We start from the raw sequence: 500,981 nt of genomic DNA on the forward strand, positions 1-500,981 counted from the left end.
TGTCGGTCCGCTAATAAAATTTCTCGACTTCCAGGATAAGCGCTCCGTGGTTCCTGGTTCACGTTTACAATAAATTATTTCAATTCGTTTTTCGCGCAAGCTGAAATTCAGTAGCTGTCGGTCCGCTAATAAAATTTCTCGACTTCCAGGATAAGCGCTCCGTGGTTCCTGGTTCACGTTTACAATGAATTATTTCAATTCGTTTTTCGCGCAAGCTGAAATTCAGTAGCTGTCGGTGCGCTAATAAAATTTCTCGACTTCCAGGATAAGCGCTCCGTGGTTCCTGGTTCACGTTTACAATAAATTATTTCAATTCGTTTTTCGCGCAAGCTGAAATTCAGTAGCTGTCGGTCCGCTAATAAAATTTCTCGACTTCCAGGATAAGCGCTCCGTGGTTCCTGGTTCACGTTTACAATAAATTATTTCAATTCGTTTTTCGCGCAAGCTGAAATTCAGTAGCTGTCGGTCCGCTAATAAAATTTCTCGACTTCCAGGATAAGCGCTCCGTGGTTCCTGGTTCACGTTTACAATAAATTATTTCAATTCGTTTTTCGCGCAAGCTGAAATTCAGTAGCTGTCGGTGCGCTAATAAAATTTCTCGACTTCCAGGATAAGCGCTCCGTGGTTCCTGGTTCACGTTTACAATAAATTATTTCAATTCGTTTTTCGCGTAAGCTGAAATTCAGTAGCTGTCGGTGCGCTAATAAAATTTCTCGACTTCGAGGATAAGCGCTCCGTGGTTCCTGGTTCACGTTTACAATAAATTATTTCAATTCGTTTTTCGCGCAAGCTGAAATTCAGTAGCTGTCGGTCCGCTAATAAAATTTCTCGACTTCCAGGATAAGCGCTCCGTGGTTCCTGGTTCACGTTTACAATGAATTATTTCAATTCGTTTTTCGCGCAAGCTGAAATTCAGTAGCTGTCGGTGCGCTAATAAAATTTCTCGACTTCCAGGATAAGCGCTCCGTGGTTCCTGGTTCACGTTTACAATAAATTATTTCAATTCGTTTTTCGCGCAAGCTGAAATTCAGTAGCTGTCGGTCCGCTAATAAAATTTCTCGACTTCCAGGATAAGCGCTCCGTGGTTCCTGGTTCACGTTTACAATAAATTATTTCAATTCGTTTTTCGCGCAAGCTGAAATTCAGTAGCTGTCGGTCCGCTAATAAAATTTCTCGACTTCCAGGATAAGCGCTCCGTGGTTCCTGGTTCACGTTTACAATAAATTATTTCAATTCGTTTTTCGCGCAAGCTGAAATTCAGTAGCTGTCGGTGCGCTAATAAAATTTCTCGACTTCCAGGATAAGCGCTCCGTGGTTCCTGGTTCACGTTTACAATAAATTATTTCAATTCGTTTTTCGCGCAAGCTGAAATTCAGTAGCTGTCAGTCCGCTAATAAAATTTCTATAACTTTACAATCTTCTCATAATCTTTCTGGTAGATAACATCGATAAAAAAATTATATCAAACCTTACACATTATTTTTGATTTGTTCTCATGCTGAAAATATTTATTAGTATTCGAGGTATAACTCGAGGTGGTTGGCGGTTGTCGGAGGTGGACGAGGAGGAGGACGAGGAGGACGAGGATCTGTGCTGGGTGAGTAAAACACTTTTATAATATTTGATGGCAATTGTAATTATATTTCATCTGAAATATTACAAACTTGTCACGTTTACAATAAATTATTTCAATTCATTTTTCGTACAAGCACATATTCAGTAGCTATGAATAATCTTATACAATTTATTACATTATCAATTAATTGATTAATTACATTAATCCTTACACAATATTTTTGATATGTTCCTATACTAAAAATATTCATTACTATTCCAGGTATTACCCCAGGTGGTCGGAGCCGGACGAGGAGGAGGACCAGGTGGACGAGGAGGAGGACGAGGTGGACGAGGAGCAGGCGGGGTGGGTCGTGGGAGAGGACCTCTCCTCTCCTCAGAGGAGGGGAGGGGGAGGGGCAGGAAAGGGCGAGGTGGGCGGGGAGGGGGAAGGGACGGGAGGGAAAGGGAGGGGAGGGGGCGGGGTGGGGGAGGGGGAGGGGGAGGGGGAGGGTGGGAGGGGAGGGGGAGGGGGAGGGGGAGGGGGAGGGGAGGGGGGAGGGAGAGGGAGAGGGAGAGGGAGGGGGAAGGGGGAGGGGGGAGGGGGAGGGGGAGGGGCGGGGAGGGCGGGAGGGCGAGGGCGGGAGGGCGGAGGGGCGGGGAGGGCGGGGAGGGCGGGAGGGAGGGGGCGGGAGGAGGGGCGGGAGGGAGGGCGGGAGGGAGGGCGGGAGGGCGGGGCGGGCGTGTAGGGGGGCGGTACTGCTCTATTTACTCTAACGGGCTTGCATCGACATCCGTCCTCCACTCTCTCCCTCCCGCCCACCCTCCCGCCCGCCCGCCCGCCCTCCCTCCCTCCCTCCCTCCCTCCCTCCCTCCCTCCCGCCCTCCCCCCTCCCCCCTCCCCCTCCCCCCTCCCCCTCCCCCTCCCCCCTCCCCCTCCCCCTCCCCCTCATCCTCCCCCTCCCATCCACCTCCCCCTCCCCCTTCCCCCCTCCCCCCTCCCCCACCCCGCCCCCTTCCCCCCTTTCCCTCCCGTCCCTTCCCCCTCCCCGCCCACCTCGCCCTTCCCTGCCCCTCCCCCTCCCCTCCTCTGAGGAGAGGAGAGGTCCTCTCCCACGACCCACCCCGCCTGCTCCTCGTCCACCTCGTCCTCCTCCTCGTCCACCTGGTCCTCCTCCTCGTCCGGCTCCGACCACCTGGGGTAATACCTGGAATAGTAATGAATATTTTTAGTATAGGAACATATCAAAAATATTGTGTAAGGATTAATGTAATTAATCAATTAATTGATAATGTAATAAATTGTATAAGATTATTCATAGCTACTGAATATGTGCTTGTACGAAAAATGAATTGAAATAATTTATTGTAAACGTGACAAGTTTGTAATATTTCAGATGAAATATAATTACAATTGCCATCAAATATTATAAAAGTGTTTTACTCACCCAGCACAAATCCTCGTCCTCCTCGTCCTCCTCCTCGTCCACCTCCGACAACCGCCAACCACCTCGAGTTATACCTCGAATACTAATAAATATTTTCAGCATGAGAACAAATCAAAAATAATGTGTAAGGTTTGATATAATTTTTTTATCGATGTTATCTACCAGAAAGATTATGAGAAGATTGTAAAGTTATAGAAATTTTATTAGCGGACTGACAGCTACTGAATTTCAGCTTGCGCGAAAAACGAATTGAAATAATTTATTGTAAACGTGAACCAGGAACCACGGAGCGCTTATCCTGGAAGTCGAGAAATTTTATTAGCGCACCGACAGCTACTGAATTTCAGCTTGCGCGAAAAACGAATTGAAATAATTTATTGTAAACGTGAACCAGGAACCACGGAGCGCTTATCCTGGAAGTCGAGAAATTTTATTAGCGGACCGACAGCTACTGAATTTCAGCTTGCGCGAAAAACGAATTGAAATAATTTATTGTAAACGTGAACCAGGAACCACGGAGCGCTTATCCTGGAAGTCGAGAAATTTTATTAGCGCACCGACAGCTACTGAATTTCAGCTTGCGCGAAAAACGAATTGAAATAATTCATTGTGAACGTGAACCAGGAACCACGGAGCGCTTATCCTGGAAGTCGAGAAATTTTATTAGCGGACCGACAGCTACTGAATTTCAGCTTGCGCGAAAAACGAATTGAAATAATTTATTGTAAACGTGAACCAGGAACCACGGAGCGCTTATCCTCGAAGTCGAGAAATTTTATTAGCGCACCGACAGCTACTGAATTTCAGCTTACGCGAAAAACGAATTGAAATAATTTATTGTAAACGTGAACCAGGAACCACGGAGCGCTTATCCTGGAAGTCGAGAAATTTTATTAGCGCACCGACAGCTACTGAATTTCAGCTTGCGCGAAAAACGAATTGAAATAATTTATTGTAAACGTGAACCAGGAACCACGGAGCGCTTATCCTGGAAGTCGAGAAATTTTATTAGCGGACCGACAGCTACTGAATTTCAGCTTGCGCGAAAAACGAATTGAAATAATTTATTGTAAACGTGAACCAGGAACCACGGAGCGCTTATCCTGGAAGTCGAGAAATTTTATTAGCGGACCGACAGCTACTGAATTTCAGCTTGCGCGAAAAACGAATTGAAATAATTTATTGTAAACGTGAACCAGGAACCACGGAGCGCTTATCCTGGAAGTCGAGAAATTTTATTAGCGCACCGACAGCTACTGAATTTCAGCTTGCGCGAAAAACGAATTGAAATAATTTATTGTAAACGTGAACCAGGAACCACGGAGCGCTTATCCTGGAAGTCGAGAAATTTTATTAGCGGACCGACAGCTACTGAATTTCAGCTTGCGCGAAAAACGAATTGAAATAATTTATTGTAAACGTGAACCAGGAACCACGGAGCGCTTATCCTGGAAGTCGAGAAATTTTATTAGCGGACCGACAGCTACTGAATTTCAGCTTGCGCGAAAAACGAATTGAAATAATTTATTGTAAACGTGAACCAGGAACCACGGAGCGCTTATCCTGGAAGTCGAGAAATTTTATTAGCGGACCGACAGCTACTGAATTTCAGCTTGCGCGAAAAACGAATTGAAATAATTTATTGTAAACGTGAACCAGGAACCACGGAGCGCTTATCCTGGAAGTCGAGAAATTTTATTAGCGCACCGACAGCTACTGAATTTCAGCTTGCGCGAAAAACGAATTGAAATAATTTATTGTAAACGTGAACCAGGAACCACGGAGCGCTTATCCTGGAAGTCGAGAAATTTTATTAGCGGACCGACAGCTACTGAATTTCAGCTTGCGCGAAAAACGAATTGAAATAATTTATTGTAAACGTGAACCAGGAACCACGGAGCGCTTATCCTGGAAGTCGAGAAATTTTATTAGCGCACCGACAGCTACTGAATTTCAGCTTGCGCGAAAAACGAATTGAAATAATTCATTGTAAACGTGAACCAGGAACCACGGAGCGCTTATCCTGGAAGTCGAGAAATTTTATTAGCGCACCGACAGCTACTGAATTTCAGCTTACGCGAAAAACGAATTGAAATAATTTATTGTAAACGTCAACCAGGAACCACGGAGCGCTTATCCTGGAAGTCGAGAAATTTTATTAGCGCACCGACAGCTACTGAATTTCAGCTTGCGCGAAAAACGAATTGAAATAATTTATTGTAAACGTGAACCAGGAACCACGGAGCGCTTATCCTGGAAGTCGAGAAATTTTATTAGCGCACCGACAGCTACTGAATTTCAGCTTGCGCGAAAAACGAATTGAAATAATTTATTGTAAACGTGAACCAGGAACCACGGAGCGCTTATCCTGGAAGTCGAGAAATTTTATTAGCGCACCGACAGCTACTGAATTTCAGCTTGCGCGAAAAACGAATTGAAATAATTTATTGTAAACGTGAACCAGGAACCACGGAGCGCTTATCCTGGAAGTCGAGAAATTTTATTAGCGCACCGACAGCTACTGAATTTCAGCTTACGCGAAAAACGAATTGAAATAATTTATTGTAAACGTCAACCAGGAACCACGGAGCGCTTATCCTGGAAGTCGAGAAATTTTATTAGCGCACCGACAGCTACTGAATTTCAGCTTGCGCGAAAAACGAATTGAAATAATTTATTGTAAACGTGAACCAGGAACCACGGAGCGCTTATCCTGGAAGTCGAGTTTCACCGCGTAGCGGACCCGAAGCGCGGGATCCGGGAGGTTGAGAACCCGGTACTCGAAATACGTAGCGGACCCGAAGCGCGGGATCCGGGAGGTTGAGAACCCGGTACTCGAAGTTTGCGGAGCGCGACTATCAACCGTCCGCTCTACTGCGCGGTTGTTACCAGACTGAGGAACTCGGCTAGCCGATTTTAGATTGGTGACGTCACTTTCCGAACATCCGAAAATTCAAACTTTGGTTTCGAACTGTAATACTAGGTATGATGATGTATGATGTATGATGTATGATGTATGATGTATGATGTACGATGTATGATGTATGATGTATGATGATATGATATGATGTATAATGATTCTAGTGTTCACATTTCATACAAGAAATACACACCTTATCTGTCCTGCCGATTCCAGACTCAAGCGGCCAGGCCCTTCGATGGTCAGCCGTTGACTGAAGATATATCCCTTACTTAACGGGTCAGCCGATAACGCCGCCGTTCTGCGACAGTTGGATGATGAAGAATTTTGCTCGTATCTTTCAAATGTGTGTTAAAATACACTCGAAGTGTTAAGAAGCTTCGTTCTTTCTCTTCCTATCACCTCTTTAGGTCTTTAAATCATTACGCAGCGTTAAATACTATCTCATATACGAAGCATCCATTTCATCTCGTTCAAAATTAGCGCATCCGTGATGTATTACAGTTACTCTGAATTTTTTTCCATCCGAATACTTTTCGAAAAACAATTTTGCTTCTCTACCCAACGTAGATACTTCACTCTCGACTAGCTAGAACAGCGTTTTGGTTATATGCCTACGAAAATTCAAGATCGAGAGAGCAAATGAAAAGTTGTTGAAATAATTAGGAATACTAATGTTATGGAATACATCGAGCGCGCGTCGAATAGAATCCCATTTCGAAGTGAATAATTCTTTTCTTTTCATATAATAGCTAATCTAGTAATATAGGTAAATAGGATGGTTGGAGGTGTTCGGAAATGGTAGGACATTTCAAAAGTTAAGGCTGACACCCACTGCACCGCGGCGGACCGCGGCGCAGTTACCGTGAGATGCGCCCACTATAGTCGCGTGACCACCCGCCGATACTGTTTCTACGAAAAAGAGATATTTATCAATTATCTGATGACCACGATTTGTCTCAGTCGTCATGGGCACACAATAAATAATCATGCATATTTGCCACTACTTTTTGATTACTCATTATGGATAGCTCGGATGAAGAAGTGTTTAACACGAAAAAAAATTACTAACAATTGTCCATCATAAATTCGATAAAAAGGAAAAAAGGATTAAAAATCAACCGACAATGCTCATCTTTCGCCAGAATTTTTGTTTCTACCTAAACTATTTCGGGTGTGGCTCGTTGGAAAATCGTAAATTTTTTTATTTTGAAACACCCTATTATACATATAATATATGTATAGTAAAAATGAAATAAATTTTAGCTCAAAATATACTCTCTCATTTCTTATGCATAAAAATTAATACGCAAAATGAAAAACAGTCTTCATGAAATCAGCATCATACCCGAACAATGAGAAAAAAATAAATTTTTTACATAAAATAATCCGTTGATCATAACTTGTTGTTCTAAAACTCACATTTACTTAAATTTCTTTAAAAATGAAGTAATTACTTGCGTAACATTTATTTAATATCCGTAGGATTTATTTAAGATGTAAAAATGAATACATTTATTTTTCGCAAGAACAGCGGAGAGAATGAAAAGAATCCTTGTAAACCATAACCATTTACATCAAAGTAACGTAGGTTTCCCTATTTTTATACTTGGGATGAATTTCGGCATCGGTCGGGTGTTCACACTAGACGACGGCGATGCGCGGCGATGCGCGGCGCACCGCCGAAATGTTCCCAACCTGGAACTCGCGAAAAATTGCCGCCGTCCGCCGCGGTCCGCCGCCGTCTAGTGTGAACACCTATATGGATAACTGTATGAGCGAAAATTTCGCCGCCGTCCGCCGCCGTCCGCCGCGGTCTAGTCGGCGTCAGCCTTTAAGCAAGCAGACATGCCTTTAGTCATGCAGCGTCGACATCACATGCAGGCAACCAATCAATCAATGTGTCCCTGTTTTCGGAAGAGCTCCTCGGTTCTCCTGTGCTCCTGTTACCAGGAGTCATTTTCGCTGAAATTTCTCCGATTTGCTTAGTTCTAATACGAAGTGGCGGGAAAATTACCGATCACATGCCCTCTTAAGCAAGCAGGCATGGCTTCAGTCATACAGCGTCGACATCACATGCAGTCAATTAATCAATCAACGTGTCCCTGTTTTTGGAAGAGCTCCTTGTACACGATAATAAACCCCCATCTAACAGTCCGGCATGATTTCATCCACACGCATCATATTTTGAAAGAATACTGAAATAGTGTCGAATACTGAAAGTCTTGCGCAAATTCTTAGCTGATGATCCCTGAAAGTGCCAGTCGTCGTTCCGAAGGGTTACTTATTTTGAAAATAGTAAATTCAAGGATAGCAATGGATCAGGTCCCATTAGGTAAAAAATATAAGATCTCTTCAAATATCATGAATCATACACACAAGCCTTTATTTAATTTTATAATTCACAATCATTTTGTACACGTGCAATAATGCATTAATTTTTTGTTATACAGAGTACTCAGACTTGTTCTATACTAACGTATCAAAAATGTAAAACAATATTGTGTTAGTCGTCGGGCAGCTACTCTAAATTACCATAGAAAACCGTTGTTACTCTGCTTAAAACACTTCGAAAAACTAAGTCAGTATCGTTATTTCACCTCTAAATGCATATCCGTATTCTCAGATATCACCTAAAATTCCTATAACACATACACTTAATTCAACACGTTTCACAATGAGGTCACCATATTGTCCATTCCTGCTGCTTCAGCACTGCTGCAAGCTGTTGTAGATATCGAGGTTCGCCAAAGGAGTGAATTGAACTATCCCTTAATCGAGTGTCCGAGATTCCTATGCAGTCACATGTGGTCTGAAAACAGATGCGAAAGATCATTAATACATTTGAAGTTTCGCTAAGCAGCAAAATTCATTCAGGGAATGAAAAAAACTTCAGCTTTAATATATTCTTAGAAATAATCTGAAGAATGGAAAAATTCTAGTTTCGTTGATTACAGATCAAAATTACCAACGCGAATAAGACCCGATGTGTAATTTAGTTAGTAACTTGATCAATTATGGTGTAAATGACTTGAAAAAATGATCAGATGTCGTTAAAACTACAAATAAAACATCTTTCGATTTTCGAAAATATCCATTCAGTTCCTCCCTCTTCAAAAAATGTACGAAAAACATTTACTCTTCAACCTTGTGGGGTAAGTTCCACCCTTAATTTTTTTTTCAGAGTGCATAGCTCCCGAATTTTTGCGCCGTTAAAACCTGCCAACCTTCGATCCGATATCACGACATTATACAAGCTCCGCATCTTAAAGAATTTTGATCCACACCCAATGAAATCGTATTAAAAATTGCAAAAGAAATAACGTAATCATGTCGAACAACACTAAAATTCATAGAACGATAATAAATTTGCGACTGGTTGTTTAACTGAGGTATGCGTGTTTTTTTTTCTCTCTCTCTTTCCCGCGCTTAAATTCAACGCAGGCGAGTGATATTTCCGCGGGTGCGGAGGTCTGGCATGCAAGTTCCTTTATCCTTACTCCCATTTTCATCCCTTTAGCTTTCGCTCGATCTCGCAGCGCGGCTATTCCCTATTCCCAGGGAGGCGGGCAGGGGGCGGCGGGGGTGGCGCGGGGTTGCTAGCGTGCGTGCGCAAAGGTTGGCGGGCGAACCGCGGCCCTCGTTCCCTCCGCTTTTCTCCTCTCTCCTCTCTCCTCTCACCGCTCGCCGTTTACGCCGGCTGCTCTGCGTGCTCTCGCGAAAATCCTCGCGATAAATTATGCCGCGCGGAGAAATAAATGACCGCCCTCCTCCCCCTGCCCTCTCCTCTCCTCTTCTCTACTCTACTCTACTCTCCTCTCCTCACCTCACCTCACCGCCTCTCCCTCTTCAGCGCCGCCGAGACCGGGATACGTTCGCGAACCACCCCTGGTAACAACCCTCTCAGCCGTCGACCACCCCCGGAGAAGCTGCACCGAGCGAGGAAAGCTGGCTTTACAATTATAATGGCAACGCGCAATTTTCATAACAGCCCCGCATCCCCCTTTCATACCTTTCCTCAAAACTAACCCCTGCAGATGCACCCGCCTAGCCGGCTAGCTCTGCTTTTATACTTTACTTTGCCTCCCCGGCTTCCTCTGTATCTGGATTTTCCTCCTTCTTATGCGGTCGGTGTTGTTTCTGTGCCCGAAGACTCAAATGGCAGTTCAACGATTTTCCGCATATCGAACTTTGTCCCAACGCAACGCGGCGAACGCAATCCCGGAAAATTATGCTTGTTTGATATATATGATGATAAATTGCTGTTTTCACTTCCATGGAAATGACCGGTTCGTTTCGCTCGAGATAGCAACAAATTAGCGCACTTTGTGTTTTTTCAAACTTGAACTCTGGATTGATACGTCGTTTTTCGCAATCGTTCAACAGCATCGTCAAAGTGCACCGTGACTTTAGATGCGTTCAAAATACGTCACCCTCTTTCTTTTATCGATTTCTTGTTGCTTGTTTTTTTTTCTTTCTCACACCTTCGAATTTCAACGATAAATGAACTCCATTATTATTACAGAAGAAGATTAAGCATACGAATTTTTGGTTATCCGCAATTGGTCGAAATTGACTCGAGGACAGTTTTGAAAATTCAGACAAAGAACGTTGGCTCCATTTTCCTAACACTAAGATTCATTGATCTAACCGGAATCATATTACACATATGTCAGCGGTGGGATTCTGGGAGTTTTGAAAATACAAAATCGAATTGAACCAAATGACGGAATAACGAAACTCATAGTACGAATAAATTGGTTAATTTGTTAATTTTACGCGATAGCAGGCGATTCGCATGTATTTACGTTCCTGCCTCTCACACGTTTTGAGTAATTTGGTTTTGGCGAACAAGGATGTAGACGAGCGGACAGTGTAACATATGTGTTTGTCGAAAATTGGGTGGATTTAGAAGCCGCAAAATAACGCAAAGTGGCAAAAGTGGAGGGGCGGGGGGATGAAGCGAATTTAAACTCAGGTTGAAAATCGGGCGAGGCCAAAACTCGATCCTCTCTCGTATAGTGTAGTTGGTTAAACACACGCATGTACTCGGCTCTCGTTGTTGCACAAACTCCTTCAACAAAGCATCGCGGCACACGGTAGCAAAGTTACACACACACACACACACACAGGCAAATTAATATACGTATGTCTACACAGGTATTTTACTACGAAACTGAATTCGCGCGGAATTGTTCGAGGTTCAAGTATATAATACATATGCGTGAATTTACGTACAGACAGTGTGTATATAGGTTCTCACATGGCTATGATGCATGTATCTTATGTACAACCCATCTGTGTACATAGGATACCTCTGAAGTCACGGTGTGTTGATATAACAATGCCTACCCTCTACCTTCCTGAACCACGACGGACGACATTTATTCGCATTTAAATCGTGTCTTACACGTACAACATTATGCGTATGATGAAAGATTGAATGTATTTGCGCATTTCATCATCTAACATTCGCGAATCTTGCGAATATTCGGTGAGAAATTTACACGCTGTGTATAATTGTCCTGCGACACGCTGCGAAAGTAAAAAAATTAAAAAATCGAATTTTCGAGACCATTTTACGTGTCATAATTATCATTAGATTTGAATAATAATAAAACCGCGTCCGATCCGATGTTTCAGTAATTGGATAATTTTCAAAGAGCACAGAGTGAAGAATCGCGAAGAAGATGAAATAAAAAAAAAAAACCGCAAAGTAAAATCAATCGCTATTGTACGAAAGGTGTGCGACAGAATATTAAAAAAAAGAATCAAAAAAAAAAATCTTTTAATCGCATAACGAAGAATATGGGAAAGCAAGGAAAGTGAATATAAAAATCGAGAAGCGAAAGAATTGAAATTGAAAAAAAATTTATCAAGGTTCGGTTCAAGGTCGCGTTATTACGTGTAACGCACACGCGGCTTATATCGGCGTATTAATGCAGTACGGAGCGATTCGCAACACTAACGAACCGCCAACCATCCGTATATCTACACGGAGAAACGTGTGTGCAGCGATATAGGCGAATAAGTGAAAGGGAAAAAGATTCGAGGGTATCGTTCGGTCGGTGCAGGATGCGCGCGGAATCGGAGTCGGGGGTTGGGGTTTTGGGGGTGGGGGTGGAGGTGGGGCTCGTTTGGTTTACCTATAACTCATAAATCGACCCTACTTTTCTATTAAGAGCCAACAGACGATTGACTCGCGTCGCTTCGGTTTCCTTCTTTCCCCTCTCGCAATTTTTTTTACTTCCCTACCTCCATTTCACCCGGGCTTGTGCGTGTGTGTGTGTGTGTTTTATTTTCTTCTTTTGTCGATTTTCCTCCTTTTATTTCTGGTGGGGTTTCTTTTTTCCCAACATTTTTCCCCGCCTTCATCCCTCCACGCGCAACTACCGTTTTCAACCTCTCCTCTCCCCTTCTGCTCTTTTCAACCCCCCCACCCCACCCAAGTATTTTCTTCTTGGTACTGCTTACGATAGTAGATAACGCCGGCGTATTGTGTACGAATTTTATTTTATTTTTTGTTTCGTTTCGTGATATTCTCTCATACTTATTTTGAGACGCGATGGATAAGATCGTTGTACGTTTGACCCCCCAAGAAAATGAAATGATAGTTATAGAAATAGAGATGGAATTCTGGAGAAGGTTAAGAGAAAACAAGTAGCCTCACTTAACAAGCCTTCATTATACGTTTACAAATTGAAGGAATTTTGAAACCACGAATTCAAGGGTAAAGAACTGTGAATAGAAAAAAACGTGAAAGAAAACACACCATGTTCACTGTAAAGTAGAATTTTTGTTTCTTAGATAGTGGATAATTTTTTCCGGGTCTTTTATATTTATCTGTAAAGATGAAACAAAGCTTGAAGAAATTAAAGGACTTGCTAGTGATAGAGACGATAAAGGTATCTGACAAAAATTTCACTCGATGTACTATTTTCTTTCTCGATGATTAGTTTACGTTTCCGGTTATCCATTAACGGTTTGAGCGCGAAGGATCACCGAAATACGATAAGAATACGCACTTCTGTTAATCTTCCAAGATTGTTTTTCATCACAGTTTTGGAAAACTGTCAAGACATAAGCGAGTAAAACTGATTGTAAGTGAAGAATAAGAGGAAACAAGGCTTCCGATATTAAACAGGAGAAAACAAACATCACAAGGAGAACGAAAAAATGAGAGAACATCAAAGAAGTTGATTTGAACGACATTATCATACCCGTTTATAATTTCCAGCATTTCTGCCCTCTGATATCTCCACCCTTACACCGTGGATTAGCAGGGGCTTGTAATCGTACAAAGGAAAATTTGCGAGAAGGGTGAAAAAAAGAAACGAATTGACGGTATAAGAAAAATTCTTTCTCTGTGAATAGGGGAAGTAAAAGAGATGAGATCGTCCCTCCGCTCTCCTCGTTCGAAAAATTAAGGGAGATGTAGAGAGTGAGTGGAAGAGGATAAAAAGTCACCCCCCCCCCCATCCCCCACTCGATGGAAAAAAAAAAGAAAAATGACAGGGGAAAGAAACCAACAAAAATTGATACTGAAATGAAATAAAAAAAAAAAAAAGGCGACGTTACAGGGGAGGAAAAAAATTTTCGCAACGACCGGTGGAACCGCCCCCCCCTCCCGCATGCTGCGCCGGTTCTCGGAGGATGATAATAATTTTCCCGTTGCGTTGAGAATCGAGGACGCCATCGCTGGTAAGGGCGTGGCCGCGCAGACGCCGGTGAAGAAAAATCCCAGGTTTGCCTGGAAAACCACCCCCTCTCTCGCGAAAAAGAATAAAAGAGAGGTTGAAAAAAAGTGGTGGGGGAGGGAAAGAACCAAAAAGGGGTAAAAAGGTGAAAATACCCCACCGGCAAAATTTCTCTCCACCCAGCTGGAGGGAGAGAATGATAGAATGGGATAACGAGAAAGAGAGAGAAGGAGAGAAGGAGAGAGATTCCGCCACGTTTCGCGAATGTTCGTACAGCCGCGTCTGTGTAAACCGGTGAATATATATATATATATATATATATTTATACGGGGTTTTCGCTCTCGCCAACCGGGAACGGGCGAATTCTCCTCATTTTCTCTCTTCTCTTCTCTTCTCTTCTCTTCTCTCCTCTACTTTTCGGCCTCCATCGCTCGCACCAATGGCCCCTTCCTATTTTCCCCCGAAAATTTGAGGCTGCGGGAAACGCGAAGCTACCCGAAATTATTTTCCATTCCCTCTTCCTCGCCGCCCCCCCCCCCCCCCCCCACCTTTACCGCCGCCCTCAACGCCCGAAATTTCGGTCCTTTAATTTCAGATTGTGTATGATAATTCGCACGGCGATATTTCAGCTCGAATTAGTATGCGTGTATCTGCGTGTGGCTTACCTTTACACGTGTATTCATGGTTTCGATGGTTTGTTGCGCCATGCGAGAGTTTTCCAAACCCTTTTCAGCCCAGCTCTCTTGCAAGGTGGAAAACTGCGGAACCATCGTCGCGTAGTTGGATGCTGCGAATTCACCCGGCAAAGGTTTTACCAACGAAGCTGTTCGACGCTTGTTTCTTGTTCCAACGATGAACGATACATACGAAAAAAAAAAAAAGAACCTGTAACAGAAAAGCAAAAGTGGAATAGAAAAATGCGAAAGGATCAGTAGCAAAAATAGAAGCCAATGGCTCGGAAAATTGTGACTAATAAATTAAGCTGTGAAATTTATTTACGTTATTTTCTAGCGTCTTTGTTCAAAACGCTTTTCCAGTATATTTATTTATATTCATCGAAATAACCGATCCACGGGTTAAATTGAAATTGACGAGTAAAATTTGTAGAAATCTTACAGTTAAGGGCAGAGGAATTTGCGAACGAATAGAGAGAGAGAGAGAGAGAGAGAGAGAGAGAGAGAGAGAGAGAGAGAGAGAGAGAGAGAGAGAGAGAGAGAGAAAAGTACAGAATGCACAAAATGAACAAAATCTCACTTTCACTGGCAGAGGACAGGCAAAAAACGTGTGTACGATATAATTAGACCCACACAAGCCCTCCGCCTCGTGTATATTTATATATACAGGTGTGTATAATACATGCAATAGTACTTGCGTATATAATCCAGGCCGGACAGATATTAAGAACATTTCGTAGGGCGATTTAACCTGCTCTGGCTGCTAGCTGGGGGGGGCGAGCGAACGAACGCCACATTTTTATACCCCGAAACCCCGCGCGCCTCTTTTCCCTGCTGGAGATTAGGTTTAACAGCCTTAATTTTAAAACATTGCTTCAATGAAAAAGCAAAACGAAATGTAAAAGGCAATGGAAAAAAACGAGACCCACGATGGCGTTTGTAAAATAAAATTGCACAATTTCAACCCCTTCCCTCCGGCTCCTTTCATCCTCCTTTCACCCTTAGAGCTGCACAAAGTTTCCCTCGTACCAGCCTAAGTTGCAGGGGATGCTGCAGCATCTATTCCGCGCACACTTGGTTTCGCCTCATGTTGATTATATACATATATATATATATATGTATATATGTGCGCAGGTTACATGAGCAGGAGACGCAAAGGAGAAAATTGCCTCGCGTATGAATAGCCGTATAGAACCACCCCCGACTCGGGGGCGGCGCCACGGTGTCGTTTAAATCGGGTTCATCCTCCTCTTTCTCGAAATGCTCGCAGCAGCAATCCTCCCCCTCCCTCCTCCCCACCCTCCCCCCAACGATATTATACCCTCTGCAGAGTTTATTTTATTTTACTTCACTGCGTTTTTTAATATTTTTTTTTTTTCTGTTTCCCCCTTCATTTCTATTTTCTTCATTCATTTTATTACAGAAAATTCGGGAAATGAAATTGTCGTTCGAAAGTTTTTTGTCTTGTTGTTTTCTTTGTTGTTTTTGTATAATTATATCGTTACGAGTTGAATCGCACAATAATACTTACTAATTAAGAGAGGAAAAATCGTATTCGTATTATTCTTGACATAGAACGAAAGATACGAGAACTAAAAAGTATATCTCATCTTATGTTTCAGGTCACGGATGCAATGCTCGCGATTAGAAAATGGTCCTGCATCATGCGGTTGTACTGCATAATAAGGAAAATTTTCCGAAGGCTTTTTTGATACGGAAAAAGGAAGTTGAATGGGGGATGAAATTTATTACGTTATTATATTTACAAGAATTTATATCGGTTGTAGTTTTCGATCTCTACAAATTTATACGTTATATATATTATATATGTATGTATATATACTTATGTTTATATTACATACAATTTGTCCGTCTACTTGGCAATAATTTTTGTTATCAAACCTCTTCGCTTTTCATTCCTGTTCGCTAACAGAAATTTCATATCAGTTCTATCAACGTTAAATACGTCTGCTTTTAGAAGTTTACTTAAATTTTTTCTTCTTTCATATCATTTGATTTGCTCGAGTTTATTTTTCACCGATCATTTTTAAGCAAGTTCAAGCAGCGCCTTGTTGGGAAAAAAATAATTAACACAAGGTGTTGCTTTTTTTAATTTAATCAAGATCGAATCTAAAGCAAAAGAATTTAAAATGATATGATTTTTGTTGAAGTCGATAGAGATTTTTGACAGTTTTCCAATGATCGTCGATCGGATAAAAAAAAAGAAAAAAACGTTCATCGTGATAAATTTTAGATCTTGTGTAATTTCATAAATTCAAAATTGAGCTCAGTATAAATTTCACGAATGGAAAAGAAAAAAGCATAAAATAGGGGAGCCGCGAGAAGACAGAGCAACGGTAAAGCAGCGCCAAAAGACTTGCGTGGCAGGGGTAGAAGCGTCGAGTCCTGAAGATGGCGGGGCAGTCGACTCGACGGCGGCTCGGTAAGTTTTCCCTCCCCCAAGGGGTTAAAATTCTGAGAGTACGGGGTGGTCCTCGGGACGGCGCAGACTCGGCTGGTAAGGGAGGGCGCGCGACCGAAGCGGTGCGACGTTACCGACATGGGAGACTAGGCTCAGAGACAGCGGCCATGTTGGAAAAAGGAAAACGCGCCGGTGGAAAAACAAAATGAAGGCGCTTGCGCCGCTCCCGATTCCCGGTATTGAACCAGGCCGACGTCTTTTTCGGGTTCGTCCACCCCCGCCGCCCCCGATCCAGGCCTCCGCCGCTTTGCCGTTTTAACACTCTTCGCGCCGCGCTGATGCCCGCCCGCCCGCCCGCCTGCCTGCGCACGCGGTGATTAAACCCGAATAAATAGCGCCCTCAACCCCCCGAATTCGGTTTTTATACAAGATTATCATCGGCGCGGCGCGGGCCGTCCCATCAACCCCCTGAACCCACCCCTTCCAGATTATTCAACATTTATTTATCCGGAGGTGCGAATCTCGACCCCTTTCATCCCCACCATCCCCCCCTTTTGGTTCTTCTTTTCACGCTTATAGGTCCGCGATTTTTCACAGTTTGAAAATATTTTTACAGTTCTCGGTTTTACCGTTGTACTGTTGGTAATCTTTGAATTTGCAATTGCAAGGCTGAAAGATTCTGTTTTTTATTTTCACTTCAACCATGCAAGTTGAAATGGCACAATTTTTTTATAACTAAATTCTGAAAATATTCAGGGCTTTAGTCTCGATCAGGATTTTTCACGTAATGAATGGTTTCATTGAATTACAACACTAATTGAAATTGTATGAATAATAAAATTTCGGTTATAGAACAAGATACGAAGGTGGTTGAAAGATTTGAAATTTTATGCGAATGGTGGAACGATGACTCGACGACGGAATTTTTATACAAAGCAGTTAAAATGTAAATTAAGTCGTCGTGCTTAAGAATGTGAGTTTATTATGGGGGGGGGGTGGAGGGTGCGAATAGAGGGAGAAGAGCATCCCGTGAGGGGGTGGTAAAAAGGTTTCCAGTTCTCTACACTGTGCCTTTCAAAGTCATTAGTACGTTAGTTTTGAATTACTTTCACGTTCTGATTCAGTCTTTTTTTTCTAACCAAGATCTTCAAACTCGAGTCAGAATCAGTTGCCGACTTTATTCAACGCCGTATGAAGCGATGTATGAATAAGCACTTGAATAGAATAATATAAAATGATATTAGGAATGTTTTGAAGGATAACTCGTCGCTAACGTCACACCGAGCAAATTCCGTACCTAACCATGAAAGAGTAAGAATCGTCAATGAATTTTAATTGGGCAAATAAACAATATGTTATCGAACAATTTCGCAAGCATGTAAAAAAATTGCAACATTTTTAACCACATTGCCACCGTCATTCCCATCATCTCGAGCATTCTCAATTTCGTCCCCCGCTTTTTTTCTCAGATAATCGCTTTTCGAAATCAAAGTTATAAATCGCTAAAATATCGAAGAACTTTGATTTTCGTCTAGCGCAGAGAAAGGGTTGTAAATCCATGGAAATCCTTACCGCCTAGGCGAGTTGCACTTGTGTGTGACGTAGACGAACCGCAGCTTTCATTCCCCTTCCCCCTCCCCCACCTTTGGTTTCACCCCCGTGCTTAGCTCCACCCCGTAGACACACGCACGCATTCACGCAAACACGTACGCGATCTCCTTTCTAACCCTTCCTCACTCGGGGATAGAAAATAGGGGAGGAAGGTTGAAAGGAAGGTGGTGGGGGGGGATGGAGGCATTAGATGAAAACCGGCCGGGTTAGATGAAAGTTTAGATAATGCCGTACACGGTGACTCTACGCTTTCTGTAAAATGTCATTGATTTAATGTACTTTGATTTTGAATCACCCGAACCGCATTTTACATGAATTTGAGAGAGTTGAAGTTTTTGAAACACTTGTTTTCTTTTATCCTTGGACGATGGTCGTTTTACAGTTCTTTCAAAGACTCTGCATAGAGTCGAATTTATTTTTATTGGGAAGAAAAAAAAAAAAAAAAGTACCAGCCCGCGTAACAACCACGTATTCAAATTCATTCGTCAATCAGATTTACAATCATTTTCCAAGTGTATGATTTTTTTTTTTTTTTCTAAATCGCGCCTTGTTTTCATTAATACATTTTATTTTATTTCACTAACCTCAGACTGTCCTTCTTTATGTTCAAAATCGCTTTTAACAATCTGGTGAATTTGTTTCTTTTATCAGACAAGAGACGAAGAGAGATTAATTGAACGGCTGACGGTAGTGATTTTTTATTTCTTCGGGCAATTGAAATTGCCTCCGTTTACGTTGTCATTTATAATCGCTTGTTCCATATCGCGTATGAAGTGCACTGCGCCTTATTATGTTACATTAACCTGTGCGACTGCTGCTGCTGTCGCCGTGCGCATGGTGAACTTTAATTGCAGAATTAATAACCTGCGATTATTAATACACACACAGACATTCGTACATAAACGCATGCACGCGTATTCACATCGCAGCCCTGAATTTCCAAGCTTCTGCGTTACAGAAGAACTGCATCGTTCCCGTTTAATGCAGAACTGTTATACGCGTCAAATAAATTATAATTACTGCACTGTTACAGATTTCAGGCTCGTACGTTGAAATTACAGGAAAAAAAAGAAAGCAGCATTCTTGACAAATTTCATTGATTAATTGTCAAAGGTTTCTAATTTTTTAGCTTGCCGTTATTGCTATAAAATTTTATCCACATCGTTGCTTTTGATACAAACTTCTCTTCTGACAATATTATTTTTTTTTTTCTTTCGTCCAGTTAACTTGGCACATGACAGGTATGTCACGAAATAAAAATAAATAATAAAATAATAAAATAAAATTTACTGCAGACTTAGGTTTGATTTCACATTTCAGTTGAATCATGGACAACATTTTTCACGTAAGAGGTAAAGAAGAAATTTTACGAACTTTGCACAGTGTATTGTAATATTCAAATCTCAGAATCCCAAAGTCACAGTGACATTTCTTTTTCTAAATTCATGTTTAAGCTGCAGCTTTTCGCAAATATTCTCGTAGAGAGAAGAAGACGAGCTATCGAAATACTGCCGAAGAAAGGAATAAAACGGCGTGTAAGAAAGAGAGGAAATTTGTTCAATTCCGATTTCTTTTTCTCGACTTTTATATGCGTATATATATATACGTATATATTAAGCACACCTGTTGCACTTCCCTAACGGCAGACCTGACCGTATATATTCCTGTTAAACGCTTGCGTCTCTCTCTCTCTCTCTCTCCCTCTCGCTCTTTCTCTCTGTCTCTCTGTACATAATGTACACAATTTCGGGTGGGTGGATCGAACGGGAAAAAAGGATTTTCTGCGATCGCATACCCATGCATTTATGTGTAGGCGTATTTAAAAGAACACGCGATGCATCAATAGACGCGAATAATTGAATCCCGGGAGGCTTATCGTTATCTTTATCGATGTATCGAGAAAAATAAATAAATGATAAGGTGTACAAAGACTCACATTTTTGTTTTCCCCAAGTCTGCGAAGTGCGTTGTGGTAACGTGTCGATGTTTCAATCTTGACTCGTAAAAATCATCGAGCCAACGAACGCTGTAAAAACAGAAAAAATAAATACAGTTGGTTTTTTTTTTCATTTATTTACCGTATTTTACGCGTATCTAATACTTGTTCGATTAAAGAACGCAGAAGAGAAGATAAAGAGAGTAAATGAATTTATATGAAGAAGATGAAGAAAATTGACAAGCAAGAATTACTTGTAAAAATTTATTCAAGTATTTAATTGATCCGTTAATTTCTTTTTCTTATTCTCGATATTTTCTGGTAATTGGTTTTTCATATTTATATTAACTATTATCAGATTGACCAATGGTGAATTTTTTCTTCTCTTCATTTTCGTTTTCTCCGTCTTGTTTTGTTTGACATTTCGACGAAATATGTCACCGCAGAGACAATTGCGTTGACATAATTGATAAAATGTGAAAATTGGACAAGTTTGATCACCTGTATCTTTGTATTTTCATAACGTCTATTATCTCCTCAAAAATTTTTGTCTTCTTCTTCTTTTATCGCAACGTTTCATTCGTCACAAATTTGCTCGACGCTTTTCCGTTTTTGGGTATAAAAAAAAATGTTACAGTTTACAACAAGAAGGCAAAGAAGATGTATAATTCCTCAACTCGTTTCTTTTAATTTTCTCCACCCCGTCAGACCCTCCCTCAATCCCTTCACGCCTCCATCCCTTTATCCGCCTTCTCTAATTATAAATATTCTCTTTCCCTCTTCCAAGGGAATATCCGAGAACACAAGAACTAAGGGCCGAACCATCCCCCGCTATTTTCCACGGGCAAACGAAGGCAGCGCCATAAGATAGAGGCTGCATGGGGTTGCAGGGGGATGCAGGGGGTGGTTAAGGCCGGCGTTAATGATGCCCGCATGGCGGTCCGCCGGGTCTAGGGGTGGTGTGGGTGGCGAGGCAGGGGTGGAAAATAAATGGTGGCCTCAACCCTTTCGCCCCTTCCGTGCCGCCAACCCTTCCGACCGTGCATCCCGCACAGCGTCGCGAGCTGATAAAGTTTCCTTCGACGTTCGCGTGTGAGCGAATTATGCACGTATGTGTGCGGAGCTTTTGCACACGACCGTATGTGAGTGCCTGTATATCGTACCTTTTTCCATCCTTTCTGAACTTACAGAAAACCGCGCGCGACGATTGACGAGAAATAAACGCGTCACGTATATAATATGCCGAGGAAAAATTTTACAAACTCCTTACTTGATCCGATCGGGGAGAAAATTTGCAAAAGAATTTCGAATATTATGGTGGAAAAGCTCGGTCGAAAGAATGAAAATAATCAGGCTTGATTTATGTCAAACAATGTGTCCATGGTAAGAAAAAAAAACAGGCAAACTTTGAACGCGCGGATTTGCAGAAAACAAAAGTTGGTGATTTGAGAATAGTGAAATTGATCGTCGTTATTATTTTTTCAAAAATTTGACGGTTACTTGTCTTTTTGTTATTCAATTATCTACGACTTATTTGCAGCTTTCCAGTTTGTTCGGAAAGACATTCAGCAATAAAAAAATCATTGCGAATTTATGCTTTGGTTGAAAATATATTCAACGTTATTAAAAACTTTCTTTGAGTGATTTATAGAAAATTTATAAACAAAGGGTGAATAAGAAATTTGAAAAAAAACGATCTTCAATTCTTTCAATTTGTCAGACACGTTTTTCCGGCCTATAGTATAAATATAAAAATTGAGGGAAAATCGATATTTCCGAAACATTTACGTAATTTTGACAATAACTGCAGATCTCTTTCTGCAATGCGTTGCACCAAGGTATAAAAGTATTTTTTCACAGGAATTAACGTTGCAGTATTTCCGACAATCCTTGTTTAATAATTCGTCATCATTATTTTTCGCAGCAATTAATCGAACCTCAACTCGGAGTCCCGATAAATACTCGAAAGAGGAAAAATTTTCTTTTCTGTCAAAAGGAATAATTTTCTACGATCAGGATTTACAAGTCCGGTAATTCACGGGGGGGTCCAGCGGCTTAGGGGAGCAACAGACTGGTTTTTTCGGTTTCGGTATCAGCTGGAGATGCAACGGATGCTGAGACGAGGATAGGAGAGCAGGACCAGATCAACCGGTGCGGACCCCACCTGGACCGGAAAATAAGAAGAGGAATCCTGGACCCCCAGCCGTTGCAACGGGTCTCATTGTGATCCACGAGTGCGGAGGAACGGGAAAATAATAAAAACGGACGCGAGAAGATGGGAGAAGACAAAAAGGAGAACAGGAATGAAACGTGAAAACGAAGCTAACCTTTGATATTCATATCGAATCCTGTCCTGCAACTTTTTCGGCTTCGCCGGGGGGCCGAATGCGTGTATGAAATTTACAGAAACATTTACAGCAGTTCCTTACTGACCGCCGATTCGAAAACTCGGTAAATTTTTCCGGTATTTTGTGTGCCCTTGAAAACGCGATACGTACAAAATTTGAATAAATAAATTTGCACGAATTTTACTCTGCAGACGCTTGATCAAATTTTTGAGCAGCTCGTTCGAGATTCGTTCCAGATTCGTAAAAAGCGGAGTACCTAAGTTAAATTGGCACGAACTCAACACCGGTTTATGTAAGTTTTTAAGAATCTTGAGTGGAATTGACTAATTAAAACAAAATAACGAAAAAGGATTATCCGATTATGCGAGAGATTGATTCAAATTTAACACCAAAGTGACTCGAAATTTTTTACAGCTTATTTTTTGCCTTAAAAAATAATCTGCTATTTGGTGCGAAAACGGGAGAAGATGGTTTTGAAAAAAATTTAATATAACATCGAGAGGTTGGGCGATGAAAACGAGATTACAATTTAATTAGATAGAAAAAAAAAACAAAAAAATGATGATGTTGTAAAATGGAGAATCCAAGTTGATAATTGAAGTTCGGGATATTCGCGATGTTGAGAGGTGAGTCAAACATAGTTTTCGGTTGCGGTTGATCATTTCATTCGGTGCAATAGCGTCGAGGCTGAATTCTGCAACGACGCGGAGTTATCATCAACCCTCTTCAACATCCCGGTGGACTAAAGCAGCGAGAGCGGTTAAAACAAATGAGCGGCGAGTGTCGGCCTTAAATTAGCACGAGCTACCAGGGGGTGGTTTTCATTTCCACCCTTAAATTAGGACTAAGCCTCGAGTCGCTATATACGCGCACGAATAATGCCTAACTTTCACGGTTTGATCGTTCCTGACGAATTATCGTTACGAAATTGGCTGTTTGGTTGTTCGGTTCGTCGTTTTTAAGTAAACTGTAAAGATTCTCACGAGTTTAATTACAATACGTGAGAAATTTTCGATTTTTCTTTATTTTCATTCTATTTCTTCGAAGATAAACTGCAGTTTATCAAACAATTTCAAAAAAATCGCCTTCTTTTGTATGCTATAATCGTTTTATTTCTTGTTCTTCTCCTTCTTCTTCTTCCTCGTTCTATTGCCTGTTTTTAATCATATTCTACAGTACACTTTACCATAACTGAAATTATCACGAAAAATAGAAAAATCCAGTTTCGAATGTTAAAATTTAATACTTCCTTTGACTGAAATTTGACGTTATCATCAATACTCGAGAAACAAAATTTTAAAACGCGGAAATGGCGATTCCTTAAAAATCATTTAATCTGTGCTGAAGAAGATGAACGTTTTTTTTTAAATTTTTTTTCTTCAAGATCGGACGATCAATTGTCAGGAGCAGAATTTATTCAACTGTTATTCAAACACTGAAAAAGCAAGCGTTACTCAAAGTTGGCTGATTCTATCCCAAGAAAATCAATTTCTCACGATTCCAAGTCGATCAATCGAGGAAAAAATTTTCCAAACAAACAAATATCGCCAATTACGCGCAAGCGAATGTAAATGAACGTCAATGTGTACTTCTCGAGATTTCCACGATAAAAAAAAAAGGCAACTCCGACGCACGTACGATTATCGACATAACGATCCAAAATAAACTTGGCCCGATGAAATCTTTCGTCAAATTTTAACGTGGGACGTTATATCGACTCTCCGTACTAGAAATGGTTCGGTGTATAATGATCGCGGTGTTGGCGGAAGTCGTCGTCGCGCGGGGCAGTCAGTCGGCCATGTTGCCCGAATAGCCACCCCGTTTCAACCCCGGTCTCCGCCACTAGCCTCGCTCTTAACACCCCCCGCCTAGTCATCTAGTTCTCCCTGACCGCCTGGCAGGCAGCTCCGCTATGTAAATGCGAACCTAACCTCCCCCTCAACCCCTTCCTCTTTGAACCCGCCGGGCCACAACCCCCGAAACTACCCCCTGCAACGAACAGCCCCTAAATCTAAGTCCACCCGGAACGTACAGTCCGGCATGAAAGTATTCTAAGACGACGGTGAATAATATTTTCGTTAACGCAAGTCTGCGAGCAAAAAATTGCACAGGTTCTTTTTTTATAATTTTTCTTATGGATTTTCACTCGCCGAAAGAGAGAAGAATACTTGAAAGGTTCCGTCGCGTCAGGTCTTTTCTTGAGACTCGTGTTTGCAGTTTCGTTTAGAGTAAAACTACCGTTTAATTGGAAATGTGGTATCCTATTTTTGGATTCTAAAAATCCTACGCAAAATCGATTTCTTACTTTTATTTAATACGTGTATCGGAGCGAGACTCGAGAATGAATGTAAACAGGGAAACAGAAAATGGAAAGCGTTGAAAGAGGCGAAGAAAATATTGCATAGGCGAAAAGAATGAACACGAAATCTTAGGCTACATTTCATAAAGAAATTGTTTGTTTAATTTTATAAGAAATATTGTTTGATTCATTGTAATAGAATGGTGGCTTTTGTAATTATTGTTATGCTTTTTTTCATGCAAGCACCTTGGATTTTTCTGAAACACTGTACGTGATGGAGGGAAATGGAAGTCAACTTTGGATTTAGCATACTTGAAAACTTATTATTTAACAAAACCGTCTCATACAACTGAAAGAACAAATTTTTTTGCAGACCTGTGTAATGTAATTTAATGGCACGTTCTTTTCGAAAAATTCTGCACTTATTTTTTTGGTTCTACTCTTTCATTTATTTCGCTCGTCCCGCTTCGAAGTGATTTTCATGCGGTTTAGGAAAAAAGAACGATGCAATAATGCATCTTTTTTCCTATCGGTTACAGTTTAGTTTTAAAATTATTGTCATGAAACTAAGCAAAAACTATACAAATAAAGAAGTAATGCATTAACTTATACCGACCATTTCCAAATACTGGGGGTCAGGTGACGGTATTTATATCGATCCTCTCAGTGTATTTTTGTATTAAAATCTGAGCACTGCAATAAGTTAATTTTGAGCTAATGTTAAAATGTACCAAAAAAAAAAAAAAATTACAATACCATAATTCTAACACCAGAAGAAGAATATTAAGAATTCGTGACCTGACGAATGTATGAAATGCGATTTTGTTTTTTCCAAAAGTTTCATCTTTCTACTTATTCCGAAATTCGACATCCATTTCTAGATACTTTCGCCTATACACCTATAATGTAATTTTCAATAATTTCCTCTTTTGTGCTCTGCGATCATTTTTCTACATCCTCTAGACGAACGCAAAAATCCAAGGAACAATAAAGCGGTATAAATAATATCTATCGGAAATACGATATAAAAGAGAGCAAGGTACGAATCAAAGTGTATAATAATTGAACGCCAACTTATAGGCGATTGATTCGGAGTTACATTATACAATACGTATCTTTGCGTTAAGATTCTATACAAAGATTGACGTATTGACGTATTTGTGTCACAAACGATTATCGAGTCTGATTCAAACCAGCATAATAAAACCCGATTGTTTTAATTGTAATCATTATTTTATATATATAATATACGCGCAAGAATCGCCCAAAGATTTAATCGAGTATTTATACCCCCCGCGTTCGATTTATCTATATTAAACCCGATATCGAGCCTTTGTTGTTTCACAATTATCATCCTCACTGTCGTTAAAATTATTATGACTATCGTTGTTGTTGTTATTATTATTATTATCGTGTTACCCGCAGACCGCGTCAATCGACGATCTGTTTTCACCTTTTAATGTCATAACACCGAGTGGGAACTGTTCTCTCAAGATTTTTATTCATCTTTTTTTCCACGCTCAGTGCAGTATAACACGTTATCTAATCGAAATATATCGCGCTTAATGACATTATGATAATGATAATAATAATGATAATCAACGGTCGCGATAAAGCAACGAAACATGGATACACTATACTCACATTATATGAGAGTTTCGATGCATCCGCCTAAGCGCCAAGTATAAGCAAGAGGTGTACATAAACAATGGAATACGCCATAGATCATAGGCCATGTGATCCGATTCGTCCATCGTTTCTGAAATCTGAAAATAAGCGTAACGCGAATGAAAATCTCGTACGATATAACAAATTAAACAGATTTAAGAATCGTACGAATCCGTCGCGTGTGGTAATATCCTATGGCGTATGCAGAATTAAGGGGCGAAGAAAAAGGGGGGCAAATAACACGAGCTATTGATCGTGGAATGGAAGCAGCGTGTATGCGAGGCAACGTCGCGGATCGTTCTCGTTCCTTCCTTATAGCGAATTTCCTTGCTGCATGATCGTCGAGGCGAGGGCTGGATCGAGGCAGAGCGGGCGGTAAGCCGAGGGGGTGGTGGGTGGTGGTCGGTAGGGGGTGGCTTTCAGGGTGTACGGAAGGGTTGGAAGAGGCGGACAAGAAGAACGGGGGAAATTGGCCGCCGGAGTTTCCTCCTAAGCACGCTAAATAATGGCGGCTAGAAATCCACCCCCTGTACGTATCTCCAAGGGGGTTGAGAAAGGGGGGGGGGGGGAGGTATGGTCGGTGTGGTTCCGAGCACAATTCGCTCTCTCTCCTCTCCGCCTCTCCACACATCCTTAATCGTCTCTCCAGTTTCCCGTACGTGTTTGTTATACGATATATGTATATAAATGTGTGTGTGTGTGTGTGTGTGTGTGTGTATACCTTATGTACCAGCAAAGGGTGTGCTGTAGGAGAAGAAGGAGGAAGGAGAAGCCGAGGCATAGAAGCGAGAGAAGGAGGGAGATAGTTTACGCTCGAGTATTAATTTGGCCACGTATGTACGTACGTGTATTCCGACACACGTGAGTCGCTTTTCTCTCTTGTTCCCATTTCACCCCCTCCTTCTCTTCTTCGCCCTCGACGTAGGGCGAGGTAAGAAAAATGCCTGGGCGGCGGCAGCGAGGGTGGCGTTAGAATTTAATCTCACGTCCCGCATTCTCATCCCTCTGTTTTCTCCACCACGCGATGTACGTGTGTGTGTGTGTGTGTGTGCGTGTGTGTGGGGGGGAGGGGGTAGGGGGTGTTTGAGTTTGCGTTTTGACGGTAAGCCGGACCGAATACCTTTGTAAGGGTGTGTTTTGCATGGGTGTTGGAAGCCCGGGAAATGGTGGGCGGGTGCCGCAAGCTGGGACCGACCGACGCAAGGGGTAGCTAAGAAAAATTTCCCCCTATCATGACGACCTCGCCGTATACGGGCACGTGGGGATGGAAGGAGCCGAAGACCCGGAGAGAGAGAGAGGGATTAACACCGAGGTTCCTATCTTTCTCTACGGGTTTCACCCTCTCGCTTACTATTCTGGGTGTCCATATCCTGCGCCATAAATTCGAACTGTTCTGCACAGGACGAAAATCAAAATCGAGGTGTTGGGGTGGCTGACAGATGGAAGAATGCTTTTATACTTTCCCTTATTCTCTTGTATTTCATCAGTTGGTGTTTTTCACGAAAGCTAAGCGATGTTTGGAGAACCAAATTTTCTTGTAGTTTCTTCAGGTTGAAAAAAAAAATAAAAAATTAAAAATAAATCTAATATACTGTTTCTCGACATTTTTCTCGAAAACGAATGAACAGTATCGTTTATTTCACTGAGGGAATTTCCTCCTGAGATTATATATTGAAAATTATTACGCTTAATGTTATACCTATCATCGATTTCATAAACACTGAAATTATGTAATTTCAGGTGAAAATCGAGCTGCTATGACTTTTCTCGCATTTTCTAATCTGCAAATAATAGGTCAATACAAGATAAGCGGAATATACCAACGACGGGATTACTTTTAATATCCATTTCGAAACAATTGAACATATTATCGATACACTTGTAGAAACGTGAGCGCCAATTGAATCCGCGGGATGTAGCCTGATCGTTGCAATCGTCCCGTATCAATGTATGACGAATCACTTCCCGTGATTAAATTGTAATTACCATCGACAGTGATAAGGCAACGATCGGATAGCGATAGTCTCGATCTTTTCGAGCTGTGAAGGACATACAGTGAGAGATTTGATCGAACAAATGTACACGGAGCTATTTTCGTTTTTCATCCCGTTGAAGATCGGGCTACCCGGCTTTCTGCAAATATTGCGGGGAAAAAATTCCGTCCTTGATTCTTCGGTGCGCAACAGGCAGGAAGCGAGTAACGGTGCCAAGTCGATTTCGCGTTAGCGGTAGCGCGATAAAAACGTACCGTACAGCGTAGGAAAAGTATCGGGAAAAAGTGAAAAGGCGTTGAGAGAATCGGGAATGGATGAAAATGCAGGATGGTCGACTATCGGTGGTCGCGGACCAGGGTCTTAGGGGTGGGGCAGTCCTTACTAAGCCGGCGCTAAGGGTGGCGGCGGAGGGACGAAGGGAGAGAGAAGAGAATAGAAGCGAGAGGGAGCGGCGGAGAGAGTTAGGAGTTAGGTGGGTAGGCAGGCAGGCAGTCAGTATGTACGGTGGTAGTCTTACAGATCAATAGAGCCAACCGCCACTCGCACCCCCTCATCACCCCCAGGAAAGCTACCTACCTACCTACCTACCTCGCCGAGCGCCTCAAGAACCAGTACCAATATGTCTGACAACAGCTACCGAGGGACCCTCGCGGAGAGGTTCGAAAAGAAGACCGTTATCTCGAACCCTGGTTCGATCACGTTGGATTGTAAAAGGACGCGGGAGTCGAGTCGATGGACGGACGAAGAAGAGGATACCGGGTTTGAGACTCGACGCTGACTTACATCCTTCTCTTTGTTCGAATCGTTGTTTCCGAACGCTTGGATTTCTACTAATCAGAAATGAAATAGCGATTTCACGAGTATGGAACGAGCAGGCAAAGGATTTCAACATGGTTCGTTGTCTTGAGCCACGAGTTTGATCTTTGAAGAAAAAAAAAAGACACTGTTTTTGTAACGATAAAACTTTTCTGTCGTGAGACAGTACGATGAAATAAAATATCATGCACGTTGTCCTGAATCTTGATTGCGGATCAAGGTAATTGATGAAAAATGGTTACGACTATCGGGGCTTGGGTGAAGCCAAGCCATGAATCCAAGGCTGAGGACCCATAGACAACCGTGAATACGCCATGTTTTTGGCTTAGCATAGGATTGTGGAGGAATGGAATGATTCGACTTGCGGAATGAAGAGACAATGGATCTAATTGCGAACTGCGCACGATTGAATTGCTAGTTCAGGATACGCAGTTTTGAACCATGAATTTGTACTGTGATAAAATCGTTGTCATTATTATACGACAAATATTTCTCTACGATGCTTCGATAAACCGAAGAAAAAACATTGTAAAGTTGTTCTCAGCTTTGATTTAAGGTCAAGATAAGTTGTCAAAAATGATCGATACTATCGTACCTTGAATAAATATATTTTTCTCTTTGTACCGCGTAGTGAAAAATTGAAATGATTCTGCGATTGTAACGACTAGTCCAAACAGATCTAAACAGCGATTGATCAGACTACCAGGATCATGAAATCGAATGGCAAGAGAATCGTTTCAATAGTGAAAATAATTATAATCTCTTCTTCCTCGTCAGTGTTATCCTGTATGCGGTACAGATACCCGAATAAAGTAACTAAATAAGGAAAAACGATCGAAACGAGAGAGAAGAGTGAGGGATTAAAGATTAGATAGCGGGAGCGTTAAATCGAGCGACGGGTGTTGCTGCGGGAAGGCTGAGTGAGAGGAGGATGAGTTAAAAAGCGGACGCCGAGTTACCCCGGGTCCCTGTTTCCCAACGTGCAGGGGAGTATACCGGGGAAAAGTCCGTAGCAGGGATAGCCAGAGGCTGCCTTCACCCTCGGGACTCGGGACCCCCGCCACCTCTGCGCCCCATTTACGTCGCAGGAAATTTTCTCGGTTCTTTCTTTCGACAGCCGGGATCGCGCCCCTCCACGAGGGTCGCGGTCTCTAAGCAGCGGAGGCCCCGCCGGCTTGAGGTTCTGGTAAGACCCCCACCAGGGCAGAGCGCGGCTGGTGTTCGGTGGTTCCTTATTGATCGTCCTCGGCACTTCTCCGCGTCTGTCCCTCTTCCCGCTTCCCTGCCTGCCCGCGTCCCTCCTTTATCCTCGCTTAGTTCACCGCCATCCCCCAGCGTCATCCTTTTCAACCCTCTCGGTCCTCCAACCGACCGCCTAAGACCACCCCTTCTAATAGTAACCACCCACACCAGCTAACCAAGGCATCCACTCTACCCTCACACCGAGACCTGGCGTGAATATCCGTGCACACTACTAACCAACCCCTACCTGCGACCCCCTCGTTAACCGCCCTCCGTCGTTTCGCTTCGTTTTCGTATGGATCGCCCAGGCTGCTGCCCAATCCTAGCTCACCGTTCCTAGCCGCCTACGCAACCGAGGTGCACGACACCCGGAGTATCGAAAATGGAAAACAGTCATTGTTGTTGTCCCCTGAAAATTCGTGGGAACAAAAAGCACGCTTCTATGGCAGGTGATTCGCTTGTCCCGAAGAGAAACTGATCGTGACCGATGACCAAAACAGTTTTATAGCAATACGGATCAAGGCTCTGCAGGCCTTCCGAACTCGGTTAGGATCCATCGATCATCGGCCATGATCGTGATAGTTGAGCGTGATATGACATACGGTATTAGGGACAAGAACACTATCTCACAGTCTTCAGAACGGAGCGACACGGTTTTCGTGAGATTCTAACTTGGTCAATGGGTTTGCCAGCTTATTAACGATTGTCACAGAACTGCTTATCACCGCTTTGCCCAATACTTGTCCAACGTAGATTGATTACGAACGTCACTTACCTCTGAACAAACAAGAGCACAACAATAAAAAGAGAACTCCGTTCAAGGTGTTTCCACTTCCGAAGCCCCGATAATTCCTACCTAAGTATACGAAAAGTAGTCATTTGCAATTGCGCCGAAATAAGTGGTGTGAATTACGACAGGAATGTTGCGGATTGTCGGAATACAAACTGCACGTGTTGGCACACGCGGTTCGTTATATGCTGAGCAGAGAGAGAGAGAGAGAGAGACAGAGAGAGAAAGAGAGAGTGAGTGAGAGAGAACGAGTGATCGAGCGGGTTGAAAAAGCGAGAAAGAGGTGGTCTCTTACCACTCCACGTGGTCGTTGGGATAGTACGTTTTTTGTCACGGCGCACGCGAACTGACGGCCGGGGGGTTTGCCAAGAACGAAAAGAGGGACAAACAGTAGCTCCTCGTTTCATTCATATTTTCAACCGGCACATGGCATAGCGTAGTAGCCTGCTCCGCGTTTAAGCTTCCGGGGTGTAGGTATGTCACCCCGCCTTTTACCTCCCACCTCCTTCCGCAGGCTCTAGATTTTCCCAGTTTTTCCCCTATGATCCCGTCCGCGTTCACTGCTCTTTTTTTTTGCTTTTGTCTTTTTTTTTTTTTTTCAAACACCCACGCAGGTAGGTACACAAAACTGCACTCACTTTCCTCCCACTTCTGATCACCTCCAGAGCTCGTCTTTTGCTGTTGTGCATTTGTATATATATATATATATATCGTATATACATCATCGCCGAATCGATTTTCAATCGTGAAACCGGATTACCGGATTCTTTTTCCTCACCCTCGGTAAACCTCCGACCTTTCGCGTCGGCTCGGGGATTCCGATTCATTCATTATTCATATATGCGCCAAACCTTTCCGACGAATAGAATCTTCAGGTATTCATTTCTTCACACTGCCGTGTTCGTCAGGTTCACTGATTAAACTTAATTTTTAAAATCTGTTGTGAAAAACAGGACAAGTCGATTATTGCAAGAGTCGGAAGGTTTCGTTTTACACGCGAAATCCGACGTCGCATATCCTTCCGGTAAACCAGCGAGTTCATGGATGGAATCGATGCATCGATGGAATCACTCACAGGTTCCTGCCTATCTTTGAGAATCGACCGTGAAGTATTTTGAGCGATTTTTTCGATTTCAAGTCCCCTTGAAGCTTCATAATTCATGAAAATCACGTAATCCATAGATATAAAAAAATCTGGACTCCTTCCTTCCGAAGTCCGTATCTCAGAAACTACTAATTTTTGGTACTTGTGTCCATGAGAACTTTTCATCGGTACGACATGTACTATGACATACTGAATATCCAGCCAATTTCCTTTTGGATTGAGCAATAAGAAAACTCTCCTGTCACAGTGTGGCAGGGTGGTAATCACGTGAGACCGTTTAGGCACCACGTGAGCATCATTGCGTCAGTTTAGTGCTTGAACAGAACGGAGCTCCACGGGTGTGGCGTGAATGCAACAGCTGATCACCGTGTCCAGATCCCGTATCGAACGGTATCGGCCGTCCGTTATCGATACCGTGGACACTGTATTACCGTGTCGTGCCACAAGTGGAGTGCCGAATAGTCTGCTGCTCGTTGGTCTTTAATTAGCGACGATCACTGCCAGTGATGACACGCTGCAGGCCTTGAAATGTACGTCTTGATGCTCCTTCGGTTCCAGTTTTCGGGAGTATTCACGAGGCCGGATCATCTGGGAAGGTGACACGAATGGCTAGTGATATGAATAACCGAGTCGACGAGGTCAACCAACTTGGGCGCGACCCGAGGAAGGGCAAACAGTTTTTACAGAGACCATTAGCGTTGACCACTGAGTGTCCCAACCTTCTCATCCTCTTTCTCCTCCTCGTCTCTTTACCCGATACCTCCCTTTTTCATCTTCGTTCCTCTTCCTTTTCGCGGGCTCGCTCGCGTTTGTTGTTTCTCCATGCATGTGCAGGGTTTGTGGATAAGGCGGATCGTGTGTCCTCAAACAACGAGCCCCCTTTTTCTTCGTATCGCAACCCTTTATATTCCCGACTCTGAGGTCTCTCTCTCTCCCTTTCTCTCTCTCTCTCTCTCTCGATTCCACCACGACGCCTTTCTAATTATGTTTACACTCCTGAGTGCTACTGTCATTTTTTACTCTCCCTCTTTCTCTACTTCGGCTCTTCATCAGCCTCGCTTCTTCGTTTTTCTAATTAGTCTCGATCTATCCATCTGTTTAGACTCGACTGACGCCGTCTATTAATTATCTCCCCTGTTTCTCTCCCTCCTTCTCACTTCTCCCCCTCTCTGTTTGACCATCCATCCTCTCCGTGTCTCCCAAGTCCCGTCGAGCTTGCAATCAACTCAAACCGCGTATCGTCAGTCATACTACCCACTAATTATTCAATCGACGGACAAAAAAATCTTGTCTCTCGCTTTCTCTTTTATCGATGTCAATCTTTCCTTCTGCGCTTTCGCGAAAAACAAGACAACAAAATCGAACGACATTAGAGGCTTATGAGAAGAAAAACAGAGCTTGTATAATCGTTTATCTCTTTATTCATTTTCTTATGCGGAATTTCCTGCCGTTGAGTTCTTCCGTTGCCTCGGCATCCGGATTATTATAGTTTCCCACATTGCTGCTCCACCCGCATCACGCGGATGCGGAAGAGAGATAGAAGAGTGAACGGCCGGGATGAGGGAGGGGGGCGTAGATGCGGCGCAGGGCAAAACAGGATACGATTGTAAGCCACACCCTCACAAAATACCACAAAGCTCTATTGCGACTAATGTAAAGACAGAGGTGAAGTACAATGGCGAAAGCTCAGAGCTGCACGGAAGTTGAAGAATAAGAATGATTTCTACCCCGCGAAATAAAAACAAAGTTTAATAACTGTGAACAATAATTTCAATCACCCGTTACAAACCGATGGCCACGTGATATTTTATACATTTTTATCAAATTCTGTATACTGCAAGCATGTGTCGTTTATATCGAACAGAATTGTCAATACTTTTCATTGCCAGATCGTCAATGAAGAAATCGGTTATAGAATGAATCGGATTTGGAATCCCGTTGGTTTTCGTCAGAAAAAAATAAATAAATAAATAAGTAGAAATTTTTTAAATATACAAAACACGGCGAACGAAATATTTTGTTGATAATATAGTTGAGTATAGAAATTATCGTTACGCCCAGATACTTCTCACATTTATATAACCCCAGATGAAATTTCTTTGAATTGAAAAAACAAATCTTGATTTGACCACTTTTGGTAAAATAAAAAAAAATAAAAAATCCGATTAGACCGGCTCTACTTTTTGGAATGAAAATTGGTAGCCTGCTGTATGTTCGGAGTTTGGATTCGAGTTGGAGTTGGTGGTTTCTGTCTATACCTGTGTAATAGAGTTTCGAACCGAGAGGAGGAGGGGTTGGGGGTTGGGGGGTGGGGGGGGGATGCACAGCGAACAAACACCCACACCCTGGAAACACACGTAAGCGCGTGAATTTTGGGAGAGAGACAAAGCAGAGAGAGAGAGAGAGCGAATATACGAGCGGTAGAGAATCTAGAGAGAGGGTGGAAGGCCGGGAAGCGCTAAGGGACGGCTTTAATTAAGGCAAGTGGAGGAAAGAAAAATCCTGAGGGAATTTATAGAGGTTTGTCCGGCGGTGGTTCGGGTCGTAGGACGACATGGAGGATTCGAGGGGTTTTCAGGGGCTCAAACTCCCCCCGTCCACCTCCTTTTCTCATCCCTTCCTAACGCTCTCTATTTCGTCCCCCCTCTCTCTCTCTCTCTCTCTCTCTCTCTCTCTCTTAACGCCAAAAGCCAAAACTCGTGAAGGCAGGTGGGTCTCGACCAGCAATTCGGACCTTCCAAACGACTCGGTGCTGCGGCACATTACCGGGGCTGAATGTCCTCCAGAATAGAGAGAATATGCCAACGTCGAGGTGTATCCACTGCATGGGTTTCTCACCACCACCCACCCCTCCCTCCCGCCACCGCCGCCGCCGCCGCCCGCTCCTTTCCGCAACCCGTTTATGTACCGCATTATTATCCATCCTACGCGTAGGAAAATATCCTCGTGTAAGATAAAGAGAATGAAAAGTGGGTGAGCAAAATTTGAGAATACTTTGGGTAGTAGCGGAAAATTGATGAGAAATTATCGAGCGAATGGAGAAAAACGAAAAATATTCTTCGACTGCAACGCCAAGAATAATAAATTCCAACAAGACATTTTCGCGCGTCAAGTTTATTTTTGCTATTGTTTTCAATTTGGATAGAAATGCAGGTACTCCAGTTATCGTAAAGAGGAACGGGAAGCAAAATACTAATCATTTCATGTGATCACGTGTTGTGATAAATTTTTGATTTTTTTTCGATTCTACGATCATTCAACAGTTTCTTCCGCCCTCTCCCAAAATTACAGTTCTTCGTAAAAAGAGGAAAACTTAAAAATAACTTGACTTCTGTTTTGAACCATCCGATTCAAATGTCAAGTTCTATTTTTCACTCCCATCATTAAGTTTCTCGTATTATATTCCATGTATACGTGTAAAAAAAAAAAAAAAATTGACATGTGAAACTCTATCGAAATTGGGCATATTGACGAGAAAGTATTTTTATAAACCACAAAGAGAGTGAAATTAAAACGAGACAAAGTCTTTAGAAGATCATCATGATGTAGAAGGAGAACTTATTAAGTGTCTAGAAAATTGACCGAAGAATACAATAAAAATGATTTAAAAAAAGTTTTAAACACCGTGGTGGTAAAAATTCACCCTTTCTCCACCCCTCCGCATACTTTGAGTCCCGCTTAGCTCCCTCCGCCCCATGTCTATATCGGGAGAGCCTGTACGGCAATCTCTATAACTGATGGTCCTTCTGAGTGTCAGGGACACGAACGCGGGACGATTCTCGTCCGGCATCCCAAACCGCGTTGGTACGTAACTGGACATCGTATGCCTACACATTTGTGCGTAATAACAGCGTGCGTATGATAACGCAAATTATGCAAGTTTTGCTCTGAAATAAAAATTGTGTTTATATATGTATTCGATTTGAGGATGTTTCAATTTTATTTAAAAAAAAAAAATAAATTGAAACAAAAGAAGAAGAAGGAGAACGAAGAGAAATAAAACAAGGATATCTAGAGAGAAACCAAAAAAGAAAAAGAAACTTCACGATTTTGAACATGTCTTAAAAAAAGAATTATTTGCTGTATAATTGTCAGTGAATCTGACAAGTAATAAAATCGTTGCGCTAGGAAAATTCTAAATAAAAATTTATCGAAAGGCAGACGAATGCCAAAGAAATTACATTCGAAAGTATGTTTGAAAAAAAAGAAGCCGATGAGAAAATCAAAATGAAATTTAGACCTAATATTTTTCAGATTTTTTTATTTTGTCACTTGCGTGAACGGGTGTAATTTCTGGAGGGGGGGGGGGGGGGGGGGGTTTACTGGTGTAACATAACTTCAGGACCACCAAGATAGGGTTGACAGCAGTTTGTTGTACTCCGGGTTGAGGGACGTTCGGTAGGTACATACATGTAGGTATATGATCATCCTGTGACGCCGCAGAGGATCGTCGTATAAACAGACGGCTTTTTCGCTTTTGATAAACTGCGAGATACGTAGCATCGGTGGTCATCGTCCAGGCAATACAGGGACAGGGCACAGGAAGCGTAGATCTCCTCCCCCTTCGCCCCTTCGACCCTTCCCACTTCCCCCGACGTCTCTCTTAATGGGACCCGGTTTACACGGAATCGCGAACGCACAGGTAGTTGGAAAATTCGCGATAAGTATTATCGCGATTCTTTCGCGGTGGGAAAGAGGAACAGGTGAAGATGGAAACCGGAATGTTTTGGCTTTTCATTTTCTTTCGTGTTTTTCTTTTTTTTCTACCTTCTCTCAGGCTGTAGGATCATAGAATTGATTTCGATGGCGTTTTTTTTTTTTTTTTTTTCATATACGATTTCTATATGCACGAAAGTAGGGAGAAAGAATGACGGAAATAGGAGAATTGTATGAATGAGAGAATAAATTTCGAAACGGTATTTCAAACGATCTAAAAGATCTCAGGGTTACAATTATCCTTTTTTACTTATTTTTCCTAGCTATAATATCGAGTTTTCAACGTATCTCCACACAAAGCAACCGTTTTTCTCACGGTACGGTGAGAGTCTGTGAATGCGTATGCGCGGAGTACGGAAAAGACTATTTTTTAACACCTCAAGATAAAAGTGGTATTTTCTGTACACCGCGCACGCCCGTTTGCGAACAAATCTGACATTACGCGATCCAAACCTCAACATCTTCTCCAAACATACGTACAATATAGAATAAAGTTGAAATTTCCTCAGATAAATAAGAAAGAGAAGAAAGAAAAATCGTAACATTCGTAACAAAACCGCTGATTCTTATTTCTCAAACTTATGAAAAAAGTAGGTACGATAGAAATACATGCACAGCGGAATGAAATAACAGTACACGAGATTAAGACGGAAAAATGATGATTTTTTTTCGTAAATCGAAGCAAGCGAAAAACGGAGAGACGTCTAAGAGTGAGGAAAAAAAAAATAATAATAATGTTAAAAAACCGATGACGGCGTTGTTACGGGGTGAATCGTTTTTCAAAATGTCTACCGGTTGAGCGAAGGTGTGTGGGGGGGAGGGGGGGGGGGGGGGGGGGGGCTGTTAGACGAGGGTAGCAGAGGCGACGGTATTGGTATACCTATGGGGTATACGTAGGTACGCACGTTGAAATAGTGGTGATCGTGGCGGTGGCGAAAGTAGTATTAGTAGTAGTGGTAGTAGTATCAGCAAAGCCGAAGCGGGCTATGGGGGGGTGGCAAGATGGCGGCTGACGGGCAAATCGATGGAGGTTGGTGTTCCCTCGGCTGCCGGCACCCCCGGCCTCTTCGCCCCCTTAACACCCCGGCAAAACGCCCCGAACCACCCCCTCGACATTTTCGAGGCTCTCTCTTTCTCTCCCTATTTACCTCTTTCCCCATCTCTTTCCCTATCCGCAGCAACTATCCCGACTCTCACGCAGGCGCTTCGATCCGATGACGATGACGATGACGGAGGAATTTTTCCACCTGCAGTGAAACACGTAAAACCGAGGAAATCCCCGCATGGAAGGATATTCAAACGATTTTTCAACACTCGATATCGCTTTTCCAAATATATTACCTACTTACAATTATACCGTTCTTGTTTTAAATGACGATAATCCCCCCCCCGTCAGGTAAGAAAGAATGCTTTCAAAGCTCATTTTCACTTTGCCTCGACATATTATCAGATATCAGATATATACATATATAATAGAAAAAGGACAAAAAGTGCCAAAAAGAAAAAATCACGAAATCATTCAAAGGCATCTGGAGTCACGCCTTTCATTAGTACTGTTCCTTTTATCTCTAATTTAATCTCATCGGAGAACAAGAAATAATTAAACAAAAAACGAAACGATGAAAAAAATTTCACCAAAAATTTCACAGAGTACAAGTATAATGGATTCATATTGGCGATATTTATAATCACGCGGATAATTGTTCGGTTTGACAACGATATAAATTATAAATCGATCACAATTGATACATGGCAAAATAGGGAGGAAGATACTTCAAACCTCACTTGGAATGGGTACTTATCTGACGGTACAGAAAATTAGTCTTATGTGCTTATCGAAATCGTAGATTTCATTTGCTGCAGTTATTGTGTAATTAATATCTAATCAAATTCACTAAACTCGTACTTTGACGTATCTACTGCAAAAAAATTAATTGGCAAAAATTCGCGATTCACGTGATCCGTATAAAATCGACCCAACCGACGGGATCGACACTTTCATTCGGCCAACGCGGCGTGGCGAAGAGTTTTGATTCTGTTTCTCCGTTAAATGGAAAAGGAATTTTTGTCACTCTTGCTTTGAAAAACGGATCGGCGCAATGAAGACGAGCGACGCGTTTCTGCTCCTGGCTATTTTCGGTAATCGTATAATGGAAATGATCGTTAAAAATTGTGAAATAAAATACGTAGTGATCGGTAAAAAATAATTTAAACCAGAATCTGAGTCTTGTTTCTAGTTATCAAAAAAATTAAACCCTCGCAATTCGAGGAAATCAATAACTGAAATCCTGTCAATCAATTCCGGGACGTCAATGATTGCGTTTTACTTGACGAACTTGAAATGATTTCACACGTAACTGTTACAAAAATTTCACTGTAGGATTTATCGAAGATGCGAAGAGGCTTTTGTAAGGTTTTAAACGATCTAATTAGACTTTGAAAAATCTCGATAAATTCTTAACGGAACTTTGGTCATTACTCGGTAGTTTTCGCCAATTTCTTCCAATCTTTGGAACGATATTTTCGTCTGAAATCTTATCGGTTCGTGATTATTTTGCTATCAATTCAGCGTTCAACACGATCCGATACACCGAGCAAAGCAGCTGGAATTACGTTGTATACCCAAACGGCACTGTGGAAATAATCGACTTGAGCCAATCGCCGGAGGATTCGGCTAGCACCCTGAGCGAGCTGAAGGAAGAGGTTACATTCAACCTCTACACGAATTCGAACCCGGAGACAGAGGAGGAGTTGTACCTTCTCGACACCTCGACCCTTTCCAAAAGCAATTTCAACGCCAGCAATCCGACACGCTTCGTGGTCCACGGGTGGCAAAATTCAAAGGCAGACCAAGTCTGCACGTCGATCCGTGATGGTGAGTACGCAGAGAGAGAGAGAGAGAGAGAGAGAGAGAGAGAGAGAGAGAGAGAGAGAGAGAGAGAGAGCCAAAACAAAGAAAAAGAAAAAGAAAAAAATATTGAGAGGAACAGAAAGTTGAAATAATCTTAGAGGTCGGTATTTTTTTATTTATTTTTTTTTCAAGAATTCAATATCATTTCTATTCAATTTTGTAATATTTGCAAATTATCGACGCTTTACGAATAATCGTCGTAATGTAGATACGATTGAATATTGACGAAGCTTTGAAGAAAATTTGACAAGAAGGATAAATTAACTATGATCGTTAGCATACCTCGCTGTTGGCGATTACAACGTTATCGTTGTGGATTGGAGCGCTCACGCGCTTTCGGACTACGTTACCGCCCGCACAAAGATCGTGACGATTGGGGAATACATAGGGCTGATGATCGACTTCTTGGAGGCGATGGGATCCAGCGTGGAAGACATGATAATCGCTGGACATTCTCTCGGAGCTCACATATCCGGCGTGGCGGGAAGATCGGCGAGCAACACCGTAGGCGCAGTTGTTGGTAATTATTGTTAATATTGACGATACGAACCATACGAAAATTTGTGAAGAGATAAGAGAAAGAGAGAAAAAGAGAGAAAAGAAACGAGACGAAGAAACGATTACGAGAACGATTATTGAAAGTCGAACACAATTCGTTGAATGATAAAGATTGAACGAATTTAAAAATACTTGTGCTGATTTCGATCAGGTCAGTTTTTCGATGGCTACTGTTAGACGGTGACGGAATACTATTTTTAATATGATATTAAATATTCATGTCTAATTTTTCACAAATATCAATATCAACTTGACGATATCGATCTGAAAGGTGAAGGTGATTTGACTTTTGTAATTCGTGCAAACGGACGGGCGAACATTTTTTTTTTAACGCTATTTTAATCACTTTGAATGTCAAAAAAAAAAGATGCAGCAAAAAAAAAGGGGGGGGGGGGGGAGGGGGAATTGCACGTTTCAAACAATTCGAAAGTCGTCATTGATTTTAAAGATTCGGAAGTTTTGGAATTACTTCAACCACGATTCGCCACGATATAAGAAAATAACATAAAATACCAATTTGTAAGTTATGGCAATCGTGTTTTGCCAAAATCGTGTCAATCAAGGATGAAATCAATTCACCTCAGCGTCAAGATTCTAGATTAAACAAACGATTCGAAACGATTTTCCCTACAGTTTTAAATATAATTTCGATTGAGAAAAAAGAAGGAAACGAAAAAAAAAAAACAATTGACGACATTCGATTGTAACAGATGTGGTGTAAAATAAACATGAATACTTACAATAATTTGTTTTTAATGGGTTAGCCGATTTCGAAAATCAGCGTTAAAAGAACGTTCGACTCGCGAAACGCTGTGATAAAAAAAAAAAAAAACTCTGGCGCGGATATCTGTGGAATATTTTTTTACGTCAATCTAACAAATAGCTCCTTTCGTTAATTTTACCAACGCTATATTTTTACAGTAAAAATCCGTGCAGTTGACTCCCTGAAAGAAAAAATATCTCCCAATTTTCAGGCATGGATCCTGCCGGTCCGCTTTTTTACATGGTGGACACGTTCGCACGTTTGAAACCAACGGACGCCGAATTCGTCGAGGTGATTCACACGAGCGCCGGGCGTCTTGGTTACAACGGAGAACTTGGCGACGTGGATTATTGGCCGAACGGCGGTTGGTTTCAGCGAGGATGCGGCCTTGATATTTTCGCAATGTGCGCCCACTCGCGTTCTTACTTGTACTTCGCCGAGTCGATCATCCAGAGTAACAACACCTACACTTCCTACGCCTGCGAAAGCTACTCCGAATACGAGGCCGAAGCTTGCAACTCCGCAAGCTCTTCAATAATGGGCGGATCCACCCTGGACAAAACAGTAAACGGCACCTTTTACCTAACGACAAATTCTGCAGCCCCGTTTGCCAGAGGTTGACGATCATTTTGACTATTATTTAAGTTTCGATCGGATAGATATTCGTTGCCATGTTTGGTGAACTGATTTTTACACCACTCTTGACGACCAATTGACCGGTTTAAAGTCTGGGATGAAAGAATTACGTGATCGGGGATCGAGGAAGCGGAATTATATCGAGGGAATTTGATGTTATGTATTTTCGATTGGGGAAATTGTAAAATAATCTTCTTTTTCAGACGGTTTTATGAAAGTTCAACTTTGTTAGGTGAAATTATCAAGTTTCCAAACTGATATTCTCTATCTTGAGGTGACGTTCTTCCGACTAAAACCGAATCGATTGATCGAAATTTAAACACGTTGAATAAAATGGGAGAAAAAAATTTCAACCTGGATTTCTGATTCATCGATTCATCGAATATCCTTACGATTCCTTGTTCCTTGCCTATTCTTGTTTAACAAGAAAAAATGGGCTCAAATTCCGACATTAAAAATAAAAATACAATAAATTTGTAAGCAAACGTAAAACAACTGGCGCTTACGTGAATAAACATTTTTAGCTCTTACACTGTTCCTCGCAATTTTTGGCCAACGTATCCACCAAATTTCTCTCGCGCTCGATTTGATTTGAAAACAATACGTTTCGGTAATTTCAAACTCACCGCAGAGAAGTTGTCAAAGTGATTATCTAGTTGGCAATCTAATCAGCGAGTCAAGTAGTTGCAAACCGATTTACAACATCTTGGCGCGATTATCTGACAAGCGTTCTCAGCATTGGAAGTAAACTTCTGAAATTATCACATCTTCGAATGCTTGCATTTATGTGACCGATGTGATTTTCAAACGAGTTTTGTATGAGAATGTAAATTTTTAAACATTATCGTAAGTATACGCACTTTATCTATCCTCAATTTCGAAACTAGCCCCAATATTTTCACTGCGAAACGATCAACTCGACGAAGAATAGTGAATAGATTTAATTTTTGAAAGATTAGAAAAAACAACGAGAGAGAGAGAGAGAGAGAGAGAGAGAGAGGCAAGGTCCTTTTTTGTTAAAAATTTTAAGATTCAATTAAATTTTTTTTAAACGTCTTCTTTTGATTGATTCCACTTATTCATCTCGCCCGGATAAATCGCATGGAAATACATAACTCCTGTTCACAGATTTATAGAAATTTTTTAAGAACGGTGATATTAAATGATGACGATACTCGCCATCCTGCTACAGTCGTATAACAAATATCGAACCCCTACAGCTATTTTCGGTTAGTTTGAATTTATCACGAGTTACCGTGATCTTCGCACAGCGGACGAATTCGCCGATATTCGATGTTGTTTGGTTAAAAATAGAAAGCAAAAATATTCAAACCTGAGTAACATCATTCGCAAAACCTGTGAAAACAGTCGAAAGGTTCCCAAATGAGAATATGACGCAATTGAAACAACTGTGTAATCCAAGAGAAAAAAATAAAAATAAAAAATAAAAAATTGAACAACGTTGAGTAGATTCAATAAAAACGATCTTAAAATGAAGTAAAAAATATTTAACCAGAAATCTCTGAGCTGTACGAAACAGCTTGAAGGGAATTAAAAACGAATTGAGTTTGTTTTTAATCAGTCATATTATATACCAGAAATATTTTTCCACGTGCGCAAGGTTTTATCACTTGCCGGTTCATCCATTCTACGAAAATCTATATTCGTCGACATGTTTGCTCAAACGCACTTGTGTCCACAGCCGATTCGCCGATTTGCGTCAATAAATTCGATTACCCGACGAAATCGTTGTCAGTCGATTCAGAATCTGCCGAGACCTTGATTCTAAAAAAGATTTCAACATCGTGAAAGAGGAAAATCTTCTGCTAACTAGGATAAAAAATGAAGGCTGGCAATGCCGTCCTTCTCCTGGCTGCTTTTGGTGAGTAACAGATAAGTCGAGGAAAAAAAAAAGAAAATATGTTTAGTCTATACGCTGTTCGCAAAAATTCGAGATTCAACAAATAAAAAAGAAAACAGTAATGCCTAAACATCATGTTATCAAAATTGATAAACCTTATTCCCCAACAAAGATTATATTCAAAGAAATTCTACTCAAAACTCTTGAAATTCTTACATAATTTTACTTAGCAGGTTATCCTTTTTAATCTCTTTTTCAAATTCGTACCTGCTAAATATCTGTTTCGCCTAAAAAAAAAAATTTTTGTCAGTAAAAAAATACCCAGAGACTAAAAATATTCTAGATTTTCTTTCATATTTAATAAAACCTCAGTACTTACAACAAAAAGTTGATTTTTTTTTTAAAAAGCCTCATTAGTCCCCAATTGTTTTCCGCAATGTATCGAAAGAGTTTCAATTTCAATTTTTTCAACCGCACTCCAGTGTTCAACGTCATTCCTGACACGGAACAAGCCGATTGGACTTACGTTTACTACCCAAACGGAACCCAAGAGGATGTGGATCTAACAACAGAACCGGTAGACTTGAACCATACTGAGACTGAGCTGGACGCCGATGTCTTGTTCTATCTTTACACCTATGACAATCAGTCGACGCCGGTAGAATTACACGTGAACAACAGCGAGACTCTTTCATCGAGTAATTTCAACGCTAGCAATCCAACAATTGTTGTTATCCACGGATGGCAAAACACCTTCGAAAGCGACATGCCCACAACGGTTCGTGACGGTGAGATAAACCTTATCAAAATCAAAATCCAAAGAGAAAGAAAAAGAGGGAGAGAGACAGAGAGAGAGAGAGAGCTACGGAATCGAATGGAGAAACCAAATTTAGATTTAAGTTTAAAATAATCGCCGATGAATCTAAAAAATAAAATATACAACGTCCCAAGTTTTTTAATCAACGATTAACACGATTGATCTAATTTAAAAAAAAATAAAATCTCTTTTCCTGATCATCGTGAGTCTGAAATTTTTTTCTAAAACCGTGATACAATTTTTCGCCTTTTTTTTTTCATCATCGTAAAAAAGTACGACGATTAGTGAATGGTAAAAAAAAAATTAGTACAGAGTAACCTTTCAACTTTTAAAAGTTAAATTTGACTTCTCTTGGGAAAGAATATGTAACTTTAATCTGTTTCTCGACATCAGAGAAGACTCTTTTAATCTAATTCAACTTGATCAGCTCAGCTACGTTTTTGTTTTTTTCACAGGCTTACGTAAGTCTAACGATGTTTCGACGCTGCTTCCAAAAATTATGTCTAATTGAAAGATTTGACTGAAAACCTTCAGCCTACCTCGAGACCGGCGACTACAACGTCATCGTCGTAGACTGGAGCACCTATTCCAGCGGGAACTACATCTACGCCCGTAGAAACGTCGTCAGTGTTGGTATATACGTAGCAGAAATGATCGACTACCTCGAGGAAGCGGGATCCTTGGATACGAGTATGCTGACCGTCGTTGGACACAGTCTTGGCGCTCATATCGGTGGTGAAGCCTGCCGATCGGCATCTTCCAACGTCTCGAATTTCATGGGTAAACGACCACTATGCACAATTCGTTTCGAAAATTTTCCAAAAGACGTGATTTCGTCGATCTATTGGTAGCTAACAACTTTCAGGAGTAAAACAAGCGGCTTTAGGTTGCCAGTGAGACGGTCATCGAACTTCCCGTTTTCGCACTGCAGGTTCCAAGTTTACGGAACAAAAGATACTAACATGCGGTTCGAATTTTGAACTAAAAATTCAGCTTCGTGATTAACGATTTAAAAGCTCTGAGGTACCGTATTACGTGGAGTTACGACGATTTGACTTATTTTGAAATACTGTATTGGATCCATTATTAAAAATTTTGCAAGTCTGACCTTGGATTCGTTATCGATTACACTAAAAAATCTTTGCTTGTTAATTTCTACCGGAATTCGAATATTTAGAGATTTTTCTTACCGTCATGTTGTATTCGACATTTTAGATTTTGCAAATCCGATCTCAGATTCGCCACCAGCCACTCAACAAACCTTCGATTATGAATTTTCATCGAAAGCCAAATGTTATCAGGTTTTTGACAGCTTATTGAATTCGTCAAATTTAAATTTTGCAAAAAAACCTTACGACGCCAATATTCATTCGAGATCTAGTGCTGTCAATATTGCATTCACCGCAACGGACACAAAATCTAAATCAAATTTGTTTCCTTGATTTCCAGCTCTCGACCCGGCCGGTCCTCTGTTCTACTTTACGAACACCGAAGCAAGGATGACTTCGGAGGACGCCGAGTTCGTGGAGGTGATCCACACGAGCGCCGGACGTCTTGGTTACAACGGAAAGCTGGGTGACGCCGATTATTGGCCAAACGGTGGATTGAAGCAAAGAGGCTGCGGCGCTGACATTTTTGCCACTTGTGCTCACAGTCGGGCTTATTTGTACTTCGCCGAGTCGCTTCACGAGAATGAATTCGTTGCGAGAGAATGCAGCAGTTACTTAAAGTACAGACTCGGCCTATGCAGTTTGAAGAGCAAAAGCACCATGGGCGGAAGTGTGCTCGCCACATACTCGACCGGCAAGCACTTCCTCAGGACAAATAAGAAATCGCCGTTCTACAGAGGTTAATTGTCCCTCAGGAAAAATTTACTTCTCTGTTATTTATTTTTCAACTCTGACTATCCAACTGTTATTTTGTAAAAACGAATCTGTAGGTACGCAGCTTTCGGGATTAATCGGGCGGCTTACAAATTAATCAGGCTTTAAAATTGCCTGATCGAGGGTTGAAAAAGTTTAATTGTATTTTTCCCGCACTCCGAAAATTAACGAAATAATCTGTGTTTTTTTTTTTAATACACAAAATGGGAAGAATAATAAATTATTCTTAAACAATTTCGAACAGTCAAACTTGGTGAATTGTTATTCTTGGAATTTTGACACTGTTTTTCATTTTAAGATAGTTTTTTTTTCTCGAGATTCCGACCCACGAATGCTCTGCGTAATTTTTGGCAAAAACTTCGTTCAGGCTGATACCTGATCTGTGATCTGCTGATTTCGAAAATGCACGCGACCTCTTTTGAAGTAATAAATATTCAGTTAACTATTAAATGAGCGAATGAAGCAGCATCGATTAAAATAACCTTGGCCAAATTATTTGTTAAGCGTGCCGAACGGTTCTTATTTGGGCTTATCATGATTACCAATACTTGCGTTGGTCTGATTGTGTGATAATCTTTGAATGATTATGACTGATTGTGTGAATTTGTGTTCTGACGGTCATATCGTATTAACACCGTAATATGAATATGCCTTTTTTCTATTATTGATCATGAAACTCGCACTGAACTCTCATCGTCATCAAAAATCTCAATTAAACTCATCGTCGTGACCTTCAAATGGACAGAATAATTCGCCGACATCGGATGACGGCTTGTTTAGAAAAAAAAAAAAAAAAATTGGAAAAATTGTACAAACACGAGTGACGGTATTTGCGAGATCTGTGCAAACAGCTGAACACTTATAAACGAGATTTTAACGCAACTGGTACAATATTAAACAACAATTTGTTCGTGCGAGTGCACAGAAGCAATAAGCTTGGAAACATTCACAATCACGAAATAAAATGAGAAATATTTGAACAGTTGTATCGACGATTTAAAAACAGCTTTGCGAAAATGGATTGGAACCGGCGAGAAAACGTGTCGAACAAAAGTAATCAATGAGTCAAATTTTAGTGAAATAAGGGAAGAGAATTGATTTGAGAAAGTTCGAGAAAACCGAATTTTCCCAAGCATTTTCTTCTGGGTTTTTTCAATTTTAATTTCCGAGTTTGAATAAGCAACTGATTGAATTATGACCGGGACAAAGGTTCGAAAATTCGAGATTCGTATTTCGTATATCTCGGAATATTTTTGGACCAACGGATAGTCTTATCCTTAAACAGATCACGTTTAATCCGGTATTCGAAACAATTTCTTTGATAAGAGATTATTTTCAGATAAGATGCTGTCGAGGAATTTCGAGCATGCAAGTATTAGTGTGTTCGGTAATCGTTTCGATGGAATCTATTAGTATAGATAATAAAGTACACCGTTGAACTAAGCGTGTAACATTTATTTTACGCAATGATGGAAAGTAAGTTTCGTAAACAAAGTTGATCAACAATTGCAGGGTCAAAGAAGGTACGTAATATGAAATTTTTGTTGTTACTTTCTTCTTGCAAGTTTCTTCTTTCGTTCTATTATCGTAAATTAGCCAAATAATGAAAACAAACAACTTCGGTCAAATTGCATCGAATTAAAAGAAATTTTCTGTCAAAATAACGAGCAAAGTGAAAACCCTGCTGATTCCGAAAACGGTATATAGCTGGAACGACACAGCAATATGAGGGCGAAGAAGAAGCGAGGAAGGTTGAAAAAGTAATGACATCCGTTGTTTGATCAAGCGTGAATCCGATAAAAGGACAGAAAGATAAATAATTACTCCTTATCGACGAATGATATCTCTAAACAGCTGTCAATTTTTACAGGATTTCAATATTTTTCTCTCTTTTTTTTTATCAATGAAGGGCAATCAAGCATTAGATACCGACGAAACGTTCAACGTTTCTATATAAAAGAGGTAAAACTTGCTAGTCAACAGTTATTTCTAAGCCGTATCGTCTTCCGGGGATTCCGATCAAGGAGGAATCGCTTCCAAAGATACGTAATCATGAGGCTGATTACTTTCCTGGGAATAGTTTTGCTCACGGTTGCCTTCGGTGAGTGTATTGATAAATAAGTGAGCGAATGACGAGATAATTAATTGATAAACATACATGAATAAATGATCTGGTCGGTTAAAACCGTGCGATTGAATTTCTAAAACGACAGTTGAACCGGGGGTCGTTCACCGGGAAATTTACGATGATGATACCTCGACCATCGTACCGAATACCGATCGCTTTTACCAGGAGGATGAGGATGGAAATTTGAGGGAGATAACCGACGACGAAGACGACGACGAGTCCCTTACGCAAACGAAAAGTATACTACCGGAACGGGTGTTCTTCCATTTGTACACCAAGGCGAACCGGGAGTCATCGCAGGAGATTTATATCGGAGACGACGATACTCTCGCTAACAGTAACTGGGACTCGAAGAGGCCAACTCGCATCATAACTCACGGATGGATAAATTCTTACAAAAGTATCATATGTACCAAGATTCGTGACGGTGAGTAACTGAAATTTCAGCAACGTTCTCTGAAAGCTGAAACTCGTTCGCTTGCGAATAAACTAAACAAACTGGTCTTCCATACCTGCAGCCTACCAGGCCGAGGGTGACTACAACCTCATTCTTGTCGACTGGTCGACGATTACCTACAGGCTTTACGGATTTGCGAGAAGACGTGTCTGCATGGTGGGTGAATACATTGCTGAGATGATAGACTACCTTGAGACAAAAGGAATGAACGTTACGGAGCTAATCGTGATCGGACATTCGCTTGGAGGCCACGTTGCTGGTCTTGCCGCTCGCCACGCGACGAAAACAGTCGGCTATGTTATCGGTAAGTGATAAATTTGAATCAAATCAGCTAGTTGAGCTAACGATATCATCCATTTAACGCGACAGTCATCAACAAACGGTAATGATCACGATAAGCAGACAGGCAACACCAGCGTTAATTGGTGACCGAAACATGATCTGGTTTTAAGAATGGCATCAGCTGACCACAATCCAAATTTTCCTTAGCTCTCGATCCGGCTCTTCCATTCTTCTGGTTCTCCGGCCCGGAGAATCGACTTAGTCGTAATGACGCGGCCTACGTTCAGGTTATCCACACCAGCGCTGGTTTGCTGGGCTTCGAGGAGGCAATTGGCGACATCGACTTTTATCCGAACGGTGGATCCAGTCAGAACGGATGCATCCTTGACGCCGTAAAAATATGCGCGCATGCTCGGTCCTGGATGTACTTTGCCGAGTCCATAGTCAGCAAGGTCGGGTTCCACGGAAGGCTCTGCGAGAGCTGGAAGATGTTCAAAAAGGGACGATGCACCTCGACCACCACGACCTACATGGGTGGCAGTACTCCAACCACCGAAACCAAATCAGGATCGTACTACCTCGAGACCGGAAGTTCATCGACTTACGCTCTGGGCGTGATATAGACTGTCAAACACTGAGTAACCACATGACTGGACTTAGTGTTATCGTTATTGTTCTTTGCCTATTGAAATGAACGCAAATGTACACACACGCAGGGGAAGAAATAAATTATTTGTATTTTTATGTACGAATCGTAAGCCACGTATACACTCTCCCATTATTCCCGTTTCTGAAGGTGGTTTGATGGAATGCTAAATGTAAGTACTTGGTGAAAATTCCGATACAGCATTGAGCAGGTCGACGAGACAAGGTAATATTAGGTATCGATGTGAGAGGTTCAAATTATTGTGGAAATGAACTACCCTTTGACCCTACACCGTGAAGGGTGTGAGTGAACGGAAAATGACATGCTCCGCACCGTGCGATAGGGTCGCAAGGTGGATCTACGCCTGCCCAGTGGTGTAGGGTAGTTTTTACCCACTTGAAGAAACGATAACGATCTTGACAGCTATAACACTGGGCAATGATTGCTTAGGAAATGGAAACAGACTCCTGTCTTGCCCTTCGTTTTATTGGTGTGAAAATCTAATTTTTTGTGGCTCTTAACCTCGTCTTTTCATACTGACGATTTCGAAATTCGTACAGTTGAATATCTCAGGGTGAAAGTTTGATTATTGTAACCACGAATGAGCGCACAGGATGTAATCGAACAAAGATACTTTAATATCGCAATCCAAATTAATAAAAAGAGATCCAACGCAAGATGTGATTTAATGATACGGTGTACGGATTTATTAATTTATTTATTTGATCATTGATTTAAAAACTGAAATTGATGCTATCTAGCTTCTTCTTTCAATTGAGCGTATACAGTTATACAGCTCAGATCATATCGAGTAAGATTGTGAAAATATTGCGAACATGATTCGGGTGCCTAGCATCCGAACACTTTTATATTTATGGCTCTGCTAGAATTCAAAAAAAGACTTTGGTCGCGCGTAAATACGATAAAAAGAGTGGAAACGTATATAATGATTGATAATCAACGAGCGATATCTCCGTACCAATTTTGATTTACCTCGGACAAGGTTTTTTTTAAATTATATTCTACTTTTATCTTTATCGATAATCGGCAATTAACAATGAAATTTTGATGAGGCGATGAAATATCCTATAAAAGAGTCAGAACGAGATCTACAACCATCACTTGAGTAGTTGCGTGAACCCGGAAGATTGTGAGCAAATAATATTCAATCATGAAGCTTATTTCCCTTTTGGGAATAATTTTGCTCACTGTTGCCTTCGGTAAGTCTATTGATCTGGTAGTAATTAAATAAATACACATATCTACATGAATTGATCGAAAGAAACAAAAAAGGAAAGATGATGATTTTTTTTTCATCAAATTACAGTGCAATCGGGAATCGTTCGCCGCGACACCGACACCGACACCGATGACTTTGACGACGAAGATGATTCTGAAGAGGTTGTTTGGGACGAAGATACATGGTACGAGGAAGATGAGGATGGAAACCTGGTTGAAATAACCGACGAACTTGGCAGCAATGAGACCCTTGAAGAAACGGAACTTCTCCTACCGGAAAAAGTATTCTTCCATTTGTACACGTTGGACAACCCTAGCTCATCTCAGGAGATCTACATCGGAGACGATGAAACGCTTGCCAGCAGCAATTGGAACTCCAGCAAACTAACTCGCATCATAACTCACGGATGGGTAAACTCGAAAAACAGTGAAGCGTGCACCCTTATCCGTGATGGTAAGAAATGTTGCCGGAATGTCGCCACTTCCGGCGCAATGTTTTAATGCAAGCTCACGAAGCTCGTTCACACGCGACTGCACTCAACGAAATATCTTCCACTCGCAGCCTACCTGTCCGAGGGTGACTACAACATCATCGTCGTCGACTGGTCGAAGATATCGAAGCAGCTTTACGGGTTCGCGAGAAGACGCGTCTACATGGTGGGTGGATATGTTGCAAAGCTGATTGACTACCTGGAGACCAAGGGAATGGACGTTTCCGAGCTGATCGTCATCGGCCACTCCCTTGGCGGCCACATTGCTGGTCTCACGGCTCTTCAGGCGACGAACACGGTCGGCTATGTTATCGGTAAGTGCTAAACTTGAAGAGATCAGCTAGCCGAGTTAACGATGTCATTAATTACGTAAGAGTCAACGATCGATCCTTATCACTTACGGTGTGACGGGACGTGTATCGACAATCAAAAGTGAGTCTCGGTGAGGATATTGAAAACAAATTACCTTATTAACTTGGTTGTGATTGAACTTTTCAGATTTCTATCTCATCGACAAGTGTTCAATATTCTCTTATTTGACATTTTCACTTTTGGTTGGTAATATACGTTCCATAACACCTCAAAAAAACGGCCATTGTCGTAATCAGTAACCAACGGTTGAAAATTTTTCATCATTTTTCACCCCCTCCCAGCTTGTACTTTACCCCCTACCAACCATTCGATTTTTCGCAGCCCTCGACCCGGCTCTTCCATACTTCTGGTTCTCGAGCTCAGGCAGCCGAGTTGCTAAGGGTGACGCGGCCTACGTTCAGGTTATCCACACCAACGGTGGTTTGCTGGGTATCGACGACGCTATTGGTGATATCGACTTCTACCCTAACGGTGGATCCAGTCAGAATGGCTGCATCATCGACGCCGCCGGTTCATGCTCGCATGCCCGAGCCTACAAGTACATGGCCGAGTCTATAACCAGTGACGTCGGCTTCTGGGGACGGCTTTGCAAGAGCTGGAGGAGGTTTAGATACGGACGTTGCAGCTCTACCACCACAACCTACATGGGCGGTAGTACACCAACCACTGAAACTGATTCTGGATCCTACTACTTGCGAACTGCGAGGTCCTCGGCTTACGCCCTGGGCGAAATATAAGTTGACAACGCGAAAAATTCTCGTTATCGATGACGTTTTCTACTTTCCAACGAATGTAACCCTCAGAAAATGAATAATAATTGTTTAACCATTGAATAATAAACCAAAGAAACCATTCCGGCACTCCTTCATTTTCAAACTGGAATCAATCCAAACCATAGCTAAGAGCAAGGTGTCTCTGGGGTGCGAAGGTCAGGTATCGTAGTAACTGTCCGAAATTGTGACGACTGTCGAACGCGTGGCGAGTAGACAAACGATCATTGTAACTTGCAACCCAAACTACTACGAAGGGTCCGAGCGAACAGGAATACCATGAAAATGAACAGAAAAGTCCCAACTGCACACGTGTCTGCACCGAATGAAGGGGTCCCAAATCCGGAATGCACCTGACGTTCGGACCCGTAGAGTTTTCCCCACTTCAGGTCACAGTCTACATACTTGACTCGACCGCGTGAGTAAAGGTAATGAAATCTCTGACACAAAAAAAAAAAAAAAAACGAAGCTGGGGCTGTGCAATTTTCAAGAGAAGATGGAGAGGACTCGTTTCATACGAAATGAAAATACACGAACTCTGGACCCTGTTCCAATCGCGTAAGATTTAATCTAAATCGCAGCAGCAGCAGTATCGGATCAAGTTCCTAACGGATTGGAGAGTTGGTCTCTTCTAAAAGTGGGAAAACTCGTCCGGCATTAATTCTATGAAATAAAAAAAAAAAAAGAAGTCCCGTGCATGCATGTCTATATGACTCAACGCGGGCGCGTTCAAGGGATGAAAACAGCGGGCCGCTGGATTACAGACGTCCGATATCCGTCCCGAACCATCGACGATACGAGGGTCAATAACATCCCGTTCCACCAACCAGCCCAGCACTCGTTTTAGGTATAAGCCACATTGATAGATAGATAGATAGATAGATAGATACTCTCCACCATTTTGCAAGTTCAATTTTTTCCACTCCCAGTGCTTTCTTTTCTGCTCGATATTCGTAGTCTCGTCCACTTGTCCAGTCCTCAGCACTTTCCGGTTTTAATCTTCCACCGCAGGCGGTTCAATGCAGACGGATGATGCATTCTGGACTTATTGCTTCGATTGGCAAATAATGTTTTCGCGGAAGATCGAACATTCGAGAACCAATATTCCAAAAGTATATTTCTGAACCATCAGAAGATCCAATAAACCGATAAGACACTCGTTCGTGACCTCGACCCTCTACAATGTTTGATTTTAATCATAAGCCGGTAGATTTCTACACTTTTTGCTCGACCGAAAAATTTCCGGCGTCCCTTCTTAGTCCCCCCTCTCCCATTTTTAACGGGTCAGCCGTTTGAGGCACCGTGAGAATCTTGGCCAGTCGGAGACTCACCCCGTTGGTATAATCCGTATGACCGTTAATAGAGAATGTCGAATGTCCAACACGACTCGAGGACCAGTTGGTCAGCTTTTTTTTTTTATGGAGCTGGAAGAAAACGCGGGGAAAGAAGGAGCTGAGGAAAGATGAGGATGCTGAGATGCTGTGCACAGCAGACGGCAAAACAGGATTAAGTCACGACGTACATCGGAGCACCAATACGCCTATGGTGAAACCTGATATGTCTGGATAACATGCCTGTGTGTGTGTGTGTGTGTGCCTGTGTATTTGGATATAGGAAACGGTCAACATCGAGGGTAATTGCTTCTCTTACTTTGGATCGCGGCTTTACTATTCTTAATTGACCATATGCCGTTCCTCCCTTCCTTTCAAACATTTTGAATTTCAATTGGGGATCGAGTTACTGCATTATATGTGTAAAAAAGAAAAAAAAAAAAACAGAAACCGAGGACGCCGCGCCTTATGGCTTCGGATTTAACCATCGATTTATAATGTGAAAATAAAAAGAAACAGAGATCACTCAAGGAGTTTAAATTTACAAAAAAGTCGAACCCTAGTCATCGATCTTTGTTTCGTTTCTAAAATTCCGGTTTTGGTTATTCAAAATGTAGTTCCAAAATTCACTCCGCACTAAAAACTGAGATTTTAATAGACGAACTGGTTCACTTGCAAAAAGAAAAACTGACTAGCACTGGCAAAGCTCCTTAGAATATAAGAAAGAAAAAAAAAATTACCGGCTTCAATTCATAGATTGTGCATGTAGTTATATCAGAATTATGGTTACAGTAGAAACGTACCGAAGGTGTCAGACATTATATAGCGTCAGAACTCACGGACATTGAATGTAATTTGAAAAAGACTTACCGACGGCTAACGGGAAGCTGAGGAAGAGTTTCATGTCAGTAGCGATGATGCGGTTATCGGCGATATCGTAAGCTCAGGTCATCATCAATTTTCGGAACGTAAAACTCTGGTGCAACGGTAGATTGCAAAAGAATGGAGTCGAGTTCAAGAGAAACTCGGTACACACTCGCACAGTAAAAAACCGCGTAGTTGAAGACACCGACCTAAAACATCGAAAGAAAAATAAGCACAAAGAGACAGAGTGACGCGGTGAGAGAGAGAGAGAGAGAGCGAGAGAAAGAGAAAGTGAATGATTTTTGAAAAACGTATTACAAAAATTCGCGACCGCGGAGGCAGCGCTTGCAAACCAACGAACGAACGAACGATTGTGGATGCGACTGGCTTGTGATGCAATATAAATTAAACTGCATCCACATAGAGTTGCACCCCAATCAGGCCATCCATGTCCCATGGTCTCATCGCGTGTATAGTGTATTATCGGCGGTGATCCCGATGCGAGGTACGCGATGCGTTGGTTTTAGTGCGTCAAAATTTTGCACGCACACGCCCCATGAAACGATCTGCGTGTTGCACCCCGGCAAATCAGCGGCGGGGAACCGATCAGTGCGAAAAAATTTTCGCCACAACCTATGGGTACCATGCAACGATTGCAACTGTGTGCACCACCCATACTTTTCAACCGTCATGCAGACCGGAATCATGGGGTGCATGTTTTTGTATAATGCGTCACTACCAGCCGTTCAGTATCATACGTGTACACTCTATCAAAACAGATTTTTTACATAAGAAATTTAAAAATTCTCATGATTTTTTCAATTATATATTATCACGTGTTCGTTAAAAAAATATATATCATATATCTATTTCAATCGTTTTATCATTTACACATTTTTTTTTTTCGTCAATCTTCAATCGACGAGATAAGAAATTGTATATGAAACGTTTTTAACGCTGGGTTAGTATCGTTTTTGTGCATCCGATTTTAATCATTGATTTTCATCGAGTACCTACCGTATATACATAAATTCAATCCCTAAAACGATAATTACGTAACGTGGAAAACATTGAAAAAGAAATGAAAGGAGAACGAAAACAGATTTATTTTCCTTTATAAATATCGTCTCTGCTCACGGTCTTTTTTTTTTTTTTCTTTTATTTTATTTTACTTCACTCTATCTTTTTCCCTGTTAAATCGTGCATATCATACAGATATGTACGGATTGTGTAATAGATGGATATACACATACTACACACAATTGCATTTCGTGTATTTGCATATGCATATATGTTTGCGTGCGTGAGAACGAAAGATCGAAGAGTTGAAAGGCCGGAGGTTTTTTTTAATTGAAAATTCAAGCACTCTTGTCGTCTTGATTGAGGACTTTACCTACCTACCTACAAAGGTTATATACATACACACGTGCATGTATGTATGCCTGCGATACTACACCCGAGTTATACCGCGAATTTCCCTCGATATACCTTACAGATATAGATATACCGTATGCAGTGTAGTCACCCATCGATTGGTTCCACATAAATAACAGCCCGACCAATCTAAACTTTGACTTGCGTACGCGCGGAATTTACTTTCGAATTGAAAGAAAAAAAAAAAAACAATTACGCCAATTTGTATTCGAAATTCAATCGACTTGACGCACCTACGTACATACGTACATATACATATATGTATACGACATACGTATCGTAAATTGTGAAAATTACGAGAAGATAAACGACGAAAGAAAATGACAGAAGATTGTTGTGAAAAAAAAAAAAAAAATTTGTCCCATTCTCCTGTCGAGATACTAATTTTTTTCTTCAATTTTTCTTACATCTTTAAATGTTTTTTTTTTTTTTTTTGCAGGATTTTTCGATTCTTTTAACTACTTTTAATATCTTTTGCTTTTTTTTTGTTTTTTTTGCTTTTTTATACGGGGTTTTTTTGGATTTTTTTTTCTCTGCTACTCGCCTTTCATTTTCTTTTTTTTTTTTACTTCGCTACGACTAAACTTGCCGCAACTGTCAAGCGGGCAATAATTGCGGCCGATGCGTCGTATCGAGCTGCTAGAGGTAGATTTGGAGATCCCGTTGTTGCCGACTGAGCGAAACCGACCTCTGCGTTTGAATTACCGTTGTTTTTCGAACGCTTGGCGTCACGCGTGCGCCACAGGCCAGAATCCAATTTCTAGTTCTGAAAGCCAACGTCGGATGGAGCCAGAAGTTGGCCCGCGTTTAACGAAAATACATGTGCAGGTAATGCTGTATTTTCCGATGTATGTTGATAAATTGATCGTCGAAAGAGAAATGAAAAATGTGGAGGAACAAAAAAATTGCTGAACAGTTGGTTAAAATATTTAAGAAATATCCGCCGGGAAAGTGAGAGGGAGAAAAATTTTTATTTGAAAATAATACTATTGAAAAAAGCTTAAATTTGGTGGGAAAACAAGCAAACGAAATTGAAGTTGAACGGTAAAGCGGTGAACAGAGGTGAAAAAAAAATCGCGTGATAAACTATGTTGGGAAAAAAATTAAATCTTACGTTGATGAAAATTTGAGACTTAGCGTCAGATTGCGAAATATCATAGAAAAGATAAAAGAGTGAAGATTAAGGTAGAAAATGATGCGAGCTTATTGTTCGAGTTCCTAATTATCGAGATTAGAACGTACAAGCGAGACTGATCGATTTATTTTCCTACTAATCCATTTTGATGTTTTTATTCTGCTGGTTTCAACGTATGTCTTGATGAAAAATTTAAATTATGGAAAGCCGAATACGAAGAATTGTCTAAAAGTAATAAGGATATTAAAAGCACGTGCGATACAAACCATCCGCGTATTGTAGCTAACTTGGAATAAAGGCTGGTCAGCTATTTTACGTGCAAGAGTAAAAGGCGCGCACCTACTTAGCAGCGATGAAAAGTCGTAATCGAACAACCAACCAGACAAACAGGCATACAAAGAAAAAGGAGAAAAGAGTTGAATAGAAAAAAAATAAACGAAAATAAAAAAAAAAAAAAAAACTGCGAAAGGGAAGAAAAATTACGTGAAAATTTAGGTGAGTACAGTCATTTATAACCGTAGCTATGGTGTCGGGAACTTGGAGGGTGAGAAAGGGGGATATTCCGAGTGTCCAGCGGTGGCTACTTAACGAAATATTTTATTCCAAAGGCAAAGAGGGGCGGAGAAGTGAGCGGGAGCGGTTCAAAAGTTCACTTTTATGAAAAACAGCCTCAGGAAATTGCTAGGAAATGGCCAGCGCTCGCCGAACTCGACTGTATTATGTATCTCTCACTCTCTCTCTCTTTCTCATTCCCTTTTTTTCTCACCCCTTCTCTCTCTCTCTCTCTCTCTCTCTCTCTTTAAAACCCACCGAGACACTCCCGGTTGATAAGGATTCGTGAATATATATACAATATATGGAGGATTCTTCCGCAATCACGATGCTCGTTTTAAACTCAGTACGAAACGAAATCACGTATTCATTAGTAATTTTTTTAATATGAAACATATCACTTTGAAATCTGTCTCGTGTGATTTTTTCTTTCCACATTTTGAGTTCCACCTGTGTAACGAATTATACATTTACCGCTGAGCAGATTAGTTACGATAAGATTTTCTCAGAGTTTAACTTTCAAGTTATTGAAGAAAAAATATTATTCTTCGAAAATATTCAAAGAGACGTGGAGTTTCCGGAGAATCGTCCGTACATGAACGCGCGTGTCTTAAACAAAAAGAAAAAAACAGAAAGAAACCTCTAAAAATTATCGCGTCAAGGTTTCTGAATGAGTACTTTTTGTTGTTGACGCCGTTTCTGCTTTCCCTTCTCGCACCACAAAAAGGGTTAAAAGCCGTAGCTTGACCAATTTTATTTTTTATCTTTTCACGCGTGTATTGCATATATCTAGAGATATGTGGTTAAATGAGAAACTTTCATGCACCTGGGGAAGCTCGATGTTAATATATATGTATATATCTACAACATTTGAAAATAATAATTATAAGGTAACGAAAGATATTTAATAAAAAATAAATAAAGTCGATAAAGAGAAATAGACAAAGAAAAAAAAAGCAAGCATGTAAAGTTAGAGAAGAAGTTAAATCCGGTTTCATATGGTTGAAAAATTCTTGTCAAATCTCAATTTGTTGTACAAAATTGTGTACGATTGATACGAGACAAAGAAATATGGTAAAACAGTAAAAACAAACGTCTATCCCGACTGTAAAAAATTGATTTAAAAATTGTATGTCAAGCATTCGAAATAGAGAAAATTACGAAAGAACAGAGCACAATAGCGTGGAAAAGAAAAAAAGAAAAACAGATCGCACCACGGGAGAAGGTTGAAAAATAAAGATGCGAGAGGAAAGAAAATCATGTCCGTAACGAGGAATGAAAGAAAAATATAAGAAGGAAGGAAAATAAACAAACACGAAAGAGAAGGCAAATGATTGTTTGAAATTTTAATTGGACTGAATGGGTTATAATATCGGTGTAATTATCAATTAGCGTAGAGCGAGCGAGCTGCTAGGTAACGGCGGAAGGGGGAGGTGAAGAAAAGGAGGGGGGGAAGGCTACTAAATCGGAGAACCGGAAAAGCGGATGGCGAAAAAGCGAGCGAGTGAAAGTACAACAATTAAGCCGGCGTTAAAACGATCGGCAACGCCTGGGAGCCTGGCTAATTCAATCATCCGTTCGCGTTTCTGCGATCAGCTAGTCGACATACGTACCTACGTTTCACTTCGCCCCCCCCCCCCCCCCCCCCCCTCCCCCCCGTCGCCACCACCCCCGATCGACCGACGCCCCCGCATTCGGTGCATATCTCAACCGGACATTGGTCACAAGAAAATTAACGCGATGCAATTCACGGTGATGGGATACGTGAAACGAAATTTTATTTCCACACGTTTTTTTCGTAAAGAAAAAACGAAAAACTAGCGAAAGAAAAGAAAGAAGCGAATTGAGAATTCGATATACTTTTAGAAATATAATTAATGATATTGTTTACGATGGTATTTATTCCTGAATTGATTTTCTATCAACTTCGATCGATAACCAGTTTTTTTAAATCATCTTAGATGTCATTTTTCAAATACCGTTGTTTGTTTTTTTTTTTTCTATTTTATTTTCTATTTCCAATTTTAGAAATCTATCGGTACAGTAGTAATCAAGCGTAGATCGAATTTCAACTGATAATACCGAGTGTGAAAGGAAAAAAAAAAAACTCGTCACTTCTCACGACGATGAAAATGATCTCGAGCAAGAAAAAAAAAAAAAAAATACAAAAAAAACTGTCTTTCCAGCTTAATTATTCTGTAAAACTGTTCTTCATTCCGTCCCGATAATCGAAAGACATAGTCGTTGTGAAACAAAAAGACAAAAAGATAAAAAAATAAAAAAACGCGAGCAGTGGGATGTTGTCTTTCAATTTCCCGAACCCTTCGAGTGTGCAGATATGATTAACGCATCCGGGGTGATTAATCGTTCAATTACACAACGGTTCCGGCATCGTGCCGCCATACAGAGACAAAACAGCGTCTAGCCTCGGCAGTGCAGCAGCCGGGTTACATTATACTTAAGGAAAGTAGGAGAAACCGACGTGAAGATGAGGAAGTCCGTGAGATATTTCAAAATTTGTGTTTTGTTCGCAGGGTGGTTTCCCTCTTCGCGGTGCGCGTGTGTGTATATATACATATATATGCATGCATGCGTAGAATATTCACATCGAGCGAAGTATACAGAAACGGTCAGTCCGTGAATCACTCCGCATCCTCTACCCTGTCATAGGATCCCAATTATCAAATTGTCCAGCAGCTTATACATGTGTATGCAACACCAGAGACCGAATAAGAAGAAGACATTGGCAGACCAAGGCTAACCGGTACGGAACTCCGTCTGGTGTGGAATATCAGTGAAAACCGAGAAATCGTGGTGGTGAAAAGGGGGGTGGCAATAGATTTTACCGAGGAGTAAAACAACCCTCAAGACTAGACTCGGCCGAGAACGATGGGACATAACCAACTACCATCCACAGAGATTTATACGTACCGCCGCAGTCTGTTCGACCTGAGTGGAAACCAGTATTCGACCCTCGCAACTAGCGCGATTTCGTCTCTTAACGCGCTTGAAACGCACGGCGAAACACATTTGGGCCACCAATCCAGCTCCACTTCATGGTCATGGTCGTTCAATGCTCTCTGCTGCTTTCCTTCGCTGCTCGAATGACGGCGCGATTGAATTCAGGAATGTTCGATTTCACTTTTTGATCAAGCATCTTGATCGCCACAAGGTTCGTGACATTTAATCTATTAATATCAAGATGTTTTTTTTTCTTTCTTTTTTTTTTTTTTGACACGAACGCGGTGCGAATAGTGCTGTGAATAATCGTTTCTCGAATTTTCATTCACGCGCCGATCGACCTGCAGAATTATCAATCGAAACGGTTAATTAATCGACTGATTGGAAAAACGATTAATCTGAACGGTATTGATTTATCGATTAATCGCACAGCGCTAGTTTCGAGGTCTCCTTAAGATGTATTTTCAACAATTCAGTGATAGAATTGCCTCTGGCTAAACATGTGATTGAAAATTTCAAGTTTTTATGCGATGGTCATTGACTAGCAGGTATGTTGTTTGATTGGTCATTGACCATTGACGTGTTTAGTTGGGACGGTCTTTAAATGTACGATGAAATAGATTATTATCGAAGGTTGAACATCACGATGAATTCTTTGATCAAAAAGAATTACTTGAATACATCAATGACACGTTGAGAATGTTTTCGATTAAAAAAAATGCCAAATACGTGATGAGAAACATCAGAGGAATGATAAAAACAATAAGAAAGAATATAAGAGCCATACATACATATATATATACATGTATCATATACAGTTATATCCTATGTTACCTGTGTAAAAAAAAAATTTGTACACAAGAGGGATGTGGCGAAGAAGTGCATAAAGATTGCATGTGGCTGCGGTTTGATGGTGAAAAATAAGAGGACGTGGCTTAGGGTAGGGGGTGGTGGAGGGATGACGTCGTAGAAACGATACGGCCCTCTCAAGTTGAATCAAATCTTCGCCGCGTGAATAGGGAAGAATTGTTGCGGTGATAAAAGTAAAAGTAAAAATAATAATAAAAGTAAAACGTCAGGTGAAAGAAAATAGAGGAGGAGGAGGAGGAGGACGAAGAGACTTGACGGAGTTTCGTCTTTCGTCGAGAGCTTGCGAGATTTTCGTGTCCTATCGTAAAAATAAAAACGGACCAACGGACGTGGCACGCGAGACGATCGGATGTTTCAGGTATAAAAGAAACACACCCTCCGCATCTCTCGCAACGTCCTCGTAAAGACTTGTCATATAATTTTCTCGTTCTTCTCTTATTTCGCCACTCTCGGCGATTCGATCGACGTGCAAAATAAACGAGAATATAAAAAAAAGAAAAGGGATAACCACGATAAGACGAAAGAAAAAAATAAAAACACACACACGCAAATCAACGAATTCATTTCACACGACGAGAAGAAACATTCCCTAAAAAAATTATCAAGCAATGTTTTGTTTAAAAAATTTACTGACAACTTTTGGGCATTGTTGTTATTCAAATTTTATTTGACTTACACGACTCGAATTCTCTACCCTTGAATTACGAGGAATACCGAGAGGCGAAGAATCGAGAATGAAAGAAAGAAAGAAAGAAAGGAAAAGCCAGGGATGTATGATGATAAATTTTATTATCCCATTATATCGCCCATAGAAAATGATCGCCGCTGTCTCAATTTTGGCGGCAGCGTTGTTGGTGGAGGGCGGTGGTGGGGGTGTGAAAAGGATCGTTTTGCGATTTTCTTGCTGATCGAAAGACATCAAGGGGTCAGGTTTTAAGGGGTGGTAGAAAATTCACGATTCCCGCTCGTAAAAACCAAAAACAGATTCGCCGCGTCCTGAAACGTCGGTCAAAAGAACGTTGCCGGATGAATCGCGGGATAAAGTGAGAAGGCTAAGGTTGATTCTCTCTTTTTCGGAGTCGGAGATGAATCTCGCGAATTTCTCTGTGTGTGTGTGTGTGTGTGTGTAGAACCACGAGTACATTTCACCGGCTTAAACCGCCTGTCACGGACAAGGTTCTTTCTCCCCTTTTTTCCCCCTCGCGACCCAACAACCCCGTGGTGGAAAAAGACATTTAAGAATTCGCCACTACAAAGGTTATTTCGAGAAATAAAGTGCGGGTTTTAGTGTCGAGGAGAGGGAGGGGGAGGAGGACTTGGGAGGGGATGAGATGAGAGGAGATGAGACGAGACGAGACGACGATGACACCGTTTTCAGAATACACGTGGGGTGGGCCTCGAGGGTTTTTTTTTTTTTTGGGGGGGGTGCGGTAAACTTCTCTTATCGTCACTAGAAAAAGAAATCGCTTGCTCTTTATAACGCCGCGATTCGCGTCGATTTTTGTATCTTGACTATTCGTCTGATCGTTTTATTCGAGTCGTTTCTGCAAACGTTGTAAAAATGTGTGCCGAAAGATGCGGAGAGAATCGTCAAGTTAAAATCTACCGTGTCAATTTTTTGTTTCCCTTTTTTTAATCCGTATTGAAAAAGCCTGAAATTCGATTTTTTCATCAGCTTGCAATGTTCCAATTTTCCGTTATCTCAGAGTAGCATGAAATTTACAACAGATTCTTATGATTTTTTTTTTTTTAACGCGTAAATCCAGGCGGTCTTGATATTCCGAAAGCGTATAATTCCGAATTATTTGGCGGCGAAAGTTGAAGTAAAGAATTGAAACTTTGAAGAAACGACCAAGCTTCGAATGATCGGAAACCCGACGGCTGAAAGTTTGACACTCCGTCAAAATTTGATTTATTTTCACCGAGTTTGACCAGAAAAAAGTTTGAAATTCTCCGCCCTTCTTTTGCGTAATCGTATCCCCAGCCTGAGTCCCTTTTATCCCATTTTCATTTTTATTCCGTTTCTCAACTTCGCCGTGCCATCTTCTTCTCGCGCTTAACGGTCAACGTTTATTATACTTGTAACTGTTCCCTCGCCTACAAAACGACAAAGCTGTCATATGTCTCTCGCGTTATGCGCTCCGCCGGCATTCCCGTGGCTCTAAAAAGTTGGAATTACTATACGAAGTGGTTTCGCCGCATTCTAACCGCGAGATGTTATTATAACAATATACCCTGCATCAACTCAAGAGAAATCAAACTTAGCAAAGCAAACCGCAAAAATCATCGTAATTTTCTTTTCAATTAAAATATTTATAACAAATGGGCGAGAATAATCTAGGTATCATTTTATGTGTCGGTACAAGAAAAAATATAAAAATCTTTTTACTTCAAATTCTATAAAGAAATTGAGAATTTTCATCTGTCTCCCAAAGTTTACTTTGATTCTTCCTAAGCTGAACAGTCAAATGTTTTTTTTTTTTAATATTTACTTTCATCTGGAAATGTAGAAGACTTGAGCTTGAGTTTTGACCAAGGAAAATAAATCCCGCTAAAAGTCTTCTCAACTTTTTTTTTTCTTCCTTCAGTTTCAATTTTTTCGTATAAGGAAATACGCATTCTTATTCTGTCATTTTTTTTCTCATCTTTTTAGATTTTCTCTGCACGATCGTGTGTAATAAGAGAAGTGGAAAAAGAGAGGAAAGTTTTAAGGGAGGTAAGAAAAAAAAAAAAAATAAATGAATAAAAATAAAAAGTAAATAAAAATAAAACTTTTCGCCGAGTTGTATCGTCTGGGAATCGTATAAGGAGGGAACGAAACGAGAAACGAGGATTTCCCAAACCCCGAACACCGTTGCAAGCAATATAATGTTTACCTGCGGCGATAAAATAAGACGCCCGTCAAGAGTTAGTAGTTACATCTGACTGAGTTGGAACAGGGGAATGAGGATGAGGAGAAGGACAATGAAACGAAAGAGCAGCAAAGCAAATAGACAGAGTATCTGACTAGTTCGGTGAGGGAGGGGGGAGGACGTGTGACAATTGTATAACAAATCAACCGGGCGATATTGCTTTTCGCCGTACATATTGCGAGTAAGGACATTCGCCCGGGACTTCCATTTTTCGGGATCTCTTTTGTCGATTTCGAATAAGAAAAAGTAGAGAGAAGAGGTAAAACGAGAGAAAAAATAAAAATAGCGGTGATTTTTTTTTTTCAATCACTTTACAAAACATTTCTGAGAGAAAAATTATCTACGACGGATGAAACAAGTCGGAGAAACGGTGGTTTTTTTTTTTTGCGATACTTTTCATCGTTACGAAAAGTTACGAGTCTGTCGGTACGTCCGACAAACTTTCGCGATGATTTCGAAAACGGTCGAGTGAAAAATCTGTAACTCATAGGACTTTGCAGTCTAATGAAAGAGCTTTGAAAGCAAAATTACGAAACAAAATAATTTCTAAGAAACAAAGGATTTGTAAATTTTTTTTTTTTTTTTTCAAATATAAATATACAAACTCGGTAAAACTTGATCGTTTATTTAGAGAAAGTATATTTTTGTTGGTTATTTTTCATGCCCATCATTTGATTGTAAAATCCTGCAAGTTTAGAATTTTTTTATCCAGCCGTTTTCGACATCTTCCGATTCCAGAGATTCGAGAACGCAACGATTCGTTGAAGTTTGAAGAAAAGTGATTTCAGAAACCGAAAGCAATACGAAAATTCATCAAAAAAGGAAAACGAAAATTAATTGAAATTGTAATAATTCGTGAAAGATGAAGAAAAATTGAAGCCGATGTGGACCGTTGTTTTTTTTTTTTTTTACGAAGTTACATGGGAGTAAATTTACACACGTTATACAAGATGCTGTTGTATTTTCATCTCAAGTTTGTTTTTCGTCTGACTCGAGCGGCTGCGTAGTACCAGCATTACATACGTGCATGTATATATACATATATGCATGTATATAAAGAGTACAACGTTTGATAAATAAAAACAAATTCAAAGATAAGCTTTAATTACGCGTGTATAATATTGTAGACTTCATAATTGCCGCACTTTATCGTATATTGTAAATGTATGTATTCGTGTAGATAAAATATGCATAGTATGCCTGTGTATTGCAACGGATGGGTGAAATAAGTTAATAAGGCGTGATGTATGAGCGTAGAAAGATGAGAGAAAAAAAAAAAAAATTTACGCAAGCACACCGAGACGAATTACGATTTAAAAACAGATGTCATTGAGAGCAAGAAAAAACTGATACATTATATAAAACACAAGACTTACGATTGTTCGGTAACGGATATATTTTTAAAGAAGAATTTTAATGCGGAAAAAAATTATTCCTTCGTTGATGTGTTTAGCACGAAAACAATAAGATTCTAAAATCAATAGTGAAGGTGAATAAATAAGAATGGATGGAACAAATAAAATACGTTAACTGTGAGATTAAAATAACAAGAAATCGAATCATCGCCTTGTCGCAATTCTTTTATAACTCATTTTACCCACAAGTCTACTCTGTAAACTGTTAATGTAGGTATACAACAATAAAATCAATCGGAATACAAAGAGATTGGATTGAGAAGGGGGGAAAATATCCTGAGAATTTCCGTGTCACTGGTTTTTAATTCGAACAATGAATAATTCTCACGTATTGTATGTATATTAGTACATAACGCAACAAGTGCAGCGTTTACACCTTGGGGAATTTTACACGCGAGGTTCTCGATGTTATACGCAATTTTTAATTGATAACGTTACGCGTTGCGTTGATTACATCGTTGCTTTTATATCATCAATTTTTTCAAACGATTTTTTTTTTTTTTTAATTTCTTCATCTATGACACATGCATAAAGTATTTTTCTACAGTAACTTGGACAATGAGAGGAAAAAAAAATGCAATTTTCGAAGTTCAGACGCAAACAAAAACTTTGCGTTGCATTGTTTCTCACAAGACATTAAATAATCGGATATATGTACGATAAATAAAATATTCAAATGTACTGAAAATTTTTATTTCATATACGTATAAAGTCGAAATGGTGGAGAGCAATAAATATGTGATATGTAATCCGTGTACGTCGGGTAAATAAATGTTACAGCTCCTGGAACTCCCGGGTCAAATGTTAAAATAAAAATCGACTAACCGCGGTTCGCAGTCAGTTGATATGGTAAATAATACAACATGTTTCGTGACCATTGGCAATCAAACCAATATATCTGAAGACGTTCTAAGAAATTTCCTGTTGCGTCGATGTGTGTATTTTCAAAAAATTTTCAATCCGACTCGAAGGATGATAGAAATGATATTGTTATATAGTTTGTTGTTCGTGGAGCAGCAGATAAGATACCGAAAGTTTTGACAAAATATTATCCAACTCTGGAACTCCGGTATTATACGAAATCAGTATTACAAAGATATTTGAAACGAAAAATAGACGAACGAAGAAATCGCATCTAATTAAGAAGATCAACGTCGGACATCTTCGAAATTTTTAATCAAGTGTTCCGATTAAATACACGACATGTAAGTCAGGTAAAAATTAAACAACTTACAATTCCTCGTCTCCTCGAAGCAAGATCACGTCACACAATACGACTGAAATATCACCAAGTTACCAGCCTGAAAAATAAAATAAATAAAAAACAAGTTAGCTTGATACAAATATGCAGAAAGATTTTCATTTCTCATATTACAAGTAATTAAGCAAATCTCTGAAACTAGGTAAGTATGTAAAAAAAAAAAACATCCCGAATTAATTCTCTCGACGAGCAAGGCTTGAGCTTAAAAATGAAAACAATTGTGAAAAATCTAGAGAAGAAATTGCGGACATTTGTTTCGTGCGACAATTTCTTGGATCTGTGGTTCTGTAATGATTTATATTGCACGCTTGGATTAAATTCCTTGTAATCATCGGAACGGGTGGAAAAATTTGCGAAACTTGTCGATAACATTGAACAAGAATAATTGTGTTTAATGACAGTTGAACATCAAAGGCATGGAAGAGAAAAAAGAATTTGTGGAAAAAAGAAAAAATTACGACAGTCTTTTTCCTAGAATCTTGCCGTTTCTGGAAAGACGTTGAAATTTTTCTCTAATAGTGGTTCTAATCGCCTCGCAATCGCTTTGACCCGTGTTCTCCGTCTCCGTTTGTGTCACATGTACGCAGAGACACACGATTATGGAAACTATCGCCGTTACGATGGGGGAACCAAACTGACGATGAGACTATAAGTAGGTCAAGATCCGTGTCGAGGAGTCAGTACGACTTCATTAGCGACCAGAAGAAGTTCGCCCGAGGTATAAACGGATAAGAATTTATCGTTGAAACCGTGAGTAACTTTCGCTGTCGATTTATATTCTCGGAATTCGACAGAGGTAAAAGGGGGAAGGTGAAATCTGTTCAAAATTTATGGTGAAGAATTTTTTCAAAGAATCATCGAACCATACGATGATAATTGTTCAATGCGATGACGTAAGCGTCGTTTATCTAGTTTTTTTTTTTTTTTTCAACGTTAAAATTCTGAAAAGATCCAAATTCGTTCGGACAATTTACGATGTTAAAAAATTCTTGTGCCAATTTGTACATATAACCGGTGCGATTAGTTTTTTATTAACCTTGCACCGATTCACGTTCAGATGTGAATAAAGAATTGACGTGAAAAATTTTGGAAAATAGAGATTGTGCAAAAATCCGACATCAGTTTTGTTTCTCTACGTTACGCAATGGTAAATAAATTACGCGCAGCGTTGTGTAAATTCCAAGAAATCAGAGGCTAAGAGAGGTCAAGTTATACTTGGTCTGTTTTCAATTTTTATTATCTCTATAACGTGGGCAGAATTAAGCAGATAAATTTACGAGTAAATAATAATTCACTGAATAGCGAAGGCTGGGTGCGAGTCATTATTTTAAATTTTATTTTATTTTTTTATTCACGATTAATTCTCGCCTTGTGTGTTATACACTCAGTTACCTATTCTTTCATTCCCATTCGCCACGTATATATAACACAATGGGACTGGGAAAAACCTTGGAAGCGCGGACATGTTTCGATTCACAAGTGATTCACACACTATACAGTCATTAACTTGGAATTAGTTTCACGTCACTTCTCTCTCACTCTCGCTGTCAATGTTTTAAAAGGAATATAGCAGATATGACATCATTCCTATATCTTATACGTTCGTTATAAATTTCCGCGTTTATAAGGCATAAAACCTGTGCAGAGTCTTGCACAGATTTGCTGTTTTTTTTTTTTTTTTTTTAATTAAGTTCATTTCTCTCCAATTATGATGTAGAAAAATTGAAGTAATCGAGGAATTTTGAACGGTAGAAGAAAAAAGGGAGCGCAGAAAAAAAAAATTGCCATTGGTTGAATTTCCAGATTTGATGTGAATTGAGATATTTTATGCACGAATCAACGAGAGCTTTGGTGAAAAAGTGAAATCGTGAACGTAAGAATAACGTTGTTTTTTTCTTCTCTTGCAGTTATAAAGCGACCGTTTTCACGTTACAGAAAGAAGAAAACAAAAAAAAAGGCAAATATCAACCATGTCGAAGCTTCTGTTTTTCGTATGCATCGTTATGCTGGTCGGAACCGTAATCTCGGCGACCACGAGTTACGGAAATACGAGGTACTCAAGCTCCATGACCGTACCTAGATCCACGCAAGGAACAGCATGCGGCCGTCACGGCGACTCTGTGAGTTGATAACAACAACGTAAATTATAAGAACAACGACACGAATACGACAAGCGATTTGTTAAAAATATAAAATATAGCTGTTACGAATGGAGAAACCAAGAAACTAGAATTATAACAACAACAATAATAACGACAAAATATCTTATTCGTTTCACATATGAGGAATTCCATGCGAGCCGAACCGCAATTTTTGATTTTGTTCAAAAATTTTTCTCCAATTGTCCCAACTCTGAAAAAGTAGCCTGAAGTTTTTTACATTTTTTTTTTATTCAACTTTGTTATCTACTTTTGTCTCTCTCTCTTTCTCTCTTTCTGTATCAATTGTGTCTTTATTTTTAAGTCGAATCAATGAAACGTAAGCATCGCATATTTAACTATTCGTTTTTGTTAATTGTTAAGGGAGGGGAAAAAAAAGATAGGCGAAACAAATGAAAAAACATAGGTACTCAATTCTTTGTCTGTACAATCTTTGTGTATAACTGGTTTCCGGGTCTTTTTTTGTTTTTTTTTTTCTACATTTCTTCACTGTTGCGAATATCTTTTGATTTTTCCGATCACGTTTCGGACAACGTACAAGCAAGGATAAAAACCGATCTGTATCGTAATTGAAAAAAATCAAATTTCAGTGCGTCGGCAGAAACGCCAAGCAGTGCTGCAGCGGTACAAGTTGCCATCCATACGCGGGGAGATGCCAAGCAAGAATAACCGAAGCAGATCTGGCCGAAGCCAGATTCAAGATACTTGGAACCAGAGAGAAGGCCCAATAACCTGACACGAATAATTGTTTGAAAAATGTACTTCCGTAAATTTCAGTAATGTAACGTAATAAACACAAAACGATGAAAATTAAGCATAAATATAATGCATACGTATTGTACGTGGACTTGTTTAATTTACACCCTTTATGTATAAATTTGCATACGTATAACACGTGTAACCGGCGATGCTTTGGAGGATGGACCGGTTTTGTTTCAACTCAAATATTCTTTATTCGAAAATGTGCAATTTTCTCGGGAAGTTTTTTTTTTCTTTCTATACAGTGTATAGTTTGTGAGTTGCAACAAAAAATGAAATTCCGCGAGACACGGGGAGGTGGATTCAAAAGGATTGTTATTGGAATCGCTATGCACGCGTTAGTAATTCTATTCTCCGTGTCTCAACCTCCTCGTCTCCTGCGGAATTTGTTTTTTCGCTACATCTCACGAACTATTCGCTTTATAAAAAAAATTTCCCGACAAAGTTGTGCATTAAATTTTCGAATAACGAATTTTTGAGTTGAAACAAAAATGTATGATTCAATTTAAAAAAAAAAAAAAAAAACAGGTCCGTACTTCACAGCATCTCCAGTTACGATGCTGGATTGCTGGAAATAAAATTCTTAACGCGTCCCTTTCGAATCATACAACTATTGAGGGACGCATTTTCCAATTGAACCGTTGGATCGGCTGAAAACGTAACGCGTATTTCAAATTGGGACACCCTATGTATAGTGAAGAATGAAAATGCATGGATCGAAGATGAGAAACCAAAACAATATAGAAATTGAATCGCAAAAAAACCCCGAGTTTTGCTTTCTCCGGAGAAATTCTTCCGAGAAGAATTCGAAAAATATTCCTGATAAGAATGTCCTACGTTTTATTTTATTTTTATCTTAATTTTCCCCCGAGTCGATAACGCGGCAATAAGTGAAATTCGTTGCTCAAAAAAAGGTGGAAAATAATAAATGAATGGAGATGAAAAACAAAACAGAATAAATGAAATTATTAAAAACGTGATTATGTTCGTGATTAAGAGAAGACAAATTATAACGATAAACATTGTTTCGAATTTATTAAACGACCGACACTAGAAATCATCTGTACAAGAATAGGCGATTGTCATGATTTTCAACAGAAATTTTATCCAATTAAACCAGTTAGAGAAAATTATATCATAGAAGATTATTACTTGAAATTAGTTACTATCAGAGCGATGTCTGCCGCCGTTTGAGTTTGTTGCATTCGTGCAGATACAATTTACGGTTACGATTCTTAATTTCCACTTTGTTATGCGGCTTGTGTACGCGTTAGGCACGTCAGAATCAACACTTGTTCACTCCGTCCACACGATGAACCGACAGGTCGCCTTTGTGTTGGAGAAACCCGAGAGGCTATAAGTAGGCTAAGACCGGCGGTCGAGAAGTCAGTGCGACTTAATTTGTAACGAGAAGAACATCGGGAGGTGAAAAAATAAGGAGAATAGCTCAGCGCAGAAACTGTGAGTAATAATAATTTTAGATTTTTATTATCCTGAAAGGAATCGAGTGAAATGCGTGCAAAGAAAAGGCTGAAAAAAAAGGGAATCAAAAATGTATTGCTTACCAAGAAATTTCGATTTTTACAAGTGAAACATTTACACGTCTGTGTCAAAAATTACAGATAGAAGAATGTTTAAAATAAAAATTTTCAAACTCTACGCAACGTCGTTGAAATGCGGGGACGTAAGATCCTGGAAAAGATCGAGGAATTGTTTCGTTTTCAACATTCATTCGATTGGATTATTTTTGTGAGCGAAAAAAAAAAAATTCCACCAACTACGATCTGTTATCCTCAATTTTCTTTCTCGTCTCGGATCTTGGTTTATTAACAATCTGCACGGCAACGTTAAGTATAATGACCGTTGATATCGCAAGAGCAAAATACGAGTAATTTTTTATTCCTTTCTACCGTCGTTAAGCATATTTTTTCATTCTTTCGTTGTGCCTCAAGCTTTACTCAACAGCTGGAATTTCCGTGGCAAGAGTGAAAAAACCTTGAACAACGGCACGTTTCGATTCGAGCGACTCTCTCGTTGATTCACTCGCAATTAGCTTCGCTTTAACTTTCTTTCTTTCTCTCACCGTTTCTCTTCCTATCTTCCAAGTGGAATAACACCGACTGTAAGATTCTCGTATCTCACACTTCGTGAAACTTCGGAACGAACAAGTAAGCAGCATTGGTTGTAAAAAAAAAAAAAAAAAAAAAAAAGAATGCAATCACAATAACCACGAAGAGTGTTCGTTTAATTGGATTGATAAAATTATACAATCAACGGATTCTCTGAGAATCCGTAATATCAATACTTGAGAGAATCGTGCGAAATGAAGTGCATTTTTTTTTTTTTTTTCACCTCACTTCTTCATTACACCCGATCGTTTTTGTTGCAGATAAGAAAGAGAAGCGCGTAGTAACCAAGAATGTCGAAGCTGCTTTTCTACGTCTGCGTCGTCGGTCTGCTCGTCGGAACCGTTATATCGGCGTCGACTGGCGAAAGACCGACAAGCGTTGCTGGGCCAACATGCAAGAGTCACGGCGACCCGGTCGGTTCATGATAATAATTATATTAATAATAATAATAATTACAGCAACAATGATACGAGGGTGAATAACGAACGGCGCGATAACAACGAAGATAACCTGCACAATCGTTTCGTATCGAAAGTCAGAAAAGCAATAAAATTAGGAAAAAAAAAAAATGTTCAATCAAAAAGCAAGTTAAAATGACAAGCCTTTTGCATGCCGCTATTGATATATCATGTTATTTAATACCAATGATTGCTTTTGCTGTATTTATTTTTTGCTTTTGCATTATTAGTTCGTTTCTACTGCAGTCGTTAATTGGGATCAGTTTTTTTTTTTTCTTTTCAATTAAGTTGTATGATTTTCTTGAAATTATCATCGATTTCTCTCGTGTTTCTTTTTTTTTTATTTTTTAACAACGTATCGTCTCGTAAAACGATCGGTTGAAAACTTTCCATCTCGATCGAGTACTGATTCAAGTATCTTGTAAATTATTATTTCTTTCTCTTTCTCGAATTTCTTCGATTTTCTCCACATCTTGATCAAATCTTCGGCATACGGTCGTGTAATTGTATAATGCAATTTGTTTTCTCTGTTTCGTGCAAGCTGTAACAATACATTTCATTTCCAGAAATAAGCGACATTTCTATTCGATCAATTTTTTCCGCTCTCCATAATTTATTGTAAGAATAATTTAGCTAGCTCTGCCTTTTAGCTGAGGGTGAATAAAAATAATCAGATTTTGAAGTGAGAAAATAAATTATTATTTGGCTGAGATTCAGTGCCTTGTGGTGGAAGAATGCTGTCCGAATTTATGGTGCATGACTTACGCTGGAAAATGCGTGAGCAAACAGAGCCCAGGTTGGAGGGAAGCAAATTCGACAACACCAACATCAACGATGGAAAACGAGGGTCCGAAAATGGACTCATAAGCTTCGATTTGGAAGCTTTTATTCATAGAAAATAAGAAAGAAAAAGAGAAAAAAATTACAAAAAATATAAAGCAACCGAAGGAGAGAACCGCTTGCGGCATCATTTCATATAGGTATAACAAATTCATGCATTGAATTTTTTCTTTTTCTTTTTTTTTGGCAATTTAATTCACATATACTAAAACATCACATCATTAGGAAAAAAAAAAAAAAAAAGAATTAACAAACGAATGACAATGAGTGGGATGAATATGAAAACGGATCATTGTAACGATGGTGTTAAGTTGTTGTCGCTTTTTTGCCACTGCTTCAAATTCAATAAACCAATAAACGAAAATCTGTTCATTTGTAAATCGTTGTAATATGATGAAAAATATATCTGATTTCAGTGCAACACGCAGAGCGAGTGCTGCGCAAATACAAGGTGTAACAAGTACGCGCACAGGTGTCAAGTGATCATAACCGAAGCAGATCTGACAAAGAAGAAACAAAATTAATCGTTCAACGTTGTACGTGAATAATAACGACTTTCATGATTCGTTATGCGTGCTTGTACAATCATTCTTCACAAGTGCACGAACGTTGATACAATGCGACGGGAAAGAATTATGCATTCGAATAAACATGTGTAGCATGTATATTATTACCTACTTTTATGCTTTGTACTAACTTTATTGTATCATGCGTCTAACGAATAAAATTTATGATAAATAATGGGTCAAGTCTAATCACGGAAACGAATCGATGACATACGTTCCGCGGAATTAAAGAGAAGAATCGAAACGGAGAATTAGGAAAAATGTCGACTTGTACTTTGCGAATGCGAATTGTGAAATGCGTTTTATTAGCTCTGTGAACACAGGCGTTCGTTCAAAATTTATAGACACGTCAATTTTAATGTTAGGAATGTGTGTTACGTATCTTGTGTGTGTGTGTGAAAAACCCGTTCTTTCGATTGCCGTTGTCAGTTAAGGAGAAGAAGAAAAAAATTTTTAAACCCACAGGACGAAAATCACAAATTTTCAATTAAATTGTCTTGTCAAAGCAAATGCGGCGCCAACTTTTTTTCTGGGTAGACTTTTCGATTAGGTATTTGAAATTCGAGTTTTGAAATCGTAGAAATCCACGTAGACAGATTAATGGAAATACATTTTCTGACACGATATATTCGTGCTGGATGATATTCTAATTTAGAGATGAGGAAAATTTCTGATTCCGTTATTATGTTTGAAATGATAAATGATTATAATTTGTATCGCGACTAACGAACCATCTTTGTGCCAATATAATAGACGATTTTCTAATATATTTCCTGTTGCGATAATGTGTTTGTTTTTAAATTTTTTCTCGTGTCGGGATACGATCAGAATAATGGTCCATTACCTCATATTTCCGCCTCTCCTCGATGAAAGATGACGTAACACAAGCACGGCGGAAAGGTCACCAAAACACGATCCTGAAAGATAAAATAATGGGACGTCTTAGCTTGATACGAATTCACAAAGGTGTTGATTTTTTATTTTACAAAGATTCGTGTAAATCTTTGAAACGCTTGTAAGGAAAAACAATGAATAAAAAGAAGTGAGAATTAATTAATGCAAATAAAGTTTATCACTGTTATACGTACGGAGAAAATCTCGATTGGGTTTATAAAGAATCGATATCGTCGAAAGAAGCGAAAGGTAATTCCTTCGTAAAAATCCCATTTGTATTTCGTTAATAATTAACGGTGGGGGCATGACGATTGAATTTAAAAAAAAAAAAACAAGAAAAACAAAGAAAAAAAGAAAGTAAGCTTCGCATCGCGTACAACAATTGTATAATTACTGTTGTAAATTGTTCAACGATCGCGTCTTCTTCTCGAGGGTTGACGGGGGTCGGCGTCGCGTTGCTTGGGGGGGTTCTTTGCGTGTTCCGGAAGTGAGGTGTTAGCGCAGGAAACAGGTACGGAAGTGCGTGTGGAAGTTAGGAGGAACGGGTTCAAACCTCCGACTGCAGGACGGCACACGTGACTTACCGTGTATAATAACCAAATTATTAACGCGTTAACTGGGTTAAGAAACTCGCAAAGCTGTGAGAAAAAAGTAAAACAAAAAGGGAGAAACAAAAAGTACGAAAAAAAAAAGCTGGCGGATAAAAAAGTGTCGCCCAAAATTGGCAAACGAACTTGTGAAATTAAGAGTTAAAAAAAGAGACAAAAAAAAACAGTCGAAGGCCCGCTCGCCTTTGACGTCACGCGGAGCTAAGCGATCGACGCAATGTCCACGAGATACGGAGTGTTGCGAGTTTGACTTATCTTTCACCTATCTTTCATAAATTATTAATACCCGCACACCTTGTTGCCATATGGCATTGTACATATATATATATATTTATACAGATACGTGGTGTCCGAATTCAAAAGACGCGTAACGTTCTCAACCGACCTGATTGGTTCGTTCAGTTGGAAAATGTCTCGTAAAAAAGTTGTACCATTCAGAAGGAGACGCGTGAAGAATATTTTTTCACGCGGTCCAGCGTCGTAACCGGCGATGCTGTGGAGAATGGAGCAGTAAATTCACCGCAACTTTTCACCGTCGTGTTACAAAGGAAACATAAAAATTTTAAACAAATAACGAGAAAAAGAAACGAACACGTATAGAAGAGAATAAAAATACCGATTAATAACCGAGACAATAATTCCGTTTTCTTCGTCATATGCACAAACGTTCAACGTTTTCAGCTACTTTTATTCTCTTTATCGTTACTGAATTCATCTCCCGTTTTGCGAAACCGGAGTTTGCAGTCTTTTATCCACCTGTGACGGGCGCAAAAATTGGTATTAAACCGTACCAGAGATTCTCCTTCTGTCTTTCTCTCTATTTCATTCTCTCTCTCTCTTCGTCTGCTGCAGCAATCTCGATGCACTACGTTGCAACAACGTTCGCACACATGAGCACATGCTTATAATGTCTCCGTGTAACCGCAGCTCTGATATTATTCCTTTCAATGCACCGTGCCGAGGACAGAACGAGGAGAAAATTTTCGGCCCGGGCTGCACATGTGCATTCAAATTGTACATCCGATACTTTAACTGACGAAACAGCCGCGCGTTGGACAAGTTTATAAAAATCGGACAAAATGTACAAGATAGTTGAAAGAATTCACACGAATTGAAAAAGAAAGAGGCCAATAGGAGGCAACATTTTTTATTCGTTGATTGGCTTACTGATCAATCTTTCACTCAGGAGATTATTATATATCAGGATCATTTCACTATGAGGTTAGGTACGGTTGCGTTCATTAATGGGTACGCGGTGACTCACTATTTTTTTTTCGGAATCAAAACTGGAACGAGTTTCCTTTCTGTTCAAATCTTATGTCCAATGATTAACGAGGCAAGTGACAGGAGAAATAAACGATACGTTAATCGTAGAAACATAAAATTTCTGTAATAAACAAACCTTGGTTCAGTTTTGATTTAAAAAAAATAGTGAGCCACTGGGTTTCCATTTACAAACATTACTGTGCATGTAAAAAACGACAAAAGGTGTTTTTTTTTTTTATTTCGGACCAAGAATCGAACTCACAAAGAAAGAATGTTCGAGGTTAAAATGTTTACGAGCTTTTAGGTCAGCCGTGACTGAATAAGCTCCAAGTTTTACGACACTGGCAGCCCTGAGAATTGAAATTTGTCAAATTCGAGTCTGGCGGCGAGTTCAAATCGTCCGATTGTACACCTGGGCTGTACGTTCGGGGTTTTTGGAGGCTGGATTGAAAGAGTGGCGAGTACCTGGTAGACCGAAGCGGTGAAAACGCGTAACGAAAACCGTCACCCAACGGCGCAGAGATAAAGAGAGAGAGAGAGAAAGAGAAAGAGAAAGAGGAAGAGAAAGAGAAAGAGAGAGAAAGCTAAGCTAAGCTCAGCACATTGCTGTGTGTTCGCGAGCTTAACGCTGATTATGTTTTCATATCACGACTTTCCTCCGGCTGTTCTCTCTCTCTCTCTCTCTCTCTCTCTCTCTCTTCAACCCTCGTCTCTATCTCCTCATTGTTTTTCGGTTTACCGGGAACCGCGACGCCTTCTAGGTACTCCCTTCATAGTCAAAAATCTCCCCCCATCCCCCTCCTTCATAGCTGTCTAGCTCTTTCTTTCCGGCGAGAATAGACCACGAGCGAAACAGCAACGACACTCGTCGAATGTCCCGGCATAAGCGCAGCCACTTCTGTTTTAATCCGGTGACTTAGCCGAGGTTCTACCTTTACCCCAATTTTCTTCTCCTTAACCCTTTGTTCCCGCAACGCCTCAGCTTCATTTCATCTTTAGCCACCGAGTTCTTTTTATTTTCACCCTGTTTTATGCGCTTTTTTTACCATCAAGGATCTGAAATTTGGAGCACGGAAGTTTCTGCGTATGTAATTCAATTTTAGAAGATCTTCCGTTTCGCACATTTCGCTGCACTCGAGGTTTCCTGGATTATAGAAGAGAATTTAAAAAGTTTTTTCATTGCTAAACACTAGGAATGAAATGATACTGATCTTAAATGTCTCGAGACAAATGGTGTGTACTTAATTTACCTCAAGTCTGCGGCGTGATCACAATTTTTTATTCTTTATTCGAATACTCGGTAAGATTATCAGATTTAGATCAATCTTAAGTAACGCTTGGAATCGATGTTCCTCTAAATCACGTGTGGAGAAAATCCCGGTTTCATATTTTTTTTTTCTCTGACAAAATATTATTTCCAGCTTTCAGATTTTAAATTGAGCTGAATTAATTTAGATTACTCTATACAGGAAAACTCGATTCAACATTTCTTACGTACCCAATGTGGTTAAAAAAAATTACCTAACATTTGACCCCACATCCCATCAATATTATTAACTTTAAGTGATAAAAGACATTTATTTCATACTATTCAAACCATTGTTATAAACATTCTGCGAAAGGACATCTTTTAATTCCTGTCATGTAATTATTCTCAATTAATTCCTAAAAGAATAGAAAGGAAAAAAAAAACACTGCATTTTCCACCCTTAACCGAGTTTGAATAAATTCTCGGTACGTGTACTGTTAACGCAATATCGAATAGGAAACAATATCAGGCGGTACAAACGAAGGAAACGTACCTACATACACAGACACACGGTGCGATCTGGAAACAAGCAAACCCGTAATCGGCGGCCTGGCGAGGAGGGCAAAGGAGGGTGAGAGTGCGGCATATGGTCAGTAAAGCTTTGTCCTAAGATAAGAGTTTCACCGGCAAATATTTACGGAATGACGCCTTCGTTCAAGATAGGTGATCGAGATAGTTGGCGGTGGTTGTTATACGGCTGACCACCCCACCCACGGCGGCACAGCGGCCTCGATGTCACGATTTCTTTCCCCCTTCGAACCATCGCCACGCGATTTTCCCGACGAGTCGAGACTTGGTGATAATAATTTCCCCGGGGTCTTCGAATTGACTTCTCATTGTTTTTTGATTTTTCTTTTTTTTCCTCCCCGATTATAACTAGACCGTTATTCGCGACTCGTTTTGCAAACTTTCGAGAAAAACCGTCCAAGTCGAGGTGAAACAAAAGGGGTTTCGAAGGGGGTGAAGAGAGAGAGAGAGAAAGTTTTCTAAGCCGTTGCTAATGAGAAGTAAAAAACGAACGGGGGACATTCGCGTATAACGAATCCTTTGCAAGAAGCTTTTGGTCCTCCTCTTTGAATTATTTTTAAGTAGGTAACCAACGATCCGCATCTCCGTCGTTCCCCCCCCCCTCTCTCTCTCTTTCTCTCTCTTTCTTTCTCTTTCTCGCTTTGACTACCGTACCTACCTGCACGTAAATACTTATAAATTTTCTGCAACACCGCGACAAAACTTTTATACCTTGTGCCAAGTTTCGACTTTGACTTATTTAATTATCATATTCCATTGACGTTGGCTGAGGTAAACTTTCTGTTTCTGGTTGAAAGTAAATGATATTTTAAAAGCGCAAAACGAAAATTCTTTCACAATGAGAGAATGAGAGAGATAGAGAGGGAGAGAGAGAGAAATGTTTTCTCCAATGTTCTTTAAACGCGTTTTACACGTATTTTGTATTTTTTTTTTCCACTTTTATCTTCCGGTTATCGCTGAGAATTTCACCGTGGTTGGATCAGAAGGTAAACGAAACTAAAGTGAATACATATGCCTGAACACATACACGTATAATATCAAATACTTCCCTTTGTACTTTCTTATCTCTGCGGTTTAAACGTATCTGTTTTATTTTACTTTTTTTTTTTTTCATAGCGGAAAACTGCGCCGTCTCTTATGCGAACTTAACAAACGTCCGACCCTCACAATCTTTGACTTTGTTCAAAAAATTTTCTGCAATTGTCCCAACTATTAAACAGTTCTTTGATTGTTTTTTTTTTTTTTTTTTAGATATTTTATTCTACTGGTAAATTTTTTTTTCAGCACTTTTAATTTTTTTGAGCAGCTAAAAAATCGATCGAACGGATTGAAAATTCACAAAATATTCTCAAAACTTCTGTTTTTCACTTAGAACATTTCTAGACCGGTTTTGATTACGAGACTGATGTAAAACAAAAAGCTCAATATACCAATAAAATATATAAAAATCGCTCCATAATGAAATCGCTCCGAGTTAAAAATAAAAGTTTTGAGAATGTTTAAAATATTCTCAGACCGTGTAAACAATGTTTCAGTTGATTGGATATTAGAGTCAGATATTTGTTTGATTCGCATGGAATTCCCCGTATAGGCATATAGGCTGTTTGTATATGAATAACACCCTGAAAACAATGATAACAGAGTGAAAAAATGGAAAGGAAAAACAAAAAAAATGTCGAGGGGCGTAAAAAAGAGAGAAAAAGATATTTGCACTTTCAACGACAGTTAACTTATACCCTTTCAAACGCACAGCTGCGTGCTTGTGCCATATTTGAGGCACCCGAGACACCTGAGTTATATCTTATCACAATTCACGGTAATAATTCATCGCGGTGTTTCACATTTTTATTTTTAATCTTTTCGATGTTTCCGGCCGCTTTCGTTTCCTCAAATCTACATCCGATAGTCGAATTTCCGATTTCTCCTTCACTTTCAGTTCTTTGCACCCCCTTAAAAAAAATTAAACTCTTTAAAATTCTTGACAACCATTTGACAATGTTGTCATATATATAGTTTATAAAACAGCCAGTTCGTTACAACGATTTCTCACTCCTACATAGATCGATTGATAAAAATATAAGTACTGTACAAACACGAATAATCGCGATATAGGAAACGCGTAGAAAACGACCAAGGCAATAATCTACTCGTGGCATATATAACTATCAATGTATAATAAATGCAGGAAGAAATCAATTTCGTAGCGATAGCGGATCTTGTTCTATACCACCCAGGGTAAGGTAGTCAGTCGTGATGAGATAAGATCGGTCGCGTGAGGGTGGAAAGGCAGCGGCTTGTGTCTGCCCAAATGGTCCGTCCGTCCGTAGGTCCGTAAAACAACCCCCCTCTTCTTTTTTCCAACCCCTAAAAAGCCGCGGAAGAGCGTAAGTAGCGGGAACGTTGTCTCCCGGTCAGGCTGCGTGTTTCACCGTCTCCTCGACGGGAGTCGACGTAAGTACGGAGTTCCCTACTTTCCACCCCTTTCAGCCAAGGGTTCGTTTAGTATTCCCGACCCTGCCCGCGGCTTCGATTCTCACTCTGTCTAAACTCGCCTTTTTCCAAATCGGCGACGCGATAAGACCAAGGCGAATCATTGATGCTTCTCCGTACCCCCATAAAAACCCCATCATCGTCACTCATCCACACCGTAATACATACACGATATACATACTTGGGAATAAAATTTCCAACAATTTTTTCGAGTCTTTTGGACTTGATTACCCATTAGCGATATATTTTTTTTTTTTTTCAACCACGAAGCGTTTCGTCGGCCATTTTGTATCGTGGATTAGCGAAGCTAGGTTCTCTTCTCGCGTTTCGATTCCTCCTTACGTTATCGCTACTTTTCACAATATCTTGATCCCGTTTGTCGATTGCGCTCACATGCATACCGGACAGAGTTCTGCCGAGGGTCACACGAGGTGGCGTGTTGGAAATGACCGAGCTAACGCAAGCTTCGGCGAATATTCCGTCGCATATTTTACCGTTACACTGTGCGAGACAAAATAGTAGGTATAATAGGTTCGCAGCTGGTGTCACAAATACGTGTCAGACAGCGAAAATTTTGCTCTCGTATAGAGTAATCGGAGAGGAGAAGAAATCGGATCGAGTATCCATTCGGTGAAAAGCAAGCGGCTGGTTGGTAAAAGATTGGAGTTCTTGAGTCACGACGGCTCGACGTTTGACAAAGTTGTCATCCTCAGGCGGAGGGAGGATACGCAACCGATCCAACCTCTAATCCGTAACTATGAATTTATGCAAATAGAGATAAGAGAACGGCTACTTGGCCGGTGGCTGTAGTCGGCCTACCAGCTCGAGCCTCGAAGAAGGAGGATTACAGTTTGGCACTGTGGCCCTCGACTCAGCCTCGTCTCACTCCACGTATTCGTGTAATGGTCGTGCGCTTGTACACCGAGTATTTCGTACTTACACCGTTGCAGCCCAGACTTAACCGACCGTTAAGTTTAACTAGAGTTTCGTCTACAACCTATAACTTCTAAGACCTTCTAACCCGTCCCATAATCTGCGAGACCGACCACGCAACGATCCGCCAGGCGCACAATGATCATAACCATCGTCATCGTGGTCTTGAGAAGCTTCGAACATGTCTTGTCTCCGGTTCGCCGCAGGTCAAGATTTCAAATGCTGGGAAGTCAGACAGGCCATTGCGTCGAATGGACCAACCGTACAACGATTTAGCAGATGTACAGTGATCATAACCGACATCATCATCGTCGTTTTACTCTTGAAAACCTTCGAACCTGTCAGCCTCCGGTTCACCGCAGGTCAAGATTCCCAAATGCTGGGAAGTCAGACAGACCATTGTGCCGAATGGTCACTGTTACCAAATGTTAAAAACTCAGGAGCATTTCAATTTCCGAATACCGATTCAATCGGTCAAAGTGCCTTTCGGAACTAGCGTCAATACCTAATCGCAAAGCGTGGATCGAGTCTTGACTTGTTTGCAGGAAAAAGAGAACGGAACGTTTGGCTTCATAGTCGGAATTAGCGAGGCTTGGATGACGCAGAGCGCTTAATTTGGCGTAGCTGCTGTCGGACCCTTTCCGTCCGAGGCCGTCCTCTTCTTGTTCGTCATGATTCCACGCAGCGCAGTCTCCTCGCCTCGATGTCTCTCTCCGCCGTTTGTCCGTGAGAGGAAAAAAGCCGAGCGAACCCAGAGCAAGTGCAGTCCGAGCAACAAATTCAAACTGCATCCACCTCGTCCAGTCCAGGGATGCAGTCGATGGGGTGGAAGGGTGGCGGCCAGTCGGTTGCCATGGTGACCTCGGATCCCGCCACCGGACACCCGACCACGAGACGATCTTCTCTTCAGAATCGACTCGACTCGACTCGACTGCAATCCCTGTCTCATCCGTAGGGTAAACTCGACTGGATTTTGACCTCGTCTCAAATCTACGAGCTTCGTCGATTCTCCCCGATGTAAGCATTTTCACCACGTCGATTGCGCTCTTTCTTCGTACCGATTGTACTCTGTACGGTATCTTCAACATTCAGCCTTGTTCCGTTCGTGTTCAACATCGCCGATTTATGACTCTTAAATCGACGTCGAAGGTTCTTTGACGCTTTACTTTGCGTACACGAAGGTTTAGGACCACGATTGTGGTCGACGTTAACTGGACTACTGATTCCAAAAATTTCAAGACTTTGCAAAACTTCCAAGCTCCTTTTGTTGAGAAACCGAACGTCGCGGTTACCGATCGGAAGAAAGTTCGAACTCCATCAATCAAATTCAAAACAGTGAAACTTGACCGAGAGTGGAGTGAAGGTTTCAGGATACAGAGAACGCGGCTAGGATAACGATCAATCAAACGGACCCAATCAAACAACGATATTGAGATTAATATCAGCAGTAGGTGCGAGCCGCATAGTTTGCAGATATCCATTCCGCGCTGTTTAGGATAGACGAGATTAAGCATGGTATAGAAGATGGATAGAGAGAAGGTGTCGATGACGTTTAGTATCTCTATAGTCTGGATGACGAGTTGATGAAGCGGAATCGGTGCCACCGTCCCGCTAAATCCTGATTAGAGATGAAGGAGCGAAACCACGCGTCCTTAATTTCTCCATGGACAGTAGAATTCAGAGGCGTGATCCAACAGCGCGACCCTAACGGCCGGGCAAAAACGATTGCTCCTAGCTTTTCCAGGATTAAACCACACTCTGACCTTGTGACATACACGCGGCTACATTCACACACATACGCGTAGTGCTTAATAGTATATTGGACTAAGAGTATTTTCTTGTAGGATCCAGAAACCTGCTGTGTCTTAATCGGGTTCGAGCCAACGAGAGTAGGAAGGAAGAAAGAAAGGAACGAAGGAATGATGGAAGGAGATGCGTACATGTGTGTATGTAAACCCTACTACCGGAAGTGAAATTACGGTTTATTATTTACCCGGACCCGATCGTTAACACCGTCGACGTCCGTGCGTTACAATCCGGAAATAATATAATAAATAAGTACCTTGGAACTTCTGGTCTTCGAACGACAAAATATTGCGGCAATTTGATAAAACGGAAGGAGGAAAAGAAAAAGCAAAAATGAAGAAATCCCCGCGGCTTTGCGAACGTGAGGAATATACAGCGTGTAACCGCTCTCAAATATGAAATATTGATCATATTGTATAATGAATTTAAATTTTACCGATAATGAAGTTACCGTCACACCGTCACCCCGTCCTCCCCCAACCTAATGGGCGATAGCGGACTCCGGTCTGCGAGTACGAGGGTGTGAGTGGTGGTGATCTGGTACCCACGTCATCCTCAAACAGAGCCGAAGATCGATCAAATTTAGAGCAATTCGTTTTTTCCCTCACCGTTATTCCGTTCCACCTTTTCCATTATTTTTATTGGAAATAACTGATCAACGATCGCACGATTTAACATACAATACATATAACCTTATTAACCATCGGTTGTCGGTTTAGCCACAAGGTGTGAAAAGTCGCCATGTGCCGTTAGGAAAAAGGGATAGGCTCGGATCCCTCGGGTGTTGTTGAACGAACACTGTACGTCAGTCTTGTGATCGTGTGCATGACAACGATACGCGATAGATCGACACGTTGATCTGTATTACGGCACCTCGGAGACGGGGAGTTGGCTGGAATTAGGAATTAGGAATTAGAAATTAGGGTCGGCGCAATTAACCGGGATATTTTAACTACCGTTCCTATCCGCGTATTGGTGCTCGTCTACGGAGTATAAAACTTTTGATACTTTGTAACGTAAACGTGAATCAACATAATGATATTCGTGCGGGCCGTGACTAGGACGGGAAGATAATCAGAGCTTACTTAGCAAATGAACCGAACCCCCTTACCCTCCAGCTCCGCCATTCGGCTCTCACCACGTTCGCCAAGGTATACACCCGGTCAAAGTCTTAATGCACCGACGACTAGCCACCAGCCGTCCCTTGGTGGCTGGACGCCCCGGATGACAGGCAGCCGCGCCCGCCTCGCCGTCACGCAAGAAACGGTCTCTGCTCACCCCTGGGGGGTGGAGGGGGGTTGAAGGGTAGGATTTCTGGCCTTACTCGAGGCTAGAGAAGAGTGTCGAAAAATCGAGATATCGAGAAAGCGAGAAATCGCGTCTTGATTGCACGCAACAGTAGATACTGTGCGTAACTTTAATTTAAAGACTGGTTTTTACGAAGATGATTCAGGTACCTGCTGTTTGTTTGATTAAAATACTGTGTGATTAATATTTATAAAAGTTTTGCCGAGAGATAATCGCAGTTTAGTTTAGCTAGTTTTGTCAGAAGAGTGTGTAAGTAATTAAAATTTTAATTTAAACAAGACTGAATAAATAATAAACGACGATGATCGTTAACAAGCTTAAATTTAATTTCCATTTAGTTAACGGTGTTATGATTTTTTTTTAAAGTTTTATGCAACGACAACTAAAATAAAACAAATTTCAATGTATCAGTTGTATTCTTCTTTTCAAATCGTTAACAATTTTCAACATTCGTCAAACGGTTACTGAACAACAGAAATTTTCCGCCGTTCTGAGATAATTATAATCAGGGCGGAATAATTGCGGAGGCGGCTCCGTTATCGATTAACGATATGCCCTAAGCTCGATAGCAAAAAAATCTAATATACACGACGCGGAGCTTTATCAAGCACACTTAGAGTACGCTTTCGTATCAAAGTGGATCCCGTCTGTATCTAATCAGTATAAGCACAGTGTGTAGGTTACGGTGATGTTTCCATTCTCCGTATCCTTAAGCGTATTTAACTTTACCCAATTCATCATTATTCACATTTTGCAGCTTTTTAAGAAAATGTAAACAATTTTACGAAAAAATTTCCAACAGACACGGAAAAACTTGTGTTTTTCATTTCTTCCCAAGAGGGTAAAATGACAAAACTCAACAGCTTTTTACAAAATTAGATCTTTCAACTGATCCACTTTCGATTCGTCTAAAATATTTCTATCCCAGTAATGATGATGAAAAAATTTAAAAAAAATTAAAAAAACAATGAAAAATTCTTAAATATAATACACCAAGAGCTGGAAGAATTATCGACGCAAACGGGTGTTTTTTTTTTATTTTCTTTTTTTTTTTCTTTTTCTACCAGCGTCACGACGCGGCGCCGTTTATGTTAGGTTGAGCGTGTCGCGTCGGTGCGAAGCAAATTGACAATCAACAGGCGTCAGCCAGCCAGCCAGCCACTGCTTCACCACTTGACGTTCCGTGTGTGCAGTGGATACACATACCAACATGGAACATCGAGTTGGTTACGTGCAACGAGAAATATATATTCGGCACGCGGTGGTTTGCGGAGGAAACCTCAGAATCTTTGGCATTTGATTGCATATCCATCCCATCCTCTACAATCGGGAAGTTATTACATTGCGACTGCATTCGTATCCCGTAATCAGCTGTCGATGAAAATTACTTTCTCAGACGCAAGATTTCGGTTACGAAGAATTTTTGCTACAATACAGGCGTGTGTGTGCGTGCGTGCGTATATATGAATTCTGTTCGAGAATTCGAGTTCAAGGAATATGTCTTCGATTGTGGAATTCTTTTAAACTCGAATTCAATAAACGGTTACAACTGAATCAATTTTTTAAGAACTTATACTTGAGGAACTAAGTCCAAGGTGTGTGAATATGGAAAAAAAAAACGATTCAAGTTTACGAACTTGTGTTCGAAAGAATTCGGTTTGAATACACAATCAAGTCAACGCGAAGTGGAAATTTCAGAATTCGAGTTTCAATACTAAAATTCAAAGAAGAAGTTAATTATCGAAATTGAATCAATGGAATGTATCTGGTTTAAGAAATTAAGTCGACCGTGAAATTCCTTGTTCTCTTTTCATTCTTTGAGGACGAAAAACAAAAAACATGTAAAAAAGAAAGAAAGAAAATCGTGCAACCTCCCCATATACATGATACAATAAATTCACCGACAATACTCTCGTCCTTTGCCGAACCCCCGGTTTGTAATAAAGCGTGAACGGGGATGAAGGGAGGGGTGTGTGTGTGTGTGATGGGCACTAGTTAGGTGGGCCAGGAGGTCAGCGTGCCAGTCATATTGGGTGGGTACAAGTGGGATGTGCCCTGTACGTACACGTATCGATGCGATACAGGGTGATGGGGGTGATGGGGGTGATGGGGGTGATGGGGGTGGTGGGGGTGGTAGGAGAGAGTCGATCACCACCTGGTCGCTGCTCCCCTCTGATAACAGCATTACGACTGACTACACCCTCTCAACCGTCCCACCCCCTTAACGCCCCTTCTCACCACGGAGCGATCCCTCAAACGATTGTTGAAACAAACGGTTAAACGTCCTCCTCCGCCCCCGAAATTCTGGTTTTCGCGATCGCGGATATAACGCGACGCGTCACACGGTGCTCGCTGATTGATTTGTTCATACCTGCCTACCTGCCCGAATATGTATTGCATAAACGATTATGTTCTTCCCAGTCGATATTTTAATTTTTTTTTTTTAAATGTGATACGTTTTTTTTTTCTACTAATTTTTATTTGAAAACTTTTTCATTTGGCTGCCAAGTCCTATCGGTTACAGATTTTTCACTCGACCGATTTCGAGATCATCGGGCAAATTTGTCGGTCAGGCAACTACTTTGAATTGTAATACCTCAAATCTGTGATTCCAACTTCTTGAAAAAAAAAAAAAAAAAAATTGTCGATCAATATTCACAACAGAAATGATAATTTCTTCGAACGTTGATTCTAATTCCTAGGAATTTCAATTCCAATTCGTAAGACTTTTATTCGCGAATTCGTAAAAAAACAGTTTTGTAATTCCTTCGTAAAATTCTCCACAAATTTTGACAACCTACGTAATATCTGAACGCAAAAAACCGAAATCCAACGATGATAGATTATCATAGTATATATCTGTACGTGAAAAAAAAAATCAAGAAAAAAAAACACCTGTTTATCGTTTTCTGCAACAGACTTTCTGTCTCTCTCTCTCTCTCTCTCTCTGTCTCTGTCTCTGTCTCGTCGATTCGACATAGCGTGTGTGGCGTGTATTATTTCGATTCTTTTTCTCCATTATACTTTAATCATTTTCCGTCCATCTTTCTCTCTTCCTCTCTCTTTGGGATTAAAATCCAATCAATAAGTGTCACGCGTTATAATACACCACCCATACCTTATGATGCACAAATGTATTTATAATAGATACGCGTATCGTACATATAAGCATATGTTTCTGCAATTTTTTTTTCTTTCTTCCTTTCTTTCTTTCATCGTTACTTTCCCGCCAGATATATAATGCATAGAACAAAATCGTTCCGCCCTGATATAAAGTATAACGCAAGACCGTTGTTCTCCCTCCCGTTTCTGCTCTGCACTCATTTCGCACTTATCTACGTACAGTGTTTTGCATCAACACATAGAAAACATAGAAAACATCAATGTTCAAGCGGCGTCACGCCAGCAGCCGCTAGCCGTGTCTCGATTATTCGACCGATACCGTCGAACGTGTCGTTTATCTGATTAACTTCCCCGTTCAATAATTCATACCGATTCCTTATTTTCACCCCGGCAGCACGAAGGGCTTGGATTCGACCCTCGAGCCTCGATCGGTATTTTTTACATCCCCTTTATTTCCAACGCACGTATCACATTCTTCCGACATTAAAATACGCAGACAATTTCGCATTATCGATAAGAGTAAAAATCGAAATTATGATACTTAAAATTCGTTGTTAGAAAAAATTTTATTCGATACTTATTTACTCGTTTACTTCAGCATCGTTACGCAATTGCTGTAAATTCGATCTCCGCGAGCTTTCAACGCTTCGTTTTTTCTCCCATGGCTCGTGATTTACAAATTGACGCTTTCTTGTTTTATAACTTTTTAATCCTTTTCCCCAGGGTGACTGGTCGTTTGAGGTTGGCGTGAGTCGCGGTCAGTCATGGCTTGTCCGTTCCTTCGCCATCCAGACGGACGTAATGTGGGTGCGCACGTGGTTATGCCTGTGCTACCTGTAGTTTCGCCCATATAAGAGGTATACGCATCCACCGCCTGGCTAACTAACTGCTGTACGTAACAAGCGTCGAGGAAGCTAAGTGAATGTGTATAAAGCGCGTATCTTACTAAACCCGTTGGGCGCACCCTTTAATTAACTCGGCAGCCATTACGTCATTAACTCCACACACAATTACTTAGGCTATTCTAAAACCCTTCTGTTACTATATACATATACGTACATCCTAATATGCATATATACATATACATGATAGAATGTATAAAAAATAATCCACTATCCATTTTCAGAATTCAAGTCAAAGATATTGTTACAAATCACGAAACAAAAAATATTCTGTCAACGTTTGAGCTCTTGATATTAATATTAAAAGGTGAATTAGCCCCATTTTCTATTTCCCATTGAAATAACACGGGAAATTTTTTTTATTTTTTTTTCAACTTTTCAACGCATTAGTGTACTGACAAGACTAGAACGTATTTTTCTAGGGAATTGAGAGCTCTGCAAAAAAGGTTTCTCATCAATTTATGATAAATCTACTCTTTCAAAAGTTATCTAAAGTTAAAGATCAACAAAGGATCTTGAATAAACTTTTGAAAGGGTAGATTTATCATAAAATGATTAAGACACCTTTTTTTTTTTGTAGAGTATTCAATTCCCGTAAATTTGTCAAGAGAAAGAATAAAGGAAAGGGAAATTGATAAGCTTCTTCTGTATTAATTCATTCATCTTTCGCGATCTTCTAAACTCGTCTTGTTTCTTCTATCAATCCATTAACAAACTAAAATTTCTGTGATCGGTAAATTATTTTGCAAAGTCAAAAAGTCCCGTAGTTAGGAAAAAAAAGTAGTAAACCGAACGAGTAAAAAAAAAAAAAAAAAAATTCTTACGCCTGACTCGAGAAAGGAAATGAGACGGGGAGAAAAAAGTGATAAAAAGATGATTAAAGAAAGAAAGAAAAAGAAAAAAAAACGCAAGGAAACTATAACCGTCAATTATTGAAAATTGGATAATTACGAAGAAAGGTGAGTGAATTGTTTTCTTTCTTTCTTAAACTACAACGGTCTGATAAATGATTTGTGCAGGAAAGCGAAGAGAAGAACGAGAGACAAAGAATAGGTAGAAAAAAAGGGCGCCAGTGTAAAGCTGTCGGTCAAATTAAGTGGCAGGTTGAAGTTGGATACAGTTAACTTTCGTTTGTTTCTTCTTCTTTCCCAACTGACCGAAAGATCGGAGAAACGATCAGGTGTAAAATTATGACAGATAACGATTAAACGCGTTAATTATATGAATTCATGGAATTACGTGCGACGAAAAAAAAAAATGCCGTAAGTCACGGCGTGGAAAATGTGGATGATAAAATTTTCGTCAACTTCGATTGGTCTGAAATAAAAAATTTTCACTTCCGTGACTGAATTTTTCGTCCGGTTAATTATAAGCTAGTGAAAAAAAAATCGAGCTGCCTAAATTTATGGAAAACAAAAATTCCACAACATTTCCAGGTTTTCCAGAACCAAATACCCAGTCTTTCCTAACACTCTCCCGAGTTCTAGTAAATTACTAGCACCTAAATCGTTCAGTTTATTAACTCTGCGTCAATTCAAAAAATTCAAGAGTTGTTTTCTTGACGAAAAAACGTAAACTTGTCACCTGAAAAAATGACTTCTAATTCCGAAAACAAGAAGCTGCTACTTGCAATCTTTTCCCTGATCGAATTAAAATTCCAGGTTTTCCATGAACTCTCTTTTTTAAACACCCCGACGTTTCCGGGTTTTCCAGGTTTTCCAGGTTTTCCAGGTGTGTGGCCACCCGGTACGGTAAATCGAGAAATTCGAGGGTCTGAATTCCCGGCTCTAAACTGGGAAGTAACAACATTGAGATATATAGCCAATCAAGTCTTAGCCGAGGTAATGGGTATGGAAACCGAGGGAACGTCGTCGTCTGGAGTTGCGGGTCTCGGTGCAGCCGGGTGGCCAAGATCTCAATCAAGATAGGACGGCCGAACAATGGTATCTTAGCGGTCCGCTATCGAGAGGACCATCTTTATCTCCAATAACGTAGACGGGTCACCGCGTCTTTGTCTGAGAGAAAGAGAGAGGGGCAGACATTTATTACGGTGGCGAGAGAGGGAGAGAAAAGCGGGAGAATCCCCGGGGAGAAGGTCAAGCTCTCGTTCGGCCCGCGGGTGACATTCTCCTTAGAAAATCAGCGCGAGCCGTTAACCCAAAACCCGACACTTCGCGATATTAATTTCAAGCCCCGAATCCCGCCTCGTTTCGCTACCGGTTTTAGGTAATCGAAAATCTCGTACCAATCAGCCTCAGACGCGTTCTGCATACGGATATTCACCGTCAAAGGACGAGTTTCAAGGAATTTCAAGGAATTTCAAGGATTACATATTTTTCTTATCGACGTTAAAAAATTCACAGATATTTCAAAAATGACGAAAAATTCCCTTCGCGACTTTCGGATAATTTTTCAACCGTAACTGTTTTGAAAGCTCTCGAAATACTTCGGCTAATTTCCAAACACTTTGTATACTCGTGCAATAGTAATTGTTGAACAACATTAAGCATGAAGGTCGATTCAGATTTTTCGGATAGTTTCAAAAGGAAAGTAACTAAAACAAGCCGGAAAAAACTGTTTTTTCGCGATACCTTTCATCGTCAAAAACGACCGTGTGAAAAATTTTAAACTGACAGGACTTGGCGGCCAAATGAAAAAAATGTTGAGTGAAAAATTAGAGAAAAACAAAAAATTCAATTTCTTCTCTTTACGCAAATATATAAACTAGATAAAAAATAATCGTTTATTTAGAAAAAGTAATAAGGAGAAAAAAAGTATATGTTTATCGGTGAGATATTGAAAAAATGCCAAAGCGATCATAGCTGAAATTTCACGAATGGTATTTCAACGGATTGAAAAAAAAGATACTCAACTACCTTGCACAAATTACAATGTATGAAAATTAAACAGAGTAACTGAGAAAAATCGTGTATAAAAGTATAAGATGTTTAAAAAAAAAAGACCGTTGAAAAATTGACCATTTGATTGCACAAATTATATTATGTAGAAGCACGCACGAGTTGTCCGAATAATGATAAAACACACCGAGTGACTTCCTGCCCTTTAAACAATCTGTTCCAACGTCTTCGTCACGGTCCGAATGATTCTGTCACAGTGGGGTGAACCTCGATGTTACAAAATGCGGGATACCGACCCCCTACAGGTGCACCAACCCATGGCGTCCAGGATGTTCAAGGGGGTCTTTAACGCTCCGCGGAGTTTCTCAACGATTTTTAATTTTTTCTTTTTTTTTTTTTTGAAGCACGTGCCTCTGCCATAAGGCGAATTGTAGAAAGGCAACCGTTTTTCTCCTTCTTCGCCACGCGCTTCTTCTCAAACCCATCTTCCATGGCACTTAAATTACCGCCAACCGTCTTTTCCTTGCCCCCGCAGAGAAACGTTATTCAACGGTCGCTTTTCTAGACGAGCGTTTGCTTTATAACGTAAAAATGATATTTCTGTAATAAACAAAAAAAAAAAAAAACATTTTTCAGGTCTACGAAATTCTTCCTACATTGTTGGGTAAAGGAAAGTTTATCTGAATATATATATAAAAAAAAAAAAACAATTTTCTAAAGCTCGGTGCAAGTTGAAGCAAAGAAGGGAAAAGAAAAAATTGTTGCAAAATTTTCAAACCACTGTTTTGACACCGAAAATGTTTCGTTCTTTTAATTACGCTGAATGAACTACAACTTAGTTTTTCTGTAAGAAACTGTTGAGGATTCAATTCTCCAGATTACTGTTAGTATACGTGATACAAGAGTAATTCGAACCTTTTCGTATAGTTTGAAACAAATTACAATCAAAAGGGTTGAATTATTACAGAATAACTACAAACCTGTAGAAAAGAGTGAGAAAAAAAAAACTTGACTTGTTTTATAGCCAAAATTGTGTACACTATTTTTAATTTCAGGTAACGGATTTCAATGATTTTTGAAAAACACAACCGTCTTCTTCAAAAAAGAAATATGAAAGAGTCTAGGACTAGGTCTAGTTTATCGGCGGTCTGTTTGCCGACAAGAAATAGAAAGTAAATTAAATTTGACTCCATATCATCCACACGGATTTCGATATGTTTGATGAATAAATTGAAAGAACATTGATGAGAGAAAAAAAAAAAATCAAACTAGTAATGACAAAAAAAAGAGAAGAATATAAGATGAAACTCCGGGAATATAAATTCTCGGCGAGAGCTTACACACACGTAATATCCTGCACGTACGGACGCGTGTTATATCAGAATCAACCGGAAACACGACTGCTGGCTGTTTCCTGGTAATAGAAAAAAATTCAAACAACTTCCACGGGCCCGACCGGCCGTGGCGAGGTGCAACGTATACGTAGATACGCGGAGAGAGAGAAAGAGAGAGAGGGAGAGAGAGAGAGAGAGGAAGAGGAAGAATGGACGTATAGCTCATACCCCGCATGTAGCCCTCTGCTGAGATTAATCCATCATAATTCCTGATGTGCCTTCAAGCAGCAGGAATCGGTATTCCTTCAAAAGTTTAACTTTGAATCGAAAAAATGAACGTCGGTGAAAATCATTGTCAGACAAAATCAAGCTACGAAGTAAAAAAAAATTTCCCAATCGTCTTTGAAATCAAAGATGAAAACAAAATTGCGATATTTAGAGAAGAATAAACAAAAAAAAAGAAGCACTTCCGACTCGATTTCCCGAACCGCATTAGATGTAGATTTATATGTATAATCAAAATTTCGTTATCAAATTTTTTATTACCACGGCATTTACCGTCGCAGGTATCTCTACGATTTTGATTTATTTCATCGTTATTTTTCCATCCATGTCCAGTTACTGCGTTTACCTATATTCCGATTTTTCTTTGTTGTTTTTATTAATTCCCTTTCCATCCCACTTATGTAATGAATACGCCGTTCTCGTTGCCAGAGTTAATGAAAAATAGCAAAGCAAAGTGAAAGAAAATAATTTAAAAAAAAAAAAAAAAAAATAGAACAGAAAAAGCAGAGAAAAGAAGAAGACGTTAAAAACGGGTTAAAACAATGAAGAAACGTAAAGAAATAATATAATAATATAATGGAGCTATCGTTATTATCATTATTATTATCATGTCTGTGTAAAATCGAGCGAGATAAACAAAAGGGCGGAAAAGTCCATAGACGACGTTGCCAGCGAGTGGTTGGCTGCCGTTGACAGGCAGAGAGGTACATTAACTGCAGTTTGAACTGTACGGGGATAATCGAGCTGCGTTTCCTCCGCCCAATTACACTGCTGAGTATGTAGAGAAAGAGGGAGAGAGACAGAGAGAGAGAGACAGAGAGAGAGAGAGAGAATTTGCTGCAAATACATCAGACCTGTGAATATTATGGGTACACGTATCCCGTTCTACAGGATGATTCAGGATCTTGTTGTTTGTCACCTGTTCGGTTGTATGATTTAAATTTGTAGTGAAGAGAAAAAAAAAAAATAACAATGATAGAATTTTTATTTTTAAAGCGTCGATAGTTTTCCCATAACTTTTTCGATCTGCCATAAATCGGGAACCGGGAAGTGCTGTCGGATACTCGAATCAAACCCCATGCGTGGATTCAGGATTCAGCTTTATTGAGAGCTTTCGTTGAACTCTCTGGCACGTTTGTTTCTCGATTTGTTTCACCAAAATAGTAAGGAAAACTATTGTTTTTTCATTTTTTCTTGTTCACCTGAAAGGAGCTTCGATCGTTTTTTCACGACAAGGTTATATACAACCCAAAAACGGAACATGTTAGAGCTTTAGAAAGAGAAAAAAAAGTTCAAAATGTAGCTTCGATTTTAAGCTATACTAAGAGCTTTATTTGGAAATTCTAAGTTCAAACGTTTTCAAGTTAAGCTACTGCAATACGTCAAAGAAAAATGTTTCAAGATTATTTTTTACTTATTTCGAACGTTCCAATGTTCGAATTGAAAAAGAATTGATTCGGTTTTATAAAAGCTCGGATCTTGGGTTAATAAACTTACGAATAAGTCGGTAGCCAGTTTTGATTCGAAACATTTTCGATCGTTGCTTTGTTCGAATTCAAATTTAAACTCGTATGTCCGAAAAAATTGCTCACCAAGTCCCTGAATCGCTCTGTAGACAAAATATTCTTATCGCGTGGATAAAAAATTTCACACTAATGACATGTATAATCCATGGATCTGATACGCCGACCGTATGAAATAAAATAACTCCACCTCAAACGCTTCTACCACTATAATACGCCATGCATTGCTGAAGCAGCATTGGATCCTTTGAGCTCGTCTCAAACGAGTCGTTTTAATTGTTATTGCACATGTAAACACACATGTTTTTGAAAGCCAATTCCACCGTCGGTTTCTCCGTATGACCAAACCACTGTGTTCGTGTCTGTATTTACAGAAATTAATCGCAAATACAGGGCGTTTCATTTGATAAAGTAGACAAAATTCAGAGATGAGCAAAGAAAACATCATGCAATAATTAATTGAAAATAACCAGCTTGTTAAAAAAAAAAAATAAAAATAGACGTACATGAACATATTAAGCGATCATGTTAGTGTAACGGGACGGGATTTTTTTTTCCATGGTTAAAGTACGCTTGCCAGATTTTTTATTTATTTTTTATTTTTAATTTTTAAATCTTCATATTTTTTCCTAACGAAAAACTGTCGAAAATATAGGCTAAATTCGATACTTTTTGTTCAAATAGCCGCCGTTCCTTCATTCCTAGAATTGAAAATAAGACTTTGGTAAAACGAAAAGTTTTTAACAAAATTATATTTTATGAATAATACTGTAATTGAAATAAAAGTCAGTAAATTGAAACAGCATTTTAGATTCGTATTTAAACCGAAACTCAAATCCGAATTTGCATCACGATTAGACGCGTAATTCTAAGGGGGTTTATAAAAGATTGAAATTGAAAAATTTTCACTTCGATCCTGAATCCTGAATTTTTTTTAAAACATAGCAACCGTCGTTAAAACGTCCCGGCTCGTATAAAACAATTTCCCCGTGTATAATTAGGGGTTATAAGTGTGTCTTCAGGGGCGTCTCATCGTCCCTAATAACACGGCTGACTGCCGAATGAGCGTATAAACCGTATATAGGAAGAAGGGTCAGGCAGATGCGGTATTTCGCTTCAAGGGGTGAATGCAGTTCCGTCGTAACGCAGACGCGTCAAGACATCGGATGCCACATGTCAAGAAATAAACGAATGGGAACCGTCCAACTCAAAAAAATATCAAACGTCTCGATGCAGGTTTATTTTCCACTCGATTTCTAACTAAAACACATAATTATGTACGAGGAATTCCATGCAAATGATCACCATTTCTAATTTTGTTTAAAGAAACAAACTTCCGCAATTGTCCCAACTCTGAAAAAGCAACCTAATTTTTTTACCTCTTTTTTTCAACTGTTCAATAATTTATAAATATTTATAAAGTGATTTTGAAAAGAACCTTTTCTTTTACAAACATTTCAAGACCGCTCCCACGGTGGATCAATTTTTTCCCTTTTTTATTCAGCACTTAAAATTCCAATGGTTAACTAAAACATTGTTTAAACGGTTTGAAAATTCACGAAAACTTCTATTTTTCGCATGAAACATTTCTAGACCAATTCCATTATACGGTGATTTTTGTTTATTTGTTTGGCGCATTCGACTTTTTCATTAACTTCATAATGAAACCGGTCCAGAAATATTCTAAATAAAAAACAGAAGTTTTGAGAATTTTTCGGAAAATTTCGGAGGTTTTAAAAAACGTCGAAACAAAATCAGCCCATCATGGGTCTTGAAATGTTTGAAAAAAAAATACAGTTTTTTCAGAGTTTTAAATAATAAACCAAATTATTGAATAAAAATTTCTAATAAAAATTCAGGGTACAGTTGCGATGTTGGGTTAATTGCATGAAAATTTTTCAACAAAATAAAAAATGGCGAAGGTCAGACGTTGATCCGGTTGGCATGGAATTCCCCGTACAAATCAACACATTGATAATCATTATCTGGGATATGACATAAACGAAGGGGTGAGAGGTGAAGTGGAAAAGTATTTGTTCAAGGAAGGAATTAGCCACCTTAACGTCATCCGGGATCGACTGACCTCCCATCCCTTCGTTCTTTTCACCCCCTCCCTTCCATTCATCCCTTCGCATTCGGACGAAAACGGGATCGTTCGAGATTATTAAGGGTAACCGGTGTATTTAGTTAAATTTGACAAATGGACGAGAAGTAATACGTACGTTTTAATTCTTGTTATTGTTATGGTTTTTCAATCTATAGGAACGATTCGTTTTACTTCGGACTATAATCGACGAGGAAAAAAAAAAGAAAAATACCGATAGTCGTTCGTTAATCATCGAAAATACTGACGAAAATTAGTTGAATACACGAAATTGGAGGAATAGTAATTTTTCGAATTTCAATTACCTGACTCGTTTCAACATTTATTTCATTTATCAAACCTGGGAGAACAACCGTCTATCCACGTAATTAATCGTGCGAGTTGATTTCGACGAAACTTTCAAATTCGCACATTCATTCCGTCTTTCAGTTTCTAAATTCTGCTTCAAATTTTCACTCTTCGTTATCGATCTAATCCAAATTCGATTTCTGATCAGACTGCGGGTAATTTTTTATTCCAAAGTGAATTGAATGAAACATCGAGATGCGTGACGGAAATTGATTCATCTTGTAGAAATAAATTGAAAAAAGAAACAAAAAAATTAATAACGCCGTTTGAAAGAGAGACAAGGAAAGAGCGAGTTAAAATGAACTAATGAAAGAATTGAACGAGAATGAGAAGACGTGATAAAAGACGACAATGGGACTTCACCTCTGGACCGGATGTGGGACTGGATAAACCCGTTTCTGCTTGATAATATATCTGTCCGATATCCACCGCAAACGTCATTCTAGGACTCATTCGGATTCATATCGCTATTTTATTATAGGCCACAAGATTAAAATATACAGTATTGCGAAATCTAAAGACGTTCGAGATTTCTTATCGCGTACAACCGTGACGTACGTATATCTCGTGACATTTCGACTTCCGTTAAGGATCGTTGTATTAATTACATTACTTACAATTAACTAGTCAGAAGGAATTGTTGCAGTCCGCTGCAGTGCGTGGAGGTTTCAGAAATTCGTCGGAAGATTGAAAAAAAAAAATAAAAGAAGGAATTTTTTCGAAACGCGATATGATTTTTACTTCGATCGATCAATTATGCAAATTCAATATAGCGAGTGTTTTATCAAATTCGTGCGGTTAAATTACACCGGGAAACGAAGTTTAGACAATTTTTCCGTCGGCGTGAAAATCCATTCGTAATTGTTCAAATTCAAGCTCAATAGATGTACTGAAAAACGGAAAGTTATCGTTTCAATCCTTGTTTAAATCCCCGAATGCAATAAAGTTCAAGTTTCAATTTGTCTAACTTGAATTCAAGTCGTAATTTCTAATCTGGTTTCAGTTTCAATAGAAATTCAAATAGTAAGTATCGTGTAATCCGGACGTGAAGTAATTGAAATATCTGCCGATCGAGTTTAAAATTAAATACAAAGTTCTGATTTAATGATTAATACGGACTTTATTATTCAAGCGCAGTTCAAGTTTTAAATACGTGAAACTAGAATTGAATCAATAATTTCCAATTTTACACAGAGTGTGAATTTAATGTTACAATCCTGGTTAAACTTCTCCGTTAAATTAATAAACTCCAAGTCGAAGCTGCAATGAAACTTTTCGTTCTAAATCAATCTGAATAATAATTTTGTAATTCGAACATTGAGAAAAACTAAACAAAAAAAAAATGTCTATATATATATATACGTATCACGCAACGAAACTTGAACGAGATGATCTTCTAAATATCATCGATCTATAAAAAAAAATTCTAAATCTATAATCACAATGGTAATTTTTCATCTGCGATTTCGGGCAAGAAGAAATAGAAGAAAAAACGAGAATAAAACTTGACGAACACAAATGAAATAATCTAGTGTAACGGAAAACCACTTGTCACAGCACTGTTTTGTTTTATTTTATTTATTTATTTTTTTTTCATCGCACACGTTTACATGCCTGTCTGCAATTGTAGCCATGACGGTACAGAGACCGGTGCAGAGAGTTTAGCCGAGAGGTAAGTCTGTGTGTGTTTGTGTTTGTGAGTGTGCGAGAGAGAGAGAGAGAGAGAGAGACAGAGACAGAGAGAACTGAGCGTATACGCGATATATATACACGTACACGTAGGACCAAATGCAGAGATGGTTGAATGTGTAGGTATATGAAATAACGACGAAACAAGCAACAAGTGACCTTAAAAAGTCTGCGGATAAAAATACGGTCTGGGCTGATCGAGTGCCGAGGCTGCTTCTGCTTTTGCTGCTGCTGCTGCTGCTGCTGCTGCTGCTGCTGCTGCTGTTACCGGTATTCAATCCGCGACGATGCTTAACAAGATTTATTATCCCTCCGCTTCGCATCTATCATACCTATTATATCCTACCTCGATATAAAATGACCGGAACGAAATTTTTGATGTTTGTGAAGAAAACAAAATATTGGAGAAAAAAAGGGATGAATAATCAAATTCAAAATAGTGTAAATTAACGTGTTTATATAAGTTTAACGTTGATAGGCTGATATTGAAAATTTTTCATAAAATAATACAACGATTTAACGCTTGCGCTCTGACAAGAAGTGCAATTTTTTTTACCATTCTGAAATGTGTTCAAGTTATGATTAATTTTCGAAATTTTGTATTTGTAAGAAAATTAGCAATTTCTAACTGAAGTAACATCCGTCTAACCGAATCATGAATCAATCAACAATTTCGTGATTTGCTTGAAACGATTTCATTCGTTTTGAATTTTTATCAATATAATTTTTATACCGATAATTATTTCAAATTCCATCGCCTATCGTTTCCGAATTTTCCCAAAAAGATAAAAACTCTTTTCCCCACCTTCTGATCAATCTCCCATCGTCAGTTGTACCAAACGCTATACAAATTTCATAGACTTCGATACCGTAGTTGGAAAAGTAGCTTCGCGGCAGCAGCAAATGTGAACCGAAAGGGGGATGAGAATAAAAGGAGGGTGGAGAAAAGAAGAAAAGCGAAGCAAGGTGAAGTGAAGGGTGGAAGAACTCGAGGGGTTCGGAACTCGAGGGGTGGTCAGAGGCAAAGAGAAGGTCGGTCTGCAAGTCATACCGACTACAGCTGTATTGACCACCAGAATGACGTCACAACAACAACCCCTCCCAAACAACAGCAGAGACTTGCGTTACAAACGTCTCAATTCCTTCGTAACTGCGATTAATCGAGAATCGAGTATCGTTTATTCATCAAGCGAATAGAAAGAAGAGTAAATATACGATCCTTTTATCGAAAAATTAAAGAATCTTCTTTTAAAACAAATTTCACCCTACAATTTGGTCACGTTGCGGCGAAATTTGTTTTTCTTTTTTTTCACCCATCTAACTAGTTTTTTAGTCACTTTTTTGGAACTTGCTCGAAAAGTTTTTTTCGCCCAGCTGATTCTTTGGGAAAAAACGACGAAAATGAGACCCTACAGGATTCTTAATTACACGATGTAACCGAGAGTTTGAATTTACAAGATTGGTGGATTTTTTCACCTCCCCCGCCCCCTCTTTCTCCTACCGGAACAAGTTAAAAAAATAAAAAAATAATAACGTTGACGTTCTAGGGTTGATTAAAACCGATTTCGCAAGGCTTTGATCCGAAAAATTGACCAGAAAAAGGGCATTCTTATTATCACCTGTTGAGTTTGGCGTGAAATAAAAAAAAAAAAAAAAAAAAATAAAAACGTCAAAATACCGTTAAACGGAGTAAACCCTTATAAAATCTGAACGTGAATGAACTGGATAAAATTTCAATTCTCGTGACAATAATGTGCAATTTTCAACGATCATCCCTTCGACCAGTGAACTGTTTCGTTCAAAAAAAAAAAAAAAATTAAACAATCTCGTCTACGGGAAAAAGGAGAACGAACGAATACCTGTTGGATAAAAAATATCCACGACGACGACAATGATCAGACGGATGACGTGGATGAGGAGATGAAGACGAAGATGCGGACGGTAGGCAAGGGATCTAGATTCGAGATTTAACCCCCCGCGAAGGGGTTGGATAGTACGATCGTTGACCGTCTAAGGCAAGTGAGTTCGCCACTGTCCAGCAACCCTTTCGGCTCTCTACTACCACCCTCGAACATTGAACCCCTTAGGACAAGCGGCAGGAGGATGAGGGGTGGAAGCAGCATCCTGGCACCCCACTCCGTACTCCCTCTAGCCGGTTGAGATGGCCGAGTGCAAGGGTGATTTTTCTTCGGGGTGTAACGCACACAAACACAAATACACACACGCATGCAGACACTGAACCTCCCTCGGCCAACAGAATCGGGATAACGGAGTTTCGGCTGAAGAGTGAGGGGATGGTGGGGGAGGGGGGCGAGGCGAGGCGACGCGCCTCTCTCTCTCTCTCTCTCTGTCTCTCTGTCTCTCTCCCTCACCTTTTCTCACCCTCCGCGTTGCGATCTCTCTATAATTTTCGCGCATGGCCAGAGTACCGAGTGGTGGTGGTGGTGGTGGTGGTGGTGGTGGTGGTGGTGGTGGTGGTGGTGGTGTTGCTGCTTTTCTACCAACAACGTCTTTTTTTACCCATATCATAGCAGATATGTATGCACGCGGGGTGTCAAAGCGTTCTTAATTTCACGCCCTTTCTCACCCCTTTTCCACCCCTTAATAGAAAAAAAAAGGAAAAGAAAATGCTCGAGCGATACGATCGCAGTATGATCGATCTTGAAATCTTGAAGGATTTGATAGGTTGAAAATTTCATGTAGCTATGCGAGAAATAAAAATGAAATTGAAAAATTTGAGAAGCAGAAACGATTGGTAAAAAAAAATTTTTTAAAATCGCACAATTTTCTTCTAAATGGCAACAAGTTCAAAGCAGAGAGAGGGAGAGAGAGAGAAAACCTGACAATAATAAAAATTGGGTGAATATCATACAAAAGGAAATAAAGATAGAAAAAGAGAATAGGAAGTTTCGAACGCCAACTTTTTTATGAATAAAGTTCCATTTAATAGACGCGTATACGTGTTGCACATATATATATATATATATGCTATACATTGTTATGCCGTGCTTCGCCCAATATACTTTTACAGCGAGATACGTGTGGCTTTTTTTTTATTCATATATTATATGATTTCGCAAGTTTCGTTATAGTTTTGTTGTTCTTGTATTTTTGTTTTCAACTTTAATTGTTTTTCCTCCAATTACCAAGAGGTGAAGGACAAATAATACGAAAACACCGTAATATTCAATAATTAACAAGTATAACTGTAAAGAAAAACAATGACGGTGGTAAGTTGAATTGGACCAGGGGTAAAAATTCGGGGGAGTTCAATTCCCGCATCGGGGGAAAAAGGAACTGTGCGAAAATTCACAGGGGATGAAAAGACAAACGCGAGCAAAAAACGCGGAAAAAAAAAGAAAAAAAAAATAACCACCGTCAAACCGGTCATTCATCTGTTGAATAATTTTATACCAACTTGACAGGGATTCAAGTTTCTATCTGACAAATTTCGTTACAATATGCATTTGACGAGAGAGAGAGAAAGAGAGAGAGAGAGAAAAAAAATAACAACGTAAGGAATCAGAAGAGCGAATCAAGAGGAATAATGTATCGAGAAGACAATATTGACGGTGTTGATTTTTTATACCTTTTATACATGTTCCACGTGGCCGCGAGCAATACGGAAGATAAAAAAAAAAAAAAAAAAGAAAAAACAGAAAAGTGCAGAAACAGAACCGCTGCACCGCGTACACTTCCTCCACATTCGTTAACATCCCTTCTTCCATCTCTTTCCCTCGTTTTCTCATAACGAAAGTTTGTCCCTTATCCCTCCCTCTCCGGTTCTCTCCCTCCGCCCCTTAGCACAAGGCATACAAGCACACACACACACACACGCACACAGAGAGAGAGAGAGAGAGCTAATAACGGAAAGGAGCCGTTTCCCCCCATCATCCCAATCCGTCCATCCCCACCACCGCATCTCAAAGCATCAAAACCTCCTCTCCTCGTCATCGTCTTGCGGGCTCGAACATAGAGTGGGGAGAGAAAATTCACATTCAAGGGAGAATCGTCATCCCCCAAAACGTTCCGTCCTTGTCGTACTTGGTTTTCAGGATGAATAAGAAGAAGAAGCAACGGCAACGGGAGTATCAGAGAGGGGGATATAAGAGTGGGAAGGCGATGTAGGGTGGTATGTAGGGGCAGCGGCAGGGGGCGGGGAGGGGGGGGGGGGTGGTGGTGGTGGTTCCGAGATAGGGTTGAGACGACTTGAGTCCGCCGTGGGTAGTAAGAATGGGAGGAGTAGGTGGTGAGGAGGGGGGGAAGCGTCGAGCTTGCACCGCGTGAAATCCTCTCGTCCCACTCGCTCCTCCGCAAGCTCGCCTGTCGCTCGCTCTCTCTGGCGGTAAGTTTCGGCGTTTCGAGCGAAGCTCCGTGTTTCTCGCGCTCGCCGCTCGCGGCGCCACCGAACGGCCTCGCTACCAGAGAGTGCGAGAGAGACGGCGACGACGACGACGGCGGTCGCGTGGTGCCGCCGTTGCTTGCTGCTGCTGCTGCTGGTGCTGCACAGCTTCCGCGAGCCACCCTCCCTCCCTCTCTCTCTCGCCCTCTCTCCCTCGGGGAGCGGCGGGGGTGGCGGTGGTCGCGCGCCGCGCGCTACCCGACTTTCGGATATCACCAAGTTGAGCAGTGGCCCTGTGCGCTTGCAAACCGTCAACGCACGTCCCGCGTACCGCCGTCGAGAGAGAGTGTTCCCCGGTACTATCGGTACTGTCACCGCAACCAGCGCCACGCGGCCCGCGGACTCTCGACACCGGGCACGCAGAGCCTTGAACGCTTGATCAGTGACACGGTGTGCGGAACCCGCGAATATACAACCCACGCACATACGTACAACACCTAACCTACCACACCTTTTTAAAATTAAGGCATCGGTCCTGCTCGAGATTGTTGTATTTAACAAGAAAGAAAAAAAAAAACAAAAAAATAAATTAATAAATAAAAATAAATATATCAAGCGAAAAGTAAATTTAAACCAACGATCATCAATCGGACCGGCGGACCATCAATTATTCTCGACTGTGCAGGCTGTGCACCGATATTGTATAAAATAAAAAAAAAAAAAAACAAAAAAAAAAAAACAACACGCGGTACGCAAAAAACCTTATCTCCTAATCGTTATTATATATTATATCGATTATCGATTTATAAATGTAGTACAAACATTTATCAGACCTGCCAATTTGTCGCATATTTTCACTCTCAGTAATCTCTATCTGTGAAAAAGTATCACGATATCTATTACATCAGTATATATATATATACATATATACATATATATATATGTATATATGTGTGTGCGTGTGTATATATATATATATATGTATTCGTGACTTGTTGTAGAAAAGGGTGAAACGAGGACAAAAAAAAAAAAAATTAAAAAAGAAAAATAACTCATACTCTCAGACTGCATCAATAATTCACTACTACCACCACCACCACCACCAGCCCTAATCGAGTGTGCAGTGTGTGCGTGTTCCTTTTTTGTGCGTGGGTGTACGTGCGTGCAGGTGTAAAAAAAAAAAAAAAGAAAATTTCTTCTTCGAAGGATACTGTAAGGATAAAAAAAAAAGATACGGTAAACGGAAGAGAGTAATAAGAAAAATGAAATTTCTTTTCTCAAATTACAGTTCTTCCTCTTCTTCCACGTTCCGTCTCGTCGTGAGAGTGGAAACTTCGTCGCGTGTTTGAATGAAAAAGAGAAAAAAAATGAAAGATAATCGAGAAACGTGAATAGAACGTAGGAGGATAAAAAAAAAAAAAAGTGTAACGTAAATAAATTAAAACGCGTACAACCGTATAATCGCTAAATAAGTAACTAAAGATTTTACGATGTGAGGATTATACGATAGTTGTTCTGTTGTAAAGAAAGAGGAACTAACGCGGCGACGAAGGATGAGATTTAAAATTGAAGATAATATATAAGTAAATAAGTAAATTTGAACGAACACGGATGAAGATGAACAAAATATACGAATTTGATTTGTTGTTTTGTGGTGGTCTTCGTAATCTTCGGATTCGATAAATCGCTAAGGATATAAACTGAGGTAAGTCGACTGAAGAACGAGAAAAAAAAAAAAAAAAATTGAAACTGAAAACAACGTTTCAAAACCTCTTCCAAGAAAGAGAAAATTTCATTAGTTCTCCATGCATTTGTAGTACGATTTTCGTTTCAGCTTTCTCATTCTCTTTCTTCTACGTATACTTTGAATGAACTTAAAATTTTTATTTTCCCAGCCAATCTTAAATTTAGTTTCTTCTTTCTCTACCAACCTGTCGATTGTGTCAAAGTCTGAAGAAATTGGGGAGATGCTTTCATCTCTTATCTCGCTTATCGCAGTGAAAAGCTGCTTAAGAAAATAAGAAACGAAAAAATAAATCTCGTCAAGTGACGTCAGCGTGCAGACGACACGCGGGTTACGTCGAAACGTCTCTTGTACAAGATGATAATCAGTGCAACCCTTTTTCTAACCGTCTGAACTCGGGTGAATCATCTTTTCAGCTTTACGTGCAAGGTGTTAAATATAATTTCAGTGTAAGTGAAACGGCGCGTAAATATAAGTCAGCGTTAAATAAACTAAATAAAATTAACGCGGTGCCGGATAATGTGCGTGAAAATCTTATAAAGTAACACGGGTGCTTCGATTTGTCAGTGATAAATCAAAATCGTGCGATAATAATCGGCGATGGTGCGTTTTAAGCGTTTTCTCCGGTTTAATCTTCCTAGTTTCTATTTCTCTCTGCCTTGTGAAAACGATAAGATAATTATCGAAATTTCACAGTCGACTGAACACGGAGAAAAGAAGTTTGGCAAAGGGGAGGAAAAATTTGATGATACGTGAAGAGAAACGTGGCTATTCCATTCCTCAGAGTTCGAAAAACCCTGCGTGCAGTGGCACGTTTACTAGCTGCAAGAAGGCAAAGAAAAAAACAAGAGAAATCAAGAAGAAGAAAACCGTGAAAACATTTAGCGAAACGCTTTCAAATTTATTCCGATTTCACCTTCCTCTGCAAAATAGCGAGATAGCGTATACAAGTTCACACTTTGTAATCTTCATCTTCGTTGCTTTCTTATTCAACGATCTTAAATTTCATACAGTGAGAAAACTTCAATTTTTCGCATTTTATATTATTATTTGGTTTATAATTCGCTGCAGTTTCGTCGATTATATTCGCGCTCCGAATCGTTCGATTCAAGCGAGTCGACATGTCATGAAAAACCATAATCCAAGCCTGCGCAAGGATTGATTTACAAAAAAAAAAAAAAAGAAACACATTAATAATAACTCTCTAATTGTGAAAAATAAAAAGACCAAAATTAAAAATAAGCAAACAATTAACGTATAAAAATGAGACTGTCCTACACATTGCGACGAATGCCCATGATAATTTTCCGAAAAAGAAATAACAAAATAACGAATGATTCGGCAATGAAACGATACTTAATTCTATAAAAATAAAAACCTCGAATCAAAATATTGAAACCACAGGAATAAACTTAAAAAAAAAAAAAAAAAAAGAGGGTTTCAAAGGGTGAAACAAGTCGCACGATCCGCGTCTCTGGGATCGCTGCTGCTTTAAGTGATGAAGCCCGGTTCGGGTCGGCGCGTGTAGTTAAGTAGTAAGACACCGCGAGTGCCAGACAAGGTGTGTTAATTGCAAGTCGCGCGAGGCGAGTCGCGTTCCGTCGGACAGCGTGACGGCTCATGATCGTCAGGCAGCCTCGTTGACTTATTCTTCGAGTTCGAAGAAATGAATTTCGAAAATTGGGGCTGTGTTTTTTTTTGTTTTTTTTTTACTCATCAAAATAAAACGTAATGAACTGAAAAACAAATCTTTTACCAAATGATTTTCAATCGATTATAAATTCGTTTTCTCAATTAAGTCGGCATTGCTTTAGTTCAAGATGTGTGTGTTTGAATTTTTTTACCAAGCTACAAGAATCGAGTACATAAATTCAAAAAAATAAATAACGACCAAAAATTAAGTGACGTGTGTAATTTCTTCAACGTCTACAAAATCTGGAATAATTTCTCCCTTTCTCTGTTCTTCTTCTTATTCGTTATCGTTTGAATAACGCGATTTTGACAGTTCTTTTTTTTTTTTTTTTTACCTGGAACGATTATTATATCAGAGATTGATTATTCCCCGAGCTTTAATATCACTCGGCGGCGAGCTTGCGGATAGTAGCTGCGTATCGCGTGGTCAGTGACCAACTCGTCGATCGATCCGATGAATGTTCATAAATACGTAGATATGCGCATCGATGCGATGTAATAGAGCTAATTACGCGTTTATGCACGTTGATGAATAATAATTCGTAGACGATACCGTGATCAAATTGCAACGATTTAAAAGACGGACGGACAGAAGAAAGAAAATCGCAAGAAATCGGAAGAAAATTTCTAACAATTGAGTGAAATATAAATTTTCATATCAAACATTTTTTCACAATCTGAAAATTTCTAATTCGCAATGTTTTTCATAACGTGGGTCGTAAATTCGATTTATGATTTAACCAGAAAAGAGAGAAGTATTTTTATTTTCATTATTCAAACGCATCTTCCTTAGTAACGAAAAGAATTAAGCAGCAATTGTTTCAAAAGAATTTAATCTCAAGGTAACTAAGTCGGAAAATTGACGAGGTGTCAAACTAATTGTATGAAAGAATAAGAAAATAATGAATAAATGAAATTCTGCCAATAGTAAATAGAGTTTCAGTTATCACGGATTGAAGAGATGAAAATTGATTCGGTAACAACCTGCGGGTTCGATCCTTCAAATTGATTTACAAGTTTATTTTAACGCGTACAAATTTCTTACGCTTCGTTATCGGTTTATAAAGTTTCGGTTAGAAAAAGGTGGGGAAAAGAAAGAAAATAAAAATAATGACGTAAAATCAAAATCAGTTCTCCTCGCAGAAAATTCAAACTCTGGGTTATTTCTTATCCTACAAACAAGAATTAGATCGGTGTGTTGTATAAGAAACGAATTAGAAATCGGAGAAAACGAAGAGCGAGAAAAGACCAAACGAACGATCAAACGATAAAAACGAAATTCAAGTATCAAAAATCAAGAAACTTAAACAAGTAAAAAATCTGAAGAAAAGAATGCCGAGGAAAATAAAAGGGAGGGTTAAAACAATCTTCGTTCTCACTAACACAATTGTAGGTTTACAAATTTTTCTGTGTCCAAGAAAAAAGGAGCTGAACAACAGCAAAAAAGAAAATAAGAGAAAGAAACAGAGGCAAAAACGAACGAAATAAAACACGAGTATACAAAATCCGTCCGAAGTAACGTACAGACTAGAAATGAGTAAATAATACAGACGGAAAAATTCAAATAAAAAGACAATACTTCAAGAAGGTTAACGACGACAACGAAAAACGTCCGAGTCGTACCGGAATAAAAAAACACAAGAAAATAAAACATACCGACCGAGACAAGAAGAGTAAAAAAAGAAAACCATGAAATTGAAGGTTATACCGGACGAAATTATCGGAGCATCCCCCTCGGCCGATTACAAGAAATCTTAAGGGGGTAGATAGGGGATGGATGAGAATTCAGAGTGTGGGTTCGGGTTGAGTCGAGAGGGGGGCGGGAGGTGGTTGTATGTTAACGGGGAAACCCGATTGTCCAGCCTTCCTTGCCACCCCCCACCCCTATCCGTCGTTTTTATCTCAAGACTCCGAGAAGGGGTTGCGCGAGTGTTGTTCGCCGTGGCGTTTTATGGAGGGGAGAGACGCCGCGGGGATGAATACGGGGGGGAGGGCTCGTCGCTGCGCCGTGGGTGCGAGAGGGTGGCGGTGGAGGGCAGGAGGGCAGGAGGGGAGAGATAGACGGGCGTCTTCGCGCGTGGGGATGGAGGCGCGGCGCGATATATACATATATATGTGTGTGTGTATATTATATATATATATAAAGAGAGGGAGAGAGAGAGAGAGAGAGGCGTGGGGATAAGACTTGCGACGCGTCTGCGCTCACGGAGCTTCTGCCGTTTGCCGCGGGGCGGCGAAATCCGTCGGTGGGGGTTCGCCGCTAAGGGTTGCAGCTCCGGCGTTTCTCCTTCCTTCTCTCTTTCTCTCTCTCTCTCTCTCTCTATCCGCGTACGGTCGCGGGGGGCGGCGGAGGCTGCACAGGAGGGATGCAGAGGGCATCCCCGACTCCGTAGTTAGGGTGGTCTTCGGCTCTGTCAGTAGCGAAGCGGCGGCCTTATCATACGGAGCTGCTGGCTGACCAGCGCTCCCCCCAAATTTATTAACCATATACTACCACTCTACTACCACTATACTACCAACTACCACCACCACCGCCACCACCACTGCTATATACATACATACATACATACATACATACATAAATACGTACATACACACACACACACACACACACACACACGCACGCGCGCTATAGATACATATATATACATATATATATATATGTGTGTGTATATATATATTAAAATAATATAATAAACATAATAACGCACGATAACAATCGTGTGCGTGTATATTATTGCTTATCGACAAGCGCGCGCACACATACACACACGCGCAGCCGCATAAACAAACCGTCGTTTATTATTATTGTTATAAACAACAGTACATAGAACACAGTCGACGTATTTCGGAACATCGTTCGCGTTTAAAGAAAGAAAGAAAAAATAAACAAATAAATAAACGCGATCGCATCCTTTGCCAACAATTGTAATTATTGTTACCATCGTTGTTATTGTTATTGTTATTATTATTATTAGTTCTTGTTTTAGGAAGAGTTGTGTAGTATTATTATTATTGTTATCATATGTATGTATATATTTTTTTTTTTTTTGTTTCCTACTTTCTCGTCGTCTTGATGAAAGTGTTTGCAAATTATTGAAAGTAAAGAAAAAAAGAAACATAGGCGAGGAGTGACGTTGTGTTGTTGTTTCGATTATTAGAATAACATTGTCCCGTGTTGATGATAATAACAATACTAATAATAATAATAATAATAATGACGATGATGATAATTAAGAGTAATAACAATACAGAGTGAGAATCGAGATCGAAGCGAAGAGGATAAAGATACGAGAAGAGCAGCGAAAAACGTTCAAGAGGAATTCAAGAAATACGAGAATAAATGTACAACACCTGATTGTCGTGAAGTGAAGATAATAACGGAAAATGTGAACGAAGAAGACGAGAAAATTGATGAATATTTTCCAAGAAAAAATCTTAAAGCGGAAGAAGCAGAAGACGAAAAATTCCAAGACAACAAAAGTTTTTAATAAACGTATAGAGAGATTAAAGTAATAGTAATTATAATAATATTAAAGATGTTCGAAGAAAAGAAAAAGAAACTTAATTTTTAAAAGAAATTTTTCTAACGATCCACATCAAGAATTAATAATAATTGTTACGATAAAGTGAAACAAAAAAAAATACCTTTCGGCCTTTTTGAAACGAAGAAGAATAATAATATTATATATAATTGATTATTTACTGTAGTAGTGAGACAAAATTATTGACAAGAAATAAAAAAAAAAAAAAAAAAGAGAGAGAAAAAGATTTTTCTAAATCAAATTACCGCGTATTTAATATTATTGCATAAATATACACGAATATATTATATATATACATAAATGTATAAATATATGAATATAAATTGACGGAAATATCGTTTCGTGAGAAGTAATATAAATAATAATGATGATAAAAATGATAATACGATAAAAGAGGTTTTGAAACAAGTTTAGAATTGTTCCGTATTCGAATTGTTTCTTCGCTGTCGCGAGTGTCTTTGTCGCAATTTAAGAAGAGGGACACGTAATCGGTAGTTAATTAATCTTGAACGATGAAATATGAACGATGAGTTATTAACGATGACAATCGGGATTAACGGTCACGGCGATAAAATGTAACCGTCAAATAGAAACGGTGAGAAACAATTTTCAGCCGTAATACGTGAATATCGCGTTTCAAAGGAACTTGTAGTGCGAGAGGAAATAGGATCACGATGATGTCACGTGACAACAATCACGAACGCTAATTGGAGAGAAGAAAAACAAAAAAAAAAAGAACAAAGCGGTGATTGTTGGTCTCTCTCTTTTTTTTTTTTTTTTAACCAGTTTTTGCATCTTTTTTTTTTATTTTTTTTTCTTCCCTCCCTCGCACATCGTCGCGAGCGAATGAATCAGTGCATCGGAAGAATACTCAGTTTGAGACAAGAGGAAGGAAAGAATGGTTGTAGGAAAAAATAACCGAAATACGATACACGTAGAGAATATAAATAAATTTAAAAAAAAAGAAAACAAAAAAAACTTTTCACTCAACATTGAATGCTGAAAGACACGAGGACACCGATTAGGTAAAATCCTGTCTTGTCTTGTGCCGAAAAACAAACACGCGCCACTTCTTCTCAATGTCTCTCGGATACCCGGCCTTTAACCGCTATATCAGATAAGAAAAGGTAAATTTTCGCGATATTTAACATTATACTTGTATTTATTGATCAACTTATTACAGATGTAAAATTATTCTACTTCCACGTTTTATATTAATATGACAATTATCGTTCACAACCCCACGAAGTCAACGGACGTTTATTCATACATATGCAACAAAGGTGGACTGATGGAAAACTATTAATTTTTCAACAAAATTCTTCCACCCTTTTCTTACTCGTTTAATTAACAATTATTCCAAAAGTGCCTCGTTTGTCTATTTCTGTTCAAAAGTTTTTTTTAAATACACTTTTTATCATTCATATAAGGTATGATTTATTCCAATGTTATTATTTATAAGTTTTCCAATACAATTGTACATAGTTGTGTTACGATTATTATTGTTATGTTTATTATGTAATAATTACTACTACTACTACTACTACTATTATTATTATTATTATCATCATTATCATCATTATTATTATTATTATTATTACTATTATTTCATCACGTAAAATTATAATTTCGAAATACATAAATCTCAATGTATTTTCTATATTTGTATATTGCCCTATTTTCTATCTATATTATTTACGCATCATTTTTCTCATCTCTTGTATAATTTCCTAGCATTATGTGTCGTTATGCTGTATATTAAAGGTGATCGTCCGTATTTGAAAAAAAAATCTAAATGACAAGAACCAAGGTAACACGAAAAGAAAGAAGATGATGAAGAAGAAGAAGAAAAGAAAGAATCGTAAAAAATAAACGTATCATTTATTTCTCCTCTCCTGTGTTTAATTTTCATCATTACGCATGTTTCGCATCCTCCTCGTTTCACCCTGCTTACCCTAATCACATGTCCCTCTAACCTAACCTAACCTAACCCCAATCCTGACAATTCACCGTCATGCGAGCTCGATAACGAATCGTCGGAAATTTGAATTCCAACACGAATTTTTTAAGGACCGAGGTTATTTTTAAGTAACTCGAACCTTCCGCCGTCGGGTAAATAAATTGAACGGAAACTGGTTTGCAAGCCTGGAAAAACGACGATAAGATCTGAAGTACTGAAGAATTTATAATACAAAAATAGAACTGCAACAAGTTATTCGTATTCCCCTTTCACGTAATTGAAAATTTTCTCAAACAAATTATATCAAACTTGTTTCATTTATTTCTTTACTTATTTTTTTCGCTATACCTTCAACGCATTTTTACCTCCACGTTTTGCATCCCCAATATAATTATGTTCCACGTATGACTGAAGAACTGTCCCTAAATTTTCACAACCAGGCTGCGGATTTTTAGGAATATGGTAAAAACGAAGGAAAGCTCTTGATAGAAAACAAATAAGTGTCGATTTATCAAATCGATAATAATAATAATAATAATAATAATTCGTGACACATGGGTATATGGTATATATTATATACCTACATAAGGCCTAGAAACCTAGAACGTGAGAAAAAGGGAGGGCCGAGAAGCAGGGGGGAGGGGGGGGGGGGGGGGGGGGGTGAATGACCGGCAATCGTTAAGCTTGCCGAACAATAGGGGCAGAAGTAGAAGCAGATGTATACACACACCTTATCAACATCTGCCTTATATACATATACAGACATAACGTGAGTACGTATATACGTGCGCATAGACTTTTTATATACCTGCCTAATAAGTTAACGCTTGATTAAAAGAAAGAAAGAAAAAAAAATCCATCGAGGAAATTTATACCGATTTTACAACCGCGAAAATTGTTGCCAAGAAAACGAGAGAGAAAAAAAAATATATATTACAGTGATTCGAAAAATTATTCACCACTTTTCAAAGCAGTTTTTGAAACGTTGAATAGAATTTTCCACGCTTGTTTTTTTTTTTCCCCCAGTCTATCAGAAGAATATTCTAATCTGTCTGTTTCTTTTGAATATAGAATTTAAATTTTGTCTTGGTAACTATTTTTTTTTTTTTTCCATTTTTTATAAGCTAATTTTATTTTCCCATCTCTCGCGGATCTCAGGAGATAATGATAATAATATGATACTAATAACAACAATTCGGCAGAGGGTGATATTCGAAGGGATTCGAAGAATCGACCCGACTACTCTGAGCGAGTCTTTATGTAAGCATCCGCAAACAATACACAGACAGAAACTGGCACGTAAACGTGTAATTCTTGATTAATTCGTGCAGGGGGGGGGGGAGGGGGGGGGGGGGACAATTTAAAAGAGCTATATCGAGAGTGCCGGGATATAAAGGAGGCTGAATCTGAGATACGAAATTATACCTGGAATTAGAAAACTTGTGTTCGAGGTTGCGGATGTTTCGCCGAAATGCGAACGCGACGACTCAGCTTACAATTAGTATAGATTTAGAAAACGAGACGAGACGAGACGAGACGAGACAAGACGCTAATTTTCTCTCGCACTCATCTCAAACTACGTCTTAAACACACTTATACGTATATCCTTAATACCGGGGATCCTGAGTGTAATGGAATTTCAACGGGGTGAACGTAAAACGGATTTCAAAACTTCCCGCAGATTATCAAAACGTAAATCTTCCTCAAACGCAAACAATTACAAAAGTGAAATTTTCCACAGTTGCAAGCATTATATTATTTTCTTAGATTTGCCCAAGATTTGACAAATTGAAATTAAACAAATTATATATTAAAAAAAAAAAAAAAAAACGACAATGGTGGTGATCGAAAAATAATTTGACGTACCTTAAATTTCTTTTCTTATTTTTTTTTTGGGCAAATTCTTAACCAACGGATTAAATCTATTTTTAACGAATGTAAAAAAAAAAAATAAAGATAAAAGCACGCGTAAGTTTGTCGAATCCTTGGGCGTGAAATCAGCGCGAGAATCCATGAAGTGGCACTTAAAAAAAAAAAAAAGATAAAAAGGAAGCAAAGGAGGATAAGGAGAGAAACAATAAGATGAGAAACTGCGTTATGCAAATAAGAGTCGAGGTTTCGACTACATTTGTTTCCCCGTAACTTTGGTGTGTGAGCTTGCGAAATGTGTGCCGGGGCTCGTAAAGATGAGTAAGTGGGACTCCTTGCGGGGTGTAAAAAGCCCAAAGATAATAAAAATCCCACTACACAACTACGAGGCGTAACGCGGCACGCACTAGATGGCCCCACCACCCTTACTCTCGTGTCTATCTGGCTGCGGGCTGGGCGTTGGGGAGCCGCCGTCGAGGGTGAGGAGGGTGAGGAGGGTGAGGGTGGTGAGGGTTTCGACCCTCTTCCTTAACCGCCGAAACAAACGACGACGACGACGACGAGTCGCGAATAATAAATCGCCTCTCGGCAAAAACGGAGATACGAGAAACGGTCGAAGAATCGATGCAAAGTCAAAAGGAAAAAAACAAAAATTTCCAACCCTTGAACGGTTTTCTGTTCACTTTTTTTGGCAAAAATTTTCTCCCTTGTTTCTTACTCAGTTATCTCTATTCGCAATAAAATTGCAACGACTCAAGCATGAACGACACTGTTTATTCGATATACTAAATTTTTTTTTTTTTTTTTTCATTCAATAATGATATTGATTTTTGGGTGAGTAATAATGAATCGCGATTCAGGAAAAACGAAGAGACGAAGAAGAGCCAAAGAATTGGTTCAAAGTCGAGAAACTAAAACTTTCCAACTCTCGAACGGTTTTCTCGTTCGTTTGTTTGTTGTATTTGCAAAAATTTCTTCCCTTGCTTCTTATTCAGTTATCCTTATTCGCAATAAAATTGCTACGATTTAATTAGGAGCGGCATTGCTTACTCGTATTACTAAAATTACTTCAATTGAATAATATCGATTTTTTTGTTTGTTTCCTTTTTTCAGATAAGAAACACGTGCAATATACGAAGGCCTTTGAGCTGGGGAAAAGTCCACGGCTAATGCGCAAAGAGGAGAAACGGAAGGTGAGCGAAGACCATTTCTTTTGTTGAAAAATTTTGCCAGACATTGGACAAAAGTCGACGAAATCGATAATTAACTTCGATCTAGCTTACTAACAATTCGGGTGAATTTAATGTGCGATCAGAAGTAAGAAACGCGGAAAAAATCAGCCGGAGGTTTTACAAGTGAACAAAACGACAAGAATTTTAAAATTTTGGGACAAAGAATACGATAATCAACATTAAAGCGCGCAATTGGTTGAAATAAATAAATAAACTCACCATTAGCTGCACGGTGATAACAGGTGTAGAAGAAGAAACTGCGACGCCGAAGCTTTCTTACCCAGGTCCGATTGAACTCGCACGTCACGATCACTCACTTCACATTTGTTATTCACTTGTTCACTTTTATTCACTTGTTCACTTTTATTCACACTTGTTCACTTATTCACTCGTAAATTACTCGCGATACGCGTAAATTCTTGAGCAGCGTCCCGACGCCGCGAGGCTCAAGAATCGACTGACGCGAAACTGACCTTGAAAATCAAGAAGCGGAACGTCAACAAGATCGCGTATTTACCTTATCGTTGAATGCGTACAGGTTACGACTTGACGCTCGATTATACGTCGATTCGAATCCAAATTCCGCGTGTTTCATTCCAACAATCGATTCTTGCTGCATTTTTGCTCTGCAACTGTAACAAAAAAAAAGTCACTCGTTATTACCAGACTCTTAAAAGCTCAGTTTTGAATACAGGTTTTCAATCGTTTAAAATTATTCAACTTCTGACACTGATTGTCGGCTTTTATTTGTTCAAAAAAATTCATAACTAACTTTTGAACCGTGAACTGATTTTTTTTTAAATAGTTTTCGATCGATTCCTCAACCGGTTTCACTGCGATTTCAGGCTTGGAAAATATTCTCGTATGTTCAAAAGTTTCTCGCAATTATTCGTCCCGAGTAATAAAAATTTTTTAATATCCAGACAGTTGATAAAATAATTAATTTTGCTTTACAAACACCTAAGCTTATTTGGAATTACTTTCTTGTTTTATGATCAAATCTAAACGAATTGATCTTAAATCGAAACAATATCGATGAGGTTTTAACGAGGGAATCTCGAATTTCGTGAGGCAGAAACTTGAGATTGTTTTCCGGAGTTTGAGGCCGGGAATTTGCGGGGTTGATAAAGTTTATCGTGAATTGATTTTAAGAGAAAGTCTGCAAAGGGTCTGAGAAGGCGCGGAAGCAACGCGCGCCAACATTTGTTAACGACAGTTTGAGAAATGTTATTATATTCGTCGTCATCGTCGTAAGGTCAGAACATTGAGGGGGGTTAATTTCCCTAATCTTAGGCAGATGTCGATGGACCCGTAAAGTTGAGACATTAGTTCGTCGATCGGACAGCTTATATCGTCGCTAATCATTCGACTTCTCCCTTCGTCTCACCGAAATAAAGAGAACGCGAATTAGATCTCAATTTTCTCTCTCCTCCACCCCTCGAAAAATCGTTTCAAGATCGTTGAATCGAGCTTGAATGCGGCAGAAGATAAAAATTGCGATTTTGGTTACCGTAAAACATGGAAAAATGACGGCATCGATGTTCAGATGATGACGTAGAATTATTTCTCAATAACTAAACTGAGAAAAAAATTTTCAGTTTCAAAAAACTTATAATTGCTGATCGATAAGAGCGACGAATAATTTTCGTTTTCAAGTCGAATGTAATATCATAATCTTTTCTTCCCGATCAAAGAGTTTTAAAAACCCATAAAACAGCCTGACAACGCAAAAAAAAAAACAAAAAAATAAGCGATCCGGAATAAATTTGTAGAATGCAAAATTAGATGACCGGAACTAGGCGGATGAAAAAAGTTCGAGTTTATTTCTAAATTCAGGGGTGAAAACGGAGAGAGAGAGAAAGAGAGAGAAACAAAGACGAAAGAGAGATGAAAACAATTAAGAGACACAGAAAAAGGGGGGGGGGGAAATAGGGAGAGGATCCGTTGCATGATAATGCGTTGTAACCTCAGCGCGTGGGGAAAATAATGGGGCAAAGAACGAGGGTGGGAAAGACGGAGAGAGGAGCGAACTTGCAAGCTGCGACTCGATGGAGAGAGAGAGAGAGAGAGAGAGAGAGAGAGAAATAAAAAGAGAGGGAAATTGAAAGAGAAAGAGAGAGTTCTTCTTATTTTGCATTCCTTTGTAGGACATTCTGCGCCGGCACGAGCCTTCTCTCTCTCTCTCTCTCTCTCTCTCTCTCTCTCTCTCTCTCTCTCTCTCTCTCTCTCTCTCTCTCTCTCTCTCTCTCTCTCTCTCTCTCTCTCTCTCTCTCTCTCTCTCTCTCTCTCTCTCTCTCTCTCTCTCTCTCTCTCTCTCTCTCTCTCTCTCTCCTCTCCTCTCCTCTCTCGCTTCCCTCCAACCTAAACTCGCACCCTTACTTCGTTCGCTCTCCGCTCCTCGAGCTTCGCTCTCTACCGAGACTCAGCTTTGGGCCGGAACCCAACGCCCGGGGTTTTAATGCACTTGTCCACTCGAGAATCATCTTTTCTCCTTTGCGCCTGTCTATCCGCCGCTACTGTACTTCGGGTTTCTACTCTCTCTTTTCTCTCTCTCTCTCTCTCTTTGCAAGCCTCTGAAAATATTCCACGGCATAAAGACACACGAGTCACTGTCTGCAGCGCTACGCTGTCGAAACGCATTAGGCACCTTCCATCTTCAAACTCGTGGATACGTTCGCCGGTCGATTTAGGGATTTTTTACCCCTATTCCTCGAATTTCTTTCTCGTCAATCAGAGGTGAAGAAAGAGAATGAAAAAAAAAATAAGCCGGAAAAACTGTTTATTCGCGACAATTTTCATCACCGTGAAAAGGGAGGAGTGTCTGAAAAACTTACTGAGATAATCTCAAAAGTAAAAAATAACGCTTTGAATATTTATCCCTCATTTGTTAATTGAATAACCAGAACCCGATTCGAACGCTACAAATTTGATATTTTGCGTTCCGAACATATCAAGTAAATAAGTAAATTTCTACGCACTGATTCGTATCGACTCGACCGACTCCGAGAATGCTGATAATATAATTACAAAAATACGAAACTACCCGAGTGTCTAAAAATATAAAAATTCCGGTAGAATGAATGAATGAATGAATGAAGAACGAGGCCAAAAAAAAAAACTCCTTCTTTCAAAACTTGTCAAATATCGTCAACGCTGAAAGAAAAATGGTCGAAAATTGCAGCATAACCGCGAGCGTAGAGCGAGTTTGTCGCAAATTCCTCTGGCGTATCTATCGCGAATTATTTTCGGCGAGGGAAGGGGAAGAGAGAGCCTTGGGAGCATCCGGTTGACGATGCCGCAAGACTCTCCTACTCTCGTTATCTCTCTCTGTGTTCGTCTCTCGACCGCGGGCGCATGACGAAATTTGAATTTGAAAAATAGAAAATAATATAATCGCAAATAACGCGAGTACGTTTTTATACGTGTATGTGTGTGTGTGTGTGTGTATGTATATTTTTGCATGTCCGCAGGGAATGAGTTTTAATCTATTTCGCCACGTGTATCATCATGCGCTTTACAAACTCACGCAACCGCCGCTCATTATCAACGAATTATATATACATATGTATGTATGTATGTATATGTATGCATGTATGCGCACGTATATTAAGTAGGTGCACAACAGGCAATAAAGGTCGACTCCGTCAATGCAGCGGGTATAAAAGGCGCGCCGGATCTTCGCTCACTGAGTTTCTGCTGCAAGCACCGCCCCTCGATCATTGCGGATTAAACTGCTCAATTATCCACGAGCGACTCCATCTTATCCACACGTTGACCAATAACGTCCCTCGCTCGTAGCTGACGAATTTTTCCTATTCCTTTTCCATTTATCTTCGTCCATCGGATGTACGGTATGGTCAAAACACGACACAAAATAAGGAAACTGAGGTGCGGAGGCTTGAAATCAATCGATCAGTGAACTGAGTTGGCTGATCGATTTACAGGAAAACGAAGAGTCAAAAAAAAAAAAGTCTCGACAATTTTTTAAATCAAGATACGGAGTCAAATTAGAAAAATTAAAGTACAGAGGATTAAAATAAGTCGGCCTGGCCAGTTTTATAATTAAGCTCAAAGTTTTTTTTAAAAAAGCTCTAAATATACAAAATTAAGGCACAGGGTTAAGATAGAAAAATTCAAGACTCAAAAAATCTCCGTCATCTAATTTCTACCAAAATCCGAATGTATTTCAGTTTTTCTCCCACCATTTTAGATTCAGCAAATCTGACCTGAGATTCGCGATCAGCCACCTAATAAACCTTCGAGTACAAATGTTTTAGTTTATTTTTTTTTTCTATTGTTTTCATATTATCGAATATGCCAAATGTAAATTCTACTAATCTGGCCTTTAGATTCGTGATCAGCTATCCAAAAAATGTTACGGCATCAATTTTCATTCGAATCCATTCGTTCGTTCTCAAGATACCGTTATTTTGTTATTTTTGTTATTTTTTGAATTTGGTCAATTCAAATAATTCAAAACGTAATGAACCGATCAGAGCCAAAATCTGATCAGTTCTGAGTTTGGAAAAACCGCTTCGATTGTGAAAAAAAGAATTAAAATCCATACGAAAACGATTGGAGTTAATTCAACAGGCACAAAAAAGTGGAGACCTGTTAAAAACTCGACTTTTGATTTTCCGGCTGACGACACGCGGTGGCTAAATTTTTTCCCCGTGAAACCGGAGAAACGGGGAGTTTAAAAAAAAGCGTGAAAAGAAGCTGCGTCGAAGCGTTTCTCGAATTCGCTCGTAAAGACAAACGCGGGTCCGTTGCTCGCGAGTCGTGACACGAGGCTCGAGTCTTGGAGCGATAATAAATACTATCTTCGTGTCCGGTTCCTGTCAAGCCAAGAAGCGAGCTGTGCGCGAAGATAATACAGCACGTTATCTATCGAACGAGCGATTCGTCGTCGTCGTCGTCGTCGTCGTCGTCGTCGTCGTCGTCGTCGTCGTCGTCGTCGTCGTCGTCGAGGCGTTCGTTCCTGCGAGGAGTCGACGAAAGTGAAACGAGGCACGTGCTGGACCGTAGGTCGATAAAATAGACACGGAGGAAGAATCGAACGGCGATAACGCCGCGCGAGTAAGATAATGATTGTAACTAGGAAGATCCGAAATCGCCCCTTCCCGACATCCTCGGAACCGCTCCGGCATCCCGCCGCGTTGTATTCCTGAATAGGCCGGATGCGTATTGTTCGTTTCATTTGCGTTGGTCGACGAGTGGCCTCCTCCTCCTACTCGGCCTCGTCGAAATCATATTTCACAACTTATTCGCTGTCCTTTTATTTTTCTCCGATGGAGATTCTTCGGAACGACCGCTCTCCGAATCAAGCTCACGTTATCGATGCAAATTTTTTAACTTTTTTTTAACGACATTTTGCCATAAATTGAACCAAGAACAATTTGGTGCGAGAAAATTCAGAAAACGAGAAATGTTTTGGACAAGTTATCGGCTAGAAAAATATCAAGACCTTTTTTACAGCATTTAGAATACATTCGTCCGATTTAGAAATAATTCTGAGATAGATTTTCAAATTTTCAATCAAGCAAAAAAATTTGCACATCTGACGATATTTTATTATACTTCATTGTCGGTTATGGTAGAAAAAAAGTTGAACCTGTCGTAATTTCGCAATAATTTGCCAGATTTTTTAACACATCCGTAAATTTTCTCGAACACTTTGATAAAAGAGTCTTACGCTACAATTTATCCAACATTTCGCAAATCAGTTATTTTAATAAAACCGATCAAATAATTCAAAATAAATAATTCGCAACTATCATTCGATACACGATTTAATATTTCGCACTTATTGTACATTTCAATAATACCTTTTCGCAATATTTTTCGCACATCTCGCGATATCGTTCAAACTTCCACCCCAATTAGGATGTTGAGAAGAGAAAAAAAAATTAATAAAAACCTTAAAAAATAAATAAACAAAGAAACAAATCAAATTCGCATAAAGAATGGGGGATGGGGGACAACTTTCAAGCAGCACGAAGTGGACGATCTGATAAATTGGGATTTGCAGATAGCCGGAATAATCGTGTATATACAACGTATACACGTATAGCCGAGGGTAAAATCAAGGATGGGAGAATGAGGAGTTGAGACCTAAACCGAAACAGGACACTACTTTGAAATAGTTTTCGACATCTACTGCGATACGGACAGGCGGGAACACCGGGCAACATTCTTGGCCGGCGGGGCGTTGGCCAATTTATTTCTTGCCTCGATCCTCGATACGAAACGAGAAGGAGAAGGAGGAGGAGGAGGAGAAGGAGGAGGAGGAAAACCGTTTCCTCTGACCACATCCGAAAGCCCTTCGCAAGCGACGGGGCAGTTAATTTGCGACAGTCTCCTTCCCCTCGGCCTCACGACGCGCACTTATACAGAGCCAACGGCAAGTCGAACTATTCCAAAATCAATTAAACTATCGGAGTGATTAACGGATGGATCTCTCTCAAACCTCACCGTTAGGCTGTCTTACACCCGCGTTTCTGCTTGGCCGCAAGCCTCGATTTCGATGGATATTTATTTGTTTACAAATTATACGAAATCAAAGCCCTTTTGCATACGAGATCGAAAACAGCGCAGTTGGACAGACTGGCTGATAAATGTATGCAAAAATTTCGTATGGAAATGAGAATTCAGTCATGCAATCGGATATGAAATAACTATTTAACAATTGAAAGATAAATAGATCGTCGAAAGTTAAATGTAGAGGTACTTGATGGTACGATATTCAAAGATTACAAAAAAGAAACGAATATTACACACGGTGGTTTATTCAATATTTATTCATTTGTTTATTTATTTTCCTGCGAATCGACAATTTTCAGTCACACTTGCAAAGTTCGATCGATTTCGAATCGCGTCGAGAGACGATGCTTTCAATAATCTGTCACAAAAGTGCGGCTACGGAGCTTTTGCTTCTACTATATATATATATATGATGCACGATAAGAGCTATTAGCAACGTCGAACGTCAAGATAACGTTTGGTAACGGTTGGTCTCGGTTTTATTCCTGCGGGAATTCTGTCGATGAGAGACGGGAATAACGTGAAACTAACCAGGTGTCTCAGTTCACAGGTAGCGGTGTATATACATATAAATATATATCAGGTTTATATGGAAGAAGAGACGCGTGTCTGTGTGTATACAGAGGACAGATGGTGCTGGCCATTCTTTATAACCGCGTGTACATGTATAAACGCACTGACTAAGCTCATCGACGTTGGCTCGAGCTCGTATCCCACACCCAGCGAAGTAACCATTAGTAGGCACTAGGAAAACGAACGAGGAGAAAAGAAGCAATAAGAAAGAAAGACGAAGAATTAACTGGAGGGGGGGAAAAAGACAGGCAGGAATTTAAGTGCGGGTAGGTTATACGTTATAATACCGATGATCGCGATGATTGATGAGTGATAATAAACCAAGGAAAATGTACAAATTTTCGTCATGTTTGAAAATTTCTCTCGATCCTATATTCTCTGAAACATGGTGAGAATTTTCCTTTACACCTTCTTTCGCGAGTACAAGTTACCGGGTACTTTGAATACGGGTAGTAATATTCATTTAGAAAAGAAAAAATTAGGAGAATTATTTTTGAAAATCCTCGGATATAATCCTTACGCCAAGGAACACGCGTCGCTGATAAAGCATTTTTCTCGTCTTTTAATTTCCGCCTATTTTTACCACTCCTTTATCGCTCAACGAACCAAATTCAACTCTGTAAAGCAAAGTTCGTTACAGTGGTGTCAGAACTGAAATCATCGATAACTGACTAGAAGATAAGAGCAAATAGTTAAAAAAAAGAAAACAATCAACAAATACTTGTCAATTTTTCAATTTTTTTTATAAGCCTCAATTGACTGTGAATCGAGGAATCATAATTAGATACTCCAAGCCTAGTGGAAAAAAAGAGTATTTAATTTGTTGCACAGTGCTTATACCCGTGAGATTGAGTACACTAACGAGTCGAAGTTTGAAGAAGCAGAAGAAGCGTGTAGATCGAGGCTGGGCGAGTAACAATAAGAAAAACAACAACAACAACGAGGAAAAAAAAAACAAGAAAAAACGACAACAAGTTGAGAGAAGAAAATGACGACGCGATGACGATGAGGAGAAAAGGGTTGCACCGGATGGCATCGCCAAGAGAGAGAGAGAGAGAGAGAGAGAGAGAGAGAGATGTGAGAGGTGACGAGAGTCTCGGCTGGCTCTTTCAGCCTGAAATAAGTGGCCAGAGAGCGAAAGAGAGAGAGAAAAAGAGTGCCAAGTGACACGTCCACAGGTGTCAGCGGACAATGGAGGCACGGAGGGCGGTTTTCCGATGCTGCTGCTGCACTTGGGGTGGTGGCGTGTCGTCTCTCGCCGCAAGAGAGCCAAAGCTCGCCCTGTAAGGCGACAGGAGGAGCTTGCACCGCGTTGTGCCGTGTGTACACCGGGGCCTCTCTCTTAATTTACCTACCCACCTTCCTTCTTCTCCACCTCCGCGTGCAAAGCTCGAACAAAAGGGCCGGTAACAAATCCGCGAAAAAATCCCGAGGATCCGCTGTGTTTCGGAAGAAAGAAGAGGAAGAAGATGAAGAACGGCGCTCGTGGCTGAAAAAGCTCTCAAATTTCAACTTACGACGACGCGAAACTCGCCTCGAATTTTTCTTAACGATATTTCAACTCCTTACTTTTTTTTTTTTTTCGCCTTTCTCGACATTTTTTTCAACCCTTGGGTTCTTTGAAATCGTATTTTACATTACTTTCACGCGATTGCAAGCTTCGGCAAAATTGAGCATGAAATAATTCGAACGAATGTCAGAAGTGATGGCTGTGAAGAAAAGAAAAAAAAAAAAAATCGAAAATAGGAAATTAGAACGAAACTGGAAGGCGAAGATATTACCTTCAATTTTGAATTATTTTCTAAAACAATGTTTCGCAATGCTCCGTAATATTATTTAGTCAAATATTCTACCGTTTTGCGAAATTTTCGCAATATCCTCTGAAAAATAATTCAAACAAATCTCGACAATAATTCGCATTATTTAACCACGTGACTGTAAATATTGCCAAGATTTGGCATTATTTCGAACTACTATGCATTGTCTGCGTAAAAATTATGCGTGTGCCGATCGAGTCGGAAACGGAATCAATATGTTTAAAATAAAATAAAGAGGTACAGGATCTTCTCATGGTTTCCGTTTGCGGGTGGGCCGATGGTGGAGATATTGCGGGAAGAGAGGGGGGGAGGAGCCTGACCGAAGGGTGGTGTAAGCAAGAGGCAGGGAAGGTTATATACTTGATGGTTGTCAAATATTGAAAGGATCGTCTACTGTTATGCCAACATCCTCAAAGGACCGACATCCTTCCGGTGTTCCCGGTGTCTGCACGGCAGGCGGGCAAAAATTCACAATCTATTATGCACGATCCGTGCAAAACTCTTCGATCATCGCCGATCATCCGATTCGTTTTCATGCACAAAAGTGAAGCGTAGAATAAGGAAGAGAATGAATAATAAAATCGAAGCTTGGAATACCCGGTGTTTGGCGATATTTTACATCGTTTTTCTCTTTTTCTCTTCTTCTTATTTTCCGCAGAGTCAACGCAAATTCAGAGCAGAAGTAAGAGGAGAGAAAAGGAAAGAAAAGTGGAAAAAAAGGAAAAGAAAAGATTGCGGATTCACCGATCTTAGCATAATAAAGACGCGGGGTGCTTGTTTACCCAAAACAGACCGCAGAGATGGAGGGGGCGAGGTGGGTGGTTTGCTTCTTGGTTCTTTGGTTGGTTGGTTCGTTGATTTTAAGCGCATTACCGCGCTGACCGAAACGCCGAGATGAGCAGATGATCTCTCGGAGATTATCGACCCCTTAAGGATCTACGAGGCCGTCGTACAGTCCGGGGAAAAAATTTAAAACGAGCGAAATAACCACGAGATCAGGGTTTCGAAAGCAAACTGAAACTTGACGTAGTTACGTCGATTCACATAAAAAAAAAATAAAAAATCTCTCCACCGAACGTCGAAAAAATAAAAGTAAAAAGTCGCGAGTTCATCGAAACACGGAAAGATTAATTTTTAATCAGATTTTTTTGGAAGAAAAACAAACCAATTTTTTACTGAAATCATCAATTTTCTATCGCAAACAGAGTGACTTTTTTCCCGTATAATCAATAAGATTTCGTTTCGATCGAGATCAGCTTTTGCTGACTTATACATCCCATTTTCTGAACATTGTTTGCCGTTTTTTTTTTTTTTTTATTCCTCGTGAGGAATGTTTTCGTTCATACTGTACGATCGACGCATGCAACTACTTAAAGGCAGTGAACACGAAGAGAAAACTTTGTAATTCGAGATGATCGATGCGCCCTTTGGCAGCTGCTCTGCTTCTGGCCCTTTGGCAGCTATCTCTCGTTCCGAGTTACGAGTTCTCCGTTCTCCGCCGACTCTTTCTGACTAAGAATAAAGGCAAGGGGGAGGCAGCCAATGTTTTTCCAAGCAGATGTCGAGCCCGGTAAATACCCGAATACCCAGCGCAGATAGCGCCAGGAGACAAAAGTCTCAGATAATCGAATCAATTTTAGACGAATCCTCTGCCTGCCCGCCCCCAACGTAACACGAAACCAGCGCCACCGGAATAGAAGAAGACCGTCCCTCTGTTGGAAACGGAAAGAGAATATGAAGGAGAAAAGAATCAGGAAAAGGAGATGAGACAACAATGAAGAATGAGCTGTCTTCGACCTAGACACGTATGCTTTTCACCTTGATTCGGAGATGGTTTTCTCTTTCGTGGAATATCGACGATCGATTATTATGATCGTGAACTGATGTCAAGAAATTTTATAGATTCAGGCACGATTCGATTAGAGTCTTTTTTTTATACTAACCTAAATTACAAGTCATAACGTGACGCTGGCCTGAATTCCAAGTCGTAACTTCAAGTTAACCTAAATTCGAAGATCCAAGAGAAACCTAACCGCAATTCGTAGTCGTAGCAAGAACCTAACTTAAATTCGAAATCACAGTGTGAACCTCACTTAAATTCTTAGTCATAACTCTAACCTGATCCAAAGTCCTGAAAATATTATCAAGCCTGGAGTAACTGCCCGAGAAAAAATTAAGAACAAAGCCTACGTTGAACCTCTAACTCCTAAAAATTAAAGTCTCAGACCCTAATTTTACGCTCTCAGTAAAAAATTGCATCTATCTTGAATCTATTTGATCTACAGCTCCTCCATTGGACCTGTAACTCATCTTCTATCGATATGTCATTACAGCGAAATTCAAGTATTTTTACATAATCATTTCGACAAGTTTTAATAACATTTGAAAATTAACTATCGCATTTAAACCATATAAATTTATTCAACGTTCTTACGAGTAAAAAAATCCTTTTAACGAGAGGACCTTCAAGTCGACATAAATACAAGATTCCAAAATTTATTAATACTCGAAAATTGAACTCTACCACTCTGGAGGGTCAAAGGAGTTTCCAAACAGACTCTACTTTGAGTCCAAACTTGGCAAATGCGAAAATCTCGGACATTCTTAGCGTCAATATCATTGAAAAAGAACCTACCTTACTTTCTTTAAACTCGTAAACTAATTGCTACGTTTTAACTCGGGTATGAAATCGATGAAGAATAATTTTAAGACGAAAAATAGACAAACACCCGAACGATTCTATCTAAATAATATCGTGGGGTTGTATAAAAGGGGTTGTTTTTCCTAAAGGGTGAAATTCTCGGGTAGAAAAGTGGCAGGAATCTCGCGTGTCGGTTATACATGACACACACACACACACACACACACATATATATATACACGCCTAAATAATAAAACCGAAAGCGTGCAGGACCATACGAGGGATCCCCCCCCCCCCTCCCCCCTCCCGCCGAGTTTCGTGGGCCGGTAGAAATTCTCTTAGGGCTCGGAAGCGAGCAACAAGTTGATATCTTATTCCGTCCAAGCGATCGCGTCGCGGGGCCAGCGAGAAACGGCGTAAGAAAACACCCTCCCATCACCCCGTGAAGGGAGGAGAAGGGAAGGGAGGGGAAGGGAAGGGAGGGCGGCTTCTTAGCTATCAACAGGTCTCCGCGCGGCGAAAGCTTTCTTCTTCTTCTTCCTTAGCTCCGGAATTTTCCCCCACCCCGAACCCTGCGGTATATCGGCCGGAAAATCTTGGGGCGAATCTTGGGGTAAGGGTGGTTTTACTCCCCCGAGACAGATCAGTGGGGATCTTAACCTGTTGAGGCCTGCCTCGAGAGATAAAGTGCTTTCTTAGCCGTGACAACGGCCGCGTTCTCGAGGGTTGGAAAATCTTTCCCCACCTTCACGCCGAAACTCTACCCCAAGTTTCCACCCTCGCACTTTCTTACAACGCTTCTTTGTCGTCGGTTAGGGTGTCTTTCTTTACATTTACTTTCACACCGTTGCACAAAGGGGTGGTTTTTTTTTTTTTTTTTCTTTCTTCTTCTTCTTCAGATTTTCTCACCGCGAAACAAGGTCAAGGCTCGCGAATTAGGAATATTTTTTCCCTTCACCCCTTTGATTTTTTATTGTTTTTTTTTTCCCCCCTCATCTATCCTATTCAGAGAGCTGAAGCGAAAAATAATTTGGTCCTTCTATTTCAGGAGACATGAAAAGTGACAAAAACCGGATTAAGCTTAGAAGAAGTAGGTAGAAAAAAAGAAAAAACGAGAGGGGAAAAAAAGTAGACACGCGTTAACGAGGTCGTGTTAATATGTGGAGACTCTGTGTAATCCTTGGGCGGAAAAAAACGTGATATTGTTATCACCAGCGCACGTTTTTTGAAAGAAGGGGAAAACTTTTACGCACTATAAATACAAGGCTGCGTCGTTCTGCAGTGTAAAGAGAGCGAGGTAGACAGGCATAAATTATTCAACGTTGTTAGAACGCGCGAATAATAGAACCTTATACCTACTTCGTTAGTATTTTGTTGCAGCAGTTTAACGTACTCGTTACAAAAAATCGTTTGCTTTTTTTTGTTTCGTAAGAGTCGATTTAGGGAATGGTGAAAAGTTTTTTTATGCCCCTTTTCTTTCCCTTGTTTTGTCTACTTCGTTGGCGATTAATATCGTCGTTGGACTTGGTTTTGTTAATTCATAAACGTGATTCTTAGGCAAAAGAAAACAAGTAAAAATTGTCGTTCTCTTCGCTTTTTAAATTGTTTCTACAAATCAAATAATCAAACGATGAAAAACTATGCTCGTCATTTTACTCCAAGGGTCTGAAGTGAATAATTATTGCCGTCGTTGTTGATCGACACAGTCCTGAAAAAACTTGCCTTGTTGTTTCCTGTGTTATAAATTTTCGATCATTTCTAATATCGCCTCGCTTCATCCCCTCGATGTCGCGCAGCGATAAACGGAGTTAATCGCGCTGCGTCCTGCAGGAATTTAACGATACGACGAATCTGCAAAGCAGCGTCGCTGTCGCTGAGGGTTAATTAAAATTATACGAGCTGTACGATCGTAATTCGCGGTCTGTTTGCCGTCTGATTTGACGCTGATAAAACGTCTCTCAAACGCTGCAGCGCGGCAGCGTCTCTTGAATGGGAAAGAATAATAAGAGGAAAAGCCTGACTCTGTAAGCTGCCGTCGTTTCAACCCTCGAAGGGGCCGAGAAGGGGAGAAGAAACGGCTCGCCGGGAAGACGGCTGCCGACTTAAGGGACTCGGATATCTCTCTTCCTTACAGGAAGTTTCCCTAATTTGTCGACTTGGTGAAAACACACTTGTTGAACGCCGCACCAGCACCACCGCCCCGAAAATCCCCTCGGCACTTCCTCAAGATTGTCCGACATAAGAAACCACTTGTTGCTCCCCCCCAAGTCACACTTCGAGACTTCTGCAAGGAAACAGGCCGCCTTCTCTGCAATATACCGTATAAAAATGAACAACGATGAAAACGTTTTGCTATAAAATTTCTGGGTATCGCCGTTACAATTGTACGGTAAAACGGATAACCAAAACACTTTCACTGAATCAAAGCAACTGCAATTTTCACCTTTAATTTTATCGGAAATCGAATCGATAAATCTGAGGTTCGGATTGTGCTGCGGAAATTTTTTTTCAAACCAATAAATTGTACGAATGGATTGTAGAAATTATTATACTCGATATTAAAAGATTCGTGATTATTTGAACCGAATGATAAATCGTTGAAAACAAAACGGAATTAAATGTCACGTTTCTGGATGCTTCTATCTAAGTTTCTTCATTTTTTTTTTTTTTTTTTCTCCCCCCTCGTTAATCTTCCGATGAATGAGTGTACGTCGAGGTGGAATCTGAGGCCGAAATTCGACACCGATCGTGAGTGAAACAGATCGTAGAACCAGGTCGTATCGAACATGGGGGCGTTACTTGTAAGCGAACATAGAGCGAGACTGAGGGAAAAATAAAAGAGGGAGAGTCGGATTTCTGTGACCAGTTTTGAGACGCGATCGTACCAGCACAATAAAAAACAAATCTAACGTAGTAATTGAGTCGTCGAGATTTTCCATAGATCGCTCTGCTTAGATCGCCCTTTTTCCATTATTCTGTGACTAGAAAATTTTCCGCTATCGCTCGATTCTGTCATAAAAGTAAAACGAAATCGTTGATTCGAATGAAACGTGAATATCAAAGTTGAAGCGTTGATAAATACTATAATTCAAAAAAAAAAAATAAATAAATAAAACATTCATACGGCTTCTGGTTTTTCAACTCTCATTTCTGACCTAACCCGTTCGATTTTTGTGACAACGAAAAATCTAATGCGGTTCGCTTCTCACTCCCCTTCTCAAACTTTCACCCTCTCACGCATTATAACCACACACGCGCTTGTAAGTTTGACAAAGAAAATATACGGGCAGTATAGAAGCATGCATGAATAAATCTTCCACTCGGTTTCCATACCACTTGTGTATAATATAAGTATTGTGCATAGGTTGGTATATTACACGTACATGCAATACACGCTTCCCTAGATTAAGCCAGACAATAATAGGCACGTGCCAGAATCTAATCATCGTTCACCCTGCAAGAAGGCAAGGAGGGTTCATTTTACTTCGTTTCATTTTCCAAATTCTTTTCATTTTTCTTTGCCTGTTTCCTCCCCCCCCCCCCCCTCCCCCCTCCCTCGCCTCTCATTTTTTCTCTTTTAAGACATTAATCGAACCTTTCTTCGATCCCTGACCCTTGAATTTACCCCACACAAAATCGATTAGAAAGTTACGTCACAGAGTTTGTTGTAATCGATCAAAATTTGTATCTTTTTTTTTTTTTTTTTGTATCATTTTTCGTTTCAATTATCTTACCACCAATTCTCTTGTCATATTTCAGACAATTTTTTTTTGAAAGACATTTTGTACTTAGATCGACTATTATTTCGTCGTGCTGAATTTTTTTTTTTTACCAAATTCCTTTCGCCCTTTCTATTCACGTCGAATAGAACGAGTTTACTTAGCGACACGATTTTCCCACGCGTTTTTACGTAATCCACGTTCAATATATAATCTTGGACGATATTGGGCGGCTCTGAGAACCGAATGATCGGCCAAACAAAAAGGGAAGGTGGGGGGGGGGGGGGAGGAGGAATATGACGGATAGATAAAACGTAAAGAATGAAAATCAATATCCACCTCCGATACTTTCCAACGGTTCGTCGGTCACCTCCTCGCCTATATCCAGCCCTTATCTCTCGATCGTATCGGAGTGATTTTAGTGGGTATGAGATTACAGCTTTACACGCACGTCTTGCGCCTGTAAATTCCGCGTACGTACGTACGTGTAACGTGAGCGTATTTCACGCACACGAATCGATTAATACGCAGCACGCTTCTGGAACGACAGATGGCAGTTTCGTAGACAAAGAACTATGACGTATACGATCATACCCTAAAGAGCTCTGCGTATGTGCTTACAAGTTTTCATTACGTACCTTATAAACACCGCATGGACTAAGTCACCCTTCGCGTGGATTCGATCCAGGACGGTGAAAAAAATTTCAACGAAACATCGGTTATAATCAACAGTTTTCAAAAAACACGTATCAGACCTGAATTTAGAATTGTATTCACGAGAAGAAAGAAGTAATGAAGATGTTGAAATCGACCTCAAAGATTTTTCAAAATCGAAATTCAATCATTTTCAACTGTTTTTCGATTCTTTTTGTACCTCCAAGCTATATATTTTTTTTTTCTCGCATGTCGAACAGAATAATAAATAATCATTCAGCGTGTAAAATTTTTAATATACCGCAAGATTGATCGAACTTGATACCAAGAAGATGAAACGGGCTACAAAACCTTGGTTAACAATTAGACAAAGTTTGAAAAACTTTTTCGCTGGCCAAATTATTATAAAACGCGACATCTGATAATCGGTGAAACAATTTCTGAGATTAATTTCGACAGGTGCGTGAAGAATGAATAGGTATAAAATCGCAGACAGGGTAGAACTTCGGCTTGCGATTGTTGTTGCATCGTGATATTGTGTACACGTTATGATAATTTTTGGGGACGGGGGGTTGGTTACGTAGGTAGCTACAAGGAGATATAGCTCGAACAGAAGAGAAGCGGGAGAATGGCTTATACATCACAAACTTGAGAACAAAGAGGAGGACGTGAGGTTGCGAAGCGAATCCGCCTCTGGCGTCGGGTAGCGTCGAAACTTTACCTATTTGTTAAGTCTTACTTGCTAAACTGTCTCGGACAGAAGGGGTGGTGGAGGGGAGGTGAGGTAGAAGGAGAGAGAGAGAGAGAGAGAGGAGAGAGAGAGGGTATCGAACAGCGTTATCGTGTCTACAATTTTCCATAAACCCGAGAAGTTAACCCCGTGCAATTCCTCGAGATTCCATGACCAAAATCAAAACGCAAAGTGAAACACGATGACGTTACAAAATTATCCGTCATTGTCGCAGCGCCACGTGTGTGTATTACACTTAACGTACGTATCGAAGCCCACACACCGGTCGCCTAATGACGCTTGCCCAACTTTCGCAAATACGCCTCGCAGATTTACGGAGGCTAAGACAAAACTATGCGCACCCTTAAAATCATCCCCTTCCATAGCCGAACGAAGCATCGAGCATTAAAGCCTTGCAGGCTTGCGGTTCGGCGAAACTAATTTTCGATGCCACTTCACCGGGTGATCCCAGTTTTTATTCCCGAAAAAATTAGGGGCTGAAATGTAAGAAAAACAGGCTTTTGATACGCCGGCTAGCGAAACAGTTATTTGCTACCTTCTTTGAGTGCATTGTGATCTATTTGATCGAAAAATTTTAAAGATTCCAAAAATTGAGAATATAAATTTTCAAACTCTTTGTGAGGTTGTCCTAACCTAACCTATCCAAACGATCGAGTTGCTACGGTTTCTATTGATGGATTCGAGAAAAAAAAAAAAAATTGTAACTTTCACGTTTTTTGTTGTTCATAAGAAACCGGGACTTTGCGATGTTTCAAAATTGGTACACCCGGTAGATGTCCGGGTATGATGCACACGTGTAAAGACGGTTCGGGGATAGGGAAGAACTTTTTCGCACCCTCATGCATGTCGTGCGGCGGCTACGCGGAAGTCGCGAACTTGAGGCGAGGCTGATCCTCGACTTTTGGATAGCGCAAGCGCACAATCTCGTGAAGAGAAGGAGGAAGAAGAGGAGGCAGAGAAGGAAGAGGATGAGGAGGAGGAGGAGGAGGAGGAGGAGGAGGAGGGAAATTCATTGTGACGACAATATATCGCCTTGGGCCGCCCATTGGCGAAGGTCTCCTCTCTGTCTTTATCTCTGACTCGCTTCGTCTCTTGATCATCTGTGCGCGGAGCGGGAAAAGCTCGAAAGGAGAAATAAAGAGCAAGGAAAATTTCGAAAAATTGTCCATCCAAACACTCGGCCGTACATAGTCGATCAATTTTCAAAAACACGGCGATGAAACTCGGTCTCAACGTGAAAGAGGCAAAAAAAAAAAGGCATCGAAACACCAAGATTTTAATCGAACACGTCAAAACTCTAGTGAACATACTGCAGAAAATTCAATTTGTTCAATTCGGATAAAAATAGCTTGATTTGCTTGGCGACTCTTAAAAAAGAAAAAAAAAAAACAACCGAAAGAATATATTTTTTTTTACTCCTAGCCTAAAAATCTTTGATCAATTTCAGAACAACCGGCGAGTTCTAATTTTAATACTAATTTTGTTTGCTTTCTTTTTTTTTTCAGAGAGCAGATAATCACCGACACTGTCGACTACTACATTAACGCGTGAGTAAAAAATATTCATATTTCAAGAACTTTGTATAATTTTAGAAAAAAAAAATCAACCGTAATAAAAACAGTCCGACAGTTTCCGAAATAATTGATGTATAAATTGCGAAGCCTTGATCTCGCATGTTTTGTGAATAAAAAAAATTTGCACGTTGTCGAAATGTCGGATAAAAATTGACCGGAAAAAAAATGCAGTTACTCGAAAAATCGTCGGTTGAATGAAGCGGGGGTGAAAATGTAGCGATATCGGTTATCTCTCTCGAGAATCGAAAGCGTCGGTGGCTACGCCACTGCGGATTGACGACAATGTAGCGCCGCGAGGGTCGCGGGGGGCGTTCTAAGGTACATAATCATGCTTGCTGATTCCTTCCCTAATAAAAGTCTCACTGTCAGCGTCCCGACGGGGTGGTTTTCCCCGTTGTATGCAACCGACGACGTGTGCATCGTCGAAGGCTGGCTGCATGCAGTGCCGGTATCAGTGCAGGTATCCGGGCTCGCGGCGCGAAGGGAGGGGGATAGGCGTCTGCTGGGGGTGGAGGGTTGAGGAGGGGGGTGGAAAACAGGTCAGAAAATTCATCGCGACGCTGCATCTGCACGGTTGCAGTTTTTTAATCCTCCGATGCACGCCAAGAATCTATCAACCACCCGACGACTCCACCTTCTGTGCATCGAGTCACCCCTCACCCCCTTCGCCGATCTAAAGTCTTCCTCCAGCTTTCGTATATCTGCATCTGTGTTGAGCCAGGAATGTGATGTGAACGGTGAAACGAACCACGAGTGATTCTTCAATGTTATTCTAGATATCGGTAGAGAAATTGGATTCGAGATTCATCGGGGGTGAAGTTACAAAAGCAGACATTTTTGCTTTTTTCTTTTTTCTCAATCAATCTTTTGCCAAATATTATCCCACACGCGACTGATTTTAAAATGCTTACCTTCGTTTTGACGAAAAAGAAATTCGTTGTTTTAACCATTTTTTACCGAACAAATAGTCAAAGTTTTTATTTTCTGCCAAAGATTAAAGAATAAAAATTTTCAATAATCTCGACAATACCTTACGATACAACAAGATTGCGGTAATACTGGAAAATTGAATTTCGTTTCATCGTCAAGTTAATCGGCGATTCGTGAATTCGGTAAAACTAAGCACCGCTCTCTTTAAAATCGGCAATGAATTTCAGTCCCCAATGACGAGCGATCACTTCCTCAACCTTGAATAATCAATTCCCGTACCATAAAGGCCGTCAAACGGTGTATCAAAACTGTTTGCGGTGCGGGAGGCGGACGGACGCGGGGGTTGAAAGGCAGGGTGAATTAAATTCCGTTAGAAGTACACGGAAGACGATCAAAGGGGCGCATAATAGAAGGTATCCATCTAGGCCTCCCCGCTACACCCAATTTTTATTACCGCTATAAGATCCTCGATTTCACGCTTCCATGGCTCGCGTGTCAAAAGTGTTTCTCTTTCGGCGATCCATTATCTAATGGGGGATGAAAAATGGTTGAGAAGCAAGGCTGAGAGCGGCATATTGGGTCCTCGAGGAATTACATCGGGCCCTCCGCATCCGGCCCAATTTCGGGGCCCGTGCGCCCCCCACCCTCCCTCCCTCTCTCTCGATGATATAACGGGACTACAAGAGGATTTCCTACGCTCGCATCGGGCCTCGCGATTATTATTTTCTCGGGGCCGCCGGGTTTTGCGGGTGAGAAACAACGGTCCCGCAACATATGTCGAATGATGCTTCACTTTCCCGCATCTAGATCTGTTATTAGGAGTAAAGGGAGGGGGGGGGAGCCCCGTTTTCGCCTTTTGTCGGAGCCCCGAAAATTCACCTAGGACCTTTTTCAACAATCCTCGGCACGTGGGTGGAAGAAGCCCCCTCCCACCGACATCTGGCGCCCCTCGAGATCCCCACGCTCTAGATCACCGCCTTTAAATGCCCGTCCGAACGAACACCTTGAGTTCCTCTCTCTTCTTCACCGAGGATTTTCACGGGCACCGAAACCTGTCTTTAAAACGCGATGAACCCGCAGCAATTCTTCGGCTCTTTAAAACCGGCTACAAGCATTTTTTGTCTCCTCCCATCTTATTCTTGAAGGCAAGTCGTTGTTGTTTTTTCAACATTTTTTATTTACGTTCCGTCTCGATGATTCGCTTGTTTATTGGAGTAATCATTTCCTCTTTTGTCGGCTGTACCCTGTTTTTTTTGTTATCTTTATCTTTTTCTCTTTCTTTTTTGCATGATCTTTAATTTAGTTTTCGTTTCGGATTTATTTTCACTCTACAGTCGAGTAAAAAAAAAAAAAAAAAAAAGAAGAAAATAGCTACACTCTCACCCGGAGTTGGGAAGCTTTTCAACTCTAATTTCCACGGATAGAAAAATTTAAGAATTTGTAACTTGCAAAAAAAAAAAAAAAAAGCACCAAAGAAATCTGGTGGTCAGCATAAATTATTCGTAAGTAGAACAGATTTGATTAACATTGAAATACTTATATCAGATGCACCGTAAATAAGTATCAGAATCGTCGTTCACTGTATAAATTCTTACATAGGTAGAAATGTTTCATATTATTTATAATATGTCCGATATATCGCAAGAAAACGACAAAAGTTTCAACGGTATAACGTATAATTTACATTAACGCGATTGTATACAAAAGTAGAAACTTACATTAGATATTTCAAAGCAATAAAAACTTACGATGCGATCGATACACGGTACATAAATCGTACATTGTATATTTACCCGACAGTATGTACGATATTATACACGTAATTTGAGTTAGATTTAACGTCTTACTTCTCCTTTTACTTCCATCATTTCCGCTCCTAAAATTTGAGAAAGGAACAACTTTCACAGTACCGTACCTATGTTATAGTTGAAAGTTGACAAATTGGCTCGGTAATTGAGAGAGCCTTGTATATAAACACACAATGGTGTACAAGAAGAGCAAATAAGGGCGAAGAATAAGGATAAGAGTGAAAAGATGAGGGAAGAAAAGTGTCGAGCACAATAAGTATAGATCCTCCTCCACCACCTCTTGGATTATTATCGACAGGGGACGAAAAGTGCATCGCGTAGGCGCCCATTAGGGGATAATTGATCGTTTAACTGCGAGAAAGCCCGGATTGACCGGAAGTTTGACGGGTCTGGTGTAGATTTTCATAGCACCGTAGCCGGTGTTTAGGAAAAGGAGATTTACAATCCTCGTTTTATTCTTCCTCCTTTGGTAGGCGTTGCTTGTTATTGCCGTGAAAAGGCTCCACGATCTCTTTGCCAGCCTACTTCCATTATTGACGAGGTCTCGGAACGGTTAAACCACTCCGTTAAACTCCGCCTGTTTGCGAATTAGACTGTAATAGAATTTTGAGGATTAGCCCGCGGCTATTAGCCTCTCGTTAAAATCGCCTGATCCTCGTCTCGTGTGTCTAGGTCAGTTATTACGTGGATATTAATTCTGCTCTGAAATTTTTCATCGGGTAACGTAAGAATTTTAAATATCGTAGAATCGATGGAACAATTCTACGAGTAAATGGAATAAAATGAATATGAAATGGTAACTGTCGTAGTTTCGAGGCTTTTTTGTTAGTCATATTTTCAGATTTGATCAACGAAAAGAAATTTTTTTATCATTTTACATCATATTACGGAGATGACGTTTGAATATATCGTTACACTTTTAGATTCTAGCGAAAATGTGACGATCAGAATGAAACTTTCGGACAGAATTTCCCTTTTTCTTATCCTCTGGACGAGGAATAGATTCGAAAGCAAAAATGATCTCGGATTTATGATTTTTCAAATTTCATTGCAATAAAATTCAGGAGGATGAAAACATAACTTATCAAAATTTTAACACATGAATTTCTTACCTCCAACCGAATTCAATGAATTAATGAATTGCTGGCTTTAATTACAGTCGGTATTATTGAAAACTTTAACAATCTCAATTGAAAACAAAAACAAACCTGAGAAGATCGTTTCATTTCAACGATCAATCGGATATTCATACATAGAGCCCGGATGAGCATGTGTTAAAAATTAAAAAAATATGTAGATACAACATAGACCTAAGAAATTAAAATATGTAGTAAAAAAAAAAAAAAAGTATGGAAAGTAGAAACTGCATTTACCGATTCCAAACATCATGCTTTATATAGACAACCAAACGAGGAATGAAAATGATTTGAATAACAAATGTGTAGGCATTCAGATCCTAAATCTCTGAAATCGCGTGACATTCGTCTGGATGAAAAAAAAAAAAATGCTCGAAAAATTTGATCATAAAACAAGAAAAATTGTGAAAAAAATGAGTAAGCGTCGAGTCTCGTCTCTCGTTTACCCTCTCGTACGCCTTCTGGGTCTTCTGGGTGTCGGGGGGGTGAATGAAGGAGGGGGGCTATAAAAGTAGGAGCACGAGCCGAGCCGGTGTGGTGCCGGGTGGTGCAGCTGCGGACGCGTGCGGCTCGGCGCCCCTTGCAGGAGTTTTATTTTACCTTTGGGTGCCTTATGGGGCCTGTTTGGGGGTCCGATCCCCCGTCCACCGTTCCCCGCCGACGACGGCACCAGGTACCTACCCACCTTCCTCGGCGAAACTAGCCCCCTTCAAGTTTTTCCCCCTTCGCCGTGTGTGCGCCCGGACACTTACGACGGCTCCCCCCGTCAGCGTCGACGAACGCGTCATGCTTCACGGGCGCCCCATCTGCCCCCCCTAACCAGTGTGTGACGTCAGGTATGACGCCGAGTCGACGAAGTCCGTGCGTACGATCGAGAAACCGGCGCCAGCAATGCGAGTCGCAGAATTTTTACGAACGCGGATACCCGATGAGGATATTGTAATTTAGACGATATTTCGGAGGTGAAATCGGTTGCAGATCGGTTGGGAATCGGTTTTGGATATCACGATGATCGTATGTTGTAAATAATGGTAGAAGTGATCGGGGAATTGTTGATGAGAATCGATCGATTTGTGCGCACTGACTTGAATCGCTCGAAGATCGGTTGGAAATCGAGGCTGGATCTAACGATCGTTTTGAAAACTGATTGATGAGGTTATTGAATCTTGGAAAAATAAAGACTAAACCAAAAGATCGGTTTTGAGATCGTGAAGATGTTGAACTTCAAGATCGTATTTAATTGAATTAAAACTTTCTCAGATCTTGAGAGAATTATTAATTTAATTTCAACGATTTTAAAAATATTCTAGAAAAATCTAGATAAAATGAATCGTTAACAAAATCCAGATCAATGTTTTATACAACAGAGCTGAATATTACGTAAATCTGAAATTCAGAGAAATATTTCACAAGACGTAGACCGATACCAAACGATCGTAAAAGAAATCAGTATGAATTAAAAAATCACCTAACCATAGTTTCTGGAAGCAGTATCGACCGAATGCCCATTAAAAATCTAATCCCTGCGACTAGTGATTGAGAAAAAATGAAGCATCGCGTCGGGCTTGATAAAGAAAAGAAGAAGAATGAGCTAGAATAGAACTTTCTGATTTATATTTTAAGTCGAGGGGAGCGATGACATACATCTATAAAAAAAAAAAAAACGAAACAGACTGTGCAGTCTCGGGAGGTGAGGGTGGCAGAAAGGAATGAGGAGACGGTTAACAGGATGTTTGCTATCTCGCGACGACCGTTGCGGTCCGACCCCTCGGCTGTGTAACCGGTCGTCTTAATCTTGAAGAAGATCTTTGCCTTGCACGGTGGTACGATTAGATCGGTTTCAGTGTGAAAGAAACGGTGACTTTTTAAATGTATAACTTCAGATACGAGAGGCGTCGCAAATAACGCTGCTTTCTTTATTTTCCCGGCGGGAGATGTGTTTTTTTTTTTTTTAGCGATATGAATTTTTCGAAATCGGCGATCTGAGAACTGAAAGAGGGGTAAAGGAGCAATAAATGGGTGTGAAAAAAAAAAAAAAAAAATTGACCAGCGTCGAATTAATCTTCTGGGCGTCGTCGAGGCGCTGGAAGAGGAGGCGGTGAGGGCAATTTATGTTTCTCGTCGTTATCCGGGAGGCGTATTTTATATCTCGTAAATTAATACGCAGTCACTCGCGCTGCTAGCTGGGTTATGTCGTTATTTCAACACTTGGAGAAACGGCGTGCGAGCCTGAACGCGTATATGTTACAACATTACGCGTAATACTAATTCTTTATCGTAAAGTAGCATGCGAGAGAGAGAGAGGAAGAGAGACGGAGACGGAATCCTTTTAGATGATACGGAGGAAGAGCGAGAGGCAGCTAATTACGGGGGCGGTGTAGACAGAAACCGCCAGAATACGAATGTGTGCGACCGTGTGTGTGAAGATACCGCCTCACCGATACCTTGACCCAAAAAAAAAAAAAAAAAAACAAAACGGGATCGCTCTGTCCGCAGACTGGGAGGCTCCACGTTGGGAAATTTTTCAGATCTCGGAGAACTGAGTTTGTTAATATTGTTATTATTATTGTACTTAATTGCACTGTGAAACGACGATCAATTTCTAAGTAATTAGGTATATATAAGTGGGACAAGAAAAGAAACTTTTTCAAAAAGTTGGAAATTTCGAAAACAGTGTTAATAAATTGATGGTTTCATCTGTATTCTGCTTTCTTACAGACACTTGTGAATCAATATCTTAAAGGAGGTTTTATATTTTTCATATTAACGGAAATAAATGTTACCAATCACTTTCTCAGTACTTCAAAAGGAATTAATGAAATACAAAATTGACCATACGATTAGATTTATTAATTTTGACCATGCAATTGGCGTATGTAATTGTGACTTCAATGTTGAAAAAGTTTTTCCTGAAAGTCGTCGGAAAATCGATAATTCGATACTTTTGATCGGAATTAAATCTTAACAACGATATTCTGTTGAATCAGACCCGTAATGAGGCTGAAGAATTTTCGTAAACCAATCTAATTTAACCTGAAACGTGAAAATATGGTCCCAACTCGAACTGACCTAAATTCAAATTCGAAAATCATTCAAAATAAAATGCGTCGACCGTCTTGAATGACAGAATTGAGGAACCAACGTGAAATATTCTCGAAACCCAACCCGATTTAACTTCAAACGTGACGATATGGTTTGAACTCGATCTGACCTAACCTCAAATTCGAAAATCATTAAACAAAAAGCGTCTACCGCCTCTGAGGAAAAAATTTCAGAACCAGCGTCGATCGTCGATATCGCAACGTGCGGTACGCAGGGTACGCAGGGTGGGCATTAGGTGGAGGAAAAGGGGGGCCCCCTTGCCTCGTGACGATGCGAAGCGTCGCGGCACACGTCACGGAACATCTGCCGGTAGCGCGTGCCCCCTTTCTTTTCCCCTTAAGCAGGGAGCATCGTGACGGGGGCTGAGGGTTAGCTCGCCTCGTCGCATAGGTGAAACGCCTAGGAGGGCGAAGCCGAAACGCGTGAGACAAAGACGCGGGCACCTATGACGTACGCGAGGGCCCTGCAGCTGCCGGGTATGACGTGATCCTGGGTCTTGCGCCCCTCTTTCGATTCCCTTTCGATTTCTGGCTCGCTTTATGCCTCGGGCCCCGAACGGGGGACGGCGCGCGCCGTCTATGAAAGAAAGAATTAGCCGCTGCAGCCGAGGGGCCCCGTGCCCTTCCTCATCCCCCCCGTCCGCCCTTCGAGATGGATTTACGGGGGGTGAACCGCGTCCGACGAGCTCCGGGAAAACCCCGCTTAGCGAATCTCGAGTCTAGACGACCGCGCGAGCCGATCGAAATCCTCAATCACTTTATCCTAACCTCAATCTTGGCCTTGATTTACGAACCGCAGGTGTCGCTTTAGCCTGGAAAAATTCAGGTGTTTGTTTAACCATGGCGTGATCTTGAAGGCGGAATTTTTAAGACCGATTCGGATCGATCAGGATCAGTTTTTGACAATGGATCAACAACTTGCTCTATTAGCTGATCTTTGAAACAACTTCACAGGATTCTGAACGAGTTTCTTAGGATTTGAAAGAGATTTTACAGCAATGATTAACGACAGCGCGATATTTTTTAAACTCATTTATAACGTGGACAATATTTTCAAATCCGCAAGATGGTTGAAACAAAAATACCATGAAGACGGATTTTTTAACATCGATTCAGATCAATCAGGATCAGTTTTTGACAGAGGCTCGACAGTTTACAAATATTGACAAAATTCAACACGATACTTATCCTGTAAGCTAATCTCGAAACAACTTGAGAGAATTCGAAAAATGTTTCCAAGGATTTGAGAACTGTATTCAAATAATTCGAAATTGATTGCTTACGGTCTCTGTAACACCCACTTATAACGACAAAATATCTCGAACTGTTTGAAATACTTCAAACAGATTCGATCGTGATTTTGACCAGTCTTATACAACGTCGCGATACGAAATTGAGAAACTCGCATGCCCCCTAAAATGAACCAAAGAATCTAACCACCCCTAAAAAGGGTGGTTGTAAAAAAGGGATAGAGAAAGGTTCTAATGAAAGCCGGCCGTCCGACTTGGCCTGAAAAAGCCGTCTAGGCCGATGGCGATGTACCTGAACGAAGCCAAACCTGCTGGAAGGCAAGGCCGTTTTGCATACCAACCCTTGCTCGTGCTGGAGAAGAAGATGACGAGAATTTTAATGGGATCCGGATCCAACCGGAACTGCAGCCTGCAGCATGCAGCCTGCCGTGCAGACTTTCGGGGACGCCTTTTCTCGCTTCGGTTTCGACTCCTGCAGAAGCCACCCCTGATAGTCAGGTCAAATTTAACCCCAATAGAAGCGCGCGGCACGCGCGATTTCGAAACAATCGAGGGTACCCAACTGCGCGAATTAACTCTGACATATTCGAAAAATGTAATCGAAATTATTTCCACAAAAATGAACAATAACGATTTCGAAAATATAGTTCAAATTTTATTTAATCTCGTGAGGTAAATTTTATCCTACAAAGATTAAAAAAAAAAAAATATATATCGTGTCAAGAGCTTCGTTCAAATTATTCGATTACAAAAATTGAGATTCGTTTTGTAGAAAAATTAAACGAATTTATTTATTTCTTTGACAAAATATTAACTCACACTGAAACATTGTTATTTCAAAATTAATTTCACTAAGATAAAATCGTATTTTCGTCATTTTATCTCAAAGGGTTGCGCACTCGATAACAATTTTTCCAATTTTCGTTATACACTCTCGTCCTTGTGTTATCTGTTATGTGAAAAACTATTAAATTTAATCAAAGCAATTCACGAAGTGCTTTCCCGATTGCTTTTCAAAATTTAATTACTTCAATCTCGTTTCGACGAATTCTCGTTTTTGCATGCAGTAAGCACTTGAATTTTCAAGTAAGAATTTCGTCACTTAGCCTGTGTGAAACTTGTGAATCGCTAGTCAAATCATGGGACACAATCGCTTGCGATAATTAGCGGTAATAAATTTTATCCACTCTCCGATAATGTGATTTTTTGTTTGGTTTTTTTTTTCTTCTCTCTCTCTCATCTCTTTTGACGAAATATTGTTGAAGAATGGACGCGACGGGAATAATTATTGCAACGATTATCGGGAATTTCGTTACTATCGTCGATTAAAATTTTGTACCTACGAACAGATGCAGCGTGTCTCCGAAACTTGGAGACACACGGCGCCAAGGCGTACCTGGAGAATTTGGATTGAATAGCAAAGTTTATCCGTGAAGTGGAAGGGGGTTATTTTGAATATTGAAAGCCGAGGCGCGTCCATAGAGATCGGTGAAACCCTTGCAATTTCGGATTGGCGCATCTGTCCCTCGTGTTATACCGATGAAAAAGGGTTTTTCGAAAATACAGATGTTTCGATTCACGCGCGAGCCGCACCTTCTTATGCAGCCGGTAATATAACCCGAATACGGAAACTAAGAGATGCGGGAAAAGAGAGAAGAAGGCCGAGCTAGCAAAGAGAGAATAGAAAAAGGGGGAGAAAGGCAACCAGGTCCATTCGAGTGGAGCAAAATTTTCAATTTCTTCTTTCACACACCCGGGGATGCAAAGAAATCGGGAAAATTCAAACTCTCAAGATCTTTCCGAGAACCGCAATCCAGGGTTACTTCAATGCCGATGACGATACTTCATGGGGTTAAAACGCCATGAAACCAGACACACACGTACATGTATAGATATGCGATACGTTGTGTGTGATAGGAAAAATTTACACATCTGCCTTCAATCTTTTTTTTTTTTATCCTGATTTTTCTATCTTCTCTTTCTTTCTCTTATTTGCGTTCAGTTTCTTTCAAAATTATAAATTTACGGCACAAATTATGAATTTTTCGATAACTAAAACCAATAGCTGGAAGGTTAGCGACGACAAATAAATTTTTCGGGAATTTTAGACCCAAGAATCAAAGAGATACAACGAAAAAAGGTCAATAATTTGGACAGGGTCAATAACTGGTTCACTCACCTTACTTAGTTGGAATAAAAATGTGACAAGAACCGAATTTCAAATTCATTTTCAACCGTGGATTGAAATCCAAAAATCGTTCTATAAATTGGTTCGAAGTTTTTAGTGCCAAATGCGGTGTAAAAAAAAAAAAAAAAAAAACTAAAAATAGATCCGAATTTTCACGTTCCTGCACTTCAACATTAAGTTATCCGCACTCGCGCTTGGTATTTTATTATTAATAATTACGAATTTCGCTCCGACCGAGCGTCATTTTTCCAGCAGGTCAAGTCCTTCGTTTTTCATCCTAGCGGACGGTCCAAGCTGCCGGGCGATCAATGAATTGAAACGTCCGTCTGTCCTTGTTTTTTTCATTTTTTGGTCAGCCCGCTCCGTCCTTCTCTCCACACATTCGCACTGATGCTGCGCCGGCAGCCCGGCCGTTCGGTCTCTCCTCTCCTCTCCTCTTCTCGAGAGCGAGAGAGAGAGAGAGAAAGAGGATGGCTGGTGCTAGTCGGTGGCCTCTGCATCTCGTCTCCCTCTCTCTCCCTCTCCACGGTTCATCTACCGCTCCTCTTTTTTAATTCCTTTTTTGACTCGATTTCCCTCCCTTTCTCCCTCCCGCCTTTCTCTCTCTCTCTCTCTCTCTCTCTCTCTCTCTCTCTCTCTCTCTCTCTCTCTCTCTCTCTCTCTCTCTCTCTCTCTCTCTCTCTCTCTCTCTCTCTCTCTCGCTCGGGAATTCCCCCGCCGCCGCTCGCGTGGCGCACTGCACGTTATCCCGATGCGTGGACGCAGAACGCCAAACATGCACACGGCCGACTCGAATCTCAATCACGCCTGCACGTGTACGTGCGGGGAGATAAATCTGACCGCCACCCATCTGCAACGGGTCCTGGACCCCGAGCCTTTCGCGATCTCCGAACAGTACGATTTCGAAAACGTTTTAATCAGGTTCCTTTTCAAAAGCCGTGACTGGACTTCGTTCAAGCTTTTTCTTCAGAGAAAAATAAGGAATTTAAATTGTTCGGGAAGATATCAATGATTCGAATCGAAAGATTAAAAGCTCGAAAGCTGCTTCAAGGATCTCGGACACTTTGAAAAGTTTGATAGAAACGTCAAATGATTAATTTTTTTTTTTGTTAAAGATAATCGTCAATTTCGCATCGTTGAGTACGATAATTTGGAAAAGACAAAAAAGGTGCCATCACCTTTTACGAATACGATGAAAGCCTTTTTTCTGATAAACCGTAGGAGAAACGGGAATTAGTAAAATGAGACCAGTGATGCGGGACTTTGCTAGAAATGCAAATGGAAGTAAACTGTTCCTTCACGATCTCGAATCGTTGAAATGTTATATTATGAGATAAATCCGGTGCTGGCATCTGCTGATAAAACAAGAACAGCGAGAGAACGATATCGAAACTTCCTCCTCACTTTTTTCCTTCATCGAGATCGAGTTGCAATAAGAAATAGATTAGGTTCATTAGTCATTAGTCATTTTCGTGGAGTACGATAAGGTTGGAATGCGGAATGTTGATTCGTTTCTCTTTCTCCTGGGTTTTTTTCACAGTGCATTGTTTCATTCGAGCTCGCGGAAGACGGTGCTGATGAATTACCGTGCGTAATCTAACAGGAAATACGATTTGCTCGAAGTTTTTATTGCACGAAAAGGCACTGCAGCACGGCAGTTGGAAATCGTTGAAATTACAAAAATTCTAACAGGACTTGTATACCTTTTTTTGGAATTAATAGCTAACTGCTATTATCTCCCGCTGTGAGAGGAGCCGAGTCGGAGTGCAGGTTGAATTTTCCACCCTGTCAAAAATGAAACTTTTCTTCGTCTTTTCACCCCGACCCGGAAGAGGAAGAACGAGAGCCAGGCGGCACGCGTGCTTGGAATAATCGTCAGTCACGGACTATCGAGTGGATCGTAAAGAGGCGAAAACCGGTCGAAGACGTCGCGATTGTAAAAGCCCAGCTGCCCTGCGTGGCCGTCGCGTCTCAAATCGACCAGTGATGACTTTGCCAAATTTAACCGTAATTAATCCCCTCGTCGTATATAACGCGAGCTGGCTCGTCTGCCGGGGGAAAGACGCCAGAAAATTAACCGTGGCTAGGCGGTGAATGGGGTGAACAAAAAAGAAAAATGGACTCGGTGTTACATAACCTTATTGTTAGACGGCGGTTGTGTGACACTGATCGCTGTGAAAAAATTGAGGAAAAGGAGAAATCTAACAAGCGTTTGTTGATTATTAATAAAAAAAAAAATTAACACGACTCGTTAACTCGGTTCTTTGTTTATGTCCTTTGTTTATTGAATTATTAGCGCATGGTTCACTCACCGTTTTGTTGATATCCTGGCTGTGTATGCAGCGATAAGTCGACAATGATCGAAGAAGATGAATAACGTCTTGTAAGCCGGAAGAACCTGATAACAAAAGAGAGAAAATCGGACATTAAACTGCTGTGTGATTTGTAGCTTGCAATAAATGACTGCAAAACAATTTCCCATCCATTTGTGCGTATTTAATTTTTTTCTTTTAGTCTAGATTCGCGACCAGGTTGATGAGAGTAATAAATGAAAAGTTCGTTGAGTGTTGGTCAATATGTATATTTATACAATAGTAAACGACGGAGGAAACGTAGTTTACTATTGTTGTAAATACACGTATTGACGAACACTCCGTTTATTTGATTTCTTTCATTTTTTTTTTTTTTTTTTATTCTTTACAAAATGACATTGATCCCAGAAACGATATCGTACATATAATAATTGTTTCAAGACAGCGAGAAATAAATCGTCAAAAGCAAAGCGACAAAGACGGGGAAAAAGATACGGGGTTGATTTTATTGTTTCGTTCCTTGAAGGAGAAGGGAACGCGGATACATGTGTATGTATACCGTCCTCGTTTCTCAACGCCTCGACGTTCCAGCAGTGGATACGCGTGGCCGAAAAACGCGATCAAAGTAAGTCGGCGTCGTCCCTTTTCAAAAGAATACAAGATGAAAAATAAGCAACAAAGAAAAAATTAAATAAAGATATATAAAAAAAAAAACGCGTAAAGCTGGAGGGAACATGACGTCAGTGATCCATTCTCGACGTGCTTTTTCCAAATAAAAAGATATACAAAAAAACTTTGAAATATCCGTCAACTCTTTCTTGAGAATAACCAATTATGACCTAAATCTGCAATCTATTTATTTTTAATTTTACTGGAAGTTGTTTAACAGAATATATTGTTTTCTTTTTGATTCTGAGATATCCTTGCAGAAAAAGGGGGATGGACTGAATGTTCGAATTGTTTCAAGTACGACGATGTTGATTTATCGTGTAAGCAAGTTGTTCTTTGGTTTTTTTTTTTTTTACTTCAAATATTTGGCAAACGATACAATCGCATCCGTCTTGGGTTTGTCGTTTCGTCTGGTCGTTTAACCGCTTCACCTCGCGACACCCACAACCCGTAGATCTTGCCACGCGTAGAAACTTGCCATATAATATAGAGCAGAGAGATATCGGAGGAATTCCGCAAATCAGGATACTCGCCGAGTGTACCAGGATTCACGTGAAACGAGACGAGTCGAGACGAGACGAAACGAGACGAAACGAAAGGTTGGACGATGATAAAAGGCGAAAAGAAGAAAAAAAAAACGCGGAAGCTCTTCCCCCTCTTCGGAAAACAAGGAAAACGAAATGGAGAGAAAAAAAAAAAAAAACCTAGAAAAAAGTTGAAGGCAAAAAAAAAGAAAAAAAAAAAAAAAGGACCAGTAGGTAGAGGCAGCCAGCGTCCGAATGGTCGTTGCAGGTTCGTCGCTCGGTCCGGTTTTCGCGTCTGCGAATCCGCGGGGTCGCGAGGGGTGGTGGATTGTAGGGCGGGGGTGGAAGTGGGCGTGGCCAGCTTGTGCAGTTCTCGATCGAGGAAAGAGATGTCCGAGAGGACCAACGGCTGCCGGCTGGACCCGACTCTCTCTCGGGCGGAGGAAGTGAGAGAGAGAGACAGAGCGAGAGAGAGGGAGAGGGAGGGTGGGAGTGCAGTGGCAGGGTAAGAGAGTGTGTGTTGCGAATCGCTTCGTGCGTGTGTCCATGATGCACGATACGGGCTCGGGGTAGTCGAGCGACGCGGCGGGAAGAAGGAAGGAAGGCGGGAAGGAAGGGGGTAAAAATCATTGCGCGGTCCGGCCGAGTCTGATCGATGCCTGCGCCCCCTTCCTCCCCCCCCCCGACATCCCCTTCCGCCTCCCGCTCACTGATCCCTGGGACTCACCGACCACTGACTGGCCAGACAAAAAATTGCCCGAGGTGCAACACGCGCGGCAGCAGCAGCAGCAGCTAGACGACGCTTCATGACCCCGCGTTATATATGTATATGCGCGGGTTTGTGTGCGTGCATGTATGTATATATCATCAGCGTCCAGCCCGCCAATCGATGACGCTCAAAAAACTACCCCCGTGGTCCTGGGGTGGACGGATCGAACGCACGCCAAACTCCCGGGACGCTACCCGGATCCCGGTTTTAATCATTCCGAGACTTGATGTGCACCCACTGCAGTCATTCGGACCACTAATCATCCCGTCAATCCACCCCGGTCGGTTCAACTTTTTTTTTTTTCACCGTCGAGCGAAGCCCCGCCGGAAAGATCGTCGTGCGACTTTTATCATCGCGATTCCGCTTCCAGTTCTCGAAGTTCACGACTTTATCACGACGGACGGAATTGACAAACCCATGACGGAAATCTTCCTGCAAGGATGCAGTTTTTGAATAACCGTTGCACCGGAGCAACGGTGATCAGCCGGTATCTGCTCCCGCGTGAGGGAGAGGGAGAGGGATGCTGCAACTCTGTGCTGATACGCTTCCGGCAGTGAAAAAGCAGACGCTGAATTGTCGGCGCTGTTCGAGGGTTAACGACCCCTTGAAAGTCTGCCGCGATGCGGAGACAATGCGATCTTCCGAAATAAATCGAAAGTCCCGCGTAACTTTTCCAACTCGTCGGAACGTTTTGCGATGGACGGTTTTATCCACGTGTTTACTAATGGAAATTAAAACACCCGTACGAAAGGTTCGAAAGCCAACGTCTTCAACGTCTGTTGTAATCTCCAATTTGTTCGTGCAATCTTTGAAAATCGTCTGCACTGGAGACTAGCGACAAAGTCCTACGCGACAGGTATATAATACCAGGTGAATGGGCTGTGTTTGGAAACTTGGAAGGGCCTCTTGGAACTTGGTTCAAACTTGTAACGAAGGCGGCGGCGGGTCAACGCGGGGTAGAAACTGACCGTCGTCGAGGTAATGGAACGACGTCACGATGAGCGGGATGGAAGGGTTTCAAAACGGGAGAACGAGATCGAGAGGGGGGGGGGGGGGGGGGGGGGGGAAGCTTGGAAGGTTTCAAATCGTGCCTATTTTCAGGAGTTTTTTTTTTAACGAATTTCAGAGCTTTGTAATTTATAGTTTCAAAAAAAGTTTAGCATTGTTTCATTGAATTTAATAAGCTAACTACTCCTGATATCACCGTCCAACTTGTAACTGATATAAAAATTTTTTCGAGTTAACAAAACTTTTCGAATTCGAGTTTGTAGTTCAAGTGTTGAATAAAAAAAAATTGATTTTCAAATTTATACGTCTATGACTGAAATATTTCATTTTTCGACCAAGAAATGGTTGACATAATTTTTATAAAAAAATGTTGGGCTTGATATTCAAAAAATCTAGTCACTAGCTCGAATCGATAAACAACTCTTTCAGACTGTATCAAAATTTCAACACGGACGAATAATTATTGACCGAATATGTGCGCCATGTCACCATTTTGTTATTAATTACAAGTAAAAAAAAAAATTCTACAATGTCGTCCTAACTACAAATAATAAAGTCCTCGAATTGAAATCGTTCCAAGTGTTTTGATTTTCTGTAGAAAAAAAAAAGAAAACCAACTCCTAAAAATAGGTATTATTTTAAACCGTCAAAGCTGAATCCCCCCCCCCCCCCCCCCCCCTCCTTCACAACGTCGTATCGGGGGTGTAACCCGATTCTTGAAACGTCGTTAAAGTCGCGAGGTCGTCACCTTTCCATAGATAATTTTCAGAGTTTGCAGCGAGCAAACCGTCGCGCTTGGCGGTGAAAGAGAAAGAGAAAGATGAGGGATAGGTAAGTGAGTATAAGGCGACGAGTAAAGTGAAGTACGAAGCGCACAGGTGCCCGTGTGGATGGCGGCGAGGAATGCGGCTCAACTACGACTCGACGACCCGTAGTTTAACCATTTTCCTTGAATAGACACGAGGAGGGGGGTTGGAGGTTGGCGCGAGATACGCCGGGGGATGTTTGGTCCTGGGCGTGAATCGGGCTCCGGTTAAACCGGGGGTCAAAACTTCCCCGAGATTTGTTTAGAACAGATAACAGATGCAGGGGTGTGCGTGTGTCTCGCGGCCCCGACCGGCATGTGCCGCTTTCTTAATGACGGAAGAAATTCTATATCGTACACGCGCATCCGTTTAGGATAAACCGGTAGGATGACGACGACGACGAAGCGACGCCTCGGAACCGCTCGACGTTTTGTTGCAGGCGCGAGTCACCAGGAGCTAAGGACCGCGGGGCGCGTCCCGGAAAAAGTGGAAAAAATACCCGCGAACTCGCGTCATTAACGGGAAACGGCGCTTCGTGTCTCTCCCTACCTACGCTTACGCCCGTTTATACGACTCAGAAACTGTTGATTACTTTTTACATGGTTAGCGAGACGACGAGGAGACTTAGAATAAGGAGAAACACCGATGAACCGAACATGTTCTTAAGGAAGTTGAAACGGCGTTACGCAGCTAATCGAAATTTAATTGATAACTTTAATTCTCTTTCATTCCTCCGCAAGAACACGTGTAAAATGAGCGAAGACACGTTTGCTTGTATCTCATAAACAATCCCGTGAATGGATAAAAAATTTTAATCTGGAGAATCTCAAATTTTGATCTTTGAATCTGAAATAGGTATTATTAAGATAAGTGTACCGATTATTGACCCTTTTTGTGAATTTCTCGATAACTAAAACCAATTGGTAAAAGGTTATAGACTAAAAATTTATGTATTTTGGTAATTTTATAACTGAGGATCAAAAAGAAACAATAAAAAAAAAGGTTGACAACTTTGACAGGGTCCAATAACCGGTACACTCACCTTAAGGGGTACTTTTTCTTATCCTTCTACTTTTACCGCAGGTGAAAATGTGTTAAGAATCGAGGGTGTTGCGCAGACGTTCGAAGACAGGGTCTGCCTGCCGGGTATTTAGTGGTTGAACCGGCTCGGCCCGGGTCGAAGTTCCAACTGCAATTTAGCATTTCGTGACTGGGGAGAATCTTGCATTTTTCTTGGTCAAACAAGCTGCATATACGTCTATCACTCCATCACGGAAACGGTATGCACTATACAGATATAGACACCATAGATAGGATATATATAAACTTCAGTGCCACCCTACGATGCACCGTTACCACGTGACGTTATATATCCATGACCAAAAGTACAGAGATCGTTGAATAGAGTCCCCTTTGCCCGTAGTTCCCATCTTGATGCTGTACCTAGAAAGCGACGATGACTGAGGAATTTAAAAATTTTCTTTTTATTTTCATTTCTTTTTCAACGCGTCCACTCGAGGCGAGCCGCGGCCACGTTCGGTTGTTAGCCAGCTGGCTAATTTCCAATGCAGGAAGCAAAAACGGAGAGAAAAAAAAAAAAAAAAGAAAGAAAGCGCGCAAAATAGAGGGAATCATGAAAGCCCGGGGTCGACCGGTCATTCGATGACCCTCTCTCCGATTATCCGAGCACCGAGAGGGAGTCATCGGCATTCAATGATTTTGCCCCCTTTTTACTGCCGCCGCTGCAGCAATGCCGGCGCGCCTTTCAATGACTGATGCACGGACTGGCCAGCCCAACTCTGTCCGTCTCTCCCCCTGAAATGCTGTTGAAACGAAAGCCGCGCCCGGAGGAAGAGGAAGAGGAAGAGGAAGAGGAGGCGGAGGCGGAGGATGAGGAAGAAGGCTTTTCGATGATTCTCCCGCATAGAATGCACCCTTCCTATACCTTCGTCGCTCCGACTCCCGCGATTGGGGCTCGCCAAGTTGGGTTAGGTTAGGTTGAAACCGGCTCGTTTCGATCCCTTCCCTCCTGTATTTTCAGTGCTTGTTTTCGCGAAGGGAATTCGCGAGATGGGAAAAACGCGAAGCAGGAACGGTAATCGGAAATGAAAAACTATGTCATTTTTCATCCCCTTCAAACTACCCTCATTAATTCTTCATCGCACGTCGTTCTTGATTTTGGTTTGCTATTTTGTGTCGATCATTTTCTCACATGTTTCATCCCGGTATAGAAATAATTAAGAGTGATTTACAAATGATCGTTTATTTTGTTTTAAAACCGATCGAAGTTGATGAGATTTGTCGTTATTGACTAGGGGTGAATTTACCGAATACCCTTATATATTCGTGCAAATTTTTCATCCGGCATATTTTTTTCTTCACCGGAGGATGAAGAAGGGAGATTTTTCGCGTCCTCGTAACCTCGAGCCTGGTCGTCAATAGGGGGGTTGAAAGGGGGCCAGGCAGCCGCAGAGAGTAGGGTGAAGCGAATTCGAGAGCAGGGTAGAGTATCGAGACTGAGAGAGAGAGAGAGAGAGAGAGAGAGAGAGAGAGAGAGAGAGAGAGAGAGAGAAAGAGTGGACGCGGGCGGTAAGTACAAGTCGAAACGCGTGCCTAATTGGTTTTGTTAGATTTGCATTTATCGGCTGTGCGCCAATACAGACAGAAACCTACAAGCCGAAATTCGCAGTACGTACCTACATTGTAGGTGTGATGTGTTCGCCGGGCTTGTAGAGGTAGGACGGGGGGAGGGGTGCAGCCGATCGATTTTTCGAGAAGCCCCCCCACCCCCTCCCGAAACCGTGTGTTAAACACTTGAAAAAAATCTTAATGCGCCTCTGACCCCGTCGGAAGTGGGGGTAGGGACAAAGTTTAAATTGGTCTGAGGCCGCTAGCGCTCCGAGCCTTCTCGGGAAGATACGAAACCGGGTAAAACACGACGTGCGTGTTAACCGAACGGAACACATGCAACGCTTTGATAAGCCTTCAAGCCCAACCTGACCTCACACGTGACTACGTAGTAAGCGCCTCGAAATCAACCCCGGAACGCGCTCTTATTTCCATCCCTCTATTCAATCCGATTCGAATTTCCCGCCGTGCGTCGAATAAGCGGAGCTTTTTTCAAGGTCTGTACCCGCTTCTTACTCTCTCAGAGAACGCCGTTCGAACGAGGGAGGGCTGCGAGAATCAGGGGGATGATTCGGTGTGGGGGGCGGGGAGGGGGAGGGTGGATAAGGGTTGCGGCGACGCCGAGGACGAGGGATCAGCGGGACGTCCGACAGCGCTTGTTTGTTTCTTTATTTGAATTTTATTATCCCATCCACTGTCCCCCCCCCTCCCCCCCCCCCCCCCTCCCTCCCTCACCCTCCGCACCTTCGTCGTCTCACCCCCTCTTCCGAACATCTTTGTTACCGTAATTACCACCGTTCCTCTTATTTTCCCGTTCCGTTGCCTCGATTATTCTCAATTCTCGATCCTCTTATCCTTCGGTCACGAGCGTTGATCTAGCGGTTGGACAGTATAAGGTACTCAAAGTGAACCATCAGGGAATATTTATAACCAGTTTGCTCTACACTTTGTATTCAAGAAAATGAATCGATATACACCGGGTTGGAATTAATTACAAGGAGATTTGGTACAAGCGACTGATTATCAATTAGTTTATAGCCACCATTGATCAATTTTTTGATAATGGCAACTTTAGATCGATTCCGCGTCAGGTCTCAACGTAACCTCATTTTCGCAGCAGCATCAAACTATTGCAAAAGTAAGAAGAAAATCTAGAACCAGTGACACTATGTGGCGACAAATGCGAGTGAAAATAAAAAAAAACAAGAAAACGGAAACTGATTGTCATTTTGTAGAACTAGAACCAAATCTATCAGCTATGATGAAGAAAGAAAGAAGACAACAGTTAATTATAACTATAAATTGTACGTTGGCACGTTAATCTTGATAAGGCAATAGTCAAGTGGAAGAAAAATTGGGATCTTCAACGCGTCTACGGAATGAAGATGATGATCCGTACAGCACGCGTATCCATCGGAGATGCGGAGTAAAGAAAGCACGGATAGAGAAGGGATGAAGGAAGAAAGGCAGGCTTGAGGGAAGGAAAATTCTTCATAAAAATATCCTCTGGGCCTTGACGCGTGTAACACCGCGGTTCTTAACGAGCCGAGAGTTATATAACGTCGTAACGATAATTTACCCACCCCGACGATTCCGCGGTAACATTCATCCGTGTGGAGAAAGCCTGACGCGGTGGGTTTAAATATCTTAATAAAGTGGTAACGGGTTCTGATTCGGTGATCGGGACTCCCTCGCCCATTCCATTCCATTCCATCCCTCCGGCCTCGAGCCTCGACGAACAAGGAGATGGAGAGAGAGAGAGAGAGAGAGAGAGAGAGAGAGAGAGAGAGAGAGAGAGAGAGAGAGAGAGAGAGAGAGAGAGAGAGAGAGAGAGAGAGAGAGAGAGAGAGAGAGAGAGAGAAAGAAAGAGATGTGAGGGTGGCGAAGTCAATGTTGGGAGAAAGAGACGGAGAACGAGAAAGAGCGGAGAGACGACGCAGTCGAAGGAACCCCAGGAGTGCCACCTACCGCGATGAGGAGGGCCACCGCACGTTGCAATGATATTGATTCCAATGCTCCTCACACCACGGGGGTTGCTTGAGGTTCGGGGCCAGTAGGCAGCAACCCCTTACTTTCGCCCCGGCGTGTTCGACTGGTTCCCCTTAATCCCCCTTTCGCGCGTTCTCCGAAACGCCGAAGAGATCCAGGATCCGAACAAGGAACGGATCTCACCGGTCTTCGGCAAGATCTTCGGGGGTGGAAAATGGGGCGGAACGTTGCGCGTTCCTCCCGCACCCTCGACCTTGATTTCACCGCGTCCACGTTTCGTGTATATTCTTCGTGATCCGGTGTAGAGCCTCTCCCTCTCTCTCTCTCTCTCTCTCTCTCTCTCTCTCTCTCTCTCTCGTTTGCTCCCCCGCGAAAGAAAGGGAGGCTGCCCGAAGAGAGGGAGGGAGGGAGTCAGGGAGACGCGGAGGGATCCCTGATTACTGCGGCTTCCGTCTTTGCGTCTTCCGCCTCCCGCCCTCTCGCCACTTCATCCACTTCATCCACTTCATACGCAGCGTCGTCGTCCCTCCCTCCCTCCCACCCTCTCTATCCCTCCCCGTCGCTCAGGGTCGATTCTTTCTCTCTGTTTAATTGATTTCTTAAGACCCGAAGGGGTTCGCCGGTCGCGGTAGGTTCGAATCGCGAACGAAACCAACCAACGCGGTGGTTTCTTCTACGTGGGATGCAGTTTTCATTCCGACAATTTTCTTTTCTTTTTTTTTCCTGCTCTCTTCTCCCCTCCTCTTTTATCCTCTTCTACTCCTCTCCTCCTTCTCCCGACTCTTTCGGCTGCTGCTGCTGCTGCTGCTGCAGTTACCGTCGCATGCAAGATATTGCCGCGACCCCGCGGGACACGCGACGAGACGACCGTAATCTCCAGGACGGCACTGGAGACGTATTAACAATCCCCTCGCCCCGCTTCCTGGTCTCCTCGACTGTACGCCCTGCACCCCGCAGCCTCATCCGAGACTGCAACTCCAGGAATCCGCAGGCTCTCCTCCTCCTCCTCCTCCTCCCGTCTTGCCTTTGGAAGAGCGCGTCTAGCGAAACGGGACGTTCCGTCTCTGTCTCAGCTGATTTTCCCGTTTTCTACTTCGACCAGTTGCGACGTCGTCGTCGGTCTATGCCGACGATTTTTCTCATCTATTTTCCACCCCGGGGATCTCGAACAAAGATCAGCTCATCCTTGTCTCTCGGAGAAGAGATACCGGATGGAAACGAGGATGAAAATCGCCAGCCGCTCGTCTCTTCCTCATCTTCTTCCTCTAGTTTTTCTTCGCTGGTGAAAAATTCGCGAGCAAGCTCGGTTTCATTTTACAACCCCTTGACGATGACGAACGCGCAGCGCAGCGTCTTTGACGGGCTACGTAAGATAGGGGGCGAAAGTCGCAACGCTCTATTTCAGCTCTCTCGGTGTGCCTGCCTGCGTGCAGACGCAGGCTCAGGAGGGGCGAAATGCCCCCCGAAGAACAAAGAGTCCTCGGTCCTCCGCTGCTAAGGTGCAGGACCGGGATATGGGGTGTTTCTCGTCTCCGCTTATGGTGGTGCATATAAGATGGGTCCCGTACAATGCACACGCACCCTCGCCCCCACTCGAGTCGCTCAAGCAATCCGACCAGGGGTTACCGGAGGAAAGGAAGAGATTTTTGCGCAGGGTACCTACGTCTGCTCCGAAAAACATCCACCCTCGCACGATCCGTTCAATACTGCCCGGAGCGCGCTTCGCGATTCACCGCCACCTTCGGATCTTCGATTTAGTCAAACGATAACGACGACCACGACGACGACGATGATGATGGTCACGAGGAGACGAGCGTTGAAGATATATCAGAACGAGAGGAGAAGCTAAGGGATTCGGTATTTTTACAGATAATTGCGACGCCTGTTGAAGACGGTGAACGGAGATATAATCGGAAGAAGATGACGAAGAGGAAAGTGTCTTCGTGATTTCCTTTAAAATGATCCGTTTTTCAGGTTAGGGAACGGCGAGTGTTACCACCGCGTCGAGGTGTTCTCCTTAACGAGATGTAGGTAGAGCGAAAAAAACTCCATTGAGAAGAAAGCGTGAACCTCGAAGTGAAAATCGATTTGCGTCCCTTTCAGGAAAGAGATGAGAAATCTGAGAGGTTTGGCCGAACGTGTGAAAAGGGTTGGAAACGAAAGAGTAAGGAGATGAAGATTAGAGAAGGAGAAAGGAAGAAAAAAAAAAAAAAAGGTGGGCGGTGGGTGAAGAGAAGAGGTCTTCAGGATTCCCGCTTCCTTCTTCTCTGCTCCTTTGGTTCTCCGCTAGCGAGAACGACATGTCGAAAAAGTTTTCTACCAGAGTGTAAGATACGTACGAGAAGAGAAGCTGAGTGAAACGAGTGAACGAAAAAAGCGGAGAGTAAGAAAAAAAATTCGGAAGGGTTGAGAACCGTCCGCAAGGTGGATACACCGGTGACACTCAATGATTCCTTGCGCGTTCTCGGGGCGGGTTGACTGAAGTGGGTAGTCGTTGGATGCGAGAGTGGTTACGGGAGAACGTCATCCGGTGGGGCGGTAGAGCGAGAAAGAGGGAAGGACGCTCTCCTTGGCGTCGGAGAAGCCGGGTCCGTCCCCGTGGTTTACCCCTTTCGCCCGTCCCGTCGCCGACCTGAGCCGTTCTCCCTTGGCCTGGCAGGCGGGTGGAAACACGGCATAACCTTATTCTTACACCACTTTGGCACAAGATGCGTACATAGAGGAGGGAGCACGCCGTTGGAGAGGAGAGGAGAGGAGAGGGGAGGAGAGTCAGACTCGCCTCGCGTTGTTAGAGTATGTAAATCGAGACGACGTCTCCCGTGCTGAAGAAGGAGGTAGACGCCGAGGAGACCAGAAAGACCAGAAAACGTCGAGGCTCGGTGAGCCAAAGTGGTTTTCGCGAAGACCCCTCGGCTCCCAAGGCCGCGGTAGGCATCGATTACTTCTTCTCCAAATCCGCGAGGTGGATTTAACAAGGCGCCAAGTCGCGCTCCCTTTTTCTCCTCTCTCTATCTCTCTCTCTCTCTCTCTCTCTCTTTATTCCCTCCTCGGAAAGAGAGCCGAAAAATTGATCGCACTAAAAGTCGAGTGGCGATGGATTAAAGGGCACCGGCGAGCACGAATTACGAATCGTTGGACGAGGTTCCGCGCGATGATCAACGGGCTTCGCCCCGGGGTAGTATGAAAAGAACTCTTCTTCACGCCGCGATGCCGTCAAGACCTGGACTATTGCTCGACACACCGGAGTGCTACTTATTCAAATACGCGACAAGAGACGCGAGCGTGAAAGCTAGGCATTTTCACGACTCTGTTACTTATCTCCGGAGAAGAGATGAGACACTGCGCGGGTGTCTATTCTTCTTCCACTCGCCTTTCGTGTCTTGGATGGCGCGATTTGGACAATAGGTAACGATGGCGTGAAAACTACCCCCGGATCCCCGGTAAACAGTACCGAGCTGACTCTGAACCCTCTTCCTTTCCTCGTCGGCTCTCTACTGTGCCCTGACAAAAGTACACAGAGGGAGAAGAAACACCCCGTTTTCTGACACGCGATGCGTTCAAGTTTCGCTATTTTATTACTCATCAAATGTTCCACGAATCAAAAATGCTTCTTGCGATCTCGCAAATTTTTGTAATCGAAAAATAATGTGGGATGAGTTTTTTTTTTTAATTCTGTGCGAAAATTTTACGCTCTATCGAGATCAAATGAAAGTTCCTTTTTAAGTCCTTTCGAATCGTTAAGAATCCCCGAAGCCTTGCGAAGTTCGATGTAATCATAGCATCTCGTATTGAAACCTTTCGAGACGTAAAATTTTCCCGATACCTTACGAAGTGAAACATGAAATTTCACAAGTCTTGAACTACGTTGTAGCACGCTGAAATCTTCGCTGATGAAATACGAGATAAATTTGAGAAATCAGAGTCGGTCATTCAATTTGGGACGTTATTCAGTATTAGGGTGATTCATTTCTTACCTTTTTTTTCTAGGTGCCGATCAAAAACTTTGTGACAAGCACTGAAAAAAAAATCGTTGTTAAGCCTGTAGGAGGTAGGAAAATATTTACAGGCCGACACCGATTATTGTAATATTTTTCATCCATTTTTATGTCTACACCTTACAAACTTGTATATATATTAGTTTATTTTTTTGTCTCGCAGTCCAATTAATCGTTTACCAATCAACAGCAAACGGCTCCTAACGAATGCCGCAGTTGGCTGTTCTCGTCTTTTATCCGAAAGATAAAACTACTGTACTGATTCAGTACTGATTTTTATTAACAATAATTAATCGGACCACGATACTATAAGCCTGTAAGGTTTACACATAAGAATAATTTAAAAAATAATACAATAATTGGTAGCGATCTCAAAATATTTTTCTACTTCTTCCAGGTTTCACGACAATTTTTTTTTTCAGTATCAGTCACAAAGTTTTCGAGTGGTACCTAAAGAAAAAAAAAAGAAAACTAAAATTTAAAAAATGAACGATCCTAGGGTATATGCGTACAGATTTTATTTAGTCTGTGTTAGAATTTTCAGGTGTTAACAAAGTTGAATAAAATCCTTTCCAATTCACGTACGTTTAGAATTGTTCAAGTAAGTTCGATGTCATCCTACCACGTATCTATCTTATAGACTTATCCTGAGAAAGTAACAAAACGATAATCCCCGTCTTCCCACTGCCGAAATAGAATCCGAACAGGTATTTCCGCATCCGGAATCGAACGAACATAATGTAAGAGTTGTACTTCTCACCGTGTCGAAGAGGCGACGCATGAGAGAACGATCGAGAAGGGGGACTAGCGATACCTGTGCGACTGTGCTCCACAGGCATCGGCATCGGCGTCGGCTGACAACGAGCTCGTTTATAGTTGGTTCCGGACGTCCGTTGTTTTGTTAAAATCACGCGCGTATATCCGAGTGTATCCCGGAGTATCGGCATGCGGCACAACGGGACTCACTCAAGCCCTGCTCCCGTTCCTGGGAGCTCCTCTCCAGGATGTGACAGTCCGCCAGGGGTTGTGCTCGAGTGGGCAGAGCGCGGACTCGGAAGCCGAAATGAAAGGCGAGTCCCGAGTTCCGGTTAATATCGGCGTACCTCGTAGTGGACGGACGTCATCGTCACGATCACTGATTGTTAAAATTCGCGGTGCCTTTCATTCGATTCCCCCTTCCAAGGGGAGCTCGGTATAAGGGAATCGGGAGAGAGGGAGAGAGGGAGAGGAGAAAGAAAGGGTTCTGAATCTTGCACACAATTTCATCGACCAGTAAATTACGCCGCGAGCCGCAAAGGGGATGACGATGGAAAGCAGGGAGAGTGTCATCGATTTTAAAATTGTCACATGAAAAACTCATCCACCCTTGGTGGATTCGATATTACATGTAATCACACCGAGCCTCGTTGCCGTCTTGGCGATTGCTGGGAACCCTTCGATATCTCCTGAAGCGGGGATCAATTATACGAACAACGACGTGGACGAGCCATAAACGATAATCCCACGTCCGACGACGGCGACGGTGCTGCCCGACTTTACAATCGTTTAGAATCTTCAACCGGCGAGCGTATCGGCCGGGGAGAATGACTGGCGAAGAACTGCGGAGTAGGTTATGAAATATTCATCAGAGACGCGAAGGCTTCTGCAACAATTTCAACCCACCCCGTGTGTATGCATTTTCCATTGTTTACGATGAAAACTTGGCGCAACTCGCACGGTGCACACGAATCGCAAGAAAAAAAATCGCCGCATCGTTGGAGCCATCAAAACTGTGCAACGATATTTTTTATTTTATTTTTTTATACCATTTTCTCTATCCATATTTGTCAAGTCTTTAATGTCTTATTTGGATATATTTATTGAGGTCGGTGTACCTGAGAGTCGATATTACTGGCTGTAAAACGAGGCAGTAAAATCTACTTCTTGCGTCTATGAAACGAAATGATCAACTTCTCACATATTTGTTTCCTACTCTACTGGCACTTCCCCACGTTATTTCACCGCTTGCCAAAGAACATTACGGTAGCTTTTATTACCCTCGACGTTGCTACACTACACTTCCACATTTTCTGCAAGTTTTGTTGAAAACAAAAAAAAAAAAAAACAAGTACAAAAATAAAATCAAAGTAAACTTGTTGAGCGGTTATCGCTGATACCGACTACCCGAATTCCCGAACAAGAGTGACTTGGCACCAAGGGGGAGAAGGGGAGAGGGCGTTGCGTAATCGTGGACTTCCGGTGCAAGCGTGCTCGAGATTTTGCGGTGAATCTGGGGCGCGAGTTCAAGACGAGAATTAAAATTCCCTTGAGAAGAGTGAAAGAGTGACAGAGAGAGAGAGAGAGAGAGAGAGAGAGAGAGAGAGAGAGAGAGAGAGAAGAGAAAGGAAGCAGAGGTGTTAAAAAAAAGTTCCGGTTTCCCCTGCGCGAGTCGCTTACCCGAAGCTTCCGGTTGACTCCCGCACTATTACAATTATCATACACAAACGCGGATCTCGTGATACGATTCATTCTTTTCGTGTGTAGTAAGAACGCTCGAATGGCTGGCGTACAGCTATTACACGGTAGTAGGTGGGCGACGTGTATAATAAGTTCGACGCACTCGTGCCGGGGATAAAGAAGAGAGACAAAAAAGACAAAAAAAAAAAAAAAATGGGAGAGAGAGAAAAAAGGCGCAAGCATCAGCGGAAAAAAATCTCAGATCCGGAATATGTACAGTGCGTTGACAATGGCCACGGAAGGAGACACACCTGGACGACTTCGAAACGCGCGAGGGGGCGGCAGCTCGAACGGCGGAAAGTGTTGTCCGAGAGTATCGAGACGGGGAATCGGTCGCTTCCAGCCTTCGACAAAACTTTTACAACCCTAAGAGAACGAGTGGCCCCGAGTAGTGGTCAGTGGACCTCGTCTCCTGGGAGGACCGCGATTGTTCCGCAGTAGAGTTCCGTGTATAACCATACTCGAATTATAATGTCTTTACCATCGTTGATTATATCCGGTGTTGGGTGTCATCGGTAGGAATTATCTTCACCCGATTCCATTCCGGCTTGATGAATGATTTTTCGTCAATTAGAGGGGATTACAGACAACGATTATCGCATGTAAGTCTAATTTGAGTAATTATCAGCTGCCTTGATTAATAACGATGAAAGTAACGAGTCGAGGAACATTTTCTCTGTATTCGACTTACCATTTCGTAGAACACTCGGAACGACACCAAGTTAACTCGACCGCACAGCAACTTGAGGCTAATTTTTACTTCTCGTCAACTCCTTCCAGTCAGATCTGAAACGAAATTATAAACTTGTTGAGTATGAAACGATTTTAACCAGTCGATTGACGGTCGTCGCTGTCGTAACATCAGCGTACGATACATGATTGCACGAGTATAATTGTATCAATTTTTGTCCCGAAGTATCATTTTCGAGAAACTTAATCACCGAGACCATAACGCGTATGCCTACCGAGAATTCGATTCAATAATGGATTGTAAACACGAGGAGGTTACCACCAAGCTGGTGGAGGAGTCGATACTTGGTTGGGTTTTCGAGTGTGACTCCCCGATTCGTTTGGAATGAAAAAAGGAAGGAAGAAGAAGTGAAAAAAAAAAAAAAAAAAAGTCGAGGTGTATACACGCGACATCAATTTTCTATAATACTGCGTCGCTCGTTATTGACATTAACGTCAGTGTATTTGTTACACCCGGCGAGGTTCCTAATTTTCTTTTAATCGCAGTAACTTTGTAATTTAAATTTACAGAAAGGTATTCCAAGGTCGTTAGTGCCTACCTACAACGACGGCATCAATCCATCCATCTATCAATCCATTCGAGACACCTTAAATCGAGAATCCCGAGTATCCGGGTGGACGGACGGATACAAGCCGTGGCTTTTTGGGGGTAGCTCGGGGGTGACGGAGAGGCGAGAAGGCGTCACTTAAAACGCCCGAAAGGATATTTAAGGGCGGTACGTGAGAGGGGATCGGGGGTGGTTAGTCACAGAGACAGATGCCATTTGTCTTCGCGCGGCACTTTGCCTGTCACAGTACAAACATGTTATTACCAACGATCAGCATCGGCGAACCAACTCGCCTTGGATTTACGGACAATGATCGCCCCCGCGGCGATGCCCCGATATATCCGCTTAATCGGGGCCGAATCGACCGGCTCCTAAGATTACCCGGAAGTGGTGATTACGGAACAACGCCGAGGGACGCCGGGCGCGAACTTAGCCCGAGAAAACCGCATTCGGGGTGACGACGAGGTTGCGACACCCAGTAGAGGCCGCCGATGCTCGACGCCCAGGCCACGGGCTCGGAACGCGTATCCGGGGGTCGGGTTAGTTCTCAGGGCTATCATCACGCTGCGGCCGGAAGGTTCACTTAGGCACGTCTTGAGTTACTCGTCGTCCCTCTCGGCCCCCCGGCCCGCCTCTCGTTCCAAGGTTGCGCCGATGCCGGGCGACACCGCCGGAACACTTGTTGAGGCCTCGCGAGTCCCGCGGGTTGTTTCCACCCGATCTCCGGATCATTGCGACGAATGTACGCGACGCGCCCGATCCGAACGTCGTCGTCGGCCCAGGATGCGATCGGACCCTCTCGGTACTTCGGTCCCGATTCCGATCCTGCGCCTCCCATCCGCCTCGACGAGTATTTGCATCGCGCAAACACTAGACACCGGCCTCCCCGACTGACGTTGATTGAAGGAATGAGGGAAACCGTCGACCCGACTCTAGTGATCCAGCCCCCCGATTACACTTATCCCAGTAACGGAACAGTTTTTACTGCTTCTCTTTCGTTTTTACCCTGCGCCGCGGTGAAGATTCGATTGGCACACTTTCACAGTTCCGCGAAAATTTCTGTGAAGGTCGACGCGGTCGTCGGAACAAAGTTGCGACTGTCGAGTGTCCCAGGAATTTGTAATTAACCCTTTCGGACACAGAAGCCGCTATAGTAGGACTTTTGATTTTTTCTTTTTTTTTTTTTTTATACTCCATGTATATATCTGGGTTTTCTTGCATTATCGGATAAAAACGTAGTTGAACTTTGGAAGGATCAGAATTTTTTGCGAATCTATGACTGTTTGATATTGTTATAAATAAACACATGCGGGAAAAAAAGAACGTATTTTCGTGAACGTAATTCGTTAGCTGAGAAATGTTGCAAAATAAATAGGAGACGTATAATTGCACTTTCGTGGAAAAAAAACAAAACCGAATTGCATGACTAAAAGGGTTAATCTCGAAGCGTATACGCATCACGGTCCAGCTGATGATGGCTTATTTTTCGACGTAAAGATACCTTGGAGAGGTCATTTCCGGAGAGAATACTTAATTGTTATCTTCTCACGGAGTGTAATGTGTAACAGTGGCTTTTCTCGAATAATAATTATATCCACACGAGAATGATCGTGGTTCTTGATTACTAATTTTGCGCATCGGGCGAGCCGCGAGTACAGAGGCTGGTTTCATTTCCGGAAGCGTTGCTTAAGCAAGTCAATTCGGTTAACCAGCTCAATTCGCGTGAAAAAAGGAGGACGGTAAAAAAAAAAAGCACGAGAAACGAGATCAGCATCAGAGTTGACAAAACAAACTTGACGCGTTTATACACATAATAGTATATGTATATAGTGATAATTTGCATGAGAAGCATCATCTCGGTTTATATATAGTAGGTACGTATACCACGCCGAGAGCGGTTTTCGGTGACGCGGAATCGCCGCGTTTGCGTTTAATCCACGTCAATGCGGAGTGAAACGTTTGTTCCCAAGTGTCGCCGGGCGCGGTTAATCCAATTGAGTCAATTCGGGTTAACTTAAAGTCGTCTAAACAGCTTGTTTAGGGCGCGCTAACACACACACACACACACACACACACAGTCACAAACACATTTAGGCAAGCTATTACCGCCCCAACAGCGCGATATTCCGAGTACGTCGAAGCCACAATCATCCGATCATAGCATCGTAATGGTACCAGAGGAGCATTTCACCTGCGCTTGACTCCAGCAGGCTGGTTTTGCGAGAATGGCTCCCCCATCTCGCGGCATTAAAATCCAATCTTCCAATTTCTCGACTCTGTCACCGTCGTCGTCGTCGTCGTCGTTGTCGATTGCTTTTAATAGCTTCGACCTTTCGACCTCTGGGACATAGAATCCTGTACCGAAAATCGTCGTCGTCGTCGTCGGAAGAGGAGGAGAAGGAATTGGTAAGAGAGAAGAGAACGCTCTTCGGCGAACGATCGTCGTCTCTGTCTACGTTCGTTTTAGCGTTAGGTATATATAGGCGCGCATGTGCGTCGCCAGATCAGACGGGTCGTCATCGGAAGTCACCTTCCTCATTATCATACCACCGGCCACTCACTCACTCACTCACTCTCCGGCACAGCCTTCATCCTGTGTCCTAGTCACTTGCGCGAGGCGATTGCCGGGTGCCCAATCCAAGGCGTTCGCGGCCGGCATCAGAGCCACGGCGACCCGGCTCTCCTGTCCCGTAGCTGAGCGCCCCTGGGATAGGGGACAAGACGCAAGTCCATTACGGTCAATCACTGCCTGATTGGCTTCAATGATCGGACGACCACTGGACCTCCTGCTGCACGTACCCACATCTGCCGCCCGGCGTAGCCGCACATCAGGAAGCGGCAGTGCCCGAAGCTCGATGAAAACGTCTTCTGGAAGTCGCGACGTCGCCCGCAATAAGCCGCATAGACGTGCAGTCAGGGTGAACCTTGGCAATTGAACGCAATTAGAGGACGCGATTTCTCCACTACCATCGTCCAGGTCTCGGGGATGTAATAATCTGACTAGGATTTCGCTCTGGCTCGCGGCCACGATACCCAACCAAGGATAATATCCCGTCTCGTAATCCAACGGCGTAACACCGATGATGCCAATATGCTGCCGGTATGCCCGACGCCCAACCGCCTGCCAAGGAGGAAACGCCTGATGCCAAGGGGGGCGAAACGCCGCGACGATTCCTCCTCGTGGTGCTCGGATAGGTAACCGCCTTTGGGCTTTAAGACGTTGGGCCCGTCAACCGTCCCCCTTCCTTTCAAGACGCGCTGCCGTTTAAATTCAATGGGTTCGACCTTAAGAAGCCATCGGCGTCCGTTACGCCTCGCTCACATCGTCAAGGCAGCTGGCACGCGCTCCTCAAGAAAACCGGCCGTTCGCTTCTTCGGCTACCGGGTCGACTGTTGAGGATCTTAAAGCCGAGGGGCCGAGCTCTACCTGGCCCTTTAAGCCCCTCAGTTACCCGGCCGAGGAACCACCTGAACAAGACGACTCGAGGGGCCCCCTCGCGACTCGCAGCCAAGGGTGTCGAACGCTGAGGATCCTTGGGCTCAAAATTTCCATCAAAAGAGCGTTGAAATCCTCGGCACCGATCTCTCTCTCTGTCTTTCTCTCTCCGATGTTTTGACAGTGCGGATGAAACGCGATCAAAGAGGAGTTCACGTCGCTTCGTTTCATCTCGAACTCGCAGGGCAACTTTGAACCGATCATTTTCTCACCCTACGCCTTTGAGGGCAAGGACCGTTGAACTAACCGAGTTTCTTAGCAGTGGCTCTAGCGAGAAATAGAAAGAGATGAAATTAGTCTCCGATGATTTTTTTTTTTTTTTTGCACCCTTCGAACGGCGTCAGGTCGTCGGTATTATACAGACGTCTTTTCCCACAGACCGAGAAGTCATGAGAATAAATTTTCCAGAAATGTATTTACAGACACAATCGGCAAAGGAAGCCCCGATCAACTCGAACGAAAACTTAGACTTCAGTAGTCCTAGATTTAGTTTTTAGTTTCAAGTTTATTACTGCATAAGCTGTATTACTTGTAGAAAATTGCATCATTTTTGTTTTGGTCTCTCGTATTGTTTTCCAACGTTGTAACGTAACACCTAACTCTAGTGATTCTGCAATTATCTGCATTCCGCATAAACGTTGAAATCACACCTTGGAAATTCGAATTATAAAACATCGTTGAACAGCTCGTAAATAACCCATATTATCCATACAACGAGCCGAGCCTACGCGTGGGTGTGAGCTGGGCGACTAGACGCATTTGGCACAGTGCCAATGAATTAAAATGATTTGAATGCGGCACATAATAATAAAACAGAGTAGTTGATAGAGCGGGATTCCCCGGTCGGTCGGTCGGCAGCTCGGTCAGTACATTAACGCGATTAACCGCCAATTAATAACGCATCAATTGACACCGGTCAACTTGTTGCATATCGGGGTTGTGCGTCGGTAGTAATGCGTGTGTCTGCATCTGTGGTGCTATAGGTACTGCGGTTGCATTTCAGAGTGTGGTAGTTTCATCGGTACCTCTACCTACCCACCTACCTGTCCTCGACGCACCGCGTCCTAACCAACATCCACTGTGCGTAATTGTTGCCGCGCGGCTAACAATCAGCTGTTGATCGTTGAGGGTGGAGGGTGGAGGGTAGCAGGAACGGCGATTCCACGTGATCGTGGAGGACATGGACTGATGCCCCCGCGCCGGTTCCCATACCTGCACCCCCTGCGAACGACGCATCGACCACATGACACCTACGGGGGGTACAAGCGGATAAAATGCCGATGGAACGCCATGTGGGGTGCGTCGGCAGCAGGCGGGGGTCGACATGTGCGCTTGCACCGCGTACACGACGGGCTCGTAATTGCTCCGTGGCGTCCATCTCGGCGTTACCTGCATGAACGGCAACCCTCCCCCCATGGTCATAACCGATCGCGTGAGTTCCAAGTTCCGGTATCAGCCGTGCCTGCGACCGGGGCTGGAATTCGTGCGATCTTCACATAACCTTTACGCCGGGTGAGGTTTTTTCACGCGTACCTACACTGACGATCGTTCTGACGTTGGAGGCTCGTGTAACGTCGACCCAATTACCTAATTAGAAACGACGTTAACCAGAAAACCAGCCGGTCCCTCCAACTCTCCCAGCAATTAATTCCAAGATACTCGCTCGTAAGATGTAAACGCTGCAAAGCGAACTCGACATCCACGTTTGCAGCTCTAAGCGCGCAATTCGTTTTAATGAACTCTGCTTCGGGGATCCGGATGATCCTGATCATCGTTACAGTCTCTGAACTCGAGACGAGGAAAGAGCTGGACTGTTCAACTTATCTGGTTGGTAACTTCGACGGACCCATGACGCATAGGCCGCTCCCTGTAATGATGCGGATTTCCTCCTCTGGTGAAAACCGAGCGGGTTATCTGTACGGTATTATTCATCTGACTGGCCGACTCAAAGTAGCAGCTCAGGCATAACCAGAAGACAATAAATAAATGCGGCATCGTTTCTGTTCGGGACTCTATTTTTTCTTCTTTTTTTAAAACTTTTTTGTCGTTTCTCTCCGGCTCGTTCTGCACGATGCAGAACAACAACAGAACCGCGCATACATACGGATAATGACGAGAACACCTAGTTTTCTCTGTACCTTCCTCTCTGCTCGTCCGTCCGTGGCGTCGCGTCGACTCGCGTCGCGTCGTTCGTAGGTGGCAACGAAGTCTGCAGATATCAGACTCTACCGGAGGCAGAACTGCGGGTGGCTGGAGTCCGAATCGGCCGCGGTAATTACCCACCTTCACATTTACTTCCGACTGCGTCGCTGTAACGCAGGCTAGAGAGGGAAGGAGGAATAGGTTCGGTTCCCGAGGCCGCTTCCGGTGTCACCCTGCACACCTTTTGTCTCGAGCATGGGAGCGCTCGGGACCCCCTCGAAGCCGAACCCCACCCACGTCCACGGCCAAGTGAACCGGCCAACCTTATCTGGCAACGAAATTTTTCCCTCGAGCCATATGCCGCCTTTCGTCATCGAGGTGGACACATGCTCTGTATCGCGATAACGTCACCTGCTGGCCCAGTGGCATCGACGCTCTTCGGCACAGTACCGAGGAGTAATCGATTGTATCGGTGTGAAACGATGCGCCGTTTGGTGTCTCGTGGTCTCTATCTGATCTCGTCAAGAATACACCGGCTGCCTGATCTTCCCGACTGTATCGAAGGTTTCTGGTCCGCGCGGTGGTTGTTTCGTAGCGTTGGTCTCCTCGCAAAAAGGACTGGCAGGTGGTGGAGCTCAGCTGTGCACCTTGGAAAGAAGCTTCGATCCGAGGCGGGAAAGTCTGCCGGAGTGAGTCTTTGAATGGGCGGTTGCCGCGATACGATAAAACCGCAAGAGTTGGTCGGTTAGTTAGTTAGTTAGTTGGCTTGTGCGGTGAGAACGATGGGTATCTAATCGCGGTGGCAAGTTGCCATGGTTGGTGCGAATATGTGCGTCGCGGGAATTGAAAGTAGCCTCAAGTATGTGAGCTGCAGACTTCGATGGATATAATGCGCGTGATCGGGTCGCGCGTTAAAGAGGAGATACAGAGAGAGAGAGAGAGAGAGAGAGGGGGGGGGGGGAGGGGGAGGAGGAAGGAGAGGGGAGGAGATAAGCCATGCAGTGAGGTTGTACCGTTGTAAACAGAAAAATTAAAGAACGTACGGGGAGTAGAGTAGATAGGAAAAAAAGAAGAAAAGAGGAATCCGCGCGATATTAAAGCCGCAGCTTTTACCCGCTGCGTACTCTGCGATTTGCGTGAATCATTGATGTTGCACTGGCAGTGTTACTGAGTGTTCAGGTGCAGATGCCAACCCTTGAGGTTTGACCGCGAGACCCCCCGCAAAGTCTGAGCTGCTCGAGGACGACCGCACACGAGACTATCAATTATTTTTTTCTTTCGCAAACTATCGATCCTACTTGTACGATTCTGTAACGTCTGGGTGCATGGCAGTCGAGTTGACTGCAATAGAAACTTGTCTGGATAAACTTCGAACAAAGATCGCTGCGGGCGGAGCAAATTTCTTACGGTCTTGACGCATGTGTAAAGACGGTGGATATCTACTGCATGATGTAGGGACTTTTGTATTTGCATTATCGGTACTATTCGATCTCGATTAATGAAAGGTGAATTATTTTCTGCCTGTTTCAGACGGATCTGGATAAGCCAAATAGAGAAAAAAACGGGAGTAGATTTAGGGATAAGCGAAAGGGTGAGCTGCGGGGCGAACTAGCCCTCTGGCGTGCTCCGCAAGGATGCAGCTCTCAGGCGGGAGCAGGAGAAGCCGAAAGATAAGAGCGACACCTCCCGCCCGGTTCACGACGTCGTCAACGAGAAAAACAGCGATCATCCCGATCGGGTCGAATCATCAAGAGTCGACAACATTAACGATACGACAAAAAGTTTCAAAACACCACCAGCTGCAAGCGTCGACCCCCCGCCGCAAGGAAAAGTGGGGAAAGAAATAGGGGGACGACGCAGGGAGCCGGGTACCCAGGGGTCGACGTCGCGAGCAGGTGCGAGGAAGAGACGAGGAACAGGCCTCGATTCGGCGGCAGCGGCAGCAGCAGCAGCAGCAGGAGGAGAGAGGAGGCGGAGAAGGGAAGCGAAGTCGTCGTCAGAGGAGGGGGGTGGAGAAAAAGGCGGCGGCGTCGGCGGCGGCGGCGGCGGCGGCGTGAAGCAGGGGGAAGGAGAAGGAGAAGAAGGAGAAGGCGGCGACGGCGACGTCGTCGTTGGGGCTGCGTAGGGGAAGGCGGGAAGGAAGGCGAAGGGTCGGCAGGGGGGTGGGGTGGGGGGCTGAAAGGGAAGAAGGAGAAGGAGACGGCGGGGCGAAAGCAGGCTACGCGAGGAGGGCTCGGTGGGGCTTATCGAGTGCGACGGGGTGGGGGGGTGAAGAAGCCCTGGCGGGGAGGGGAAGCGGAGGCCTTCGGGCGGCCGACCAACCAGACGGCCGATGATGTCATCGGAGGAGGAGACTGACTGTTTCGCCCTCTACGGAGCAACGACGGAGAGCAAGCAACAGCAGCAGCTTCTGAAGAAGCATAAGCGCACCAGACAGCGCGTGGACGCCGGCGAGCCGCGCAACAGCTACTCGAGCATACCGAACTTCAGTTCGCGTCCGTCCTTCCTCAACGGCGGTCTGTACAGCGCGATATTCAGCGGTGGGTCACCGCAGCAGCAGATACCCGGTGGAGCCCAGGGTGTCGGCGGAGGTGGAGGCGGAGGTGGAGGCGGAGGCGGAGGCGGTGGAGGACACCTGACGACGGGGCCGGCGAGCCAGCATTCCGGCCACGCGGCCTTCGGTTTTTTCGGTGCGTCGGGCTTTGGCCCCGCCAAAATGCTCAACGAAATACTCGGCCGGCAAGTCAAGCAGGCAAGCGACGCCGGCGGATCGCCACCGGAGGGCAGCCACGTGATGACCGGTGCCGGCATGGACTCGGCCTCGAGCTTGCAGCCGGGTGCCGTTAACTGCGATGACCCAGCCACAGCCGCCGAGCTCACGCAGCACATGCTCCGCGACATACTGCAGGGGCGGAAACTCGCCGCGTTATCGGTCCCCGAACAGCCGACCAACAACAACTCGATACACAGCAACAACAACAACAATAACAACAATAACACGACGACGGAGCTTCTAAAGTCCCAGCAACACCAGCAACAAAACTCCCAGCAGCAGCAACAACAACAACAGCAGCAGCAGCAAACCAACGGTAGTGACGTCAGTGCGCGTGGCATTAGTGGTGGCGCGGTGCAAAGTGGTGGGGAGGACAGTGCTGACGGCAACAACATGTTGAGCTCGTCTCACGCCGTCGAGCGGGACGTCGTGATGCCCGGTGACGCGGAGGACAGTGCCGAGGATGCGGCGTCCGCTGCTAGGGCGATGGAAGAGGCTTTCGCGGAGGCGGGAATGGAGCCGGGTGCGAATTTAGACGGCAGTGATTGCGAGCAAAGTTTACCGCCTAGTCCGTCAGTGCCGCGTTCGGTATCGGTGACGGTGAAAGAGGAGCTGCAGGAATCGGCAGCGGCCACAGCGGCGGCAGCGGCGGCGTCAGCGGCGAGCGTGAAGCGGAGTCCGAGTCACTCGCCGTGTCCGGTCATCCCCAAGACGGAGGCGAGCTCGCCGTCGACGGAGATAAAACGCGCGCGAGTCGAGAATATCGTAAGTACGATGCGATGCAGTCCGGCGCTGCAACCGCCCCCGGTTAACGGGTGCAAGAAACGGAAGCTCTACCACCCCCAGCAGCAGCAGGTGCACCACGTGCTCCATCAGGGGGTGGCCGACGTGATGCTGGACGACGATGACGACACCGACGAGGACGAGGACCCGGCCACCATACGGCAGAAGCGCGTCGAGAAGGACGCGCTCAAGTCTCAGCTGAGAACGATGCAGGAACAGCTTGCCGAGATGCAACAGAAGTACGTTCAGCTCTGCAGTCGCATGGAGGCCGAGGCTGGTGAGAGCGGCGAAGCGCCAGCCAGCCCCCAGCAGCAACCGCAACCACCCCCGCGGCCCCCGCGCCCGCATCCGCCACCCTACAACGGGCTGCCCACGCTGCCTCCCGATCATCCGCACGCGGCAGCCGCGGCGATGTACCACATGGGCCACAAGCTGTACCTCGAACAGCAGCACGCGGCGCTGGAACGGATGAAGCAGCACCAAGAGGCGGCGGTGAGACAGCAGCAGCAGCAGCAACAGCAGCAGCAACAGCAACAACAGCAGCAACAACAACACCACCAGCACCATCAGCAACAGCAACAGAACTCGCCACAGCCACCGAGCCAGCGAGAGCGGGAGCAACAGCAACAGAACCAAAGCGTCGGCGCGACCCCCGCGACACCTCAACCCCCTATTCAGACCTCGACGCCGCTCCAACACCACAAGGAATTCCAGGAGAGGCTATCGGTGTTTAGAGGCGCCGCGGGGGGCTCGGGGAGCCAGATAACCGGGGCCGATCTCGAGGGTCTCGCGGACATACTGAAGACCGAGATAACCTCGTCGCTGACGAACCTGATAGACAGTATCGTAACAAGGTTCGTTCAGCAGCGGAGATTCGTCGGGAAACAGAGCGAGGCTGCTCAGGCAGCCGCGGAGCAGCTGAACAAGGACCTGCTCCTGGCCAGTCAGCTACTCGAACGGAAATCGCCAAGGACCAAGGTCGTCGACCGGGGTGCCGCGCCGCAGCCACCCACCGGACCCAACGGGCCCCGTGGGGCACACAATGGCGGACCCCCGCCCTCGCAGCAACCCGGATTTCCTCAGCTCGGATCGATGGGACCACACGGGCCCCACTCCGGACCCACGGAAAACAATATAAACCAGATAAATCAGCTACCGCCGCACGTTAGGGCCGGTAGCGCTATGTTTCAAACCCCGAAACCACCGACGATATACGCTATGGCCTCGATGCAGGCCCAGCAACAGCAGCAGAGGGAACAGCAGCAGCGCGAAGCTGCCCAGAGAGAACAGTATTGCAACATGAGGGCGGCCGCCGATGAACGGGACAGCAGGGATGCCGAACAGAATGAGGCCCTTTCGCTCGTCATAACACCGAAAAAGAAACGGCATAAGGTGAGAAGATATAGCTTTGACTCTGCCTTCCGATAATTTACATTTCAAAAGGTCGATTGGACGTGTAGAACTGATTTAATTCAAGTATCGCGTGGAGTGTCACACGGAGATGAAGAAAAAATGCTCGCTACTTTTTTTCGACGCGTACTATAACTTGAACATAACGTAGAGACTCTTTATCTAGACGGATGTATGAAATATCTGGTTTTACTTCTGATTGATTTGTCGGAGGGGGGTTTTTTGAAAAAAAAAAAAAAAGAAAAGAAAAGAAATTTGAGAAGGCGTTCGAATGGACTCTGGCAGTCTCCGAACGTCTTGATTTGACCGTAACCGTAAGAACGTGTGCTATAACTGGAGAAAAAATTACTGGAAAAGTTTTACTAATACGCTTCAAGTTAGAAAAAAAAATAAATAAATAAGAATCGCATTATCTTTATGATTCAGAAGTCAATTCATCAAAGATCGAAAAAAGTTTGTATCTAAAAACGAATAGGTAGCATCTAGTTAGAAGAGAAAAAAAATGTTGCAACAAAAAGAGAAAATAATGTTAAGAGGGTTAGGAAAAACCTTGTTGATGTCTCTAATATCATAGTTCGTCTTCTTTATCATATATTCGACGATCCTGGGACTTGAACGAAAATGAAAAAACGACCGATAAAACAGTCTAAATTCCAGGTGACGGACACGAGGATCACACCGAGAACGGTATCCCGGATCTTGGCGCAGGATGGCAACGGTCCCCAGGGAGGCAGCGAGAGTCCTCCACCTCCGCCACCCCCAAGACCGTACCACGCGCCACCCCCGATGCTGCCGGTCTCGCTACCGACCAGCGTCGCAATACCGAACCCAAGCCTCCACGAGAGCCAAGTGTTCTCGCCCTACTCGCCGTTCTTCAACCCTCACGGCGGACACCCGGGTCAGGTTCCGCCGCCTGGGCCTCATCACCTGCCGGCCAGTCCTCCCGGGGGTGGCGTCGAACTGAGGGACTCACCACCCCTTCCTCACCCCCCGGCGATGCTTCATCCGGCCCTCCTCGCCGCCGCGCAACACGGCAGTCCGGACTACGGTCACCTCAGGATGGACAGTAACGATCGGGGGAGCGATTGCAACTCCGGGGACATCAGCTACGATGGGATTCAGCCTACAATATCCTTTGCTAGTACTTGTTCTCGCAATAATGAAAACTCTCGCTAAGCTTCAAACGTTCGGAAAGTAACAATCGTTTCGATCCTCCAGAATTAACTGCAGACGGTGAATGAACATATGTATACTCGTAGGCTCTCAAGTTTCCGTCACACAGTGATGAAGCACGGTCGATTTTTCCTGCTGTGTGAAATCATAATCGAATGACGATCCTTCAGCATTATCGTCAAGTTGTTCCAAGGATTATTACAAGCTGGTCGGAACGAGGCTGTTTGAATTGACCAAATTCATTCAATTTCAAAGGTGTTCCAATATTGCGAGTTGTGATATCTATAGAATGACAGTAATGATAAAAAGCTACACTTGGCTCGGAAACTTTGGAGAATAGAATAGTTGTAGTCTCAATGAACTGAATCGATTTTGACCGAGCGAAGATTTCTGCTCCATCGTGACAGATGATTCACCGTCAATCCAAGACTGATGACAAAATTGTCGAGTGGTTCCTTTCCGAATTTTTGAGGATCCGCGTAGACAGATATTATTACGTACATGGCGTTCCGTTCGAGCTATGTGACCACAGCGAGATGAGCGGAGAGAACTATTTACGAGTAGATACGACGAGTGGTGGAAAGTTCGTCAGGGTTGAATATCGCGGGGTTTGCTTACGGCCTTCGGGGGCTGCCTTCGAGTTTTAAAACTGAGCAAGCAGCAGCAGCAAGGCGGGTCAGATTAGTTTTCCGGGAGCCAAGTTGGACGGACAAAGTTCATATCCGTGGGCAGGGCAACGGCTCTCCGCGTGTTAGATGGGATATACCGAGAGGCTGAACTTTGGCGTAATTTTGACGGAAAAAAGTAAGCAAGAAATTATCAAAAAGAGGGGAAAACACACGGCGCAGAGACAACCCCGATTATCGCGTTCAGCTCATTCAACGACACAAGCCCGCATCCCGTAGCTCATACCACGCGGCCTCAATGTTCGATCGGCGCTTCATCGTTGACGATGACAACTTTTTTGTCACTTTTTTGTCGCAAGCCTTTGATGTAAAATCAATGCCGCTATTTTTCCGTGGGGTAGGTCGACGGTAACTCGGTAAAAATGGACGAAAAAAAAGGGCAAATACAAAAAAAAAAAAAAAAATAACGCACCGCCGCGACTGACGGATTCCCTTGTTAAATATTGGCACCGTTTTTTGATATTTTATTTTTAAAATCGGTTCGTAGGAAGAGGGCGGGGGAGTGTGGGAATCGGGCGTACGCAAGGGTGGCTTATATAGTCGTACGTAGGTCGGGAAACTCGATACGGTAGCCAGATATCATTCATTGGTAACACGGCGGGTGAAAAGACGTGAGAAATATATAGATATACGTAAAACAGAAGGAGAGAACATCGGGGATTAAGCGAATAAGAATGCGATGAAACCACATCGGGAGATCCCATTACAGTTAAGGAAAAAGTAAGGCTTCCGTTGAGACTTGCGGCCAATCGTTGGGGTCAACCTGCCTCCGATATTAGATACCTATTCCGCGACTCACCCACCTTGTACGATTTCTAATCCAATTTCAAAGTCAAGAAACTCCGTGGGTAATACGTGTGTTTCATTTTTTTTTTTTTTTCTTTTTTTTTATTTCTTTTCGTTTTATATTCCGTTGTTGTTGTCGTTTTCGTTGTTTTTTTTCCGGATGTGCCACGCACCGGATACCGCGAGTTGCGATATCGGGAACGATCACCCGAAATCCGAACGACCCTCGAACCCAAAACCCACCAGATATTCACGAGTATTTCCTTAACCACGGTGAACTCGTCGACGCTGACTCCGATGCACCTGCGCAAGGCGAAGCTGATGTTCTTCTGGGTCCGTTACCCGTCATCGGCAGTTCTGAAGATGTACTTCCCTGACATAAAGTTCAACAAGAACAACACGGCGCAGCTGGTCAAGTGGTTCTCCAACTTCAGGTAGGTGGATTCACTAACGATAAGTCTTGATACGTTCCCGTTCGGAGCCGGCAGGGTCTTGTCGACTGTCTCCCGATCACCTCCGCATATCCGACATGCCGCGATCCTCGGCTTCGTGTCGCCTCAACGGCACGACATTTTAATGCAAAGTGACTACGGTCAGAGGCGAGCTGACCACTCCCTCACCCTGGAGACGAGAGGTACTGTCACGAGGCGGTGGGTGTGTCCGAATCTTAATTACCCCCCAGGAGCGGTGGATAAGTGACCTCGCGATCCCAGGACGCCACCAAAGCTTCACCTTGGCCAGGTCGAGAGAGAACAGGCTGGCACTGGCCATCGGGCATTAGCCTGATTATAATTAGGTTGAGTAGCCACAGATCCAGAAGATACTGGCCCGACCCCGTCCCAGTCTCTTTATTTATTCATCATCGCCCCGTTAGCGCCTTTCTTATCGAGCCCAACGTTAGCCGCGAAACGCCGCCAAGTCGCGCGGGTCCTTCGAGTATTCCAACGCCGGCGAGTCTCTCCCTCTTTCTCTCTCATTCTCTCTATCTTTCTCCTCGCGAGTCGTTATTCCGCGAAAGGGTTGACTCGAGGGTTGCGGGGCAAGGTAGAAACGCCCGAGGTCGACACGACAAATGTTCAAAAATACATCCATTCAGCAGGCCATAATTAGCTTTGTAACGCAAAGAGAAGAGAAGCAGGAGTAGGAGGATGAGGCAAAAAGGGAGAGACGAGAACGCCCACGATCCCGATGCAATTTTTCACTGGACCTGGTTAAAAAAAAAACTTTTCAACACACACACACACAGACAGATCGGCCTTTCGACCCCCTAACTTCAACCACCGCCAATGAACGACGGACCAAAAACTTTCCCGGCTATCCTCCGCTCCGCGCTCATCATCGCAAATTCTCGTAACGAACCGGCTGAAAAAAAAACCGGATAATAAAATAGGCCGGAGAATATAGGATTTGCTTCATTTTTATTTTCTCGATTTTGTTTGCCGAATTGAACAGGTGTTTGTGTGGAATTGTCGGGTGAACGCGAAGCCGCGGTTCCTTGCGGCTAATCACGTAAAGCAGGCTTTCCTTTCACCCTCCGCCTTCCTGATACTACTTCGTATAGCACACGCGTGTTTGATCTGATAGCCTAATGCACGGCTTCCTATGCGGAAATGTCGACCGGCATTATCCTGCGGTACCTATAGACGGGCGGGAGTACCACGGTGTTGTACTTTTGTCACGAGAGGGAACTGCCCAGAACATACGGGGGTGCAACCCACCACCTTTCCCACCCACCGCTACCTACGTTTTTCAGTTTTCTCTGATATTAAATATTTAATCTCATATATCAGGACACATGCCGCCTTTCGTGTGTGTTGGTATCTCCATCTGTCCGTAGCATAAAACCGAACCTGCATCGTGTCGTATCTACTGGCGTGCACGTGGATTCAAATTACCGTCTAGTTTCTGCTCCGATCAATCGTCGAATCGAATGCAAACAACTTGGTACTCGCTCGAGGCTAAAGTGTTCGTTGCCTCGTCTTGATCGCGTAGATACTAGGTACTAAAAATCTGGGTTCGGCACTCTCGACTGATCCTCCAATATCAATAAACAGCTCGATACTCGCTGATCTTGCTTGAGATTCAATTGTTCGTCTCGTCTTGACCGTATGATCAACGTTGAAGAAGTCATCGTTAATGTTTGGTTCACGCTCTCTGCTAATGGTTTTGATGTCAATTTAACAGTGTGAAACTCATTCTCTCTATTCAATCGTTCGCCTCATCTTGATCATAAGAACACCGAAGACTACGTTTAACTAAGAATCCGGAACTTATAAATTGATTCACGCTCCAAGTTAGTCCGGCCCGAAGTGTGAATGGCGATGTTGAGTGAGAGGCTTTCGTGTTATTCGGAGTAGAAGAGTAGGTGAAAAGAGTCGGTGGGTATGTGGAGCAAGGTGTTTGAATAATTAAACGGCCATCGAATTTATTCAGTCACGCTTTTTCGCAGGCTTATCTATCCGTGCGCAGATATCTCGACGTATATCTCTCTCTCTCTCTCTCTCTCATTCTTTCTCTCTGTCTCGTAATAATATCTATACACGGTATACACCAAGTTGTCGGACAACGGGGCAATTTCAATTTCACGGTGTAATTCCGGCCCGCTGCTGTCCGGTTTGACGTTTGTCAATTACGCGCTTGTCTGTGTAGGTACGATAAAATATATATACAGATATACGTGCGCGTGTTTCGAGTACGCGGGGTGGTGGTTTTTCTTTTTTTATTACAGTTTTATTCTGCTTTTCAACCAACCCCCTTAGAACAGGATTGGCGTTGTCCCACCGGCAGATCTTATCGCTTCCACCTCCGCCAACTCCAGGCTGCAGGTATTACATTTACTTTATTTTCTGACAGCACCTCCTCCACCCTGTTCTTACTTATTGTTACCCAGCGAGAATGCCCGACACCTGCGGCGCGGTGGCGTATTTTGCACCGGTGACGAATAACTCCTCCTACGGAGAAGGAGACCGGAAATGACAGGCTAATTTTCTAAACACGAATTTCCGTACCGTTTACGCAGCGACCTACCGCGTCGTCTGCTGCTCTACTCTACTCGCCATCGTTGTTATCGGTCACGCGTCAGAGTCGTTAGTAAACCAGCAGGCGTCTACCTTTTTCCTCAACTGCCTGTCATCTCCCGAATTATCACAGATGATTTATTCACTCAACCTTCATCTTCCCGTTTTTCTGTTCTCAAGATTTCTCGACTAAACTTTTGACTCCGTCATCCTTAATAAATATCGTAAATTTCGTTAATGCTTGCGAATTACCTGACACTGTCGAAGAAGAATCGGGGAGCTTTAAAATTCGTGACAAGTGAAGGTAAGACAATATGAAACCGAAATGAGAAAACAGAAATCTCGAATCTTGAATCTAGTGGATGTGGACCCGATTGGTAAGACGTAATCGTCATCTCCGGACAATCCATAAGTCTAAAAACCGACGATTTTCTTTCACTGCGGCATGCCGCGTAAGTTTTTATCTACGGAGAAAATCTCTTTGGTACATACATACCGGTAAATAGGTGAACGATGAGGAAAAAAGCCCTATGAAAATAAAAACGAAGAAACGTAAAATAACACAATGTGTTACAAATGTACGCGCAATGTGTTTAATGAAATCGGTTGTTAATAGACTGGAATAGAGTCTAGGGAATGGGGTATAAAATACAATACGGCAATACCGTGGGGATGGTGGAACGGGGCTGGTCGCAAGGCGGGCCGGGGTTTGACGCCTTATCGGATGCCGAGCCAGGACACGCAAGGACACGCGCGACAGTCGAGAGATCTTATCCGAAGATGGAAGGAATTTTATGTCGTATAATGGTCAGCTCCGCTACGCGGGTCTTGTCGTGTCACCGATTATTTTTCCTCGTTTTCATACGTTTCTCTCTTTCTCCATATATCTCATGCCGATGCACGAAACCGCCTTTTAGCCATCCGCAGATCCCGTGTGTCCGATTCGCACGCTAATACACAACCTGCCGTTCGGAATTGGATATTTATTTTCCGACCGTATCACGAACAGGTCTTGAAACTAATTTTTTCAAAACATTTTTGCCCCCGGGATTTTGGAGCTGGAAATCTAGTCGGGGCCCGATTGCACTGAGAGAAATTTTCAGCTCCGGTTACCGCTCAGTCCTTAATTATTTTGATTTTTTACCACAATCGAAAAATATACTTCTAGGTACAAAATGAAAATTAGTTTTTTACCCGATACCGGAAAGTCTAGTATCCGTTACTATTCTTTCTCATTACGATCACTGTTACTATATTTTCTCGCAACTGTTGCGAAAATTTAATGCTTTTTAACTAAAATTTTAAGCCTTGTTTAATTAAAAAAGTAGAGTAAACTGATCAAACTGATTTTGCGTTGCAATAACCAAAAAAGGATCGACGATAGCGCAAAATGGTTAGGCGTACCTCGTTTTCCGTAATACCGACAATATTCAAACAGTTTTTTTTAATGATACCTGTTTTACTCAATTTTTCTAGTACAACTATAACTCTTCTATAACAAATGAAATTTTTCTCAGTGTGGGAAGCTAAGTGGGGAAATCCAGGTAATGCCCAATTATCGAGGTCGAATGATAAAACTTCCGAGTAAAATAACAGTTTCACTCGTTATTCGTACCTTGTACGATTTGCCGTGTTCATTTACCGGATAGATCGATTGATCCTTGTGTTTTCGAAATAACCCCGAGAGATCGTTTCGAAGGGTGGAAACAAACGTTGGTAAAAAAAGAAATAGAAACGATAAAGGTAGAGTAAAAAAGAATTTCAAAAAAAAAACAAGAAAAAATAGCTAAAAGGAAAAGGAAAAGGCACCCAATTAAAACAGCCGCGCAATTTAGCGACGTAATCTTGACGACAAACGTAGGAGTAACGTGTAGTATTATATAGCTATACGTTGGGGGTGGGGGGTATAAACGTGCGGGATGCAGGGTAACTCGAGAGGCAATCTCCTCTCCTCTGCACATACGTGGGGTGGTGCAGTGGGTATAACGTCCGCCGGCTGCTTCTGTGCCTCCTCCTCCTCCTCCTCCTCCTCCTCCTCCTCCTCCTCCTCCTCCTCCTTCTTCCTCCTCTCTCCTCTCCTCGCTCCTCGTCTCTTCTCGTCGTTTTTCTTTTAATTTTTTTTTTTCTCTCTCTCTCTCCTTTCTTTGTTTCTCCGTGGATTTTTTTAATCCCGGAAGATTGTGCCGAGCGAGGGCCATTTAGCGAACACCGGTAGGCAGTAGGTACCTGGCTGGCTGGATGGCTGGCTGACTGGCTGCATGCCTGCCTTCCCACTTTGCTACTCGGGCGGTTAAAGTCGGCCCCCATATCTCTGCCTCCTAGCCAACAGCGGAGACGAGGAGTTGCCCGGAATCCCTTTTCGCGTACCGCCTGACACGCGCTTTAGCCCTGGCTGTGTCTGGCATAACGCACGAGCTACTCGGTTGCATGCATGTGAGACGCGGGGCTCGACGTTTTCTCTCTTATTGTGAGAACGCAACCTGCAGGGACACAACAAGTTAAGAGAAAAATTCCGGGGCAAACTTCACTCGGGACGACGTAGTCGGTGCTGCAATTTTGCCTCGCCGAAATCACACGTACAAACTCCCTTGGATTATGGATAGGGTACCTGAGACAGTACCGGAAGAAAATGCGGTTCACTTGACCCCCTTTTTCCCCCGTCCCCTTTGCCTTTCGACGAAGCACTCTCCATGTTTACCCTCTTCAAGAAAAAATACTTCACTTCAACCCTCTTCGCGAATGCGTTAATGATTATTCTCCTCGTTTTCTTTTACACACATGCAAGTTAAACTTTGTCTCATTCAAGAATCGTCGAACGGTAGCTGATAATATTCATAGAAAACAGATCTCGTTGTTTGTCATTTTAATTCTTGGCTTTCACGAAATCAGTCAAATCTTTCGATGATAAAACGAGGATAACCGTTCACAGATATACATATTTTCCACGCACGTGATGTTGGGGGGGGAAAATACGAGAAAAAACAGGCGAGGGATAAAATGGAAAGGGGGCTCGGGTGGAATAGTAGCGAGGTAATAAATTCGCTGCATTAAAAAAAGAAGCCAGTGAAAAGGTAGAAAAAAATAAAGAAAGAGAGAGAAAATGAAGAAAAAAAAAAATAAAAAAATCGAGCCGCTCTTATTCTGTACAAAAGACACGCGTGCTCGATGCATTGTGCATTGCGGAGGGACGCAAAGGAACCACATATGAGCACACATCGTACGAAGAGTAAAACCGTGGAACCGCAGGGTTCTCAACCTTTCTAGAATTTCTCGATTACGTCGCGAAGATAAGAGAGAGAGGGAAAAAAAAATCTTGATTTTCAAAAACCGCGTATCACAGAGAATAGAAAGAAAGATCAAGGCAACATTAACGGAGAAAGGAAAATGCGGAATTAGGTAGACGCGAAGAGTAGCTTACGGACGTTAGACGAATAACCCAGACCACTAATACACCTGCGATAACAAGAGGCTGAACTTTCCGGCCCGAGGCTCTCAGACAAAGACCAGTTAGCGATATTTTTCTTTAAGGCTGAGGATACGCAGTAGTCGAAAGGGTTCGTTGGTTGGGAAGTTTCTCGGATACGCGATGCATCGTGAAATGATTTTTTTTTTTTTGTTTTTTGTTGTTTTTCGCTTTTCTTTCAATTCTTCTACCTCCTTCTCCATCTTCTTCTTTTACCCCCAACTCTCCTGGGCCTCCACCCACCTTCGCGGCACCGCGATGAAAGGAAATATTGTATACGCGTACCTAAGGAAAGGAAGGTAATTCTGCACATTTATAGTTTTCGTTGTTTGTATAGGTGGAGGCGACACATGCGCACACGTATACGAAACGCCTCGACTTCCGTTCGCAAAGAAAATAAGTCGACGCGTTTCTACATACTTCTTCTACCGCCGCTGTTACATGTACGTATATTACGTATACACGGAAACTCGGCACGTCAGTCACTTACAACGTAGATGTAGAAGAATCTGGTCGCGTAAGCGTGGAGGTGTATATATATACGAGTATAACCAGAATCTCGAGAATTTCTCGCCAGCTCCTTAATTAAAAACTCAGTGCACGGCACAATGGAGTGGCAACTCTTTGGGTACCGCTGCAACGCTGACTGGTGCACCAACCTCCTTCTCTCCGGATTGAGCCTCGGCTAGTATAACCGCCTACCATGCCTGCCTGCCGACCTACCCCGACCGGAAACCCTGTGCCACAGAAATTTCCCTTTACTTATAAACCAGCCCGCTTTACCCCAGGGTGAATCATTCCCTACCCTAATTAAACGTGAATTAATCATTACGGATGCAGCTCGCTCTTCGGAGCAGGCCGACGACTCTTCGCGGCGATAATCGTTCTTCTATTTATTTTTATTTCGTCCAGGTATTCGAGATTCGTGAACAAAACTTGACGATATTCATTTGTCGATGTGGGGGCGACAAGTTCTAAGCAAGCGGGGTTTTCTCAATTCTGGCAAATGTGGCTTTGGTCGTTATTCTTTTAACGGACGTATAACCGTAATATGTATTACGTACGGATAGATTAACGAAGAAGAGATGAATCGTTTAAAACGTGCGTAAGAAACATTCGAATAGGGTGTGTATAAGCGGGTATAAAAATCAGAATGACCGGGATTCGGAGCGTAAGAATATCGAAAATCGAAAACAAAGAAAGATCAAACTGTCGAAATTTCATCGAGCCAAAAATTCGCAGACCTGAAAATCTTCGATCGCTCAGAATTTCGATGTTTCAGATTTTTAATTTTCTCATTTTCGCACACTCGGAACTTTGTCAAAGTTTGTTTCATTCGCGTAGTTTGTCAAATTCGAAATTTCAACCCCGCCCCTGTAAAATGAGTTCTAACACGAAAAAGTGGTAGAAAAAAAAAAAAAAAAAAAAACAATCTATATTTGTATAATTTTTTCTGTTATTGGTCAAATATTAAAATCAACAGCAAAAAAAACTTGAGCCAGCCAAGTCAAAATTGAAATTCAAACAGACAAAGAAAAAGGGGATTCGACGTCGAGACGTTGAGGAAAACGCCGAAATAACATTCGTACGAAGTGGACAGCGGGGAGAGAGAGAGATAGAGGTTAAAGCGGAAGTGGAAATGAAAATGGGGTTTGACGGATCGCGCATTACAAATAGGCGGTGCGTTACGTCCGCGTTTAAACGGCGCACCCTGAGCTCAGCGACGCTGCAACGGGGTAAGCAGAGCTTACAAGGTACCCAACCCCACACGGCCGACGATCAGCATCGGCGCATGCAGCGAGTAGCGAGTAGCGAGTAGCGGTTGCACACAGAGAAAGGCAGACACACGGATTGGCAAGCGGCGGAGGTTGCGCCGCTCGGGGTAAACGGCAGTCACTTAATTAAAAATTACTTAATTACGTTCTTGGCACTAATTAGTGGGCGTTTGGTACCCTCTTGCCCGGCTAGGCAGACTGCTAGGCATCAACCCTCGCCTCCCACCCTTCCCAACCCCTTTTGCGCCATTTTTATCGCTCCCATACGCGAGGCTCGCGATGTTCCAGAGGCTACTTTCAATCGACCTGCGATCGATCGCGATCTATCGATACTTGCCTGCTTTTATTCACCGGCTCTCCCTAAGTTTCATCCGATTTGCACCGGATTCACGCTGTTGGCACGATCGTTGAACGTCCGATAATTCGTTCTTGCGAACTTGAACCCTGCTTTCGGACCATTTGATCTAATCTCAGAATTATTTTAAATCATATCAATACCGATTGTGAACTGATTGTGATTGTGGTTTTTTCGAAAGATTTGAAACAGGTTTTAAGCGATTGAATGTTGATCGACGATTCAAATTCACCCTGTGCTGTATGTATTATATTATGATGCGATTTTAAACGATTGTTAAAACGCGAGATTTTCCTCAGTTTTAGGAAATTACGATCCATCTCGAACGATTTCATATTATCATTCTCCATTATGTCGTCTTCCGATTACGAAGCTTATGAAACTATTTCGCGTCAAGAAAGTACCGACTGAAATATTTTCATATCGTGTTGTAAAATGACTCGATTAATTTCATTGCTAATCCCTTGAACTCGAATGATCAAAACTAAACTTTTTCTGTCACAAAGAAATCGTGTAAAATATATGTTAGTCGCACATCGATTCGTCTTCCTGCGGTAAACCTTCCTACCGATTTAAGAAAAAGAAAAATTGCGGTAGTACTGATAATAATATCTAGGATAAAGAGAATAAGACAAGGTTCAGGACGCGGGGGGTAAATACAGGTTTCGTCGCGGGGGTTGTGTTTCGGGTTGGTCGGATATCGGCGGCGGTGCAGCGAACGGAGTGCAGAGGCTGCAGACAATGCGAAGCGTGGCCGCGGGGCTATCATCTGTAGGAATAACGCGAGCCGTCGACGTCGTTGTCTGAAGGAAGGGATGAAGGGATGAAAGGGGATGAAGGGAGGAGGCCGAAGCGACCTGTGTGCGTGGCGCGTATCTGCGGCTAAATACAGGCAAGAGATATACAGAGAGAAAAGGGAAGGAGAAAGAAAAAGAGGGAAAGGGAGGGAAAGCGGGGGGAGAGGGGGTGGCTTTACAGGGGGATGTAAGCATCGCCACTGCAAGGCTAATCCTGGGCTATGAGCCGCTACTTGCAGGCTAATATATACGGCGCAAAGCGTGCGGTACAGTCCCTGCCCCAAATATTATCCCACGGTACTTGTCGCAGTTTGGACAGGGTGGAAATTGATTTAGTTTTTTTATTTTCGATTTCTTTTTAATTTCGTTAGTGAGCGATCACCGTAGATCGAGAATCTATCGAATTTCCAGACTAATAATAAAATCTAACAAACATTTGGCCAGATCTGTAGAAAATATTTCAGTATAAGATTATGCCGAATTTTTAAAAATCCTTAGTCCAATTCAAAATTTCATCATTTTCCCGAATATTACGATTATTTGATGTCACTTTTGATTTTTTTCTTCTTCAACCGTTTCTCCATCTTTCGCGCAATGGGACCATATCTTAGAAAGTGTTGAAAAAAAAAAAAAACCAATTCTCATCAATTCTGATATTTAGTAGATTTCTCTGATTTACATATATTTTTACCACTAAATTTGCTCGTCGTAATATCCGTGAATATTTTCAACAAATTACATTTTCGAAGTAAATCCTCGACGTTTACGGCAACAAATCGAAAAACAATAAACAAATAAATCTCTATCGGCGTGCGAAGAGAGGGAGAAAAAGATGAAAAACAAACGGAGATCAGGCACGTGAGGACGAAAGGTCCATATGGAAGCGGCGGTAGGAAATGACGCGAATCGTGAGAGCGATAGAGACGGACGGAGAGAACTCTGAAGAAAAAGTGAGAAAAAGGAGTGAGTGGAGAGCGAGAGAGAGAGAGAGAGAGAGAGAGAGAGAGAGAGAGAGAGAGAGAGAGAGAGGGGAGGGGGGAGAGAAAGGGTATGCATGCGACGAGCATACCTGCGTAGAGAAGGCCCCGCATCGGTGGCGATCAGGAAAGAGCGATGGGGTAGAAGGGGGCGGTGGTCTGAGGGGGTGTAAGGGGGCGCGGGGTGAAGAGAGAGAGAAGAGAAGCGAGAGACCCGGGCAACCAACGCTGCGAAAAATGTGAAATGATAATGCTTTACTGTCCCGCCCTAATCGGCTTTGTATCCGTCGATGGTGCCGCGAGTCGGGGGCGGCGCCCCCACTTTTCCACCCCTCCCGACTTCACGGAGGATTTAATTTGCCGCCACCGGTGTATAAGCGTGGATACATGCATACATAATAACGTAATACATACACGTACGTGCGTATGTGCATACGTAGGGAAAAACAGAGGTGAAAATAGGGATGATGGAGGATGGGGGGTGGGGGGGAGGGAAGTAAAAAAAAAAAAAATATCAGAAACGGGATAAAGGAAGAAAGACGAAGAACGAAAAGAGGGCGGGGACGGGGAAGTAAAAATAAAAGAAAGAGAAGAGGAGAAAGGATGAAATTAAAAATAATACATGTATATGTATACGTTACATACGAAACGTGGGTACGGGGAGGATGATTAAAAAAAAAAGCAACAAGGAGAGAACGGTGAAAAACAGTTTATCAAAAAAGTTTATAACCTACCCGTCATCCAGCATCCTGGAACCAACATCTCAGTATTAAACCTTATATATTACCAACGCGCACCGTGTATTATACGCATATATGTGAACGTTGGTATTTTATTGACCAGGCACGCTAAACTATCTCGAATTTACCGCGATGAGAATATTACACGTGATATTTTTATTTAGATATCTGAGGGGTGGGGAGAAAGTCGAGCATGTTTTTTTTTCTCTTTTTTTTCTCTCTTCTTTCAATCATTGTGAGAAAAGAAAAAATACCAACCGGCAGCTTTGGATATTAAAACATAACTTTTCTAGTAATTTTTCCACTTTTCAAAAACAAAAGAATAACCAACCACTCGATATCGAGTGAACGTAAATTCATATTACTTTCCAGACTTAGGAATAGGCTTTTTCATTATTATTATTATTAACCATTTTCAAATATAAATTGTCAACGTCTTGTTACATTCGGTCATTTTACACTATAATTGAACAGTGACTTACGGTTTCTGTGGTCACTGTTGGCCAATTTTTATTTCAACGTGGTAACACTTACAATCCAGAAAATTTTCTACGACTGCAGAAACACGTCCATCGTAGATTATCGTGAAACTGAGTAGATTATAAAAAAAAAAAAAAACGTTCAAACACAGTTCAAACGTGGACAACAACGTACACAAGGTTAGAAAAAAAATGTCCCAGCAGGTCGAATAAAGTTTTTTCATTGATTTAACCATTACTTAAATGCATTACTAAGTGATAAAAAAAAAAACAAAAGTACAAATTACAAAATTTTGTCTCATTTTTACGAACATAAATATGACAAATAACATAAATTATATAGAAAACCCGCCGGGACGTTATGTTTAGTTAAATTATTTCCAACAGTGCGTACGTGTACATATATTTTTGTATGATATAAAATTCCGCAGAGCATTTCGCCGGTTGAAATTCCGTGACATTTCGATATCGCCAGGGGAGTTTGAATTTTTATAAATCTCTGCCGTGTGCAGAGACGTCATCGAGTGACGGAAGTTCGCGTTCGGACGGTGAAAAAAAAAAAAAAAAAGTGGGGGGTTAAAAATTTGGCAGTGGGAAAATTAGTGCGCCTCGGTCAATCCGTCGCTCGGGGGATGCGAACGAGACCTCCTGAATATTGGAGGAAGCTCGCGGAGCGCCACGGACACGTTTTCGATTTTGCGACCTCTCTCGCGGTGTCAAGTCAAAATTGAGGATGCCCGGCTCTCCCGCCTACCTGGACAACCTCTCCGCGTCGACGTTGCCGGGCGGGAAGTGGAGGAGAGGCGAGAAGGGGAGAGGAGAAGGGAGGAAAGGGTGGCACTGGCCATCCCGAATTGATTTCGTTTTGAAACCATCCCTCTTTCGCCCTCCTCCTCCTCCTCCTCCATCACCCTTCGCGTCCGATTCCTCTCTCTTCCTATTTCATCCGCGTTCTCGAAGCGAGTTTCCACCCCTCCGGCCGACTCGCTGTTGCCGCTGCAGACGCGCCGCGCGGGAAAATGCAGAATGGCAAAGTGCATTCGTTTACGTATATGATGGGTATTATGGTGCGCGCACACACAGACATACGCACACGTACAGGTGAATAAAGTGAAACGTGCATATTTTTTATCCGACACGTGAAATTATGCAGGTTGAAAGAGAGAGACAGAGAGAGAAAGAGAGAGAGAGAGAGAGACGACAACTCACACATGTATAAACGACGAATCTAACGGGAAACGCGATATACGCGGAATTAAATTTTCAAGCTTATCAGAACCGTTTCTACCATTCATTCAAACTGCTGGTTCCTTTTTTTATTCCTTCTTGCTTTTCATGCACTTGATCGTGATATACGCACACGGACGAGAGTGCAGGACGTAGTTTTTACCCTCGCAAACTCAAGACTTGTTAGGTATCTACGATCTGTGATGAACTTCTTTTTCATCTCTTTTTGTCGCCTGCTTAGAATCAGTCTTCTCTTATATTCCAGTATGGATTTTCAATTGAATATTTCATCACCTTGTTTACGAACAATCGAAAAGTTTCACTTGCTCGCTAACCCTGTTTTTCAATTTTTATTCCTTTTTCTTATTGTTGTTGTTGTTTTTTTTTTCTCGAGAAAGTAGAAAAAACCAGGAAAAAATCAATCCCTTGGACCTACAAAATTTATTATAAATCAAAAAACGATGTGTAATCTTTTTGATCTTCCGTCATTTAAATTGATGTACAAACTATTGTTGAATCGATTATTTTAAAACATATCAGCTGTGTGATTGAACACGGTGAAAAGGAGACGAAAAGAGTTAATCACAGATATGCAATTCAATGCCTGGTCGTGTCAGCGTCGTTTTAGTGACAAAAACGTCGATCCAGAGCTTCAAAGACTGTCGCGTGCCAGCAACGTAGAAATTTCTCTATCTACCCGCGAATTCTTCTCTCTATTTCGTTTCACGTTTCGTTTCACAATGAAAGAAACGAGAAACAAAGAAGCAAAACCGGAATTCATTTTTCATATCTTTATTAAACTCAATAATTTTTTGTCAAAAATATCTCGTTTCAGATTCGGAGAATTCATTCACTCTAAATTTCGAAAATATTGTGTAAAATTTTTCTGACTGCGAGGTGAAAGATTTACAGACGCATTATTGATCCCCGAATATAAATTTGTTGTTAGAGTCGAGGATCGTTTCGCGCAACGTACGGTGTTTCAATTTTTTTATTTCATTTCACTCTGTCGTATCGTATGCAAATCGCCCATATGCCAAGGAAGAACGATACCTAGCAGACACAATGCAGGGTAAAAAAGCAATCGGTTTAAGCATGCGGGCGTCGAAGTAGGAACATCGCGTGCTTATTACGTTCCGCATTACACTTCAGAGTGAACAGCAATATCTTACGTGTGGAATAAATACGGGCCACAATTAGGCCGCGATAAATCGAACGAAACTAAACGAAACGAAACGGTCGCGTCGCAAGAGAAATAAAACAAGACTCACCCGTCCGAATTTTGAAGAGATTTTTCAAGTCCGGAACTGCTTTCAAAAGATTTTCTCGAGACGTCTGGAACAGAAAGTGAGATACAAATATTAGAGAAATAGAATCGAGTTGGGAGACTAATTAGAAATTGACATGATTTTAACAGAGTTTAGAGAGAAATTTGAAATTTGATGGTCCTTCCGTGAAATTGATTCCAACAAAATTTTCATTCGTCCGAACTGGTCGGTTTAAAAAATATTTTTACAGGAAACAAAACATTATTGTCAGCTTTGATCTGAAAAAAATGTATTTTAAAGGCTTAAGCCATGAATTTGGAACGCTTTCTTTACACTGACAGCTTTCCAAATCAAAGCTCTCCAGTTTTCATGAGTTTAACATTTTTAATCTCAATGTAACGATCAATTTCCCAGAACTATGTGAAATATTGAAAGTCAGAAATATCATAAAATGCAATTAAGCCGTGTTAAAGTAAAACCTTATACTTATATTAACCACCTGCAACACCTTAAAAGTAATTCTGAAACTATAAAACAGTGTTTTATTTTCTCAGTGTTTCACCGATCGCTGTCGTCAAAATTATTTTTTTCAAAGGGCAACGCCATTGTACAATCAAAATGAGACCGCGTTTATCACCATTTTATTTTTTATTTTTTGTTTGAATGTAACAAAAGGTAACAAGACAATAATATTTAAGGAAGTTATTATAGGTATACATTCAAGCATAATACAAAAAATTGTTATCAATGTCAACAACTATTAAAAAATGGCAACCAGATCGGATTAAGTGATGATTTTTTTTTTCAGATCCAAATTTTCATCAGTATTTAACATTTGTTGATACTAATTTTTTATATTATACATACATATATACCTAACAACTTCCTTAGATATCATCATCTCATGAGCTTTCCTTCCATCCAAAATAAAAAAAGAATAAAATGAAAATGACGGTGCTCTTTTTAGGGTCTTTAAAACACCTGTCACTCCTTAATAAGTAGAAAAAGGATCGGAAGTAAGACAAGCAGAACGGCTATCTCTTAGATATAGAAAGTTCGAACCACCGATTCTGTAATAACGATGTTAGCGAACATCGCGGCCCGCAATCTTCGGGCCAACGATGAGCTTTGAGAGCCGGGCGAGAACAGTTGTCTAGTAAATCCTATTCACGATTACGCCATGGGTAATGGCTTGACGGCGGCGGGCCGAAACGGAGGGTGCGCGTCTCGTCGACCCCGGCACGTTTCCCCCAAACCCTAACCTACTGCCCCACTGTCGTAGCATAGGAGATTCGCGTCCCCAAAGTTTTACTACTTCACCGTATAATGTATCCTGCGGCGCAGTACGGCCGTCCGATTCACCCCCAAACCGGCAAACGCGCGGATAGATCAGATCTTGCGATGATCTCATACGGCGTTCCCCCAATTTTCCTTCATTTTTTTTTTTTTGTTTTTTATCTGGTTCCTTCTATTCATTCTTTTCGCTAGTTTTTCTTTTTTTTTTTTTACCGTTCCAACTGCGAACACGATGCCGAACTGAGGGGGAACCTTGAGAATTACGGTTTCTCTGCCTCGGGGTGACTCAATAAACCAGTAATTTTTCCTCGCTTCGTCGGTTATAACCGAGAAACGAGATCGAGACGATTCAATACGACGATTGATAGAGAGTTTCAAAGGGTTGGGAAACCGGTTTTTTTCGTATTTCTTCTTCGTTACGTTCAGCGAATTGTTGATGATAAAAGTGTTTTTAATCCAAGGTAACGAAGGTTGAACAGATTCAGTCGCATTTCCGATGTTTTATCCTGATCGTTACAGTAAAAGATCGGAGTACGAAAACTCGTGCATATATATTGAAAAAACAAAAAAAAAAAAAACACTCTTCAATTTTTAGATAAAAGAGAGAAGAACAAATATACCCAAAGACCGTGTGAAGAAGAGTCATGTAAATCTCAATGAAATACTCAATGGTCAAAGATTTGGCGAACAGACGAATGAATACGTAAGATAAAGGGGGTTGGAAAAGGGGATGGCGCCGCGTGTTGTGGATATTGGACATAGTGTGCGACAAAGAAATATTGATTTTCGCTATCCCTCCGGGTTCTTCTCTCCTCTCCTTCTGGTCTCGTGACTGTCGGACGAGAAGCGAAAGAGGCGACGGGGGGATGGAAAGGGATCCCGGCAGAGTTTTTCGACAAAGGATGTTTTCCGAGTCCCTAACCTAGGTAACCCTTGCTCGCCATGCTTCTCTCTCTCTCTCTCTCTCTCGTAAAACTCCGGGTTCCCCGGTTGGCTTACTCGCGTGCGTGTGGATGCTTTTTCCGTACGTAACCCACAGCCCACAGCAACGACTTTCTCTCTCTCTCTCTCTCTATGTGTACTCAGCCGATGCACCGAGGACTTAACTACTTCATTGTCATCCCACTGGGTATTAGGCTCACACGAACATCGTTCACCTTCTAGAGACACGCAGGCGGAACTTGGTTGGGGTGAGTGAATGCACCGAACGAACACTGGTTGACCGACAGATGCGCAAAATTCGTTCCTCTTCAGGCTCCGCGCGTGTGGAAGATCGCTGAACGGGCGAATCTCAAAATTCTCACGAGTCGAACGATGAGAAGGTTGAGTCGAAGAAGATCGACAACTTTGGTAAAGAACGCTTGTCGATCTCGTTCACTTTATCGTCTCGATATCCAGTTTGTGCTGTTCTGTCGATCGTTACAGACATCGATGAGAAAGCGACTCCTATATGAGAAGAAACAAATCCTAGAGTCGCTTCAGACGATTTCACAAGATGAACCATCAAGGTCTGTTCTGATACTTGGACTACTTTGCAGAAAAGGAGTCTGGAATACACTGACCAGTGATTCACTGAGGCAAATCTCAGATGCTTCGATAATTATTTTAAATCGATCTAGTGTCAGGGTTATTTTGTTGTTTTTCCTTTATCATCCTTGAAGTCTTTGATGTATAATACTTTGGTACAGCAGTCGTGAAAAAGGAAGTCAAGGGTTACCAGAATCAATGAGAATCCCAGCTAGTAGGTACCTACCACAAGTCCTTGAACGGAATTAATCATCGCTGTCGTTCCTTTTTGTCTCCGTCTGTTTGGTCTGGTGTTTGTTTCTTATTTTCTTCCTTTTTTCGACAGCAATCGTACGGCATGAGTCTCGACCTCGACACGAGGTTGATGGAGAGTGAGAAAGAGAGACTGCGCATAGCGCGAACGGCAGATGTGCAGTTAACAATGAGCTCCTCTGGTAGCCGGGCGTAATACACAGAGAGAAACTCTAAGGGGGTTCGGTTCTCTTTCTCCCCCGAAGCCGGCGGGCTGGCAGCTCCCTTATTTCGTTAGTTCGGTGCCCTTCGCCGCACGCGCCAGACTCTTACAATGACGGGGGTCTCGGTTTGCCCCCGCGCCTGCATCTGGCGGGGTACGGAGACCATCCAGGGGGTGCGGAACGGCACGGAACTGAACCGAACGGGCAAGGAACGGAACGGAATGAAACCGAGCTAAGAGCGCGAGGGGCAGTTTCAAAGCTGAAACCTAGCGGAGGGGCAGCTGCTTTGAGCGGTTTCACTCTTCAGTGCCCCGCATCGCTGCCCTCCCCTCCAGTCTCGTCGCACTTGGGCGTCGTCCGAGGATTTTTTGCCTTCGTTATCTCTTCCTTTTTTCAATGCTGGATCGATTCGACGTACTGTCGGACAGGATGATGGACGCCGATCCGTCACCCGTGAATCTGACGCCGACGTCACCGCCCGACGAGAGTTCGAAAAAGACACCGGAGACCACCGGGGTGAAAATTCAGACGCCTAGAATATTTCCCAATTTTGAACAACCTTCTTTCGCAAGCCGATGAAAGCTCGTTTCAAACTCCTCAAGAAAGTGGCTCAAAGAGGCCACTCGAGTTGCCTTCAGAAGCTCGAGTACGAAATCACTTTTCCACTGTTTTCGGCGGTGGGGCAAACACTCCTGCCAGAAGACTCGATACCCTGCCGAGGATCCTGATTTCCGTTCGCTGTTTTTTTCAGTTTTTAACGGCGAAGCGATCGCAACTTCCGAAACCGACTGTAAACGTCAGCCTCGCGAAAGAAAAATCTGAGCGACAACCGCTGGTGTTTCGGTAATTGCAAAAAAATTTTCGCAGTTTTCCTCGTTTGAATCGCGGATTCTGCACCTCCGGCGGTGCACGGCTACGTGGCTCCCTCGCAGTGCGTGTAACGAGTCTGAGTAGATGGCGTTAAAGTGTTAATTACTAATTAAGAAGAGGGCCGAGATGGGCGGGAGAGGAGAGGAGAGGAGAGGCCGCGCCGAGTGAGTCGAGTCGTGTCAACCCAACCGCGGGGGTGCATCAAGACTCCGCGCTCACCCTGCGACACCTTTTTTAACGCCCGTACTGAATAGAAGCTCACGCACCGGCTGGCAAACGGCAACTTTGGTCCCCGGAGCTCAGCCAACGACGAGCCACACAACTCGGTGCAATTAATTCTCCTTTATCCGAAGGCTGCACTTTCACACCTCGGAAGACACGAGGTGCCATTTTTCCTTCTCCTTTTCCGCCTCTATCTTCTTCTTCTTCTTCTTCTTCTTCTTCTTCTTCTTCTTCTTCTTCTTCTTCTTCATTCACCATCTTCTTCGAACCACGTCTCAATGCACTTTTGCTGAGACCGGGACGTGGGCGTAAAAATTTATTGCTCAATCGGTGGAATGTTCGAACTCGGAGAAGCGAAGACTTTGCCTTCGTCGAAACACCGTTCTCCATGATCTTCTTCTTGACCTTGTCTATCGAGTGAATTCGGTGTTTGGTGGTAGCCGCTTGTAGAACCGTATGGATCGAGCGAACGGGACCTGATCGTTTGGGAAAACGGGGTTGATTATCAGACTGCGCGATCTGGTGTACGGCCAATTAAGACGAGTCGAGGGGGTCGACGACGCAGCTCTCTTCAGCACTTACCGAGTGCAGGGTTGGGTGGTTCAACTGTGTTCCGGGGCGTCGGTCGGGTGTAGAGAGTAGAGCCGAGGAGGCGCTCGGCGGTATCTATAATTCTTATTCAACGATCCATCAACGCATTCAACATCGTTGGATCGCTGAGTATAGATGGGAGAGGAACGCGACTGCATCGCAGTCAGGCAGGCAGGCAGGCATCGTCGCGAAGTGCCTAATTAAAACAGACACCCGAAGAGAGAAAGAGAGAGAGAGAGGGATGGATTTATACACACACCTACATCTGACAAAAAGGCAGAGTGCTAGAATTGCCACACTTCGTTCGCCAAGTGCGAGGAACGCCGGATTACAGAGGAGTCGCCGTATAAGTAGGATCCGGCCCCGTCAGGCTAACGGGGTAAGGGTAATTCATTATGATGTATTGTATAATTAGGACAATAATAAGCTCTCGACGGTCGCTCGAGGCTCCACCTTACCCGCGACCCGGTTGGAGGAGGGTGTCGATTGTCAACGTCGTCTAATTACCCGTCCGAACGATGCGGCGTGAAATCAATTGGAGAAAAAAAAAATAAAATCCACCGGAATGTTCGCAAGACTTTGGAACCGTGAACCGGCTCTTCTTCTCCTAACAGGAAATACGATCTTGCCGCCAAATTTCCTTCCAATCATTCCCCCCCCCCCCCCCCCCCCCCTCCCCCCCCTTCGGATCAAGGTACAATGTCAAAGTTGCGAAGGACCGGAACGGCCTGACTCTTGAGCTGGTTCGTCTTACAACGTCTTTTATTCACCCCAAGATCGAGGAGCACCCCAGTAACGGCTATGCTAAGTGCCGCCACGTACCGAACCGGAACAATGTAGGACCTCCCTAAGACGCCCCGTAAGATTCTCGGTCCCCTCGGCACTCTATAAACCGGTGGGAAAACTTTCCCACAGTTAAAAATCAACGCCAAGAAATGGGTACACATAAAGGTGCGGTGTATAGACTCGGGGAACGCCATGAAGCCAACCGTTTTGGAATCAAACAGTCTGAACGAAAACCGTTGAAGTCTTGCGGAGTCGTCAAACGAGCCTCAGGGTAAACCTTGGAGTACCAAAGTAGTGGTGGTGTTATTTCTGGTTCCTTATTCTTACTCATCCTCTTTTTCGTTGATTTTTTCTCACCGCAAAAAAGACCGCCGATCGATCATGAGGTTGAAGTTGGTATACCGTTACTTTAACTATGCACGTTTGGGAATATCGTTACTTCGCGATCTTAGGATTGTCTGCAATTCAGTTGGTAAATCATAACAAAGACAACACTTTCATATTTTTACAAGCCAACTCCTTGGAAGTCGTTCTAAGATTGTACAACGATGATGCTTCGTTACGCTAACGTTACTAACTTCAACATGGTAGTCGAACTCGAGGTGTCCGGTAAAATTCCTTAACGTCGCTGAATAATCACCAAAGTCTTCCAAGTGCGCATCAAGTTCGCGTAAAATTGCCAAACTGCTGGAGTGTCGACTGTCGATTTCGTCCGAGACGGCAAGACGGAGCGGCGAGTAAAGTCGGTTTTTCATCTCTTGTTTGCCTTTTACCAACCCCTTAAGAGGAGGAGCTTGATGACGTTCTTCGTTCCTCGTTGCACTCGGAACTTCCTACTGTATTTCATCTGAGGTTGTCCTGACGTGCGCGTCACAAGACTTTACACAGTAGGGTCACCTGCTGCTATCGCCCAGAGTTGCTAATTACCCGCCAATTAGCGACTTACGTTTGTTTAATTGCGTTAATTAATGAGCGTGAAACGCGGCCTCCACCCCTTGTCGCCTCCGCCCCCGCCCCCGCCGCCGTCACCGCGGCAGTTATGTATGTAACTAAGTGCTTGATTTAATGCATCCTACCGTGGTGAAACGACGAAAGAAAAAAAGAAGAAAAAAGCGTCGCTCTAGATGCGGCGCTCATTGTGAAAGCTGCGCCTGCAATCTTGGACCCTCACTCGTTACATGTCTCTTAACCAAACCTACGCGTATATCCTTTGAAACGATACATCAGCGGGTTTTCCTTACGCGATCCCTCCACCTCTAAACTCTTTACAAATTCCGGGCAAGCATCTCGGTGGAGTCCAAGAGACGAGCAACGCCGTTTAAAAAAATCACCTTTTCCACCGTTTTCGGATCCTCTCTCTCATCGTTGGTTACAGAACCCTCCGCATCTAACCCAATTTCTTTTTTCTCACATTGTTTCAGGGAGTTCTACTACATTCAAATGGAAAAGTACGCAAGGCAGGCGGTAACGGAGGGCATCAAGAACGCCGACGACCTCCACGTCGGCGGAGACTCCGAAATCTATCGGGTCCTAAACCTCCACTACAACCGCAACAACCACATTGAGGTATGGGGTCCTCAGGTGCGCAAATACACCAACACGCACACCGCACACTTTATTATTATAATCATATCATTATTATTATTGTTGTTGTTGTTATTAATCTTATTATTTCTCTGTCTATACTCATTTATATCGTCCCACAATCAAATCCGTTACGTTCCGTAAAGTTTGTTCATTTCCGACAGTTCAAAATTTTTATTCTAAATGTAAAACAGTTACGCGAAAAAAGAATGCTTCTAAAGATGGTTTCACCGTTAATTCGTTTCTTACGTTGTTCTGTTCTCTTGTTTCGTTTCTTGGTTTGTAGAGAAAAAGATAAAGGAAGAGAAAAAGTAGAGAAAAAACACATGAATGTTGTACGCTTTGCTAATATCATAGAATAATATAAAATTGCATGATAAAGTATCAACTCCAATTGCAGAATAATTTAACCGCATTTTTGCTAAATATTTTTGTAACAACGTATAAATATCCTTCGATCGTGAAACAGAGATGTAAGGAAACGAGAATTTCTTATTTTTTTTTTTTCTTTTAACCTTTGTAACAATATTGAAAAGGATATTTATATAAATAATGACGATCGAGTCGCAGAGTGACTAACGATGAATTTTGCGCAAAATGGATAAATTCCAGGTGCCAGGAAACTTCAGGTTCGTCGTCGAACAGACGCTGAAGGAATTCTTCAAGGCGATCCAGGGTGGAAAGGACTCGGAACAGTCGTGGAAGAAGTCTATATACAAGGTGATCTCGAGGCTCGACGACCCGGTCCCGGAGTACTTCAAGAGCCCGAATTTCCTCGAGCAGCTCGAGTGAGGCGAGGCCCTAAACCCTGGCTGCAGGGCCTGTCGCGTTGGCGTTGAAGGTTGCGGCGAAGCGCCCCTAGGGTGCAGGACTCGCGCCGGCTCCTGATCTTCGATCCTCGATCCTAGATCCTCGATCCCGGAAGGGCGTCGCGGACGACGATTTTGAATCGTTACCGCGATTCGTCGGGCCGAGGTGGAGAACGAGAGGAGAAAGGAGGCGCCTAAGGTATCCCTAGTACATATCCAAATCGGCCAGACCAAAAACTATAACTACTATTACTACTAGTAAGGAATATGAATAATAACGACGATTGTAAAGACGAGGATGAAGACGACGGGGGGACGAGAAAGATTAAGATTAAGTCCCGCGAGGATCGTGATCAAATGAATTTCAAACAAAGAGATATAAGGGAGGGAGTAAATAATAAAACAAAATGATGGAAAAAAATAAATAAAATAAAAAATAATACATAAAAAGTTATACACATTATATACGTAATGATAAAACGCTAACGATAAAACATATACATACACACCCTACGCTAGTACTATTGAACAATATGCTAATAATAATATTACTATTACTAATAATACTAATTACTAATGCTAATACTAAACTTACTACTACTACCTAGTACTACTAATACCACTACTACTAATACTACTAATACTAATGATAATACTAATGCCAATACTACTATTGCCACTGCTATTCCACCACCGCTACTAAGTACTAAATGCATATAAATGCTATGCCGCTAATCGTCATAAGCTGCACGTACCGAGTAATTAACGGTGGATAATATACACGTGTAACAACACGTGTATGTATATAGTGTTACGCGCGATACATGATCGATCGAGATATAGGTATATATATATATATTATATTATATATATATGTATATATATATATGTAGGATTGAAATACAAAAGTATCTATGCGCCACGTACCGTACTCTATGTATCGACGATCGCTACGACTTCACCGGACGTTCTAATTATTCAGGAAATACGATTGATGTGATCGATCGGAATAAAAAAAACAAAAAACAAACAAACACAGTACTGATTGAATTGAGGTAACGAATAAACGTACGAAAACTTACCGAGGAGATGGAGGAACAAGTCCGAGCAAGGGAATATTGTGGTTATTCAGGTGCGAGAGAGGGGGAGAGAAAGAGAGAGAGAGAGAGAGAGAATGAAAAAAAAAAAGAACAGGAACTAGGATCATTGACGATATACCTTTTTTTCCTTTCTTTTTTTTTTTTTCTTTTCAGTTTTAGCAGGGAGCGACGTGAGATAGAAAGACCAAAAACGAAACGAAAGGCTGCACCGGCAAAGGCAAAACCAAATTCTACGAGCAAAGAAAACATAGAAGAAGCAAAATAAAAAAATTAAAGAATCCAACGTGATTAGGATAGCGAAATAAGCGGTTGTTTTTTTCTTTTTTTTTTTTTTCTTTTTGCGTTTTATTGTTCCGCTTGCTCTATACATCAGCCGACAGGTTTTCGAAACAATTCGGAGAAAAAATTTTTTTCGTTATCTGACGATTTTTCGACTTTGGTTTTGACTTTGCTGAGCGCGAACGAAGGAAAGGGAAAATTTTCGTTGATCATAGAACTGTAAGAACAACGGATATCGAAAGAAGGAAAAAGAGAGAAAACTGAAGATAATGAAAATTTCATTGTTTTAAGTCTACTTTTTATCTTTTACGGTGCTAAAAAATCTAGTACCGACAACCGATCGACGTCAATTTTATTTCATGCCTCAGGGGCTCGTTCCATATGCTTATAGAAAAATAGTAATTTAACGATTTCAATTATTGTATTTCGTATGTTTAAGTCATTCGATACCGGTTCAACCTAATCTAATCTAACCAAACCTAAATCGCAATTCATAGAAAAATAAGAGGAAGTGGGAAAAAAAAATAAACCGCCATGATCGCAGTCTGATTTAATCGCATGTGTATCTTCAATATATACAATATACATATATGTGTGTGTGTATATATATACAATATGTATATTATACATATATACAAACATCCATACGTAGAATGAAATAATTTAAAGTATAAAGATCGTGTATATTACGGTACAAAAAAAAAAAAAAAAAATGCAGACTAATGCAAAAACGTGACGATTATTTAAAGACGAAAACGAGAGACACGACCTTACCGACTGACATGCACCGCTATCGAGATGGAGATCATTGAGCGTCGATCATAGCGGCGTATCGGAGAATCGGAATCCGCTCGACCTCTGTACCGGAAATCGGTTCTTCGGAAAACCGCAATAATTCAAAAATGGGAGAAAGATTGGGATGAAATTATTTTGCCTCGATCTTTTGCTCTGTTGATAACAACGTCCTACGTTTGTCACGCGCATTGATCGATAGATCGCTTCATTCGCATCCTGGGTATGAAAATTCAACCTTGTATTGATATCGAAATAAGGTTAACGTAACAACGAATCGTCGCCGTCCGACCGGTGCAGTCAGTCAGTCAGTCAGTCAGAATTCTTATGAAAAATAAATAAATAAACAAATAAAATATCTCAATTGTAAATCTCGTTTTACACCCCGGCAGACGAGCACGCAATAAATTTTCCCTACTTTACACGTTATTGTAGAATTTTATCGGTTTTTGTTTTTCATAGGTTTTTAAAAAACAAAAATGTTTACGATTTTTTTTCTCTTCCTTTTTTATTTTCGTTCGCCGGGTTGAATTGGCGAAATAACAATGAATCCATTTGGAAATCTTCCCGTTGATTCAACACTTTTGCTAATTTTTCACACCTTCTACGACAGATAGGAAAAAAGAAATTCAAAAACGGTTAAAATTAACACAAGAGCAAACATAGATTGTAAAAAATGATGGACGCAAAATTTTTCGGCACGATTTCGAGAAAAGACTAAGAAAAAAGTTTCCTATTATCATTATAAATAGGTGTTATACGCGTAATATCTGTTCACGAAAACTGTAAGAATATTGATCGATCGATCGTTAACTAAATTGACTAAATATTAGTAATAATAATAACAACAACAGTAAGGATAATGATTCTGAAAATTTTAAATTTAACGAAAATAAAAAAATACCTAACGAATAAGGGATGAGAAAAATTCAGTGATGTATGATTGAAGATAAAACTAGAACGATAATAGTTATAACGAATAAATCAGGCAGAAAATGGATGAAGGAATAACGCGTAGGTTTGTCGCGTATAACATTATCGTATGCTTAATAATTAAGGTGTAAATAATTTCCAAATGCAGAAACAATGTCACACGTATTATACAGCATCTTACATAATGGAATCAACGTCGAGAGTAACGAAAATTTATTCCATACTATCTTCTCTTCAATTTCGTTCCTTCTACTTTTTTGTTTTTTCTCCAATTTAATTTAAATTTCTTTGACCTCTTCTTTCTCAATTCCAAAATATAAGAAAAATAAACTGAATAATGTAACGAGTACAGCGTCTGGAAAAATCACAAGCGAAACAATTTTCGTTATTCGCTTTTGCTATTTCACTTCAATCTTGTATTCTTTTCCTCAATTCTCATATATTTCCTTGTCAAGTGTCTTGGATCAATCGTTCACTGGCAGGAAACTTGGCCCGACAGTATGAAAAAAAAAACAAAACCAAATCCGTAACCAAAAAAAAAAAATACGAAAAATAATTAAACCGAAGTAATTAAGTCAGAACGAACAAAAATACACAATATTAGACACAAAGCGGAACTATCTTATATATATTATACATACATACATAGCGAGTAGATAATGCCCTGCAAAGCGGAAAAGGGAATACCGATAACAATGAGGGATGAAAATTAATTTTAACCACGTTATGATATGCGTACATAATAATATTGATTAATAATCAATTAACCATTGGAACCACGTCTGATTGAACGTTGGTTCTCCTAGATGGTGTTTGAAGGAGAAACGCCTGTGTAGATAGAGAGTATTACACGTATGTAATATATAATACATATATGTGCATATATACAAACAAATACACAAACGCAAACATACACACACACACACACACACACACGCATACACACACACACATTTATATGTATATTATATTAGAACTATAATATATTAGGATTAACAATTTTTTGACACTGTAATTATACTTTTTGTTCTGTCTCTACAACTCTCCACCTTTTCCTTCCCTTTCCACTTTCCTGATTTTCGTAGTTAATATAATTCATACCCAATTATTTCATTATCATTAACATTATTATTAGAATTATCAAGTTATCAAATAGTATTAACGTACGATCATGATACTAATTATTCTTATTATTATTGTAATCAGAATATATGTAATATATATATATATATACATATATAAATTATTTAGTATACATATATATTATATATATACACACATATTATACGTACGTGTACTTTTAGTTGCATAATAGGTATTCTTTGTATTATTATTATTATTATTATTATTATTATTATTATTATTATTATTATTATTTTAGAATATTCTATATTGTTTTCTCCCAATCACATTGTACTATTGTATTAATTCAATTATATACACAGGCAACACACACGTAATTCACACAATTTTTTTTATTTTTTTTTATTTTGCAAGCGGTGAGTCTTTACCTAGTCACAAGTCACTATATATGTTTAATTTATTATTATCAATGATTATCATTATTATTATTATTATTACCACTATTATTACTGGTACTATTATCACCATTATTATTATTATTATTATTATTACCATTATTACCATTATTACTACTACTACTATTATCACCGTTATCACCATTATTATTATTATTATTATTATTATTATTATTATTATTATTATTATTATTATTATTATTATTGCTAATACGAGCATTATTTTATTTATTATTCACGCTAATAAAATGACATTGAATTTAATTTCTATATTGATTTGTTCATTTGTTTATACACACACACACATATACATATATACATATACACATCCATTTTGAATTTTTATTTTGTTGTTGTAATAATCGAGAGTAACCTTGCCTGAAGCCAAGATCAGGGTTGTGAAGATAGAAAAATTCATCGTTATGACGAATCAAGGAATTCGATCGTTATTCCCTCACGTTTGATTATTATACACGCGCAGACGGACGATCCGCTCTTTTTCCGCGATCTCGGCCTACGTTTTGGGATGTCAAAAAATTTTGGGGATTATTCTGGTGATGAAGTGAAAGAAAAAAAAAAAAAAAAACTATGAAGAATTAAGTGGAGAAAAAGAAGAAGAAAAATAAGAGGAAATAAGACAAAAAATTAATGAGGATAAAACGAGGCGTGAATTTTTGGAAAAATCGGGAACGACGCGTTTTGAGAAATGTGGCAGCTCGCGGGCGAAACAGACGTGCAGGAAAATTACATGCTATTAACGAGATTTTGGATAACGCGTGATTGTACACGCGCGATGGTGAAAAAGACAGAAACGGGGGGAAAAAAGCAACAAAAACTAAAACAGGGATTCGCGGAGGGGAACAAACAAAGAAGCAAACAAAAATCAATACAATGTCTCGGAAAGATGAACGAAGAAAATGAGGGGGGAAAAATTGAGAGGAAAAACACTAAATTCTAAAGAGAGTGGGGAAAAAAAATTATATCGATCATATGTATATATTATAATATGTAGGATTACAAAGGGAATAAAAAAAAAACACAAAAACAAAAACGCGATGCATACAAATGTATATAGAGAATAAAGCTGAAGGATGAAAGGCGAGAGACGATTGTGACGTCGTACGCGATATTATTTGAGGCGAATGAAAGATTTTTAATAAAAATTATTACGACGAGTCGTAGAAGTAGGGGAAGAATAATTAAAAAATAAAAATAAAAAGCAAAAGAAGAGAATAACTGACGAATAAACGACGACTTCACGCCTAAGCGGTATATGCGATACATTATATTATGTATACACACGCATATATAAATCTACGAATAAGAAAACAAATTCTCTATATCGTATGTAGAAACGCGTGGCAGTGCGATTTGGCCTAAGGAAATTTTTGGTCTAAGGTTTTTTGAAATTTTGAATGAAAGAGAAGGGGAAAGGAGAGACGTAGAAAAAAAAAGAAGCAAACGAGAAGAATCCACGGTAAAAGGGAATTCGAATTTCACTGGGCGTCTGTTTTGCTCGCGAGTCGCGACGATTCTCACCATTTATATAATATATTAATATATGCGATAAAGGATAATTTTGTTACGATATTTAGACATATGTTTAAGAGATATTGAGTGGGGAGATGAAATTAAGATGAAAAATGAAAAAAAATGAAATATAAATTACGAAACAAAAATTGTAAGGGAAAGAAAATCAAAAATTAAACGCGACGTTCCGTGAATATTTTTCCAATATTTCAACCGAGTTTTTTTTTTTGGGCTTTTATATACATTCAATCAATTTTCGTTCGGCCTTAAACAATTCTACTCAAAATTATAATCACTTATAGCTAGTTGTTGGTGAAAAATAATTATCATCGTCGATCGGTACGATGTTAATGAAAGAAATTTTATCGAAATTTCTTGCGGAGGGAGCGGAACTGTCGGCGTGACTCAAATTTTTGGGAAATAATGGCTTGAAACTTTATTTCTTTTATTCCTTTCTTTCATATCGATGAATTTGAAACGTTGTTCGCTTTTCTTTCGCAAGTCTACGTACTGAGAAAACACGCGTACCGCGACTCGAAGAATGATTTAAAAAACAAAATATAAGATAATTATTCGGAAATGATGAAAAAACAAAAGCCGTAATAAAAATTTTGGATTTTTCAAAATTCTGACAAATATCTGCAAAAAGGAGCAGAATAGTCCAGAGTAAACGATATAAATTAAAAATACAACAGGAAAGTTGATGAACGTGAAAATTGGAGAAGAGTCGCCAAAAAATTGCCAGTTTTGATTTCGAGCTTGCGTTTAAGATCAAGTGTTTTTTTTTTTTTTTTTTCTTTTTATTCCAACTCTTTTCACAATTCATCTTTGAAATTTGGCTTCGATTCTTTTTTTTTCCTATAGTCGTTTATACTGAAATAAATTTTTTAACCTCGAGTAAACTGTTTTGTTTCCTTCTATTGTTTGTCGAAACACGTGAGAACAAAAAAAAAAAAAAAAACCTTCACAATCGCACGTTTATAATAACTATATCAGTCTACGAAATCAATTATACTACTAATTGATAGTAAAACTATATAATGATAGTGAATATAGGAATAATCGTTGATATATAATATATATGATAGATGTGTATCGAGTGGGAGAGAAAATTATCTGTAAGAATAAAAATAATACTAACAACAACAACAACAATAATAATAATACTAGTAATAATAATAATAATAATAATAATAACAATGATGATGATAAGTTATCTTATACGCGAATTGTGATATAATTCCTGTACTCGAGTTGTACGATAATCCGCGAACGGTTTAAATATTATATTGTATTCGATTTATTAGGATTAGATAATAAGTGATTGAATAATTGAGGTTGAATTTAATCGATGTATAATAATAATAATTCCCTCATTTCGGATGGTGTAAAAGTTCATAATTCGATTGCGACAAATTGTTTTTTATTTTAGTGATGAAAGTTTTTTCGGTGAAAGTTGTATATATTTATTTTTATTTTTTTTTTGGATTGAAATTTTCTTTTCTTACGTTTCGTTTTCGCGATGGGAGATATCGCGATTGTACATAGACGAAGTGAGATGAATGCATGTGAGGAAGAGTGAACGGGATGCAGGAGGAGCCAAGTGTCCTTGATGCGGCCAGCGTTGCAGCCAAGCTAAATATGATGCAATTGCACGATGCAGTTGTGAATATAAGCAAGTGTACGTGACAAATGTTCGGGAAACAAGACGGAGGGAGGAAGCGAGGGTGGGATCGAGAGTGAGAGTGAGAGAGAGAACGAGAGGGAAAAGAGAGAGAGAGAGAGAGAGAGAGTGAACGTGAAAGAGAGAGGAAGAGAGAAAGAGAGAGAAAGAGAGAGTAAGAGAGATTGGAAAAGAAGTGAGGAAGGGAAAAGAGAATTCGAAATCAATCCAAAGATGGTTAATATTTCGTATACTAAGGTTTAGGCGAACGTTAGGCGCAAAACGATCCTAAAAATTTAAATAAAAAGAAATATGAAATTTTTAAATCTACTTGTTAGGGGAAGAAATAGTGAAACGAATAAGGGAGAGAGAAAAAAAACAAAATATATATTGCACGAATGCGGAGAGAGTAATAATGAGAAAATGCGAGTGTGCCCGATTATATGTTTTTTATTTTTTTATTTTTTTTTTTTACTTTTTTCACATCGATACGCGAATCGACACATTTTTTGTAATCTAAAATTCACCAAATTGTCAAAATAAAATAATCAATAGAGCCGTGAAGAAACGTCAAGATTTCCTTGCTTACCGGGAGATCCAGCGATTTAAACAACAATTTAAAAAAAAAAACGAATTAAATTCTGACTATCGCGATTATTATATAAATATATATATATATGTATATATATATTACGTGTAATATTACATAGATACGTGTGATCTGTATTACAGTGCAAATGGAAATAACACGATAAATATTTCATTTTAAAAATTTTTTTTCGTCTCATTAATTTTTTTTTCAATCCCTCCTTTATTCTTTGACCGTACGATTTATATTCTTTTTTCCTCGACATTACAGACGATCTAATGTATATATATATATATATATATATATATAACACCAATTGTTACATGTATATATATTGGGTGAATATATGTGCACATGTATACATTGTATATTATGTGCATCATGTATGAAAATATGAAGGATAAAATGTGTTTGACAAAAAATGTTGTATTCCCTTTTCCGCGGTTGATAAAATCGCTCAGTGTGTGATAAGAATTATAAAAATTTATCTACGCTGCACACGTTACATTGTACCGTACAATATATACTACACACGTGTGTATACGCGTATATGTACATACATGCATGTGTAGTAAATGAGAGAAAAAAAAAACAGAACACAAAATGACACGATCTATACCGATGCGAAAAGTGTAAACTGGCAGTAATGAGTAAACACAAGAAAGGAAAAAAAAAAAAAAAAAACTGGACTTTATTATTAACATATTATAGGACGTAAGGATTAAGAGAAATATAAGACCACCTGTATATAAGCATAAGAGTTGATAACGGACGGATGAATTTGAGGAGGAAGAGAGGGGGGAAAAGAAAACTGCAAATTTGCAAGTAAGAAAAAGAAAAAACACCAAAACCCGAAAAAAAATAAAATAAAATAAATAAACGCAAAAAAAAAAAAAAGATTCAAAAACAATAGAAGCGATGCACAATTATTGATGTGTGAGGATTATGTGAGGATATTCGCGAGCCGATCCGAGGCTGACGATATTGCAATACAAATGATGCGTAGGAATTAAATCTATATGATACGTATGCATTTCACGTATATGCGCGTTATACATCGGTGAATAAATAATTGATAAAACGAGGGGTGAAAAATTAATGAACCAACAAACAAACGACAAATTGACGATTATGAGAAAAAAAAAAAAAAAAATAAATATAGATCTGAAAACGGTTTATACACATGATCGTGATAGATAAAATGACAAAAAAAAAAAAACCAATAATACGAGAGAAAGGGTAATACGAATAATGTGAAACGCGAATCGGTTTAAAATCAGAGCGACGATGAGAAAAATTGACGAAGAAGAAAAGAGAAAATGACACACCTTACACAAGTGACACAAATATATATATATGAATCCATGTACAGACACAGAGAGACATGCCTCGTACCTGGCGAAACGAAAAAAAGAAACGCCTAAGATATTATATATATATATAAAAATTAAATTGTGAGAGATTGTGGGAATTGTTTTTCTGCGTTCCACCGGATTTGCCGGTTTAGAATATCGTTGTTTAATGAAACAGCAATACTTTTCTAACGATAACTCCCTGTGCGTTTAAAATATGTGTCTCTGCGTAATTTGTCATGCCCATGATAATATACAACGTGAATTCGATAATTTTCATGAAACGGCCGGTCAATTGCGTTACTATTTGTAAATTCGAAGGTGAAGTAAAAGAAACAAGAGAATTAAAACACTTGGCAACAAAATTTCCGTGCCGAGATATAAAAATCGGTAGCGGAATTTTTTTATTTCTCATCTTTTTTTCTCCTCGTCGTTTGTTTCTCACTGTTGCATTTTTTTTTTGTCCCCCAACTTGGTGGGAAAAATTCAATTTTGCGTAAGCGAAGGAGTGCGGAAAATGGTAAATTTTTGCACTAGTACGGGAATGTATTATTTTGCGCATTCAGCGGCAATAATATGCGCAACACAGATGATTTCCGCACTAATTTCGGAATCTGTTATTTTTTTTTTTTCTCTCTCTTCTTTTGACAAATTTGGAAACATAATTGCGGCCCATTTATTATGAAAAAGCAATCGAATCTTTTTGTATATAACGTATAACATACAAATAAGCACGGAGGGAGCGATCGAGGAAACTGTCTAATTTCGAAAAATCATTACGATATTTTCAATGGCGATTATGCGAAATAAAGATATCTTGTATATTATCTAATGAATGAATATTATACTATTACGAGTAATATTAATGCTAATAATAATGATTGAATCTGAATAGCGAATACTATTATTGAATCATACCATAATATATGATAAAATAATATATAATATATAAGTATAACGATTATATTAATACATGATAAAAGTATAAAATATGCAGGATTAACCGAATGAATATAATGAGCAAAAAAATATGTGTTCGACGTGTTTAATTTTTCGACGAAGTAAAGGAAACAAGAACATAAAAAATATCAATAGAAATTTTTTTAAAAATCACACTTTACCGGCATTATCGACATTATAATTTTGCTTCATATCGATCGTTTCTTTTTCTTTACAACGGTTTTTTTTTTTTTTTTTTTTCTGTTTATCTCCAATTTTCATTTTCCCGTTCTATGCGAATTCCTCGGTTGCGCAATACAGCAATGAAAGATATGAAAATAAAAACAGGAAGAAAAACGTAGGTGAAATATTCGAAGAGTAAAAAGATGAAGAAAAAGAAGATGATAAACAAATACAAATGCAACATCGACGTAACAAGATAATAATATGATGCAAGAAGAAAATGAAGAAGACAAGGAAGACAAATTAATTCTGTTTTTCGGCGAATACTCGAAATAAAAATAAAGTAAGAAAATTAAATTAAATAATATCTCGGTACGTAATTGTAATAATAGTGATGAAGACGGTAATAATGATATTAATAATAATAATAATAGTAATAACTCTACAACTTTTGGTAACTGTTATTGTTATTATAATTATTATTGCATCATCATTATTGTAAGATACTTTTGACACCCATCGAACAAAACTCGTTTCTATAAAAATTTTTCGGCCCGTAATATTAAATATCCAAAAGACACATCACGGCAAGAAGAAGCAAAAACAAAAACAAAAAAAAAAAAATGAAAAAGAATATATATATATATAAGAATATGGAGGAGAAAAAAAAAAAATTACATATACATATATATATATTATATATTGAGAGAATTAAGAGCAAGGTGACGAAGAGAAGAAGAGAAAAATTAAAAGCAAAAGAGAAGAAAAAAAAAAAAAAATCGAAAAAAATTACAAAAAACGATGAAAAAAAAAAATGACGAAACGAGAAGAAGACGAAGCGGAGGAGTAGGAGAGAAAAAATTACAAATGAGGATGAGAGAATGAGAGAGAAAAAAAAAGTACAATTTTTCACGTTTGCGCCTTACATTAAAATTAACGTTGATCAGAAACGTGTATTCTTACCAAAATCGGCCTTAGTATATATTTTCCATTCGACGCGTCGAGCCAACTCCAGCAAGCTAATTACCCACAAATTGATCCCGAAAATGAGCTGAAACGGTAAAGAAAAAAAAGATTCAACTTTAGAAAGAAAATTCCCTCTGATCCCTCCTGTTAAAAAAAAAACAAACCAACAAAAAACAAACCAATAAACCAACTCCATTCCTCTCCTATTTCCACGGAGAAGACTTGGGTGAAAGCAAAAAAAAAATTTAAAAAAAAAAAAAAAAAAAAAAAACGTGCGTGATCAAATTCGCTGATTAACGATCCAGTGTGCAATTTGTCATTTGATGTGAATACAGTTTTGAATGTAATATTAACCGCGTAACAATAGAAGAAAGAAAACCAAAAAAAAAAAAAAAAGAAACGCTGCTGCTGCTGCTGCTGCCGCGCCGGATTTTCGATTAACCAAAAAAAAATGGGGATGAAAAAGAAATTTACGAAATTTTATGAAAAATACCATTTCGAATATATAACTCGAACCTCGCAAAAATAAAATAAAAGTTGAAGAAGGAGAAGAGATGAAGAAAAAATGAAAAAAAATAAAAAAAATGAATAAAAAGTAAACAACTGACTAAAAGCACAAATCATCGAACGTTCTAAATATGAATATATAAATTGTAACAAGCGTAAAGAGGGTGAAAATTACGAATTAAGTGAGATGAAAAATGTAGAAAATTTGAAAAAAAAAAGAAATTAATAAAAACAAATACAAACGTTTAGGCATAAAACAGAAACTTAATATAGAAGACAAAAATTAAGAAGAGAGAGAGAGAAAAACGGTAAAAATATTCAATAAAAGTAAAGTAAAAGAAACAATAGAAAATATCTTTACGGCGAACCGATGTTTACGTGAGATATGAATGTTGAAGAAACGAAAATTTTCACTCCAGTTTCAAATTATACGGAATAGAAAAACATTTCCCGCATTATTTATTGTGTGCATATAGATATATATGTATACATATATGTATATATATGTATATTATACTATGTAGATATTACATGTGACTACGAGTTACCGAGGTGCGTATTAAAAAAATACAGATTTTCAACAGCGGTGGAAAAAGTCAGCAATTCAACTATCAATCATACGATAATCTTGACCGATGTAAATTCATATTAGCGTACGTTGCTGTGGAATGAAGAGCATAAAAAAAAAAAAAAAAAAAAAAACAAGAAAACATTTACGATTTACGAAAAAAATAAATAAAAAATTAATATGAAAAGAATTATTTCCACGTTATCCAAACTTTCCAATCTAATCAAGAGTTTCGCAATATTAAGTTTATTACACGTAACGTGGATTGATTAATCTAAATTTTGATGTTACGATAATTTGACGTATTGGTAAAAAAAAAAAAAAAAAAATTATCCCTCCCAAAATAAAATAGGAAAAAAAACGTTTTAAAAAATATATCTATATCAAGTAAAAAACAAACCCCGGTATCTCAGAGTCCATGCATTGTTGTATATATATGTATATATATATACATATATATATATATATATATATATATATATATATATATATATTACTCGTTTTGGCCAGTTATATATATATACATATACATAAACGTCACAGCGTATTATATATCATTTTTATTTCGCCAATGATAACAACATCAGCGATGAAAAAATATGATTTCGATTCTATATATAGGTATATTACGTAACGCGTAGATCCAAAGTGTTTAAATGTACGTGTTAATCTTTTTCCTCAATCATTCAACAAAAATTCCCTACCCTTCTCATTATATTATACGAACAAAAACACCCACACGCACACACAACAGCTCCCTCAACCCCTCGCGCACAATCCAACAGATAGAGACGAACGGAAGAATAAAGAGAAAATAGAATAAATAAATAAAACAAAATGGAAAAGAACAAACCTACCAAAAATCAACCGATCTAATCCGACAGCTGTGAAAAATAAAAATGGACAACAAAAGTAAAAGGAAAAAAAAAAAAAAACCAAACAGACAAACAAACAAAACAAAACAGAGAAAAATAGCGAAATAAATAACCGGCGTATCCACACATGAATATTTCAAACTGATAGCTGTGTATTATGTACGATTGTGTATGTATATAACACATGTCAGTACATGCGTATATGCGTTGTATAATCGATCGCTCGTTAAATGAAATTTCTTCAATTAAAAGACGCATCGTTCGTTGATCGATATAATTAATTGTGTAATCGAATAACAGTAATATCGATGATAAAAATAATAACAATAGTAATAATAATAATAATAATAATAACAATAACAATAACAATAACAATAATGATAGTTATAATAGTAATAGTGATAGTAATAATCGACGTAGATCACTTCCTTGCTGTTTTAATTCTAACATGTATATTACAATATATAATATACACATATGTATATGCATATATATAATATGTATACACATATATATATATACGTGCAAAATTCTTTTCCAATTCTTCATGCAATCAACTACGTGTATAACTCATAGATTGATTAAAAATAAATAAGTGATATATATATATATATATACATATACATGAATAGCAAAGAAAGAGATTTACCATACACGTATAAATCGGCGCGCCACGGCAGAGCGCAGACATCGATTGATATTACGACGACGACGATCGTGCGATCATTGATTATTGATACGCTGACGAATACGATAAACATTAATTACTAACCGTCTCTTCCCTTGACTAAAATAAATAAAAATAAAAGGAAAAAAAAAAAAGAAAAAAAAGAACCCCTCCCCCCCCCGAAGAATCAATTCCAAAAACAAAAATTAAAGAAGAAACCCAAATATATTTTCGGCATCCCCCCCCCCCCCCCCCCCCCCCATAACGTATAGAAATTACCTAATCCCTCTCCCAAAACAAACGATTCCCTCACCCTGAATTTCGAAGTTTTGCTTCAAATTCCATGAATGTTAGAAACACACTTCAAATTTATTAATGATAATATTAATAATAGTAGCAGTAACGATAAGAATAATAATAATAATAATACTGATAATGATAATGATTAATTAGTAATAATTGAAACCTAATGATACTTAAATTTATTTATATATATAATATATATGTATATATACATATATTATATGAATAAAAATAAATGAATAAAACAAGTATAAACTATACATATTAAACCTACCTAACGATAATGTTTACCTAATGATAATGCTTGTATTAATAATAATAAGAATAATAATAATAATAATAATAATAATAATAATAATGATTACGACACTGTAAAATTAACGTATAACGTATATGAATTATATATAATACGTAATAAAATAATGGTTTGATCGATTGATATGATTGGATTGCGATTACGCGTTTAGGGAACGCGGCTGTAATATTAATAATATTTATAACAATAATGATAATAATAATAATCATAATAATAAATGACGATGACAACAATATTGGCATAATGATTCTAACTATAATGATAACAGGCTCGTAACGTTATTAATCCGGTAATAACAGTTATAATATTAATGATAGTAATGATTGTAATAATGAAAAAAATAATATCGATAACTATAAGCATTGATAATTATTACTAAAGATTAGAATAATGCACCTACGTATAATAAATAGCTGCGCATATTGATTATCGATTATAGCGTGTAAGCCGTTTAATTGTGTGCAGTTGAGCCTGAATGCGATTTTAAAGCAGACGCGTAGTTTTTAGGGAAAATAAGGCGGCTCATTGTCAGAAACGATTGCAACAATTAAATTCGAAAATCACTGTCAGTGAAGATGGTGATGAAGATGAAGATGAGGTGAAAAAAAAAAAATTAAGAAGAAGATGAAGAATCAGAAGAGGAGGAAGACGGAGGAAAAAGAAGACGGAAACGAAACGACAAGAAAAAAAAAAAAAAAACAAACACTCAAATCGTGCATCGGAATTATTATTAATACACGTAACATTAGTAAAACGAGTGATTTCAATAATTTTGTCAATGTCGAAGGATAAGAGAAACGAAAGGTATGCAAAGAGGGGGAGATAAAACAAAACTAAACAAAAAAACTTAGTGAATAGTAATAAGTTAAATAAAATGACGTGTAAGATGTATAATTTGTATACGCGTGTCTGAAAATGCGGGTAGTTTCTCCGATGCATGTTATATAATATATATATATATATATATACATATATATAACATATAACGCTTCGGAGATTAATTATACATACGTGTGCGTGTGAACGGGCGTATAAACATATTTGTGGATAATCGAATGGAAAAAATTATACGACGATATGTTTATACACCGTATGCTTTATGGGTATAGTATAACTTACATACCTATACGTATACACTAGGATAAAATATTATTATAGATATAATAATTATATTATCGATACGAGTATTGTTTAAAATGAATGACGGAAGGCGTTTGGAACTCCGTTTGCCGTCAGACGTAACCCAAAACCGCTCTTTGCCCACCTCCGCCCCCGCCCCGATCCAAAAAATTGAACATAAAAAATGAAAAGACACGATGAAATAACAAATAAATGGTGGTACATAACTAACGATATATATATATATACATATATATATATATACACATATACATACACATGCAACTCTGTCATTACTTATATAGGTACTAGATGTTTGTTAGACGCGTTTTATAATTTGCAATATCGTTGAAAGCTTCGATTGTATTGATTAAATATGATAACAATATTGTTGTAAATTTGTTGCAAGTTTTTTTTCAATTATATCTCACTGTAATTTCTTTAATATTTGTATAGCACGTAGGTAATTCAATTGTTCGTTGATTTGTAGAGAAGACGAAGGGAAAAAAAGGCAAAAAAAATGCAAAAACAAAAAAAAAAAAAACTGAAAACAATCGTACACGGTTCCTTGTTCTCCCGTTGTACTGGATTTCTCATTTTTCATTTTTTTTTCCGTACTTTCACAATTTCATTCATTTTGACAGTTTTCGTTTTTTGAATTGAAGGATTTTTTTTTTTTTTAATTTTTCTTGTCTTTGTTCTTTCTTTTTCTTATTACAAAATATAACGTCGGCTGTTTACACATAACGGTAATTGCCGTACGAAAGTTATCTTGTGTGACACATAATTAAAGTTGTATGTTTTCAAACGATGATAATAATCGTCTATAGGAATAAGTTCGTTGTTGATATATTATTTATTACTATGATCAATATTATCGTATTATTATTACTGTTATTTGTATTGTAATTGACGCTGTTTTTATTATTATTACTATTATTATTATTATTATTATTATTATTCTTGTTGGTATTATTATTATTATTATCATTATTATAATAACGTTATTGTAATGTGTCCGCAGTCTTCGGTATAGCTTAAATAACTCTCTTTCGCTGGTCGTCTCGCTCTCTCCCAACTCTCTCAAAATACCATATATTATCTCGTACATGCAGACGTGAAATTGACGTTAACGTATTTAAAAATGATCGTATCGTGCAAATCAACGCTTGCGAAGATCTTGAAATTCGAAGTAAAAAAAAAAAAAGAACTCGACAAATCTTGATCTGTGGAAAAACAAAGCAGAAGAAAGCAACGAAACGATAACGAAGGTAAAGAAAAAAAATCACATGCAATTAATTCGAAACAAATTTCAAGCGTAAATGAAAAATCAAAATTAAAAAAAAAAACTCGAAACCGTTTATTCCCTCGCAGAAATCCGTGATTCCGATCGGCATTTACGTATGCGAAAAAGAAAAACATGTGTGAGAATCTAATTACGGAGACGAAACCAAACACGATGCAAGAACAGTGGAGGAAAATATTGAGTAGAAAAAAAAAACAAAAAAAAAAAAAAAATGATTCGCCATAAATATATGTATATATCTATATATATTATTGTTACAATAAGTTAAGTTTTTAGCTAGTCAATTATTATACTTTGTACATTTCACCCGTGTGTTAGACAAGGTAAAAGAACCAAAAAAAAAAAAAATAACAATAAAAAACGGAGCAAAACGAAAAACAATCAGATGCCACATTATGTACATTTTTAAACGTACATGTTATTGTTAACATTATTATTATTATTGTTGTTGTTGTCGTTGCTGTTGTTGTTATTATTTTTATTTTTATTACTATTCCAAAAATAAAGTTCGACAACACGCGTTTTTCGGAATTAAATTTTCGTTGCACGAAGTAAGGAAGAAAAATGAGAGGGAGAATAATTCTCAACACATCGCCAATTGATTTCACAATTTCGTTGTAAGACTAGGAGAAAAAAAATTAGAGATTCGAGGAGAAGAAGTGGAGTGAAAAAAAAAAAATCGAGCAACAATCGTCAAGTTTTTAATCATTTCTCAAAAGATTTTTTGATTTTTTTTTCTACTTCTCTCCACCAAGTTTCAGCAGTAATAATAATGACAGTAACAAAAATGATAATAATCATAACAATAATGATGACAATATCTGATTGAGAATAAGTTTATCTTCTTTTTTTGTATGTTGATTTTTTTTTTTTTTGTTTCTTTTTCTCTCATCATTTTATATCAGTTTCAAATCCCATTTTCAAACTATCGGTTCGTCTAATGTCAATCGGTCGATCGATCGATTAGTCGGTAATTAATTGTATGACCTACAAGAATCACAATATTATGCATAAACACGTGAATAGAATTATCGTATAACGATTATAAGTTGTTACAAGTGTATAATCAGCTATAGCTTGTCGTAATCGGATGAAAAAAAAAAAAAAAAACGACGATAACGACGACGATTGATGCAGATATATTTAAATATAAATAGACAATAGTGAAGACAGTATTACGTATATAGCAACGCGTAGATCTGAAGGAAAGAAAAAAAAATCCCCCCCCCCCTTTACTGCCCCAACACTCGCCCGATTCCAAGCCTCTGGTTTCCCTCTTGGCAAAACAGAAAGAAAGGGAAAGTGAGAAACGAATAAAAAAAAAAAAAGGCTGAATGAGAGAGAGAGAGAGAGAGAGAGAGAGAGAGAGAGAGAGAGAGAGAGAGAGAGAGAGAGAGAGAGAGAGAGAGAGAGAGAGAGAGAGAGAGAGAGAGAGAGAGAGAGAGAGAGAGAGAGAGAGAGAGAGAGAGAGAGAGAGAGAGAGAGAGAGAGAGAGAGAGAGAGAGAGATAAATCCATTATCGTCCGAAAGACAGTAAGAATCGAAAAATGATTTTGCAATCTGAGATGATGTATAAATTTGCTCTCCGTCTCTCGTTATAAGATCGCTCACGGGGCTGCGGGTAGACAAAAATCGTGATTACAGGATTACAGGATTAAAATTGTAGCAACGGAAAAGAAAACGGTTTTACTAAATGCCGAGCGATCTTGAAACGAGAAATGGCCGTGCCAAAAAACTGCGGTAAAAACAAAACGATAGAGAAGGAAAGAAAAACTTGGCATCGGTTTCCGTTTCCGTAGAACAACCGGGAGAGAAAAAAATTAAAAACAGCGATAGAAAAGTAAAGAATTTTCCAGTTTAGCCAATTCGAGAGGTAGAAAATTGGGATAAAAGTTAACAAATAAATTAACCAATGTGCATGTATTCACACACACACACGTGAAAACACACCTTACACACGTATATGATATATGAGTATATTATTGTATGTAAAAATCTACCTCCCGTTAAGTACGATACGTGTGCCAGTATAAAGCAAGAGATAGATAGATAGAAAGAGAGAGAGGGGGCGAACCGAAAGCGAAGGAGAAAGAGAGAAAGAAAAGGGAAACATGGAGAAAAAAAGAAAACACGGTCGTATGTGTATATTAGAGTTACAAGAGAGAGAGAGAGAGAGAGAGAATAAAAAAGGAGAAGAGAAGATGAAAAGAAAGAGAGAGGAAAAAAAAATATAATAAAAAAAATCAAACCATACTTATATAATATAATATGAAATTTATAATTATAGAGAATGAAAAGTTGATATGCTTTTTTTCTTTCCATTTCATTCTAACTTCGCGTGAATTGTAAGAAAACAAAAAAACAAAAAAAAAATTTCACACAAAGACGTAACGAAAGAACGAAGACAAATTTACAAAAAAAAAAAGAAAAACGGACGCGAGCGTCAGACCGGCTCTCAATTTTGAAATAGCCATTTCGACGTTTTTTTGTGAAGCGGAAAAAATGCAAAACCAACCCCCCAAAACCCGATGCAATAGAAAGACGACAGAGAAAAAAAAATAAAAAAAAAAAGAAAGAAGAAAAAAAAATGAAGCCGAATACAAAAGAAATACAGCCACAATATATACGAAGATGCAGTTAATAATCCTGCGTGGGACCCGGCCGGGAGTCCGTTTGTCGTTTCTCAACGAAAATCTCTGCCCCTCGTCAATTCGCGGGGGGTGCATAAGGCCCCCCGCGCGAGGGGCACCCGGTCGAACCTCGCTTGGGTCCCACGCCATATATTCTCACTCACAGCACACACTGGGCCGACTCGTCCGATAGAATGTGCCTTCAGTGTTGATTTTATACGAAAAAAAATACTAAAATTATACAAAGGGGCCCGACATAGACCGAAACGCCCACCCAAAGCCTGTCTGGCGCTTGCGAGCTGACCGTAAAAAATTTTTTTTTTTAACCGGAATTCCACCCCCAACACCCCCCGCCCCCCGCCCCAACCCCTCATCGCTAAGAGAAGAGAAAAACGTAAATTACACTCAATAATTCATCGTCATATACACGAAAAACCAACAAAATCACGCACAGTATTCGATTCCAAGCTTTTTCTTTTCCGTGAATTTGAAAAAGTATTTTTTTTTTTTTGTTGTTGTTGACGGTTTTTTTCGACATTTTCTTTACACGCGATCGATCGTGTGAATTATTGTCAATTCGATGAGATAGTGAAGGGAATAATACGCGAAACATCGAAAGGTGGTGGTGAAAGAATTTTTCGTTTCGAAAATAAGAAGGGCAGGTGCAGCAAAAACTATTTCTCAAATCGTAAAAAATGTAGGAAAAACTTTACGTTTCAAAGTCCCATTTCTAAGTATATTGTATGAATAAGGTAACCGCATAAAAATTTCTTCACACTGATCGATACTGAAACGGTAAATTTTTCAACCCCTTAAAATCATCGTTATTGTATCAAATATTACAGGTATCGATCAGTTTTTCCACCCTTCGTTAATTTTTTTTTTTTTTTGTTTTATTTTTTTTTTCTTTCGCTCGTCAAACTCGAATGGATTTTAGAACTCTGCAACACCCGGTCGCTCGTCCGAGTAAATTTACGTTAGGTGTACGTGACACGATGATCGAATTATGTTAGGCAGTTAAAATATCGTCAACCTCCGGGGGACACGTTCGTTAAAGGTTTCACGCCTATGATGAAAATGAAACGCTTGGAATGAAGGAATGAAAATACGCACACACACATATTATACGTATATATACACGCATGGCAGCAGTTAAAATGTCGCTATAACAGAAACAACGCAAACACGCGTGCAAAAACAGTAACAATATACTAATTAGCAAAAGAAAAAAAAAAACAAAGATAAACATCACCCCATCCCCCGAAGCAAAAAAAAAAGTATATGTACATAATGAACAGGTCTCCAAACCAGTCGGAACGAAACGGGGAGAATGATAAAAAAAAAAAAAAAACCAACCCGAGAACAATTTTTTTGGTTCAGGCAAGGAGTTCGGAACGCTGCTTATAACACACCGACGCATATATAATATATGTATATTTATCGATTATGCAATGACTATGACGACGACGATGATGATTATTATTATTGTTATTATTATAGACGATACGTATAAGTGATTGTATTATATATAGGTATGCTTACTATGGTCTCTCCCGCTGATAATCTCACCCCGAAGAGAGAAAAAAAAAAAAAAAATAACCCGGTTCGAACAGCAAAGAAGGAGAAGAGAAAAGAAAAAAAAAAAAAACAATTAAAGAAGGAAAAATTTGAAAAAACCAAAAATAACACGAGTAATAAACAGTAACAATAGTAATGGAATCCCCGCCGCATTATAATAAAAATAATACCCATCGACAGAATAACAGTAGTATTAATAATAATAACAATAATTATAAGAATAATAAGAATAAGAATAATGATGATAATGAATTAAATACAAGTACATATAATGCGCATAGTATAATTAATAATACCATGACGCGTGTAACGTATGACGAATGATATTGACGACACAACATTGGAAAAGCTATATGGGTACGTGTGCAAAGGTACATTATTTATGTTTTAGCGACGATGAAGATGAACAATAATAATAAAAATAATAATAATAATAATAAGAAGAAGAAGAAGAAGAAGAAGAAGAAGAAGAAGAAGGAAAAAACAAACAACTGTCAATACCAAACTAGAGTGAGCGAAGAAACCGGAAATAAAAGAGAAACCGAAAAAACACACAGACACACTGATCATTCGAACAACTTGCATAATATTACCATTATAATAAACGATAACAATAATAACAGTAACGATAACGATGATATATATATGTATATATGTATATACATATATATACCTAATAATATTCGTAAAGAATGTTATTTCAGTTGAATTACTATCACGCAGCAAACAGTATACATATAATGTAACATTGTAAAATGATTAGTTGATTATTTGATTATTATTACAGTACCTCGTATACATGATATATATATATATACCGCATTGAATATACGTATGCATTGTAACTTACGATATAATTAACTATCTATACCTACATACAGTACGATTGGATTATAAACCGTGAATTAATGTGTGTCGACAAATACTCTTTATATTATTATTATTATTATTGTTGTTATTATTATTTTATTATTATTATTATTATTATTATTATTATTATTATTATTATATCACGCCGTACAGGAAACAATAGAAACGCGATAATTGACGAGAGACAAGAGGAATGTCGGAAAAAAGTCAACGAATGGAAACAACTAACGGATGAAGAAAAATCGATGAAACAAATAAACCGATCCGATCCGTGCAACTTATCACTCACGAACAATGTGTAACGAGTGAAATAACTTGACGTACATACAACTTCACGATACATCCGTAAAATGACAATGACGAAGAAACATTGAATAAGAATAAAAAAAAAAAAAAAAAAAGAAAACCTACATCAAACGAAGATAAATCCATAAAACGAACGAAAAAAAAATATGCAAAAATAAAGAAGCGCCGTGTAACTTGTAATGATTATCAATATTATCTATCAACAGACACGTATATAATAACAATACAATTATAATAATAAAAATAACAATACTAATGGTAATGAAAGGCAACAAAAAAAAAAAAAAACCATAAAACAAAAAAAAAACAAAACACAATAATAATAATGATAACAATAACAATAATAATGATAGTAACGATAATTTAATATTGTGTCAAGAACAGAAACCGATTTTTATTATATAACAATTACCTTATACCTTATCCACTTATCTACTATTCGACACACACGCAAATCATATAACAATACCGCATGTAATAATACCCATATGTAATAATAGAGTAGAACATGTAAACCGAAAAAACCGTGAAAACCGTAGAAACCATGTGTAAATTTGTTCTCAGTTTTGTTTGATTTTTTTTTTTTTTTTTTCTCGTCTCAAATTTCGTTCCATTGCCAGTAAGGACGCGAAGAAGAAGCAATCTTTTTTACTTTTTTCGTTTTTTTTTTTTTAACATTCTCACCGACGATTCATCGATTAATGACAATTGGAAAAACCGATTAACCACGCGTCGTGCAGTCGTAACAGTATATATATATATATATACGATTCTCATGCCAAATCTATGTATGTGTTAAACTGCGCATCATTAATGGACCGTCAACGGTATCTCATAAGCACACGCATGCTCACACACACAGATACACAAATTACTACTACGACAACAACAACAGCAACAACAACAGCAATAAAAACAACAAACGCGAGAATAATAGAAGAAAAAAAAAAAAAACTACGGTACAGAAACGGAACGCGTACAATTATACGTAACAATGAATACAATAATAAATCAATTAATATCATGCCTGCAGTAATATATATATATTACAACGTTTCAACGAACCGATTGATAATTGTTATTATTATTTTCTCCGTAATACACAATATAATATTAGAATTTTAATGCATTACATAAACAAACAATATATCGTGCGACCTCAAACGTGTGGGGGAGACCATGTGTATATCTGTAACAATGTACCTATGTTATATATAATATATAGTACTTCAACCGTCGTTGTTACTATTTCGGCGTATTTTGGTTCGACATTTTTTTTTTATTTTTTATTTCACCTCGAAAATCTGATTTTCGTTCTCTGCCAATCAAGAAAGTAAAGATTATTCTGTGATCGTTTGTTTTCATTATTCTTCGTTTCGATCACCTTGCGGGCAAAAATCGAATCAAATACGTAAAAACTAGAAAAGAGCAAAAAAAAAAACAAAAAAAAAGTACGTCAGACAGAGGTAATAAACTTCGAAATCCGAAAGTGATGAGAATAATAAAGAAAACCAAAAAAACTTTCACGTGGCAGGTAAAATTTTGAATTTGGTATTTTTTTGTAACTTGTACCGATTCAAAATTTTCATACGCCGGACAAAAGAATCGAAATTCTCAGCACGAAGGTTATCAATTTTAGTCACTTCTTATTGCAGATAACTGCGAATAAATGAATACTGTCCGCGAGGTGGTATAAATAATGATCACGAATCTAAATTCAAATTCGACGTATAAACCGACAAGAAAAAAAAAAAAAAAATGGAAGTAAAGCAGAGAAGGAAATTGATTATTCTTTTCTTTCAAATACAAAAAGATTACGGAAATAAGTGAAGGAAGGAAAATCTTCCCTTTCGATCCCTGTTCCCAGACGAAGAAAAGAAAATAATAAAAACCAAATCGCAGCGTAAGAAACAAAAACCGTAAAACATGTTGTGCTATCCGTTATTTTCGACATATTTGTAATACCATTGTATTAATATATGCATATATAGGTATACATATTTAACGATTAAACATGATTAAAATACATGTATACGTATGACTGCAGGCGAAAGAATGAGAAGTCGAAAGTGACACGTATTAAACACATACATATTATAAATAAATATAAATGTATAGGCAACAATCCATTACGAAATATTCTTTATATATATTATAATTATCATCACAATAACAATAACAGCTTGAAACACACGTCAAACAGGAAGAATGGTTTAAAAAATGAAAAAAAATTAATAAAAAAAAAACAACAATAATTTAAAATAGATTAAAAATGAATACAAACGAAAAAAAGAAAATAACAACAACAGCGGCAACAAAGAAATCGAATCAATCAAAACGCATTAGTTTAAACCGAAATACTCGCGGTTGGCTTCCACGAGCTTCAATTTCGTTTGCGAATAACGATAAGAAAAGAAACTCGATGAAAGTTTTCACGATTCACAAACGCATGTATATTATTATACGTAATTATACATATATTATAACATAATGCAGAGTTGGCACTGTGTAACTTCCTGTTTAGTTAGGGAAGTTTTTTTTCAAGGGGACTTTCTTACGCGATACGATAATATTCACGACAAATGATAAAAGTCATCAAAAAAATCGCTACACCTTGCGAATAATCAAGATATGTTGTGTGAAAAAAAAAAAAAAGAAAACCCCTCGATTATTATACGTACTATGATACAACAGCCGACGGATCCTATAATAATATAATTAATCAAATTCGGGACAGTGCAATATATATTATAATGTGTAATCGATAATTTCATCGAGTTTGTTGACTTTCGCGAAATGTTGTTGCGAAAAAAAAGGAGGGAGAAATAAAATTATAAAAAAAAGAAAAACATTCCTATTTGGGGAGAGTGAAAAAATCTGATTCTCATCAATACACGAATGCAGTACTATTATTATCGTTATTGTTGTGATGACGGTAATTTTTTTTTTTCTCTTGGATATTTTTTATTTTTCTTCTTTTTGTTTCTTTTTTTTTGTCCAGGATAATTATTAAATTGTTATCGGGTTAATTTACAGATGAGCAGCACGTAATGAATCGATGCAATCTTACTGCAATTGATTCGTGTACATATTACAAACAATATATTATACAATACATACATACGTATACATATATATATATATATTTTTGTTTTCATGTTACAGAAATAACGCGCGATATGAACCGTGTCAGTATATATAATAACATTTATAAAAATGTATAATTTATACGGCATACGGCGTGCAAAATAAGACTGGTCCTCGTTTCCCCGCAATGTCATCGCAATATTGCATACATTTATTACACGAACTATATATATATATATAACATATTACACGCACGTGCACACACAAACCGATATTAGTATTGCTATATTTTAATTACACTGTATTACAACAATGAAGTACGATAATTAGAATGAGAAATCAGTGAAATTTTCAATCAAAGCTCATTACGTCAATCAACGAGCAGTGAACCCTCCCAAAAATAAATAATAATAAAAAAAAAAAAAAAAACCAGCAACAACAAAGACAGCAGAAAGGTGAAACCATGAGACGCCAACCGCGATTAAACAACAAAGATTTTCAATAAAAAAGACACGTAGCAAAAGAAAGAAAAAACCCCCCCACACACACACGCACACATACGCATAAAAAAAAAAAAAACCAGTACGAAGCAGATATTTATTTTTTTTTTCTTTTCTCAAATTCACAATACCACCGTATGTAACGGTAACAATAGTAATAATAATAATTACAATTAGGAACGATACGGCGAACGTTATATATATATGTATATATGTGCTCGCGGATTGAACAATATAAAATTGTCGCATATATGTATATACGTATACGTACAAAACGCCTCTGAGTAACTTCCCGGTCGATGAGGTAACATTTACGGAAACGATTGTCCATTGGTGAAAATCAATGTCACTTACGACGGTACGTTACACAGCGGGCACTTTGCGCAGAGTGTCAGAAATAGAACCGAAGAGTAGAAAATGGAGGAACAAAAAAAAATAAATAAATAAATAAAGGAAAATTGGTTTTCTCTTTCTTCAACACCGAACAGAAACGAGCAAAGGAAAGAACATGCAAACAATTTATGAAATTTTTCATTTACAGTACAACCGAGCATCCGTAGAGCCATATAATAAATATGTAGGTATAAGTATGCTGATATACGAGTATACGTACATATATAAGTATATACGTATATATAGTTAATCATTGTTGTATAACGATTAATCATATGCGAAAATAAGGTAGGAGGAATGATTCGGAGAAAAAACAACAACAACAACAACAACAACAAAATAAATAAATAAATAAAAAAAAAACCACCACCACCAACAAATACGAGCGAATAATTTACGCGCATCGCAGCTGGTGATACGCGTTGTGCGTTACATTATATACCCTGCAAAATATCGCGATTCGATACAAAAAAAAAGGTAATAACGAATGTAAGGCTACGAGTATATATATACAACACAATTGTGTATATATGCATATACGGTGAATTACTGTAAGCGTGCGTCGTAGATGAACGATAATTAACGAATTGAAAATTAACGAGGTTTCGAACGTAAAGAAGAGAAGGAAAAAAAAATAAAAAAACAAAAATTAGTGAAGGGAAAAATAAAAATTTCGATCCAAAGCAGGGAGAAACATTTGAAATAAAAAAAAAAAAAATTGTCAAGGGAAATGAAAAACGATAAAACGACAAATGGAATTATTGGAAAAAAGAATAAAGGCGTAAAAAAAGAAAAACAAGAAATTATCGTATTATCGAAATAAAAAAAAAAAAAAAAACGAAAAACAATGACGATTGTATTTAGGTACATAGGTATAATCTGTAAATTGGAAGTATATACCATAATGTATAATGTATAATGAGAGACGCGCGGTCACCAGTGTGCAGACCCCGTCCAACGGGTGCGAAAAATTGTGTGTAACAATACCTAAATTGCGTACGATTTAAGGTGTTTTAATATTAAATGATGATAAAACTAATAATGATAATGATAAGCTTAGTATACACACGTGACACGGAAATATTAAAAAAAAAACAAAAAAAAAACAAAAAAAAAAAACACGATAGACACATAAAATAATAATAATATATACATAATTATCTTTGGGTATGTTATTATAGTATTATATGATAATAATGATAATTTCAAGTGAAGGATAACGAAAGAGGCATAGGGAAAGAAATTTTTCAAAAATCGAACGACGAGACGATACACGTTTTAGGTGAAATTAAATTTAACCAAAATGATGGTAAAGGAAAACGAAACGACGGAGTGAAGGAAACGAGAATACATTTTTTTTAACGACAATTTTCGGAGGCTATAATATCTAACGATAAGTAAGGATCTCGTGCATACGATATGCATACACCTCTATTAAGACGTTAAGATGAGTATAAGAAATTAATTAATCAACTAACGAAAAATTGTTGTAATCACGTAAGTTTCAGGGTGACAGGGGGGGAGAGATCCTGATCTATTAATGAATTTTAAAGGGGGAAAAAAGGAAACGACAGCAACAAAAATGAACAAAACAAGAAATCACGCTGGTGGTGAAAAAAAAAGGGAAAATTCTTGTCCGAAAATTGATTAAACGCGGCATCTGAGTGATAATTATTAATAATACACACTCGGGTAGTTATTGGTGACTGCGCGCGGCGTTCGAACGTTTAAAAAAATTAACGACTCTTTGCAAGTTGGAACAAAAAATAGAAAAGAGATAAGAGAGCGTGAGAGAAGAAAAAAATAACAAGAAAAAAAAAACCGCCTCCAAAATTACCCTGAAAAATGATGAAGGAAAAAAAATGATACATACATATATATGTGTATATATATATATAGGTATTTCCATAGACTTTGTCGTGATTATTGTAATAATTATTATTAATGTCATGATTATATTTTGAATTATATATTTTCATCATATTGTATAACATTCATGATCGTCACGTCGTTAGTTTGTTGAAAAAATTTATTTTCGTTCGTCATTTCCCGCGGTATAAATTATGTATAATAATATAAATCCTTCGAATGTGCAATCTACATTTTGGCATATATGTGAGATATAATTGCACCGGATCTATCGCACAAAAAAAAAAAAAAATATTTTTGGCATTTAGGTATAATACATATTCTATAAATTTCGACTGTTGGGTAGTGGGGACAAAAAGTTTAAGAAAATTTTTAAAATGTAAGAAATTAAAGTAAATTGAAAATTTTCGACGAGTCAAATTTTGTAAAATGTATCGCGAGGAATTATTGTTACAATATATTATCATTAAATTTAGGATATATTCACTATTCATATCGAACGACGATATATATATATATATATATGTATATATATATATATAATATATACAATTAACGAGTAATATAAGAAATTTGAAATTCGATGAACAAAAGTAAGGTAGTAAAAAAAAAAGAAAAAATATGAAAAAAAAAAGAAAACACCGAACGGCCTCGTGAAAAAAAAATGAGAGGTTATTATAAGATTTGCTCGGGCCGCCGCAATTGCTGCTGAACGCGTGTAGAAAAAGAAAAAAGCAAAAGACAAAAAAAAATCAGATGATGGAAAAAAAAATTTCATAATAATAATAATAATAACAATAACAATAGTAATACTATTAACGATAATATTTAAAATATATGGCTACAAGTACAAATTACTTCGATTACGGAGACGTAGGTGTGTATATTGATGTGTGAAAACAAAAGACAAAAAAAAAACCAAAAAAAAACAAACAAAAATAAAAACCATAAGTTAGAAGAAGAAGAAAGATTGAACTAACGAATAATGTGTGGCGGAATAACCGTTTCCTTTTCTTTTCTTTTTTTTCTTGTTCGTTATTCCTTCTTCTCTTTTCCTTTTCCGGTTTTTTTTTTTTTTTTTTCATTTTCGACTACAGCGTTTTGTTAAACATACTTTCGAAAATAACATCACGACGTATTGCGAATACTGCAAACATCAAACGCCGGTACGAAATATACTATAATATTATACGTACGTATAAAGACTAAACATAACGATATGATGATACAATTATTGTGTTTTCGTAAATAATACACGACAAATTGTTATACATAATACAGGCACGCAAATGTATATGTATGTGTATAAATTTCAGGCGAAATGAAATTGATAATAAAAATAATTACCATACGATACATTCATATTTTAACTTATACGAATTACTTTTCGGTTGTTTCGTTGTTATTATTATTATTATTATTATTATTATTACTGTTAGCACGAACGAAACTATGCATACATGTATTATGTATGTAATACATGTACATATACATGTGCATGTACACGGTATATGATGTATAATATTATAGGGTTGTACGTGAGCGTGAAATGTTTAAACGATAAGAGTATAGAAGTAAGCGTGTGGGAGAAACGTAAAAATGAATTGAGAGAAAAGGAAATGAAGAGAAAAGAAGAGAATAACGAGTAGCGAACGAAAAATTGAAATAAAACAAGGCGATCGAGATGAGAAGGAAGAGAGGAATGAGGGGGGATAGGGGGAGGATTACATAATTATTATTATTATTATATATATTGTACATGACGATAATATAATGTAATGACGATGGTGATGACGAAAACTACGATAACGATGATGATGCGAATAATATAATAAATTTATCAGTTGTACACAATTTTGAGACATATATGTATTTGGCATATAAGAGATTAAGAGAAAAAGAGAAAGAGAGAGAGAAGTAGAGAAAGAAAAAAAATTATATATATATATATATATGTATATTTGGAATTCGCACACGCTAAATTGATTAAACGAAAAAATTTTTTAATCCTAAATCTAAATTATCGTGCAGGGGTTGTCGCGGTGTGAGTGATGAAAGTGAGAGAGAGAGAGAGAGCGAGAGAGAGAGAGAGAGAGAGAGAGAGAGAGAAAGAGAAAGAAGAAAGAAAACTAAATTGAATAATAATAATAATAATAATAATAATAATAAATATATATGTATATATATACACATATATAAATATATATATATATATATATATTTCGTTATATTTGGTATCACTGTAAAAAAAATTGCTACCGTAGGCTAGATAAAATTTACGAAACACCAAAGAGAGAAATGAGAGATAAACGGAGAGTCAAAAAGGGAGAGAAAGAGGGAGGGAATAATAGGGATACTCAGAAAACAAAGAGAAAATTAAAAAAAAAAAAAAAAAACATTTTTGGCGCGCTAAGAATAAATAAATTTTATGGTGATCAAAATTACATTTCACCGCGAAAGGTCTTGCCGTGATTAATAAATAGATACTATAATTATTACGATTATTATTGTTATAGTCAAGGAGAGGGAGATTAAGGTGAAGAATAATATTGAATGATTGAAACAAAATTTTGGAAAAAGTGGTGGTAGAAAAATAGAAAAAAAAAAACGCAAAAAAAAATAACGTAAAAATATATATTAACGCGTCCGCGACGCGCGAACGGTTTCGAAAATAAGTCATTACGGGGGTTTAAAAAAAAACGTGCGCTTTTCGGAAATTTCGTGTATAATAAATAACCGGGTGTCGTTCTGCGACGATTCGCGAATCGCTTCCGCGAGTCTCGCGAAATTATATTTTTGTAAGCATATTTCTATAAATAAATAAAGAATATGACGAAGCAGAAAGCAGAAAGCAGAAGCAGAAGCAGAAGCAGCAGCCAGCAGCAGGAGTGGCAGTGATATGAAAAATTTTAATCGAGATGTGGAATCGTCGGTATCAAAACCGAATGAGAACAGTGTTACAGATCAAGAACGGTATGGATTCGAGAGAGGAATGAGGGGGTGAAAAAGAGAAGGGAGAGAGGGAGAGGGCAAAAAAAATAAAACCACCACTACTACTACCGCTACTACTGCTACTGCTACTGCTATTACTACTAATACTAAAACTACTCCTACTACTGCAGAAAAAAAAAAAAATGGAAAAAAAACGAAAAAATAAAAGATGAAAATTTCACCCACGATATAATAATAATAATTGATGAATAATAAATAATAAACAACAATAATAATCATAATGATAATGATAATAAACAATAAATAATAACGATTGTACGGCAAAATTTTCATTAATTACTAAAAATAAACTATTACCTACTGATCATATAATAGCGATACGTGATTATATATATATATATATATATATATATACGTACGTGTGAAAATTTAATCGAGGGAAAAACGTGAGTGGAAATTAAATGTTTAGGTGTCGTTAGTATATAGTGTACAAAAGTATAAGAGAAAAAAAAGAACAAAGTGAAGAATGAAAAATTTTAATAACTTCTAGGTCCTATTTCGTCTATACACACTATATATGCATATATATATATTACAAATGAAAGAGAAAAAAAAAAAACAAAAGCAAAACGAAACAAAAAAAAATTAACTAAATTCACGGAAGAAACGAAAGGAAAAATAAGTTTATATAAACAAAGGTTAATTAATTGATTAAATAAATTTAATGAAGAACGTGAGAGAGAGAGAGAGAGAGAGAGAGAGAGAGAGAGAGAAATAATAATAATAATAATAGTAATAATAATAATAATAATAATAATACTAACTCTACGACGATAATACTAACTACTTACGGGGGGAGGATAAAATTAATAATAATAATGATAATAATAATTGAAACAAAAGGAGAAAAGAAAAGAAATAAAGTAATAAATTATATGTCGATGGAACTGCGCGATGAGTAGGTTGTAAAATTTTGTACATAAATTCCAATAATAAGAGGAGAGACTCCGGGACGCTTATTTCGGCTTCCGTCCAAGAACGATACCGTGTCCATTTCGATTGTATCCCCCACCCCCCCCCCCCCCCCCTTAGGAAAAAAACGAGAAAGAAAAAGCAAAAAAAAAAAAAAAACAATTCACCGGCAAGACCTTAGCGCGGAGAAAGAGGGAGAATATTTCGATATTTAAATAAATAAATAATACACACCGACGACTGTCCCCTAAACGTACCGTAACCACATCACGCAAACATTAAACACACACGCACGTACGCAAAAAACGCACCCGTTCGTTTTTTTTCAAAACTTTTTAAACATCCCGGTAGTTGATTACTTAAGAAAAAAAAGTTTTTTATTTCGTTTAGAAAACTTCTTCCTTCGACTATCCAAATATTCTTTGTTGAGCATTTTTTTTTTTTTTTTCTCATTCAATTTACTTTTTTATTTTCGATCTTGTTCTTCGTTTTTGATTTTCATTAACGTTGCAAATTTGACGTTTTCTTGACATATGTACGTAGTTGGTTGGAAAAAAAATTTTTGCATACACGAGAAAGCACGCACACACACACACACACACACGAAATATATTCGATTTGCCAGCCGCAGATTATCAAGTTTGTTGTTGTATAAATAAACAGACAGGACGACAAGGAACAACTGAGAAACATAAAGAAAAACAAAATTGAATAAACAAATAATAATAATAAAATTAAAAATTGCAAAATTGAGAACACGAAGGCAGATAAAACAAACGCAAGCAAATGAGTTGATTAAGGATTAACAGGATAGAAAGAGAATGCAAAGGAGAAGAATGAAAGATGACGATGGGGATGGAAAAAGAAAAAGAAATAACAAACAAGAATAGTAAGAAAGAAAATAATGAAACCCTATACTTGTCTTACATACTTATTAATATACATTATTATTATTATTACCTATAATAGTGATAAACGAAGATAATGAATGCATAATTGAAATGAGGTTAAAACAAATTGTAATGCGATTGATACGAAACAAGAGTCAAAAAAAAAAAAAACATTCGCGTTCGCAAAGCGGAAAACCATTAATTTGTTTTTCCTCATCTTATTTCTCTGTGAAATCATAACTTATAATAATGTTATTATTATTATCATAATAACCTACAGACAATTTGTTATTATTATTATTATCATTGTATAACGTATAATATATATACGACACACATTATTGTAACACTATCTTATGCAGCAGGAAACATAATATTGTATTATCACGATGTGTTATAATGAATTATGTGAAACAAAATAACAATTATATTGTAGATCGAGAATGGACAAGATATAAGTAAGAATTGACGATGAAGAAGAAAAAAAAAAAAACAAAAAAAAAACAACCATTCTGATTCGCGAGAAAAAAAAAACACGCATTATTATTATTACAATCTGCAAGTACTATATATTGCTACTTTATTATAAATATGTAACACCCGCACACGACCGCATTGAACACACACACACACACACACACATACGCGCACACAAAAAACCATTCGGAAGAAAATACGATCACGAAAAAATTTGCTCGTATAATTTAAAGGGACTAAAAATCCCTCCCCCCCCCCAACCCCCAAAAAAATACTGAGATACAAAAATCTGTGTATTATGAATTATAACATGCGTAATTGCATAAACATGTTCCGCGTGTATTTTATATATTATAAATATATTAATTGTCTAACATTATTATGAATTATTATGGTATTATTGTGTGAACCTTGTAAAAAGCACGTTTCGCGAACATGTCCATGCATCTAAGCATATATATATATATACATGCATTACACATGATACATTGCATAATTGTATACATATACGACTCCATAGATGCGCGCGACTGCACATATACGCTCTCGCATACATATATATATATATATATATATACATGTATGTATGTATGTATGTATATATATATACATATGTGTGTTAAAAAAAAATGTCTCTCGGTTTGTTCCACGAAGAAAAATAAAATTTTAAACGAAACCGAACAACAACATCAGAAAAACAACAAAAAAAACGAACAAAACAAAGAAAAAGAAAAGCGTGAAACGAAATGAAACAAATACAAAAAAAAAAACACAAAGCGAGGAAGAAAAAAAAAAGATGAGTAAACAAACAAAACTTTTCATTCGAGTTTGCTTCAAACAAAATAAGTGAAAAAAAAATACACAAAAAAAAACAAAAAACAAAAAAAAAATATTATAAAAATAAAAAAACACCTTCTGTTTTCTAATGTATGACGTGTTGTTGTCGATATATAAAATAAACTTAATAAAAAATAAATAAAAGAAAAAAATTACAAAAAAAAAAAAAATGCAAACGAACGAAACGAAAAAACGAAACGACGATTGAAAAATCAATGCTTATTCGAATTCTCATTCGTCGTTGAAATTTATTCATTCGATGATTTGTCATTATTTACTTTACCGAAATATCTCCTATCCTGCACCTCTTATTACCGTATGTTTGAAATGTTCTCTCGATTTTTATTTTTCACGATGCTCAACGTTGGTTTACATTATTATTTTTTGTTTTTTTTTTTATTCATTCCATAATTCGACAGCTGCGTAAACGAGAAAGCGAAAAAGAGAAAGGGAAAGGCAGAAGAACGGGATACAAAAGTGAGGTACGTAAAATTTGACGAATTATAAATAACTATAAAAAAAAAAACAATCATAAAACTGTGAATTCAATACACAATATATTTAAGCTTCTTAGTAATCATCAACATTTATGATCTATTCAGTCTTGTTTAAATTCAAATTTTCAATACTTTCACATTTTCCTAACAAAACTAGCTAAATTAAACTTTGAGTATCTTCCTGTAAAACTTTTAATTGGTCGTGTTTATGAAAAAGTAGGTACTTTGCATACATGTATCACAGCTTCCTTCCTAAGGCTAGTAAGAATATTAATCACGGAGTCTTTCAATTAAACAAATAGCAAGTACCTGAAGGATCTTTGTAAAAGCAATCCTTAAATCAAAGTTACACACAGTATCTACCGTTGCGTACGATCAAGACGCGATTTCTCGATTTCTCGACACTTTTTTCCTTGTCTTGAGTAAGTCCAGAGTAATTCTAGCTTCGAGAAATCTCGACCAGAAAACCCTACTCGTGGCAAAATGCGCTGTGTATAAAATATTAGGGCTTGTTTATCGTCGATACGCGGGTTAGCGAGAAAAAAGAAGGCAAAAAAAAAAAAAATGGTTGAAAATGCTTACTCGACTCGAGAGCGGAGATCCTTACGGCTAGATAGGGGGTTAAACTTTGGAGGGTGTGTAGTTTCCCCCATCAAACGATATCTAATTTTGCACACGTTAGGACTTGCTTAAGCAGCTCGGTTCATTACCCCGATAATTCAATTCCGAAAACACATTTTCAACCCTTTCAAAGCCTGCATACGGTAGGGGTGAAATTTTTTTTTAACCGAAAATTCCCAAACGATTTTCTCTTTTTCCATCACTTTTCTTCGCACTCCATAGCTGCGTTAGAAGTAATCTTGTTCTGAAATACTTCGATTACACTAAATGAGAGTCTCGATTCCGGAAGAACAAAAAAAAGCTTACAATTTCCAAAATCCCGCAAATATGTTCCGAAAACAAACAAAAACCTAATTTAATTCGTAATACTCAGGTTTCACCTCATTTGAGACTCTTTTTATTTTCAAAACGATGACGTTTTCAGTCTCTGGAAAAAAAACCGTGAAGAATTCTATAGCGTTAATATTAAATCACCCTCCGATCTTATAGAAGTGAATCATTACACCGTGCAGCGTAATGCGGACATGACACACATTGGATAAAAAAAAATAAATTGATCAGTGAACTCGTTTTTAACGCCTCTTTGAATTCCCCGCGGAAATTTTTTATCGTATTATAAATATTACAAGCGGAAAAAGTTCGCCCTGCCAATTTTGAATCCCCAAATTATAGAGCGCTGAAGCTCGACGATGTCCTCAGACGGTGGCGCCGCTTACGGATTAACGAGCAAGCTATTCACGGTTCGTCATTTCTCGCGTTCGGAAGCTCTGCCGTCGATCATTCGCAGTGTTCGTCGGTTTCAAGAACGCGGTAGGTAAGAACGAAGCCTATGATATTTATCTCGTCCACTTCCAATTTCGAGGATCTTGGATTTTTTTTAAAATAACGTATATGAATACCGTCTCATTTCTACTTACTGCGTGACTTAAGAATAGAAGACATTTAGAAATTCACTGGTTTCGAAGTAAAAATCTATGAACAAATTTTTTTCACTCACTGATTGTGTCTGCAATTGAAAACATCATTTTCTCAAACGACATAGAAGATGAGTAAAACCTATTGAAACCTCATTCTCAAAAATCTGTAACAACAAATCTTTTTCAATAATAATGCAAGTTCAAAATTTTGTATAAATGAATGGATTGAATAAATGAATGACAAATTTATAAAACCGAAACAATAAAGGATTAAATACTTTACAAATAATTGAATTGAAAAAATATCTTCGTATATTCAATACAAAGATTCAAAATGTGTGATAAAATATATAAGATGTGCGAAACATTGTATGGAGAAAAAAAATCTGTAGAATATGTATTCGGTTTCTTCTTTTCTTTTCTTTTTTTTTTTATTCCTCTTATCTCCATCTCTCTCTCTCTCTCTCTCTCTCTCTCTCTCTCTCTCTCACCTGAAGCGGTTTTGGAATCTAAATGCGGATCCAGTAGGTGTGCATGAATGTATATGTATATTCGAGGCTGGAGTTGAATTTGAATACCGTTTATGCCCGATGCCGCGGGTTCAGCTGTATCTCATGGCTGACGACGGTTCCCCGAGTTTTTTGAAATTCTGATCGCTATCCGGTAGAACACATAAGAAAAGTTAGTTTGTTATTTATCTATTTTTCTATTTCTTCTTTTCTTTCTCTCTTGCTTCCTTTTCTCATCTTCTTTTTCTTTTTTTTTTTGTTGTACGCTAGTACACAATGTGATGGGACTCGGTTGCGAGATAAGAAACAATTCAGCTTTTGATCGTTTAATTCTTAAACCAAACCTCGCCGATGGATATCTGAATATATGCTGATTTGCGTATAACGCGTTTAAAATTCAACGCCGGCACGAAATAACTTAACGGGCATTCATATGTATAATCGCTATACATACATACACGTGGAAGATGCTAGAAAGATTTCAGCCGCCGCCGTTTAGGCCTCGAGTTTCTCAGCTGATCATTGATCCTCGACAATTCGTGAAGATCGTTGCGATTACAGGACATTTTTACAACGAAATCATTGCACCGCTTACAAATCGATGGATCATATTTTTAGGGGGGAAAAAAATAACAAATATTGTCATAAAGATTTATCAGCCTTCAAACTCTAAGTGTTGGAAAAACCAACAAGCATTTAGATTTCTTCTAAACTGAGTTTACTCGAGTAGAAATTTTTCTTCTTATCAATACTTTGACCAATCGTATGATCATAGAGGTTTCGTTTCTCAAGAGATTCTCAAGCGCCTGATAAATTGAAATCGAATCTAAATCGATTTCCCGAAAAACAATCGTGTCTCTGTTCGAATTTAAATTCAATGATTTGAAACGATATTTTGTTGTTTTTTTTTCATTTATATTGTAGTATTTGATTCAATTTTGAAAATTTAGAAAGCATAGTTTTCCATTCTTGAAATTCAAAATAAAAAAGCAACCCAAATATTCTACGCAATCCCATTAAAATGAGAAGAAGAAAAATTTGTCGCTCTTCGTATCGTTTACTAATTTCTGTCTCTCTCTCTCTATCTCTCTTCTTATTCGAAGAATGCACATTTAAACAAATTATACGACGGCACGTGTGCATTGAAATGCACTGGAAAAGTGTGTTGCACACCCTGCATCATGGTACGTAGACAGTAATGTGTACCACATATGTATTATATATAGGTATAGTATAGTATAGCATAATGCATCTTACGAAACTTTCAAAGTCTGTTGCTGACCGTGCATTACTTCAGCTATATGTATACCTGCGGTTGGTACAGGTAAGCAGCTTCTGCAAGTGTACGAAAAACCTCTCTTACAGCATTCCGAACCTTATTTATTCGCTTCTGCTGCACCGGGTTGATGCTCTCTCTCTCTCTCTCTCTCTCTCTCTCTCTCTCTCTCTCTCTCACGGTTTGTACGTCTTACATGTGGATCAAGGATACAATTCACGGTATGACGTAGATGCTTTTTCCCAAAATCATCTAAATCTTCGATAAATCGATAATCGCTTTACCATGATGAGAAACAAATTTCACTAATTCCGTTCGCAGCTCACGTCGTCTACAACAACACGACTATAACAAATAATATCTGTTGAAATCTTCTTCCACGTATGTATATATCACATAAAATACCGGCTGCAGGATGGAGTGAGAACGAAAGAGGATCGATGTACGGTACACAGACCGAAGGATCTATCGTAGTGAAATAATCGCGTATAGATCATCGTACGGTTATTCGGATCGATGTTAATTTTAACCTTACACTGTTCATCGACCGAAACCTTGGATCGACTAGCAATGTTTCGTTCCAGGATCGTTTCAACGGGGAGAAAAAATTTACACACCACGATCACATATTTCGCGATTACAGAAATTTTATACGACGATGATTACGAAAATGATAACTTGACATACAATATCACTTATAAACCATTTCCAAGATAAAATACAATTACTTTAAAAGATGAAAAAGAGATTTCTGTAATCCCGAATGATTTCTCAAGACTGCGAATTTTCTCTGACAATGATAGATAAAAAAAAAAAGAAATCGTTTCGAATGACACGTCGACACCACGATCCCTCGTTCTCGCTCTTCCAAAGACCGCAGGAGGGCGGCATTCGATGCAACAGCGGCAGGTTGCAGAAGATGCGCGTTTAATTGCATCGGCGTGCAATTCTTGCAGTACGTACCCTACGTGCATCGAAGCCGCGGCGAGAGAAGTTTGAAAAGGCGGTGAACCGGTCGGAGTGGCTCGAGTTATAAGCTACCGCTGGTTCAGGTATGCCTTGGACGACTTGGAGTGGGCCAATGGATCAGTGGAACGGAGTTACAATTCTACCTGCACGGCCCGAGCAACGCGTTTTAAATCTATCCTTGTTCTGCAGAATCGGAGCCGTTCATTTCCAGTGGTACGTTTCATTGTCAGTTGGTACGTACAATCTGGCTGGGCATTTTTTTTAACCCTTTGAGGGGCAGTGGGACGTATACGTCGCATCTGTTTAGTCTCGGTAACGTTCTTTTTTTCACATTTCTAATATATTTTTGCACTTTTTGTAGGCGCGTAAACACTTTTCAGACACTTGGACACCCAAGTCATTAAAGTTTCGTGTAATATTGCAATTATTTATTTATATGCTTGTTACGAGTCTTGAATTAACAACGAGGTTACATATTTTGCAATTTCAATAAAATAAAAAAAATCATCGTATCTCCTGAAGTTTGTCAGAATTATGGGTTTCAAACAAAGACATTATCAAAATCGGAATTTCCTACACTACACTTTTTCACCCTAGTGAAGAACAATTTTATTTTTCTTCCGCTCTTAGAATAAATCTTCTGCAACAGGTACGTTTGAAAAAATCCACGACATTCAGAAGGTGTTTTATGTTCTTCTTTTTCTGCAAGTTTTACTGACAAATTGAGCAAATCGTTTTGTATGGAATTACTTCGTTCACTGTTCCGAGGGATTTTGATTTTGGAATTTGTTTGATCCCAATAATTGAGGGAGAAAATTTTGAAATAACCGCTTAGGTCTTTGACCAAAAAAATAAATTATTGAAAATCCTGGGAAAATTTGAAATTCAACGATGGCGCCGGATTTATCCATCGCGAGTGTGTAACAGGAAGGGGACTTGAATGCAAATCGAGGTGTTCCGTATTCAATGTGGAATCAGCCTGTTGCATTCGAGAGTTCCGCGCACGAGTGAGAGGATAATCTTGCAAGTGGAACGTTTAATAATTATTACAATCCTAGCGTTTCGCCATAATTATTTATAGACGTGACCACGCGAATTAACGACTTTGTGGAAAATCCAAGCAACAGTTGCGGAGAAGGTGTGATACGAATTATTATTATTATTGTTGTTGTTATTGATATTCAAATTTCGACTTTTATCGCACACACTGAGAAAAAAAAAAAAATATAGTCGAGAAGAGAAAGAATAAAAATAAATATGAGACATCTCGAAAAATACAGTTTAAACTCATCCCTCAAATGGAGGAAGGAAACTAAGATACGTATATTCAAAGTACCTACTTTTTCATAAAAGTGAAACAAATTAAAAATTTTATAAGAAGATACAGGAAGACTGAATAGATGACAAATGTCGATCATTATTAACAAGATCAAATTTATTTTCCATTCAATTAACAGTTTTATGATTTTTCAAAACTATCAGAAATTCTCAAAAATTCGATAATTCCGGGGATTTCCTAGTCAAGAATTCTCCAGTCCCGACAAGAAAAAAAAAAAAATAATACGCGATATCAAAAACCCTAATCACGTCGACGAGTGAACGCAAAGAAAAAAATAATAGCCAAAGTTAAATTGAATAGATAAAAAATAACGAAGCTTCGTCAAACGTCTGCGCAATCAGATTTCAATACAACGTGCAATATCTAGACTCGGCGCAATCAATCGATACGCGTTAATTGCCTAAACAATTACAGCACAAAGTATAACATTATCAATCTACAACATATAACGTATAAAACAATTACATCGTCGAACCGCAAACCGGGATAGCGGCAACCGCTGCATCCGGCGTGCAATTCCGGTTGCCACGCGTTCAGGCGGTCTGCTTTTATCATTGCACGCGTGGCAAGGTACATCCGCACTTTAATTGCAACTTGGCTCAGCATCTCGAGTTGCTAGACGCACGTCAGATACTAAGTACGTCAAAGTACTTACGCTTACGTGTAAGTATTCGTTCCACCTCCCTCCCTCTCGCCCTTGCAATCGCGAATCGGCCGTCGCGGAATCTGCACGCGGTCTCCGTATGGCGCCCAAGACGAAGAGAGAGAGAGAGAGAGAGAGAGAGAGAGAGAGAGAGAGAGATATGAGGGGTGATGGAGGAGCGATGGGGGTGGGGGGCGATTCGCTGACAAAGTCAAATTTTTTGCATCGTACACCGCGACTCTTCAATGTCGTTCTCGCGATCGCAAACAAATTATATTACCAACATTACTACCGTGCTGCAGGTATATCGTATTATATAGATACTCATGTCGCATGATGTACGTTTTTTTACACATATAATAATTACGATACATACACTGTATCGTGAAAAGTATGCGTTGTGTAAGGCGTATTTACCATCCGTTGAAGAGAGAGAGAGAGAGAGAGAGAGAGAGTGAGAGAGAAAATTATAGTAATCTTAATTGCACTTTATCGCGTCAGTCGGAATGTGTCATATAGGTATCATAAATGCCGATATGTACATAATCACTATACTAATATTAGCTTGAATAAAATGGGAAGACAGACAAGATGGGTCAATTAGATGTCTCTTTCAATATGCAAGGCAATTTTTAAGAATTTTTATTAGTCAAACATACACACCTAGTATAGGTATATAATATCTTACGAAACTGTTCGAAATTTTCCGATAGCCTTGAACATTTTTTTTTTTTTTGATACATGTATCATTTTTTTTTTCTTTTGCTCTCACTTCATGAATTTTGACCCCGTTTCGAGTAATTCTCGTATAATACAGTAATAGCATGAAGAAATTTCTTTACAAAGCGAAACTGGTGATTAAATTTTAACCACTTCCATTACATGTTAATGAATGATATGAAAATTCGTAAATATAATTTTCAGGCAATTTGAATCATACCAGAAGGTTTTAATAATGATTTTAATGCCAAAAACCACAGTTTCGCTCAGTATTTGCTTGTGTAATAATAATAAGATAGAAAATGAAAAATTTATCGCAACAACTAGCTCGCTTTGTGATCGAAGTTCAAGTCTATAAAAAGTACATGTATGCACATCTGTGCGTGTAATCGTAATTTGGCACGTCTGTTCGCTGTATTTCTAGCTCTCCTTCTCTCTCTCTCTCACACACTTCGTTTTTCTTTCATCTCTTTTCGAGCACAAAATACAAGCAATTGAACCTTGTCTAATAATACTCTCCACACGCGTACAATGTTAAACAGAGTACAGTAAATACGCCTGCAAATTTTGCGTATGTGTCCTAACTACAGTGTCGCGGTAAAGAGAATTATCAAATAGGTGCATCGCGAATCGGTTACGGGGCGTCAAAATGCGCTCGCATACGTCTACCTACAAACGGTTCTCGCACACATAAGCAAAGACAAAAATACGCGAACACATTTGCAAGTGATAAAGCGATAGCGCGGACGACGTTATTGTTGCCAAGCGAAACGTTAGCAGATACAGAAAGAGAGAGAGAGAGAGAGAGAGAGAAAGAGAGAGAGAGAGAGGGAAAGAGAGAAGAGAAGCTTGTCGCGCAACGGCGGCAAAGGAGAAGGGAGGGTATTAAGCGCTCAAAAGTGGCCTCTGCGCAATCTCTCCAAACAGGCAACAACACTGTTGCGCGCCGGTTGTTTCGAATCTTGGCTCTTCAGCCCCGCGGCCTACGCGTCGAAGGTGAAGAAGAAGAAGAAGAAGAAGAAGAAGAAGAAGAAGAAGAAGAAGAAGAAGAAAACGGAGGAGGAGGAAGACCCTCTGCGTGTCTTGCGTCGATTGGCATTGCATTGCATACGTTGTAGCATTTTGCACTCGGCGCTAAAGAGCGCGCGAGAGCGAGAAAGAGAGAGGGAGAGAGAGAGAGAAGAGAGTTGGATGCGCCGACGCGTAAAGTACGAACGCAAGCGCATCGGCATCGCGCTTCTGTGTTCCCCTTTATTCCCGAGCTTCGAATGAGCACCGCTGCACCGTATCGCGCGCAATTTTGCTTCCGTGCGCTTGAATTAATGCCCGTGTAGGCATCGTGCACCGCTAAACACAGAGTAGGTACCTACAGAGACCGCATACTGGTTGCGCTCAGCGCGCGCTCGTACAGCGCTCCTCGTTTCGCTCGCGCGCAGCGCGGCGTTACTTTGCGCAAACTGCGCTCGCTGCCATGCCCGAGCGGTGTTAAGCGGTCGCATAAGCGCACGCACGCTCTCTCTCTCTCGCTCTCTTTTACTCTCTCCTTTTCCCGCGAGCATCGCGGAAGATCACGGCGAGTGCTTTAGTGCAGCGGAGAGTACAGTGCAGTGCGCGGTGTAACCATGTGCAGTCTGCATCTAAACGGTGTGGACGAGTTTGCGCAGAAATACCGAACTAATCGGGAAACTATTTGACACAAAGTGCAAACTAGACGCGCAACTTGACGCGCTGCGCTGCTTCGTCTTCATATATCTTGTGTACGATACGTACGTACGCATTAACATAGTTCAAGTCTTTCAGCGTGGTGTTCTACGTTCACGTGGTTACTCGTATGGTAAGTACAGTGTACTTCGCTCGCATTCGCGCACGCGCTAAGGATCGTGGCGGATTGTGTGTGTCTAGTGCAGCAGTTTCGATTTCAACCGACTCTTCAGCGCTCGCAACCTCACGTGGATTGAAGCGATGGAGAAACAATTCAGTGAGAAAACGGGCCTCGGGGCAGCAAACATATTATATACATTTAATATCCTCATATACGTGTGTGTATGTGTGTGTGGAATATATATATATACATACTACATATCCATGCGCATATTGTATGTTGTGCTAATGGTCGGTGATTTGTAGACGATAAAAAAAAAAAAATCTGTTTCACTTTGATTTTATTACAGATTAGGTTAAATTTAGAGAATGGCACGTTCTTCGATGAAATAATTGTATAAGTGCTCCATTACTGGGAAATTGAGGAAAATGGGAAAAAGAGATTTGCGATTTTTTTTTTTTGTACCCGATGAACAAGAAAAAAAAAATTCCAGGAAACGAGCAATCACAGTTTCGAAAATTCGAGCAGCAGTTACAAGTTATGCTTTTTTTTTTTTTTTGTTCTGGTGATCGTCGAAATTAAATTATTATTCTGTGAGAATAAAAAGAGATAAGGATATATATATATATATATAATATTTTATCTGAACTTTTTCGCAAATTATAGGATACATGATGACAAAAGTGGTGAATGCATGATTTATGAATCATCGTATGTGTATTAGGATAACAAAAAGGTAATGACTTTCTACTTCTTCGGAAATATGAAAAGCAGGCAAGAAAAATTTATTTGCAGAACACCGATTACTCGATAGATGTTAACTAAACTGCAATTTTCTTGTCTTCTTTTCCTTTTTTTTTATTCCTATTGGTTGAAATCTTTTAAAATCAACAGATCGATCTTGATCCAAGACGAGAAAAATGTGATAATTGATGCTACGGTTAAATTGCAAAAAAAAATAATTGATTCGTATCGGGCTTTCGTACTCTTGTCAATTCTTTCTTTCCAATCCTTGTATAAAAGTTTTGAACTGACAGTAAAAAAAAAGAAATATTTCAGCGAAACATTTGTTTTCTGCATCGATTCAGCGTACAATAAACTCTGAGGGGAAACACAACGTAAAATAAAAAAAAAAAAAACTGTTTCGTTTCAAAACCGCTCACTTTCAATACCCGTTGTACCCACTTGATTATTACCGTTATCAGCGTATTACGTTCCTCGGAAAGATCGTGAATGCGATTAAAGTCACCTTATTTGATCGTTGTTGTATATTCCCGATATTATCGACGTTACGATCGTTATATACATTACAATAGATCGATATTGTACAAAAGAGATCGAAATTTCACGGCGTATCCTTTGGCAGAGTTTAGTCGTTTCAATAAATTCCGCTTGAGCCGCGGGTCCCATAACTATATAATAATGGTGTCGGAGCATGGCAGTTACAGTAGCATTATGGAAGGATGAATAAAAAAAAAAAACAAGGATATACATACGTATATTATTACTGCACGCTTGGAGTAATACGCGTTTATTGAAACTACTATTTATACCATTATCATATTATCATTGTTCGTTATTCATTATTCAGTTTTAAAATATTTATAATATATTTACATCGTTTATGTAACAACACACGTATGTATACATTTATTATACGATTTAAAAAAGAAGGGAGAGAAGCAGAGAACGAGAGAAAAGGAACGGCGGCAGATATACATTATAGGTATTACATACCGCGTTATTATGTACACGTATTGCTCTGTATCAATATAATGAAAAGAGCCGGTCATCATCGGCGATGGTTATAGCCTCTCAAGTATTATAGAATGAAACATATTCTCACGCACCTCTTCGTGCTCCTCAAACGGCGGGATGAGGATGAGGATGAGGACGAGGTGAGGGCAAAAGTGGCGGCGTGAGGAACATAAAGCGCGAAGAACGTACTATACACACACCTACACATAGACCTATGCACGTACATTATGTGTAACCGGCATAATTGATTGGTTATTAGTTTAATTTAACCAAATGCATCGCATTATGTTACCACCACGCTTCTTCTTCTTCTTTGCAGCAACGGCAGCTTCGTTATTATTATTTACACATACGTAATATACAATATACATGTACAGATATACATACTGTACAAAACTCTGCTGCAGTTTTACAACTCTTCGACACAATGCACAGTATATATTTCTTATAATTTGCATACCTATAGCGGGGAACGTATTACGTCTCCTCTACGTGCTTGTATGTATGGAGCATTCCGTGACGTCTCGAGCAAGATTCTACCTCGATGTCTCAAGATTGGCTTTGCATTTTTTTTTTTTTTTTTTATGGCGAAAAACGAAATCGCAATTTTTTAAGAATTTTTCGACCTGGCGTATCTGAAGTATAATTTAAATACTGGTGAAAAACGACCACTTTTTAAAATCTGATAACGTACAACAAATTTTTTTTGACACCTACAGAAAGATGGAGATTTTACAACTTCAAAACATGAACAGGAAAAATGGAAGAAATAATTATTATTACCGGATTGCATTTTAGACATAAGAACGAACATAAATGCTCATTGCAATATAGGCCGAGAAACATCTGTTCAAAGAGATATCATAACGAGTTGTTTTGTTCATCCTCGTGTCTAAAACGCGATCCAATGATAATAATTAAAAAAAAAATTTTTTCAAACATTTTTTTTTTTTTTTTATCAATCTTCCGAAGTTTTGAAATCACCATCTTATCATAGATGTCAAAAATTTCGTTACATCTCAAAGATTTTTCTGAATTCATTCAAATTTAAAAAAATGGGATTTTTTTAAATCAACTTTTTAAATCACACCTCAGATACGCTGGGTCGCAAAATTCAAAAAAAAAAAAATTGCGATTACGTCTTTCGTCGCGTGTTTTCAATCTGCGACATCGACGTAGAGAATCTCGATCGACATGTTACGGAATGCCCCGTATGTATGCCTGCATAAAAAACACATGCATGTGCATTTCTTAACGCATCCATACCGTGTATTAAAGAAAAACTCGAACTGCAGCAGCGGCAGCAGCAGCCTTGCGTGCAAGATTTTAAATCTTGCACACAGAGTTGCTTCAAGCTGTCGATGCCACGCAGCAGCAGCAGTTTTTCGATCGCATGACGCCTCTTAAGCGTATGCACAAGAATGAAAAAAAAAAGAAACAAACAAACTAAATAGTAGAAACAATAATTGTTATATTATTATTTTAACAATAACTCGCTTATAATTGCGTCAATTTATTCAATAATCATCTGCCCACCGTTTAAAATGCAAATTGGCCTCCTATACATTATACATTCAAATCTACAAGAAGAAAACTAAGAATGATGAAAAATTTGTAATGACCGGACGGGGTTTGTTTGAAAAAAATAAAAAAATTGAATAAAAAATGGACAGTTCGTATTTTTCCCGAAATGTTTTTTCAATTCCATCGGACGGCGGTATTAAATTTTCATTTATAGATTTCTTTTATTTTTCTTGTTTACTTTTCCTCCTCTCTTTTCTTCTTTCGTTCCTTCTCACCCACCGCGTGTATAATCGCGGTAACAAATTAGCCCGACCGACCGCAAGGCTTTCATATCTGTACTCATTGTATACATATTATAAATATAATACCTACTGTACTACTCGGTACATAAATTACAGAGTTCACACGAGTTGCCGAAGACGATAAAAGTACGTGTTTCCTTTTTCTCACTACGTTCGACTATGTTTTCGTATGTATTCAATTTTATTTATTTTTTTTTTAATCGATCGTCCTTACTTTATGATTTTTTTTAACGCATCTCAAAAACACCCAAATTCATTTTTATAAAACAAGAAAAAAACCGTTCGGTTTCCGGAATGAAATATTTTCACGCAAGATTCAAAGTTGGGCGTAGAGTTTTTTTTTTTTCTTTTTACTATCTTTGCTAATCATTTGTCCTATTTTCATACCTGTGATAGAATCTATTATAATTATACATACCGCATCTCTGATTTGATTACTGATTTTCAAAATCGTTTCTCCAGTTCTAAAACGTACTCATGATTTTTTTCAACATTTTTCTTCAAAACATTTTTTGTAAAAAACAATAACTCGAAAAGTGTTGGAAAGCAAATGTTGAAAAAAATCGTGAGTATGTTTCGGACCTGTGGAAACGATAAAAAAAAAATCAGCAATCAAATCGGAGATGCGGTATGTTTTATAATAAATTTGCAACAGGTATTAAAATAACATAGAACTATGTTTAAAAAATAGAAGAAGTGGTAAGAAAAAAAAAAAAAAGAAGAAGAAAAATAGACAAAAACGAGGTCCTGCTCCGAATCTTGCGTGAAAATGTTTCATTACGAAAACCTAATGATTTTTTTCTTCTCTCATAAAAATCGATTTGGTTGTTTTTGAGATCGATTAAAAAAAAAAAAAAAAAAGTCACTCATTATTCACCGATAAATTCCCTGGTAAAAAATGATTAAGGGACACGTCAACGACATATCGCGGTTACACAAGTTCAGCAAAGTTCATTTAATTTCATTCCATCCGTCCAACACACCACAAGCCCAGCAGCCAGAGGAGTCAGTCGGACGGTATTTATATATAAATACACGCAAACGCATATTACATACATACATAGATATGCACCAACATATTCAACATATCCGTACGTGCGTGTGCATACAATGTGTATGTATGATAACATTATACGATACTTTGTGTGCAAAAGTTGCTTCGGGTATCGTTCCTTCTTTAGTGAGTTGAAAGTGGTCGCTCGCTCGCTCGCTCGCCGACTTAGAGGCATAGATACGGTAGACCTACACACACATGCATGCAATTCATACATGTAAAAAAATATAAATGCGTGTAACAGAGAATATTGTCATTTATCGCTCGCTGCCGGAGAAGCGCGTCGCGGTAGAATGGAGGGAGAAGCAAAAAAGAGGGGATGTGGCGGCGTGGGGGCGGAGGGGGTGGAGGGGCAGAATCGTGAAACCGCGTCGCGTCGGCTGCGTTCCGTTTCGTTCGCCTTCCATACCGCCGTCTTCTTCCTTTTTACCCGCGTCGTCGTCGCGTTGCTCGAAAAGGCGGACGAGGGATTTCTGCGAGTGGAGTTTTTTTGAGGGGTCAGAGGGGCGAGGGGCGAAGACTAACGGCGGCCACGTTACGCCGGCTCGTAACGCGTTGGCTCGGTTGGGTAAATATTTTTCGTACCGAGTGTACTCGGTATATAAGAAGGCAAATTGTGGTTACAATGTTGCACAAACGTGTACAGTCCGTCGAATAAATTGATAAAATAACCCACGTAGAGCGATATACTTGAGAAGAGAACGTGCGTCTGTAGTAATGTATGTATATGCATATTTACATATGTATACATGTATATGTATGTATATAAGTATGTGCCGACACTCGTGTATCTGCGACAGCTGATTATGAATCTAACGATTTCAGCGTCGAGTGCATCGCCAGTATGTTAAATTCTTTGTATCACATATTATTATTTACCTGTAATTGCTGCCTAACGTACGGCAATTTATCAACGTTATATAATACCATATGTGCACATAAGTATACGTATATTATTATTATATACACGTATATTCGTATAACGTAAGTATGGTCGCGGGCCTTACAAGGCGAATATGGAAAGAGAGATAGAGAGATAGAGAGAGAGAGAGAAAGTAGAAAACAAGATGGAAAGAAACAAGGGGACCGGGGTGAGACGAGGTTCTGCGATATTAAGTTACAGAATTTCACGGAATATATCCAGTTTACGCCACAACCGCGCCGCCGCGTCACGTTTCACTCCGAACGAACGAACGAACGAACGAATCAATCAGTTCCTGTTCGTCGCGGTTTTTTAAAATTAATTCATTTAGGTTAGTTCGACGATCTTCCGTCTATTCCCATGTACGTAAACCTTGGTCCCTTATCGTCGTCGTCGTCCGGCAGCGTTGTGAAAATTAGGAAGATCGCGAAAGAAAAAAATAAATAATAATAATAATTAAAAAAAAAAAAAAAAAAAAAAAAATACGCAATCTTCAGATCATACGAAAGAAGAGGGTTTACGATAAAGATGCAAACATCGACGCAAAACCTGGTAATAAAATAAATGAACAAGGGGGGAAAAACAAAATAAAAAAAAATAAAAAAAAAATAAAAAAAAAAACGAAAGAAAGAAACAGGAAAAGAATCAAAAATCAAAGAAGAAGATAAAATGTCTACAGTTAACGTGTGTAATAATACTGATATATAATCTGGCATCATAATTAAATGCTAGACTGAACACCTTTGTCAATATTAACCAACGTCGTCTTCGTCTTCGTCTGTATACCGTGTAAATTATTATACACACTCCGTATAAAAATTGTGCATATTTGTACACGCATACTATACGTATATACGAATGGTATCACACAGCCTGACCAGCGTTGGTCGCGTCGATTTTATGCTATATGTTAGTTTCGATCGTCCTCGATCGCGGCGACCTTCGATCTCTGCCTGTCCTCCCCCCTCCACTCGCCGCCCCCGACTCGGCGCCGAGTTCTTATTTGAATAAATGTAGCGCGAATTTAATCCGCGAATGATCGTCCGATGTGTGGAATTTAATCGGATGATACATTTTTTATTCTCCTTCGACAACGAAACGCTGTTCACGTCGTACTTGAAACAGTCGAGGTCGCACGAGTGTAACGATAAATAATCAAAACGTTTCAAACGTTTCTGAAACAGTTGAAATGGTTCGGAAACGGCTGAACTTGTTCGAAAACAGTTAGACGGGTTCAGGAACAGTCGGGACGGGTCACAAACGGGTCAATCGGTTCAGGGACGGTTGAATTGGCTCGGAGTCAGTTGAAGCTAGTCGGAATCATTCGAAACGGTTCAGAATCAGTCGAAGTGTAATCGGAAAGATTTGAAGCTAGTCAGAAACGGTTGAAAAGGTTCGGGAACAGTTGACAAAGCGAATCGCTTGGACGTTTGAATCGACTGAAACACTCCCAAACAGTTGAAACAGTGAAGTGATCGAAAGTGTTGTGAGGTTTGAAAAGTATTAAAAAGTTCAAGCGTACGAAAGAGAGTTGGAAGGGTGAAGGATAATTGGCAGAATGGAAACGATGGAAGTCTGAAAGACCGACGTCCCGGTTGCCTGAATAAAAAAAAAAAAAAAGACTGTCGCCGAGGCTGCAAAAGTGGTTTGCGATCCTACGGCGGTGCTGTTGCTGTTGCTGCCGCACGAAGCGGGAGATACGCGTTGACTGGAACGACAACGGAACGGAGCGTTCGACGAGGCAACCTGCTCTCTCTCCTCTCTCTCTCTCTCTCTCTCTCTCTCTCTCTCTATCTATCCATCTCTCTTGCTCAGTCTGGGTGCAAAAACGCCGTTTGTGGCGTGGGGGTTACGGGGCGAAGGGAGGGGGGGGGGGGGGGGGGGGATAAGGACCCCCCACCCAGGATGTCTCCTACCACGTACAAACACGCCGACGAATGTTGTACTTTGACGTACGTTGGCGACAATCAGGTATGTGACATATATTATATATTCTGTAGCACGTGTTCACGCAAGCTTTTCCACATTTATCAATATATATATATATATATATATATATATATATATTCTCGCGTGAAGCGGTTTGAAAAAAAATTTATTTTCTCATATTACGATTAACATTTGTTTCGTTGTTACCGTACTCTTCGCGAAAACATTTTTTTTTTTTTTTTCCTGTAACAAGTTCGCGATTACGATCTTTACCCTCTTCGGTGAGTAATTATTTTTAGCAAAAAAAAAAAAAAAAAATCGTCAAAACGATGAGGAAAGAATTTGGGTGGAGAAAAATTTGATTGCCAAATTTTTGAAAAACTGTTCAAACTCCCCGAGGTTAATTCGTTGTGATATTCGTCAAAGAAATTCAAAAATCGAACCGGTCGATTTCAACGATGCTTGTAAAAATTGAATGGACGATGATTACAATGAATAAGGATCACGCAATTCCGTAATGATTGTAAAAGAAAAAACTCCCGACCCCTAGTAAAGAAAGAAATCAACCCTCCGTAAGATGAAACACCGATACATCGGTCGAAACACATTACATTGCATTGGCGCGGAATGCCCTGTACACGCTATATGCGGTGTATACATTGTATGTATAATGTAATAATGCGGTGCACGAGTTGTATGTATGCATTTATGTATACACACACACACATATATATATATATGTACTGTGCATGTTATAGTATATATATATGTATACACACACACACACACACACACACACACACACACACACGCATACACGTACTTTCGACTCTTAAAACTATGGCAATGCGCCGCGACGAACGCGGCCAGTGCCACGGGGAATCAAGTCTGTAATTGAGCCTCCCCCCCCTCCTTCATTTCCTACACCCCCCCACCTATTCCTTCGACACCCCCCCACCGCCCCCGACCCCCTCCACGCCGACCATTACCGAGCAGCTCTGCTGCCCCCACCGATCGGCAAGGCAACTACTACGGCGGCTACATTGAAATTGAAAGAGAATTGAAATTGATACGCGGTGTTACAAATTTAGCGCACAGTGAAAGTGACCTTACTCGACTGATTGAGTTATCGTTAGTTAAAACTCGCTTCGCATTGAAAACATTTTTGAACAAAGAACAAGAAAAAAAAAATAAAAAAAATAGAGAGATGTCGCGATATAATTTTAAGGTTTTTTTTTCACACCGATGGCCTAAATCGTTTCGCATCGTTCGAACGTCAAGTTTTGAAAAAAAGAAAATAAAATAAAAATCCTGTGAGTTGTTGCGATCAGTTAACCTGATTTGGAAGAAAATTTATTAATATGCAAATAATTTGATTGGAAACTTTTTTTTCGAACACTATTTGGCATCCAAAGGATCAAGAATTGAGACATCGATGTGGAAAACTCCTTGCATTAAAAATTTTTCTACCCAACAATATTTGACTGTGAAATAATTCGATTTTCGACGACGTTGAATTTTATTTATCAGTACCGATCTCGGCACTGATCCTGCCTCTCCGAATGTTCGTTCTTCTTTCGATCTCCGATTTCCGAATCGATCGTATCGAAAGACGCTGTGACGGTCATTGGATGTTCATCGTAATATATATACATATATGCACGACAATGTGCGTGCACGTGAAGGCAGATGCATAAACGGAGCATGTGACACAGAAAGTCGGGATGAATTAATCGGACAGAGTTAGTCACTGACCGGTTTAACGTAAGCAACTACGTAGGTCACGTATGTATGCAACGTATCGGCGACGCGTCGCATGCGGGGAAATCGTACCATGTGTGTGGGGGAGAATGCATAAGCGAACGCCTATATAACTCGAGGATACATATGTGTGCGTGTGTGTGTGTGTCAAAGAGCATCGAGAGACGCTGATAAGTTGAAGCTTCGAGGCTATCCGGCCGACCGAATAAAATGTCGTCGTCGTCGTCGTCGTCGTTGTTGTTATTGTTATTATTATCATCATCATTATTATTATCATCGTACATCTCGCGATTATATGCAATCGTAACGTAGGTGCAGGTTTCAATTGCAATACGTGTAAGACACACTCGACGCATGCAGAGGCACGTAAAGATAGTTATGTAGGTATTTTGCAAAAATGTAACAAGATCCAACGTCGTTTAATCGGAACAATGTTGGGACGTATGTATTGAAACGATGCTGATAAACCTCTGTTTTACGCACATATATAGGTACCTACGTACATGTGTGTGTGTGTGTGTGTGTGTGTGTGTGTAGGCTGTAGGTTTAAATACGAGAGCCAAGGAGCAAAGGCCGAGGTAAATGAGGCGAATTATTCTCCACAGGATCGAATTGCTCCGAGCGCTATCGCGTCTATCCATAATATTATACATACATGCATGTCTAACGTGTATTCGTATACACGCGTGTATTTTACCCAACACGCGTTGCTGACAGCGTATAATCGCTTTACCAACACGACCAACGGATTCGAGATATGTATTCTAATTCGAATTATAGGTATGTAGAAATATATCTTTGCATGCATGTATATAAATATGTTTATAGTTGTGTCTAATATTAATAGAAAGTCAATCCGTTAACTTACGTAAATATCGCTGTAAAAAAAAAGCGACTTTGATGCGACAAAATATGCATATTCTTGTCCTAATTCGAACTTTGGTCTGAAATTTTCATCCCTTTGTTTTCGTTCTTGTTCTATTCCTCTCGCTCTCCGCGATATATTACAGACAATTGAAATCTACGAATTGTAAGCTTAAAGGATTTATCTGTTGCAGAAAAAAAAAACAGAGTTGGCCAAAATAATTACCAATTTTCCAATCTCGTATGTTGTAATTTTTTGTTTGTATTTTGATAGGTATTCAATCAAACGTACGTTTTTGAACCATGTATTCGGAATTCCGAATTAGGAATGAAAAATTCTCCTCTCCTATCTCTGCCTGCGCTTTATCCTCAGCCTTTATAATACATTTGAACAAGAAACAAGAGTGATTGACGTGAGCTATCTTTTTCTCTCTCTCTCTCTCTCTCTCTCTTTCGCTCTCCATCCTCCTTTTTTTTTATTCTTCTTCTCTTCCGTCCGTCTCTCTTCACAACGTGTAATAACCTCCACCACCAGGAGGATCGGGAACGCACGGTGTGTTTAACCCGTCCTTTCGTAATTTTGACGCGAACACCCTGGGATTTAACCAGTGCACGACGACGCTGCGCTGCAGCAGCGAAGGATGAGGAGGAGAAGGAGAAAAAGAAGGATTAAAGGACTCGACGAGGAAACCTGCAGGACTTACACATCCAGACACATACAACGCCATACCATAATTTACATCAAATTTATAAATATTTCTCAACACTCGGAACGTAGAAAATAGAAGACACCAGCGAATTCAAGAAAAAAAAAAAAAAAGCAACATGTATTAAATTTAAATGAATAAATAAAATATGTATCACCAAATTTTTCTTAATGGATAAATTGAATATCGACGATTACGATGAATTTATATATAGGTCGTGAATTAGGTTGAATAAAAAAGATAAGCCTAAGAAGATAAATGTAGGGAATTGAGTAAAAAATAAGGAGTGATGCGAGAAGCATGAGGAGAAAGAATGACACCACCAAACGTTAGGGAAAACAAGAAACGCGTTTGCAATTCCGAACGAATATGCAGCACGATGCTGCGCGCAAGCACATTTCATATCTCTACAACGTATCTCTATACATGTATGTATGTATTTATACACATAGATGAATATATATATATATATATATATATATATATATATATATATATACATGTATGTATATGCACATGCAGTAATATCGTCCTCGTTCGAAAGCAGCGAAATTTTTCTATCCACTTAGCTGAATCCTTGATCGAGTTCGTTCGCTTATCGTCTACATGCACTCGCGTACACATATGCATGTGTGTATAACATGGACGCATGTATGCATCGGATACGCGTGCAAGTAGAGAGAATCAAGCCGCAGATCAGCGCAAAGATCCGCGAATCGCTTCTCACCGTCTCCTCGAAGTAATACAATATTATATACACGTGTGAGATTCGTTTGTACATACGCATGCGTATAGATCGTATGTGTGTATGTATATATTAGGACGATGCATGTGTGTTGTATAGATTGGACACATTCATGTATAGTACAGTCGGCGGTGAAAATAATTTTCTTGGTGGTAAATATCGTGGGAAAACGTTATCGGAGATAAGAACAAAAAAAAAAAAAAAAAACGAAGGAAATTGGGAAAACTGTGTAGCAGAAGAAGAAGAGGAAGAAGAAACGGAAGTGAAGGACGAGAAAAGGAGCGAAGAAAATTGGAGAAATCGTGTAATGTAAAAGGAAGAGAAGTAGGATCGATAAGAAATCAGAAATGTTATACCTAACCACAAATTTCTTTATAAAAAAGTAAGCAATAATTCCAATTGTTTTCTACGATACCTTCACTCCGGTGTGTAAAAGGGTGTGAGAAAAAAGGCAAAAGAAAAAAAATCAAACCCGTAAGCTGGCGTACGTAGGTGGCGTAACATATCTATATATTATATATATCACGCGTATAAGGGTTCAATATATAATTAACGTGGCACCTCGCTCTAAAGTCAGTCAGTCCGATCGAATTGCAGTGAGTTGTTGTTTAGTTTATAAATCCCCCCCCATCACTCGTTTTTTCTCTTTTCATTTCATATTTCGTATTTAATCGAGTACGTTCGGTAATAAACAATAGCATATAAGATTCGTCAATCGCGATCATTAGTGATGCAATTTGAGTCTTGTTGATTGTAAATATTGCATTTAAAATGGAAAAGTATTTACCTAACTTTTCTGTCTGAGATTTTTCTCTTTTTTTTTTCTTTTAATACGAAAATTTTATTAATTATAAAAAATATACGAGGCGTCGAAATATCTCGCGACTAATTATCAGCTGCAATATTGCGATCGGTCTGAGACTCTTTGTTCGCGATAGATAAATGCGTTATCTATCTACTTCTTTACAATATTGTATCGGTATAACAACGGGAAATTCATTTCGGACGGGAGGTCTATACATTGTATAAAAATTTGATTAATTGTTATCGTTATATATATAGGCTTATCATTATCGTTGTAATTTGTGCACGCGTCTCTATCGATTGTATCATCGATGCACATGTATAAATATAACAACGCACAAGTGAGCTTGGAGAGAAAATTTTCGAAAGCACAGATGTTTTTTCTCATTCTTCTCTTACATCGCACGTATTTTTCAAGTTTTTTTTTTTTTTTTTTACAAGTAACAACAACTTATCGTCCGATTCTCCGCATAATCAAATTATCCAAAGATCTTTGTTTTTCAATAAATCATTTTAATTGAGAACAAAAAAAATAAAAAATAACTACTAATTTTCTTAAATTTCTATTTCTAACGTTATATAGAGATTTACGATTACACGATTGCATATCAATTTTGATAAATCCGGCGATCAATAGACAGATACAGAGAGACCTATTTAGGTAGCCAGCTTCTCATGCGCTCTATTTTCCGCAATTTTCTCCCCACTCTTAGATTCTCCCTTTTCCTTTCTCCAATCAATACGATTATCGTGTTGTGCAGACCGCGACCTTGTCTGCAAATCGCACGTGGTAATGCCCTCGTACAGAGTATGAATACCCACGTATAACGCATAACATATTGTATGCAATAAATACAGGCATGGCGAAACAATGTACATTTTTGTACAATTACTCGCGATGCTGCGCAACTCGTCGCACGCGGTGGATAATATGTAATATTTATTTGCACAACGGGTGGCCGGTATAAATTTATAATTAAATTCGCGTGCAATTAATTTTCCGTATCTTTTTTTTTTTTCTCTTTCCATTCTTGGTTCCTAAATCTCTTTAAAATTATTTTCAATTTCGCTTTCATCGTCGAATCGCATCGTTATTGTTGAGAATTATTGTGCAATAATAATATCCTGTACATGTATATCAAATTTCGAAACATTTTTCAATCACGAATCAAGGTTAGAAATGAAAAAATGAATTTATTTTCCTACCTTGCACCGTTGATGCTGCCTGCGAAGGATGAAGGATGTTCCTCTGATTTCTCCAATCTCCTGCTGCTTCCACTTCACTTGTTTTATTCACACTCCGAAATTGGGTTTACCGAAATCCGAAATTTTTACACACTGTACACACGCCCGGTCACCTGCAAAAATAAAAATAATACACTCTTACTTTCTTCTTTTTATTCCTCGCGAATTGGCAAAATTTTCAACATAATAATAACGATAATAAATTCATGTTTGCAAAATCAGTTATTTTTCGTAAACGATTAGTTAACGATTAGATTAGAAACAAAGAAAATATTCCAACTCTTGGAATGGCGTATAATTGTGAAAAAAATGCAAAACAGGCCTTTATAAATTCAATGAAAATCGAATTCGACGCAGATATCGGAATTGTTTCATAACGTACCGGGTGACAAGTGCGTGATTTGATCGCTAAACCGGAGTTCTAACAATACGAGCATTGACATTCAGTTTTCGAAAAAATTTTGTCGATTCAATAGATTTGTGTAATCCAATGACCGGATTAAAATCTTGTATCGATTCGCGTGATTGTTTATGAGATATAAGTAAACATGTCTTCGCTCATTTTACACGTACACTTGTGGAGGAATGAAAGCGAATTGATGTTGTCGATTAAATTTGTAACGAAGTGACATCGAAATTTCGTTGAAATTTATTTTTCCAGTGGAAGCAAGTCTGATAATAATTGATGAAGATATTTCAGAATTATTCACCGCTTCCATGATGTTGGAAAAAATTATTTAAAAAAAATGTGTATACGTTGCTGAGGTTGTATCCAGCTGTGCAGGCCGCAACACGTTGCAACGAGGCAAAAGCGCATCGCACGCGTAAAACGTGAAATTGCTGTATTAGTGTTACTTTTCGGTTATAAATTTTAAAAAAGGAATTTTACGCACGACAGATCTTGGAAGTACAGTGGAGACTCGATTATCCGACCCTCGGTTATCCGGACTGCCGACCGCGATCAAGTAACTTTACGAAAGTCGAATCCATGCGTGCACGGACATGTCTGAACTGGCATTGACTCGCCCGAAAATGTATGTCTCAATAATTTCTCAATAAGCATTGATTGTTGTTGATAATTTCAATTCGTTTTTGTTGTTTTCAACAAACACCGAGCATTATGCGTGTATCGCGTAATAATATGTATTTATAAAAATCGCTTTTCTTGCGATATTCAATTATCCGAATGCCTAACGATAACGATTCGTCTGGTTAATCGAGTTTCCGCTGTGTATATAGTGAATGTACAAAGCTTTCGCGATGCCACGACGCCAAACTCTGAAAAACCTAAACGCGCATCGGTAAATATTTTCACTAGGGGCGAAACGGGAGGAGGGGGAGGCCGAATCGAGACTGAACTTGTCCTGCGATCGGTTCGCGCGTTCGCGACTCGACGAAGACTGCGCCGAATGTATCGGCGACAACTCCGAGGCAAATCGAAGACGGCCGAAGTCAACCGAACCCATTCGAAGTCTCGAATCGGCATGTTTGCGTTTCGGTTTTCTTCCGAATCGATCGATTTCGAGTGCCAAGAAATACTTCGCGTAGCGGTTGAGGGTTGTAACTTGTTGGTAAACACTAAGGAAATTTTATCGGAACGACGCGAATAGAAATAAATTACAATATCAATATACTCAGCGACAAAGTAATCCGGTTATTATTGCTCGACTTGTTTCTGAAAGATTTTTAGACAAGAGAGAAGTTTAGCCAAATGAATAATATTAACGAAATAAACACGGTACAATTACGCTCGATATCTGTATTAATATCTCATTTATCACTCGACTTTATCGTTAGACGTTCGCGCTCGTACTTTTCGCTTATCCTCATTTTATCCGATCGGTCCATCGGGTCATCGATATCATAGACGTAAGGTGACACACGCATTAATAGAAAAATTCCGGAGAAAAGATGAGCGTTTCACGCTACATGGAAGATCGTCCTCGTTTAATTTGTCGCTTGTTGGCATTTTTATTTTTATTTTATATTTTTGAATTCCTAAAGAATAGTGTACATAAAATTTTTTTCTATAGCTTACACCAAAGTCTGATGTTTGAAAAGTGTGACTGATAACCTTTTCATTATTAGTTTAATCTCATGAAATAGTTATAATTTAATATCAATTTTTAATTAAGATTCCCGTTCGATACATCGTTGTACCAAGCACAGTGATCTTTCGATTGAATATAAATTTCAGTAAAGAAACAACAATTAATGCCTTCTGGAATTAAAAAAAATTTGATGACGATCTTCCACAAAACGTAGAACCCTCATATTTTTCCAGAATCTTTTTTCTTTTAAAACTTATGAATCTTTTTGTTTCTTCAAAGACCTTAGTATAGATATTCGACCATTAGGGCTGAAACTGAAACGATTTCGAATCGAAAATCGATAATTTTTCGTCATTCTTAGCAACTGCATTCGGTGGAGACGGAATCGAGGCAGTTGGGTGTACACGCCGAGTATATTTTGCGGGTGTATTTGCCGGGCGATTCACAGTGTGTGTTCGGCGAGCGATGAAAATGGTCCAGCTCGTAAACCGGCTACCGAGTTACTTACACGCTGAGTTTCAATTTTCACGAAGAAGAAAAACACGAAAACAGGCACGTATTAAAAATCATTTCTAAATTTCGTTCGATCGATTACACGCAATTTATAACATTCGATAAAAAAATTTTCATCTACTTTGCTAAGGAGTTGATTATATAATACAATTTCCTGTGCGTTTTTATTTATTTATTTTTTTGAGGTGCGCGCCATTTTTGAAATACCATATCAAGTAAGTACGTATTCATTTCGTTGTCGTCTTAGGGCGGGGAAGTAATGTTTTTATTTTTGATGAATAATTAACAAATGTTTTTCATCAATCTTGAGCAACTTTACCACGAAAACGCGATTGGAATTTTTGAGAGTACGAACAAAAAAAAAAGAATGGAGAATCACTTATGTGAATATGAATGGATGGTGGTTTAATTCCTCATTACTTGCATACTTGCATAATATTTACTTTACTAGTTGCTTACTTATTACATATAGTTTCTCACTTGCTTGCATAATTTAATGCAACGGCGATATGTCATTCACCTTGTATCTTCGCACATAAATCACACCTTTCAACCTCTCATTTTAGATTTATTTTTGCTTTTGCACAATTTTTCATTATATCAATATTACTTTCGGTCGTTTAAAACCAAGCGAGTCAGTCGATCGACTGTTAGTAAAAGGAGCAATCTCGCTAGATTGGCAAAAAATTTATGTTTAATCAGTAATTCGATTCACAACAATTTTCAATACTTGGATTACTTTTTATTTAATCGTGTTTTCTTTTTTCACGATCATTTCTTAGCTCTCGTATGCGATATTTTAACAAATCATGCCATAAAACGTTACAACAAAACAGAGAAAATAAAAAAAAGTAAGACAAAACCGAAGCAAAAATTAAAAAGTTAACGTAACGCCGCGATATGAAAAAAAAAACGAAGACCGAAACATTTGGTCGTAAATTTGATAAATCGTAATAAATATTCCGCATAATCCATACGTATATTAGGTGTATTATATACATAAATCGAGACGATAGCACAAGGAGTGTATAAATAACGGTAATTCTTTAATCATTAAAAGATGTTCAAGTATACACATAATCGCGTATTATACGTAAATTGATTATACGAAATTTGCGTTGTGCGACAAAATAACAATATTATACGTTTAATCGCGGAGTGTATTTATAATAGCTGCTGCTCGCTGCAGTATCGCAACGTTGTTATACCGTTACATTAATATATAATATAACAATATACCGAGAACGACGCTACGCGATCCGCGGACTCATCACACAAGTAGAGCGATAAGGAGGAGCCGTAACGCACCTACGTGCATACCTATATCACTGGTGGAGAAGAAAAAAAACACACGCATGTGATTTACGTACGTGTATCAGTAATGACCATGCCTCTCGAGTGTCAACGAGATAACCTCTTAATCGTCTGCATTGCTATAATGTTACCAAAGCTCGCTGATCGATGCAACAATTATTGCGAACTGTGTGTATATTTGTCTTATACGTTATCATTCCAGCCGGCGTATATGCATAAATTATAACGTAACGCGAGATGTCAAGAATTGTCTAATTTTAAATAATTTTTTACTCGATTAACATTTTTCTGCACGTGCTACTAAGTTTTTTTTTTTTTCCCCTCACGTATCGGTCCTTTTTTTTCACTCCCGCAGAATTAATTTATCCGTGAGTCGTAGGTTTTTAGTTTTTCCTTTTTTTTTTTTTTTTTCTCTCTTTCTTTTCTGCTCCCAAGAGAATGTAAACGCGGTGAAACTGCGCGTATTGGGCTAATTATTCACGAGAAAACGAGACATCGATAAAAATTCAATACGATCAGTCTCAAGTTCACCTTGAGATTGATACAAAAAATTTTTAATCACCGGTACACATATATTTATGCATATATATCTGTGTAGATAATTGATAAAAATTCTCAAAATAATCTTGTAACCTGATACATATGTTGTACATGTTACGGTACGTAATATTATAATAAAGTCTGATGAGCTGACTTGGCAGAAAATTAATTGAACTTTTGACGGCGAGCTTTGAGAAAAAAAAAATAAATAAATAAATAAATAAAAAATATTTAAAAAATATCATCAAACTTTTTTAACGAATCTACATATTCTTCTCTTCTCTTCGTCAATTTCTCTCACCGTTATCAAACGTTTACCTACGGTTGTGCAAAAGTTTTTTTTTTCCAACATTCAATGTTTTTCTCGTTTCTCCAAGTTTTCAACCTTTTTCCATGTTAAAAAAAAAAAAAAAAAATAAAAAATAAAAAATAAAAAGCAAAACCCTGAAAAGCGTGAATTATTCGCAACCATCGCGTTCCCCCCTCTCATCATTGAGGTAGTACTGATATAATTCCACCTACGGAAGGTCGCTCCCTCCCCTTTTCCTTCCTCCCGACTTTCACCTCTTGTTGCACTTCCAGCCGGCAAGTCGAAGAGGGGGAAAACAGGGAGAGGGGGGGAGTGACTATGTAATCTGCAATAGGTTCGGGTACTCGGATTGTCAGGCACACGTGTAATGTCACGTCATTACAAGGCACAATATTGCACTATGCGCTACTGCACTGCATATAATGCAGGCAAACTGACTTCCGACGTTTCCTCGCGCCGATTATCCTCGAGACAATAATTTTTTGCAATACAAACGAAACGAGGATTTTTTTTCTTCTCTCGTATACTCGTATACTCGTATAAAACAAATTCAAATGTTTAATCGTACTCTGTTTAACCCTTTGATTCACAGCGATGAGTATTCTTACCACCTGTTTTGTATACATTTTTTGAATATTTTGAGAACTTTGAAAACATATTTATTTGCGGTTTAGTATAATAATAGGTTTCAATACTCGAGAGTGATTATTGCGATATAATGTAAATTAATATTGTTAGAAAGAAATTAATTGAGAAAACATGGTGAAAATTGAAGGAATAATTCATTCCCGAGAAATTTACCTTTCTACACATATTTTACATAAATTATAAGGTTTTTAGGTCTGGTGATTGCGGATCTGAAATCAGATTTTGAAAATTCAGTACGACGAATCGAACCAGCGACCCCAAAAACCGCCGCACAGAGTTTTTTTTTCAACATATTCGATCAAGCTTGAAATTTTCGTCCACAATACCGGATCCACAATCTTGAATTTTCAAAATCTGATTTCAGATTCGAAATCACCGATTCGAAAAAATATAAAATACTATCTTGTTGCAAAAGTTGACTCAGCACAAAAATTCGTGACTCAAAGGTTTTTCAATACAATGAAAAAATTCATTGTAAATTTGTAAAACGATTTTGTATGGTACATAGTTGAAAATTTTTGTCTCATTTTTTGAAGTAGAAAAAAAGAATTTCTCATCTTTTCGACAATCTATTTCACGGGCAAGACATTGTATCTATATGCTTATTTACGTACGCAGGTATAACGCTCGGTTACCTAATGACAATAATATGTGTCTGTTGCCACCGCCACCGCCGCGTTAGTTGTATTATTATACCTTGGTGTATTTGCTGTATCCTGACTATCGCGAATTGTGATTCGCGGATAACCGACGACCGCTGGAAAAGATCAAGGCCGCAAATACAGGCGCAGACGAGGTTTGCCACATCTTGATACCGATGCTGCTGCTGCTACTTTTGCCGCTGTTGCCGATGCCGTTGCTGTTGAATTCGTTCGTTCGATTGACCGAACGGTACATGTAACCCCGGCACGATTATCATCGAAGCACGTGTCTCGCACGTTCTGCATGCAGTTAATATTCATCCGCAGTGCGAAATTGCAGTGAATATTTGCCACGAAAGTAAGAGAGGAGTAATGAAAAAATTAAAATTTTAAGAAATGGTTATCGAGCTACAGGATGTGTAGAATTTATTGCAGTGGAAGTTCGACAACTTGTCGGCTGAGTAAATATCGGAAAATTTTTACGGTAAAGTTATTGATATGTTTCGGTAAGCTTCGGACTTCGATTTATTTGCTTGAATCGATTTAATTTTTATTTATAATCGTGCCATTTTTAATGTTAACGCATGAAACATCGTAGAAGACGATTTTACTACTCACAGAACCGTCACTCGGCACTCTTTCGTATCCATGACGTCATTTTTCATCATCATACGCCTACACGGCACAGTTTTAAGAGATTTGAATTTCGGTATCGAATGAAATAACGAGGATCGGTGATTATCTAATTTCTATAGACTCGAAATGGGATGGTCGATGGTTTTAGATTGCGTCACGAAGTTCTGGGCAAATATGCAGGCTAAAATGGTTACGGATCCTCTCCGTCGTTCTCCCTTAGAACGTAAACTCTGCAGCTCGAGATTCGCCAATTAATTGAATTGAAAATAAATTAACGTATCGACGTGATAAAATATCAGGGCACAAAAAGCGAGACGGAATCGTGCATTTGCTTGCTTTTGCAATCGTTTGTTAGTAGAAAAAATAATAAAAATAAAAAAAAGTTAAATTTTATTTACAAAGAATCGTTCGGTTACAAAATAAATCGATAAAGTGTAATTGAAAATAAGTAAAATGTAAGCACACAAACGCACGGATGTACTTTAGCGTAAGAACTCAAGTAACAACTTGACATTCGAATGTAAGATTTTTACAAAAATAAAAACAACTCCATTCGTACAAGCGTGTAGATGATCGAAAAAAAAAAAAATAAAATAAAATAAATAAAAAACTACAACGAACAAAATATCCATGAAAAATGTAAAAATTATATTTGATCGAACGTAAATCTAATAGAATTGCTCTAGAATATTTAAGAATCGAGATATTATCAGGGTTCGTATCATATTTTTTTCTCTCTCTTTCGGCATAAACGAAGAATGTACACGCGGCGAGGTGTGTAATTAAAAATTCGATTCGATCGATTCGAGTGTTTCAGTTTTTTCAGAAACCTCTTATTTCTAATTTCACATTCGATGTAATTTTTCACGGAATTCCGTCGGTTCTCCCGCATTAACCGCAATTCGTCTCCGTTTTCGCGTAAGTCTCGGGATTGCGAATGATCGATGTATAGGTACGTACGTATATATTACAATAACGCATCGAGATCCTGAAACATGCAGAAAGAGTGGAGCACAGAACGGGTGCCGGAATCAGGAATGAATCTCATCTCATCTCATCTCTTCTCTTCTCTTCTCTTCTCTTCTCTTGTCTTGTAGTTGAATACCGGCGTTTAGCCGGCAAAAGTCGCCGTTTTGCGTGTGTTCTACAGGCTATATCTACCCACGTATACTGTATAATTCCATCCATACGCCTGCAGTTTCAACATGTATGCAAAAGAGAACCCGCGTCACTCTCGCGGGACGCGATAATCGGCCAATTTCCGATGCAGCTGCCCCCCACCCCCCTCCCCCTTTCGAGACCTCGCGTTTTGCGGGATGCCCTCAAGGAGCAAGGATGCACCGCGTGTGCAGCCTGCAGGATACACCGCATGCAGGGATCATGAGAGAACGCGCGGACAACGAACGGAACGGCTGTGCAATATTCCCCGTGCGGGCGAACTTCCTCGATCTGCTCGGGAATATTTATTTTTCCCCTGCCCACCCCCCCCCTTCCTCTATTCTTTCTCTTTTTTCCTTTCTTTACATTTCCTACTTTCTTATTTTTACCGTCTTTCATTGTATTCAATCTGCATAAACGTATTAAGGCCGATCCTCCGTGGCTTGGCTTTATTGCAAATTTTTAGTTCAATATTTTTTTTATTTTTTCTTCTGTTTCTTGGATTTTTTTTTTAATTCTTCTTCTTCTTCCTTTTAGTTACATGAGTAGAGTTACTTTCGGAACGTGTGTATATATATATATATGTATATATATATTTTTTTTTTTGGGCAAATTTCTTAAAATTGCACAACTTTTGCCGTAGTAAAACTAATCAAAAAATCCATCGCGAAACACGAGCATTATTTTTTTTCTTCTTATTCGTTTTTCTCACAACGCGACACGAAAGTGTACAAAATTATTCGACGATACATTTTTTTTTTTTTGGCGTTTCATTCTACCAAATCAAAAGCGTATACATCGATAAGGATATACGAAACTCGGACACAAGATGTCAAAGCGATCCTTGACCGAAAAAATTGAAAATCCACAAAAATTTCCATCGCTCTTGCGAAAGGAAAGTAGAAGAAAAAAAAGAAAATTGCAAAAAAAAAAGTAAAATAAAAGAATTCGAAAAAAAAACGAAATTTCAAAAAATCGGCGCACAGTCGTTAACCTAGAGATCCTTCGCGTACCTGAGCCGAGCGCCAAGTGTCGAGGATGGAACATTGTCGGCGGGGAAAATAAGAATAAAAATAAGAATGTAGCCGGTCAGTAGCGAGACGGTGGTGGTTGTAGAAGGGGGTGGAGGTGGAAGGGAAGGAAAGGGGGTGGGGTGGGGGGGAGGAGACTCGACTTACGGTCGGTTCGTGCAAAAGTAGCAACTTTTCCATCGGCGCGCGGTATTAGCGCGTGAAACGGTTCGCGGGCCGTGAACTGCACATGCATACCTTACATGCACATTCACGCCGGACGTTTGAGAATTCCTTGAGTAAATAAATACACGATGCGTGATCGGATTTTAGAGATTTGTATATTTGTATTAATTGTTTCATTTTCTTCTGCCTTTCGACTCATTGCACGTGATCATTAAGATCGTTTTTCGGTCACTAATTTGTAACCAGTAATAAATAACTCTGTGACAACCTCTGTTCCCGTCATTCGATTTTGCCTTATAACATCAAGTGTTGTATATATATACATATATATATATATACATCAAATACCGCAGACAGTCTTTCAAACAACAACTCAACTACATTACAATAATCGATTAATCGATGCATCGATCATTACCGACGAGTCATCCCATCTCGACACGCTGCATGGCATGCAATGCGGTTGTGTTCTGTGTTGCACATGCACCAACACCGACATTCGATCCAACTCGCGAGGCGTCAAACTGCACCTCGCTTATACCTCGATCTTTACTCATATTTATAAAAACGTCGGATGATTAAAGTCGTATTCGTCTTATTGTCGGGAAACGTCATTTATTATTAATTATCTCTATCACATTTATGTATGCGGGATGTAAAAGTATAGAAATAGCAAAAAGTAATTCTGAACAGGTAAAACAATAAAATCCTAGAATACCAAAATGTAGAATCGTCAGAATTCGTTTCGATAATACAAAATCATTCAAGAGATTCAAAATTCTTCCATCAATCCGCGATTCTAATTTTTTCATCCTCACCCTACCACCCGATTAATCATCTCGTCTCTCGGTTTAGCAAGTATACATTCGTCTCGAACTCCTGAAATCCATCGACGAAATAAAAAAAAAAAAAAAAAAAATCGAACTCTCGCACACCCGCAATTAAAAGTCAAAAAGTCCCGTCGAGGCGACGTCGGTGTGTGACTCGCGTAATGCATCGATGCAACTGCGCACACAATCGCACGTGTAGAGTCTCTCGGTAAGTCGTGTAGGATACGGTTTCAATCGTAAAACCTCCCCCCCCCCCCCCTCCTCCCCCCGCCCCTCCGTCCAATCACCGAACCACCGACGTGGCGTGGAGGTCGAGAGGCGGTGGCGGCGGCGGCGGCGGCGGCGGCGACTGACGGACGACGCTACGCGACATGCAGCCAGAGCTCTCCTCGGTCGCGGTTGCGTGCCATGCCGTATAGGAGGATAAAAGAGAAGGCTAAACGCAAACGGTGAACGACGAACGGAGCGCGGAGAGCGGAGAACGGAGAACGAACGCAGAGCTCTTCTGGTGGGTGAGCGGCGGCGAGCGGCGGCGGTGAGCGGCGGTGAGCAGCGCTCAGTACACCAGCACCTCGCTCGCTCACTCACTCACTCACTCACTCACTCCTCAGGCAGTTCGCGAGGCTCGCTGCCTCGGCACTCGGCAGTGAGTTACCGACTGCACTCAGGCGCGCATCGCACTCTCGGCCTTGCGAAGCAGCAGCGACAGCCGCAGCAGCAGCAACAGCAGCGCAAACCCACCGGAGCGGTAGCAACGTGTCACGTAACGCGAGACAAACCCATGCTGTTGTATGTGTCCACGCTATTTCGCGTTTAGTTGATTCGTGCGGTAGTTCTTATTTTTTTATATATATATATATATACATATATTGTTGCCTGTTTGTCGTTGTTGGATGTTTTTTTTTTTTTTATCTACAACACCCCCGTGACATTCACGTGGTTCGATTGGCTACTGTGGTAATAAACGATTGATCGATATTATAGACGGGAATTTCGATTTTTTGTGCGGTACTCTTGTGTGTGTGTGTGTGTGTGTGTGTGCGTTTGGATAACTTTTTTCATCGATTTTCGTATACCTACCTAATTTGTTTGTTTGTTTGTTGGTTTGTTTTTGAGAAACTGTCAATGATAAGGAAGATTGGGTGGAGAAGTGAGAGATTTATATTGACGAATGAACAAGGAGAGAAGGAAAAAATTGTTTCGTGAAAAGTATGTAAAAAAATATATATTACAACGATGATCGATGATCGTATTAAAAATATAGATCGCGTGCGGACGGAATGAAATCGCTTTTTCACGTTTTGCGAGAGAGACTTTGCTGAAACGACGATTTGACAAGTGGTGGTTCACAGTTTCTTGTACCGCAATTCAATTTCAATATATTCCTGTTGATGATCGGGTTTTTCATTTTTCGCGGGAAAAAATTAAAGGAGGTCGCCGGGTAGCGGCAACAAGTGAACGACGCCGAAGAGAGGGATAGAGAGAGCGAGAGAGAGAGAAGATCACGAGGCGTAGGCGGCGTCGCATCGACGGTTGTGTTGTTGTGAATTCGAAGTCTCGTGCACGTGCGTCGCGTCCCCGATTCTCTCTTTTAAGAGAAGAGATCGGTATTCGGGAAAAGATCGTCGCGTGGAAAACCGAGGGAGAAAAATCGCCTGCGATTTAGAGGAACCGCAACGGAATTGAAATCGGTGAGGGTGTGATGCATAAATGAATAAAAACTGCAATCTGCAGACTTTCTGCAGAGAAATCGCGGCTTTCGTTGAAATTGTTGTTCTTTTTTTTTTTTTTCTAAATCTAATTATCGCCTGTATATTTTCCTCGCAATCTAAAATTTAACGATAATTGTTTTATTTTTATTTTGATATTATTTCACAAGTTGCGAAAGCTCAAACCGCGGCAGCTTGCAACGCTGGTTAAGTTAACGATAAATTAAGTTAATTAGTATCGAATTAGCAGCTCCTCTCCTTCTGCGACTCCTCTTCAAACTCGAGAGTGCGAGAGAAAATGAAAAGTTGTTTCAACCTCCTTATTCTCCTTCTTCTTCTTCTTCTTCTTCTTCTTCTTCTTTTTAATCCCTTTCGACTGAGTTTAACTTCGGCCTGATACCCGGAGAATCAAGATTTGGCTCATCAATTGACAATTTGAAGAAGCAGAGAAAAAGAAAGGCAGACGGAGATAAGGGAGACTACACAATTTCCCGTGTATCCCGATTTGGCAAAAAAAAAAAAATATCAAGGGACTTGTTTACCGAGAGTGTTTTTCCAATTTCACAACTTTTTAGAGCTTGATTATAATACGTACACGTATATATATATATACATACATACTTGAGAAGCGATGAAAGAAATGAAATTGCAAACTGCGGGCGGAAAAATCTTTTGCGAACAATATTTTAAATACACTTGAGTATATTGTTTAATCTTAATCGACCCCCACAAGTTCAATCAATCATCAATTTTCATACTACAAGTTGTAAAATGGCGTGATTGACAAAAAATCGTCCTCCGTTGTTGGCAATATTTGTTCGGAAAATTTTAGCGAGTAATCGAATCTTGAAAGGGGAATACTTTGTATTGATTGATGTTGTGTATTCAAATTAAGATAATTCTTTATGGCGCGGTAATAAACGATCCTCCTTCAATATTCCGTATTGCAAAATAAAGCCGTAATCGAAAAGGATAATTAGAGGCGAAAAGTTGGAAAAAATTCAATTTGCTCGTGATTCGCGATTATTTGTTAAGAAGAAAAATTAATAATATAATGGGATATTATTTGATTGGAGACTTATATTCGAGATTTTTGCTCATTCGTATACGCGAATAAAAAAAAACGGATACAACGAATAAAGCGAAACGCGACATTGTAACGAATTTGCGGGTTCGCCTCTTCGCCCGCTTTACTCGACGCAGACGGATCGAGTTGATCGAACGAATTCGGGAAGATGAGAATTTTTAAAGAAACCAGTCCTCTTCCTCCTCCTCCACCTTCTCGCTTCTGATCCTTCATGCGCGAGGATCGATCAGCGCCGCAACGAGTCTGAAACTCGATCCTTGAATGTAAAATGAAAATGAAAAAAAAAAAACCGAAAGACGAGAATTTTCAAAGAGAAAAAATAACGAAAAACATTAATTATTAACGCGAAACGTGTTAAAATTTTAACTCGCTAATTTTTTTCAATATTACCCATCATTAAAACCCGATAAAAATCGTTGATTTTTATTCTAGGCAGATTCGGTGTCAAGAATAAAATTTAAAGTTACTTTAACAGACGTGAAAATTGATGTCACTGTTGAATAAATATTTTTTGATCTCTAATTCCTGGTTCGAATTTTCTGTTGAAAGGCAAAAGAGTTGATTTTGGCTCTTAGGATGCTTTGGTAAAAAGTCGAGGAATTCCGGATGTAAAATTTCTGGGCCCGATTCTTTTTCCTTTCTCTCTCTCCTCTTTCTATCCTTCGTAGATTCTGATTTATTCCCATACGCAGGCATCGTGACGTTGCGGAATAAACGAGGTTGAAGTTAGCAGCGTTATCTTAATGAAACATTGGGGGTGAAAATAATATTTTTTTTCTCTTCTTATTGTTGTAACGATTTTAAAGAAGCTAATATTTCAAAATATCATTACGTATTATTTTAAATTACGTTTCAATAATTTTCAACCAATTCCAAAATCCCGGAACAACATTTTTTTCTCAATATGAATCGTCACAATAACGTCACTAACTTCAACATGATCGGAATGGCAATTGGATAAAACAGCCACGTCAATACAGAATCAATTTTCGCAACATTGTTGCAAATCTTTGTATCGCGTAGCGATCTTCTTCACGGTATCGATTGAATTGCAAACTAGCGGTTTGTATCAAAACACCCATAATGGGTTTTAAAAAGAAATCCAAAAAAAAAAAAAATCAAACAAACAAATTATCATCCAGAATAAAAAAAAAGAAAGAAATTACAAGTAGAATAATTTCAGAATTATTTTCCAATCGATTTTTTTCACATCGATTTCTACCGATCGGTGTGTAAAACGAACCGTAAATTCAATTCGTTCGGGACGATATAAAAGGGGGCGATATAAATTGAGGAAAGTCAGTAGAGACGATGATGGTGTGAAAAAAAACGAAAATATATATATATATATATATATCGTGAAATAACTCGGCGCTCGAGAAGGAAACAAAACTGCGACTAAGATTAATTCGCGATAAAATTCAGCAGCGATTTGCAATCTTGGAGTCATTCATTCATTCATTCGGTTAGTCAGTCAGTCAGTCAGGCATCGAGAGAACAGGCGAGAGGCAACGAAGGCTAGGCCTAAAGTTACCCGTCGCTCCGTTCGCACAGAAAGGTGCGAGAGAAGAAGCTGCTTTTGATATTGCATCGCAGACTTATCAAATGTAAAGCTTCGGTGCCTGCAAAACACGGCGTGTAAATATCCGTGTATAATAAATTTCGACACGTGATTTATACCGGATGAGAAATAGATGCAGTAAAGTTGTTCTTTTATTGTCGTATTATGTGGATAATATACAAATTCGCGATGTAAATAATTTTCGATTCTTCTCAAGTGAATTTTCGTTTGAATTAAAAACATTAATCAAACGTTCTTCTTCGGGGATTTTTGCTCGATTTCTCTCGTCAAAGCAGGGGACAATTTTTATTCCTTGGATAATAGACAGAATTCGAAAAGATGTTCGAATCAATTGATAAACTCAAATATTGTAACGATATTGCGGTTATAAAAGCGTAACTGAAATTGATAGCGTTGAGAACTGCGGAGAAAAAACAACGAAGCACAAATCTAAAACTTTGAAAGTATATATTTATAAATTATCAGGCTGATTTTGCGTCTTCTAAACGAATGTAATAAATTTTATTCATATTAATTGACAACGAATCTCTAAGTAACAGAATTTTTCCGCTGATAGAATAAAAGAAAACTGTAGGGAAAAAATTAATCCTAGATGATAACACGTGAACGATTAAATGTCGACAAAAGTGGGCTATAATTCAAATCATGCAGATTAAAAACGACAAAATCATACGGCATCGATATTCTGCATTTTCTCTAAAATATTTATTGCAACGAATCGACGTGACGTTTTTTTTTCTTTCTTTTTTTCAACTTTCGCGCTATCACAGCCTTCGATGAAAATACCTGCTGTTTGTATCCACCCACTTCTTGAGCGTAAAAAAATCGCTACCACGAGTCGAACGAACGATAAGAAAGCAATAATGAATATAAACTTGCAGCACCGGGAATCGTCGTCCGGTCGGGTCGTCGGTGCAGGCGACGAGAAATTTGCATTCGGAGTTGTGAAATTATTTGCATTTCATATTATTTCGCATCATTCCGACGGTGAGGAGCTTGCATACCTATATGACGGACAAGAAGACGAACGAAGCTTCGAAGACCGACTAACTATATTACGTATAAGTAGGTACGTAAAATGCGCTTTATGCAAGTCATTAAACGGCGTTACTCTGAAAACACTTCTCTATGTCGATGCTAAATATCGGAAGAATTCACACCGATGTCAAATTTACACACCAATGCATATAATATAAAATATCACGATATGCTTAAAAAATGTACATATATGTATATTAGGTTGTGCAAAAAATAAAAAAAAAAAATAAAAAGAAGAAAATCGACGACTCAATGTTTATATGCGAATATCTGTTAAGCGGTTGACGTTAGGAAACTTTTATCTCGGTACATTTTTATAGAGCGTGAAATTTTCTACAAGAATCTGTATTTAGATAGTTTATAAGTCAAGCCGTTTTCGAGACGAAGCAAAAAATCAATAATTTTTTTGATTTTCTTTACTTGTTGGTTAAATGGAAAATGGAAACAAACGAAACAGGCACCTCTAAATATCGATATTAAGGGCTCATATTTGGATGGGAGTATATTTGCGACGCTCTACAGAGTTTTACTTGTTCATTTGAAAAAAATATATTTAAACAAATTTTTTTTTTTTTTGGCACACCCTAATATATACATATATGTGTACATTTTTTAAGCATATTCACGATATTTAATATACGTATACCGGAATATAGTTTTTTTTTTAAACATTATGAAAATTTACGTAAATTTGTTTCAATGAGTTCCTCTTTATAAGCCTCTTGAAATTTCCAAAACAACAACTGCATCATTTATACGTATCGTCAAAACCGATCGACGGAAATTCGCGAGATTATTACATTCCTCGTGTTTCAACAGTTATTACACGTGTCAAATATGCACATCAGTTTATTATATACCAAAGTATAATATATGTGTGTATCTCGAATGATTTCGGTATGCAGAATACCAAAGTGTACCGTTATAGCGACTTTTCTACATATGTAATACCCATATGGCTGTTCCGCATATATACATATATATATATATTGTATAGAGTGGTATTGGCGATGATTCTGCTGCTGCTACACGAGACGAATCGCGCGTGTTTCTTCTCCCTCGTCTTCTTCCTCTTCTCTAAAATCTGCGAGAACTTTAACTCTCCCCAAGGCTGACGAACCAGCAACCAACAACCAAGCGAGCTATATTTACGGTGGTTATATACATACATACATGTATAATGTACCTACATCCGCGTATATAAGTACATAATTTGTACATGTATTAAAATTATCTCTCTCTTTCTCTCTCCATATATATACATATACACATCATATCATCCCCCCCCCCCTCCCCCCTCACCACCTATTTTGGCCCCCTCGTGTCACGTCAAAGTGTCTGGCTGCATGCTGCGTGCATGCATGCAACGCCAGAGTCGGGAGAGAGATCCAGAGAGAGACAGAGAGAGAAAGAGAGAAAGAGAGAGAGAGAGAGAGAGAGACACTGCAACGAATCTCTGTGCACTCGGCGTTGCTTTGCTACGTACTATATAAGCGATGATAAAATTTAAGTTGCATATAATTAGTAGTGTTAAAGACAAATCTGTGCGATGCAATATATATATATATAAATATGTGTATATGTATGTATTTATCTCCGTATCCAAGTGCATCACCTGATGCGCTTTCGTGTGTAAATATAGTTTTTTATATATATATATATATATATATATATATACGTGTTGTAATTTTGGTGAACGTAAAAATAAAGTTTTTTTATAAGTTATATTCATCGTCTGAAATTACACAACAATCTTCTTTTTCCCCCCTAACGGTTAATGAAATTTTCACGTTTTACGAAATCGATTAGCTTCATTGATTTATTGAAAGTTCTTAGAACAAGAATCATTGTTAAAACTGTTGGGGAAAAGATATTCATCAATTTTCCCTACACGGGTAACACTTTGAATTTTTTTTTTTTTTCCTCATCGCTTTTCCCAGTTTCAGAGGAGTGAGGAAAAGATTTATCATCAAGGAATTGAATTCAATTGAAATCCGTATGAAACGCGTCCTACTGGATGAGATTTAATCCGCACAGGCACTCGATACATTGTTCGATTAATCAATCAGTGATCGAGGTTCGTCGATAATTGACTTTTTTTTAATAATCATCAAGCTGCTGTTATCGTTCTGTCGAATGTATTTGATTGATTTTTTTTCACTCGCCGTCTGTTCATTTTTATCGCGCTAATCGCGTGCGAAATTCTTACGGCATGTGCGTAAATAGAATCTAAAAAAAAAAAAAGGAAATTAAATTGACCGAATCTCTTTCTTTACGTTCTGTTGCAGAGAAAGACGTCAGGATGAAGTCTGATCCCCCCGCGGAACGGTTGGAGAATTTTTTAAATCACCAACGCTGCAAGAATTATTTTTACCACAATCGTCGCGATCTGCATCAGCAGCAGGATCAGTAGCAGAGTGCGAAAAAAAAAAAAAATTAAATAAAACGATAATAACAATTAAAAAGAAAAAGAAAAACAAAAAGATCGTTAATCTATGAAACATATGACATTGACAGTGAGAATGAGAAATCGATCCAATCGAACCTGCTGTGTGATTTAAAAAGTGCAAAAAAAAAAATCAAAATAAAACGTAATCACAGATCATTAAACTTCGAGGGTGAAAAGCGTCCTCGTTAAGGACAGAATCAAAACGCGTAGTAAACGAAATACACTCGAGTAAAGATAAGTCTGTGAATTATTTTTTCGTGATATAAATAGAAAAAAAAAAGGAAAAAATCTTAGAAAATGGATCACAATGACGACATTTTATCATCCGGTCAAATGGATTCCAGTGCCCCGTCGTCAAACGCGGCGCTCAATCCAAGAACACCGCCGAATTGTGCCCGTTGTAGGAATCATAGACTAAAAATAGCCCTCAAGGGTCACAAGAGATACTGTAAATATCGTAGCTGTAACTGCGAGAAGTGTAGATTAACCGCGGAACGGCAACGCGTCATGGCGTTGCAAACCGCGCTGAGAAGAGCTCAGGCCCAGGACGAGGCCAGGGTCAGAGGGCCCGAAGAAGTTAGTAATTCCTTGTTCCTCAAGATACCCTCCTTATCCCCAAACCACGTCGGAAGACGCGTGGGGCTGCTGCGAGAATGTGTGCAAAAAAAGTTGGTAAAGCGTTCAAAAAACCGATGAATTCCATGAGGAATGTTAAAAGTTCCAAAATCTTGAAAAATTTTTCAAAATAAGTTGGCAAAATATAAAGAAACAATAAAATTTGCATGAGAAATAGTAAATGTACGCGTACGTGTTCCAGAATTTTGCAAAATGTGCGGGGAAAAAATTGACAAAAACTTTGCAGTGGGGGAAAACAAAAAAAAGTGTTCAAATTTAATTTTCTTCCCACATTTGCGAATTTTTATTTTTTCGTTCTGAAACAAAATCGCAGTCTCGCCGCGCGGCTTTCGGAGACGCGGTGATCTTAACGCACCTTTTCCTAGCAGGTGGACCCTCGTCCGGTGGTCGTTGACGTCGCCGATCGTTTGATATCGGTGCCCCAACCCGAGAGGTCGAGTTTGGAGGGTAGCTGCGACAGCAGCAGCGGGGGATCCCCGGTGAGCAATCACGACAGCAACGGAGGGCACAGCGTAATCGGGGGATCGGTTGTTACGATACCACCCTCGCAAAAATTACCCGCGATTTACCCCCACGGCACCCCCCCGTCGTATTTACCGCAGCGGCGAAACGGTGAGTTTTTCTTTTACAATTCATCCCGAATCTCTTGAAACTGCGAGGTTCGAGTTTCTAACTTGTTGATATAACGATGAATGTTCATGGAAAAAAACAACAAAATAAACGCTACTTCGCAACTTCTGTATTGTTTGAAATTCGGTAATCGGTAAGTTTTAGCCAAATTCTACTCATATTTTGTAGACCAAATTTTTTTTAAAATCGTTCAAAAATAGTAAATTAACGAGTTTTGTTTCGACGCTTTGTTACGTTAACGTTGCTAACTTCAATACTGTTTGACACTTGACACTCAGCTCCGCATGTGCTGAAAATTGAATTTTTTCGACGCCGAGAACGTACCACGATCATATTTTTATTCACCAGGCACGAGGCCAACCTAATCCAAGTAAAGTTAACCTCAAAAATCTACTATTTTGGCATCTAACAGCTGAACTGTCAAGTTTCAAGAGATTCTCTCTGACTCTGTAAATTTGTTATCGGGGGGTTTTTGGGGTCATTGAAAACCAATCCAACGTCAGAATTACAAAATTCAACAGGGCGGAAAATATAAAAATTGATCATACTCGCTCATATTAGATCAGTCATTTTGAATTTTGAAAATGAGCATTTTGTTTTCATATTCACAAACTATATCAATGCTAAATTCGTTGTAGGTGGGTTTTTCCGTTAGCTTGGATGAAAAAAGTCAGAGAAAAATGATCAACGTACGTAGTGTAGGACTGTATGCATCATTTTGTTTAATGAAGCGAGTACGATAAAAAGGTGTGAGGTAAAACGATGTACGTGGATAATTTTTTGTTTCATTATCTCGTTATTCGATAGTTTTTTTTTTTTTTTTTTATCTTACACGCCAGTTTTTCTCTTTAATTCCTCACCTCTGTGACACCTTACGTAGGAACAATTCTATGAAAATTTATACGAGCGCAAGAAAAAAAAAGAAAAGAAGTTCCATTCAATCATATTTCAATGTTATCAAACGACGCCGTATGAGAAGGTGGATGTTATCCTTGTTTTACGAGAGACAAGAAGAATATTATACAAGCATTATAACTATTCATTTTTTGCCACTTCGTGACCCGCAGAAAACACAACTCAGTGTTCTCGTATATTGTCCTTATGCCATGCATTTGCTTAATACTCGCGCTGCATGCATGACTAATCGATCCCGGTATAATGTGATACCTATACTACAATACCGTCGATTCTGTATAAATCCTCGGATATCTAGATTACTGTACACGTGGCACGATTTGAAGATGAAAAATATAAAGAAATAATGTTAATATACGCAGCGATTTTCTTCGCTAAAAGCAAAGTCTAGCGATAGAAATGAGAACCGTTTATATATTAAATAATATTGGAAAATAAATCAAGGTAAACGAAAGTGTGTCTAAATTGTGGATTTTTTATTCCAAATTTCATAACTCCGCTTAATTCGTCGCATATTTATACGCGTTACGTTTATAGGAAAGCACGTCTTAGGCATGTGATATGTGTACATGTATTTATTGTACGCACACGCATTATGTGGTGGCAATATTTCGAGTGGGTCTTTGACCTACCTGTTGCTCCACCGTTCAAAGCAGTTAAAGCAGCCCCGACCCTCGCAACCTGCCGCCTCTCATCCCTCGCTCAAGCGTCATGTAGGTAGAGAAACGACTGAGAGTTAGAGAGAGGCAGCGAGAGAGAGAGAGATAGAGAGAGAGAGACAGACAGACGGGCCGATAAAGGAAGGGCCGAGACTGACAAGGAAGGTATCCCAAGTCGAACTCTCAGATTTCGTTTCTTTTGTATTACGTTATAATAGACTAAAAGTAAGCGACACGTATTTTTATTTTTTTTTATCTGCCATTAAACTTTAAGAGGGTGAAACCACCCTCCAAATTTGGCAGTTACACCCGCAAGAATACAATACTTCTGAACGAATCCAAAAAGAAAAACGTAATTTTTTCAATTAAAGAAAAAACAGGTTTTTTTTTTTTTGTTTTTATCGAATTTCGTCGAAACGGTGCGGTTTTGAAAAAAATAAGTCGATTTTACATTGAACAACAAGAAACGGCTACGCACTTCCACAGAGAATGTAATTGCCAAGCTATTGTCAAAATTTCAAATCGATCCGTGCAACGATGTTCAAGTAATCTTTTCTCCCAGTTTGAAAAAACGTGCCTTTCGAGAAAAATGCGTTAAAAATTTTTGTGGCAAGATCGAGAATTGAAAACCTTTCAAAAAAAATATGTTTGCCATAGCACGAACTGGACACTTTTTTTATGATCCTAAAATATTGTTCTATAATATTGCAAAACAGTAATCCCCCCCCCTCCCCAATGTTTCGAGCCTCAATACAGAGTAAACAGAAATTATTGGGATCGTCGACGAGGGATTCAGAGTTGACAGAGTAATCTGTAGAGTCGTAATTAGTCGCGAGATAAGTGAAAGAGAGTATATTAATAGGCGGTTCGTACAAAAAGCGAGTTTTGTCTCCGTGATTTTCTCCGTTTCATATATTATTAATTAATAGCGAGTCTCTTCTTCGCAGGGACAGTGCCACATTCAAAGAGATTGCAATAATGTCTTCTCGCGATTCGGTTTCAATACTCTTCATTGTTCGACGTCCGATCAATTCGCAGCACTGCTTAATACGCCTGCTCAACGTTTCAATAATTATTATCTATCGCCGCCAATTATACTATTCGTAATTAATACCGTTATTGCTGACCTTATCATTGTCTCCTCCTTGTTATTTATTCACTTATCTATACGCAATTCCCCCAGTTTTTTTTTCTCCCTCTCTCTTCGTTTTTTTTTTTTGTTTTTTGTTTTAACTTAGTCGCTCGTTCTACTTCAATTCCATTTCCAGCCACGCTATGTAACGTCGGTTAAACGAATATCTGCATTATCTTTATGCTCGCAAATTTCTCACCAAAATAAACAAACAATTTCTGGTTCAGGAAATATTATTATACTAGAAACTTTGCAGTGGTCGAAATTCAGACGCGTCGATAATTTCAGCTTCTAAACGGTAACGCAAATTTTCAACGTACAAAAAATACGTGTAGGATAATTGGGGCCACAAGATTAATATGAAGGTTCGCAATTTGTTTTTTTTTGATTGATTAATCGTACAGAATTATAGAGAATATTTATAAGAATGCAACTGATCGATATTTGGTAAGATTACGCGCAGATTCCAAAGCGTGAAATAGATTTCTATAATTTCGTAAGACTGAGAATAAGAAACAACGAAAAATTGACTGTCAGTATTATTTTATCGTTATTGTTGCAAGTTTAATGCAACGGTGCACTTTTATAAGAAAACGCGTTATTCATTCCGCGACTTGATATAATCGTAAATAATTTATCAAATATTGACAAGGGGGTTTTTTAAAGTCTCTCTAAATCTGTGAAAAGTGAATATTTTCAAGCCTGGCTGACTTTAATCTCTGGTAATTCATGCGAGCCTCTGTGTTACTTGATTAGAAAAATTGTCGACCAGACCAAAAACGACGATCTCGATTTCCCCGTCTATGTATGTATTTGAAAATCGACTCTCACACACACCGATTCCTTTATTCGAGCATTCGACTCCGGATCGCAAGGCAGACAAGCCGCACATTGTTCGAGTGAAATTTAGTAACTCTGGCTTCTGACTTCGACAGGTCAGCAACGTTTCGACGATTTTTTCTCGAATGGTTATTGGCCGGCGAGTGATTACCGAGTTCTGATATAACCCGCCTATAACCGAACTCCAAATACGCGGGAGTAAGGCGTAAAGCGACCGACAAAATTTAAGAGGCGTTTTTCTAAGAATCTCTTTTTCAAAGTCGGTGAGCAAGATTTCTCGGAAACGGCTAAACCGATCAATCTCAAATTTTTGCACGAGCTTTTTGAACATATTTTTCAGTCCTTGAACGAAGGTTTTTTCTCGCTGATAAATATTTTCCAATTTATAAACAAATTAAGACTTCTTCTTTAGAAGTTCTCCCAGAGATCGAGTATAGCAGCTTTAAAAATCATTATTCTTACAAATAAAAAATATCAGAATTAAGTTCAATGTTTCCCCAACACGTACATAAATTTTTATATCAGCAAATTGAAATGTCTCTTCCTAAAAAAAACTCTTGAAAAATCGTTTGTATTCGGCCTCCTGACTGAGTATAATTCCTTAAACCGACCAACTCGCAACTCGAAATGAACGAGCGTCCGGCTTACGACGGAATGCACCATAAACACACACCCAATGCACGCACGTTTTAAAGTCATTGTTACTCCTTCAGCATCCCAAAAGGATGGACGCAGTTCTGCCCATGAAACGCGCCTTCAGGCGTTTAACCGTTTCCTCTTGACCACCAAGAAATTAGCCCGCTGTGCCCCATTTGCTACTGATTGCCTGCCGACTTCTTTTCTTTCCTTCGTTGTCTCGTTTCTCTCTCTCTCTGTTTTTTTTTCCAAGTTTAACTTTTTATTGGATAACTGCTCACTGTTTTTATTTATTAATTCACCTATTTTACTCATGACTTTATTCATTTTTAATGATGTATCCTTTATTCTGTAAATTTTTTTGTACACTTTCATTCTAGGAGAATTGTTTTACTGAAGAAATCTTCATCTTCATTCGCAGCGATTGCAGATATTAGGGTCACGCTTTTTCCGAAATCGATGCCGTGCGACAATCGATTATTTTTGTTTATTCTTACAATTTGTTAGTCTATGGACCAAGCGATCGGCAAAGTTTGAGGCGAAACGGTCGAATCGTTTTGCGAATCGGTTACGAAAGCTACATCCGAAAATCATTGGGATTAATAATATAATAATGACGAATAATAAATACCAAAGCCTCGCTGAATTCCGACTGCAATACTGTAGGATACGCGCCTCGGTTGATCAAAAACCAGGAAACAGAAGGGGATGAATTCAGAATCCCAGGGGTGATTATGGTCGTTATATGGGGCTGTAAACCTCTACGGTTTTACGAGTCTGAATCGCGCGCCATTGACTTGACGCTTTTAATAACCCGCCCATCAGTCGACATTAGCAAAGATTCAGCAGACCGTCCTGATGCACTATAATATACATCTTTATCCGATTAGATCCAATCTTTATCCCTGACAGGAAAAATTTCATCCTCACATAAATATCGGCAATGAGTTCACAGTGTTTTTCCCTTCTGTAATGTAATTATCCGTTGTCTGTTCTTTTCTTTTATAATTTCGAACAGTTGAGAAATTTCAGAATAATTATTCAAAATTTGCGTATACTCGAATCGATATCGAATCGATGAAAATTTCAATCGATCTCGTTATCAAAATTCTTTCTTTTTTTTTCGTTTCCTTTTTTTGTCTGAGTATAACCAATTTCCCGAAACTTTCGTACACGATTTCAAATGTATTTTGTAATTTCACCTTTGCGTGTCGAACCAATCGTCCTGCTCCCTTTTCTCCCCGTCTCTCTTTCTATTATGCGGCACGTTTACGACGTTTTGTCGGCTCTCTCAATGTGGAACATATAAAACCAACAATAATCCTGTTTCTCTGTGCTTCACCGCCCAAGTTTGGTTCAACCTAAATCCTAACGCGTGTTAAACCTCACATAACCTAATAGACCGACCGATACACACCGATCCCCCCCTCTAAAAATTTAAGTGCCTCTGGCTAAACAGCTCGTAAATTCGATTCCCACTCTCTTCCTTTCTTTCATTTCTTTTTTATTTTCCTACCACTCAACGACGCGTAAAAAATCTAGTAGCCCTTCGCCTCGAAGATGAATTGCTACCAGAAAATGAAATGGAATGGAAAGAGAGGAACATAATTTTCGACTCCGACGTCGGCGTCTTTTCGTACTCGAATTTTGACCCCTTTGTACGATTTTATGTCTCCGAATCGTGTTTGAATTCGAGATATGTCAGAATGATGATGCAAAAACGGCTCAGGTACTCCTTTCTACGAATGAAGTTTGAAGAGAAAAACTGGCAGACGATTTCAAATTCAAGAAAATCAAAGTAGACAGTTCTCGAACTTCCGGAAAAGCGGCGGCAGCTTCCTCAACCCTCCTTTTGACAAGTTAAATTTTTAACGACCTCCGCGTCTCCCCGACGACGATGACGACGACGTCTACCGCTCGTTCCTTTCCTCTCTTCGTCGCGTTATATGGCCCGAGGAGTATAACCGTTTATCCACCCAGTTCGCACCCCTCGGATCATGCTGGGTCATGATCCAGGTACCTTATATTTTATATATATATATATATATATATATATACACACGCGCGTTACACCATCGGAGATGAAGTTTTACGCATAGATTTATCGACGCTTCGGTTCTTTGTATCTTTTGTCGTCGTTGACGTAAAATCCGACTGACGAGTCACTGCAGACTTTGCTATAATACATCATCGGAACAAAGTAGGAGGAAATGACAGAGCAAGCAAAAAATTGCAATTTTTTTTCTATGAAAACAATACGGAAAGAAATTTGAAAAACTGATAATACGTACAAAAAGTTATTTTGGATCGAATATATCATTTTACAAAGCACAATCTTGTGGGCAGAATTTGAAAGGTCGTGACGTTCTTAGCTTTCAATTGGAAAATTGTGCCGCGATAAAAATTTGAAATATGTCTGCTGACTCTACAAATTAGAATCTGAATATTCAAATTTATTGCTTCTGTGGTCTGTTCAAAATCGTTTCAGTTCTGACAAAAGTACATTTGGTAACATTTTGATGAATTAATTATTTGCGAGTTTTGTTCACACTCGATTTCTTCAATCCTGCCCAAATTTTCCAGTGTGGAAATTTTGATCAGTGCAATTGTGTTTCTCATCTATTCCGCGAGTAAATCCTCGCGCGCGAAATTCAAATCGTGAAATCAAAAGGCGCGTAAGCGCACAAAGAGAAATAAAAGAAATAAAAGAAGAAGGGTCACCGTTTAAGCCCCGATTCTTGCACCTTTTAGCTTCGGAGTGGGTTTAAGGCCGCTGCTGAATGCGGCAGCAGGACTCGCTTTATAGCTTTATCGCCGGCGTCGCGCACACTCGAAAAAACCGTGCAACACGCAACCACGCACACACACACACTGTCAAAGGGCAATAAGTTTGCGATTAGTTCTACGTGGATAATGGCTCGACTGCCACCGTGGAAGAGTTCGAAGAGCAAACCGAGCTGACTGACCGCTCTGCGGCGAGAAGCAAACTCCTATTGCGCACAAATGGTGTAAACAATCGGGTAAACACGGCTCTTATCCCTGCGCTTACTTTCAGCCTCGGTTTCACCGCGATTCGCACGTTTCCTCAACGTTTTGAAAGAAATTTCTTTGAACACACGCTGACTTTAAAATTCTACGTTAAAGTCGGTTCTGGGGTCAAGTTGAGATTTTTCTTACAGTTGAAGGAGTAATACGTACTCGTTGCGTACACGAAATAATTTTTTCCATTTTATTTAAGAAAACCAAATTGATATTTTTTTATTTCTATTTTTCATACGTGTTAATATAAATCTCGACGTGGAAGAAAAAAGTTTTTTTTTCAATTACCTCCGTGGGCGACTACCTGCAGGTCGTAATTTTCAATTTAGAAAAAGAAGAAAATAAAAACGAAAAAGATTTTTTAAGAAGATGCCAAAATCTAGTAGAGTGCGTAGGATTTTTCATAAATATTAATCTTTTGCAAAAAAAAAAAAAAAAACTGGCGTCAACTTGAAGCGGACAGGTGTTCTTCTTCTGTTTCTTTCTAAATAAAAAAAATGTGTCACAAATCCAACATAATATCGTTGAATTTCAATGAATCGAAAAAATCCTACGTAATTCATTAGAAAATATAATTACAAAGGTGGAGTTAAAATAATTGACTTTTCGCAAATAAGTTGGAGAAAATGAGCCTTGATTTTGTGTCCGCAAAGTAGTATTTGCCTCCTAAATTCTCCGACACCGAGATCGTTTAAAACTGGAACACCCGTTGAAGACTCGCGGGGCGTTTTAAATCTGTTAGAGACCCAGCGGCGACACGTTCTCGGGGGATTTTCACGTCTCAACTGGTCGGCAACGTTTAGGCATGAGACTCGTATAAACAGTCCGACTGTAATGATCCGTCGATAGCGATCGTACCTACTTGAGGCTGCGCTGCTTTCCGATCCTCGTCCCAAGCTACGTGCTGAAATATTTATCGTTTAAACAGATTTGATTCCACGGTTAAGCCTCGGAGAAACCAAGAGTGAGAGTGGGAGAAAATAGCTCTTGAGATCCAGTTCGAAACGACGTGGACACAACCGTGGCTTTCATCGATTATAATATTCAATGCGTATAAAGCCGGCGATAAAAGACGCTCGTCGTTTTTTTTTTCCACGACGACTGAATATACGCCAGTTCTAAATTACTCTGAAAAATTCTCTCATCGAAGAATAAAAGACTGGTTAAAAAATTGAGGAAATCGAAATTCCAGCTGCAGACTCCGTCTTTTGATTTTGCAAAACCGATCGATAATCAATGTTCGATACAATGTTCATCGAATATTTAGATAGCATTGCTCATTTGCGGTATTTTATGAACTCTGGGAAAATTTTCTCTTTGTGTAAGAAAAAAAAAAGCATCCCACTTGAATTTAACCGAGAATTCAGGAAATCGAATATCGTTGGAGAAAGATTGTACGAGCGCAGATCGGGATTCGATTTATTGGAAGCGATGATCGATGTTCGAGATAGATATATACGCATCGGAAAATCGTATTACAATATCGATTGGATTGGATTTACTTTTTACTCGATCAATCTGACAAAACGAGAATAAAATACCGTGATGTGGAGGCAAAAAGAGAGAGAGAGAGAGAGAAATTTGATTACAAACTAACGGCGGTCGAGAAGTCGTCGCGCGACGTTGCTGCAGGTAGGATATCGTTTTTCGCATAAGCAGCTAATTTGTAAACGGAACCGCATGGGCGGCGTTGTTGACGAGGGGGGAACGACGAGTCGCTTCGTGACTCACCGCGGATTCTGAACGTGAGGTTTGGTCATCGCGTCGCCGAGAGGGAGATGAGGGATTGCGCTGCGAGGAGTGAGGATTAACGAAGGTTGAACACTCGAAACCCCCCGCGAAGAGGAGAAAAACGCGAAAAATACCCTCGCTCCTATCTTTCGCGGTCTAAAATTTCAGCTCAATTACAAACTCACTTTGTTGCGATTCATTTGCATTTTTCCTTGCAGGTTTATCGAGATTCTAAGGATTTGAATTAACAGATCGCTATCGTCGATTGATTGGAATTTTTACGATTTTTTAAACCGATCCGAAGTTTTTGAATTATTTGAAAAAAAAAGATTGTAACCGATTTACATGAAAAATCTCGAGGCATTCAAAGCGTTTACAACCGATTTCCACCAGACTGATATTCGATTCGTTCTACTTTTTAACAACAATCTTCACTAATGTTTTAGCCGATTCAAAGACATTCCAATAATCTTGAGACCGTTTTCCGTAAAGCCGATTTATGTAAAGTTCCATAGGTTATTAAAATAGTTTCCAGTCGATCCGTAAAAATTTACAACATTTTTTCAGAAACTTTGCTACCGGTTTCCAGAATTTTTTTTTCAAATTTTAAAAAAAAAGCAAACTTTCAGTACATTTACCAGAGGTCATCTACAGTTGTATCTATCCTCCGCTGTTTCATGGGGAGAAAAAATTGATACCGAGATCGGTACGAACGTGACGAACGAATCTGTCCGTCAGCAGAATGCCGAGAATCGTTAAAGCCTGTTAATTAATTACCAAACAATCGTGAATCCCGATATCACATATCTTGACAAATTATTCGTCGATCGTTGTTCAGCCTCCTGCTATTTAATTCCTTTGTCGGCGGGGGAGTGTCGAGGGGAAAGCGGAGATTTAAGGAGCGGCCGGACTGGCCGGAGGGCATCGCCGGCTCTCCTTCCCCCAGGAGCCAGGAAATCAGGGTGGCGAGGACGACGAAGGGTAGTAAAATCGTTCGGTCACAGTCTAGCGAGCCCGGGACTCTCGCCCTGCATCCTGTGGCATCGGGAGCCGGGAGGAAAAGTTTACGAGGCACAGGGTTAAATGATCTGTCACTTTCTTTTAGAATTCCCCCATTACAAAAACATCGTAAAAATATTACGAGCTTCTCAGCTCTTATAACGCGGACCGAACGGGGGTTGGGGGGCCAAAGAGAATCGGGCTAAGGACGCCCCGTCGACTCTTCGTTCCAACTCGTATGCCAGTCTCTTATTCTTCGTTCCTTTTCTCTCTCACGCGCCAAATTGATTGCGTCTAAATCGATCAACGCCTGCAATATGGAAAGCCAGAAGCCGCGGCGCTAAGGAGTTTGACGAATTAAAAATCAACGATTTTCAGTCATTTAATTACGAGATTTATCCAACTTATTTGAACGTAAGCTGCGATAATTTTTTACAAGTTGTTAACAGAAGCTTGGATATCGATTTAAAGTGGTGAGAAATTCGGGAGATTCGTTTAATTTACGTCCATCGTGTAACTTAATTTGTCGAGAAAACGGTTTTTCATAAATTTGCTTTAATAGGTTTCTCTTCTTCAACGGGCATAATTTTCACACGTAAAACGAAATGTAAACAGCAACGTTCGGAATTAAACGACGAGAGAAAATTAACTCGATTAGATTTTTCGTTTTTCGAAATCGCAATCGATCGACCATCACCGAATGCTTTCACAGGATTTCATGCCCTCGGGAGCAGAGAGAAAGACGGATAAAAAGAGGGTTCGGTACTACTCTATCCGTACAGTTGACGACGGTGGAGAATTTTACAACTTCCGAAATGCCGAAGTCGTAAAAGCCGGAGAGTGATCCTTATATATTTCTCTCAACTGCTGCAGTCTAGCCGCACATCAGCAGCAACGTGGCTGCAAGCTGAAAACTGCACTGCACCGGAATAGCTGCTGAACTCTGCAATCCCAGACATTCTTCCAATGTTCCGAACTCGTCTTTGGAAACATATATAATATATATAACGTCGAAATCGTGAAAGGTTGAAACGAAAGTTGCTCCGTCAATGTTCGAAACACACTTTGCAAACCACCTTCGAATCTCATTGTCGCTTTAATTTCGGAATGCTCGGAAAGCTTGGTGTTTCACTCTTCACTCAGGGGGGAGAAGGGTCAAAGAAATGAAAATACTTAATGCAATTTGAGTCTGAGGGCTTTATTATTTATAGTTTCAAGAACATTTTAGAATTTTTTCATTGAAATTTATCATCTCCTGACATCACTGTCCAACTTGCAACAAGCAAAAAAAAAAAACCTTTTCGGGTTTGAGCTCGTAGTCCAATTGTTGAAAAAAAAAAAATCGCGTTTAAATATGCACGATTATGAACAAAAACTTAAATTTTTCGACTAAAAATTAATTGATCAAATTTCTATAAAAAAATTTCGGAATTGAAATTCAAAAATCTAGCCACGAGCTTGAATCGATAAACCAGTTTTAAAGATTGCGTAAAAACTTCAAGTCTGTGGGATAAATATTGACCGAGATACCTATGCCATCAATTTCAAAACGTGGTCGTTCGCTACTCATACGTGCGGCGTGCCGTCATTTTGTTATCAATTTAAATGAAAAAATTCCTGAATGTTCTTAAAACTATAAATAATAAAGCCACCCCTTAAATTATATAGAAACCGATCTGAACGAAGAATCCTTTCCAAGGCACACTGAATAAATTCTAAAATCACTCGGAGTTTCTGGTTACTCCGTTCCGAAGCGGTGCAACATAACGCGGAAATGTGAAACACAACCGGAAACAGATACCTGCGCGTAGAAGCGACGAAGTGTCCGCATGTCCGTGTCCATGCGAACGTGCGTCGTGGTTGGAGTTCGGACGAGGGGGGGCAAATCAACAAAATTTTTAATTGAAAGTTTCATCGAGCTGCGGATGCGTTTGAGCCACACATCGGTCGGATGCGGGATGGAGAGTTCCGTTACACTGGTAAACAACAACGGTATCGCTGCTACAAAGCACCGCCCGTTTCTGCATAGCACGCAGATCCGATAGCCTTCGCTGTCTCTTCGTTTCGTCATTCCCTCGCCGCCTGCAACCTGATTCTGGAAAACTGAAATTCCCGTTTGTAGTTTCGGTGATCGAAGCTCATTTCCATCCACCTCGCAATTCGCCTGCAGCGAAGGATCAGGTTTCCCATTGAACGCTGATCCTCTCACGGAGAGTTTCACGGTATCAATCAATGATTTCATCGGATTCTCACAGTCCCGGTATCACGTGTGAACGGACGTGTATAATTCTCAACAATACAGAGGACTCTGAAATTTTAAAACTTTGGAAATGCTCCGAAATACACACTCAAACTCGAGAGACCTCGAGTCGCTTCTTTCAAACACCAAATAATTCTCTATTGCCCAAGAAAATTGAACTTAAACAAAGGTGAAAAAATCAGGGCGTGGCGTGTACACTCTTGTACTTTACGGATGAACAATTCGTTGGGCTTGGACCAAAATTTATCCAACATAACAATGATTTGCACCAAAGATATAGAATATTTTATGTTATCACTTAAATAGTTGGTAATTCAATATTTGTGACGATCTCTGATGATTAATAACAATTTACGAATTACTTTTATATCGTCATTCTCAACTGCTGATTGGCACAGCACTGATGCTATGGGTTACTCGTACAATTTTTTTCATCCGTCTTAATCGATCCTTACAAGGAAGCGCCAGTTGAAATCAATCATGCAAGGAAATAAAATTTATGTTCTATACTTTTGTCCCATCTTTGTCGTATCGCTTTGGTCCAAACCTTTCGAATAGCGTGCGGAAGGGAGTACACAACAAGTGTCGACACCATGTAAAAAATCACCTTCCAGGTCGATCGCGATACTTTTCCGATGGTGGATTTTAATACCGATGAAATTGTTCGCTTACCAGAAACGGAAAAAGGATCCAAAGCACGAGCCCAACGATCAGTAGAGGGTTCCATACGTGCAACAGCGATACGCCAGGCAGCGTGTAACAATAACACTGAAAGTCTATCATGGCATAATATTGTGGCTACGTTGTGTCGCGGATAATTCTGAGAAGTTAATACCCGCTTTTGTTACTACGTGCGATTGGCCGAGTAGTGAGTTGTTGTTGAAGGACCGGAAGTGCAGTTGCCTCGCCTCTCTCTGCACGTTGTTGTGGCATACGAAAGGCACAAGAGCACCACCAGCCAGTCGGGAGTGTCCGATAACCGAAACTCGGCCAACTCGATAAGCCAACTCTGGACAAACTCCGGACGACTTCACGGTAGTGGCGAAAATGTTTGGATATTTTCTCGGAAGGGTTTGAAAGGATTAGGAGTTGCACTCCACCACTTTGTCCCAAAATTGATCGTTATAAATGTGGTGTCAAATGTAACACCGGAAATATTCTACTACAGAAGTCCACACCATTTCAGTGTTCATTTTGAGACCAATTGGTCTCAAGAATCGAACGACTTACACCGATAATGCTTAATTTTACACTAATCGGTGCGGACTTTTATCGACACGCTGAATTTTCCGACAGTGTTGGAGTACCTAACCCAGTTTCCACGTTTCGTTTATATTCCGCATCTATTGAGACCAGTCTCCAGCTTCTTTGTTTCGATAAATGGAGCAGGAATCCAGAGAGTACGTACTGGGTTAGGAATTCGGAGATCCAAGATTCGGGTGAAAACCGCGACGTGGTCTTGAGATTGCAGTCGTCCTGCTGACTGACAGACTGGCGACGAAAAGTCGTAAAACGAAATTGCGGAGGAACGGCTTTGCGCCGTTCTTGGTTATATCGGCGCGTATTGCAATATACGTATACGTATACCGAGATGCATATCATTCTAATACCCACGCAGCAGTCAAATGCACCGTGTATATGTGGGAAACTTGGAAAGTTTGTAGGTGTTACGACTCCTCGGTATCCGCACAGCAAACTCCGTCCGAGGACTCCATCCATAAAATGGAATAATCGAACCAATTCGTTTCGACTTGGTTGCGAAAACTGCGCAAACGTTCGATGATCCTCCTCTCGGAACGAATCATCGTTTCGATGATCGATCGATCGCCGCTTGATCGTCGTTTCAATTACTTCAAGGGCGCGACGCGATCAGCGATGAAAAGCATAATGTATACTCTATCAGTCGCAGACGTGGGGCGATATTTAATACACCATGGCATTAATGGTCCCACTAGGTCGTAGCAACGTGAAGACGCGGCTCTCGTTTAATATATTTTTCTTCAACGACGCCACGAAGTTTAAACAAACAGAAGAGGACTGATATTATCTCTCTTAGAATTCTCCGTATGTATCATGATAAGGTTACGGAGCAATGCAGAGATATCTTGGAGGAAGTTTGTGATGTAGAAATTTTTGCATACTTTTCTTACCTTTGTCGCCAAAATTGTCATCTCCGATCACAGAGACGTTCCAGTTTTCGTCATCCTTCAGCTGCTGAACTTCTAACTGAACGTTCTTCAATGCTTTTTCGATAATTCTCAGACCCTGCGCATAAATAAGACCCCAGTGATGTTACTGAATGATACCGATGATCGAATCATCACTCTAAATTTAAGGATGTGACGAGTGTCGTTCGCAATAACATTAAGTCGACGTTAACAAAGTCAAGCTAAACACTTGATAGACGAGCAAACATTAATTGGAGATTTTTCAACATTTTTAAGGTTAATTTCTGCAATTTTGGAAGCAGTGAAGATATAAAAAGGAGTCACGGTTTTTGACTCATCGAAAAATGTGGCTTGTAGAACTTTTTCATTCTGGGTTTCCGTTCGCATCGTAATTCAAGAATACAATAAACTCCATACTTTGTCAAATTTTTGACAACAATTTGTCGTTTTTTCCACAAGTTCAAGTTCCGTCGTCGAGATCTAATATTTTGGTGGATATTGCATATCATAGTTGCAACGGGTTCCAAATAATCTAACTTATTACGGTGAATCCCGAATTGCGAGATACCTAAACGATTTACCTCCGCATATTTGGGGGCGGTCTTTGGGGGAAAATCTGGCTAAAAAACCAAAAGTACACTCAATGCTTTAGTACAGGACCCTTATAAAATATTTAAAATCCAGTCAATTCGACCGAGATCCAATTTCCACAAAAATTCCGCGGGATCCTTTCCATTGTTTGTTATCACGATAATAAATTCTACCATTCTTGCTGGTCAATTTCCTTTTCAAAATTCATTTCCGTTGCTGTGCGTGGTACCAGAATGTCATCCAAGTTCTCAAATAAAAAAGTAAAAGGGTACACTTGTTGTACACCCCGCTGCTCCTGATACCTAATCCGAGGCGTCGCGACGCGTCATATTTATCACTCGATTCTTCCAACGGTTTTCCACGTCAGTAGTCGTCGTCATTAATTGTCAGCGTATCGTTTGCGGCGTCGTCGAGTGGATAAAACACAATTCCTGACTAGCGTTTATACTATCTCCTCCTCCTCCTCCTCCTCCTCCTCCTCCTCCTACTCTTTCTCATCGCCCGTCTCGCGCCTCGTTCCCCTTGCTTGCCCGGATCGCGTCTACGCCTGGATAACATAGGAGCAAAATGGCGTCCGGAGAGAGACCGAGACGCCGGTACAAGCGCCGACCGACGCCTCGGCCGTTCGATACGCCTGCCGTATGAGAAAAAAAGCAAAAACCCATCACCTGAGGCCGAAACGCGCCGCCGCCGCCGCATCTTCCTCGCTTCTTTCTCCAATTCGTTTCACGGTTCGGCCGCGAACGGCGCCGGGAGGAGCCATTTCCGTTTTAAAAACAGTTCCGGATGTTGTGGGCGGAGCCTCGCGGCTCGCAGCTTTCATTGGCCGCCTACGACTCTAATATATCATGTCATAGAAGGACGAACGCGCCGGTTTTCACCGTCGTATCGCGCTACGCACACTCGAGAAAATCGACCTTTCAGATATCCTTCGCTGCGTTCTCTCCGCATGCGAAACGCTACATTCGCCTACGTTTTGTTATTTTCACCCCGGAATTAATTACGGCTTGAAATTAGTTGAGGGGGCATTTACGAGAATCTTGGGAATTTTTTTTCTCACGCAGGAAAAGTTTGTTGGACATTCCTATAGAGGTTTTAGGTATGCGTCTCTTAAATATTTTGAGAGCATATTAACCTTATTGGATCCTCATTTAAATGTATCTTTTAACAGAGTGTAAAAAAAACGACCACTAAAAAACTTTGCTTATCCAGGGAAGGAAGTTAAGATACATATCAACAGTTTCACAATTTTTTCAAACTTTTAGAAAATCCTCGAAAATTCTAGAACACCCGGGAATTCCTAGTCGAGGATTCTCTAGTCCCTAGAAAAAAAATTCACTCGAGAAATGAGAAAGCCTAGTCTCGAAACTCGAGAGTTTACGCACCTCGTCCATCGCGAACCAAGAACGCGGAAATAATTCGGCTGCGGTATAAAAAATAATGGGGATATGGAAGTGAATTCGTCGGAATGAATTATCTCATTGAAGCGAGCTGCCGAGTGAAGAGGAGGGAGCGAATTGCGAAGACGAGACGGTGCAAAAGCGGCGGAGCCAAGTCCAACTATACGTACTGCACATTAGTACCGGGTAATCATAAGCTCTCCACGGATCGGATTATTATTATTTTCTCGGAAAAACAATCTCATTCTTATTTGTCGACAACCGGCAATTAGTTGGCAATATTTTAGTCGCCTAATGGTACGTTTTTCGTTATTTTATCGCAGGATTCGTCGGGAATTACTAACGGGGTGTCCGGTAAACGGGAATTTCAAAGTGCCCTTGCAAATGCGGAAATTGTACGGGAATTCGCGTTGAAATTACCGTTTCTATATTCACAATCTCGAATTTTGAAGGACGTGTAAATCGGTTTTATAGAATTTTGAAATTACAGAGAAAGTGAAAATTTAGAAAGGTCAGAGTACAGAAAGAGAGCTGTAATATAAAATAGTTTTTTTTTCACAACGAATAAGAATTCAACAGCATCGTGACGGTTCTATATTCTGATTTTCTATACTTCACATTTCGTTTTGACTTTTCCGTACTTCGGTTTTCTACGTTTTGAAATTCTACGAAATAGACTTTCGGGCAGGTATTTGAAAATTCGATATTGTTACCCTTTTATTTTCTCATTGCTCTCCAGTTTTGATTCCAACCGAGTTCATCAGTTCTACACATCGTCGAATACAATGACGGTGTTCGATGTTGATTGTATCATGATAAAGCACAAACGCCGTAGAAATCATTATATACGAATATAGGAGAGTTTTGAAAAAAATGACCGGGAATTTTGAATTCCGACATCGTTGGACATCCCGATTATTTACGCATTGGCTTCTATTTTCTACGACTTCGCGCGTCCATAACGGCACGGTCAATATTTATTATCTGTTTTATGTTACAGGTGAAAACGTCGAGGTTCTATTAGAGTACAGTACCAAACTCCTAGAGCGTTTCCGGTATCCCTGGGAAATGCTTCCCCTAATGTTCGTTATATTGAAAGATGCGAGAGCCGACCTTGAGGAGGCTTCCCGACGCATAACGGAAGGTGAGACGTCTACAAATTAGGCAATCAGGGTGTACACCGAAATTTCAAAAACGAATTTCCCTTACTCGTCTAGATTTTCTTGGAAAGCATGGCTATGCATCAGGGTGCTTTGCTTTGGAGAAACATTTTTTGGTCTATTGTACAGAAAAAAAACTCGTAGACAAGCGATTCGGAAATCCAATTTAAAACTTTGCTCTCGGAAATCGAAGCTTTCCGATATTCAAATGACAACACGAGGAATACGTTATTTTATTTTTCAAACTGATACCACCGAGCCGAAGTTAAGTAAAGTCAATAGTTGTTTATTCATCATTATAAACGTTTTAAGATGAATTTTTAATTAAAATTTACTCACAAATCATTGTCAGTGGTAAGAATTTGAAAAAAATTACACCTTGTCGACGTTGTTTGAATGAAAAAAGCTTCAATTTCGAGAGTGATCTATAAAAATTGGTAAAAACAAGAAAAGAAAGTTTGCTCATTATATTAAATACGTATTGCCGTACCTATTTAAAAAAAAAAAACAAATGCTTGAAAATTTCAAATGTTTTTTACAACAATTCTTAAATTCTCCGACTTTTCCCTGATTTTTTCCAAACTTCCAGGTTTTTCATGAACAGTGTACACCCTGGCCGCATCATTTTCTTATTAATGTATGTCTTTTAAATGTGTTGTGCATGAACGAAAAAAAAAAGTTGAAGAATCCATGTGTAAACTTCGCATTCTACATTTCAGATGCAACAACACGAAAATTACTTTCATTATGCATGACTACGATCTCTTATAGTTTAATGTTTATCAATAGATGCAAAGTATTTGTTGCTATAACTGTATTTTATAGTCATCAGATAGAATTGGTTAGTTAAAAAGGCAAAACAAATTTTTAAAAGTCAAAACGAGCGGTTAAAAACGTACCTGCAGTTAATGCATGCGCAGCAATATACAAAAAATTCTTTACACGTGAAAGCTCAAGAAGAATAAAAATAAAAAATGTTTGACCGTCACTTGGGAAAAATGGCTGTGGAGTGATTTTGCGATTAAATGGTATAATTTCACGTTTTCAAAACTACGTGAGAATTTTTATCGAACGCTGTTTATATCATATTCTGTTTCTTAACATTTTACTATTATTTTCGTTCAATTATCAATATTGCAAGAGATCGTTAAAATATCGCGGGAATTCAACCTCATCGCTGGATGCGCTCATCGTAGATGGCAACAAGGATGATCCGAAGCTGGATGAACGAATCTTCCTTTGAAGAAAAACGAACAATCCCAGCAAAACTTTCATTGCATCAACTGAAGAGGAAAACAACGATATTTTCACCACGGAAGATTTCATACTGGATCAAACGTTTAATCTTTAAACGTAAAGAATTTTAAATAATCGATGAACGTTAAACCAGAGAAATTAAAATTTCGTCACGGAAGATGCTGGATGATGGATAAATTAATCAATTAATTTCACATTAAGTTAAACTTGTAAAATCTCAAAAAGAAAAACTACAATTTCATCACGGAAGATTATCGAAGATGAATCAAAATGTTCGTAAATATTTTCCTCTTTCCTTTTGCAATATTTTATCTTACGTATCATGCATCATAAAATTCGGAGTTGAATTTTTCTCGCTCTCGTTAAACTTGTGCGATTAAATAAATCAATTATACTACTTCATAAAAACGTTGCGTATCAAATACTTGTACATATAAAAACGGATCTTGTATATTATTCGTAAAATATAACGCGTGTGTGAATACGAGAATTTATTAGATACATTCAAAAAATAAAAAAAAATAAAAAAATAAAAAAATGACGAATAATTCATCAAATTTTAAAAGCTGTTGAAAAGCCTTAACTTCTGTGTATTTATTAACGTCGCGAATTATGGGTAAACGGTGATGAAGTTCCTATTACAGAGGTGTAAAATATTAGTTTATACTTAATGTTTATCGGAGTAATATTCGGCAACAAACGAAAAATGAAAAAAAAAAATAGAATAATCAATTGCGAAACATCAATGAAGATCGAATTTACGGTGGTGGACTACCGATGAACGCGATTACGAAAAGGTAGGAACTGTAGATTAAATTAGAATAAGTTAACACGATCGGCAGAGAAAAGGAAAATAATCTTGGAATTCGAGTTGTAAGCGGGTTTTACAAATATCGTACGCGGAGAAAAATGATTTCTACGGTCTGTTCGCTATTACCGCCAGGTTTCGAGGTTGAAAAAAAAAAAAAAAAAAACATGAAAGAAAGGTAATAAACGAACACCCAATCTCGTACGCGTAATTAAAACAGGAGTGAAACCCGCGAGAGGCAATGACGCAGAGAGACACGGGATGTCGATAAAACGGGGTAACCACTGTTACCAGTGTGGAGTCGGCGTTGCCGAGGTATGCGGTAAATCGGTACAAGATGTTAGACCCGAGTCGAGTTCGCAACGAGCTCGGCACGATCGCTCAATCGATGCCCCGGGTAAGGCGAACGAATCATCGCAGGTTATGGACATGTCCCGGTGTTCCGGTTTTTCCACACTCTACATACGCGCGAGACCCGATCACGGAACTCCGGAGTCTTTATAGCAAGAAGGAAAAGAAAAAAAAAAAACGTATCTGTAACGAAGAAGGAACCAGCTGCTGCTGCTGTTGCCGTTGTCGCATCAGCAGTGCACTTCAGACTCTGTCTCTCGTCTTGGAACGAGAATTTCCGCAACTCTCAAACGTCGCTTAACCCTTTCAGTCGCAGAAGCCTTTTTTTTTTCTTTCTTTTTCTTTTAATACTTTATTTTTTATTCTTACATCCCACGGAAAACCCTGAATTTCTTTGCACTTTCAGCTGAAAAAAATTGCTAAACTTTGGAATGATTGGGAATTTCTGCAAGTCCTTAATTGTTTATGATTGTTATAAATATACGTAGGCGAAAAAAAGAAACAACGTATTTCCGTGAAGGTAATTCGTTGGCGGAGAAATTTGACGACAAACGTATGCTGAAAAAGTTTGGAATTCATTGGTTGATAAACAGAGATCTCGGAATTGCCATTTGATTTACAAAATTCAATGCATAGGGGTAGTTTTCACCCTTCTCAGGGGTGCGTATAGATAGTATTGGGGGTTGCACTTATTCTCGATCTAAAATGGTACTGTCTCAAAATAAATATTCATGTAAATTTCATTCGAGAACACTGTCTAAAACAATGTTGATAATTCACCCCGTTTTCACCCCATTTTATGGGTTGTCGTTAGTTTTATTTAATTTTTGATATGAGATTTGCATTCAGCGGCGAAAAATACTAAGGAAACGTATCGTTGTATTTCTGTGCCCAAAAAATTTTTGGCACTTTCTTCAACTTTGCCGATGTTTTACAATGTTCAAACAATCCATTTGCGTTATGAAAATAAAGAGAGCTTATCTTGCGATCTTCAAACAATACTTGGATATTTTTTTTCGACTTTTAGAACTCAGTTTTTAAGCAAAATATCACTTTTGTGTGACCGACTAGGGCTGAAACGAGGAATCGCGATAAAAATTGTCAATTTTCTATGAATCAATTCTGATCCGTGCCATTCGCACCAAATCGACGCACACGGTCCTTGTTAGCAAAGATTATGGTTCGACAGTACAAAACGGCGTTGTAAATTAATCTTAAAAGACCTCGTCAAGTTTTCCTCGGGTCGAAGGACGGACAAGCCATTAACGTCAAGGTAACGAAACATTAGGAAGAAATCGCTGCTTCGCGGATCCGCGGATATAGTCGAGTTTTAGGATCTACGAGCATGTTTCGTTGTATAATTTTTAAAATCCTAGAGTTGCGAAATCACGATTTTCTACGACAAAGAGGACAGCAGAGCTCTTTTTTCGAAGACTTAGAGAACCTGACGGATGATAACGAGTTCTGAATCTGAGGTTGAAGTTGGTAACGTTACCGTAACGATGCAAAATCGATTTAGAAAAACTCGTTACATTGCAACGTTAGAAATGTATGAAATTTGTTAAACCACGATAAGCAAACGATGCTCTCGTATCGAAAAGCCAACTCCTTCGAAGTAATTCTAAAATTCTAATGTAACAAATCGTTCCTACGACATTTTGGTTACGCTAACGTTACCAACTAACTTCAGCATCAACTCTGGTAAAACGTTATCGGTGAATTTTTCGTTTACAAACACCGACACGAACGACACGTTGCAGGTTACGCCTATGCGAATGTTGGATAACACGGTCAGTGCATAATGGCGTTTAAATATAACTTGTTGCACCGAGTGTACCGGGTGTACCGCGTCTATAAGTCCGTGGCCGGCGAATAACGCAAGTTCGAAGAACGAGAGCATAGTCGTCGAGAGTATAAGTATGTAGCGGCATGGCAGTTGTAACATTGGAGTTTGCACACAGTTGCAATGTCGGCCTCCCTCCCCCTCCCCCGCCCCCCTCCAGGCCTGCTTATGCGCGCATTTTCCGCGAGCCACCGCGTCGGCGGATCCCGTGCCAAACGCCAATAGAGAGAGAGAGATAGAGAGAGAGAGAGAGATAAAGATAAATGCAAAACTTGGCAGTCTGCTTCAAAGTCTAAGAAAGGCGGAGGAGAGCTTCTTGCGTAACCGCGTTCGTTATACGACGTCTTGTGGTATTGGAGTGCACACTGGTCGAAAGCTGGTTAGTTTTTGCGCGATATGTTGCACATGTGCACTCCGACAACACTCGACAAGGTGGAGAACGAGAGAGATAGAGTGATAGAGAGCGGGGCGGGAGGAACTCGCGGAAAACCGACACGTGCACAAACACACAAACGCGATTTACACACAAGATTTCCTTGACATTAGAGTCTATCCCCCCCCTCGCCCTCCCCTCCCTCTCACCTACCGCCTAACCAACCAACTAACTAACTAACCAACCAACCAACCAACCAACCAACCAACCAACCGTACCAGAAGTTACAATGTTCCGTTCGAGAAACCGCGTTGCTGCTTTAACAGTACTCGTCGATAATTTTTCCACACCTGTGTACGTACGCTGTTTTCCATTCCACGGCGTAGTTTCGCATCTATTAAGACAAGTTTCACGTACCTAAGATCGGTGTAGTAATATACAACATTCATGGAACTTGTTTTTATCAAGGGACCGGGTACATTAGAGACCGAAAAAAAGCTGACAATTTTTTTTTTTTTTTTTGTATTTCCATGGCATTTACATTATAACTTGTTTTTTGATTGTTTTTCTTTTTTCTTTTTTTTTTACAAACGGAGGTATATTCGAGTATACACTTATTAGCAATTTTTTTTTTCATTATAAAATATTTAAATGCAATAGAATTACACCACGTAGAAAAAGAAACAAATCGGCGTTTTTTTCGATCTCTGATGTAACCAGTCCTTTTAAACTTTCATTTTCGCCCCGTCCTCAAAGTCGAACTGCTCTTGTACAGTCTTGTTCAGGTTTGATCGAGATTGCCAATTATCGTGCAGATTCAAGTCTCGATCAATTGCATGCCATTTTGCAATTGCGATGTTTCATTATTTCGTAACGGGCTTATAATTAATACAATTCATACACGACCGCAATGCACTGGCACATTGTTACCCTGCCTTTTGCTTTCTGATTTCAACCAGTTTATTCCTCATCATCGAGACTCGACAATATTTTCACCACCAAGTATCTAATATATATCTAATAAAGCCTCTAGAAAAATTTACTCAGATTTCATTAGATGTAGGAATAAGATCGATCAATATTGTATACACATATTCACCTGCCCTCGTTACTTTTTATCGCAATTTTCCATCATCAGACTTATTGAAATGAAATTCCAATTGATCCGGGTCATTGTCAGGATGAAAGAGTAGAACGAAGATCACGACTAGATTGAATCGATTCGCATAAAGATAGCTTGATCGTATCGTAACATGTGGTATTTTGTCTACTAATATTGATTCGTTGAAAACTTGAAGATGAAAATAAAAGAAAAAAAAAATTAAAAATTGGAAAAAATAGGAATCGTCGACTGGAGTCGTTGATTAAGTTCGAAGCGTTGCACCACGCGTCATTTTTGTTGAAACGCTTGACGTCAAAGCGTCAACCTTTGTAACCTTGCATCTTATCAGAGAACATACCCGGCCATTTTGTGTTTAAATCTGCATCGACGCGACCTTCCTGCATTTTCTATCTCTATACATTCTATCAATTTCATACATGTATACACATTGTACTCCGTTTCCGTGTCTCTGATATACATTCCCCCTTATCTTGAAAAACTCGAGCGAAATAAAGAATAAAAAATAATCATAGTAAACATCTACTTGGTGCCTTCCTAGTTGCGTCTCTCTCTCTCTCTCTCTCTCTCTCTCTCTCTCTCTCTCTCTCTCTCTCTCTCTCTCTCTCTCTCTCTCTCTCTCTCTCTCAATATTCACGCGCTATTTTAATCCCTCTTCAAAATTCTTATCATATTCATTTATTTACTTATTCAGGAATCGCGAATCGAGGTCTCATACGATAAGAATCGCGATATCTCTTCGCGAACGTCGCAGCCTTACACTTCCTACCATTATGTAGCAGAATGTAATTCCGCTAGTTTAAGTCCCGCGTATGCAACCTACTATGTAGCTCGGCTGCATGCACGTAGGTACACATCTTATACGTATAGCTACGTATAATACCGACCTCGGTGACACTGACTAAACTAAACTTAGCGCGCGCGAGGCTCGCGACGCGCGCTTCAACTGCGGGATTAATATGGCTAAAGTAGGTAGAGTGCGACCGAAGTACAGTCATCCACATTAGCTGCATCCGCGACGAACCTTTCAAGCAAAACTGCACTCTAGGGTGGTTCATTTTTTAACTTGTGTCTTTTTTTAAAAGTGTCGTGAAGAAAAAAATAAATAAATAAATAAAAAAAAATAAAACCTGGAGGGGGTAGAAAAATATTTAGAAGTCGCTATCAATTGTTCTAATATTTTTTATACATTTTTATGCTTACACCTTACGAACTTGTATACGCATATATATTAGTTTGTTTTTTTTCGTATCGTTGTCCAATTAATCGTTGCTAATAAAAATTAGTACTGAAAACAAAACAGGGACACGGCCAACTGCGGAATTGTTAGGCGCAGTTTGCTGTTGATTGGCGAACGATTAATTAGACTACGATAAAAAAAAAAAAAAACTAATATATACATGTAAGTCCGTAAGATGTACACGTAAAAATAAATGAAAAATATTACAGTAATCGGTATCGATCTCTAAATATTTTCGTACCTCTTCCAGATTTGTTTTCAGTATTTGTCACAAATTTTTCGAGTGACACTTGAAAAATAAAAGTCAAAAAAATTAAACACTCCACTACACCCTCTGTCAAATGGGATGAAATTTTATCGGAACGATTTCTCTCCTACTTCTCGTCACTTTTTCAATTTGCGGAAGAAAATCGCCGTTGCGGTACAAGAATTGATGGGTTTTATTTATTTTTCTTGCAACTGAACATGGGTTCTGTTGTACATAGTGTATAACGACCTGAAAAACCCTGAACATATTCAAATGTAATGAAATTCAATGCGATCCTTAAAAAGTATGAAATGTCATGAAATTTTACTCATGAACCTGAATATTTCATTTTTAGGCTAATTAGTAACTCAGATTTCAGAAATATATACGAAATATTAATACTCATTTACATATTTATTTAAAAACAATATAACAAAAAAAAAAAAACATCGAGATATTAATGTCAAATAGCCTGCTATAATCGAAATATTTGAAAAATGACATTAAAAAAATCTTAAATGTCACGATTTACCGGTCGTTGAAAAAAGGTAGACTCTCTGATTTTACGAATTAATATTTTTTCAACTTTAGTTGAAACATTTTTCTCACCACAACAAATTATAATGAAATATTTTCTTTGAACAATATCGAATTGCCCTGAAATCTTGGAAACACGAGAATACATGAAAACCTGTTCAATTTGTGTGCAAATCGAAAATAAACGATTCTTATCTCCTGATCGGGGTCAGATTTTCATAGCTGTGAAATGGACATTATCGGTTAGGTGCCTACATAATGGATGGCAAACAACGATCGAGATCGACACGCGATCCATATAATACGAAACTCTAGCGGTTTACACGGAGCAGTTAATAATATTCGCTGAAAATTTGCTTTCTACAGCATTGAAAGTTCAGTTTGTGGCGATGTAAACTTGCAGTTGCCACTGCCGGTTCAGCGTCGCAGCTCTGCAACTCGTTTAAATACTAGCGGTTTTTACGACCCTGTACAGAGCCGCGCGTGCTGCGAACTTCTCAGCGACTCTCCTAATCTTCTCACTCACTGTGGTTTTGCACAACGTAAAAAAGTAAACAGAAGTTGGTAAGAAGAAAAAAAACAAAAATCCCGGCTTCGTTAACCAGCTTTTTTTTTTTTGCCTTCCTTGGTCCTCGGTCAACTGTTTTTTAATATACATAACGAAGTAGAAACTCCGCCATTTTCTTTACGACGCTCGGTGAAAACGTCAACACACGATCCGATGATGATGGATATTTTTTTAATCATTACATCTTTTTCTTTTCCTCTAGAATCGCGAACGAAACTGGATCAGGTGAGTCACTAAACGTGGAGGGGATTAATATTCGATCGTCAATAGTTGGCACGTTGCGTGATTGCCGATCAAGTTTTACCTCATCCGTTCGGTGTTATAACTACTCATGATTCTCATGCTATGCGGCCACTAAATATAACCGCGGGTATTGTTGTGCTTAAATATTCGCAAAATGGAAGTGACGTCACGAAGTACGAGCTAACCAACGGCCGGAAGTTGAGGCAGTTAAAACACCCCGGAGTTGCGGCAGCTGCACCCGTCGCTCCTATTTCTGACAATCCGGAACCTGCTACTCGTTATTATACTTGTAACTTTTTCAACTCTGACCCATTCTCGACTTTGCGGTGATGGAATTTAGGGTTAGACATTCTTCATCGAGTCCTTCGCCATTTAACATGAAATGCTTAGCTTCAGAAATGTCCGAGATTCAGATATACCTATCGTAAGCAAAATACAGTTTAACTTTAAAAAGCCAACTCGTTTAAAGACACTTTTAATCTCCCCTATGATGACGATTTTTTAGCCCGACGTTTCGTTACGTTAACGTAACTAACTTCAGCCTGATATCTTCTACCATTTGACATTTTCGGATGGTTTGAAATAGTCGTTACTTTGAAATATGATTTTGCAAGCATCCTGACGTTCGAAGATGAAGTCTGTTCATACAATCGTGAATTCATTCCTCCTTGGCCTTCGCCTCTTCAGAATTTACTTTCCCCCAATGATGTTGTAGATTGAAAATTGAAAGATGATAATAACTTCGCGACGATCATCCCGACAGTCGGTATAACCTCAAGTCTCGTAATTATCGTAAAATTATTAAGCAAAAACTGGCCTCGATTTTACGATTTCGTTTCCCCGAACAGGGTCCTTTAAGGCCCTCGACGAGAGCCGGGAATGACACCTTAGCGACACCAAGACTCATCGTCTCCTGGGGCGGAGTCAGAGTCGACTCGAGCAGGCATCAGGGTGCGACGACTAGGCACGACTCGGCCCTCCTCCTTCACTCCCCCCACCCCTTCGGGTTGAAACTGGGATGAGGAAAGGAGGAATCTTCCTCGACGAGGCCCTCGGAGTTCCGTCCCGGAGAACGGACGCATAGAGATCGTTAAAATATAATTTATGATCGGCAGCGTATACGCGGTATTTTTGCGTCCATCCGGCCCTTCGTTCCTCCGCAGCATCGCGTTCGAGTGCGTATCCAACTATTCCAGCTCGGGCACAAAGAGTGAGTCCAGGATGGCCACTGGTCACGGAATTGAGGAAATTCTGGAATAGCCAGGGAAATCTCAGCGCGGTTTTTGCGGAAATTCAGGGAATCGTTTACTGTTTTTTGTTTCTTTCCACAAATACGTCCCACAATTTTTCGCAGCCTTACATCAATTGGATCGAATATTGTGACGGAGATTAAGTGGCCAGCATGGAGTAGCAAATTTATCGTAGATTCGTGGACGGTAGATTTGTGCTGTTCTTAATTCGGAGGCACTTAAGCTCGGAAAATTTGACTGAGCGAAAGCTCATCGATTTCCGTCGCCTGTTCCGATATTTCCTTTTAAAACAAGCTCTCTCAAGAATCTCGAGCACAATCGTTCTTTACCGTCGTTCTGGCGTTGATTGATCGCAGTTTAAACACACCGCACCGGGTTCTTGCCTTACGTTCGTTCGTGTGTTGTTATGTTTCGGACGTGCGTTGAGGGCAAACACATTATTAGTTGTTGCCACGCGACGCGTGACTTCCGAGTAATCAAGCCGCGTGCTGGCTGGACTAAAATCCCGAGCTCGGAATCAGCGATCATATTGGTAAATTCCCGGGGTTCAGCGTCCCTCGGAAACCAATCTAAATCTCACGTCCTTCGACTCCAATCCATTGTGCAAGGAAACAAGTTGTGTTCTAAACGGAGATGTGAAGTAGAAAAAGTCCCACGTTATGTCATGTGGAGGGACGTTCTCAATGTCCTAAGCGGTAGTGATTCCCAATAACACACCTTCTTTCCTTACACCATGCTCTAATCTACCGACTGGAACCTGGACCAACCTTTGTCCGGTCCAGAAGACGAAGGTTCCCTTCAGGATTCTTTCTTAATTCGAAAACTGATGACGTCTAGTGGTCAAGAAAAGATCAGAGAGAGAAAGATAGAAATGACTTCGAGGAAAGATCGTTACCTCTAAACGCAGTGGGCGATTATGCTCGGACTTTACGTCATACGTAGTAACGAAGAGCAGGACGAAAAGTGGAAGAATGAGGCAAGAGGCAGAAACAGAGACAGAGTGATCCGAGCAGCGTGCTCAGCTCGCTTGGGTTTATAGCTTATTACTTGGTTCAGGCAGTTAAGATTTTGTACTAGTTTCTTACGTGCGGCTCGGTTGTTAGAGCCAACAGTGTTACAGGCTCGTGTTCGTTTGTTACTGCGGACTTGAGTTCCGATTCAAGTAACGATGCTGGTACGAGAGGAAAGTATCGCATCACGTCACCACGCGACGAAGGATGAGGAGAATTGGAAGTTGATGTGCTCGCCGATCGAGAGGGGGAGAGAGAGAGAGAGAGAGAGAGAGAGAGAGAGTAAAAACGGACAAAGAAACTGCACAAGAAGAAGAGGAAGAAGAATAAAATGAATAAGCAAACGGCGGTGCAATTAAGTAGTAAAACTCGAGAAGTAGGAGGAGAAAAAAGGAAGGAATGAAGGACGCATGCTATGCCCACAGCACTAGCAGCACCTTCCAGCCTCGAAACCGAATGTAAAAACCACGCCTCGGCTGAGTCGGCCATTTTAATTCTATTCGACCTCCCATTGGTCTCCTATGCTCGTTCTAAGAAGGGTGCTATTAACTCCCCGAGCCGTCTGAAAGCGCGACTCGCTCACGACCTTCGCAAATCCTGGTGCTCAAGAAGCCCTGGGGATCGTGGCGATGGAGAGTTTGAAACAAATAAACAAAAAAACTAACAAACAAACAAACGAAACATAATTCTAATAACCGGAATGTCGTACCTTCGAGGTTACAAAGGGGTTGAGACTAGAGAGAACTTCCGACCTCGATGCGAGTTACTTGACTTCGGAACAAGGGGTGAATCACTCATCCATTTGTCGTAGGTACACCTGATTTCAATATTACAAGGATTTCAAAAGGTTTCAACAAATTTCAAAAAAATTCAAGAGATTTCAGATGATTGCAGAAGACTTCAAAAGATTTCAGAAGATTTCAAGACGTGTCAGAATAGAATATTTCCAGAGATTTCACAAGATTTTCAGAAAAATGTGCGCCAGATTTGACGAGTTCACGAGATTTCACGATTAATCCCTCGCCTTGCAACAAAAGCACAGTTACCACGCTTACCAAGTTACGGCCACTTCCATTTTCCGACCAACCATCTCATCTTCTGTTTCTTTATCCTCTAGCCAATGCCGAAATCCGGACCCTGGCCTTCTGGGAGGCGGCTCGATTCATCCACGGTGGTGGTTACTACTACAATTGCTACGGTACCCCGACCGGTACGGCAGCCAGTGGCCCGACCTATCTCCCTCAGGCACCCTACATTGGACCACCACCCCCCACGGCTCACCTTGGTCTCCAGCATCCCCTCTACGCCCACGTCGTCAACAGGGTACCATCGAGTCCGGACAGCCCCCCTGAACGCCCGGCCACGTAGCCCCGGTAAGTACCTGAACTTCCTTCAATTTTCATCTGGTCATTAGAGGCTACACAAGGAGACCGAACCGACGAGACCGAGGAATGAAAAATGGCGAAGAGTCATGGTCATATGAACCACTTGCAGTTTTATGTTATGCCCGATGTGTATTTTCAACGTTTGAAATATCCAGCCGCGTCGAATATTTGAAGAACTGTTAAAATACAAATTTTTAGTTACCGTAGATGAATGAGCTTCACATCTTGGAACACCTTGAAACTCATAACTTGTATTGTCCTTCACCTTAGTACTAATACATTTTTTTGAGCTGCTTCCAAAACCTTGATTCATTCGGTATTACGACTATTCAGACTAATGAAATTCTACGTAACGATTCTTCTGAATGTTAATCTTATCAAACTTAGATCGACGACTATTTATTCGTACACAATTCATTATTCTTGATAAGTTTGTTATAACATCAACTGTTTCTCGGATTCGTTACGAATTTGTAAAGTCGAGGAATTCGAATGTAAAAATCTGTAATAAGCCCAAAACGACGGTTGGGCGAGATGGTGATCCCATGGGATTTAAAAACGTTTTTGTAACCATTCTCGCATGACAAGCAACAGTTCGAGTCTTTTCACGAGTCTAACTGAAATCGCGGTGGATTTCGCTTGCTGAGAAGAGGGTGGAGGGAGGGGGGGGGGGGGGGGGGGGGGCGAGCGCGTTTGTCTGGTAAAACGGATTTCGCTCACGATGGGATTTGCGTGGGTCTGATCACCGCGGTCCGCCAGGCCTGATGGCGAGTAAGTGCTCGTAAATTTGCTAGTTTAGTGTTGTGGCGTTTATTAACCTCTCTTCTTCTTCTTCTTCTTCTTCTTCTTCTTCTCCTTCTTCTTCTTCTTCTTCTTCTTCTCTCGCCGCGGTATCTTCGCCTTCTCCACCCGGTCGTCTTCGTCGTCTGGTCGCGATTACCGGAGGAAAAATTTGAGAGCTTGGGATAACGACTCACTCCGAATTCGCGGTAAGAAAATGGAAAGCGTACCAGAGCCGTTTCCTCGGTTATAATTAGCGGTGCTCCACGAGTCGATAAATAAAAGAAAAATAGAGAAAGGGTGAGTGAGACGGGAAAAGTTTTGCCGCCCTGCAGCGTGTGCGCTTCGAGAAATAAAAGACAGGGAGCGAGCCGGTGAGCGTCTACGTTGAAGAGTTCGGAGAAGGCGAAGAAGGGCGTTTTATAGTATAGAATCAGTTTTATGTTTTCCCGGATTCCCGATTACGACCTCAACCTATCCGTTCGGTTCTGCTCCATTCCATTCCGTTCCGTTCCTTTCCGTTCCGTTCCGTTTGGATTCCGCTGGCTCCTCGCCGCAGACAAAAGAGCAACGTGAAAAGTTTTATACGCGTCTCTATCCTCATGCAGAGCGCGAAAACTAATCTTCGAAAGTCCGCTGCGACGTCATCTGGAAGATATCGACATTGATATCGTTGCGGCGATCGTCTGACGGGGATTAAAACGGTGAATATTTAAAACTGGATGAGATGAATAATCGAGCGCAGTTAAACGCGGCACCGCAAAGATACTAGAACCCCAGAAGCGGTACGAAAACGATCATTAAACGGACCCAGGAACGACCTGTATCGGCCTCGCTATCTCTCCAAGATTCGGATACTCCCAGTGCCTCCGACTTATTATTCCAATTTCGAAACGGACACTCGGTCCGAGCGTGGCCGATCAAACGAGCGATAATAACAATAATAATAATAATGATGATAATGTTTATCTTCTTCCTGCGAGAAGTCCCCTTTACACACCGACCAGGTGACGAATACAGCGGGACAAGTTTGACAAGCAGAAGAAATAACAGAAATATAATTGAAATCGGATAATTTCAAAATAACGTTATAATAATAAAAAGAAGAGAAACATGCTAGCAGGAGAGAGGCGATTTAGGGACGATTAAGCGAAGTAAGGTAACATCGTTCCTCCTCGGTTCCGACCACTAAGAGGGCGGTGGCAATAAGGTTTTGAAAGGAACTCGTTGAACCTTGAAATTCAACCAACATACCTAATGTGGAAAGAGCCCGAAGTTGGGACGCTTTGGGCCTTGGAACATTGATTGTGCAAAAGGGGTTGGCGTTCGGCGAGTGGCAAAGTCATGCGTCCGCCCGGCGTTGGTTTGGCATGTAGCGAGAGAAGGAGCGAGCGAGCAGAGTCCCGAACAACTTGCGGTAAGCAGCATCAATGTAATCAGACAGGGCCGCTCGAAGCGAACTTAACGACGATCATAAACGCGCTCGGTTTTACGGCTCGCAGATTTTTCTCCTCTACGTCTCTCTCTCTCTCTCTCTCTCTCTTTCTATCTCTCCCTATATTTTTTTTCTCTCTCCGTTTCTTGTCGTTCTCCCTTTCTCTGTCCAGAGACTTGAGAGTCAGTCCGAGGTCCTTTGCTTATTTTGCTCCGGCGCACTAAAGTATCCGAGTTTATGTGACAGCGGGTAACCCAAGTCTCTCTCTCTCTCTCTCTTTCTATTTCTCTCTCTCTTTTTCTCTTTCTTTCTGCGGCTAGCGAAACTCACTCCCGGACTATCTCAGACCGCGGCTACACGTCGAGACGTTTTGATGCCCGGGATCTCCGCCTTGGTCTAGTCCGCGGTTCTTCGTCCTCTTCGGTTTCGGTGTTGGTGCGATGGTGACGTGTGCGCGAAATAATCTCGACTCGTTCCTTGCCGCGGAGCTTGATTGTGCCGGCGTCAAATTCAAAATCGGCTGTTACAAACACATCCGAGTCGAGAACACAAAGAAGACGATTACCAACGAGAGTAAAAAGCACGCTCAACGGACTTCGCTGGCCTGCCTCGTATTTCATACAACTCTGGGGTGTATTTCGCGAGAGCGCGACTTTAACTGCTTCGATGAGAAGGTTTGACTGTATTTCTTCCACGTGTAACCGACCATCCGACCATCCGATGCGCACCTACGACCATAAACGCCATTCACGGCTTAAGCCTGCCTCTCTCGCGGTCTCTCCAACCTCTTTTCCGCGGCGTTCACGACACCGGAACCGACTTCTTCAAACTTGACGAACCGTCCGCGCGGGCCTGGGAGATTCCAGAATCAGCCGAAGCCATCGTCGAGCGAGAAAAGGAGCGATTCGCGTACGAGCCGACCTGGGCTTCATTAAGGATGCAATTCCGGCTTTTTGCCGTACGTCCAGAGAAGAAGAGGAGGAGGAGGAGGAGGAGGAGGAGGAGGAGGAGGAGGTGGATGCACATGGAACCAGAACGCAGGTCGGTGGTCGGTTGGTTGGTTGGTTGGTCCGGTTTTAAAAAGTTACGACTCAACTTTATGAGGGTTTAATTGTAGCCTGCGACTGCAGTTAGAAAGTACTAAACCCAGGAGCCCGTTCTCCGAGCCTCTCATGCTCCTTACGTTGCTCAGAACCGCCGCCTGCTTCTCTTACCGCTCTGCACGCGAGTCTTGAACCGCGGCGTGCAGGAGCGCGGTTCCTAATTATTGCCTCCGTAGATCCCTTCGCACCGAAAACCCGCGAGGAGTCCCGCACCAGACGGTTTTCCACTTCTCCCCGAAGCCGCGATTAAATCCCAAATCGTTCCTCCGCATCGGTTTTACGCCGCCGACGCTGCACCGGCAAGGACAACAGAAACGGGGGTGTGTGGGAATCCGCGAAGCACTTACCGCAGGACGATAAACTCCCCGCTACTTCATCCAGCTGCACCTGCCTGCAAAGTCGTTGCGGTTCTCGCCCAGCGGCTTTCCTCTTCTGGGGTAACTGGTCTACACGGTTGCCTCTCTTTCCGGTAGGTACCTACCTACTGTTTTTACGACCGTCTCAACGATACACAACTTCGGTTTGAAATCTGCTAAGAGTATCTCTTCGCACTCTACACAGCTGACGGTGTCTTCGTTCAAACTTGTCAAGAACGACGAAACTCCTGCCTCGTGGCGTCGCGCCAGGAGGAGATTTTTTCAAACAGGCGTACGAAAAAACCTTTTTGAAATCCTACGAAGTCTCTTGTAATCTTTTGAAATTCCTGAAATCCTTCGAAATCCCTAAAATCTTTTGAATTCCTACGAAAACATCTGAAATCTTTTGAAATCTATTGAAATTTTTCGAAATCTTTTGTAGTCTTGAAATGTCTGAAGTCTTTAAAAATCCTTTAAAATCCCATCAAGTTTTTTCTAATTTTCAAATCGGCTGTACATCAAATCCGCGAGTGATTAACCCCTCGCCTTCATCTTTGTGACAATCTTTGTCACTCACCGATTCGATTCTTCAATAACTACTGCCGTTCGATCGATTTATCGACGATGCTTCTACCGCGGTGTGTTGACGTGACAAATGATAACAGCGCAATGACGATGGGCGTGCGGTTGCAGTAAATACTGTTGCCAAAGAGGAAGACGAAGAATAAGGAGACACAGGCTGCGGCCTAAGATAAACTGTTAAAGAAGGCTCTATATCTCTTGGTAATCGGGTCCGCGATATCCGCGTATACTGTAAATACAGACGAGCGGCGCGTTATACGTCCTCGTTGTCGTCGTCGATTCCTGTGTGCGCTGGCCACTGCACCGTGTGCTTTAGCCTGCATAAATTTTTACGATTGGCCAAGTACTAAAACTCGAAGTACTATTCCCCCTTTCTCCTCTACACCGCAGTTCGCGCTCATCCCATTCGATAACAACTCTCCTCTTCCCTTTTGTTTTCTTTTACACGCGTACCTCCTATAAGGCATCTCGGTGTTTGCCGTACGCGTTCTCAGGTTTTTCCTTCCGTCAAAACGTCCAACGCTCGTACCTGCAGGCGTTTATCGCTAACGATGATAACCCGAGGGTATTTAATTCGGGCTTTTCGCACCGCGATGGCAAAGTGACGCGGTTTTCCAGCTGATACCCGGGTTGATAGCCGGCTGCACCTCCGGATCTCGAGAATCTCAACGGTTGTTGGGTTAGGTCGCGTCGTTTCTTCGATCTCGTCGTACTACGTAGGCTGTAACCCTAACTTTGATAGCTAACAGGCTCTGCAGTTAACGTTATATCGCCTCTCTTCCAATCCCGAACCCTTTCCTCATCTCCGACTATTTATATTATTCACTCGCGTGTGTACTTAACCGCGTACCTACGACTGCTTGCAGCAAATATTCTCGCCGCATGCCGCACGTTCCAATGTACCGAGCTGGTCGCGCTCAAGTTTTATGGTAAACGATCATTAGGCTCACGCGTTGCTTTTACTTGACATTCAAATTTTATTCGGTTTCGTTCGTTCCTTGGAACTTGAACTCGCTCAACTTTCGAAGATGTAAGCGACGCGAGCCAGTTTCGAAGGCCAAAAACACGCCTTGAACACTAGACCTAAATGGTACTGACCACAATACGCGATGATCAGAAGTGGCAGAACGTTTCCCAATCCAGGCTGAGTTGTAAATCACTCTCTAACGAGGTTTCTCAGCGGAATGGGAGGCCATCGAGGCGGTTTCCGCGGAATGATGCGTAAATGGTCGTTCTCTGATTATTGTCCGTTCATCGAGACGATCATCACAGAGATGCCTTTTCCCTGTTCAATCCTAATTCTCGAGTGTTCGCTATTCTCTGACTCTTATCTGCAACGTGCTTAGAATTTCCAAGTATAACCAGCGCGACAACGATCTCATCCGAAAGTCCGTTGGATCAGCGAGCGGTTTTCTCTGATCGAGAACGCGGCTAATCGCTCTCAATGGAACAAAACGACGTCGATGGTTATACATACCTGTGCAATAACTTGAACTTGAGTGGGCACAAACCAACCCCTGACATACCGCTGGTAGCGTACAATAAGAGCCATCAAACGCTCACCCGTAACACATGTTTGCCCATGAAGAGACGAACCATATACCGGGACTCTAAAACGCCCGGTTATACTTTGACGCTGCCTCCGTTCACGATCCCTTTTCACGGATTTGATCACGTTCGCCGAAGAATAAGGGAGGCGGCATCAAAGCCGAGGGAATGCAGTGCCCGGCTCTCGTCAGTTCGACGTCCAAGAGGAACTGCCACTGCTCAGGTGTGTCGCACACCGGATGGAAAGTAGGAGTCGAGAGACGCCTCTTTCTGCCTCGCTCTTTTTACGACGTTATTTTGACGAGGTTTTAACCGCTCGTGGGTCCGCGACGCTCGTCGTTTACGAGACGGCCTGAAAGACCAAGACCAGGACCAGAAAGGGAGGAAGTGGGAACCCGTACCTTCGGGCCGCGATATTCACGCTCTTGCACACGGCGTATGTAATGGTTCGAATGCTCTTTGTTAACTAGCTACAATTTGCCACGGCGTAACTCCCCGGACTACGAGGAACCTCGACGCCGGTCTTATTTTCATTCCGTTTTTCTCTCCTTATTTCCTCCACGCTACCCTGCGCAGGCGATTACGAGGCCGATACATCTTCCACGTGCACTACCAACGACCGAACGAAGATCAGGCGAGTTTGATTCGTGAAAATGTTTCAATTTCGTACCTGAGGTAGCGTTTGAAAGTTTTCACAGCCTGTCCGAGTCGAAACTTAGCGCCTATACGGGAGTAATCTGCTTTTTCGACACCCTTCTTTAACGCTCAAAATTCTACCCCGCTAATAAAGATCCATCGATTCGGATCAATTATAGTTCAAATACAAAAAGTACAATTAAAACGTTTGAAATGGAATGAAAATCCCAATAATAGGAATTGGTTTACATATGAAGGGTTTTTGTATTCGTAAGAACGTTGATGAAAAAATACAGTAAAATGATTTCACAGTTTTCACGAGCTTCCAGCTCGAACTCTTTTCACCGTTCTCGCGATTTTCAATATTTTTCGCATCATCGAGACTAGCTCTTCAAAATCTTCCACGAAACATTTAAGCTTTCTTCCACCTTTCGTCGCTTGACAAACATTCTTAAAACCTTTCGTAGAAACAGAATTTTAGAATATTTTCAAGGCTGTGTAATCTATATATACACGTTCCTTCCAACGTTATTCTCCACGATTTAGACTTCGGTTTGTTTGCATTTCTAATAAACGATGCGTGGTAAAAATCATCAAGTGTTATCAACGATGTTAAATGCCAGTTATAAATGTATAACATAAAACTTGAAGCATAGTGTCGCCGAGTCGACAATTCAATAAGTATGAAAGAGATCATCGTTGATTGCAATAGCGAATAATCTAGACTACGAGGTTGCAGTTTGCGGAATCTAGTTGTAGATAACGACGATAAATCTGTTAATAATATTGTTTATGGAATCTAGCAACTTTTTGCATCGAACGCAACATGGGTGCGACTCGACGTCGAAGCTTCCATGATTATCGTGTCCTAACTATAAGTATAGGTATCCATGTTGCAGAGACAATCAATATACGTTGAAAAGTAATTTGCGCTATTGAATACCGGTAGAATTATAACTGCGCACATTTTATACATAATGATCGTCCGCAGCAACGATCCAACTAGATATGCAATATTAATGTTCCCCGCCAGGGTTCCTCCTCCTTTTTCTCTTCGCCTTATGCTTCGCCAACTCGTGCCACGTACTCGGATCGTTTAATTGATAATAGTTTTTCGCCGGTTCAATTACAGAAACGACACATGTATAATAGGCGCGTATAATGCTCAGGCATAACTATACTGTAGCAGCGTTTAACTCCTCGTTATTAAGACCGTATTAAAACCCATATTATAAACACGTCAGTGAATAATTTTACCGTAAATATAGAGGCCAATTAAATTCGCTGTGCGATCTTTCAGCGCCACTCTGCGTATATATATTTATATTTATATATACACACACGTATGCAGGCACCACAAGTTTAACTGCCTGTGTAAATATCAAGAATAAAAATCAACTCTGTTCTTTGCGCACTTGGAATATACTGTCTCCGTTTACTTATTCATTTTTTATCTTTCTATCCGTTTCCTCCCCCTCTTCCTCGTTCATCAGTATCGTAAATGAGACAATTTCTGCTTGATCCGCGTATATCGTTCAAAGTAATTTTTTTAAGCTGTAACATGTAGTTATTTTTCTCCTTCCCCTAATTTGCGAAATAATAATCAACTTGAACCGTCAATTATTCGCCAATCCCAACGGAAGATTGACAAAATATTGTTGGTTACGGTTCAATGCGTTGTTGGCGGGCAAAGTGGCACAAAAAAAATGCAAGTTAAATAATAAATGTAGGTACATTTATAAACGAAGTAAAAAGACGAGCGGGAGGGTGAAATGGGCGAGGGGGGGATGAACCACTCGTCAAATGCAACTGCACGCACTGATTTTATCTGAGAGTAAATCGTATGTCATATATATATGTATGTAAGGTGTATAAGGTATAATATTAAATAACTTTACATGGAATAATATAATATTATGTTATACGAGGGTATGAAACGCGCTCGTATATACGTCAAACCGAGTAGTTATCATACACACACACACACACACACACACACACACACACACACACACACACACACACACACACACACACACACACACACACACATATATATATATATGTATATGTATATGTATACATTTTTCATAGGAAAAGTTTATATACAACCGCATTATAAGGACTTGCGAAAATGCATATATATATATATATATATGTGAAGTTGCAAAGGATTGCGGATAAGGGATTCACGGGAGATTCGCTTCAGGATTGAAGCAAGGGAGTGAAGCGGGTTGGGCAGAAGGGTGGGGGGGGGGAGAAGGGAAAGACCGTATATTATGCCGGGTAAAGCAATGTTACCAACTCGAGAACTGGCGAACTAGCCGACAGTAAAATCCATTTTATGTCTACCTCGTAAAGTCAGTGAAATGAAACCCCTGGACTTAGTTTTCATACGTGTTCCAGGGCCGCCGCTGCTGCAGCGACGAATGCATCGCTCAAGCGGCAGCCGTTGAAAGAAGGAGAAGAAGGAGAACTAGGCGAAAAGAAAGCACGACTCGATTTTCAAATCCTTGCAGAGCCATAAGCGAGATTATGTTAGAAGAAATCGCTTCGAAATTACTGTTCATTTTTCAATTGCAGGGTACAGTATGAGACGTAGAAAAAATTATGGTTTCAACGACGAAGAGAAAAACTAGGATTAGTACGATATTGCGAAAATGATGATTTGAATGAAAAGAAAAAATTGATACGACGTTGTAAAAATTCGCGACTCATGAACGTACATGCATCGATATTGAGTATTGAGAAATTACGAATCTGTGGATGGATTGGTCGATACCAAAACGTTCGAAAACTAATAATTTGCAGATCAAATCTGATACGACTTTACAGAATTAAAATATTGTTAATCGAATTATCCGTAGGAAATTGAGAAAGTGATATCTGTAAATATTTTTTAATGAATTGAATTTGTCTCCCAGCAACTTTTTCGAATAGTTTCAAGAAAAATAAAGTTTTCGGAAATTGGTCAACGCGTTCGGATTTTATTCACGTTTCAAGTGGGTCACGTTTCTTTGACATTAAAATCCTCCTCCGAAAAACTCTGTCGTACAGATTTTTCTTTTATTTTACATTCTCTTCTTTTTCTCTTCTTCAATGTTTGCAAAACAGGGAAAACTGGGAATATTCAGGGAATATCGCCTGTTGGGAAGAGTCTTCTACTTTTTTTTTTTTTTTGTTTCTCTTCTTTCTTAAAAATCGTTTTCGAACTTCAACCGCGCTTCGTGAATTCGGTTAAGCTAACTTTCGGAAACGGTATCGTTAAATTTCTAATTACCCGTGTGAAACGAATCGATACTGCGTGTATTCTTAGATCCAAATTTGTATATTCAAGGTGCACAACTTCTGGAGCTTTCGGTCATATAAAATCTGTCCAACGTTACTGATAGTTTCGTCGGGAAAAAGTCAGGGGATTTAGTGAATTTTTATTTGAGCAAAATTCTCGCCACTCTGCAAAAGTTGGAGTTGCAGCAGCAGCAGCAGCAACAATTCTCGATTATTGGACGTGTGGCTCGGTTTGCCCCTTGCGACCCGAGACTCGGGGCCACGGTGCAGATACATACATACTTCGCTATCTAAGTTCCTCTTATCTCTTCACCGTACAGTGTAGCGCGTGCAGATTTTTATTACGAGAATCTAGTCTTTTTACTTTTTCTTCCACTTTGTTTTTTTTTTTTTTTTCTTTTTTCCCTCGCATTCATCGATCGTTTTCTTCTCTTTTCCAATTTCGTTGCCGACGACGACGCCGCGGATGCAGAGAGTCGAAAGATAGCGCTGCTCGACTGCCGCAAGGTCTCGCCTCGCTTCGTTATGTACTATGATATTTCTGCTTCTGTAATTCTCTGCGTCTAACGCGTTACAACTCAGTGCATAATATTACGTAACGTTAATTAATATTTTACACAAACTGTACGACGTTTCACACTACATTATATACCCTTGTAATTCAAAGCTATATCATATGCGAGTGCAATACAGTAAGGGGAAAAGAATTGTATGCTTCGATATTTTTCGAAATTTCAGTTTCGCAATAAGATTACTTTTAGTCAAAAATAATATTCCTTCGGTTTTTTATTCCCTGAATAATTGAAATCGATTCAATATTTTTTAATTACACTCTCCTGGCTGAAAAATCAAACTATTCTCGAAAAATAATAATTTTCATCTCTTTATAACATCGATCAACATGTAATCACGATCACGTGTCCAAATCCCAGGCACAAAATCTCTGTAGACTTCTATGCTAGACTGCAAAAGCAAAATTTAAGGAAGGGGTGTACGTATTTTTTTCCATTGTTTCAATGTATAGATAATTAAAAAAAAAATAATCAACTCAACCTAGTCACAAAAATTAATTTTTATCTTGAACGATGTTATAGTTTAGACATTGATAATATTTCTTCCTTTTTCGTTTCTTTTTTTTCTGTTCTTTAAGATTTGCAGATTTTTCGCAACTCCCGGAAAATCTGTCTTTTAATCTAACATTGAAAGTATATATTTATATATACGCAATGCACCTACATGCATACAACTTATCCAGTGATTACTTAACAACTTTTCCCGAGCGACGGGCGACATCGGCTACTATATAATATAATATGTAGGTATCTGCACAACACGCCACGCGTTGTGGCGCGACTCGATCGCTATCGGTAGCAACGACAAGACACGCCTTTTTATACCGGTCGTTTCAGTTCTGATTTATAGCTAGACCGGCTGCAGGCGATTTCGATGCTATGTTTTTTGTTTTGCTTATTGTTATTTATTTTACTTTTTTTCCACTTATCGATTTTCACAGGTTTTTTATTTTCTCTGACACTTAGATTATTTTTTCCCGACTAAACGAGTATGGTCGATTATTTTTTCTCACAATCTGTGCGAATGAAGTATCAATCGTTACCTGTTTGATATAATCAGTGAAATGTAAATGAATATTATTACCTTAAATTGAAAGATGTTTTGAATGTAATTATAAATTATCGAAAAACTTTTCCGCCATTGAAACGACGAACTGACGTTTGCCTTTTTTTCATCATATGCATCGTTTCATAAAAATACGATAGAATTGACCAATCGATTAATTTCATAACCGAGTCAATCAAGTCTTGTTCGATTATCTTTAGCTTAGTGGCCATATCACTGCTCAGCAGACTATCTCCCTATCTTCCCGTTTTCGGGACGCAGTAGAAGGGGCCGATTTTCTATCTTTCCAAAAACGCTCAATAAATAACGAAAAATCTTGTGAACGACGTACTTGCAAAATTCTTTTAAAAAAAATTATTCCTTTTTACTCATTTTTCTCCCGTCTCTAACGTCTCTAATTTCTCGATTCCTTTCCAATATCTGATTACAGTTTCGCCAAGGATGATCGCGAGACGCTGCACGAGAAACTGGACAAAAGACGGCGGTCTGAAAACGTAGGTATATAATATGCGCATAGACGATAAGAAGAAAATGAAGCTGGACGAAGAGAAACAAAAAAAGAATACAAAAATAACAAAAAACGATAATTAAACACCACCCCGATTCCCGACCGCAGAGAACAGAAATAAACAAATCAATTACACGAAGGAAAAAAAAAAAAAAAACAGTATAGAAATAAATAAATAAACAAATAAAAGTATACCTATATATCCACATTAGAATACAATAAATCTTATATCCTGTTAGTTTCGACGGTGGAGAGAATGTGATTATTTTTTGCTTTGTTGTTTTCTCTATTCTTTCTTTTTCTTCTCGTTCTATGGTTTTTTTTTTTTTGTTTTTTCTTTTCCAAATTTCCCAAATATATATATGTGTATATATGTATGCATGTATGTATGTATGTATGTATGTATATATATATACGTGTGTATGCCGGAACACACACCCACACGTGCATATATACATATGCGACAGAAGGAAAAAAAAAAAAACTATTTACATGTACCTTGTACGAGCGCGGACGTTGATTTTGATATGTAGTAATATCGACTCGAACTGTACAGCGCGTGATGAATATGTTGTACAGATTTTAATCACCTTACGCCGCATGTAACGATATGAATAACGACAAACAAAAAAAAAAAAACAACAATAACAATATTAATAATAGTAATAATAATTAAATAACAATAATTCCGATAATATTATTATTAACAATGTTCATGCTAATAAAGAAAATGATACTGACAACACCCACAACAACAGCAATGATACGGATAATAATAATAACAATAATATTAATGATAGTAGCAATAACGATAGTTTTTCATCGTACATCCAGCTCCAGCTATTAAACTATTTCTATACTGTCATTACTACGGTCAGCTTCTTCAATTCGTTTGTTCTCGACTTCAAAAATCTACGTGAAAGCAAATAATGTAGGGAAAACACAAAAATAAAATCATCAACGTTAACGATGGTAATAATAACGGCATTAATAATGTTGAGCGTATAATAACGGGATAGATTTCATATTCATATGATTTTAAAAGTTATTTTCTAACGAGATAAGACGAATTTTAAATTTCTGTACGTATTGGCTTGACAGGATAGAGAAAGAAACAGAGAATAATAATAATGATAACGATAATGATAAAAAAACAACAACAAAAATAAGATCAATTAAAAGCAAAACGGAAAAAAGAAATTTTTCGCAAAAATTCTTGCACATCGCGGAAAGAATTTGTTTCAATTCTTACGCTTCACTGTTAATATCAATGCGAATTATAGTAATGCGAGAAAAAGAAAGAAATAGAGGAGGAAGAAATCGAAATCAAAATGAGTGATAAAAAAATGATGGTTGAATTTCTCCGTCGTGGCGCGTACGTCAACGCTTATTTATACATACACAATATCCATACGTACGCTGTATACACATTATTAATTTACTCCTACTTGTAGGAGCAAAAAAAGGGGGAGGGAGGGGGGGGGGTGAAAGTTTCTAATAGAAAAAGAAAGAATGAAAGAAATCAAGGAAATATATCGCGGGAAAAAGAGCGACGATAGTAAGAAGAAAAAAAAAAAAAAACAAAAAACCCACGAAGTTGAAAGAATGAGCAAAGATTTAAATAAATAGAGAAAGAAAGAGAGAGACAGAGGGAGAGAGAGAGAATGAAAAGAAGAAAAGGGAACATTGTTTGCTTTTTTTATTTATTGTGATATTAGAATGAAAGTCAATCGATGCCAGCCCATGATGCGATAACAGATTATAGTAACAATTACGCGTTATGACTGCATTGACGTAGTTAAGCTGTAATATTATATATATATATACACACACACACACACACATAGGCTCCTAATCGCACGTGCTACGAGTTAATACATGTGTAATTGTAAAAACAACAATAACAATGATTGTAATTATTATTATTATTGTGATTATTATCTTTAGAAATAATTTGAGACAAGACGAAAAACACGTGAAAGAGGAAAAATTATATATGTATGTACATTATGCGTACATATATATATATATACATATGTGTGTGCTTGTGTGTACATATGTATCTCGGTAAATTATTTCTATTTTTTTAAAGAAGAGATGAGAAAAGAAAGAAAGAAAAAAAAAAAGAAGAAAATCCCGCAGACCCAATTTTAAGAATTAATTATTACGTATAATCTGTCGCCATATTTTCATTGTAACTGAAAGAAAAATATATAATATAATGTATACAGATACACGATATGCATATTATTATACATACGTATGTATATGTATATTGTAATTATAAGTATGATATTAATAACGATAATGGTAATTAAGTTGATTAGTGATTAAGTCGGAACGATTTGAATAAAAGATAAATAAATAAATAAATAAACAAGCGAAGGAAACGAATGAAACGATGAAAAAGTATAATTCGTCGGTCGTATGTTTTTGCATTTCAAACTGTCAATATTCTGTAAACGATATATTATATACCACATATGTATTTACACATATATTTTTTCCCCTCTACTTCCTGTCTTCGTTTATGAAAAAAACAAAACAAGACAAACAAACAATATGTATCACAAATTAATAACAAAAAAAAAAAAACACTTAATGTGTATAATATACATAACGCGCTGTAAAATATTGATGTACAATAGAGGCAAAGCATAAAATAAACGAAAGTAAATGAATATCGAAAGAAGAAAAAAAAAAAAAGAAAACCCCAGAAGAAAATAAACGGAAATTATACTTCAGCATTGCTTTTTTTCAATCATTCGTATTCGGCCATCCTCTCATCGACCGCGACGTTGCGAATTCGTGAATAAAGGCGCATTGTCGCAGGATTTTGAGATTATAAAAATTTCTGGATAATAATTAGACTACACGAATGAATGAAATAAGAAGTGGAAATATATACACACTGCGATAATAACGATTATAGCATTAGCTTTTGATAACGATTATAAAACCAGATAGAGAAGGAGGAGAGAGAAAGCAAATTATTAACTAAAAATCATCTGGCGAAAGGAGTTCGAATAAAATAGAAATTTTCTTTTTAAATAAATAAAAATGACGGATCAATCATCGAATGAAAGGATAAAAAGTCGGCGGTCACAAGTGTGATGGAAACACGTAATGGGTATTGTTGACACGAGACGTATGCAGCAGTCACGTAAATACGTGCAGGTAGGTATATATATATATATATATATATATATATATATATATATATATATATATATATAACGTATTACATACGCGATGTATAGAAACATCAAACACATATAACAGCTAATTAAACGCGACGTGCTCGCGTGTAAAATAAGTATTACGGAAGAAGAAGAAGAAGAAGGAAAGAACAAGAAGTTGAAAAGAGAAAGAAAAAAAAAAAAACACATTGTTGCCGGGGTGAAGAAAAAAAGAGTGTGCAAACATGGTTGTTTTTTTTCTGCTTTATTTATTCAAATCGTCACTACGTGCGATTTTAATTTCACGTTGCACCTAATAATGTTTGGCGATTTGCCCTCGCACAATAATAATAATTGTAATAATAATAACAACGATAGGAAATTATTGTTATAACGATGAAAATGATAACGACGATATCGATACAAACGCAAAGTGCATTTTACGAGAATTCATGACGAGCACAGAAATACCGAATTTCCAATTCGTTGATTCTTGTTAGTTGAAATTTTAATTTTTTTTTTCTTGTCCTTCCAAACGGTGACTTTCGATGTTCGTTTACAACAATTCGACCATGATTCTAATTTCGAATTCTATATCTTCCGTGTTCTTGAATTTAGACGCGATTTACAGACGCGGGATTGGCACTCAATTTTCAACATCGTACATACCTGCGTATATTATAAATATATATTACACGCGCGTGGATGTAACATTGAAAACGGCAAATGCAGCGAAATTTTCCATGGAACATTTATTATAAATTATTTTATACACATTTATTCATTCGCATAAAGCTAAGGCTGACGCTTGACGCCGCGAGAGTGGTTTTCTAGTCTTATCTAAGCAATACAGTTCTTAGTTTATGTCAAGAGGAGAGTGAGGCCGTTAAACGCCGCCAATCTTTACTGTCGCCTTTGAAAAATATATACTTGCGCTTATACGCGTCTCTCTCTTTGCGTGCACATGTTAATATCACACACACACGCACGCACGCGCGCACGAACGATGCATGCATGCATATTTGCGCGAGGGACGCGACTTGAACATCGCGCGTCTCTCTTTCGCTATAAATACACAAGTATGCATATTTCACACGTGTAAGAGACTCAAAGAGAGAGAGAGAGAGAGAGAGAGAGAGAGAGAGAGAGAGAGAGGGAAAAGCTGCAGGAATGACCGTCTAAAATATTTCTCTCTCTTTTTTTTTTTTATTTCTCACTCACAAGATAGTGATTTTAACTCTTTGACTCACAGTGGTAAGTATTCTTACCACCTATTTTATATCCATTTTTTTTTTTTTTTCATCTTACATTCAGAGAACTTTGAAAACATATTTCGTTGCGTTTTTTTCCTGTTTATAATAGTACACTGATAGGTTTTCAATACTCGAGAGTAATTATTGCGATATAATGTGAGTTGTTATTGTTAGAAATAAATTGATTGAAAAGTATCGTGAATATTGAAGGAATAATTCATTTTCGAAAAATTTACACCTCTACACGCGTATACATGTTTTACATAAATTACAAGTTTTTTTTGAGTCGCTGATTACAAATCTGAAATCGGATATCAAAAATTCAAGATGGCCAACATGGTGGACGAATATTTCAAGTTCGATCGAATCCGGAAAAAAACTCTGTCCAGGAATTTTTCGGGTCACTGATTGCGCATCTGAAATAATCCCGCACCAAGTTTTTTTTTTGTACGGTTTTCGATTGAATTCAAAAATTTTGTCCACTATATTGGATCCACCATCTCGAACTTTCAAAATGTGATTTCAGATTCGTAATCAGTGACTCCAAAAATAAAAAAAAAAAAATACAGAATACTATCTTGTTACAAAAATTGACTCACGATCAGCACAATTATACGTGACTGAAAGGATTAACTCTTACATGTATACGTTCTGTTTAAATTATTTTCCTGCCGCGTATTGGTTTTTTTTTTTTTTTTCTTTTGTATTTCAAAACTGACGCGTGCGTAAACGAGAAATTCGTGTCGATTAATTTTTTCATTCATTTTATTTCGAAGAGAGAAATAAAGGGGGGGGGGGGGAGGAGGGGGAAAGGGGTAAAGAAACGAAGCGAAAAATTCAAAAGAGACAAAATTAGGCCACCTATATTTGCATACCTACTTGTGGAATCTGGATACATCTATAGCGCTGAAATTATCTTTAACCACGAGTAGGTAAATTATGCTTGGGGAATGACACACATATGATATATATATATATATATATATATATATATATATATATATACACGTATATATGCAGTATTTGAAAACTGCAATGCAAATACGATCTTATGCATTACACCTGCATCCGTATATATTAAATCTGAATGACTTTAAACAAACTTGCGCAGTTCAATCTACTTTCACTGCGCGGTCTCGCAAACGCGTTTTAAGACTTTGTAAGTAGGCTTAAACGCGGTTCTTTTTTCTCCTCACGTCTCGTTTCTCCCCTTCTCCCTTCGTTCTGAGTTTCGCCAATTTTCTTCACTCACGAACCGAGGGGAAAAATGAATAAAGAATGATGATTTTCAGTTATCGCAGATTGGTAGAAATTTTTCGATTTGTGAGAGATAAAGTAAAAATTTCAAAAACGTGTGTATTGAATATTGGCGTAAAATTCCTTTTCGCAGTTTTCGTTTCTAATTTCTGCAAATCATTTCCATCTGTCTCTCCGCTATTAAGAGTGATGAAAAAAAAAGAAAACTTGAACGAAGTTTTGAAAAATCGCAATTCCCAAAACGGTGATTATAATTTTGCATCACAGTTTTGTGCAATTTTCTTAAATCAACAATATAACTCTTAAATTATACGATAAAATTCTTATTTCTAATTTCGTTATTTTATTTTTATTTTTCTGTCCATGATACCACGATGCTATGGGCGATAAAAAAAAGAAAATCAGTCCCACAACTGTATTCAAAACTCGAAATTAGCGTCGATCTTTCGACCAAAAAGAGAAAAAAAAAAAATTCAAACAAACAAATAAATAAATAATAAAACGCACATTGCGCACTGTATAAATTGCACAAATCGATATAATCGTAAATATCGTACGTAAAGTTAGGTATGTAGAATAAAATGGGGAATAAACAAGTAGGCAAAGCGCAGTGCAGCGTGAACAGATAAAATTCACCGCGTTAATTCTGACAAGTTAAAATTACGCCGCGGTGGGAAACTTTGCCCCTTGGACTGCCGACTGACTGGTTGGTCATAGAAAATTACATTGATCAACGGGTCCCGGGGACAGGTGCATGCGGCAGCGATATATATATATATATATATATACATATATACACATACACATCCGCAAACACGCAAGCGCATGTGTATGCAGGCATAAAGGCGGAGGGTGATATAGTAGCAGCGCAGCGCAATGCAAACGCATGCAATGCTGCAACTATGACGAAACGTCATATATATATAATGTAATATGTATGTATATATAAATATGCATTTATATTTTTATACAGGTGTGCATGTATAATGTTATAATGATGCGGATCAATACACGCGTAAGTCTCACGTACCTGTCCATCGGCATCGCCATTGCCATCGTCGTCGTCGTCGTCGTCGTCAGGTTTAATATAACGAACGGTATAATTTCCCCGCCGCTTATGAAGCGTTTGCGGTAATTAAAACGTCACGGCTTAGCCGGGCTAATAACGCATCGTTCGTGATTTACACACTTGTTAATGATTAATCTTATACCAACTATATATGAAGGATATTATTAAATAAATATTCGCGCGCGTTGAGATTAAATGCGATCCATATATACACGTATATATATGTGTGTGTACATAAGAGTTTGAAATTAGTGATGATTGGCCGTAGCCGATCGAAACGTTGCAACCTTTTAAATAATCAATAAAAAGATTTTCTATATATATACGTATACATTTTTTTTTGTTATATTTTTGCGGCAAAGTTTCTTTTTTTTTTCTAAATCTATTTTGTTTCATCTCCAAACTGCAACGATTATTTTTTGTCAATCTTATAGTTCTCAATATTCCGATTTTTGTTTTTCCTATTCTTCTTACTTTTATTGTACAGAACTGGATCGTTGTCCCGTTGAAGAAAAAAAAATAACACGTTTACTTACGCCAGCTATTGTACAATATTGCTTCCATATCATTAAACATTTTTCAAATGTACCTGCGCAGCGTCGAATATATTATCGATGAAGAAATAATAATAAGAATAATAACGATAATGAATATCGTTCTCCCTCGTGTCCGACCGTCTATAATAATGGAGTGTAAAATGCATCGCGTTATAACGTTATATATGGTATTTGAATAATGTAACGTGCATGTGGCTATCGAATGTTTTCCGTATAACAATAATACACACGATGCACATTGCAGGCTTGCAGCGATCTAGGTGCCACTTATATACAATGAATATAAACCGTCACGATTCGCTATACATGCATACATATATATATATGTGTGTGTGTGTGTGTTTGTGTGTGCGTAATAACATTATTATACAGCAATAATATCGAATGTATGAGGGAGAGAAAGAGAAGAGGAACGAAAAAAACGAAAAGGAAAAAAAAAATGGGAATAACGATAGGAGAAGGAGGGATAAAAATCGATTCTAATTAAAGATTTCTAAGTAGAGCAGATAGGAGATAAACTCCTCCTGCAACCGGCTCGGATTACGCTGCGGATACGCGTTCGCATATAAATTATACGTGTATGTGATATACGTGTCTATACCGACAATGACGATTACAAAGATGATGATGCCCGGTGAATTAGGGTCTTCCAGTCATTCGATTCGTACACGTGTGAGTGTCGATGCATGAAACACACGAATATAACCGCAGCGATCAATCTGCAGGCTTATATGTGCGATTATTAACATATCCGTATCTCGTTGTCCTTATTAATACAGATTTATAATAGTTTAATGTTCTAAATACCGTCTGTTCGATCCATCGATCGCTTGTACGTGCGCATATTTAGATCATCGTCAGTCATTTGTAATAGAAACAATTTCTAACTTCAGAGTGTAGAATTTGTCGTTTAACGTCGGTCTGTGAAGCGATGATAAAATACCGTGAAGAAAAAAAAATAAATAAATAAGTAAAAAACTTTATCCCGAATTCTTTTATCCACGGTGAAAACTGCGTGGAAAAGCATGTCTGATTATTTTTCTCGCACTGCTGGAAAACTAAATATCATATAGAATCGTGGATGCTTTTCTGCGAAGCTTGGAATAAATTTCAAACACGAGTGTATGAATAGTAAAGTTGGAAATTTGAAAAAAAGTAAAAGAATCCGATTATCCCGCGCTTGAATATCGCAGCCCTTTTTACCGGCAAACTTGTCTTTAGACGCTATCGTAGCGTGGCGCAACTGTCTCTGCTCGTCGAATCGAATGAATGGAATACAAGCCGCTGGTGCAACAGCTGACAGCGTAAAACATCAAGAGTAGAAGCGTATCACCGTTTGAGGTTCGTTTGAGGTAAAGAATGGTCGAAATTAGACCGGTTCGAAGGAGTTTTTTAACTTTTTTTCAGCCATTCTCACGAGAATAAAATAAATAAATACATAAAAATATTCACCCTTCTAATATTCGATTTTATCATTGTATTTCATTTCTAACCTCGAGTAATTTCGCAAAAACATTTTATCATCGAAGACACGAACAGGTGTAAATTTGATTTAAACTGTTTTGGATGACTTCAAACCGAATGAGAAAATTTCCTTAAACTAATCTTCATTTAATTCTTTGAAGATGATAAAAATCCTAGCCTCCGTTAACTGAACGCAATCAATGAATTTACAGATCGATCGAAATGGATCCATTCATAGCGAAGAAGGTGGTGCAGTTCGAGACTTACGTGAACGAGGTACTTCGGGAAGATTTGAGAAAATTGGAGTCGAAGCTGAACGAAAAGAATTTGGAGACGGCGGAGTATCTTCAGTTAAAATCGACGATATCTACGTTACAATCAATGCCATCCGAGGCAAATAATGGCTTCAAGACTAAACTAGACATCGGAAACAATTTCTACGTCCAAGCAGTGATCGAGGACAGTTCGATGGTCCTGCTCGACGTTGGTCTCGGTCATTTCGTCGAGTTCACTTTGGACGAAGCCGTCGTCGTGATCAACCTCAGACTCAAACTGCTGGACAGACAAGTGAAAAACTTACGCGAAGAGAGCGCCAAGACCAAAGCGCACATCAAACTGATATTGATGAGCATAATGGAACTTCAGGGCATGAAGTAATGCGTTGAAAAATTAATTAAAAGAGTTTGGCTGAAACTTTGGCGACGGTTCAGCTTTGCAAAAGATTTGAAAGGGAGGTGAATTAACCAGGCAATTGAGTTTCTTTAGCGTTGTCGAAATCCTTTGAAAATATGGATAACTTGTATCACGAATGTAAATGAATGAATAAACTATTTTTCTACTCAAGAATTTCTGTACAACGTGTTCGATTTCTCATTTCTATCCAAGTATGGCTGTAACAGAGTAGGAAAGACGGGGAAATAGATTTTCGGTGATAATGTTCGGGGATTTTTAGCCTCGTTGTTTACAAAACCCTTGAATTATTGCATAACGCGCGATTAAATCTTGGTTCGAATCAATTATCAAGTCCCTGGGCATTAACTGAGGTCGCTTAGTGGTACCATTGTTGTCTCGTTGATCGTAATCAGGGGGGATTGTCAACGACGTTGGGGGAGAAGGTTGATAAAAGCCCAGGTAACGCATCCTCCGGGTTAGTGGGTGAAGCGCGAATATATGAAGCGGCACAGAGGCCTCGAACCTTGCATTTACATTTCTGTCGGATAACCGAGCGGAGAATATCGATAACGCGTTGAACCAAGTCAACGTAAAATGTCTGATTGGGAAAACTCACCGGTTGAAGAAAAGCACAAGTGTTTCTTGACTCAGCTGGCTTCGATCCTAATCGAAAATGTCTTCGACGGTGTTCGGCGGGACGAGCCTGTCATCCGCTGGAGAGAGCCTGCCCATCTTTCTGAAATCATACCGTTCAACGTTCAGGAGGAACCAAAGTCTCAGGAACTTATTTTGGAGATGATAAAAAACGTGTACAAGTTCAGCGTTAAGACTGGTCACCCTTATTTCATGAATCAGTTGTTCTCAGGGTGAGAATTGACTGATTATCACAAATTAAAACACGGGCAAATTTCTTTCACCCGATCTTTACTTTTGGAACTCTTTTTCATCCTTTCTCTCTTCTATGGAGTAGAATAGAGCAATTTTAATTATACCAAGTCGATGAGCCCAGAAGTAGAAAGAATATCCGCAAAGGGTTAATCTTGAGAAGATATCGGACTCCTCTACACTTTCCGTTTATTATCTATACTTCCGAGTCATGGCCTTGGTACAATTAAAACTGCTCCATTTTATTCAATTCTTCTTTCACGCCTTTTTAACTCGCAAACAAACTGTTCCAACGATCTCTAGATTGGATCCCTACGGTTTAGCTGGTCAATGGTTGACCGACTCGTTGAACGCCTCGATTTACACCTACGAAGTAGCCCCGGTAGTAACGCTGATGGAGCAGAGCGTGATAAGCGAAATGCTGAAGATGTTTTACAGAGGAAACGAAGACCAGGATTCAGAAGTTTCCGGGGACGGGATGTTCTGTCCTGGAGGATCGTATGCCAACGGCACAGCGATCAATTTGGCAAGATTTTGGCTACGGCCTGAGACGAAGGTGAGTTTGACGAACGACGGAAGCCTGCCATACGAATAGCAACGACTGTCTTTTCAGAACTGCGGAATTGCCGGACTGCAGCTGGTAATATTCACTTCGGAAGATGCCCACTACTCCATTCTCAAATGGTCGAACATGTGTGGCATCGGCGAAAAGAATGTTGTCCTCGTGGCGACGGATGAGCTCGGAAGAATGGACGTCGACGACTTGGAGGCAAACGTTTTGAAAGAAAAGGAAAGAGGAAAAACTGTTTTCATGGTCTCCGCCACAGCAGGTCAGTGGAGTTTCGAAATACCTCAGAGTCAATGGCATGTATGAAAAAGAGAACTGAATTATGATTTGGGCCTGTTCGCTTTGGATTAGCTTCTTAAATTTTCTCCTCCCTGTCGTTTAAGCATCTAATTTTAAATTGACTTTCATTCCACTTTCAGGAACGACAGTTCTGGGAGCGATTGATCGGCTGGACGAGATTGCAGACATTTGTGAAAAACACAGCATGTGGTTGCACGTCGACGCAGCTTGGGGCGGAGGTCTGATATTCAGCCGAGTCCATAGAACGCTGCTGAAATCGATTCACAGAGCGGATTCGATTACCTTCAATCCTCACAAATTGTTGGCGGTGCCTCAGCAGTGCTCTTTACTACTGACTAGACACAGCGGAATATTCGAAGCGGCCCATTCGAGAAAAGCATCCTACCTCTTTCAGCGGGATAAATTTTATCCGACGAATCTAGATGTCGGAGATAAGTACATGCAATGCGGAAGGAGAGCGGACGTTATTAAATTCTGGATAATGTGGCAGGCTAAGGTAACTTTCAAGATTTCTTGCACCTACAAGTTAGACAGTCTGATCAGGAAATTTACTTGCAAATAAGAAATGGAACGAGGAGAAATATTAAAGAAGAAGAAACAGTTCAGACTTTAATCAAAAACTTCCAGAGCGCCTTGAGATATTTGCTCGCAGGCATAAAGAACTCGTCTCTCTTTCAAGTCTTTCGCTCTCACATGACCACTTTTATGCAGATGCACAAAACTAGCTTCTGATGCATTTTTCACCCCACGCAAGCGACTTCCCTTAACTTTGCATCTTGTGGTCCTACTGGGTACTCAAGCCGCCATCGAGGCGCACCCTGTTCAAGCCCAAGGGCCTCTGTGTCGCATGATTTGTTTCAAGTGTTTACTGCAGTATACTCATGCATACATTAGCGATCCCCCTATGCACACCTGTCATCTCACAACCTTTCGAGGCGTACAAAAGGAGTTTCAGGCTTCTTTAAGGCTCCGAGAAGACTTTAAAACGTCATCTTAATACCCCTGGCTGCGTCGATTATGGACTCTAAATGAGGAGGGATGTTACAGCGTGAAAAATAACGACAACAAGTACTTGAGTAGCTAATCACGGAGGGGGAAGATTGTCATACCGATAAACATGAAGGGAGAATCTCCAAGGTTTTTGGCACCCGAGGTCTGAAAGTGTCTGGAAAATTTGTCCGCAATGACTTGAGATAATTGCCGAACCATCGACGATTGATTTTCAACTGAATAATAAATCAATGCGCTGTTTTCTTTGCAAGGTTAAAATCATCTTGTGATTTTCAGTATTCAAGCGACGGAGTGATTTTTTATTCACAATTATGAATGTTTGCAAGCAAAGACTGAAGGCTAGCTTAGCGCCAGTCAGGCATAGTTTGGGCCTGCGACGATAAAATCATGTAAATAAAGAATTCACAACGATGAAAATAATTCACAGGGAACTTCAGGCTTCGAGAAGCACGTCGATCACCTAATGTCGCTGTCCAGGCATATGAAGGAGGAAATCGAAAGGCGCGACGGGTTCGAACTCGTGACCAAACCTTCGTTCGTAAACGTTTGCTTCTGGTACGTTCCGCCGTTTCTTAGGGACGCTAAAGAAACTCATAACTACAACGAACGATTGCACAAGGCAAGTATGATACTCGAGTATCGACAGACCGAGAAAAATCTCCAAGGCTTACGTTACTAGAGGCGCTGAGCACAAAGAATTAAATTCGCAGACACTTTTAGATACAATGATGCATCACTCCTTGTAAAAGAGGTGATGGTGAAAATATTGTTTTGTAAAAAATCGCTTCAAGATTCCTCATAACTATAACAACGAATCGTTTCATTCGTGCGGAGAAACTCTCGATTTTGAAATTCTTTATTTTGGTCTGTTCGATGCACAGAATTTGAAGATAAAGTTTACTTGTATACATACATATACCTATGGATTAATAATCTATTATTTTACGGTAAAATCGATTTCACACAACCGTGAATCAATTTTAAACATCGTACGATAAAGTGGCTGATAAATTTTCGAATAAACGGTACATAATAGAAATTTTTCCGCGATAGAATTTAGTAAAATCCTAGCCACGGTCTTATTCGAAAATTTTTCCGAATAATCGGATAAAAATATTGTCTCTGTATTGTTTAAAATTGATTGTTATGCTCACATTTTTCACGGGATGAGTTGGCAAAAGTCGGTCGGCGTTCGTCGAAGATTTTTCTAGACGGAATTGCGATTTGATCAAACGGTCATCTCCGTGTTCTTCTCGCCGTTGAAAATGCACTAATAATCGCTAATGTATAATATGTTTGTAAAATTTTCGTACAAACTCACTTTGCGTACTCTTTTTCAGAGATTATTCACAGTTTTTTGAAAAACTTTTCATCGCCGTCCATTCGGATAATGAATTTCAAACTAATAACGGTTCAGCGATCGTCATTTGTTATTTGAATTTTACGCCTAGCGGATTTTTGCCGTACTAACAAACTTTCGTTCCGCCGGCTTATCGGCAGCGAGGAAGACTGTGATTATTTACCGACCGAATGACAAATTTTTCGGTTAATATTATCATACTTCGGTCGCTTTATTCACTGAAGGAATATTTTATTAATCTTCGGTACGCTACCAACAAATGACTTATTTTCATTACACTTCGTGTATAATGAAACTTATTCTTACCGTCGTGCGGTTCTGAATATTTCTCGTCCTCTTTGTTACCTATTACATACACGTATATATATTATAATACTTATTACCGCCAGCTTTTCCATCAATCAAATAGTTTGGACATTCTGAAAGGTCAGCTTGTAAAATTTATTAGCTTGTCCTCTGCATTGCGAAATAAGCAACATAAATTTTACCACCGTTGAGCCAGATATCGGGCTATTTATTCATTAGACAGGGAGGAGGTAAAAATTAAAAGAATAAATCAAGCAGAAGTGTAGGTGGAAAATTGAAATACAAGATTGAAATAAAAAAAAAAGGCAGCATCGTTTTCTGCACGTTTCTTTTTCCGATTTCCGTTTCACATTGCTTCGTCACTCCAGGTTTAATTTGTTGGTTTGAATCGTTTTTCAATTTGAAGCAAAAAAAAAAAAAAAAACATCCCCTCCTTCGATATCTAAATATTGTTTTTTACCATTTCACGTGACATGCAAAAGGTGGCACCGAAGATGAAGGAAATAATGACGAAACGCGGGAGTTTGATGATCAGCTATCAACCACTACGTCAGAAGCCAAATTTCTTTCGTTTCGTTGTACAAAATTCTGGTGTCTTGGGAAGCGACGTAATTTATGTACTCGAAGAACTGGAAAGGATCGGCAAAAATTTGTGAAGTCATATATACCAAAAATCTTCACAATTTTCTGATTCCAAATCAGTTCCATACACAGCCACGTAACTGGCCTTATAACGAGAGACGAGCGCATTGCGTAGTCACGCATGTAGATTTGTTAAAATAATAAACGAATTGATATATTCAAACTGTTTGCGATCAAACTTAATTACATACCTTTTAACCTTTCCCTTTCTGAATAATTCACGCTTAGCTATTAATAAAATACCTTTTTTTTTTTTATTCGTGGCTTGATTCTAATTTTTTTCTAGTACGCGAAATACCTAATTTTCGTCACTCTAAATTCACTATGTATCACATGCCCTTATGTACACAGATCTATGTACAACGTCTCGGATACATATTCATAACTCGACTACGTCGATACGAATAGTTCCACGAATAGACGGGCAGCGGCACGCAATTGAAGCACTAAATCCTCACGAGCTGTAAAATTTCAATATGTATATGGAATAAGGATCGATATGTTACTTTTCTGAATACTTTAATTTTCGCTCACTTGCGCATGCATCAGTGACGAGTTTAAGGTTTCGTCAAAGCTTTCCGGTATTTGATATCTCGAAAAATGCGTTTTCGACGTTTTTTTAAGGACTACGAGAACTCGGGAAGAGAAGGTGCTGAAAAGCTTGAACAACGCTCAAAACGTAGGTCAAGGATTGAGCTAGATTTCAAGCTTCATTGTAATTACCCAACAACTTACGCTTCGGTGTGACAGCTTGTAAAAGAGAGCTTATAACGTTGTTGTGAGTGATCTCTCCGACTAACGTACGATTTTAATTTTGGAATGGTAAACAGCACGGAGAGTTGTAATAAAGCTCAAAAGACAGTCCAAACTTTGGATTTCACTTTGAGCTTTCATCGAACACAGCAAGAAACCCTGGAACGAGTTTGGTCCGAAATTGAAGTTCAAATTTCAAATAATTGGATACATTTCGAAAGCGAATTCAGGTTCCTTATCAAAAGCTCGACGCCCAAACCTTGAACCTCGCTCTGCGCTTTCACCGAACGTTTCAAGGATATTTAAATCGAGTTTAGTCCGAATTTGAAACTCGATTACCAAAGAAGCGTAAAAACATTTCTACAATGACTTCGGAATCCAACTCAAAAGCTCGAAGTTCATACCTTGAAGTTCACTTCAAGCTTTTATCGAACATACCAAATATCCCTACAAAAAGTTTTCCCCGAAGTTGAAATTCTATTGTCAATACTGAATTCGGATTCCAGGTAAAAAGCTCAAAGTCCAAATCTTGAGTCTCACTTTGAGCTTTCGTCGAACGCTTCAAGGATCCCTAAAACGAGTCTGACCCGAAGTTGAAGCTCGATTTCCAAACAACCGGAGACTTTTCGACATCAAATTCGAGTCCTCCGCCAAAAGCTCGTAGCCCAAACTTTGAACTTCACTTTGAGCTTTCATCTGACGCATTAAGAATCCCTAAAACGAGTCTGACCTGAAGTTGAATCTCGATTTCCAAACAACTGTGAACTTTTCGATAGCAATTTCGGGATCCGCGTCAAAAGTTCGAAAAGCTTTACCTCCGACTATCGGAAAAAAACGCCGCATCCGGCGAGCTTTGCGACTCGGTAATCAAATCGAGGAATGCTAACGCGGTTGTAGCGCCAGCACGGCATGACAGCTGGGAGTGAGAGACCCGGCTAATCCTGAATCAAATGACAGCCGACGGGGAAGCCGTACATCGGAGCTTGCGAGTCGCTGGGGTCGCACTCGCGGACAGTGTCCAGTTAAGCCTTAGTGCGCGGGGTGGTTGTCCGCCCTTAGGTAAGGCAGCCAGGCTGACCGGCCGGCGAATCGGCTTTGTAACTCGATTTTAAAAACTGCGTTAATTACGCGGTCCAATTTTTTCGGGGTTAACCGATTCGAGGGGAAATTGGCGGTAAAATTGGAGCAAGGATCGTCGACTTTTGCAAGTTCTCATTCGGAACGTGTTTCAATTTTTATTTAAAATTCTATTTTTCAATTCTTTTCGTTCGAGTACACAGTGAACGAGAAATCTTCAACGTGGTTGATTATTATCTGATTTTTTATTGAAAACGTCGGCGTTTTAAAAAATCTTCAGTCATCGATCGAGGGGAGGAGGCACCGCGTATAAGTGTTAAGGGAGAAGTATAATTCAAGGGATGGATTCGACGGAAGCGCCTCGGTCTGATCGCGAAAAATTATTCATCGCGCTAATTTTTGAAAACAAACGGAAAATCGTTGCTGAGAACGTTTGAAATTCGGTTTTACGGTTCTTTAGGTTCGTCGGGTTCTTTTGGATTCAAGTTGGCATCGCATCATTTGGCAGTGGTGAGAAAATTCAGTGAGAATCAAGCTTTGGAATTGTTCTAATTACATCAATATATACGTTTCTTGTTTTCCGCTCTTCAAGGTTTCCGAATCGTTTAATCGAAGTAAAGAAACGATCCATCCCATCAAATTAGCTCGACTCGTTATTTCACACAGAAAATACTCGATTTAAATTCAACAGTATCCTCTGAATCATATCTTGTTTATTCAATTAATCAACTGATTCAGATTAACACCCGGTACATCATATATTTATTCTCAGAGCCACAGATCAAAAGGAACTCATCAACCTGCAGCATTTAGGTAAAATCAATTACTAAAATTATTTAACAATGGCTCGAAACTGTTACGAAGAGTGAAAAATACTGTACCGATTTTTAAAGAGGCGAAGAATCAAATCCGTAAAAATTTGAAACCATATTGCACTGGTAAAAAAAAAACGAGAAAAAAACTATTTCTTTGCCGTGATTCTTTGATTCCATTGTCGATCCTTTTTTGATAATTCCAACGCAAAATCAGTTTGTTCGGTTTACTCCACTTTTTTAGCTAAGCAAGGCTTTAACGTCAACTTATTCTTGCACGAGCATTAAATTTTCCCAACAGTTGCAAGAAAATGTAAGTGAGTAAAGGATACCAGACTTTCCGGTAAAAAAATGAAAATAAATGAAAATAAAAAATGAAAATAGTTAAGGACCGAGCGGTAACCGGAACTAAAAATTTCTCTCAGTGTGGGTTTTAGGTACCGACGCAATTGTTGGCCAAAAATTTTCGTCCATCCTGAAAGAGTCCCTCCTCGGTTCCCCGAGGTAGGTATTTTCCCGCAGGTGACCGCGACGTCGCCGTCGAGGACGATCCGTCGTCCCGTATAGACTGGGATCGACTCGCGCACCAGATCGAAGAACCGGCGTCGCCGTCGCCGTCGGCGTCTCTGTCGTCAGGAGCAGGCGGCAAGCCGAGGGAAGAATTGGCCAGGACGAGCCTTGGCGGCGTCGAACCTGGAACCTGGAGAGGCCTCCGCAGTCGCCCCCGGGGTGCGGATCAGTTCACCGCATTGCGGTATTCGCCCCGTCTCGAGGCTCTCGTCCCCCTTCCTTCCATTCGTACAACACGCGGCTCCGCATCGACGCGATGCGATCCTCGAGCGGTAAATTACCGCCTGCATCTTAACCGGCACGCAGCTTCTCTTCGATGTCGTAACGACGACCGCGGTGCTGATCAAGGTGAGCGTTCCTGGCCTCCCTGGTTCTCATTTTTCGAATCGTTTTTCAGGGGGGGTATTCGCGATGGCCGGTGAGCTGAATATAATCGATGCATCGACTAATCGAGACGAAAGAAATAATCGAACACGAATCGATTGAATCGGTAAGAATTGAACGATTCGTCGATCATTTTGTATTTTTTTTTTTTGAAACGGTGCATGTGAGTACAATATTTCGTAACTTTTAGTATGCAGTCTCAATGGCGGAAAAGTTGTTTTGATAATTTACAGTTTCGTTCAAAATATTTTTCAATTTCAGGTGATAATATTCATTCATCTTTCACTTATTATATAAATCATGTACCTAATAAGTAAAATAGTGATGATAATTGATACTCCAATCACATAAATTGATATTGCATTGCGTCGCTTATGGTAGTAAAAAACAAAAACCGATCGTGAGGAAAAATAATCGATTATTTTTTGTCATTCTGAGGGGAAATCAAGCCAGGATTAGGTTTTTGTTTTTCCTTTACAACACAATCCGAACGCGTAATTGAATTATCCTTGTCGATGAGGCTTGAAATCAGTTTTTTATGTTTCGTAATTATGCGACACCATTTTTGTAAATGACACTTTTTTTTTGATAATTGAATTCCTTTCCTCTTTTAGTCCGTACAAAAACTCCTCATTCTAAGGGATCACGAAAATGCAGAGGAACAATCAATAAAATCGGTATTCAAATCGGCATGAAAATCTTTCCAGATAAAATATCTGTTTACTATGAGACACAGAAAAGTTGTAGAAAAAAAACGTATAATTTTCAGCCGGGTTCAATGATCGGTGAAAAAATCGATATTAGAATCGGCATGAAAATCGTTTGATAAACTTCTAGATAAAATATCCGTGCATTCTTAGACATCGAAAAATTATAGCAAAACGTATCGTTTTTATACTATTTAAATTATCCGTTGGAAAATCGGCAAGATCCCGAAATTCGTTGAAAAAAAAACCTTTAAAGGAAATAAGTCTGGTTTTAAATCAGTTTAAATGATTTTTCCCTCAACTGCAGGGAAGACGTTGCAGCTGCCTCAAGCGAATAACAGACTGAATCAGTGCACCACGATGTCTCTATTACACACTGGTAATTCGATGATGACCGGTAGCAGAGGCTCGATTGATTATGCGGCTTCCAACTGTGGTGAGAAGTCATCCAAAGTTTGCGTGTCGTCATTCAATCATTGAATAACCGAAATTCTCTCCGGCATCACGCGTGCTACGAGGAATTTGAGAGACTGTGGACTTGCGCTGAACTAGACTGCAGAAAAGCCGAAGTCAAGGTACTTGCAAGGAAATGAGCGAAACTGCGATAATTTTTTCTTCAAAGTCAATTTTGCTTAGAGGGGGGGGGGGGGGGGGGGGCAGCTTGGACGGTCTAAAATCATACCTATTTTTAGGAGTGTTTTTTTTAAAGAAAATGAAAACACTTGTGACAAATTGTCAAAAAAAATTTTATAAAGAAAATCTTGGGATTGAAATTCAAGAATGTAGCCACGAGCTCTCATCGATAAACAAGTATTAAAGATTGTGTGAAAATTTCAAGTCGATCGGATAAAAATTGACCCCGGAATCTGCGCCAGTGGATTGAAAACGTGGTCGTTCGCTGCTTATGTGCACCACGCCGCCATTTTGTTATTAATTTCAATGAAAAAATTCTAAAATGTTTTTCAAACTATAATTAATACTTAAAGCTCTCAAACTCAAATTGCTCCAAATGTCCGTGAAATTCGAAAATTCCGAATGTGCATAACTTTTTCTTCGTGAGCCTAAAAATAATTCGCATTAGCTTTTGATTTTTCGCCTAGCCGGCACGCGACGCTGTCTAAAAAAATTTGCTTACAATTAAATGCTTCTCTTTTATCGCCGACATCTGACCCTGCCGAAAAGCTCGTCAACACATATTACACTTTGTAATTATACATTGTACAACGAACATGGAACACGCGTGAATTTTTCACGTGACGGCATATTCGAAACTAATCCACCTCCCAGCCGTCGAGTCGTATCGAATTTTTGCATTATTAATTAACTCGTAGTAAATAGATTCTAAGAAAGAAGTATCAAATTTTCACAAGCACTTCAAGATGTACGATGTTCGTTTTCTCGGTTATGCATTTGGTATGAAAAATCTCGCTCCAACGGACGGCTGATTTTCAAACTAGCCAACCACCGACTTCCGGAATATAACCGAGAAACGGGACAATTTCTAGCCGTAAGGCAAACTCGCGACAGGGAAATTCCACAGTTCTGGCGTCCGACGATGGAAGGCGACAGAGTAAACTGTGCAGACCATCTGCCAATTACCCCCTTAGCTTTGATCGCGTTCCTTTGCACTCCGGCCGTATCCCTGGGTTCGCTTAGTTGGCTCGGCTACAGCGCTAATTGGCATCAAGTTGTCGTTTGTAATCGTCTGATTTTCACCTGCACCTAACAACTTCTCTTGTAACCTCAAGTCTCAATCGGAAAGCTCACTCGAATGACTTTCAAACTGCGCTCACGGTCCACAGTCGGAATTTCCCGTTACGTAGCGGATCGTTCGCAGAATCTTTGGATAATTCTGATTTTTCAATGACAAGCCGGGATTTTATTGAGTGTAATAATTGGACAAATAACGAACGAGTGTGCTTTGAAATCATATTACGGATGTGATAAATCTTTGATGAAATTACTCTAGATTAATTTTTGCTTGGAAATATTTTATTTTCATAAAAAACTATTGTTGTTGGATTTTCAGTCAGCCGATAGAGTCGAATAACAACGTGTAAAAAAATTTGGGGAGAAAAAATATAAGATGGTGAAAATATTGGCCTCCACATCCCGGAATTCGTCAAATTACGATCACCGATACACAAACTCTTGTTCTCTGAACAATGAAATACAAAAGCAAGAGAGAGACATATAACGATGTAAATCAAAATCTACAAGACGAAAAGATATTTTGGGAACGAAGGATAAAACTGACTGATGACGGACTGCTTTGCCCAACGTGCGTTCGAAGTATAAAATGAAAAAGACTTACAATCTTCGACACGTTATTGAAAAATGGGAATTTTTCATACTTGGTTTAACTGTGTTCGCTGATAATCTATTTATTATACAACGGACGTTTGTCGATTACAATACAATGTAGTGACTCAAGTGACCTTTGCGAAGTACGAGCGCGGAGCGAATAGACTTTAATAATTAATGAATATGAAAACGTTCAACCGAGTTAATACAAAAATGAAAACTGATCTTGAAAAACTAGGGTATAGAAGATGGTATCAAAAAACGTTTTACCACCATCTATATAATAAATTGAATAAAAGATATACGTAAATTGAACAAAAATACATATGTGAATTGAATTGGACAATGACTGATGATAACACAAGCGATTACAAGTCGGAAGTCCTTGCGAACCGGTTGAAATTGGTTTGTGCGAACAATAGAAATTAGTAGCGCTTGGTAAATTCCAGTTAAGAAGTTGATAAAGAATTATGGCGTGCGTGCTTATGCGAACGACGTGAGGATAAATCATCATTATTTTTTAAACAAGATAAACAATTTTCATTTTCACAGTCGTTCAATAATTTGAACATACGTAGGTATGTCTTGAATATAAAATACACGAAACAAACCAAATTAAACCACATCGTCAGGCTAATGAAATTTTGCTAACCTTTTTCTACGAAAAATCATCAATGATTTCGATGAAATGAAAAAAAAAAAAACAATAACATTTTCACCGTCACAAAGCTTCCTCCATAAAGAAGCAAGAAACAACACCTCACGAAATTGGGAGAACTTCTTTTTTTCTCAGAAGATCGATTTATTTCCCCATTTTGCATATCAAAACGTATTGTCATAAAAAAAAAAAACCCGGGGTTTCAACACGTGCAAAAGGCTTATATTTCCCGTTGAACTTACAAAACTAAAATAAATATAAAATATCAAACAGTATCTGTAACTACATATTCTCCGATTCATTTTATAATGTAACGGGCTGTATCGAAGGGGGTGCAAAATCTTTTTGGAATTGATTTACACGCAATACGATAATTTATACTAATACTAATAATATAAGTAATAAATAACCGTAACCACTAGCGAATCTAATATCAGCACTGCTGTAATACTTGGCTGCGTAAAAATGCGTCGCGTTTTCACCTGTGTTTGTAATTTACAAACATGTCCTTTTATCGAAACGGACAGGTGACCATCTGGCCTTTAATGTCGACGTTTCCGTAATACCTGCACTGGGCTCGAATGACGTTTCACATTTCTAACATGACGTTAGAATTCTCGAGTCATACTTCGCGATTCTTATAACACCGGTTTTCTTATTCGGAGGACAACATTCAACGAGGAGAGTTCGCAGTCTCTGAGACCGAGGAACGTGCGAATGAAGAACTTCGTACATGAATAAATTATCGAATCGTTGATCGATTTTTTCAAATTTCATCACAAATTATTTACGTCGGTGTTCTGTTAATTCGTACTTTTAATCCTTTTTTTTTTCTTTTCATCGACGGTTGTTCTTCCTCGTACCCTGTATCGGCACAGCTTGGAACCGGAAATGGGAATCGTCGAGACGTACCGTTTCCTCATGGAGGAAATTTCCGGTGAGTTTTTAAACCTTCTCAAATTCACCGACTCTCAGGGCTTATTTATTAAAAATTTTTTTTTCTTAAACGTTTATTTCTACGGCTGCACGAGTGGAACGCTTTTTAGTGATACATTTTTGAAGGATGGAGGGTATAAAAGTTTTTCAGAATATTCAGTCGATGTACGTATAAATATAAGAATGAAGGTCGTTACTTTGATAAAGATTCGTGATACGAAAAAGAACGCTTTGTGTTAATTTGTCAAATTCGTATATCACCAAACTACGATGATTTTTGAAAGGATGCATGAAGAAACTGACAAAAATTTTGAACAAGAGCTTGGATAACGTTTTTAAATGATACAAAACCTGTTAGCTTCATATAATTTCACTTTACAATCGTTTTTTTTTTGTTTTTCGACAAATTCACTGGAACGGATTCTTTTTTTTTTTGGCATCTCAAAAGTAAGTTCAAAACTGTTACCGATCGTTGATTGAAATTAGGATCTTCGTGGAATAATAAAAATGATAAAATATCCAATTATAAAAACGCCGTGATAGCAAATATCGGTCTTTTAGTAATAATATAGAGAGCATAATTTTCCGCATGAAACTACAGTACCTACTCACAATGTTGAAAAATCGACGAACGTACAAAATTTTTTAACATTCTTCAACGTCTTGGAATAAAAAATTGACATCGATGCTTTTGTTTGTAGTTTGATTGAACTAATTTTCTCACACATCGACAATAGCGCAAAATGTTTACGCCCACCTCGTTTTTCGTAATTCCAACAATATTCAGACAGTTTTTTTCAACGATGCCTGTTTTACTGAATTTTTCCAGTCAATGTAACAAACAAAATTTTTCTCAGTGTGGATTGTTTCCGGATTGAAATTATTTCAAACGTATCTCGGTTAATTTGATTGAAAATTCGATCACTGATTACGCGGACAGCCTTTCTTACTATCCGCAGCAAAGAAATATGGTGGATAATAAGATATAAAAAATAGAGAAAAATAGGAAAACGAAGGACTCCTAGTACGACTTTCGTCCTGTTTCCAGATCCGAGGGTGAGGAATTGGTTCCTGATGAGCAGCCCGTTACCGGTGGCACTAACGCTCCTCGCCTATTTGGGATTCGTGTTGTACTTCGGGCCGCGTTTTATGGAACGACGCAGTCCCTACTCTCTCCACAGGTTTATGGTCGCCTATAACATCTTCGTGGCGATTTCGAGCGGGGTTATATTCTACGGGGTAAGTGTAACTTTATCGCAGTCAGTCAGTCAGTCAGTCAGTCAGTCAGTCAGTCGGCCGAGCACTGACTGTGAGTAATAATTAAAGCTCGGTCCCGTCGCTCTCAGTCTTTCTTCATTTGAAAGCTCGCAACTTGGAATATATGGGGAATTCCATGATAACGAAATTTTTTAATTTTAACAAATTTTCCGCAACTGTCCCAACTCTGAAACAGTACCCTTAATTTTTTCAGACTTTTTATCCAACCGCTCAATTATTTATAAATGTTTAAAACGATTTTCAACGACAAAATTTCCAAGGTTCGCATAGAATCCACCGTATACACAGATACGTATAAAAGGCGCAAAGGCGATGATTTAATTTATAATTGGCAAGGACGATTTCCGCTACGCAAGTCTGTATACAGTATAAAAAAAAAAAAAAAATATACGGGCTGATGAATAATTGCAATCTTTATGAGAGGCGAGGCGAAGGAAGCTGCAAAGAAATCCAAAAAACTTGAGAGGCGAGGATAAACCTTGCCGGGAAATCTTCAAAGTTTCATTCATGTACCTTTTGAATAAAAAATCGTCGTTTCCAGCTCCTCACATCAGGTTTCACAACGAACATATCCCTCGGCTGTGAACCGGTCGATTTTTCCTACAGCCCTGAGCCTTTGAACGTGAGTAGATTTCGTTATAACGACTCTGTTTCCATTATATTCAATTCACCGTTCAGTCAGATCGAAATAAGAACGAATTGCATTGACGACATTGCATCACTTTTGGTGAAATAAGAAAACATCAGGTTCTACCGTAAATAAATTGATTTTCAATGTTTTAACGACAAACGTAAATACTTTTCTCCTTATTAATTATCTTGAATAAACGATCACGTTTCTCTCTGGTTAATCTGTTTGTTTAAAAAATAATTTCCAAACAAAAATCACCTGATTAATTCTAGGAAATTAAAGATCGTTGGCTCCGGGGATTTATTGAATTCGATGAATCTTTTTTCCCACATAGATGGCGAGATGGGTTTGGTGGTTGTTGCTGTTGAAAATCGTCGAGCTCGGTGACACGGTGGTTTTCATACTGCGGAAGAAGTACAACCAGGCGTCGTTTCTCCACATTTACCACCACGTTGCCACCGTTATGCTTTCCTGGATAGCTTGCAAATACGCTCCAGGTAATACGAACTCGACGCGGTTGAAAGTCGATAAATTAAAAATGAAAAAGAAAACGATCACTTTCTACTCAATTAACCCTGGTCACTCACACCTATCGAAACTTCCACATCGCTTACACGGAGTTAATCAAACCCCAGCCAACTTTGGAACGTTATTTCTCTAGGCAACGTTACGTTACGCACAGTTAATACTCGAACGAAATTCTGCGACAAAATTTAACAATTCAGAAATCGACTTCGATCTTAGTTTTCGCAATAAAACAGCAATACAACCCTCGAAATTCATTTCAGGCGGAATGTGGACCTTCGTCATGCTGCCGAATTGCCTTGTTCACGTGATAATGTACACTTATTATTTACTGGCGTGTCTGGGACCTTCGGTGCGGAAGAAACTCGAACCTTGGAAATCGTATCTGACGATACTTCAATTGGTTCGCAAACATATATTTTAACGATTCGAATTAAATTTAATTAACGAAATAATTATTCGATTACGTATCACCGACGAGGTAGAAAAAACAGGCTGTAAAACTGTGAGATAAAAAATTCCTACGTGTAATTCAGTCATTCCCTTATCTTTTTTTGTTTTTTATTTCCATAAAAAATCTCTGAATCTAATACGTTAGAAATTGTACTTATCGTCGAAATTTCATCTCTCGAGTTATCCTTGTCTTTGTTTCAATTCGTCCTTTCGTTTCTATTCTTATCCTCGTTCCTACGATAATTGTTATTATTATGTTTATCACGATTCCAACTGTTACGATTATAATTATGAAATGTGAAATGTTTTCTCTTCTCAAACCGTCGACGTATTTTCTAATTGTAGATTCAATTTGTGATAATGGTTGTGCACACGGCGCAATCGCTGATGCCATCATGCGAGCCGGACCGGAAACCACTTGCCTACATTTACATGTTCAACGTTGTAGTGATATTCTACATGTTTTGGGACTTTTACAAAAGATCATACTGCAAAAAGAAGTCGCGGTAAAAATGTGAACGATAAAAATTATGTTACAATGTAAGATATTATTATACGTCTGATAGGTAGTATATTACAATATTCAATCTCTGTGCACGAATTTCCATCGAACATGAAAATATATATACATATATATTCTGTAATAATGACAGATATGTGTAAATATATTAGGGTGGTTCTTAATGTGGTTGTTTTTTTTTTGTTTTTATGCTTCCAGAGGCTTAAACGATTTCAAATTGATGATACAAAGATATGAAAATCCTTGAAAATTTGAGCTCTCTATGCGAACTTTGAGATAGTTCGCTTTGTGATCGAAGTATCTTGTGAAAATAACATGGGGAAAAGACTTTTTTTTGCTCTTTGTAATTTTTCAAATCGTCGACGAACATTGCAATATATTTTATTATAGTACAGTTGTTTATTTCGTAGCCGTACTTGACATTACGATAATTTTATGTAAATGAAACTTTGAACGTTAATTAACATGCGAAAGCTTTCGTTTATTTATTCTATGCATCAGAGCTTTTTTGTAGAGCGTTTCAACTCTCGACAATAATATCCATTTCACATTGTTTTCCGTATATTCGTTAACGACTTGTAAAATTTCAAAGAGCCAAAAGCGTTTTTCCCGCAGGTTATTTCTATAAGATACTTCGATCACAAAGCGAACTGTCTTAGAGTTGATATTGAGAGCTTAAATTATCAGGGATTTTTTTTTTTTCATCAATTTGAAAGCGCTTAAGCCCCTGGGAGCATAAAAATTCCAAGACAACCCTATTAAGGACCACCCTGATATACGTATACATATATAACACATCGTGTATAGAAAAAATATTCAAATAAGCCGAGAAATAACAAAACAAAACTAAACAAAAAAAAAAAAACAACATAGCGACAAGTAGAGTTAATAATTTAGGGTAGGTAGAAATATTGAATAACATGATAATATAGTATTTTAGATTCGGAGATGGTGTGTAAAAAAAGACTTGTATTGTTGAGTTTGTAATTTTGTACTTTCTTGATAGTAAAAGTAAAAGGAAAACAAACAAAAAAAAAAAAAAAAAGTGAGAAAACTATACTCGGCGTCACTGTGATATTGTTTAAATCGATTTTCGATATTTTTTTTTTTATTTATTTAGGTGATTAGAAAATATCCGATTCTAGCCCATCAAACACGAGTTCTCCTTTCTAATTCAAATACAAGTTTCGAGCCCCAGAGGTTTACAATTTTTGCAACCTCTTGTATCTCGATAAAGTTTCATAAACAGGGCTCACGCGCATCGTGCTACGTGACCGAACGTCCGAAATAAAATCGCATTACGCTCGAAGGTCGAACGAAATCTGAATATCGCAAGCTCGCCTAGCATTATAATATTCAATGCTCGCCGGAAGCCGCGGCAACCAGGTTACGTCCCTTCCGTTACATCCTGTCGACACAAGATAATCCTTGGTCCAAAGACGTTACGAACAGAATCTCTCTATTCACGATTACGGACGAATATGCGTACATCCTTTTCACGGAGAAGGGACGAGAATAGAAGGAATGTTCGTGAAATGGGAGTAGAGAGGAAAATAATAACAGTAAAACAATAAGGATTAACGTCGAGACTCCCGAGGATGAGAAAAATATCAAGGACGATGAAGATGCGGGGCAGAATCGGATCGATTAGTTTGAAGGTGAAAATGAGATGAAGAGGCGAATTTACAGGAAAAGGAATTGGTAAAGTGAAAAACAAGGATATCTAACGCAAGCCAACGACAAAAAGGAAAGAATTTTTCTGTAACCCTGATCGTAGAATCTACGAATAATATCATTATTATATTACTTTGGCTTTAATTTTTATGTTACTGTTGTATCGTAATGAGGGGGGATGGTTTTTAATATATTTTATTCGCAAATTCGTCGTTCTCAAAAACGAAAATTTTCGGAAAAAATCAGGGCAACAATGAAGACAAAAAAAAAAAAATCTTTCTTCCGTCGTGCTTGCAGGAGTAAGTACAAATGTTTTCACAAATAGAAAAGCGTCAGGCTTAGCTGAGCCACGACTACGCTCAAAATCAGTCAGGCAGTCGATCATCAAACGTACATCTTTTAACATTCATTACAACGCTTGGCCAAGCAAAGCGAACAAATTGTAGTCTCATTGTTCTTGTCCTGATTATTCTTCAAACGGTTCTCAATAACATCGACGAAGCCGGTTGGGAATTGCAAATAGAAAATTAACGTGACCGACTCAACTACGACACCTTTTGTGAAAAGTCAAGTCTTTTGTTTCACTACATCCAATCCTAGGTGAAAAAAAAGAAAAGAAAAGAAAAAAAAAAAAAAAATTGAAACTTCGCGAACCTGAGCTTTCAGATTTTTCCACTTTCTACATTCCTTGAAATGAAAATATATCCACGAATGATTCCTCGCCCCAATTGCAGATCTCTTTTCATTTCCCCGCGTTTCCTTAATTAATTAATTTCTAATTAATTTTCTCTTTCCTATTATATTTAATCTCCTTCTTTTTTCTTTTCTTTCTTCTTTTTCCCCTCACCTCTTTTTCTTTCAAACATTACACAGAGTGCATGTCCCGACGAATTTCTCGACACGAAACTGGCGAAAACCGAGTTCGCGTCTACGTCGCACGATACCAATTAAAAAGAGATTATCTCTCTTCTCTCTCTCTGTTTCTCTCACTCCTGCGTTGCAGCAAGGCTCACCTAAGACCTTGTTCGCCACGAGGACTCGAGGATTCGGGGTGCTGCTGCAGGCAGGCGGAGTTCCCACGAGGAACGGAGCTTAATTAATTGAGCTTAATTGAAATTTAATTTAATTCCATGCCACAGGGTGTGGAATGGATACTGCAGTATTCATTGCGATTCGGATGTTTCAAAAGTCGGCGTAATTTTGAATAAAATACCAATCGCATAGTGCGTAATGCAGGCAAGTATTATTTTTTGCAAAAAAAAAAAAAAAAATAAATAAATAAATAAAAAACCAACAAATTACGATATTTTGTATAATTTGTGTCTCATATCTTTGTGGAACGATCCTGCGGTAAGATCAAGTTCCAACATTTGACTTGACAATGAAAAATACATTCGACGAATTGGCCAGAAACGGAAAAAAAAGGAAAAAAGAAGGGAATCTTTGCAACGAAAGATTAAATAGAAAAATCTATAGCTGTATAAATCGAGTAGGGCGAAAAAACGGAGAGGTCAAAAATTACAAGGGTTACAATATCGAATTTTTTACGAATCGAAGCCCCATGGATTTTTGCGTCTTTGATAGTTCGATATTTTGGCCCTTCTATAAATCGGGCATTATAAATTTTTAACCGCACCCACATAAATCGTATCAGACACGTGAGGTGAAAATGAGACGTAAATTCAAGATCCGTTGGCCTAACAAAATATTCAATTGATTTAAATACTCCGACAAAACATTTTGTCAGACCAGCTGATCTTGAATTGTCGCTAATAAATATTAATCACATTTAGTTGATTCAACGACTTTTTTTTTCGCTCAGAAAATATATACACAAACGCCATGTATAAAAATAGATATACCAAACAATACGAAAGACCGAGATATTTTCATTAACGTGAAAGCTAAAAATCGAGGGAATAAAAGCGCGGTATTATCGTTAAATACAAATGGCGTGTTTGTTGTTGTTGTTGTTGCTAATGCAGACTTACGAAGTCAAGGCACTTGTAACAAATGTACGACCCGCTGGAGGGTTGATTTTTGAATGCTGTTTTTTGTTTCTTATTTCCCTTTCCTCGTTTCCTTTTTATTTTAATTCATTTTGTTACTTCCTGTTTTAAACACTCTCATTTCGCTTCTTTTACTTTCAATTCCCCCGCACCGGCATGGCCCGACCCTAAGCCTATATACAGTATGTATCAAGCAATTTTCGGACGTGGAAGAATCATTTAAAAAGAGCCCTATGGCAGAGGTCCTCCTCTCTCGCACGAGCGCAAGCCCCGGAATCTCTTCGCGTCTCCCTTTTTTCTTCGTCTCCATCCCAACAGCCTGAAGTCATTTCATTCGCTCACTGAATACGAAATTAGTGGCTTTCCCGCTTGTCGCGGAAAAATCTCAACGTTTATAACCGACTCGGCTCGACTCTGCGGGTCGTTAAATTTCATTCGTTATTACAACGGTAATTAGAACACCCGTAACATTAATAATAACGAAAGAGCTGTATTAATAATATTCTATTTGCGAAAAACTTGGTAAATTGTGTAAAGATTTGCCAGAAGAGAAAGAAATAGAAATGAAAAGTAAGATAAAAAAAAGTTCTACGATACGGATTTTTTTTTTTTCTGCGATACTTTTCATCGGCATGAAAAGGGAAGATTCTGTCGGTCTGTTGGATAAACTTTCGCGATGATCTCTAAAACGTCCGAGCGAAAGAATAATTACAGAAAGACAAAAAAATTTATAAGTATTTTTAAAAATAAATATACAAACTTGGAAAAATATAATCATTTATTTCGAAAATGTAATAAGGAGAAAAAAAGTCTGCGTTTGTCGGTAAAACATTGAAAATCGATTTACTTCTGCTAAAATATGAAGTTCAAATTAAACGGGACGTCGAAATTTTATCGTGCCCGTCAAATTTTTTTCATCCAGCCGTTTATGATATTTTTCCAAAACCCTGTTTTTTTCAGATTCCAGAGGTTTGTAAAACGAAAAATATTCGTTGAAATTCGGAAAATTTATTTTCCACCGAAACTAACAATTCTCTAACACCAATAGAGGTGATGAAAAGTAAAAAAAAAAAAAAATGGTGCAGTAGCTTTTCAGGGATGTAAAAATTGAGACTGGGATGAAAAAGAAATCGTTCAGAATTATACGTGGATAAAGTAAGTGTTCGCAATAACGAATAATATGGTTTTGGAATTAAAGCGAGACGGACCATTAGACGCATAATAATAATAATAATAATAATAGTAAATAATAATCCAGCCTATCCGTTATTCGGGCAACTGCCAACCGGCAATGTTATACCTACGCCTGTATCAGTCATTCGTTTTATCTCCAACAATAACGAGATTATGGATTCGGTTTGGTAACTGTTAGCGGCCGGCAATAAAACCCCTATCTCTCCCTTACGCTCCGAATCACTTAAACGTCTTTAACGACGTTTAAGGGGATCCACCCTCACTCTCCGACTGCGAAGAAGCGATGGGAATATTCCCCCTTTCGCACCATTCGACTTTCGACAATGACGACCACTCCGTGTACCGCAGATTTAATGACGAGTCGTTAAACGACCTGCTTATTATAACGCCGTTTATATCCCTCCCTCCCCTTTCTTCCTAATTGCACGTTTCTCCCGCGTTTAGAAATGTAATGAAGCTATTCGTGCAGGGAAATATACGAAACGAGAACGCAACGACTGTCGTTCCATTAGTAAAAGACGAAAGAAGAAGAAGTAGAAGAAGGAGGAAAAAAAAAAACGAAAAAAAAAAAAATCGACCATTGCATTTATTCGTACCGTCGTATAACTTCTTGACCGAGAAACAATCGTTCTCAAATTTTTACCATTTCCTTCAGTATTCGTAATAAAACAGATTCAGAGGTTTTCGTTTTCTCATTTCACGGTTTTATACATAGAGAAGCTCGTTTCTACACTCCTCTTTAATTTTTTGTTTTTTTTTCTTCGTCTTAAACCTCCTCCTTTCTCTTCTTCTTCTTCTTCTTCTTCTTCTTCTTCTTCTTCTCAACTTTGGTCTTTATTTTTATCCTCGTATCAAATTTTCGCCAGCGACACGTCACGGCGACGGGGTTGTGAAAATCGTTTCGGGGGTACGAAAGTATTCGGTATAACAATCGATTCAAACTTAGCAGACAGCGCAGGCTAGGCGTCGTAACGGGGCAGCTGGTCGATGCATAAAGGCGACTTATTGCCGCAAAGTGCAGGGTGCACACCCTTGTCTTCGTTGGCAGGGATTCGGAAAAGTTTCAAGCAAAACTACGCTCGAGACGATAATTGCGTATATAATATATAATTTCACCGATGACGGTTGGACGCCGTTCTCAGCATCCCCGGCAGCGAGAAATCTCGGAAAAAATGTGCTTCCATGCTTTTTAAAGGAAGGTGAAAATCAAGGGACTCGCCAACGTCGTGGGTCAAAATTATTCTCAAGAATTAGGTCGAAGATGAGATAAAAAAAGGTGGGCGAAGTTTTTTTTTTTTTTTTTTTGCAATATTATTCGTAACCGTGAAAAGCCAAGAACAAAAGAAAATGAAGCTAAAAATTATAATTAGGTTCTTGTTGTTGCCACGAAAGTTTGATGCGATTGATAATTCTAAATAATATACACTTTTCGAATGTTAGTTTCAATCACTAATAATTTTTCTTTCAAGTATGAGTGTAAACATTACACGCAAGAGTCGATTTTTTCTAGATTATTTTCATAAATGCCATTCGGTGAAAAATAACTTGTAAAATCTTTGGGAAAATTATATCAAAAATTACACAAGATATTTATATGTCAATTTATAACAACGCGTCGTTGCAAGCCAAAAACGAATCGAATAAAAATAAGTGTTCAAAGGTTTTATAACATTTTCCGCAGACTTTGTACTTTTGCAAAAAAAAATAAAAAATGAAAAGATCTTGTAGATTCAATTTAAATTTATTTAAACATCCACTTTTGACCGGTTTGAAAAATGTTAATAAAAGTTGTGATGCACGAATATTAGCGTACAAACAAATATTCTCGGTCATCCTGTAAATAATATATCGGGTAGCGTAGAACCTGATGATGGAAAATCGAACCGGGTTGAAAATTTCATCGACACCAATACATAATCCCTGGCGGTACGTATAATATTCACGATAATAAATTTCAAAGGTTTTTCAGGAATGATTCAACGAAACTCTGGAGGTGGCAAGCTGATCGCTGCTTCGAGTGGAGGGTGTGTGAGGTCGGAAAGAAGGAAGGGCGAGGAAGGGAGGAAGGGGGGGTTGAAGCTGTAAATATTCAAAGTTTCCCAAGGCATTTTTCTTGCTCGAGAGAAGTCGTCGTGGAATCGGCACGACCGCAACTTTTCCCGCACTTGAACGCGTGCGCTGCAATCGAGAAGTTTCAACCTTGTTTTTTGTTTTTTTTTTTTTTTTTTTACTCCATTTTTTGGTCGGATGCCTGGTTTTTTCCCTCTTCTTCTTCTTTTACTTCTTCTTCTTCTTCTTCTTCTTCTTCTTCTTCTGCGTTTTTAGGAATGAATTTTTACGCCTCTCACGCGGATGAAAAAGTTTCCCCAAACTGGAAACCACTTCTCATCTGTTAATGCCACCCTCCGCATCACCGACCATATGTCTATACGTCTATACCTGCAACTCTGCGTCGCGATACGTCTTCTACCTCTTGATCTGATCCGATCCGAGCAAGAACCTTGGTGCTTTGGTCTCGAGTCGCGAAACAACGCCACCAAAGACAGCTGAGGAATCGAATTTTGCGAACTATAAGAATTGGTCGTTTTACTTCCGATTACAACGGTAAACACGAATTCGAGTCTCGATTCTGGATGTCAATTTTTGATTTCTTCAACGCAAATAATGAACGAAAAAAATTGTTTTATCGTATAAAGCTTGTTTTTGTTGAAACCAAGAACGATGTTTCGAATTTTAAGAACAATTATCTATTTTCTCAAACATTTATCGTATGTAAATTTTTCTCTCTTTTTCTCTATTTTATCTCTTCAATACATTTATTGTAAATAACAACTGAACAAACTTGAGTTTTGCACTTAAATGACTTTTATCCAAAAATAATAATTAATAATAAACTAGAAATGTGAAAGAGATGATAAAATTATCCTGATAACGTTAATAACGATAAAGTCCGTTACATTTCAGTGAAAACATTCCCCTTTTTCTTCCGAATAGACAACCATATATAATTAGCTATTAAGCAAAAACTTCAAGACTTATTTAACAACGCAAGAAACACAAAAACAAACTTTATAAGTAATAAATAAAGGTTGTGGTTATTATTATTCATCTCAATAGAAACTCGAGGGGAAATTTTTTCTTTTTTTTTTATCTTTGACCCGTGTTATTGTCAATTTTTAGTAGTAATGGCACAAGTTTCGTTAATTTCCCTCCGTTCGTCGTCATCCCAACTTTCTAACACTCTGCTTTCTTTTCATCCAACTTTTACATCCAATGTCGGATACGTAGCTACATTGATACCGCACAGCCATGATCCAGAGCCCGTGCCAATACCCTGCAACCTATCTTCTCCTCCCGCTATAAATATAAGAATGTTTGCTCTTCAAGCTGAACAAATCAATTTCCCGTAGAGGAAGAGGAGAAGATCGTCTGGCTGACCTAGTTGGGATTGTAAATAAACCCCTTTCCACGCGATGCTGCTGCACCCCGGGAAAAGTGCATTTCGCATCATGTGATGTTCGCTCGGAGAGAAATTTTCCCATCATCCGGCTCGCGTGGAGCTTCGAACGTCCTTGAATATATATATACATGCATACTTCGTTTTTAAACACAATTCTCGAAAAATCCCATTGGAGCGAATCGAAATTTTTACCTCTCCCGGATAGAATAGCACGATATTATACACAAGGTGACAAAGTTCAAAAATTTAATGATTAAAACGTCAGAAAATCTATCTACTGGTATAATTTATTCTGGTTAAATTGTAGCTTTCTTTTTTTTTCATATCATAGATTGCAGTTTCACCGCGAATCGATCAAGAAAAAAATCTGCAAGTATACGTTCCGAGAGCTTTTCATTATATCGCCTGCCTATGCGCAATATGTCTTGGGTTGATTATTCGAATAGAACAAACGTGGTGTAAATGCAAAAACAAAATACAGCAAATTCTGAATTGTGGAAAAAAAAAATTATATCATGTACGTGACGGCAAAAAATGGAAAGCAGATGCAGATTCGGCACATTAAAACCTTCTTATGTATGATATTTATTTTTTTGATGGAGGCTAATTGTCAAATTGAGAATTGGCTCAAGTACACGAGGAATCCGTGAAGCGGTCGATGCCTATGAAACTATGCGATCGATCCTGGAGTGAACAGACCTCTGCGAATTCGACCGAATTCAATTCCCTCATATACGTGCCTGTGTTTCACGCATGACGTGAGCATCGCGATTCCTTGGATCGCACAATATACAGCTACGCGCAAACGATGACTACGAGACTCGCTTAACCCGTAAGCCGTAAAGGAATGCACATGGGAAATCGACTATTCTAAGCTAGCTCTATGCTAAACCCCCGTAGCTTGGTAACCGCCGATAGAACTGTTCGTGCTCTGCCGTACTAGCGAAATTTATTCATCGCTTATCTTTACGGAAAATTCAATTCTCGCTCCTTCATTTGTCATCTCGAAATCAATCCATCGTACCCAGTTTTAAATATACCGTGTCCGGAACACAGTTTGAGGTTAGAAAGCAGGACTAAAGTGTGAAGTTTTTCTACTCGTGGATAAAATCGAATCAGCTTTCAGTGACACGTTTCTCATACGGAAGCGAAATTAGTCTTAAAATTTTATCTCGTTCGGAGCATTACTTGCGTTGATACAGCTGATAACGCCTCTAAATATGGGAATATAAAAAAATCAACGTTCACAGTCTGAAAAAGTCTGCAATGCAATCACATTGGAGTCTTTTAATTGTAAATTGTTGAAAAGTTGTTGAGACGTGAAAAAATAACCCACAGTGTTAAATTGGCAAGATCGAGATTTTGCAGGAATTTCTTTACACCAGCGCAGAGACTTCATATCGAATGTATAATACGGCGAACCGATGGGTATCGGGGTGTGGTATATTCGGGGAGACAAACTATGGCAAATATGTCGGGCCCTGGGGTTCCTCTGGTCTTCCGGTGCGCCTTTCCACCTCACCACCTTTCCGCCTTTCGGGCGTCTCTCACCATCCGGTAAAACCTCAACCACGGGGCTTCCGAAACCGCCATGCGAGTAAGTAACGCGAATCGCATAGCATGCCGGGTGGAAAACGGAAGGAAGGATGGAAGGAAGGATAACGTATAGTACGACCGGGGGACAGGAGACAGCCGCAGAAACTTGCGAAGTTATATGTATGTACGCTTGTGGCGAACGGATTTCGCCTCCCGCGAAATACACCAATCTATGCGCGGTCTGGTGACGTAGCTGAATCCTCGCCCAATCACGGATCTAATTACCCCGGGCGCAAGATCTATGCGATCTGCAGTGCGTCGACCCCTTCACACGTGAATAATGGATGCGGAGGATCTCGTCCTCATCCTAGTGGAAATTTTGCACTCCGATTCTCCTAAAGAATTACACTAGTTACAATCTACGATCTGAAAATTTTCAGAGCTACCGAATCAAGAAAAAAAATTAGATCAAAATAAGAATCGCAAAATTCGTTATTTTTCTACCTGATTAGTGTCTAAAAATCTTACGAGAGGCGCCAACGCCGTTGAAAATCAATTCTAACCCAACGCGGAAGATTTTCAATTTTTTCCATATTTAGAAACAGAATCAGAAATATGAGAAATATATCTATGGAAGATTTGATTCATACGGATTCAGAAATAAGATAGTTTTTTATTTCGGTGGTCTCAAACTTCAATCTGCACCAGAATACCCATGTTTCAAATAATGGTCTTCCTCGTCAGGTAGAACGAGATGATTTCCATGGTGATTCTGTAGGTATATAATATTGAAATTGGCTGTTGCATTTTAAACAACCTGAATTTCAGTTTAATTTACTTTTATAACCGTCGAGGGAGTCTGTTTCGTGTTTTTTTCTTCCCCTCCTTCTTCCCCTCCGCATATCGTTTTTTCAGGTTCTCTTTCGCCGGGCTTCGATGACGTTTCGAGGGAGTAACGGTGGTTTGCAACCCCCGTTTCACCCGGCGTCGAGTGGCAGTCTGCGGTTGGATTGCAGTGCACGGTTTACGAAACGTCAAGCCATGTCGGGTTATAGTTCGGCTCAACGTTCTGAAGCAGCCGTCGCGTGGTCGAAAAATCTGGGAATCTGGTCGTTAACTAGCCGCGGAAATATGTGATCGTAAAAAAATGTCTACCCATCGGGCTGTGCGCGAGTGCGCAGGCACGCGCCATGCATAATGGAGTATAAGGGATACGAATGGGGACAGAAGGAGAGAAAGAATAACGATGAAAAAGCGGCTTGCCAAAGTAAAAAACAATGCATAAAAGGGAGAGCAACGGTCGCATAAGGGCCCGGAGCTGGAGGGGATGAATGAAGGCGAGAGTTAATTTTTTACGAACACTGCCAAGATTCATTCCCCCAGTTTAGATAATAATTTCACCCCGGCTTCGGAGTAGTCGCACCCTAGGGTTTGCCCGATCTGCACGGACCGCCGGCTCGCTATCTCTATCTTTGCCTACCCTCCTTCTTCCCTGAACCCCGAACCTCGAACTCGGGCAGTCCATTACTTCGTCCTCCTGGACGACCCGGGCTACACGCTTCGCGATATATCTTTCACGCCATTGGCAGAGGCTGGACATTGAGATTCAAATTTTTAATAGGTGCCAAACATTGGATACACGGTTGGAATAAAGATGTCCCAGCATGTCGACTAAAAATTTTGGCTTGACTTAAGCATTTTTTAATATATTATTATGCAAAAAAGAAAGCGAATATTACCAATTAAATGGTGATATTGAAAAAATTTCTCTCATATTCAATAACAGAAATGTGACAAATAACACAAATATAAAATGGACCTGCTGGGTTATTACGTTTAGTTAAATTTTTCCAACAGTGATAGGATCGGGGCAATTTTTTATCATTGGAAACGTGACGAAAAATTTTCGAAGAATGATGTTGAGTAACGAAATTTGCCGTTTTTGCATGCGGTATTCATTTTTGAAGAAAAAAGTAAATTCATGAAATTTAAAGGAAAAAGAAGACGTTCGAAATAAGAGAAGCTGTTTGTTTTTTTATTTTGTAGCCTTTGTTGTCTGGCAATGTTTTTCAATGTGATTAAAAGAGGGGTAATTAAATAGAAGTACTTGGGGAAAATATTTTTAGGTAGCGTTAGATAATGTACGTAAAAAGCACGAGAGAGGAGCCAGAAACAACTAAGCGAGATCTGATTTGTAGTAATTTCTTCGCAAGTTTTTATCACTCAATAAAAAGAGACAATTGAGGTGTGAAACAAGAGTGAAAGTTATTAGAAACAATCAACTGACTTGTAAAAAAAAAGACAAATTGAGAATACGTGCATAACAATCTGCAGGTCGCTAAGACGATCATTTAACAAACAAGCTGAAAGTCAGTGACAAAAGGTTCATAAAATGGCCACAAATTCGTTGAATTAATGTCATATATATAAAGCCAGAGACTAAACCATAATAATTAGAATTTCGGTTCAGCGCCAGTTATAAGGCTGCAGCAATCCGAACGAGCAAGAAACGTGCAAAATACCGTATCACCAGAGAAATAAAAAGTAATCTAATCATACCGATTGCCTCAACGATGAAAATTCCCACGTTGAAATTGACACATCGCAGCTCAGCATCCAGAGCCTCGTTTCTGTGGCGTTTCGAAGCTCGGAATCTCGGAACTGGTGCCACAATTAATCGCTGAACGTGTCCCCTTGTTCCTGTGAAAAGCACAAAAATCGATTAGTATCGTGGATTAATTTACAGATCATCCTTGCATATTTGGTGAGGTGGGTGAGAAAGGCGTTTCAGTGTTTTATGGCGCGGATTTCATTATACAGAAAAAAATATCAGTTTCGGACGAGGTCTATTGGTCGATAACCTTCTGTAATAGCTGACTTCAGTTAAGAGCACTTTACACATTTTCATACATTTTTATCGGTGCTATTCACGTATGATGTAAGAACATCGTCTTCGTAGATAAAGCAATATTAGGCTCGAGCAGCTCGGATGTGCAGGGTGATCAATTATATACCAGATATCGTGATCGTGAAGCTCGGTGTAAACCTATTTAACCTTTACGAAAATTGGGAAAGAAATATCGCCGCTTCGTTAACCTTCGGTCTGGTTTTCTCGTTTATTAGTGATAAACGACATACAGGATGTATTATACAAAGATGCATGAATTTAGCGATGGAAAGTTGTCGATGTTTTGCAGAGAATGTGAAAACCATAATTCTACACATACATGGCATAATAATACACAGGAGGCAGTGAAATCAGGCGAAAAGACATAAACTTACACGTTATTGCGTCGCATGGCGTTCTCTTCGGTTTGGCGTCTTGTTGTGAGTGATGTACGCCGCAGCTGCAGTCGGCCATTTTGTGTTGTCGCTGACATTCACCATCCGCAGCCCCGAATCACAGCAGATAATAACCGGCGATTGTTCTCGCACCTTCGACAATCCTCTACGACGTACGAAACGCGGTTGATCAGTCCGAAGTATTTTTCGGAACGTTGCGACTGCCGAAAGTGAAGAAACACTCCGTTTGTCCGACAGACGCGTGCATTTCCGTTAGACACACGATCAAGGGCAGCGCCACTACACGGGGCTGACAGATTGTGAAACAAGCGACCATGTTATTGTAGAGAGGATAATCTCCGAGCGTCGTTCAAGCTCGACACGTCACTCGGTTTAAATTGTACACGTAATTGTATTCGTACCTGTGATATGTTCGATGTTATTCCATCAAATTTCTTGGAGCGATGCAACGCCTCTCGATTCTCCTCCGGCGTTCGGTGATGAGTGAAGTACGCCGCGGCTGGCCAGTCGATCGTCAGATTTTTCTCGAGCCACGTTCAGCCTCCCCGGTAACAAAACCACGGCAGATACCGACAGGTGAATTTCCCAGCTTCGAGAATCTTCTACGATGTGCCAAACGCGGTTCATTATTCCGAAGTCTCCTTCGGAACGATGCAACAGCCGGAAGTGAAGAAACTCTGTATTTGTCCGGGATACGCGAGCATTTCCGTTAGATACGCGATCATGGTAGCGACGCTACACGGGGTTGACAGAATCTAAGCCAAGCTACGACGTTATTCTCGAGAGGATATTCGCCGAGCGTCATTTAAGCTAGACACGTCATTCGGTTTAATTTGTACACGTAATTGTGTTCTTACCTGCGATTTGCTTGATGTTCTTTCACCAAATATGTCTCGGAGCGCTGCAACGCACGTCGATTCTCTTCCGGCGTTCGGTGATGAGTGAAGCTCACCGCGGCTGGTCGGCCGATCGTCTGATTTTTCTCGACCCACGTTCAGCCTCCACGGTAACAGAACCACGGCAGATACCGACAGGTGAGTTTCAGCTTCTTCGAGAATCTTCTACGACGTGCGAAACGCGGTTGATTAGTTTGAAGTCTCCTTCGGAACATTGCGACAGTCGGAAGTGAAGAAACTCTCGATTTGTCCAGGATTTGCGAGCATTTCCGTTAGATACACGATCAAGGGCAGTGCCGCTACGACAAAACAGGCAACGATGTTATTGTCGAGAAGATAAACGCCGAGCGTCGTTCAAGCGTGATATTTCACTCTGTTTAATTTGTCTAGTAAATGTCTTCTTACCTCCGATGTGTTCGACACATCATGTTATTCCACCAAACACGTCTCGGAGCGATGCAACGCCTCTCGATTCTCGTCCGGCATTCGGCGATGAGTGAAGTTCGCCGCGGCTGGCCGGCTTATCGTCAGATTTGTCTCGAGCCTCGTCCAGTCTCCACGGCAAAATCACGGCGGATACCGACAGGTGAGTTTTTTAGCCTCTTCGAGAATCTTCTACGACGTGCGAAACGCGGTTGATTAATCCGAAGTTGTCCATCGGAGATTGAAAGCGAATAACGTCCCCGTCGTTACGCGTGATCGAACAAACTCGGAGAAAAGTGACGACGTTGTTATTGAAAAGAAAATGGCCGCGTGTTGATATCGAAGCTCGAGTCGTAAAATAATATGTACACGGCTCAAGTGAATTTCCGGTCTTGTGTGTGTTTGTTTATTTAGCTTTTCGTTTGGCGTTCAGTGAAAACAATTAGTGACCAAGTATTATTGCACGCATGTGCATATAAAATGGACGATGTTAACAAACGGGATCTTCTGTAAATACTACGGAATTTCTGCGTCTCCCATCAACGGGTACATGTCTTTCTTTTCGTTTGTCTTTATTGCCTTCTGCGTATATACGATTATATTATATACATATATGAGTAGAATTACAGTTATCTAAATTCTCGACAAAAGATCGACAACTTTTAGTCGTGTAATACTTGCATGCTTGTGCCTAATATACCGTGTACGACGTATAAACACTTTCCTCTTTCAGCAAAAAAAAAAATCCAAGAAACAAACAAACTTGTTTGTATCCTGTGCATTATATGATTTATTGGTAAATATTTCCATAGCAATGTTGGAAAACAAATTTATCAAGCAGAACAAAAGAGATACGATATTGTACAAGAAAATAAACTTGTTTACTCGAATCTAAAAACTAAATCTAAGAATACAGCTCACATAAGGAAATCTATAAGATAGCTGGACAAATTAATTAGCAATGTCTGATCGATTTTTGTGTATTTTACAGAAAAGACGAGATACATCCGGCTTTAACTTCCGGATAAAAGTGGTGGCTACTTGAGGAATAGGATTGCTGATACCGGATCTGCGATTCGGCACATTTTCACATCGCAGAATCGACGCTCTGGATGCAGAAGCTGCGATGCGTCGATTTCAACTCATGGGATTTTCACTGTGCAGGCGATCGGTATGATTAATTTTTTTTATTTTTCTGACTGTATGAAAATGTATTTCGCATGTTCCTCGCTCGTTTGGATCGACGCAGCATTATGATTAGCGCTGAACCAAAGCTGTATTAATTTGCTTCAGTATACGTTTCTTTTTGAGCGGTTTGGAAAATTTGCCACGGTATCGCAAAACTTTTGCCACTGATTTTTCAGCTTACTTTTTGAATGATTGTTGTATTTAGACGATATTGAAGGTAGCAACGTTATCATTGTAACGAAACATTGGGGAAAAAAATCACTATTTTCTTAATTTTACAATGATTTTTGAGGAACTAAGATTTCGAAATGTTAGTGTGTTTTGTTTTATTATAGTTTACTGAATTTCAGATAACTTCAAAATGGGTAAATAACGGTTTTCCTCAGCATGAGTCGTTACGATAACGTTACCTACTAACTTCAATACAATTAAATTAGCGACCTGTAAAACAATCTCCCTTTTTTCACTTTCCGCTTCCCTTTTTTTGGAAGAAAACACATAATGTGTATCCCCATAAAATTTAATGAGCCCCATGAAATTTAGGTTACACGGAAATATTGTACACGATTTCTTTTTTCACATTTTTCTGAAATTGCATTAATTTTGTTTTCTTCGTTATTGTGACCATACTGTTTCGAAGTACTTGCAATATCTTTCAATCGCTACGAACGTGTCGTAAAATTAAAACTATTGCACATGGATTATAAAGTCTATCTTCGTATTATCGATATCTCTGCCTCATTGATCGCCAATCACGTTCATCTTACATCCGATTTCAACAACTATTAATTTTAATATTAATTTTTTTCAACTACAAACCTGCGTCTTTTATCAAAATTGTTTCTTGCGTGAACGTTTCGACACCCTGTATATTCGCCCAAGCAACCCGAGCGATCTTCATTCTTGAAGCGACAGTTTCTGAGCTAAGCGGCTCACCCTTAGCTCGACAATGTCGAGGGTCGACGTCCCTTGTTTCTACCTACTGTTGGTCCAACTTCCAGTTAGTTGCTTCATATCGCCCTTCGCAATTTCTCCCGCTTACGGCATCCTGAAACCCTCAAGGGGCTCGACGCATCGCCAATTATGAAAAAAAACTTTCGGTCCATATTTTTTAATTCGTGCATATAGGAGTTCTAAAATTGTTGTAGGGTTTCAGAGACTTTCCTGTGTATTTGAATTGTGTAAATAGCACGTAAAAGCTCATCAGAATTTTAGCTAAATCAACTATAGATTTCATGAAATTCATATCTTCCAAACATCGAGTGAATCCGCGTCACAGATTATGTAGAATTTATTGAACTTTGGCTGTAATTAGCAAGATTACACACAAGTTTACAAAATTTTGTACCTAAGAAAATTACTTTCACACTTTTTTTTTTTTTTTGTGGATCGATCAAGGTTCATTAAAAAAAATATAAAAAAAAAAACAAACAAAGATACGAAATAAAATTGAAGAAAAAAGAAGCAATTCTAAAATTAACGCGTAGTTACAAAAATTTGAAATTTATTATCCGCGTAAGAAATCGGGCGTCGTAGGAGCGATGCGAAACAACGTGTGGATGCAATCAGAATCGAGAATTTCATTCAACCGAGTAATTATGTTCAATTAAGCTGAACGCGGGTGGGCAGCGAATTACACCTGTGCACACAGAGACTCCTCTATTCGAGCCGACAAACGTTGGTAGGTGGGTACATGGCAGGAGTTGCGCTGCGCAAAGTTACTAATGGAACTCTATTTGCTCAATGAACCCTGTGCCCGAACACTTCGGGTACACCGGGATCAAACTCTGGTAATTAAATGAATTGTTAGCGCGAGCGGAGATGAGAGATGAGTGGAATCGCCCCACGCCACCGGCGAACAACGATCGGGGCTCGCGACAATCGAAAATTGGGAAAAATCCACCCCTTAACCATTATCGACGTGTTGTTGGTGTACCTGTGACGTACGTTGGACTGGATAATTAAAAATTCAAGTCAAAAATATTGATCCAAATGACGATAAAAAGATGCTGTCGAAGTTTGAACTCTCGATATTGATATTTAGAGGTGCGTCGTCGCGATTTTCTATTTCCTGTCAAAATAATTCGGGAATTTTTATTTTTTTTTCATTACTTTGGAATTTTATAACTCGTCAACGCGTTAGTGTACTGACAAGACCGGAACTTATTTATGTAAGGGTTTGAACACTATACAAAAAAGGTTTTGTATTGTTTTACGATAAAACTAGTTTTTCAAAAGTTATTCATTGAGGATATTTGTTGACTTTTGACTTTGTATAATTTTTGCAAGAGTAGATTTATCAGAAAATGATAGGGGAACTGTTCTGTAGAGCCTTCAATTCCTTATAAAAATACGTTCTGGTCTCATCAGTACAATAATGCGTTATGAAATTCCGAAGTTGAAGGAAAATAAAAATATAAAATTCCCACATTATTTAAATAGGAAAGAGAAAATCGCTACGATGCATCTCTAAATATTAAAATAAAGAGCTCAAACTCGTAGCTCGATTCGTAGTTTTTGCAAGCCGTGAGGATCGATACTTCATTTTGTCCGAAGACGGTCGAGTATTTTGCTTTTTGAAAAAATGTATTATTCGGAAAATTTGAACTTTTTTTGACAATTTGAGAAATGAGATTATTATTTTCACGTTTCGGTATTCGTTTTCAAACCCGCAATCGGCCGGTCGTAGTCAAAACATGTGTTCTCCATCTAAGGTCACGAAAGCGGCTTGAAGCCGTTCAAGTTTTGTATCAAATTTCTTTTCGCATCTCTACCAGTTTCCGAGATGGAGCGATTGAAAGAAGACCACCCCATATATCAGCTACTTGTCGTTTCGTATCTCCGAATGATCAGATCTTTTGACATTCAAATAATATTATAAGACGCCTGTTTGAACCCCTCGGTTTAGCCTCTCTGAGGGTGAATTTATATGCGTAATCTGTTCGACGAATAACGCTTGCATAATGCGTATATTTGCAAATATTTTTGTCATTGTTATCGTCGCGTTACTACTGCACGGTTTTTCTTTCTCTCCCGGCGGGTTAAAGAACTCGAGGAAGGGGTGATTTTTACGTCTCACCCACCCTTGACGATTTTTTCTTCACCCGAGACTGCATTACACTTTTTCTTACAAAATATTCTATTCCACCAGATATCCGCTAGTTCAACTTGAGTATAATTTAATGTAACATTGCGACGGCGTTCAGACGACAGTAAGGATTCCTCCCCCCCCCCTCCCGCCCTATCCAACCCCCGCCGCCCATTTGTTATTTTTTCCATTTCCAATGCTTGTTTTTTTCTCGGATTCCAATTTTACAGATGAATTTTCCGCAAAGTTTCAACAACGATAAAAGTTATATACGTATAATAACCAACTGGGATAAGAATATAAGGGAGGTAGGGTGGAAAGAAGGGGGGATGAGGAGGATTTAGCGATTTAGTTTAGGGGGGTGTCGGCAATAAACTCCCCCTCACCCCGGCTCTTCTTCTTCTTCTTCTTCTTCTTATTCTTCTTCTAGCTGGCTTCTCGCGAGGAAGTCTCCCCGGTATTCCGAAATGTTTGAGAAAACTTTTCAGATTTTAGAAACGAGACCCGTCGCGCGACGGATGCATAACCTTTATTACGGCTGGTTCTTCAATTTTTGGCAAGCTGACGCCGCGGCGTGCCAAAGAGATACGCCTGAAATATAAATTACGGAGGGGATCGCGTAATTGACGAGGAAAATATGAAGCATGAATCTCAACCGTGTCGAGGATCAATCGAAACTGGACTCGCGACAGTAGCGACGACGACGACGGCGTCGCGAAGCTACAGGTGGAAAGGAAGATTGACAAACGGCCGCGTCGCGTCGCCTCGTTCGCTAATCCCTACGAGCTTTGCGTCGTCTTTGCGCAACAACCGCAAGCGTAAATTCCTGTTCACACCGAATTAGAAGGGATCCAAGACGACGCCCCGAGGGCGAGGAGAGGCGACTTGACATTCGCAAATTATTTCACTTTGCGTTTATTCGTCTCCCTCCCCCCCACCCTTTTCCCCTTCCCCTCTCCATTAATTGCGGAAATATTTTACAACTGCTACAGATTACCGAGAATTTGATTCGCCAGGGACCTTTGAAAATTGGTTAACACTTTTATGCACGTATTTTTTTTATTCTCACTTGCGATTCACTCGAATTTTACATTCATGGGATTTTCGGGTCGTTGATTACGAATTTGAACTCGAAATTCGAAAATTTAAGATGGCGGATGCAATATGGCGGACAAAGAAAAACAACAGGAAGAAATTGTATTGAATAGACTCTGTGAATTTTTTCGATGTGTATTAAGCCGGTGTGACAATTGGCATTTGAATTTCCATGATAGATTAACACAAGAAGCTTTTTTTTCGTAGAAAAGGAATTTCCACCATTTGTTTACATGCGATATTCTTGCAATAAGTAAACAAATGAATCCTCTATGGTCTCTCAGGCTTGAAAATATTTTGGGGACCATGTGGAACAAACAAAAGTAGTTTAATAAATAAAAATTTCCAAAATTCACGTACACGTATTTGAAAATAATCGTAATTCATTCCGCCGGAAATAATAGCATTTTATACGCAGTTAAAACCATTTTTATTTTTATTTCAAATTTGAAGTTGGGTGCTGGGCAAAAAATTACTATGAAACGGTATTTCTCTTGCACTAGAAAAAAAAAAGAAAAAAAAAAAGAAAAATCGCCTCTCAGTAACTAGAAAGCTGAAAAAGGAGAAGTAAAATTGCCACTTAAAATGGGTTGTAAAAAAAACTTGAGCCGACCGAATCTTGACTTTTGCACGGCTCAGTCGGTTCGTCCGGATTTTCAGCGATGCTGAAACGTTAGTCACAACGCGAAGAGACGACGAAGGTTCGTTTGCGGGCTTAAAAAAACGGCCAAGATTCTCCTCGAGCCGGCTTTTGGGGCGGATTGTTTTCTCGTGCCGTTGAAAGGCAAACCGAAATAATAACCGAGATCCTGCCGAGCAGCAGCCAGCCATGCCATCCGGTTCCTCTTCGTTGCATATTACGCTAGAGCAAGCTAGGAGGCGAAGAATAGAGCAATAATGTTTTCCAAAAATAGCTGCGAGTGAATCGAGGTTTCGGCTCAGCCCTGCTCTCCTCTCTCTAGGCTAGCTAATATCCGGCCGGCGAATAAGAAGCTATTTGTCAGTCTGCCGGTCTGCAAACATTTTCCTTCATCCAAAGACACAAGGGGCCCACTTAACCGGAGCTCAGCCATTGTTCCGGGAAAACCTGAAACGCCGTAATTCGCATCAACGTCGCATTCTCTGTCTCTCTCACTCTCTCTTTACGTTTATATAAGCGTGGTTAATTTTTTAGCTTGTTTTTTTTAAGGTGTACGCATAAAGATGAATGAAAAGTATCACAATAATTGGTAGCGATCTCTAAATTATTTCCGATCTCCTCCAGGCTTGACGATAATTTTTTTTCTAGTGTTCCAAGATTTTAGAAGGTTTTTTAAACTATTTTGTAGATTCAGAACGATTTCAAAAATAAGTGTCAATCAATTCTAGGACTCTTCTGTGAAGATTATTTGAAGAATTTTTAATGATATTAAATGAGATCGTAACAAATTCACAATCGCAATCTCTTTCTAATCCTCACACTCTCAACGAGTCGTCTAACTTGACCAATTTCAATTACAAAAATTTTCAATCGTATCTTACCTTGACAATCGTTGGAAAAAATAATTAAGCTTGGAAGCTTTAAAAATCGTTCATAAAAAAGATAAAATACCACTGAGATCGTGTAAATTATTTTAGAACCACGTAAAATCGATGTCAACCCAAACAAGTGTTTAAAATCTTGCGGAAATATTTCGAATTCCCCCGAAAGTCATAAACTTGAATAAATCGTTGACACGAGATATTGAAATCTGAAAAAATTCATCGACAAGTGAACCGAATAAACAATTCAAAATATAGCATAATCATCGAAATAATCTAGAGACGTTTGATATCTTTGAGAATGTGGGAAAACTTTTGTAGAATTCTGAAATCTGCAAACCTGATGTAGTGAAAAAGAAAAGAATAAAATGACGAGGGGTTGGACAAACGTCTGGACAGATCAGATTCTGATTAGCGATGGCAAACGTTTGCGGAGGGACTAAAGCGGTCGTACAATGCACGGCAGGCTCGTCAACGTCGAGGTGAATCCTTTCCTTTTACCTTCTTCTTTGAATCAGCCCCTCGCCATTTAGTTTTTACCCTACAGACTGGCGAATGGACGTTCAACGTTTCTGCAAATGGTGCGCCCAAAGAGATGGTAAATACGATAAGCCCCGCGTCAGTTTTAGGGAGGGAAAGCGTCTCGACGTCTGACGACTGGCTGCACGGCCAGGGGAAAATTTCAATGACAACGTCGTCGCGTGGTTTACTCAACACTGCCACCCGCGCCCACTCTCGCAAATTATACAAGGAGGTACTTAATTCGTTCCACGAGTGTGTTTTCTGCTGGTTTTATTCATCGTCGTTCCTTTCCTTCGATCTTCGGTTCAAGCCATGGAAATTCATCCATATTTTATTTTCCACTCTTTCTCTTTTTCCATCAAGTTGGGCTTTTCAAAGAGTCGAATGTGGATTTATAAATTAACGATTGAAAAACCGAAGTTTGAGCGTTTTCTATCCACTCCAGACTCAGGTTCGTCTTTAAAAAGCCTTCAATCATTATTCGCCTGCATTTTCTTTCGGTATTGAAAAGGACACCGCAGAATCCTTATGGAAATTGGCTGGAATTTCAGTATGTTATGGCACATATCATCACGATGAAAAGTTCTCATCGACACAAGTCCCAAAAATCATTAGCTTCCGAGATACAGACTTCGGAAAAAGGTGTACAGATTTTTTGATATCTATGGATTACGTGATTTTCATGAATTATAAAGCTTGAGGGGGACTTGGAATGAAACAAATCGCTAAAAAAACTTTACGGTCTGCGAATCGGCTGTGCATTTGTTGAGTGATATATTCGAATTCAAGTTCCCCTCGAAGCTTTGTAATGGGTAAAAATCTCGTAATCCATAGATATAAAAAAAACTGTACTGATTTTCGGGACTTCAGTCCAGGAGGATTCCGCGGAATGCTTTCTATGAATCACAACATCGCCGAGCTGCGAGATGCCCTCTTTTTCCGTGACTTTGAGCTCTTCCGGATGGTGTTGACGCTGCGGAGCGAGGTCTTCTTGCGGCCACGGGTCATCAAAGAAGGCGAAAGAAAACAGGCGGTATTCTCGGTTGATCGGGTGTGCCGATAACGGCAATAGAGTTGAGATTACACGTGAGGACGGACGTGGTTCTCAGTCTGAAAGAAGGTCCTTGAGTGCGTGGAGCGACTTGAAGACAAGCACCAAGGGGAGAGTCGCTGAGGGACGGACTCGGGAACGGCTTGCAGGGACGCGGACCGTAATAACGAATGCATGAAAAGCTAGTGTACCGTACCGAAATTCAAAACGAACCTCTTTTCTACCTTGTCCCTCACTTGTCCGAGCCATGATGACGATGCGCCAACCGAGATCCGAGATAGACTTGAACGTTGGTAAACACGGTTCCGGTACCGACCGCATCTTTCGAAGTAGAATCGGGAGGCTCGAGTCCCAAAGCCAGTGACTAAACGAACCTCGAGTCGATGAGTCGATGAATCTGATTCGGCACAAGACTCGCCGGAAGTCAGTCAAATTATTACAGGTCTGCAAAAAAATATTTTATTTCACCTGCGTGGGATGTTTTTGGTATATGTAATGTTTTCGAGTTTGCTGAATCCAAAAATGATTTCTGTTTACCTCCGTCACGTACAGTATTTATGCAAAGTATAACGGTAGTGGAAAAACCAATATTTCATTACAATGAACTAAGCAATATTTGTTATGAAGTTAAACAAACAATTTATTTATGAAATCAACTTAACGTTCCGCGTTCATTCTTTTCGCCTATGAAACCTTCTCCTCTTTGATACATCTCAGAACACGCTTCCGCTTTCCGTTTTGTGTTTCCCAGTTTGTATTTATTCTAGAATCTCACTCTGATACGTATTAAACAGAAGTAATAAATCACTTTCGCATAGAATTTTTAGAATCAAGAACAGACCATCCGACAGCCCATTGTAAAAAAATAAAAAGACGTGGTGTGTACTTCTATAGAATATTTTTTGATGTCGATCTAACGCCATTGAACGTTCAAGTTCCAAATCGACCACGAAAATTGTTGCAACAGCAGTCCACACCGGCGACTCGTGGTCAATTTCAAGACCGTTAATTTTTAACAGCGTCCTATAGATCGTCCACCAGTAGTATCACCGTCACCCGGTATTCATGCTGATTCACCGAGTAGTAAATTCGCGGATCGAAGAGTCGAGGAACATCAGGAAACTCTTGAAATGTGTACCTTTTTTGCAACAAATCGTTGGGGCTTTATTACACGTGGAACAGACCGACTGATTTATTGGATAGCCATACCCGGCAACAAGGAGAGAGCCTTGGTATACAACTCGTGTACGATATATATATATATATATTATATACGTATATAGGAAACTTCATTAAAGTCTGTGACCCAACAACATAAATTCGACGGATGCCGAACCCGGCAAGCCGTTCTCCCACCCCTTCACTTTCACCCACCCTGTAAGCGTCCCCTATAACACGGGATGCTAACTTGACTCGAGTTTCCCCGTACCTGTAGTACCTACAATACATGCTGGGCCGTACACACCGACGGTGTTCGTCGTTGTGAGCTGAAGCTCGGTATTTATGCGGGTGTATTAACATCACCTTACGCCTTTCCATCCCTTTCATCCTGTTCATGGTGGACACTGGTATCGATCTCGGCACTCGAAATACAACGGGAAGAAAGGAGGGAGCGGATTGAGGAAAACAGCCTTAGGTACACGCATGTTTATCGATGTAGTTTCCAAATATCGTTTCTTCATTAAGGGGGTAGTCTCGCGTTTCGATGATTTTTTTAAATCATGTTTTTCTTTTTTTTTGTTTTTTTTTTCAATAATAAAATGTATTTAATAATATCAAATTTTTTACACACAAAAGAGGAAGTTGTAAGGTAACACTGAATATATATATATATATATTTTTTTTTCGTTTTTCACGATAAATTTTGCTGGTTTTGGTATTTCAACTTTTGTACATTAAAAAAAACAAAATACAAAGGGATTATCAAAACGTACACTTTTCCCTATCGTCTCATGCAGAATTATACAAGTTCGTTAGAAAAAGGAAAAAAAAGAATTGAAAAAGAAAAGAAGAAGAAACAGAGAGGTAAAAATGAAAATAGAAAATTAATACAAAGATCGAGAAAGCTTAAACAATTTTTCTTAATACATGGTCATGATTCTTGGTACCTAGACTCGACAAAGTTGAGTTTCTTCGACTGTAAAATTTTCAGACACGAAGAAAATTAATTTAGATGTAATAATCGACGCCCTGCGGAATACTGGAAAGGTAACGGAGCGTATCGAAGTTTCTTGAGGGTTGGCGGAGGGGGAGAAGACGAAGAAGAAGTGGCATTTGAGTCAAGGAGCGGGGCGTCAGCTGGCAAAAGTTGTTTCTGTCATCGGGCGTTGTGCGGTCCGGTTGGAAGGACGCCGCGCCGGCACGGACCCTCGTAAAATCAACTTTTATTTCCAATTTGTTGGGGACCGTTGCGTGACTAGGGTTGGGTTTCATCCCCTACGGTCAAAAAATCAAAAATGAGAAAATTAAAAAGGGGAAAGGGGAGGGAGTGGTCAGTTTTGTAGTTTCAATCGCAATTCCTGCAAGTTTCGTTTTTTACCTAGATGATGTTTTTCCGCGTTTTTCATTCATGCAAAATTCCTTACTTTATATACGTAACTGAGATACCTGCTGTTTTTTGTCGGTCACATTATTTAAAAATACCACTTTCACTGATTTTCACTGAGATATCTTTTATCGTCGATTAAATGGCCGTATTTAAGAATATACTGGTTATATGTCATCAAACAACAGAGAGTCTCGTCGACAATATTTAATACTTTATGATAAGATGAAAATTGGAAAGAAATCATGTTTTTTTTTTCTTTTCTTATGGCATGTAAAATGAATTCGTTGATTTTTCTGAATACACATGAATTTTTAAAGAATATTCTCATTGTTTTGAAATTTCTGTTTTCTCAATATTGTCGACGAGACTCACTTTTGGTTGAAAATGTATAGAACCAGTACATCCTTAAAGTAATGAAATCTAATTTCGGACGATTTTTTTCAATGCACATAAAATTTGTTTCGGGTCATTTGAAAGACGTTCCACGTTCCTGAAGAGTGAAAAGTCACCGATGATATTTGAAAATATGATTATTTGTTGCAGGAATTCGCACCTTATTTAAGTAATTTAACGCTAAAATAACGATATCCAAAACATATGTTCAAGTACGTCGGAGAAAAATATTTAAACCGCTCAAATAACGACGAACATTTCGAACCACTCGTGTCCTCGACTTGAAAATTGTTGCCACGGACCTGTTTGTTTATTTTATAAATATAATATATCAGCACCGAACTCGCCCAGCTTGTACAGGCTTGCCCACATCGATCTCAGGCACAAAACCGACACACACACACACACACACACACACACACACACACACACACACGTTCAGGTTCCTTTCTCGTAGGGCACGTGGGGGTGTTTTGACCGAGATTAAATCCGAGTTGGATTCGTTCCGGTCGCGCGGTCAGTGTTCATTGAAATTTGTTTCGGCTCGTTGCAGTTGAGTGTTTTTTTCTTCCCTCGCTCCCTGCCGTTATCCCCATCTCATCCCTTTTTAATGCACCGAAAGAGAGAGAAAGACCTGGAGAGAGAGAGAGAGAGAGGGAAGTGAGATACCAAGCACAGGAAACCTTTGAGCCAACAGCGTACCCTGACTCGTATGAAAACGCCCAGTGCCGTCCACTTTGACAAAGGGAAAATTATGAAGCGGTAATTCCGAGCTGTATATGCGCACACGTACGACTCCACATCCCCCGATGACACTTTCTTTGTGCTTCGGACACAGCCGAAAGGCTTAAACCCCCGAATGGGCAAGAGACTTTAATGTACGACTGGGAGTCAAAGGCCAGAAGTGATCTGGGTCAGCGTGGAGTGAATTTCCAGGGAATAATGAGGCTGACGGCTCATGCATCCCGAGAAGTGAAACCAAGAAACGGCCGAGGGGAAAAGGGCAAACATGTGTCGCGTGTACCGAGGTTGAATCAACGCGTCGTCCTCTGGTTTCAATTTTCCTCGAGTTTCTACGAATGCCCGGAGTGTCCATCCTCCGGAGATGGCTCGGCACACATTTCGCTTCTTGTCTTTTCATCTCTTCTTTCGCCAGCCGACAGAGACGCAAAGACGACGAATGAGTGACTGACTGACTGACTGACTCACCGAGTGACTCTGACTGGGAGTCGTTGTGTAAGCGGCATTGCGGTGCAGGCTTCATTTGCAGATGGAATAAAGATGAGGAAACCGCTGGCAAACATCGGATAGCTCTCGGCTTTATGCGGCTCCCTCATTCTCCAGGAACTTACTCGGGAAAGCACGAGTGATATCCTGTTAACTAACCATTCAAGTTGAAACGGCGTTTACTCTTCTTCGGTTCACCAGACCAAACCTCTTACCTTGCTTGTCACTGATGGTACAGGAAATGCTTCCATCTCCTGATGCATCTCGGAATTCTGATTCCTCCGTCTTCAACTTCGGTTTAAACTCACTGGCTTACGGGTTCGGGTAGTACGTATGAGGCATTCCGTATGAAATTAGAACCCCCTTAGATTCTGATCGATTTTTAGTACGATGTTCTTACCAACGCGATAGAGTCTCGGGGAAATTTTTTCAGATTTTCTTCAGCTGCTGGTGAAATTTATACAAAATCGCAAAACCAATTACGAAAAAGATAATTTTTTTTATATCTGAATAATTTACACTGATTCTATGATTCGAAATATGATTTTCGAGCAATACACGATAATGGGATATCAATATTTACTATTTTTTTTTTTTTTTTGTTGAAAGTATTTAGGGCTTTCCGGTTGGAATCGTTTTTTGCCTTTAAGTTTTTTTATACGTGTTGATCTAAATAGATTGCAGAATCACTTGATTTTCATGATTCCGCGATCAGTTTATATCAGGGAATGGAAGATGGAAAAAAAAAACTCCAATTCCTACATGGCGAAAGTTAAACACGTGCAAAAAAAAAATCATAAGTATTGAAATCCATTATCGATTGGTGCTCAAAAATCACATTTCAAATCTTAGAATCTTTATGAATTTTTAAAGATTTTTTAAAACTGCGTTTTCGATTTTTTTCACTTTTCACTCGTGGCCAAAAAATCTGAAAAACATTCCGAGACCTTTCTAGATCGGTATGAATATCATGCCAAAAAATGATCAGAGTCAAAGAGGATGAGGTATATGGGCTGTTAATTTGACGTGGAATGCCCCGTATATATACACAGACTACAACTGTACACGCACAACTTTTCAACCACCTCGGTGGCAGCTTTGCTGATATTATCAGATGGCCTATCTCGTTTGCTATCTGTCGCGATTCGTTCAGAGAGTTTTCTTCTTCCTCTTCAGTTGCGCAGGCCTTTTACACTCCGGCGCAATGAAAGATCCGAGCCTTTTACCGAGTATGCTTTGCGTCATGAGAAGGACCGGGGGCAAAGTCGGAGGCCTTAGGGAAGAACGTGATTATGCTTATTCGAAGTCGATTTCTCTTCTCCCTGGTATCCTCTAGCACCTGCTCTTCATCCCTTCAACTACTTTTCGAATATCATGGAAGCTGCGATCGTCCACCAAACTCTCAAACTCGGAGCTAAATAAGTGGGTAGATGGGGAATCAAATTTGTTGCGTGCTCTCAGTTCAGTTTTGATCTTCCACGAACCTCGGAACCTTGGTAATTCGGGCGAATCCGAGAAATTGGAAAGGCGCAGTATGAAGAGTTTGGGGTGCGGATATAGGTATACCATGATGTCCAGTGGTACTGGAAATATCCTCGAATTTTGCTTGTCTTTCAAAAGTCCTGGATACTATCCTTGAATTTTTCTCGAATCCTGGAAATATTCTAGTTTGAATTTCCTTGATTAACCTAAAAATGTCTTGGAAATGTCCTTGAATTTTGCTTGTTCTTCGCAAGTCCTGGAAACTATCTTTGAATTTTTCTTCTGTCCTGGGAGTATTCCAATTTTAATGTCCTTAAATTTTGCTTGTTCTTCAAAAGTTCTGGAAATTATCTTTGAATTTTTCTTTTGCCCTGGATATATTCCATCTTTAATATCCTTGAATTACCTTGTAAGTAAAAGTACCTTGGAAATGTCCTCGAGTTTGTTACGCATTTTTTACTGGACACCGTGTAAATATGCCAAGTAATGAATTGAAGTGAGAGAATAACGGAAAGGCGCTTTTCCCTTGAGAGGTGGAAACGCATGAAATCACACCGGAAAAAGCACACCAGACGAGAAGGTGAGACAGAAGAGCAAACAACAACAACAACAACAACAACAACATCAGCAGCAGCAGCATCGGAGCACAACAACCTTTCGTAAAAGTGACTCAGACGTGCAGGTCTGTATAGATGTAAAGAAAGGTTGCGGTTGGGATATTTTAACCGAGATTGGAGGGTTGGCTGTTGTGTGGAATCGAGGCGAGTTCCTCCTGCTCCTCTTGGGTATTAAATTCAAAGCGTTCGACTTTTGAGAGCCGCACCCCCACCAGAGGCGGAGGTGGAGGTGGAGGTGGAGGCAGCGGCGCAGCAGCTCTCTTTGAATCTTTGAGCTCCCCGATGCAGGAAAGCATCGTTTACCGTTTATCGTTCACGGTTCATCTTTCATCCTCGCCGATGCTGCTTGTAACAGTTTCGGGTGGTAACCTTACACATGTTAACTCGGAACCCTGCAGTGTATAATAAAATCGCTCTTACTCCGTGGAACAGCGATTTCATATTTTCATGACCGGTCCCTGGAGATCGATGCATAATTGGGGTACAGCTCGATACGTGGGAGTTTCAAAAATAAGGGAATCGAACTTCAGGGAATTTTCGGACCGATCCTCTTGCAACGTATTTTTGACTAGCCTGAAGTTAGCAGCCAAACGTGTTGAGCGGTTATGTACAGTCAGGAGGCCGGAAAAAGCGATTTTTCAAGAATTTTTCACACAAAGACATTTGAATTTATTCATATAAAAATTTATATACATATTGGGGTAAGATTGAAGTTTATTATGATACCTTTTACGTGTAAAAATAACGATTTTTAAAGATGCTACAACCGATATCAGGGAGCACCTTTAAAAAAAGGCAACTTGCGACGAATGAGATATCTCTGGACTGGATCATCCGAAATGAAAGAACAAAAAAAGGCATAGTTGATACAAGGTGTTATCTGGTCTTTGAACGAAGGAACAAGCGAAATAACAATTTTTATCAAAACGGCGGCTTCTCAGAGGAAAAAATTCAGCCTCGTGTATTTTTGACATTTCAAATCGAACCATAGGAAGAAACTTACAAGCTGCGGGAAAAAGATTCGCTATGTTATTTTTGAGTGGTCGTTGGTTTCTCAGTTGCGAGAGTAAATTACCGTCTTATCTTCGAAGCGAGCAACTTTGCTGCCGGAATTCGAGGCTGAGGTACATTTCTTATTCCATTTCTCGAATTCGATTCATTCGTTTTATCCGGCAAGAGACGGGGAAAAATTCTTTCCCCCGCCCTCATGGAGGACGAGGGTGAAAACGACGATACAAAAGTAATCATTGCAGGTAGCCTGATTTATAAAAAGGAATTTCCCCTAGTGGTGGGCGATAATTCCACACCTTCTTCTCACCCTTCCTTTCCCGGCTTATCACGGCAATAAGGGAAAGCCGACAGATTGATTGAGAAAAGAAAGAAAAAAAAAAAAGTAGAAAGCAAAGAGGGATTCCGAGTAATTTCAATTCCCGCAGACGAAGGGAAAGTTATCCGTGTACCGTATCTTCGAGCACGTTGCGTGTCAGAGGTTGTCCGCCAGCGTGCCAGAGTTGTAATTTTCGTAAGCCCCTGAGGGGATTCCGCGGAATAACGAAACCTGTGTCGTTGACTGAGGATATACAAAGACCGATAAATAACCCTGGGTAATTTTTCGTAACAGTTTTCGTAGCAGTTTCACGTATTGTTAACCAAGCAACTGACCACGCCGGTAAAGGAAGTTGTTCGTAACCACCAACTATCGCTTGCAAAACGTTGGTAACATAGTTGAGATAATTTCGTTCAAGAAATGCGTACGCCGAAATTAGACGACGGAAAAATTAACGTCAATCAAGTACATGAACGTGTATCGTTTATATTTCTGTGAATACATCGAATCTTTTACAGACGACAGTGGCATTTCTAAGACGCCCAATTGATTTTTACAAAGTTTCTTACGTAGTCAACTTTGAGCTCAAATATTTGAGGAATTGTTTTCAATTTACAGAATTGATTTTTATTTCTTAATTCGAAAAATTATATTGGGAATTTGTTGTCATTCTCTTGGTTCTACGCATTGAACGAAGAATCGGTTCTTTGATTCGATAACTGGAGAAATTTAATTGAGAATTAATTTTACTTCTTCAAAGAGCAAATTTGTATTGTTGCAATTACTTTCAATTTTTTTTTTATAGCGAATGAGGTGAGGCTGCTGGACGTCCCAAAAAAGTAAAAAAACTCGCGAAAACACTACAAATTATTGACCTTTTTTGGTTATATCTGGTCGATCCTCAGTTCTGAAATTACAAGAAAATAAATTTGTAGTGTCTAACCGTCTAGCAATTGGTTTTAGTCATCGAGAAATTCTAAATTTAAGGGAAATAAAAGGGTCAATGATTGGGCTACAAGTGTCAATAACTGGTGTCACGTTGTTCGATCAGTGTATTTCCACCTTACTCATCTGTGAAAATTAGAAAGAAAAACCTGTTACCGAAGTAAAAGCAGTCTGCGACAGTCATACACATTCGTGTATCAAATTTTCATTCCACCGTGTAATTTCAGGTATTGGCGAATTCGATTCTCGACTCTCCGCGTCGGGTGTTGTCTGTTGTTGTTTGTGCGGCCGACCTTCGGAAAGTGCGTAGCTGTATCGTTGACAAGTTCAATTCACAATCAGTCCTTTGCGGGCAACCAGCTACGACGCGTTAAGTGCGAACGGGCTTGGAATCGAGTGTAATTATCACGTGGCAGATTTTTAGCTTTTCGAAGCTTGTCGAACAGGCTAGCAACATATTGAAATTCCTCTCGGGTAAACTTTTGACTCGTCACAAGCGTTTTGTGACAAGAAAATACTCCGATAATCTTCCGTTGCGGTTTTCTTTCGAATATTCTGAAAAACGGGTCTTGCGGAAGGTGAGCTTCGTTTGACAACGAGTTCGTAACGCAACTGTAACGTGTTTATCAGTGAGTGGTTCATTGAGGCGTTATTATTTTTGTATAAAAATAAATTATCGGTTCGTTAACGGAATACGGAAGTGTTATTATTCACGAATGTGAAGCTGTGTCGTTACAATGCGTTACAACAAGCGCGACGACTCGTGCGTCTTACCTCTCGAAACAAGTAACCATCCTTGGTGCGCGTTCGTCACTTCAGAGGTTTGTCTTTCGGTTAAACTTTATCGCTATTCGGTCTATGATTATGTTTCGTAATAATGATCGCCGATTTTCAATAGAGCGTGAATTTATTTTGAACACGGAATACTAACAAAATGTTATCTCTTGTCTGACTACAGGGAAGTACCACGTTTCACAGTGTGATTGAACTAATTTAGCAACGATCCGAAAGAGTCGGCTCGATCGATTGATCTCTGGAAATAAAGTGAAAACTGGACCATCCCTTGGAGTGGAGAAAAGTGGAAGGTACGTAATAAATACGATTCTTGATCACATTGTCGCTTTTGGTCGTAAATAGTGGTAGCTATTCGGTACTTGTGCCTGTTTCATCAACTTTCTGTTATTCGTTTATGCAGTTAGTTTATTAATACAACGGAAACCGCTGAAATGTTGTGAAAAAAAAACAAAAATTATTTTGAAACACACAGTTTGTAGGGACATGAAATCTGATCCAAGTATGTTCAATGAGTAATATTCCGTTACATTCTTATCGCAGTGTAAAAAGTGCGACGCTTCACCATTCGACCTGATTGTGAGATGCTACGCGACTACTACATTTCAAGTGTGGAGCAACCTAACGGAGGTAAGAATACTAATTTCAATAACCGTTTGATTGTTCGAGGTGGTACATTTGAAGCATAATTTCAACCCTTGCATAATCTGTAAAAAACGGTGATAATTAATTCGAGAACTGACAATGCAGCTTTGTACATGAATTAATTCGGGCCTCCTTTTTTGGTTTTCCAGATTTAAGCAGAGACATCCGAGCAACTTCTCCATTACTCGGCAACGTCGGTGAGTTTGCACGTATTTAGGTTACGGGTATTTCCCTGGGATTCCTCTGTCACGTGGCGTGGCGGTAACAATTGTTACGCAAATCTTGGATTTCTTAGCTGCATGGATAGGCTCATTAGCGATCGCAACGTGCTTGACTCTTGGTCGGATAATTTTCGTTTCGCAATTTAATTGACCGTAGCTCACTTAAAGTTAGAAATTTTACACGCTGCTAAAAGCGGAATGAGCATCGCGACAGGTAACCATCGCTTACTCGGCACTCGCGAGATCGAATTGTGTTTCTCAACTGATGTAATAATCCACGTTTGAATTTACCGACGATGTCGTTTAAGCGGTGGATTCACCTGCGGTTTTAACGTATTCGAATATTCACATTATTGTTATATCGATCAAATTCCAAAGTCTGGCATAACGTAACGTAATCAAATTGCATCTTATATTATACGTCATTTTCAATATTTTAACATTCAACAAGTATCGATCAAATGCTTTTTTTTCTTAGCTCGCTTAGAAAAATGCTAATTGGCATGCAGGATGTTTTTAATCAATTTTACAAAAGGTTGATGTACCGAAAGTCTGCCAATATTTGCTAAAACGATACATGCGATATTAGGGTTTGCGGGAAACAACCGCGATACTATATTCTGAGTAGGCAGACTACGATACAAAAACATTTTGCTCCCAACAGGTAAACAACGAAAATGTAAGTCAGTGACCACGGCGCGAATGACGAAGAATGACGTGTGTTGGAAAGAATGGATAATCGTTTAGATCGAATATAGGTAACCGGGTAGGTACAGGTGGACGTTTTGGGACCGTCGCGGGCTTTATGCATGTGTGTGTGAGAGTCTCTCTTTTCCGTTGGGTGGTTCCGTTGGGAAACAGTGAAGGGTAGGAAAGTCGCGATGTACCGCGATGTTGCTAACTTTTCTAATCCACAGCGTCGAACGATCACAGAAATTTTGTTCCCAAAAGAATCGGTATTCGAGTCTCTCGACCGTTTGTAAGCGTTTGAATAATAACGAGGTAGAATTTTCCATTTCTTGTCACTCTGCAACCATTTTTCCATTGTTGTTCAATTCAACTATTCAGTCATGACCGATCGTTATTCCATTCGATTGATTTCTGTGATCGTCCGAATGGGCAAAACGCATCTCTCGACCATCCATCGCGTTCCGTGGTACGCTGGATGGCGAGATGCTGAGCTCGAAGACTTCGCGTCGAAGAGGAACGCCGACCGTCACGCCACACAATAATGCATGCCCTCCAACCTCCTTCCCGGACTTGACCCGCATCTCGGAAGAACAATCCGCATCGCGACGCGTCGGATTCGAAAAGACGCGGATGCGGATTGGGTTTCTGCAGAATTTCGCGACAAGTCCTAGATATTTAAGGTATTTTTGCAGGTAAATCGGTCGCGCCCTTTTGCGCGATTATTAATAATCAGGGTGGCGACAAACCGGGAAAACCGGGAGTAGTCGGAGAATTTTGTCCATCGGGAAAAGTCGTGGAATTATGACGAAACATTGGAAAGAACGCACTTTTCTATAAATTGTTTTCAAACTTCAGCCGTGCTTTGTAAATTCAGCCAAGCTAACTGCCGGAAATAGAATTGTACAATTTATAATTGTTCGTGTGAGACGAAGTAATATTATTTACGTTTTTTAGATCCAAATTAATATATTCAAGATGTACATTGTACAACTTCCGAAGCTGTGAGATCGTAAAAGCTGTTCAACAATATTCAAGTTTTGTGGGAAAACGTCAGGGAGTTCTGAATGTTTTTACGGGAAAAGTCAGGAAATTTTATTTGAGCACAATCGGCGCCATCCTGCAGATGATCCAATGATCCAGTGATCGAGGGATCGGTGGGATCCGGTAATCGACTCCATCCGGTGGTTAAGGTGTCCAAGGTGATCCCAGTGATCGAGTGATCGAGTGATCAAGTCCGGGAGGTAACGACAGATTTCGTTGCACAATTTTCGCGAGCTTCATTTTTTTTGTCCGAGTTATCCGTGTTACATACAACAGAGTAGCACGACCGTCTTCCAACGCGCCCCCACGACGGGGGGTGGTACACGACGCTTACAATTACTGCAGAAAATGAGGAAAAAAATGCATGGCGGAATACGCGAAACTTATCGTAGGCATTAATTGAAACGTAAGAAGCTCAGAAAATGTCATGTTTCGTCTAAATTCCACGACACAACTCGTCTTCCACCCGCATAAGTGATGGAAAAAACAAATTTAAAAAGTGTTTACCCTCAAGGATAAAATTGATTACAACGCTTCTTATTATAGTAACAAACGCAAACATAACAGACCTAGATACAGTTCGGAAAAGGGTTTCTTTTAGATTTCGCTCTTCTGCGAGATTCTTGCACTCTTTTACTAAAAAATAGCTCACATAAACGGGCTGGGCTGGAAAATTTTTTTTACAACCAGCTCATGGAAGTTGACATTTCGAAAAGGACTATTTTCGGAAATTTCAAAATTGAGATGTCCTTAAATCTTTCGGTGACTATGTTTCGCATGACGAAACAACAGTTTTTATCAAACCTGAGATGCGTGCGATTTTTTTTAGTACCGAAACATCTACGTTGAAATTTGCGAAAACCAATTTTTCATAATTTTCAAATATTGCAGCACATTTCAAGATAGATTTTTCGGTACAACGAAAAACCGCCCGAATCTCAAGTTTTGTAAAAACTTTTGTTTTGTTCAACAAAACATAGCCACCGAAGGATTCGAGGATATCTCAATTTTGAAATGCCCGAAAATAGCCTTTTGCGAAATTTAAACGTGGTTCGGGCAGTAGTGACAAATTTTTTCTCAATCCATCTTTTTTACGTGAACGATTTTTTAAATGAAAAAGCGCAAGAATATCGGAGTGAAGCAAAATATACAAAAAGGCCTTTTCGAACGGTTTTATTCTATTTTATCGGTGGAAGACTGTTACTTTTTTGTTTTTTACCATAAAACGAAGCATTGTAATCAATTTCATCCTTGCGGGCGGGAATTTTGTAATTATTTTTTTCCGCCTACTTATGTGGGTAAAAGACGATATCGACGGTTGCGTAGAATGAACGACTATCTCGAGGTTTGCTTGAAAAATCAGCTATCTCGAGTAAAGTTCAAAGACCCGGCTATTTCGCGTTTAAAATTTTTTGGCTGCAAATTGAGTTGGTAATACTGTCGGTCTGAATACGAAATTCGACAGTGCCTCTCAAAATTCGTGCAAGCTCCGTTTTGTAAATGTAGGTATTATATGTTCATCTACATAATTATAAAGCAGAAATGAAAGCATCAAGCATCAGGCGTATGTTGAGATAAAATTAAAGATTATTATTTCGGCATAATGACATTAAATTGGTAATGACATTAAATAACATGAAATGATAATCTTTAATTTCATCTCAACCTAACGCCTAGTGCTTTATACTTTCATTTCTGTATTATAATTTTGTAGATAACCATATAATACGTACATTCACAAAACGGAGCTTGTATGAATTTTGTGAGGCGCTGACGAATTTCGTATTCAGCCTGTCAGTGCTACCAACTTGAGTTGCGGCTAAAAAATTGCAAACGCGAATCACCCGGTTTTTCAACGATAATTCGAGATAGACGGTTATTCTACGCAACCGTCGATATTCTCTAAGCTTCTTATGTTTCAATTAATGCCTACGACAAGTTTCGCGTATTCGGCAATACGTTTATTTTTTTCAATTTATTTTGCTGTAATTGTAACCCGCCGCAACCCCCCGCCGTGAGGGTGATTTGACAGACGTTCGTATTAATATTATATGTTGCACATTTAACTTAAAAAAGATGAAGCTTGCGGAAATGACCCGAAAATCTCTGACGCTGCCTCCGGGACTAATCGAGTGATCGAGTGATCCAGTGGCCCAAAAATGGATGATCCGGTGACCCGAGTGATCTGAGTTTCGATTCGAGTGAGCCAGTTGAATCGAGTGATCGAGTGATCTAGTGATCGAGCAGCGTGGTGAGAGACTTTTAAAACCGGGAAAAGTCAGGGAGATATGATCGACCAAATGGAGAAACGTACTTTTCTTTTCATATAAATCGTTATCAATCTTTAACTATGCTTCGTAAATTCAGTTAAACGGACCTTCGGAAATGGAATCGTTCAATTTCTAATTATTCGTCTCAAACGAAGCAATGCTACGTATTTTTTAGATCGAAATTAATATATTCAAGGTGCACAACCTCCCGAGCTATGAGGTCGTAAAAGCTGCTCAACAATATCAAAGTTTCGTGGGAAAATGTCAGGGAATTCGGAATTTTTTCACGTGAAAAGTGGGGGCAAAGTCGAGGAATTATACTCGAGCAAAATTGTCGCCACCCTGATAATGCGAATCGAACGATCGCGCTTTCTGCTCAGCGATTTCGTAAACGGTATATGAAAAAGTAAAGAACTCTCGATGTGTTAAGTCTGCAGCTTTTCGATCAATTTTTTGTACTCTTTGGTTTTGAGAGAAAGCGCGGCGTTTCCAAGCCGGCGGCCAATTCATGGGGATAAAAATCGCCGAGTGTGTAGTGATAGTGAAGAATCTTGGCGTAAGTATTTATGAAGTATATATGTGAAATATACAGAAACACTCGTTTAACTGATCGTATTATTTTCTGTTTTAGAGCAACAAAACCAATTTTTTAACAAATGCACTGAGAACTATAGAATGTTCAGATGAAAAAGATATTCATCGACACTATTAATAATCGAAGCGACGAATATTAAAGCGAATATCATGTTGGACTCGACCCATTTTCTGTCAGTTTATGGACTTGTGTGATTGTGCCAACCATACCTTCGTCTATTTCAGGTAATAAAACTTCTGCTTGTTTCACGTAATCATTCCTTTATCCGATCCAGCTAATCGAACCTTTATTTGTTTCAGCTAACCAAACTTTTCATCTTGTCGGGAATACATATTCTCAAACTCGTAATTCCTAACAATTGACACGGACACTGCCGTAAATGTATAATGTATAAAATGAACAGATACGAGTAATTATAATCTGGGCCAGTTGACGATAAATTTCTGGACGATTTTGTGTTCGGGGATCAGCGGACAGAGTCGCAATCTAACCAGGTAATATGGGTAGAAGTAGAAAAAAGAAACCTCGATCATCTTTAAATTTTTTTTAATTACTTTTCTGACAACGATTGCCAGAGGTTCATCGGGGTTTGTTACAGCATGGACTCAGACATTGGTAACAATCGAGTCTCACCTAATTTCCAAAAAATATTTACAAGTAGTATTTTTGTGTAGAAAGGTCTGGGTTCTCCGCTGCAAATAGACTGCATTTTTAAAAAACCACGCAAATCTAACGTCAGTTGAGAAATCATTTTTATATGTCAGCTGCATCTTCTTTCACGTTTGAAGATACATATTATTATATTCGATTAACGGTACGAGTTATGTATTAAACATATGTAGAGAAATTACATAAGGTGCGCATAGGAACAACTGTATATCATCATCCTTTGATTAACTTCTTCGACTATGTTTCTCACCCTTTGCATGTTTACCCTGCATCTATTTAGATAGCATTATTTTTGTCGATCCGATGGAGTTAGATTGACCCTGCTGAATTTGGCCCAAATGAATTTGCGTAGTTGAAAAGTATCGGCGTCCAGACGGACTCGTGTGAAAATTTCAGTCTGTTCCCGTTCGTTATTCCACAGGCATAATAATGTTCGACTCTACCTTCTCTGGGTACACGCGATGAGCTATGGTGACATCAGTTTTTGTCGTCCCTACGTACCGATCGCTTGCCGATTTTAGTCGCGCGTGCAAGGTTGGACGCAGAGAGCACTGCCTGACGGTTAATTTATCTCGTCCATTTTCGATTACGAAAAGTCCCGTATGGCTATCGGTCTTTACGTATCTTCGGTCAACGGCCTGTGTCAGCGTTAGGATACGATGTTGCTTAATGGCCGTTTTATCTTGGCTCTTCCTTACCTACCGAGCATCAAATTGCGACGCACACATGCCCCTTCATCGAGCCTTGCCGTTTAATTAATTAGCGCTGGATATGGATGGATGAATGGATGGATGGGGGAAATTTTGATACCGGGTCGACAGGGTGTAGCTCGATCTCTCGGCCCTAAAACTTCTCTCTGCTTCGTATCAAGATGTTAACTCAGCTCCTCCGCGTACTAGCGTATTACTTATACACATCGGTGTGCCGGTGTGCAAAATGTAAATACATGGGGGAATTACCTACCCTTTGGTGGTGGGAGATGCCGGGTTTGGCAGCCGGTACAAGTTAGAATACCGTAACGAACTAGGCGTTGCAGAATAAATAGAGCAGCTTCGTGAGCTTACGAAGTGAACAAACAGGCAGCAATGTTAAAAGATGATGAAAAACGCTTGGATGGCAATTCGCGTTTGAATTTTCAAGCCCGAAAGAGGACTGCCTTTACAATAACGTCGATTGTCGCAGCAGCATCATTCGTTTCTTTACTTCAAGTTTCGCTACCAATGAAATCGGAACTTGTCGCTTTGGGAACTTTTGAAATTCGGAATTTCACCACGCCCAAAAATTTAATATTACCTCCGGCTATCGCGTCTGACACGTAACGTGGAGAGACTCGTCGTTGACGGTGTTTTTCCACGAGTGGTAAAACTGGCTGCCGCACAACGGCGGCGATTTCTGGCCATTCGTGACTTCGGAAACGGGGGTGGAGGACAAAGCACTCGGTCACGGGTCGGCGACGAGACGGTTTGAGCAAGAGGGCCGAGGGCTATTTCACCCCGGCGCTCTTTTGCCTCCTCTCGTCGCCGATCGAGATTAGCCGCGTAAATATACTTCGCTTCCTGTTCCCGATCCACCTTCCACTCTCCCTCTCGACCTTTCGACCGCCTTTCAAACCCTCTCGCACAGATTGGCTAATTTTCTTGCCGTTCGTTCGTTCGTGGCTGGCGTGAAAAAACCCTGAAAATCGATAAGTCTCACAGTTTTTTTGGCAATTTTGGAAAAGAAAAATACAACGCTAGCCGGAAAAACAGTGTTTCAGAAAAATCTCGATCTATCGGTCTGTTCAAAAAACTCCCGCGACGATCCAGAAAACGCATGAGTGAAAAAATTGGAAAGCTGAATGTTTTGGAAGTAAAATTCTGAAGTACGATAAATTTATCCATTTTTTTCTTAAATAAATATGTATAAACTAGAGAAAAACATGATCTTTTATTTAGAAAAAGTAATAAAGAGGAAAAATTTGCATACGTTTGTCGGTAAAACATCGAAAATCGATTTATTTCCGGCAGAACCGGAAAGTTCCAATTAAACGGAATATGGAAATTTTTCACGCTCATCATTTGATTGTAAAATCCTGTAAGTTTCAAATTTTTGTACTCAGCCGTTTCCAAGATCATCGCGGGAGTTTTTTGGACAGACCGATAGATCGAGATTTTTCTAAAAACCTGTTCTTCAGATTTTAAAAGTACATAAACGCGAGGATTCGCTGAAACTAGAAACTAGAAACCAATAATTTTCTCATGTCACCGAAAGTGACGAACGGTAAAAGCTTATCGAGATGATCGAAAACACAATCCACGTGGATTGATTCGATCTGCAAACCGGATATCCGGTCGACTCGAGCCTCGAGGTAGGGTTTTTAATTAAACCGATGAAATCACGTAGTTCGGAGTTTGATCGGCTGTGCACACATCCGATTTCCGCAGCTGCGGATCGGTTTTAAAGTTAGTCGCCGAAGTTCCTCGACTTCCGGAAGTCCTTTCCGACCCCCCCCCCCCCCCCAAACCCTTCGCCCTTCTCATCCTTTCATCCGCCGCGTTACGCGAGATTCCTGGAGTAGCAAGTAACTCGATCATGACCGGAAGATGAAAGAAGAGAAAATAAAAAATTATATAAAGAAGAAAAAAAAAAAAAAAGAAAAAAGGGTCTAGTTGTTCAATTACGCGAGGCTTTGAGAGCCAGGAAGCTTGCGGGTTTCTCTTTCAGTTTCACACCGTCGTACTTATTTCAATACTTCATAATATTTTCGTTTCGCTCAATCTTTTCTCTCCTTTCAATTAATTTTCCTTCGTTCTACCTTGTACAACGAAATGTCGGAAATTTAAATTAATCTTGAATATCTCGCTTTTCGCGAGCGAGTATTTTTACCTCCGAATTTACAAACGCGGCGCATTTTAGGCAGTCGCGGTCACGCTAACGACGGAGACATTGAAAAGCGGAGGGAAAAAAAATAAATAAATAAATTAAAAAAAAAAATAAAATAAAATAAAATAAAAGTAAAAGGCGAATGGCGATGGCACTCCCGGTCATTTGCAGCCGGTATTCAGAGGGCGTCGTTACTCAGTGTTTATACGCCAGCTCGCTACGATATTTATTCGTATAAAAATAAATGGCTCAAGCTGTTTCGCTCCTTGGTAAGTATACCTCGTTTTTAGCGGGGTCAGAGTCTTAAATTCCAAAAAAATTCGTCCTCGTCTTCTTCGTCTCGTTTCGATCGTCGTCAAAAAACCGTAAATCACACGTCGCCTCGCCTCGAGACCGAGAGGAAATATCAGAAATCAATCGACAGCGTTTAACCTCATTAAATCGAAACAGACGAGATAAAATTTCTCAATCATTTTTATAATCACCTATCCACGATATTCCGGCAATGTTCACGAATCGACTGCAGTTTGTTATCGAGTTTCGTTTAATTGGCGAATCGGAATCACGTTGGACGAATACCAATTCGTACCCACAGGAATTATTGTTACTATTATTATTATTGTTGATGCTGTTGTTTTTTTTGTCATTATTATCATGACTATTATTATTGTTGTTATCAACATCGTTATTATTCACCCGTCCGAATGACGAGCGTATGTCAAAAATCGTGTCCATCTCCTCGCTTGCAGAGAGAGGCCACCGAACGGGGAAGCGAAATAGTTGGGAAATTGAAAAACGAATTGAGCGGAGGGAGAAAATAAACTGTCCGGAGGATGAGAGAAAAATTTACCTCTGAAACTGACGCCGATTATATATTTCACCGTCGAGTGGTGTAAGCGTAGAAAAACGATAGGCAAATAAAAAAAAATATTGTATCCTTTTTTTTTTTTTTCTTTTTGACAAAAAGGTGTCAGTTTTGAACATGAGTGTAACTTAAAATTGAACGAAACAATTTTTTTATACACTTTTGTTAATTAATGAGATACTAGCGAAGATTTGACTTAACGGTGGACATTATAAAAGCATGAGAATATTATGGAAAATCGATATTACCGATCTGCGAAGAGAAAAACGAATTTGAAAGACATATTTTCGTGTCGTGTCGAAAATTGCAACGTGTTGCAGATAATTTAGGGTGAAAAGAAAATTCCTCTTTTTAAAAGCGGAGTCGTATGGAAAAATTGATTTTCGTATCGAAAAATTGCATCCGCCTGCGAAACATCAGGTTCGTGACTTTATAACGGACAATAATTTCAATGGGGGGTTAACGATGCAGTTGCGTCACGGAACTGCGGGATACGGGTTGAAATCTCGTTCGTTTCGCCATTTTCACCAGGCAGGCAGACGGCCAGGCTGTGACGAACTTGTGACGCGGTCGTGCGATATATTGATTTTCGCAAATTAATTTTGCGGAAAACTGCATCACGCTGCTGCTGATGCACACTTGACGAGAGAGAGAGAGAGAGAGAGAGAGAGAGAGAGAAAGAGAGAGAAATAGAGTGTGAGAGAATTGAATGCGTTTCACCATTCGGCACTGATTCCAATTGCAAGGAACCCTCGTTACGCAGCTGCTATTTTCAATAATTCCCGTGATGCTTGTAAATTATTCAAATTCTTCACACGTTATTAGAAATTGCTATTGGAAGAATTATGATGAAATTTTTACGAAGCAATATTCATAATGTATTCGTAATTTTATACTCTAAAACTTGATGGTTAAAAGTTGGAACGCTTTTTTTCCCTGAAACTAATGATTTGAGAAAACGAATTGAAAATTATATCCATGCAAAGGAATGGAATGTATGGATACAAGATAAGAACTGTGATGAATATGATGGATAGATAAAATAAGTCGTAAGGATATTGTCAGAGAAAAAATATGCGGATAGTAAAAAAAACTTGTACAATAATATTTAAAATAGCCGTGAACGACGGAATTTTCGGAGTTTTGATTCGTTGGGGATGAAAGCCATGAAATTTCAGGATCAACATACTATAATATAAAGAGTTCCCTGCTTCACATCGAGCTCAAAGTTATCGTACGTCTCGAATGATCCTCGTGGACTTTTGTCAGCGTCGAATTTGAATCGTCGGTAATCCAAGAATCATGGCGCGCTTTATTTTCATTGCAATTCTCTGCCTTTCACTGGGACTCCTGCAGCATCGGACAAACGCGTATAACGACGGTAAGTAGTACGAGTCAACGATTCGTCACGCTTCTACCCGAATCATATTTTCATCGATTTTACAACGACGATTTCATACTCGAACGTGGGGCGAGAGTGAATTTTTGATCGAAGTAGACAACATTTCTGTAACTTATTCGCTTTATCGAAGATTGTTGATATCTCGTTGTTCGTATCGGTGAATTTTCCGGAACGGCTTTCTCGGATACGAAATTGAATCGCACGTCAAGTCGATTTCGCAATCGCTGAAGTAATTCGACACGACATTACAGCCGTTCCGCAATTCGACAGTTCATTAATTCTCACGTATTATGCGGTCGGTGATGGGATTCGATCCGTATAAGAAATTCACCGTCGTTACATTTTGCAGCATTCTGCCTGTTGCGTGGCGAGCCGGTAACAGAGAGGGACGATTACACGTAAGCCTAAAGTTTCGATTTCAAATTAAAACTCTCAAGTTTGGCCCGATTTTTCGCATCTGTGATCTCAAATTTTTTACTCCAAGTATTCTTATACACGCCTTTCGATATAATTCACAGTACGTACAGTGTAACCCGTTGATCTTTCAAAATTTGGCCAAATTTGTTTATTCCCCAATCAAATTAATAGTTTGATAATTTGTTAGTTTCGGCATTGGGACAGACGACTGCGATTTTCCGTAAAAAAAAAATTCCATTTATTCTACTCACCCAAGGATGGGAGACAACATTCATAATTTGTCTTCTTTTGGAAAAAGAAACTAAAAACACCAATGATATTAAATGTGAAGGTATACCTTGTCTATAAAGTTTCGAATCAATCTAAAATCGAATTGGAAAAAAAAAAGAAAGAAAGTCAGTGAACAATTCACGTCCATTCAAGCAATGCGTAAACATTTCGGTCAATCGAGGTCAAATTTTTGGCTATTATCTTTAACAACCTGGAACATTTTTCACGTTACACGACGGAAACATAACGAGCTGAATTAATTAATTTATTCGGCAAAATGTTAGATTGCAAGCGAAGTGAATTACGGAACGAGGCAGCGTGCGACTGGAAGAATTTGAATTTCAAAAATGTCAATAAAAAAAGCATTCTTCTCTCGACGCGCCCTTTATACCGTTACACGTTAACCGTTTAGCCGAGCAAACTGCCGCCGTTGGTTTGTCGTTGTAAATACAGGGATAGGCGGGATGCTAAACCCGGCCAACTGCCGTTAGAGGGGTGGATTCTTCCCTCGTTTCTCTTCTTTCCCCCCCACGATCATGACCAAGGCCGTATCTCGGATGTAACGCGTGGCATATTTATATTTTCTGAAAGTTTCATATTAAATTTACGACAGTCCTTTGCCGCTGCATTTTATGATTTCACCCACCCTCAAAATACATTCTACGGAAAATCTTCCTCCTTATGACTTTTTCATAACGCGTTGACTCGGATGAGAGACTGGGGACTATAAGTATTAAATAAATATTGCTCAATTTGGACAAAATGTAAACGATTAAATTTATATGGGCGAAAAAATATGTATACTTATATACGAGTATATATGTATATATATATATTGGGGTGGTATTCATTCGGGGTTGAAGAAATTTCGATTCGTTCGCCCCCCAGAATAGCTTGATATAAGAAGGAAGATAAAAGAGTCTCTCTTTAAGATCAGATTTCTATTTCAATGGGAAGGGGTGCCACTTTGGACCAACTTTTGAATGGAGTGATATTGAAATTTCGAATTTGAAACTTAGAGTAAAGAAATCTAGCTTTGACGAAATATCAAAGTTTCGAATTGACCGAAACCCGACGCTCAAAGTTCCGATAGGGCAAAATTCCGACAATTCAAAGTTTCGAAAGTGCGGTAGTGAGAATATTTAAAAATCTGAAACGTCGATATTCTGAATGTTTGAAGATTTTCAAAACAACCAAATTAACTTTCATCGTTTGAGATACAAGACATTCCGTTTTCGCAATCAAACATTTTCACGCAAAATTTGAAGTCAACGGTCGGATTCTTCTATTTTTTGAATATTTTTCTCTATTACTTTCATCGTTTTTTTTCTGTTTACTGATCTGTTTAAAAGCCATTATAATACATACTACATCTCCAATTTGATTACTGATTTAAAAAAACATTGTCTCTCTAGTTCTGAATCACACTCACGATGCTTGTCCAAATATTTTAATATTTATACCATTTCATGGATTTTGATGTATTTACGTATTATTTCCGAACAGGATCGCCGACCAGCTGTAGCGTTTATTGCGAACTTTCCAAAAGAACAAGTAATTCTCACCTATCGGACGCGATTTGATTGTTTTTGTGAAGAATCGGTGATAATTTTCTGGTCAGAGGTTTCATCGTCGTGACCTTTCAGACCGTTCAAGTATTTTTCTTAACGCGTCTGGAGAATGACGGTTTCCTCAAAGTTGCGTAACAGCGATCGTAAATTTTCCCCTCACAGAAAATTAATCTTTAATATTATTTATTCCAATTTGTGTTTGAATTTATTTTCCTAGCCAATCTGAGGAATCGCAGAAGGAAATAATTGCGTTCATTACTGCAATAATTACGTTCGTTCCAATCAGGTTACCTCCTTGGTTTTTTTTTCTCATTAAGGGTTAAAGAGAAATTTTGTATTTCTGTTTTTTCAACCAGTAGCCGGGAGCCGGATATAAAAAGAATTCACTGCTCAGCATTGAATTCAAAGTCGTTATTGCTCGTCTGATTCGCATGGACTTTTGTCAGCGTCGAATTTGAATCGTCGGTAATCCAAGAATCATGATGCGCTTTATTTTCATCGCAATTCTCTGCCTTTCACTGGAACTCCTGCAACATCGGACAAACGCGCATGACGACGGTAAGTAGTCCGAGTCAACGATTCGTCACGCTTCTACCCGAATCATATTTTCATCGATTTTACAACGACGATTTCATACTCGAACGTGGGGCGAGAATGAATTTTTGATCGAAGTAGACAACATTTCTGTAACTTATTCGCTTTATCGAAGATTGTTGATATCTCGTTGTTCGTATCGGTGAATTTTCCGGAACGGCTTTCTCGGATGTGAAATTGAATCGCTCGTCAAGCTGATTTCCCATTCGCTGAAGTAATTCGACACGACATTACAGCGGTTTCGCTGTTCGACAGTTCATTATTTCTCGCGTATTATACGGTCGGTGATGGGATTCGATCCGCATAAGAAATTCACCGTCGTTAAATTTTGCAGCATATTGCCTGTTGCGTGGCGAGCCGGTACCAAAGAGGGAAGATTACACGTAAGCCCAACGTTTCGATTTCAAATAAAAACACTCAAGTTCGGTCCGACTTCTTTGCATTCTCACTCCCGACTTCGTCGCAGGTACTTTCCCGGTGTCGGTGGCTACAAGCTTAATCGCGTGAAGAAGACGTGGTTCGATGCCCGCGTGGCCTGCGAAGAAGACGGCGGCCATCTCGCCGTCATCAACAGTCCCGACGAGGCCCATTCCATAGTCGTCTTGTTCAAGCAAGCGGAGGAGATCCACGGCTTCCTGGACGTCGCCTTCTGCGGTTTTCACGACCTTTTCCGGGAGGGCGAGTTTCTCACCATTCACGGACAGTCGCTGGAACGGGCTGGCTTTGACATCTGGCACGAATCTCAACCCAACGACATCGACAACACCCAAAATTGCGGGGGAGTTCACTACGGTGGTACGTTCAATGATCTCCGCTGCGAGGATCTGTACGAATTTATATGCGAACTCCCCGACGTTGATGAAAATGATGCGTAATCTTATAACCGCGTCGTATTGATCTCATGAAAATAATGATAATGCGACTCGAATACGATACTTTACTCACGCGTCGAACATCGGGCCTCAAAAAGCAAAGCGAAAAGTCTAATATAATTCACGGTTCACACGGTGTAACCTGTTTATCATTCACAATTTACCCGAACTTGTTTTCTTCGATATTAAATCCATAATTTGACGAAACTTATGTTTTGTGATTGTTAAATTTACACCTCTTTGTTTATCCCGACATTCGACCAGCCGATTTCTATTCAGCGTATTAAATATTCCATCAAATTATTTTCTGAAATCAATTATGATATGGTGGTCGGTAAAAGATCCTGTTTGTCGATATCTCTGCGATAAAATCTTCAGGATAAAATTCCCCCATGTAGGCGTATAATAATATTCGGACAGGGAATAATTGAATAAATAGACAAATGGATATTTGTTTAACGTGATTTGATTAATAAACGTATAACAATACCGGGAGAGGGGTATTTTGAAAAAGTACATCCGGGATGAGAACCTTACGAAAGAGATGAAAAGTAACGTGGAAAAATAACGAGCAATGACAAAAAAAAAAAAAAAATCGTTGGCTATTATTTTTCCTCCTCGTCGTTGTAATCGACGCGCGGCTGCAATTCGTGCAGAAATGAGTTCCGGATGCGGTTAATCATCTCACCGCACTAATTGTCAGGCTGCAGTCGCGAGCATTGTCGATGCTCGGCATTCAGAACCTCGAGTTGGCTAATTGCTACAGCAGTTTTTGAAATCCACGGGAAACTCGCTGTCACGTGAAAACTCTGTTCTCCTCACTTTTTCTCCCTATATAAATAGAGTTTTCATATTACCGTTCGTACGACCGGAGGTGAAAATATTCGCCATCCCAATTTTGTTTTTTTTCTTCTTCCACATCCTGCGATATTCCGCGAGTCCATTAAACCTAGGATTTTTAATCGGAATTATTATTCCTCGCCGAAAAACGAAGGGATCGTTCGTTATTCAGAATATCCGGCGGTAATTAGCGACGTGAATAAATTGACGGACAGGCTTATTATTAGATTTCAAGGGGCTTATTTAATTCATTTCATTTGTTTACTTTGTCAATTATCGATACCGCCGCATATCCCGCGTTTACCTACCGATTTTCTCCTTGCCTTCTACAATTACTCCAAAAAACTCGAAAATCTCCAGTCTTACAATTCATCGTTAGTTCAATGCCCCGTGTATTTTTCCCGGACCATATAATAAAGTTTCCGATTTTCAATGTCATATCGTTTTAATTATGCGATCACCTTCCCTCGAAATTGAACATTGTTGGACTGTTTTTTTTTTTTTCTTCTTTTGTCATAATTATCTATGAATATTTTGACTAATTTTTTACAAATTCCGAACTGTTTCGTACGATATTTTCAACAACGCTTGTAAGGCTATAAAACTTGAATTTGACTTGTAAAAGTTGTCTCGATATTATTTCTTCTTCTTTAAATTATTCTTTTTTAACAATTTAAAACCGCGATGTCGACAATGTAGAATAATTTTTTTCACACACTTCTCAAGAAGCTCGATGTAAAAATTTCACCGTCGTTGATAAGCTCGTGACATTTCAAAGGTAAATAAAAAAATAAAAATTGTCTTACTATCATTCGTGAACCGTTGGTTGATAATACATGATAAGCTGTTCTACCCAAGCAGTTTATTAACGAGAGAGAGCGGCCTGGAAGACGGATGAGAAAAAGACGAGCAGCTGAACGTAAAGATGGGAACAAAGAAAAATAAACGTAAAGAAAATAAAAAGACATTAATATAGAAAAAAAAATAAATAAATAAAAATAAAATAGCAGGAAAAGCCAAAAATAAGGGGACACGGATAATGATGATGAGGAAAGTGGAAGTACTCAAGACAAAAGAGACCCCTGCTTCCGGCTATGACTTTATTATGACAATGAGTTGACTCGAGGGGAGATAAGTGCAGGGATACATCATCCCTTAATGGTAGTTACCTACGGGAATATAAGTATTGTATACGCGATGCGTGGCTCGTTACTGCCTGACTTGACCAGCCTTTTGAATTTTCATTATTTCACCCCCTCGGCCGTTTTTGCTCTTCGAGTAATATTTTTCATCGTCGAAATTCCAACGTTTGTTTTTCTCGTATCGAGTGATTTCGCGACGGAAGGAGAGGTTTTCATATTGGAGATAAGAATGCTGGAAATTATATTTTTTATAAATTTTTGGTACTCCACGTTGGTGCCGAGATACAGGAAATTGGAACTCAAACTTTGCACCGTATTGAACGAGATTTACAAATTTTAGGAGGGGATATTTTTCATTTGTATAATCCGTTTTTACGCATTCATTGTTTTTACTTTTTATCATCTTTGCTGATACAGGAAAAGTATTGGTTTTGGTCGGAAATCACTCGTTTTGATTTCAACAAATCTCCACATTTTTGAATCTCTAGAATCCAAATAATAGGTTTTTACAAAAATGACGGTCTGTCCAAAAAACTCTTGCGATGATCTCGGAAACGGCTCGATGAACAAATTTAAAACTTACAGGATTACAATCAAATGATGGGCATGAAAAATTGTCACGAAGCGGTTAATTTGAACTTCCGGTTCTACCGGAAATAAATCGATTTTCAATGTTTAACCGACAAACATATTCCTCCTTATCACCTTTTCTAAATAAACGATTATGTTTATCCCGGTTTATATATTTACTTTTGAAGAAACTTATGAATTCTTAGTCTTCTTGTTTGTTAAGATACGGGCAATCGTAAGGATCTGAAAAATCTCAATCATCCTCCAGTACAACGATTTTCCTTTAAGATTTCCATTTTTCAATGGGAATTTTTATTTATTTTTTTCTTCAAAAACCTCGCGACAATGACTGCCTTCTAGCTTTTCCGAGGCTCTCTTTTTTGCGCGAATGTCTTTCCTGTTGGATACTTTTTTGTTATTCTCTCCTCTTTGGAACGCGGTATTCACGTATCATGTTCCGAATCCCACGGCAGCTAAGAAAACATCCAGAATACGTATCTAAGCTGAGAAAATTACGTCGAGGGAAGGGGAGCCTTTCTATGTTATACGACCTGGATCCCTTGCACGCGTCGTCAATATTTACTCCCGAGGAAATGGACGCGGATGTACAACGTATATTCACAGGGTACGGGGCTTCGACGCATTTTCATCGATTCCATTTTCTCTTTTTTTTTTTTTCTTTCACTTTTACTCCCATTTCTCCGTATTTTCATTTTCATGAACACGTAATACGTGCCTTTCATTCTTTCCTTCTCTCTCTCTCTCTCTCTCTCTCTCTCTTTCATTCGACGTATTATCCATAATCCATTTTCCTCTATTTTAACCTGATCTTTTTATATATATATACATGACTTTTACTATTGTGTTGATTTTATTTTTATTTTTACTTTCGTACCGCTGGTTTTATTTTATTTTGTTAATATTTTGTTTCAAAACGTATATCTTATTTGTCTATTCATTACCCTTTGATCTCATTGTTTTATTTTACGTTGTTTTACTTCATTTAAGCAACCTTTTATCGCTATTTATATTTTTAATTCATTTTATTTAGACATTTCATGTTTGTGTCTGTTTTGCTTTTACATTCCTGCATTATATTTGTCTATTTACTTTTCCCTATCTACTAGTTTATCTAGAATTCTGTCTCTTATCTCCTACGTTCTAAGTTCAGTGTTAATATTAACCTTCTACTCATTTACTAATCTATCTTATAACTTATTCATATATTTTTCTATTTACCGTTTACTGTTCTGTAAGTAAGCTGCACCCACAGAATTACAGGCTCACCTAGAGAGAGGTTTTGTATCGTTGCCTCGGTCTCCCATGCTCTCGTATATAATAAAGCCGAAAGTCCCGCAGTTTGTCGGGATAAAGACGTACTCGTTAATTACCCACCTCAATTTTGCTTCTGCAACCGTCACGTTGCTTAGCACGAGACCGGTTAACTTTTTCCATAATACCGCGTTATTTAATCGCGTTATTCAGACTTGTTTTAGTTTATTTCGTCCAATTTTTTTTTGTCCCCCTTGTAACGAAACCCAATTATCAAAACGCGAGTTTTTCATTTTAGTTGTACAATAAATAGATGATTTTTTTAATACGGTCGGCTCCAAAATTGATTTCATGCACAATTTATGGTGTAAAGTTTTGACAAAATCAAATAGAAATGTTTTTCATATTATTTCAACTGAATTGACCAAATCATTTTTGTATTTAATCAATTTTGAACAACATTTTTTTATTTCCATTGTCGTTCCGTTCATAAATTTGTGAAATGAGTTGGCCTGTCTTTTTTCGTTTGGACGTTTCTTCGTTTACTCGAAAAAATAAACACAGTTTTGAACAGATTGTTTCTTCACTCAAAAATAACAAAATTATCGGAATCCTTGTTTTTTTTCTATCTTTTTTCTCCGGGTTGAGAAACCAAGAAACTTATCAATTGCATTCTCATTCGTCTTTTTTTTACATTGTATCACCGAAAATATAAGAGTGGACTTTCACTCCCACCTCTTGTGCGTTGAAGATGACAAAAAAAAAATAAAAAAAAAGCCAAAAGGAAACCGAAGAAAAAAAGAGATGTAGAAACCATATCCACTTTTATGAAATCCCTTTGAAATCGCATCGAGTATAATGGAGGGACGAGGTTTACGAGAGAGCGAAAAAAAAAGAGGGAGGGAGCAAGTAACGTTGAGGGGGATGAAGGAAAAAAGTGCGAGGAAGGGAGAAAACGATATGCGAAGGGACGTGTGAAGAAAAGTTGGAGAAGAATAATAAGGCTGTACATCACTTTGCAGGATCTGTCGCAGCAGCTAGTGACAGCAGCGACTCACAATCAGACTCAGACTCGGGGTTCGGTACGTGACGTAACCGCAAACACCGCACCTAGTCTATGGGGATGTCATGCACAGTGGCGGGGGAAGGGGAAAAGGGAGAAAAATGAAAAGGGAACGAGGGGTGAGAAGAGGGTTTTCCTTTCAATTAATCAAAGGTGTTTGAAAGTATCTTGAATTTTTTAATTCTGCTCGTCACCTTAATTTTTATCTACTTTCCCCCCCCCTTTGAAAGATTTTTTGTTAACGCATATTGTTTCTTTTTCTTTTTTTCTTTTTTTGTTCTTGTGGTTTTTTTCGAGCTGTCTACAGCGATGTTTTAAATAGCAGAGCAAAATGGTGAGCTGAAAATGTGACAGGGTAGGAATAAAATATAATAATGACGATATGTATACACGTATGTAGTTTCATGGAACGGTACAGTGAAGGGAGAGGCAGAGGACGAAAGGCAGTATAGGGAGCAAAAGTTGTAGGAGAATCGAGAGATGCAGGATAAAAAAAAGGAGAGAGAACGTAAAGAAGCGAAAGAGCGAAAGCCTCGAACCGAGGTATTTCGAGATTATGAAAATGAAACTTTGATGAATTACCAGTTGAAAAAACTGAGCGCCCTCCTCGCTCTTATATCAACGAACGAATATCGGAGGGCTCAGAATTTGAGAGGGAAACATGAATTATAGCTGCGTTAAACTATAAACATATAGACATGCGTCTTACGGATGTACATATTATATTCCGTACGAACTCGCGATTCGCTTTGGCGTTTATTGCGAACTTTCCAAGAGAACGCAAAAGTAATTCTCACCTATCGGACGCGATTTGATTGTTTTTGTCAAGCATCGGTGATAATTTTCTGGTCAGAGGTTTCATCGTCGTGACCTTTCACACCGTTCAAGTATTTTTCTTAACGCGTCCGGAGAATGACGGTTTACTGAACGTTGCGTAACAGCGATCGTGAATTTTCCCCTCATAGAAAATTAATCTTTAATATTATTTATTCCAATTTGTGTTTGAATTTATTTTCCTAGTCAATCTGAAGAGTTCCAAATGGAAAATAACTGCCTTCATTACCGCAACGAAGACGTTCGTTCCAATCAGGTTATCTTCTTGGGTCTATTTTATCAGGGGTTAAAGATCAATTTCTTGTTTTATGTATCAGTAACGTTATCTTATTGCTCGACTGATCCGCATGGACTTTTGTCAGCGTCGAATTTGAATCGTCGGTAATCCAAGAATCATGGCGCGCTTTATTTTCATCGCAATTCTCTGCCTTTCGCTGGGACTCCTGCAGCATCGGACAAACGCGTATAACGACGGTAAGTAGTCCGAGTCAACGATTCGTCACGCTTCTACCCGAATCATATTTTCATCGATTTTACAACGACGATTTCATACTGGAACGTGGGGCGAGAGTGAATTTTTGATCGAAGTAGACAACATTTCTGTAACTTATTCGCTTTATCGAAGATTGTTGATATCTCGTTGTTCGTATCGGTGAATTTTCCGGAACGGCTTTCTCGGATGTGAAATTGAATCGCTCGTCAAGTTGATTTCCCATTCGCTGAAGTAATTCGACACGACATTACAGCGGTTTCGCTGTTCGACAGTTCATTAATTCTCGCGTATTATACGGTCGGTGATTGGATTCGATCAGCATAAAAAATTCACCGTCGTTACATTTTGCAGCACCTTGCCTGTTGCGTGGCGAGCCGGTAACAGAGAGGGACGATTACACGTAAGCCTAACGTTTCGGTTTCAAATAAAAACACTCAAGTTCGGTCCGACTTCTTTGCATTCTCACTCCTGACTTCGTCGCAGGTACTTTCCCGGTGTCGGTGGATACAAATTTCATCACGTGAACAAAACGTGGTTCGATGCGCGCTTGGTCTGCGAAGAAGAAGGCGGCCACCTCGTCATCGTCAACAGCGCTGACGAGGCCCAGGCCATAATTTCGGTGTTCAAGCGAGCAAAGAAGATCCACGGCTTCCGGGACGTTGCCTTTTGCGGTTTTCATGATCTTTTCCGGGAGGGCGAGTATCTCACTATTCACGGACAGTCGCTGGAACAGGCTGGCTATGCGATCTGGAATAAAAGAGAACCCAATACACAATACCAATACATAGTGGGGGAATACACTTCCGTGGTACTTTACACTACCTCAAATGCCACTCACCTCTCGAATTTGTATGCGAACTTCCTGATGCTGCAGATTATTCCTTATAATGATCTCAAGGAAACACTAATAATCCGATTTAAATACGATATTTCCATTATAACCTCGATAATTGGGCCTCAAAAATCCAAACGAAACGTCTAATAGGCGTTCTAATGTAATTCATAGTATCCACATAGCATAACCTGTTCATCTTTCTCAATTGACCCGAACTTGTTTATTTCGAAATTAAACCGTTCATTTGATACAACTAATTTTTTGTTTTATTGATCTTAAACGTGCACTTGATCGTTTATTTCGACATTGGGGGAGCCGAATTTATTTCTATGGAATGGAATATGGAAAATTCCATCTTTTTGGTTTATCCAAGGGTGAGGAGATAACTGTCATCATTTTCTCTCGGAATCAAACTATGATTTTTTTATAAATTTTCAGGTCATTCTTCAAACGAGTTGCGAATGAAATCGACGCAAATCTCGAAGCTCAAACCATTCACTCGCAAATCGAATACAAAGATAAAACATCGTCGACCCGTGACGGGGAATTTTCCGCTTTCTGCCTTTGCTCCGCTGTTCGTTCATTATTCGTTAACGTCGTCACTATTTACGTAACCGTTATTACTATCACTGCTATTGTCATTATAAAATGTATATACGTTGTTTGAGGAGGCAATATGCATGATAAGGCAATATTACGTCGAGTTGGCGATATTACGCCGTCGCGTAGATCCCTTTTGCCTATCTTGTTGCCGTTCCGCGTTGCAGCGATAGATGGTGGAATTGAAGGAAAAAGTACGCACACAAGTGAAAATTGTGTATCTTTGCACAGGGAAGAATCTTATTAAGGTTCAATTTATTATTTACGGAAATATAATACGAAAGCGCGAGTATAAGCTGCGACAACGGCGCGCGGCTAAAGTTGACGATATTCGTCGTCTATTCGCTTATTGTTCCGTTTATTGCACTTTATTTACACGTTACGTCTCTGCATCAGAGTGCAGTAATCCGGGTTTCAACATCTGTGCGAAAAACACTTTTCTCTATTTTCTCTCTCTTTTCGCGATGACTGAGAGTGAAAAAAAATTCATCATTACTCGTGAGTTTTTCTAAAATACCTAGATGCTTTGACGTGGAGAATTATTGGTGGTATTACAATCAAATACAGGAAAATACTGAAAATGTCAGTTTTCTCTTATGGGAACTAGAAATAATTTTTCGAGGTAACAAGTTTACTTTTTTTTTTTTGTCGAAAAACGGAATTGGCTCGAGCGACTTTTTTCTACATTACATTTTTCTTCGATTCGAATTCTGGAATGGAAAATCTGAATATGTCATCGAATTTTTTTCCCAAAAATTTGTAGCCACCCTGATACATTATGCCCCAAAAAAATCTGGCTTTCTCTTCTCGAAAAAGTGGAAGGGTATTCGAACCCGGTCCCGTATTACGAGCAATAGGTGCACTGAGAAAAATTTCATTTGTTACAGTAACTAGAAAAATTCCGTAAAACAGGTATTGTTGAAAAAACTGTTTGAACATTATTGGAATCAGGAAAAACGAGGTACGCGTAACCATTTTGCGCTATTGCCGATCCTTTTTTAGCAATTGCAACGCAATTTCTCTCAGCGCGGTGGTCGCCAACGCGTGACGGGGGTGTAATTCAAACGCGGCAAGGTACGACGATGATCCGAATCCCAGAGCCGACGTGGCGTCGTCTGGCTGACGATGAGCATTACGGCGACAATGGGACGCTAACCACCGTTGCTGCACCAACAACGAGGACAATGAGCCGTAGAGCGAGAATATTCCTCTCTTCCCCTTTCCCCTTTACCTTTCCACCATCCGCATTCAGTCACTCGTGCAACAGAAGCAGCGAGCGCCGAGGATGGGTGGTTGGGTATTTATCTGGCCTACATAGTGAGCGCGTCTTCTTCACGGGCCATCATACTTAGGAGCGAACGGAGGAACGGGCGAACGTTCCGCTTTCCATTGTTCCCCCGTTCGACTCGAAGTGCCTTCTGGTTCTTGACGCGGGACTTCACCGAGTCTGATGATTTCAATACTCACCGCGTGGCGTCGCTTCCGTCGCGACGCTTCTCCGTCAGAGATTATGGATTATTACTAGATATCCTATGTGAAAAATCGATCTCTGGTACGATTGGGAATCGGACGTGTGAAAATAGATTTTACCAAAAATTGAAGCGTGAAAGATCGATTTTGTTAAAATCGATATTTTTAGCTCACGTGTCTCGAAAATGGCAAACTCCATACTAAGCGAATGATCGAAACCAAGCGAATAACCAAAATCTCGAATGGCAGATGCAACACGGGTCTCAAATGTACTTTCTTAAATTCTATCTTGATTCTCTCTCTCTCTCCCTCTCTCTCTTGGTATTACAACAATTTTGCGGATCATCGTCATTGAGAATATAAGGTGCCAGTGTCAAATCTACAATTATATTGTTTTGGTCGAATCGCAAATTTTGGCCGATTTAAGTTAGTTAGTTCTAGCACTAGTATATTTTCACGTGCCTCGGTGTGGTGAAATTTTTCATTGTTTTGTTGCCACAGAACTCGAAAGCATGTAGAAGAATCGATTTCACCTCATGAAAATCGATTATCTCGAAAATCGAAGGTTGGAGAATCGATACAAAAGATCCATTTTATCGCTAAAAAGATCGACTCTTTTAATGATCTATTCAGAATCGAAAATCTCTAATTCTTAATGTTTATGGCCATGATTTAAGCGTTCCGCGTCGACCTGATACACATTTTTTCCTTATTATCTTCTATCCATTCTTGGTTCTGATATCGGTGTTACTACTTTTGAACCGCGATGAATTTATCCAGACGTGAAATTGTTTCAGCTTCACAAAACGATTGGAAAGGCTTTCATTGTCAAGCTCAGAGATGTTCATTTTGTCGGACAAGGTATCTACTATGTTGAATATAGTAGATTCTGAAGAAATAAACCAAAAACATCACAGATTTCGAGAGCTTTAAGTCGGTTCGGAATGGAATACCTTCTATCTCGGTATTTGATATATCTTATACATCTCTGTACCTACATTCGTCATGGTTTAATTAATTCCCTACGTATCACTGCTGGGATTTCTCGATGCGTGGGTACAGATGAATATCGTTCAGTCAGTCAGAAGATAGACATCCAGAACAGATTAACCTACCGCGGTGAATATTATGGAGTAATAATTCGTATTCAATTTAAACATCCGTCACGCGTGACCAATGCTGTCCAGTAAACTAAAAATTATGGGACCAAAAAAAAAATCATGAGGAGAAATTATGGCTTCGATGGTGGAAAGCTAAATATCTGGAACAAGCGAAAAGGGACTGAAAAACCATCAACACTGGATAAAATATATCTGAGATTGCGAAATCGAATCGAGAGGGATCGCAAGTCACATTGTTCAACACCGTTGGCTAAGTATATTGGGAACAGTTATCGATTGTCCGACGAATCGTTCGAGGTACCGAAAAACCGATGTTTGACAGAGGCTTCTCACCCACCTGACCCGAGGAGCCAAGTGGCTCGTGACAGCTCGTTCCTTGGGTTATTAAAACGGGATCTCGAGCGGAGAATTAGAGAGGCTGTAACGCAGACAGTTGGCTGGTTGGTAGGGTGGGAGGGAGGAGCCGAGGAGTCGTCGAGGCGATGTCAGAGAGCTGATTTAATTGCGAGGGAGACGATAACTGCTGTCGGTTCAAGAATATGAGACCGTGCAACGGAGAGAGAGAGAGAGAGAGAGAGAGAGGGAGAGAGAAGCAATTGGACAATTGACTCGACTCGATTCGATCTCTGGGTTCCAATTCAACTCGGCGCTGTTCGTGATGCTGAATTATAACGACGACGTGAATCCAGATGCTGGCTTCTCTGCCACCTGGAAGATAGGCTGATTGATGCCCGTGTCTCAGAACCGTGGCGCCTGATGGATCGATTCGTTTCTTCAATTTCTAACCGCGGTCTTCGAACGATTCGGCGTTCGGTAATAACGAACACTCATGCAACAGAGCCTCCCGCGGAGGAAGACACGCGTCTGACTTCTTTCGGCATTCGATTGAATCTCAGCATCCATGATTAGGGGTAACACCACTGTGAAAACGTGAAAATATGACCATTTTTTATCATTAATATTAAATACTTCATTAATTATAAAATATTAATATTTAACGAAACATTACGAGAAAGAAATAAATAAAAAACGATTTTTGAAAAATCCCTTAACCATCTAAGGATACGAGGTCGAGCCGTAGAAAAAAAAGCTGTGGGTACATGTGACGAGCGTCTGACAAGCTTCGATTCTTTCGCACTGTTGAAACTCGTCCAAATATCATTTGAACCATTCGGTGAAAATATTTGAAAAGCTGTGAACTGTGAAGAGAAAAATTCTTTAAACGTGTCGACTGCGGTCAAGACATTGACAAGTTTTGTGAACATGTTGTACTTGAAAATTACTCGACTTATCGGTCAAGTTCACCAAGCATCCGGTGACGAATGATTCGAGTATTACCATTACTGGACCATGACCCAGAATTCGTTTGAATCGTTTGTTGGTCGGAGTGAAATTCTTCTTACGAATCTTTGGATCCGATATTTTATTTCGGCCCTTTCACCCCTGATCAAAGGACGGGCAATTCATGCCGGTAATCCCAGACGTAGGTTGAAAAATTCTTCTTATCTCAGCAGGGTCAATTGTTTGGATAACATACATTCGCTTGCTCGACGGAATGCTACGAAATCCTTTTCCGACTGGGTTGGTTTCGTTCCGTCTTTTGTCGTCGGGTTGTTTTGCTTCTATCTCTTATTATTCCATCTTCCTTTTTTCCCTCCCCCTCGCCCCGGCCGATAGTATTAGGGGGATAAATAAATGCGGGTCGTTTATCGGAGCCTCCTCCGATACAATATCGCGGCATTTATCTGCAGACAAACTCCGCCCCGCCGAATTGGTCTTGTTTATTTTTGGAATCCAGAGCCAAAGAAACGGCAGAAATTCATCCTTCATTAGTACCGCAAAGCGTTCCGTTTCTTCTTCTTCTTCTTCTTCTTCTTCTTCTTCTTGGATCACCCTGGGACACGAACCCTGATCCCAGCCTCATTATCTTCCGTTATTTCTGGCCGCCGTTTGAATATGAAATTCGACGTCGCAACCTCCGCAAGGGGGGAATATTTTTATCGAATACCGTATCCGTGGCACTCGTTCGTCCCTCGCAACTTCGACGACGATTATGTCGGATTATGACCCTTCGATCTGAGCCAAGCACCCCGCGATATATACCGCCAATAAACGCGCCGGTTAACAATCGATTATTTCACCTCTCGAACGATACGAATGATGATCCTCTCTTTCACCGACGTGACCCACATAACTCAGGGCCCACGCTACCTTAACTAGATAATAAAACGAACCGCGGTTAATGGACAAACAATCGTTATCGTTCACCTCGCGATCCGGAGGACGCGACTCACCGTGAAATATAAAAATCTGAATTCGTCTCGAATCACCGTTTCATTCGATATCTCGCAAGCTTGACTGTGTTGAGAGTCAGGCCTTCGTTAATTGGGAAATCATTTGGAACGAGTTAAAGTCACTTGGAGTAAGTTGGAATCACTGTTCAAGCCTGAACTTTCAGCTACGTGAAATCACTGGGAACTGTTCGAGGTATCTTGTCATTCTATGAACGTTCGATTCGACGTCTGAACTTTGGAGAAAAATTTGTATCCAGTCACCACGATCAAGTCGAGCAAACGAACTTTTTCCTGTCGTAACTTGGTTTCTTACAAGTCTGAGATCAACAGCTGGTTAAGTTCAGTGAAAACCTCAGTATCATTAAATACCGAAGGTACGAAGAAAATCTCTCTTCCTCTTCGTCGTTATCTTGGCAACTGAGATGAGAACATGGAAAATAAGACTAAATAGAAAACGAAGAAGCACAGCGGAGTAAAATAAGGGACCGGCTTACGAAAAGGGGGGTAGAAAAAAGGACGGATATCGCGTGTGGTTGTTCCACGCTCCGACGAAGGTTTAGAAGAAGCGACGTTTCCCCTTCTCAAGGGCGAGGAATAAGCTGGCGGTTTGGTGCGCGGTTGTATCTATTAATCTGGCGTGGTTCAACGATCCGTATATATATATATATATATATACACGGACGTAACCGGGGCTCATGTTGGATTAGATCCATACCTCGCAGCGTGGAAGCCGAGGCAGCAGCAACTCTTCGGCTGACCACGCGCACTTGAGTGTCCAACAAGGTATAGTGCCGAGCAACGCTCAAGGGGAACTTTTCTCGTTATTATTTTCCGCTTTCTGCGGCCGCAGATTTCCTCCGCTTCTTTTTCTCCCCTTCTCATCCCCCCTTTTTTTTATTCTTACTTTACCGGGCAGCCAGACCGTGACACAGACTCCTTGATCGGTTCTTCAACCTCCTTCACTCGTTCTCTGGTCAAGTGCTTAAGGAGGGGGGTTCAGCTTGGACGGTTTGAAATCATATCTATTTTTAGGAGTTTTTTTAGAAAAAAATTCTAACATGTTTTTGGAACTACGAATCATAAAACCTTCAAACTGAAATTGCTTCAAGTGTTTTCATTTTCTTGAAAAAAAAAAAATAAAAAATCATAAAAATAGATATGATTTTAAACGGTACAGACCGTAATCGTGGTACATTTAATAATATTGAATACTTATTTTCTCATGCGCTGATTCAACCGTTCAAGGGGGAAAAAATCACCCCTTAGGCCTACCCCAACAAATAAGGGATGCGACCCTTGAGGGTAGAACATTGCGCATATTATCGTCTGGCGATGGCGAATATTGTCTAATTAGTTTTATCATCAAATTTAATCTCATCAACGACGGGTTGTAAAAATTTGATTTATAGCGAGTCAACTTTAGGGGCGTTTCTGACTCCTTAAAATTCCGAATTGGATGGTGAAAAAAAATGAGTATTCAATGTTTTTTTATGCGCTAGAACTTATCACGGAGTAAAGAAAATCGGCAATTTACATTCCGGGTGATTTTCTTCGTCGGTGTTAATTTTCTCTTCAAATCGATGATAACCAGTTTTGAGCGGAATTTGGTGAAAAAATTGGCAACGTTCATTCGGTGACAGGGCATCGAGTTCGATATTAATTTTCTATGAAAATAAGGATCGTACGAAACGGTTTTTTTTCCACCGAAAGTAAAGAATTCTTCTTCTTTCCGTCAAGTCCGATTCTCTTGTGATATTCTTTCCTTTTCAGTCGGGCAAAATTTCCTTTCATTGATTTAATTGATAACCACCCTTGTTCGGAGCAATGTTTCTCTCGGAGCGGCGGGAGGCTCGGCGAGAAATATTAAAAACGGGAGGGCAGATAGAGAGGGCGGAAAATCGGGGGATGGAACCCGCTGTGAGACACGGGGAATAATATCACTCGAGATGGGAATGAAAGGGGCGACTCTGCCTAAGACGAGACGGAGCGGAATGAAGGGAAATATAAGAAGCTTCTTCATTTTCATTAATAAAACATCTTGCAGCTGGATCAGAGGGATGAGGGGGAGGAGAGAGAATACCACCCCCACCCCAACCCCCAAAACTCGGCTTCTACCCGGCCGCGGCTTGTGACTATTTCTGAATAACAACGACATGCAAAGCAGCTGATGTAGTATAAACCGCGTGCCTTTTCTTTACTCTCCCCCCTTCCTTCCTTCCTTCCTTCGCTTTCCTTTCCTTCGCTCGGGAATTCCTCCTGCCCTCCTTTACTCCCCCTTGTATTTTCATCCTACCTCTTATGAATTTCCCCGTTTTTTCTTATCTTCCTTTTCTTTTCGCTTTTCATCCTGTTGTTCTCATTTTCTAACGTTTTTTTTTGTATTCCTCTTCTTCGACGTCTTTCTTTTTTTTTTCATTTCTCCTTGCTACCCTCCTCCGCTGGGGATAATTCCATGCGAATCCAAACAACGTATGACCCTCGCCATTATTGATTATGGACAAAAAAAAAATTCTGCAACTGTCATCGTTTTTCGTTTAAAAAAAAAAAAACAACGGAAGTCACGGAGGAAAGACACTTAATTTAAATCGTCAAATTTTACGCGTATTAAACTTTTCTGTAGAATGAAATGATATTGCACTTGTGGTATATTATACACTGATAGTGAATCTCTGACGGATTGTTGAAAATTAAACTCGAATTCTCTATCAACATGTTATATAAATTGTTCACAAGTTTACAACAAAAATATTTCGATCAACATTCTTTAATTATCATAATGAAATAAATTCACGGTTCAGCTTGTAGTCAACTGCAATTTGACAAGCTTCATCAACTGAGTAGAAATTTACATTGAAATCTAAATTATACGTTGTAAAAACGGCCCAAGATCACCAGTGTTTTGTAATTTTAACTTTCCCAAACACCAAACCTCTACTCAAATCGTCTATGTGTGCAAAGCAGCTCGTCACAGCTTCCGTCACTATTGTACTCACAATTAGTAAAGATACAATAAGCATTGCCGGACATTTTTTAAACTGTTTTTTTTTTTCTCTCCTTCCTAACCTTATATTTTTTACGGACCGGTCGATTCAGTCTTATAAAAACCGTCGACCTGCGAGTCTAGGAGAGGTCGAACGAGTCTCGCAAGGGATGAAGAGAGGGAGGGAGGGAGGGATTTTATCGGTGGCGGTATATCATGGGAGACTAGTATCGAGTCGAGTGGCGGGGAAGGAGGAGGAGGGAAGGGGGCGGAGGCAATGAATCTGTCGATTAATAAATTGTCAGTCGATAAAGTTGAAGCTGCAGCAGCGTCGGCCTGAGTCGAGGATAACGGGGTGTATCGAGTATGAGGCATACCTACACTACCTACATATATCTATCGTATATACGGCTTTCGGGACAGATACGGATTTTAGAGGGTACTTGGAGGAGGTGGAGAGGTGTAACCTACCCCTTCACCTCCCCCGCCCCTCGCGCCTTCCCCTCGTTGATGCAGCTCTCGATCTTGGATCGCGCGGACCGTCGATCCGACCGATCCTCATAAATGTCCCACCCAAGTGTCGATTCTTCGACGACGATAGATATACCGTGGCTTAGAAGAGGCGGAGGGCTCTGCCTTTATTTCCAACGTTTACGACAGAGGCGGATTATCTCTACGCGATACTCTCCTTGTCTCGGAATTTTGCGTTTTATAATTTAAGGGGTTACATTGGGTTGCGAAATTTAAGAAAATCCATTAGAAAAGATAATAAAATTTTTCATTCGACAATAGTACGCGTCGTGAATATTTTTACAGAGATTCAAGTCTATTGGAGTAAAAGTCTAGGAGAGAGAGAGCCTTTGAAAATTATTCTGATTAGGGTCGAGCGTATGTCGTTCTTTTCGCAAAACTATATTTTTCAGGTCGGTAGGCACGATTTCTCAAAAACTGATGTACCTATCTATTGAAATTTTTTAATGTGATTGGAAAATGGATTGTTTTTTTCGTAGATCAAAACTTATTTTACAAGGCAATACGAAATGGAAAAAAAAATGGAAAAATGACCATTACTGCAAAAAACTTTTGCTGAGTATTCGACTAATGTATTGCTACAAGAAAAGAAATAGTTTTCAAGTGACTTGTTGAAAAAAAAGGCTATTGTTCTGAGGAATGAAGTAGGAAATTTTGTGAAAAAATTAACCATGCATTTTTATCAAAATATTTTATTTCCATTGCTATTTAAACAATTTTCATTTAAGATTTGGAGAAAAACCAAACCACTTGGACGGTGCCAAGTAAGGGTTAAAGTTCTACGAAGAAATGAGATGGATTCCGGTAAAAAGTCTCGAGTCGGTCACCCGACATAGCGCTGAAAACACTTTAAGAATCGCAGTTAATCATCAAGAGTTCCGAAAATGGAAACGTCATTTTCGGACATTTGTAGAAAACGGGGAGAAAGAAGGAGAGAAAGTGATGTTTGCGGGATCCCCATAAATCCGTATCGACATCCTGAATCGGAACGGCGCAACCCTTTCATCGAATGGATTGAATTGATATCGAATAGCTGAAGGTTGCAAGGGGGGTGGGGGTGGAAGTCGCGGGCTTCTGCTCCCCCGGGACTCGTCAACCTCTCCCGGTTCTAAGTGTGCGCGGAATTACGAAGGCTTAGCTTAGAAGGGAGCTGTATAAACGATTCTCCGCGAAACTAACGCCCCGCGATGAAAGCGATATATACACCCTGTAACCAGCCCCCGAAGTGACGACATCCCGGGAAGTAATCTTCTTATGGAAACAAAGGATTTACGGGATCGTTATCGCTGCCCGGGAGATAGGAGTGATCGTCCCCACCCGCGCTGTCCGAAGGACGAATTTCCTTTTTACCGAACCGAGACGAAAACGGTCCGCGATTTTGGCGGAGCGAACGTCCGATTTTCGTTTTATACGAAATTATTTTTCATTCCCGAAAGTGGCGAAAACGGTGAATGAAAATCTTTTTTTTTATGTTTTTTTTTTTTTTCGTAGGACTGAGTTTTTCAAACAACTTGAACGAGGAATTCCCGTCATCTCGGTTACTTTTTTCGGTAGATTCGCGGATAATTTTCACATCCCGTGGGCTTGTAGCACTATTCGATAAAAGTCACGTATGGATTACTTCCGATTCTTAGGACGATTCCTTTGAAAAAATGGAATTTTTTTGTTCAAGTTGGTGTAGAGAACAAACTGTTGGTGGTACTAGAAAACTGCCTGGACAAACAAGTTATCGTTTGTTTTCAACGTTACAACAATGGATTTGAAAACATAATTTTATCAATATTGGAAGTGCCAAAATTAACATCTCGAGGAACGTCTAAATTCGGTTGAAAAAATTGTCATCAAAGCGGTTCCAATGGTTTTATAGAAAAGAAATTGAAACCCGAAAAATTAAAAACTCTGACACAATTTTCGTATTGTGGAAAATTTGTATCTGCGAAATATCTGGTAGCAATATACCGTTGAACAAGCTGTAAAGACAATTTTTTTACATGACCTGACTGGTTTCAAAAATTGCTAATTTTTTTGTAAAGAAAAAAAAGTAGTGATCCAAACTCGGACGAATTCAAAACAGTCTCGCCTCGCGATTAGAGAAAAAAAAAAAAACAAAATTGTATAAACATTTCGAGGCCTGAAAACTTTTCTCAATCAATTATAAATTTTTTTCTTTCTCGGTTGAATATACAGATTCGAAAATGCGATGAAAATTGGGTGATTTCAAAAGATAAAAGTAGTTGAGAGAAATGGATGAATCGTTTTTTATTTTGTTTTTTACCGTTTCTGTATCTGCATTCACCTTCATACGCATCTCCGACAATCTCTCTCATATGATTCCCTTCTTATTTTCGTCTGCATGATATAAATCTCGGATATATACGAACGATGTGCAAAATGTCAAGCATCGCATCGTATCGCATTGCGTCGCGTCGCAACCTGTAAAGGGAAAGTGCGAATCGGTTAGTTTTTTTCACCCTCAGTGTGTTCATTTTTCCTCTCGCAGAGGGTGTCAGATGTACTAGAAATGTTTCGTTTTCGTCTGCTTCTCTCTCTCGCTCTGTGATTATACTCGCAGCTCCGGGAAAAAATTCTGGTAAAGTTGAACGAGGCGGGCGAGGCTTTCACTCGAGGGACAAACTACCTCCGACTGCAGGTGTAGCAGGTATTGATCAAGTGAGTGATTTTTCAGACGGCCCGTCAGTCTGGGTCTGCTTCGTGACGCCCAAGAATCTCCTCGATTCGAGGGGAAGAGAAACGCGAAGGATACGTCAAGTGGGAAAATAATCCAGGGAATCCGAAGCAAGAAAAAAAAAGAAAATTCAAATAAAAAGAAAAAAAGAAAAATAACACATCTAACAGCAAATTGATGGAAGTCGGTTTTTGAGTCTTATTCGACTTTACCGCAAAACTTTATCTTTCGTTCTATTTCGTATTTTTGTCACAGATATCAATTCTTTTCTCGAGACAAGTGATCAATTATTCAATTCTTTCCTTTTCACCCTCGTATATTGACTTTTCCTCCCGTCATCTTTTTTTCGTCAGATTATTCGAATCGAATTTCAAACTTGTTCGGTAAGATTGAAGTGATTTTTCTAGTAAGGCGTTGAACTACAGAGAATTCGAAAGTGCGGGATAGCAAAAATTTGCCTACAAAGACATGGAATATTTATTGAAAGAAGAAAGGCTGTGAAGAAAAAAGGGGAAAAAATCGATGAATGAATGAATATCGAAAATACAAGCTCAGGCAAAGATTGAACGATTCTTTGCATAAAATTTCGTAATTATCGTTAGCCTTTGAAAAATAAAGAGGAGTAAAACGTAGGTACCTACAACACGTGAGCACAAATGGTGCAGTTTGCTCTACTTCTCTTATTTTTTGCCTTCCATTCATCCCTTCATCCTCTTTTTCGTTACGTTCTTTTTTACCTTTTAGAAGTCAAGTATGCATAATACCTGTGTTATACACATATCCGTTTCTCTGCGGGTGGCAACGTCAAGTTAGCTCGATGCAGAGTGTCGACGGCGTTTCACGAATGCCACACGTAGCATGTGACGTAGTTGTAAGGGAAAACGGACAGTAGGAACTCGGCAAATCGCGCCGGATTAACAAGGAGAGGGGCTTTGATAATCCGAGTAGAAAAATAACTCCCGAATTTTTTTTTTGTTTTGACCGATCAATAACGACGTATTTACCATATATGCGTAAATTATATGCTTATTTATTTATTTCTTCGGATCGTTTACATTTTCAAATATAAAGATAAAAATTCAAACCCATACAAAGGAAAACTTAGTTGTCTGTTCGGAGTACAAAAGTTGTAAAAGAAAAAGTTTCAAAACATAATAATGGATATTATATTACAATTTGATTCAATTTTACAGTTTCGAAAACTTTTACTGTTTTTTTATTTTAACAAAACAAAAAGTACCGTCGATCTTGAGAAAAAAAGATTGCACTGAAATTTTTGTTCCGTCGCACCACTTCATACATATTATTTAATACGAAATATTCTATTGTTTGTAAATTGATAGTGAGACAGTGAGATAGTCATCATGTAATATTAAAGGTATTGGTATTAATGTGTAAAAAAAATTGTCATTAATCAGCGTCATGTTTCTTGAAGGGTTAATGGAAAAATCTTATTCTCAGGCTGGAATACCTGGGAAAGTCAGGAAATTTCAGATTACAAAAAACGTACGAACCCTGTAATACTGGATCGGTCTATTATGTTACACAGGTTCCTACTATACCGTCACAGGTGTACAAGGTACACTTTGTTTCGGACAGTTTGTGCCGCTCACACACGTCATTCCTCCCGGAATCGGGAAAGTAAAGAGAGAGAGAGAGAGAGAGAGAGAGAGAGAGAGAGAGAGAGAGAGAGAGAGAGAGAGGGGGGGGGAGAAGCTAGAGAGCGTCTTCTCGCGGTTAACCTCCCCCCTCACCCTCTTCCCTTAGAGTCAAAAGCATGGGGTTGAGACGTCGTAAGCAGTCGGTTGCTGTTTGCCCCGATTCAGCCGGCGTTCCGACTTCCGCCTTGCTTCACCGCTCGGTAAACAGACACAGCGTGTAATGCCGCTGTTGCCGTTGCTGCCGCTGATGTTGCTAGTGTAGCCACAGCCACAGCCACGGCCACGGCCACGGTAACAGCCACAGCCGCAGTCGACGCCAGTCACCGGCTCGAATTGCGCCGCATCTCTACGCGAGTTTCCTCGTCTTTCTCTCTCTCTCTCTCTCTCCCTCTCTCTCTCTACACCCCGGCTCTCTCTGTAGCTTACACGCCCAACTCCCAACATTGCACTCGTCACTCTATCCAAAACTGTTGTAACTGGCTGTGCAAACTTTGAGGGCAAATTTGGAAATGCATACGGTCAGAGTGCTGTGTTGGTAACGACGAGGTTTATTTTGGCTATTTTTTTTTTTTTTCTACTTCTTTCTGCCGGCGTTTTATTTTTCAGTCACCCTCTCCTCAAAGTCTTTCCACTCCAGATGCGAAAAATGGTGAGGATTGTTTTTTCACTCATGGTAAAGAAATTGTGTATTATTTCGGAAATATTTTTTGGGGGTGAGTTTTTTTTTTTTGTTTTTTTTTTGTTTTAGGACTTGCCATGTTCGATGAAAAAAAAATTTGGTAAAAGAAAAGAATTCGTTTCTTGTAATTGAGAGTTACAATTCCTTTCAATTTGCGTGGTGGTGAAAATTTGAAAAATGAATCGCCTGAATTTTTAGGCGAAATTGAAGATAAAAAAATCTGACCGTCATTTTGCAGAATTTTTTTCTCTTGTTCTTCCGAGTCTTGGACCAGAAAAATTAAATTATCTCAGAACCGTTTTGTGGCTATTGAAAACATCGCCCCGATAAAATCTTCAGGATAAAATTCCACATGACTAAAATTTCCCTCTAATAACGAATTTATTATAACCAAAAGGTTAGAATATTGTGGAGGGGGGATTTTTTGAGCGTGAATTTTGAAAAAGGACATCGAGGACGGAAACGAATTTAACGTATACCGTCATCCAAACGTACGTGCAGGAGACTTTCCGCAGGGTTTTGTTCAGCCAAGGCTGATATTCCCGGGAGATACCGGAGCTGCGTTGAATGATTGATAAACAGGGTAGGAAGAAGATTCGAAAGATTTAGGTAAGTCGAAGCTACGGTATCCGGACTTGACGTCGCCACGTCGCGTCGATCGGGTTAGATGAAGGAACCAGAGCCGCAGGGGGTGCGTTAAAAATTCACATCGAGCCGGGTTGCAGGTGGCGAGGCGCTTTCCGTTCCCGGCTAGTCGGGCGTCTCGTCAACCCTTGGTAACACTTGTCGGCGCCTACTTACCGCCGTTAAAAATAGAGCCGAGGAAGGCTGCACCTTCCGATCGCTCGATTTTACACAGCCGGCTGCATGGAAGACCCGCGACATTGCGAGCTTCCCTGACGCGGAAGGCGCGAGAAAGAAGGATGGCGAGTTAGGGGGTGGGGGGCTAATCTCGCCTAAGTGACATCGGTTCACCCGGCCTTTCTTACCTACCGGATACCGACTACCCCTGTGTGTACAACGTGACGTTATTCCGTTATACGTGTATACACGTCGATGCCATACAATTTCACGAACACTTTCATTATTCATCTCTGCCACCCTCCTCTGTCCGTCCGTCATTATTGTACACCTCGTACACCGGCACGTGATATACTACCTCAAACTCTGTGATGTGGTGGATGTCGCCACCCTGTACAAGCGTACAGGGTGGTTTTTTTTAAAAATATTTTTCTTTTTATTTTTTTTTTTTATTTTGATATTCTTACCCCTGCACGTGGGGTGGTTTTTTTTTTTATATATATATATTTTTTTTTTTTTTGCCGTTACGTATTTTTTTTTATTTTCATGCCCGAGGGGTCGGTTAGTCAGAGAAATTATGCGGTGGTTGATCGTTTCGTTTGTATTACTTTTTAGATCATTTGTTTTTGTTTCTACTGAGGGTGTAAGAAACATTTTTCGAAAAGTATAGGGGGGACAATTTTTTATTACTGTATTTTGATTGAAGCTGACTTTCAGTGATGAGATAAATATTGAAGGAAATTTTCAAAGTATTCAAATGATGGAATAACCATATTGACGAAGTAACGAAACAAGGACATGGAAAAAATGTTGGTCTGTAAATTAAATAACAAATTGGCAAAGTAACAAGACAATGATGTATGTAATTTAAGGAAAATTAATAACTACATACGTGCTCCTGGTTTTCTGGAATATGATGGAGAGTTTCATTAATTGTGACAAGTGATGAGAGTGAGTTTTGAAAAATTGAGAAAATGATGATTATTCTTCGACAATCAAGTTCGACATTTCTATTTCACAATATCGGAGAAAATCTGTTTCCAATTCTCAAAATTCAAAGATGTCCAAGTCTGAAGTATGGCTGAATTTATAATATAATAATTTGTACGTAATTTCTTTAAGGGAAAGGAAAACCGATCACCGATGCAGTGAAAAGGACTTTGTAAAAAGCTTTCAAAGAATATATTCAGTCAGACGTGATTTATCGAGTATTTCTAACTTAACCACCGCGTACGTTATTTTTCAGTCTAAGTCACGTTTCATTTCAATCCTTGAAATCCTTTTCTCACCCTGTATATTCTCTAATAGACAAGTGAGAACGACCCTGCTGCGTTTGTGGGTCGGTCGTGTATGCATCGATAAACGGTGCCTGATACACGGTGTGGGTATACATTCCCATGTACATTATGCATCTACTTGCCACGTGTACCTTATGTCTATGAGTGACAGATTGCGAGGGGCGAATTATTTTACCTGATAAAGCCGATTTACTGAAGCGTGAATTGTTCGCATGAAATATTTGTACGATATGCCATCTTGATCTGAAATACAATTATCACTTCTCTCTGTGCCTTTATTTTGTCAACAAATTGATCACGTGACATCGCTGTATTTTTTTGTTACTTTTTTCTTTCTTCAATGCGGTTCGACAAACTTTGATTTTTCGGATATTAATCAATTCAATTCAAGGTTTGAGAATCGAAGAAAAAAAAAACAGTCGATAGAGTCAGTTTTAAAAATTTTCTTATGAAAATGATATTTTTATTATGTGTGAAATTTGTTATTAATAATTTTTTATTATTATTTTTCAATATTTGATATACCTGATTCTGTTGCCGTAGGTATTCATTACCTCATTAGCTGGTTACTTCACTAGTTCTGGTACTTCTTCGTTTCTATTCTTCGTTATTGCATTTTTTTACATTTCACTATCTTGTCGCTTGTTAAATTTCGCCATCCTATTGCGTTTGATTATTTAAACGTTAAAAAAAAAATCGATTTCAATATCTCGTAAAATCCTTTCAAAACAATTCTACCAACAATAACGTTGATTGAAAGTAGAGAAAAAAAAAAGTGGAGTCGGGGGAAAAAATGTGTTTACCAACGTAGAAAATAAAATATCATTCAAGTATCAATGTTTCAAAGAGGCAAGAAATAATTCGCCATGAATCGATCCGTGCGAACAAAATACGCCGCAGTCAGCGTGAAAATCTGCATTATACACAAGAGCTTATAAAGCTTTTTGGGGAAATTCAAATTTCGATCGTGAAAGATGGGGGAAAACTGGGCGAAGGTTGTCCGAGGAGGATATTTCGGCTTATGAGTATAGCCCGGGTATATTTTGGGTGGGTATAATACGCGTTTTATACAAAGGAATAAGCGGCAACCGGGCGAGGAAACCCGAGAGGAAAAGCGAGACAGCCCGCGGAGGGGGATGAATAAAAAATGGGATACATGCCTCGACGTTTCCGACGCGGTAGCGAAGAGCGGAGTCGGAGTCGCTTCCGTGTTTTATGGACATCAAGCGTATACAGCTTTCGGCTGTCGTCCCGTCCCGTCCCGCAGGCTACTTGACGCCGACCGCCGAGACATTCTCGCCCCTTCTTCGCACACCCCGCGTGACTCGTTTATTTCAATTTATATCCTCCCATTTTTTTTCTACCTCCTCGTCCGTGGGATTCTTTTTTTCGCATCTTATTTACCTGTCCTTTCGACAAAGGGATCCTCGCGAATATCGTCTCGAGCTTGAAGTTTTGGGGCCGGGGTGTTGAAATTCCAAATTTTGAAAGCTCCGAAAGCGTCGAGTTATGGGTATAACTATAATATATCCGAAAGCACAAAATGCCGAGGGACAAGATAAAGTTCCAAAAGCGCGAAGATGAGAAAATTCGAAAATCTGAAATATCGAAGATTTTCAGTTCCGTGAATTTATGGCTTGACGAAATTTCACCGCCTTGGATTTTGTTTGTTTTGGGTTTTCAATATTTTTTTACACCCATTCGTTGAGTAAACTACACGGAGAGAAAAATCTGAGAAAAATTATCCTGCTGTTACTGTAATCGTGATGTAAAAGACGCCTAATGCAGTTTTTACCGTGCTGCATCAGAAAAATGCGTCGTCACATTTTAAATTTTGTGCTGCCGAAATACATAGTTTCTGAGCAAGGTAGTAATTTTTTTCATAAAAACCCATAATTTTTGTAACATGCATCAATAAAAACTGCATTGGGTGTCTTTTACATCACGATTAGTAACAGGAGGGTAATTTTTCTCAGATTCTTCTCTCCATGTATACGCTCTGTGAGTATATATTTTAATATCCGGAATTTCACTACATCGAAATTTTATTTTTCAAATTTCTGCTCCAAGTAACTTGAATTTTTCGGAATCTTGCATTTCGGAACTTTGACTCGTCGGCTCTTCAAGTTTCGCCACCAAATAATTCGGAATTAAGTGCTTTCGTAACTTTAACCCCGCCCCAAATTTTGCAAATTGAATCACATTGTGAACCAAAGTCCTTTATTTATACTCGAGTAATCTCTTCGTTTTGCTTTTTCGAAATTCGATGGGTATTTAGGCAGTTTTTTTTCTTTTTTCGCTACCATACGAAGTCACTTGCAAATTCAGGTATTATATTATATTACAAGAGAGGAAACGTTGGTTACGTAACTTTAACCCTCAAAAGTTTCCCCATTATTACAAGCCAAAACTTTATGTATCAGTGGAAAATCCGTACCATATACCTATACCTATAACGTTTCCGCATTATGCACAGGGAGGGAAACAATGAAACAGGGAAAACAGGAACGAAATTCTGCCCCCTTAACCAAGAGCTGCATCGGCTTTTTTACCTCAGGAGATATTTATGGGAAAACTGAACATCGTCGTTAGAGTTTCTTTTTATTTATTTGAAAATTTGTTCATTTACTTTTCACTATACATCCAGTTGTTTTTGATTGTTAGAAATTTTGCGTTTTTCATCGATTTTACTACTTCTTCGGGTAAATTTACCTATCGCGTTTCGATGATAATATTTGTTTGACAAATATTTAAAATTTCGGATGAATCTTGAATATTTTTTTCTTTTTTTTCTTCGATGCAAACTCGATTTCTCTATTGGTGAAATTATTCAAGTCAATCTAGTTCATCGTCACCTGCGTACGGTGTGTTTGAATTCGTAACGCGGACAATGAAAATATAAGAGTCAAATATTCCGTGTCCCGACAAAGTGAAAAAGGTGAATTTCGGGATTTTCGGATCCAATTTCTAGCAACGCTTCTGAAGAAGGTGAGACGTGATCTTAAACCCCGAGTGTACGTTAACTACCTACGCAAGGAGTCGATATTTCGCGTGAGCTTGCGGGGTTGGGTATTTTCAAGAATCATTAAATTAATACACCCTTTCCCGCGGGGCCGTATAAACCTCAACCCTAACTTTGGTATAAATTTCCTGCAGGTGACAGGATTAATCTCCCGAGGCGCGTGTCTGTCCGTCTGTCTGTCTGTCTGTATGTCGCTTGAACCTCGCCCTTCGCCTCGTTTCCCAAAACATTAAGTCACATATAATGTACCCTGAGGACCTTCAACCCTCCTTTCCCCTTCCCGTTATCACACAGTTTTTCTTCTCAAGCTCTTCGAGGTTTTTTAATCGTATATATATTATTTCCCCAAAACGCGATTAAAAATACGAAAAAAAAAACGCTGAAATTCGACTCTGCGATTCTTTTATACGGTGTGGAAGAAAAAGAAGCAAAAAAAAAAAAGTTGTCATCAGATTTCTCGAACGAAATTCAAGCGAGAAAGGTGAGAAAAAAAACGACTTTTTTTAAGGTTGAAAAATGGTGGGAACGCGGTGAAAGGATTGAAGTAGAAGAAAAAAAAAAAAAAAAAAAATTTGACATGTTCTTCCAACCATCCGTTTAAGCCTGTTTCATCCCGGGCTTTTTTTACCGGCTGGTATAATCCTGGCAAGAAGCTTTTTCACTGTCTGAAAATCTTCAAACCGCACCTTGAGCTGAACGACAAAGCGCGAATTGGTGCTAAACAGTTTTTTCCACCCCCAGTTGCGCGAAACAAGACCCTCGCCGATCCGGTACGGAGGGGGCGGGAGGGAAAAGGGGCTGCAGAGTTTTGGCCCAGGTGACGGATTATTTTTGACAGGGTTTCGTTTTTGCCCGGCCCAATTACCGCCCACCTCTCTCTCTCTCTCTCTCTCTCTCTCTCTCTCTCTCTCTCTCTCTCTCTCTCTCTCTCTCTCTCTCTCTCTTTTTCTCTCTTTGTCAGGTTGTTTGCCTGTCGCCTGTGTTTACCCTCTCTTTTCGCGTCGTCGTCTCTCACCTCGCTTCTCCTCTCCCCCTCGATTTATTTTTTTTGTTTTTTTCTTACTAACCCCATTTTTTTCGGTTTTCCAACTGTCGTGTCGAGTTACACGTGGTTATAGCGGAGAGCTGCTGCGGAGTCAGTCGACAAACAAACTGACAAACAATCTCTTCTCCTTCTCCGTAGGTACTCGCGTCGCGTACGCGGTGTTCATGAAGCAATATTTTTCTTGTTTTTCCATCCTCCTACCGCTGCCGTCACTTTTTTCACCCCACTTTTTTTCCCCGTCCCCTTTATCAACCCCCGGCTAACGTTTGACTGCCTTCTGGTGAATTTCTGCTCCGCTGAATCGTGGCAATTTTTGTTTCACTCGCTTACGCTTCACACCCTGAAGTTTTTCTCAAAATCTGTAACATATACAAACATTGTACGAAGTCGTGAATATTTCGAAAATATCGTGGAGCAGGTATAAACGTCTTGAATTTGTTCCACTTCTATTTTTACATACATTGTACATTCGTTTCAACTTAACAATCAAACTACGCAGAGAAAGAAACTTTTACGTAATATCTGAATTTTAATTATCCGTAGTTGTTCGTCGATCCTGAAATCATTCGGCAAAGTGGGTATCGGTTGATTTATTATAATCCAACTATTTTCCCGTCCTACCGTTTTGACGGTTGACTAATTGCGGAATTTCGCTAATTAATTAATGACACGTGACGTTTGCCACGAACTCGATCAGCGTGGAAGAAAAACACAAATCGAACCGTGCAGCCCTCGGCCCAAAGTCTTTGCGGTATGTGTTTACATATGATAAATAGGCGGACAGGTAGGTTTGCTCAAAGTATCGATCAGGACTCGGTAAATGTTGGTTTGGCTAACCGAGTTTGCCAAACGAAAATATCATTCGTCGGAGAGTAGCCGTATAATTTATATAATACGTAAATGTATGGTATGTGTATATGTACGTATATATATATATATATACTTGCGTCACGTTACATTCCTGGATTGTATTTTTTTCGTACGAATGAATTTATCTGCATGATTTTGAATTTCGTTCGAAAAGTTTGACGAACTTTGGTATTTCTGTAGTCTTATTTCCTTGTCGTTTTATTTATATATACTGAAGAGAAAACAAAAAAAAATAAATACGAATACGAACCTATTGCGTATCTGAATAAAAGATTTACAAGTTTCATGACTCGTATCGTTGTTTAGATTCGAATTGCCCATTGGTTCAAATTCGGTTTAACATTATCGTTATTATGCGATGTGCTTATTTTGCAATGAAATATAATAACGAGTTTTTTTAAAACGAGGTTCCACAATGTTATTAAGTTACGTTCATTCTTCTCGTTTTTCAAACCGCATTTTGGCTGCGGAAGTAATATAATAACGAGGCAATGATAATAATGCTTTGAACCATGTTTTTGTGCTTTTTTGGATGCGCGTGTTTTTTTTCAACACTTCTTCCGATTTACAGGGTTCCATGTTGCCAAACAGTGGCGGGTTGTACAGTCGTATCTTGAAATCGCTGTTCGTCGGTCGTCGGTGTAGCGAGTGAAAAGTTAACCACGTGTTTTGTGCACTTTGGTGCTTTGACTTGACTTGGAACAAAGGATGATGAATGGTGAGTATATGAAAATTACTTCTTAATCGTTTCACGAATTCAATTTTCATCGTTTCAATCAGTTTTTGTTTTTCTGTGTGAATTTTTGGAAAATCGAATCAACGCAGATCGACATTTTTCCAAACCGTCATTTCAATTTGGGCGAATTTTCAGATTTATATTTCATGTATACGGAAAAGTGAATTTCATCACCTGCTTTCTATAAATTATTCTTAGGGTAAAATTGTACCGAACATTTTTTCTCTTCCTCGGTCGATCATCGAGCAGCAGCATTCGAATAATCGAATTGAAAAAAAAATCTTACAACGATCAGAGCTCAGAAACTTAAATTTTAGTTTAATAATCCCAAAGAAATTAATTTTTTTGTGATAAACAACAAATTTATAAACTTTATAAACAACGAATATATAAACTTGGAGAAACGTAATCGTTTATTGAGTAAAGGTAACATAAGTAGGAAGTAGTGTACGTTTCTCGGTAAAAAATTGAAAATCAATTTATTTACGGTAGAACCGGAAGTTTAAATTAAAGGTGACATGGAAATTTTTCATGTCCATCATTTGATTGTAAAATCCTGTAAGTTTCAATTTGTTCTATCGAGCTGTTTCCGAGATCATCACGTGAGTTTTTGGGATTCCAGAATTTCGAAAACGCAAAGATTCTTCGAAATCAATACTCTTTGTACGCGTCACTGAAAGTGATGAAAAGTAATTTTAGTTTCGCAAAATTTTTGAATCTTCCACAGGTATCAGATCCATATTCTCTCTCTTTCTCTCTCTCTGTCATTTCCCTCTTTTTTCTCCTTCTCTCCGCACGTTTATACATACATATGTACATATGTATATACGTACGTACGTGTATATATATATATATATATATATATATATATATATATATATATATATATATATATATATATATATATATGTATATATATATGTATTCATATATGTATTCGTGCAACCTAATCTCACATATTACGCAGACGTGCGTTTTGTCCGGGGGTTGAAGGGCGCGGGGTGCGCAAGAATAACGGAGCATTGTCTCCTACTTTCGTGTAATGAGATTCCGGACTGAAACCGCACTGATTAAACCGGGCGACGGTGGGCGGCGGGGGAGGAGGAAGGAATGGAGGGGGGAGGGGGGGGAGAGGGATGAGGCCGGCACCACGCGTCGGTATATTTAACACTTTCTGCACCCTCCCGACGACCTCGGGGATACGCTGGAAGTACGACTAACCAAGCCTCCTCTCCGTGAGGAATTCCGCGGGGGAGAGAAAAAGCGAAAGAGTGGAAAAAGAGAGGAGAAAGAGAGAGAAAGCGAGAAACGGCGAAGAAGAGAAAACTGGACAGAGACTAAAAAAAAAACAAATTTTCACGTCGGCTAACTTTCATCAGCCTAATTTTTTCACTTCACTTTTATTTTTTTTTTTCTGTATCCGACCCTCAAAATCAGGCCTTGTGATTGTTGATCGCTACGCGAAGGAGAAGAAATATATTTCAAAAAATTTAGTCACGTCTGTGCCAATTTTTGAAAATATTAATCCGCTGTAGAAGAAAAGTTTGAGGTGAATTTTATGTTATACTTAAGAGGCTTAGATTTTGGTACATTGAAATTAATTTCGCGATCGTGAATGAAAATTTTACGGTAATGTGTATAAAATTATGTGAATTTCTTGAGACGGATTGTGCTGAATTTTCAAGAGTGTATGATTCGATTTTATTCATCCCTGACTTACTGGATTTATTTTACACGATTTCTCGGGTTTTATTTTATTGCAAGATCACAATAGATTTTACGACTCTTGTTCGAAATGGAAAACCTCTTTGTTGAAGAGACAGGTGATTCTTTTTTCCGATTTGTTGAAGCCGAAAATATTTTCTGCCAAAATTTATACGCTAGTCAATTTTCTCCAGAAGATTTTTCATATCGTGCACATTCTGAATAAAAAAACGGTATCAGCAAGCAGAATCAGACGAACGTCTGAGTACCTAAAATCTTTATCACTTACTTTTTGTTTGGATTATTTTTATCCTTGTACTTTTGATTTGAGTTATTTTTTTTTTTGGTTTATTCGTGAGACGTTATTTCCGTACACCTCAAATGCTCCAGAAATAACAACTCGAGGAAAAATTAACCAACGCAACAATGATTCATGATTTATAAATATAACCCACCACGAGAATAATCCTAGAAAAATTATCGCATTCAAAATTCAATTCAAGTCAATTTTAATTTTTTCTCACGGGTTAATTTCTTCTTAGTTCATTTTTGACTCTATTTATATTTGTTCGAGTTATTTCCGCACGGAATATTTTCACTCGGTTTATCAAGGACCGGGTAATACGGCAAAAAATCAAATCCAGCAGCCCTCAACTTTCTTCGATCGTCGTTCCCGTTCCTAAATGGCAGGCAGCGCAATATCGCCGACGGAAGTAAAGAACCGTACGAGATTTCGCAATCAGGGGGTGCAAAGGGGGGTTAGAGAGTCCGCGAATCTGTGGCAATATCGCGTTTCGCGAGGCCGTGCATTAGCGACCGAGTGGCGAATGTACGAGCGCTACTCGCGGCTTCCCGGGTAGTAAAATTTAATACTCAGAGCGGCCCCGAAGGGATAACGAGAGAGAGAAAGAGACCCCGGATCAGCCGCCGAACGAGCCAACCGCGTGCCGATCTCTTCATGGCTCGCGAACACGCGACACGATAGGCCGAGCGATCTCTTCAAAGTTACCTTCCAGAAGTGTAACAACAAAAACAGCAACAACAACTACGAGGACGATGATGATGATAATGATAATAATAATAACTGACATCGTCGTCGCTCCAATCTATATTATTTTTATATATTTTTTTTTTATTTTTTTTTTTTTTAAGATCATGTCGCTATTTTCTTATCATATTATTACACTCTTTATTTTAACGTGCAGAAGTACACGGGTCTATGATCTTCTGTAGGATTTACCTGGACTTGCAATTTAATTGTACTGATTTGTATACTTTTGGGAAAACGAGAGAAGAGAAAACTATTCTGTCTTATGTTCGTCCGACTTTGACAGGAAATCGGTACAATAATCAATCGTGTTTACTGTTCATGGCAGCTGCATGGACGTAAAAATCTAAAAATTTCATCGCACAAAAATGTGATATTGTAAAAATTTTGAATTATTCAGAAGGATTATTAAATTCGAAACGCACGTTATCATTGATATCATATAGAAAAAGAAGGGATACAAATTTTTTATTGATTTCAAAATTATCTTCTTAGCGCAGCTGCAGGAGATTGCGAGATAAATAAAGGTCAAGAATCTCAACATTTTTTTTCCATGTTGTATCACTTTACTGTTCACGGTGAGTCTTAATATTTTTAAATGAAAAGTTCGAGGACCCCAAAACTACGATTGGGAATTTGTTATAAATCGTCTCTATAATACATTTTTCATCAACTTGAAATAATCCCCTGGGCCGTTTTTTTTATTTCTTAAAAATTCGTCAAAATTGCTATGTATAATAACTTAAACGCCAAATAAGCTGGTTCATTCTTATGATACGAGTTTGAATAAATATTTAAGTAAGTTAAAGTACTTGCAAATCATTATTGTAATAGTAACATGAATATTTTATTCAAGTATTTTTCAACAATCACTAAAAACTAGCCATATTTATAAAATTAATAAAATAATTTTTTTTTTCATAATACATAACTCGAAAGTAATAGATTACAGAAAAATATTAAAATAGTTGGAAAGATTATTTACATTTTTTATTATAAAGTACAAGAATAATTCCGAGTAAGCAGGTAAATATATATACTACTATCGTCATTCGATGTAAAGAAAGGAGTAGCACGCATTCATTTTATGTAAACAAACCTATGTGAACAAACCTAACGCTTTGGAAGATTATTTTGTTCGCTGTTGAATTATTATTTAAAGGTGCATTATTACTAACGATCGATAAAGTAAATAATTATCATATCGATAAATAGTAAAGTAGGATAAATATTCATGTTACTATTATAATAACGATTTGCAAGTACTTTAACTTACTTAAATATTTATTCAAACTCGTATCATAAGAATGAACCAGCTTACTTAGCGTTTAAGTTATTATACATAGCAATTTTGACGAATTTTTAAGAAATAAAAAAAACGGCCCAGGGGATTATTTCAAGTTGATGAAAAATGTATTAAAGAGACGATTTATAACAAATTCCCAATCGTAGTTTTGGGGTCCTCGAACTTTTCATTTAAAAATATTAAGACTCACCGTGTGTTACCAGCAGGAGTTGTGAGTTATTTTTTTTTTTAATCTTCTTGGTTGTATTTTTCATTTTTTTTTTTTAATCTCTCGTTTCTGCTGCAAGTAATGATTAATACCGTAAAGAAAGAGAGAAACACGAAGACCTGAAATAAAATTTTTGCAAAATTATGCAATCACCGAATTCAAGAATAGTGTAAAATTGAATTTGAGAAGCTGGGAATTCAGACGAAAAAAAAATCACGTAAATTTGTTCGTAAAGTTTACGCGTATAAAAGTTAGTTCAAACAATACTATACACCCACATACATGTATAATATATCATCATAATACCATATTCCATTATTATGTCCAGCTACTTGTGACTTATTCTTCTTTCTCTTTGTTGTACGTATACACGTACCTGCCGGCTAATGCGTTTTAAATCTCACCCTCGAGACCGAGGGAGAAATTATCACGGCACATAGTTTATTTATATACCTACTTTTGCGGAGATACACTGTGATAAGGACATGATGAAAATAAAAATAAAAATGAGAGTAAGGTTTTTAAAGAAAAGAAGAGAAAAGTAGGCGAAGAAAAATCTCTGAGAGGATATTTAACCGCGTATCGGTCATTCCCTTGAGAAAGAAGATCGCAGTCTTAACTTTGTTCCGCGGTAATCTTCACGTTTTAAATTTCGTTTCTGACAGTTTCCTCTATGACGTAAAAGAAAAATGAAAAAAAAAAAAAAAAAGGAGAAAGGAAAAATATCGAGTCTATATATTTTATACGTAACAATCCCTAATTTAATATATTGCTTTTGGATTTCATAGAAAATTTCCGTTGATATAAATTACATGAAAATAATATTTTAAGTCTATGCGATTATTTATTTAGTCATTTTTCTTCATTTCTTTTGTTTTCTTCACTTTTGTATACGGATCTTTTCGCCTATACTTATAGAGTGTACGGCCTGCGGAGGATGATAATTTGCATATATTTACGATCGCGTATCTGCGTATAAGGGTAGGTATATTATAAGGTGGCGGCTTCTCCATCGCGAGAAGGTGGAGGACGAGGAGTGGGTGAAAAAGTAGGAGTGCCGGCCGCTCCAGCTCTGGTTTCTTTCGAAGTTTGCAAAACCGCTTATTTCCAGGCTGCAATCTTAATTCGCAATCTAAGCGTCGATAATTCACAACTTTATTATTCCCTGCACCTCGACATCGTTCACACACACACACAAATTCACAACTTACATGTACACGTACACATCATACGTATCTAGATGCGCGTGTAGGTATATTAAGGTCAGTAAATTTTCAACTTCTAACTTATATCACAACTTTTCTTCCGTATATATATATATATATATATGTATATGTATACATATATATTTATATGGATATATATATATGTATCGCAAGAGAGCGAGAGAAAGAGAGAAGGACAGGAAATTATTGTACAGAGAAAGTAAGTGAGAGATATAATAGCGGGTATATATTTGTAAGCGTACACAGTTTGCAGGATGCTCGGAAATAGAGTTTGCGGAGGTCGAAGGGAAAGAGGAAAAAAGAAAGAAGGTATATACGAAGTATTGGAAATTGAAATCAACACGGAAGTAAGAATAAAATTTGAGAGACAAGTCTCGCAGAAAAACTTCAACGATTCGTCGAAGCTCTGAAAGATTTTAGAGTCACGAATTGAGGATTGTAAGAAAAGTGAAAAAATACTGTTTTTTAATATCGGACATTCAGAACAGAGCAAAAAAAGAAAATGATGCTCGATCTGATGTTTCTTAATTTTTTCTGTCACTCGATTTCATGTCAGGGAATGATTTTTTATCGATTGTATTTTTTAATCATTTTAGATTAAAGTTATTCTTTTTTATTTTCGTAATGTTTCTCGTTAACTCTATAAAAAAATGTCACGTGTAAATTCAACGTTTATTGATCTTCGTCAATCGATATTACCAATGCACACTAGGATAGTTCTTACATGAGGTGGAAAAAAAAAACACAGAAAAAAATCGTGCCTGTAAAATCGGTTCCAAATCGCGAAGAAAATAAATTCTTTTATACATCAATCCCACGTAAGGACCACCCTAATCCACACTCGGTGGTAAATTTAACGTTGTTCGACGCAGGCTTAACTTTTATAGTATGTTGATAGAAAAAAAAAAAAAAAAAAGCCAACCTTTTCGTTCGATGACTAATTAATCGATGGGCACGATCAAAGAACAGAAGAGCAGCGTCAAGTTTATCGCGAAATTTCTCAATTATCCCAAGCAGAAAGTGGGAGAGGCGAAGGTATAAGCATAGAAACGAAGGGGTTGAGAACACACACGCAGGGCGTTAATTAATTAATATATATATATATATATATATATATATATATATATATATATATATATACATATACATATACACACATTTAGACTGAATTCACTTTGACGAAGAAGAAGCACCTCATAACGCTTCGCAGTCCCGGGGCGATCCCTCATCTCTGGTGGAAATCAAATTAAGGGAAGACCTTTACACGTAGAACGTACGCGCATACCGGTGCAGTTTCGCCCTCGACGAGTACCGAGGGATGAAGCTGCATGCTTCGAGGATGCATGAAGTGGGTCGAGGGGGTGGACGTGGAGGTAGACGATGTTATATGCACCTGAATCCAATTGTCCTCCAGCGTGCGTCCGGGCCGAGACACCAGCGGCAGCGCTTATAACCGAACCGGGAACAACTTGGCCCGTTTGATTTTACGAGCCAAAGTTTCAACGGCCACGTCCATAAATGACGAACGCCTAATAGCTGGAGGTGGTGGGTTGGTGGGTATAATAATGCTCCTCGATATCCCTTTTCGCCTCATCCTTCTATTCCGAGGGCACCGGACGAAATTTCAATCCATAACCGCCATGCGATGTTCGACCCCGGTCGTTATATACGTGTATACATATATATATATATGTATTGACAGAATCGAATTAAATTTTTTCTAAAATTTTTTTTTTACACCGCTGGTTTGATGAAATGTTTGGTTTTTTTGTTTGCTTGCTAATCGAGTGTGCGCGATTTTGTAAAAAAATAATAACCACAAGGAGATAGAAAATTGTATACGTGACAAGAGAAAAAAAGAAAAAAAAGACAAACTGAACCCCCACCCCCCCCCCATCCCCCCGCTCCCTTTTTGAATTATTATTCAAAATTATTTCTGAAGCAAAACGTTTTCCCGGATGTAGACGTACATGCATATTATACACAGAGAACGATATTTCAGACAACTTTTCGAATGTACTCACCAGTTTGTAAGCTTCGTGTGTTTACGTTGATTCATTTATTTTGTTTCAACTTTGTTCAGAAATTCTGTTTTACAAAATATTTATTTATCATTGTTTTGTTTTTTCCATATTACGATTTAGCTCTGTTCAACGACAATGAAAAGGAGTTGGAGTTGTTTTAAACCGTGTAAAATACCTGTGTCAGGTATAATAACGCGTTGTGAATGAATGTATTGGAAAAGTTTGAATACTCCGCGGTGTCATTATAAAAGCTGAATATTTAAAAGCGTATAGTTTCTCTTGCACGTGTATTTTTTTTTTTTTTTTTTTCACCATGGTGTAAAGTACCTTTGCTATTTTTTAATCCAAATAACTGCAATGCGGGCGGAAGGTCGCGAGATAGTTGTAAAGTTATTCAAGTATCCGATGAATTACAAAACAAACTTTAGTCCAGTATTTGTTCTCGTTTTAGCAGCCATAGGATGGTTTTATTTACAATAGATTTTTTCAATCCGATCGTGAATAATTCAGAACGTTGTCGACGATCTTGAAACCTAATTTTTATCGAGGCAGAGAGAGAAAGAGGCATAAATTTCAGTCTCCCGAAGTTCATTTCACGCAGGGAAAGTGAGCGGGAAGCTCCCTCGATAAATCGAAGATTCAAAACCATGAGGCAATTTTTTTCAAAACTTTAAATCGAAAACTCTTGTGCACCTCTGGGTTTCTTTATTTTCATGCTTCATTTAGCTTTAATCACCGAAAAACCGTCTGGAGCCTGAGATTTAAAGAAAAAGGGGATAATAAAGAAACGATGAAAAAGTTGAAAAAGATAAATTAAAACGCAATTGAGGGTAAAAAAAATTTGTGCTTCTATATGAAATTCGACTTTTAATTTACCGCGGGGGATTTTTCGGTGGAATAAATGAGAGAAAATAAAAGACAATCCAAGTTCTAAGATTGGATGAAACAATGTGAAAGAAGAGAATAAATTAAATGATAAATTTCAACGAAAACTAATAGATAATTTATTTCTTTTTTACGTGGGAATTATTTTACGAAAACGATTGTGAGTAGAAACAAGCAGGAAAAATCTAAGGAAGTCGTAAAAATTTTTGAGGAAAACTCTTACGTCTCGGAAATGATTCAGGAATCGTTTGAGCTAATTTTGTTGGAAGTGTGATCAGTTGTTAGCTAAATGTAAAACAGACCAACGAATACCAAAATTTATTCAAATTATTTCATCCGTTTTCAAGTTATTATTAATTTTTGAAAATAAATCGGGAGCGGCGTGACTTAGTTTATTTATAATTCCAAAAGCATAAAAATGCGTTGATCAGTTTTCGAGAAATGGTTGAAATTTGCGCTGATACTTTGACCTGAAATTGTAGAGATTTGATAAAAATCCCGTTTCTTATCTTTCGGGATGATTGTAAGAAATGAAATTAAAAATGTGTTTTCTAACGGGACTTTCCAGTCGTGGAAACCGCGGTCGGTTTCCCACATCAATTTCAACCGTTGCTGCAGCAGCAACGCGGCCGGAAAGAAGTATGAAACCGGTGTAAGTTTTTCCTGTCGTTGGCGCAGCGGTGCAGTAGCCAGGAGCGTCTCTCGTTTCCTCTGGAAAAACGAACGTTACCCAATGTACTTTAACTGTCAGGGGGATAGGTGGAGGGAGGAAGGAAGGAAGGAAGGAAGGAAGGAAGAAAGAAACGAGTAAAAAGAGTAGCGAGCGAATGGGCAGCTAGAGCCGGGCGAATATAGCCGTACGAGCTTTCTGGAAGCGCCAGATATCGGGAAGAAGAACGCTTCCGTGAAACCGATTTTGGCCGACTTAAGGTGCACCGAGGAATTTACACGGTCTTGTATTGGCCTCCGTGTCTGCAGATTCGAATCCTCCGCCTCCGGTCTACGCGGCTCCCGGTCATTCGACCAAAGATTTTCATATCTGAATTGCTGCAAATGCTACTCTCACGATTTTATTACCCGCTTTTATTCCCGTCCCACGACTTTATTCCGAGGAAAATTTTATACCGCGCGGAAGTAAGTTGTAGCTGGCTGTTTAATTCAACAATTGTTTTGGCTAAATTTTCATCTCTGGTTTATACATGCTTATGGGCTATTCCGCGTCAACCGGATCAGTCATCTCTCAGATATTTTTTTAATTTGGCATGTGGATTGTGTGGGAGGAGTTAGATTTTTGTGCCAAAGCGCGAATCTCATAATGCAAAATTCGATTTTTTATTAACAATAATAAATTAAACTCCCATTTTTTTCAAAAATTCATAACTTTGGCAAAAAATTAGATACAATATATTTCTTTTTTTCAAATTACGCGGAAAGCTCCATAGAATTTAAAAAAAAATACGAAATGGTGAAACAAAGTTGTTATCAATTGTTTATTTAACAATTAATTTTTCAAAGATTTTTAAAACAGTGACTGACACGATCAAAAAATTTTTTTAAAATTCTGACATGTTCCTTGAACTGTACTACAACCTGTGAATCAATTCCAGAGGGGTGTTTTTTTTTTTTTTCGAGTAAAATATCATTAAAGGTGTCGATGCGCATGAAATTGCGGCGCGCCGAGTCTCTACGTAATGGCGGGCGGCCGGTTGCCGTCCACCGCTACCCCGCGGTGGCGTCGCAGCGTCATTTTAGTCATTTTCACGATGTAGGACACGATTGGAGAATCTGAAAAAAATACTGGACCTTCACAAGGCCTGCTCAAAGCGATAAGTGAAGTTTCAGGAATGTGTTTTTCACCGTTTTTTTATTACAGAGATTCAAAATAACGGTTACATACCATGAGAGGGCACATAAATGATAATAATTACATAACTTGCTACTTATTTTAAAATAAAAACACATTCTTGAAACTTCACTTATCGCTTTGAGCAGGCCTTGTGAAGGTACAGTATTTTTTTCAGATTCTCCAATCGTGTCCTACATCGTGAAAATGACTAAAATGACGCTGCGACGCCACCGCGGTGTAGCGGTGGACGGCAACCGGCCGCCCGCCATTACGTAGAGACTCGGCGCGCCGCAATTTCATGCGCATCGACACCTTTAATCATTTTTAACTCGAAAACGGAGAAAAACACTCCTCTGGAATTAATTCACAGGTTGTAGTACAGTTCAAGGAACATGTCAGAATTTTAAAAAAATTTTTTAATCGTGTCAGTCACTGTTTTAAAAATCTTTGAAAAATTAATTGTTAAATAAACAATTGATAACAACTTTTTTTCACCATTTCGTATTTTTTTTTAAATTCTATGGAGCTTTCCGCGTAATTTGAAAAAAAGAAATATATTGTATCTAATTTTTTGCCAAAGTTATGAATTTTTGAAAAAAATGGGAGTTTAATTTATTATTGTTAATAAAAAATCGAATTTTGCATTATGAGATTCGCGCTTTGGCACAAAAATCCAACTCCTCCCACACAATCCACATGCCAAATTAAAAAAATATCTGAGAGATGACTGATCCGGTTGACGCGGAATAGCCCTTATTCAACACCCTCGGTGTCATTCTGTACTAATTTCAGCTCAAATTAACCTTCCTCTTTTGGCGGTTAGACATTTTTCTGTCTTTAATTTCCCGCAAATTAGATCCAGGATTATTTGGCCGATCGTAAAAAGTTTCTCCAGTATTATTTTGCATGAGTTTTGGATAATAGATTCGAAATTCAACCCTAAACTAGGTAACGATGTCTTAAAATTAACATCGCTCGATCTTGAACGTATGTTTGTTCAGCGTCATCGTGCATCAACGATCACAAAAACGTTTTGAAATGAACGCGATAACGAGTCATTATTAAAGACTAACTGTAAGACTGGATAAAATCAAAATTTTTTTTTTTTTTGTGTTGCTTGAACATGTTCGATCCAAAATTGCTCAGCGTCTCCCTTTTGGAAATAAAATTATGAACCTTTTGGTATTTGTCTCTATCATAAAAGTCAACATTGTGTAACGTTAAATTTGACGGCTAAAACGGTGCAATTATCAGCATTAAATTCACCCCGAAACGACACCTAAAACATCAGAATACATGTCTAACACGTTTTGTATCCCAATTTTTTTCTTTCATTACTAACAACGTAAATATATATCAGATGAGAATCAAGTGTTCAACGGAAAATTTAACAAAAAAGCTCCATAAGTGCGAAGGTGGTAAAATAAGTTTGTTTTTCTTTTTTTTCACACCGTCACCGAATTTCACACGGATGGACGTAACGCGACATGTAACCGGGCTTAAAAGCGGGCGTAATTTCTAAACGACGACAAAGGGTGATTTTTTTTTTTTTTTTTTTTGAAAAAAATATCAGGACTAAAGAAAAACGGAGGAAAAGAGATAAAAAGGAGAATCGCCGCGGGTGTGGAATTATGTTGTTGTTACTACCCACTCGCCAAAACGTTACTCAAGTGCGAACACGCCTGTTGCCCCGGTTTCACGTCACATCTTGTTACGCCCGTTTGTCAGGCAGGCGGGGGGACGAAGTCACCCCTCTTCATCCCTCTCGGTCGCTGGTTGTCGATGTCGCCCACTTTCCCAAAAGCACAACAACACCATCCACCCTAACGATGACAGACCGGGCTTCGTCGTTCCTTTATTCTCCTCGGGCCACCCTCCTCGTTCAATTGATGCTTACGCTCGTGATGCTCTCCGAGAAGGGGGTTGGGGGAGGCGGGGGGGAGTCGAGGAAAGCTTAGGGCGTCGCCTAATGCGGCGTAAAGAGTTTTCCATTTTCCTATTATCCCGCGCTCATCAACCCCTTGTCCGCGAAAAATTTCTCCGCTTTGCAAAATTCGTTTCGTACACCGTACCGTTGTACCTTCGCGAATAAAATTCTTAGTTTCAATAAATAGTCGTTCAACACACGGAGAAATCGAAGCTTTTTACACAATCGTAGTAAGGTATCGAATCTCAAGGTGTTTATCCATTCTGAATATATCATAATTCTTATTTTAGTTTTTATAATTTTGTTATTTTAATAATTTTTTAAACTACTGAACCGATCGAAGTTAAATTATAATTAGTTCCAAGTTTAGAAAAAACGCGATGATTGAGACGAAAATCATAAAAATCCAGTAACTCGTTCTCGAAATATCGTTGGACAAAAAATTGATAACACATGCATCGAAAGAAGTGCTTACGTTTTCCCTCAGACGAGGCTAAGAAAAGAACCATTTGGAAGCCCGCAGACTATAAACAAACGTCGAGAGGTAACTTGACCGGAAACGGTTGCTGCCTACTCTTTGTGGCGGTTCCTGAAGCGACGGTCGGTCGGACTCTGACCGTTCCCGACGGACTTTCACGTTTTCCTTCCTTCCGGTTGCGAGCATTAGCCTTCCCCATCCCTCGTCTCGGTCATCGCATCGGACGCCGATGGTTGGGTAGGAAAATTGAAGAAAACTCGACTCCATTGCCGGGGCGAAAAGAGACTTCCGCATGCTCCTCTTCATCTTCTTCCTCTTATTTTTTTTCCTTCTCTTTTTTCCTCTGGGTATTACATTAATGGAATCGAAGAGCCCAACTGCCGCCTTCACTCGGCATCCCGCAACATCGATACATACACCGAGCTTTTGACGGAGCCAATCAGCATCTCGATGGTGCACTTCAATCAGCCTCTGGCGCCCGTCTGTTGACTCGACGAGCGTATCGCGATTTGACTTAAACGTTGACACTGAGCAACTCTCGAAACGTTCCAGCTCAATCTCATCGTCGTTAAATCATCGATTCGCCGTACAAGGAATGGATGTGACAAGGTCTTGCGACAAATCGATCTTCCTTCTTTTTTCCGGGCCAGCAATCGCGACTTCACCTTGAACATCTTCGTGCCTAGTCATGAGATTCCCCATGTTTATACAATGCCTGGGCAAAGCGTGCGAGAGTAAAGAGAATTTTTAAGCGAATCCCCGATCAAGGCTGTGTAAGTCGATTTTCTCCCCTTTCTCATTCTGCGGTGTAGTGTACCTCGATCGTTCGAGTCTCCCAAGTTTTCGCGGAGAAGACTTCCCTTCGTCCTGTAAACGGGGAAAGTACCCATGAAATAAGTTTTTCTTTTCCCATGTACCAGCCAATTCTCTCTTTACATAATCTAAACTCTTCTTCCGAACTTTTGTCGATACTACCGGATAGTTAATTGGCGATCAATCGAGTGGAACGAGCCGTCTTCCGTGAAGACGGGACCTTTTTGTCGCGAGACTTGACCCGTCGGGAAACGCTTCGAAAGTTGTTTCAGAATCGCATTTCCGTTCTATATCGAATACACGTCAAAACTGTTTGACGTTATCATACGCGGAGTGACGCATTTGCAGCCCAGTTTCGAGGTGGAACCCAAGTTTTCACCCGTCCTCGTCCCCGTCACAGTGAGTCTGAGTTACAGCCAGCTGTTGAAGAAGATCTTTTTGCATGGACGTCGAGTTCTCGACTCCCTTTGGGCTTGGGTGCGGAACGCGGGAATTGATCGGGCATTTTACCACCTCGGTGGAGCGGCGTAAAACCGCGGACAAACGACGCCCGACGTCGCGACGGCGGCTGAGGGATTTGATCCCAACCAAAAACAGCCGGTCAACCGGACGTGGGTCTGCGGTATCGCGCCCGTTAGCAAACGGCCTTCCCGCTTACCCAATTCCGTTATCGAATTCCTGTGTACAGAGGGGCTGAGATACGGAAGTTTCGTACCCGGTGGTCCGAATCGGATCGGCTTGAAAACCGGTTGAAAAAATACCCCGAGCGTAGAGAATCGTCGAGGATTTTCTCGAGTGTCACTCAAACTCTTCAGATCCTTCGAACACCGTCCGCTGAATTCCCACCGTGCTGGATCGTCTTTGCTCGCGTCTCGTCAACGTCGAGATGCTTCTTCCCACCCGTTAAATGGGCAGCGGCTTGGTATTTTCCGACCATAGAGTCGAGTCGGGCAAAGGCCATAGGGTAGAATAATATCTGGGTGTGTCCGGATGGCGGAGCCCGCAAGGCGGTCTGACCTCTGAATACCCTCGTCAGGGTCGGAACTGCGCGGCGTCCGTAAGCCTCTCGGAGGACGAATCGCCTGACCCTGTGATCCCAAATATTAATTACAAACATCCTGTGGATTGGTCGGCTCCTGATTGTGGACGGGATGTCCGAACTGTTCACCAGAATCTCACTCTCGGCTGATCGTCCCTCCTCATTCGAACACCATGCGGTCTTTCCGATCGACTTTTCCAATCATTTCAAACCATGGTAGTCAATTTTTCGCGATGCGACTTCAGAAGCTTCCAAAAATCGGTGACAATACCGCACTTCTCAGACGGTGATTCAACGAAATTCTGGTGTCAGCGCTGGGATGCTTTCAGACAGTGAAGAGTCACCGGAGATTTTCCAGTTTCGATCTTTTCACTCATTCCAAACCTTGGTAGTCATTTTTTCTCGATACGAATTCAGTAGCTTTGAAAATCAATGATCGATCTTGCACTTCTCAGATGTGATTCAACGAAATTGTGGTATCAGCGGTGGGATGCTTTCAGACAGTAAAGCACGACGGGAGATTTTCTAGTTTCGCAGTTAGCTGTTTCGCGACGGGATCGATAGGTGTATAAAGATTCAAGGTGGTTCGGGATGATATTACTCCGGCAACGGAGATGATAGCCGCTTCTTCTGTCGTAGTCTGATACATTATTTATGCGGTTGCAGGAAGGATGATAAAACCTCAAGTTGCACCGTCATTTCTCCAGGCTATTCCCCACTTTATTCAACCGCACTGTTCTTGTTTACTCCTTTATTATGCACGACGGCTCGTACATGTCTTATGTCTATCGATATCCCGGTTATACGAGCATCTCTGGAAACTCTTATCGCCGACGACGGGAACGAAGGCGAAATGACCGACTGTCGCGTCTCACTTTCCGCCATTCCTATCCTTATTATTCTTCTTATTTTATATCCTTTTCAATCAATGCCAGCGCACTTTTTTTCTCTCTTTCTTTCTTTTGTTCTCCACGTACCGCTGATCATTAATTTGTCCCACCACTGAAACGAAAGATCTTGCTCCATGCTACGTCGGCATCTGTGCTTTTTTGGTATTCACTTGATCAACCATATTTTTCTTCGAAAAAATGTGAACGAAAATTATTACTACCACTCAAGATGATGACTCGTTTTGATTTCTAAAATAGAAATTTCAAAACACATTAACCATCGTTTTTTGGAACGAAAAATAAATTGGTTACGAAAATTTGAAAATCAATCCTGTGACCTCGGATCAGAGGAGTTTCGAGTCGGTGAATTCTGAGCAGATGCCGAAGTTTCGCCTCAGATTTTCATCGAGAATTGAATTTAACCCTTGAGAAGTTTCTTCTTGCGATGGCTGAGCCACCCTGTATGCGCACCTGGAATTTATAATATCGTAGGAGGGACGCCCCGCGATATGGATGGCGGGCCAGCTCGGGCCGAATAACTAACTCAATCCCGGGTAGCGTTAACGAGTTTTTCACGAACCCCGCTTCCTCCTCCGTCGCCCCTCCAACTATATTTCACAAGCTCTCTAGGCTGGCGCGTATGAAGTACAAAAGCTATCTTTGATGACGATCGTGATGAAATTTTTTAGTCAGCTTTTAGCCACGCGGCGATATTTAACAGTTCGCGATGCGGGGAAAACGAATTCACCATTTAAACCAGGCGGTAATTCAGTTCATTCGATTTTGCGGTAAACGTGATTCGGTCAAACGTGTCAAAATTCGTTCGCACGTTGAGTGAAATTTTTTTCCTCTATTTTCGATCAGGCGTTTTAAAATCTTGTTTGTATTCGATTGAATAATTTTCCAAACCGTTTCAGGGGGTTTTTTCATGAAGAGGCATTTCAATTTATTGATATAAAAATTCATGTACCTACGTATTGCGGTAAAATTGAACTTCATTTTGATATTTTTTTGGTTTCAATAGCACTTCAATACGCTGCGGAGCATCTTTGCAAACGTACGCCTAGTTTTGAGAATATTTTTTGGATGGACATGAAATTTTCTGTATATATACTTGAATGTATGTACACAACGAAAATGAAATTTTCAAAAATCCTGTCCCGGTATAGCCCCTTAAAATACGGAGCTTTATCCCTACGGTGATTTCGAGCCCCGGCCAATACGAAAATCGGAATCACGAACTCGTTTCGATCGTTCTGTAAGCGAAAGTCACTCGATATGTCAAGTAAAAGTAGCCTGACGGGGATCGCGTGAAGGATACCTTAATCAGGAATCGACCGGTAGCGAAATGTCATTGTTCCTTCACTCCACATCCTCAAGGCGATGGAAGTAGGCACATTATACGCAGAATGTAAATATTCATGATAAGCCAGAAAGTGGCTGAGCTCCACGCGATTATATTTGATGTGGATCGTTGGATAAGTGCTACGTTTCGGAATATTGGTATATCTATTGTGCCATCGAACAAGGGCTGGTCTGCCCGACAAGGCGGTATCAGCTAAGGTCGTGGTACGGTGTATTATTATCGGTACTTCTTATTATTCGGGAGTTATTAATCAATTTAAACAACGACCAACGTAACGTGCGGCCCGAAATGAAAATACGTCAGTCAAATGAGTGTCTACGGCCTAATTCAGCATACCGAGTGGGAGTTTAGAACGTGTCCGCTAGCGGCTTTGCGGTCAAGCCGACGGCGATGATGACTTCAAAGAACTTTATTTTGCTCTCAGCACTTTCGTTCAAAAGTAATTCAAGTTTTTTTTAGACAGTTAAGGGGGGGCTGCAGATCGGACGGTTTAGAATCATACCTAGTTTTAGGAGTTTTTTTTTTGAGAAAATAAAAAAACTTGCAGTAATTATATGCGTCATGTCACCATTTTGTTATAATTTGAATAAAAAAATTCTACAATGTTCTCGCAACTGTAAATAACAAAGTCCTCAAACTGAAATTGTGCCAAGTGTTTTCATTTTATATAAAAATAAAGCTACTAAAAAAAGGCATGATCTTAGACTGTCCAAGCTTTGAGACACAGTTTCAACGATTTCTCCACTGTAAACATGCAGGTTTAATTTATTTGAATTGAATAATATTTCTCAATTCAGCACGAAACTTAATGTCCACACGAGCAGTCTATCATATTTTTATATCCGAGGGTTGATCGCCGATCCGCTTACAGTTGGCAAGAATTAATTTCTCTCAATTATTTGGGAAACCGCAGGAACGCGGCGAGGCATATATAACTATGGCGCATGCCCGACTAGATAGAGGAGTCAGAATCGTTTAGGAAGGTATGCATTCCGCTGGTAGCTGGTGAGCGAAAAGGAGGTGGGAGGAGGGGGGGGGGGGGGGGGGGGGGGTGGGTTGCAGCAGCGGATAATTTCGTAATTGTTCGAGAGGATTAATACGTCGGGCGTAATTCGGGGCTAGAATCGAAAGGGGGTTAGTCCGAGAGTTTAGTTCGGTTCGAGGAGGGTGAGGGGGTGGTTTAGCATCGCGGGCCAAGAGCCAGAGGCTATCGATGCCACCCCGCGATTGTCGGTGCGGCACCGGAAGCCCGCAGCAGCAGCAGCAGCAGCGACGAACCGTGGCGTTTCTCTCTAATCGTATTTCGGCCCGAAATTGTTTGCCGGAGCTTTCGCTCCCCCCCATCGCAGAAGCTCTTGCCGTAATTAAGAACCGTCGTTATTGCACGGTCTTGCCCGGCTGACCTCAGACTTCCCCTTAACCCCAATTGTAGTGTTTATGCGCCCCCTTGAAATGCGCCTGACCGCCGCCCCTTCTCGACGAGCTGGCCCAACAATGGTACAGTCATCCACGCAAACCCTCGGATGGAAGATGAAACTGTCCAAGAAACGGGACGGTAATGGTGGTTGTCAGAAGCGGGATTGATCAATGGGGCATCGGCCGCTTTCATTATGTATCCGCACTGCAGGCAGCACGGGAGAGTTGGAAACCATTGAGATGGAATTTCGCAAAGTTCATTGTGCGGAATAAGCTATTCATTCGTCATTCCAATCGTGGTGTAAGGAAATAGGGCGAAACAAAGCGCATACGATTTAGTTGAACCAATCGGAATACATATCCGAGATGACGTTTCATGGGCTTGATGTTTTGTCCGTTACTGTCATGTATTATCATTTTTGCAACTTTTGAGTGGAAGAACTGGAAACAGAATTTACGGAAATGAATAAGTGACCTGAATCCTATAAACTATTTACGTGATTTCTGTGACGTCAATTTAGATATGAACAGACTAAGCGAAAATATGACTTCAGTTCTGACATACCGTTATGATTTCAATGGAGTTTTCATATATGGGGTAAAAACCGCGTCAATTATGTAACTCGAACGGATAACCGAGTAGCTAATCACAGCCGGCAAGTGTGCATACAATTTGAGAAAATACACCTTTCTCACAGGTCCAACATTCGAATACATTTGCTTGTACCCATTATCGTAATATCGTGCAACTATACCGACACAATTACCAATACCTATAAATTCTTCAACTCGACACAAGTTCTTAATCCACGTTTCTCGTGTATGATTGATGGGTTTAACCAGTGAAATTTATACTCATCTCCGAGATGAGGATCGGTTGACAGTCGTCATTTAAAATTCATGATCAAATGCTGCCTAACCATCCAAGCACAGACATTAGCTGAATGATGAATTCGTTGGTGCAGGCACTAGGCGGGTGAATTGGAGAGAGTGTTCGTGAGATCAGTTTGAGATAACTCGCTACACACCATGATCTAAGGAAATAAAGTGCGTTGGAAGTCAAAACCGATTCTTGCTCAGTCTGCACATATCCAAGACGATGTCACAGTAATCATGTATATAAGTTATACACTCGAGGCTGCTCGTTTATTTCCGTATATTCTGTTGGCTGAAAATTTCAGTTGTTGCGGTCAAAAGTTGGAAAAATAATAATACAAATACTAAAGGACAAAATATGAAGCATGACGTTACCTTGGATATGTTGTCTGATCGGTTTAACCAAAGCGTACGCGCATTGTTTCGCCTTATCTCCTTACGTCATGCTACACACCGTCCTGCAGATACTCTTTGGTGGTGAAAAAAAGACCGGAGAAAGAACTAGCAGGTGGAAAATCATTCGTCCCACTTACCACGGATGAATTCAAGTCGCACACGCGAGACCTGCACTCTGATACAACCGTTATACTCTGAGAGTTGCGAAAGTATCGGGGTGCACTGTGGGTACACCTACACGGTGATAATGAAGCATAATGAACAACGAGGCCAGAGGGACATAATCGTCGGGAGTGTAGGTATTCTCTGCGGGACGCGGGTGTGTTTGACAGTTTTATCTAGTTGGAAAGAGGGGGTGGTTAAAGGGGTCGTCGCTTGTGGAACTGCGGAGAGCACGGTTACCTCGGCTGGTCGAAAGATAGCGGGGACGGGTTTTTGGCCAGATAGAGCAACTGCAGGGAGTCGAGTTTAAACCGGGAGCTAGTTGGCGGCTGTTCGTGCGGAATTGCCCGCGGTAAGCGTCAACCTTGGGAACCTGACTCCGACCTCGCGAGGTTCATCTTCCACCATGGGATATGCGGAACCATCCAACGGAAAGGGAGATGCGGAGCGCTATTTGTCTTCATTCACTGGCCCCTTCGCCGAGCGGTCACCCCTCATTATCACCTCCCCGTATCCATCCTGATTACAGAACGACGCCCTGCACTGTATATCCGTTGGGCAAAATTGACCCGTCTCTGGGTTATTAGCTGCGCGAATTTGACGATGAATTTCCGTTTCAACACTCCCGTGGCTCGCTGCTTAACACGAATCTTCTTCACTCTTTAATTGTTGTCGTAGATCTTTCCGAACGATCAACACCGAACAGCGTTAGATTCCGACGTGAAGAACAGCGTACCAACCTACTCGAGATGAATGTTCTTATCGACGTTGTAACAGTGTTGATTAATTGGAATCAGGCTGCACAGATCTTAACGTCATTATAGTTTATATGTTTTTTGAAAAATTTTGTACATCGATAATCAACCCCTTGAACGGCATTGACGCCATACGGCGCACGTCGATTATTTTGTGACTGGATCGAACGATTTTTGCCTAATTTGGTACTCGAGGATTTGCGAGGTCGCCGATTACCAATCTGCCTTCTAGATTCAGAATCTCGAAATGGCAGATCGAATATACCGAACCCAAAATACAGTAATTGACTTTACTTGGATGACTATTAGCATTAGGAAGTTTTTGAGTTCGCTTATTACAAATCTGCGTCAAAAATTTAGAAATTCATTACGGCGAATCCAAGTTGGCGGATCAAAATGAAAAAATTAATTTGAACCGGATTAATTTCGATACTCGGAGATTTTTGGGGTCGCTAATTACAAATCCAAACTCATAATGCATAAATTGAAAATGTGGGATCCAGTATGGATTCTTTGTTTCGCGTAGTGTACTAACATCAAATTACATGTGGTTTCTTCAGCTGCTCTCATTCGACAAGTTAAATTTTATTTATAATAGTTACTTATCGCTCATCCAAATTTAATCAATTTTGCATTTTAGTCCATCACAATTTATCAAACAATTTGAATTTTGAAATTTTTACTGGAAATACCAGTTCTCATGCGAATCAAATAAATGTTTGCATTTTAGTCCACTGTATTGGATTCGCCATTTAAAATGTATGAATTTTGAGCACAGATTCATAAGTCAGCGACCAAAAATACCTTTAGGTGCCACGTTTTTTAGGGCACAGTGAAATATTTCTTGTCATTTAAAAGTAACACATATCAAAAAAATGGTAATCGGATAAAATTTTTATAAAGTTTGACAAAGGTGATTCAAATCAAGATGAAACTCAAGAATTGAACAGTAAATATAGCGAACCATTTTTTATACCTCTAAAAGAATAATTTTTCGGGCGCATTCCACCGGATTTTAATGCACGAATTGGCACACGTGTTATATTAAAGTTTGGAAAATTATTCACTAATTAACGCCGAGCGCTGCGTAACGGGATAAGGTCGAGAATACAGGGCTTCAAAGAGATTTATTCACGCCAATGTCCATCGGGACGTCGTCGTCCTTCTCGTGTACGGTTACAGAGAAAGTTCGCACTAATTAGGCGCCTCGTCAACCTGGAAAAGCGCTACGCCTCCGCGTCTCCGAGTTGAGGAAGGATTAGTTATGGGGCCACCTTCGAGAGACCCTTCCGCTTAATTCCCAAGTCGTAAATTTGCTTATTTATTTATGTACCAGCAGCCCGTCGCGGCTTTGCCCGCATCCAAATTTAATGTGATAATATCAAAATTCTATACAGATTGAAGAAGAAAAAATAAGAAATCTTGCTTACAGTTGAAGATGTTTCAACGAAGACTGATAATATCTGACCTAACCTCGAACTGAACCTAATCTAACCTGTTTTTGGAAGCATGCTTTCATCACTCAAACACCTGTTTTTCACTATTTCAGTGTGCTGGTGTGTACGATTTATGTGGAAACTGTTGGATTCTTGATTTCAAAACAACCACTCGGCTGAGTTTTGATGAAATATGAGGGGAGACTCAAACTCGACCAATTGAAAACGAAACTTTAGTCCCTGATCAAGTAGTCCATGAAATTCTGTCACGAAACTTTACCAAGATCTCATACAACTTCATATTACGCAGAAACTGAATGATGAAAAAAAGACGACTTCAAAATCTATTTGACTGAAATTTGGGAGGGTAAGTAAATTTTTGTTTTCAAAAAATTGTTACGTTTGCTTAACAAAGGCGAATATTTTCCGTTCATTCGACCGGCTTATCCCAGGCGTATCAACGGAACGTTTGTTCCGCAAGTAGATCCAAACTCACCACCAGATTTAGGGAAAATCGCAGACGCGTGCGGAGGGTGAAAAATGTTTATATTCGAGGATCCACAGGCGGAGGGGCAAAGTTACACAGGGGTTAGAATGGGACGGAAACTCGATGAGGGTAGGTAGGTAGGTAGGTAGGTATATTGTTATAGAAAGCTCAGCAGCTAACACAAGTAGGCATGCAGTGTCTAGAGTGGGTTTCGAGAGGGTCGGGGAGGGGTTGAAAAGGAGGGGTAGGAAACTTGTGCCGGGTACTTGTTCAATTCGCGTCTTGGAATATGGGTGGGTACCTTCCTCCACCCTCGCTGCATACGTATACGTATATTTGGTTGACTTGGAAGTTTGGGGCCGGAAACTCGGTCCTCGTCCTCATCCTCCTCACCCTCCTCATCCTCCTCATCTCCTCATCTCCTCCAGAGATTTCCAAGACCGCCCAGAGGCGTTCGTTCGTAGTTGTCGAGGGGGTGTTCGCCCCGCAGCTTTCCTCGGTCAAACAAGCCGACCTGTTCTCAGTTTCTTCCCGATTGTTCCGCGGATGTGTTCATCCTAGCGGAGCGTGAAGGGCGGACATAACGTCGACGTTCACCGGGATAAAGGACACGGTGATGGAGGATAGGGGAGGGGTGGTGGTGGTAGGCACGTGCCTAAGCTGAAAGCGTATATTCAATGAAGTTGTTGCTTGTTTCGTACCTATATTACCGTTTAAAATTACCCATGCGTTGCTAACGTCCCTCCGCAGACACGCCACGCCGCCCTGAAGTCATTAACGCTTTTTCGCCTCGCTCGTTCCCTCTCTCAGGTTCTATCTTTCTCCCTCGCGCAGACTCAACCGATGGTACCAAGAACCCATTTTCGCCACCCTCAACGTCGTGTGCAGCCGTCGCTGTTGTACCCCTCGGAAGATATCCTCATGGAATTCACGCTATTTTACTACAGAATTTCTACCCGGTCATTCTGCGAAGCTCTACGATGGGCTAGGGGGGCTGAACTTACCTCGGTACACATTTATAAGCACCCAAACACGGCTACGTCGGTCAGAAATGTTTAAACGTTCTTCATCTACACCCTCGTTTCACACTTTTCACTCCACCTTTGGGGTAAGAATTTAGGCACGGAACGTCAGGCGAGGGTGAAACAATTTCGACGAAAAACTATGCAAGACTGAACTGCTGGGAAACTGGTGTGCTAAGTTGTTGTATAATCGATTACTGGTTTTCGGGAATTTGGCATTGGAACGAATTCGAATTTTTCAACAAGTCTTACGTCCTTTGATTATTCGCATAATTAATTTATCCTCATTTGGAAGATCAAAATTTACAGTGTAAAGAAAAAAGGAGAAATCTCAAATACAATTTTACATTTTTCAAATCTCAATGTTTTTTTACACCGGTTAGATTCGATTCCAAAATTTCAGGAATGTTGTCATTGAAAGACACACAAATTCTGTTTTATTCTGATTTGTAACATTAAAATTTGCGAATTTTTAGCCTGACACTATGAAAAATTTTAAACTTATGATATTTTTTCACGAATCACCAATAAAGAAAAAAGATGAGAATCAGTTGTAAGATTTTTCATTCGACAAAAAAGATATTGTATTCTCGATGACTTTTATTTTCCATCCGGACTGATGAGAATAAAAACACGGTGAGATTGAAGAGACACGAAAAACCTGGTTTGAAATTGCTTTATAATATGAAACGAGGTTGCAGTCTCGATATTTTCTCGCCGAAGAGAAACGTTCACCCTCCCGTGAATACAGCGAGGAACGAGGGAGAGACTCGCGGTTTAAGGGCTGGGTAGAAAAGCATTTAATTCCTCACGACCGCGATCACGGCTCGGAGAAATGGAACGAGGGAAACAAAGAGTTGGCTGGGCTGCAGGAGGAACAGCGGCGGCGACAGCGGCACGGGGCTCTGTAAATCGTAATCTAAATTTTTAATAAACAATTAAGCAAGGGTTGTTTCCGAGGGCCAAAGCCGTGGGAAGAACGACGCCGTTTTTGTCGCGATTCCGGGGGTGAAAAAGGGCGCCCTCGCTTCTCCATTTAGCGCCTGACCCTCTCCAGACAAAACTTTGTACATGTATTTATATATGTGTGTGTGTATATATAGTAATACCTACTGTTATTCGTGATAACTTGGAATCGCAGGAGAATCACAAACAAGCGGGTAGGTAATTGTTAGGTTGGTTTATTGGTACGGAGAAATTTGCATCGTCGTCTTTTTTGTATTGTCGAACAATTTTGACGAAGTTTATTCATTTTTTTTTTTTTTTCAAAATCGTGGATGGAAAACCTGAAACTTTGCGCTTGGATTAGCAGTTTTTTTTTTCTTTGGAAAGTCGGTGTTGAACGGAGAATATCGGTAAAATTGTACCAGTGAATTATTTTACTGATCAAGCAAATCTGCGAAGGAATTCTTATTTTATGTAAAGCACGAACGGTAACTGTGCAAGCATTCGGTTCGATATCATTTTTTTTTTTTTTTATTTTGACTGGAATTGTGAATCTGTGAAAGTTTAAATAAGTCGGAAAATATTTGGAAAAAAATTAATGGGGTGCATTTCATTTTCATCTTCTACATAATTGTTTTCCATTCAAATTTTTTTCATATACGTGAACAAAATTTGCCATTCCCGTTGCAAAAATTGAATAATCAGTGAGAAGAAAATTATTTTATAACCGGAAAAATCCGCGATAAAATGCAAATAAGAAGAAAATGAAACCAGAAAAAATCAATTTGGTAAATGACTAAGTTTAAAAAAAAAATCAGGACAATCGGAAGACGCTAGGAAAAAATCGGGAAGATTTGAAAGAGACTTTTAAACACCACGTTACAAAAATCGTTTCAAATAACAAAATTATATGGCAAATTGTATCAAAAGATTGAACAAATCTGTTGAACCTGGTCAGAAAATTTTGTTGCCAAGATTTTAGAATGAGGTGAGTTTCCCAATTATTCACCTTTTTTCGTTGTATCCGTTTGATCCTTGGTTCTAAAAATAATGAAAAAATAAATTTGTAGTGTCTAACCGTCTCGCGATTGGTTTTAGTCACGAAGAAATTCACAATTCGTGCCGTAAGCTTATAATTTTGGAAAATAAAAGGTTCAATGATTGGGTTCAAAAGTGTACCAATAACCGGTATACTTACCTTATTAAAAATAAATTCCGAAAATAAGAGCATCCACGGCATTAAATTCGACCTCGTCGCTACCGGAAATCCAGCGTCGTAATATGATCCCTGAGTAGCTCAGAGGGCTCGAGGGTGAATGCGCCTGGTTCCGGTGGGCGGTTGACGCTGCTCGCAAAGGTGGTCGGGCTGTTCGTCTGGCTCGGTGACGAGGGGATTCCCCGGGGATCGGAACCGGCGCGGCGTGGCGTTCGCATCGTCTGGGATCCCCCGGAGGCCTGGAGAGGGAAGCGACGCGACGGCTCAGCCGGCTGAGCCGCGTCCCGGGAAGCCCCGCCGCCCAGTTTTTCCGCACCGCCAATTTCAAATTATTATAAACATCCCGCAAACGACGAGCTCATCCAGCCGAGTCGCGGTCGAGTCCTCGGAGACTCCGATCACGAAAGTACCGCGTGCGTACGTTAGAGAGTATCCGTGAAAAATAACACTGTTTAACAAAATTTTACTAACGAGGAAGGTGGTTATTAATTTTTAGATACCTATAATCTACCCTTATTATAAAACCATGTTTATTTTGACTCGACAGTCTAGTTTTTGCGTTACAGCTATCATCGGTAGAATTGTATTTTAAATAATTGAATGGTGTTTCTGGTAAATAACAAAACACTCTGACACGAAAAAGATAAGTCAAAACGATAAACATTCAATTTTTTACTGGTAGTAGTTGCAACACAAAAACTAGATCTGATCGAATGAAAATAAACATGGTTGGTAGATAGGTATTTGCAAATTAGTAAGCACCTTCATTGTTGCAAAATTTTGTTGACCAGTGTACTGTAACAGTATATATGTATAACCTCATTTTTGTTCATAAAAACTGCATTTTTGGTAACGCTAAAAAAATCATGCTGCAACAAAACTATTCGTATCTAAAATATTCTGATATCAATTCTATGATACCAAACCGTGTTCCTAACATAATCAGTTGAAAGTTTTCATGTTATACACAAAAAGTGAATTTTCGTTGACAAGTGTAATTTAGAAGTTGCGAAATCAGAATCGACAGTTTTACTTGTTAATTTTTATTACGAGATACTCGCACAATGCATTTATCAAATTCACTAAATACTCGTCGGTTATCATGATTTTACTGTAAAAATGCAAGAGAAAAAAGAATTATGAAAAAAAGCTTAAATGCTGATTTTCGATTTTGTACGTCGTTTTGAAATTATTGAAAATTTTGTAAATCCGTTCGATTTCACTTTGCAATTACCCGTTTCTTGTGGCTTCTACGCATTGCAATAATTCAGCAGTGACTGATTGAATTTACTATGTCAAATTCTTTGGTGTTATTCATATTTTCACAGTGTATTATTCCACCGAATCTAGTAAAAAAAACATCACTGGACGGTATTTTCAGTATTTTTTATTTTTTAACTTCACACCGAAGCATCAATGTTTTCGCAGTAGCGGAAGATATCGAGCGAATTTACCGGGCTGGCCGAAATAAAGAAGAAGAAAAAAAAAATTGCTGTCGAAGAATCTCTGATAAAAATTGCATTTTATCTTTCATATTTCGAAACTTCCACCCCTGATAATAAATCCAGTATACACGTGCTACACCCGTCTCTCCTCGAATCCTCGAAACTTCCTAAGGTTAATATTTTCTGTACATGTACAACATACATCGCGTACACGTCCAACGTTCTCGAATAATTTTCCCTCCGTTTTTAGCTTATCCTTCCTCTATATTTCGCCAGTGAGCCGGGATCCGAAATTTTTCAGGGACTTCCAACTGGATCAGAGAATCTGGGAAACGTGTATCATCCGTACATTATATGCACACGGAGAGACTTTTGGTATCAATGTTTGTTTTATCGCTTATCCGTAATTACAAAGAATAAAAAATTTACTATGTAATTTAAGGACAATCGTGATACTGTAATAGTCATTTCTAGAATAATAGGAGATCCTAGTATTTCTGTATGAATTGTTATAATCTTGAGAAACAAGAAGAAAGAAATTTTTAGCGTGAAAAAGTGATCGGATGAATAATAAGTTATTGAAAAAATAATTCCGAAAGTAAGTGAGTTCGAATAACACAAGACGTAAGAAATGTATGAAACTTTAATAATCTCATAAAAGTATAACACTTTTCGTTACTCAGGGTTTGTGACAAAGCTTAATACAATAATTTGCAAATACCGTAATTCATTTAACGTAAGAGTCTGATATTCTTGCGAGTCATTAAAAAAAAAAAAAAAAAGTACCAACTCTGAACTTTCACACTCACGGTGCAACTGTTCTTACAACTTTAGCTCGATTAATTCGTAAATTTGTACATTTTCTTTTAGTTATGGATAAGTAATAAAGCAAACATTCATACACACGTATAAGTTATACGTATACATGTATTCTTTGCATATGGATTTTCTTATTAACATTTCGGTGTGCCACGGTAAGCCAGCCAACCAACCAAGCCAGTCAGCGGTGGGTCAATATTTATACAATTAGATAGACGAAACGTTTGTGTTTGCACAGGAGTTCGTACATCGTCCATTTATCGACGTTTCAATTCGCCCCCTGCCTTCTCTCACTTATCTCCGTGTTTTACGTACATGTACGGATACATTCATGTATACCTGAACCGAACCCGTTTATCATTCCTGGAAAGCATACGATAGGTTATCACACCCAATTCCGTCCTCGCAATTGCACAAGGCATGCGGAACTGATGAATCGAGGAAACGATGTTCGTTTTATTGTGTTTTTAAGACAAACCTCAGCCATCGCATTTCATCTGGACAAAATTTAAACAGTAATGTATTTTACAATTTATACACAGGGTGGCTCAAAAAATTGGGCCCAATTTGAAACGTTAACGTAATCCAAACGTCTTGACCAATTTTTGAAAACATTTTTTTTCTTGAAAGTAGAAGAACGAATTTTTCATTTCGCGTTTGAAAATCAGGAAAGTCTTCATTCGTTGTTGAGACACACGCTCTTGAAAAACAGGTTTTGGAAAATTCGCTGGGTTAATGAAACTTTTCGGAAATCGGTCAACGCATTCGGGTTTTATTCGGGTTTCAAAACGGTCCTGGTTTTATTTATTTTTTTTTTTCGACTACCATGCATATACGAAAGTATGAAAGCAGTATTTTTTATTGATTAATTGATCAAGTTCCTTTACTTGAAATTGTTGACATTGATCATATCACGTATGATAATTAAGTTTCCATAATTGATAAACGGAAATTTAAAAACATTCATCCAAAATGTATCTATCGCAACACAATATTGCAAATTTATTTCTCATAATTTCTAACGAATGAAGTTTAATTTCGCTTGAGGATTCATTTCTCTCTATTCCGGTATACGATTTTTCTCTGGTACTTATTTACATATTCATTTGGAAATTGCAGCTCAACTCGTATTTATGCACCATGATAACCGCTATTCTGCTAATGTAACGGGAGTTGAATAGAGATAAAAAAAAAAAAAATAATAATAATAAAAGCAAGAAGGAAATGGGGAAAAAAATCAATTAATAAATCTACCCGACGACGACGACGAAGCTCACTCGTCCGGATCCCTGGGGGATTATGGAGCTGAGGTTGGTAGGAGGTCGAGAGCCGAGTAAAGTGCGGGGAAAAACATGACTTTCCACTTGAACTGTGTAAGTCGCGGATTCATGCGCGATCCGCTATAGAAAAGCGCAACGATAATCGGTGGCTTCTACACCTGACTAGCCCACGTGTGTTTTCATTTTTCGTTTTCTTTTTCTTTTTTTTTTTTCCCTTTTATCGTCTTTTTACGTCTCGCTGTGAAAATTCTTTATCCTCTGGGGATTTACAACGCGTATGATTTATAACCGCACTTCGTATTCGCTCCAGCAACGATACTAATTATCACGTCTACACATATAGATTTGCACTTTGTGAAAATGAAATTGTTTCTACGATCGAATATAAACTCAACAGATGCGATAAAAAAAAAAAAAGAAGTGGATATCTGGAACATCTAGTCACTTTTGGTTTTTTAAGAGTATAGATAATTTTTGACAAGCTATATTTTTGGATATAAATGTAATGGAAGTTTGGTAAAAGGTACGGAGCAAAGTTTGAATTCTGTTTAACGAAAGTGGGATCGTAAAAGAAAAAAAAATACTATCATTTTTGTCAAAATTGCATTTATCACAATGAGAATAATCGAATCTGTTGACACGTAACAAGAAAGAAAATAAGAATAAATAAATAAGAAATAAAAAAAAAAAAAAAAAATGTTGCAACTCGCTTTCACGACGCGATGGAAAATGGCAGAATTATTTCTAAGAGAGGCAGAAGCTCGGTTGTACAGGCTTTGAATGAAAATTTATATTCCCATTTTTGTATACCTAACAGGAGAAAAGCGGCAGGGGGGGAGAAGCGTACAGACGCTTAATTACGTTCTCGGCACGTTCAACCCTAGTCACCAATGAATACCCTCTGAGAATGATCGAGGCCTTATCCCCTCGCGGCTACGAATTTGGAGAGCTGCTCCTGCCGCTGCGATACCCTCGAAAACGAATTAAATTAAACTCTCGCACCCTGCGCACCGCGCCTCGCCATTCGACAAACAATCGATAGATTTCCATTCACCTACTTCCACCTTATACCTTATACCTTAGGAAGTCCCAAGCCCGCTGAAATATTCGCGTAAGGAGTTTTTCCCTCACGCCAATATTCTTGTTTAGCGAGGAAAGGGGCCAACTTTTTCCACCTCGTTTTCTTTTTCCTCCGAATATTCAAATTTCTTGTTTCTTTCTTTCTTTATTTATTTATTTATTTATTTATTTATTTATTTATTTCTTTATTTCGAGAAAATCACATATTTCAGTAAATACAAAAGTACACGGTATATTCGTGGCGGGGTTGAAATTCCGAAAGCACCAAATACCGAAATTTTTTCCCGGTGAAACTTGAAGTGAAGAAATCAAACTCTGACGAAATATCAAAGTTTCGAATAGTTGAAAACCCGAAACTCAAAGTTTCAAATGGATGGAAGTTTCAAATTCCCAGGGAAAGAATTTTGAAATTGCAGTAAGGTGGGAAATAGATGGGAATTAAATGTATATGAAATGAACATTTCGAACGATGCAGATCTTGGCACTTTTCTGTTGCCACACCTTGTTGTTAGACAAGCATGCAAAAATTGAAAACGGAAGATATCGAGAAGCCTCCGGAGGCGTCTCGGTCTGAATTTTTCCAGGATTCTTGGGCGTCGCGAGGGGTGCCAATAAATTGTTACGAACCCGATATCGCGTTGCGAGGATAGGATCAAGTTGACGATTGAACCAGACGTCCTTTATACATTTATATATATATATATATATATGTATATATATATTCTACCTAATACGGTTTCCCTTCCGAGTTTTGTTACTGCTGCTGCTGCTGCTGCTGCGTTGCGACGATTCAAGCGGCCAAGAACGAAAGAAGAAACAACAACAACAACAACAACAGCAACAACAAAACTACGAGGTTACTGTGAAAGGTGCTCGGTTTTCAAACGTTCCGCCTTCTCGGCGCAACTTTTCACTTATATATATCCTATATATGTATGTATATAGGCATATATACGTTGTACTCTTTACGTTCTCGTTTCTTTTCCTGCGCTCTATGGCTTGGTCATAACGGTTTCATCATTCCTTTTCCGATATAATACCTATCGTAGAAAATTGCAAACATGCTCCAACTTAGCTACGAAAATTTCATTCCTTTGAATTTGAATTTTGTGAGAGACGAAAAAATCCGTGGAGAATTATAACGATCAGGATGGAAAAAATAGGAAAGGCGGTAATTGATAGGGTTTGAAGATCATGATCACCATGAGACAGGGAAAAAGGAACCACAAGCTGGCGATGAGGATGAAAGTTAAAGAACAGAAAATGGTGCGGGCGATGAAGAGAAGAATTAATAAAACGTGGAAATCAATTTGACAATAACGTTGAAATAAGGGATGGATATTGAATGGGGTTCGATTCTACAGAAATAAGTTCTAAGGAGAAAATCTTGTACAGAATATGTTCTACTGACTCGTTTCTACAGATATATTTTTCTACAGAATATTTTCCTATAGAAATAAATTTGAGATTCACATCAGAAATAAACCTGCATGAATTACGCTACAGCATGTTCTTCTACAGAATTCCTCAGTTTTATAAATTATTCCATAGAACAATTTTTCGGTAGAAAAATATTCTACAGATAAAATATTCTGCCGAAAAATGTTCTGTAGCGGAATATTCTGTAGAGCAATTCTCCTGTAGAATTATTCGTGCGGGTTTATTTCTGACGTGAATCTTGAATTCCATTCTGTGGAAAAATATTTCTGTAGAAACAAATTTGTCGAAGATATTCTGTCGAAAATTTGCCTTGTAGAACAAATTTCCGTAGAATCGATCCACTTCCGGGGTATCCTGCGCACAATACACGAATGATCCTGACTGCCGGCACACAGCTAAACCTCGGTAAAATATTATAGCTCATAGCAAATCGAATCCACGCAGCACTCGAGTTGCAGCATAGGATGGAAATGGCAAAGAGCTAGTCGTTTTACATTTCCAGTTTCCCGGAATCGAGGCTCGAGCTTTGAGCCGTAGAAGCGTAGATTTTCAAAGCTGCAGCCTGATCTTCCCGAACTTACACACGTTATTATACCTACCTTGAAGTACCTATCCTACATGCGTACTTGTAAAATATTCATGTTTATTAATATGTACACGATATATGTGGGTTTTTTTACAAGGGAGAGGATTTTCCGTGTGCATTGAAAAAGCGAGGAAATGTCAAATGGTCATTTTCACCGAAACCGTAAGGCTTTTTCCCCGTTCTGTCAGGGTTGAATCATTTGTTGATAAATAATTATTCAACGTAAAAGAAAATAGTTAGAAAAAAATGATCATTAAAATGGAGGAAAATTGGAAGGGTTAAAAGAATCATTCACGTACTTTTTCGAATTTATTGAACCTAGTTTACCGCATTCGCGTTAATACATTCGAGAAACTTTTTACACTTATTCCTGATTTTTATCACGTTCAAAACTTTATCAAATTTATTTTATTTTCACTCGTTTGGTCGATCATTTTCAAAAAAATTTTATCACATTACGCGATCACTTCTACGTATCGAACCATTATTTTCCACAATTTTTAGTGCGGTTCGATGGTTTAAAGCGTTTTAAAAATAAAAACTATTCTTTTTTTGTAACTACTTAAAATTAGCTACTATTCCTATACTGAAATTACTCAAGAAAAATTTCTACCGTCGCATGACTGTTTGCCTTTTACTTTTGCATCGAATTGAAATCGTGATTCGATAGTATGATCTGGCAATTTATTGACACCTTTTGTATCGTATCAATTCTTACGTTTGAATGAGTAAATTTCATTTGAATTAACTTCCGGTTAGGTAACCTCCGTCTCGATGTGAATGAATAAATATATATGAGTACAGGGTCGAGGAGGCGAGTGTTTGTATTTAAGGGATGAAAACAAAGTGTACCGTGCCTCACTGCAGGTATACGGGGAGAAGGAGAGGATCCTTGCGGAAGTTTCTAAGGAGGAAAAGTTTGGTGGTGGGTTGCGAAAAGCGTGTAAATATATAATGTCTTGTACACGTATATGTAGAATACAAATGCACGGGCATTTTGTCCATGTATTGCAACTTTGTACGGATAAGGATAAAGGTTGAAACAAATGAACCACGCCATCTCGAGTAAGGACTCTCTTCGTCCTCTTCCTCTTTATCTCACTCTTCTACATCACCTTCTTCTTGAACTCGGCTCGCTGCCGGTTGGTAAGTAATAATTAACTTCTGACTTTGTGTTATTGTGTAGACGGGCAACATAACCTGATACTCGGCTTCTGCAAGCCTTTGCTTATATATATAATATATATGGGCCATTCCGTGACATCTCGATCAAGATTCTACACGTCGATGTCTCAGATTGGCTTTATCATTTTTTGTATGAAAGTACATTACGAAAAATCCGATCGCAATTTTTTTCACAATTTGTCGACCCAGCTTATCTCAAGTATGATTTAAAAACATGAAAACAAACCATTTTCGAAAATATGGAAAAATTCCGAAAAGAAAAAAATCTTATTAAATATGATACAAGTTTTTACACCTGTTAGAAAATGGAGGTTTTATAACTTCAAAAGATAAATAAGAAAAATGATAAAAAAACATATGATTATTATTATTATTGGGTTGCATTTTTGACACAAGGATGAACATAAGAATTCGCTATAATATCTCTCTGAATAGACATTTTTCGGCACAAAAATGCAATCCAATAATAATAATAATTTTTTTTCATTCTTCTTATTTATCGTTCGAAGTTATGAAATCTCCATCTTCTAATAGGTGTCGAAAATTTTGTTACCCTTTATAAGATTTCTCTGAATTTTTCCAGAATTTATGAACTGAGTTTTTATTCCAAGTTTTTAAATCATACTTCAGATACGTTGGGTGGAAATATTGTGAAAAAAATTACGATTACGTCTTTCGTCGTGTACTTTCATACAAAACGTTATAGAGTCAATCTGAGATATCCACGTGGAATTTTGATCGAGATTTCACGGAATGCCCCATACATACGTATATACACACATACACACGCCATCAGGCAGAATTCCTTATCAACTTGTTTAATGACTTGTGGCAAAAATATAATTAATCTTCCTCCGCTACCGCGTTTCTCTCTCCCCTTCTCTCTCTCTCTCTCTCTCTCTCTCTCTCTCTCTCTCTCTCTCTCTCTCTCTCTCTCTCTCTCTCTCTTTTTCTCGCTTTTCTCCCGCCTAGCAGCTTTTTTCCATTTCACGCAATACCTTCCTCATCTCTTTGGAAATATTTGCCAACTCGAAATTAAACTCACTACTCAATCCGTGCCGCGACAGCCAGCTTCTGCATTTGGTATTTTGAATTTGTCAAATAACAACTTAACTTACCCCGAGGCCTTTTCTCTCTTCTCTGTTCTCTTTGTGCTATCGCAGGTAGAAATTACGAATTTTAACGACGAAAAATTTTCTTTACATTTTACTTTCTTCGTTTGAAGAAATTATTCTTATTATATTTGTTTTCATCTCTTATTGAGGTTAATTGGCTTACTTATAGAGTTTGACTTTCAGGTTAATGACGTTATGTTCGTGAAATTTTCAACAGCTTTCAAAGTACTGAATAACTTGATAGTTTGATAATTATACACAATCGTAGCACCTCAATGACAATTCAATGAAGGTATAAACTGTTTTTTAAGGAAATGATTGAACAACCTTTTTAACTAAGTAACCAAATAACCGCTTTATTATGCAACCGTTCAACCAAAACTGTGTAAATAATTCTTCCAATAATTAAATTGAGTTCTAAGTTTGAAAAAAACGGGGCCGATTGGAATAAAAATTATTGAAATCCGTTGACTCGTTCTCGAGATTTCGTCGGGCAAAAAAATGTATAGCACACAGACATTCATTCGAAAATGCTCACAAGTTATTTCTCTAGATTTTAAAACGACGAAATGTAGTGAAAACTTAACGTTCCATTTTCGGAGTGATTACAACGATTTCCTTTTTTCTCTGAAAACAAAGAAACGGGCAGTTAAATAATACCACACAAATTGAAAGTACAAAAATTCATACTTTTTCTATTTTTCATTTTTTGTTTCTTTCCTTTACTTTTGTTTTGCTTCGTTTCTCTCGTTCTTCTCTTTCCGACGTTTCGCATTCAGGCAGCATTAATAGCAGCGTTAGCGTTGAGGGCGCGTCGAGGGTGAGGGTGGTGAATCGTTAAAAAAGTTAAAAATTCGTGCGGCTTTAAACCATCCCTCCGGTTCTCGAATAGCTTGCACATGCAATCGGGTAGTTGAACGCACACTTGTACATACCTTGCAATTTATGTACCTATAACGTATACATATATATATATATAATTCTACCCTAGTCGCCTCCTGACTATTATTTTTAAAATCCTGGAAAAACAGTTCCGAGTTTTCCTTTTTTCTCTGTCTCGCGTCCCTCTGACTTTACGTCGTTTTTTTTTTTTTTGTTCTTTTCAAACTCCTAGCTTTTGCTTTTCCCACGCGCAGCATCGCGCATCTGTATTATATATGCATGTATAGAGGTGTACTCGCGTAGTCGCAAACTCGCACGCAAAGTTTCAACGATATGAATTATTTTCCCAGAGGTCCGCAACATGCGGCTGCCCTCCGGGTCGTTGAAAACTCGCTAATCCCTCAGCCTGGCGTCGTCTAGTTTTATCCTAGTCTTACTTGTTCCAGTGGATGCCTGAAAAATCAGATGCAGATATCGATTCCGAAATGACCTCGAGGCTTCTTCGCCGTAAATTCCGTATCAAAGGGATTCAAAACAATTAGATTTTATGCAAAATCAATAATGAAATATCGTAACAATCGTTAATTCATACATTTTCCTAAATTACACTTTTTTTTTTCGTCGCGCAGTATTTCTATATATATATATTTTGTTTTTCTTAAATATCTGTGCCTTCAGAGTTACTCCGTCAATTTTTAGCTCAGAATATTGAAAATTCCGTAAGTTACGATTTTTTTTTTTAGTAGAATGATCCATTTTCTATTTATTTTACTGTTTTGTGAATCTTTTTTTTCGTATTCAAAATTTCATTCTGCTGGACATAGCTAATTTGCCTTCAAACGTCATAATTGAAAATTATCCTAGAGTTTTTTCAAGTTATTTGAATCGGCATTTCCGTTTCCACGCAATGATTTTTAACGTGGGGTCTTCAGAGATCCCAATGTGACACCAGTTTTATACCCAGAAGGTGTGCAGCTTGAAGGTTAACAACTGACCGAATGTATAACCATTTATATGATATACGCCTAAGGATTCATTTATTTTCTTAAAACATCTTCCTCAAGCTTTTGCGTTCCCACTTTTCCTACAATCTGTTAAATTAAATCGTATAAGAAGCTACAATTAATCACTCGACGGTTCGATCAATTATAATTAATGAACTGATATCGTTCTCATTCCACTTTTTTCTTATATTTACTCTTGTTTCTTGTTCCTTGGAGTTCTTCAATTTAAATTGTATTACGTGACAATCTATACGTTTACACATAAAAACCAATCATTCGTAATCAATTCGACGATAAAATTGCTGGAGAAATTATAACCTAATTATACTAATTAATTACACACTGCCTTTTTTTAACATTCTCCTTTTCTCCGATCTTATTTTTCTTATTCTTTGGCTCGTAAATCCAAATTGCACGTGAATCACTACAGTTTTGCTTTAATTCAACTTCTCTTTATTTGTTACATTATATTCAAAGTTTAAAAAACAAAATCAAAAATCTTGAGTTCACCACGTTTGTCGGGTTCGCATGGAATTTCCCATACATTGTACGTACGTACGGCCGGCTTCGTCGTTCCCTGGGAGAAATTAGTTCTCGGATATGTGACGTATTCCCGTTAACGGATAATCTCGGGACTCCCGTGTAATACGTATAACCTAGATGTAGGTACACATGCCTACATCCGTTCCGCCGTCGCGGAGAAAACGACGATGGGCAGTCAGACCGGAGCCTGGAGCAGCTGCCGCTGCAACGCGATGCAAATTATTATTAATGAATTAACGCGCCTCTCGACATATGCTGCAGGCTGCCTCTCGTGTCTGACCGTAATACGTACAATGCCAGCATTGTCACGTGTCGGCGAAACCTAGTCGCCGTGATCCGGTAGCTTTGTTTGTTCTTTTTTTTTTTTAATTTTTTTATAAACTAATTGGAAACGAAGCTGAACCTCGGATTTCCCTTGTTACAAGGGATCGCTTCGAAATTTATACACAGTTATACAGGTGCGAAGGTAGTTATAAACGAGCGAACTGTACGCCCTGTAGTAATTTTGCATTTTATGGAAAAAGCTGGTGATTTTCAAAAAGGCATATGGGATACTATCGTTCAACAACGACGTATTTTTAAACACATTTTATGACGTTTTCTGATGGACTATTATTTCATGGAACATTGTTTGGAATTCTTAAAAATAAAATAACTAAAAATCGGATATTCGAAATAGACTGTAAGGTTTTGACTAGAGGGGAAAAAGGCTGAATTACGAAATAACAAGCGATGGCGATAACGATAAGAATAATCAAAATCCTGACGTCGAAAGTTCTGAAAAGAAGAACAAAATTCCGTACAATTGGTAGACAGACCGAACGGCGATAGTTTCAAATAGTTTAAAGTGGAATCTTCCGTCTCCGAGTGTTACCCGGTTTGTTTTTCATTCTCTCCGCGGATATCCAAGTTCCAGCTTCCTGGGATCGGTTGAATTCCAGTTAGCGAATTCTCTATCCTGTTGCACATGGGGTGAAACACAAATATATACGTACGTCTGTAGACGAGGGTTTGCATTTATAGACGGTCTCGAGACGCGGCGGAGAAATTGGAGAAAATGCGGTACAATTAGAACTAGAGCTGCAGCTTGCAGGAAGTGACGTCAGGCAGCCTCTTCGCGCCTCCGGGGAGAAATGTCGTCGGCAGAAACCTGCATCCCCAACCAATTCTCCCTCTCTCCTATCCTCCTGTTTCCTCCATCGCAATTTACCTTCTCTTCGCAAGCTGCAATTCATGCAGCAGTCCAGAGTCACGATTATTGTGAAATAAGTATTTCGCGCGTCAAATCCACCCAATTTTTTACACCGATTGTTTTGGGTTTGAATTGCGGTGATAGAAAATCACAGGCGAATAGCTTTGAGACATTTGGCATAATTTTTTTCTCTCTCTCTATTTTCAGACTTTATTTACGGTTTTGAATTCGTCAATTTGTCGAATTCTTGTCGGTCGGATATAATATTACGATGAAATGAAATTATTGGATAACTAACGAATTGAAAATTTTCTTCGATCCTTGACAAATACATCTATCATCGAAATCCACTAAAATAATCACTCCGATATCAGCTTGTGAGCAATATTATGAAACTCTTTAGAAAAATCAATGCACTGTACTTTGTTTGGAGTTCAACAATTATTGTCTTTTTTTTTTTTTAAACTTCGTTTATTTATTTATTTTTTTTGTCGAAAGCTGTTGGAATAAAATGGGAACAAATAATCCAAAGCTTAAATGACAAAAAAAGAAAAATGATAGAAGACCTTGTTTTAAATTATAAAATCCTCTCATAATCTCCTGCAATTACAGTGTTCGGGGATTTTAACTCACGGTTCGATTCTCCACGATCCGATTATAAGCAGTGGAAACGGACGAGCGTAGTAATTATCGTTTGATTATTATTTAACACAGGGCTGCGTAGAGAGACGGAGAGCGAGATTGAAAGCGGGAGAGAGAGAGAATTCGGCAGAAGGGGTCGTTGATGAGCGCGAATTATTCATAGTTCACCATTAATAGATGATAACAGTTAATTAGTGTCCGCGTGACGAGCATCGAACACGTCGATATTTAGAGTATTTATTTATTTATTTTTTTATTCTGTTCACGTCAATTCTCGTCCTTTTGTTTTTCCATTTGCTTCTCCATCGCACCTATTGTTCAATTATTCGTACCTGTATTATACACACGTATTGAAACATAGCTAATTTTTGTTCATTACTTTGTTATCTAAATGTGAAACAGTTCAAGTGTGTGATTGGCTAAATATATTACGGGATTTCAAATTCTTTCTTACGTTACATGTAAAATATTTCAGGTTTGGTTTTCATTTCTGCGGTAGAGAAAATTTCAAAAACGATCTTTTCCCCCGTTACTTAGAGATCACTTTTGTCGTGAAAACGAAGATAATTATAAAATACGAAAGTTTTGCCTCTTTCACACGACGGAATCGCTCGAGGGTGTAAAATAAATCTGCGACTTTTGTTTTATTACACAAGGTAGCAATTGAGGATTAAATTCGATTAAAAAACAGTATAAAAGAGAAAGGGTGTAATAAAAATGAAAATAAATATTTAAGGATTTAAGAGACAGCGAGAAAAGAGAGAGATGAAGAAAGGGTGTTTGGTATATACGTTGGTATACATAAGTACGTATGTATGTACGCGTTACATAGTCATTCAGGGAGGTAAAAGCGAGGACTTGTCAAGGCTGTCACTGTTCCTCTCGAAACTCGACCGGGAGGTTGAAAAAGTCGTTTCATTTATTTTCCATTTTATTTTTTTAATTAACTCTTTCTCTTAGAGAATTCCGAGATTTAAAATTTTAGATTACAGATTTAAGATTTCATCCCAGATCCCTGAGCAGCCTCTTCTTTCTCCTCCTTCTCTTTCACTTTATTCTCTTCTCTGTACCAGATTTCCCTCGCAATTTTTCCCGCTCTTTCTCTCTTTGTCTCCCTTTCCCTTCTTCTTTTGGCGATAATTAAAATGGGTCGCATCTCTTTACGCCCCTACTTATATAATCGTTATTCTCAACCCTAGCATCGTTATTTTCCATCACCTTTCTTCTCGTTTCTTTTTTTTTTTTCTCCGAAAGAATTTATTTCAAGCTTTTATTTTATTACTTTCGGTTTTTCTTTTTGAAACGTACCTATCTATCAGTCTTCGTTCCTCTTCGAGGATTTCAAAAATGATCAAGCTTCGTTTTTTTTTTTTTTTATAAATTCTTTGAAATCAATTATCGTAATCAAGATATTCAAGGTCGATCTTTTTGCTTATTGTATCTTTTTCAATTCGCATTCCAAGGCATAAAACAGTAACGATTTTTAATAATTGATTTTTATTTCTATCCCGCTTTTCTTACCAATTTTCACATCGGTTACGTCAATTTCCAAATCGCCGATAGACACCTCGCGTATCGTCCGTTATTATCATAGAAAGAAGGACGGACAGGTTTTTGAAACGGTGGCGGGAAATTTGAATAATCCGAGGGTGCGACGTACAGGGAACATATGGGGGAGCGAAGGGGGTCGACGATATAATACCAACATTATTGAAATTTATTCACCATCCAGCCCCGTCGGACCTCGAGGCCGGACCGACACAGTTTGTTTCCGAATGGGCCGCAATCAGCCCCCTTATCCCTTTCGGTTTCCTTCCCTTCTCGAACAGAGATTCGGCTCAAAATTCTCGAACGGATGACAATTTCACCCTTTGTCAGTCAGGAAGAACGTCAACGTTCCGCTCGAACGTTTATCACTCCATGGTTTTTCATCCGCGACTGCAGATGATCCCCACTGACGAGAAAAAGAATCTGTTTTTTTTTTTTTTTTTTTTATATAAGAAAAAGGTGAGGAGAAAATAAGAGAAATGATCGCGGGATGCAAAAATAAAGGCGGGAGAAAAAGTTGGGGGTAAAATTTGCGGAAAGCTCTGTAAAGAAGGTGAGAGAAACTGTATTAAAGAAACGAAATAGAAAATGAGGAAAACAGGGGATGAAGGTGGGTGAATCTTTTAAATTATTCCCACGTATAAGACAGCTTTTCTGAACGTCATTCGTCAGGATCACCGCGTCCTCAACGTTGTCTCCCTCTTCTGTGTACAATGATAAATACCCGGTTTCGTCTGTTTATCAAATAAATCTCTTTCTGTTCCGTACGTATTTCGAACTGAACGAAAAGAAAAATATCAAGTTGGAAATATTTCACACATCACGGGTGTTGCATCGAATTAAAATTATTTTCATTCGCGTGATTTTTTTTTTTATATATATATTAGAATGTATATTATAAACGTGCAATTTACTTCTCCGTGTAATACGATATGAACTTAATATCTTGCAAAAATAGATTCGAATATCCATCAGCAATTCTCGACTTTTCTCCGTCCGTTTCAGCTGTTATCGTCTTCGCCCCCGAAGGATTCGAGCACAGGTGAAATATGATTAACGCTTTATTACAGGGCGAGCGAGGTTATTAGGCAGGCGCGTATAGTTGTACCGGAGCAATTCGGTCCCGCGGGGAATTTGAAAGAGGTTTGCCTGTGAGGGAGGTTCAATTTTCCCTCGGATGTCTTCTGTCATCCAGGGAATTGAGTTGGCGAAGATCCTGTATCAATTACATTGATATAGAGACGACGTTGCCTGCTGCGGTATGGGAAATGGGACCGAATGGGACGGGGATGAGATGGGACGGGATGGGATGTGGAATGGGATGGGGATGGGAATGGGACAGCTCGAGTTTACGACTCGAAGAGGTTATCCCGCGTATCAAGCTCTTACCTTCCAATTAAATACAAATTAACCAAACCAGTATTACTCCCAGTCTCTCCGAATACATGCATATCTGTCTCTCTGCTCCCTCCCTTCCTCCCTCTATCTCTCTATCACACGGCGAGACCCGGCTCGACGAACCCTGGGATATTAACGCTTGGTTCCCAGAGTAACAGTTTTGACGGTAAGCAATTATCGTACCAGCCGACCACGTTGTTGTAAATGCAAATTTGTGTTATCCATAAATATGGATCGTTTCACGATGCTCGACCCGGATCTAAATCTCGGATTTAAATCGACCGAACCTTCTTGTACCTAATTCATTTTTTCTCTCCCGATAGTTTTTCGATTCAAACGTTCGTCGCTTGGTTGAATTTTCTTACGTCATTCAAAACCAAGGAAGCGAAGTCAATTTCGAAGGAATGAAAAGTGAGATGGTGAGAAAATGTGAAAAATTTTCTTACAACTGGAAATTCGTTTGAAAATTAAAAACGCTAATTAATATTTAAACTTACAGTTGGACAAGGCTCCGTTAATTTTTATTCCGTTTCACAAGTTCGGAATATTTTCCTTCAAATATAACGCGACAGAAAAGAAAACACGAATAGAATAATTTTGCAACAAGAATCAATATGCGGCGCAAGTACCGTGCAAAGAAGTGTAACAACAATGAAAAGGTTCAGGGGTTGGCTAAATCGAACCGAAGTTTCCTCTTTCTGTCTATATAGCTATACGTAAAATACATGGCTCGTTTAGTTTCCAAATTTCCGCAGCTTCTCTAATCAAGGAAGACAATCGAAGCTTTATATATACATATATACGCATATCCTTTCCCTCGCAGTTCCCAAAACTGTCCAAATAGTAGTAGCAGTAGTATTAATAATAATAACGATAACAATAATAGTGATAATAATCGTATTAATGACGATGACAATGACGATAATAACAACGGGGATAATTATTTAGCACCCGGTGCTACGCGGAGAACCGTTCAGTGTGCGAAATGGGGAACAGCAGCACGCCGGGATACCCAGGACTCGTATCAGATCCTGTCGCCCAAGTACACACGGAAATCCTGATTATTAATCTCGCCGGGGTGTCGGCAGCTCCTCTTCTATTCTCCCCCATTTTCCGTGGCGTATAAACGTGGTGTGGGAGAGGAAGAGCCGGGGTGAAAATTACGATTGGTTCGTATCAGCATGCGGCGTAAACAAGCGACGCGTCGCGTCGATCCGGGTACAAATTGTCAACCGTGAACATCCGTTGCAATAAATTAATGTTCAGTGAATTTTTATTCGCGTCACTGATCACGTGTTCACTGAAGATTTCAAGATGTTGAAGAGTGAGGTTTGAATTGGTGTCAAGGGGGTTCTAACTGTACGAGAATTGTCATTCAGATTTTCATAAAACTTGACGATTCAGTACATTTATGCGATTCAATTACTAGATTAAAATTTTGCATCGATTCGCGGGTTTTTTTTGTGAGATATGAGCAAATAACGGACGAGAATTTAAGTTATCAATAAAAAAAAAAAAAAAAAAATGGATTTTACGCATGACAGATCCTCGAAGTATACAGAATGAATATACGAAGCTTTCACAGTGACGTGACGTGACGTTGGCAAACTTTGAAAAAACCTAATACGATAGTCGGACACGCAACGCAATCGAATTTTGACTAGGCGCCTAATACCGTTAAAACTTCCTTAAATAATGAATAATGTAATGGACGAAAAGCTCCTGCTTTACTCTTTTCGTCCTTGCGTATTGTGTCGTGAACATAAAATCACATTGGCTAATGGAAACTCCGACAATAGAAGGGGTCAAAATTCGATTTCACTGTGGTGAAATTTAATCCTCTTAGCCATGCAAGAGCTTCGGTCTGCCTTTCGCATGGCGTATGATCGGATCCAGTTTCGAGATCAAACTGTTCTTACCTGCTTTGAGGAGCTCCCGCACAGCGGCACGTGATGCGTAAAACACGATGCATCTTTTTCTTAGAGTCATTGCCTGGTGAAAATAAGTTCTACGCCAAACAGTAATAAAGTGCGGTTCGTGGAAAATTGTAGGAAACATTAGAAAATCGTTGAGCATTGTGGCAAATCGTCGAAAATAGTAGTATTTTGTATAGAAAGTTACAAATTTTTACGATAAATTATAAAAATTCACAATTTTTCTATGAAAGATAATTACCATTTTGGGACGAGGCGACATCATTTTTTTTCTCGTAGGATTTTTAAAATTTCGTTGAAAAGTAAAACGTTTTTGTGAATTCCAGGAATTTTTGAACGACCGCCAGATGTCGCATCTCTCACACAAGGAAAACTTGTGGCAGACAAGTCGAGTACTTGGCAGAATTTGGATGTACATGCGAAGGTTGATCTTCTCATCTTCTGAGTATGATTCAGACGGATTTAGAGAATCGGTGAGTCTTGTGAAAAAACTAACATTTTTTGTTTTTCTAAACCAGGAATTTGACGATATTACACATAACATTACATCTATTTCAATATTTGTTATAAGAAACACGATCACGCAAATGCGACCCACTCTACAATTATTTGTAAAATACGACGATGATCTATGAAAAATTACCATGTTTCACGAAAAAGTACGATCACTTACTAAAAATTCTGTACCAGAACTACCAAAATGTTCGAATTTCTCTACTCAATCGTAAAATCAAATTCGTAGTTAGACGTTGAAATTATTTCACCAGTAAGATCCAAGTTCTATCTATTACTTTTTTCTTCTTTCTTCGAAACGAACACAGTAAATATTTCGAAAAAAATGCCTACTTGAAAATTCGCATTATAAGAAAACAAACAAATCAAGACTGCTTCGATGAAAAAACAAAAAATCAAGGAAAATATGCATATCAGGTTAAACACAAGTCTAAAGTAGTCTGAAATTTTATCGCATTCGTAGATATATAAAGCACACGTCACATGCAAGATAGGGAAAGATAAAATTTTTGCTGTCTGTAAATTTAACGAGGGTTTGCAAAGTCGAGTTGCCGAGAGAAAGAGGGTCAGCCTTTATAGAGACTTGAAGGCGTTACAAGGCTTCGTAGGAGTACTTTTTCGCCTCGGTTTAACTTCCTCCTAGTTTCTGTAATTTTCTGAAGAGTGTCTCAGGCTCCTTTTTCCCGGTGGTAACGAGTCTCGGTTGAACAAGTACAGTCGTTGCCGTCAGTCAGTCTAAGGCTTGCGGATGTGCATGCGAAGGGTAGGTTTACACCCTGGGAAACACTTGAGGAAAAGTGTAATTGTCGCTCAAAGGCTGAAGGTGTCGTTAAAAAGAAAAATAGAAGACGAAGTAGGTGCGGAGGATATTGAAGAAGAAGAAAAAAGAACTAACATCGTGTGCGCAAGTTTGAGAAATTGTGGGAAAGAAGTTTTTCGACGTTTAACCCGAGTTCGAATCAGAACTTTCATCGGGATTGAGTATCGTAGAACGAATCCCGATCATTTTCTCGTTCAAGATCTGAATCTGACGTAGATTATTTCAATTACAGAAATATTACGAAGAAGAATTGTAAGTCAAAGCGACGAGGGGTGTAAAAAAGTCCTCTGACTTTCATCTCGGTATCCTCATTTTTCTTTCTTCGTTTCCTTCCACTCGCCAACTACTTTCGGCCTCTGTTAGCCTCTCTTATTCCCTTTCATTTCGGAAGGATAACGCGTTTTGGATGAAGTCCTCCCCGAAGGGACCCGAGCGCCTTGACACTTATTGCTCGGCGGCACGACCCGCCGTCCAACGCGATATTGCCAGGCAAGAAGGGAAACCCCTATTTCGTCCTGCTTCGAGGAGAAGCGAGCAGGTCCTTCGAATGATGATCCGACCGCCCCGAATTGGCAAAACTAGATCAATCGACCCCGTCTGGGATCATCCGCGAACTCGATCAAGCCGACTTTTCTTTATTATTCCTGTTATTCTTATCATTCTTCTTCTTCTTTGTCTTCAGCGGTGTTTGTTGGCCATGTGCTGTAATATCGAATTCGTTCGTGATTGGTCGTGAAATTTATCGAAAGCCTACTGCCGATGAGAAAAAAGACTGGGTAGCTTATGAAAGAAAACACAATCGTCCGATCGAGCAATTCCATTACTGGATCGGTAGATATATTTTCTTCAAGGGTATAAAATTACCAATTTTCCTCATATCAAGAAAGTCAAAATAGTTATCCGAAGTGTAATTCAAGCAGTAAAATAAACTAATAATGCAGCCTGATTGCCTGACTCTTGAAAAAAGAAGCTTCACAGGGTTCGACTTCAGTCATGAAGTTCGAAGCTTCTTGTTATTATATTCTCTCTCTCTCTCTCTCTCTCTCTCTCTCTCTCTCTCTCTCTTAAAGAAGCCCAATCTTGCTTTCGCTATTTTCCTGACCGCATTTATCTTATCGCATTATGACGTACGGCGACGATTTTTCGGTTGTATAACTAACGAGTTATCACTTTCGGGGTCACATTTAATCAAGAATCAATGAACGCATGAGTGAAGAGCTGTTCAAGACTCTGACGATTGAAATTAGCTCAGTTGTTCAACTTGGGAAACACACTACGTACTGATGAAATCATCCACTAGTATAGAAATTTTCATCAGTTCTGGAAGTTGATTTGGAAAACGGATTTTTTTGTCACTGACAGTTTGAAAGAACGGAGAAGAGGTACGTCGCCTTTTATGAAATAATAACAACATCGTGACTGAATTAGTTAAAAAGTTGACTTGTAAACCGGTCGAACAGCCGTGAAACTTTCGAGATGAAAAACAACAGAGAGAAGAAGCGGAGCTCCGCTTCTTCCTCGTGAGCTTCTCCTACAGTTGACTCTGACTTCGAGATACTTGCTGGAGAGGGGATATAAGGAGAGAATTAACGATAATTATACAAGACAAAACTTTCCAAAGAGAGATAGTGTGAGAGAGAGAGAAAGAGGGGGATGGGTAGTGAAATATACAACTTAAACAGCGCTATTCCGAAAGGCGAATATACCGGCTTTCCGAGCCTCGGCACCATCTTGCCGGGCCTTCCATGCACACGAGGTGGTAAAAGCCGAGAACCGAAACACCGTGGAATCAACGAGCCGTTCGTGGGCTAGTTTGAGGCGTTGTTACACACCTTCGTGACGCTATTCAAACCCGCAAATAGTTTACCCAAAACCGCCTCCTCAAGCTCTCGGTTGCAAGAGTCTTGGGGATAAAGACGTATTCAAGTGTCACACGCGAATCTTGAGTTGTGTTGTTGTTCCGACGGTTGAGTTTCTACGCCACACGAATTGTTTCCACTCCGCGTAGATTAGCCACTCACTCTCTCTCTCTCTCTCTGCCTACCCCGGGCAGCACTTTAACCGACACACCTCGACGCTGAAATCCCGAATCGAAAATGAGAGGATGCAGAGCACTTGATAATCTGAATTTGGTGATTCTGACCTTTATTAGATTGCCTGAGCTTAGATATCGATCTATAGTTTATTACACTTGGTACCGAGCTTGGTAATCATTTTGCGAGCAATATTTATACACAATGGTACTATCACTGGTTCTCACACTCTCTTTTCGCAGACGAAAGCTTTTCGGTCGAAACAGTTCTGACTGGATAATCCTGCGCTGCAACCTTTGATGGCAACGCAGTTCTGCGAGTTTGAGGGTTCGTACGGAGCCCACGGAAGGTAATACAATGTGTCATCTGTAGAAGGGGATGAAAATAAAGGTTGTATTACTTTTGTGGATCCATTTTTGTTACGGGCTTCGCAAAAAGGGGGAGAAAATTCGATACGCGAAACATACCGCAGTCGACTCTCGACCAATCCGTCGATGGTGACGTTCTTGATATGCCAACCCAAAGTTGAACACCTTGACTCTTCTTGGACCCCAGAAATCGAATCTTTTTACGAGTATCTATGAATGCCAGGCTGCCTCCTTCTTCCGCGCATACTTGCTTTGCCTCCAGCCAAGTTTTCGGGTCTGCGTGAATTTTGTAGGCTACCTTTTCATCTGTGTACTCGGTGTAACCAGAAGCTGGAAAAGTTAGAGACGGTTTGAAATAACTTTGTTGAGTTCCCTCGTTTTCGACAAGAGCAACATAGATGTAGGAACAGGTTGAGAAGAAGATAAATAATAAACGCGAATCTTGGTTGAAAATGGCGTATAACTGTCACTGATAGTGTAAGAAAATTTTGTGTTTTTTTTTTTTTTTTTACCTAAGGAGGTGTGAGCTTCTGCGAGGCAACAGAAAACCGCAAAAACTGTCAGGAGACACGTGGCGATTTGAATCAGTGATAGTGACTTGAATAAAGAAGCCATTTTCAAAGTGCTGCAGACACGAGTCAGCTTCAAACTGACACTGATTTCGCTTCTGACTTCACTTTGACGCTTCGACGTTCTTACGTAATGTTCGATTCCAGTTCTTACTGGCTTGGAGTCTCCTGATAATAAGTGCGATTCTTTGACCCCGCGGAAAAACCAGCATCATAAAACATTCACGCGCATCGATGAGATTCGACCATAATCGTTGTTTGTATTACAATTCAATCCATAGCCGACAATCTGCCGAATCAGACTCACAGTCTGTCTATTTATGAATGTGCGTAATTTTTTATTTTAACAAGAAGAAAAAAAAATCGAGTAAAACCCTGCGATTAACGTGAGTGCGAGATGATTAATAGCCATCTATTTGCTCATATCAGCAAACTGAAATTCTATTCAACTTCACTTTTTTTTTTGAAAAAAATAATATCACTTCGTGATACACGTATCGTAAAAATGTCAGACCATTGAATTTTTGGATGAGTCTTTTTATTTTGTTGGTCTTCGGAATTATACTTCAAGAAAAAAGAGAATTAGCTGATGGTACGTTGGACTAGAAACGCGATCTTGCAGAATTTTATACACAAGTTGGGCAAAGCCACCGTGGAACCAGCCTGCCATGTGCGGTAAGTTTGGTTTGAGACGTTGTTACACACCTTCACGGTGGTATTCAAACCCGCAAATAGTTTACTCTCACCCACCTCTTCAGCCATTGTTGCACAAGGGTTTGGTCAATGAAGACGTAGTCAAGTATTCAACTATCACATTGAACTGTATCGTTGTTCAAACGGTCCGGTTTGTACACTGGAATTGGTCTCGACACGTGGAGAATAGAAGAGTTCTGTTGTGCTACACCGTCACCGCGACGATTGTTCTACAAAAACTCGACCGAAAGTAGAATCCGAAGTCAGAATCAAACGAATGGCTGGTTGGTGATTTTTTGTGAAAGAGATTGGCATTGTTAGGCGTCTTCAGACGATGTCGTTCGTTCAAAAGCGTTCAGTTCTTCTCCGTTGTTATCCGCCATGACAACACAGTTTTTCGGGCTGGAAGGTTTACCGAATGCCCATGGAAGGTACGTCAACGATTCGCCTCGATGCTCTGGAAACAACGGTTCAGACTGATAAGTCAAGCTAAAATGAACTCTGAACGGATCGTTAGCACTTTTCGATACTTCATTTTAATCACAAATTCATGAATAAAAATCTACGACTGTATTTTTATAGAGTAATATTTTTTTATTTGATCTTTCTTCGTAGAGTTTCGACAAACCTTCGGTTACATTCTGTCCGTCATCTTGGGACGTTTGGCAATCATTCAAATTTGATTTTGACGGTCCATTTGGCAGGTAATCACGTCTGCACACAATGGATATACGCACTTACCGTTTTGCTATTTTTATGAGACGGATTTGGTTTGGCTACTTTTTGTTTACGGAAACCCAAACTCGCCAAGACAATTTAACGCTCGTACTGAGACAAAATTCTTCATCACAATTTATCTGAGAGGAACGCGGAGGTTTCCTCTCTTGGTTGAGTTCGTATCGAGAGGAGATGACCTTTTGAAATAAAAGTTCTCGTTCACCTTTAGTCGATTTGGATCGTCTCGGGCATTGTGGGCAGCTTTGCGTGTCCAGCGAGTATTGTATAAGGTATAAATTATGGAGTTGTCTCTATCTTTTCTAAAAACACGCCATTTAAAAATTGTATGCCACTATTTACACACGATTGCTCTGGCGGTGCTAACCGAATTATTGTCTTCTACTGAATTGATAAAATGTCTCCCATCAATTATTTACCAGTATTTACGGAGATAGTTGAGTAGATTTACTCACTTTGAAGGTAATTAATTTGGTCAACTCGCAATATAGATTGAATACATTGATAAAGTTTATTCAATTTTAGTTGTATCAAAATTATAATGATTGAATATTATTATGAAAGACAAGAAATACGGAATTTCTTCAGAGTTATTTGAAGGACTTGATTTTAAGAGATTCTGTAAACTTCTCTGTTCGGATGATGGTTTTAAACTGACCGCTTACAAAAATTTTCGATGAACTGCCCAAGTTGGGAACTGCGTTGTTTTTTAATACTGCAACGCTCCGTCGAGTTCATTCGTTAAGGTTATAACACGAAGGAAAAAAATAATTACGTAAAAATCTCCTGAACAAGGTGATTTTTTTCCGAGTCTGAAACATCTACACGGAGGGTATGTTCGTATCGCATTTCTGCGGTTCTTGCTACAATTTAAAGGTGAGTCATTCCAAGGATGTAAACCAGTGGCTGCGGGAGTTCGCCTCTCGCAGCCTGCGATCTAGGTAATCAACGTGAAAGCACGTTGCTCTGTGCTAGAGAAAGAGTAATAGAGTGAGCCTCGCAAGAAGGTGTACCGAGGGAATGGTTGAATCCCTCTACCAATATTTTATCTGAACAAAATGTAGCATTTTTTAATCTCAGTGCATGGCAGTATTGCGGGTACACGTAAATAAGAATTACAATTTTCTTGAACTTCGTGTTGAAACCTCGAATGAAATCATTTGGAAAAGCAGCACTGGATGTTTGAAAAAAGTCTCGCCAGCAATTTGGCAGCCTTAAAGACATCGGTTTGGGACCTATGAGAAATGGAAAGTATGCTCGTCGATCGATCATCGCGCCTCATTTACTGTCTCCATTGCAGATCGGAACTATAGAGAAGCATTGCGATCGCTTCACCGATTCCATGATCAAGGTGAATTCGCGCCCAGCATAGAGAGGAGGTGGAAGTTGATAATTGGGAGCGATATAACCGTGTAACTTGGCGGAAACACGAAGTTATCTATTAATGACAGGCACCTGGTGCACGGCGTCGCCTTTCTACCTGGCTGCCTGACGAACGTTTCCTTTTACAGTCGAGATCGCTTCGTTGCCGGTATAACGTGCGAGCGAACGAGGGTGGCGACCCACCCTCTGGATACACAGCAACTTGAGACGTATCCTAATTAGAAACGTCATTAATACACCCGGGATACGGCCCTACGCTTGTTCTGTCATCGGCAGCACGTCGAACGCCCTTTGCCTGCCAAATGTCGGGGATAATTGTCCCAATTACTTCCCCTTACTCCCGCTTTTGTGCTACACCCACGGGAAACTTCACCTCCTATAACTGCTCCTATAATATGATGTAACCTATGCTAAATTCAACCGTCGCGTCGCGTCCTTCGCCAGGTACGCCGATCCGATGGGTTATGGTATTGAGAAATAACGCTTCAATAGGGCCTAATTGCAATTGAAGGGTATACACTCGGCGAAAAGTTAATGTCAGGTGCGTTGGAATCACCTGAATTCGTTGATGTTCGTTCGAAGGTTTTCCAGTCCTCTACGCGCGTTTCTAAGATCGTAAGAAGAGTTCCCTTCGAGATGTCTGACTTCAATTTTGGAAATCAATCGAAACCACTTCGAATCTAGTCAGGCTTATTGGAATTGGCGTCAAGTCTGTTCGAACGTCTTCGTTATCAACTTCCAGTCTCCTCAAGGAATTTCCAAAATCATCTTTCGAACCGTTGTATTGATTTGAGTCTATATGCAAGTCGTCTGACTTTAATCTTGGAAATCGTTTGAATTCACCGTAAGTAGCGATACGTTTTTGCCCGACTCCTGATATCCGTCACTCCGAATCCTTCCTTTCGGCATTCGTTTCTCCACCCTTTCCGATGTTCCTCGCAGTCTATTTCGATCTCGTCACCGAGCAGCGAGCTTCGCAAGATCGTTGTCTTGGCGAAACCGTCGCTGCAAGTTACGCGCCATTAATTTAAAATCCCCGAGTAAGTCGCTTCTGTCCTAGACAGTGACTAATGACTCGTAACCACCGCCACACGCTCTGGCGCTACTGCTGTTGCTGCTTCTGTGCCGCACGCTTTCCTCGCTCTTCTAGTCTTGCTGCGCTTCACCCCGCACCGAGGGTGAGGAGAAAGAGAGGAAGAGGAGTCTAGGGACGGCGAGAGGGTGAGAGGGGAAGGGGGAGGGGGAGGGGGGGGGGGGAATGAAGGGGGGCTGCTCTCCGATTCATAAACTCTAACTTTTCTCGCCTCCTCGTCGGCTCGCGCCCCGTCGACGTTGCCGTCGAGCTGTACTACTTGAGTGACTGATTATTACCGCGCGGTGCGAGCGTCGGCTTAGACTCGGGGCTGGTATTTCAGTATAAAAGTTTCCAAACGTTTTAAGATGCTAATTATTCGACGCGCGCCCGCTCCGGAGTGATGGACGGAATAATTAGTGCTCCCCCCCCCCCCCCCCCCCCCTCCCATTCACCCCGCCGATCTACCCTGACTTTGCTCAACCAATTAAACAGGCAATTACATCGTCCCATCGGGGATTAACCGTCCCTCGAATCCCGAAACCCAAGCGAACTCTTCAAATTGCTCAAAAATGCACCCCCCGCGTTATTAGGAACTGTGTCGGTGATAGGATTGGTAGCAATTTGTTTTTCGATATTTTGTAAGCAAACAAATGTTGTTTTTGGTAACCATCGTTTTTACCTGAGTATGTAGATGAACCGATCGATACGTCATATTGCGACTAAGGGTGGTGACCGGTAATCGAATATTAAAAATAAATGAAATGATTCAGAGATCCAACAGATTATTATAACAATAATTTTATTTTCATCCGTTCGTTCCCTGTTATCCTGAAAACGACGGGCGCGTAACACTTTTCTGTCGTTTTTATGAATACGAGAGAAATAAAAAACATTCCGTCAACATATCTTAGGTGTGATAAATAAATCAATACAATCACCGATCGATCCCCTGAAACGTCGTAATTATCATAGGTGAGTACGACTCGTAAGGGTGGCTCGAAGGTGGTAAATATATGATGGCGATATATTGAAAATGAGAATTGAAGGGTGGCTGTGCACACACCGTGTGTATACCGAAGAATAAATCACTGTTTACATTACTGTAAACTGTGTGCACTCGTTGAGCACACCCCTTTTCAGTCCCGATCTGCAACCCCTACGGCGATATAAGCCGCTCTGTTTACTTGGCAACTTTTGAAAATATAATCCGTATCGGTTAAACGCAACGTCGATCGCGTTCAATCATGCCACGGAAATTTACAGCTTACACCTTTAATCGGTCGCAAATTTGTTTGACCTCGAACACGAGCACGAACACGCACAAGCGCGGTGTCCGATATATTGCGAAAACGACGCGGAGGGAGGGCCAGAAAATCGAAATTAATCAAAATGGCAGGCAAGAGAATTGAAAGAAATTTAACGCAACAGGACGATAAAAGTGAGAAAAAAATAAACAATATCTATTTTGGCATCAGAAAAAATAAAAATTCTTTTATCAACGATAAATCAGGCTTGAGTAAAAATTAGTCTTACATTTTCAGCAATTGTAACGGATATCCTCGGCACACAAAATAAAAAGATTCTTTTGGCTTCGTTTAATATTTTGTGTCACTTATCAACCAGTATTACAATATTAATGAAAAATAACAATCCTTGGGGAATAAATTGATTACTTTTGTATTCGGTCGAATACGTGAATGCAGTTTCTTTCCTGCAGCATTGCAGCAGCAGCATAAACGTGTTTGGGCAGCGAATAATTTTCATCCTTTCACGAAGCGTTCGCTTAAACTCGCTGTTTAATATCGCGGCGGGTGTGATTTGGAGCGTTGAAAATCGGTGCTAATTTTCAATCGGTATCTATTTGTACGTATAAAAAGTATCGAGGGCAAAGTGAAAAGCTGTTTTCTGCTTAAGGCGAGAAGAGAAAAGCAGACGTGTATCTATGCATATATATCTACGTTTCGTTTAGCGGAAAATTGCGCTCTTTCAACTGATGCATCGTGCCTGCAGCCCTATACAAAAAAAGGACGCGATTTTTCACGGATAAAGTGTATGTACGCATTTATTCCACAGACAAGGTATAATTCCAAATTATTGCACATGAATTTTTTACTTTTTTTAAAAAATCCTTCGCGGAATATGGGCCATTTTTTATGTTCATGCTTGCATAGAATTTTGCTTTTCATCTCTTGGAATTTGATAGTGAACAGAGAGTCGGTGAATTTTGTTGTTCAGATTTCTTAAAACCGGTCCTCTCGTCTCTCGGTTGAATTTGAAATGCACATTATAAACTCGAGAAACAATATTTTCAAACTCAGAATCGAACTGTAACGACAATTTTTTTTCTCTATTATTCTTTATTAGTAATCTCAAATCCTTGATAAAAATATAAAATTAAATCATGATCTCTGACCTACCAAACAAATTTTTACGATTTATCATCTTCGTTTTAGTTTTCATCCGAATTCGAAATAAGAATCCGATTTCTAAACATGCGAATGAACTTTGAGTAAGTTTATTCTTCCATTACTCGTGGTTGAGTATCAAATATAGTCAACCTGATATTAAATGAAAATAATTATAGAGGAAATTCATTCGCGGCTGCTGTTCGAATTGAATCGAACGGAATAATGAAACAGGAAACTCTCTCCTTCTTTAATTCCTCCCATTCCTTTTCTCTTTCTCTCTCTTTCTCTCTCGTCTCTCTTTCCTCTCATTTGTCCGTGCCTGCACCTTTTCTCCTATTCTTCCTCCCTCCCCCGATGAACCTCGCGATAATATCTGCTAGGAAGGGTTGGCTGGGGGTTTGGAAGGCACGCCGGCGCTCGTTTCCGGTAGGAAACTGTTCCGGGGGTGGTCCGAAGTCGGGCTGAAGGTAATTAAATGTAAAGTTGTAGGCAGCGGCCGCATGCAACGGTTGGAAAGTGCAGCTAGCCCGGTGTAATGGGAGCGGTGCTGCAGGCGAACTATACGCAATTGCAAAACGTTGAAATATTTGGGCGGTCGGACTCTGGAACAGAGCATATTCACCCACGAGCATAACGCTGCACGCGTAAATGTTCCTCGGCGAAAACAACCCTGGGCAAACCGGGATGCAAATGGATTTTTAAAACGGTTATCGTTGTACTCGGTGTGTCGTTTCACAGCGTCACGCCTAAAACAGAGACTGCTTAATTAAAGACATTTTCGTTACCGCCTTAATTGAGACCGGAAACCGTCTTGCACGCGGTTACGGAATGGTAATTAATTTTTATTCGAAGGAAACGGAAGAAACTTATTGTTAGTTGCGAACTAACCGTTCCGTAGTTCGTTGCGACTGGTGATCGTTTTTCTCGATTAGTTGTTTCTGCTATGAAAAATGTTGCGAAGAATTTAATTTGACTACTTGAATGTGCTCAAGTGTGAGGCATTAATTATATAATTAGGACATTGAATATTGGATTATTTAAAATATCCGAACGCAGAAAGATTGAAAAACTAATAATTTGGCTATATAACTGATCATTTTTTTTTTCTCGCAACTATATTGTGACATTTTTCAACTGTTTAGTTTAATTGACTATTTTTAACGTATAAATTGTTATAATGATTTCATTAAATTTCACCGTTTGGATAGTTTTGAAATCAGAATAAAACTGTTTTCATAGTTTTCCATGTAGTTTCACTATTGAAATGTAAGACTTGTTTGGAAAATTTTTCAGCCAGAGTTCTACGCACGAATATATCATCGAATCTGAAGGAAGAAAAGCTGGAAGTGGGAGGGACTGCCGATTTCCCACCAGAGTAGACAATTTCTCGGCAGAGTGAATGAGCATACAACCCCAATTCAACCGAGACACGACGAGCTTGGGGGAAGAATTTTCAGCCCCCCTCCCCCCGTAGAAAGTGAAAACACTGGCTTCAAGGTGTGTGAGAATACCCTTATTTTTCAAGCATCGTATTCAGCGGTATTTCATTTCAGTCCCAGTCGTACTGACGGGGACAAATCGTGAACCGAGAATACGGATCGAGATAGAAATTGGAAACGAATTACAAGCAAGATTTTCAGAGTATTGAGAATAATTGAAAAAATTGGTTTCATGGGTTTCGGTGGTGAAAAAAAAGCATATTTTCTCTAACTAAGCATGTAAAAGAACAAAATTTGAACCGTGTTTCGTGAAATTTTTATTAAAAAATTTTTGAGAACCCTTAGAGAAAAGTACCCTTGCGGTGGCCACGATAGCCAAAAATAGATAAATCCGAAATCAAAAAATCAAATATTTTATGTTAGTAGGTGAGTATGGCTCGTGGTTGAACGAAGGGTTTTGAAAAAAATCGAAATTTGAAATTTTGGCAGAGTTGTATTCGAAAAAGTGCAAAATTTCGATAAGTTTGCATCAGTTTTTGAGAAATCGTGGCCACTGGCTTGAACAATATAGTTTTGCGAAAAGAACGGTAGGTTTTCTGTCCCAGACTTTTACTCCCATTGACTTGAAACTTTTGGATAATATTCTTGACACGTTGTACCGTTAAATAAGAAAACTGAGAAGGAAAGAAAAATGGATATTTTGAAATTGCGAAACACATGTAAACCTTGAAAGGGACGCCAGCCGTTCGCACACGCGTGTCTACGTAACACCCCAATTGCCCGGTTAATTCGACGAGCCGTCGAGTCGAGCAGCCGACGCAAACTTCTGAATATTCAAGAAAGGGGTGACGGGATTTGGTGCATCCATGCGGTTCTTGGGGTGTTTCGGAGGAAGCCGAGGGTCGCGGTTCGCCGGCTTTCCTCCCGACGATCAGGCGAGGAGACGCACAAGCCCGGAGGCGACGTCCGCTTTGATCCGCGAAAATGGATTAACGGAGTAACAGGCAGCGATAGTTCTATTGTCACGTTTCGGGGCGGCGTGTATTCACCTCCGCACGTGAGGATGATTCAGTTATGGAATCTTCCACCCTCCGTCAGAGCTCCGCCAGCTACCTGACAAACACCGATTTAACCCCGCCTCTAACAGACGCGCGTTTCATCTCATAACTTGGATTTGCCCGCGTCTTATTGTTGCAGACGCCCCGAGTTGGAAGCTTGTCAAGGGTTAGTCGATTCGTTGATAACGTAGGTCTGCAGTCAAAACAAAAAAAAAAAAAAAAAACTGTACAGGTTCCTTTTTTTATACTTTTTGTCATCGATTTTTACTCACTGAAACTGGAAGACATAGTCGAAAAGTTCCGACGCGTCAGGTTTTTTTCTTGAACTCGTGTTTGTAGTTTTATTCAGAGTGAAACTCCCGTTTAATTCGAAATCTGTTATCATATTCTTGATTCTAAAAATTCTAGGCACAAGTGATTTCTTACTTTCATTTAATATGGGTTAGAATGAGACTCGAGAATTAATACAAACAGAAAATTGAAAGCGGAAGCGTGTTTAGAGAGTTATCAGAGAGAAGAAGAAAAGGTTTTATAGGTGAAAAAAATAAACACGGAATGTTGAATACATTTAATAAAGAAATTGTTTGTTTAATTTTATAAGAAATATTGTTTAATTCGTTGTAATGAAATAGTGATTTTTTCATTGCTGTTATGCTTTTTTTTTTATGCAAGCTCCTTGTACTTTGCAAGAATACCGTACGTGCTGGAGGAAAATGAGTCATTTTTGGATTTAGCACACTCGGAAACATAATAATAACGAAAAACATCCCGTGCAGTTGAAAAAAATATCTTGTTGCAGACCTGCGTTATTTGAGCCCAGAGATAGGGGAGAGAAAAATTTTGAAATCGAAAAAAGCTTCTAAAATCTAATCAATCAGACTGTTTCCTTTTTATCTAATCTCGGATTTTATTTAATAACTTATAAATCGAGGGAAGGACGGGATGGCAGTGAAATTCGGAGTATATTATTCTTTTTATCCGTTTACGTGGATAGTGAAACAGGACATTGAAGAAAAACGCAGTGAATTGTATTTACGTATTCTTGAATTAAAAACCCACGCGATTGGCGATGAATTCGGAAGAAAACGCGATAATGATTAGATGGGAACAATAAAGTTTTCGTCTTACGTAGATGAATTATTCGAAGGTAATTTCGGAGGGTCGTAATATTTCATGAATATTAATTTTTTTCTCTCTCGCTCTCTCCTTCTCGGCTTTGTCTACCTTTCTCGGTCTCGCTGTCTCCGATTTAATTGTAATTGCAGTCGACTGCAAGTTTTCACGATGTTCACGCGAATCGCTGCGTTCAATAATATCCCCGCAACGATCGTTGTACACGTATAATTATTACATTAATACCGCTTTTATTCATTTCCTCTTCAATTCCATATTCAAGCTACACCTTGTACTCTCTTTTTATTCAACCTTACGTAACCGTGGAATGAATAAACACCGATTTCCGTGTAGGCGTCTGCCTACTCACCGGAAACGGTGTAATAAGTTTTTGTGTTTGCTGCCTCGAGCGAGTGTTTTCCTTCTTCCTCTTTCTCTTTAATTTCTTCTTCTTCCCTAAGGAGATCGTTTTTACCACGGTTATGTACACAATTATGAAGAGTATTTGGGCAAACGAGGCCGTTAGTATAATCAAAGAGAAATACATTACTACCTGCCGTAGAACGCTGATGTACATGGTGGGTCGTTTTGAATAAAATAATAAAGGTGATTTCGACACTTGAAGGGAAAGAAAATTCTTTCTTATAAAGCAAGTGATTTCATTTCATTTTTTCTGAAACAGCGGAAGACATTTTTTGCCCAAGGTGTATTTTTTAGTCTTTGGTTAAAGTCAAAATTAAATTCAGTGACATATTTCGTGAAAAAAAGTTTTTGCAGGTCATTAAGACGGTCTTTTTAAAGAAATGCTTACTTTTTTTCTTGACGGAAAATAAGCAAAGTTTTCTCGAAATATTTTCTGTGCGGTATAAAATTCAGCAACTAGACGATTGCGTACGAAATTTTTAACGTTCGGTAATCTAACGATGTCGTTTCTTCGTGAATTTCCTGTACGTTGATTATCTTCCTTGATTTTTTGTGGCTCCTTTGGAAACGGGACACCCAGTAGTTGTGTATAGAAATGAAATTTCTCGTATATTACACCCGAGGCTATGAAACCGCAAAATTCTCTCCTCCCTTTTTCAGCGAAAGCAATTGAGTGAAATGGCTGAAGCTAATTAGTCAGTTTTAATTAAAATTTACGCGTATAAGCCTCGGCTGACTATATTTAATTGTTACAAAACGCGCAATTCGTTCTCAGCGACGTGACGACGACGAGGAAGACGCGGCTTCTCATTCCGTCAGACGCGTTTCACTGAATCGAGTTGAACCACATTTCTCGTTCCTTATTCGTGTAATAATACACAAGAAAAGAAAAAAAAGATGATACGCTTGACACGAATTTCATTCCGTGTATATAAAATTTGAATCACAAATTGCTTCAAACATCTGATATCCAATACGACATGTTTATTTAGCGTTAAATTCGATTTTTCTTTTTCTTTAGCTATAATACTTACTTGGCACAAAAAAAAAAAAAAAATTCATAGAGATAAACTTCGAAGTTGGGACGTATAAAAATCATTTTTTCAATCGATCGCGAATGGAAATTTCTGGTATTTCTTACACGACCCATTTTCCGCCGAGACACAGACTGTGAAAAATCTGTAGAAATTTGATTACTCGAAAAAGCGATAAAATTTATGGTTCATTGCAACGAAAATGAGAATTTAAGAAATTGGAATAAGCTATGCAAACAGAAATAAATTCATTCGGCTGGTTACGTTGATACATATATAGAACTTCGTGTGTAATAATTAGCGGTATATAAAAGAAAATTATAATACAGGGATGAAAAAAGAGCGTATCCCTTATTTTATTTTCCCTGCATGCGGATGTCATCGCGGTGAACCGAATGCGGCGAGTCTTTCCTCCTTCCTCGTATAAAACATGCATCTACATCACCCTTTGTGCGTAAATACGCACATACACAGGTCGGTGAATAAAAATACGGTTTGCTCAGCGAAACGTGACGTGTAACATCGGTGCGGATAATTTGTACGAAATAAAAGTTGAGAGGGTAACTCATGCGGCCGCGACGGTTAAGGGATATGCCGGAATGGCGAAGGGATGGCGGAATCGCGGAGAGTGGCCGTCGGCCCTTGCGGGGTTACGAGGATGAAATGGCGGGCGTATTCGCGCGAGGACGTTAAGGCCGGGGAATATAAATCAGGGGGGAGGGAAGGGAGGGAGAGGAACGCGAGAGAAAGAGTCTGGAAATGCGTTGGGTGAGAGAATGGGGGGAATTTCAAACCCGAACCCGGAAAATGAAGGAACTGAAAGATAGTCGGCAAGACGAATTTTGAAACAAAGGTAGGATAGGATTATAGATGAGACATTTATCCATCCCTGAAAAGATGAGATCGATAAGATTGTTAAGATTGAAGGAAGAGGAGACGAACGAAAATGGGAACACGGATGAAAATGAAGATACGGAGGATTAGAAACATAAAAAAAAAATAAATAAAAAAATTGATTGTATTATACTGACAATGAGTTGTACATTTTTTCGTAAAACAATAAATGCAGAGGAATAAGAGAAATTTTGAAAATATCCCGCAGAAAGCAAAACAAATTAGACCAAATCGCGTCGAATCAGATTAGATATAATAAGAAGACGAGAGGAAATAATTGAAATTTGGTATTACGTCAAAAAAATTTATTCGCGAAAAAATAAAACTACACAGATGTGGAAGAAGAATACGTGCAAAGTATTTTTTTAAAAATTCGAAGCAAACAGAAGAAGGGAAGTGGAAAATACAAGACCGCAATTTGGTGCGTCGAGGAACTTTGGGAGAGGGTAAATTAAAGGAAGCGTATAAAATAGCGGTAAGCCGGTGCGGCGAGCCGCTGCAGTTCGACAAAACCACGACACTGCACAAAGTATGCCTGACGAAGTGAGTTTTATGCTGCACGGAGAATTGTGGTGCGATAGAAGCGTAGGCTGAGGGGGGAGGGGATCGTTCCGGGGTTATAATGTTGTTACTTACTGCCCTGCTGCACGGAATTAATTAAAATGCATATAAAATGAGCCAACGCGGTCGAATGCAAACTCGGTCTATCCTGACCCCGATTTTCCGCGCCATCGCAGTTTTGGGAGAATCGGATCGTCAAAAATGGTATTTTTTATTGATTTTACTACGCGATAGTCGCGCATTGAGTATTTGTTGAATTGTTATAATCTGCAGGAATTTCTTTGAAAATATGAGGATTGATGCTACCGGAAATTTAAACGAAAGCTTGGATATCGAGGCTTTATTTTAGATCGCTTCAAAATTGATAAGAATCTCATAAATTTGTCAGATTTTACTCTTATTTTTCAATCGTCATCAATATCCGTGCAACGTTGCCAAGTTTAATAATCTTTAAATTTTAATAGCCATAACACGAGGAAAACAGAAAATTAATTAATTAAAAATTATTATTACCAGTAAATTAACCAATCCATCAAAAGACGTCCTTCTGAATAAAATGAGGGCCTCGTAGAGTGAAATGGAAGAAAATTTCTAGATTTCTACAAATTTTGAAGAGATCTAAGTTTTCGTTTATAGATCCTGTATTTTCTATTAATGCATAATATCAGAAATTCTCAATCCGTAATCATCCCGTGATAGAATTAATAAAATGTATCGACATGTATTTGGTGAACAAACCTCACGAAGACTATTCATCGGCTCGCGAAATGGATCTAGCAATTGATTTTTTCACGAATTTGAATGAAGAAGAATTTCCGCCGGCTACAAAACTTTTTTTTCAACAATCTTTCAGAGCTTGAATCAATTATTTTCCAGGACTAAAACGTTTCGACAATCTTTACCTACTTCAAACTCTGGATAGGATTTTCCATTTCGATATACTTCATTAGTATCTACCATAAAATGCTAAGAATTAAAGCGGACAATAATTCTTTCGATTATACAAAATTCACTGAATTCTGAACCCTTACGAAAAATTTTGGGCTCCGACGACACGCCGGTAGTCTATCCATTCATTAGGACTACGGAAAGTGAGAGGGAGAGAGAGAGTGAGTGAGAGAGAGAGAGAAAGGGGGGATGCAAAGTGCACTCAGCACTCCAGCCTCATGCATAATTATATATTTACAGTACAGAGGCCCGCCTCTGCTGCTGCTGCTGCTGCTGCTGCCGCACATATGTTGCTGGTTTAATTAAATATTTGCATGCACCATACACACACACACACACACACACACACACACACACACACACACACACACACACACACACACACACACACACGCATACTCTCAGACGCGTTCCCATGACGCAGGGGATGGCTTGTGGGTACATAGAACGATGGATGAGAGACGGCCAAGTCACGCTCGAGTCGCTGGACCAAATCGGAGCTAACTGACCCAAAGGAAGACGAGAACGAATGGCTACGAAAAATCTCTTCAACTCGAATTATTTATTCATTTTGTACTGCAAGAGGATCTAACCACTGCAGTCAGGAATTAGAGGGGAAAAATTTGCCCTTGCTATCCTTTGACGATGGCTTAAAACCGCTGTGTGAATGCTTCATATCGTGTGCAACTCTTGATTCGTAATTTAATGATATAATTGCGGTGGGAAATATCTGCCGATTTTTTTTTCACCGCGATATTATTAAATCGATGGTGTGATGAATCGTGAGGTGATATAAAAATGTCGCTTTTAGTCAATGGAAATTTGTTCAGTTTTCTGTTCGATCAAATGTACGAAACAACCATTGAAGAGTTTCTTTTTCCTTTTCAACACTTTTGATATAATTTGTCAAAAATGCTTCAAACATCGCATTTCTAATACGTGTGGTCCAATTATTTATCCAAATATTTTTGTCTATAGCCTATAATTTTAGAATCATTTGCAGGATATTTCTTCCACCGAGGAATGCTAAAACAAATGCATCGCTCAATTTTCCCAGCGAATTCTCATATTCACGAAATTTTGCAAATGAAGGATAATCAAACATAATCGATTATTTTTCTCGATTAACCGAGTATAATCGATTATTTTTCAATCTCGATCAATCGACCGACTCAATTACGTTTCCTCACAATAGATTTTTGTTTTTTATTCCCATGAACGACGCAATATAATATCAATTTGTATGATTAAAGTATCGATTACTATCATTGTCTTACTTACCGAGTACCTATTCGATCTAATAAGTGAAAGAAAAATAAATATTTTTACCTGAAAATGAAAAATATCTTCAACGAAACTATAAATTATGAAAAAAACTTTTCCGCTGTTAAGACTGCATACTGAAGTTTACGAAATTTGGTTAAATGCACAGTTAAAAAAAAAAAAAAATGAAATACGAAACGCAAGATTAATCGATTAATTTTTACCGCATCGATCCAATCGTGTTTGATTATTTTTTTGGACCCAATTAATCGACGCATCGATTATTTTTAGCTTCGTGGCCATCACTGTCGCGTATCGTCCGACCGGCGTGCCGGCAACAGCCCGGAGAAACGGGGGTGCGATAATTTGTGGCGACGCGCCGGTCGCTCGTCAGGCGTTGCGGTTAATTGCTCCTGATGCAACATAAATTAGCGAACGCACCCCGCCACCCTCGGGCTGTGGGAAGAGGGTGAGAAAGAGGGAGGGCAGGGGAAGTAACGTGCGATTGAAGTGGTTTCGCGGTGTTCAAGGTCTGCTCGCTTCATCGAATCACTCGAGTCGTCCTCGCTCGGCCCGCAGTGCACATTCGGTGATAATTAACCCTCGGTTTACACACGTCGTTGTCTGCGACCACGCGCACTCGACCTAACCTGACCTCCTTCTCGCTTCGCCGCTATTTCCCAAGCTTATCTGCAATTCGCGAATTACCAGAACTATTTTGCACTGAGTTACCTATCACGGAATTCAAAACAGTTTTGGCCTTTTTTACTTTGGATTTTGAACGGTTTGATTCATTGATAGAGTGAATTTTTGAAAATTCTTAGTGATCGTCGTCCAGAAACCTGTTGATTTAATCTCAATGATGAACTGTTCGTTTTGGAGAATCAGAAAAACCTTGTAATGATTTTTTTTTTTCGAAGTCTTAATTTAAAAACTGACGAATTGCATGCTTTGGATTATTTCAAATTGACAGTGACATGTGACTACTTGAAAGAATATTATTCAATTTGAAACAATATCGAATGCATTATATATTGAAGATAGGAGAATGGAAATAAAACTTTTTCAATATTGTTTCTACTTACGATTATTATCATTCATTCGTTTCCCCAATCACGGTTTTGGGCAGTGTGTTTTATAATTAATACCCAATCTTGAGACTCATTTTGAAAAAAGAAATAAAAAAAAAAAAAACACTAGAAGAACCAAAAAACCATGCGACAGAAATTACAAATTTAAACTACCATGAAGAGCCAATTTTATCAGGGTTAAAGTAAACAGAGAAAAATTTCTCTCTTTAAATATTTAATAATCGAAAATACAAATTTATTCAAAATGTATAACATATTTTATTATACAGCGAGAATTCTCAGAACTCGAAAATCATCTGTGTCTGAATTTTCGTAAAAATTTTCACTCCCTTAATTGAACCGACGAAACGGATTTTCTATGTAATAAATAGATTCCTCATCCCTTTCTCTATTTAGTAATTAATTGAGTGTTTTTTTTTTTTCAGATTTTGTGGCCATCGCTTGCAACGAGCTCTGGAGTACGTTTTCGGAATTTGCGAAACGACGAGGTAGAATCGAATACATCGTCGAAGAGCCCCGCTGGGAGGGACGTCATCGCCGTCGTCGGCAGGGGGTTAAAGCGACGTTGGAAACGCTCTCGCTTTAATCACCCCAGATTGAGATACTCCTCTCCTCTCTTCTCCTCTTCACACTTCTCTCTTCCTCTCTTCCCGACGAGTTTTACCCCTCGCCAGAGATTTGGGATTTGTCTCCTTCTCCCATTCTCCCATAGAATTAACCCTCTTTCACCTTGCGTTATACACCATGTCACCTTTGCTCGGGTGTCTGGCATTATTCATCCGAAAGTGGGACGACAAAAGTAGAATTAATCAGGTTATCGATAGACAAGAAAAACCGAAAAATGATTGAAATAACAGATAAATTAATACGAGATAAAGAATGAAACTAATAAAGTACTGGTTACATATGGTAAATGAGTTGACTGACCTACGAAAATAAGTTGAAAGAATAAATATTAATCAAATTTGGAGGAATTTAGTAAAGCCTGATCTAGAATTTCTGTGAATTTCAACTGAAATCACTGTTGAAAGTGACCGTACCTTATGCATAGAAATATTGTACACGTATAATTATTTTTTGACTAGAAACTGTAACTTGAAAAACTTTGAAATGATAATTATTGCATTGGAATTGACTCGAATTTTGAGAAGTGAAGATTTCAAATGATCGTGACTGCGGGAATTTCATTTTCCAAAAATTTCAGCGACATTGTATATACCTATAATAACAGTTTTCAAGGATTGATTTTCGTAAATCAGGTCTTTTCTGAAAGTTTAAAATGTCGGTGATTTTTTTTTTATTTTATATGCTGGAAATTAATTTAGAATTACTACCCTTTAATTATAATAAAAGTTACAATTTTTTATTACTGATTTCTGGGTGATTAAAAGATGAAAAATTTAGACTCATGGTATTCGTTTTCACGTTGTGGAAATGTGAAGTGTAATTGAAATTGTACTAATCGCGTGATCTCGGGATGCCCGAACATCGACTTCTGATCGCAGCGCGTTTACACCGAGCATCTTTTTTTCCTCGTCGGTATTTTTGGTCTGGTTTTCCCTCGGCTCCTGGGCTTTCATTTCACCTCTTATATATTTCACTCTTGGCTGTATTTTCGCTCTTCGGGGCTTTTTAGGGGGTTGGCTTTTAGCGGGCTGTCCGAGAGCGTCAGTGTCTCTAAACTGGAGGAGGTAGGAAGAGCCGGAGATCTTCCTCGTCCACTCTCTCGCTCCTTGGAGTGCCTCTCGCCGTCCCTCGTCATGCAACGACGCCCATCACCCTCAGGATACGCCGTTTACATCCTCCACCCCCGAGTACACCCCCCCGCTCCCCCGGACACATAATCGTGCCCGGCAGAAAATTCGCCCAGAGTCCAAAGCTCGGAAAAGCGACGATCCTTTTCTCTCGATCAAACATGATCGTAAATCACCGCCACGGATACTTTCAATTGTTATCGTGATAGTGGCAGGAGGGTAAAACCGAGGAATGGAAATAATATTCTCGCTGGTGTGATGATCTCATTTATTTACCAATGGAACGGCAAATGAGACATGAAAAATAATTCATCCATTAGTTGGTTGTCTATTTATATTACAATAATTTCAATAATTACATTTGTACATCCATTCGCACAACACGCAAATTTTTAATAATGTCGAACTAGTTGGAATATATGGCGGAGAATAGATTTGATTTTTTTTTTTGTTTTACCCAGGAATGGATGTAGTTAAATAAAAGACTTCAAGCTTCACTTCAGCTTTGCACAAAAGGTATCGTAGTTGAGTCGGTCACGTTAATTTTCTACTTGAAATTCGCACCCGGGTTCGTCGATATTATTGAGAATCGTTTGAAGAATAATCAGGACAAGAACAATGAGACTACCATTTGTTCGCTTTGCTTGGCCAAGCGTTGTAATGAATGTTAACAGATGTACGTTTGGTGATCGATTGCCTGACTGATTGTGAGCGTAGTCGTGGCTCAGCTAAGCCTGACCCTTTTCTATTTGTGAACACATTCGTATTTACTCTTACGCTAGCCTTCTGACTCTCGGCCCCAAATTAGGATTTCCTAAATAATTTCTGAGGATTGCAAAGACTTCTTTTTCTTCCATTCTTTTCAACAATGTTTCAGAACTTGAATCAATAATTCTCGAGGGTTTAACCGTTTCGGCAATAATTACCTACTTCAAACTCTGGATAGGATTTTCCATTTCTACATAGGTACTTCATTAGTACCTGCCACAAAATGCCGAGAATTAAAGCGGACAATAATTCTTCCGAATATATAAAATTCCCCGAATTCTCGGCATAGAATTCCATTAGCGACCGGTGCACGCTATACTTATGAAAGTTTCATCCTCTGGTCGTCATTCGTTATGCACCACAATAGGGATCCTGCAGAGGATGGAGTCAAGATCCTGACCGTATCTCTTGTCTTGATGATGGCGGGGGGTAAGGCATTGTTCACTCTTCTTGTCACGAGATTAATTCACTCTGTATATTTCCATTTCCCCATTCTTTCGGTTCCGCTTTCTTTCCGCCTGTCTATCTCTCTCTCTCTCTCTCTCTCTCTCTCTCTCTCTCTCCTCTCTCTCTCTCTCTCTCTCTCTCTCTCTCTCTCTCTCTCTCTCTCTCTCTCTCTCTCTCTCTCTCTCTCTCTCTCTCTCTCCTCTCTCTCTCTCTCCTTCCCTTTATTTTCCCCTAGTAGCGAAATTACGAGCAGAGGTAGAAAAAAAGGGCGTTGGGGGGGGGGGGGGGTGGGGGGGGAGGAGTATATTTGCGATCATCCTAGCCGTAGATATCAAGCTGGCGTTAAGGGGAGTTTCCGACATCCGGCACCCGCCGAAACGACCTTATAGTAGTTCCGGTCCCCCCATAAACGGGGTGGCTACACCCCGTTTCTTCCCTGCCCGGGCAGCGTCAAAGCTTTTCTTAAACAACGCGTTGCTGCTGGACCGAAAGGCGAGCCCCATTCACCCGGTCGAGTGTCTATTGCCGTTTAACGTCCTCTTTCGCTGTATTCCACCGGCAGGCAACCTCTTCAAGGATATATTTACGGCCCGTGAAGAGAGGCGAGAGGGCCAAACGTCCCTCGCATGCTTCGCTACACCTACACGATCTTTAAAGAGAAAAAGGAAGGGAAAAAAGAATGAGAAAGGGTAACAAAACGAGAATGAAAAAAAGAAGTGAACACAGCGGAAGTAGAGAAGGAGACAAATTTCTTCGCGGGGTGCATAGAATTCTGACACATGAAACGCGCCTGGGTTCCGTTCGTCATCGTTATTAACACCCACGTTTTAACCCCCCCCCCCCCCGTTGAGATCCGAGTGTCATACTTTAGCGTCAGAGAAGTCAGGAAGTTTAACCTCACTGAAACTTGTGATGTATTATACGGAATGCCAGCGGAAAGAGTTCGAACGAGTCTTTCTCGTGTTTCTTACCGTCGATCAGTACAAATGATGTGTTTTCTTTGGTAAAATAACTGGCCCTCATTATTGATCGGTAAGTGGAAATTTCGGAATGCACGAAAAATGATTGGAACCACTGTGAAATGAACGAAGTCGTCTGTTTGGTGCTCAAATTCATGCATTGAACTTAGTCGCAGCCCTTTGAAATCCTTTTTCATGATAATATTTTCGAAAAAGTTTTTCAGCGTGTACTATGCGAGTAATTCGAAGTTACTCGAAGCCCTTTAGTCGTGTCGGAATTTGATCTCGAAGTTGAATGAACCATGTGAAAAGGATATTGAGGCTTGAAACGATGTTCGGACATCGGTATAAAACTCGACTCAAGGGGTTCAATAAGGGTCGAACAGAGTCGGGGGGGTTGAAGAAATTTAAGTTTGGACGAGTAGACGTGTTGGCGGTAAAAGCAAGTAAAAAAAGAGAAGAGAAACGTGGTGGGTAAAAGTAAAAGTACGGATACAAGCCTCGTGGTAACCCGAGTCGGGCAATAAACCCACCCCCTCATTCTCCTTCTTCTTATACTCCTTCCTGCACCGCTTCCCTATTTTCCGCGGCTTGCCGGCATCGCCGAAAGATCGTAATCTGTTTTTAGTCCGTTTCAATCACGTTATATATACCTTTCGAGCCACTTCCTCCTACTCCTTCTTCAGGACTACTTCCGCCACTCGCGAACGACTCCTTATTCTACCCGGGCCGCGAGGCAGTGATGCTAATTTTAAAAAATTCATCGCCAAATGCGAAATCAATATTGACTAAAGCCCGCTTCTCCCTCCTCCCCCCCAGCTTCCTTCTTCTTCACTCTCCTCTCACCCACACTTCGCCCCACGTTAATACTAGAGTTCAAACAGTACGGACTCCTTCATTCGACCCACTCATCACGGCTTCTCGGTTCTTACCTATGACCTCTTTTTCTCGCCATCCGTCCGCAGTCACTTCACTTTTGCTTACGATTTACTCGAGACTTTTTAGTCATTCTAAGCTTATCCGAATGAAATTCCATGATGAATAACTGCTGAAAATTGACCGCAGGTCTTCAAACGACTTCAACAGACTTTTGGCGAATTCGTGGTATCACTTTTAGTTGGTAATACTGCAGCTTCATTATTACTTAATCAAGATTTTGAGTGATGTATGAATCATTGCATATGACTGGACGTGGTTTCGTGCCGCTTTGAACAGTGTCAAATGAATTCAAGTCACTTGATTACAATTCAAGTGACTGAATACATTGCTTCAACTGAATGTAAAGAGCTTTACATAACTTTGAAGTTGAATCTTGTATTCCACTCATCGTTTATTCGTCCCGTTTCTGAAAATAACAATTACAGTGTCTTTGAAAGCGCTCTTTCCTCAGGAACTTTCGCTTCTGCGGGACATCGACAAATATTTTTTCATCTTCCACTCTCTCTTCTTTCATCCCTTCGCATCTGTGAATTCGTGTTGAAAGCAGTAATTGAAATATAGTTCGAGATTATCTTCAGCGCTGATGGACATCAAAAGTTTTCAAATTCCAGTGCGAATTTATGCTCCTCAGCTTCCGCGGGCAAACCATACATGCACATTCCACCTGCTAAAGAACCGTCAGATTCGAAGGTGCCGCAGGGAGCGCAAAAAACAATAGGGGGAAAAAAAAAGAAAACTGGAAAGAAAAGAAAATGATTGGAAGAAGAAGAAGAGCTCAAGGAAAAAAGATCGGAGAACCAGGGAAAAAAGAGATACGGGAACAATTGAATCAAGCGTAGATTTGCCGGAACTGTCCTTCACTCGGATTTATCTTTGCTGCCAGTCTGCAGAGTTCGAGGTCCCGTCCACTTAGCTCCCTCACCCAACCCTTCGCTATTCTTCTTTTCTCACCTTTCCCTTTCTCTCTCTCTCTCTCTCTCTCTCTCTCTCCGACACTCTCTCTTCATCTGATTGGTCTCTGTTCCCGCACCTTGTACTATATACTTCGACGTCCGAGGAGGGGGGCGGAACGTGGTCTGAAGGAGGTCGCGGCGGTCTGGTCTCCTCCACATTTATCAAACCTTTATTTAACCTCCGGAAAAACGACCTCTATTTCACCCGACAATAGCTCGGCGAGTTCGTTCGGGACGGCAGCTATTCGCGACGCCGAGACGCCGACGGACGCTCTTTTCCGCCGGGAGCGCCGCCTCGGCGGCTGGCTAGATAGGAATTCTATGAGAACCGAGATAAGGTTGTCTCAATGCGAGAAATGAGGTAAGACGTAATAAAAGAAAAGGGCCCGAGTTCGGGCTAGAAGAACGCACGGTCGAAGGAAAAGAGGGAAATACCGCCATCTTTTCACCTCAGGTGCCGCGCACAGGTGTAATCATTTGGTATGGTTCCAGATTGGAAACGCCTCACCGTACAGAATTTCTGATCTTTCTGTTATTTTTTTTTTTCTTACTCTCATTCAGCATAATTCTGTACACTCTTCTCGGAGATGCTGAAATTTTCAACTTGTTAATCATCTTCCGACTACCTTGATGATTGTCCAATAGACCGTGTGAATCGACAGTTGAGAGAAGAGAAAGTACGTGTTTAAAAAGTAAGGTACTTTACGTTGTTTCTTCTTTGCCTAATTCGTGGTTCAGACCATCTGGCAGATTCATTTTACAGTGTATCCGAAACTAATTAAACGTAAATTCGAATGAACTCACGCGATTTCAACCAAACGACTTAGCCGTTACCTTAATTCGGGAATTGATTTTCGACCTCCGTTACCCAATTTTTCCGTACATCAACACATCTTTGACCTAAGAGTACACCTGATACATCCTGATTCAAGTGACTTCACGCGTCTTAGACCAGCTCGAAGTAGTTTCAGGTAACTTAAAGACACCTTCCAAGAAGTATTCACCTGGATAAAGGCCGACCATACCTTGAGTAAGAAGCCGAAGAATTCCTCGAATTTCTGAATCCCTTCGGGCAGTGACTACGCGGCGTAGGAAGTCGGGGAGGCGAAGAAGATGGAGGAAGATAGACGAAGGAGGGGTTGGGAGTCGGCGAAAAGTGAGAGGCTCGCCGCTCCAATTTCCCTTTACTAAATTTCGCATTCCCTTCGCATTCCAAGCATTGACCTTCCCTTCACTCTAAGACCGCAAGATTGGGAGGCGGAGCTGCACCGATACAAACAACCCAGGACCTGGTCCTGAGTCCTGGTCCTTCAGGGTCCAGTAATTGGAAGCTTAGCGAGTCCGGCTGGCCGGACAGCGCGACGTTCTCTTCTCTTCTCTCTTGGCACCTTCCTCGGGACCTAATAATTTCAGCTAAGCTCCGAGTGATAAATAGGCCACTGAGTCTCCTGTCCGAAGGGAATTCCAGTCTCGTACCACGCAGTGAGACGCGATACACGGCGTCTATATTTTACACGCAACTTGTACGAGTGTACGCGCGGGAAGAAGATAAATTTAAATAGGAATACCTACCGATTAGAAAAACTTCTTGTTCGAAAGAAACGTCCGTATTGTTTTAAAATAAATTTTCACCGGGCCTATCCAAAAATAGTCGGTCTTCTTTAAAACACCGCCAATTTTGTGCAGGACGTTGAATTGGATTTCGTACCCCCTGTTTCGGTCATGATAGGGATATGAAAAACTGTCAAACAATTCTCACCCTTTTATATCCTCGAATCGACAACGAGGTTCCATTATACGTTGGGCCGAGTATAATTGAGCCGTTCCAGATTGTAAAACTGGCATTAAACAGATTTTATTGTCGGTTTCTAGATACCCATTCGTTATTTGCTGCCCATACGGATATACATTATACACTTTTCATTGTTCCCGAAAACATTACGTTGAATGTTTCGCAAACTTTAATCTCCACGAGATAACTTTGATTTTGACATCGAATAGAATTTAAAATTTATTTAAAACTCGGAGATAATAAAATTTTCGACAATCTGTTGGGAGTTTTAATTTGAATTTAAGTTCGTTTACAAATGTAGTATTCATTTGAAGATGCTGTCAACAGTTACTATTCCTTTTCTACCTTCATGAAGAAATTTTGTTACTTTTAGTAATTAGAATTGCGTTTTATATCTATTGAAATAGCAATTTCACTCCGAACTTGACAAAGTTTCAGGCTTCAATTGAAATTCAATTAAAGTTTCTACGTACTTTCCATGAACATTAAATTTTTATATTTCAAATCAATCGGCAATTTTGCTTGAAGAATTCATTCCCCAATCCAGATTAGAGTCGAGGTTGAAATTGGTAACATGAACGCAACGAAACATTTAAAAAAATCATTACTTTGCAATTTTTAAGTGATTTTACAAGATTTGGGTTTTCAAAACATTATCACGTAATGCATTATTACGGCTTAATAAATTCCGGACAATCCTGAAGTTACGAAAAAACAATTATTCCTGAATATACGTTATTCCGCTAACGTTAATAACTACAAACCCATGATCAAAGATCGAATCCTCGCCAAAGAGTTACAAGAAAAATGCAATAACGATAAAAGATGAACAGAAACTTTGAGTTCTCGTCGTATTCACTTTTGCGACCGTAATAAAATCGTTGGCGCGAATGAGCTTTTCGTCGTTCTCCTTCGTTGATTGTGACTGTAATGAATTATCCGCGGGTTATTAATGAGTGTTATTACGGGGCGTGTGCGGAGGCACCGGATTTGACTGCAACTGCAGATCAAGCCGTATAATACACGCGAACGCAAACGCAAACACGCAGAGCTAGGGGGGCAAATACGAGCCGCCGCGCCGCGCAAGCTGCGTCTAATTCTGATTTAGATTCACCGCGTAGTAGCTGCGGATAGGCCATGCAGGGGCGGCCGTGTTCCCGGCGGTCCAAGAGCAGCGCGTGTCCTGCAAACCGGGTCCCGCATCCCGTTCAGGAAGCGGCCATAATTTAGCCTCAGTCCGGGTTAATCGTTGTAATTCCTTGATTTAATACCGAGTCACCGCGAATATCCCCCACGTCCGCCGCACCGCCGGCTGAATAATCGTTACTTTTCAGATCACGCTCATGCCCAATGGATGCAGGGTTTGTCTACGACGAGTTTCACCGACTCCCCGTTCCACCGGCCCCCGAATCATCGGGGACAACGGCGTTGACGAATCGCGCAAATAATCACGCTTTGTGGAAAAAAGTTTCACCTGTTCTTTCAAAATTTTACAAAATATTAGGTATCGTTAGGATAAGAATTCAAATATTGGTCGAATTGTAACGCAAAATTTGTACAAGTGACATTAAATTTGTATTCTCAGTTAACTACACTTTTTACTTCATCATTTATATAGATTTATTGTTGTACTATTGTCAGAATATGAATTATTGTAATCTAGAAGAAGAATGAGATATACCTACTAGATTCTATGATTATGCATGTAAAGCTCATTTTCATTCTGTCCGCAGAAATGTATATTTTCGTTGTGGTGAAAAAAATAAAATAAATAAAACAGTCGAAAGAAAATTTCATTTACTTTATTATTTTTCAGGAGAATATGAATACTGTGAACGTGAAATTTACAAAAAAATAATCGAAAATTGACACGAAATATATGTAAATTTTTTTAAGACAAGTTGCTGCAGTTTTTAGTGAAATTTTGTTATTTACACTTATAATTGTAACTTGCATTGATACCTGAAATAAAAAATTCACCTAATATTGATATACAACCTCTGAGAAAAGTCTTGCACTCATTTAAAATCCAAAAATCCGATCCAAATCCAATCAAAATCAAATTTCCACTAGTCGACAACGAAAAATAGAAGAACATGATAGGAATGATAACAAAACTATTAGATATACACGTAAAATTGAAAGTTCGATCACATGCTCATTGGCTTGGGATTTCAATTCAACTTCTAAGTAATAATAATTTCATTTGCAGCGTAATGTGGAAAATTACGGAACACATAATTAACATGCCTACAAGAGAGTAAGGAAAAAAGACAAATTCAAGTGGTCAGAAAATAACAGAAAACATTTATTTTCTCTTCATGTAAAAAATAAAGAAATGAAATATGGAGTAAAAATGGAGTAACAAAGGAGTCAGTCGAGCGTGTTTCGGCACAACCAGCTGCCCGAACCACGTTATGAGAATTATTATTCCGTTGGTCCAGCATCGCGAATTTTTCCTCGTATCGAGCAGCCAGAGCGCAGACAAACTTTCCTTTAACTTCGCGTTAAGCGGGATTCGCGAATCGCGAAAACTCTCAACCCAGCAGAAGAGCCTACCTGAAATTTTTCCTCTCTCTTTCTCTCAGCTGCAGTCTCTTTCGGAATTCCTGCTCTTGCTGTAGTTGTTACTCATGGTGAACTCACCCAGCTTTGATTCGATCATTTATGAAAAGCACTGCACCCTTAGCAGAACCGTCACACCGATTTCCAGATTTTCGTGAAACGCGTTTCCACTCATGCATGTTTCTGTAGTCAAGCTCTTAACGAAGCTCGACGATTAACAAATAAGGAACATCGAAATGAAACCGTACCCTACAAATTATTTGTGAAAAATTGTATGAAAGAAAATTTGGTACACTCATTAATTTACGGTCAAGTTTACTCTCCTAATTTTATCCAAATTGTTAAATTTTTTTTTCGAATTCTTGCAATCTTAATTATACAATAATCCTAATACATCAGCATCAGGTATGATTCTTTCAAATTTTTCGTCTCTTTCAGACACTCTTGTCTTTTTTACCTTGAGAATTTCTCTCTGTCGTTACTTTCGAATCAAAATTACCATAATCAATGAGGAGAAAAAAAAAATCCGCCCATGGAATGAGAAAATTATCGCAATACTGCAGAAAAATTTCTCTTAGTGCTTTGAAAAATTGAAAATAATTATAATGCACGTGAAACATCTTTTGCATAGATTGAATTTGCGGAAAAAATTTTACTCTGGGAATGTAATTTGCGAATGGATGTATATAAAATGAGTTGCAGCGGCGAGTGAGGTGAAAGGAAGGGAGCAGGCAGGGAAGAGAGGCTGTGAATCTTTATTCTATTAGCCTTTATCTCTCGTTCGCTACTCCGGGAGAGTTAACAGTCCTGGTTCTGGCGCAGGAGACTCCGGGAACAACATCGAGGACGGCAAGACACTCGTGGAATACGGATAAAATATTCATTATTCCTTCGGCTAATCCGATTGCTGATCAGTTAAGGAAAAACGTTGGGGTCGCCGGGTTAGGCGGTGTGTGTCTAACTTTTATCTCGGGAATTTGTATCCACCGCTTCGGATCGGCAGCCAAGTCAAAGTGCCTCGAAAATGCAATGATTCAAAGTTTACTTAATTTTTTTTCTTCTCATCTTCAATCAAAATGAAATATTCAGATGTAATTTTAGAAACAGTAGATTATTCATTCGTACTCCGTTTTTACATTCTCTCGAAAATAGTAGCAAACACTTTTCATCCAAGAGTGGAATATTTTTAATGGCACTTTTTTACAACACAACCAGAACTTAAAATCCACGGTTTTGTTTGTTGAATTTTGTGAGAAGAGATTCTGAGAATTTTTCAGTCTTATGATGATAGTTGTAATATGGTTCAAACTTTTGTTTTAAGATATTCTTGTTTGAGTATAAACGGTAACTGCGTTCTAATGTTGGTGTCGCAATGCTTTGATATTATCACTCGGATAAAGGCTGACGCCGACTAGACCGCGGCGGACGGCGGCGGACGGCGGCGAAATTTTCGCTCATACAGTTATCCATATAGGTGTTCACACTAGACGGCGGCGGACCGCGGCGGACGGCGGCAATTTTTCGCGAGTTCCAGGTTGGGAATATTTCGGCGGTGCGCCGCGCATCGCCGCGCATCGCCGTCGTCTAGTGTGAACACCCGACCGATGCCGAAATTCATCCCAAGTATAAAAATAGGGAAACCTACGTTACTTTGATGTAAATGGTTATGGTTTACAAGGATTCTTTTCATTCTCTCCGCTGTTCTTGCGAAAAATAAATGTATTCATTTTTACATCTTAAATAAATCCTACGGATATTAAATAAATGTTACGCAAGTAATTACTTCATTTTTAAAGAAATTTAAGTAAATGTGAGTTTTAGAACAACAAGTTATGATCAACGGATTATTTTATGTAAAAAATTTATTTTTTTCTCATTGTTCGGGTATGATGCTGATTTCATGAAGACTGTTTTTCATTTTTCGAATTAATTTTTATGCATAAGAAATGAGAGAGTATATTTTGAGCTAAAATTTATTTCATTTTTACTATACATATATTATATGTATAATAGGGTGTTTCAAAATAAAAAAATTTACGATTTTCCAACGAGCCACACCCGAAATAGTTTAGGTAGAAACAAAAATTCTGGCGAAAGATGAGCATTGTCGGTTGATTTTTAATCCTTTTTTCCTTTTTATCGAATTTATGATGGACAATTGTTAGTAATTTTTTTTCGTGTTAAACACTTCTTCATCCGAGCTATCCATAATGAGTAATCAAAAAGTAGTGGCAAATATGCATGATTATTTATTGTGTGCCCATGACGACTGAGACAAATCGTGGTCATCAGATAATTGATAAATATCACTTTTTCGTAGAAACAGTATCGGCGGGTGGTCACGCGACTATAGTGGGCGCATCTCACGGTAACTGCGCCGCGGTCCGCCGCGGTCCGCCGCGGTGCAGTGGGTGTCAGCCTTAACTTTTGAAATGTCCTACCATTTCCGAACACCTCCAACCATCCTATTTACCTATATTACTAGATTAGCTATTATATGAAAAGAGAAGAATTATTCACTTCGAAATGGGATTCTATTCGACGCGCGCTCGATGTATTCCATAACATTAGTATTCCTAATTATTTCAACAACTTTTCATTTGCTCTCTCGATCTTGAATTTTCGTAGGCATATAACCAAAACGCTGTTCTAGCTAGTCGAGAGTGTAGTATCTACGTTGGGTAGAGAAGCAAAATTGTTTTTCGAAAAGTATTCGGATGGAAAAAAATTCAGAGTAACTGTAATACATCACGGATGCGCTAATTTTGAACGAGATGAAACGGATGCTTCGTATATGAGATAGTATTTAACGCTGCGTAATGATTTAAAGACCTAAAAAGGTGATAGGAAGAGAAAGAACGAAGCTTCTTAACACTTCGAGTGTATTTTAACACACATTTGAAAGATACGAGCAAAATTTTTCATCATCCAACTGTCGCAGAACGGCAGCGTTATCGGCTGACCCGTTAAGTAAAGGATATATCTTCAGTCAACGGCTGACCATCGAAGGGCCTGGCCGCTTGTGTCTGGAATCGGCAGGACAGATAAGGTGTGTATTTCTTGTATGAAATGTGAACACTAGAATCATTATACATCATATCATACATCATACATCATACATCATACATCATCATACCTAGTATTACAGTTCGAAACCAAAGTTTGAATTTTCGGATGTTCGGAAAGTGACGTCACCAATCTAAAATCGGCTAGCCGAGTTCCTCAGTCTGGTAACAACCGCGCAGTAGAGCGGACGGTTGATAGTCGCGCTCCGCAAACTTCGAGTACCGGGTTCTCAACCTCCCGGATCCCGCGCTTCGGGTCCGCTACGTATTTCGAGTACCGGGTTTTCAACCTCCCGGATCCCGCGCTTCGGGTCCGCTACGCGGTGAAACTCGACTTCCAGGATAAGCGCTCCGTGGTTCCTGGTTCATGTTTACAATAAATTATTTCAATTCGTTTTTCGCGCACGCCCAAATTCAGTAGCTGTCGGTGCGCTAATAAAATTTCTCGACTTCCAGGATGAGCGCTCCGTGGTTCCTGGTTCACGTTTACAATAAATTATTTCAATTCGTTTTTCGCGCAAGCTGAAATTCAGTAGCTGTCAGTGCGCTAATAAAATTTCTCGACTTCCAGGATAAGCGCTCCGTGGTTCCTGGTTCACGTTTACAATAAATTATTTCAATTCGTTTTTCGCGCAAGCTGAAATTCAGTAGCTGTCAGTGCGCTAATAAAATTTCTCGACTTCCAGGATAAGCGCTCCGTGGTTCCTGGTTCACGTTTACAATAAATTATTTCAATTCGTCTTTCGCGCAAGCTGAAATTCAGTAGCTGTCAGTCCGCTGATAAAATTTCTCGACTTCCAGGATAAGCGCTCCGTGGTTCCTGGTTCACGTTTACAATAAATTATTTCAATTCGTTTTTCGCGCACGCCCAAATTCAGTAGCTGTCGGTGCGCTAATAAAATTTCTCGACTTCCAGGATAAGCGCTCCGTGGTTCCTGGTTCACGTTTACAATAAATTATTTCAATTCGTTTTTCGCGCAAGCTGAAATTCAGTAGCTGTCGGTGCGCTAATAAAATTTCTCGACTTCCAGGATAAGCGCTCCGTGGTTCCTGGTTCATGTTTACAATAAATTATTTCAATTCGTTTTTCGCGCACGCCCAAATTCAGTAGCTGTCGGTGCGCTAATAAAATTTCTCGACTTCCAGGATAACCGCTCCGTGGTTCCTGGTTCACGTTTACAATAAATTATTTCAATTCGTTTTTCGCGCAAGCTGAAATTCAGTAGCTGTCGGTGCGCTAATAAAATTTCTTGACTTCCAGGATAAGCGCTCCGTGGTTCCTGGTTCACGTTTACAATAAATTATTTCAATTCGTTTTTCGCGCAACCCCAAATTCGGTAGCTGTCAGTACGCTAATAAAATTTCTGTAACTTTACAATCTTCTCATAATCTTTCTGGTAGATAATATCGATAAAAAAATTATATCAAACCTTACACGTTATTTTTGATTTGTTCTCATGCTGAAAATATTTATTAGTACTCGTGGTATAACTCGAGGTGGTTGAAGGTGGTCGGAGGTGGACGAGGAGGAGGACGAGGAGGACGAGGATTTGTGCTGGGTGAGTAAAACACTTTTATAATATTTGATGGCAATTGTAATTATCTTTCATCTGAAATATTACAAACTTGTCACGTTTACATTAAATTATTTCAATTCATTTTTCGTGCAAGCACATATTCAGTAGCTATGAATAATCTTATACAATTTATTATATTATTAATTAATTAATTCATATTCTTATAATGTTTGATGGCAATTGTAATTATATTTCATCTGAAATATTACAAACTTGTCACGTTTACAACAAATTATTTTAATTCATTTTTCGTGCAAGCACATATTCAGTAGCTATGAATAATCTTATACAATTTATTACATTATTAATGAATTGATTAATTACATTAATCCTTACACAATATTTTTGATATGTTCCTATACTAAAAATATTCATTACTATTCCAGGTATTACTCCAGGTGGTCGGAGCCGGACGAGGAGGAGGACCAGGTGGACGAGGAGGAGGACGAGGTGGACGAGGAGCAGGCGGGGTGGGTCGTGGGAGAGGACCTCTCCTCTTCTCAGAGGAGGGGAGGGGGAGGGGCAGGGAAGGGCGAGGTGGGTGGGGAGGGGGAAGGGCCGGGAGGGAAAGGGAAGGGATGGGGCGGGGTGGGGGTGGGGGAGGGGGAGGGGGAGGGGGAGGGGGAGGGGGAGGGGGGGGAGGGAGGGAGGGAGGGAGGGAGGGAGGGAGGGCGGGCGGGCGGGCGGGCGGGAGGGTGGGCGGGAGGAAGAGAGTGGAGGACGGATGTCGATGCAAGCCCGTTAGAGTTAATAGAGCAGTACCGCCCCCCTACACGCCCGCCCGCCCTCCCTCCCTCCCTCCCGCCCTCCCGCCCTCCCGCTCTCCCCCTCCCCCTCCCCCTCCCCCCACCCGCCTCCCCCTCCCCCACCCCACCCCATCCCTTCCCTTCCCTTCCCCTCCCTTCCCCTCCCTTCCCCTCCCTTCCCTTCCCTTCCCTTCCCATCCCTTCCCGTCCCTTCCCGTCCCTTCTCCCTCCCCGCCCACCTCTCCCCCTTCCCTGCCCCTCCCCCCCCCTCCTCTGAGGAGAGGAGAGGTCCTCTCCCACGACCCACCCCGCCTGCTCCTCGTCCACCTCGTCCTCCTCCTCGTCCACCTGGTCCTCCTCCTCGTCCGGCTCCGACCACCTGGAGTAATACCTGGAATAGTAATGAATATTTTTAGTATGGGAACATATCAAAAATATTGTGTAAGGATTAATGTAATTAATCAATTGATTAATAATGTAATAAATTGTATAAGATTATTCATAGCTACTGAATATGTGCTTGCACGAAAAATGAATTGAAATAATTTATTGTAAACGTGACAAGTTTGTAATATTTCAGATGAAATATAATTACAATTGCCATCAAATATTATAAGAATATGAATTAATTAATTAATAATATAATAAATTGTATAAGATTATTCATAACTACTGATTATGTGCTTGCACGAAAAATGAATTGAAATAATTTATTGTAAAAGTGACAAATTTGTAATATTTCAGATGAAATATAATTACAATTGCCATCAAATATTATAAAAGTGTTTTACTCACCCAGCACAAATCCTCGTCCTCCTCGTCCTCCTCCTCGTCCACCTCCGACCACCTTCAACCACCTCAGGTTATACCTTGAATAGTAATAAATATTTTCAGTATAAGAACACATCGAAAATTTTGTGTAAGGATTAATATAATTGAGTTATTGATTAAATAATTAATTGATAATATAATAAATTGTATAAGATTATTCATAGCTACTAGATATGTGCTAGCACGAAAAATGAATTGAAATAATTTATTGTGAACGTGACAAGTTTGTAATATTCCAGATGAAATATAATTACAATTGCCATTAAATATTATAGGCATATTAATCAATTAATTAATAATATAATAAATTGTATGAGCTTATTCATAGCTACTGAAATTGTGCTTGCGCAAAAAATGAATTGAAATAATTCAATGTAAACATGAGAAGTTTGAAAAATTTCAGATAAAATATAATTACAATTGCCATGAAATATTATAAAAGTGTTTTACTCACCGAGCACAAATCCTCGCCCCCCTCCTCCTGAATCACCGTGATTACCCGCCACCACCCCTAACTACCTCCAACGAAAACCGCCAACCACCTCGAGTTATACCTCGAATACTAATAAATATTTTCAGCGTGAGAACAAATCAAAAATAATGTGTAAGGTTTGATATAATTTTCTTAACGACATATTTTACCAAAAAGATTATGAGAAGATTGTAAAGTTATAGAAATTTTATTAGCGCACCGACAGCTACTGAATTTGGGCGTGCGCGAAAGACGAATTGAAATAATTTATTGTAAACATGAACCAGGAACCACGGAGCGGTTATCCTGGAAGTCGAGAAATTTTATTAGCGCACCGACAGCTACTGAATTTCAGCTTGCGCGAAAGACGAATTGAAATAATTTATTGTAAACGTGAACCAGG

At 39.8% G+C, this 500,981-nt stretch overlaps 13 protein-coding genes and 2 long non-coding RNA genes across 39 annotated transcripts; 13 read left to right on the forward strand and 2 right to left on the reverse strand.

The window, feature by feature from the left end:
* Positions 1–8,305: 8,305 nt before the first annotated feature.
* Positions 8,306–299,908, reverse strand: LOC124223029 (uncharacterized). The gene is made up of 13 exons (XM_046634639.2): positions 299,892–299,908; positions 290,202–290,316; positions 256,834–256,985; positions 190,922–190,985; positions 162,965–163,059; positions 147,390–147,475; positions 116,612–117,024; positions 67,763–67,829; positions 55,256–55,458; positions 26,554–26,675; positions 20,263–20,352; positions 14,285–14,504; positions 8,306–8,734 (listed from the first exon to the last, which is right to left on the reverse strand). Exons 10-13 carry the CDS (start codon positions 26,661–26,663, stop codon positions 8,606–8,608), a joined length of 549 nt encoding a protein of 182 aa, XP_046490595.1. The 5' UTR covers positions 26,664–26,675; positions 55,256–55,458; positions 67,763–67,829; positions 116,612–117,024; positions 147,390–147,475; positions 162,965–163,059; positions 190,922–190,985; positions 256,834–256,985; positions 290,202–290,316; positions 299,892–299,908; the 3' UTR covers positions 8,306–8,605.
* On the forward strand, positions 39,227–42,461 carry LOC124223025 (pancreatic triacylglycerol lipase-like). The gene is made up of 4 exons (XM_046634616.2): positions 39,227–39,379; positions 39,810–40,115; positions 40,429–40,671; positions 41,684–42,461. The coding sequence occupies exons 1-4, from the start codon at positions 39,340–39,342 to the stop codon at positions 42,091–42,093; spliced, it is 999 nt and encodes a 332-aa protein (XP_046490572.1). The 5' UTR covers positions 39,227–39,339; the 3' UTR covers positions 42,094–42,461.
* On the forward strand, positions 43,850–46,873 carry LOC124223026 (pancreatic lipase-related protein 3-like). Its single transcript, XM_046634617.2, has 4 exons — positions 43,850–43,990; positions 44,452–44,757; positions 45,321–45,566; positions 46,236–46,873. Exons 1-4 carry the CDS (start codon positions 43,951–43,953, stop codon positions 46,637–46,639), a joined length of 996 nt encoding a protein of 331 aa, XP_046490573.1. The 5' UTR covers positions 43,850–43,950; the 3' UTR covers positions 46,640–46,873.
* Positions 48,644–50,246, forward strand: LOC124223024 (pancreatic triacylglycerol lipase-like). Its single transcript, XM_046634615.2, has 4 exons — positions 48,644–48,770; positions 48,883–49,224; positions 49,316–49,558; positions 49,744–50,246. Exons 1-4 carry the CDS (start codon positions 48,722–48,724, stop codon positions 50,157–50,159), a joined length of 1,050 nt encoding a protein of 349 aa, XP_046490571.1. The 5' UTR covers positions 48,644–48,721; the 3' UTR covers positions 50,160–50,246.
* LOC124223023 (pancreatic triacylglycerol lipase-like) lies at positions 51,273–53,136 on the forward strand. Its single transcript, XM_046634614.2, has 4 exons — positions 51,273–51,402; positions 51,510–51,875; positions 51,984–52,226; positions 52,606–53,136. Exons 1-4 carry the CDS (start codon positions 51,354–51,356, stop codon positions 53,019–53,021), a joined length of 1,074 nt encoding a protein of 357 aa, XP_046490570.1. The 5' UTR covers positions 51,273–51,353; the 3' UTR covers positions 53,022–53,136.
* On the forward strand, positions 68,398–70,789 carry LOC124223030 (omega-conotoxin-like protein 1). The gene is made up of 4 exons (XM_069137763.1): positions 68,398–68,539; positions 69,593–69,662; positions 69,725–69,909; positions 70,539–70,789. Exons 3-4 carry the CDS (start codon positions 69,760–69,762, stop codon positions 70,677–70,679), a joined length of 291 nt encoding a protein of 96 aa, XP_068993864.1. The 5' UTR covers positions 68,398–68,539; positions 69,593–69,662; positions 69,725–69,759; the 3' UTR covers positions 70,680–70,789.
* LOC124223263 (uncharacterized) lies at positions 72,019–74,875 on the forward strand. Its single transcript, XM_046635066.2, has 4 exons — positions 72,019–72,168; positions 73,097–73,249; positions 74,012–74,158; positions 74,551–74,875. Exons 2-4 carry the CDS (start codon positions 73,127–73,129, stop codon positions 74,656–74,658), a joined length of 378 nt encoding a protein of 125 aa, XP_046491022.1. The 5' UTR covers positions 72,019–72,168; positions 73,097–73,126; the 3' UTR covers positions 74,659–74,875.
* Positions 104,620–171,320, forward strand: LOC124223031 (uncharacterized). Its single transcript, XR_006884182.2, has 4 exons — positions 104,620–106,055; positions 116,274–116,353; positions 134,596–134,637; positions 170,740–171,320. It is a non-coding gene; the product is annotated as an uncharacterized lncRNA (long non-coding RNA).
* Positions 171,499–206,223, forward strand: LOC124223020 (homeobox protein prospero). 4 transcript variants are annotated; one of them, XM_046634610.2, is made up of 5 exons: positions 171,499–174,157; positions 174,821–175,303; positions 177,100–177,254; positions 198,087–198,231; positions 198,862–206,223. In XM_046634610.2, the coding sequence occupies exons 1-5, from the start codon at positions 171,542–171,544 to the stop codon at positions 199,039–199,041; spliced, it is 3,579 nt and encodes a 1,192-aa protein (XP_046490566.1). In that variant the 5' UTR covers positions 171,499–171,541; the 3' UTR covers positions 199,042–206,223. The 4 variants fall into 4 exon arrangements, with proteins under 4 accessions (XP_046490566.1, XP_046490564.2, XP_046490565.2 ...); XM_046634608.2 differs by having other exon boundaries at positions 171,855–174,157; positions 198,087–198,246; XM_046634609.2 differs by having other exon boundaries at positions 171,855–174,157; positions 174,833–175,303; positions 198,087–198,246.
* Positions 243,044–327,101, forward strand: Uxt (Uxt prefoldin-like subunit). 19 transcript variants are annotated; one of them, XM_046634620.2, is made up of 9 exons: positions 267,284–267,498; positions 267,826–267,918; positions 268,140–268,400; positions 271,969–272,156; positions 274,414–275,150; positions 275,576–275,822; positions 293,211–293,354; positions 305,335–305,590; positions 317,399–319,114. In XM_046634620.2, the coding sequence occupies exons 5-8, from the start codon at positions 274,872–274,874 to the stop codon at positions 305,583–305,585; spliced, it is 921 nt and encodes a 306-aa protein (XP_046490576.1). In that variant the 5' UTR covers positions 267,284–267,498; positions 267,826–267,918; positions 268,140–268,400; positions 271,969–272,156; positions 274,414–274,871; the 3' UTR covers positions 305,586–305,590; positions 317,399–319,114. The 19 variants fall into 19 exon arrangements, 16 of the variants coding, with proteins under 16 accessions (XP_046490587.1, XP_046490586.1, XP_046490579.1 ...); XM_046634628.2 differs by having other exon boundaries at positions 271,969–272,152; XM_046634621.2 differs by lacking the exon at positions 271,969–272,156.
* A 300-nt stretch (positions 327,102–327,401) lies between these two features.
* On the forward strand, positions 327,402–332,162 carry LOC124223022 (cysteine sulfinic acid decarboxylase). The gene is made up of 6 exons (XM_046634612.2): positions 327,402–327,793; positions 328,116–328,368; positions 328,426–328,642; positions 328,800–329,176; positions 330,119–330,310; positions 331,840–332,162. The coding sequence occupies exons 1-6, from the start codon at positions 327,522–327,524 to the stop codon at positions 332,011–332,013; spliced, it is 1,485 nt and encodes a 494-aa protein (XP_046490568.1). The 5' UTR covers positions 327,402–327,521; the 3' UTR covers positions 332,014–332,162.
* A 4,593-nt stretch (positions 332,163–336,755) lies between these two features.
* LOC124223088 (very long chain fatty acid elongase 1) lies at positions 336,756–344,589 on the forward strand. 4 transcript variants are annotated; one of them, XM_046634758.2, is made up of 7 exons: positions 336,756–336,877; positions 340,143–340,201; positions 341,249–341,439; positions 342,020–342,100; positions 342,444–342,606; positions 342,898–343,037; positions 343,433–344,589. In XM_046634758.2, exons 2-7 carry the CDS (start codon positions 340,156–340,158, stop codon positions 343,595–343,597), a joined length of 786 nt encoding a protein of 261 aa, XP_046490714.1. In that variant the 5' UTR covers positions 336,756–336,877; positions 340,143–340,155; the 3' UTR covers positions 343,598–344,589. The 4 variants fall into 4 exon arrangements, with proteins under 4 accessions (XP_046490714.1, XP_046490712.1, XP_046490715.1 ...); XM_046634756.2 differs by lacking the exon at positions 336,756–336,877 and adding an exon at positions 338,805–338,845; XM_046634757.2 differs by lacking the exon at positions 336,756–336,877 and adding an exon at positions 339,062–339,102.
* Positions 344,590–387,439: 42,850 nt separating this feature from the next.
* Positions 387,440–398,093, forward strand: LOC124223265 (macrophage mannose receptor 1-like). The gene is made up of 6 exons (XM_069137764.1): positions 387,440–387,556; positions 389,773–389,974; positions 390,345–390,393; positions 390,477–390,881; positions 397,416–397,496; positions 397,580–398,093. Exons 2-6 carry the CDS (start codon positions 389,896–389,898, stop codon positions 398,076–398,078), a joined length of 1,113 nt encoding a protein of 370 aa, XP_068993865.1. The 5' UTR covers positions 387,440–387,556; positions 389,773–389,895; the 3' UTR covers positions 398,079–398,093.
* Positions 398,094–465,895: 67,802 nt separating this feature from the next.
* LOC124223188 (uncharacterized) lies at positions 465,896–484,910 on the forward strand. Its single transcript, XR_006884224.1, has 3 exons — positions 465,896–466,004; positions 475,180–475,383; positions 484,136–484,910. It is a non-coding gene; the product is annotated as an uncharacterized lncRNA (long non-coding RNA).
* LOC124223187 (C-type lectin domain family 9 member A-like) lies at positions 466,751–467,695 on the reverse strand. Its single transcript, XM_046634942.2, has 3 exons — positions 467,536–467,695; positions 467,123–467,353; positions 466,751–467,021 (listed from the first exon to the last, which is right to left on the reverse strand). The coding sequence occupies exons 1-3, from the start codon at positions 467,636–467,638 to the stop codon at positions 466,879–466,881; spliced, it is 477 nt and encodes a 158-aa protein (XP_046490898.1). The 5' UTR covers positions 467,639–467,695; the 3' UTR covers positions 466,751–466,878.
* Positions 484,911–500,981: the final 16,071 nt, after the last annotated feature.

The sequence above is a fragment of the Neodiprion pinetum genome, chromosome 7 (genome assembly GCF_021155775.2).
Source record: "Neodiprion pinetum isolate iyNeoPine1 chromosome 7, iyNeoPine1.2, whole genome shotgun sequence".
Taxonomy (NCBI): Eukaryota; Metazoa; Arthropoda; class Insecta; order Hymenoptera; family Diprionidae; genus Neodiprion; species Neodiprion pinetum.

What these genes read in the sequence shown, in the direction of transcription:
- LOC124223029 (XM_046634639.2), bottom strand. Translation starts at nt 26,663, where the DNA reads ATGGACGAATCGGATCACATGGCCTATGATCTATGGCGTATTCCATTG. An exon ending in CATCGAAACTCTCATATAAT is followed by an intron (nt 20,353 to 26,553) that starts GTGAGTATAGTG and finishes CTGTTTTTACAG; the next exon opens with CGTTCGTTGGCTCGATGATT. An exon ending in GACTTGGGGAAAACAAAAAT is followed by an intron (nt 14,505 to 20,262) that starts GTGAGTCTTTGT and finishes TTTCTGTTACAG; the next exon opens with GTTCTTTTTTTTTTTTTCGT.
- LOC124223025 (XM_046634616.2), top strand. Translation starts at nt 39,340, where the DNA reads ATGAAGACGAGCGACGCGTTTCTGCTCCTGGCTATTTTCG. An exon ending in TCTGCTCCTGGCTATTTTCG is followed by an intron (nt 39,380 to 39,809) that starts GTAATCGTATAA and finishes CTATCAATTCAG; the next exon opens with CGTTCAACACGATCCGATAC. An exon ending in CACCGTAGGCGCAGTTGTTG is followed by an intron (nt 40,672 to 41,683) that starts GTAATTATTGTT and finishes CCCAATTTTCAG; the next exon opens with GCATGGATCCTGCCGGTCCG.
- LOC124223026 (XM_046634617.2), top strand. Translation starts at nt 43,951, where the DNA reads ATGAAGGCTGGCAATGCCGTCCTTCTCCTGGCTGCTTTTG. An exon ending in CCTTCTCCTGGCTGCTTTTG is followed by an intron (nt 43,991 to 44,451) that starts GTGAGTAACAGA and finishes ACCGCACTCCAG; the next exon opens with TGTTCAACGTCATTCCTGAC. An exon ending in CAACGTCTCGAATTTCATGG is followed by an intron (nt 45,567 to 46,235) that starts GTAAACGACCAC and finishes CTTGATTTCCAG; the next exon opens with CTCTCGACCCGGCCGGTCCT.
- LOC124223024 (XM_046634615.2), top strand. Translation starts at nt 48,722, where the DNA reads ATGAGGCTGATTACTTTCCTGGGAATAGTTTTGCTCACGGTTGCCTTC. An exon ending in TTTGCTCACGGTTGCCTTCG is followed by an intron (nt 48,771 to 48,882) that starts GTGAGTGTATTG and finishes CTAAAACGACAG; the next exon opens with TTGAACCGGGGGTCGTTCAC. An exon ending in ATGTACCAAGATTCGTGACG is followed by an intron (nt 49,225 to 49,315) that starts GTGAGTAACTGA and finishes CCATACCTGCAG; the next exon opens with CCTACCAGGCCGAGGGTGAC.
- LOC124223023 (XM_046634614.2), top strand. Translation starts at nt 51,354, where the DNA reads ATGAAGCTTATTTCCCTTTTGGGAATAATTTTGCTCACTGTTGCCTTC. An exon ending in TTTGCTCACTGTTGCCTTCG is followed by an intron (nt 51,403 to 51,509) that starts GTAAGTCTATTG and finishes ATCAAATTACAG; the next exon opens with TGCAATCGGGAATCGTTCGC. An exon ending in CACGGTCGGCTATGTTATCG is followed by an intron (nt 52,227 to 52,605) that starts GTAAGTGCTAAA and finishes GATTTTTCGCAG; the next exon opens with CCCTCGACCCGGCTCTTCCA.
- LOC124223030 (XM_069137763.1), top strand. Translation starts at nt 69,760, where the DNA reads ATGTCGAAGCTTCTGTTTTTCGTATGCATCGTTATGCTGGTCGGAACC. An exon ending in GCGGCCGTCACGGCGACTCT is followed by an intron (nt 69,910 to 70,538) that starts GTGAGTTGATAA and finishes ATCAAATTTCAG; the next exon opens with TGCGTCGGCAGAAACGCCAA.
- LOC124223263 (XM_046635066.2), top strand. Translation starts at nt 73,127, where the DNA reads ATGTCGAAGCTGCTTTTCTACGTCTGCGTCGTCGGTCTGCTCGTCGGA. An exon ending in GCAAGAGTCACGGCGACCCG is followed by an intron (nt 73,250 to 74,011) that starts GTCGGTTCATGA and finishes GCTGAGATTCAG; the next exon opens with TGCCTTGTGGTGGAAGAATG. An exon ending in AGGGTCCGAAAATGGACTCA is followed by an intron (nt 74,159 to 74,550) that starts TAAGCTTCGATT and finishes ATCTGATTTCAG; the next exon opens with TGCAACACGCAGAGCGAGTG.
- LOC124223020 (XM_046634610.2), top strand. Translation starts at nt 171,542, where the DNA reads ATGATGTCATCGGAGGAGGAGACTGACTGTTTCGCCCTCTACGGAGCA. An exon ending in ACGATGGGATTCAGCCTACA is followed by an intron (nt 175,304 to 177,099) that starts ATATCCTTTGCT and finishes ACCACGGTGAAC; the next exon opens with TCGTCGACGCTGACTCCGAT. An exon ending in ACCGCAACAACCACATTGAG is followed by an intron (nt 198,232 to 198,861) that starts GTATGGGGTCCT and finishes GATAAATTCCAG; the next exon opens with GTGCCAGGAAACTTCAGGTT.
- Uxt (XM_046634631.2), top strand. Translation starts at nt 274,872, where the DNA reads ATGGATCACAATGACGACATTTTATCATCCGGTCAAATGGATTCCAGT. An exon ending in TTTACCGCAGCGGCGAAACG is followed by an intron (nt 275,823 to 293,210) that starts GTGAGTTTTTCT and finishes TTTATGTTACAG; the next exon opens with GTGAAAACGTCGAGGTTCTA. An exon ending in TTCCCGACGCATAACGGAAG is followed by an intron (nt 293,355 to 305,334) that starts GTGAGACGTCTA and finishes TTTATCCTCTAG; the next exon opens with CCAATGCCGAAATCCGGACC.
- LOC124223022 (XM_046634612.2), top strand. Translation starts at nt 327,522, where the DNA reads ATGTCTGATTGGGAAAACTCACCGGTTGAAGAAAAGCACAAGTGTTTC. An exon ending in GGCTACGGCCTGAGACGAAG is followed by an intron (nt 328,369 to 328,425) that starts GTGAGTTTGACG and finishes CTGTCTTTTCAG; the next exon opens with AACTGCGGAATTGCCGGACT. An exon ending in ACAACGAACGATTGCACAAG is followed by an intron (nt 330,311 to 331,839) that starts GCAAGTATGATA and finishes GACATGCAAAAG; the next exon opens with GTGGCACCGAAGATGAAGGA.
- LOC124223088 (XM_046634756.2), top strand. Translation starts at nt 338,820, where the DNA reads ATGAAAACTGATCTTGAAAAACTAGG. An exon ending in ACTGATCTTGAAAAACTAGG is followed by an intron (nt 338,846 to 340,142) that starts GTATAGAAGATG and finishes GTATCGGCACAG; the next exon opens with CTTGGAACCGGAAATGGGAA. An exon ending in CCTCATGGAGGAAATTTCCG is followed by an intron (nt 340,202 to 341,248) that starts GTGAGTTTTTAA and finishes TCCTGTTTCCAG; the next exon opens with ATCCGAGGGTGAGGAATTGG.
- LOC124223265 (XM_069137764.1), top strand. Translation starts at nt 389,896, where the DNA reads ATGATGCGCTTTATTTTCATCGCAATTCTCTGCCTTTCACTGGAACTC. An exon ending in CCAAAGAGGGAAGATTACAC is followed by an intron (nt 390,394 to 390,476) that starts GTAAGCCCAACG and finishes ACTTCGTCGCAG; the next exon opens with GTACTTTCCCGGTGTCGGTG. An exon ending in ACAGAGAGGGACGATTACAC is followed by an intron (nt 397,497 to 397,579) that starts GTAAGCCTAACG and finishes ACTTCGTCGCAG; the next exon opens with GTACTTTCCCGGTGTCGGTG.
- LOC124223187 (XM_046634942.2), bottom strand. Translation starts at nt 467,638, where the DNA reads ATGGCTTCTTTATTCAAGTCACTATCACTGATTCAAATCGCCACGTGT. An exon ending in AGAAGCTCACACCTCCTTAG is followed by an intron (nt 467,354 to 467,535) that starts GTAAAAAAAAAA and finishes TAACTTTTCCAG; the next exon opens with CTTCTGGTTACACCGAGTAC. An exon ending in TTGGTCGAGAGTCGACTGCG is followed by an intron (nt 467,022 to 467,122) that starts GTATGTTTCGCG and finishes CCCCTTCTACAG; the next exon opens with ATGACACATTGTATTACCTT.